The 448,470-nt window shown below is 39.4% G+C and overlaps 1 protein-coding gene across 1 annotated transcript; it reads right to left on the bottom strand.

Annotated features, from left to right (window-relative positions):
• Positions 1-25,114: 25,114 nt before the first annotated feature.
• tbc1d5 (TBC1 domain family, member 5) lies at positions 25,115-402,257 on the bottom strand. The gene is made up of 24 exons (XM_052015950.1): positions 402,051-402,257; positions 324,553-324,630; positions 302,119-302,178; positions 257,177-257,328; positions 226,272-226,341; positions 199,920-200,028; positions 197,360-197,449; positions 197,196-197,270; positions 189,986-190,053; positions 169,325-169,427; positions 168,529-168,617; positions 167,432-167,482; positions 167,275-167,344; positions 162,457-162,629; positions 131,611-131,753; positions 124,301-124,407; positions 102,302-102,387; positions 98,757-99,004; positions 91,529-91,594; positions 82,145-82,311; positions 63,372-63,471; positions 48,519-48,598; positions 40,231-40,407; positions 25,115-26,993 (listed from the first exon to the last, which is right to left on the bottom strand). The coding sequence occupies exons 4-24, from the start codon at positions 257,292-257,294 to the stop codon at positions 26,667-26,669; spliced, it is 2,517 nt and encodes an 838-aa protein (XP_051871910.1). The 5' UTR covers positions 257,295-257,328; positions 302,119-302,178; positions 324,553-324,630; positions 402,051-402,257; the 3' UTR covers positions 25,115-26,666.
• Positions 402,258-448,470: the final 46,213 nt, after the last annotated feature.

Genomic DNA, 448,470 nt, shown 5'->3' with positions numbered 1-448,470 from the left:
CAATTCCGTTCCCAGCTTTTCAGCAGATGAACTAAATACATGCCTCCTTGCAGCAAGACCAAAACAATACTCGGGCAAAGGCTGATAAGTGGCAAATAACCTTCATGCCATATGTGCCAGGCAATAACCATCTCCAACAAGAAAGAATTTAACCGTCTACCCTTGCTGTTCAATGACAGTGCCATCACTGAGCCCTCCACCATCCATACTCTGGGAGTCACAATTGACCAGAAGCTCAACTGGACCAGCCACATAAATGCTGTGGTTACAAGAGCAGGTCAGAGAGGGGTATCCTGACACCGCTCGGCCTATCTACCATCCGTGAGGCACATATTGGGAGTGATATGGAATATTTGCCGCTTGCCTGAGTGAGTGCATTGCCAACGACTCTCAAAAAAAACTTGACACCATCCAGGACAGGGGAGCCCATCACCTCATCAACCACCCTAAACATTTATTCCCTCCAGCACTGGCACACTGGCTGCAGTGCGTACCGTCAGCAAAATAAACTGCAGTGACATGCCCAGGGGTTCCTCTGATAACACCAGCCAAACCCATGACCTCTACCATCAAGAAAGGGAACAGGCACATAGGAACACCACCACTTCCAGATTTCCCCTCCAGTTTGCACACTTGGAAATATATTGCTGGATCTATTTACCAGAGATCTCTTTACTACCCTGGAACTCCTTACTGAACAGCCTAGAGGGAATACCTTCACCAGAAGGACTGCAGCGGTTCAAGGTGGTTCATGATGACCTTCTCGAGGGAATAAATTCTGGCCTCGCTAGCGATGCCAAGATCCTGAAGATGAATATTAAAAATACACAGACAAATGCTGTGTCTTGGAACTGAATTTCAAGGCTTGGAATTATTAACTTTTACTTGGTTTTGCATTGATGTAATCACAAGTAATGTATTGCAGGAAGAAAAAGTTAAACAAAATCATTTTGGAAACCTTTCAAATTTGAAACTGTACCATAATTGATGAGTGAAGAAAGCACTAATATCGCTGTCTGAAAAATCTGGAACTGCTCCATAATTGTAACTAATAGTCTGAAGCAAGTGTTACTTAAGCAAAATATAACAAAATGTAAACGATAACAATCTTTGTCTACATTTAAAAGGAAGTGATCTAATTGAAAAGATCAGGTTGCAAACAGAAAAACATGTATCTGTAACTATAGACTGAAAGCAGAGACACGATTGCCTTGAAGTCACTTTAGCGTGCTCATTGGTAAAATTGTCTTTATACTGGTTCGAGCCCACTTTTCTACTAGTCTTGTATTTGCCACGGTTTTGAAATTGCATTATTCACAACTATCAAAACAACTCTTGCAAGCATATTTAGTAATGTTTTGGCTGGTAAATATTAGAAACCTCTGAAGAATTGAATGAAACCATATTTTGACAATAAACAAGCAACCAGCTCAGGTCTAAAGTTCAGTAAAATTCATCATCTACCAAATTCTTGAGGCATTTATTTATGCTTTACAAAAATAGGTCTTGTGCAATATAATAAAATCCAGACAAAATTTTAGAAGCTCTCACATTTTAACACTGGGGCATCCTGCACTGTTCTCCACTGCAAAGGTGATGTACAAATCTATGATGCATCATTTTCCTGTGGAGCTGTTCTGGAACTGTTGAGTTAGCTAATGACATTTCTGTGCCTCATTTTCCTGCCAGACACTGTTGCTAACAGAATCCAGTGTAACACTATTGAGAGATGGAGTGTAATGTGTACAACAGGCCACAAGTATTTTGCCAATCCTTCCTGCAGCACATGTCTATGATCTTTTTTCTGAGTGGTCAAAATTGCAACAAGTATCACTTCTTGGTAACTACAGAAGTATAATAAAGTTGCTTCAGAGATTACAGACTCGAGGTCAGTCTTGCGCAGCTGCTAACAGATGCCAGCACTCATACCTCTGGGTTAGAAGATTGTGAGTTCAAGTCCCACTCCAGAGATTTAAACTCAGAAATCAAAGTTGACATGCTAGAGGGGTAGTATTGAATCGTCAGATGTCTCAACTTCTGAATGATATGTTAAATTGCAACCCATTTGTGCAAGTGGTTCCATAGCACTAATAGGAAGAAGACCATGGGAAATGGGTCCAGCATCCTGACCAGTACTTATCCCTGTATCAACATCACTAAAAGATTAGCTGGTCTGTATAACATTGCCCTTTGTAGAGTCTTGATGTAAAAACAGGTAATGCTGGATACTCTCAGCAGGTCAGGCAGCATCTGTGGAAGGAGAAGCAGGATTAACATTTCAGGCCAAAAACCATTAGATTTGCCATTATCGAGTCAGCTATACAGAATGTTGATTGCTGCCCAAGTAAACTAAAGGAGACCTTAGCCCTGGTCTATATCCAGTGAACTGTCAGGGAATGAGGGCAGGTGAGAGATTAAATCAACTGCTGAAGACTCGTTGAAAATAAGGACACCACACGTTAAATGTGTGAACCTTGTTTTGTGGAATGTCTTTCATGTTTGGTGTGGTTATCGAAGTGGAGGAGTTTTGCTGAACCTGTCTCCCATGGTCTTCTTCCTATTAGTGCCATGGAACAACTTGGAGAGCAAATGGGTTGCATCTTAACATATCATTCAGAAGTTGAGTAAGTTATAGATATTTATGTCTTTGCACTGTACTGCTGCCGCAAAACACCAGATTTCACATCGTATGTCAGTGATAATAATTCTGATTCTGCAACTGAGCTGGTAGTTGGCTAATTATGTGACCCTTCTGATGAAGGGTGTTCAACCTGAAAGATGAACTCTGTATCTCTCACCACAGATCTGCCTGGCATGCAGAGTATTTCCAGCATTTACTGTTTTTATTTCAGAGTCCGGTCCCTGGATCAATAGTTCAGAACCCTGGCTGTTAATCCAGTAATGTAAATACAACACTTCTGTTCCCTGCTGTCTGGTCTATTTCCTTTATGTAATAGTCACTGCTCTCAGTAATACTTCACTGGCTGAAAAGTGGAATATCCCGAGGTTGTGAAAAGCAGTAAATGTAATTCATCTTTCTCTTTTCCATTTTATTCAACAAAGTCCTGATGTAACCAAAATGGTGATCAGGACAGAATCTAAATGTAAACTGAATCAAGCCAAACATTTTGTGCGATTTGCATACATTTATTTGGCATGAGTTGTTTGCCCCACACACCACACCCCTGACCAACCAGCAACTGAGAAGTATCAGCACAGAAGCTGACTTTCAGTGCCCCAGTAATGAAGTGGAATTAAATAAGCTAAAATACTGAGTTAATTTTTGAGAAAAATATTTTATGATTCAATAAATTTAACATGGGTTCTTACTGATGAGTTGTTTTACAGCCACTTTAAAGAGCAACGCAATTACATGAGGGACTCGCATTGTAAAAATAGAAAGCCATTCAAACAGCTTAACATAAATATTTGTAGTTTATGAACTTGCAGGGAATATCAAAGGCTTTCTGGCTCCAGCTTCAAGTCAGCTGCTCCAAACCTCATCTATTCAACAAAATCCTTGTGCTGCCTTTGATGGGGTAATTTAAATCAGCAGTCAAGGAAGCTGATGCTGCCATTTTAATGATTTAATAATGTTTTAGATCTGGTGCCAGATGGTGTGTAAGAATCTAGGCAAGAGAATGCATCAGGAAAGGACAGCAAAGCTAGTTAAAAGTCATTGTTTAGCAACTAAGAACTTGAGGGAGTTGGCACCCATAAGGAATTTTCACATTATCCAGTGAACTATCCGGGGAATCAGCACAGAGTGGGGAATCAATGGCAATTCCAAGTAAACTGGCATTCCTGGTCTAAGCCCAGTAAACCATCGGGGAAGAGGGACAGATGAGGGATTAAATCTATGGCTGAAAAAGACTCAACAAAAATAAGAACACGATGTGTTGAGTGTGTGAACCTTGCTATGTGGAAAGGTTTGTTGCTGTACTGAAGGAAGTTGTCAAGGTGGAGAGGTTTTACACCTGAGCCGACAGTTGGTTAGCTATGTGGCATTTTGTTGCAATGTCAGGGTACGAACAGTACTGAGTGTTGTTGCAACTCCTAATCCATCTGATACAGGTCAGCTGGAGTAAGCAAGATGTCCTTGGCTTAACACCAAGATATGATTCTTTTAAACTCTTTAGTTATTTGTCTGAGAGAATTTGTGTGGCATTTAGGTTGTGCTTTGATACATCCCATTACTTGTATGTCCATGTTAGTTTGGGCTCTTCTGTCCATCTGCCTTCCTCTTGTCCAGTTGTGGCACTTCTCTGCTCCCCTTTCATGTTCCCTTACAACAGAGAAGAAGGACATTTCATCCCAATGATGCTGGCTCATGGACCAATCCTATTCCCCTCCCCACTAATTTCCCCTGTCACCTATTCTCCCCAAATTGCTATCAACACCCCGCCCCCCCCCCCCCCCCCCATCACCCACACACCAGGGGCTACTTACAGTTGCCAATAAGCCGATCAACCTTTGGGAATGTGTGAGAAGACTGGAGCATCTGCAGAGAAACCACACAGTCACAGGGATAATGTGTAAACTCCACACAGACAGCACTGGGGGTTGGGACTGAACCCAGGTTGTGGGAGCTGTGAGGCAGCAGGACCACCTACTCGAGTAGCATTATTTCAGGCTTCAGTGCACCATGAATAAACCCACAAACGTCCTTGGGACTTCTGCATTCTCCAAGGACACATCAATGGTTCCCTCACCGACTCCTTACAAGCAGAAACTCCTATGCCCCAAACTTCTCACATTGTCTCACCATGGACTTATTCACCAACCTCCCCCACATCCCTCACGCACACAATGATCGACACCCCTTCAGTATGTCTGTTCACTTGCACAACCTGGGCCTCCTTGTCAATGACCACACTGACATCCTGGCTTTACCTGAAGTTTGGTTTGCAGGAGCGAATATCATGCTTTTTATTTGCTTCATCCTGTCAAGCTCTTACTTTCCATCAGAAGACGCCAGTGGCCTTCAAAGGTCTCTACCCCTGGAAGCTTTTCTCCTTGTTCTGCTCCTCTTATTTACATAGGTACATGACAAGAAGTTGGCCTAATTTCTCCTTTAGATTTCACCTTCTCTATCTCCTACCCAAAGGTCCTCCCTTCTTTCTGCCCTCAGCCTTTGCACTGAATGATCCCGTACCCTGGATGCCTTCTGATCTCGTTATTCTGCCTGGCACTTGCAATGCACCTTGGCGTTAGTGTAGACGGTCAGAAAGATCGGCATGGGCATGGTGGGCAAAGGGCCCATCTCTGCGCTGTACGACTCTTGACTCTTGACAAATCTGCCAATTCAAATAATTGTCTTAATTCTCGTCACTTCCTTGCAGTCATGTTTATCCATGCCTATTGAACAAGCATTCTGTATTCCAAGAGAGCTGAGTACATTTTGTTCCCTGTTGACAGAGGGTGGCAGGTAGACTGGGCAAGGATTTCAGGTCTCCCTATGGTTCTGGATGCTGTTGACAGCACACTTTCCCCTTCCTGTCACCTCTTCTCACTTGTTTTATTTAAAAATAACCTTCTCTGCATCTTTACAGCTTGTACTTTCTGTGGCATTCATTTTCCTTTCTTTGTATCTTTGCGATGCCTTGGCATTGTTATTTTCTACAGAAAAGTCCAGTAGAATTTCAAAAATGTAAAAAAAATAAATTGCTAGGAGTTCCCAACAGATCAGGCAGCAGCTGCAGAAAGAAAGAGGCAATGTTTTTGATTGATGACTTTCATTAGAACTGGAAAAAAAATTAGAGTGATAACAGTTATTAAACCTAGCATAAAACAGAAAATGTTGGACAAACTCAGCAGGTCAGGCAGCATCTGCTGAGAGAAAAACAGTTAACGTTTCAGGTCAAGGACACTTGATCAGAACTGGGAAAGAGAGAAACAAGTTAGTCCAGGAGTAAGTCTGGCTTTGTAGTATCTTGGCTTGGTTGCTGAGGTGCCAAATTGATTCCAATGTGGCAATGGTGTGAGTATGCACATCTTTAATGTGGCTTTCACTGGTTTCCATATTGGTAAGGGCATTAGCCCATGTGACTGTGGTGGAGGCGGAGAAAGGAAGATCTGTTGGAAGCACTAATATGGAAGTTGGTGCCAGAACACACCTGACACAGGTACTGGAGGAATAGAATCCAGCACTTCCAGGAAGCAGGGTGGGAGGAGAAGTTGTCAGCGTAGCTGTGAACATCTGTAGAGTTGTAGTGGAAGCTATTTGATAATCTAGACCCCTGAAATGGAGAGCATCTGGGGCACCACAGAATCACAGATGGACTGTGTGAGAATGAGAGAAGGGTAGAAATTAGCAGCAATCCTGATGAGTTTCAGATCAATAAATTAAATTGATGAATTTCTGCATTTTAGTTTAGATCCTGAGCATCTGCTGTGTAGTTCTACTTTTCTATATACATGCTATTTGTTTTTTTTTGAGTTTGGGCATATAACTTAACTGTCTTGTAAGACATGATAAATTGTTTTTAACAGGGAATGAAGGACATCCAAGTTTAATGATGATTGAACGTGTTTTTGCTTGCTTGATGGCAAAAATGAATGGAACATTCCCAGTGTGATTCTGTTACAGCAAGTTGAGAGCAATTCTCAGTCTGATTATAATTAATAGAGACACAGAGAGGTACAGCACGGAAACGATCAGCCCACCAAGTCTGTGCTGACCATCAGGCATCTATTTCTTTGTTTTAGCAACTTTTAATTAAAAAAAGTTCAATCCTTTTTAACAGTGCTCCATCTCCATAGTGCCATTTTTAGTGCTCTTGATGTAAGAGAAGTCCTGTGTTCTAATGGGTCATTGCTCCTCTCTCATTTTTACCCCTAGCCTTCAATGCCTTGTCTGATTTTAACCTTAACTGCTCTTTTTGTATTGATGCTACAAAGGTCTGTGTATTCCTGTATCATTCTCACCTTGTTCAAAGTGCTATCTTGCAGGATCTCCCTCATTGCCTTGGAATGAAGACTAGAACCTTCCCAAAACTCTGAACTTCTTAGTTCCTTCAGTAATTCTGTCCCAAAGATGTGGAATCCTTGGCTCTTTGCTACAATATTCAGGCTTTTACAATACTAGGTTTCTATTGGTTATCTGATTTGTTTTCAGAATTATTGGAAAGGATTTAGATAGACATTTGAAGTCAATAACTTCAAATGTGTGGGGATAGACTAGACCAAGGGGATTGATGCAATTACTCTACCAGGAGCCTACAAAGTTTTGAGGAGCTGGTCTTCTGTGCCATAACAATGCCGTAATTCTATATTTCAACCTGGTTTGTTTAAGTGTACATTGAGGCCTTGATTGTTAAGTGCAATATGACTCCTAAGTTTAGAAATGCATGAAAGATAACTTGCCAGTTACTCTGGTCAGTAGTTAACAAATGGAATGCCTTTTCTTATTTCCCTAGCTCTGTACTTATGCAGCAAAGTTTCAGGCTGTTTTGCTGCTGTGGTAAATGTCTGATTATTACTTTGGCCGTTATACGTATTGAGCTGGAGTTTTCCATTTACAAAAGCAGATGCAATAGTATGGATGGTGCTGCATGTTGGAAGTGAAAGCTCAAGCTTAACATGAGGACTGCGGTTCCTAAAGTATTGGACAGGAAAAAATCCAAAATAAGCAGTGACAATTCTGCCAAAGCACATTAACCTTTGATGTGCTATTGAGATTATGAAGTGACAAAAGATAAATAATTTGCAGTATGCAATGATAATAGTGACCTCATCACATGCTTTGAATGACCTTTTTAAAAAATGTTTGCCATATGTTATTGAATGTGATTAAGGGCGATTGGCATATCTTCTAGCAAAATATTGCACATATTCCCTCATTTCATTGTAATGTCTGTGAGTGCTGCTTGTTTCCTTGATAGGGTTGATGGGTTTAGGAAGATCTAAGGGACAGTGTAGATACTGCTGATTATATGTACCTGTTGTCCAATCAGTAACGTGAAAGATAAAGGGTCAATTGTTTCTTCGGTGACAAGTGTTGCCTGCCCTGTTTTAGTATTTACGGTATTTTCTGTTTAATTTATTAAGTTGACTCCTTGGAGGAAGAGAAGAAATTGTGTTTGGGGTTGAAGTTGTACCAGGATGGTGCGCCAGGGAATGAAAGACTGGAAACTCCATGGTGGCCAGAATAATTGCAGTGTGCCAGATAATTGTTAATGATTAATTGGCCTCTCTAGCCAATTAATGAGAATGACAGTGACAATCCTGTCCCAAGGTGAAGGGAGAGGGGTGGTAGTTGGGGATTTCTTTTGCATTCAGAATATCTTAAAGCTAACTGTGGTCAAATGGCTCTTTTTGAACAATCCCATGTGCCTTAATCTTCTGGATCAGCCTACTATGAGTGACCTTGTGAAATGCTTTACTAAAAGTCCATGTGGGCAGCATCTACCACCCAACCCTCATCAATCATCTCTGTCACCTCCTCAAAAAAAATTCAATCCAGCAGCATCTTTCATCTTGGTTTCTTTAATTCTTGGCTCTTCTCTCAACAGCCTGTGTTTAACTTTTTGAACTTGTGTGAGATGTGCATTTGGCAGGAGAGAGTGCTTATTTTAATCCAGCAAACAGAATTATTGTGTTAATTTCTCCATAAATTGATTTGGAGACTGCTAATGAGTTTCTATAAATGTCAAAGTCCTGTCAGTTGGGTTCAAAGTGATCCTTCCATCTAATTAGGACAATGAGATGGTTAAGGCATGTGTTTCACCTATACAATGCTGTTAATTTTCTAAGTTTCCTTGCCTCTGAGTATTTCCATTAACTTTAATGGGTACTGATACATCAATGTGAGCCAATTCAAAGCTTCCCGACACTGGAAAGAAACGATTTCCAGAGACGAGTATTCCTGTGTGCTTGCTAGGTTTAGAACTTGCCAAGATGAATTAACAGCAATAACTTGGTATGCTCAGACCCCTGAAGAGGCTGTGTGCAGTTTGTTTTTCAAACAATAAGTGAAGTATCATGTCATACACTTGCATATATTGTGGGGTGGCTGGTGAAAGGAGAACGAGTAACACAATAAGAGAGGTGATATTGAGTTTGTCAGTTTGTGTTTCTGAATGTGGCTGTGCTTGCCACGTTATGCCAGCTTCTGTGTAGCTGGGGTAGAAATTTCTGATCACAGGAAGTTCAGTGGGAAAACAAGTTGCAACTGTCAATTGACTGTAATCTGCACTTGCATTTCTATGTGAAATTCAGCAATTGAACAAATGATCTAATCTGATAAACTCCCATTGCACAACGGATAATTCAGATAGAAATCACACATGAAAATACTTTAGCATATTTTCTATTCCATGTCTTTTAATGAGGTAGATTGAATGTTGACTTCACAAAGGAGCCCTTTGTTTCTCTGAGTTAATTGACCTGCGAACATAATAAGGGGCCAAATCCACATAGATTAGGCAGGGCCATTGGTACTTGTAACATGTACATATGATTAGAGGGGGCAACAGATACAAAGTTGTTGAAGTCTGCCAATGACCTGGGGTGAATTGCAAATGATATAATGTGCTGCATGATATAATCCCTTTAATAAAGCAAACTGAGAAACTATGATTAAAACAGGATAGAACTATAATAAGCATGAACATAAATGAAAAAGATACTGTCAGGAACATAATGATGTAAAATTCCTCTGAATACAGTTAATGAAATTTGAACACTGACGGTTGCAATGTATTACAGACATTCTGAAGTTGGGAAATGGTTAAAAAGTGGAAAAGAATAACATCAATTTCAAGTTCAAAGGAGTGTTTGGAATAATGAGCTGGCGAGTGATAATTAACATCAGATGCAACTTTGAGACAGAAAGCAAAGTAGTGAGAATGTAATTAATGACTGGGTACAAAATGCAACCGAAGAGATAATTCCGGTAGGCAGAATACTGAATCCAACAGGCTTGCATATATTAAAGGAAACTAATGGGATCCTCAGACATCGGGTCCTCAGACATTTCAGTCATATCAAGTCTGTGCAAGACACTGGTCTGGCTGCTGAGTAGACTTTTGCTGACGTATAACAGCAAAGATGTCCAATTGTTGGACGCAATGCAGAAATGTTAATTGTGGAAGTGGCAACAATTGGCAGTAATTTCTGCAGTCCCATCAGCAATCAAGAGATAGGGTGGGAAAATGGTGGTGAAGCAGAAGAAGATCAACTAGGATATTGAGGGGCTGAATGGTCTGTTGCTGCTCCTATTTCTTGTGCTCCTGTATGAAAGTTCAGATGAGGGTGGAACTGACACTAGCAAAAAAGGAAGAATGTGGGACTGGGAACAAGACCTCATTTGAGGCTTGCAAGCCCAAATGTTCAAAGTCTTTCTATATTGGAAATCCTCTATCTGAGGATCTGGAATAAAAGGCAAAGTGGGATTTAGCTCACTATAATAAGAATCAAATTATTTTGCATTTATTTGTGGATCTTTGATATATGTAAAATGAATAATTTTAGGAATAATCAGAACTATAATTGCAATATAATTAGGAAGGATCAACATTGATCTGGTGTCATAGGAATGTAAGGAAGTAGGAGCAGGAGAAGGTCACCTGGTCCTTAAAGCCTGCCTCGCCGTGTAATTCTGTCCCAGGCTTTAACTCCTCTTCTGTGCCAGTTCACCATAGGCTTCAATTCTCTGATCTTTCAAAAATTTATCTAATTCCTTTTTAAACATCCCTATGATCTGGCCTTTACAACCCTCTGGTGATTCACTGTCCCCTGTGAGAAGTTCCTAAGCACGTCAGTTTTAAATGAGTGGCCCCTACTCATGTTTAAGACCCTCCCACTAGTGGAAACATCACTACATTTAGCTTGTCATGCTGCCTCAGTATCATATGTTTCAATAAGATTGTCTCTTATTTAAGCTTCACAGAATATAGATCTAATTTCTTTAGCTGATCACGATAAGACAGCCCTCCCATTCCCAGGAATTACTGTTGAGAATCTCTTCTGGACTGCCTTCAATGCAGTAGCACTAGCTATGTGTTACTGGCAGCTTTGACTACAATGGGCATTTAGCAATCACGACCAATACAGTTGCTGCACCTTTGGCTGAAGTATTTTTCCCTCTGTCATTCAGAGCATGAGACTGATATGACTGTTTAAAAATGACATATATTCTCTTCAGAAATATTTTGTATAGAAGACAGGTAAATACTTATTCCATTTTTAACCATTTCATTTGTTCAGGATGCTGACTCTTTAGTGCCGCTCTGAAAACTTTTCTCCCTCCAAAAAATAGCTGAAGAAAGAGTACACAGATTCAGAACAGCTCTGTTTCTCCTGGTTAAGATTTTCTTTTGAACAACTTGAGCAATAAAACACATTGCACTCTATAAGTGTATAGTCAAGTCAAAAGCTGGGTCTAATCTCCACAACTGCAGTAAATAAGTAAATAATATGAAGCAGTTTTCTGTCTGATAGCTTGGGTGTGGCAGCCATTGTGGGTCTGTTGGAGGAAACAGGAAGGGGTGAGTGTGGTTGATAGTAGACCAGAGGCAGAGTCTACAGCAGGAAGAAGGCGTGGTGCAGTAGGAGATGTGTTCTAATGTGCTGGAGGACGGTGCATGACCCTGAGCTTTTGGCTTCTGACACTTCAATTTTCCACGATACTCTGACCTTGATCACCCTGCTCCCTTGCTCACCTCCTCCTTCTCCCACCACTGGTCAACTAAAAGCAGGCTCCGTGTTGGTACGTACATTTTTTGGCATGGTGTTTTACATCTAGCAGCCTTGACTTCGAACTTAATCTCTCTGACTGCAGCTGCTGGTAAATCTGCACTTGTAATTGGAAGTGAATGAGGTGTGGCTGGTGCTGGGGTGGGATCGCTCTTGGTACACAGCTGTCATGATGGGACCATTATATTCTCCCCACATTCCCATCAACTCCCCCCAGATTATACTACATATCCACACTAAAGGCAACTTGCAGTTAGTTTTTGAGAGAATTTTTCGGGATGTGGGAGGAAACCGGACTACCTGGAGGAAACCCACAAAGTCATAAGGAGAGCATGCAAACTCCACACAGGCAGCACTGGAAGCCAGGATTGAACCTGGCTCTCTGGAGCGGTGAGGCAGCAGCTCTAGTAACTGTACCACTGTGCCATCCCAACTTGTCTTTCTTCCACCCCATTGTTGGGCAGCTACTTTCTGCTGTCAACATTTACACCTCCCTGGATCCATCTGTTGTCTCATTATCGTCTAGTTTTGCCTTGCACCGTCATCCCTTTTTCTCATTTAATTGCGTGTCCTTGATGCTACCATGGGTTCTCTATATTGCTTCTTTCCCTCTTCTACATTCCTCAGTCCCCCACCTTTTCTCCCAGGCCGGCTTTGGAGCCGTGCTGTGCAGCTGTGCAGGCAAGGTAGTGTAGCGGTTAGTGTGATGCTATTACAGCACCAGCGACCCGGGTTCAATTCCCGCCACTGTCTGTAAGGAGTTTGTATGTTCTCCCCGTGTCTGCGTGGGTTTCCTCCGGGTGCTCCGGTTTCCTCCCACATTCCAAAGACATACGGGTTAGGAAGTTGTGGGCATGCTATGTTGGCGCCAGAAGAGTGGTGACACTTGTGGGCTGCCCCCAGAACACCCTACGCAAAAGATGCATTTCACTGTGCGTTTCAATGTACAGGTGACAAATAAAGATATCTTAACATCTTCAGGGTTGGAATCTCACCAGGGCAGCTGAGAATTGAAGTTCAGATAATAAATTAACTATATCTGGAATTAAATAAAAGCTGGTCTTGTTTATGGTAAATCTGAAGCAACCAGATTGTCAGAGACAAAAACCCCTAATTCCAGATTACTCATGGGCCGCACCAGATGTCCTTGCTTCACTAATGTGAGGAGACCTGGTGTGGGCCGTGAGTAGTCTGGAATCACCAATGGAGTTGGCTTTTTACTGCCCCCACAGTTCAGGGGCAATAATGGATGGACAATAAATGCTGGTATGGCCAGTGACATTCACATTCAGTGAAATAATAAATAGTATCCATGGAGAGAGGAAACAGGCCTTTGACCTTCTATCAGTTTTTTTTCTATTTGCCCTGCTAACTGTTCCCAGGAATTTTCATTTTAATTTCTGATTTCCAGCATTTGCAGTACTTTGCATTTTAAGCATTTTGATTACCTACCGAATGCCACACAATGCATGTCATTTTTTACAAGCTGGAACCTGATCATCTAATCTATTTTACAACTGTCCCATTCGTGAATTTTCCCAAAGCAGAGTAATTTTACAGTAATCTTTAATAATCTCTCATACACTAAAAGATGAACTCTTGTCATGGCCTTGCACTATTTATTTATCTGCCTGCACTGCACTTTCTCTATAACTGTAACACCATATTCTGCATTCTGTTTTCCTTTTTTACTACCTCAATGTACATGTATGGAATGATTTGTCTGGATGTCACGCAAACAAAAGTTTTTCACTGTATCTCAGTAAATGTGACAATAATAAACTAAGACCAATAACTTTATCAAATTATTGATAGATGTGGAATGGATTTTTACCATACTGGTGAGGAATACAGCATAAGTAGTTATAAATTTAGAAGAAATGATGCTGATGTATTGATATTTTTGGAACAAAAATATCCATGTTATAAACTCAATTTGCAAAAGTTTCTCAAAGACCAATGTAAGCTGTTAGTTTTTAACAAGGGTTTCATGAAGGCTGTCAGTGCTGAAGGTGGATTAAATCACTTTTATTGTGGCTTTCGTGACCCCATGCACACCCTAATAAATAATTAACTACTTTTTGAAGTGCAGTCACTGTTGTAATGTTGGATAGGTATTTGAAGAGAAATTTTGGGTTGTGGGGGGAGAAAACATCTGTTTGGGACTGAATAGATTGCTGTAGAAGGAGTTAAACTGGGCTTGATGGGCAGAAGGGCAACACAGCAGGTAGTGCTGCTGCCTCACAGCTCCAGTAGTCTGGCTTTGATCCCGACCTCGGCTGCTGTCTGTGTGGAGTTTGTATGTTCTGCCTCTGGGTGCTTTGGTTTCCTCCCCCATGCCAAAGATGTGCTGGTTGGTAGGTTAATCGGTTGTTGTAGGAGGGTGCTTGACATGTGAGAGAGAATGAATTACAGGGAAATGAGTGGGGGAATGAGATAGATGACATGGCTCAGACAGCTGGTATAGAATCTGTGGGTAGGATGGCCTCCCACTATCGCACAAGAAAAATGAAGTATGGCCACCTCCTGTGCCTTAATGGTTCTCTGATTCTTCTGTCTTCTACGTTCATTTGAGAGGTCAGACAGGGCCTCTGTTTAATGCCAGGCAGCATTTCCTCAGGACTGCACTGATTTGCTGGTTTAGATTTTATTCATAACTACGTAGTAATGATAGTTCTTAATTTCCACTGGACACGCACAGAATTGGTATAGAGCAGTGTCACCATTTGAGTTGTGTGGAATGAAATCTTGATTAACATTATGTTTTAATTTTGTGGGGCCAGAGAAAAGATTTGCTAACTCTATTTTGATTTGTTTTTGTTTTGAAGTGTGCAGAATTATTTATTAGAAATTAAACCCTGAACAGATTTAACATTTTTTTTGCACTGGCTACAATGGGTGAACAAGTGTATGTATAAACCAAACTAACCAGGCTGAGGTCTATTGCTCTCTGTCCGCTTAGACACATTATCAGTTTAGATTAATTAATGGCATCTCAATTTAACTCATTTCAGACTTTTCCTAAACCATGATAGCCAAGCACAGAACCCAATATTCCTCCTCAAATGTAAGCAATTTCCCAATGACTGGTATGTGAATTCCCAATAGTGTGTAGTGGAGAATAGCTGGTAACTGTGACTGCCAATCTCTCAGCAATGTTTAGCTTTCTACATCTATTTCCATAATGCCAGATACTGATGGGATGGGACGTAATTCTTCACTGGTGTTCAAGTCCTTTTGCTTTAATGAGGCACAGTTTTTTTTTCCCCTACATTCTGATAGCTTATGCAAATATTTAACTTTGAGGGAAAGATTCCCAACTAATTTCTCAATATTTTGCATCCATATGATTGAAAACGGTGGCTTTCTGTTTTCCTTTTTCTTGGGAAGTTATTTAGTTCCAGCATTGAAGGAAACAATTGAATGGATGATTTTTATTACAAATTTTATGTTTTAAGATTATATTGGGGGGACTTGTTGGCATCTCAAACATGTTCTGCCCTCTTCCGTTACTAGAAAACAATAAGTGTTCAACAACTAGCTTGAAGGAAATATTTGCCCAAATTTTGCAGTCCAGGGGAAAGGAATGATGTTCATCACTACCCTGCCAATAAGATTTAATGTTCTATGTAGCATAGGCATCCTCTTGCCCAACAAATGTTGGACAGCATCTGATTCAGCTCCTAAAGGCAGTGAGGATATCTGTTCAGGTGAGAATAGAACAATTCTCACAGGCCACAAAGGAGGAAGGAACAACTACAGTTTTAACGACTGCTTTTTATCATTATATAAAGCGAGAAGATAAAATAGGAACACATGTACTGATTTTTTTTAAAAAGTGGAAAATAATGTTTGGATATAAATGTTCTCAATATTTTGAAATATTTATCCTGGGGAACTGCAATAAATACAATTGTTTTTTGTTTATAGCCAGAAAGTTTTAAAGCATTATTGTGGTTTAGAACACCATTTAAAAATTCTCAAACATTTCTTACAACAAAGTATATTATGTTCATTGTTTTTTTAAGGAAAAGTAGTTGGTAAATAGTGGAAGCTTTCATCAGATCTCTATGGGGCTGGAGAATTCTGCAAACTACGTGCCTTGTAGAGGAACAGGGAATCACTGTATTTTGAATCGTCTGCATTTCCATGTTTAATTTGCGCATGTGTACATGAGAAGTTGCTGTCAGTCTTAAAGATCTAATGATGGCAAGCACTGACAGTTTCACTCCCAATACAAATGGCTAGCGTAGGCTTAAACAGCATAGACTGTATGTCTTTAATGTTGCACTTAAGATGCAATAATGAACCATCTGTAGGAAGTACATGAATACAAGACTCTCTTAATCTTTGAGTAAAACAGCACTGAACCCCATTTTAAATGTATTTCCCAATTTGGTAGTACACCTGTAACTTTCAGAAAGGACATTTTCCTTGGCTACTAGTGGGAAAAAGACTTGGTGCTGCAGGTGGTTGAATACATGACCTGGGTGCTATATGGTTCTATGTTCTATGATACAGATGGAGGAGGTGGCACTGCACTTGGGTTCGCAAGGGATCTACATACAACAGAACCATATATCTCTTTGCTGACCCAAAGATTGCCTCCTTATAATGCTACCTTTATCACCTCCTTTGTGCATGGAATTGGCAGACGTAGGAGAGGTCTTAAATGAATGCTTCTCATCTTTATTCACTATGGAGAAGGAGATTTGGAGAATTCGGGGAGGCTGATGGTGGAGTTCATTTAAAAGGAGGAGGTTATGGATGGTTTAGCAGGCATAAAGGTGCATAAAGCCCAGGGCACATTGAGATGAATCCTCAGCTGCGATGGGAGGTAGGGGAGAAGGTCACTGGGGCTCTGACAGAAATTTTCTAAACTTCCCTAGCCCCAGGTGACTGGGGGACAGCAAACATGGTATCTTTTTATTTAAAAGGGAGAAGCTGATGAGTTTAACATTATTAGTAGGGAAATTATTGGAAACATTTCTGGGCAACAGGATTAGTCAAGAGTAATCAGCAGGCCTTTGTTAATTTGATTGAATTTGACTGACTAATTTGAATTTTCAAAGAGATGACTAAGTGTGTCAATGAGGGTAATGCACATAGACAGCATGGACTTCAGTAAAACTTTTGACAAGCTTCCTCATGGAGATTGATCCAAAAGATAAAGAGTCCGTGAGAGTCAGGGCAATTTGGCAAATTGGATCTGAGACCAGCTTTGTTACAAGAGGTTGAGGTTTTGTTTTGCAAGCCTGTGACCAGTGGTGTATCACAGGGATTAATGCTGGGAACCTTGTTATAGACATTCACAATCTGGTATGAATGTAGGAGGTGTGATTAGTAACTTCACAAGAAGACATGAAAATTGGTGGTGGTCTTAATAGCGAGGAAGGTGGTCTTGGGCTACAAAACAATTTTTAAAAATTAATTTTTAACAGAAGAAAGATGCACACAAATTAACAACAATGCCATTCTAATGATGTGATAAGTCTGGGATTGTTTGATCTTTTAAAATTTGTTCTCTGAGTGCAAGTGACTTTGGCAAGACAGCTTTTAGTGAACCTTAGTTACCATCGAGAGATGATGTCAGGGATGGTTATTGAATCATTGGAGCTGTTCTGGGACAGTGCTCCCATGAGAAGGGTCAGTGGGGAATTTCTGAAGTTTCGCATGGCAGTAATGAAGGGATGAGAATGTAGCTCCCTTGGGATGAGTGCATGTCAGTGTGGGTAGTTTCCAGGCGGTGATAGCTGTGGTGGATGAATCCCTTCTACATTCTGTAGTGAGCCAGTGCCCATCTTATGGTTCAATGACGTTGGGGGAGGTAAGTGTTGGCTGGGATCCAAGATTTAAGGTTTGTATTGGTAAACTCCTAAGATTTTTTAAAGTTATCCAATCCAGTTTTGCAGAATTGTTCATGATACGACATTTAAAATTGAAAGACACCGAGTAAAATTCCGATAGCCCAGTATCTGATTGTTTGGAAATCCTGGTGGTCTGACAGCGGCTCATTTATTAGTCGGGAATGTGAGCCAGGGGTCCAGCGTGCGAGCGTGGTATGCATCCGGAGCCAAGGTCTGGGTGTGCAGTTGGAGCTGGGGATTGGAATCCAGAATACCCAGGAGCCAGGAACGTGGGTAGATTTGTGGCTGGAACTGTCATCTGGAGTCCTTGTTTATTGCCCAAACACTGGAAAGTGAGGGTATTAATCCGCAAAACACAGAGTTATACGGCATGGAAATGGACCCTTTGGCCCAACTCGTCTATGCCGAATAAGATGCCTTCCTGAGGTAGTCCCATCTGATAAGCTGTCTTTATTAGTCACATGTACAGTACATTGAAACACCCAGTAAAATGCATCTTTTGTGTAGAGTGTACTGGGGGCAGCCCGCAAGTGTCACCACACTTCTGGCGCCAACATAGCATGCCCACAACTTCCTAACCCGTATGTGTTTGGAATGTGGGAGAAAACCAGAGCACCCAGAGGAAACCCACACAGACACGGGGAGAACGTACAAACTCTTTACAGACAGTGACCGGAATTGAACCCGGGTTGCTGGCGCTGTAATAGCGTTATGCTAACCGCTATACTACCGTGCCTGCCATACTTTGTGCGTACTTGGCCCATCTCACTGTAAACCTTTCCTATCCATGAACCTGTCGAAACTTCTTTTCAATGTTGTAACTGTACCCACCTCTACCACTTCCTCTGGCAGTCTGTTCCATATACCCACCACCCTCTGTGTGTGGGGGGTGGGGGGGTGGGGGAGAGAAAACCTTGTCCCTCAGGCCCTCTTTATCTTTCCCCTCTCACCTTAAACCTATGCCCACCAGTTTTAGACTCCCCTACCCTTGCAAAAAGACTGTGACCATTCATCTTATCTATGCCCCTCATTATTTTATAAATCTCTATAAAGTCACCCCTCTGCCTCCACTGCAGGGAAAACAATCCCAGCCTATCCAGTCTCTTGTTACAACTCAAGCCCTCCAGTGCCAGCAACATCCTTGAGAGTCCTTTCTGTGGTAACATTCAGTAACCTAGAAAATCTGCTGTCCTGCCACTGCCAAGGGTTTTACTATATGAAGTGTTTGAACAATTCTTCCAATTTTGACATATTAGTTTTGCTGAGGAGAATCCCCCTAAATCTGTCCAATGCTGCAATGGATCAGGAATGGAAATCAAAACTCTTTCTGAAACTTTTATTTTGATATATACACTGACCAAAGACAGTGAATCTTCTGATACTTAAGGCTCACTGCATTGGATTGCATCTACCATCTGCTTGTAGTTATGTCTGGCAGTTTCTCTCCCACTACATGTTAGTCATGAGTGGATAAGATACAGGGCATTGTTATGTATATTTTGTCTCGAGTCTTGGGAGATTTTGGCCATTGTTAAATCTATCGATCCGTTCTCCATACAGAAGCCAGAACTGATGTGAATTGGCTGGAGGGCCAGCTCTGATTTTCTGCTTGTGTTCAGTGCCCTCTGTTCCTGCATGGAGTAAGAGACAAAGGAAAGAGGGAGCATAGCATTTATGCTGATGAATGAAAGGGCCACGGTATTCCATACAGGCGGGGGCTATGACCGAGGTGGATGTACAGATGGGGATGAGAGGAAATGCACAGAGATGCATGTTCCTGCAAGCGTGGGGATGATGTGCCTTGAGAATATATTGAGGGTTGAGTACTCTGCACAGCAGGATGCAACAGAATGTGCCACCATGTTTACCCTACCTACTCTAGTTAGGTTTTAACACCTCTTTTGGCATAATTCCAGGATTGTAACATGATGTTTGTGTTGCTGATATCTGCTCAATGCCACCCTTGGTTTCATCAGCAGGAACAATGTGGCTCTCCCACTTGGTTGCCTCACATTGGCGCCACCTCCTGTGGCATCAGTGTCACGTTCACTTTCCACCCTGGAAGGTACGCTGGTTGTCCCTTAAAGGGGCAGTAACCATTTGCTAGGTCATTAACTAACCACTTCTTGTGAAGATATGATTATTCTTACATATTATTGTCAGTTGTATAAATATTGTGATATTGAACTTCTTACCTATGGATATCGGAACATCTGATAGTCACTTCTGTTATTTATTGCTTATTGACAGACAAGAATTCTGTACGGTTGAAACTTATGTCACTTGATGTATTTAGAATACTGTGGTTGTGAAAGGTTGTTTTTTTAATTAGCAGAGGCCATATGAATAAAAATGCAGCAGAATGAATAATAATTCCAAAAATCCTGATAGTAATTTTGATTTGTTCTTTTTGGTTTGGAAGCACAAGTCAAAATTACTATCAGCACCTTTGGAATCATTATTCAGTCTGCTGCATCTTTACTCGTATGACCTCTGCTGATTTAAAACAAAAGCAATCTTTCACAACCACAGCAGCTTACATACATCAAACTACATAATATGTTAAACTGTACAGAATTGTTTCTGTCAATAAATAATGTGTAGGTGAACTTTCCAAGAATATGATACTGTAATGGGCTATTTTGATTATGCAGAGAAATTGAATCTTTATTAAAAGTTCTAGTTACAGGTATAGAATTACTGATTCTATAATGCATTGTAAGATGCAAATATCATGTTTGCCGTTTTCTCCCCCCAATTACCTGATTTTTTTTTTAAACAACATGGGTGTTTTTACAGCTGATCTGCATGACACCGAATTTGTGATAGTGTTGGTATGTGGAAAATATTTATCATTGGAAGAATGATTCTGGAGGATTTAAAATGCTGGCATGTGACTCTGAAAGAGAATTAGGGTGGCTGCATGTTTTCCTGATACTACATTTTGAGAACTTTCTGACTCTTCCTTAAATATTATCAGCCTCCTACAATGTACTCTCTTCCTCTTTGTTTAAATTTGGCTGTCCACAACATTTTAGGAAACTGTTTTCTACATTTGAATTCAACATTTTCTAAATAAATGGCACTTTTCTTGTAATAGAAGACATAATATCTATATAAAGTGTGATGGCATGTGTAAGTTCTAATATTATATCCTTATGAGCTTTAAGCTGGAAAGGGTCAATAATAAAGTGACAACCATTTAGTACAAATCAGTTAATTCAGCAGTGTTATAGAGTTATACAGCCTTTGGCCCACAGCTCCAGGCTTTTCCTGCTGGGCCCTTGCAGCCCTCAGCATCACACTGAAGGAGGCATCATCTTGTTTTATCCTATCACTCCACTGAGGCACATCCTTTGCCCACCTTAACTGCACTGTCTTCACTTCTCAATGGCAACTCCAATTGCTTCAAGATGCATTTGTCCCTCTAAATAAGTTAAAATTTACACGTTGGTTGTCTTGACATTTGCTAATTGTTTCGTAAAACATGAAATTATAAAACAGCAGCTGGTTTGCAAAGGCATTGATGATTATACCTCCCAGTTTCCCACCCACTACAATGCTCCTCCTTACATCGTAGAAGTGAATGTAATGCACCAGTAAATTAGGATCCAGCCAAGATAAGTCAGCTTTTATTTATTCATTTAGTATTTACTATTTATTTAGTAGAATCTTCCTTTTTGAATTAGGAGGCTGTGTATTCAAGTCCCATCTCAGGACTTGAACCTTCCAGTGTTATACTTCAGTCTAGTCCTGAAGATGTTCCATACTGTGAGGCATGCTGATATTCAGGCAATAGCATTGTATTATTGATGTATTTACAACCTTGAAGTCATATTGGCCCTGAGTTTTGCTTCAGATGTCATCTGGGTCCATAGAATCGTAGAACAGTACAGCACAATACAGGCCCTTTGGCCCACAATGTTGTGCCGACCTTTAAACCTTGCCTAAGACTATCTAACCTCTACCTCCCCTATTTTAAATTCCTCCATATGCTTATCTAGCAATCTCTTGAAGTTGACCAATGTACCTGCCTCCACCACCACTCCAGGCAGCGCATTCCATGCCCCAACCACTCTCTGGCTAAAAAACCTTCCTCTGATATCTCCCTTGAACTTCCCACCCATTACTTTAAAGCTATGCCTTCTTGTATTGAGCATAGGTGCCCTGGGAAAGAGGCGCTGGCTGTCTACTCTATCTACTCCTCTTAATATTTTGTACACCTCCATCACGTCTCCCCTCATCCTCCTTCTCTCCAAAGAGTAAAGCCCTAACTCCCTTAGTCTCTCATAATCCATACTTTCCAAACCAGGTAGCATCCTGGTAAATCTCCTCTGCACCCTTTCCAACACTTCCACATCCTTCCTATAATGAGGCGACCAGAACGGGACACAGTACTCTAAGTGTGGTCTAACCAGAGTTTTGTAGAGCTGCATCATTACCTCATGGCTCCTAAACTCGATCCCACTATTATCCTTCAGAGAAGAAAGCCTGACAGGTTTATCTGGCATGGAATATATGTGACTCCAAACATACCAAAGTGTTTGATTCTTAGCTACTCCAAATTTTCAGTTCAGAGGGCAGTTAGGGGTGCCTGCCCTGGTTTTGATGTCCAAAACCTAGGAACAAATATTTAATAAAAAACATCCTTCCCACCACTGCTTGCTCATCCCAACTTCCAGTTAAAATTTTCATGCTTGTTGTCCGTTCTATGCATTGTCTTGCCCCCACTCTCTCCAACCTCCACTGAATTACCCTCTGCCATATCTACACCCCTCCATCCCTGAGTGCTTGTTTACCTCCAGATTTATTACAGCACCATTGGCAGTCTTGCCTTCAGCCAAGGCCCTAAGCTTTGACCAAGCTTTCCTAAAACTATCTAAGAACGTCAGTGTTTTTATTTGATAAGTCATGTGAAAAGCTTTGGGACTTGTGGTACTGGATGGGCATTAAAAGTCACGTGGCATTAATGTGAAGTTAAGACAATTTTTCAGTCTTACACAAAAGAAACATTCCTTCCTCTAATAAAAGTGTCACAGTCAATTGAATGTGCCTTTAAATAGCCTGAAAGTTAGATTTATTTTTTTCCCTTTGTTCTAAACCATCATTGCATTTTGCCCTAATGTCCATTCAGATCCTCTTTTTTTAAAAAAAAGAAAAAATAGCTAAAAAGGCTGTTGTAACTAGTTTACACTCAGAAATATATGCCAAAATGGGACCTCGGTGGTTTCTGATGAGACCACATTCAACTTAGTACAGTTGCAGGCACTTTGTGCACCAAAGGCCAAAGGTGTCAATCCTTAAAGGTGCACTCCTCATGACAGCCATAAAGCAGTAAACACAGTAGGTGCCATGGGGGAGAGAGTCTCCGGTGGGGCACGTAGGTGTATTAGGTAGGTTTTTATGACAATCCTTGTAGATTCATGATCAAGAACAAAATAGGATATTGGTGTCCTGGTGGAGGAGTTGAAGGGATCTCCAGTGCCAGGTTTTGAGGGGTACGCAGAAGACCTGCTAGAACCACACTAATAGGAGCAGATGGCTGGGATGCTGCCAGTTAAGAGTGAGAACCCCCAAACTGTGAAGCAATGCCAGAAGAAATTTTATGACCTTACTAGATACTTAAAGGTGAGCTCTAAACTAGTCGTCACATTACTCTTTAGTTCTCTGTCATATACTCACACACACAGCTCCATCCACATTCTCTACACCTTGCTCTCTAATCACCTTCTTCGCCATCCCTCACACAGAGCTCAAGCCTCCAAAGGGGTGATATTGAAATAGTCATCCAATGTCCTTTAACATCCTCAGTTAGGTAAAGACAGTGACAAATAAGGAGGGTACCTGCATGTGAGTTATCAAAAATATTTGTGTGGACTGAAAATAAAAGGGAGCAGTTTTTCAGTATTCAGACTGCAGCCACAGAGGGTACACTGAAACCTAGTGCTGGGACTGCAATACCCATGTAATAAGGTGGTGGATTGGGAAAGGCACAAATGTATCATTGTTCAGACCAAAATGTTTTGACTTTTGCTGTTACAATTTGATTCTGATCACGTCATGTTCGAATACATTTTCACTTGGGGGGAAAATTGCATCCTTCATTGTGTGGAGATAAGTGACGCTGGGGTGGCAGCTGCTGGCATTGCTGCAGACTGTGCAACATCTCGGCTAGAAAGGTTGTTAATATTGTATTCCATAATGTCACTAGTGAGGCATTTATAGCACAAACAGGCTTGTTGTCACGAGTCTTTGAAAGGTGCCAGAAATGAGTTGAGAAGGTGCTGGCTCAGGTCTTCTGTTGTCAGCAGTGTTCCTTTTAAATAGGATCTAAGTAACAAAGTGTTGCAGTTCGCCTAGTTGGACTGATTATGGTCCATGACAACTGCAGTTTGCCGTGCTGAACTCCATCTTCTGTTCGTAATGGATATTGTGTGAAGAGAATGGATATTGTGTTCAGTCCTGGTCGCTTCATTATAGGAAGGATGCGGAAGCTTTAGAGAGGGTGTGCAGAGGAGATTTACCAGGATGCTGCCTGGATGGGAGAGCATGTCTTATGAGGATAGGTTGAGTGAGTTAGGGCTTTTCCCTTTGGAGAGAAGGAGGATGAGAGGTGACTTGATAGAGGTGTACAAGATGATAAGAGGCATAGATCGAGTGGACAGTCAGAGACTTTTTCCCAGGGTGACAATGGCTAAGACGAGGGGGCATAATTTTAAGGTGATTGGAGGAAGGTATAAGGGGGATGTCAGAGGTAAGTTTTTTTACACAGAGAGTGGTGGGTGTGTGGAATGCACTGCCAGCAGAGGTTGTGGGGGCAGATGCATTAGGGACATTCAAGAGACTCTTAGATAGCCACATGAATGCTAGAAAAATGGAGGGCTATGCGGGAGGGAAGTGTTAGATAGATCTTAGAGCAGAATAAAATGTCGGCACAACATTGTGGGCCGAAGGGCCTGTACTTTGTTGTAATGTTCTATGTTCATTAGGAGTGGTATCATTAGGAATGTCCCTGATGCTCGAAAACACATTAGGCATGCTAATGTGAATAGGGCAAAAAATACCAAGTACAATTTTGCAGTGAGTATATTTTGCGCTAATGAACGTTTCCCAGTGAAATTTGGCTAAATTGATCTTTGTTCATTTAAAAAAAAATGGATTCTAGTCAATAGTGTTCCTAGGCCAACTGTTTTTAGGATCCTGTGTGCAGATTGGTTCACCTATATAATGATTACACTGTGCTGTTGGGATGTCCTGAAGATGTAATAATGTGTCAAAGAGGTTTGTTCTTGGTTAAGTTGAATGAGGCTCAAAGCAGTGGATAGATGTGGCCATAGAATGCAAGAATAATCAATTTCCTAAAATGTTGCAAAATTTTGAGATATTAACTCACAGCCTATGAAATCTCTATGTGGGAAATTTGTGCCAGGAGAGTAAATAAATTTGGTAGAATTCCTATTGGGTCATAGTAAGTATTTTCTCCATTGTATGGTGTCTTATGCTTTTTGTATTTGAATACCACAGCCGATTTCCTAGACTTCTATTAGCTCTTTTAAACCAGCCCGGTGAAACAAGTCACAGAGTATGGTCTGTTGGTCATTTTATTAATTATTTTAGGCTTGTAATATTTAAGTTCATTAAGCAAGTTCAGTGCCATTAGAATCCTCATCGTGTTTCTGGACAAAATTATCTTCAGCAATTTGTGTAGTTCAAAATAAATTACAGGTTGTGCAAATGATTTTATCCTTTGTACAATACAGAGTCCTGTAAGTCTATTCTGTAAAAAAAATCTTTTATACTGACAATTGTGTTTAATAACATTGCTTTCTATGTAATAAATCAATACTTCAATAAGCACATAATTTGGATGTGGCACTTGGTACACAGTACATTCTAATTATTTTCTGGGTGGGTCTCTGAAGATTTGAGGTCTTGTATTAAAAGGTTAAATGAGATATTTCATAAAAACACAACAGTAAATGTTGGTACAATGCTTTCCAGTGATTTTTCTCAGTTACATATTACATATTCTTTGTAAACCACATCCAGAATTAAACATTGCAGCAATAACTTGTAGAAACAAATACCACCAATGGGAGCAAAATCTCTATTACAGCAATTACTTGGTAGAATGTAGGAGGCTCTTATAGTAGAAACAGTATCAAATATGCAGGCAGCTACTTTTTAGAACAACTATTCAGCAATATTGACTTGATTTTTATGAAGCTCCCAGTGCCTAGCTTTGCAAAATGCTCCAAGGCTAGAGTACATACATGAGACAGTATTTGAATAAAGATATCATTGCTATATTGTAAAATTGGAAGCACAATGTAAACACATTTCTGTGATTTTTTTTTGATGATGCAATCAAACAGCAATTAGCATAAAGGTTCTAAAGCCCCAGACTCTGAATCAAATTGGCAGATTAATAAAACAGCATTAGTGATCTCGTGTATAATAATTATCAGATGGATAGGAGGTATTGCATTTCCATTACAAAAGTAAGGATCCAAGGACTAAAAAGGTCCAGTGCTTCCACAATAGTTAGAAGGATTAGATACTTGTACTTCCTCCTGCATTTCAAAATGCCATCGCAAAGTTGTGGGAGATACCATTAATAATCAATAACTTCTTTATCCCTATATTTGTTATTAAAGTATCCATATAATTTCATTGTCTGAAATCAGTATATTTTGTTTAAATAATACAAGTCCTTTAGTCCTATGTCTGTCTGGGTGAGATTGGGGATGCAGTGCAGTGAAGCAAGCACAATCTCTAAGACAGATTTCTGCATTGATCTTGATCATCATAAGAAAACCCCACTTACAAGGCATACCAAATGCTTGGGAGAGAAGACCAAAGATACCTGATGAATGGTATAGCAGTGAGCTAGTCAAAGGATAAGGAATTACATTCGATGTCTATGACCCATCATTATTACATTCCAATATTCTTTATTAAACAGGGATATATATAAACCTTATACCACTTTCAAGCAGAGGGAGAGAAGTTTTACTTGTTAATCAATCCATAAGGAATTTCATTCGTGTGCAGATAAATGATTTTGTTTCAATGTGGAGAGCACACCTGACTGGAAACCTTTCAGATGTCCAGAGGGCTGACGATTGTGAAATCAGAATCCTTGCTGTTGCTGCTGTCATCATCAGGACTGGATTCTGAGTTACTGGATGGTAGGCCTAGAAATCCACCTGTCAGAGGATCAGAAAAAACTGAAGATTGCTGTGTTTCTTTTCCAGTTGCATGAGTGGCATCGGATGCTTGTAAGATTTGATGTTTCACTGATGTGGCTGCTGTTGCTTCTGATTTCTTGGATGAGTGCTCACGTATCAAGTCATCATCTTCATTCGAGACCAAGATGTAGTCATCTGAATTTCTACCATCTGAATTCAGAGAAGTCAGCGATGTGACCTAAAAATAAATATGGGACCAGTTACTGTGGATTGCCAGCACCTTTTTTCTCTGATGTTAAGGGCCAAAATCAAAGTATGTTCCTATTTTCAATCATGCTAAGTTTAAAAATAAAATTCATGGTTAAAATACTAAGCTGATCAACAGATGTATTTACATGAATTGCATTTCAAACTGCTCTTATCTTTTGTTTAAATACATTTAACAGTTACTTTTTTATGAACTAATTAGATGTAAATTTAACCTGAATTCTAACTGTCTAGATTTGAAGCCATTAAAACGTTTACCTCCATTTAAAATTTATTTTGTATATTTACCAAGCGTTTCATTCCAAACAAACCTTATGTTAAAAACCTGAGTCTTCCATTGTTTTTTTTGATACTCTTTTCAGTTATCTGTTTGACAGATGACCTTAGTTTACTTCTGTCAGCATAATTTTGCCATTATAAAACTTCTGCTGCTTAGTTTCATCTCACAATGAAAAACTTATTCCTGTTGCTAACATGGGAATCTTCTCTATCTTTCCATGATCTTGAAATCCTTCTTAAAATTGGGTACTTGCAATTGGACACCATTCTAACTACAGCCTAACCACCAGCTTACCAAGAATGAAACAATAAAGGAACAGTTGACCACGTACAAGTCCTTCTGTCTTTTCTCCCATCCAATGTTTATTTGCTTTCTGCTAATTTTAAAGATATGGAAACAAGGATCCTTAAGTTTAATTTCAGAGTAATGTACATTTCTTTTTCTTATTTTTCTCTCAAATTATTTCCTCTTACATTAATCAAACTAAATGTCCATCAGCAAGTTTTCATTTAATGTAACAGCATTCAAATAAAAGGAAGGAGTAACATTTTCTTTTTAATATGGAAATTAGAAGTGTTGCTTTTTAATAGTCTCATCAATTCATGACTTAATATTTGGCCAGGGGCAGTATCACTTTTGAAAATTATGGCAGAGCATTAAAAGGTCATTTGCCAACTATCATGTTCACTCTCTGGTGAACCATTTTACCAGTCCCAGCTACAATGTACTTTGTTGGCTTTTTGTTGAACATGTTATAAAATTCTATGAGAAATTTAGTAAAATACACTTCAGAAACACCAATTAAGAATACAGGCAGATTTCTTCTTGTAACATATACTGTAAAGTTTTTTTGTCTGCTGCAAAATTTGTACTCTTGTTGAACTTAAATCAATTAGCTGAAGGATTTCATTTCATAATGACAGTAACTTATGATGGGCCAAAACCAACTTCCAGGTGCCTGTGGTTCTGACCTACCCACAGTTCTTCACAGAGGTTCTGAAATAAACTGCTGGTACTGGATGACACCAGTTGCTGAGTGCTTTCCTCCACCACCACCTCCCCCCCCCATGGTGCCTGCCACTGCACAGGTGGATTCCCCCCAATCCACAATGGGCTATACCGGTTTCTGCTGATTTTGCGTCTCTCTGGCTGAAAAATCTGCTCACTGAGCCTGCGCCACATTCAACTTGCTGCAAGTACATCAATGGTAGGGAAATTATTGAAGAAGGTTCTTGGGGACAGGATTTGCATGCATTTGGAAAAGCATGGACTGATTAGGGAGAGTCACTGTGGCTTTGTGTGGGGGAGGTCCTGTCTCACAAATTTGATAAGAGTTTTCGAGGAAATGACTATGATGATTGATGAGGGCAGTGGATATTGTCCAAATGGGACTTTAATAAAGCATTTGACCAGATCCATCATAGTGAGCTGGTCCAGAAGATTGAGTCACCTGGGATCCACAGTGTGTTGGTAGATAGGATTCAAAATTGGCTTGGTCATAGAGGCAAAAGATGGTGGGAAAGGGGTATTTTTCTGACTGGAGGTCAGTGACCAATGGGGTTCTGCAAGGATCAGAGCTGGGTCCTCTTGTTTGTAATATATATTAATGATCTGGATGAAAATGTAGGTGGTCTGATTAGTTAGTTAGTCTGCAAATGCCATGGAAATTGGTGGAGTTGTGGATAGTGAGGAAGATTGTCAAAGGATTCAGCAGGATATAGATTAATTGGAAATTTGGGCAAAGGAAAGGCAGATGGAGTTTAATCCAGACAAGTGTGAGGTGTTACATTTTGAGAGGTTAGATGCAAGAGGAAAGTATACAGTAAATGGCAGGACCCTTAGCATTGATGCAGAGAGGGATCTTTGATGCAAGCTCTCTGAAAGGGGTAACACAAGTGGATAGGGTGGTCGGGGCGTGTTGGCAAGTCATGCAGCAGTTCTATAAAACTTTGGTTAGGCCACATTTGGAGTATTGTGTGCAGTTCTGGTCACTACAATATAGGGAAGGATGGAGGCTTTGGAGATGGTGCAGAGGCTTGGATTGGAGAGTATTAGCTATAAGGAGAGGTTGGACAAACTTGGATTGTTTTGTCTGGCACGTAAGAGCCTAAAGGGTGAACCGATAGAAGTATATAAAAATGAGAGGGGTAGATGGTCTTTCTTCCCCAAGGGTGGAAATGTCAAACACTAGAGGGTTTAGATTTAAGGTGAGAACAGAAAAGTTTAAAGGAGATATGCAAGACAAGTTTTTTTTTACACAGAGACTGATAGGTGCCGGCAATGCGCTGCCACGGGAGGAGGTGGAAGCAGATACGATAGCAATGTTTAAGAGGCATTTAGACAGGCACATGAACAGGCAGGGAATAGGGATATGGAAAGTGTGCAGGCAGATGGGATTAGTTTAGTTCAGCATCATAGCTGGCACAGACACGGTGGGCTGAAGACCCTGTTCCTCTGCTGTACTGTTCTATGTTTCTATGCTCCAAGTAGAGCAGCCTCACTGATAGCAATGACAAGAAACAGATTCAAAGAGAATGGCAACCGACCTTTGTATTTGATTTGCAAGTTTAAGACCACACTGGAAGAACTGGCATGGCCCAAGCAGAGGTAAGCTTGGGGGTTAATGGAAGATCAGACCATTTGGTTAGAATCATCATGCAGCATTTTAACCGTATCCAGCTCCAAAGTTTTTTACTAGAATGTCTCTATTCCACTGACTAGGAAAATAATCAATTTGTACCCTGAGGGAATATATTTTGTTGCTAATATAACTTATGTGCAGCAGTATAGTAATATTGATTTTAAATGAGAATTAACTTAATGTATTTGTTGCTAAAGGCAGATTTTTACTGTTTTCTGATGGTCATAGATGTACATTATCTATGGACTTGAGGTTAAATACCTGTTACAAAGTTATGATGTTTATGTTCATTAGAACGAAGGTTGTTGGTATTAGAACTGGACCTCTTTCCTGCTCCTCGGTCAGGAATGTTGGTACAAAGTAAGGGGGGCATTCGCCCAAAGCCACAAATGCACCTGCAAGATGTGGCATGGCATTTGCCATTTCCAACCACTCTGTGCCAAGTTTGCAGCATGCCTTAGCAAGTGTAATTTCACAAGTTTTCTCTTGGCAGAAACTCTGATGGAAAAAGCTAATTTGTCAACACTATCTTGGTAGCCTTCGATTTGTTTAATTTTTTACAATTAGACAAGGGTCCATTTTGTGCTAAAATGCTGCAATCAAGTATTCATAAGAAAGCCTCAACAAAGACCCATCTATATCCATAACTTATGCAGGATATTCACTACTCCAAGATGCATTTGTGTGTAGACATGAAAATCAGTGGACCTCCTTCTCACTCGTAGGAAGGAAGCAAGGTTACCCCGGTTGTATGACCTATACAGAATGGTCATCAATGATGAAATGCATTGTATTAAGTGGGCAACAACCTGCCTTTATGATTTACTTTTAGTTTTACTTTATTTCAGTTTTCTACATGGCCATCAGCCCGTTGAGTTGGTGCCAGCTCTCAGAGGAACCACAATGACCTACTTGTATCTTATTCTCTCAGAAGCCCAGTACCGCTGCCTTTGGTTCTCCCACCAGCCACCTACCTACCCCTAGGGGTTTCAGACCAGTTTCCCTATAACATTCTTCCCCATAAACTCCCCAGCTCATTAGGGATAATTTTACAGGAGTCAATTCTTCTATCCATTGCTTGAGGTCAGTTTTGTTCATAAGGAGCAGCAAGATGTTTAAACCGAAGAAGCACGGTGGTGCAGCTAGTAGAGCTGCTGCCGGGGTTCAATCCTCCCTCTGCTTCTGTCTAAATGGAGTTTGCACATTTTCATGCGACTGTGTGGCTTTCCTTCAGGCACTCAGGTTTCCTCCCATATTCAAAAAATGTGCAGGTTGTTGAGTGAATTGGTGATTATAAAATGCCCTTAGTTTGTAAGTGAATGGTAGAAACTAGGGTAGTGGATGGGAATGCGAGGAGAATAAAGAAGGCAATTAGTACATACGGGTGCTTTATTTTCAGCATGGACTCAGTGGGCTGAAGGGCTATGACTGTGACGTTCCGATAAAAAATCGTGATGTGGAAGCTGTGGGCTGTTGACAGTTTCAGGGTGAGCAGAAGATATGTTTGGAGGGCTGTTGGAACATGTAGTGGTTTCACCCAAGGCCAGGATAACAGCACCGAAGGAAGTGAGAGGGGCTATGAAGCCAAAAATGATTGCAGAGTTAAGAACATGGAAGGCAATGAAGGGAGCTGAAGATTAGAATGAGGATACCTTGATATCATGTAATGTATTGGCTGATGGAAGTCAGCTGAGGGCTAGTGGAGATGTAGGGTTTTTGGACAAAGTGCAGGATTGTGAATCATCCCCGATGCATTTAGATAATTGAAACTAGAGGTGAAATAACAGTGTGGTTTCAGTTCTGGAATGTGGTCAGCTGTATCAGATGCTGCAAGAGCACAACAGTTGGAATTGCAAGGAATATTGGTTGTGAGTTTTTTTTTCCAAAGGTTCCTTGAAAGGGTGGATAACGTAGCAGGATTCTCTAGAGTCAGTATGGGTGGAAGTTAGGAACAAGAAAGGAGCAGTTACTCTACTGGGAGTATTCTGTAGGCCCCCTGGTAGCAGCAAGGATACTGAGGAGCAGATCGGGAGGCAAATTTTGGAAAGGTGCAAAAATAACAGGGTTGTTATCATGGGAGACTTCAACTTCCCAAATATTGATTGGCACCTGCTTAGTACCAAAGGTTTAGATGGGGCAGAGTTTGTTAAGTGTGTCCAAGATGGATTCCTGTCACAGTATGTTGACAGGCCGACTAGAGGGAATGCCATTTTAGATCTCGTATTAGGTAATGAAATGGGTCAGGTGACAGACCTCTCAGTAAGTGAGCATTTGGGGGACAGTGACCACTGCTCCCTAACCTTTAGCATTGTCATGGACAGGGACAGGAGCAAAGAGGACAGGAAAATATTTAATTGGGGAAGGGAAAATTATGAGGCTATAAGGCTAGAACATGCGAGTGTAAATTGGGATGACATTTTTGAAGGGAAATGTACTATGGAGATGTGGTCATTGTTCAGAGATCTCTTGCAGGATGTTAGGGATAAATTTGTCCCGGTGAGGCAGAGAAAGAATGGCAGGGTGAAGAAACCATGGGTGACGAGAGGGGGAACATCTAGTTAGGAGGAAGAAGGCAGCATACATAAGGTTTAGGCAGCAAGGATCAGATAGGGCTCTTGAGGAATATAGAGTAGCAAGGAAGGAACTTAAGAAGGGGCTGAGGAGAGCAAGAAGGGGACATGAAAAGGCCTTGGCGAGTAAGGTTAAGGAAAATCCCAAGGCACTTTTCACTTATGTGAAGAGCAGAAGGATGACGGGAGTAAAGGTACGAACGATTAGGGATAAAGGTGGGAAGATGTGCCTGGATGCGGGTGAGGTCCTCAATGAATACTTCTCTTCAGTATTCACCAAGGAGAGGGGCCTTGATGACACTGAGGACAGTGTTGGTAAGGTTAATGTTCTAGAGCATGTTGATATCAAGAGAAAGCATGTGTTGGAGCTGTTAGAAAATATTAAGACAGATAAGTCCCCGGGGCCTGACGGAATATTCCCCAGGCTGCTCCGCGAGGCGAGAGAGGAGATTGCTGAACCTTTGTCTAGGATCTTTGAGTCCTTGTTGTTCACTGGAAATGGTACCAGAGAATTGGAGGGTGGCAAGTGTTGTCCCCTTATTCAAAAAAGGTAGCAGGGATAGTCAAGGGAATTATAGACCAGTGAGGCTTACGTCTGTGGTGGGCAAGCTGTTGGAAAGGATTCTTAGAGATAGGATCTATGGGCATTTAGAGAATCATGGTCTGATCAGGGACAGCCAGCATGGATTTGTGAAGGGCAGATCATGTCTCACAAGCCTGATAGTGTTCTTTGAGGAGGTGACCAGACAGATTGATGAGGGTAGTGCAGTAGATGTGGTCTACATGGATTTTCGTAAGGCATTTGACAAGGTTCCACATGGTAGGCTTCTTCAGAAGGTCAGAGGGCATGGGATCTAGGGAAGCTTGGCCGTGTGGATTCAGAATTGGCTTGCCTGTAGAAGGCAGAGGGTTGTGGTGGAGGGAGTGCATTCAGATTGGAGGGCTATGACTAGCAGTGTCCCACAAGCATCGGTTCTGGGACCTCTGCTTTTTGTGATTTTTATTAATGACCTGGATGTGGGGGTAGAGGGGTGGGTTGGTGAGTTTGTAGACGACACAAAGGTTGGTGGTGGTGTGGATAGTGTAGAGGATTGTCGAAGATTGCAGAGGGACATTGATGGGATGCAGAGCTGGGCTGAGAAGTGGCAGATGGAGTTCAATCTGGAGAAGTGTGAGGTGGTACACTTTGGAAGGACAAACTCCAAGGCAGAGGACAAAGTTAATGGCAGGATTCTGGGTAGTGTGGAGGAGCAGAGGGATCTGGGAGTCCATATCCATAGATCCCTGAAAGTTGCCTCATAGGTGGATAGGGTAATTAAGAAAGCTTATGGGATGTTAGCATTGATTAGTCGTGGGATCGAGTTTAAGAGCTGTGAGGTAATGACGCAGATCTAAAAAAAAAACTCTGGTTAGACTACACTTGGAGTACTGTGTCCAGTTCTGGTCGCCTCATTATAGGAAGGATGTGGAAGCGTTGGAAAGGGTGCAGAGGAGATTTACCAGGATGCTGCCTGGTTTAGAGAGCATGCATTATGAGGAGAGACTAAGGGAGCTAGGGCGTTACTCTTTGGAGAGAAGGAGGATGAGAGGAGACATGATAGATGTGTACAAAATATTAAGAGGAATAGATAGAGTGGACAGCCAGCGCCTCTTTGCCAGGGCACCAATGCTTAATACAAGAGGGTATAGCTTTAAAGTAATGGGTGGGAAGTTCAAGGGAGATATCAGAGGAAGGTTTTTTTAGCCAGAGAGTGGTTGGGGCATGGAATGCGCTGCCTGGGGCGGTGGTAGAGGCAGGTACATTAGTCAAATTCAAGATATTACTAGGTAAGCATATGGAGGAATTTAAAATAGAGGGATACGTGGGAGGAAGGGGTTAGATAGTCTTAGGCAAGGTTTAAAGGTCGGCACAACATTGTGGGCCAAAGGGCCTGTATTGTGCTGTACTGATCTATGAAACAGTGAGCATGGTGAAATTTAGGCTGCAGAGGTGTGAACAAGGATAGTTGAGGAAGTTGGTCATGAAGTAAGATGATAAAGTATCTGAGGAACTATGACTAACAGTCAATCACAGTCAACTTGGTGGTCAAGGTCCCAAGGTAGCTGGAGATGGCTCACATGGGAGGTTGTAGTTAATGGGAAATGCAAGTGACCAAGAGCAGCGAAGAGTCTACATGAACCATGCTGGATGGACTCTCTCAATTGTATAGTGTGGAAGAATTCATGAACTTTGCTTGGTTGGCTTTGGGTTCTTTAGTTTTTTTTGTTCAAGAAAAGGATGTGATCATCATATACTATCTGTTTCAAGCTCCTAATTGCAGGTGATATTGTGTGGCTGGTGAAGTGGTCAAGAGATGTGAAGTGAAAAACAGAAAATCTTGGAAGTACTCAGCATATCAGACAGCATCTCTGGAGACACAAATAGATAAAGTTTCAGGTCGATGACACTTTGTTTGATGAGGAATATTTAGAAAATAGACATGTTTTAAGTTGGAGAGAAGGTGAAGGGGTGGAAAGAGGGATATCTGTGATTGAGTGGAAACCAAAAGGTGGTGGCTGTGAGAGAGTGGTGAAGGTTTGTTAATGGAGTTGATCTGTCTTGATGACGAGTTAATAGAGGAGAGAGGTAAAAGTGCTAGAGCTGTGTTATACAGAACATGGCTCTGTTGCTGCCACAGCACCTGTCACCTGGTCTGCCAAGTGTTTCTAGGATTTTCTATTGTTTCAGTTTTTCAGCATCTACGCTTTTTAACTTTTAGTTTTAGAAGGGCAATTGTCCTATAATTTAAATCAAAATGGATTCTTTTTGTATTTTTATGTTAATTCTGATCTGTCTGTTCATTTGCAGTTGGTCACTTTCTGAATATTTCATTGCAGAATTATGACATTTAGCAATAATGACATCAATGATTTAAAAACTATTGTTTAAAGATTTAAAAAATGTTTCCTGTGTTACAGTTTTGATTGGAGAGGTCAAATTTCTAAACAGTCTTTCAGCATAGATGCAAAGACATCTTGACATCTTTATCTCCATATCGGGGAATAGCGACTGATATCCATAATAAGGTGAGTAACTTCCACAGTTATCTCAATTGCGTCTCCTCCCATCCTATTTCCATTTTCTGTTCTGAAGATGAGACTTTCCACATCGGTACATTTTAAAATGTCTTCCTTTTTTTCCTTCAACGTGGCTTTCCCTCTCCCACTGGTGACAGGGTTCTCAACATCGTCTCCTCTATTTCCCGCACTTCTGCTCTCATCCCCTTTCCTCACGGTACGAACATGGCTATGGCTCCCCTTGTCCTCTCCTTCCACCCTACCAGCCTCCATGTTAAATGGATCATTCTACATAATTTCCACCACCAGATACGTTTTCCCCTCCCCTCCCATTTCAGCATTCCAAAGAGACCATTCCCATAGCAACTCCCTGGTCCACACTTGCATCTCTTCCAACTAGTCCCTTTCTGATGGCACTTTCCCATGCAATAGCAGGAGATACAACATCTGTCCTTTTACCTCTAACCCTTTCACCAGCCAGGGACCCAAATGGTTCCTCCATGTGAGAAAGCTATTCACTTGTACTCTAACTTTGCTTACTGCATTTTGTGCTCATGATGCCATTTCCTCTACACTGCAGAAACCAAACACAGGTTGGATGACCATGACCACCTGATTGCTTATCACTTTAATTCTCTGTTATATTCCTACTCTGTCCTCTGTCTTTGGTCTCCTATGTTGCTCCAATGATGCCTAGAATGAGCTCAAGTAGCAGCACCTTCTGAGTAGGCACATTTCAAACTTCTGGACCTATTATGTTTAACAATTTAGGGCAACCTGCCCCCCCCACCCCTTTTTTATTTCCACAAATGTGGTTGTGCAATAACTTTTGCAGTTGAACCCCACTGGTACAGTTTTCCTGGTCAGTTGCTGCAAGTCATCTCCTGCCTCTATGGTTAACCCAGATCTCCTTGCTGAGCAATAAGTAACCCTATGCATCATCATCTTCACTATTAAAATATTAAGTGTTACATTATCTATTACACTTTACAAACATACTGTGCTTTTTCTACTTTTTTTTGACTTCCATTCTTACATAAATATGTTTACAGGGTTTGCATCAAGTTTCTGGAACGTATCCCACATGAAAATTAAGGGTTTGCTGTAGCTTTCTGTTTGAATTTTGCTCCAACTGCTGGCTTTTAAAGTAATTGTTACATTGACAGCTTTGGTCTTCACCTTCTCACAGACGTTCCATCTGTTCTCGCCACCTCCTGTCCACAAATTAAACACGCTCGAATTCTCACTTGTCCAGTCCAGTGAAGGGTCCTTGACCCAAAATGTCAGTTTAGTCCCCAGCCCCTCTTAGATATGCTGTTTGGCCTGGTGAGCACTTCCAGCATTCTGGTTTTTTGGATTTCTACCATCTGCAGTATTTTGCTCCAACTTTCACTACTGCTCTCTGCTCCCTATTCCAAACTTCTATTCGTGCTGCTATTGCTCCTTTTATTCAATGTGATGGCAAGCCTATTGTGTAACACATGAAATGCTCTTTTGCAAGTTCATATATGCCACATCAGTAGCACTTCTCTCATAAACCCTACTTCATCAGAAGATTTAACAAGTTAATTTACTCTCAACATGCTGGCTTTATCTAATGTCCACACTTGTCTAAATAACTACTAGCTAATTCCATCCCTGACTATTGCTTCCTTGACTTTTCCCCCCTATTGAAATTAAGTGGTCTGGTCTGTTCCTGATGGGTTTACGCTTATACCCTTTTTTAAACAAGGGTGTAACATACGTGATTTTCTATTTCTTGGGCACCAACCCTGGATTTGTAGATGTTTGGAAGATTACAGACTGGGCCTCAGCAATTTCTTCCCTTATTTCCCTCAGCAGTGTAGTGGTGCACCCCATCTGCACCAGTTGATTTATCTACTTTCTTATACTTCTTTTTCAACTTTTAGCTCATCCAGAATATCAAACACCTTCTCCTTTGCTGAAACTCCAGCAACATAATCTTTGATAAAGAATGATGCCAAGTGTGCACTTTATACCCCAGCCAAGCCTTAGTAAACTTCCTTTTTGTTTTCTGACAGCCTCTACTTTTTTTCCCTATAACCCATTTTCTGTTCACATGCTTAAAGAATGTTCTTGGAGTGCCTTTTTATGTTTACTGCCTGTCTTTTCTTGTGTTCTCTATTTGCTTATTTTCCTTTTTCATTTCCCCTCAGACCCTTCTGTAATCGGTCTGGTTCATCCTGTGTTAACAAGCTGGCAACTGTCATGCCTTTCTTTCCCTCTTCTATTTTACTCTCTTTGGTTATCGATGCAGCTCTGGCTTTAATTTCCCCACCTTTCTCCCTCATGGGAATGTATCAAGACCGTAGCTGAAACATCGCCACTTTAAAAGCCTCCCATTGTTCAATTATACTTTTGACTGCCAAGCTTTGATTCCACTTTGCTCAGAACAAATCAGTTCTCATTCCCACTGAAAATACCCTACTCCAACTGATTAAAATGTCATAGACAACATTGGAGTGGTCTATGTCATAGGGTTAAGGTGAGAGGCGAAAGATGTAAAAGGGACCAGAGGAGTAAGTTCTTCATGCGGAGGGTGGTGTGTATATGGAATGAGCTGCCAGAGGAAGTGGTTGAGGCAGATACAATAACATCTAAACAACACTTAGACAGGTACATGGATAGGAAATGTTTATGGGCTGAACGCGGTCAAATGGGACTAGCTTAGATGGGCATCTTGGTCGGCTTGGACCTGTTGGGCTGAAGGGCCAGTTTCTGTGCTGTATTACTCTATATCCTTGTCCACATCTAAACATTATGATTCTTCTAATAGAGCAGAATTCTGTTGTCTCATTTTTATTTATATAGTATTGTTTTTTCTATTCTTCCTATCAAAATGGTTAACATTATGTTTCCCAACAGTATACTCAATCTGCCAGTTTTTAGCCCACTTACGTAACCTATCTATATCTCCTTGCAGACCTTTTGCATCCTTCTCATAACAAGTTTTCACACCTATCTTTATAAATAATCAGCAAATTTGGCTCCAATCCACTAAATCTCTTCAACTATGTCATTAACATGGATTGTAAGTAATTAAGGCCCCAGCATCAATCAGTGTGCCACCCTTCTAGTTACAGTTTACCAGCCTGAAAACGACCCATTTATCTTGATTTCTCTCTTTTCTGTTAGTTAGGCATTCTCTATCTATGCCAATATATTACCACAACTGCCCTGAACATAGAGTCATACAGCATGGAAACAGGCCCTTTGGCCCATAGCCCTTGCAGCCTCTCCTATCCATGTACTTACCTAGATGTCTTTTAAATGTTGCTAATGTGCCCGCCTCAACCACTATTTCTGGCAGCTCATTCTAAATACACACCACCCTTTGTATGAAAAAGCTGCCCTTGCTGTCCCTTTTAAACATCTTGCCTCTGATCTTAAACCTATGCCCTCCCTGGGGAAAAAGACTATGTGCTTTCATCCTGTCTATGCCTCTCATGATCTTATACACCTCTATCAGGTCAACCCTCAATGTCCTACCTTCTAGGGAATAAAGTCCTGGTCTGTGCAACCTCTCCTTGTAACTCAGGCCCCCAGGTGCAGGCAACAGCCTGGTAAATCTTCTCTGCACTCTTTCTACATTAATAACATCTTACCACAACAGGGCAACCAATACTGTACACAATACTCCAAGTGTGGCCTCACCAATGTCTTGTATAACTGCAGCATAACTTCCCAGCTCCTATTCTCAGTGCCTTGACTGATGAAGGCCAGCATGCCAAACGTCTTCTTCACCACCCTATCTACCTGTGATACCACTTTTAGCGAACTATGCACTTGCACTCCTAGGTTCCTCTGTTCTATAACACACCCAAGGGTCCTACCATACCATTCACTGTATAAGTTTGATCTCCAAAAATGCAATACCTCACATTTATCTGGATTGAAAGCCATTTGCCAATGCTCAGCCCACATACTGTACCTAGTTGATCAAGGTCCCCCTGTAACTTTTCATAACCTTCTACACTAACCACAACACCTATTTTAATATCATCCGCAAACTTACTATTTACATCCAAACCATTTATATAAATTACAAACAAAGGTCCCAGTACTGATGAAACTCGATACTGCAGTGATTGTTAAGGGTTTCATGAAAGTCATGATCATGAATATGAAGTCATTGATCTTCAATAATTCAAATTAGTAGTGATTTCTTTGTCATGGATTGAATCATTTATTTATATGGCAGCTGATAAGATCTGACTTTGCAAATCCTGCAAGGCACCATTTTTAAAATTTTCATTATGATTAATGCCACTGACTGGCTTTTTTAATGAAAATCTAGATCACAAGATGTTTCATATACAAACAACAATCATGGTACCTTGTCAGAATCCAACATATTCAATTCATTTGTTACCCAAACAATATTGCAAAGCTATTAAAACATATTTTGCACTGAGAAATATTTCACTATACACATATTAAACCATAAATATTTAGGAATCCATTTCAAACTGCTTATAATGAAAATTAAAATAATCACTTCTCCCTGAAATAAGGTATATTCCTTACAGATGAAACACAGACTTGAATTTATCTTTTGACATTAATATGTGGCACCTTTCAGATTTGACCTTTTCATTAAAGTTGTTGCTGCCAAACATCTTTATTTGAATGCATTTACCTCTTCAGTTTTCACTGTTGCCTGCATCTCCCTGTCAGCTGGCGGTAGCTTTATGCTTTCACCCTCTGCTCGATTATTGGAACAGTAATGGTTATCTGCTATTGTAATCTCTTCATTTTCCTCTGCCTCCAGCTGGCTTTGGTTAAAACGCAGGGAACCTTTCAGAATGTCTTTAATCTGTTGTGTAGAAGAGATTGAAAACAATGAATAGTTGATTAGGATATTCACTGCTAAAATTTGTTCTAAATTAGAGTTCCTTTTGCAATAAGATAGAAGGACGAAAGCCTGTTAATGTCATTAGGGCTTAAACACTTCCTGAACAAAGTGGTAATTCCTTCACTGTTAGATGCCCCATGTTATTCCATATTTATGTAGTGCATGGAACAGGCCATAGGTAATCTTCCATGGGTAAATACCAGTGTAAGAATGCACAAATAATTAATGCTGTAAATCTTAGTTATACAGCTAATTAATGCTCCAGGAGAATCATTTTGAAGCAACTGTGGGTCACACATTGCTTTGTAATTCCTAAAACCTAATTCGAAATTACACTTAAACATAGTTATCATTCTAGATAATTTAGTGCTCATCTTAGGTCAGGAGATAGAGATTATCATCTTATCCTTATCAAATTTCTCTGGAAAAAATAAATGAGCAAGCAAATAAAAGGCTGAGTCTAAACATTGAGCAATGCTTTAAAAATATAAGCAGTTGTGAAAAGTTTAGTTTTTGTACACTATTCCCGTGAAAAGCCTCCCATTTTGGAGGCCAAATGGCCTTTTGATTTAGGGACTGATTTCCTTCTCTTCCTCTCGTTCATATCTCTCCAAAGTCAAAGACTGGAGTAGAGACCAATCACAAACCACTGCCTGGAAAAATGGCACATCAAACAGCTGACCAGCAGTGTAGATATTTAGATACGACACGGATAAGCTTGGTTAAATACATTGTTTCCAAAAGTAAAGGAATTATGCCAAAGACCCATCTTAAATGGATAGAGGTTAAAACAAATAGTATTTTAAAATACAGTACTGTAAGTGGGATACATATCCAGAAATAAAAACTATAAAAGAATCAAGTTGGAGTAGGAAGCACTACCTGAATAGTTAGCATCAATAATGAGCACAGTAGATTGATCATCCCTGTGCTATGAATTTTATAGGAATTACATGTTGGACATCTGAACAATGTGTTTTAACAGGCTGTCAGACAACCCTTTGACCAGCTGTATTCCTAAGTCTGAGTTTTTTTGGCACTTACTGACATGACTCAAGGAACAACCTGTGACATGATAATATTCAGAATATCAAAATTCATTGTCATTTATTAGGCCTGCTCATCCTGAAATTAATATGCTTTAGTAGATGAATTTGACACAAAGGTATGCCACTAATGTTCAACAGTAAATCAGTGTTATATTCTGGCATTTCAAACTATGGTGCCACACAGGAGCCTTGGTATAACATATGTACACCAAAAATGCATCAACTGAGGAAACCCAAGTTTAACTCTACTATCCTGTAAAAGGTTTAAATTAACATTTCGGGTCAATGATCTTCCATCAGGATTTCAAAAGTAAGAAAACAAGTGTGTTTTAAGTTGCAGTGAGGGGTAGAGAACAGAGGGAATGTTGATGGCCGTCTGCACTCAGCAGTAGCCATTCTCTTTGTTCTCTCTACAATAAGTTATCTCGGCACATCATCAGATGAAATGTGAAACGATAACAGATGCTCCCTGATCTGCTATTTCCAGCATCAGCAGATTTTACTTTTTGACCATCTGTTTAATTAGTTACTTCTATCAGATTATTATTGACTCACCAGTTAATGCCTTTTATCCAAAGCCAATGCATCTGTATGTAACTTGGACAGTAACCTTTGTAAATGCCATTTAACTTTACATCTGCTCCATGCCTGAAGACATTTGTTACTGGGTTTGCAACCACGTCCAGTGGCTAGTCTCTGCATTAGCCCAGTTATGTGTAAATGTGAATTCCTGCAGCTTCACTTATTCTGAATACACAATCTGCCACACAGAATATATCTCCTTTTAGTATAACCCTCCTCCTCAATTCTTCCTATGTTCATTTCCAAATCCTTAAAACTCATCGGCTAAGGAGATAACTTGTTGATTGCCCTGTTTACCTAGATATCAGCTGCCCCATTTCCCTTGCCTTTATCAGTTTATGTTTTTGCAAATTTGTGGGAAACTTTGTCCCACAACCTCCAGCTGAAGTAAAGTCTAATCTAATTCACAGTTGACATTGTTAATTGCTCTGCTATACAAAAATCCCTTTCACTACTTGATTCTCCAAAATTAGACTCTCTAAGAGTCATAGAGACATACAGCATGGAAACAAGCCCTTTACCCCAACTCAAATAATGTCCCAACTCCTATACTTGGTGTCCTGACTAATGAAGGCCAGTGTGGCAAATAGGCAGAGCAGTAGCAGGAAGGTAATGCAGGAGTCCCCTGCGGTCATCTCCCTCCAGAACAGATATACAGCTGTGGATACTGTTGGGGGAGATGGCTCATCGGGGCAAGGCAGCAGTGTAGTGTATCTAAGTTTGTCACTAAATTGAGCGGAAAAGCAAATTGTACAGAGGATGTGGAGAGTCTGCAGAGGGATATAGATAGGTTAAGTGAGTGGGTAAGGGTCTGGCAGATGGAGGACAATGTTGGTAAATGCGAGGTCATCCACTTTGGCAGGAAAAATAAAAGATCAGATTATTATTTAAATGGTGAAAGATTACAGCATGCTGTTGTGCAGAGGGACTTGGGAGTACTTCTGCATGAATTGCAAAAGGTTGGTGTGTAGGTGCAACAGGTTATGAAGAAGGCAAATGGAACGCTGGCCTTCATTGCTAGAGGGATTGAATTTAAGAGCAGGGAGGTTATGCTGCAACTGTACAGGGTACTGGTGAGGCTGCAGTCCTGGTCTCCTTACTTGAGGAAAGATATACTGGCTTTGGAGGTGGTGCAGAGGAGGTTCACCAGGTTGATTCCGGAGATGAGGAGAGATTGAGTTGCCTGGGACTATACTCTCTGGAATTCAGAAGAATGAGAGGGGATCTTATTGAAAAATACAAAATCATGAAAGGGATAGATAAGATAGAGGCAGGAAGGTTGTTTCCACTGGTAGGTGAGACCAGAACTAGGGAACATAACCTCAAGATTTCGGGGGAATAGATTTAGGACGGAGATGAGGAGAAACTGCTCTTCCCGGAGAGTAGTGAATCTGTGGAATTCTCTGCCCAGGGAAGCAGTGGAGGCTACCTCATTAAATATATTTGAGACACAGTCAGATTTTTTGCATAGTAGGGGGATTAAGGATTATGGGGAAGGCAGGTAGGTGGATCTGAGTCCATGGCCAGACCAGCCATGATCTTATTGAATGGCGGAGCAGGCTCAACGGGCCAGAATGCCTACTCCTTCTCCTATTTCTTATATTTTTATGTCTTCACCACCCTGTCTACCTGTGCCGCCACTTTCAGGGAACAATGCACTTGCACTCCTAAGGTCCCTCTGTCTATAGTGCTTCCTAGGGCCCTACCATTCACTGTGAAAGTCCCACCCTGGTCTGACTTCCCAAAATATAACACTTGGCACTCATTGGCATTGAACACCATTTGCCATTCCTCGGCCCACTTACCTAGCTGATCAAGATTCTTCTATAATTTTAGATAACCTTCTTCACTGTTTATAATACCACCTATTTTAGTGTCATTTGCAAACTTACTAACCATGCCTTGTATGTTCTCATCCAAATAGTTTATATAAATGACAAACAATAATGGGCCTAGCACCAGCCCCTGGGGAACACCACTTGTCACAGGCCTCCAGTCTGACAAACAACCTTCCACCATCACTCTCTGCTTCCTACTTCAAGCCAATTATGTATCCAATTAGCTAGCTCTCCCTAGATCCCATGTGGTCTAACTTTCCAGACTAGCCCTCCACGCGTGACCTTCTCAAAGGCTTTGCTAAAGTCTCTTCTTCATCCCTTAGCAATTGTATAACTTCTAATAATACTTTTCTTTTCGCAAGCTTATAAAAGCATAGTGGGTCAAATTGCAGTTGCCTGTAGTCAGTGATTCCACAAGGAACTGCTCCTCTCTGACTTATGTGCTTGCACATGGAGATGTGGAGGTGCATTGGGGCATCTGACCTCTTGCTCTTGTTACTGGTTGTGCCACTAATTCCAGTGTTGAGCTGAGTAGCCTGTCTAAGGAGAGCAGTTTGAAGGAAGGGTCCCTGACCTGAAACATTAATTGTTTTCTCTTTCCACAGATGCTGCTTGACTGGCACGTTCTTCCAGTATTTCTGCCCTTGCAACAGTAGATGGATATGCCATTTGCTGCAAGCTAGAATTTTTTAAAATAAAAATTGTACATTTTTGTTTACATTACGTTACCTAACTTAATGGCATGGACTGCAAACAGTTTTCCTCATCCTCCATGAGCCATTTTTTCCTTCTCACCTCTTACCTGACGTGCCAATGTTTCCAAACATTACAAGAAATCACTGCTGAAACTACCTATTGTATCATTAAAAAATTAAACCAGCTAAACTATAATATATGAAATACATTGCTTAAGCCAAATAAACTAAGTGGTTCTAATTTTTCAGTATTGCCCATGTAATATGATAATCAAAAATACAACAAATACTGAAAAAACTTAGCAGGTCAGGTGGCATCTGTGGAGAGAGAAAACCAGAGCAAGTATTTCCGGTCCTGTAGCCTTCATCAGTACTGTGGAATTGAAGTGCTGATGAAGGGTCCTGGACTTGAAATGTTAATTATTTCTTTTTCCACAGATGCTGCCTGACTTGCTGAGTTTTCCAGCATTTTCTTTTTTTATTCCATGTATTCCATATGATGGTATCGTCCTCCTTTATTAGTTTCTCATAGTTTGCCCATGCAATGAACTCACGCAACACATTGCAACTAATTTGGCATGATTGTCTTAAAAATATATGCCCTCGAACTTTGATCAAGCACTTCTTTGGTTAGTGTGTTTGCCTATGTGAAGTTGTCACTCTTGTGTAAGTCAATAATAATCTGATAGAAACAACTGACTTAAAAGTTGTGGTTGAAAAGTAAAAGCAGCAGATGCTGCAAAGACTCAGCAGATCAGACAGCATCTGCCGAGAAGTAGAACTATTGCTTAAGGATGATGACCTTTCATCAGGTAAAAACTATCCTGTCTGACCTGGAGCATATTTCCAGTATTTCTGTTTAAAGATAGACCCTGTTTCAAATTACATTCTAATAGTAATGGAATTGTTATTGGCAAAACAAAACCTCATCCATCGTGCCAAACAAGAATGACCTTGCTAAAGACTGCAGTACACTATTTTTAAAGCAGATTGTGAGTTATTTCATCTGTTGTGATTAATACCGTCTACCTGAACCTATTAGTGCTGTGATTATGAAACGTGTGCAATTATAAGCACAATGCTACAATTATCCACAAAATGCTGGATTATTTTCACTAATTATACAGAGATATCAAATTCAAAGAAGCACTGCGGTTGATTTTTTGCTGCCCTCTGTGATGGCCTAACAATTATTCAATTGTATTAAAAGCTGCTGTGTTGAAACACACAATTGTGGTTCAAGAAGGCAGGTCACTACTGCCTTCCAAAGGGCAGTGAATGTTGGTGTTACTGGTGAAGTCCACATGTCTATAAAATAAATCAAAATAAAAAAAATTACGTCCATCCTACAGAGATATGAAACTAGAAAAAGATCCACATTTGTACAGGGTGTTGGTGAGGCCGCAGCTGGAGTATTGTCTAGCCTTGGTACGACAACACTATCATCCCAGGAATTAACCTGGTGAAACTTCTTTGGACTGCCTTTAATGCTACAATATGCTTTTTAGATCCCCTTAATCCCTGGGTTGAGAGGGTTGTCCTATCAAGAAAGGCTAGACAGTTTGGGTTTGTATTCCTTTGAGTTTAGAATAATAAGGGGTGACCTTATTCCAGTGTACAAGATCTTAAGGGGGCTCGACAGGGTAGATGTTGAGATGTTTCCACTAGTGGGAGAGTCACGAACAAGGGGACAGAAGTAAAAAAGAAATAAGGGGCTGGTCATTTAAAATTAAGATGTGTAGAGATTGCCTCTCTCAGAGGGTAGTGAATTTCTGGATTTCTCTGACCCTGAGGCTGATGGAGGCCAAATCATTGGATATATTTAAGATGGAGATGGATAAATATTTCAAAGATTGAAAAATTGAGGGTTATGGGGATCTGGCACAGAAGAGGAGTTGCATTCATGTTATGCCGTCACAATCCCTATCTTCCATCTCAATACCACAGAAAGATTTTGCCTCTTGTGCAAATACACTTTCTCCTCTTTCAGCCTCAGTAAATGTCCAAACTCTGTGATGGAGTGAGACTGCACAGAATCTTCCTGACACTTGGTTGCCTGCAGTAATTTGTTCCCGTTCTGCATTGACCATATAATGGCATTCATTGGGTCTACTACTGCAGATTGGGGTCAAGCAAGGCTGTATCATCAGCCCAACATTTATCTCAATTGTTCTCAATGCACCATTGGACCCCACCTCCAACAACATCCTTGCTGGAGTGGAACCAATCTAAAACGTTAAACCTATTGACAAAAGATTAGTTACTTGTAAGTTGGAACATAAGCCTTTTATGTAAGGTTTAGATATTACAATTCAAACCAAAAAGAATACAGAAAGCAGTGTAGCCTCTGAAAATGGTGCTATCAAAGCTTATCTATGGACTCAGAGTCTACATAGGAACATTTGGAAATAGTTCTCGAGTACTATGCAAATAGCACTGTCTTAAATATACAGCAATACTTACTACTGAAATACTAATCATAACATGTGAGGTGCCACCAAAAGATCAAGGAGGGTTGAAACAAATCATATTCTTCTGGGTATGCTTCCTTTGAGTGTTGGAAAACCCATGCTGCTGCTTCACACATTTCTAAGACTCCATCCTTCCACCATGCACACTGATATTAAGCTAAACTCCCATCCAGCGGTGCAGAAATACAACATTGATAAATCCCAGTACTGTGTCCTAACACTTCAAGCACTACTAAGGTATTCACCTCTGCTCCAGACCATATCTGAATAATAAAGACTATGGTGTTGTATTTTGGCTGAAGGGACAAGTGGAGACAATACTGACTTAATGGCACAATTTTAAAGAGTGTGCAAGAGCAGAAGGACCTAGGACTTCTTGTGCACATATCAAGATGGCAAGACATGTTGAGAAAGTAGTTAAGCAAATCTTGGGCTTCATAAATTTTGAGTAGAAAAGCAGAGATGGTGAATCCTTATAAAGCTCAGGTTAGGCTACAATTGGAGTATCATGTCCAGTTCTAGTCACCACACTTTAAGAAGGCCATGAAGGTTCAAGAGTGCGGAGGGGAGATTTACCAGAATGGTTCAAGGAATGAGAGATTTTAGCTAAAAAGACCAGGCTAAAGAATCTGGGATTCCTTTTCATGGGGTAAAGTAAATCAATAATAAGATTTCAATAGAGGCATACATGATGAAAGATTTTGATAAAATAAATGAAAGCCATTCCCATTAGTTGACAGTACAAGGACCAGGAATACAGATTTAAGGTTTTGGCAAGTGATACAGGGGGAATGTGAAGAAGAAGTTTTTGCGCAGCAAAATATAATGACCTCAAACTTGCTGCCTATGAGGGTGGTGGAAGTGGACGATTTCAAAAGGAATTTGGATAGGCACTAGGATAGACCAAGGAAGTGACACTGACTGGATTGCTCTACAAAGAGCTGGCAATCTTTTTCTTATTCATTTATTTTTCAAAAGCCCAAGGGTTATACTGTGGTGATCCCAAAATAAAGACAGCAAGGTATTTATGACTTGAGTAAAACCTGCTGAGAGATTTCTGTACATAGAACCACAGAAGATAAAAATAAAATATGTATTAGAAACTGTGAGCTACAATACCAAGCTTTTGAAGGACATTTATGGGATTACAAATACAAAAACTGTTTTCCTGCTATCTCAACAAAGGTCAAAGACAGCTATTGAAAAGTTGAGAAGAAAAACAATATTTATTCAGAACAAAAAAGAATGAGAAAGTATGGCCACAAAACACTTAAAAAAGCCAAAGTTCTGGGTAATTTTTCTGACGTCATTGATGGAGATTGAATTGATGATTAAGATTTTCCTGAGTCAAACAGTGCAAACAAAATTCTAGCTATACTCAGTACAAATAGAATCAGGTTTTACAATCAGATAGAAACAATGCAAAGTCATATCTACCTGCTTGAGTCCAGCCAGTGATACCAGGACTTCATCTTCCTTTTCAAGATTTTCTTTTAGAATCACATCTTGTATTTTGCCTGTACCAAAAATGATAATGCATTACTTTAAAGCAGATTTGTCCTACTAAAGAGATGGATTGTTCTGTTAGAATTTGTAAAATATACTTAAATATATGGGCATGGCAAATAATAACAAACAAATAAGATCATCAACCTCTCTACATGGATGATGCCTGATTTGCTGAGCATTTTCAGCCTTTTCGTGTTTTTATTCCATGTTTACAGAAGCTGCAGTATTTTGCTTTTGTACAGTATAAAGAAAACCCAGACCTATCACTAACCAATTAGAGTACATGCTTATGTATGCCTACTTTCTGTCTCTCTTAACCAATCCCTCACCTATGTTTCCAATTCCGCTCATTCACATTTTCACTAAAAGTCATTTGTGTGGAACTTCGTTGAATTTCTGTGGAAGTCCATATGAATGGCATCTGTTACCACAATATTGACTGCCATAAAAAAATTACACAAGATTAGTTAGGCATGACATTCCCCTATGTGCCCGTGCTTGCTCTCTGATAACCTCATATATGGCACAAAATGCCACATAATGTGATCTGGCTTATTACAATGAATGGTATTCTGTTTCATAAGTTGTAAGGCTCAAAGTTCAGCCAAACTTTAGACAAAAAGAGCGAAAATATTTACTTTGTATGACGGTGGAAAGCAGGTGATTGTGAATTGGCAGCAAATTTTCCATTATGTCTAGATTTTATTTCCATTGACTTTTGATCTTAAAGAGACTGTTGATGTTCTATTACCCATTACACACTATTATTTGAAGTCCAATTTACCTTCAAGGACTTGAGTTAAAAAAAAGTTTTGAATTCAAGTACTATCTTAGACATACACCCAGGTTTTAAAAAACAGTAAAGGTGTTCGTTAAGCCTCTGCTTCAGCCTTAGGCAATGGGAAAATAAGAGCATTAGTTTAACAGTTTAGTTTACGAGTTTCTTAATCCCTGTGCTATGTTGGAACAGTTGTTGAGGCAGTCTTCTTTGAGTCTGAAGCGTTGAAAGTGCATCTGCTCTTGAACCAACATTAACAAACCTAACAGAAACACTGCCATTGAGTTAACAGTGGAGCTGACCTTGTTGGCGTCTGTTGGGTGGTTGCCTGCTTCTGCGAAAAATGAGAATTCTATAACAGGAAATGGCAAGAAACAAAGATCCTTTTTAATATAATTACCTCTATATAATGATGGCTTCTGAATTAAGTGCATTTGCACTTTAAATGGTTAGAATAATCTTTTTTAGGAAGGGGCAATGTGTTCTCCTTTCTGTTGGTAAGAAAGGTTAATAGATAATTAAAATTGAAGTCTGATGGCTGATGGTTTTATTTATCTGGCTCTGCCACTAACATGATTTTTCATTCCAACTAATTACGGCTAAAGAGTTCAGAGATACCCTTGGTTAGGGATCTCAGAAATCATCAAAGTGGCAGCTCCTGAAGCCTGCAGCTCGTCATAAAAAGGGGCCTGTATATCTGACAGAAAAGTGATCTGATTGTTCATGAAAAGTACAGAAAAAATATGGGAAATCTTCTTCCCATTGATCGTGTAAAGTCAGTAGTTTGCTGCAAGAAATATGGCAAGGATCAGTCAAAGGGATCTGATGTCTTAGTTAAATAAATGGAGGTGCAGCTATGTCATTCTTTGTATCTAATGATAAATGAGGGAAAACGAACTCTGGTATCAGGTGGAAGGCCAAAGAAGCTGTGCTTAAGACTTTTACAAACACTTCTCACAGGCTACACCAATCAGGAGGCATTAATTGAAACATGCCCCCAGCACATTCTCAGTAATGCAAAAATATGCATTTCACAGTGTGTTTCAATGTACATGTGACTAATAAATAAATATCTCAATTGCCTTTCTACATCCCTTCTTTTTCCTCTGCTGTTTTTCTACGTATTTTACTAGAAATGAAGCAGCAGCGAAGGGACAAGAAGCTGAAGGAAGATGCTCAAATACTACTGGTGGAGTTACAAACCATCGATCATAAGAAGAGCACATCTTTGCTGGGCAAATGTTTGAACATTGGGACAATTCAAATCTTTATTACTTATTGAGGCTATGGAATTGAGTCTGGATATCCATAAGGGATACGTTACACTGAGATGTACACATTGAAGTTTGTTTGCCCTATTCAGAGACTGATACTATTCCTTGGAAACATACCATCTGTTGTTATGTGTGCACAGCCGGCTGTTTGATTTGGCAGGTGAAACTACAGGAGCTTAGATGGTCCTAGTAGCATAAACGTTTGCTCTGTAGTAACCACTGTTGTCCCTGATCTGGCGTCCATACAACATTGTGCAACAGATGGCACATGTCTATAGCAGTAAAGCACAGGTTTCTTCAGTAACTATGTTTCTGGAGAAGATATAAATCTTTTTCAGAATTCATGAGTACAAGAATTTATAGCCAGGTGTATAGGGTTCCTGACGAAGGCAAAAATGCCGCAGGAGTAGTAACTGTACACAAATTCTTTTCTCATTTTGATCATGCAACTCAATGAAATACCCCTGCTCACCCTTTGTACAGTGCCACCTGAAGACCAACACCAACCAAAAAAGCACAGAAAAAGGGAAGACACAACAGCAAAGGGGACAGAAAGACTATCAAAAAGTACTCCCAGTTGGAGTACTTTTGACCCCAGCTCCAACCCCTGCCGTGTCTTCACTATCCCCTCCTACCTTCCCCTCTCTGAGGCAGAATGTTCTGTCCTTAGCAAGGGCCTTACCTTTGTCTACCTGCGCCCGCACCTCAATGGGTTCTTCACCCACCGTGACGCCGAGCTCTTCTTCTGTCGCCTCTGTCTCTGGGCCTACTTCTATGGCAAGGATTCCCCACACTCCCACTGACGACCCCTTCTCCCGCTCTAAGCCCTCTTCCTCCTCTTGGACACCTCGTCCTGGACTTCTGCCCACTCTGGATCTTTTTATCTCTAACTGCCGACGGGACATTAACCGTCTCAACTTTACCACTCCCATTACCTATTCCAACCTCATCCCTTCTGAATGCACTGCTCTCCACTCTCTCCATACCAATCCTAATCTTACCATCAAACCCGCAGACAAGGGCAGTGCCGTTGTAGTCTGGTGGACTGACCTTTACCTTGCTGAGGCCAGATGTCAACTCTCGGATACCTCCTCCTACTTACCCCTCAACCTGGACTCCACCAAGGAGCATCAGGCCATTGTCTCCCACACCATCACGGACTTCATCACCTCTGGAGATCTCCACTCTACAGCCTCCAACCTCATAGTTCCCCTACCCCGCACTGCCCGTTTCTACTGCTTCCTAAGATCTACAAACCTAACTGCCCCGGCAGGCCAATTGCTTCCGCCCGCTCCTGCCCACTGAACTCTTGTCCTCATATCTTGACTCCACTTTGTCCCCCTTGGTCCAATTCCTTCCCACCTACATCTGTGACACTTTGCATGTTTTCCATTACTTTAACAGCTTTCAGTTCCATGGGCCTGACCGCCTCATTTTCACTATGGATGTCGAGTCCCTGTACACTTCCATTCCCCATCAGGAAGGCCTTAAGGCTCTCCGCTTCTTTCTCAACAACAGACCCAACCAGTTCCTCTCCACTGCCACCCTCCTCCATCTGGCAGAACTGGTACTCACCCTCAACAACTTCTCTTTTGGTTCCTCCCACTTTCTCCAAACCAAAGGTATACTCCAAACCATGGGCACTCGCATGGGCCCAAGCTATGCCCGCCTTTTTGTCGGTTACATGGAACAGTCCATGTTCCAAGCCTACACTGGTAATGCTCCTCAACCCTTTCTCTGCTACATTGACAACTGCATTGGTGCTGCTTTCTGCACCCGTGCTGAGCTTGTCAACTTCATCAACTTTGCCTCCAACTTCCAACTCAAGAAAGGGGAGAGAGGTATTGGAGATGGACCAAGTAAATTTGAGGGCAGGGTGGAAGTTGGAGGCAAAGTTGATGAAGTTGACAAGCTCTGCACGGGTGCAGGAAGCAGCACCAATCTCCGGAGACAGATTAACCACCAACATCTTTTACAGACACACTGACTCCCACAGTTACCTTGACTACACCTTTTCCCACCCTGTCACCTGCAAGAATGCTATCCCCTTCTCCCAGTTACTCTGCCTCCACTGCATCTGTTCCCATAATGAGGCTTTCCATTCCAGGACATCAGAGATGTCCTCTTTTTTCAGTAAACGGGATTTCTCTTCCACTACCATCAATGCAGCCCTCACCTGCATCTCCTCCATTTTCTGTACATCTGCTGTCAGCACATACCACCCCCCCCCCCCCCCCCCCCCACATAACAGGGACAGGGTTCCCCTTGTCCTCACCTACCACCCCACAAGCATCCGCATCAACACATCATTCTCCATGACTTCCGCCACCTCCAACAGGATCCCACCACCAGGCACATCTTCCCCTTGACTTCCGCAGGGATTACTCACTCTGTGACTCCCTTGTCCACTCGTTCCTCCCCACCAATGACCCTCCCGTCACTTATCCCTGCAACCGTGCAAAGTGCTACGCCTGTCTCTGCACCTCCTCCCACCAGCATTCAGGGCCCCAGAAAGTCCTTCCAGGTGAGGCAGCACTTTACCTGTGAATCTGAGGGTGTCATTTATTGCATCTGGTGCTCCCAGTGCGGCCTCCTCTACATCAGTGAGACCTGACGCAGATTGGGTGATTGCTTCATTAAGCACCTTTGCTCCATCCACTGCAAAAGCCAGGATCTTCTGGTGGCCAGCCACTTCAATTCCATTCCTCACTCCCATACTGACATGTCTATCCATGGGCTTCTCCACTGCCGTGTTGAGGCCAGATACAGGTTGGAGGAACAACATCTCACATTCCACCTGGTTAGTCTCCAACCTGACGGCCTCAACATCAATTTCTCTAACTTCAGGTAACCCCTCACCTCTCTTCCCCCCCCCCCCCACTTTGTTTTCCCTCATTCCTGTGGCACCCACACGAGGGCAGGGGAGGGGAAAGAGACCTGCCCATCTATTCCCTACCACCTTCCCTTTATTCCATGGTCTACAGGCCTCTCCTACTGGATTCCTTCTTCTTGAGCCCTTTGCCTCTTCTACCTATCACCTCTCAGCTTCTTACATCACTCCCTTTCATCCCCCCTCCCCCACCCACCTACCTTCCCCCCTCACCTATCACCTGCCAGCTTGTGCCCCTCCCCCTACCTTTTTTTATTCCGGCTTCTTCCCTCTTCCTTTCCAGTCCTGATGAAGAGTCTCGACTGAAATGTCGACTGTTTATTTCCCTCCAATAGGTGCTGCCTGACCTGCTGAGTTCCTCTAGCATTTTACTACAGTGTGTGTTGCTCCAGATTCCAGCATCTGCAGAATCTTTTGTGTCTTTATCAAAAAGATGAAGATGCTTTCTCCTTTTAAGAAACACCCTCCAGCAGCCTAGATCCAAGGAGTCAGCTGCAGCCAGTTTTTATGAATGAAGCTATTACCTGACATGATTGGTCACACCATCCTCTTCCAACACTTATCCATCATTTAGTTGGGAGGTTCCTGGTTCCATTACCAGTCAAGGGTATCAACTATAAATGATTCTCTTCTCACTACCACACCATTACTCAGAAATTCCAAGGTTCCTTCTACATGCTGCTTCTCAAAGGCATCATCTGACAACACAATGTCAGGTTCTATATGTACAGAGTCATAGAGTAATATAGCACGGATACAGGCCCTTCGACCCAACCAGTCCATGCCAACCATGTTGTCCACCCAGCTAGTCCCAATTTCCTGCGTCCGGTCCGTATCCCTCCAAGCCCCACCCCTCCATGTACCTATCCAGGCGCTTCTTAATGATACTATTGTACCTGCCTCAACCACTTCCTCTGGCAGGTCATTCCATATACTCACCACCCTCTGCGTGAAAAAAAAGTTGCCCCTTAAGTCCCTTTTAAGTCCTTCTCCTCTCACCCTAAACCTATGCCCCTAGTTTTGAACTCCCCTGCCCTGGAGAAAAGACTGTTACTATCCACCTTATCTATGCCTGTCATAACTTTAAACACTACTATAATGTTGCCCCTCATTCTCCTACGCTCCAAGGAATAAAGATCTAGCCCGGCCAACCTCACCCTACAACTCAGGCCCTCTAGTCCTGGCAACATCCTCGTAAATCTTTTCTGCCCTCTTTCCAGTTTAACCACATCTTTCCTATAACAGGGCGACCAAAACTGTACACAGTGCTCCAAGTGCAGCCTCACCAATGACTTATACAACTGCAACATAATGTCCCAACTCCAATACTCAATGCCCTGACTGATGAAGGCCTGCACGCTAAATGCCTTTTTCACCACCCTATGTATGCCTGTGAAATCTGTCCTGAGACTTGTCTGACATCCAGCACTGGACGAGCAGACGTTTCCAGCAACTAAGTAGCTGAACTCTCATACCATTGTTTAAAGTTCTCACTACAAATTTTACCTGCCAATTGCCTGAAGCTCAACAAGACTGTTTGCAATCTTGGTATCACATCTGGCCTTAAGATGAACTTCCAACTAAACACCTACACCACCAATATGATCATCTATTTCTGTGTCCATAATGCTGCCTGACTCTGCACCTGGCTAAGACTATCTACTGCTAAACCCTCAATTATGTCTGTGTAATCTCTACAATTGGACCACTCAAATGGACTCCTCACTGATGGATCTTCCACCCTCCATAACTTAAAGCCCAGTTGCTCCTATTCAACTCTTACCAAATCCCATACAGTCATCACCTCTATACTAACTGACATTGGCTCCTGGTTAAAAAAAGCTCCCAGTTAAGTAATGCCTCCATTTTAAAAATCCCATCCTGTTTACAGATCCTCCCCAAGGCCTCATTCTTTATTAACACTGTCACATCCTCATTCCGTAAAAGCTTTTGAAACCTTTACATTCTTCCAATTCTGGCCTCATCCTCAATTGCTCCACTATTGATGTCCATGCCTTAAACCGTCAACATTGTTAGATCTGCAGTCATCTCCACGAACCTATCAGCTTCTCCAGCTCATTTTCTTCCTTTAAGGTGCTCTTTTGACTCTCCCCTAGTGTGGTTTGGCAGTTTTGTGTAAATCTGTTTGAAATATGTGGTGCAAAGATAATAGTAAATTTAAAATCAGAAAGAAACCAACTTTACAAAATATTTCCCTTTTATACATTTACTTATACTAAAATAGTTGGCTGTAATGATTACCAATTTTTGTTTGATGCACCTTTGAACATTTACTGCATCTGTCACGTCACGACCAATTTCTAATTTACTTCTGAGATACAACCAGTAAACCTGAGCTGATCAAACATTCTGCTACCTTGTTTCTAACCCACACCTGCCTATTTACCCATCATTCCTGTGTTTGCTAATCTACATTAGTTCCTAATCTGGCGAGGTTTCAATCTTAAAATTTTCATTCTTGCTTTCAGATTCCTCCCCCTTAGGTTCACCTTTCGCTACTTCTGTAACCTCCTTCAGTCCGACAACCCTCTCAGGTATCAGCCGCCTCCAATTCCAGTGCATTCATTGTTTTCGAGGAAAAAGAAAGAAACTGCTGGAGGAACTCAGTGGGTCAGACAGCATCGGTGGAGGCAAAGGGATGGTCGCCATTTTGGGTTGAGACCCTGCATCAGGACTCGCACTACACTGTAGTTCCTCCAGCAGTTTGTTTTTTGCTCTAGGTTCCAGCACCTGCAGTCATTTGTGTCTGCATTCCTGATTTTCACTGCTCGGCCATTGATGCCTTCAATGTACTAGAACCTAACTTCTGGAATTCATTTTGTAAGCTTCTTTGCTTCTCCTCCTTTAAAATGCTCTCCAAAACTCCTCGCTTCGACTATGTTAGTACTTTTCGTAATAAATTATAAGGCTTGATGTTAAACTTTGTTTTATAATGTCCTTATGAAGTGTCTTGGGATGTTTTACTGCATTATACAAATACAAGTCACTACTGCACTCTGTGCAAAACCTTGCCTATAACATCAGAATACGTGTTAGGAATCTTTGTAAGGGCATTAATATTACTGTAGCAGAGCCTCATTATTTGTACCCAAATCACTCATTGGAGAATTTACAAATTGTGCAAGATTGGGCACTCACTGCCAAAGGCCTGCAGAATTGAGGCAATTATGTTTGTTGCTGATGATGGATTATTTTTTTTAAAACTGCTTCATTTGCTATGATAGTAATAATGTGCATTGTAAAAGAAGTGAAGGTTTGAGAAGTGTGACCATTGCCATTCAGCCTAAGCCAATGGTTGAATGTGTAGAATCTGAATCCACACTAATACAGGATTAAGTACTGGAATCATTATATTCTAGCTGTGTTTTAAAAAGGGTTGTATTAATTTATTTTCATGTTTAATATATTAAGTCTCTTATTAACTATGCATTTTTGATATTTTAATGGCTTATATCGTTCATGAGAACAGGGAGACAGAAATTAGTGATTGATCAAAAGCCAAATAACTATGATCATGAAAAGTCAGATACACCAACAATAACTTACATTTCATAGCACCATTTAACAATGAAAATATGCCAAAGTACCTCACAGAAGCTGACAAAAATCAATGCTGATACATCTAAATCATTTGTGGGGTGTTCAAAGAGCTGGTGGTTTGGTTTATGGAGAGACTGAAAAGAGGAAAAAGAGGTGGAAAATTTTGGGAGGGAATTATCGGAGGTTTAGGAATGGTGCTGACATGGTTTAGTGAGACTGTTGTGTGTGCTGTGCGAGGTTACAGTGATTGGCAGAGAGAAAGTGACAATAAGAAGCTGCAATGTTGCTAAATTTGGGTCACTAGAAGTAAATACAGTCTGTCAGAGCTGATGGATGAATAGGACTTGATGCAGCATAGATTATTGGTTGTAGAGTTCTGGCTTAGCTGAAGTTTGCTGAAGGTGGTTAATAGGAAGCAGGCCTACAGAGCATCAGAAGAGATGACAAGTATGACTTAAAGTTTCAGTGTCAAATGGGCTGAGGTGAGTGATGTTGGAGGAAAAAATACGTGAGCGAATTTCCATCCTTCACGTAACACAGAATCAAAGAACATTTACAGCAATGAAGGAGGCCATTTGGTTCATCGAGTCTATACTAGCTCTAGACAAGAACAAATTAGCTAGCCCTACTCTCCTGCCTCTCCCACAGCCGTGCAACTTCTTTCCTTTCAGATAGATATTAAGTTCCTTTTTGAATGCTATGATTGAATCTGCACAACTACTATCCCTGACAGTTCAATCCAGACCTAGTAAATAAGCATTTTGTCACATTATTATTGATTCTTCCCCTAATTCTTGGCACTCTGCCAACGAGAATATTTTCTCTCCATCTATCATGTCTATACAGCTCATGGTTTTAAGTACCTCCGTCAAATTCACTCTGAACTTCTGTTCCATGAGAATAACCCTAGCTTCTCTATCTAAAGTCCTCATCTCTGGAATCATTCAAGTAATTCTCTTCTGCATTCTTTCTAAAGCCTTTCTAACTATCTTTCCTAAAGTGTTGTGCCAAGACCTGGACACAATACTTAAGTTGTGGTTAAACCAGTGTTTTATTGACGTTCCTCATGACTTCTTTGCTCTTGCATTCCATGCCTCTATTTATAAAGTTGAGGATCACCTATGTTTTGTTTTGAAACTACTTTGTCCTGCCACATTCAACAAACTATACACATGCTCCCTAAGAATCTGTTTTAGAATTGGCCTCTATATTGCTTTTCTCATTATTCTTTCTAAAAATACTTCACATTCCTCACTGTTGAATTACATCTGCCACCTATTCACCCATTTCACCAGCCCATTCCTGAATCCTTGAAATATATTGCTGTCCTCCTCATTCATACTGTCTTCAAATTTTACATCATCTCCATCATCATTTTGTATACCCAAGTCCAAGTCAATATATATTAAGGAAAGCGGTTATCCTACTACCACTCTGGCATTATTCTGCTTTACATTTCCCTCCAACAATCTTTCACTACTAATCTGGTTAAAGCACTAATTGATTAATTTGAATTGTACCCACACTATCTCCCATTCTTCTCTGGTACTCCTTTGGGATTGAGGATGACTTGCTTCTACATTAATTCTGTGGGTTCTGAGATAGCTGATGAGGCCACTATGGAACTCTCAGGCTCTGCTACAGCTAGGGAGGTGGTGTGCTCCTTCTGCCATTTATGCTGATCTTATGCTCATCCCAATGATTGCACTCAAGCTTCTCTGTATCATCACAAATGCTCTCTTTTCAATTTTCGGCAGCAGGAGGCTATACATTCCCAACATTTATATATGGGAATGTTTATTCTCAAGGAGGCTTTGAGAATATCAAATGATTAATTGATTGTGTGTGGCATCAAGGAACTGATAAACTGAAATCAAGGGATAAAAAAAGTCCAACAACTGGAATCATACCTCACACAAAGAGATGAATCTATCACTGCTAGAGTCCCTCAGAGCAGTACACTAGGTTCAATAACCTTCAGCTGCTTCATCAAAGACCTTCTTTCCATTGCCAGGTCAGCAGTGGGAATGCTCCCTGAAGATTGCACAATGTTCAATTCCATTCACAACTCCTCAGCAAATTAAGCAGACCATGGTGGCATGCAGTAAGACATGGATAACACTGAAGCATGGGGTTATAAGTGGCCAGTAGCATTCATGTCCAAAAATGCAAAGCAATGACCATCTCCAAAAAGAGAAAATCTGACACCTTTCCTTGACATTCGTTGGCATTATTATTGCTGAGTATACTACCATTGGTATCCATTGGGTTATCACTGATCAATAACTCAACTGGACCAGCCATATAAATACTGTGGCTACAAGGCCAGGTATATACTGGGTTTTGTGTGACAAGTGATTCATCTCTTGACACCCTGAGGCCTTTCCACCATCTACAAGGCACAAATAAGAAACCTGATAGAATATTCTCAACTTGCCTGGATGAATGCAAGTCTATTCAGAAGCTGAACACTATCCAGGACAAAGCACCCCAGCAACCACCTTAAACATTCATTCCCTCCACTACCAGTACATAGTGGCCATAGTGTGTACTACAACAAAACACACTGCAGTTACTCACCCAGGCTACTCTGATAACATCTCCACAACCCACAGCCTCTATCATTAAGAAGGGCAAGTGCAGCAGATGGAAGGGAACAGCAACACTCGCAGGTTCACTTTCAAGCTGCACACCAAGCTTGCATGGAAATACATTGTCTGTCCTTCACTGTCAATAGGTCTAAATCCTGGAACTCCATAAACAGCAGCACTGTGGGAGAACCTTCATCAGAAGGAGTCAGCAGTTCAAGAAGATGGCTCATCACCACCCTGTCAAGGATGGGCAATAAATGCTGCCTTTACAGGTGCCAATCAGATCTCGAAAATGAATATATAAAAAAAACTTGAATTGCTTCAAGTACAGTATTAAATCCTTAATGCTGGGGCTTTTAAAAGGACACTTTTACTTCCCTTCAGAGAATCTGTGATGCAGCGTTGGTCGTACCTCTTCAGTGCTTTGAGGTGCCTGCTGTAGACGGTACATACTGCAGAAGCATAGTGGGAGGGCTGGGATCACTGTTGCCTGCAGTCCATGAGCTTTGTGCTTGGCTTGAGGTTTTGATCTTCAAACACTTTTCCAATTGGAAGAGAAACATTAAGTCAGAAATTTCTCATGTCTGGGAATGGAAGACATGCCAAGGAAATTCAAAGGCACCGTGACTGTAACTCAAGAAAGGACACAAATCTGGTTGCAGTCTCTCTGGTGTCTGCCATGGGGCAAGTTATTGCCAGAGTTCTCAACTGCCTCTTCTCAGGGTTAAGTTTGGTTCCTGATTCAGTCCACCTCACCATTCACAGCTTGAGCAGAAATGTGGGGAACAGCAGCAACAACTATACGTGGTCTTTTCTGACCTCACAACTGAGACGGGTAGTTGCAGAAACTCATCTCCATCTTATGTCTGCTACATGTTGGCATGGAAGCCAGAATCTCAAACAAAGTTTAAGAACAGATACAATCTCAGTCAAGCAAGGACCATCATCAACCCAACACTTGCTTTCCATCTTTATTCATGTAATGCTGCTCATCTCCAATAAGCTTTCTGCTGGAGGGGAGTTAACCTACAGGACAAATAGGAAATTGTTCAACCTACATTGCTTCTACTCTAAGAACTGAGGTTACTCCAACCTCAGTGATCAAGCAGCAGTGCACAGATGATGTGCATGTGTCTCTGGAGGCCGAACTCCTGATCATCACTGACTCAGTCACTGAAGTGCAATAGAGGAATGGGCCTTAACATTTAACGTCTGGAAAATACAGTTCCTCCATCAATCTGAGCCCACTGTACAACACTGCTCTGACAAAACCTCTGGAAAGCATGGACCATATCTTGGGAGTGATCTCTTAATGAATGGAAATATAAATGATTCACGATAGCCTTCAGTGTGCCCATAGAATAATGTGGGCTGAAATTATGACCTTTTTCATGCTTTAATGCCATTGGAATGCAGTACTGTAATTATGCTGTTTTGAAACCTAAAAGACCCGTGGCATGCTATTCCTGAGAATATAGAATCATTCTCTGGAGTAACATCTTTGCCTAACAACATAGCTATGAAAAAATAATGGCCAATTTAATTCTTTGGGCATATACCTTTAAAAAGACAATGTAAAATATGTATTACCACAAACATTCTCCTATTAATTTACATTGATGGGAAAGATAAATAGCTAAAAAGATAAAACTGATAGTAATCAGATAACAACACTGAAGTACCAATCTAAATTTCAACCCTGACCAATATGAATTAAAGCAATCTACCTAAAACATTGGGCCAGTTTTGCTGGCTATGGTTTAGTGGTTTTGAAGGGAACTGCCTGCTTTCAGCTATTCAGATGGAAACATGAACCAGATGCATTAGTCACACTTTTGTCACTCCTGCTGGAGCATTACGATAGGTTGGACCTGGCAGGAGATCAGAAACCCCATTCATTTCAATGGGAATTCTCAGTCTGCCTAACGGGTAGAAAAAGTATTTTTTTAAAGATTAATTTGCTTTAGTTTACTATTTTAAATGATTTCTAAATGTTTCAAGGTGTTTTTAATTAAATTTATCTTTTACTTTTTAGTTATTTCAATTTACATATTAAAATGCCTTACTTTGAATACAAGAAAACAGGAGCGGGAGTAGGTCACTAGGTCCTGCAAGCCTGCCCTGCCATTCAATATGATCATGGCTGTTGTGTGCTGGCCTCAGCTCCTCTTCCATGCCAATTCCCCATAGCCCTCAATTCCTCGATCTTACAAAGATTTTCTACCTCCACCTTCAATATACCAAATGATTGGCAGAAATCAGATCGGGGGCAGTGAGTTTCAACTGTAACAAAACCTCCCTATTCTTAAATTCCAACCCCTTCACAATAAAGGCCAACTGTAACATCAAGAAAAATGCATACTGTCACTCACCCAGGCTCCTTCACCAGCACCTCTGAAATTCCTAGCTTCTACCATCAAGGCAAATTCAGGTGCATGGGAATACCACACCTGCAGTTCCCCTTCCCAGACTCATTCCACCCTGACTTGGAGATGCATCACTATTCCTTTGTTGTTGCCGGATCTAACTTTGGGAGCTCTCTCCCCATTAGCATTGCAGGAGTATCTTCATCAGTCCAGGATGGTGGCTAACCATCCTCTTTTCAAAGGCAGTTAGGAATAAACAATAAATGCTACCCTTACCAGTGATACACATCCCATCACTGTATTTTGTAGCTAAATCCCAGTTGCTCAATATATCCAAGACAAAGATCAAAAGATTTTTAGATATTAGGGAAATCAAAGGAAATGTGATTAGTGCTGGAAAATGGTGCTGAGGTAAAAGATCAGCCAAGATCTGATAGAATGTGGAGTAGGCATAAGAGGCCGAATATACTACCCTTGCTTCTGTTTCTAATAGTTTTAGTTGATAGACCATGGTCAACTCTTCCAAAAGATTTTCATTTTACACCTCCAATACTTTTTTGACTGGGTTTTGCTGTGGAGAGTAATTGAGGAGATAAGCAGTCAATACATCAAGGGTAAAATTAATACGGTAAGAAAACTAACCTTGAAATGGAAAATAGCCATTAATGGAAACATTTCAAGTTATGAGACACAGTCACCTTTGATGCAGACACATGAATCAATTCATGAATAACACGCTCAAGATTTTAAAGTGCCCATACTTCATTTGGAGGAATGCACATAAAAACATGCACACATACTTCTGAAATGCAGTTAATGTTGAAAACAAGTACTTTATCATGTCACCAGTCATTTTTGAAAATATAAATAACAACATTAGAACAAAAAACAAATACTTTGATTTGGAAAGTTAGTTCAAAGGCTTTGAATAATTAAAATTCATTAAGGCAACCGATAGATAAATACAGTACATTTAATCCTTTTAGGACATATTATTTCTACCAACAATCTCCAGTACACAAAATGTAAACAAGACAGACCAGCAGTTCAAGTGATTCAAGTGGAATCAACTTAGCTGGTGAGATTTTGTGAATTGGATTTTACTCTAGACAACCATAAATTGTTTACTTTTTTTAAAAATTAGATCCAAAAGTAATATAATTATTTGAAAGATACGATGATGGATAATAGAAAGGAAAACTATGTGCCAATTGCTGAAGAATCATAATTGCCTGTTAATTGAGCAGAAATCTTAAGCATAAAGATACCATATGCACCCATAGGATTTATTTCCCCCAATGACAATACCACCAATACTTACATATGTGCGTATTCATCATCTTGGCACAGAATTTGCACATTGCCTCGAGGTCATTCAGCTGTCCTTGCAGAAAAGAGACCTGGGTCTCCAATTCATCCTCCTGAAATATAAAAGACAGTGAATATTTATAGATCTTTAAACTAACAATATTGGTTCACTCTTATCTCACCAGAATAAGCTGCATAATTGGGGATCGATAAACAATTAAACATGGATGTTTCTGGTTTCAAGATTTAGACAATCAAGCAATCTGATGAATACCTCTGATTTGGAAACAGAATTTGTAAACATTATCCGTTTAGATCTTTAATCACATTTCACATTTAAGGTTCCATTGATAATTTAATGCCATTGAGGTGTGAAAATCCTTTTATTGTGGCTTAACTATCAGATCCGTTCAAAACTAAACAAATATACTAGAATCTATAGAAAGGCACTAATAAATAAAATTACGCTGTGATAATTCATCACTTAACTCTAAACTCTCCTCAACCACAATGAAGCTTAGCTTACAAATGTGGGACTCGTGTCGTCATCCAAAATCAATGAATAGATAATTTAACAAGGCATTACTCCAAGGTCTGCATTATTACCTATCCAATTAGATTCCCTATATACTGAGTTGGGAAACAGGGCATACCAAAGGTTATCAATCCTTGTCAACATTGAGACAACAGTGCTGAAGCCATGTGCACAAGAGCTAATAGATATGCTAGTCAAGCTATTCCAGTAGAGAAATGAAACTGGTACCTGACCATGGTTGTGAGAGGAAAGATCAACAATTTAATCAACAATCCTACTATTCTCATCACATATCCAGGTTGACTTGCTGAGGGCTTTCAGTGATTTTTGCTTTTATTTCAGATTTCCAGTATCTGCAAAATTTTACTTTTGTATTAAGAACCCTAGAGTGGACACTAAATCTTAGTTGCCATGTAAACATCATAACTACAATAGCAACTCTGAAATCAATTTGGTCATGGAGATTTACTGATTAATGTAAATTTAAATTTTTTTGCCATAAGTAGTTTTCTAAATTTTCTAACCTTACCTAAAATAACTTTCCAGAGAAAATCATTCAGCATTATGTGAAATTGTTTTAGGTTTTTTTTGAAAACTGTATTTCTAGGTCTTTTAGCATTTCGCCATTGTTTATTTATTAGAATAAGCCAAGTGAGGGAGAGTTATCCATTGAGAGAAGTAGGATTATTCATTACTCAGCAGCAAATCTTGCTTCTTCACAATTTTACTTTAAAGAGCTGCCCTCTGCTGTACAAACCAAAGTTTTCATTCTGACAGACCAAGATCTATTCTGAAGTTACTTGAGTAAATAGATTAATTAAATAACTAACAGCATTAAATTAGATACGTGTAGAAATTTAAATCAATATTATCATTTTTAATGTATCATGAAATACTGTATATCTGGTGCACAATATCTCTGTGACAATTAATGGATATGGTAGACTGGCATGAAGTTGACATTTTCTTTTAAGGGGGATTGCACAATGTAAACATTTCATTTAGTCATACCCGTTCAACAACTGGTATTACTGACAGAGATTATATGAATATTTTAATATCATAATATCCACATGATGCAGATATTACAATATTATCAAATTAATTCAATGCAGATGTGCTTATACACTATTATTGATCTAATCTGTTGTGCATGCAACACACATCTGAGAATATACTTGCTCTCTTTCGCTGATTTTCACTATCTCCCTACTTCTGCTTCCATATGTTCTTTGATTTTCCACTCCTAATAGCTTTTTTTTTCTGATTCTCTCTCCAACTTCATCTGCTTCTTTTTCTCTTATTTTTAAATTTCAGATTGTGGGTAGTAGGGGCACACATATCTGTAAGCTATATTTATGGTCTGCAGCGGAGGGTAGCAGCATTTGTGGAAAGAGAAACGGTTAACTTTTCACATCCGGGATCCTTTATCAGGTCTGATGCTGCATGGCCTGCTGAGTTTCCCAGCATTTTCTGTTTTTATTTCAGACTTCCAGCCTCTGCAGTTTTGTTTGATTTTTCACTTTAGATGTGGTGAAGTGTTGCATTCAATGGACTCCATTGAACCATAGAACCATACAGCACAAAACAGGCCCTTCGGCCCACCATGTTGTGCCATCTATCAAACCACCCTCACACTATCTAACCCTTACCTCCCGCATATCCCTCTATCTCACATTCCTTCATATGCCTATCCAACAAACTCTTGAACCTGTCCAATGTATCTGCTGCCACCACCACCCCAGGCAGTGCATTCCATGCACCAACCACTCTCTGGGTTAAAAACCTCCCCCTGACATCTCCCCTGAACCTCCCACCCATAACCTTAAAGCCATGCCCTCTCATCTTGAGCATTGGTGCCCTGGGAAGGAGGCGCTGGCTGTCTACTCTATCTATTCCTTTCAATATTTTATATACCTCTATCATGTCTCCTCTCATCCTCCTCCTTTCCAGTGAATAAAGCCCTAGCACCTTAAGCCTTTGTTCATATTCCATACGCTCTAATCCAGGCAGCATCCTGGTAAATCTCCTCTGCACCCTCTCCAACGCCTCCACATCCTTCCTATAATGCGGCGACCAAAACTGAACACAGTACTCTAGGTGTGGTCTAACTAGAGTTTTGTAAAGCTGCATCATCACTTCGCGGCTCTTAAACTCAATCCCATGATTTATGAAAGCTAACATCCCATAGGCCTTCTTAACTGCTCTATCCACCTGTGAGGCAACTTTCAGTGAACTGTGAATATGAACCCCCAGATCCCTCTGCTCCTCCACACTGCTAAGTACCTTGCCATTTACCCTGTACTCTGCCCTGAAGTTTGTCCTTCCAAAGTGTACCACCTCACACTTCTCCGGATTGAACTCCATCTGCCACTTGTCAGCCCAGCTCTGCATCCTATCAATATCCCTCTGTAAGTTCCGACAGCCCTCCACACTATCCACAACACCGCCGATCTTAGTGTCATCCGCAAACTTACTAACCCAGCCTTCCACCCCCTCATCTAAGTCATCTATAAATATCACAAAAAGTAGAGGTTCCAGAACCGATCCCTGCGGGACACCACTAGTCACTGCTCTCCAATCCGAGGGCACTCCTTCCACCACAACCTTCTGCTTTCTACAGGCAAGCCAATTCCTAATCCACACAGCCAAGCTTCCCTGGATCCCTTGGCCTCTGACCTTCTGAAGAAGCCTACCATGAGGAACCTTATCAAACGCCTTACTAAAATCCATATAGACCACATCCACCGCACTACCCTCATCAATCTTCCTTGTCACCTCCTCAAAGAACTCTATCAGGCTTGTGAGGCAAGATCTTTCCTTCACAAAGCCATGCTGGCTGTCCCTAATCAGTCCATGATTCTCCAGGTGTTCATAGATCCTATCCCTTAGAATCCTTTCTAACAGCTTACCCACCACAGATGTAAGTCTGTAATTCCCTGGACTATCCCTACTACCTTTTTTGAACAAGGGGACAACATTTGCCACCCTGCAAACCTCTAGCACCATCCCCGTGGACAACGAGGACTCAAAGATCCTTACCAGCGGTTCAACAATCTCCTCCCTCGCCTCTCGAAGCAGCCTGGGGAAAATCCCATCAGGCCCCGGAGATTTATCTGTCTTGATATTATTTAACAACTTAAACACATCTTCTCTCTTGATATCTACAACCTCGAGAACATTACCCTTACCAGCACTCCCTTCCGTGTCATCAAGACCCCTCTCCTCGGTGAATACTGAAGAGAAGTATTCACTGAGAACTTCTCCCACTTCTGCTGCCTCCAAGCACATTCTCCCACCTTTGTCTTCAATCAGACCTACCTTTACCCTAGCCATCCTCCTACCCTTCACGTACGTGAAAAAGGCCTTGGGATTTTCCTTAACCCTACTAGCCAACGCCTTTTCATGTCCCCTTCTAGCTCTCATCAGCCCTTTCTTAAGTTCCTTCCTCGCTACTCTATATTCTTCACAGGCCCTGTCTGAACCTTGCTGCTTATACCTTATGTATGCTACCTTCTTCTCCCTGTCATTCCACCTCTCTCATCACCCACGGTTCCTTCACTCTGCCATTCCTTCTCTGCCTCACCGGGACATATTTATCCCTAACATCCTGCATAAGATCCCTGAACATCGACCACATCTCCGTGGTACATTTCCCTTCAAAAAGGACATCCCACTTTACACTCCCAAGTTATCTCCTTATAGCTTCATAGTTCGCCCTTCCCCAATTAAATATCTTCTTGTCCTCTCTGCACCTGTCCCTGTCCATGACAATTTTAAAGGTTATGGAGCAATGGTCACTGTCCCCCAAATGCTCACCCACCAATAGATCCTTCACCTGTCCTGGTTCATTTCCTAAAACTAGATCTAGCATTGCATTCCCTCTAGTCGGCCTGTCGACATACTGTGTCAGGAATCCCTCCTGGACACATTTAACAAATTCCGTCCCATCTAAACCTTGGGCACTAAGCAGGTTCCAGTCTATATTTGGGAAGTTGGTCTCCCATTATAACAACCCTGTTATTTTTGCTTCTCTCCAAACACTGCCTGCCAATCTGCTCCTCTATATCTCTACTGCTACCGGGGGGCCTATAAAATACTCCTAGTAGAGTAACTGCTCCTTTCTTGTTCCTTACTTCCACCCATATGGACTCTAGAGATGATCCTTCTACAACATCCATCCTTTCCACAGCCATAAGTGTCCCTGACAAGTACTGCCACCCATCCTCCTCTTCTCCCCCTTTCTTATCCCTCTTAAAACACCGAAAACCAGGAATATTCAATATCCACTCCTGCCTTGACGTCAGCCACATCTCAGTAATAGCCACAATATCATAGTCCCCCATACTTATCCAAGCCCTCAGTTCATCTCCCTTATTCCTGACACTTCTTGCATTTAAGTAAACACACTTCAGTCCATCCACCTTACTACTTTTATAGCCTGTATTCTGCTTCTCCTTCCCCAAAGCCTCTCTACCTGTTTGATCTAACTTTTCCCCATCCCCTTCTTCCTCTGACCTACTCCTCCAGTTCCTTTCCCCCTCACAAACTAGCTTAAACCCTCCCGAACCACCCTAGCAAACCTAGCCGCAAGGATATTGGCCCCCTTCTGGTTCGGGTGTAACCCGTCCTCTCTGTACGGGTCCCACCTTCCCGAGAAGAGATCCCAATGATCCAGAAATCAAACCCTCCCTCCTGCACCAACTTCTCAGCCACGCATTTATCTGCCACCTCCTCCTGTTCCTGCCTTCACTATCGCGTGGCACCGGCAGCAATCCCGAGATTGCTACCCTTGAGGTCCTGTTCCTCAGTCTTTGGCCTAGCTCCCTGAACTCGCTCTTCAGGACCTCATCCACCTTCCTACCTATGTCGTTGGTGCCAACATGGACCACAACTTTTGGCTGCTCTCCCTCCCGCTCGAGAATCCTGTGCACGCGATCAGTGACATCCCGGACCCTGGCACCTGGGAGGCAACATACCATCCGGGATTCATGCTCACTGCCACAGAACCTCCTATCTGTTTCCCTGACTATCGAGTCCCCTATCACTACCGCATGTCTCTTTCCCACTCTTCCTTTCTGAGTAGCAGTACCAGTCCCAGTGCCAGAGGCCTGGTTACTGCAGCTAGGCCCCTGCAGGTCATCCCCCTCAACAGCCTCCAAGGCGGAAAACCTGTTACTGAGGAGAACAGCCTCTGGGGTTCCCTGTTCTGTCTGCCTGCCTGACTTCTTCTTCTTCCTCTTCCCTCCCCTGACAGTCACCATTCTATCTGCATCCTGAACCTCAGATATAACTGCTTTAAGGGGGGGTGACTGCCTCCTGATGGACCGTGTCTACATAACTCTCTCCCTCCCTTATGCTGCGCAGTGTTTGTAGCTGCGATTCCAGCTCATCAACTCTGAGCCGAAGTTCGTCAAGCCTCAGTACTTACTGCAGATGTGGCCATCGTGGACTGCAGCAAGGTCCATGAGTTCCCACATCAAACAGCTGCAGCATATGATCATGTCCTCCATCTGACTACCTTGTTTTTTTACCCCCCCTAGTTAATCCCACCTACAAATCTATAATAGACAACAGGTAAACCTCACCTTTACCTACTTACCAGCTACTTACCCTCCTTGCCCCTTCATGCTGAAGCCCCTTGAGCCAAAGCCCAACCACTCTGTTGCCTCTCACTCAGCTGCCTGCTCCGATGCTGCCCGCTCTATAAGCTGTTTTCTTTTTTAAGCTGCCCGCGCTGCACCTGCGCAGTCCAACTCCCACTCGACTAGTTAGAAAAAACTTTTAAAACACATACTAAAGAAAGTTATAAAAATCTAACCCTTACACTTAAAATCCTAACAAAAACTAACCCTTACACTTAAAACCCTTCCCTTCCCTGACAGTCACCATCTACTTTCTCAATTATTTATGCTTCCCTTACAACCTCTCTGCTTCTTTGTTCCCTGTCCACCACCCATTCCTCTTCCAACCAAACCCATATTCCTATCACTATCCCTGTCTTTTCTCCTCTGAAAAGGTGAGAGGATTTGCTGACTATGATTTATGGTGAGAGATGGTAGAATGGGCAGCACATGTACACGCGGGGGAGGAGATAACTGGCCGACTGACAAGAAAATATGCTATCCTCTAAACACATTCAGTAAGAAGTGGTTTAGTTGTTGGACACATTCACCTGGAGGGTGATTTGGAGGGTAGGTAGACACAATCAGTAGAACTGTGATGACATCTACATATGCTTTGCATGGCAGACAGCAGGAAAGATTAACAGGGTGGTTAGTTAAAATGCTCAATGGTTTGTAAGCCTAACTTGTAAGTATGCTTAATAGGATGGATTGGTAAAATAGCATATAAATTCAGTTGGTAGCTATAAGCATGACTATTGGAAATGGGGCTTGGCTGGCAGGAAGCTGTGGAAGGTATAGGAAGAGGAGAACTCGGCCTGAAAAGCTTTTGTGATGGCAATGTCACTCTTGCTGTTCGTGCTTAAGTTGCTAATGTAGCAAATATATTTCACCTGTCTCTATTTTGACACGTTGCTGGCAGTAGCAAATGCTACCTTTAATGTAGAAAGGAGAAAGGTTATATTTTAATGGCATGAGTGACAAAGTTGTTTGTCGTCTTTTAGACAGAAAAGCAATCTGAGGATTTGTATAACAAATCTATCGTTAGCAGAAAAGCATGCTTGCCTAGATATTCAACCTAAGTCAGAAGTGCTAAACCTGTTCTACAATAGCACTGGCACACTCTACTCTGCTTCTGAGATTCGGTTCCATTTAAGCAAACGACGCTAAATTTTGGAAGCAAAGTAGAATTTGCAGCTACCATTACATATAGTGCTGCCAAGAGGGAATTAAATTTTGCATTGCAATCTTGTAAACATACGCATAGAAATGAAACTTCACAAGTTGACTGGGACTAATAACCTGCAGAAGGATTTCTCAATCAATCACTTCAAACCTTCACCCAATTCAATGACCTGAAGCAGAAAATCCAATCAGAGAAAACATAGTAATGAAAATGCTGAGGGGAATACAATATCAAATTGCAAACATAAATACTCATTCACACAAAAATTCCCCAAGTTCCGAGTCCCTAGAAATATTTATCTAGAAAGTCCAAAATATCAATATTACAACAATCAGTAAATAAGATAAGAAATAAGATACACATGATTCTATAATAGTATGCAACCTCCCTCATTCCAGGATCAAAGGGCGGCACTGAATGGATGCACAGCAGGGGGAGGGTGAATAACTAGAGGTCATGGGCAATATCATTATCAATGAGATAGGTAGAAAGAGGAATGAGGTCCTACAGGTTGACTTTAGGGAGTTAGAAAAGAGGTTGAAAAGCAGGATCTCAAAGATAGTGATCTACATATGCTAGTGAGTCCAGAAATAGGAAGATAGAACATCTGACTGTGGCTGGAGAGATGATGCATTAGGAAAGGCATCAGATTCCTGGCAAAATCAGAAGGGAGAGTATGTAAAGCAGGAAACAGAAGATAGAAGTTCATATGAAGGAGTATTTAGTAAGTAGTGAAGACAGTCGTGCAGGGCAATGTTAGGGGTAATGATAACCAGCATTTTAGGAAGTGGCAAAGTGTACAAGTATCAGCAAACAGTGTCAGAGCAAGGAAAAATAATAAGATAAAATCAAAGGCTCTTTTATCTGAATGCAAGATCGATAGTTGACAGCATAAACTTAAATAAACAGGTTTTATCTGATTGCTGTTAAAAAAGTGGTTGCAAGATGACCAATACTGGAAACTGAATATTCAAGGGTATTTGACATTTTGGAAGGATATTTAGAAAGGAAAAGAAAATAGCGTAATAATCAATAATGAGACCACAGCTGTGTTGAGGAATGATACTGGGTCAGAATCTGAAGATGTACAATCAATTTGGATGAAAACAAGATCTCAGTGGTGCAAGTATAAGTGTCCCCTAACAGTAGCTATGTTGTAGGAAAGAATATCAATCAAGAAACAATGGGATTTGTAGGAAAGGTGCTCCAATTATCATTATTATCAAATGGGCAAATGTAGCACTGAAGACAAGTGCACATAACATACTTGCAATAGTTTCTTAGAGCAACATATTGAAGAACCAACCAGGGACGGGATGGACTAATGATCTCACAGTAAAGGATCTCCAGGGAATGAGTAATCAGAGCATGGTAAAATTTCAATTTCAGTTTGAGGGTGAAAAACCTGCGTCCGAAACTAGTGCTCTAAACTTAAAACATGCCAATTACAGTGGTATGACGAAACAGTTGCCTGAAGTGAACTGGGAAAATAGAGTAAGATGGTAGGTCAGTAGTGGCGGACATATAAGGAGCTATTTCATAAATCTGAACAAAGTTTCAATGCAGTGAGAAGGAAAGATTCTATAAAAAGGATGCACCATCGATGGCTAATGAAGAAACTGGGAAGTTACGGATTGTATCCAGTATTGGGAGATTTTTAGAATCAGGCAAAGAATGGCTAAAATAATTATAAGAGCATTAGAAACAGGAGCAGAAGGCAGCCATTTGGGCCTCTGTCCCTGCTCTGTCATTCATCGAGGTTATGCTCTCGTCTTCTACTTCACCATCATTTTCCTGCACTATTCACAAATCCCTTAATTCCCCTAATATCCAGAAATCTATCAATCTATAATTTGAATGAACTCAATAATCGAGACTCCAAAGTCCTCTGGAGTAAAAGACTCAAAGGACTCACATAGTCTGCATGAAGAAAGTTCTCTACATCTCTCTGTTAAATGGCCTAACAGTCACTTAGAGACTTTGCAGCCAGGGGAAACATACTCCCTGAAACAAGACCAGTAAGAGATAAAATTAGAAGCACTCAGCAGGTCAGGCAGCATCTGTGAAAAGAGAAACAGAGGTAATGTCGAGACATTACCTCTGTTTCTGTTTCTACAGATGCTGCATAATCTGAGTGTTTACAACATTTTCTGTTCATAATTTCAGTTTTCCAGCATCTGTGGTTTCAACGATTTTCAAGTTGTGTAAGAATATTGTAAGTTTTAATGAGAATTCCACTTAGTCTTCTGAACTTTAATGATCACAGGCCAAGTTGACTTAATCTTTCTTCATACAACAAACCCACCATCTCTGGAACCAGTCCAGTGAATCTTCGCACCATTCCTTCTATGGCAAATATATCCCTTTTCAAGTAAGGAGGCCAAAACTGTACACAATAAAAATGTATTACTGCAATTATAAAGAGCCTCAATTGCGGTAAGACATCTTTATTTTTGTACTCAAATCTGCTTGGTGTTACTACATCCTTAAATAAAGATTTCCTACTACGGATGTTGAGGAAATAGGATAAGAGGTAGTAAATACAATAAACTAACGTATAATATGAAGTAGAAATAGTAAGTAATAGCTTCTACAGGTATATTAAAAAGGAAGAGGTTAGCTAAAATGAACATTGGTTCTTTAGAGGATGAGATTTGGGTATTAAAACAAGTGGAAGCAGAGAAACAACAGACTCTAAGTAATTATTTTGGATCAGTCTTCACTCAGAAGACACGAAAAACATATCAATGATCACTGATAGTCAAGGGTCGAAGGAGGAACTTTGAACAGTCTCTTTAAAGAAGTGGCTGCAAAGATAGTGGATTCTTTGGTTGTTATCTGTGAAAAATTGCCTGGATTCTGAAGAAGTCCCAGAAGACTGGAAAACCTTAAATGTAACGGCGTTATTCAAGAGAGTGAGGCAGAAAGCATGAAACCAGTTTGAGGCCAGTTAGATTAGCAGATGTTATTGGGAAAATGCAGGTATCCATTATTAAGGAGGTAATTGTAGTACATTTGGAAAATTATAAATCAGGAGTTTTAAAAGAAAAATTGTGTTTTACTAATTTGCTATAGGTCTTTGAGGATATAAAAAAACATGGTGGATGCAGGGTATTTGGATTTCTGGAAAGCATTCAGTAAGGTGCTATGTGAAAGGTACTGCACAAGAACACACAGGGTTGGGGGTTATCTATTGGCATGGATGGGGGAGTGATGAACTAACAGAAAACAGAGTTGTTAAAAAGTAACTGGTGGGTGGGTGGGCAGTGGGAGTTTGCAAAGGAATCAGTGCTGGGGCCTCAACTGCTTACAATCGATTTTAGTGACTTGGATGAAGGGACTGAATGTGCTACAACCAAATTTGTTGATGATACAAACATAGATAGGTTACCAAGTTGTGAGGCGGAAATAAAGAGCCTGTAACAGGACATCGATGGGCTAATTGACTGCACAAGAACTTGGCAGATGGAGTATACTGTACGAAAATATGAGGTTATCCACTTTGGAAGGAAGTATAAAAGAACAAATTATTATTTAGATTGAGTAAGACTGTAACACGTTGCAGTACAAAGTGATCTGGAAATCCTAGTGCATGAAACACAAAGAGCTGGCTTGCAGATACAAGAGATAGTTAGGAAGATGAATGGAAGTTGGTCTCTCTTGCCAAGGAGTATAAAGTATAATAGTAGGAAAGTTCTGATACAACTTTGCAGAGTGCTGGTGAGACTGTACAGTATTGAACAATATTTAAGGTAGGATGTACTTGTGTTGGAGGCAGTTCACTTGATAGATTCATGCGACTAAGAGGTTGACTACTGAAGTGAGGGTGAGTAAGTTGGTCCTATAGGAGTTTGGAAGAATGAGAGGTAATCTGATTGAAACATATAAAATACTGAGGGAGATTGACAGGATGGATGCTGAGGATACTTCCCCTGGTGGGAGTAACTCAAACTATACAGCATACTTTTAGGATGGAGGAATTTCTTTTTAAAGGAGGACTAATATTGAGTCATCCTTTTAGGGGAAGAGTTTTCTTTTTAAAGAGGATCTGGACTCTAGAATTCTCCAACATAGAGCACTGTAGCGGAGAGTCATTATATATACAGCAGTTAAGGCACAGATTGACAGACATTTGAATTACAAGTAAATCCAGGAATATGAGGAAACAGCAGGAAAGTGGTGTTGAGGCCAAGATTAGATGATTTATGATCCTGTCAAATGGTGAAGCAGCTTCAAGGGGGCTGATTGGCCTACTCCTATTCCTGTTTCTTATGTTCTTATACTTCACTTGAAAACATATATCGGTCTTTGATAAAATCCACAAAAAAAAGTTCTTCATATAAGTCTTGAGTAACATTTGGTTTCCCACTACCTAGTTAGCATATGGCTACCTCTCTTGGTTATTCCATTATTGACACATCAGCATTTCTTTTTGCACTACTTCATTCTGCACTACTAGCTTTGCACTATTCTGTTGTCTTACACTTATTGCTGTATTTATTGTTGTATTTATTATTATCATGTATACTTCGTGTGAACAAAGAATTTCATTGCATCCTGGTGTATATTAACATAAACCAATCTGAATCCCAAAAATATCTGTTGCACGCTTTTACAGTGTTCATGTCCTTAATCATGCTGAGAACGAAACTTGTACATGTATTCTTAACATATTCATGTGGAGTAAGGAGAGAATCGAATCTGGCTAAATATCTTCTGAAGTTAGTGGATAACCTGGTGTATTTTCAATCTAATAAAGGCATGCAGTGATTTGCCCTTCCACCTACTCTCAGTAACTGCTCTAAGTCAGGCCAAATTTTACAGCTTCTGACATTGCTTCTACTGGCTGAAATGAACTCTGTTGTGTTAGTACCATTACAATAATGAGCAGTGCGGCTTAAGGGCTGGTTGGATTGGAGGAGGAAAGTTTGTGCTTTTAATTGGATGTTAGGATTTATAACTTCTCAAAAGTCTCTGAAGAATTATTCTGATTGTCTCACTAAGTGAGGAACTTATTCATACTCTGAATTAGAAATCAATAAAAGCTCAAACCTTGATTCCATCTATATTACAACAAATATGAATCAGTTGGCCTGTTTAATGTCATTATACAGGCTTTTGCACAGCAGTAGAAGGAAACTAAACCACTCCCTATGTGCTTCATTCTCCTCAGATTTATTTACTAGTGAGGTCCTGAACCTATTGATTGGTGTTAAGTTGGTCAAACACAGGGTGATTACATATGAGGTTACTGGATGTATTTTTGTCCTCATCATCTTTTCCTAATTCTTCAGCCTCCAAGTACAAAAGTGGATTAAGTTCTCAGTGCCACAGATCTCTATATATTATATTCTCTCATAGACATATGAGTGACTTCAAACAATGACATATAGCTTTTGGCTTATGATCACACTTTTCTCTTCATTCATGACTGGAAATCAGATGTCGACCTTTGAGCTTTGAGTAGAAAGCCAGCTCCACGCTGAGAGAAAGCAGAACACATAACCAATAACAAATGGAAACATACTGGTAGACTTGTGAGGATGCCAAGGCCATGACTTATGATTTAGTGCATTGGCAATGATGTTCCTTTATGTTAATGGCTACACCCGAAGGCAAGGCTGATTTGTGTCCAGTGCTGGAAAGGGATGTGTCATAACGGCAGTTCTTCACCATTCATCAAAAGTTATTTTTCTTGTTTTTATCCTTGTTTTGTTTTTATTCTTGTTTCCTTTTTTTTGCTAGAATTTCATTTATCATTATTAACTGAGTTTCTGTTTAACAACCTGGGGGTAAAATGCGATAGCTATAGAGGCAGGGGTTCATGCTGCACATAGCGTACATTCATTGTTTCTGATGCACACACTATGGCTACTTCGTACTTCCAGCCTCTTTGAAAGGTTGTTACATGTACCAAGGCCAATGCTACCATCGGTTGGCAACAGAGGGACAATATCAGGAGCGGGTGATGCCACTTAAATTAGTCTGTAGCCTTTAACGTTCTGAAACCCAGTCTGACCTTGCAGACATTGAAGAGTAGCCAATGAAACAAAGTGTGGTCTCTCAATATATTTAAATACTGAAGTGAGATCCTGGAAAGAGGTAGTGGATGTCAGAACAAATACTGGATAAGATGGAGCTTCAACAAGATGATATTTCCTTAGGGAACTGCTGCCTATCCACCCTCTCGCATTTAGTGCCATTTCAACCTCTGATCTCAACACTGCAATGCAGAAGCTAAAGGAGTGCTGGAGGTCAGAGCTCCTGCCTGCTGATGGACATCCTTGAGCCCAGTGGAGATTCTGTATTGTATTGAGCTGAGGGGCCAAATACACCTGGCATCAAGCCCCTCATCATTACGCCTTGTTTAATTCTTGCTCTGCCTCATGGAACAACTATGGTGTAGACGCTTCCAGTACATTGGATCCTGAGGGGTCAATGTGACCGGATATCTATCTGAAGGAAGTCAGAAGTCCTCCATATAAGCAAGTATGAAGGCAGTGGGAAGCAGGTGGTGTAATGGTCAATGCCAGGGGTCGAGACCTGGTGTCTTGGTTTCAACTTTGAAAGAAACAACCTCACAAGTGGTTAAGGTCAGTAAAGCTCAAACCTAATCTTCAAAGAGTCCACCAGTGACACAAGTACTGAACACTAACTACTAATCCGAGCCATATAAACCCAATATTTCTCAATTGTTCAGTTGGGGCTGTTTCAGCTGAATCAGGCTGGGACCAGTATCCCAGTTGATCATCCTGGACTGTAAATATGGTTTTAAATTAAATATTGGCAAGGCGTGGAAATTTAGTAAGTTAAAGAGAAAGTACAACGCAAAGGTTCAGGATAACAAAAATTGTAATAATAACCAGAGTCAGTCAGGGATGGACAGTGCATACAGGCATAACAACATACCTTCAATTGGAATCAGAACAGGGAAAAGAGTAAAAAGACAAAACCGAAGGCTGAATCGGTTGATGTGGTACATTTGGATTGTGGAAGGTCTTTGATAAGTTCTGATAAGAAATTATTATTGAACAAATTATAATCTATGGCATTGGATGTAACAGAAAATAGAGAGCAGGAATAAATGCATTAGTTTTGTTTCTGAGGCTGTGACTAGTGGGATGTCATAGAGGCCCTTGCTGTTCACAGTTTAGATGAGGGGATCAGATATATTCAGTACACTGATGACACAAAGTTGGGTGTCAGTGTTTTCTATGAGAAGGCGGCTTTGGGGAGATATAGTGAATGGACAAGGTTATGGCAGATGGAAAAAATAGAAAGCGAAAGGATTTTTTAAATGGTGAGAGATTGAAAGTTGTTGGTATTCAGTGGCATCTCGATATCCTTGTGCACAAGTCATGGAAAATTAATATGCAGGTACATTAAGTAATTAGGAAGCCCAATGATATGTTAGGTTTTATTGTAAGAGGATTTGACAACAAGGGTAAAGATGTCTTGCTCCAATTATATGGTCCCTGGTGAGAACGCACCAGGAATATTAGGGATATCTCTAATATTAGTCTCTTTATCTAAAATATATACATGATAGGAGTGTAGCAAAGGTTTATCAAATTGATTCCTGGTTGGCTAATTTATCCTGTGAGGTGAAAATATGCAGATTGGGCCCATACTCTCTTAAGGTTAAAAGAATGAGATGTGATCTCATAGAAATATACAGCATTTTTTCAGAGCTGGACAGGGTAAAATAAAAAGGGCTGTCGTTTCACTTGGCTGGGGTATCTTGGATCATGGATCATCATCTCAAAATAAGGGGTAGGCGATTGGGTACAGAGGTAAGATGAAATTTCTTCACTCAGAGGGTAGTTAATCTTTGGACTTCTGTACCAAAATAGCTGTAGAGACTCAGTTCATGCTCCCTTCCAAACTGGCAGCACTCTGTTCACTAAGAATGCTGATATTGTTATTAAATGCGCCTACAAGGATGGTGCTGTTGCGGTTTGATGATCTGACCTCTGCCTTGCAGATACCTCCTCATATCTCCCCCTGGACCATAACCCCACTATCAAACATCAGACCACTGTCTCCCAAACCGTCATGGTCCTTCATTTCCTTAGGAGCCCTGCAGTTTCCCAGCTTCTCCTAATAGGCCCATTGTTTCAGCCTGCTCTTGCCCCACTGAACTTATTTCGTCATATCTTTTCTCTCCTGGTCCAGTCCCTTCCCACTTACATCTGTGACACTTGTGGTGCCCTCTGCCACTTTGACAATTTCCAATTCCCCAGTCCCAACCAGCTCATCTTTATCATGGACTACATTCCCTCTACACCTTGATCACACATCAGGATGGCCTGAGGACCCTCTGCTTCTTCCTTGAGCAGAGACCCAACCAGTTCCCCTCCATAAATACAATCATTCGCCTGGCTGAACTTATCCTCACATTAAACAACTTCTCCTTCAACTCCATTCACTTTCTCCAAATCAAAGGTGTTCACATGGGTTCAAGCTACACCCGCCTTTTTGTGTGATATGTGGATAAGTATTTGTTACAGTCCTATACAGGTACCCTTTCTCAACACTTTTTCTGGTACATCGACAGCAGTATTGCTGCTGCTTTCTGCACTCAAACCCTAGACCCTGGCAATATTTAAGAACCCCAAAGGTACCCGAGTCGAGGTAGCCTGCCTGACAGACAACCGATTTGTTACCTTGAATATGTATAACCTCCACCACTGGTGAACCATGAGGCAGTACATACAATCTGTGAGATGCATTGCGGCACCTCCTAACCCTGTGACATGTACTGCCTGGGGTAGGGGTTGGAGACATAGTGGCATAACCACCTCCAAGCAAAACACACCATTCTGACTTGTAAATATATTGCTGCTCCTTCATTATGAAAATTTGCAGAATATAGACCAGTTACAGATATGTGCGGAGATATAGCAGATAGAGTTTAATCTGGGCAAGTGGGAGGTGTTGCACTTTGGGAGGTCAAATGTAATAGGAAAGTATACAGTTAATGGCAGGACCCTTAACTGCATTGAGGTACAGAGGGATCTTGGGGTCCAAGTCCATAGCTCCCTGAAAGTGGCCACACAAGCAGAAAGGGTGGTAAAGAAGGTGTATGGCATATTTGTCTTCAGTGGTCGGAGCACTGAGTATAAGAGTAAATCATGTTGCAACTACATAAAAGTTTGGTTGGACTGCACTTGGGAGTATTGCGGGTAATTCTGGTCTCCAAGTTACAGGAAGGATGTGGAAGCTTTGGAAAGGGTACAGAAGAGGTTTACCAGGATGCTGCCTGGATTAGAGGGTCTGAGCTATAAGGAGAGGTTGGACAAACTTGGGTTGTTTTCTCTGGGGCATTGGAGGCTAAGGGGAGACCTGATAGAAACTTATAAAATTATGGAAGGCATAGACAGAATCTTTTTTTCCCAGGGTAGAAATGTCAAGTACTAGAAGACATGCATTGGAGCTGAGGGGGGAAAGTTTAAGGGAGATGTACAGGGCAAATCTTTTTTCTACACAGAGAGTGGTAGCTGTCAGGAAAGGGCTGCCAGGTGTAGTGGTGGAAGCAGATATGATAGTGTCGTTTAAGAGACTTTTAGATAGATACATGAATCTGCAAGGAACGAAGGGATATGGATCTTGTGCATGCAATAGACATTTAATTTGATTTAGCATCGTGTTCGGCACAGACATTGTGGGCCAATGGGCCTCTTTCTGTGCTGTACTGTTCTGTTTTAGGGTGTAAAATTCTGAATACAGTTAACACATGGAATACAGCAGTTGAAGAAAGCAGGTCTCCAGTGCCTTCAGAGGGGAAACAGCAATGGGTAATAAAGTTGACTCATTACAGGTAATTATCTGGCTGTGACTGGTTAGATAAGCTGGAAGACAGTGTGGGTACTGTGTTAAAGGCTGCAGACAGGTTGAGAAGGATAAGTGTGTCCAGTTTTCCACTGCTTAACTCTCAGAGAATGTCACTTCTGACTTTGCTAAGAGCTATATAGTCATCTTTATCTTATAGTGAACTAGGAGGGGGGCATTCAGTCCATCAGTCCCAAGCTGGCCCACAAGTGAGTAATCCAATTAGTCCTGTTCCCTCTCACCTCATCTTGTTGCAATTTATTCTCTTCCACATCTGCCCATTAGCTGCCATTAAGTTACACTAAAGAGTGATTTACAGTAGCCAATTGACCAACCAGCACATTTGGGGATCTGGGAGGAAACCAGAGCACCCAGGGGAAGTTCATGTGAGAGAGTATCCAAACTTCACACAGGCAGTACAGAAGTCAGGATCAAACATGGGTCCCTAGAGCTGTGAGGCAGCAGTGTAAACTGCTGCACCACTGTGCAACCTCAGAAGAAAGCACTGCAACTCCAAAGCATGGGTTACAACTGAACTGTCTAAAGATGAGAAGAGTATATGGACCAATTATGAAAAACACGATGATGCTGGAGGAACTCAGCAGGCCAGGCAGCATCCATGGAGAAAAGCAGGTGGTCAACATTTCGGGTCAGGACCCTTCTTTGGGACTGAAGAAAATGGGAAGCCCAATATATAGGAGGGAAAAGCAGAGCAGTGATAGGTGGACAAAAGAGGGGCGGTGGGGTGGGCACAGGATGGTGATAGGTAGATGCAGGTAAGAGATAGTGATAGGCAGGTGCAGGGGAGGAGGGGAGAGCAGATTCACCAGGAGAGAGGGAAAAAAAAAGTAGAAGAAAAGAGGCTGGGAAAGGGAAGAAGAGAAGAAGCAAGGTGGGGGTGGGTGTTTGTGGGGAAGGGGGGTGGGAATCACCTAAGGTGGGAGAATTCAATATTCTTGCTGTTAGGCTGCCAAGTTCCAAGATGGAAAATGAGGTGCTGTTCCTCCAGTTTGCACTTGGAATTCTCCTGGCAGTGGAGGAAGCCGAGGACTGACATATCAGTGATAGTGTGGGAGGGGGAGTTGAAGTGACTGGCAATGGGGAGATGCAGGTCGCGGTTACGGACAGAGCACAGGCATTTTGCGAAATGGATCCATTATTCCACTCGTACATTAAAGAGTTTTAACAATGGGTATTTATAAGAATGCCTTTGTGACTATATACTTCAATGATAATGAGGTCTGAAAGGTTAATTACAATGCTATTCACACCGCCTTTAGGTGTGAAAATATTTAGATAAATTATCATGTTTAATTCAGTAGTTACTGGAGATACCTTAATCAAGAATTTAAATATCTAACAATTCTATTACAGTGAAGGTATTTGACAAACATATGATTTGTGGTATAAGGGAAAAAATAATTTTCTGCTGGTAAAGAAATAAAATTAAATTGGTTAATGTATTACTGCAAGAAACAACAGGAAATTTATGTAAATCAGAGTATAATAATTATGATATAGAAATAACTCTATACAAATACATACTATACAAATCTTGTAACTTGGCAAGCTCTTACTTTTAATATGGTTGTTTTACGGAAAGGACTCACCACATCTTTTCGGCCACCCATAGTTTTACTATGCGATCGTGAACGAGAGATTGTACTAAAGAATGAATCCTTTTTAGCAGTAGAATGTGGAGGGGATGCTGTGTTATCTTTTGCAGTGAGCAGACTCTCAGTACTAGGTGAGGAACTAACATGACTGGCACCGTGACCTAAGGGAAATAGTTCAAAAGACCATAAAAATTACCAAAATGATTTCATAATGTGTGCTTCAAAAGCCGTTTGCTTCTCTTCTATATTATATTTGGTAGGTATTATAGAATTTATTAACAATAGTGACTTATTCAACCTGGAATATCAAAAATAGACCTGAAGTGTGCAAAACATTACTAATACATTATTCAATGTGTATCTTATTCTCAAAATCTAGTTTCCTTCTGCATTACAACAGTAACAACACTTCAAACAATACTTTCTTGAGGCACAAAATAAATGCAGGTATTTCTTCAAAGATTTCAAACATGAACTCAGTCACTAAAAAGTAATCCATATGAAAAAAAACTATCAACATCAATTTGAAACAAAATTTCCAAATATAACTGACCTGAGACTGATTAAACATATAGTATTTCAAATTTGAAAAAAGCCTGTGAACTAACTTACCTCTGTTCAAAAGCTATAGTTCTTAAAGCCCTGTTGAAAATGAACATAAAACTAAAGTGTTGAATAATTATTGCCTCATGACAAATCCTCATAGACAAACTTGGCCCACCTTCTAAACTCTCAGATCATTCTGGGTATGGGAATTATTAATGTTTTTTTTGAAATTTACAAATGATCAAGTAGACTTGGGAAATACACAAAACTAATCCAACTAAAATTTAAAAGTATGGAGGTATTTTTTAATTGGTGTCTAAATCCAACAGTGTGCAGAATATTTTACAGATAATGGGAGAATTGCGATGAACTACACTGTCAACGATTATGTAGAGAATGCCCTCAGTTCCATGTATAAGCAACTGTAATTCCCTGCATAAATTCATGCAAGTTCAGTGCCTGTTAGTGGGGAAGCAGAAGTCCCAAAGTTGCTGTTGGCTGCTATTTCTTCCACCATCCTCATGTAGTCCAGCTTGGGAGCCCAAAGCTGAACCACTATACAGGCAGTCCCTGGGTTACGTATTGGCTCCATTTCTGAAAACTGTCTGTAAACCAATTTCTCCACAAGTCACAAATATCTGTTTTCTACAGTAACCCATATCATATTACTCTATATACATGTTATAGTTTTTTCCTTTCATTGAATAATCACTTGAAACCTACCCATACTTAAACTAATGGAATAGCTGTATATGCTGTATCCAGTCATTAAAATAAATACTATGAAACATATTATTACTATTACTAGCTTGACAAATGCTTTGAAAATGTGTATGGAGAATTTGTATGGTCGGATTTCCATAAGTCAGGTCATTCATACCCAGGGAGCCATTGTACTGGGAAATCCAGCCAAGTAACCTGAACCAGGTTAGACCTTCTGCAGGGACGAAGGTGAATGCAAGTAATTTCAGTTTTATTTTCATTGTTGAATCCTATTACAATGTCTTCAAGTTTTAGTTATTTTATTTTTAAATAATTTTAATATATTGAAAATTTTAACACTTTTTGTATGTCTGTGACTTTCATAAGTATTCATAGCTACGGACAGTTCTTCTTCCGATTACAGTGCCAGGGATTTAGTGGGCAGGGACTGTTCTGACCTCCTTCGCCACATGCTATTGCAGAAGGACCTGTTGACATGGAGGGTCTCACTGTTGAGAATCAGACTAGACTATGCTAGAATCAATGCTGCCTCACCTGCTGAGTGTTTCTAGCATTTTTTGTTTTTTTTTTCAGAATTCTGGCATCTGCAGTTTTTTTCTTGATATTCATGTTTTCTGCTAGATCCTCCTTAGGGAAACACATGAGATAAGCTGGGACTTTTTTTTAATAGGTCAGAGACGAGGCTGGCAACTTTTTTTTATCACTGGAGGAATGAATGAAAAACCAAGGATACTTTCAGCAATCAGATATTCATTAAGAAAAATGAGGGAAAAACACATCTCAGCTTCTTTTTTTTGTCTACCCTTTCCAAGTTTGTATAATTGTATAGTTTTCACATAATAAAACCAAAACCAAATGGGGCACTTATGAAAGGCAGTAACCAGGAAACCTATCATGAGAAGTGATTGAAAGCACTGCTGAAGAGATAAAATTTGTTTTGTTTCCCCTGGGTTGGCTAAGATGTCTCTGAGGTTACTGGATAGATTTTTGTCCTCATCATCTGCTGATGGTCTTCAAAGCAGATCAAGTGGATAGAAGAAAAGTTATGCCATGTTTTTTCCAATGAGTTTACTATATATGCATGTGAACTCTGCGATATACTTGTTATGCAAAAGCCTTACTCTAATTCAATTTATTTCAATTAAAGCACTTGTACTTCAGGCAAGGTCACACAGCAGAAGACAGTTTATCAAAATCAAATAAATGAATATTCCAAATCAAGATAGAAGTATTGTTTGAGAGTTGGAGTAAGAACAGAATATGGAAAATCATGCTACAATATATCATTTTATATTATTCATTTAGCTTCCACATAATTTAGAGATATGCAACAGAATTAGAAGGAAAGAATTAATTGTGACTTATTTTGTAGCTTAGACTAGGAAGTGGTGCCCAATATTTTGACAAACTACACATCTGGCTGCATTTTGTAACTGTAAGAATCAACGCGGCACGGTAGTGTAGCGGTTAGCGTGACGCTATTACAGCGCCAGCGATCAGGGTTCGATTCCCATCGCTGTAAGGAGTTTGTACATTCTCCCGTGTCTGCGTGGGTTTCCTCCGGGTGCTCTGGTTTCCTCCCACATTCTAAAGACGTACGGGTAGGTTAATTTGGGGTTTAAAATGTGCGGCGCGGACTCCTTGGGCCGAAAGGGCCTGTTACCACGCTGTAAATAAAACTTAATTTTAATTAAAAACATTACAGCCTCAAAATGAACTTTAATAACCCTTGTAGCTTCTATTTTCCAATCTGTAGCCAAAATGAGATTGCTGATTAACATTAATAGTAATAAAATTATCATACTGCAACAAGACCATCAAATCTTATCAACTTAATGTTATTTAGAATGGAATATTTTTTGAAAATAGAAGAGTTTCACTTGGTAGTCAACTCCACTTAAGGACTATATTATTGATGTGGCAGTACCAAAAGGTCCTTTGTTGGAAGCTATCACTTTAGGACAGAGGGTCTTGCTTGTGTAGAACAGTTGCAGTTTGAATGACATCTACCTCTAACAGATCCAAGAGCTGAATCCTCATGCATGAAGTCAATAATGTTCCTCTTTCCTGAATATTCCAAATTATCTTTCGGACCTCACCATGATCACACTGAATGATGAAACAGGCTGGAGGGACTAACTGCCTATTGTAGTTTCATTAGCAAAGAGGACTGAAAGGATACCACCCACTACACTCTCAATTCACTGTTCGTGAGTACTTCTAGAAGTGAATGGCACTGAATTTTGTGAATTTTTAGTGATGTACCATTTACTTTGCACACAGTTTCATGATTGTGATCTTGCTCCAATAGATTGGCTAGTATTACATTTGGGATTGTGGATTTCGATATGCACAAAATGAATTTTGGATATGACAAGAAAATAATAATAACTACATTTTAAAATGAATTCAATGGTTGAAAATTACTTTTGTGCAAGACTACTATAAAAGTGCAAATTCTTGCTGTTAATCTTTTTTCTGTATTTTACAAATGCAAGCAATTTGGAAACATTGCTTGTAATGTTTTAATTTACACGTTAATCATCGTTTGTGAAGTAATGAAAATACCAAAAGAAATCCCTGCATTTACATTTTTCATTCCTACCAACAGAAACAACTATGAGATACTTGCTAACTGGGAACAGGGAGGTTTCTGCAAAACATTGAACCAATGTCTGAGATGGAAGCAAGAATGGCAGTGACTCCAGTCTGATTCCACTAAATGATGCTTACTTTTGTTCCACCACCAGGTAATGTGTGTAAGTGTCATCCAAGACATGGAACTGCTGTTATTCATGTCTGGTGCCTTGAGTTTTCAACATAACTGTTAGTACTTTAGGAATGAGTGATACATTGAAAACTCAAGTAGTTTTCTTCATTCATAAACTTTTCAAGGGAATTGGAAACATTGGAATTTTCTTTAGGGAGAGGAGAACAGGAACAAATTCTGAAATACGATCAAATAGAATTCATTTTCAGTTACTTGCTGATAAAGAGATAAACACTTAGAAACTGGCTGGTGCTTCAAAAGGTATACTAGTCAGAAGATTTGCATTGTTTGTTCAATGGTAGGGGCCTTGGTATTGTTTCAGTGAGTGGCCGGGATGGAGTGGGGTGTAAGGTTGGGGATTGGAAGTGGTCCTGGGATTAATGGGGAAAATAGTTGTGGGGAGGATAACCTGCTGGTGATTGGTGAGAAGTGTTGGGATTGATAGTAAAGCGTTTAGATCAGTAGTTAGGGAGTAGAACTAGTTGTCATGGGTGCCTTGAGTTCAGAGGATATACATACATGAACATATGAACTAGAAGCAGGAGTAGGCCACTTTGACCCTCAAGGCTGCTCTGCCACTCATTAGGATCACAGCTGATCTGACTGAAACATTATTTCTACATTTCCACCTATTTCCAATATTATCCCCTTGCTTATCAAGAATATATTTATTCATGCCTTAAAGACTCTGCTTCCACAGCCTTTTGAGGAAGAGTTCCATAGACTCAGGACTCTGAGGAAACAATAATTCACATCTGTGTTAAACAGGCAATCCCTCATATTTTTAAACAGTGATCCTAGTTCTAGATTATCCAACAGCAGGAAACAACCTCTCCACATCTACCCTTTCAAGATCCCCCTAGAAACTTTTATGTTTCAACCAAATTGTCTCCCCACCCCCCAGAATCATCAGTGATCAGAGGGGAAGTTCGGGACACCAGCGGATAGGGATAGGCGTCACAGGCTGCTTCTGATAAGTGGCCCCTGTAAACGTTGGGCCAGGCACGCAGAACTAAAGATTATCAAAGTGACAACTCGTAAGAAGTCACTGATTTATAATTGCGATTCACTTCATGCAATTTTCAAAACATGACACCATACAATCCAATGTCCAGGCCTGCAGTTTCAGACTACATCTAGAACCTTTGAACACCTGCTGATACTTGGTTGAATTATTTTCGAGGGGAGTCGAGCAAAGGGAAACCTATTAGAATTCTGCACTTTTTAAAATTAAAATGCATTAAGTATTAAATCACATTTTGTAAACAGCTATATTGTACACTGTAGAAGTACACTTTTCATGGTACAGAGACAAGGAGAATCAAGGGTAAATGCAGGTTATGCTGTATGAGCAATTCAGCTGTTGGTGCCGAGCTGGAGACTTTCCTACAGGGAGACCGGAGACAAGTACTTATCATGAGTAGGTTAAAGATGACATTGAGTTGCAAAGATGCCTGACAGAAGAACACAAACATAAAGACTGTTCACCATCAACTACTTTCTGTATTTAGTTCTGTAAATGTATATCTGTTCTTATCTATTCTTCAAGAAATAAAGTAACAATATGAGTCTATTGTGGTGATCAAATTTCAGAAGGTATATTTACAACAAGTTAAAACCAGACTTCAGAAAGTTGTAAGTACCTGGCTGTGGTTGTGCATTTCTGTGAAAATTAAAAAGAACAATAAATAGTCATGTTTCCATTAATTCTAGTGTTTCATTATTTATCAGTCTTCTAAAAAAGGAAAGCTTTTTAGTTCATTTATGGGAGGAATACCATTAATTGACCATGCCTAGCCTCCCCCTAGAACCGTGTATGTCCTCATGAACTAGTGCAGGCCACAGGGTGAAGTTACACCTTCAAATGCCTATAAGTAAGGACTTCTAGGATATTCACAGAGCAGTGAAGTAATAACAGTGATATATTTCTAAGTCAGGATGATATCTGACTTAGTGGGGAAATTGGTATAGCCACGTGTCTGATAATTGGTGGTAGAGTTCATTTGTTTTGGGGGGAGCTGACAAAGAAATGTTGGTCAGTTGCTGGTATTCATCTTGTAGAGGGTATGTTCAGTAACTGTGGTCCACCAATTTTAGAGAGATTAAATGTGATTAGGTGATGGATGGAGGCCAATCAAATGAGTTGCTTTTTTCTGAATGTCATTGGACTACCTGAGTGCCTTTGGAGGTGCACTTATTCAGGTAAGTGGAGAGTATATTTCTGATCAGTGCTTTATAGGTAGTGGAAAGGCTTTGGGGGTCAGGCAATAAGTCAATTTTATCAGAATATCCATCCTTTTAAATTATTTTTGTAGGCATGGCATTTATGTGGTTGGACCACTTAAATTTCTGATTAATGGTGACCCCCAGGATGTTGATGGTGAGTGATTCATGGATGATAATGTTTTAAATGTCAATGGGAGGTACTGGATATGGTCAGTGCCTGGCACTTGTGTGGTAAGAATGTTATTTGCCACTTATAAAACCTGGATATTGTCCAGGACTTGCCTTTTTTGGGCATGAACTGCTTAATTGCCTGAGAAGTTGCAAAGGGAACCAAACACTGTGTAATCATCAGCAAATATTCAGTTTCCATTCTTGAGATAGAATGAAGGTCATTGATGAAGTGGCTATCGATGATGGGGCTAGGTGCACTGCTCTGAGCAATTCCTACAGTGATATCTTGGGCTTAGATGAATAGCCTCCAACAACCATATGTACCTTTCTTTATTTAACTCAGCTTCTCTAGTCCCCAGAGTCCCTGCTTTCACTTTTACCAGGGCTGCTTGATGCCAAACTAGGTCAAGTGCCTTATGGATATCAAGGGCATTCACTTTATCTTCACTTTTGGAATTCACCTCAGGCTTTGTTTGGATCAAGACTGAAATGAGATCTGGAACTGAATGGTCATAGCAGATTCTAAGCTGTATGTCCATGAGCAACTTAGTGGCAATGCATCTGCATCCTGTATTTCTTGGTATCACGAGAAGTGAATCAAATCAACTAAAGGCTGACATCTGTGCTGGGAGAATTCTTAGCAGGAGACTGAGATAGATCATCCATTCTACACTCCTGGTTGAAATCATTGCAAGTGCTTCAGACCTGGAGTCTGCCATCATGATGTTCATTGTCACATCTTCTCCTCTCATTTATTGTCTAACTGCCTACTATCAATTATAACTGGATGGGACAGGACTGTGGCTTTGATCTGATCCACTGGTTGTGGAATTGTTTAAGCCTGCACATAGTGTGTTGCTTCCACTATTTAGGATGCACATCTTCCTGTGTTGTAGCATCAACAGGTTGACACCTCATTTGCTGCTGCTCCTGGCATGTCTTCCTTATTGGATCAAGAGCAGCTTTCCAGTAATGTTAGAATGGTAGTGTGTACCATGTGGCAGGTCATGGGAAATTAGCCAGGGTGCCTGGTGTTGAGTTGCTAAATCTATTCCATTTATCATGGTGACAGTGTCACACAACATAATTGAGAATGTGAAAACAGGACACTGTCTCTTCAGGTGTTGTATGAACATCATTCATTTCAATGCTACCATAGACAAGTAAATCTGTGGAATGCAGATTGATGAGAATGAGGTCAATCAACTTTTTCTCCTGTATTGATTTTCTCACTATTGCTGTGAGCACAGTCTGGTTATTATGTCCTTCAGGACTTGACTAGCTCAATCAACAGTGATGCTATGTTGCTCCATTACATACATTAACATGCTTGCAGTTCAGACAGGAAAAATAGCTTGACATGAGTTAAGTCTATTTCGATAATGTCTGGATGGTATTATGCAGTGGGTAAAGATTTAATATACTGATGCTAGAAGAACTTCCTACTGTATTTATAAACTTAACTACTACATACCTAGAAGTGTGCAAGAAGAGTCCAGCCTAGGAGAGGGGTTCAGGAATTGCTGAGGATAAATGAGGCCAAGGAAATGCAAGCTGGATAAAAACCAATGAGTGTGGTCTGTTAAGAGATTTAATTTAGCGAAGCAAAAAATAATGAGATTGATGCACTCAATCTCACATAGAAAACACAAATTGGTAGCCATATCTCCAGAAGTTTCATAATTTGCATGAAAAATTTATCTGCCAAGCTGTTTAGTGTTATCAGTGTTGCTTCCTCTTGGCCCTTCAAATCTATTTTATTTGCAGATTTTAATTCTTTACCATGCCCTGGTGTATGGTACTTTTATTTTGTGGTTCATGATTAGGAAATCTTGACATATGCCAGTTCTACGCAAGTTCTTTTGCTGCCATTACTTAGGTGTCTGTTTTTCGGAATTATTATCAACGATGTAATGATTTAATGTGATACAAATAAATTTTCACCAGCATTGACAATTTGGGAATATGTCCTGATTCAATAATGATTCAGAGATGATTTTTGAGCTTACATGCATTAATTCTGCAGCAAATAAACCCACCTAGTCTTTTGTGCTGGTGAAACTGATGTTAAAACAGCTAAGAAACCAATTCTGTCAGTGTGAAATTTGCAATATTCTCCCTGTGACCACATGGGTTTTCCCCAGGTACTCTGGCTATATCCCACATCCCAAAGACATGCTAAGTTGGTATTTTAATTGGCTACTGTAAATTATTCCTTTTGTAGGTGGGTGACAAGTTGATGGGAATGTGAGTGAGAATAGTTACAGATAAATAAGTGAGGGAATGGGATTGATGCAATTGCTCTGAGAGCCACCATTGATGCGATGGGTCTAATGGCCTCCTATGCTGTGAGGAAATAAAGTATGAAATAATGTTATTTCCTTCTTTAGGTTCTGTTGCTGCCATTTCCAAGGTGGCTGTTTGGATTTATGAATTAGTAACATCACAACCTAATGTGACACAAATAAATTCTAACTTATGTTGACAAGCCAGACAAAAAAAAGCATGATTTAATGATTTTTGAGCTGATTGGTATTAATTCTGCAGTAAATAAATACACCTAGTCATACATGCTAGTGAGGCTGAGGTTAAGTCATCCAAATCACTACTGCTTTCCTTCTACATGTACATGCCCAGTGTTGCAGTTATATTCCTTTAAGGAAGGTACGCATGGACCTTACCTTGTAAGAATGAAACAGGAAAATGATATCCTTGGGATTTAAATTGTCAGGTAAACATGCAAACAAGCACAGTAACACAGATACGTTGAAATTCATTAATTAATTGAACAACACTGCCCCACAGTGGCGAATGCCTGACAATGGACTGTAGTAACTGGAAATGAATGAAACAGCACATAGAAACAAACCACAAAATGCCTCAATGATCACAAGCAACTACAAAAGCCAACTAATGAAGCAGGTTACTACAGTGATTTTTACCTGGAAGTTCAGTAATAGTCTTGACAGGGATACAAGCCTTAGCATCATCTCCTGTAACTATCTGTCCTAGTAAATAAGAAAAGTTATTTGCATAGACAGGATCAAGTTTTTAAACACTACTTTTATTTTTTTCATGTGGTACTTGTTTTCTCCCCTCAGGAAATTCATTACAAGAAAAACTTCTTTGTAACAGTGTAGTAGAGCTCAATGTACAGAAATATATGTGGAACTAACCTAAGTGATAGATTAACCATCTTTGATGAAAACCAGAAACATTATAGCTTGACACATTTTTAAAATGCAGTTCTCTCTGTCATAATATTGTGTGTCAGGCTCTTTCTCCATAGAGACATCATAACTGAATCCAATCCAGTCCGAGTTAGTCACACACAAACATCTTTCCAGCAGGTGGACTTGGTTAGCAATCAGGCACAAAAACCTGACTGATTCTTTCCTGTATCCTACAGGCCTAAGTTTAAAGCCCCAAATTCAGCCAAGTCCACTGAACTAAGAAATAAACCAAAGATCAAACTCAATCTTTCCAGCTTTCCTAGTACAATATCATACTGGACTTTTACTCCGGATATTAGCCTTATTTCTCCATAGGTGCAACCTGACCTGCTGATTATTTCCAGCATTTTCTGTTTTAAAGTCACATCGGGAACTATATTTACATATTAAATTACCAGCAGATCAGCTAGACAAGAAATCCTATGGAAAATTTATCACTTAGAGATAAATAAAGGTTAAATAAACCTGCTTGACTCCCTGGTATACTCTGAATAATTGGCAATGATGATTATTTAATTGTAGATTCCATGAAATTGATATAGATTGTTTCTGTAAGAAAAAATGGTCCTCACTGTACTGACTCCCAAGTAGTCATTACTTATTTCTTAGCCTAAAACACCAAGTATTTGCAGGCAATTTGACAATAACATCTCAGTCAATTCCAATTCTGTCAATAAAACCTCAAACAGGCTGCTGGATAGCAATCTGCAGTTGCTCATTTTCCTTTCCAAATACCAGGACCACCCTTTCACTGCTAACTCACTCATCTCAGCACAGGCTCAAATTGTCTCTGTGTCACTACTTGTCTGTATGGCTCAGCTTCTTAGTGTTTTAACTCCTTAAGCCTTCAGGTGAGCCAGCATTAACATTTTCAACTTGCAACCTTTGTAGCTTCCCAATGTAAGCAGACTTAATTATATTTACATTGCTGCTGTTCATCCTGTCTTGTTATTCAACTAAAGATATTGAGAAGTATTTGGAAGTGTGACCTAAAAGTTCTATAATTCACTCACTGCTTTTGTCCTGGCTGTTATTAAAAGGTACATTTTCCTCCAAGAAATTCAGCTGAATGACCAGAATGAATTAAGATGCATGTTTCCAGTAAACATAGACACAAGAAAACAGGAGCAGGAGCAGGCCACCTGGCCCTTCAAGCTTGCCCCACCATTCAGTATGATCATGGCTGATCTATGCCGGCCTCAACTCCTCTTCTGTGCCAGCTCCACAATGTCCTCAATTCCCCAACCTTTTGGAAATTTATCTATTTTGCCTTTAAATACCCCTAACAATCTAGCCTCCTCAACCCTCTGGGGTAGACAAATCCTGAGATTCACCACTTGAGTGGAAATTTCTTGGGAAGAAATTCCTATGCACCTCAGTTTTAAATGACTCGCCCCTTATTTTGTAACTATATCCACTTTCCCACTCATGGGAGTATCTCAACATCTACCCTGTCATGCCACCGTGGAATCTTACGTTTCAATAAAATCGCTCCACATTCCTCTAAACTCCAAAGAATACAGGTCTAACTTTTTTAGCCATTCATGATAGGTCAACACTCTCATCCCAGGAATTAGTCTAGTGAATCTCTTTTGGATTGTCTCCAATGCTAGTGAATCTTAAATAAGGGACCAAAACGTTACACTATACTTCAGGTGTACACCATATAACCCTTCCCACATTAAATTTTATTTGCCCAGATGAAGGGTCTCGACCCGAAATGTCGACTGTCCATTTCCCTCCACAGATGCTACCTGACCTACTGAATCTCTCCAGCAGTTTATTTTTTCCTCCAGGTTCCACCATCTGCAGTCTCGTGCCTCTATTTGCCAAGATTTTTCCCACTCAATCAATCCATCTATATCTTGTTGCAGAGTCCAAATGACCTCATTCCAGCATCCACACCACCCCACCCCCCCCCACCCTCCACTTGTTTTCATGTTGTTAGTATACTTGGATATCTTGTACTCTGTCTCCTCTTCCAAATTATAAAATCATACAGTATAGAAACAGGCCCCTTCAGCCCATATTGGCTATATACGCTAATCCCATTTACCTGCATTATGCCCGTATCTCTCTATGCCTTTCTTATCCAAGTAGCTATCCAAATGCCTTTTAAACATGGTAATTGTATCTGCCTCTACCACCTCCTTTGGCAGCTCATATCTGCTTTAAATTTCTCCCCTCTCAGCTTAAACATTGATCCAGACTCCTCTGCTCTACATTCCAGGCAAATTCCTGGTGAATCTCTTTGGCACTCTTTCTATTGCTACCACAACCTTCCTGTGGTGTGGCAGCCACTATTCTTAATAAATAGTACATAATAGAGGGCCAAGAACTGATCCAAGAACAACTAGTTACATTCTCCCAGTCCAGAAAAGACCTATTTATTCTGACACACTCTTCAATGCAACAAAGAGTCTACAACTGATGTTAGCAAACTTCCCCTCAAACCCGGAGGTCTTACTTTGTGCACGAGCCTTTTATGGGGAGCCTTATTGAATGCCTTCTGGAAATCCAATGCACTACATCTACTCTATCAACTCTGCTTGTTATATCTTCAAAACTCCAGTGAATTTATCAAATATGATTTCCCTTTCATAAAACAATGTTGATTTGGTCTGATTGTATTAAGTTTTTCTAAAGGAATAGCTACTTCTTCCTTGATTATGTATTCCTTTGATTCTTTCCATTGACTGCCCTATAGTTTCCAGCTTCTTGTCTCTCTCCCTCCTTGAACAAGGACATGTTTTACAATCTACTGGTACCCTTCCTGACCTCAGTGAGTTTTGATAAACTTCAACCAACGGCTCTACTATCTCTGCAGCCACTACCTTTAAAGCCCTCAGATGCAGGTCATCAGGTCCTGGCAACTTGTCTGCCTTTAATCCCAAAAGCTTTTCCAATACATTGCCCCTCATGATATGAGTTGTTATAAGTTGTTCCCTCTTATTTGAAATGAGCCCATCTGTTTTCATTGGGATATTTGCAGCATCCTACACTGTGAATGCTGATGCAAAGTATTGATTTAAATTGTCTTGTTTCCCATTATTCCTACTCTCCAGGCATTCTATATTTACCTTATCTACCTTATTTTTATATATCCAGAACTTCTGCTATTTGCTACTTACCAGTTTACTCTCCATCAATTTTCTTCCTCATTAGCTTTTTATTCTCCCACTGCTGGATCCTGAAAAACTCCCAGTCTTCTTTTGCCACATTATAACATTCAAGTTCTTGAATTAATATTTTCCTTCAACTTCTTTGTTAACTATCTTTCCTCTGAGTTACTCTTTCTGATTGGGTTGAATTTCTGCTGAGCGATATGAAATAAATATCTGCCACTGCTCATCCACTGACCAATCCTTTGGTTTATCTTCCCAGTCTATTCCAGATAAATTTTGCTTCATGTCCTTGTAATTGCCTTTATTTAAGTTGAGGACACTAACTCTGGATCTGAGGTGTTCGCCCTCAAACTGTAGAAGTTACGAACTGATTATTTGATGTGGACTATTTGATATGCATGAGTAAGAATGTCACTAGTAAAATCTAATGGTTCTGGGGAAAATAACATAATTCTTATTTCCCATACCACTAGGAGGTGTTTTGTCCCATCTAATCCCATTTGCCTGTACATGCTCTGTATCCCTCTATTTCCTGCCCATTCATTTGCCCGCTAAATGCTCCTAGAACTTTGCTATTGTATCTGCTTCTACCACCTCCCCTGCAGTGTATTCCAGGTACCTACCACTCTGTGTAAAAAAAAGTTACCTCACAAATCTCCTTTGAACTTTTCCCCCTCTCACCTTAAACCTCACTTTGCTTTGCACCATCACTCTTCCATTAGTTGTTATATCCCAACGGTAACTTCACTTCAAAAATACTTAATGGGCAATAAAGTTATCTCGGGCTTTCTAAGGTTGTGAAATGCACTATAAATGCAAGTTTTCATTTAGTCCTGCCTGGTGTCCTATTACAGACCTTCCTTTTGCTTTAAGTCCCCTTACTTTGCCTTTATACTTTTTAAAACCTGTTGTAATTGTATTCATTCAAATGAATGGTCACCAATCTGAAATGTTAATTTAATTCTCTCCATTGATGCTGTCTGGCCTGGTTAGTGTTTCCAGAAATTTCTGTTTTTATGCAATTTTCAGCATCCACAGTATTCTGGTTTTGTAACTAAACACATATTTGTTCTCTTCAGTAGACCATAATGATGTTAACAAAGAAATATTTAAATACTTTGCTCAACAAGTCAAAGTTAAAAACATATTCAAATTCCAGTTGGATTGCTTTCGTGTAAAGCTAGTATGGATTTGGTGGGCCAAAAGGCCTTCTTCCGCATTGTAATCTTTCTGTGATCCAGTTAAGTAGGTGGTGCCATTTGGAGCCATTCATCAGAGCCATTACAAAGACAGTTCCAGGAATCATTAAAATGTTAAAGTTTTTCTCATTTCTGAAACCATTTAGTTCAGGTAGTACTATATGCTAGTTCTGTTACTGTGAACCTGAATCTGAATTAATAATTTGGGGAATGAGACCTCAAAGCCTAGGCAGGTTAAGAATTTGAACTTTACGAATAAAAAGAAGGCTGTTGGATTGTTGTAAAATCACAACTAGTTTACCGATGTCGGTTAAGGCTGGTGAAAGGCATGTGAATGATCAAGTATGACTTTCCTTTTCGTTCTGACTACCTGCTTTCTTCTTTCATAGAGATTCCAATACTCTTTCCTGCCACCAGTGTTGAAATTAATTGGCTTATAGTTCCGTAGATGTGTTAGCTCCCTTCTTAACCTTAGCTATACAGTATCATTAGCTATCTGCTAATCTTTTAGCACTACACATACAATGGTACCTTTGTCAGCTACTCAACTGTATCAGACTGTTTTCAGTGGTTAAAGAAGGTAGTCCCTAAGTACCTTCTCAATGCAACTGAAGATTGGCTACAAATGCGACTTTACCAGTGATGTCCACCTCCTGAGAATCATTTAAAAAGAAAGTCAAACAACTACCGTTTTCATTGAGCAAGTGAAATGCTTTTTTCTTCCAATACTGAGTGATTTTGAAGAATTAAATGGGAGCTTTTTGTCTGAATTACCAATATCATAGCTTGATTCATATAACCCAGAATTGGAGGAAGACACTGCTACTTCTTTTGTGGAAAACATTATGCATAAAATGCCTTTGATATATTTTGTTTCAAAGGTTGGAAATACCAAAGAAGACCTGAGGCACCAGCTAGTATATATGTTTCATTTAGAATTAAAATGTAGAGAATGCATTTAATGGTTTATTTGCCCTGAGCTCTAGAATGTTTTTATTTTCAGAAAATTAAATAGTTATAAACCCTTTAGTTTTCTCTCAACTGCACTTAATTTTAATCAAACCAATTTCATTGTGAATGCCTAAAGTAGGAATGTTAAATGCCAGAAAAATAGTGCTCCACTAAGTATTCATATCCACACACTGGAGTAACTACAACTGGCAATACTTAATTCAGTAAAGTATAAATTAATGGTTATATGATCACCATTATTTCATATGTTACATTTGGAGTTATCTATAGTCATTTCTAAGCCAATAAAGAAATGAAATGTCTCTTCTTAGTTCAAGAGCAATAGAACAGTAAATTAGAATTTAGTTAATTACAATAAAACAAATGCTAGATTAAGAAGAAAATGTAAGATTTTATGCAAGTCTGACTACTAATCACTTTGGTTTCTTACGTTTCATTGCCTCCAGGCTGAAGGCTTATTCATCCAAATCATTTTCAACTATATTGTTTTCCTGTGGTTCCATCTTATTGTTTACTGTTGCTACTGGTATAAGTTTCCTTATTATTTTGTGAATTTACGATCAAAAAACTTCATTTAAGGTAGCTGAGATAAGTTAGACATTTAGTATAAAGCTGGATTGCCATTCCACAGGCATGACTTTGAATCCTTCAACTGATTTGGAAATTCAGCTGTCCTGGAAAAGTGATCATTATCAAATCTCTGTTCCACAATTGTAGCTGAACTCCTAATAGCACTGAAGTGCTTTTATCATTTTACAAGTTCATACATGGCGTAATTGCAGATGAAGAGGATAAATAAATCAATTCTCTTCATAAATGTGATCACTGAAATGTCAGTGATAGTCATCATGATCTAGTACCACCTGATACTTGCAAAAGAGATCGAAAAGAAGAGGAACAAGCAATTTTCTAAAGTAAGAACACAATTAAATTCACAATTAAACCTCAGTACATCATATTTCATTCTCTAAGTATGTCTAAAGAAACTTGAACTCTTTAGCTTTGACTGGAGGTGACCTTATAAGGGACATAGAGGGGTGCAATTATTGGCAATCTGAATCAAAAGGCAGGAGTTAATATAACTACAGATGGAGAATTCCAGAAGTAGAATCTCACATTGCATTGATATGACACCACATGGAAGGTAAAATGTGAATCCACAGAATTGGAGAAATTTATGATAATGAAGGAATCCTTTTAGCTCAATAGGTTTATGTGCCTATTATCACTTCCCAGCTCTTGCTTTGTAGCTTCAGCACCTCAAGTGTCCATCTAGGTACATTTTAAACCAATGAAGATTTTTGCCTCCACTGTCCTTTTAGACAGAGTACCAGATATCTACTGCCCAGTGGGTGAAGTGTAAACTCTATTTAACAAAGCATTCAGTATATATTCTTAATAAAAAAAAATCAGCCAAACTTCAGTTTAAGTATTTACAAAAAGTGATTTTCAATTTTCAGGGAACATCATGTAGTGAACACTGTTAGAGCTCTGACCGCACCAGCTGGTTCTGGTTCTACCAACTGTGCCTCAAAATGCCACAATTGCAAATGAACTCCAAGATAACAAAACAATTAGGTAAAGATTTATCTTCTGTATTACTATCCAAGGTATTTTAGAATAAGGTTTATCATTTATTACCTTTGCTGAGTTGTACAGGCATGCTTTCAGATTTCATCATTCGTTGTTGCTGATGATGCTGGGTGTGTTCCACCATTACTTTTTGGGAAGATGGCTGGGGTGAAGGATTGCTGCTGTAGTTTGTCCCAACGTTTTGAAAGCTACTGGTACCACCGACTAAGATAGCTGGATTTATCAGCTTCCGTCCAAGGTTCATTAAGCTGCTGGACACCTTATTGATGTTGAGAGGAGCAACCTTTGCCCCAGCACTGAAAAAAAAATTGAAGGATGTACCTTAATATATGCCTCTACGTACTTAACAGCATCAGCAGTTAATTTGAGAAAGACTGTATCCAAAGTATCAAGTAAAATTGCTAATAACATGCAAAAGGAATTAATCCATGAACAAATACTTTTTTGAGATGGTGTTTGGGCAGAACTTCTTTACACAGGGTATGATCAAAATGAGGAAATCCTTTTTGTAGGAAAATTGAGAGATCATTACAGAATAATGTTCAGAGAGTCAAAAGCTTTTGCACATTGATGCAGTAATATTTGCTACTAAATTTCCATTGATTTCCACTGCCGTAGTGGAGATCTCCCTTCAATTGTGGACCAACTGTCTCTGATGCTGGATTAGTTGGTTCTGTTATTTATCCCCAAGAGTATATGATGGGAACAAATTCACTTTGACAATACTTTATCTGCTACTGACAGCAGATCAATGGTCCTGAAGTGGTTGCAGTCTAATCCGCTCTCTTACCTCTGTATAAAAATATGGAATGCCTTAGCACCACTGATGGCAAATAGATTTATTAATCCATGCAACGTGGGGCGAAATCAAGTTTTATGGAGGATGCAAAATGTTTAAAAGGGACATAGATAGGTGAAGCTACTGGGCAGAAATTTGGCAGATGAAGTACAATATGGGGAAATGCAAGGTCAGGAAGAATAGAAATGCAGATTTTTTAAAATAGTGGGGCGAGAAAATGTTGCTGTACATATGGATCTGGGCATCTTCATATATGAAACACTGAAAACAGGCATGAAAGCATGGAAGGTAAACGTAATGCTGACCTTTATTGCAAAGTCGGGAAGTCGAACTACAACTGTATAGCACTTTGGTGAGACCACAACTGGAGTGCTGCATACACGTTTTTGTGTCATTTGAGGGACATACTTGCATTGGACACATTTCAAAGAAGTTTCTCTGGGTTGACTCATGGACTCCTGGGATGAATTTGTTGACTTACAAGGAAAGGTTGAGCAGGTTGAGTTGATACTCATTGGAGTTCAGAAGAATGAAAAGTGATCTTATTGAAACATGTATGTCTTAGCATTCTCATATAAGCTTTTGAGGGGGCTTGATATGGTGGAACTGAGACAATATTTTCCCTTGTGAAGGAATCTAGAACTAGGATGAATTATTTTCAGAACCTCAACTTCACATTCCTGTTTACCCCAGTAACCTTTCACCCAATTGCTCATCAAGAATCTATATAACTCCGTCTCAGAATTATTCAAAGTCTCTGCTTCCATCTCCCTTTCAAAAGACTCATAAGCTTCAGAAGAAAATAACCTAATCTCTGTCTCAAATAGCTAACATCTTAACTTTAAACAGTGCTCCCCAGTTTTAGATTCTCCCACAGGAAGAAATATCATTTCCACTTCCATCCCTCAGGTTCATTTATATTTTAATCAAATAATCTCTCATTCTGCTAAACTCCAGTGGACACAAGTCTGACCAACCCGTCCTCATAAGACAATCTTCCCATTCCAGTTTTCATTCTATATTCCTACAACTGTTTTCATTTATCACTACATCGGTGGAGGAGGTAGCCTTTGAGAGCTGGTGAGAGCCAAATGGGTTTTTGCTGCTGTTATTGTGTGATGCCATTTTTGGTCCCTTTGTACAGTCATAGCAAGAAGGCCTTGTTATCTCTCTCGATGGTTCATTATTCTGTCATATAAGCCCCTTGAGGTGTGGAATGTGGTTGAACTTTACCTTCATATAGCACTCAGCCAAGGCAGGCATCTGATTGCTGATGCAGTTAGAGCACCTATAGTGTCTATCACCTAACATGCCTTTGGACTCTGCTAGCATCTGAAAACAATTAGAATTCAAATTTGTTTTTACTTATTGATGGTAAGTTGGACTTCTCTGATTGAATCTCTGAGGAGATATTCCCCCCCCCCATTTTCAGAGCTACACAAACAATTTTTCTGAGTTGTCACAGACGCTGCTGAAGACTGCAAAATCTGTAATTGACACTAAGAAGTGTTTATAATAAATTTATTTCTTATAGTGCAGAGAAGTGAAACTGCCAGGACGTATTATTATTCCAGTTATCTCATAATTGCCATTCCATCGAATAATAGTATGGCGCTTATTTCAAAATCGGCCAAATCTTTACTGTGAAGTATAATTTGCTCCAATTGTTTTCCTTACTATAATGAGAGCATTACAGCTGTCAATTCTGCAGAGAATTCTCTATTCCGAATATGGAAATGGAATAGATCTAAGTCTCAAAATATAGTTCTACATCAGTAATATCAATATTAGTAAGATTAATACTATCAGTAATATCAGTAATATCAATTTGTAATATCAATATTTAAGTAATTAGTAATATCAATATTTAAATATATTTAAGAAACATGGGTACACTCAAACCTAATGAAAAGAATCACCAACAAAATTCATTCTACGTTTCTATATACATTTCCACATGAAAAATCTTAAATGAGATGGTTGCAACCTGACTAATCAATCACTACTACCATTGTTAACTGATTATTGTTACCTCCTCATGCTTTAACCCAAGTCAGATATTACCAGACCCTACATGGATGAGGCAGATATAAAACACTATGAAATGACAGCATGAAGGTGCCGCTTAATAGTATGGTGTTCTTGCCAATGCAACAGAAGTGAGAGCCCTGAACACCTCATGGATGGCAATAAAGGCAGTAGCAATGGCTGTTTCTGAATAAATCCTGAGGTTAGATTAATATTGAATACAATGATTTCCATACTAGCAGAGTAACACAAGGATTAGTGCTTGGTCTGTAGCCATTTCCAAACTATATCAATGACAGAGAGAAGGAAAATGGAAAACACCCATTGTTTTAAAAAAGGCAAGGGACTAGTAAATGTTGTGAAGCACGGAGATTTGGTTGCCCCTGTGCACAAATTACAAGGTTAACATACAGGCACAATGAGCATTCAGAAAGGCAAATAGTATCTTAGCTTGACTGCAATGTCATCAGTGTAAGAGTTAATATCACCTCAAAAATATACAAGGGCACTGCTGAGATCGTACTTACAATATTGTACACTGTTTTCATTTAGTCTCCTTGGCTTTTTGGGTAACAAAGAATCAAGCAAAGTTGAGTGATATAAAAGATTAGTACTGAGCTTACTGAATAGTGAAATAAGCTTGAAGAGCACAATTTCTAATGCTATTATGATTTAGCTATGTAACATACCCCAAAAGTCAACATTTTGTCTAATAACAACTTGGTAGAATAGCAAGTGCAGTGTTGTATCTGTCTAGACATCTTACCGTGTCTTGTTCATAATTTCAGCACCACGTGCCCTGTAGTAATCTAGATTCTGTTGGAACTGGTAATTCATTGGTCTTGGGTTGTTCTAAAAAGAAATAAGGTGTGAAACCAATTGTCAGTCAGCACTAAAAGAATAATGCATAGTTATTTTATATTCTATAATGTAAGTAGCAAGGTGGATTAAAAGTACATTGGCAGAATTTTGACAATTACTAAGAGTCAATCTTTTCACAGATCAAACTCTGTACTAACAACAAATGTTAATCATATGGTATTTATGTTTTGCTTTTAGCATGCTGCAATGTGGCTTTCAAAACATGCATGTAGACTACTGACCTAGCAAGGATCAACTTTGTCCACTTCAATATCACAACTTGAATTGTCCAAATAACATGGCTGAAGGCAATGGGCCCCAGAAACACAAGACCAGTTGAATATATTGAATACTTAGATAGTAATTTTCTATCTCACTGTCTCATATTATGCACTGATCAATGGTTTGGCAGTGATAGGGAAAGAGTAAAAACACTGGTTGGATATGGGGTGTAAAGCCAAAGGGATAATGCAAAAGAAGATGAAGATTTTTCCAAAATTGCTCAGTGTGAATATTTTTGCTCCACAGGCTGTTACTGAGTAGGGATTGTGTGAAGGGTCTCCAGTATTAAAACAAGTATCCAATAAGCCTTGGTAATACAACACAATACAACACAGTGACCAACAGGACAAAATTAATTGATTTTACCAAACAAACAGAATAAAGAATAATATCTCTGAATTAAATCAATAATAAAAACTAGAACAAAATTAAGTCCTAACTTGTATTAACATATTTAGATCAAACCTACTTTGAACTTCAGTTATCTTTTGAAATGATATTTGAATATCAGAATTTGCAAATTAATTAGGGATTTTTCAAAAAAATCCTGAGTCATTAGAAATATTTAGAGCATAAAACAGATGAAAGTAAAGTTTAAAAGTACATTACCGTCAAAAATCCGCACTCAATGCCTTATTAGTAGCTTTCCATTATCTTTTCAGCAATGAAATTAAATGATTTTAAAACAACATTTTGTGTATGTGACATCTTCTGCAAGCTTAAATATTTAGACATTTACTAAATTAAAATAAATGACAGGTTTTGTAAAACAAATTTTTCAAAAGCACTGAGCTAGAGACTTTTTTTCCTGTAAATCTCTGTCCTATACCCTCCCATTGTTTAGTACTAGTCATTTATAATTTAACTGTTAATCATGTGTAATCATCAAACAACCGTCAATGTAGTTGGAAACAGATTGGAATGTCCTGGAGTTGTAAAAACCACTATTTAAATACAAATTATTTTTTGTGAATTATTCATTGGGATGGAGTTGCAAAACTTTCATTGCAGGACTATTTGTTTCCTGTTAAGAACATTTTTCACTTCTCCTTAGAGCTAAACTTATTAATGTCCTTTATTTTCCTTCAGCCTGTTTTCCTTAACTCAGTTTGTTTACACTGCACAAAAATAAAAAAACTGTAGAAACTGGAAATCTGAAATAAAAACAGAAAATGCTAGAAACACCCAGCAGGTCTAGCAGCAGCTGTGGAAAGAAAAACAGAGGTCAATAACAGAATTTGACTTGAAATATTAACTTTGTTTCTCCTTCCACAGATGCTGCTTGATCTACTGAGCGTTTCTACCATTTTCTGTTGTCATCCATTTGCTGCCTTGCTATGACTACCTTTTATATTCTTGCATATCTTAACCTTCTCATGTTTATATTCTTGCTTCTCTTAATATCTTCTACTTTCTCCAGTGTTCCCCAATCTTCTCTTGCTGTTCCCCTTCAGTTTACAGTCATGTTTATCTCAGCACACCATTCATCATCAATGTCAAAACAATTCTGAGGGCATGGAAACAGAAAGGACCTACGTTGCTTAGGTTATGTCGGTTAGCTGGGAGTAAGAATATCTGTGGAAGCTTGTGGCTGGGTATTCTCTAGGTACTGTAACTACAGATTTGGCAGGCAAGTGGCTGCTGACTCACAGGGCTCAATTGCTCAGCAGAAGGGCTGGGCAAATAAATCATTCTTATACCTCAAATACTGAAAAGCCAAAAATTTATCTCCCTTTTCTGTCTTCCAATTTTGTTTTAAGAGAATTAACATGAAGACATTTTCCCACATTAAAGATGCAGAATTTTTCCATATGTAAGATTTAATGCTATCATGCAAACTGTAATAGAAGTTGAAGTTACCTTTCAAAAAAATAGCAGCAGTATATGAAGAAATGTGAACTAAACTTAATGACTGCAAGTGTCAGCTTGTTTGTTTTATTTTGCTGAGAGGCATGTTTGAAATTCAATTTATTTCTCATTAGTGAGTTTTTTCTAGAGATAGATAACTTTGCTTAGACAGGCAAGCAAAATATTTTTTGACAGTCTCCCATGATTAGTAATTCCTTGTGTTGCAAATATACACCTTCAGATGAACCGAATATGCATAGCTGGAGGTAATTACAAACCACAATATTATTGTGTGATTAGAGATCATGATAAAACATATGAAGTTATTTGAACTCCTCAGCGATTTGCAGCCTTGAATTGAATACTTATAGTAGATTATGTATATGCAATTGATTGAATCATAGAATCTTCGAGAAAAGGAGGAAGCTATTTGGCCCACACGGCCTGTCGCAGGTCTTTTAAACAGCTAGTCAATTAGACCTACTTTCCTGCTTTCTCCTCAGTCCTGCAATAGGATATCTTTCAAGTATTTATCTAATTCCTCTCTGCAATTTACTAATTAGTAGTGCATTCTAGACCACAATATCTTTATGCATAAAAAGCTACTGACCTGACCTGTAGTTCTTTTGCTAATTGCCTTAAATCTGTATTCACTGGATACTGATCCTTCTGCTGATGGATATAAACTTATCTACTCCATTAAAACCCAGCATGGTCAACATGGACAGTTCCATGTTGTTTAACTTTATGACTCTAAAACCTATCATGATTTTGAACATCTCTGTTAAATCCAGCTTGAGTTTTCTCTATTTTCAGGGAAACAATTTCAGTATCTCTAGACCCTAGATGGAATTTAAATTCATTCATCCTGCTAATTCTGTAGTAAAACACTTGAGCACTGCCTCAAGACTCTCTGAACTACGCTGCCCAGAATTGGAAATATTATGATAACTAAGGCAAATCAATGCTTTGTTAATGATAAACATTTAGAAGGACAATATAAAATTCCAAGTGCAGTTTGAGGATGAACACCATGGGTCCGTATCCAGTGCGTTCAATTTAAATAAGGGCAATTATAATGGTATGAGGGAGGAGTTGTCTGAGGTGGACTGGGTAAACAAGCGAAGAGACAGGTCAGTAGATGAACAGTGGCTCAGCAAGAGTTTATCCCAATAAAGAAGAGGGATTCCATGAGAATGAGGCACAATCTGTAATTGACAAAGGAGGTAAAGAATAATGTTAAATTGAAAAAGCTACACAAAGTGGCAAGGGGTAGTGGTAAACCAGAGAACTGGCAAATTTTTAGGATCTAGCAGCAGAAGACTAAATAGCTCATAAGAGAGGAAATGAATTTTGAGAGCAAACTTGAAAGTAGCATTAAAACAAACAGTGAAAATGTCTATGAATATATAAATAGGAAGAGGGCAGCTAAGGAAACAAGGCTGGAATTACAACAGGAATAGTTATTATGTAGAAGGATGAGGGGCGACCTTATAGAGGTATATGAAGTCATGAGGGGCATAGATAAGGTGAATGGTCACAGTCTCTTTCCCAGGGTAGGGGAGTCTAAAACCAGAGGACATAGGTTTAAGATAGAGGGGAAAGAATTAAAGGGAACCTGAGGGGCAACTTTTTCCACACAGATTGTGGTGGCTAAATGGAATGAACTGCCAGAGGAAGTGGTAGAAGTGGGTACAATTACAAAGCTTAAAAAACCATTTAGACAGGTACATGGATAGATTTAGAGGGATATGGGCCAAACACAGGCAAATGGGACGAGCTCAGGTAGGCAACTTGGTTAGCATGGGTGGGTTGGGCCAAAGGACCTGCTTCCGTGCTGTATAACTCTACGACTCTCTGCTTCACAGTGATAGACTGCATGTCACTTGTGGAGCTTGGGTTCTTAATCCTGTGGAAATGCATCATTCTTAGTTGGATTACAGCAATGTTGTTCAGAAATTTCTTAAAAATGACTGATCAAGATCATCTTTTATATAGATATATTTCAATTGGACTTGTAAGGATTCAGAATAGTTGGCTACAAGAGTCTCTTTCCTTGGGGAACTACTGCAAATATAAGAGGCTTGCACTGTGGTTTCTTACAAGGCTGAGAATTAAAAATAATTACCTGTACAATGACACATAAATTTCAGATTTTTTTTTCCTGCTCAGAATTTAAGATTATGGCTTCTATTACATCTTGGGACAATGACACATTGAGGGATTTGTCAATGGCATCCCTCATTTCCTTCTGTGTGTGTATAATTAATGCATTTACAAATGTTTTCTATAAAGCACAAGTAGAATCAAATAGTTTCAAACATATTTTAAAAGTTATAGAATTAAGGACTGATTCTTTTAGAATAATTGCTTTTTGCTTGCTTTTCTGTTCTCCTTTCCAGAATTCCCTGACTTTTTCTTGGGAGGTACATCAATGTTCGTTAATCCATGCGCTGTGATCTGCTCCCAGCTTCACTACTTTCTGTCTCAACTTTGCCAGTCTCTTGCCATTCTCTTCCTTTAACCATCACCCTTTTACCTTGACCTCCTAACATCCTTTATAAATCCCAAAATCATTACACTGTTGCACATTCACCTCAAGAATAAAAACTTCCCAACATCCTAAGCCACCCTTAGCTCAAGATTTAAAATATGATTTTTAATTTCCCATTCCAAAATATTGACACAACATACTGTAAGGCAGAGAAAACTGTCCCATGGGCTGTGTATTTGAGATCATTGATGAAGAGTGTCTCATTTTCATGGACGTTTGGACTTTTACAATGAAAATAAAAGCATAAAATGCTAGAAATACTCATCAGGTCGTGCAACATCTGTGCAGAGAGGAATACTTCAGGTCATCGATCTTTCACTATTAAAATTAAATTCAATATTGAGTTTCACTGCACGTAGTTCATGCTTTGCTCACAAGTAACTACAATTGAATGAAGTAACACAAGCTGGAGACACAAGAGTCGAAAAGAGTCTCGATGCAGGGTTTCAACATGAAACGTCGACAATTCCTTTCCTCCCACAGATGCTGCTCGACCTGCTCAGTTCCTCCAGCAGGTTGTTTGTTGCTCAAGTCACACTAGCTGTTCGAATCAAACTCAAAAACTGACACAAGAGATGTTCACAGTGGGGCGTGAAACATTTTCTACACTTCAAGCTAAGTTTCAGCATCAACATTTTCATTTCAGGCTCAGGCAAGCCAACTTCAGAGTAAAGGTCCATCATCAATGTGTAGAAACAATAATTTGTTCTTTTTATTTCACCCCAGCCATTCTAATGTTCTTGGAGTGACATCACTTATTCACTGACAAATCAAGGAAAGCTTTACGCCCACTTTTACTGGGTACAAGGTCAAGAATACACAAACACACTTTCTTGCAACTAACTATGACGTTTATATTGTTATTCTGGACTCAGACCAGCAGTGGATGGATAATGTGTTAATCACTTGTGTAATTGAACATCAACAACGAATCTACATTAATTTCTTAAAAGTGGAGCTGTGTAGTTGAAATATTATATGGGGATAGAAATGATTTCAAGTAGGTACCCAACAGCAATAAAATTGATGCAAGATTCTCCCTTTACCATCTGGATGTAGCTGGTAGATGGGAATACCACCCGCCCTCCAGGAGATTTCATGCTAAACATAAAGAGAAGGTTGGCAGGGTTGTCCTGTGATGAAAGCATGTTGAGAGGGTGGGGGGGCAGTGAAGAGATCGGGTGTCAAGAAAAGGCCAGCAGTAAACTATGGTTTTAATGTGGAGCCAGAAGAGCTCCCCTACTTCTTGTGCTTTCCCATTCAGTTAAATAAAATCATTTTAATAGAAATTTCTTGCAGCTCCTTGAAGATCAATGATTTGACTGCTGTGTTCCCAGGTAAAGTGGCCAAAGCTTGCAGGCCTCATTTTGTGGCCAGTCTCAAAACATTTTGTTTTGGAGAATGTTTAAATAAAAAGATCCCAATTTACAAGAGTAACAGGATGTACCTGCTTTGAGTGTTCTGAATGTTGAAATGGTGCTTTTGTCAAGATGGTGTGCAGCAGGAGTCTGACACAAAATGCATTCCTGGGCACCAGAAATGAGCTTTCAGGGCTCATTTTTCACCCAATTAAGTTGGGCTTATAAATCAATTTACAAGCATTTGTATATAAGATAAAAGATAAGACATCCTTATTAGTCACATGTACATTGAAACACACAGTGAAATGCATCTTTTGCATAGAGTGTTCTGGGGGGCAGCCCACAAGTGTCGCCACGCTTCCAGCGCCAACATAGCATGCCCACAACTTCCTAACCCGTATGTCTTTGGAATGTGGGAGGAAACCGGAGCACCTGGAGGAAACCCATGCAGACATGGGGAGAACGTACAAACTCCTTACAGGCAGTGGCCAGAATTGAAACCGGGTCGCTGGCGCTGTAAAGCATTATGCCCAAAATCACCCCCTCCGACAACAATGTATGTACATATATTACAATCATGTATGTACTTCCATCTTCTCATAATGACTTTACATTGGTAAATAAAATTAAACCATTGTGCATGGATACTTAAGGGGATATTCCCAAGTAACCAATTGCCTATCTTCACCACTAGGTGCCAGTATGACATGACTCACAACTTTAGAAACATATTTCGGGTATGGGTAAGCACTTACTGTCCATCTCTCTTGCCTCAGGAGAAGATGGTGGGCTACCTTCTTGAATTGCTGCAGTCAATGTGATGAAGACATTCTCACAATGCTGTTTGGTTGGGAATTTAAGAATTTTTACCTGGCAGTAGCACCATATATAACTCCTGCATTGTGAAAAGTGCAGATCCTTTAACACTTGGGATCAACTCCCATTGCCCAGACTAGCTGACTCACCCACCCCACATTTTGGAAGGTCATTGGCTGTCCCACTTCCAGGGCCTCTGGTTTATCGGCCAATCCTTTGGCTTGCAGTCTCTATACCCAATCCTCAACCCTTGATCCACCTGTTCACGCAACAGACCCCATGAAGCAAATCAATCATGTTCCTGGAAACTGGAGCACCAAGACCTACACTGCAAAAACATATTTATTGATAGCCAATAGATTGAGAGTTACAATGCGTTACTTCTCTGCTTGTCTGCTTTGGTTCTATGCTTCAGTGATAGTGAATGTTTGGTGAATAGTAAAAACCCACAAGGTACAGGTCAAATTTTGTGACGTTATAAATAATACCATATGAATAATGAAATTGCATCTCAAATTCAACAAGCAAATTTGCAATGGTTCATCACCTACTTAAAATTAGCAATATTAATGTTAAATTGTTTTCTCCTGGGCTTGGGCAGTGTCCACCAACTGACTCTGGGGAGGTATGGCTATCAAGGGAAAACTCATTTATCTCATATCTGACCAGTAAAAATTCAATGAGCACATTGGTAGGAATAGTATGCACATTTTAAAATTATTTTTCTGGCTCATATTAGAGGGTTTGTAGTTAGTTAACTCAACTGGACATTCCTTCACACAGGCCTTAATAAGTGCTTCTTCCCACATTTATATTGCCCATCTTTAAATATCAAATCTTTTCACATTTCACATATATTATCTTTTTCAAGTCACAGCTTTCCACTTAATTTAGTTTCCTTAAGTCCTAAAATAGCTGGTGGTCATTCACCCAGTTTCCAGTTGCCATTATAATTAAAACATCTCTATATCAAACTTCAAAATGCAGTAATCAACCCAAAAGTAAATGCCACCTGAGGCTTCCATCCTTTGCCTTTCCTCACTTGTCTTTCTGATCTGCTTTAAGCTGCTGGTTCTGCATTACTTCAGTCTTCCCTCGCCATTCTCATCTGCTGCCCCTATCTTCAGTCTTACCAGCTATTTAGCTTGACAGCCAAACTCCACATCACACTCCAAAATACAATCGTCAATGCACATCTCAACATTACTTAATATAATTATATTAATTAACTATATTAGATATTATATTAAGTAATTAATTTTTCATGACCTTTCATTTCCTAAACTTTAATAGCATGTGAAACAAAGTACATTTCTGCACACACATCAACTTCCTTGGACATATGTACTTCATACCAGCAATTCTAAAAATAAATCTCGTGTGTTAGAAACCTCTCTCAATATAGCATTTCCTGCCATTATTCTACTTACTATGCCACTGTTTCCTGTTGATTTTATTATCCTTGAGTCCTCTCACTTTTGTTTACAAGGTGGCTGGTGTTGTATTATCCTCACCTCTGAGACCCCCTTGCTCTGGTTACATGAGGCTCTTTTTACAGTCTTCAGGCTAGTTTTAACATTTATATTTCTAACCCATTTTTTTTATTTTTGACAGGTTCCCAAATGATCTTAACTTGGATCCTCCCTGCATTGCAATCGTAACTTCTGATTCTCAATTTCTGGACACTCTGACCTCTAACTCTCCACCATTAAACTGCAAAGCCTTGAGCCATTTATACTTTAGAATCCTCATCCTCAATTTCCTTCACTTCGCTACATTTCTCACCAGTTTCAAAAGCTTCAAAACTAACCCAGTAATCACGTTTTTAATCACCTCCAATAAATCCTCAGTTATTTTCTGTTTGAATTCCCTCATGCTTTTTTGTTCAACACCATGGCCATTTTTTTTCTCTTAAGGGTGTTATACAAGTACTAGTTGTTTAAAGCATTCATCATTTTCAAGTCTACAGCCTTGAAATCATGAGAATTGAACCAAAATATTAAAGGACCAATGATAGGAATTATACTTGAAATACCAAATTTACTTTGTTCTACAGGGTCACTGAGCCCATTCAAATGGACGGGCTTGTCACTTGTATGGCAGTCAACCATCCCAACATAAAACCGAGGGTCTGGATGTGGTGCACCTCACCCCACAGTTCAGAATTCCAGAGATCTAGCGGCTGAACAGGCCCTGAGATGCATCGTCATCTAACTTCAAGTGCGTGACCTGACAACGCATTATCAAACTAGTATACTTTGTCATGGTTGGCTGATATTCATAAAAGTATTGTTAAACTTCTTGATTTGTGCAACATTCAGTTTCTGAATAAATTACTTAACAGAACCTAAAAAGGGTCATCAACCAACAAACATACCAGATGGTATCCTTGTGGGTGAACAAACAACTCAAGTTAAAAGTAACTGAAGCACTTCCTATCATTACAGCAAAGAGAGATTATTGTCAATTGAGATCAGTAATGTTGGGAAGCTCATAGATTGTAAAGAATACTGGCATTGCACTTCTACAGAGGACGACATATGGCCTAAATTTTCTGTGTTGGCTTTTCAAAAGAGCTATCCAATTAGCTCTTCTCCCCTGCTTGTTCCTCTTTGCCCTGTAAATATTTTCCTTCTCATGTCTAGTACTTTTCTGTTATTAGTCCCAGATGGCAAGGTATTCTGAGATAAATATAATGTTGATGTATAAAACAGGAGACATGTGGAATTAAGGTGTCAAAGAAACTAGGCTACTTTACCTAACTAGCAATTAAAAGACTCAACTTAAAGACATGAAGCAGAAAAAAACAGACAGGTACAACCGTCAAGTAGACATCCTCTTTTAATAACAACCTTGATACAGAGTAAGTGGTCGACTCATATGTTTTTCTGTGTATAGTCAACAAACTAAAATATTGATAATTCTAGAAACAATGTTGGATATTATTTACTGCTCAGGTTACCTTCAAAAAATACAATAATTGCTGTCTCATTTGGAATTGTCTAAATACACATATGGTGCAGCTGTAATAACATGGTTGGTGTTTGCTCAGAATCAGTTGCTTACATAGGACCAGTACCAAATAACTGTTTGCAGGAAGCAGTATAGGAGAGTCAAATGACTTTCCTATAGTGATTTGAGAGCTTCAAATTCCTAAGAGTGAACATCACCAATAGCCTGTCCTGGTACAACCAAGTAGATGCCGTGGCCAAGAAAGCTCACCAGCGCCTCTACTTCCTCAGGATGCTGAAGAAATTTGGCATGTCTTTGTCAACCCTTAATTTTTATCGATGCACCATAGAAAGCACCCTATCCGGATGTATCACTGCTTCAGTAAAACAGCCAGCATAATCAAAGACCCCACCCACCCCGGACATTCTCTCTTCTCCCCTCTCCCATCGGGCAGAAGATACTGAAAGCACATGCCATCAGGCTCAAGGACAGCTTCTACCCCGCTATTATATTGAATGGTTCCCTAGTACAATAAGATGGACTCTTGACCTCACAATCTACCTCATTATGACCTTGCACCTTATTGTCTACTGCACTGCACCTTCTCTGTAGCTGTGACACTTTATTCTGCATTCAGTTATTGTTTTACCTTGTACTACCTCCATGTACAGTGTAATGAATTGATTTGTATGAACGGTATACAAGACAAGCTTTTCACTGTACCTCAGTACATGTGACTATAATAAACCAATACCAATACAAATATATCACCTATCATATGCAAAATATCTTAATGGTTCACTCATTAGCACAGATATTGACCATCACACTACAAGTATCCACTTATAATCTATGTAAATATTTCGAAGAACATTCTTTGGAGCTTAAAAAATAATGCTTAATAATAATACCTTGAATGCTGTTTTTTTGAGAATTATAATTTCCATTAAACATTTTTGCTTCAACTTTTCTTTCAGACTCTATCTTGCACAACATCAGTTTCTTTCACCTTACCCATAGAAAATAGAAAAAACAATAAAATGCCCTCCATGGCACAGTTTTTCTTAATATTCATGGGTCAACCATAAGAATGAGCACTAATGAACTACAAGTGTCAAGAAGCAGCACCGTTAATCCTTGAATGAGCACTGAGCTCTTACCATCTGGAGTATTATGATTCCTGTTAATTGAGAACCAATGCATTACTACAAATACAACTCATTGATTTTCCACACCTGCCAAATATACAAACTGTAACTTCCCAAACCAAATAACTCTAACACAACAACAAATGCCAAATATTTACAGAGCAGAAAACTTAATCTGAAGCTGCTGATCAGTCAACAGTCAGAAAGGTTCCAAGCATCTCAATTTTCAGAAACACGAAACAACTACTGTGGGCCATCACCAGTGATAAACTTTTCCCACTGACTGTGGCTGATTAAAGACTATTGTAGTTACACACAAATCTATGCTTGACAATATAAGCAGTGAACTATGTTGGATCTCAATGCAGTCCTCAAAATCAGGCCCAGGGTCATGTCTTATATTACTGAATTTGCTGTGAAAGCTGTGATGTAAATGCTGTACGTAATATAGATGACATGCATCATGCAACACACTGCATGTACTAATCTGTAAGACCTGTTTTAAGCAAATCACCAAATGTGCTAAAATTACTCATCCTCCAACCCAAATATTCAGTGGATCTACGTTGAAACCTGATTAAGTATCTTCTTATGCATGATCAATAAACAAAAAAGTTGTACACAATATGTTAAATCTCATATCAGAAAACAGCACATCTCAAACAACATAAATAGTTAAAAGCAAACATTTATTGCAAATAGTTTTATAGAATTATCTTGTTCTCTTTGCCAAACTTTAAATGGTTTTGATTTTCTCTGGGTTCACTCTATTCAGAGTATTTTTTTCTAGCAGGTTGTAGAAGAATTTGAACTTCCAGGTGGCTTCAGTTGTATAGAAGAACAAAGTACAATCAGAGATGAGTATAAGGAAATCTCTGAATCTCAGTTCAGATCCCTTCTGACTATGTGGATACATTCAGATATACTCCTTGCTGCAAATAATCCCAAGATGATGGCAAAAATGATAGAATTACTTCACATCTGGACAGATAGCCTTATTGGTTCCAACTCTGTGCTATTATGTTTATTGGTTATGCATAAAAAGATATATTTTTAATTTGCTTTCAGCATAGATCCACCTAATTTTTGGGTTTGTGGATGAACAATTTTAGCCCATTGGGTGATTTTGCTCAAAATGGGATGCACAAATAAATAATATCAGTACATCACAAAAAGATTTATATTGGAACATAAGGAATAAAAACAGAAAATGTTCGAACAAAGGGTCTTGAGGTTGAAACATTAACTCTGTTTCACCTTCCACAGATGCTGCCTGACCTGATGAGTGTTTACAGCATTTTCTGTTTTTATTTCAGATTTATAGCATCTGTAACATGTTTTTAAAATTTTCAGCAACATAAGGAATAATGGCCAAGGCAGGGCTTTTTGCTTTGAGTGTCTGTACTGACCAGTAATACTGGTAAAAACAAACATTGCTATTTGCTAGAATCCAGAACAGGCAGCCAAGGTTTATAATGGAAGTGCCATAACAGGATTAAAAAAAGATGCATATTTCGCTCCATCACCTACATTTTTCACACTCAACTTGTAGAACTGTGTAACAACAGATCAAATCAAATTGACAGCTGGCAATTCCATAGCAATCTGACCTCCTGTTCTGCTGCCGGACTCAGTACTGAGCCCACTAGCAGAGCATTGAGATGCTGAAGAGAGAAGAGAGTTTGGATCCATTTTGCACACAAGTGCTCAACTTTACACCAGCAGGACTGGTGGAGGAACAGCAACTGTCAAAGGCTTTTGAACTGTTTTTATTAAATGATTCTGATTCTATTAAAATGACTTTAAACAATTTATTTTAAATACTAGAAATAGCTTAAATACTAATAAGTAAAAAAGCATGAAAATAAAGTCAATTTAAATGAATGGGGGTCACTGGCCCTTTGGAAAAAGTATAAGGAAGTGAATTAATTCACTTTATTTTCATGCTTTTTTACTTGTTAGTATTTAAGCTATTTTTAGTATTTAAAATAAATTGTTTAAAGTCATTTTAATAGAATCAGAATCATTTAATAAAAACAGTTCAAAAGCCTTTGACAGTTTGTTCAGCCCTCCAGACCTGAAAGTAAGTCAGACCATGGAGGTGAATCAATCAGATTTATTACCACTGACTTATGGCATGAAATTTGTTGTTTTGCAGCAGCAGTACAGTGCAAGACGTGAACATCTATAAATTACAAAAATAAATAAATAGTGTAAAAAAAAAGAAATAATGAGGTAGTGTTCATGGGTTGTTCAGAAATCTGATGGCAGAGGGGAAGAAGCTGTCCCTGAATTGTTTAGTTTGGGTCTTCAGGCTCCTGTACCTCCTCCCTGATGGTAATAAGGAGAAGAGGGTTGTCCCTGATGCTGAGAGTCCTTAATTATGGATGCCGCCTTCTTGAGGCACTGCCGCTTGAAGATGTGCTCGATGGTAGGAGGGTTGTGCCTGTAATGGAGCTGGCTGAGTCTACAACCCTCTGCAGCCTCTTGTGATCCTCTGCATTGGAGCATCCATACCAGGCTGTGATGCAACCAGTTAGAATGCTCTCCACCATACATCTATAGAAATGTGTAAGAGTCTTTGGTGACATACCAAATCTCCTCAAACTCTTAACCAAAGAAGAATTTGGACAGTGTGACAGGTCCAACATGATCCGGTGCATTACAGTGAAGTAACATAGTGGAAAAACTAGTTCTTCTAAAGTGGAGTAATTAGCATTGTGGTTATGATGCCATGCTGTAAAATGCAGTTAAACAAGCTTGCTACAATGTTCTGAGGATTGGTTCTTAATTTTGTTAAGGCACACAACAACTATTAGCATGTGGTTAAACAAAACATTTCATAGTAGTACCACCTAAAGAGATGTTGTGGACACATTAGGAATACACATGACTAATCTATCAGGAGAATCTGAGGGCAGAGCAGCAACCAGCAATTTTTTTAAAATGAATAAGACAAAGCCATAACTTAAATAATAGATGCTTATTAGCCTGAGTTTCCATTGCGTGAGACATTGCTGTTGTTGAATAACTACCAGTTATGCCTCCTGATTTTCTTGAAATCAAATGACATATGATTTAAGTATATATGGTTCTGAGGGGGCATGATGGGGTAAATGCTGCGAGGACGTCTGGAACTAATAGGCATGGTCTTGGAAAAATGGACTGTTCACTATAGATGGAGGTGAGGAGGAATTTCTTCTCTTAGAGGGTTGAGAGTGTTCAGAATACTCTACCCCAAAGAACTGTAGGTGCAAAGTCATTGAATATACAGAGGAATCCAAGGTAATGGGGGGGTGGGAGGTCAGACAAGAAAGTGGAGATGAGGCCTAGATCAGATCAGCCATTACCTTATTGAATTGTGGAGCAGATTCACTGGCCCTTATTATTAGATTTTTATGTTTCATGATGAAGGAAAATTATAAGGTTCTGTTAAATGATGAGCTGCCACTTACATATATGTATAAATACTAGGGAGGACTACTACATTGTACCATGAATGTCAGAAATCTCCTTTAACAGTAGTTGGAAGAAAATATAACATTCCGTGTCATGTCTGAACAGCTAGTATTTGAAATTAAACAAGCAATTTTTCTGTACTTTAGCACTGCAAGTGTGATACTGCTATTCTACACTGCAAATTGGGCAGTGTTCCAACAATGAGAAATTATATACCTGATGGGTACAAACAAGGTCATTATAATTAGGCTATTAAAAAACATCTGTTATCAAGCTAATGAACTTGATCATTTTTAACAAATAAAACTTGACAAAGAACCTGTAAAATTTTAATTAGTTCACATGTTGCTCCCTGGTATCCTTTAATATTTTCCTACTGGCACATTGGTATCAGTAATATATTACAATGAAAATGTGATTATTTTCTAAAGAAATTTAATAAGGTTAAAGATATCGACAGAGGATGCTTAATGATTTCATAGAATGTTAGCATCCAGAAAGTGGCCATTTGACCTATCCTGTCTTTGAAGAGCTATCCAATTAGTCCCACTCCTCACAGCTGAGCTGTTTTCTCCTTTAGTATTCATCCAACTTTCTTTTGAAAGTATTACTGAATACACTTCCACCACTTTTTCAGGCAGCACATACTAGATTATGGTAGATGAAAACCTGCTGGTAAAATGCTGGCAGTTATCTGGTGAATTGCCAGCATCGACTTTGCAAATACATGCAAGCCTGGACTTTGGCCTACGCATTTCCAAATGTAGAAGTCCCAAACATGCAGGCAGAGTGCAGACTGCAAATTTACCATTAAATTCACAAATGCAATAATTTCAATTGAGATTTTGTAGCTACAAGGTTAAAAGGCAAGATTTTATAAAATTATTTCTCTTTACAGTGATGTCTTTAATTATTTAAGAGTGTTTTGGTGCTTAAGTGATTAAAAATTCAAACAAATATTTCAGCTGTGGGTGCGGCTTTGCCATCTGCTGAAGATTTTCTCATGACCTGATTTCATTCTGCGAAGCTCTGGCCTTGCTGATCAGGTCCAGGTATGCTTGGCCTGCAAGGTCTGCCTTTCAAAAATAAAATGTGGATGTTGGAAATCTGAAATCAAAAACCCAAAATGCTGTTATCTGAAGTCGTGAAACTCAGTGTTAATTCTGAAAGGCTGTAATGTGCCTGATTAGATGATGAGTTTTGTTAAGCGCACCAGCACCTCTACTTCCTCAGGAGGCTAAAGAAATTTGGCATGTCCCCTTTGAACCTCACCAATTTTTATAGATGCACCAGAGAAAGCATCCTATCCGGATGCACCACAGCTTGGTATGGCAACTGCTCTGCCTGAGACCACAAGAAACTGCAGAGAATTGTGAACACAGCTCAGCACATCACAAAATCCAGCAGCCTCCCCTCCACGGACTCTGTCTACACTTCATGCTGCCTCGATAATGCAGCCAACATAATTAAAGACCCTACCCACCCTGGACATTCTCTCTTCTTCCCCCTCCTATCGGGCAGAAGATACAAAGCCCTGAAAGCACGTACCAGCAGGCTCAAGGACAGCTTCTATCCTGTTGTTGTAAGACTATTGAATGGTCCCCTTGTGCAATAAGATGAGCTCTTGACCTCACAATCTACCTTGTCATGGCCTTGCACCTTATTGTCTGCCTGCACTGCACTTTCTCTGTAACTGTAACACTTTATTCTGCATTCTGTTATTGTTTTCTGTTGTACTGCCTCAATGTACTGACGTAATGAAATGATCTGTATGGATGGCTTGCAAACAAAGTTTTTCACTGCACTTTGGTACATTTGACAATAATAAACTAATTTACATTAAGATGCATTGGAATAATACAGGACACAGAGGTAAGAGATGTCAGAATGGGACTGCGATGGAGAATTTAAGTGAAAGACAACTAGAAGCTTAATTGCATTCCTTCCCTTTTATTCTTTCCTCCCCTTTCTCTGCATCTTCAAAACAATTTACCTCTAATTCTTCCCAGTCCAGATAAATGGGCATCAACCTGATATGTCCACTGTTTTCTCTCCACAGATCCTGTCTAAGCTGCTCAACAATTTTGTGGTACCTGCAGTACTTTGCTACTGTTATAGAGAAAATGGGGTTGTTCTTTTGATGGCAGTGAAGTTTAAGAAGAGATCTGAAAGAGGTTTTCAATATCACGGAGAATCTTGACAGAATAAATAAGGAAAAATTGTTTTCAGTGACAGAAAATCAGTAACCAGAGGACACAGATTTGGGTTTTCCAAAGAATCAGAAGTTACAGGGATCTTTTTAAAACACTAAGCTGCTATTATAAGGAAAGCTCCATCTGAAAGGGTGGTGGAAGTATATTCAAATGTAACAATAAAATGTAAATTGGACAAATAAGGAAAAATAAGAGAATGAGGTTATTTGTATAATTCCGCAAAGGAGATGAAACTAGAATGTTAAGCTGAATGGTCTCTAACTGCATTATAAATGAATGTTTACAGGTCCTCCCCAGCTTACGTATGGCTAACTTATGTACAGTCTGTACATATGAACAAGTGCTTGGGAGACTGGTGGGATAGATTTGCTGCAGGACTGCAGGCACCTTCTGCCATGTAGGAACTTGGTTCGCGGCTGCATTTCCAACTTGCGAACTGTTGGGCTTGAGAACAGTTAACAGGAATGCAACACTGCCATAACCTGGGGAGGACCTATATATTAATGGATACATTTGAACTTTGAGCTCTTGAGATACTACAGATACATTATTGATACATTTAAAGTAATCATACAGATTTTATCAGGCTGCATGGCAGCAGCTGATTGTATCGATACTTTAACTCAAGGGATATAATATTTAACGTTACAATATTAACAAAAAAATCAGTAGGAGATATGCCCTTCAGGCTTCCAATGATTGAAAAAATATTGTTAAATTTTGGGAAATACATAACTCATAATATATAAATACATTACATTGGCATGTCAATATACCCCTTAAGTGAGTAATGAAGTTTATGCTTAAAAAGTGCAAAACAATGAGATTTATTAATGGGTACGACCGCTTAACTGGCAATGTCACAGATTTAATACCAGAGTTCAAAAATAATATGGGCTTTAGTTTTATTCACTTGTTATTCAATAAAGTAGCTAGTTACGATTTTCATTTTTGCAATGTGAAGCATTTGTTATCAACGGTGGTTGCCTAGCTGCATACTAAAAGGCAGCATAACCATAAATCATCAAGGTCAGCTCTTGCTGCTCTACTGCTTCTACTTCAATTATTCCTTTCAGCATAAGCTCTTTCAACATCAATATTACAATATGCTATTTACTTAAAATCAAATTTCACTGTTATACATTATTATTCTATACTTTTTAAAAACAGTAATTTCAACAATCTGGTCAAAATAAGCACCACAGCAACAGAAGTACTCTCAAAGCAGCAGTAGATGATTTACTGAGTTTTTGGTAAATCTTGGTTAAATAGTTATAAAACACTTTAAATGTTCAGCAACTATTCCAGAAAATGTTTTGATAAACTACTTTACAGAAGGAAAGCGATTGATTAAATTAATTTAGTTTATTTGTGATGAGCATAATAATAACTTCATTCACATGTATCAGTTTGTATTGGCTCAGTAATTAAGATATAAAGTTATATTTAATAAACAGAAATTTTAAAAAGAAAATGCTTAGGGAGCTACTTTTTGTTCAAAGTACTCTTCAATGTTAGAAAAAACTAATTCTCTGCCACAGACCTGAGAAACTATTTTATTCCAAAGAACAAAGTGCACTGATATATTTCCCCAGGATTGTGTAGCTATGAAGCTGTTACTGGTTTATCCAAAGTTGCAATCTCAGTAAAATCAAATGAAAAAATTCAGGGAAACGAGTTGATGATTACTGACAATGATGTGACCCGATTAATTTGTAGGGATGAAGCTCAACACAGATTCAAAATTAGGATTGAACATTAGTGTTGTTTCTAGTGTAAAAACAATAGGGTTATAGTAGTGATAGTAACTTTCCCTGTATTGACTGGGATTGCCTCTGTATAGTGCTTTTTGTAACCAGTGGTGTACCACAGGGATCGGTGCTGGGACCATTGTTGTTTGTCATATCTGATGGATGAGAACGTAGGATCACTGATTAGTAAGTTTGCTGACAGCACAAAAATTTGTGGAATAGTAAGTGAAAAGATACACAGCAACATAGATTAGTTGGAAAGTTGGGCGGAGCAGTGACAAATCAAATTTAATCCAGACAAGCGTGAGGTAATACATTTTGGGATGTCAAATACTGACAGGAAATCTACTGGATATGGCAGGGATCTCAGGAGGTGCTGATGTACAGAGGGACCTCAGGGTGCAACTTCATAGCTCCCTGAAAATAGTGACATAGGTGGATAGGGTAGTAAAGAAGGCATTCAGCATCTTGCCTTCAAAGGCCGAGGCACTGAGTATAAGGATTAGGATGTCATGTTGCAGCTGTACAAAGCATTAGTCAGGCTGCATTTGGAGTACTGTGTACAGTTCTGGTCATCACAATAGAGAAAGAATGTGGTGGCATTAGAAAGAATGCAGAAGAGATTCACCAGGATGTTGCCTGGAAAGGAGGACTTTACTTATAAGGAGCGATTGGATAAACTGGAATTATTCTCACTGGAACATAGGAGGCTGAGAGGTCACATTATATAGGTTTATAAAATTATGAGGGCATAAATAATGCAGACAGTCAGTATCTTTTTCCTAGGGTGAGTGACTCTAAAATTCGAGGGCATAGGTTTAAGGCGATAGGAGAGAAATGTAAAGGAGATCTGAGGGGCAAGTTTTTCACACTGAAGATGTTGGTTACGTGGAACGAACTGCCAGAAGAAGTGATAGAGGCAGATGCAATTACAGTGTTTAAAGGGTATTTGAGCAGGTGTTTGGATAGGAACAGAATAGAGGGATTTGGGCCTAATGTGGGCAAATGGGGTTAGTGTAAATAGGCATCACGGTCGGCATGGATGAGTTGGGCCGAAGGGCCTGTTTCTGTGCTGTAGAAAACTATGTCCCTAGTAATAATTTATCTATAAAGGTAATAATTTTATGTTAAATCAAAATATATTGAACAAAATGGGTCAAGCAAGAATTCTCTGGTCTTTGGTTCATATTTTGTCATCTGAAGCAAAGCAATGTCCCTTGAAACTGACTTCAACAAAAGCTGCCCACAAAGGTTTAGCAAACTCTAGGGCATCATTTTCTCTAATTCAAATATGACTTTCAATTTGGTGCTTTCTATAGAGGATCTTAAGTTGCTTCAAATGGGCTAATCAGCTAATTGGGTTGTAGAAGTTTTCTGGACTGGAAACAAGGAAGTAAAAAGCACAGATCATAATTCCTCTTTTAATCATTTTACAAAGAACGAAAGAAAGATTGAAACAGTTTAAGGTGGAGGCTAAAATAACTAACTTTACGTATCATTATTATTTTCAAAATCTTTATTATTTTCAAGGAATGGAGGAATGAAACTAAACCCTTCATTACCAGAGAGACTGTTCGGAAATAATTAAAAATTACTCATCAAAAGTTTAGTTACACCACATTCAACTAGGCCTAACATTTTAAACAGTCTTTACAGTGGGAGTATTGTGTAAAAAGTTGAAGTTCACATCAAATCATTGACTCTATGTGAAATACATCTGGGAAGACTGCAAACAGCACACCCTCTGGAAGAGCAGAAAATCACTGGCACCTACTTCTGGATTTGCATTTAATTGCACTTGCAGGCACCAACAGTTCTGCTTCATTACAACAGTAAATTCCTGGCCATTTTTCCTGAATGGATTACTCTCTACTGACTTTCTCTTTCATATAGGAGTTCTAAGTTTTCTTTGCATCCTTGTCCTACCCTGTTAGAAAGATAGCATTTCTTTAAAGAAAAAGTTATTTCATAAAAAATGCATTTCCTTCTTCCAGGTTGTTACTGAACAACGTACAGCATCCAACATCCAAAAAACACAGATCTACACTTCTACCTCTAATGCTACTATCAATTAAGATGAGGCACCCTAAAAAAAAATAGGTTAAGAACATAAAACAGTATGGCACAGGACACACCCTTTGGCCCACTATGTTGCGCCCAACTAATTAAACCAATGACTCCTAATTAATCTAATCCTTCTTCCCCACACATTGACAACATCCCTCCCTTCTCTGCATATTCATGTGCCTATCTACGAGTCTCTTAAACGCACCTATGTTATCTGCCTCTACCACCACCCCTGACAGTGCATTTCAGGCCCCTGCCACTCTGTGTAAAAAAAACTTGCCTCACACATCTCCTTTGTGCTTTCCCCCTCTTGGACTTGTTTCTACTCCTTTAATGCAAAGCAAAGTTCCATAAACAGTAATATGATAAATAATTTGTTTAGTGGCGTTAACCAAAATACCATGAGGACTTGCCTACTTTTTCCAAAAAAATGCCAAGGTATATTTTTACACATCAGAGAGGGCAGCTGGAACCTCAATTCAACCTGACAGTGTAGTTCAGCAATGCATTGAAATATCAGCCAAAAACATCTGTAATGGGTACGTAAACTCAATCCAATGGTTGCGAGGCAACATTGCTACCACTGAGCCAAGGCTGACACACTGAAATCACAGAACAGGCTGAACACCAAATTAATGACCATGTAGAAGCATAAAACACCAGTGAGAAGATTTTAAGAGAAAATTGCTGGAAATTGCTTATAGTTTTCATGTTAATAAGACCTATATTGTTCAGAATATGCACTTAGTAGTTTTGCTCAGAAATACATGGTTTGCTGAAAATTATACATGAGAAAATATTTTCACTCTTGACAAATAACTGATGACAGTAGGCAATAATCTTCAGTGAACAGACCACAAAGCACAGGCTATTAACCATTCAAAATGGGTGAAAACATCTCCCATTTGAAAAATAAATTTAGCTCGTGGGTATAATAAAACAAATATTGACTGCCGTTCTGAGGCTATAATTGATGAGTTATTACCCCTCTGGTTACAGATGTGCCCTCAAATGTACAATAATTCAGAAAATTTTCTTCCTTTTATAGGCCAGCAAATGACCATTGTAAAACAAGCAAACCATAGTGATGACACCACAACAATATTCTTGTTTTTCTCTCTAGTAAAACTGTTAGTAGCTGATTTTATCCCTCTTCATAGAATGTACTATTAACATATGTAATGCATATGCTTATAACATATACTCTTATATATAATATATTGTCATTTACTACGGAGATTTAAGTACAGTAATTTTAATAGCAACTGGAATTAAGAATTTTGCATGTTAATTGATTTCAATTTATTTCCTAAATATTAAACATCTCTCTCAGATTACTTATTATTTTAAATTAGGTCTCCATACATCTAAATCTCAGAGTTTAATGAACAGTATAATTCTGTAAACATCTCTTTTTCATTGAGAGCATGTACCTTAAGAAATGCTTTGTTACCTTTGGATCTCTTAAAAAGAGTGCCTTCTGGATTAAAGAATGTACATCTTCTACAGAAGGATAATGGAGAAGCAATCCAAGGCAAGTCTGATAGTTACTGGCAATTACTGAGGAAAATATAACAAAAAGAAGTGTTTTATTTAAGTAATTTGTGCACATTGTATATATACTTACACAAATATTTGCAAATCTTTACTAACTATAGTAGACAGAGAAATTATGAACTAAAAACGCAAAGCATTGAAGGCTTTTGTCCAACTGATTTGCTTTGGCAGGAAAACATTCTGCATCATATTCTTCACACAAATGACAAAATATGGTGTACATGGTGCTATATTTGCAAACTAGCTTTGCTTAAAGATAATGCCACTTTATACAATAAGTAGAGATACACTGGTGTAATACAAAATCACAGAAAACTATCACTGGCTTTCCTCATAATCCTGGAGTCCTTCAATATGTTTTGTTTAGGTGTTCTGTTAACTATCTGACAATATTTCAGCAGAGGTTATTACTGTACTATCTTAAAAGCAGTTTGTTAAAAAGATGGGAATAAAAACATTTACGGCAATGTTATACATTCTGACTGCAGTTGCTTACTTTTTGTCATTGCAGACCTTGATATTTAAAAATTATGAGCAAAAGTAGTAAGTGATTGGAACAAATAATTATATTCTACTGTGAGAACCACTTCATCATCTTCACTTCCTTTCTGATCCGACAGCTTGTAATTTCATACATCTGGTTTCATTTGTGAAGCACTCGCTTATCGTGCTCAGTCTTCCATAATACTTTTGTTCTCTTGTGACCATTTACTGTACTTTTTGTGAAAGTCATTAAAGCCAAAAACACATGGTACATTAATAATGTAAGTTAGTGCTTTCTGCGTGCTAAACTACACAGTGCAGCATCTTTACAAAACTTAGATGATTATAGTTTACTTATGATCTTGACATTTGAAAGCAATATTAATAAAACAGCAATTGAATCGGTCAGAAGCATGTTTTGATATTTAATCTGCCAAACATCTGGAGTATTTGTAAATATGAATATTGCCTAAGGTTATAAAAATAAAGCCATAAGATATCAATCTTTATTAAAGTCTGCTTTTAATCTTATTCTCTAAGAGTATATACACATCAGACAAAAGCTATGCTATATTTATATAACAGGACATACAGGGGACTGAGTTATTTGCATCAGGTCGGAATGATTAGTCACAAGGTGGCAGTCTTCCACATAACAATGTACACGCAACATCAACTTTCTTAGATTCATTCGTATTAATTGACTCTCAAGTTTATTTCTCATTCTTATATAATCATTCCATGAGCATAATCATGCACTTGAAGCTCATGAAATAGGTGGGTCACTGTCAGCTTTGATAAAACAAAATTGTCTTAATGACAGAAAATAGCACGTCATAATAAATGGTTGTTTTTCAGACTGGAGGAGAGTTGACAGTGGTATTTCCCAAGGGTTAATGGTAAGATCATTTGTTTTGGATATATACAAATTACTTGGATATTGGAATATCCAATAAAATTGCAAAATTTGACTACAATGCCAAACCTAGATGTGTGGATAACACTAATCAACTGAAACATGATGTAGGAATAGGCAGACAAGTAACAAATGGAATTTAATGCAGAGTGTTGTAAGATGATGATAAATGGATAGGGAGAAGTAATTTAATGGGACAGTTTTAAAGAATGTGAAGGAACAGAAGGACTTGGGGATTCACATACATAGATGTGAAGGTACATACATAGAAGATGGCAGGACATATTGAGAGAGTAATTAGCAAAGCATATGGGATCTTGGGCTTCATAAATGGAGGTAATGATTAGAAAAGCAGATAAGTTATGCTTTATAGAACTCTAGTTAGGCCATAACCAGACAACTGCACTCAGTTTTGGTCACCACACTTAGGAAGGATGTGAAGGTATTTGAGCATGTAGAGGAGATTTAACCAGATGGTCCCTAGGAAGAGGGATGTCTGTTACAGGTTGGAGAAGCTGGGGGTGTTTCCTTTCGCTCAAGGAGCAATTTTGGGGAGATTTGATAGAAATGAACAAGATAATGACAGGTAGACAAAATAAAGCTGGTCCCATCAACTCATGGTACTTGGACCAGGTGAGGACACAGAATTAAGGTTTTGGGCAAGAGATCCCTGGGGATGTGAGGAAGAATTTTTTTTTAAAACATGAACACAGTGAACGGCAAAGACCTGGAACCCATTACTAATGAGGGTGATGGAAGGGAGCCATCAATGATTTCAAATGGAAACTGGATATGTGCTCGGAGGAAGTAAACTTGCAGGCTATAGGGATAGATTGGAAGGATTGACTGGATTGCTATACCAAAAGTCTGCATGGACTCAAGTATATAAGAAATGGGAGCAGGAGTAGGTCATCTGGTCCGTCGAGCCTGCTCTGCCGTTCAATAAGATCATGGCTGATCTGTCCGTGGACTCAGCTCCACCTACCTGCCTTTTCCCCATAACCCTTAATTCCCCTACTATGCAAACATCTATTTAACTGTAGATTAGATACTAAAAGGGCTAAAGTGTTTTTTCTGGCCATAAAGACTCTATGAAGATAATTACTAATAACACTGCTTCCCATCCCTGAAACTTGGAGTGGAAAACTCTTTCTCTTGCATTCCAAAGATGAGACCAATGCTGTAATATGAAGCCTGCTACACATCAATAAGCTACTTTATTTAACAATGGGCTGAATGTACAGATTAGCAGTTAGGATCACACTCATTTAATTCAATTAGCACAGTTTAGCTGTGTATAATAATACAAAATAAAGAAAATGCTACCCTAGAGCAGTGTGTCATCTTGACCTATGCTAAATAATTATCAATAATCAATAATCTCCCAGTAATTACACTAACTAAAGGCCACAGGTTCACCTCTGCCCGAATGGAAAAAATCTCATCTCAGTCTGACCCATCAGCCAGGGGAAATATCCTACCCACAAACAGAATTCTGTGTGCTTCCACGACAACACCTCTTATTCTTCTAAACTCAAGAGCTGAAATGACCAATTTTCTTCTCATAGGGCAGTCCTGCCAGCCTGGAAATCAGTCAGGTAAAACCTTGTTGCACTCCCTGTATGGCAAGTATTTCCTTTCTTAGGTAAGGAAAACAAAACTGCACATAGGATTTAGAGGTTGCACTAAGGCCATGTATAATTGTAGCACGACATCCTTTATCTTGCAAAGGTGGCCAATGCTCCACTTGCCTTCTTAACTGCTTGCTGCATCTCTATGTTTGTTTTCAATGATGGGTGCACAATGCCATCCAGGTCTCTTTGTACACAAACATTTCCTGATCTTTCACTATTTAAACAATAGAATAATTGTCTGCCTTTTTGTTTCTTCTACCAAAGTGTGTAACATCACATTTATCTGCAATGTACTCCATTGCTCAAGTATTTGCCCACTCTAAACCACATTGAAGCTTCTTTGAATCCTCCTCACAGCTCACAATCCTACCCAGTTTTGTGTTGTTATCAAACATCGATTTTGCTTTCCTCATCCAAATCATTGACATAAATTGTGAATAGCTGGGGCACCAAATACTGGTCTCTGCAGAACCTAATTAGTCTCTGACTGGCATCCTGAGAAAGAACTTAAGAAAATAGGAGCAGGAGTACGCTTTTGGCCCCTCATACCTGCCCTGCCATTCAAAATGATCATGGCGGATCTGCCCAGGGTTCATCTCTTTTTCTGTGCCAGTCCCAGACCTTATTTATCTTTAAATACCCCCAAAAATCTAATCTCCACAATCATCTGCAGTATTGAGTTCCAGAGGTTCACCATCCTCTGTGAGAAGTTGTTCCTGCACACCTCCGTTTTAAATGACTGCCCCCTATAATATTCCCTCATTTGGAATTCTCTCATTAGTGGAGAACTTCTTGGCATTTACCCTGTTATGTCCCCTCTCACGTTTCAATAAGATCATCCCTCATTCTTGTCAACTCCAAAGAATATACACTTAGTTGCTTTAGCTGCTCGTGATAGGACAATTCTCTCATCCCAGGAATTAGCATGGTGAAGCTCTTTTGGATCGTCTACACAGCCAGCATGTCATTTTTAAATAAGGGGGCAAAAACTGTGCAGAGTCCTCTGGGTGAGGCCAGACCAGTACCCTGTGGAATTGTAACAACACTTCCCTATTTCTAAAGTTCAGCCCTCTTGCAATAAAAGGCCATTGTGCCACTTACCCTCCTAACCACTTGCTGCACCTGCTGCTATGTTTTTGTGATTTGTGAACAAGAACACCTAGAAAGAGTCATAGAATCAGACAGCACAGAAACAGGCCCATTGGCCCAATTCAACCATGCCTACCAAGTTACCTACCTGAGCTTGTCCCATCAGCCTGTGTTTGGCCTGTATCTCTCTGAACCTTTCCTATCCATGTACCTGTCTAAATTTCTTTTAAACTTTGTAATTGTACCAACCTCTACCACTTCCTCTGGCAGCTCATACCACATATCCATGTGTGAAAAGCTGTCCCCCAGGTTCCCTCTAAATCTTTCCCCTTTCACCTTCAACCTATGCCCCCTAGTTTTAGACTCTCCTACCCTGGAAAAAAGACTGTGGCCATTCACCTTATCTATGCCCCTGAATGTTTTATATATCTCTATAAGGTCACCCTCAGCCTCCTACACTCCTGGGAAAAAAAGCCTCAACCTATCCAGTATCTCCCTATAACTCAAGCCCTCCGGTCCCAGTAACAAGCTTGTGAACCTTTTCTGCACCCTTTCCAGCTTAAGGACATCCATTCTATAGCTAGGCAACCAGAAATGCACACAATACTCCAAGTGCAGTTTCACCAATGTCTCGTACAGCTGGAAAGGCAAGCGTGCCAAATGACTTCTTCACCACTCTGTTTACCTGTGTTGCTACATTCAGGGAATCCTGTAAATGTAACCCAAGGTCCTTCTGTTCTACAACACTGTCCAGTGCCCTACCACTTACTGTGTGAGTCCTGCCCGAGTTTAACTTCCCAAAAGGCAAAACTTCATACTTGTCTGAGTTAAATTCCATCTGCCATTCCTTGGCCCAGTTTCCCAGTTAATCTAGATCCTGTTGTCATCGTTGATAACCTTCTTCACTGTCTATTATACCACCATTTTGGTGTCATCCACAAAATTATTAACCATGCCAACTACATTCTCATCCAAATCTTTAACACAGAAGACTAACAACAGTGGGCCCAGCATTGACCTCTGCTGCACATCACTGGGCACAGGCCTCCAATCTGAAAAACAACCCTCTGACTCCTACCACCAAGCCAATTTTGTATCCAATTAACTAGCTCATCCTGGACCCCATGTGATCCAACCTTCTGGACCAGCCTACCATTGTCAAAGGCCTTGCTAAAAATCCACATTGACAACATCCATCGTCCTGCCTTTGTCAATTCTCTTGATGACTGCTTCAAAAAACTCAATTCAAATTTGTGAACCATGATTTCCCATGCACAAAACTATGCTGATTATAAAATGCAGGTAGATCCTGTCACTTGAATCCCCTCCAGTAACTTTCCCACCACTGATGCCAGGTTCACTGGCCTGTAGTTCTCTGGCTTATCCTTGCAGCCCTTCTTAAATAAAAACACAGTCACCTTCCAGTCTTCTTGTACCTCACTCATGGCTAACGATGAAACAAATATCTCTGCTAGGGCCCCAACAATTTCTTCCCTGGCTTTGCACAATGTCCTTGGATACTCTTGGTCAGGGATTACATCTCTTTATGTGCTTTAAGACAGCCAGCAGCTCCTCTTTTGTAATGTGGATATATTTCAAGATATGTCTGTACTGCCATCATCTGCAATCTTTCTCCATTTAGATAAGATTCTTTTAGATTCCTCTTACTGAAGTGCATAACTTCACACTTTTCCACATTAAACTTCATTTGCCAAGTTTTCACTCACTCAGTCACTCACTCAACTATATCTATATTTTGTTGCAGCATCATGATACCTTCACCGCAACATGCCTTTCTGCCTATTTTTGTGACTTTGGCAAAACTTGGACATTTTGCACTCTGCCCCATCCTCCAAATCATTGATATTAATCAGAAATAATTGAGTGCCAAGAACTGATGCTTCGGGCACTAGTTACATCCTTCCCACCTAAAAAAAACCCTGCATATCCTGACTATTTGTCTTCTATGTAATAACCAATCTTCAACTCATGCTAACAAACCTAATGCCATGTGCTCCTGTTTTGTGCACCAGCCTTCCATATGGCACCTTCTCAAATGCCTTCTGAAAATCTAAATTCACTAAGTCTATGAGTCCCCTTCTATCAGCTATTTGATATATCCTTGGAAAAACTCCAGCAAATTTGTCAACAATGATTTGCCCTTCATAAAACCACGTTGACTTGGTTTGATTACATTAAGCTTCTCTAAATGACTAGCTACTTCTTCCTTGATTATAGACTCCAGCATCTTGCCAATATCAGATCTTAAGGTAACAGGCTATAGTTACTTGGTTTTTACCTTCCTTGCTTCTTGAACAAACCATTTCCAAACTGTTAGTATCCTCCTGGAATACTTCAGTCTATGGCTCTACTACTCTTTAGCCGCTGTCTTTAAAACCCTTGGGGTGACTTGTCTGCCTTTTGTCCAATTACTTTTTCTAATACCTTGTCCCTTGTGATAGTGAGGCAGTTGTAGTTCCCACATTCATTCCTTAAGGACCCGGCAAAAAAAATTAATAACTGACCCATTCTTGTTGCACAGTACCCAATCTAAGATGGCCTGTTCCTTAGTTGGCTTCCAACATACTGGTTTAAAAAAAATACATCATACACATTCCTGGAATTCAATCCCTGAGCATTATTGCTAATTTGTTTCGATTAAAGTCAGCTACTTTCACTGCTCAACCATTTTTACGTACCTTTGTAATTTCCCATTTGATGCCACCCCTACTTTACCACTACCATCTGGCGGCCTACTGATAAGGTCTTGGTGCTTCTTAGCTCCACCCAAACAGATTCTATATCTTGATTTTCTGAGCCAATATCCTTTCTCATCATTGCTCTTCTTTCGTACTTTACTAACAATGCCACCCACACTTGTTCTATTTTGACTATACTTTCTAAATATTGAATATTCTTGAAAATTCAGCTTCCAGCATTGATCACTCTGTGGTCATGTCTCTGGAATGGCAATTATGTTGTATCCAATTCCAACACTGAAATAAAGTATTTCTTAAAGTATCTCACAATTCTTATTTTAGCATTGACACTATGTGAAAGTATTATAGGTGTGCATATACTTACAGACATCCCTTATGTATAACATCATTGCTAGAAAAATATAATCAACTAAATCCAGGGTGACACTGTCAGCAAATAATGTATCCCAGATCACCAAGAGATCCTGAAGAGGAAATTCTCGTCCAAACAAGAGTCTGACCCATCGTCTGTAAAAGTGAAACAATTATAGTATTATTAAAAATACTAATCTATGTGGACTACATTGCAGAGATGTTCAATATGTTGAAAGAACGGAGCAAACGCAATCTTTACTAAAAGTTATAAATGTATGTTGTACCTTTTGATATATTCACCATAAAACTTCTACCTGTGCTGAAAGCACAGGCTAGTAATCATAATCTGTAGTTCACTATCTAAATTATGGCTTCTTCTCTAACTCTCCTAACTGATCAGCATCTGTTCTAGTATTAAACAAAGTGTCCGAATCTATTAATTGACAAAAACGCGATGGTAATGAATGAAGTCATTTAAAAGATTGACAAAGTTATTGATGCAAATCAATTTCAAAAGTATCATGGACTAGAGATTCAAAATAATTTGTGTGTTTGACATTCAAAAGGTTTATAACATCATAACTCAGCAATAAACTACCATTTGTTCTCATTATTTCATTCATTTGTAGTATGTTTTATTTTTTGTTCAAATATTTTGCAATCACTTTCTGTTAATTAGTCCACAACCTATCCAGAAATTACACAAAGAAACTCCAGTGGTGAAGAGCTTTGGAAACCATTTTACATCCAATCATGCTATGCTTACCACGTCTCACAAATCAAATCACTCACATCACAAATTATTTTCTAAAAGTAATCCATCTAACTTGCTCCTAAGTAGACCAGTGCCAATTGTTTCCACCAACTTCACAAAGAGTCCATTCCAAAAATTGACTATTCAATGAAATGAAAATCAAAGAACTGCCAGAAATCTGAAATAACAACAGAAAATTCTGAACACATTCTGCAGGTCAGACAGCATCTGTGAAAAGAGAACCAGGAGTTAATGTTTGAAATTGAAAATACTTCATCAGGCCTGAGCAAGGGGGGGAAAAAAACTAATTAGTTTGAAGTTGCAGAGAAAACGGGTTGGAGAGAAAGGGAATTTAGAGGTTAAAGGGAATATCTAGGAAAGGGTGAGGTCAGAGTTGCTGTGGGGATAAATTGTAGAGGTCCTGCAGTCTATGGGTTAATAGTGTGACAATGTAAACAAAGAAGTGTGAAATGTTGTGAAATACAGGGTTTGGGACATGCCCAGCAGGTTAGACTATGCTAATGAATAGAGAAAAAATGAGCTAATTATCACAGAATGATGGTTTACAGCTTGAGACTGTCCAGTCCTGATACAGGCACAGAAAGTGAAGTACCAAGTTGGGGAATGCAATACTGGGTCTGGAAGGCTGCAATGTGCCACCTGGAAGAATAGATGGTGTTATAATAGTGCAGGAGATCCCAGAGGAGGGGTGGGGGTGTAAAACTAGTGGACATAGGTTTAAGGTGAGAGGGAGGAGGTTTAGAGATCACAGGGGAAAGTGGTTGACATCTTTAAGGTGCTGCCAGAGGAGGTGGTGGAGGCAGATACAATCACAACATTTAAGAGGCATCTGGACAGGCACTTGATTAGCCAAGGCACAGAAAGTTACGAACTAATGCAGGCAAACAGGATTAGTACAGGTAGGTACAACAGTCGGCATTGATGTAGTAAGCTATAGGGCCCGTTTCTATGCTGTATGCCTCTATGAACACTAGATCAGAATGTGAATCAGATGGAGAATTAAGGTGGCACTCACCAAAATGTTGCTTGCAAAATTAATTTTTAATATTGATTAAAATGACAAGTGCAGATAAGTGGTTTATTTTTCTTTATCTTTATATTTTAAATTAATTTCTAACAGTTATTTCTAAGTAAATTTATTAACTTTGAAAAAGTTAAAAATTAGTTCAATCACCTTGAACTATTTTTAAATGTTTTTGATTATCAAAAGGCTATCAGGGAATTCAAGATCTGCCACATTGCCTTGTGGTTTGGCCATGCTGAAGGTCTTTGAGTTTGGTTTGTTTGTGGTGCTTGGGGGAGGGGGGTGTGGTGGTGGGTGGAGGTATGAACATGGGCAGCAGACCAGATTTCAATGTATTTCCCTGGTGAGCAGACAACAAAATGCCTTGTTTAAACAAAACTAAGAGCAGAACATTTCATCTCAAACAACAGTTTTGAATTTCTGTCTTTAACTGTGCTTAGGTTCTTCACCCAAAGAACATGTTTCATTTTGGTAAAACAACAGTGAATGCAATCCTTTCTGTTATTTTGACAGTAAATTATGAGTCACTTTTTGTCACTGGTTTTATTAAGTAAACAGAGGGTTAGATCATTCAGATATTTAACTATTACTTTGTCAGGGAACTGTACATTCCGGAATCCCATATTGGAAATAAGATATGCAGGACTGAAGAGCTCAGTGTTTAAAGATTGTTTTTTTTCATTTCTAAAAATCACATCATCTTTCTGAGCATAGGTATTATTTTTAATTACAAGATGTCATAGTTGTTAACTTGTCCTACTGAGTTTCTTAGTTTTTGTTCATGCTATGAAATTTGACAGGAATTTGAGATTGAAACTAATTAGCGTGAAGGTCAGGAAATGTATGCTAGATATATCAGTTTTATACTTTGCTTACAAACCTGTCCTGCTATTGCTCATCATAAAAAAAATCTGAGAGTACTACTGGCAATACATCAGGGCCAATGATTTACCAGTGATGGAAGGTAAAACAGACCATTATCTGATGTACCGTGTTAAAAATAAGCGTATACATTTCCTGTCTATTCATCACACTTGATATTTTCCATATGCTCACAATCTTTATAACTATTAAATAGAAACAAATTTGAACAGTAAATAGGAATTCCACCAATCAGGAAACAGCATTCAAGAATGAAAACCAGCAATAGGTTGTCAGCAGCTACCATTTAAACAAATTGAACCAAAAATATATACTGTAGGAATCTTCTTGCCCATTGTTATGGACTGTCACTAGCTACTAAGTGCAACATTGGTTAAAAATAGGATACCATAAGGAATTTGCTTTTAGAATTTATAAATCTTGAATAGTAATCATTGTTAGATGATGTTACAATGCCCACAATTTCCAGCATGCCATCCTCAACATGAATAACATTCTTAGGAAACACAGGCAGCTTGTTAAACCCTCTTAAGTTGGTTCATGAAACCATCTGTTTACTTAATAAAACCAGTGACAAAAAAGTGACTCTTAATTTACTGTCAATCTAGGTATTACAACTCAAAGCCTTGATCTACAGGAGAAATTAAAAGGTTCTGCTCCAAATAACTTTAAAGCAAACTAAAACACGAACTTTGGAGATAGACTATTTTAAAGAATTTATTTTTTTAATTTAAGGTTGACTAGTTAAGGACAGGAAAAGAGTTGGTGACAAATGGGGTTAAGCTTCTCTTTCATTGGGCAATGATGTATCAGGTAATCTGCTGTTGTGGAACATGTCAAATTTTCATACTGTTGACCAAATTGGATGGAATACCACCAAGGGATAACCCTGAAAATTGCCAGCAATCAATCTGAGAGATAGCGATGATGTTATTGAGTTAAAAGCATCTTGGGGTGAATCTGATCATGGGCAGTGGTACAAGATTGTTGATACTGAATCAGCACCCTATTTTGTAACATATTCTCTCACATTGATATAACTATGCCATCATTCAAGATGAATTCCACCTTCAACAAAGTAGAAAGAGAGCAATTTAAATTGCAAGCATGCATGTGCACGTGTGAAAGTGATACCAACCAATCAAAAGTGAAAGTGTTGGTAGAATAGCAAGTGCCTTAGAAAATTGATGAAAGTAGATGCTTTGGTAGAAACGGGAGGCATAAACTAAGGAAATTGTTGAACAAAGGTGACACATCTAGTTTTAATCAGCACCATGTTTTAAAATAACTGTTTTTACCCTCACATTTTTATTCATTACTGAATGAGATTTCTAGTTTGTTACTATAACAATTGTCCTAGCAACAGACAAATTTAGAATTTACTTAAATTGCTCTGGGAATATGTTCAACTGTATGAGTGGTTATTGAAGCCATCATTTAAAACCTTCCTTTGCCCTCAAGGCAGATTGAGTAGAAATACTAGTATATATTATTTGAAATTAAAAGTTTCCTTCAAGAACATTATGTTATTAAAACAATTGCAAGTAATGCCATGGGAGATACTCTAGCCATATGTTATAGATAATATAACATAGCATAATCTGAAGCAGGTGCAAGATGGGAAAATGTTCTTTAATGCTGTGTATTTTTCAGCTGCAGCTGAAACTAATAATAATCTCCAACTTTTTTAAATCATGTAAATCTATTTTAATGGGTTTTAAATGTTTCTCTCAAATACATTTAAAAACAAATGTAAAAGCTTTGATTGTGGTGCGCCATCAAAGGCCAGAAGTGGAGATTCAGCTGAATGCCATCAGAGGCCTCACTATATCCTTCTGAATTCTGAATCCTCCAGAATTAGGAGGACAAGGATGACTGGATCCACAAAACCATACCAGGACCAAACAGAGGTAGAGTCCAGGTGGCAGACTGAAGCAAGCATGACTCAATCCATTAATAAACTAGTAGAAACTGTATGGAAATGGCAAGTGAGCACCGATGTAGGTAAGTGCCAAGTTATATATTTTGGTAGGAATATAATCCTGAGGATACAAATCCAGAGACATCTAAAGATGTTAATAAGAAAAGCAAACAAATCACTGAATTATTTATGGAGGGTTAGAAATGTAAAGCAATAAATTGTACTGAACTTGTAAACTTGCATTGAACCTTGGTTAGACCACACATGCAGGACTGTAAATCGATCTGCTTTCTGTATCATATGAATAGGTCTCAAGAAGGTGCAAAAGAAATGTATTAAAATGATACCAGATTGGGAGGTTATATCCATCATGGAACACTAAATAGATTTGTTTCTAAAATGGACTGTGGGGTTGACTTGCAGGGGGTACCTAGGACGTTCTTAAGGTTATGGAAGGTTTTGATACTGTAAACATATAAATGGTAATCTAGAAGCTGGATTGGAAAAGAATTTTTTGGCTTAGATTGCATAGAGAAAAAAGGATTTTACTGCAAACTTTGAAGGGCTTCTCCTGATTTCAATAAAGTCCTCCCTATTAAAAAATTGGGCTCAGAGTAATTCAACCTGATGCCATTTTCCCTCTGTATTTCATGCATGGATTGTCATGTGCTACCCTTTTGTATTCAGGCAGCACTGATAGAGAATACACCATAGCGCAAAATCCTGTGGCGTTTGTCGTAGCGACTGGTGTGCAGCAGCTCTATTAAAGGACTCTCTTCACTGCAGGGGAACCCAATCACTCACCTCTGTGGCATTTCTCCCTCCTCACCCTGAGCTCCTCTTTCCCAATTTACTCCCAATCCCCTCCATCCTTCTTATGCTCCCACCCTCCCATCCCCCAACATTTTCTTTTATCTCCATGGCAGCCTATGTGGGATGCCACTCCCCAACATGTAAATGACATTGCAACTTAGAGCTCTGTAAGCACCTGCCATCATTGAGCGCAAACGTTGGCTTAACTACTTTGAAAGAAGAGAAAACTTCTCATTAACTTTTTAAGAGTGCCACAGTTTTACGATCTGGCATTTGGACAATGGCCACCACCCATTTAATGCAAAGTAAAGGTTAATTCAGTTTCGCGAATTCAGTTATTGCACTAAAAGAGTAAATTGAGGCCATGAGTTAAAACAATCACTGATGAATCCAATAAAATATATCCAGATATTGATCAGAATAAGGAACAAATGAAAAGGTGAGCTGAGTTGCTTAGCTTAATGAGAAAGAAAGGATTAAAAAGATTCATTGAAGGAGTTAGATTAAATTTGGTGACTGTAGAGTCCAATGGAACGTGGATCAACCTCTTCACTCTCTCCCACCCTTAACAAACGTGCACACTGTTCCCTGCAGAGCCTTGCATGAGCAAAACAAATAATAATATGTGCTACATCCCATTGTTTAATTATGTTCTACATTGCTCAGTCTTCATCTTCTTTCACCCACTGGCACACTTTTCTCAGTATAACATCTGATACTTCAAGCTTTTCTTCTGTGATCTATCCTGGTGTTTCAAATATCTGTGTGGTTTTCACATTTTGTTTTTCTGATACAGTAAATTCTTAGCTTGTCATACATTAAAGATCAAGGCAGATAAGAAGTGGGAATGGGAAATACAAATAAATCAAGGCTTAAGGGAGAGTGTGAATAAAACAAAATAAATGGAGTGCAGGAATGGTTGGGATTTATAACTTTAGATGGGATTGCAGTTTAGGCCTAAGCCAACTCTGGGTGACAGGCCTGTTTTGTGGTATGAATATGATCACTCAATTTCTAACTGCACAATCAAATTGAGCTTCAATACTTCTCAGTAGCAAAGGAAACTGGCTTATGCCAAAATATTAATTGCATTAAATGACAGGGTTTTTTTTAAACACTAATTTGCTTTAAAGAAAATTATGAAGCATTATTTAGAACTCGGTACTTATTTTTCAAATTTGCTTTTTTATTGTGTATACAATGTGAAGTTAAATATTTAAAACTTATTGTTGAGTACCAGTAAGAATTTTGTCAGTTCACATAACAGTATTAATGAAAATTCTGAAATGGTAAGCAGTGTGTTCCGTTAGATCACTTAGCTACATTACTGCCCTTGCTGGCAACAAAGGCTCCAAAGATAGGAAGGTAATTCACTAATTAACGATAGCTTTTGTTGGGAACTACAACATTTAACTGTGCAGAAGAAAGTGCAAATGTTGTTCTTTCAAGTCCCTGCTAAGAAAGTATGCTGTGAAGGCTGGCTATGCCTAGGTTCTTTCTAATTATTCCAATTATCATGGCACACTATGAAAACTTGATTAATAACACTGAAGATATTGTTGTGGCAATTAGCCATATGGTTATGGGACTTTATTCTGTCACGATTTGGCCATTAGCATCTACTTATGTTTGTCAGATGTACTGCATCCGTGACAAGTTGAAGTTCCGCTCACCTTGTAGAATCCCATGTGTGCCGAGCTAGAGAACACTTTATTCCTAGGAGCTCCTCGCCTGAGTAAATTTTTCATGTAGCATCCGGTCTTACCGGGGACAAATGTCAAATGAGGTCTATGAGGCCCCATCACACCAAGTGTTATTCACAAGGTAGCTTAATAAATTGCCTGTCAGAATCAAACCATGCTCAAAGAAACAATTTGACCAGCACAATCATTGTCATTAACTTATATTTTTTCAGCATTTCACCATTTACACAGTATTCTCACGGGCTACACTTGTTCTAATACTCCAGATGGCACTAAATAAAAAGGTAGACAACATTGTAGAGAGCAGGATTTTTTTAAACCTAAAATGTGCAGCATAAATATTATACTGTGCTTGTTACGCAACTCTACAAGTAATTTCAATATTAAAGCAACAAACACGTTGCCTTTTTAACGCACACTACAGTCCCCTTCCAAACCAGCTCCCCACCAATGTTATCCCTCCGAACAATTTGAAGAAAATTCTCAGTTACTTTGAGGAACAAAAACTCATTTTATTGACTGCATCCGTCCTGATGCAGGGTCTCGAGCCAAAACTTTGACCATCCCTCTGCCTCCACAGATACTGCCTGACCCACTGAGTTCGTCTAGTAGTTTGCTTTTTGCTCCAGATTACAGCATCTGCACTCTCTTTTGTCTTCATTTCATAGACTTCATGCACCATGACTTTGTCTATGCTCAACATCTGGGAAAAGTTGCAATAACTCAAGGAAACCGGACCACCTGGAGAAAACCCACGCAGACACACGGGGAGAACATACAAACTCCTTACAGACAGCAGCCGGAATCAAACCCGGGTGGCTGGGACTGTAAAGCATTACACTAACCGCTACACTACCATGCCTGATTCATTTCCGTTCTTTTGAGGAACAATGGGATTATTATATGCAGCTTTTCATTAATTGGGGTTATTCATTTTCACTGAGAAAACTGTAGGGCATTACAGTTTTTCATGGGAGAGCTAGAATGAACATAGGGTAAAGTATATGTATTTTCAAATACAGTTAATTCTAAAATTTGGAGGTAAGTTTTTGAAAAAAGGAGACTAAAGTGATTTTTGGTTTAAACAAATGCACCAAATTATTGCAAAGAAATATGTAAATAGAGTAACAAGTTCATGACAAAATATTAAGAGGAATAGATAGAGTGGACAGCCAGCACCTCCTTCCCAGGGCACCACTGCTCAATACAAGAGGGCATGGCTTTAAGGTAATGGGTGGGAAGTTCAAGGGATATATCAGAGGGAGGTTTTCACCTAGAGCGTGGTTGGTGCATGGAATGCGCTGCCTGGGGTGGTGGTGGAGGAGGCTGATACATTGGTCAAGTTCAAGAGATTGTTGGATGAGCATATGGAGGAATTTAAAATAGGGGGATATGTGGGAGGAAAAGGGTTAGATAGTCTTAGGTGTGGTTTAAAGGTTGGCACAACATGGTGGGCTGAAGGGCCTGTATTGTGCTGTATTGTTCTATGGTTCTATGGTAACTCATAAATACACTTGAAACTATACTAGAAGTCATCTCTAACAGCTAGGAAAACATATGGTTTATCATAAAGAAATATATTAAAGTTCACATTCATAACTCACTGGATGAATAGACAAAGTACTATGGAGAAGCTATGATGAAATTTCTTGCATTTGAGGGTTAGTTCACAAAAGAGTTGGCAGTGATTCAGGCTAGATATGAAAAAATATTTGATCACCAACTGCTTGGAAGTGCTCTCATCTGAATATTACAAGTCAGAATTGGTCTTGTCCATTATTCTCTATTCTGACACCCATCCCATTAAGTAACACACTATCCATAATTGTAAGAAAATCCATGTCTGAAGCTGTACCATAACATGAATACTTTCACATGAAGGAATAAGTAATCTGGAAATATTTTAAGGTGCCTACATTTGCTAATTATCTGGAAAGTAATTTTGGACCAAGCTTAAATTATTGCTCAAATTTTATTCATTCTGATTTTTACTAGGCCTGAAAAATCTTACTTTCCCCTTCCCATATTTGCTGAAGGCATTTAGGCAGAGTTGTATAAAGTGTTGATTGAGCTCCAGTGTTGCTTGTATGTGAACCATTAAAGTGAGAGATATGTATTTTTCATTTGTTCACATTTTGCAGACGTTGGTGGCAGGGCAGGCATTTATTGTCCATCCCTAACTGTCACCTGAGTGGTTTGTAAAGTCAGAGGGTGGTTTAGCAGTTAAAAAGGGATTGTTTAGTGACTTAAAAAAAATATACCAGTTAATCTCAGTTTTACAGGCACTATTGTTCCAAATAAAAATTGCTTTTAATTTTGAAGAGTACAATGAGAAAGGCTTTGCCTTAATAACCTCCAATGATGTAATATAACGTTTTCTTCATGGTTAGATCCCTCTGGGGGGTTGCGCTATCCCTGACAGCACTTCCAGACTTATAACATTTCTTCGATTTGGATTGTTGTGCATTCCCAATTTCTGCACCACAACATTGACAATTGTGTGGTCCATTGTCAAAAAGATTTGGATCACACAACAAAACTTATACCTTACTATTTCTTTAGGGTTGAGAAATGGCAAAGGGAGAGGACCCACATAACTGGGCTCTTGTAACTTTTCAATTGCACTGCCACAGATGCTTGGGTTTGCTTGCTCTCCCTTTCACTCCCTCCCCTTGGCTCTGTCTCCCTCTCTCACCCGTCTTCCCTGTTCTGTCTCCATCTCTCACCCCCCTTTCTCTATGCTCTGTTTCCTTCTCTCACCTATCTGCTCCTGCTGTCTTCCACCCTCACCCCACTCCCTCTGGCTCTGTATCCCTCTCTCTCCACATCCCTTGCCACTCCCCATCTACCCCTGCCTGCCTTTGCTTCATCGATGTTCCTGCCGCCCCACCCCCCACCCCCCTGGAGTTGCAATAGGAGTCATGGAGCTTACCTGCAGCCCTAGGCTTGGGTGACACAGTTAAATGAAAGGCGTTCCTACCAGAGGGAACAAGAAGCTTCAAAGGGGCGTGCAAGGACAGTAGGCCAGTCCACAGCTAGTATGGTCTGCTTTTTAAACTCCAATATTGCATGATTAATGTGATTAAAAAATTAACATGATAATGCAGTACCACTTGTGTTAAAAGGTTGATTAATTGACAGTCCTAGTTAAGAATCAAACATGTTGGTAAATCTGGAATTAGAACATAGAACATAGAAAACCTACAGCACAATTCAGGCCCTTTGGCCCACAAAGCTGTGCCGAACACGTCCCTACCTTAGAATTTACTAGGCTTACCCATAGCCCTCTACCTTTCTCAGCTCCATGTACCCATCCAAAAGTCTCTTAAAAGACCCTATCGTATCCGCCTCCACCACCGTTGCCAGCAGCCCGTTCCACGCATCCACCACTCTCTGAGTAAAAAACTTAACTCTGACATCTCCCCTATACCTACTCCCCAGCACCGTAAACCTATGTCCTCTTGTGGCCACCATTTCAGCCCTGGGAAAAAACCTCTGACTATCTACCCGATCATCCTCCCTCATCCTCCCTCATCCCCCCTCATCCTCCGTCGCTCCAAGGAGAAAAGGCCGAGTTCACTCAACCTGCTTTCATAAGGCATGCTCCACAATCCAGGCAGCATCTTTGTAAATCATCTCTCTACCCTTTCTATGGTTTCCACATCCTTCCTGTAGTGAAGTGACCAGAACTGAGCACAGTACTCCAAGTGGGGTCTGACCAGGGTCCTATATAGCTGCAACAATACCTCCCAGCTCCTAAATTTTATTCCACGATTGATGAAGGACAATACACCATATGCCTTCTTAACCACAGAGTCAACCTGTGCAGCTGCTTTGAGCGTCCTATGGACTCAGACCCCAAGATCCCTCTGATCCTCCACACTGCCAAGAGTCCTACCATTAACACTATACTCTGCCATCATATTTGACCTACCAAAATGAACCACTTCACACATATCTGGGTTGAATTCCATCTGCCACCTCTCAGCCCAGCTTTGCATCCTATCTATGTCCCGCTGTAACCTCTGACAACCCTCCATACTATCCACAACACCTCCAACCTTTGTGTCATCCACAAACTTACTAACCCATCCCTCCACTTCTTCATCTAAGTCGTTTATAAAAATCACAAAGAGTAAGGGTCCCAGAACAGATCCCTGAGGTACACCACTGGTCACCGACCTCCATGCAGAATACGACCCTTCAACAACCACTCTTTGCCTTCTGTGGGCCAGCCAGTTCTGGATCCACAATGCAATGTCCCCTTGGATCCCATGCCTCCTTACTTTCTCAATAAGCCTTACATGGGGTACCTTATCAAATGCCTTGCTGAAATCCATATACACTACATCTACTGCTCTCCCTTCATCGATGTGTTTAGTCACATCCTCAAAAAATTCAATCAGGCTCGTAAGGTAGGACCTACCCTTGACAAAGCTATGCTGACTATTCCTAATCATAAGATACCTCTCCAAATGTTCATAAATCCTGCCTCTCAGGATCTTCTCCATCAGCTTACCAACTCACTGGTCCATAATTTCCTGGGCTATCTCTACTCCCTTATCTCTTGAATAAGGGAACAACATCCGCAACACTCCAATCCTCTGGAACCTCTGCCGTCTCCATTGATAATGCAAAGGTCATCATCAGAGGCTCCGCAATCTCCTCCCTCGCCTCCCACAGCAGCCTGGGGTACATCTCATCCAGTCCCAGCGACTTATCCAACTTGATGCTTTCCAAAAGTTCCAGCACATCCTCTTTCTTAATATCTACATGCTCAAGCTTTTCAGCCTGCTGCAAGTCCTCACTACAATCACCCAGATCTTTTTCCATAGTGAATAGTGATGTAAAGTATTCATTAAGTACCTCCGCTATTTCTTGCGGATCCATACACACTTTCCCACTGTTGCACTTGATAGGCCCTATTCTTTTGCACCTTATCCTCTTGCTCTTCACATACTTGTAGAATGCCTTGGGGTTTTCCTTAATCCTGCCCGCCAAGGCCTTCTCATGTCCCCTTCTGGCTCTCCTAATTTCCTTCTTAAGCTCCTTCCTGTTACCCTTATACTCTTCCAGATCTCTAACATTACCTAGCTCTCTGAACCTTTTGTAAGCCTTTCTTTTCCTTTTGACTAGATTTATTATAGCCTTTGTACCCCACGGTTCCTGTATCCTATCATAACTTCCCTGTCTCATTGGAACGTGCCTATGCAGACCAGCCTGGGGAAGGATGGTTTTTTGTCCATTGGTGAATTAGATGGGTTTCTGCAACAATCCAGTAGTTTCATGGCTGCCAATACTATTACTATCTTTTTAATTCTAGTTTAAACTTCTCTGCTGTGGGGGATTTAAATAAATGTCTCCAGATCAATAGTCCAGGCCTCTGGATTCTGTCCAGTAATCTAACTACAATCCCCTCGCTCCATCAACCCACCAGGAATTGTAAAGCCAGGATAGGGGAGGTGCATCCAAGGAACAGTTGTTTCCAGGGTTCAGGAAAATTAGCCCAAAGTATCAGCAGGTCACAAGACCACACCATGCATACCAAAACTGATTCCAATCCTGCCCTTGTGTGTAGACATGGCTGGGCAATTGTAGCTGAAGAGAACAATGTGACATCAAGAACTGCAGAGAGGTCAAGAAGGTGTAGATTCAGAATCAGAATTTTTATCACTAACATACGATGTGAAATTTGTTGTTTTGTGGCTAACTGTATACTTATAGTTAGTTCAAAAAAAATCCCCCTCTATTAACTTGGAAAGTAACAAAGGCACAAAAGAAAAGTGGTTGGGGAAAATGAAGCAGCAAGGAAATTAGAGAAAAACACAAGAGGATTAAAAGTGAAACAAGCAAAGACAAGAGGCCACAGTTATTTACTAGTACAGGAATCTGCATTTATAACTTGTGGTTTCAACAGAGCAGCACAATGGCCGGGGAAAAGGAAGCTAAGCAGAAAGAGAGTTAACATTGAGAGGGAGAAAGATAGACGTTCTCTTGCTTAACTGAAAGCAAAGGAAACCACAAGGTCATTCATCAACTTTAATTAAGGATGTTTATGTTACATCCTTAATTAAAAAAGATATTCTCAAAGCAATACGCAAAAGCATAATCAAAAATATTGATGCTTGACCGGAGGAGGAGATATTAGGAGTACAGATTTAAGTGCTGGACTTCCAAAGTCAAAAAGGAAGAGAGTGAAGCAGAGGGGCGGGAAGGTTTTGGGAGGGAATTCCATGGCATGGCCCTTCATCAGAATGTCATGGTCAACAACTGTGTGGTAAGGTTTGGGAACAGGTTGGGAAGGGCTGGTTGATTAACAGGGAAATTCAAATGTCTCCCCCCAGCAGGAGGAGGAGGGCCTTGATTTAAATGATAAAATCACCAATATTTAAATTAATACTTGCTTATCTCCCCAAAATCCTGGCACAGTAGTAATATCAATGTTGTCAGGTTTATAAACTCCCTCAACCCCCATAACCTTGATCTTTTATTTGCTCATTGTGGAGAAGTTTAATATTTCCCTCAGTGCAACATAGGTGTAGAAATTGTGTTGAGGGGGGGAAGAAAAACACAGTATTAGAGTCCTTTGTGGATGTACGGGTGAAGGTGGAAGGGGGAAGAGAGCAGGATGGAAATTGCTTATGTCCTGGTTAAACAAACATGAGATATGATAACAGGCCCAAGCTTTCATGAAGGATGCCACAGAAGATCTACTTCCTTCCATATTTAAAATTACTCCTTATTTTGCCAAGCAAAATGGCAAATTGTTGCCATAAATCATACATAAAGCCTCTACATAAATTTGAAATAAACACTTATTTTTATTAGGCTCACATTAACAAGATAAACATTCTCAGTTTCTGTAAGTGATAAGAAATGTCTACACTTAAACATGGTACATATTTCCCTTCACTTTATCAAAAACATTTTAAACAGCTGCCATTAAGCTTGACACAAATACCCAGATGGACAACTGCAATAACTATTTTCCCTCTCATGAAGGAAATACTTGCAAATTCAGTCTTTGTGAGTGAGAAAAACGCTTAATTTGTTCCAAAATTTAGATCATCCTGTGTGTAACATTTGTGACTTTACATTCTGTAGTTCTGAAATAAGGCTAAACATCTCATAGAAGCTACATTGCCCTTGAACTATCTGTTGTACTCAGAAACAAGCAAAACCATTTCACTGAATTTCTTTTCCTATTTCAGCTTCTGTTATTGTTGCTTCCTCAAAAGTACTTCCATACTTAGTTTGCAACAGGTACAAAATGTCTTTTTCATTTGAATTTTTTTGTATTTATGCCTAATATTTCGAACACAATTAATCATTTTATGATTTCCATAACATTTCAAAAGTCTTGCAGTTATTTTTTAATGCCATTAAACAGATTTATTTGTTCATAATAATCATCATCATAGCAATCTTTTGAACCTGAGAGTTATAAAGCTTGCATTCTATTAAACATTAAACAGATTTATTTGTTCATAATAATCATCATCATAGCAATCTTTTGAACCTGAGAGTTATAAAGCTTGCATCCCCCACTTTCTTATCAAGAGTACTAATGACCACTATTCAGCTCTCTTCCAGTCTGCACTGTGAAAGTAACTGCAACAAACCCATGACTAATCAACAATCCAGTTATAAAGTGAATGTGGATGAAGAAGAACATCTGTTCCTTTTCATTTATGAAAAAAGACAATTTAACAATGAAACTCAAATGGGTACAGAAGGTAGTAAAGTGGTATAAGTAAATCTAAATTAAACCCAGCATCAAGACAAGTGCTACAAACATGATTCCAGCAAATTAAAAACTGATGTCAGGAAGTTCTTCATACAAATTGTGGCATGTATTTATAAGTTTCCTACTAGAAGAATTCACCTGAGAATCATTAAGTAGGAGATAGATGCTATGAGATGGAGTCCATACGTCTTTTTTTGATTTTTTTCTCATTTCTTTGTTCAGTACCTCACCTAATAACTGATAAAGATCACCTAATTGAGTCTAAGTGAAATACCATTCTGAAACTTTTGAGGCTATTAAAAGCTTAAGTATCAAGCTTTCTAATAATCTAATAATTAGCATAGTTGTAAAGCATGAGTACTTGAAATCAAATTTACTAACAAATAGGCTTTCTACTATAAGTTAAGCATTTGGATAGCACACTTATGAGTTTAAAATACACTATTTTAAAATGCACATATTTTCAGTACAGCATCAGTTTCACATGTTTGAGTTGCAGGTCAGACTTGTTCCTTGAATACTCTTTGTTTCATTTGCATTTGTTTTACTAAACCCTGCAAACAGTCTATTTATCATTTGTCTTTGCAGACTCGCCGTTATATCTGAAGCTGCAACAACCACAGAACAATCGCATTATATCACACCTTTATTACACCTGCTTCTAAATCCGAATCTTCTGGTAGCCTGCCAATGCAGCATTATTAATCAGGAAAATTCCATCAAACACACAGCACACAACAATTTCGGCTGCCTAATGAAGTCCCATAAATCACAGCTGCAACCCATCATTTTTTTTCTAAAAAGCAAGGTCTCCTTTCTGACAAAATGGATATTTTGCCTTCACACCAATTCTACAAATAACTTGAACACTAATATCCCTGCATCCCTTTTCCAAAGTAAAATGAGCAATTATGGATATTGCTGTCTGACTTCTGCCTTCCAATTCCAAAGCTGCAACATAAAAAAGTGCCTTTTCTTTGAAACAATTGCCATTAATCAAAGCAGTGAGAGCTACTTCTAGTCAGGCCAAACCCACCACCATGCTTGGTAATACATCAAAGTCTCTTTTGTCAAATATGCTAAACAAACCTAAACAGACTGTCTTCACTAACCTGATATGATTCTCACAAGATGTTACAAATAAAAGAAGTGCTTTGTAAGTGGAATGTACTCCTTTATAATTAATAAAGAATAAATGGAAGTCTCAATAAAAGTGTAATGCCTCATTTTTTTTTATTGACAGAACTATTTTTAGGTTCGTAAGTTCTTCATTTGTGGTTATTTAAGTTCATATCAGTCTTGAAAGGTGAAGTTTTTAAACTTTCAAATAGATTGTAATATGTAACTGGAATGTAAAAATACTAGCTTAATTTAAGTTGTTGTGCAGCTTTGGTTTTTGCAGAACATTTTTAGTTGGATGAAAGAAACATTACAAGCTTCATATTTTGTTTACCTTTGCCAAGTTTTAAACAGAAAATATCTGCAAATTTGGGCAGCTTTGCTGCTGAGATTCTATATAGAACCTAAAATACATATACATACAGTGTTTTGAAATGTAGTTTATACTGGCCAATAATAAAAAGAGATTATTGGAGCTTTGACAAAATGAGAGGAACAGCTAAAGAAAATTCACAAAAAATGAAATCCTTATGGCATCGAATCAGGATATTTGTGTAGACTCTCCAACATCTGCTGCTTAATACCAGCTGCTGTAGCTGATTAGAATTACCACAAATTTGTTGTTATAAAAAATGCCTGGGCAACATCACTGTATTAATGGTTTATTGAGTAAATGATGAAAACCTTGAGCCAGCTGATGCATTTTACTGCAGATAAGGTTTTCTGTGAATAATCAGAGCAATTCTCACAACTGAAGACACAAGAGAAATAAAAAAAATAATAATTACTTTGCTTGAACTCAGTAGCACTGGCCACTCCAAGTTATTGCTATCAATCTACTGTACAGTATCTAATAGCTTAATACTTAACACATCACCAGAGGGAAAAGTTGACTTTATTTAAAATATTTATCTTATAATTTGATTATTCAGAAAAAAAGAATTAAAGAAGTGTTAGATTTTCACCTTCATCACCAAGCAGCATGTTTTTTTTAAAATAGAAAATATCTGATCTTTAATTTAATTGACTTATTTTAAATGGAATCCAGATCAGGCACATTATATAGAGTGATAAAACTTGTGCAGTTAAATACATAATATGAAAAAAAGTATCTGAAATCTACGCAAAATTTGAGTGCTACATTTAATATTAAGAGCAAAAACCAGCCACTACATAAGTTATATTATTTTCACAAAAACACTAAACATACTTTTATTTTTAAGAACAGCAACCGATGGATGAATCATGCTGAACTACATGTACAATACCACAACCCTCTTGGTTCTTTGTATGTATGCCCTCACAAACATCTACAGTTCACCAAACATTCTCAAGTAAATTGTCTTACTTGAGCAATGACTGTGGCTTGAAAGACTAGTTTCTACTCAGTAAAGTGTAACATTGGCTACTGCTGCAATCCATCAAAATAAAAAGATCTCAAATGTATAGCTCTGATTTAGATCTCCATGATATTGGTAACAAATTTATCAACAGCAGCAGCTATATTTGCACTTGAAGGTTCAGGTTTTTTTGAAAGCAGTTGCTCCTATTGAAATTAAACTAAATGAATATGTTTATGCTTGGATAAACCTAGAGGTGAGAGAATGGAAATGTAATAAATGAAAATCAAAAGAAAACTCATTAACCTGAAACATTAACTTAGCTTCTCACTCCATAGATGCCGCATGACCTGCTGAGTGTTTCCAGCATTTTATGTTTTTAGAATGGAAATACGACGGCCTAGAAATTTAGTATACCCTAAAGGTCACAGCAGTTTGGGAATGGGGTGTGGGAGTAGGATAGAGGGCTTCTCAGAGCCACAGGCCCAGTTGGACCATTGCTGAAGGCAAGGGATGGTGGAAAAACAGACCAGTATTTTGGAAGGTTGGAGATAGATTAGGGCTTGGCATTTTTATATTGTCAGGAGAATGGAGGGATGAGGAGTGGGACCGGTGATTGTTGGTATGTTGATGATAGGGGCAGTGGGGTAGGGGGTAGGGATGGTGGTGTGGAAATAAATTGTTGACAGTGTTCTAAAAGCAGCATTGCAGGGAAAATTATGTCATCCTGTTCACTGCCACAAAGGTCATTCAGGCTTGGATGAGCCTGGTTGAACTTTCAGAGCAACGTAAAACAACATGGGAGTAGTCACTGCACCAGATTTTGCTGGATTCCAGTCAACCCCCATTTACATGGGCCAGATGTGGAGGGCTGATCTCACTGGACAGTGAGGTCTCATTAGCATTGAGACCTCTGATCCTCAGAGGCTGTTCTTGGAGACACAATATGCAGGGAAAGTGGAAGTGGGGGAAACAATAAAAATGTCTGTGGTAGGATGGAAGGCTAGAGGGATCAAATGACAGAAGGAATGATAGTGCAAGGCAAAAGCAGTCACAAATAAAACAAAAATTGGTTTATAGAAGTGTAAATAGGAGTAACAGATCAATTAACAGAAATTTTTGAGGCCAATTTTGAGACTAGGTGGCTGTGTAATGTGGCTAAAATTGAGGCCTCCTTGCTCTAGAAACAACAAGCCAAAGACAAGTCAAAGTGGAAGTGGATTGGAGGAGTGAACTGACAGGCAGCTAGAAGTTTGTTGCTACACTTGTGGACTGATAGGCTCAGCAAAGCTGCATTTGGTCTCCAAATCGACGGGCCTGCGATGTTAGTAGCAAACAGAGTATTGTAAATTTATTCACATTTAAGTTGCTGTTTATTAAGGAATGGATGCTTGGAGCTCTGGAGGTAGGGAAGTTAAGAGGTAATGTGGTAGGTGGTTAGTAGGTGCCGTCTACCACATTACCTCTTGAGTGAGAGGGTAGGTGGACACTATTAGGAGTGGACCAGGGTATCAAAGAGGATATGATCCTTTCACAATGTTAAAGTGGAGGAGGAGAAGGTATGCTTGGCAGAGGTATTATGGTAAAGTTCCTAATATGTTGAATGTGGAGATTTCTGGGATGAGTGTAGGTGTAGGATAATATGCAGGTTCTCTGATTTCACAGAAGCATAGGAAGTGAAGTGGCCTATTTAACCCTTTGAGCCTGGCTCGCACGATTCAACAAGATTATGGCTGAAATGTGACACCATGCCATATCCCTTGCTCTTCCCTTCTCCTTCTTCATGTCTTTGAAAATCTCTCTCAATATAAAAGTAATGATTAACTTAATCACAATTGCTGTTTGTGGGACAGATTTACACTCTGGCTTGTGAAAACAGTTGCTTCACAGGCACATCATCATTTCCCCTTGATGTACTTAAATATTCAAATCAAATCTCCTTTAAATTATCTTTCTACAATGGTGTGCTCAAAATGGCCAGGTTCAACTGTGGGTTAAGACAAATTTATTGTTAACACTTAGGCACTATATTCTAAGTTTTCAGTTATTAAAACTCCAATTATTTTGGCTGTTGAAATGGCCTCATTAACCTGTATTTATACTTTAAGAGAAATGTGCATTCGAACCTCTGGGTTTCTTTGCTAAGCCACACATACTAGTGTATTTCCAGTGATTGTATTCCTCATTTCCCACCCCTTCCCAAAAGGAGTCATTTCATACCTTCAAAATTAATCAGCCTGTTTCTTTTGCTAATGAACTAAAATCATTCTAAAGCCTTCTACAATCTACCTGCTTGCAAATCCTGTACTCATGTTTTTATATAAAAAAAATAAAAACTGCACCTTAGCACAAAGAGCAAACAAAGATCCAGCACCAGTCCCTGCAATTCTTGCTCCTCTTGCAGTCTTGGCAGTATCCCTTAGTCTTAAATGTTTGATCTCTGTCCATCAACTAACTTACTATGCATGCTACTGTTTGATCCTGCATCGACAATAGTTTTTTTGAAACATATGTCCTGTAAAACACGTTAGTGAACTTCTTCAAATAATCTATATTCACATCAAACATATTCCTCTAATCCTCTTCAAAAAAAAGTCACATTCATCCAATATAACTTGGTTTTAAGCACATCTGTACCAGCTGCTGTTGATCAACTGAAATATTTCATGGGGATGAAAGTAAGACTCTTCTTTCAAAGAGCAAAATAAAATAAAAGCACCATGCTTTTATTATTTATTGCAGAGGAAAACAATCAAAAAGCTATGTTACTGGCTCACAAATTAGTGTCCATATGCCATAACAAAAAGAGCAGACATGACTAAATATTTCATATGCCAGAAATGTGTTGGGAGTACTTATCAATAGTGGATAACTTTTAAATTTGCAGGCATCCCCATGGAAATTCTGACATCTGAATGCAAACCCCTGATTACAGGAAGAATGATTGTACCACAATGAAAGTAAAATCCTTGTCAAAAAAAGCAGTGCACCTTCAAGAGTACAGGGGCTCCCTAACTTATGGAAATCTGACTTTATGTAAATTCACCCTAACATTTTTAAAGCATTTTTCAAAAATGTAATAATAATACAATGTTTCATGGTATTCATTAATGACTGAACACAGTATATATTCCATTTCTTGAATTAAAGGTAGAGCTGGGGTGATTATTCAATGAAATGAAAGAATTATAGCACATGTATGTAGAGCAATATGATATGGGTTATGATAGACAATGGACATTTCTGACTTACTGAGAAATCAGCTTATGGACAGTTGTCATAAACAGAACCCTTATGTGACCCAAGGACTGCCTGTACTTCTTATTTTGCAATGTGCAGACATTGTTTGGTAAATAAATACTTGCAGCTCCCAACTAAATGACCATAAATTAAAGAAGATTTTGATATAGAAAAGAAAGCAAGCTGGAAGACACAAGTTGACCTAACAGTACATGCACCCAGCCTCCATCTTCATGCTATTCGGCTAAATGCCAGGCTGGGATTGTTGCTGATCAACAACAGTCGATCCAGCACAGATCCCTGAAATACACCATTTTTGCTCCTCTTCTGCTTTGGGGAGTACCTATCCATCAACCAATGTTATGGTGGCAAATGACTTTCCAACTTTCTACAGATACTACTATATTTGATCTTGCACCACTTGCCTTAGTTTTTTTCTGCAGCACATTTCCTAGAAATCACATCTTTAAATAATCTATGTATCGTATACTCTCAGAATGAGGGTGCGGATTGCTCAAGTATGCCAGTTGCATGAGAATTGCTCCAAGTAACATTATTGTACATCACATACTAGAATTCTATGCATAAATCTTTAAATAAATTGCTTGACTATTTATCATCTCCATACCTATTTAAGTAACAATGTTTTACACGGCAATTCTGTATTTTAAGCCTAACTAGTTTTTGAAATAAAATTATGAAATTGCTTAACATTCTCAGAATTTTTTGTCAGTTGCATGTGGATTCCAGATGCATAATTATCAGATAAACAAGAATTTACTGTACATATCTAATGCATCTAATTCAATCTATAGCCACTACTTGAAAAGTCAGTGCGTCTGGACTTCTGCACCTGTACACTACATCTGACTTTTCACTCCACCCATGATGAGTTCTGGGGTGTTCAGTAATATCATAGTGGCATACAGCACGGAAACAGGTTATTTAGTGCACGAAGCTTGTGTCAGCCATCAAGCACCTGCTGACACTGATCCTACACTAATTCCATTTTCTTCTCTCCCCAATCCCCTCAACTCCCACCACCACCTTGCACCTGATTCTACCACTCACGTACTCACTAAGGGCATTATGTAAAGGCAATTAACCTACCAGCCCACACATCTTTGGGATATGGGAGGAAATAGAGCATCTGGAGGAAAACCACATGGTTACAGGGAGAATGTGCAAACTCCACACAGACAGCATTGGAAGTCAGGACTAAACCTGGATCCTTGGAGCTGAGATGGAGCTCTACTAGCTGTGGCACTGTGCTGCCCAAGCTGAGGGAGTGGCAATTAATGAAACAATTAATGTCCAATTAATTGATGAAACAATGAAAAAACATTACTATACAATATAGGAAAAGTTATGTTCATTGTATACTAAAGACACTGCATGAAATAGAATATTTAAAAAAAACTCAAAATGATGAGATGTTGCTTTTACTTTCCATTTTGTATAGTACACTGTTCACCCACAAACAGCAGCTTCAAGATTCTCACAAAAAGGTGAAGAATATAGGCTAGAATACTTAGCATTTATTCATACCTCATTTGATCTTACAATACCAATTTAAATTTTATCTTCCTCTGTAATTCCTTGGCTTTTTGTTGGATATATATTCCAATTTTCCTACCACTGCTCATCAAAGTGAAAGTCACTTCCTGATCATGTATTCCATAATTTTGCTCATTCAACCATCCAGTTGTGTCTTACTTCTTATCCAACTTTGCTAGCTGGTGCTAATAACATTTATCTACTTGCTTTTATGGCTAACTATTTTAATTTATTCCTATAAACTTCGATTTGGATTCATGCAGAATCCTAAGACACACTCTGATGCCAATAAAATATGTTTGAAGTATAACAACTTGTATAAAGTAAGAAATACAGAAGCCAATGTATGCTCCTCTGCAAGGTCCCATAAAATGTGTTAACAACCAGATAATCTATCTTTGGTGATTTTGATTGAGGAGTACACATTGGCCAGGACACTGACTACCCTATAAAATAGTGTTGAGTTTCTGTCAGGGGTTTTTGAACACACCATCTTCTATCTTAGAACCAGGAGCACTACTAACTGACACAAAATTTAGAACATCAGAAATAGAAGGAGAAATAGATCAAACAGCCTCTCAAGCTTGTTCCACCATTCTATGTTTCCAAAAATCTACTGACCTCAGCCTTGAACATAGCCAACAACTGAGCATTCCAGCCTTCTGGAACAGAGTTCTTGTGTGAAGAAACATCTCATCTCAACCTTACCCTGAAACTGTCCCTGGGTTCTAGGCTCTCTTGCTGAAGGAAAGAGTCTCTCAGCATCTACCCTGCCAATTTCTTTCAAATGTCTCCTAGCATGTATAGACTGATCCTCCTCTCTTTGTAAGATGACCCCCAAATCCAGGAACCAATTTTGAGAATTTGCCATGCACTTATGCCAACACAAGTTAGATTCTTTTGGCAAGGAGACCAAACTTCCTGATAGTACTTCGGATGAAGTCTCAGCAAAGTCCAGTTCAATCTCAGCAACACCTCCCTACTTTTGTATTCTAAATCCTCCCAAAAAGGCCAGCACAACAACTGTCTTCCAAACTGCACATTGTACATGCATGTTGACTTCCTGCATCTCAAGAACCAGCTCACAGAGATCGCTTAGTGCATCAATATTTTCTCATACCATAAGAAGTATTCTGTGTTTCTATTCTTACTACCAAAATCAATAATCTCATATTTTCCCACATTAAATTCCGTATTCTATTTCCTTTTCTCACTTAACCTGTCTTTTCAGATCTGTCGCCTCCTCACAGCTCACCTTCCCATATCCAGGCTATTGTTATGATGACAAATAAGGCACAGCACATTTTTTGGACTATCGTCTAAAGTAACCTAATGTTATGTTACACATTTCCTTAACTCACAACTTAGTGCAAACATTGTTGGGACGAATGTTTTTGAAAGCCAAAATATAAAAAAAATGTTCTTCAATACTAAATAAGTTTCCAGTTCTCGAAAAAAACAGAACCATTTGAGGTTTCCTGTTTTTAATAAAATGTTTGTGGTTTAGATGTTTAAGGAAAGCTTAACCACAAAATTGTCAAATACAGTAGTTCATTAGTGTAATACTTGTTATTCTAAAATTTTATGGGTTTAAATTTGTATATCAAATTGCATTTTTATTCTTCATAGCTATGTGCAATTTCATCCTTTCATTATTAAATGCAAGGAACTGGTGTAATGACATACTGAGAAATTATATAAATCCTGGCCTATTGAGCAATTTAGAAATGTAGTTACTGATGTAACACAAAAACATGGTAAAACGTTCTAACCAAAGGTTGTGTCAATTTTAAATTCAGCTAGTCATAGAGTCATACACAGGCTCAATCACAAAGAAGGCATGCCAGCGGCTCTACTCCATTAGGAGTTTGAGGATTTTTGGTATGTCACCAAAGACTCTTGCAAATTTCTACAGATGTATAGTGGAGAGCATTCTGACTGGTTGCATCACCTCCTGGTATGGAGGCTCCAATGTGCAGGATCGAAAGAGGCTGCGGAGGGTTGTAGACTCAGCCAGCTCCATCACAGGCACAACCGTCCCCACCATCGAGGACATTTTCAAGAGGTGGTGCCTCAAGAAGGTGGCATCCATCATTAGGGACCCTCACCACATGGGACATGCCCTCTTCATGTTACTACCATCGGGGAGGAGGTACAGGAGCCTGAAGACTCACACTCAATGTTTCAGGAACAGCTTCTTCCCCTTCGCTATCAGATTTCTGAACGGTCCATGAACCCATGAATACTACCGCCTTATTCCTCTTTTGCACTATTTATTTATTTTTGTAACTTATAGTAATTTTTATGTCTTTATGTCTTGCACTGTACTGCTGTCACAAAACAACAAATTTCAATGCATATGTCAGCGATACTAAACCTGATTCTGATACAGCATGGAAATAGGCTCTTTGGCCCAAATTGCCCATGCCAACAAAGATATCCATCTGAGGTAATCCCAAATCGTCTGACCAATATACTCAAATTTTATTTCATTGCAGCAATACAGAGGACATAAGAAGCAGCAGGACTATGCCATATGGTCCCTCAAATTTGCTGTAACATTAAATAAGATCATGGTAAATCCTCTATTCAAACTCAATTTCTTCCCCCGTCTCCATATCCCATAACTGCCTTAGCTGTCATTATTTTAAAGGCTTTGGTTAACACATTTTTGAAACTGAGCACTCAGAGGCTTCTGGTATAGAGGATTCCAGAAAAAATTCTTTACTGAAAGAACTTTCTCCTTATTTCAGTACTAAATTATACTGCAATTGCATGTTAACTTTCAGTGAGTCTCTCACTTTTTAAAACATGTTTTGTTTTATTATCTTTTGAACAAAAGTGAACAATACTGGATTTCTCAAAAATGTTTCATTTGGCATCTTTGGGGTCCACTGAGTTAACCTGTATTCCATTTGCAGGCTCTCTGTATCCACCTCACAGACCATTTTGCCAGTTTTAAATTGTTAACCAGCTTGAATATGTTGGATTATTGTTTCCTCTTTCATTACACTGTAAATAGAGGGGCCAGTACAGATTCTTGTGCCTCTGTCCAAATAACAGGTTGCCACTTATTTTTATTACCTAGATTGTTTTCTTTTGATCAGTGCTCAATCCAACCCTGAAAATCTCTTCTGACAGAGTCTCAGACCTGAAACATTAACTGTTCCTCTTCCCACAGATGCTGCCTGACCTGCCTAAGTGTTCCCAGCATTTTCTGCTTTTAATCCCTATCCAATCCTGAGAGTCCTTGCTTGGGACACCTTATAAAATGACTTTTGAAAATATAGATGTGATATAGTCACTGATACCAGCTCATCTATCTTGCTCATTGCCTGATCAAAAGATTTACGTTAGATTTGCTGGTTCTCGTTCATAAAAACACATTGCAGAAAGTTGGACTCTCCACTCACAAGCTTTTTCTGCCACTGGGCTTCATGTACATGCACCAATTTCCCCACAGTAAAAGACAACATGCCTAAGTTTCCACCACAAGAATAACAACTTCCAAATCTTCCAAGCCCTACATTAATACAGAAATAATGAAGACAGGACTAGAGAATCTGGCAGACTCAAGAGATGAATCCATTTATTGGCTGTGGTAATCAAACGTTCTGAGATGGGTACAATTTCAGTGGCTGCAATTGTGACTGAGCAGTCTCTTTTAAGGATTCCCTCTGCTTTCCCTTCATGAGGAGCAGGCTTGAAGAGGTGCCCCAAACTTGGGATATCTCACCTAGCTGATACACTCTCCTATTTGACTTCACCTTACTTCAAACAAGGATTCCATTCCATTCTCATAGCTTTTCTGGTTCCACCATATGTGTTCTGATGGCAATGCCTTCCATACTAATACTTGCAAGACGTTTTCCTATTTCCTTAAATGTAGTTTCCCCTCCTCTACTGCTGACAGGACTCTCAGCTGTGGCTGTTCCATTTCTCACACTTATGCTCTCCCAATCTCCTTACACTAGCCCAAGGATAGGGTTCCCTTGTCCTCACTTTCCATCCCACCAACCACAGATTGGTAGAATTTCAGATGGCAATGAGGAGGTGTGTAGGAGTGAGGCAGATTGGCTGGTGGAGTGGTGTTGCAACAACAACCTTGCCCTCAATGTCAGCAAGACCAAGGAACTGATTGTGGACTTCAGGAAGGGGAAGTCGAGAGAACACACACCAGTCCTCATTGAGGGGTCAGCAGTGGAAAGGGTGAGCAGCTTCAAGTTCCTGGGCATCAACATCTCAGAGGATCTATCCTGGGCCCAATACATTGATGCAATCACGAAGAAGACACGCCAGTGGCTCTACTTCATGAGGAGTTTGAGGAGACTTGGTATGTCACCAAAGACTCTTGCAAATTTCTATAGATGTACGGTGAAGCATTCTGACTGGTTGCATCACAGCCTGGTATGGAGCCTCCAATGCACAGGATTGCAAGAAGCTGCAGAGGGTTGTAGACTCAGCCAGCTCCATCACAGGCACAACCCTCCCCGCCATTGAGGACACCTTCAAGAGGCGATGTCTCAAAGCTGTGGCACCTATCGTTAAGGAACCTCACCATCAGGTATTGCCCTCTTCTTGTTACTACCATCAGGGAGGAGGCAAAGGAGCCTGAAGACCCAAACTCAACGATTCAGGATCAGCTTCTTCTCTTCTGCCATCAGATTTCTGAACAATTCATGAACCCATGAACATTACCTCGTTATTCTTTTTTTGGTACTATTTATTTATTTTTGTAATTTATAGATTTATATGTCTTTGCACTGTACTGCTGCCACAAAACAACAAATTTCACGTCATATGTCAGTGATAATAAATCTGAATCTGAATCAATGGATCATTATTTGTAATTCCCAATACCTCCAATGCGATGCCACCAATAGAGTCCTCTTCCCCTCCCAGCACTTTGAAAGGAGCATTCATTCCTCAGTGTCTTGGCCCATGCTTCCTTCTTCAACAAAACCCATTCTCCTTCTGACAGTACCTTTCCATGTGATCCCAAGAGATGCATCACCTGCTCTTTCATCTCTTCCATTCCTGTCATCCAGTGACCCAAACGCTTATTCCAGGTGAACCTGTGATTTACTTGTACTTCTTCCAGTTGAGGGCAATGCATTCAGTACTTGTAATGTGGTCCTCACTCCAGAGGATAAAGCGAATGCAGATTGAGTGACCACCCAGCAGAACACCTCCATCCAGTCCAGAAGATGGAGTCTGGGGTTCTAGAAGCTGTTTCCTTCAATTCTCCATCTCACGCTCTCTCTAATCTTTATAAAAGCACATTGCAGCAAGTTGGACACCTCGAGTCACCTTAAGTCTTTTCTGCCACTGGGCTTTGTGTATGCATATGAGTCTCCCCACATTAAAAGAAATTATACCCAAGTTTCTATCACAGTAATACCATCTGTTATCTGAATCTTTGTCCTCCTACCCTGTTCCAACTAAGTTCAACTTAAGCTCATCTTCCCACCTGGTACATTACAGCCTTCAGCCTTCAACATCTCAAGAATTCAATAACTTCAGTTTACAATTTTCTCCTCTTATATTGTTTCTCACATACCCAGCATTCAGATTTTTGTTCCTCTTCTGGATTTCATTTGTCTCCTCTGAGTTAAACCTCTTCCAGAATACCTCTACCACCCTCGTTCACTTGGCAGCATGACCATTTGTGTCATTCAAGCTTTCCTGGTTTCCATCCTTTTGTTCTCCCCATCACTTCCCACTTTCTCTGCAACATAAAATTTGTTTCGTTTCAAACTTTTTCTTGTTCTGATGAAAGAATTTTGACCTGAAATACTAACTCTGCTTTTCCCTCCACAGCTGCTTGACCTGTTCGGTATTCCCAGCATTTCCTAATCTATTTCAGATTTCCAGCGTCTGCAGCATTTATCTTTAGGGTTACTGAGTAACCCACTCCTGCCTGGATCACACTCTCTGTGCTTGAAACAACAAAAACGTAGTGACCTTTGAAACATGGAATGCTTACACTCCAATGAATAACAGATAATGTATAATTGGGAAAAAAACTGCTGTAGTTGTGAGGGAATTTAAGAAAAATAACATCAATGTCAATGGCCTGAGTGAGATAAGGTGGCTGTCAGCTGAAAGAAAGAGTGAAAGGAAGAAAGACTGCAGCTTTTTGTGAAAGTACAGTGACAGACATGTTGTCTTTGCAATTAAGAACAAGCTCATCATTCAGCATTCAGAGCTCCCTGTAGGAATCAATGACTCCTAGTCAGCAACAGCCAATCTGCTCATGTCATCCGTGAATACGCCCCAATGGATAATGTTGACAAGAACGTCATGGAAACAGTCTACTCAGATCTTGACCGCACCATGACCTTCTTCAATACATTTATTGACTTGACCCGCACTGCCTTCTGTGGTAGAGAATTCCACAGGGTCACCACTCTCTGGGTGAAGCAATTTCTCTTGATGCTAGTTTTGCATGGAATATCCCACACTCCGAGGCTGTGACCATTGAATCTGGACTTTCCAGCCTTTTGGAACATCGGCCCTCCATCTGGTCTGTCTAGCCATTAGAATTTTATAGGTTTCTATGAAATCTCCTCATTCTTCTGAACTCCAGTGAATTTGAGCTTAATCAACCCAAATATCTCCTTATATGTCTATCCTGCCATCCCAGAAATCAACTCAGGCGACCTTTGTTGCACTCCCTCTATGCTAAGAGCATCCTTCTTCATGTAAGGAGACCAAAACTGCATGCAAAATTCCAACGCTGTCTCACCAATGCTTTGTACAAGTGCCAAAAGACATTCTCACTCCTGCACTCAAATCCTCTTCTAATTAAGGCTGACATACCATTTGCCTTCCTAACTGCAGCTGCTGTTGAACTTTCAGCAACTGGTGTACAAGGTCACCCAGGTATTGTTGCACCTTCCCCTTTTCCCAATCTATTACCATTCAAATAATAATCTGTCTTTCAGAACCAAAGTGGATAAACTCACATTTATCCACATAATCTATGTATGCGCCCACTCACTTAAATAGTGGAGACATACATCAGACTGAAACTAGATTCATGAACTTTAAAAAAAGGCTAATTCCATTGGTATGAGAGATAAATTGGGTTAGGTAGACTTAGAAACTGCATTAAAAAGTTTTCCTGTTGTTAAACAATGAAAAATACTTAAAAGAATATGTCAGAATTCTCAATGAGTATCGCTTTGATTGTGGAATAAACATTCCATTGAATAAGTGATCCAACTGTGTCTAAAGGTAAGAATAGATTAAAAACAAAGGTTTATAATAATGCCAGGATGAGTAGTAGATCTGAGGACTGGGAGAATATCAGAAATAAACAGAAGTTAATCAAAACAGTGATAAAAGGGGACAAGATGGAATATGAAGGTAACCTGGCAAGGACTATAAAACAAAATGCAAGAACATTGAAAGTACTAAAAAGAAATGGGCGGCATAAGCAGCTGTCACCCACTTAGAGAAAGGAACAGGAGAAATTTTACTGAGAAATAAATAAATGGCTGAGTCATAACATTGTATCTGTTTTAACAGGAGAAGATAGAATAAATAGATAGAAACTTGTGGTCAGCCAAGGTTCTAATGAAAGGGAGGAACTTAAATGAACTAATAGAGAGAAAACACTGGAGAGGTTAATGGGATCAAAAGCTGACAAATCCCCTGGATCTTCAGGCCAACATTCTCCAGGTCTGAAAGTGGTGGCACCAGTGTTACCTTCCAAGATTCACTAGGTTTTGGATTTATCCCAATGCAATGGAAGGAAATAAATGTATCACTGCTATGGAAGAAAGGGAAGCGAGAGAAACCAGTTAATGGGATGATAAATCTCAGAAAAATCCTGGAATTCATTATGAAGAATGGCACAGTGGACACAGCTTATATGAACACAAGTTACTAAAGCAATTGTTTTCAAGTCAGTACACAACCAAATTTCAACTGGAGTCACACGTCGCCTCTTCACAGAATGAGGAAGTTAATCTTAAAAAGAATTAAAATAAATCTGTATCCTTATAACTATGATTACAGTATAACAATTTAGGCTCAGCTGAAGCTACCTTAACAGCTCATTATTTTTAAACATATAACTTAATAAATATTAATCTTAACTTTGCAGTAATAACAGTAATTGGCATTACTATATCATCCGGTTTTAAAATCTGTTGACATACTTATTACATATGACATGGACATACTTGAAAGAATTTCCAAAACCATTTCAAGTGAATTATACTGGTTCACACCCTGGTACTTAATGGTTTTCTCGCATGGACAGAATAAATGCAAAAGAACTTTCCCTTTGGTAATTGTGGAAAGAGGCTACACAATTAAAAAATAAATGTAATATCATCTCCAATTTATTTTCTGTTCTAGTATACATGGAGTTATTTTTTTATCTGTGCCTTATTTTATGAAATAACCATTCCTTATTCTATAATTCACTATTAAATGGTGCAGCTCTTATTAAATACATGACAATAGAAATTTGTTCTCAGTTGGATGTACAAAACTATGGCACTGTAACATGGGTAATATTGAACTCCATTTCTGAAGCTACAAATTGTGATGGATTTAAAATTTGGAAGCTGAATTCAATGTGTGCAAGTGACATTGCATGTTTTCTCTTTGCAACTAAGGATGATTTTGTGCGCAATAATACTTTAGATAACTTGCACGATGAAACCATTAATAATTATTTTAACAGAGCAAAAGAAATAGAATAACAAAGCATCACTTACATTCCATAAATCTGAGGAGCTATTTCTAGTCGATTAAGGTGCATGTAAAGCTCCGTGTCATATTTTTTTAATAACTGATCTTGAATGCGATTCACTTTAGAAACTATAGCAAGCGATGGTCCCAGATCCTGAGGTCTTGCAAATGGTACAGCTGTGACCATCTCTTCTTTACCCTGAAGAGATAAAATGAGCACCCAGATCAAAAAATTAAGACTTTATTGCATATAAAAATATTTCACTGTATCACTAAATAGTAATTTTATGAGCTTTGTAAATTTCTATTAAATCTCTATTAATTCCAATTAATGTTACTAATGAGATTTCAAAGCCAGTACCATGTGATGGTAACTGATACTGTGACCAAAGTCCCCTTGATTAAAAACCATGAATAGTAAACCACTCACCCTAAAGTAAAAAAAAGCATCACTTTATTCATTTATTTAATAGTTACTTGCTCCTTCCTAAACATGTAATATAAATAGCACTGTCCTTATCTCCTGCTTTAAATTCTTATTGCTAGTGTAATTACAAGTTTAAATTGTCAGCCTGTTCTCAGGTCATCAAGTACTCTTGTAAAGAAATAACCGCAATCCATTTTACAGAGCTAACTCCAAACCAACATTCTTAATTTAGGATATAAACGAGGATACTGAAATAAATGCTGCGGAAATATTTGCATGAATTTGTTTATTCTATTTCCAAATGTACATGTACTACAAAAAATCCAAACACAGGAATTGTACATTGCTAAACTAGCAATTAGAGAGCACAGGTTTCACTGCTGTCACAGCAATACATATTTTTATTGAAGTTTCAGGCCTCTAACATTCCAATCTGTTGTCAAGCTATCGGTTTTCAAGGTTCTCATCTGCAGGTGGAACACACATCCTATTTAAACATTATTCATAGAGTCATGGAGACATACAGCTTGGAAACAGGCCAGTCGGCCCTCTACACCACGCAGACCAGTGTGTACCCATCCACACTAATCCCATCTCTTGAGTATCCTTACTCCTTACTGAACTAGGATACCGACTATCTTCCCTGGGCATCTGTATTGCCCACAACCAGATACTACTAAGGGCACTCCCACGCTCACCAGGCAAATTCAGGACTAATGAGAATATAAAGTACATCTAGAAACTCACAGGGCATTGTCATAAAATCCCAATGTTATGTTGGTGTGCCTTTTGTACTTGTATAAATTTTTTATTATGAATAAAGTTCATTATTGAAATAAAAATAAACAGTTTTCATTGAACCTTTTGCCGAGTACATCAGGAAGTACATGGGCATAAGAGGGGTAATGTTACCAGGGAGTGTGGGCAGCCAGCCCAAAGTCTCCCTGTACATGGATAATATTGTGGACTTCTGCTCAGATCCACAGTCTGTCTATGGATTGAATAGCACCTGTGACCAGTCTGAGTTGGCATTGGGTGCCAGAGTCAACCACAAGAAGAGCGAAGACATGCTCTTTGGCAACTGGCCTGATTGGTCCTCTGTCTCCTTCAACCTCAGGTCTAACTATCTGAAGGTGCTAAGGATCTGATTCAAAGGGGCCAAGGTCTGTAACAATAATTGGTTGGGGTAGAGAGGCAAGGTTAAACAAAAATTGGGACTGTGGGAGAGGTATTGTCTCTCAATAACTGGTATGAACCTGGTTATTAGGTGCGAGGTGCTCACTGTGCTATTCTACTTAGCGCAGGTGCTGCCCATTCACCACTCCTCTGCCCTGCCAGTCATCCAAGCCATCTTCCGATTCTGGGGATCCAAGCTGACCTAATGGGTCGCAGTGCACAAATTCCTAGACGTAGGGGGCAACATCACCCTCATCTTGATGGCCACCTTCGTGTGTGGCTGCATCAGGTTGTGCTTGAAATCAAAGCACATGGACACCAAGTGCCGCTATGTGCTGAGGTTCTACCTCTTGCTGGCGTTGCGAAAGATGGGTCTGGCCCCATCACTGCACAATGTCCCAGTTAGCTGGAACTTGCCACACTACCTATGCTTCGTCGAAACATTCTTCCAGAAAAACACCTTGGACCACAAATCAACCAGACAGTGGTCTGCACGGAACTGCGGGACAAAGGCACGATGGATCCTGTGGGTAGTTCCCTAAGCAGACTGTCCAGATCATCTGGCAGAATGCCTCATCACCAAAACTCACCAACAAGCTCCAAGACCTCACCTGACTGGTGGTGAGAGGGGCCCTTCTTGTCAGATCCTTTCTGCAAGGTCAGAATCTCATTCCCATTGCATGACTACCTTTGGGGCAGCCGGGATGAGGAGGAGCCAGTCGCCCGCCTCTTTGTGGACTGTGTATTTGCAAAAGGTCTAGAGAAGAACACAAGTGGCTTTGTCATGGTTTATCCAGAGCAGCTGCATAACAGAGGACTCTCTGATCTACAGGCTGATCCCAGGGACACATGCATAGACAGGCATCAAGTTCCACTGGTAGATCACCAACTCGGTGATAGACCACCTTTGGTCTGTCCGAAACTTGCTGGTCTTCCAGCATGAGATCTCCATAAGGGAATGTTGCCGACCAGCACATTCCAGGCTGCAGGAGTGTGTGCTGAGGGATGCTCTGAAGCTCAGTGCAGCCATTGCAAAGGCTTGGTGGGGAAGGACTGTACTCCAGGGTCCTTTGGCCACTGTACATTGAAGAGCTGGGTCTGGTGTGGAAGCCCATCAAACAACCTAAATCTGTATCAGCTGAGGGGGACGTCACCTGAGTGGCAATGGTGCTTTGTATGCAAAAACGTGCTAACACTACTAATGTATAGAATTGTTAACATTGAGTATATATACTGAATGATATTACAAATGTAAAGAGCCACGAACATTTTTTTTCTTTTATAGTTGCGACATACTTGATATCAGTATGTAATACTAAGCTGCACTATTTCACGTGGACAAAAGTTTAACCAAAGAGGTAAATTTTAAAGAGTTCTCAAAAACTGAAAAGGTTTAAGGAGGGAGCTTTAGAACTTAAGGCAATTGTGGAAAAGACACCAATGGTGGTGCAATTAAGTTCCAAGATAAGAAATAGATCGCAGTTGGAGAAAGGAGGAATCATTTAGGACTGGGGGAAGTGACAGAAGTAAAAAGGTCACGGTGGGTTTTAAAGCAGAGCTGAGAATTTTGACATTAAGTTGTTATTAGACTGGGAGCCAAAGTAGATAAATGAGTCAAAGGAAATGTTTTCATTTTGTATATTTCAAATAGATCGCCCCTATACATGCATTTTCAAATACATTAGATAATGTCTGACACTAAACACGTCATGACATAGCCTAACATACCACATCACGACGTGTTTACATGCCTGTGCAGCAAATAATTTATCAGGACCAAATCTGTGCATTCACATTCCTCAGAACCTCATTTCCCCAAGACTTGTAAATTTAAGAAAATACTTATTAAGTTGGTAAGTAATAACGTTTTCAGACTACACAAATAATTGGTGACCAATCATCCAGGAATCAGCTGAACAAAAATCGGCAATCCTAATCATTTAGCATGATTGGCCAGTATTTCCAATTTGGCATCAGCTATAAAGTTGGACACCTTGGCCAAAATTCTATTGTCAAAGTCACTTATAACAATAAGAAATATTGGCTTTAACACCGATGCCTATGAGACTTCACTAACAACCAGTTTCCACTCTCAATTCTTTCCACATCTTTCAGCCAAGGCTCACAGGTCTGTGATTTGAGAGTTCATCTCTTGCTCCATTTGATACTTTCCAATCTATTAGTCTGCTACTTGATTACAATTAGCTTTGAAAGATGTCAGGGAGAAAATTTACCATCTCTTCAATCAATTAGAAATATACACTTGGATACAAATTGTTAGAACCCGAGGCCTTGTTTAGCTTTGATTTTTTTAAGTATTTCAACAGGACCTGCTTTGTGATACAAATTATTTTCTGTCTGCTCTCTCCAATTCATACTCTCTTCAAAACCCAGGCCATTTAGGGTTACTGTTCTGGGTCATGTTTTGTTTTCTCCATTCTGAGCTCTGTCCAAGATATCTATTTTTTCACAAGATTTTTTCCCAACCCTAGATATGTTCACATTACATAATATTGATCTAACAAACTAAATATTAGATCTGACCTTTTCTGTCTCCTTCATATGACGGTATCCATTGAAAAGACATAGGTAAATAAAATGTACATGATTTTATATTAATCAGTACACTGCCGCCCAAAGAAGTCAAACGATGAACTTCTGATGAGGCAGCTGCTCCGAAACAGAACATCTGTTCCAATGATTGTTGCTGGCAATTTTGAACATTACTTGTACTTTTGTTCCTGAACAGAATAAGAAAAAAACCCTCCTGGTTTTAAAGAACCACTGACTGTAAAGACAAAATTTACTGTTGTGTACTTTGTACCAATTTTCCCAATTATCATTTCTCTCTCTCTTCCCAGAATGAATGGTTAATTAACACATTTCCTACAACCATACTCACTGGAGAATTGTTTTTGGTCAGAAATATTAAGATAATTAGTATGAACTGTTGTCTTCAACAAAAAATAAACTGTGAATTCAGCAAATATCACCGAAGGTGCAATAATATTTAATCTCACAATTCTTTTTTTGTAATATTTACAAATAAAGAAACAAACACACCTTGAATGTAGCGATTAGAACTCGATAATCACAAATGGATGTAATCAGGGAATCAGAAATCAGCATTTCACACAAAATTTCAGAAATAATTAAGTAGCTTTGTATTGGTAACTCTAGAGGAAAATACGCATCATTAAAAACATAATTTGCAATAAACAGATGATTGACATGAACATACCTTTCTTATTTCTCTTTCAAAACTTGAAAACCATGGTTCTGCAGTGTCCATAAGTTGTGAAAACATTGCACTGATGAGAGAATAAGGTACGTTTTAAAAAAGTTCTCAAGCAAAATGAAAACAAATATGTATTAAAATTTTGTTTTTTTCTACTTACTAAGCATCATGTTCCAAGAATTCAGGGTTCAGGAGAGCTTTCATTTCCTCACTGTAGAGATATAAATCTGTAAATTAGTAAAATATTCTTTTCTACATCAATAAATTCAGTTATGTTTGCTGCCTGACCTATAAAAATTGCCAAAATCTACAATACATGTACACATCAGACATCAATAAAAATAGCTCTTTTTATAACGACATTTTACAATGGTAGATACCAAGACAATTTCTAGCAGTGTAACTAAGATTATTGACATATTTATCTTTAGATTAACCCAATGAATTCTCCCCTCCCCCTCATAAAACCAGCTTCATACATCCATTGAAATTTAGTTTATTTGGTATAATGAAGCCATTATACACCCTCCAGACACAGTTTACTACTCAAGTGTGCCGGGAACAATACTGTCATTGCAGATGCTTTTTCCTTATCCCAAGATCTATCATTTCCATGGAACACCCTGGAAATATTAGTCAAGATTGATATCTAAGCTTTGTTATTTTTGTGACTCTTGCAGTATGTATTATCAACTATATGGAACTCTGGGAAACAACTGTGTGGTAGGTTAAGTGACTAATCTAGTTGTTTTATATTAGTTCCATTTATGTAAGTGAAACATTCTTGTGATGAAAACATTGTGGTCAATTAGGAACAATTGTGTGGGGGTGGGGGGTTTAAGATGAGATCATAAAAACCATAGTCATATTTTTCTCTTTTTTTTCCCTTCTCCACCCCCACCAACATTTATCCACTAGAATCCGCATTACCCAAAGGTATATAGACTAGCAGTTGATGTGCTTTAGAAATATAGGAAAACATCCTTTATCTCAGACCATATATTTTCTCTCCTCTAAATTACCAAACAAAAAAGGGATACTTGCACCCCTGCTTTTATAAGTGCAAATATTAGTAAAGCTTTAATACAGTGATAGGATTGCAGTAAATTGACCAACTTTTTACAAGGAATGCTTCCTCTATTAAGGATTGACCTGTACTCTGCATAAACTGTAAAACTATACCTATTATAGGGTGATTTCAACTGCAAAATCTACCATTTTCAAAGATCCAGCACTTATTTATAAAAAAAAACTTGCCTTGGATTTGCCGTTTCACTTGCATGTAAAAAGGCTTGGTGATCACAGTGCAGAATGAAGATGAGAGGAGCCAGTAATTCGTGCATACCCTAAAAAGTTTGCATTACAAAAAAAATTATTCCCAATCAAATGCTAAGAAGACACATATTCTGGAAATGGACTGGGTATCTGAAAAATGCAATCCATTCGCTGGGTCAGCAAATCTAAGCAGTGCAATAGTTATGCAGACAAGGCAGTGTCAATCTGAATTTCTCTTTGCTGATATAGATGGAACTGTAGCGGAGTCCCAGTGTATTTTGTTTTTGAAACTTTTAAGAGTTTGCATGATATACATCATACAAATTATTTAATTATTTCATTTTGCTACTATTTATATGTCCAGTCTGGTCTAAAAATACAAATGAATTGTTACCTTCAAGTTGAGTTGCCATAGTAAATAGACAAATAATTAGAGATGTAACCTTTCTAACAGCCTCATGGACATTAAAAAAAAATGACCTTGCTCTATGATTTAAAGGTATGCTAGAAATACACTCGAGAAATGACAGAATAATTATTAATGAGAAAGTCAGTAAATGTAAATGCATAGAAGTTCCTCCTGCAAAAATCCATGAGAACACAACACAAAAACATATGCAATGTATAACTTGCAGCAGATTTAAATGCTTTAGGGACAGAATGTTATGCCCAGAATGAATGCATATTTATTCTTAGTAAATGTCACAAGACACTTTTTCTCACAGTCCAATTTTAAACTGCTTAATTATTCAACCAAACCTGTACAGTATTTCATTACCTGCTTGTAAAGCAGCTGCTCATTTTCTCTCGCATAACAAAACAGGATATCTGTCAAGATCTGCCTCACACTTTCCTGTTGGAAATACTGCATTTCAGGAAACCTGAAAGACACAACATCTCAGTTATTAAAATAGTTGTTGACGCACATCATTTGAATAAATGTTGTTCCTTTTTCTTCCCTATACAGGCCCATTTCAGCAATCCAACCAGATGACCTTTTGTTCATGTTATGATGGCCTTATGATTCTACTTGAAACCAGCTAGTTTGTAATTAAAAATAAAAGAAGAAAAATTACAATCCAAAATATATTAAATCAACTTGTAAATATTAAAATCAATTCCACATACACATTAATCAGAAAAATTAATGGTATTTTAACCTCCTATAAAAGCAAAAACACTTGGGCACCATGAGTGCCAGATGTACTGAATACCTAACAATATGAGAGAGGATGTATCATATGAGCCTGGGCAATGAGTGCTGTCTTGTCATTTAACTGAGCAACTTCACCGTTGAACTACAGTGTCCCTCCCTACTTCACATTTAAAAATAAAACCTCTCAAGATATAGATATTATTAATAACACTTAATTTCATGCCTGAGGTGATATTGACAGACTGCATTCTTGAACCAATGTGATCCTTGCAGTGATGGTGTAAGACAAGATATTCTAGAATCTTTATTAAATAACACTGAAGAAACTCAAACAGGAAATTCAGAAGCCTTTTTACCCAGAATGTGGTATGGATGTAGAAATAACTACCATGGGGAGTAATGAAGATGCCCGTTAGGGACGCATAATGATAAGAGGAAATTAGGAACAGAGGGTTATGAACCAGATAAGAAAGGTTGACTTCTAAACATTAAGGGGAATCAAGGAAAATAGGGTTAGTGCAGGAAATTGGCACTGAGGTAAATGATCAGTCAGAATCTTATTGAATAGTAGAGCAGGCACAAGGGGCAGAATAGCCTCCTCCTTCTTCTATTCCTTATGTTCTTATAATGAACACAGTATAAACACCTCTAACGATTATCTGGGCCAAATGTCTGTTTTGAGCATGGTCTATGATACAAAACTATGACTCTAAGAATGCAGAGAGGCTTCATGGAGACACACAAGTCAAGTGTATAGGCAAGGGCATGGCAGAGAAGGACTGGTAGGGTGAAGGAACCGTGGGTGACGAGAAAGGTGGAACAACCAGTTAGGAAGAAGAGGGCAGCATACATAAGGTGTAAGCAGCAAGGATCAGACAGGGCTCGTGAGGAACATAGAGTAGCAAAGAAGGAGCTTAAGAAAGGGCTGAGGAGAGCGAGAAGGGGGCATGATAAGGCTTTGGTGAGTACGGTTAAGGAGAATCCCAAGGCTTTTTTCTCGTATGTAAAGAGCAGAAGCATGGCTAGGGTAAAGGTAGGTCCGATTAAAGACAAAGGTGGGAGGATGTGCCTGGAAGCTGTGGAAGTGGGTGAGGTTCTCAATGAATACTTCTCTTCAGTATTCACCAAGTAGAGGGGTCTTGATGATGCTGAGGACAGTGTAGGTGAGGGTAATGTTCTAGAGTATGTAGATATTAAGAGAGAGGATGTGTTGGAGTTGTTAGAAAATATTAGGACAGGTAAGTCCCGGGGGCCTTACGGAATATTCCCCAGGCTGCTTCGTGAGGCGAGGGAGGAGATTGCTGAACCGTTGGTTAGGATCTTTGAGTCCTCATTGTCAACGGGGATGGTACCGGAGGATTGGAAGGTGGTGAATGTTGTCCCCTTATTCAAAAAAGGTAGTAGGGATAGTCCAGGGAATTACAGACCAGTGAGCCTTACGTCTGTGGTGGGTAAGCTTTTGGAAAGGATTCTAAGAGATAGGATCTATGACCATTTGGAGAAACATGGACTGATTAGGGACAGCCAGCATGGCTTTGTGAAGGGAAGATCTTGCCTCACAAGCCTGATAGGGTTCTTTGAGGTGGTGACCAGGAAGATTGATGAGGGTAGTGCAGTGGATGTGGTCTACATGGATTTTAGTAAGGCGTTTGACAAGGTTCCGCATGGTAGGCTTCTTCAGAAGGTCAGAGGCCAAGGGATCCGGGGAAGCTTGGCCGTGTGGATTCAAAACTGGCTTGCCTGTAGAAAGCAGAGGGTTGTGGTGGAGGGAGTGCATTCGGATTGGAGGGCTGTGACTAGTGGTGTCCCTCAGGGATCGGTTCTGGGACCTCTACTTTTTGTGATATTTATTAACGACTTAGATGAGGGGGTGGAAGGCTGGGTTAGCAAGTTTGCAGATGACACAAAGATCGGTGGTGTTGTGGATAGTGTGGAGGGCTGTAGAAGCTTTCAGAGGGATATTGGTAGGATGCAGAGCTGACAAGTGGCAGATGGAGTTCAATCCAGAGAAATGTGAGGTGGTACACTTTGGAAGGACAAACTCCAAGGCAGAGTACAAGGTAAATGGCAGGATTCTGGGCAGTGTAGAGGAGCAGAGGGATCCGGGGGTTCATATCCACAGATCACTGAAAGTTGCCTCGCAGGTGGATAGGGTAGTTAAGAAAGCTTATGGAATGTCAGCTTTCATAAGTCGGGGGATCGAGTTTAAGAGCCACAAAGTGATGATGCAGCTTTACAAAACTCTGGTTAGACCATACTTAGAGTACTGTGTCCAGTTCTGGTTGCCTCATTATGGGAAGGATGAAGAGGAGATTTACCAGGATGCTGCCTGGATTAGAGAGTATGGATTATGAGGAGAGACTAAAGGAGCTAGGGCTGTTCTCATTGGAGAGAAGGACAAGGGGAGACATGATAGAGGTCTACAAGATATTGAGAGGAATAGATAGAGTGGAAAGCCAGCGCCTCCTTCCCAGGGCACCAATGCTCAAAACAAGAGGACACGGCTTTAAGGTATTGGGTGGAAAGTTCAAGGGTGATGTCAGAGGGACGTTTTTCACCCAGAGAGTGATTGGTGCATGGAATGCGCTACCTGGGGTGGTGGTGGAGGCTGATACATTGGACAAGTTCAAGAGATTGTTAGATAAGCATATGGAGGAATTTAAGCTAGAAGGATATGTGGGAGGAAGGGGTTAGATAGTCTTAGGTGTGGTTTGAAGGGCGGCACAACATGGTGGGCTGAAGGGCCTGTATCGTGCCATATTGTTCTATGGTTCTATAACATGAACAAAATGTAAAATAGAAATGAGTTTTTAAATGATGGGAGTTCAAAAGGTCATGGAAAACAGGGCTTTCAACCAAACATGGATGGATTTGGGGTTCAGAACAGCCTAGGCATCCTTGTACATGAATCACTGAAAATTAACATGCAGGGAAAGCAAGCAACGAGAAAGGTAAACAATATGTTGGCCTTTACTGGAAGAAGATTTGCGTACAAGAGTAGAAGCATCTTGCTCCCATTATATAATGCCCTGGTGAGACTTCATCTAGAATATTAGTTTTCCTTCCTTAGGGAGGATATATGTGCCATTGAGGGAGTGCACCAAATGTTCACCAGATTAATTCCTGGGATGGAGGATTTATCATACAGGAGAGGTTAACCAGATTGGGCCTATTCTCTCCTGAGTTTAGAAGAATGAGAATTGCAGTGATCACAACACAAAATAGAAATTGTTGGAAATACTCAGCAGGTCAGTTAGCATCTGTTTTGATTTCAGACATCATCTGCAGTAATTTATACTACTTTCAGATACTTGTATGGGAATAGCCATGGGTTGCGATCACTGCCTCTGACTACCATGACCATCTTTTTCTATACGACTTAACCCATTGGGAGTTTTCCTCCTAACCCTCAGTTTTACTGGACATCTTTGGTGCTGTATTCAAGTCAAATGGCACCTTGGGATCAAAAAGAGTTCCGCTCATATCTACCTTGAGAGCATGGTTCTGAAGAGGTCAAGAACCAATTGACTGTGAATTAAGGTATGGAGAGCAAAGTAGTGTTGTACTGATGTCAGGATTAACTGTATATGTTTGCTGATGACTAAAAGTAGATTGCTTTGGACTAATAAACTATGTTAGGTTTATCTTGGTTTTCATGAACGTAACAGAATTGCAGTATGTCTGTGTCATGGTACTGGGATAACCTGGCAAGGTAGGTAGCATCAGCATTACAACTAATATGTTCCGTTGCATCCGAACATTTAACCACATTTTAATGGAGTGAACTTATCTGACAGTATACTTGGAATATAACAAATGCCACAGTATTCACTGAATACACTTGTAAACACGATAACGTTAGCTAAGTTCCTGCAGTTCAATTTGGTAATGCTGGCGCTAAATTAGCATTGCACAAGGACTGATTTCATGTTCTACCTCTCTGCATACTCCTAGCATATGTGAGGGGTACTGTGGAAAAAATGCATGAAATAGAACTATAGAATGAGTAACAGCACAGATAAAGGCCAAGCTGACGCAAGGGCAGCATATCTGGCCTTGTTCTTCCCTTGCAGTTCTGCAGTTTTCTTTTTCTTTCAAATATTGATCCAATTCCCTTCTGGCCTCCACCATCATGTCAGGCACGGCATTCCAGATGCTAATCATTTGCTGAGTAACTGTCATATTGCTTTAGGTTCTTCTGCCCATCCCTTAAACCTGGGCACCCTGGTCTCAAGTCATCCATCAATGGGAGTGTTTTTGTTTGGATCGATTCAACAGAGCCATTGTTATTTTGAATATCAGTATCACATTTCCTTTCAATCTTCTCTCTGTAAAATCCCCACTTCTTGAGCTTTTTTTTTGTCCCACGTGCCATTTTATAAGGTTTATCCTCTTGAATAGTGACTTCTGAATCTCCCCTACCACCTTCAAAGAATCAGAATCAGGTCTATTATCACTGACTTATATGTCATGAAATTTGTTGTTTTGTGGCAGCAGTATAGTGCAAAGGCATAATAAAGATAAATACAAACCTGGGTATTTTCTGTTCCTGCACCTTTAACATTGTAACCTATATATTATGCTACTTCTCCTCATTCACTGTACTAATATATATCACACAGCAATTTTCTACCTTAAATTTTATCTGACACTTTTCTATCTATTCCTTAAGATTGATTATGTCCTATTAGAAGAATATCCAAGCCTGAGTTGCACAAAATTGCAGTCGCAATTTGCACACAAAAATGAAAAACGCATTGCCATCCATAGTGGTGAAATAGCCACAGAACAATTTGCACTTAAGTGTGTGAGTGAAAGAGCACTTGTGGTTGGGAGTGAGCTGTTAAAAAATTGTAAACAGATTGTACTAATTACACACTCATGTCAGCTTTTTGTTCGTTTTGAATTATATACATTGCAATGTGAACTTCAAGAAGTATATTAAACTTACAGAGATTGCAGGTGGGGTAGGAAGAAAATAAGCCAGGAAGGGCACACAGACACAATGTGAAGAAGCAGTATGTGAATTTCAAAACAAACAAGAAAACATCAAATTCAATGATTACGGACATCTCTTTAAAAAGTTAAAGCCAGTTGTCTCAGACATGAGCATTTAGCATTACCCATTCACAATGAATGCAGTTCTCCACCCCATTCTGCTAAATTCAGGGCTCCTTTCAAAATGAACCTTCCCACACACAAAAATTACAGTACCTCAAAAGTAGAGAAGTTCAATACATTGCTTCTCATCTCAACAAAACTACTCATAAGAAATCCCAGATATTATATACCAACTGGTATATTTTACATAACATTTTGTTGTATATTCTCAGCTACAATACGGATTTATGTGCCCTATTTGGAGAACTCAATTATGGCTTGCACAGTATAATGGCATCATGAAACTCTATTTCCTGGACACCAGTAAAAAATCTCAGAATAACAAATAACAAGAACCGAATTTGACTTTATTTAGTCCTTCATGATTAATGGCAGAACACCCCAATGACAACAGCATTTCCTGTATTTCACTCTGAGCAATCCACTAAAATATAGCAATACACAGACAAAGATATACATACCAATAAGCACCATTCAACTGAACCACGGCATTTAAAATTGTGAGCATGTGAATGCATGAGAAGCCCACTGTACTTGTTGAGTTACCCAAGTCCTATTCAGGACCAGATCTGATCTCCACAAAAAATTTAATTAGAATAATCACTATAGTTTTTGCAGTAAGTTTGAGATCGATTCGACTCTCTTTTGAATATTTCCACCATGTCAGCATTTACCACACTAGATGGCAGTCTATTCCATAAGATGATATCAATAACCATAAGCAAGTAAAGTCTAAATATTTTGGGAGGCTTTCCTGACTTACGAGAATGCCCTAACGGCCACATGTGTGTACAGAAAAGGCTGGGAATGGTTACACAATTCACTTTGATATGAACAAGAAAGTGTACAAAATGTTGTCAACAAATTCAAGCTGTGCAGCAATGATTCAATACAGTAACTGTCATGTAACAGGTTACTTCTAATTATGCACAAACAAGCTTGGTGAATGCTGTTATCTTGAGACCGCAAATACACAATTGCAGTGCTCCAAGTGCATATATAAGCTGAAAATCAGGGACTGATTATTACTTAATTCGTTGTTCTGTGCAAAATGCTAACTGAAGAAGTATATATGAAATACAGAGGAGCTCAAATTCTGATCCAGTTCACTGACTTGAAAGCTTAACTGTTTCTCTCTCTACAGATGTTGTCTGATCTGTTGGGTAACCCCCAGCATTTTCTGCTTTAATTTCATATTTCCAGCACATGCAATTTTCTTGCTTTTTATATTTAGTTCCATTGCCTTGTTCTTTCCTCACAGCAATTTATTTTCTTTCAAGTGCTTATCCAATTCCCTTTTTGAAAACCCTGACTGACTCAATTTTTATTTCCCTCACAGAAAGCAAGTCCTGATCATAGCCACTCTGGTGTAAAAATAAAGTTTTTCTTCACATCCTTGCTGTGGTTTCTGTTCATTACTTTGAATCTGTGTACCTGGTCCCCATTACTTGGAACGGCTTTTCCCTACTTACTAAATACTGCATAATATCATAAACCTCCACCAAACCACCTCTTAAACCTTCTTTGCTCCAAGGAAACCCATCTCAAATTGTCCAGTCCAACCACTTAACTGAAATCCTTCAACTCTGGAAGCATTCTCGTCGGTCTCTTCTATACTCCCAGACTTCCACTTCTCTTAAAGGTTGGTGACCAAAATTTGACAAAATACTCCATGTCCCAACCAGTCCTCTACAAAGGTTCAACACAACATCCTTACTTTTGTACTTTATGCCTCTACTTATGTAGAGTTAGATTCTATATGCTTTATGGAAACCCTCTCAATGTGCCCTGCCATATTCAAAGATTTATGAACCTACATCCCTCTTTTCCTGCATACTCTTCAGGATCATGCCTCTTAGTCTATATTGTCTTCCCTCCATCTTCCTTCCAAAATATAGCACTTTGCACTTCTATTATTTCATCAGCCATTTATCAACCCAATCTGCCAGCCTACCTACATCCTCTGCATTCTATTACTTCCTTCTCAATGTTTAGCAAACTTCCAAGTTTTGTGTTATCTGCAACTTCAAAATTTTACCAAACACATCATTGAAAAAAAAAGTTGTGCCAGCAATGACTCCTGAGAAGCATAACTACCTGATATCCTCTGAAGTACAACAGTTTATCACAACTCTCTGCTGTCTGTTATTAAACCAATATTTTACCAATCAGTAGAACTTTCTTTAATCCATGATGCTATTGACCTCCTTATTTTATGGGCCTCAATTTTGCAAATTGGCCATTTATGCAAGACTGTCAAATGTCTTCTGGACATGCATCCAGCTGACATCACCTGCATTCCCTTCATCAACCCTCTATGTTACTTCATTAAAAAATATAATCGTGATTAGTCAAACATGATTTTCATTTAACAAACCTATATTAAATCTCCTTTATTAACTAAAACCTCTCGAAGTGCCTGTAAATTTATCATGATTACTGGTTCCCAAAGCTTCCCCAACTCTGATTAAATTGATGGGTCTGCAGTTGTAAGGCATGAACTTACACACCTTTTCCAACAAGGCCATATGTCCTTCTCCAGTTCTCTTGCATCTAGAAGGAATTGGAAGATTATGGCACAATTATAACCTGCCTAAGAATTCCAGAAAACATTTAACAAAGCCCTGTAAGCCTCTTCTAATCATCAATGTTGGGAAAAATATTATCCACTGCAGTGACACCTAGTTTCAAGTAACTTGCTCACCAATCATCAAACCTTTTATCTCAAACCTAGCCTTGATTCATACATGGAAGTGTGAATTGAACAAGCGGCTGTTTGTTACGGAATTCGCGGGTTTAAGCAAAACAAATACCATTATGGGTCAAAGACAGAACTATCTAATGGCTGGAGTCAGACAAAGATTAAAATGAACGACCATTAATATTCAGCAAACAGCACAGCTGCAGGATTTTCACTGGGTCATAGTCTTGACCCAACCAACTTCAGCTGCTTTATCAGTGTGTTTCTCTCCATCATAATATTTGTAACGGGATTGTCCATTGACAACTCTCCTGTGTTCTGCTCCATTCACCACTCCAATAATAATAAAGCAACTCCTGCCAGACATAGAAAAGAATAATAGGTAAGGTAATAGCACAAAGCCAGATTTGGGCTGATAAATTCCAGCTAATTACCAATCATACACAAGTAAACAGTACCAGTGATGCAAAATTCACAACCATTAACATCCAGGTAATCACTATTGATAAAGAGCCTCCCTGAAGCAACCAGATCAACATCTGGGTTGCAAGATCATTGCTGGGTATTCTGCCATCAGTAATCATTTCCTGATCCCTCAAACACATTGCCATCTATGTCAAATTATCAATACATTGGAATACTCGGTACCTGTCTTGATTGATGCAGCAGCAGCACAACACATCCTAAATATGATTCACCACATAATGCCCCAGTGCTTTTTCACCATCTACAGGTTTGAGCCAAAGGTGTAATGGAATACTTTACACTTGTCTGGATGAGTGCCACTTCAACAATACTTATGAAACTTGACAAATTCCTCGACAAAGCAGGCCATTAGATTGACATGCCATCCACCACCCTAAAATGCCATTGTTTCCACCACTAGCAAACAGTGGCTCCAGTGTGCACCATCTACAAAATGCATCAGTTACCCACCTAGGGTCCTCCAGGAACACCTCCCAAATCTGCAACTATCACCATCAAGGATTACAAGGGGATCAAATATAGGGATCACCACAACCAGCAGTTTCCCGTCAAGTTACACACCATCCTGACTTGGGGAAATGTCATCAGTTTAAACCTGTAATTTGCTACACAAAAACACTAGGAATATCTTCACCAGAAGAACTACAGTGGTTCAAGAAAGCAGTTCAACTTCTCAAGAGCAATTAGGAGTGGCCAAAAAATGCAGTCCTTTCTAGTGACACACAGATAACCCCTAAATAAATGAAATTAAAAAAATACCTGGAAAGACATTTTTAACATTATCTCAACTGTACTGAATATTGATTTACAACCTTACCCTATCACTGCAATTTTTGGATTACCAAGGATAGACTCTGGCCACTTATCTGCTTCCGCTTACTGTATGATTGTCTTTGTTACATTAATGGCTAAACGATCCATTTTGCTTAAATGGAAGGATCCAACACCCCCTACTACTTTTCAATGGTTCTCTCAAACTATATCATGTTTAAACTTGGAAAGAATTAGGAGTGGTACTGTTGATCCTTTGCTTAAATTTGAAGATATTTGGAGTCCATTTATTCAATATTTTCACATGATATAGATCCCCTTTCAATAATTCTCCAACTTAGAGGAACGGAGTTGGCGACATAATATTGCTCTGTTTCTACTGAGAAATTTCAGTCCAGTCTTTTTTCTTTGTTTTTGTTCTTTTTGAAATTTTTCTGTTTAGTTTGGTTTGATATATTGTTTATAATTTTTCTTATTGATTTGAGGATTTTATATATATATATATATGAAATCTTTTCTTTTATATTATATTCATTTACTAAGAGGTCGTTGGATCTACAGATTTTTTATATTTTATTGTTCTTTATGATTATCTATGCCATGATTGTTCTCCTGATCCCTTTGTACTACATGTACAAACATTGATGTTATATATTAATTTGTATTAATTTGAAAACTAATAGAAAGTTTGAAAAAAAATCCCTGCTCTGAAAATTTAAAAATACTGCAGATGCTATAAATCTGAAACAAAAACAGGAAACGCTGGAAACACTTAGCAAGCCAGGCAGCATTTGTGGAAAGAGAAACAGAGTCAATGTTTCAGGTCGAAGACCCTTCATCAGAATCAAGAAAGAGAGAGAATGGTCTGATCTCTATCATTGGTTTCCTATTATTTTCTAGTGAATCACAATCTAAGTTGAAGCAACAACAACCTCTCTTCTGACAAGGCATACATGTACATGTAATAAAGATATTATAGTCTTCTGGATTCAATGTTGAGTTTGAAAGTTTCAAAAAATAAGCAATTCCACCTTTCGCATTTTACATTTTTAGTATTCATGTTTTTTTTTCCCTGCTGATAATTTCAGATAATTTTTCAGCTTCTCCCATCTATAACTGCTCCAGACATACCTTTTGTTTTTCACTCCTTGCTCAACATGCCAGGATACATCCTCAAGAAGGGAAGTGCTAATGGAATCAGTGCTAAAAGGAATCATTAAAGCATTGTATAAAGTGAGATGCGTTACTATCAGCACTGCTATGCCAAGAACCTGGTGCGAATCCAGGAATGTATCATCCCATTCCTTGATGTGAAGTATCTGCAAGTGAAGGCTGGTATTGGATGGGCTGGGATGGGTGCTGTGGGTGCTCAGTGCTGAGATGTGGGCCAGTGATGTACCCTGGCCAGCACAGTCAGTGCAGGCCATTGTTGGGGTCTGGCACTGTTTGGTCCATGAGTTGGCAAACTGCATGCATCCTTTTTTTTCTCTGTCTCGTTGTATGTGATGGAAGCTGGTGTTTCTCCATCTCTTTGTTTGGCTGCATGTCCCAATGGCCAATGACGGCCATTACGCTTGTTACCATGGAGGAATCTCTAGTCTGGGAAATGTTGTGCAAACAAAGAGAGGGGGAAACAGCAGCTCACACCACATGCAATAAGAGGTGATGAGAGAGACTGTAGGACCTGGGCAGTCTGTCAACACATGGGACAGGTACTGCCAGTCCCCTGCAAATGTTGGCTCTCACCATGCAGGCCAGGGTGCAGTACAGAGCTCCCTATGTCAGTAATGAGCAACTGCATTGCTTGCCCAACATTACCCCTCACAGACAGCCTCTCCATTTTGGAGATTTACTGCTGGGGGAATGGCAGCAGAGGGTCAGGATTTGCACCAGGTTCCTGGCACAGCAGTGCATAGCAGATGTCTTTCTTTTAAATACCAAGGAGTACCTGTGGATGTCTTGACTGAAGGATTGAGAGCATTATAATGAGTAACACTAGGTAAGGTACCAATGTAATCCCTTCCTCACCCTATTTCATTCTGCACCAAAACCTCTTCTGAGATTTAATCTCTTCTGTCAAGCCTATTATAGATTTTCCTTACAGTTCTTTCCTCCTCTCATTCTTTTCTTCGCACCTCGTTTTAGCTCCAACTTCTCCCAATTAAAACAGAAAATCAATGATCTAAATTGTCAACTGTGTTTCCACATATGTTGCCTGACCCTTCTGAGTGCTTCCAATATCTGTAGTATTTTGCTTTAGGGCAGAGCAGACTGTTTGACGGGCAACCTTGCCACTCAGTAGCCACCTCCTTTCATCACTGACAATATTGTAGCATTGGAACATATGAACAAAAGAGAACACTAAGTTATGGATGTGTGATCAACAGTACCCCTTGATCCTATCCCCACCCATGGTCTTCAGCAGAGTGGAAAAACAAAAGCCATAATAGTACTACCTCACAAACTGGTTCTCCTCCAACACAAGTAACGTCCTGGTATGGAGACATGTTATCATTCTTTCATCGGTGCTGCATATTTATCTCACCTTACCATGCATTACAAAGTTTTACTTCTTCAGAATCAGAATTATTAGCACTGACGTATGATGTTAAATTTGTTGTTTTGCGGCAGCAGTACAGTGCAAAGACATAAAATCTATAAATTACAAAAATAAATAAATAGAGCAAAAGAAAGGAGACTTGCATTTATACTGTGGATTTCATGACATGAGGATGATTCACATCAGAAATATCTTTTTATTCATTTTTTGGGATGTGGGTATTACTGCCAGCATGTATTCCCCATCCCTGTAATGGTCTCATAGCCAACGAAGTAATTATCAATGCGGGAAAAGTAGCAACTGAGTTGTCTATTACCAGATATGTGATAATAACCAGATAATTTTTTTTATGTTGGTCAAAGCCTAGGACACCAGGGAAAACATTTCTGATCTTCAGAATAACCTTACATTACCTGAGAGGCTTGATGAAGCTTCAAGGTTTAATGTCCCATAAGAAAGCTGGGGCCTCTGACAATGTAGTACCCCTCCTTATTCAATATTCTTAGTCTGTTAAATACCTGTTGAAGAATCCTTTCTTTATTCGCTGAAATAAGACCAGGTTCATGTTTGTATTTATGAAAGAAAAAAATTTAAGTATAAATAACATATCCATTTTTCTGTACAACCACAATTCTTACAGAGCTGGATGGTGTACATGCTGGAGGATGTTTCCCTTGACTGCAGGGGTCTACAACAAGGGGTCAAAGCTTCAGGATAAGAGGCAAAACATTTAGGGCTGTGATGAAGAGAAATTTCTTCACTCAAGGGTGGTCAACCTGTGCAATTCTCCACTGCTGAAAGTGGTGGAGGCCAGATCACTAAATATACTTAAGGAGGAAGACCAATTTCTAGACACAAAAGGCATCAGGCAGAATGGAGAGAGAGAGCAGGAATGTGGTATTGAGAAAGAGGAACAGCCATGATCATGTTGAATGGTGGAGCAGGCTGGAAGGCCTGCATTAACCTGCTGTCTGAAACTGTCCTGATCCTAAATGGCAAACCTTCCATAATGACAAGGTATTGAATACTGTAATGCTGCGATGTGGCTGAGTTAGAAAAAGGCCCATCTATAGAGCAGTTGGAGCAAAACCAGTAGCTTGCTGAGTTACTGAATTACAGAAGAATTATAATACATAAAACTAATTAAAAATCTTTCATTAAACTCAATTAATTCTAAAAATAACTGTAAATTAATAACTAGCTATGATCCTTGCAACTGTTCTGCACCAATGAAATGAAGTGACTTGTGTTCCTGCATCAGGTCTAACTTGGCAACAGTTTCACTGGGGAGGTTCCCCTGAGTAAGTGCCAGGGAACAGTAGCAAGTTAGCTCTCCACCTCTGGACTCCACGTGGAGTGCAGTCAGCAAAATCCCAATAAAGATTGGTCAGTGTGTTTTGAATTTCCACACATGCGAATCCTGAACTTGGTGGCATCATGCCTTATTTAAGCTCTAAAACAGGTCAGGAACATAATACCTACTAATGTCTGATTAAGTTGACATGGTATTTTTGATGCAAAATCAAAGCCTTAAATTGGATTTAAGCAGGTAGTTGGGTAGCTTTAACAGTTAGAGAGTTACCAGGCTTTGAGTCTGGCATTGAAGATTTCATACGATTTCCATTAGTTGACTCAATACAACCGTTAACAACAAAATAATTTGCGAAAATCAACTCAAGGACTTTTGTTTGTCCAAATAAAATTGAACTAGTTCAATCTTAACTGAAGCAGCCGATGGCTGGTCAACTGCACCCAAGACTATCTGCTTATGTCTGGAAAGAATATGCAGCATTTAGTCAGAAAGATAAACTACAGAAATGATAACAAAAAATAGGAAATACATATTGTTACGGACTCAGTGAAAGTCCCTTTAAGATAGAGTGTGTGTGTGTGTGTGTGTGTGTGTGTGTGTGTGGCGTGCTTACGTCAATAGAAGATAAAGGACGTAATGACGTTGTTGAAGAAGAAGAAGAAGGAGAGAGAGAAAGAGAAGGGAGAGAGACACCAGCCTGCTAGTGTTCTCTATCAATGGATGAGAAACAATAACTGTGTCTGCCACTGAAATCCATGTATGGAAGTTGGAAGTAATCCGGTGGAGTTCACTTTGTTGCTGACCTGTAGAAGGAAACAGGTATTTGTGTGTGGACGACCACGATTCGGATGCTTTTCGGGGTGAGGAAGTCACTACCGAGTAAACACTGGAGTGTCGTTTGGGTTCCATCGTGGAACATTTGGATTTTGTATGTACTCTCTCTATGTTTTTCTACATCTACGTCTTATCTTCTGACAACGGTGGTTGTTGAAGAAGCCCTTGCTCATGTTTCACCTTATGGCTTGCAGAACTGAACTTTAAGAACCATTCTGGAACTGGGAGTTTTGGACTTTGCCACACATACACACGAAGAGTTTAGTTTTGGGGTTAACGTTCGAGGTTTAACATTTTTGAATTCTAACATACTAACATTTTTACTTTTATTTTATGTATTATCATAAGTAGTGATTAATAAAATAGTTTTTAACACTGAATCATGCTCAGTGTGTTTCTTTTGTTGCTGGTTCGTGACAAAATTGGGGGCTCGTCCGGGATCCAATCCAAAGATTAACGAGTGTCGTCTGGGATCATTCCCCAGATTGACGAGATTTGTTCAGGATTCAATCCAAAGATTTTTGAGGGAGGTCTGATAAATTCTTTTTAATTGGCTTGTGTGTGTGGAAACCAGCAGCAATGGATATTAAGGCATTTTTGGAGTCACCAACCCTACAGGGATTGGAGATGGCGAAAAAGGATGATTTGATAAAGATTGCTACAAAGCTAAACCTTACAGAAGTAAAGCAGTCTATGAGAAAAGCAGTTATTCATAGAATGATAGTTGACTATTATTTGGAGAAGGAAGTGTTTGAGTTGAGTGAGGTAGTTGAGTTTCCTGAGAGTAAACCAGTAATTTCTGATGTGACTTTTCAACCAGTGGAGTTGGAGGATCTGGAGGAGGAAGAATTAGAACAGTTAGAAGAGTTTTCTGGGGGTGAGTCAGAGAGACCTGTTAGACAGGTGCAGATAGCAAAGATGGAGTTAGAGCAAACACGACTGAAGGTGGAGTTGGGACAAAAAAAGATAGAGGCTGAGCAAAAGAGATTAGAGGCCGAACTAAAGAAATTAGAGACTGAACGAGAGATAACTCGGATGAAGATAGAGGCTGATCTAGCAATGAAGCAGATGGAATTGAGGAGGATGGAGCTGGATAGCGAGGAGAAAAATAGGCAGCATGAGTTACAAATGAAGCAAAAGAGTTCGGAATCTGATTCTAATGATGGTTTTTCAGCCAGCAGGGAGGTTCGATTAGTCCCGCCTTTTGAGGAAGATCAGGTTGATCAGTATTTCCAACATTTTGAAAAGGTTGCTGTGAGTTCAAACTGGCCAAAGAAAGGATGGGCTCTTATGGTACAGAGTGTGATTAAAGGTAAAGCTCAAAAAGCTTATTCTGCTTTGTCTGCTGAGGATGCAGCTGATTATACCAAGGTAAAACAAGCTATATTGAAGGCCTATGAATTGGTACCTGAAGCTTACAGACAAAAATTTAGAGACTTGAGGAAATCTGCAGATCAGACTTATATGGAATTTGCCAATGGAAAGAGAATATGTTTTGAACGATGGTACATGGCTAAAAATGTAGATGGGGATTTTGATAAATTGAAAGAATTGATACTAGTGGAAGACTTTAAAAGATGTGTTCCAGCTGAATTAACAACATATTTAAATGAAAAGGCAGTGGAAACTTTACAAGAAACTGCTAGGTTGGCAGATGATTATGCTTTAACCCATAAATCCAAATGGGGACAACCTAAAACCTTTCGAAAGAGTTACAAGGACAATCCAGGTAAACCAGAGATTAAATTGGGAGGTAATCAAAAAGGAAAGGATGAAAAGAAGCCCGTGCTGGAGAAACCTGTTGAGCGTACTTGTTATTACTGTAAGAAACCTGGCCATGTGATATCTAATTGTGCCCTTTTGAAGAAAAGGAAGGAAGCTGTGCCCAATGCTTGCTTTCAGGCAATTAAAAATCAAAAAGGTTTAGGAGATGCTGTTAAAGATCAGTCCTTGCAAGAGGTAAAAGTGGAAAAGTTGGAGGAGGTGAGAAAGGAATTCCGTTCTTATGTATCAGAGGGTTTTGTTTCACTGAATGATGAGTCACCCCAGGTGCCAGTGAAAATTCTTAGAGATACTGGGGCTAGTCAATCTCTCTTGCTGGACAGTGTTTTAAATTTTGGTGAAGAAAGTGACACTGGTGAGGTAAATCTAGTGCGAGGCGTTACAGATGACACCATGTCTGTCCCTCTACACAGGGTGATTTTAAAGTCAAAGTTCGTAGAAGGACCAGTCGAGATAGGGATAAGACCTAGGTTGCCAGTGGAAGGAGTTTCTTTGTTATTGGGAAATGACCTTGCAGATGGAGAAATTGTTCCTGTGGTATGGTTAACGACCAAACCAAGGATTGATGAGTCTGAGAATGATCCAGATGTTTACCCATCATGTGCGGTGACTCGAGCTAGAGCTAAAGAATTAGCCAAGACAGACAGTCCGATGCAGTCTGATGTGGTTCCTTGTGATAGTCCTAAACATGAAGAAAATTATGATGCCTTATCTGAGACTTTTCTATCTTCACTGGAGGATCAACATCCTTATAGTGAGCCTGAATTTAAAGATTTGTCTTTGTTGAGGAAGGATTTTATGGTGGAACAGACAAAGGATCCTGAGTTGACAGAATTGAAAGAAAAAGCTCTCTCATGTGAGGAGATTGAAAAAGTGCCAATTGGATACTATGTCAAAAATGGAGTGTTAATGAGGAAATGGAGACCTCCTCATGTTCCTGTTACTGAGGAATGGGAAGTTATTCATCAGGTTGTTGTTCCAAAAGTTTACAGGGATGAGATTTTAAACCTGGCCCATAGTATGCCTTTGGGTGGTCATTTTGGTGTGAATAAAACTGTAGGGAAGATCTTGAAACAATTCTATTGGCCTGGTTTGAGAAAAGATGTGGTGATGTTTTGTCGAACCTGCCACACATGTCAGATGGTAGGTAAACGAAATCAAAAACCCCCTGTGGCTCCTTTGAAGCCAATTCCTGCTTTTGGTGAACCCTTTTCGAAGGTGATTGTGGACTGTGTTGGCCCATTACCAAAGTCTAAGACTGGAAATCAGTATTTGTTAACCATCATGTGTGCCACTTCTAGATTTCCAGAGGCAATACCCCTTAGAAATATTAAGGCCAAGACGGTGTCAAAGGCTCTTTTAAAATTTTTTTACCTTGTTTGGTTTGCCAAAAGAAATCCAATCTGATCAAGGTAGTAATTTTATGTCAAATTTTTTTCAACAACTAGACTATGAGCTGGGAGCAAAGCAGATTGTATCATCTGCATATCACCCAGAATCTCAAGGAGCTCTGGAGAGATTTCATTCTACTCTCAAAAATATGCTGAAGACTTATTGCTTTGAAAACACAAAGGATTGGGACAAAGGTATTCATTTACTTTTGTTTGCCGTTAGAGATTCAATCCAAGAGTCAATAGGATTTAGTCCGTTTGAGCTTGTATTTGGACATAGGGTGAGAGGACCTTTGGAGTTGTTAAGAGAGCAATGGGTTAATGAAGAAGTGCATTTGAGTCTGTTGGACTATGTCCAAAAATTTAAAACTCGGTTGGAGAGAGTCTGCCAGCTAGCGAGAGAGAATTTGAAAACTAGCCAGATAAGAATGAAGACATATTTTGATAGACGTGCTAGGCCTAGGACATTTGTAGTGGGGCAAAAGGTGTTGGTATTTTTCCCTAGCCAAAATAATCCCTTGCAATCTCGTTTTTCTGGACCCTATGTTATTGAATCTCGAGTGACTGATTTAACATATATAATCAAAACACCAGATAGACGCAAGAAAACACAACTCTGTCATGTAAATATGCTAAAACCTTATTATGAGGGGGATTCAGTTGTGGCCTTGGTGGATGATGTAAAAGTTGTTTCTAGAATGTCTGATGTTGATGTTGAGGAAGGCAAATTTAGACCAAATATTGTTCCATCGAAACTAAAACACCAAAATATCATGGAGAACCTTGAAACGAAGTTGGACCATTTACAAGTTTCACAAAAACAACAGATGAGAGAGTTAATTTTAAAATTTAAAAATCTGTTCCCAGATGTTCCAAACAGAACATCAATAATTACCCATGATGTTGATGTTGGGGATGCAAAACCAATCATACAACACCCATATCGAATGAATGTGGAAAAAAGTAAACTTGTTGATCAGGAAATAAAATACATGTTGGAAAATGATATTATTAGACATTCTACTTCAAATTGGAGTTCGCCCTGTGTTATTGTACCTAAACCTGATGGAACTGTTAGATTTTGCACAGATTACAGGAAAGTGAATGCTGTATCGAAGTCAGATGCTTACCCTATTCCTAGGGTGGATGATTGCATAGATAGAGTGGGAAAGGCAAAATTTCTTACAAAGATTGACCTATTAAAAGGGTACTGGTGTGTTCCATTAACAGATAGAGGAAGGGAGATTTCAGCCTTTGTAACCCCTTCTGGATTGTATGAATACAATGTTTTGCCATTTGGAATGAAAAATGCTCCGGCAACATTTCAAAGAATGATTAATTCAGTGATTCATGGGTTAAAACATACAGATGCCTACATTGACGACTTAGTGACTGGGAATGATACATGGGAGGATCACATCTCTGCGTTAGAAAGGTTGTTTGAAAGACTTTCCAAGGCTAACCTTACAGTTAACTTGGCTAAAAGTGAATTTGGCCATGCCACTGTGACGTATCTTGGTTATGTTGTAGGTCAAGGCAAGCAAGCTCCTGCTCAGGCAAAAGTTCAAGCAATATCCGAGTTCCCTATTCCCACAGGTACGAGGACTGTTAGAAGATTTTTGGGAATGGTTGGATATTACCGAAAATTTTGTAAAAATTTTGCTGATATTGCTCTTCCCCTAACTAATCTTCTGAAGAAGGGAGTAAAGTTTGTTTGGACAGATTCTTGTCAAGAAGCATTTGAGAAGCTGAAAGCCATTTTATGCTACCATCCTGTGCTCAAAACACCTGACTTTGAAAAGCCATTTTCATTAGCAGTAGATGCCAGCGATGAAGCTGCAGGAGCTGTGTTGTTGCAGAAGGGTGACCTTGATATTGACCATCCTGTAGCTTACTTTTCAAAGAAATTTAATGAGCATCAAAAGAATTATTCCACCATAGAGAAAGAATTACTGTCACTTGTTTTAGCCTTGCAACATTTCAGTGTATATGTTTGCACCGCTCAGAAACCATTGACTGTGTATACCGATCATAACCCATTGGTGTTTCTGAGCCGAGTCAAAAATAAGAACAGAAGGCTGTTAAACTGGAGTTTAATTTTGCAAGAGTTTGATCTCATGATAACTCACATTAAAGGCAAAGATAATGTGATTGCTGATTGTCTTTCCCGATGTTAAATGGGAAACATGTATCTGTACTAATCTGATAGTCTGTAGTTGTGTAGCATGATAATTATTAACATTACTAACTGTATGCACGGTTACATTTTTCTTGGGAAAAATTTTTTTTTAGGTGGGAGGTGTTACGGACTCAGTGAAAGTCCCTTTAAGATAGAGAGTGTGTGTGTGTGGGGTGTGCTTACGTCAATAGAAGATAAAGGACGTAATGACGTTGTTGAAGAAGAAGGAGAGAGAGAGAGAGAAGGGAGAGAGACACCAGCCTGCTAGTGTTCTCTATCAATGGATGAGAAACAATAACTGTGTCTGCCACTGAAATCCATGTATGGAAGTTGGAAGTAATCCGGTGGAGTTCACTTTGTTGCTGACCTGTAGAAGGAAACAGGTATTTGTGTGTGGACGACCACGATTCGGATGCTTTTCGGGGTGAGGAAGTCACTACCGAGTAAACACTGGAGTGTCGTTTGGGTTCCATCGTGGAACATTTGGATTTTGTATGTACTCTCTCTATGTTTTTCTACATCTACGTCTTATCTTCTGACAACGGTGGTTGTTGAAGAAGCCCTTGCTTATGTTTCACCTTATGGCTTGCGGAACTGAACTTTAAGAACCAGTCCGGAACTGGGAGTTTTGGACTTTGCCACACACACACACACACACACACACACACACACACACACACACACACACACACACACACACACACACACACACACGAAGAGTTTAGTTTTGGGGTTAATGTTCGAGGTTTAACATTTTTGAATTCTAACATACTAACATTTTTACTTTTATTTTACGTATTATCATAAGTAGTGATTAATAAAATAATTTTTAACACTGAATCATGCTCAGTGTGTTTCTTTTGTTGCTGGTTCGTGACAATATCAAGCACTAAGTCTATCACAGCATAGTTCATATATACCTCAATAATAAATTATTCATAATATGAGGTAGTAACATGACTTAACATCTATAAAATAAATACAGAAAAGTTGAATAAAGTTTCATTTGGAAATTCTTGGTGTTTATGATAATGGGCAGTGGTCAATTGTACATATATATCATCTCACTAAAATAAATGGTATTGCTACTAATTTATTGAAACTATTATTTAGGAAAATCTGTTTGTATTTTAATTGTGCACATACGTTCTTGTCACATCTTGTTGAATCATTGCTCGAAGTTCTTTATCCTGAAAAAACTTGTTCCAAAGACTCTGCATAAAAAGACAGTAACAAACAATAAATCTTCAAAGCATAAACCAGCAACAATTGCTTTACTAGATAACTCAGTTACTTGATAAGGTCCTTTCTAATTGCCCTTTTGTTCACCTCCATAGTACTATGCACCTTACAACATTTTAAAATCTTGTATCCAATCATATTGTTTCCTGAAGGGATATAAAACAATATTACATAGTACAGATGTATAAGGTGTGCCCTGCCAAAAGGATTGATTTAAAAAAGACAAATTCATATCAATGCAAGTTAAAAAAGTTTAACTTCAAGGAAAAATGTTGTTGAGAGGAAGACAGAAGATTTTATAATTCATTTTGCACAACTGAGCCTTTTAATTTTTTTGTTCAAAGATTTTGATCATTCTACATTAGCTGCTATATATCATGCAATCTTTATTCAATTTACAAAAAAAGTCACTAAAAATAAAATGCAGAATAATAGATGGTTGAGGATGAATTAAAAAGGGAGCATGCATTCTACAAAAAAAAATGAGCTGCAGCTGGCATCCTGTGTGCACAATAACTGTCATACAAAGGTACGTTTTTGTAAGTTGACACTTCGAGCAGAGAGCTTTACTGTCTGAAGTGCATATCAGGCATTTGGGTGAAGAGGCTCAATTCAAATGGATGGAAAAACCTAGAGGACTCATTGACCTATGCCCAAAATCCTCACATGCACTCTTGGCAGATGCAGCACTATGATGGGTGCACAATTCCATTAAATTATTCCTGTAATTTCCACCAGAATTACAAATGTAAATAAAAGCCAACAACTGAAGAAAATATATTTGGTACTAGGTAAACAAATAATCTCTTGTGGCGACTCACCGTCTAGTCGGGCGAACCGGCTCGGCAGTCGGGTCGCGCGGCGTCGGAGCGACGAGGCCCAAGATGGCGGCGGGCCTCGTCTTTCCGAGCGACGGGGAGAACCCGCGCGCGGGAAAGTCCTGATGATGTAGGACTTACGTCATTGCCGGTTTTTTTGGGCGGGAGTTTTTCTCCCTTAAAGGGCCCGCACAAGGCGGGAAAATAAACCAGTTCTGTTTGGCAATCCTCCGAGTAGAGTCTTGTTTTATTCCGCGGTAGCAACCGCTACATTGGTGACCCCGACGGTCCAAACGGCTTTTGGACCCGCGAAATGGACGACAGCGCAGCAGCCAACGCAGTGGCCCTCAAGCTGCCCACCTTTTGGACCCTTCGGCCCAGCGTCTGGTTTGACCAGGCTGAAGCGCAATTCCACCTTCGGCAGATCACCTCCGACTCCACGAAGTACTACCATGTGGTTAGCTCTCTGGACCAGGAGACAGCCGCCCAGGTTGGAGACTTCATCCAGTCGCCTCCGGAGGAAGATAAGTACCCGGCTTTCAAAGATCTTTTGATCCGGACCTTCGGCCTCTCCCGTCGTGAGCGCGCCGCCCGCCTGCTTCATCTGGACGGCCTGGGGGACAGATCCCCATCCACCCTAATGAATGAGATGCTGGCATTGGCCGAGGGACACAAGCCATGCCTGATGTTCGAACAGGCCTTCCTCGAACAGCTCCCCGATGACATCCACTTGTTGTTAGCTGACGCCGACTTCAGCAACCCCCGTGAGGTGGCCGCCCGGGCAGATGTCCTGTGGAGGGCCAAGCGCGAGAGCGGTTCGTCCGTCAGTCAAATCACCAGGCCGCGAGCCCAACGCCTGCCTCGCCCGGCCCCAGCAACCGAGCAGCCACGCCCCAGGAACGCAGACGACGACACGGGTGACCAGCTGTGCTTCTACCATCAGAGGTGGGGTGCGGAGGCCCGTCGATGCTGCCCACCCTGCAAGTTTCAGGGAAACGCCAGGGCCAGCCGCCGCTGATGGCTACGGCGGCTGGCCGCCGACAGAGCCTCCTCTTCGTTCAGGACAAGAAATCTGGACGGCGTTTCCTCGTTGATACTGGAGCGGAGGTCAGTATTTTGCCCCCGACAGGCCGCGACACTCGTGACAGGCCACCAGGTCCTCTACTCAATGCCGCCAACGGTACAACGATACGGTCTTTCGGCACCCGTACGCTTCAATTACACTTTGGCGGCAGCCGTTTTACCTGGACCTTTACCCTTGCCACCGTCGCCCGACCACTCCTAGGCGCCGATTTCCTTCGGGCCCACAACCTGTTAGTCGACCTGCGAAGGAAGCGGTTAGTCCACTCTAGCACTCTCCGGACCTATCCCCTGGGAGAAATCAGCCCACCAGCCCCGCGCCTGGACTCCATTACCCTTTCTGGCGACGATTTCGCCAAGCTCCTAGCCGAATTCCCATCGATTTTGGCACCTTCGTTTACAAATTCTCGGCCCACACATGGGGTACGACACCACATCATTACCACAGGGCCACCCCTTCATGCCCGAGCACGACGATTACCTCCAGACAAGCTCCGCCTGGCAAAGGAAGAGTTCCATCACATGGAGGAGCTGGGGATTGTTCGCAGGTCAGACAGCCCCTGGGCCTCCCCCCTGCACATGGTCCCCAAAGCCACCGGAGGGTGGAGGCCCTGCGGCGACTACCGCAGGCTGAATGACGCCACCACCCCGGACCGCTATCCCATCCCTCACATCCAGGACTTCGCAGCGAACTTACACGGGGCCCGCATCTTTTCCAAAGTGGACCTCGTTAGGGGATACCACCAAATCCCGGTCCATCCGGATGACGTCCCCAAAACTGCGATTATCACCCCATTCGGCCTGTTCGAATTCCTTCGGATGCCGTTCGGCCTTAAGAACGCCGCGCAGACCTTCCAGCGGCTGATGGACGCGGTAGGCCGAGACCTGGACTTCGTGTTCATTTACTTGGACGACATACTGATCGCCAGCCGTAACCGCCAGGAACACCTTTCCCACCTCCGCCAGCTGTATTCCCGCCTCTGCGATTTCGGCCTCACGATTAACCCGTCCAAGTGCCAATTCGGACTTGACTCTATCGATTTCCTCGGCCACAAAATCACCAGCGACGGGGCAACACCCCTACCCGCCAAGGTGGATGCTATCCGCCGTTTTGCCCGCCCCGACACAGTCAAAGGCCTACAGGAATTCCTTGGGATGGTCAACTTTTACCATCGTTTCATCCCTGCAGCAGCCCGTATCATGCGCCCTCTGTTCTCGCTGCTGGCTGGTAAGGGCAAGGACATCACCTGGACTGACGAGGCTGCGGCTGCTTTCGTTAAGGCCAAAGACGCCCTGGCAGACGCCACGATGCTGGTACACCCTAGGACTGACGTCCCGACTGCCCTCACGGTAGACGCGTCCAACACCGCGGTGGGTGGGGTACTGGAACAGCTGCTCGAAGGCCGCTGGCAACCCTTGGCATTTTTCAGCAAACACCTTAGACCGCCCGAACTGAAGTACAGCGCTTTTGATCGGGAACTTCTAGCGCTGTATCTGGCGGTCCGGCATTTCCGATACTTTCTAGAAGGCAGGCCTTTCACCGCTTTCACCGATCATAAGCCTCTGTCCTTTGCCTTCTCCAAAGTCTCCGATCCCTGGTCAGCTCGTCAGCAGAGACATTTATCCTACATTTCCGAGTTCACAACTGACATCCAACATGTCTCCGGAAAGGATAATGTCGTTGCTGATGCACTTTCCAGACCAACCATCCACAACCTATCCTTGGGTGTCGACTACACGGCCCTGGCTGACGCACAGCAAGCCGACGACGAACTGCCCAGCTACAGAACCGCAGTCTCGGGTCTGCAGCTCCGAGATTTCTTGGTTGGTCCAGGTCAGCGGACCCTACTTTGCGACGTTGCGACTGGTCAGCCCCGCCCTATTGTCCCTGCAGCCTGGCGGAGACGCGTTTTTGACTCGGTACATGGGTTGGCGCACCCATCCATCAGATCTACTGTCCGACTGGTCGCCAGCAAGTTTGTCTGGCATGGCCTGCGCAAACAGGTCAGTGAGTGGGCCAGGACTTGTCTGCACTGCCAGACGTCAAAAATCCAGCGACACACCAAGGTCCCACCACAGCAGTTCGAGCCTACCCGTAGGAGGTTCGACCACATACACGTCGACCTCGTGGGCCCTCTGCCGGTTTCAAGAGGAGCCCGGTACCTCCTTACCATCGTGGACCGGTTCACGAGGTGGCCTGAGGCAACCCCCCTGACTGACATCTCAACTGATTCCTGCGCCCGAGCGCTGCTCACAACTTGGGTCTCACGTTTTGGCGTTCCGGCCCACATCACTTCAGACAGAGGCACCCAATTCACTTCCAGTCTCTGGGCTGCATTAGCGAACCTGCTAGGGACGCAGCTGCACACCACCACGGCCTACCATCCTCAATCAAACGGGTTGGTGGAACGTTTTCACCGCCATCTAAAATCGGCCTTGATGGCCCGCCTGAAGGGTCCTAACTGGGTTGACGAGCTGCCTTGGGTCCTGCTCGGCATACGCACTGCCCCCAAAGAAGACCTCCGCACTTCGTCAGCTGAGCTTGTATACGGGGCGCCACTAGTTGTCCCCGGGGATTTCATACCTGCCCTTCAGGACCAAGGGGAACAACCCCCAGCAGTTCTACAAAGACTGCGCGAGAGGCTCGGCGCCTTGGCCCCGATTCCCACCTCATGGCATGGTCAAGCCCCATCCTGCCAGCCCAAGGAACTACGGGACTGTAAGTTTGTTTTCGTTCGCAGGGGCACACCTCGGGCGCCATTGCAACGACCATATGAGGGACCGTTCCGAGTCATACGGAATAACGGATCCACTTTTATTTTGGACATTGGAGGCAGGGAACAGGTTTTCACGGCGGACCGCCTCAAACTGGCCCATTTAGATCTGCAACAGCCTGTCGAGGTTGCCACGCCACGACGCAGAGGCCGCCCCCCTAAGCGGCAGCTGGCACAGCCCACGGACCTTGGCGACTGTCTCGCCGGTTCTGGGGGGGTTGTGTGGCGACTCACCGTCTAGTCGGGCGAACCGGCTCGGCAGTCGGGTCGCGCGGCGTCGGAACGACGAGGCCCAAGATGGCGGCGGGCCTCGTCTTTCCGAGCGACGGGGAGAACCCGCGCGCGGGAAAGTCCTGATGACGTAGGACTTACGTCATTGCCGGTTTTTTTGGGCGGGAGTTTTTCTCCCTTAAAGGGCCCGCACAAGGCGGGAAAATAAACCAGTTCTGTTTGGCAATCCTCCGAGTAGAGTCTTGTTTTATTCCGCGGTAGCAACCGCTACACTCTATTAATAAAAGCTGCACAATTTACCAAATGTTACATGTATTGTTTAAAAGGAGATAAAAAGGTTTGCTAAAATTTAAAATATGGAAACATAACTGCCTAGAAATTGGACTTCACCCATTTCTGGTGTGTTAATTGTGGCTATGTTTTACCTTGATCAGGGGGACCAGGAAAAGAAGGCAGCACTAAATTGGTGAAACTTACCTCTTTAAAAAAACATTCAGGGTGCTTTTCTTTTATTTTGGCACATTAAAAAGCAAGCTGTGCAATTTCCAGTGGCAGCTGTCCACAAAGATCTTAGCTGCCATGTCATTGTTACTCACGAACACGAAAAGCTTGTCATAGAGAAAAGATGCGCAACTTCACCACAGCTGACAACTCTCATATTTGATTACAACACAGGTCATTCAACCTATCAAGTCCATACCAACTCTTAGAGTAATCCTGTCAATCCTATTCCATCACTTTTCCCATGTAACCAGACCCCATGATTGTCCCCATACATCAAATCTTATGTTTGAACATAGGACAGTAAAACCTACGATGTTTTGCCAAACTAATCAAGCTATTTCAAGTGTTCCAAGCTATTATGAGATGGGATCATGATGCAGGCAGAGATCAAAACAGCAATTCCTGCACAGAAACTCATGCACAGAAACAATGTCCTTCACCAGCAGATCAGTGATCATACTGGCACAATGATTGAGCAAATCATTGATGTCCTCGTGGGGATGTTTTAACTTATGTAGGTTGGAGACAATGCAGAGTTTGCACCTAGTTTAACAGAAAACACAGGCTGACAAACCCAGGTTTTGTAGCAACTTCAATTGTAATTGAGAAAATGTCACCTCTGTGAATGATGCTAGGGAAATGACAACTGTGCTAAGGTGAAATGCTCTTTTCAATTTCTCAAAAGGGAGGACTTCACCAGGAAATTGCATTTAATCGAATCAGCATGAGGATTTTTAATGTGCATTTCACGCACAAAAGATAGGCACATATGGGGTTTCAATTTCTAGATATGCATCTCTGCACAGGTAAATTAGAACTGGATGTCTAGATATTTAGATTCTAAGTTAAACTACTTGGAAGTTCAAGAAAATTCAAAACAAAGTAATATCCTTTTGCAAGGCAAAGTAAATGACAAATTGCCTTATTTTGCACGGAATGTCATCTACATTTTGAGTAAATTGCACTGAACATCTATGCAATTTACTAAATCTATGCATTTGTTCAAAGCAAAAAGTTTTAAAGATTAACTTAAGGTAGAGAGACAGAGATTTAGGGAGAGAATTTCAGACCTAAGGTTCTATCTAGAGCTGCCAGTGATACAGTGTGGATTTATGCAGGTGACCAGAACAGAACCCATGGGTGAATGGTATTTAATGAAACACAGAGCTTAAAAAGCGTAAGTTTAGATGAGTTCAAGTTCTTGGAAGTAGGAGGGTAGCCAAGTTGATAGTCAGTCTAGGAGGCAACAAAGTCATGGATGAGGATATCAGCAGAGGATGAGGTGATGGATGTGGGTAATATTACAGAGGTAAATATAGGTTATCTTGATGATGAATTTGATAGCTCAGCTCATATTATTTGCATTAAATTTGATGGGTGGTAATTATGCAGATGCAATAAGGCAGAAAATTCCTTAAGAAGAATCCTTTTCCATCTTAGAGTGTGGCTTGGGAATGGAATTCAATCAGTGATTGGTTAGCAAGTTGCTAACTTTTAAAACTCAACAATTAATATCACAATCAGCAATTCGATTTATAATGCACGAGGAATTGTGCAGGTACTTTCACACAAAACAGTGAAATGGTGGATTAATGAATTAACCAAAGGCTACATGTTATTTGCTTTTGGTAACTAGCTTGGGTAATAATGGGCTAACCAACATTCATCAAGAAATTAGACAACAAAAATAAATCTGATTATACTTACCCCTTCATCCTGTGAAAGTGGGTTATTGACAATTAGATCTTGCTGTCCAGCAGCTTTCCGAGGGTTTGTTATATGCTGTGGTTAAATAAAATCCTGTTAGTACTTAAGTTTTTTTAATAAGAATTAGGCATGCAGTTCATGAAAAAAATATAAAAATCACTTACAATTTCTTTTATCTGCTCATAGTGAGATCTTAATTCTGCTGTTTTATTAAGCCACTGCTTTTTATCCTCAGGCAAAGCTTCCAAGAACAGCTGCAAGGACACAAATCTCAACAGTTAGTACAAAATAAACAGAAAATACATCATTGCTTTCCAGTGGGATACAAATCCGATCCATAGGGGAAGGAAGGCATCACTCAGGAGTTATGATAAATCTAATGCAACATTGAAATAAACTTTCTCTCCCACTGAAACCAATGATGTATTATATTTATTCACCAAAAAAAATGCAAAACAACCAACACAGTTTGATTAGCCCTTATGAACACAGTTAAGCAGATAGCAATTATTACAGATATCTGCAAAGAGGCAATAAGCTCATAATGAATAAAGACTATGCATTAATGGAACACAAAAATGGATGGCACAAACATTACAGATTAGCCAGTTTGAGGGCATTACTTAATCATGACTGTTTTAAAAGCAAGGCTTTCATTAACAATCTCATTCAAATTCTAGCAAATTCTGAATACCTCTCTTTAGCACCACAGACTCATTGGGCCGAACAGCCTCCTTCTGTGGTCTGACAACTCTATGATTCTGTGATAAATACATGCATACTTCAATGAATTACATTTCCATATCCCCCAAAATGGCATGAAAGTTATTACTTAAACTGGGAGCATGAACAATAGATGTTCAGCAGTGCCAGCAATGGTGCAAAAGGGAAATGGACCTAGTGCACCAGTCAGTGCCCTGGAAAAGCAACTTACTATACTGATGGGAGAAGCACATGTTACCTACATCATAGAACAGATTTTTCTTTAAACCATCATTGCTTCCATACACATGCCCAGAATCCAGTCCTATGTGCTCTCTCTTGGACTGATCACTAGTTACAACAGCCTACTTTCAGCTATAATTGCTCTTTGCAAAATGTGAGTGCTATCATCCTCTTGGGGAAGTAGCTTATAGAACTGCTGTCAGGAGATGTGGAAGTTTGGCGAGGACAGTAGGGGGGCAGAGGGGTAGTTTGGTAAGGAGGGGCGAAGCAGGTGAAAGTGGAAAGAAGAACTACTCCTTTCCGTTGGCCATAACTTACTGTGAATGGGACTGGGATGCAAGCAGAGTGTTTCCAGGTTCCATCATTACAGTATCACCAACACCTTCTCCCAGAATTCTACACCAATGACTGAAGCTTCTGGATTTATACAGTATATCTAAAACTGATACACAGGATGTAACCTAAATTTATTCTCCTGCATATAGACTTGTACCATAAAGTACAAAATACCGCATTGTTAAAGGGTTAGCAGAATATAATCATAAAAGCAGGGCTAAATCTTGAAGAATTGCTCCTGAGCTGTTCATCATGATTCTCACCTGAGTTCCAAAGTAAGACATCTTAAATGGCACCATACTGCTCTGGTAATTGAGAGCTCAAAAGTGTAGATCAGAGGCAGTGAATTTCACAATTTACAAACTAAACAGTGAAGTTTACAGAAATCTACAATAGTAATACTACAAGCTGTGTGAACAGTCTTTCAAGAAAACAGTTAATAAAATTGTTGTGAAGTTGCACTACTTATTGACAGATTTTTATCATTTCTTTAGCCTCAACAAAAATAGATGTGTTCTTGCTTCATTTTCACTGGCAAGTTGTGCAAACCCATTAAGCCTGTTAATATTACTCTAACTGAATATATATTTTGGAATTTGCAGCTGGTTCTCTGAGGGGAAGGCTCACATAGAGCCAAGGTTTCTCAGGTTAAATGCAACATTTGGATGATTGGAGCTATTTTACCAACAAGGTTTCAACTTCCAGTAAATTTATTTCCTGACTCGCTCTCAAAAGCATTCATGCATACAACTTAAAATTCAGTCCATAATATTACACAGCACAATTAATAGCAATTTAACTTTGGCCATTGGCACCACTTGGATTTGTGGAAATTTACGACAGAAAGATGTCATTCCATCACATCCATTCTGTGCAAGAAAACTATCCGGTTTAATTCCACTTTTACACAATATCCCAAATACTTACCCAAGTACTTTTTAAATGCAAAGGAGGTTTCTATTACTACCATTCTTTCCAAATTTTACCATGCCATGAGGGCATGTTTTCTGCTGCAACTACTCTCAAATCCTTCCACCAATTATCCTAAATCTGAAATCCCTTGTTATTGTATTCTTCCTATCCAGTCTAAGAATCTCATAATTTTATACAGCTCAATTAAATCTTCCCATGCCCCCTTCCATTCCAAAGAATACAATCCCAAGCCCTGAAAATGCTTCTCCCTAAATTAACATTTTTTTCAATTTTGGGGACATCCTCCTCTATCGATTCACTAGTGCTAGCCCCGATGACTGAACATTCTCTCACTGATAAAAGTAGCATTGTCTCTAAGAGCAGAGCTACCTCTGATATATATAGGGAAAAAAAAACTATAGATTGCATTTAAAGACAAAGGATTTTGACATTTTGCATCTGAAATATCAGTTATTGCAAAATTATGAATAAAATCTAATACAAAGTATTAAGGAAGAAATATTCATTTACCTTCCAACAAACGCTGCGAAATCGGCTGCTTCTCAGCTGTCCATTAATCCCCTTCAGTCTTATTCTTGCAAAGTAATTACTGTGTTCAAACAGGTCTTCCCACTCTTTGCTAAAAATTGAAAGGTGAAAAATATGCATAAACAGCATTTCTAATGCAATACCTGTTACAGTTCTGCCTAGTTTCATGTCAAGATTTATTTTTTTTAAAAAAGAGCAGTATTAATTGATCTCCATTCTCATTCTCTTAAATTACGCAATTCTGATTTGGCTCAGCACACAAAAGTAACAAAGATGATTTGGATTTTAAAGTTGAGATGTTTTAAAAACAGAATATTTATTAGAGCTGAAGCCTTGATAATTAACTTTCTGTGAGCTCCATGCAGAATTTTTGTTGGATTTTGTTATAGCTACTACCTAGCTTGCTGCATTAACTATTTGGGGGATGTTGGGGGTTGAGGGACGCAGGTGGGTTTGGACATAAGCATTACGAGAGTTCCATTATACTGCTTTTCTATGCCAAACTGGACTACAATGATAACTTGTATTTATATGGAAGTCTAGGAAGTATAAAATTAGGGGAACCAACAATAACTTAGAGAATGTTTTGACTTAACAACAAAAATCAATTTATACAGCACCTTTAACATAGGTGCTTCACAGAAATTTTAGCAAATTTAATTCACACCAACATTATCAGACAAGCATCTGATAGCATTATTGAGCTTTGGATTGAGGGTGGCAGAATAGTATTACAATTCAAGGCCACACAAGAAAATCGGTGCAGGAGCAAGCCACCTGGCCCCTAAAGCCTGCAATATGATCATGGCTGCTCTGTCCCAGGTCACAGATATAAATTTTGAACAAGAACTAACTTCCAAGGATAATAAAACAGAATGATTCACAGACAAAGGGAAGGAAGAGGCAAAACACAGAAATGACCTGATGGGGAAGGGAAGGAAAGTTGTTGGTGTAAATACACTAGTCACACTGTAACAAGCAGAAGTGGAACAGAGCAGAAGCAATTCTCTGGAGAAGAGGAGGATGGATGACTATACTTGTAGGTCTTTGCTGTAGATGTCAAAAGACAGAGGACCACCACAAACTCACAAAGGATTTAGTAAATAACCAAGTCTACCATGGTGTAATGTGCATTGGGTGACAACAGGATGTAAAGAATTCATTAGTACTACTGTGGCTGATAATGATATATTCAAAAAGTATAGAGAGGAACCGGAAATTTCATACGAGTTTTAATTAAACTTTGGGTGTTTAATTGAAGAATGTAACAGTGACGATTTTGAACAGGGGGGAAAACAGCTCCAATTATTGTTGGAGGCAGGGAAAGTGCTGCATTGGATTGAGGAGAAAGTATTTTTTTAATAATTCAAACTTAACAAATTATCTTGCATACACAGATGTTAAAAGGCCTAAAATGTCTCATTGTTTTCACATGTTCCCATACATTACAGTACCAAATGCGAATCGCTAGGTAAACAACTTTAAGTATCCCTCCAAGACTTAGAGATACTTGGGATTAAACACCTGTGCCTCATTAATATAGACTGAATAAATTCTCCAATGGGAATAATTGGAAATTAATTGTCCTAAACAATTTTGGAAGAACTGGACCAGTGCTAGCCACAGAGATCTTATAGAGATCTTTAATGACTAAGTTTCATAGGAGCACAAACTGGTTAGAGCACAGAAGGAGATCATTCAGCCCATCACGTTCATGCTGGCTATATCCAGCTGCACTCCCTGTCCCCCAAACTTGGGCCCTTCTTCTACAGCCTTGCAAATTTTTTTTAACCATATATTTATCAAATTTCCTCTTGAAGGCCAGAATGGAATCTGACTCCACCGCAGTCCTGATGCAGGGTTTCAACCTGAAATGTCAACAATTCCACCTTCCCCCCACAGATGTTGCTCAGCCCGCTGAGTTCCTCCAGCAGATTGTTTGTTGCTGACTCCACTGCATATGCAGTATGTATTCCAGATTCCAACCACACTCTATGCAATAAAGATTTTTCCTCATGCTACTTTTAATTCCATTCCCTTTTATTTTATTACTGAGACTTCTCCACCTTCACTAATGGGAACAATCTCCCACTGTTTCCTCTGGGTGGACCCCTCATCATTTCATATGCTTCTATCTACCACAACAACTTTTAAGAGGCACTTAGGCAAACACATGAACAGGGTGGGAATTGAGGGATACAGACCATGTGCAGGCAGATGTGCAGTTTAAATTGGCATTTTGGTCAGCACAGACATTGTGGGCTGAAGTGCTTGTTCCTGTGTTGTACTGCTCTATGTTCTATTAAATCTCCCCTCAGCATTCTCTTCCCCAAAGGAAACAGCTCCAGCCTCTCTGATCTATTATTGTAACTGTAGTCCCTATTCCCAGCAGCCATTCTCACAAATCTTTTCTGGACCCTCTCTAATGCCTTAACATCCTTCCTTCAATAAAGCAACCAGAATTTAACACTTCAGCTGAAGTTGGACCAATATTTTATGAAGGTTCTGCACACCTTTCCTGCTTGTATTCTCTATCGATTCATAATCATAGAACCATAGAACAATACAGCACAATACAGGCCTTCAGCCCACCGTGTTGTGCCGCCCTTCAAACCACACCTAAGACTATCTAACCCCTTCCTCCCACATATCCATCTAACTTAAATTCCTCCATATGCTTATCTAACAATCTCTTGAACTTGACCAACGTATCAGCTGCCACCACCACCCCAGGCAGCGCATTCCATGCACCAACCACTCTCTGGGTGAAAAACCTCCCTCTGACATCACCCTTGAACTTCCCACCCATTACTTTAAAGCCACGTCCTCTTGTTTTGAGCATTGGTGCCCTGGGAAAGAGGCACTGGCTGTCCAATTTATCTATTCCTCTTAATATCTTGTAAACCTCAATCATGTCTCCCCTCATCCTCCTCCTCTCCAATGAGTAAAGCCCTAGCTCCTTTAGTCTCTCCTCGTAATCCATAGTCTCTAATCCAGGCAGCATCCTGGTAAATCTCCTCTGCACCCTTTCCAATGCCTCCACATCCTTCCTATAATGAGGCGACCAGAACTGGACACAGTACTCTAAGTGTGGTCTAACCAGAGTTTGTAAAGCTGCATCATTACTTCGTGGCTCTTAAACTCGATCCCACGACTTATGAAAGCTAACGTCCCATAAGCTTTCTGAACTACCCTATCTACCTGTGAGGCTACTTTCAGTGACCTGTGGATATGAGCTCCCATATCCCTCTGCTCCTCTACACTGCCCAGAATCCTGCCATTTACCTTGTACTCTGCCTTGGAGTTTGTCCTTCCAAAGTGTACTACCTCACACTTCTCCGGATTGAACTCCATCTGCCACTTGTCAGCCCAGCTCTGCATCCTATCAATATCCTTCTGTAAGCTTTGACAGCCCTCCACACTATCCACAACACCACCGATCTTTGTGTCATCTGCAAACTTGCTAACCCAGCCTTCCACCCCTTCATCTAAGTCATTAATAAATATCACAAAAAGTAGAGGTCCCAGAACCGATCCCTGTGGGACACCACTAGTCACAGCCTTCCAATCCGAATGCACTCCCTCCACCACAACCCTCTGCTTTCTACAGGCAAGCCAATTCTGAATCCACACTGCCAAGCCTCCCCGGATCCCTTGGCCTCTGACCTTCTGAAGAAGCCTACCATGCGGAACCTTGAAAAACGCCTTACTAAAATCCATGTAGACCACATCCACTGCACTACCCTCATCAATCTTCCTGGTCACCACCTCAAAGAACCCTATCAGGCTTGTGAGGCAAGATCTTCCCTTCACAAAGCCATGCTGGCTGTCCCTAATCAGTCCATGTTTCACCAAATGGTCATAGATCTTACCTCTTAGAATCCTTTCCAACAGCTTACCCACCACAAACGTAAGGCTCACCGGTCTGTAATTCCCTGGACTATCCCTACTGCCTTTTTTGAGTAAGGGGACAACATTCGCCACCCTCCAATCCTCCAGTACCATTCCCGTGGCCAATGAGGACTCAAAGATCCTAGCCAACGGTTCAGCAATCTCCTTCCTCACCTCGTGAAGCAGCCTGGGGAATATTCCGTCAGGCTCCAGGGACTTATCTGTCCTAATATTTTCTAACAACTCCAACACATCATCTCTCTTGATATCTACATACTCAAGAACATTACCCTTACCATCACTGTCCTCAGCATCATCAAGACCCCTTTCCTTGGTGAATACTGAAGAAAAGTATTCATTGAGAACCTCACCCACTTCCACAGCTTCCAGGCACATCCTCCCACCTTTGTCTTTAATCTGAGCTATCTTTACTCTAGCCATCCTTCTGTTCTTCATGTACGAGAAAAAAGCCTTGGGATTCTCCTTAACCCTACTCGCCAAAGTCTTTTCATGTCCCCTTCTCACTCTCCTCAGCCCTTTCTTAAGTTTCTTCCTTGCTACTATATATTCCTCACAAGCCCTGTCTGATCCTTGCTACTTACACCTTACGTATGCCGCCTTCTTCTTCCTAACTAGTTGTTCCACCTCTCTCGTCACCCACGGCTCCTTCACCCTGCCATTTCTTCTCTGCCTCACCGGGACAAATTTATCCCTAACATCCTGCAAAAGATCCCTGAACATCGACCACATCTCCATAGTACATTTCCCCTTCAAAAATGTCATCCCAATTTACACTCCCAAGTTCTCACCTTATAGCCTCATAATTCACCTTCCCCCAATTAAATATCTTCCCATCCTCTTTGCTCCTATCCCTGTCCATGACAATTCTAAAGGCTATGGAGCAATGGTCGCTGTCCCCCAAAAGCTCACCCAACGATAGGTCTGTCACCTGACCCGGTTCATTACCTACAACTAGATCTAATGTGGCATTCCCTCTAGTCGGCCTGTCAACGTATTGTGTCAGGATTCCGTCCTGGACACGCTTAACAAACTCCGCCCCGTCTAAACCTTTGGCACTAAGTAAGTGCCAATCAATATTTGGAAAGTTGAAGTCTCCCATTATAATAACCCTGTTATTTTTGCATCTTTCCAAAAACTGCCTCCCAATCTGCTCCTCAGTATCCTTACTGCTACCGGGGGGGCCATAGAATACTCCCAGGAGGGTAACTGCTCCTTTCTTGTTCCTAACTTCCACCCGTATTGACTCTAGAGATGATCCTTCTTCATTATCTACCCTTTCTGCAGCTGTAACAGTGTCCCTGACCAGTATCGCCACCCCTCCTCCTCTTCTCCCCCTCTCCTCCTCTTCTCCCCCCCTCCCTATCCTTTTTAAAACACTGAAAACCAGGAATATTCAATATCCATTCCTGCCCTGATGTCAGCCATGTCCCTGTAACAGCCACAATACTGTAGTCCCATGTACTTATCCAAGCTCTCAGTTCATCTCCCTTATTCCTGATGCTTCTTGCATTTAAGTAAATGCACTTTAGCCCATCCACCTTACTACTTTTATAGCTTGTACTCTGCTTCTCCTTCCTCAAAGCCTCTCTACCTGTCAGATCTGACTTTTTGCCATCCCCTTCTTCCTCTGACCTACTCCTCTGGTTCCCTTCCCCCTCGCAATCCTTTGGTTTAAACCCTCCTGAACCACCCTAGCAAACCTGGCTGCAAGGATATTGGCCCCCCTCAGGTACGGGTGTAACCCGTCCTCTCTGTACAGGTCCCACCTTCCCCAGAAGAGATCCCAATGATCCAAAAACCTAAAACCCTCCCTCCTGCACCAACTCCTCAGCCACGCATTTATTTGCCATCTCCTCCTATTCCTACCTTCACTATCACATGGCACTGGCAGCAATCCCGAGACTGCTCCCCTTGAGGTCCTGTTCTTCAGCCTTCTGCCTAGCTCCCTAAACTCACTTTTCAGGACCTCATCCTTCTTCCTGCCTATGTCGTTGGTACCAACATGAACCACGACTTCTGGCTGTTCTCCCTGCCGCTCTGGAATCCCGTGGACGCGATCAGTGATATCCCGGACCCTGGCACCTGGGAGGCAACAGACCATCTGGGATTCATGCTCACTGCCACAGAACCTCCTATCTGTTTCCCTGACTATCGAGTCCTCTATCACTACTGCCTTCCTCTTCTCCTCCCTTCCCTTCTGAGCAGCAGGACCGGTCCCAGTGCCACAGACCTGGCTACTGCTGCTAGGCCCCGGCAGGTCATCTCCCTCAACAGCTTCCAAAGCGGAAAACCTGTTATTGAGGGGAACAGCCTCCGGGGTCCTCTGCTCTATCTGCCTGTTTGTTTTCTTCTTCCTTTTCCCTCCCCTGACAGTCACCCTGCTATCTACTTCCTGGACTCCAAAAGTACCTGCTCTAAGGGGGGGGGGGGGGGGGGGGAGGGGTGACCGTCTCCTGAAGTACAGAATCTACATAACTCTCTCCCTCCCTGATGCTCCGCAGTGTTTGAAGCTGCAATTCCAGCTCATCAAGTTTGAGCCGAAGTTCCTCCACCCTCAAGCACTTACTGCAGATGTGGCCATCGTGGACCACAGCAAGGTCCACGGGCTCCCACATCAAGCAGCTGCAGCACCACCATGTCCTCCATCTGAACTACTTTTTTTTCCTTTCCCCCTAGTTTTTCCTACTTAAAAATTTATAAACAGATAACGGGTAAAACCTTACCTTTACCTACTTACCAGCTACTCACCCGCCTTGCCCCTTTACGCCTAAACCCCTTAAGCCAAAGCCCAACCACTCTGCTCCCTCTCACTCAGCTGCCTGCTCCGACGCTGCCCTCTGGAAATGGTGATTTGCTTTTTAAACTGCCCGCGCCTTACCTGCTGACGTCACATGCCTGCGCAGTCCAGCCCCCACTATTCCCGATTAAAACTTATAAAACAACTTATAAAAAAGAACCTGATAAAAAATAAACCTTACAATAAAAACCCTATAAAAAAAAACTTATCTGCTCCGAAGTCCCAACGTCTGCGGAAGCGAAACCCACGAAACCTCCTAAGTTATTTTTTAACTGCTTTTTAAACTTTTGAGTTACGCAGCATGGAAACAGGCCCTTTGTCCCAACTTGTCCATGCTGACCAAGATGCCCATCTAAGATAATACCACTTGCCTGCATTTGCCCCTTATCTGCTTACCTGTTCAGTTGTTTTATTTTAACCATTGCACTTGTACCCGTCTTTATCACCTCCTCTGGCAGCTCGCTCCATAAATCCACCACCCTCTGTGCAAAAACTTGCCCCTCAGATCCCCTTTAAATCTTTCCCCTCTGATCCCCTTTAAATCTTTCCCCTCTCACCTTAAACCTATGCCCTCTAGTTTTAGACCCCTCCACCCTATGAAAAAGTCTCTTCACTATCTACCCTATCAATGCCCTTCAAATTTTATAAATCTCTCCAAATTCAGCTCCCAGCTTCCTTCGCTCCAGTCCCAGTCTATCCACGCTCTCCTTATAACTCAAGCATTCCAGTACAGGCAACATCCCCGTGAATTTTTTCTGCACCCTCTCTCGCTTAATCACATTCTTCCTGTTGAGTAGCAGAACTGCACATAATACTCCAAATGTGGCCTAAACAACGATTTGCACAACTGTAACATGACGTCCTAGCTCTTGTACTCAATGCTGTAGTCGATGAAGGCAAGCATGCCATATGTCTCCTTAACCACCATGTCTAGCCATGTTGCCACTTTCAGGGAACTATGTACTTGTACCCCTAGGTCTCTCAGTTCAACAACACTATCTATGGCCATGCCGTTCACTATGTATGGTTTAACTTCACAAATGCACCACTTCACACTTGACTGTGTTAAATTCCATCTGCCATTGCTTTGTCCACTTTCCCACTTGATCTAGATCCTGTTGTAATCTCAGATAACCTTCTTCACTGTTCACTATACCACCAATTTCGGTGTCATCTGCAAACTGTCTGCACCTCCATTCTTATCCAAATCATTAATGCATATACAAACAAGAGGGTACCCAGCACTGAATAAAGCCCAAAAAACTATATGGCTTAAACCCACCTGCTCTGCCACCATCAAAGATTTGTGCAGATATAGCCCCAGCTCCCTCTGATCCTGCACCAGTTTTAGAACAGTATATTTTATTCAATATTGCCTCTCATCACTTTTTCTAGTTGGAGAGGTCTTGGCTCTGAAGGGAAGGCAATGTAGCTTGAACTGTTTCTCATTTGTCCTGTGGAAAGCTTTTGAGACGTGGTGCACCACTGCAACAAGCAAAGTTGATAAAAAATCATTGCACCATTGACTAGACTTGCTTGACACCAGTTGGCACTGAGGTTGATTCTGTTGTGGATCTATTGGTTAAGATCACAGTTTTCATGCCGTCAGGTAGCAGGAGCAAAGTGCAAACTTCAGCAGGGAGCCACATCTGAGTAAGATGCTACATAGTCCCTGTTGACTAAGAGTGTTAAAGGCTCTTGCGAGGTCAAAATAGATCGTATACAGTGGTTCCTGCTGGGAAGAGGAGGATGTGCAAGGAGACCTGTGAAATGTTTTAATTGAGACTATATTCAATGTGAGTATGACTGAAAGTCCTCTCTGTCAAGTTTTAGAATTTCAATAGGGGTACTGTCTGTCTTGTTTTTTTATCCAGTTTGCATATAGTTTTTCACTTTTTGTCGGTTTGGGGATACCCTCTGAGGGTGAAGGTTCTGCTTTTTCACACATACCTATTTGCAGCAGAGCTGCTTGATTTTTTTTTACCTCAGGAGTACAGGGCATGAACAAATGAATCTCAAGCTTCCAGCCCAAAGCTCTTTTTAGGGAGAATCACTGTTTGCCAGCTGATTCAGCACCTAATGCTAGCTATGTCCTTTAAAAAGTCATTCTTTCTCCTCGTGTTTTTCTCCTTACAAAAATACATTCACCATGTGTAACACAGAAGCTCCTGCTTCTGGAATGATAGTCACTGATGTGCATAATGATACTTGTGTTCAGAAATCAATTGACCATTAAGTAAATGAAAGCTTTATCTTTACACATAGGCCATAATGTTGAAATGAAGAAACCTGATGCTCAGTTGGATACCATATGTGATTTTTTGCACTTCACGGAATTGCCAAAGGCCTACCCAGCTGATGCATTCTTTCCACGGGGAATGTGATGAATGTATTGCCCTTTGGAAACATGGTACTTGTCATTCGCTCGACACATTGCAGATGAATACTATGGCACATATCCCTAGGATGGCTTGAAAGAATCCAGTAGCATGAGTGCTTCATGCTATGGTGACCTTTACTTCTACATAAAGAATCATTCCTGTTCCAAATGTTTTCCGCAGAACATCTTTACTTGTATTGTAAAACTATGTGACAGGCTCTGACACATCCAGGTACACATGGATGTAGTTGGATAGCAGCACATATTATTGCATTTTTATTTATTGGATCTCAGTAATTCCTGTATACCTTTGAAGCAATCTGGGTTAATCCTAGTCCACTACATGTGGAACAGACTAAAACTATTAACCAGCACTCTTGCATTGATAACTCTCTGCTGTGGAAATTAAATGCCCATATTGACAAAGATAATCAGTGCAGCAGTGTTAGCAAAATAAATCTTTAGTCCAAAAATACTAGCTTTGAGTAAAAAAAACGGATGCAGCCAACAAAATGAAGTAACACTGAACAGAAAACATTTGTTTTTAGATCATTATTTTAAACTGTTTGGATCTGCTAACCCTGAGATTAATCAGGTAAAAAGAAAGCCATACATTCCAGTTACAATTGCAGCAAGAGATCTAAACTTAACAAAAAAAATTTAAATAAGGTTCACAAGGACATAAATCTGGCTTAAGTTTCATGAACAAAAGTTTCTAGCTGGGCAATCGGAATGCAAAAAGTTAAGAAATTATGGAATTCTCTACAAGAGATGGTTATGGAGGGTAGATTACTGGAGATATTTAATGAAGAGATAGATAACTTTTAGAAAGATCAGGCAATTGAGGGCAATGGTGAACTGGCACAGGTTAGGAGTTGAGGCCTTAGGCCATGATCATATTGGATCACGATCAACAGGTTTGAGGGTCCTGATGGCCTACTCCTGCTCCTACTTTCTTGTCTTATTGTGATTACCCAACCAGAAGATTTACCTTATTGTCTAAACAATTGGGACTCAGATTAACTAAAATTTCTTACATCTTCTTTTGAGGTTTTGTTTTTGTATACTTTCATTAAAAAAGCCACATTACCTGGATTGGCATGTTCATTTATCAGCTACAATGATTGTTTATATATAAAGTTACTATTGGAAAATAAATCCTAAAATTACATTATGACTTTATTGCAATAAATTCAAGCCTGGTATTCACTGAATCTTTACTCCTGCTTTCAATTTAAGTAATTATATTTACAGCTTGTCTGTATTAGGATGGCAAATAGAGAGCCATGTAGTAGCTTATCATGCACAGGACATGCTGCTCAGATTATGCCCAGTCACTCCGAGACACACTGCTCTTTTGCCCCATTAAAGTTATCAAAAAACTTCCATTGTTCCACTGCAGAAATAAAGTAACAACACAATGAAGAAATACTAAACAGAAATACAGTCCCATCTCACCACTCCCCCTTTTCTCTTTACACTGGCTATCTCCCTCACCACTCTCAGTCCTGATGCAGGGTTTCAACCCAAAATTTTGACAATTCCTTCCCCCCCATAGATGCTGCTCAACCCACTGAGTTCCTCCAGCAGTCTATTTGTTGCACCAGATTCCAGCATCTGCAGGCTCCTGTGTTTCCATTGGCTTATCTATATACTATGTGAAGGAACCTTCCTGGATGCACTGAACAATTTCTGCCCCATCTAAGCCTCTGGCATTAAGGGAGTCCCAGCCAATATTGGGGAAATTAAAGTCACCCACTATAACTACCCTGCTGCTTTTACATCTATACATAATCTGCTATTGGGAGGCCTATAGCATAACCCCAGCACAGTGATTGCATCTTTCTTATTCTGGAACTCTACCCATATTGCCTCATTGGATGAGTCCTCCAGGATGTCTTCTCTAAGTGCTACTGTGACATTCTCCCTGATCAGCTGTGCAACTCCCCCACCTCTTTTACACCCCTCTCTGTTGCATCTGAAACATCATAATCCTGGAACATTCTTCTCTCAACCAAGTCTCTGAAATGCTGACAACATCACTGATTCATCTATTAATCCAGGCTCCAAGTTCATCTGCCTTACCCGTAATACTCATTGCATTGAAATAAATACGCTTCAGCCCATGAACCCCACCCTGTTCATTAACCTGGTCCTGCTTCAAAGTTCTCAAATTCAAATTCCTCTTTTGTCAACAAGCCTTTTTTTGAGGAATATAAATATTACAGTGTTGGTAATTCAACACGTGTCTGGTTCATGAAGTAGTTACTAGAGCTCTACATTCTATAAGTACAGCGGTGAAATACTGTAGATTGCATGAATGACTGCAGCCTGAAACTGTAAAACTTTCTTTGGCTAACACCATAATCAAAATCACTTGGTTAACAATCATAACCATTTGAGGACTGAAATGACATTTTGTACCAAAATAATTCTTCTCCAGCTATTCAGTGAATGCATTTTAAATACAGTTGGCCCTTTTAAGAAGGTAACTGTGGTTTCAATGTAAACCAATTATCACTTTATGTGTTCCACTTTTTAAGTACTTCTTTCAGAGAAATCAGTAGCTGAAGAGCTCTTCTCTACGGAACTGAACACACATTTTAATGATAGGGATTCACTCAGGTTACATTAGGTATGGCAACAATCTCCATGGAGCACATCTGCTGGTTCAGCACTGACTAAAACAAACAGTCCATTTCCTTACAAATCTGAAACAGCCTTTTATTTTTAATTCTGAATTAAGTTAATTAATAGAAACAAATTGTTCACATCAACTGAAATGCAAAACCCTGCAGATGCTGGAAATTTGAAGTAAAAAAAACAGAAAACGGCAGCAGGTCACAGAGCAGAATGTCTGATTAAAAGTCATTGATGTGAAATGCTGAGTTTCTTCCTCTCTTCGGAGTGCTACCTGACCTGCTGAGTATTTCCAGCATTTTCCAAATATATTTTCTGGTTCCTGTCAATCTCCATTAATGACAAATAATTAATGTAATTCAGTGTATCCATTGAGACTTCAGTTAATTTTATCCTGAGCAGCAATATACAGAAATATAAACAACAATTTATAAATATAGGAGTTTTAGTTATTCAATTTTATACAATGTATTCAGTCTGTTTAACATACATTCTCAAAAGAACCACGAGTTCTTCCAGCTAGCAGTTTTGTGAGTCATGCAAGATAAAATTAATGGGCTACATCATGCTGGAAAAATAATGTTAATCGTGCATGTTGTTATTAGTGTGCAAACTAGCCAGTAACATCAGCAGATTACACCGTTCACAGCAAATCTCCAGATCTCCAGAACTTGTTCGTCAATATATGCCCCTCCACCACATGCTTTACATGAATGACATCTCACAATGAGCCTCACTGTGCTTTTAAAACTTTACCAGAGTTTCATATTTATAGGAACTCACCACTGAAAGTTAGGGATGGAATTTGGAAGACCAAGTACATTTTCTTTCAAAGACATGATAAATATTGCCTATGTAAACCTGTCATATGAATTTCTGTTATCTAATTTCCATCATTATATCTGACATTGCCAACTGACACTGATAAATGGGGCAGTCATAAGGATAAAGGGACATTTCAGCATTACATTATGTAGACCTAGTTCTATGGGGATTTTGCAATGATGGTTGAATCTGGATAACATGGCTAAATTTCCCCTAAAATGCTCCAGAGCTCTCCGGGTAGAGAATTCCAAATATTCACCACCCTCTGCATTAAGAAATTTCTCTTTAACACAGTCCTAAACAGCTTATCCTGAGTCTTTGACCCCCCTGATTCCAGACTCCTTGGTCAGGGGAAACAAAGTCCCTGCATCCAGACAGTAGAGCTCTATAAGAATTTTGTGAGTTTCAGCAAAATCTCCTCTCATTCTTCTGAAGACTAGAGAATACCTCATAGAACTCCTAGAATCTAAGTCAATTGAATTTCTCCTCATATGGCAAAATAGCCACACTGCACTCCCTCATGGCCAGCATATTCATTTGTTTCAGGTAAAAATACCAAAGTTGTACACAATATTCCAGGTGCAGTCTTACCAAGGCCCTATATAAATGCAGTAAGACACCTCTATTCCTATAATCATATATAAGACCAACATATAATTTGCGTTCCTAATTGCTTGCTGCACTTGCTTGACTTCCAGTGTGCAAGAACACCAAAATCCCTCTGAACATCAACATTTTCTAATCTCTTACCATTTAAAAAAAAATCCTGCTTTTCTGTTTTAAGGCAGATGCTGACATTTTTACACATTATTCCGCATCTGCCACATTCTTACCTATCATTCTGTATCCCCCTGAAGCTTCTTTCTGCCTTCTCCCTACTTGCAACCTCAGCTAGTTTTGAACACTCTGGGAAATTTGAAATTATGACATCTAGTCCCCTTAGCCAAATTATTGATGTAGATCATGAATAGCTGGGACATAGGCACCGACCCTGCAGTACCCGAGTAGTCACAGCCTGCCAACTTGAGAAAGGTCCACTTATTCCCACTCTTCACTTTCTGCCCATTATCAATCCATGTAGTATATTACTCCCAACTCCATGTGTTCTAATCTTTTAGACCAATCTCTTGTTTGGGACTTCAGGAAAATTCTTCTGAAAATCGAAATACACCAAATCCACTGGTTCTTCTTTGTCCATTCCATCAGTCACATTCACAACACTCTAACAGATAAATCAAACATGATTTTTCCTCTCATAAATCCATGCTGACTCTGCTCAATCCTATTTAACAAAAACTTCAGCTTCTGACATCACCCAAATTTGACTGTGACCTTTCCAATACCATTTAATACATCAGATTGATGATAAAGGAATAGAACTAACCCTATGCTGAGGCAAGAGGTGGCAAATGGAGAAGTCAGTAGGAGGATATCAAGACAAAGGTTAGCTTAAGAGTCATACCACAATTGAATAAGGTGGCACAGAGGTTAATTTGTTCAAATTCTGCAAGTACAATCATGGCATTTTTGTTGTTCTTGCTTTATTTTACAATTACCTCCAAAAGTGGAACTCCTAATTCTTATAATTTGCCTAACCCACCAGGTTTCTGTGGACTTGAAAATGATACATGGAGATTCTTCCGTAAAAATGCAACTGTTGACTCTATTGCTACGTAGTATAGCATGAACGATAATTTGGAGTAAACGATCATGATCTGTACAGCTTAGAGTGGTGGAACCTTCACTAAGAGGGCCTTGTGCCTTCATACAATGGATAAACAATACCCTTCACATATAGAATTCATTGTAGCAAAATGACCCAACGTGTTTCATTGGAGGATTAAGCATCAAGATTTGACAACGAACAACAGGTGTTAGGTTAGGTGCTGGCTTAAAAAAAACAGGTTTCAAGGAGGGTTGTAAAGTGAGAAAAGGAATTGCGGAGCCTAATGGTTAAGCACTTAAAAGCTAGATCATATATGACGAAATGATTAAAATTGAAGGTTGCCATGATTTGGAAAAGTTCAAAATTCACAATGGGTTGTAGGACCAGATGAAGTTAGAAATGGAGCTGCAGAAACTGGTAAGTTAATTTTAAATTTCTCTCTGTTAATTTATGGAAAAACAAATAATCTTTATCTTTGGATGTTACGTCTTTTGCACAAAGTTTTATAAATCTCAAGATCTGTAGGATTTCTGCCAACTAGAAATAATACTATTATCTGATTATTCTATTACATATCATTTTGTGCACTTTTCAAGTAGCTTATCTGAACTTAAAATGAGCATATGGATGTCAGACTGTGCTCAATCACAATGACTGTCAGGAAACAGTTTTGTCTTACAACATTTCAGAGTTTAGTTCACCAGAGCTGTCTGTTGAACACATCATTGTTCAGTTATTTTGGCAAGACACAACCACGAAATAATTTCAAAGGTTTTATTTTGATGATTAACTTGACAGTTTCAACAATATTTATGTAATATTTTATAAATCAACTTAAAAAATTACCAGTTGTTAAAGTAAAGGCAGCAATATGCGAAGTTAATTTCTATGTATCCTCTTCTAAAAATTAAGATTATTTTTAATCAAGTAGTCTGGAGAAATAGCAGATCACCCACTTCAAATTCAATAAGAAGTTATAACAAATTCTTTAGCAAGTTCAATGAGAAATTGCAAGATTTGGTCTGAATTTAACAACAGACTACGAAGAGAAAAATCATATGTCTGAATTTCTCATTAGAGGCAAGACAAAAGGCAAAACCACAAAACGTGACAACACCTGAACCACAATGTGGTTATTGTGATCATAGGCTTTGATAGCACAAAATGCAACTACATCATTAAAGGCAACATCAAGCAACCTCATACAATGAATACACTGAAATAATGGCTTAGAACTGATGAGAAGTAAGGCACAGAAAACCCATTAATTTTGTATTGCTATCCCAACATGTATAAAAAGAGCAATCCCAGTCGTTCTAGACTGAAGAGCCAAATTAAATTGTTTTTAAACCAGACAATGTAAATTAACTCTGCAACCAACTCTTATGGCTACCACAACAGTTACACAAAAATGTTTCTAATTTCTAAGCAATGTAGGCTGGCTTTGTTAAATTCTTGCAAGAACATAATACTCACATTAAATATAAAAATCTGTGACCATGGTTGCGAGTCTCTGCCAACACAAAAAGCAGAGCAGGACTAGGCCACCTGGCCCCTCAGGAATCATCTGTCCAAGCCTACAACACCCCTTCTGTGCTGTTTCCACATAGCTCTCAATTTCCCAATCTTTAAAAAAAACTTCTTCCTCTTTAAACACCTCTAGGTGTTCCACCTACCACAATTTACTGCAGTAGAAAATTTCAGAGCTTCCACATACTCTGTGAAAGAAATTTCCTATGCACCTCAGTTTTAAATGACCGGCCATCTTAGCTTACAACTATCTTCCTTTGTTCAAGGCTCTCCCATCTTGGAAACATCTCAACATCTATCTTGTCATGGTCCCTCTGGATTTTATGTGTTTCAATAAGATCACACCTTTTCTTAACTCCAAAGGACATAGGTCTAGCTTTTATAGCCATTTATGCCAGGACAACCCTTTCGTCCCAGGAGTTAGCATGGTGAATCTCCTCTGGACTGCCTATAATGCTAGGACGTCCTTTCTTAAACAAAGGGACAAAAAGCATACACAGTACTTCAGCTGCAGTCTCACTGATATCTTATACAATTGAAACAATACTTCTCTATTTTTAAATTCCAAGCCCCTAACAATTTGTACTCTATTCATTTGCAGAATCTCTCCATTTAGGTAATAATCTGTCTTTGATTCCTCCTACCAAAGTGCATGACCTCACACTTTTCCATATTGAACTCTAAGTTTCTATGTTGTTACAAGCCAGGTTGCTACTTGGTGAGTGTCCCTTTAAAGCACCTGGACAGTAGTATAGTAGTGTGTGTGTGGTGTTATCTGACTTCAGCAAGTGAAAAAAATACTATAACTGGAGCGTACTGGCTGTTGCACAGACAGAGACAGAGAGAGAGAGAGAGACAGACAGAGAGAGAGACAGAGATAGAGACAGAGAGAGAGAGAGACTGACTGCCAGTCTCTGTATCTATGGATGAAGAACAGTAGCTGTGACTGTCACCATACAATCCATATATGGATTGGATTTTTGGAGCAATATGTGGAGTCCACTTTGTCGTTAACCTGTACTGGAAAGCAGGTATATCTGTGGGTGGCCACGAATCGAGTGCCCTCTTTGTGGCAGATACTTCGGAACAAAGCAATGGAGATCATCGGTGATTGAGGTGTCGTCTGGGTTCCATTGTGGAACTTGTGGATTTTGTAAATTTTCTCTCCACATTCTCTCTACAATCTACTGTAGCTTTCAGAAGCCTTTACTCATCATTCTACCTTATGACTTGCTGAACTGAACTTTGAGAACTATTCCTAGACTTGGGGTTTGGGAATTTGCCACACACACACTTGGAGTTTATTTTTGGGGTCAATGTTTAATATCTAACATTTTTATTTCTCTTATTATTACAAGTAGTTATTAATAGATTCTAACACTTATACATGGCTCGTTGTGTTTCTATTGTTGCTGATACGTAACAATGTACTCACTCAATTTATCTATATCCAGTGGCAGAGTCCAAATATTATCATCGTAGTGTGCCCTCCCATCTATTTTCCTATTATCAGCAAACTTCGATACCTAATACTCCAGCCAACTTCCAAATAATTAAAGTAGTAAATATCTGAGAGCCAAGAACTCTGATGCACTCCACTAGCTACATCCTTCCAACCTAAAAAAGACCACTTTATCCCAACCCTCTGTCTGCTATAAAATTAACAAGTCTTCAACTGGTGTAAACTTAATCAATACTGTGAGCTCTTATGTTGCACAACAACATTTATGTAGCACCTTATCAAATACATTCTGGAAATCCAAATACACTACCTCCACAGGTTTTCCTTCCATCAATTCTGCTTGCCATATTCTTTAAGAACTCTAGCAAATTTGTCAACCGTGATTTCCCTTTCATAAAATTATGTTATATTGATTTGAATGCATTAAGTTTCTAAATGACAAACTGTTTTTCCCTTGATTATAGATTCCAGTATCTGGTCTAAGAACAGATGTTAAATAAAGTGGCCCAGACTTTCTTATGTTTTGTCTCCCTCCCTTTTTGAACAATATTGTCACATTTATGGTTTTCCAATCCGCTATTAACCTCCCAGAACTCTGAGTTTTGAAAAAGCGTTAACCAATGGCTCTAATATTTCTGTAATCATTTTAAAACCCTCTGATGCAGGCCATTGGGTCCTGGTAACAGATCTGTATTTATTCTCATCAGTTTATCCAATGCTTTGTCCCTTATGATAGGAATTGCAATAACTTCTTCCCCCTTGTTTGAAGCTAGCCCCGTTATCCTTAGGATATTTGCAATGTCCTCCTATGTAAAGACTAATGCAAAATATTGTTTCTAATTACCTGCCTTTTTATTTTCTGTTATTAATTCCCCAGTCTCACTCTCCAGAGTTCCCACATTTAACTTTGCTAACCCCTTTTATACAACCATCGAAGCTCTTGTTGTTTGTTTTGATATTACTTGCCAGTTTACTTTCAAAATCAATTTTCTCCTTCCTTATTAGGTTTTAAATTCCCCACTGTTGTTCCCTGAAACATTTCTAGACCTCTGACCTTCCACTGGCTTTTGCCACCTGGTATGCCCCAGCTTTAGACACAGTATTTTCCTTAACCTCTTTTGTTAACCACACGGTTCATCTTTTTCATTGAGTCCCTTTTCCTGATGGGGGTAAATTTCTTCTGAGCAATATGAAATAGCTGCTTAATATATGTCACTGCTCATCCACTGACCCTTCCTTTAACGATAAGATATCTTTATTAGTCACATCTACATTGAAACATGCAGTGAAATGCATCTTTTGCATAGAGTGTTCTGGGAGCAGCCCGCAAGTGTCGCCACGCTTCCAGCGCCAACATAGCATGCCCACAACTTCCTAACCTGTATACCTTTGGAATGTGGGAGGAAACCAGAGCACCAGGAGGAAACCCACGCAGTCACAGGGAGAACGTACAAACTCCTTACAGACAGTGACCAGAATTGAACCTGGGTCACTGGTGCTGTAATAGCGTTACACTAACTGCTACACTACCATGCCTGTTTCAAAATCCATTCTAGACAACCCTTCCTTCATACCTTTGTAATTGCTCTTATTTAAATTGAGGACAGTGATCTTGAATGCTTGCCTTCATCAGTCGGAGCATAGAATTTAAGGGTTGGGATACCAAATTGCAACTTTATAACACACTGGATGGACCACACTTGGAGTATTGTATGCAGTTCTGATCGCCACACTATGGGAAGGCTGTTGCACTGGAGAGAGGTGCAGAGGAGATTCACCAGGATGTTGACACAAGAGGTTGCAGATGCTGGAATCTAATGAAATAAACAATCTGCTGGAGGAATTCAGCGGGTCTAGTAGCATTTGTGTGGGGGGGGGGGGGGGGGGGGAGAGAGAAAGGAATTGTCGATGTTTGGGCTCAAATCTGTGCAATCAGGGCTAAGAGTGGAGATGGGAGATAGCCACTCTCCAGTCTTAGTTCCGATGCAAGGTTTCAACATGAAAAGTCAACAATTCCTTTTTCCCCACTGATGCTGCTCGACCCACTGAGTTCTTCCAGCAGATTGTTTGTTGTTTCACCAGGATGTTGCCTGGATTGGAGGACTTTAATTATGGGGAGAGACTGGATAGGATTGGTTTGTTTTCCCTTGAGTGGGGGAGGCTGGGGGGTGGGAGGGCAGTGGTTAACCTTATAGAGGTATATACTTGATAAAGTTAAAGAATGATAGATAGATAGTCAGAATCTTTTCCCTTGGTAGGGGGCATAGGTTTAAGGTGAAAGGAAGGAGTTTCAAAGGGGGTTTGAGGGAAAAGTTTTTTTTTTACAGAGAGCAGTTGATATCTGCAACTTGCGGCTAGAGGAGATGGTGGAGTCATACACAATCACTACATTTAAGAGGCATTTGGTCATACACTTGAATAGGCAAGGCACAGATACAGACCTCATGCGGGCAAGTGGGAATAATGTAGGTAGGCAAAAAGTTCAGCAAGGACATGGGCCAAAGGGCTCATTTTCCGTGCTTTACAATTCTATGACTCGTGATATTTGCCCTCAAACTGTATCTGGACTCTACCATGTTGTGATCACTGCTTCCTGGAGGATCCTAACTGCAAGATCATTTATTAATCCCACCTCACCAAAACTGACTAAATCAAAAGTAGCCTGTTTCCAAGTAGGTTTTGTAACACATTGTGATAATAAATAATCCTAATGCATTCTACAAGTTCTTCTTCCTTGATACACTGCCAGTTTGATTCATCCAATCAATATCACCCCTGACAACTGCAGTTCCCTTCTGACATGCCTTTGATGTTTTTCCATTTATACATTGTCCTGTCATGAGGCAGTACTCCCAGGGCCTATTACTACTCCCACCCATGTCTTTGTTTCCCTGTTGTTACTTACTTCCACCCAAATCGAGTCCACATCATGATCAACTGCACCTGTATCATCCCTCGCCATATCACTGATATTTTTCTTGATCAACAATACCTCTCACCTTCTTTCCAGCAGTAGCAGGCCTTATAGCCCTGGAACCTGGTCTGCCATTGACTTTGAATTCAACTCCATTATCTTGTCTATTCCCCACAACCAAGGACTCCCCTATAGTCCAAAATGAATGGTCTGGTTCAGTTTTAAATATATTCAATGGCTTAATCTCCACAGCTCTCTGGGATGGAGAATTCCAAAGATTAATACCTCTTTAACAGAAGAATTTCTTCATCAGCTTCATCTAAAATGGATGAACCTTCATTTTGGCAATATATCCCCCTAGTTTTGGATTCAACATCCTCTCAGCATCTACTTTGTCAAAGTCCCTTAGGTTACGTTTCGTTCTTCTAAAATCTGACGAGTATAGGCCCAACCAGCTCAACATATGATAACCCCTTCAAATCAGAAATCAACCTAATGAAACCTTCCCTGCATTGCCCAATGTAGATTTATTCCTCCTTAAATAAGAACTGTACACAATACTCTAGGTGCAATCTCACCAAGGCCCTGTATAGTTGTAGCAAGATTTCCCTTTCTTTATATTCTATTCCGGTTGCAATGAGAGAGATCATTCCTTTTACCTTTCTAATTCATTACTGTATCTGCATGCTAACATCCCGTGTCTTATGTATGAGGGCACAAAGATTCCTCAGTAAGGCACCATTCTGTAATTTCACTCCATTTAAATAACATTTTGCTTTTCTATTCTTCCTACCAAACTGGATAACCTCATATACCCCCATATTTTAATCCATTTTTGTAATATCAGCAAATTTGACTTCAATGCACTCAGTCCTTTCATTAGGTTGTTAATATACATTGCAAATAACTGACACCCTACAACTGATTCCTGCAACAACATACAGATTCTAGCTTGCCTCCCTGAAAATGACGCATTTATCCAGACTCGTTTTATTCTGTTAGTTAACCAATCCTCTATTATCCATGTTACATATTACTCCCAAATTTGCTATGAGCTCATATCTTGTATAGTAACATTTTATGTGGCACTTTATCAAATGCCTTTTAGGAATCTAAACATCTGCTGCTTCCCTTATCCATCCTGCTTGTTACATTCTCAATGAGCTCTAGCAAATTTGTCAGCATGATTTTCCTTTCATAAAACCATGTTGACTCGGCTCAATTACATGATGATATGCTACCATGGATTTAATAATGAATTCCAGCAGTTTACCCATGACAGATGTCAGGCGAACATGGGTGTAGTTTCCTGCTTTCTGTTTCCCTTCTTACCTGAATAGGGAAGTTTGTGATGCTTCGATATGCTGGAACCTTTCCAGATCCTAGGGAATTTTTAAAGATCATAACCAATGTGTTCCCTCTATTTCCAACCACTTCTCGTAAGGCCCGTGGATGTAGGTATCAGGTCTAGGGAACTTGTAAACCTTTAATCCCATTAATGTTTAGTATTCTTTCTCCAGCAATAATGATGGTTCTAAGTTCTTCTCACCCTTTGTTCCCTGATTGTCTTCAATTATTAGGATGCTTTTACCATGAAGACATACAACATAAATGTTCAAAATCTCTGCTGTTTTCTTATTTCCCAGTTTCATCATCTTATTTTTATATTTTTGTAGAAATTCTCTTTTCATATTTCTTGTTAATTTCCTCTCGTAATTTATTTTCTCCCTCTTTATTTTCCTGTTGCCACCCTTTGCCTCTCTTTAAAATATTCTCAATCTTGTACTTCACTAACAATCCTTGCAACACTATATGCTTTTCTTTCAATTTGATGCCATCCTCAGCTTTCTATTTTCATGGATGGATCATCCTCCTCAGTCTTTTTTTCTCAGTGGAATACACTTTTGTTGAGAATTAGGAAATATTACCTTAAAATGCCTGCCACTGTTTATCTTCTTATCTGAATAATCTATTTTTCCAGTACATATTAGCCAACTCCCCCTACTTATCCCTCTAACTGTTTATAACATTCCATAACAACATTCCTATTTACTTCCCTAAATTGAGAGGTGTGCACATCACAGTGCTGTGATCAGTTTGCTCGTCCTGCCTGCAGTGGCTGCTTTTGAGCATACAAGCTGTGATATCCTTGTATCTGCTGAACAAGCACAAGAGCTGAGGTTCCCCCAACTACCTTCTGAACGCACTCCCCCCCCCTCCCCCCCAATATCTATCTAAGTAGGTGTCACAGCATCCTCTCACCCTGGTCACCAACAAAGTCTACAGTACTTAAGTGGCACGGTACAGCATGGTAGCATAGTGCTATTACAGTGCCAGCAACCTGGGTTCAATTCCCGCTGCTGCCTGTAAGGAATTTGTACGTTCTCCCCGTGTCTGCGTGGGTTTCCTCCGGGTGCTCCGGTTTCCTCCCACATTCCAAAGACGTACAGGTTAGGAGCTGTGGGCATACTCTGTTGGCACCAGGAGGGTGGCAACACTTGCAGGCTGCCCCCAGCACATTCTTAGCAATTCAAAAAGACATATTTCACTGTGTGTTTCGATGTACAGTACATGCGACTAATAAATAAATATCTTATCTTATCTTAAGGGGTGTGACTGTCTTCTGCAATATCCATGCAATTTTCTCCCTCCTGGATGTATTGATGTTTCTGAAGCTTGGGTTCCAATTTATCACCTCCTAGCATGGTGGATGGGAGGCAAGGGCCTCCCTGCTGTCAGGAAATTCTTAAGCAGACTCAGGAGAGAGACACAAGAGACTACAGATGCTGAAATCTGAAGCAACAATATGCTCTGAGAACTCAGCGGGTTGAGCAGCATCTGAGAGAGGAAAGGAATTCATGACGTTTCAGGTTGAGACCCCGCATCAGGACCACGAGAGAAAGTCACGAGCAGTATCTGTGGGGGTGGTTGGGGGGGGGGGGGGGGAGGGAAATTCCTCCCATAGATGCTCCTCAATCTGTTGTTCCTCCAGCAGATTGTTAGTTGCTCCAGAATCCAGCATCTGGAGTCTCTTGTGTTTCCAGGAGGGAGAGTTGCTAGACTCAGAAAATTTTCCACATTTCTAGACGTGGGCCCAGCAATGAAGCACGACGGATGAGAAAATTGGTATGAGATAGAATATCCCTTTGAACACATGAAATGCTCAAATTGGATTGTTTGCTTTGCACGAGACCCTTAATCACAGAGCAATAAAATTGGGATGCACCACATTCAATTGATGCATTGAAGTTACTGATTATTAGAATGTTAAGGTTATAAATATCAGTTTGATAATTAATCAAGAAATTATCTTGTGTAATGAGACATTTGTTCATAGTGTTCATCTCTAGATTATTCTAGTTTATAGGAATACAAGATCAATTTTCAATCACCTGCTATTGTCACAGATGTTGTTAAAATTCCATATTGCACATATCCAAGGAAGCAAAATTTCAGAAGTTGTGCAAAAATACCTGATATAAACTGAAATATACATTGAGATCTTTCAGGATTTAACTATAAAATGTCTATGAGATGGAAAGACTGTCTAAAAATAATAGCTAATTGATCTTAAAGATGGAGTGTGGTATTGCAGCATTTCCAGGCAGAAAGCTCATAAGCCTTCAGTATGTCAACTACTGATAGGCAAGCATTAAGCATATTTTTTAGATTATTAACAGTTTATGATGAGTTGTCTTCAAGTTATGATGTTTCATTAATCATGTCAGAATTTTTCAAATAATGTTATAACTCTGGTTTGCATTGCAGAAGAACACAAGCATTACCTCAGCAAAAACAAACTGTTGGGGGAGCTCAGCAGGTCAAGCAGCATCTGTGGAGGCAAAGGGATAGTAGAAGTTTCATGCCTCCACAGATGCTGATTGACCAGCTGAGCTCCTCCACCAGTTTGTTTTTTGCTCCAGATTCCAGCATCTGCAGACCCTCTTGTGTCGACAAGCATTACTTCTCTGCAAACAGCTGATTGCAACTGATGTATATTTATCTAATGGAGACTTCAGTTAAATAAACAGGTGTCTGCAAAGAGGTATTAATTATGTTCTCTACGAGTGCTGAAAAGGTTACAAATGCAGAATAAGTGACTGAATGAGGATTCAGTAACTCTTGGCTTACAGATTTACAATGCGGCATTGATCCACTGAACAAAACCACTTGCCCAAAGGTATTAAATGGCCATGTTTTTCATCTTATAGAATTTAACAAGTACTGTGTTCCTGGCCATGTATGAATTAGCTTATTGTACATATTTTGTACATTTTTTTCTCTGAAAATGCATTTTGACTAGAAGGTCACAAATGGATATACGGAAACCACTAAACCTCAGTGCATTCTGGTAATCTTACGTTTTCTTTGTAAGATTTCCAGAAACTTGCAGTGAAAATATTCACTTAAAGCAGACAATTTGTCATTGACAAAATCCTTAGCCTGTGGATGGCATTTTTTTTGTATATTATTGTTATTATGCAACATTGCTGGCAAATCCCGCTTGGCTAACTCTCGTATTACTTCTGTATAACAAACTACACTTAACGCTGATGTCCAAATTCAGTTATTTAGGAAAAACCTCTACATTTTAACAAGCTCTTTTGTCAGTAACTAATCTTGTATAAAGAGAAATGATGACAATTTGTGTGAATGTTAACATAGTATCTGCAAGGATTTATCTCCCTTGGGGCATGCATGGTGGTTTATAATACAAGATATCACTATCTAAAATGAAACAATACTGTAAATTAATCATGTTACTTTAAAGCTAGTTTTTCATCCCTCCTTCATTGCTCCACCCTGTCAAAATGTACCAAGATTGATCACCATGTAATTTAGTTAACATCATAGCATACATGATATTCACACCAATCTTATTTAAAACAAACTACATGCTCAAAGAAACCAACTTTCAATAAAGTACTTTACATCTACAGCATATTGAACATAATTAGATATTACTGTAAATAGCATTCATAAATAAAAGTTTTTTTAATATAAATAGAAAACATATTTGATGGTGGCAGCAGGATATATTTAAACTAAAATATTTGCAAATCAGTAACCATCAGAAACAGGCATGCTATGTTGGCGCCGAAAGCATGGCGACACTTGCGGGCTGCCCCCCAAAATCACTACACAAAAAATGTATTTCACTGTGTGTTTCGATGTACATGTGACTAATAAAGATCTTATCTTATCTTAAACAGAATAAGATTAATATTCTCTGGTGCAAAATTAATATTCTGCATCACTTTAACATAAATGTGTGGTTGAACACTGGCACTCCTTGTATCTCTGACGCTTCTTACACATTCTATCATGGCCCCTTATTGAACCTTACTGGATTGCCACTCCGAGATAAATTGGTACATACTAATTCAATATTATTCAGCACCAAGAAAATAACTCCCATAAAATCCAATTATAGTTAACCACAGAACTATGCCTCACAAAATATGTAATATATTTCTGAGATTTTAAAAAAAGTTAATTGGCTGTCTAAATTTAGAGATTCACTTTATTCATTCAAATCTTTCATGTGAGTGTCCCATTCCAGTCTATTGAGTGTTACATCAGGGGTGATCTTTCAGCATAAAACTATGGGAATGCTTCCTTGTCAGAGGAGTCACCATATTGATGAGATGTTAAACAATGGTCCTTATTGCTCTCTTGGATGCATGCAAATATCCATTACTCAAACAAGTGCAGGTAATTGTCCTTATGTACTGGTCAATATTTAATCCTCATTCAACATGTCTACAATTTTTTTGGCCATTTATTTCCAAAGCTATGTTGAATCTCACTGTGCATGGATTACCTGCTACATTTCCATATATAAAACAGCTACTACATTTCAAAATATAACTATGGCTATATATTGACACAGGTTGTGAAAAGGGCTATATAAATGCAAGTTGATTTCTTTATTTCAATCTGATAGCCCTAATATCCAACTGAGGAACTTTAGAAACAATATGATTAGCCTTGCTGAATTTGCTTCTTGCAGTTAGCATGCTATATAAAAAGATATCTACATTTTTAACAACTTTTGTGATTAAAAATATTCTATATACACAAAAGCAAACATTAATTCAGAATAAATTGTCAAAGAACAAAAGATATAATCTTTTCTATTTCGATTCAGCTGAATAAAATACAAGGAACTCTGCAATGAACCATTTTCTGTAGGCGAGAAATATACCTATAGGAGCTGTATTTCCCATTGTCCAATTCTGAAAGCATTTTGGTTTCCTTGTTTTCATTATTCTCACCTACAGAACACAAAAGCAAAAGATGAATAAGTTTCATCATTAATGTGATTAAGTTAGTATGAACAAATAATTTAGAAGGTCAGCAATTATTGCTATAAATCACTCAAATTCCAATAAAATCCTAAGAATCCATACTAACTACTTAATATTAAATTAAGTATATATTATTGTATATACACTTTTAAATCAGAATATATCATTTTATTTTCTCTTCCCAAATGACAATACTTCTTAGCAGGTACCACAGCTATCAGTAGGCCTCCATAACATTACCACAGGGCTTAGTCTTCACATACAAACTAGCCAATAAACATGGACAAAATATTTGATGTGGGGACAGCAAAGCCAAGTCAGATACAGATCATCCACCAGTATTCACACATGTATTTTTCTCAAAGACACCAATCAAAAATTGAAGGGGAAAACCTAGAATGATATTTTTCTTCCCTCTGCTGCTTGAGATCAGCAAGACTCATGCAGCACTCCTTTTGCTGTCTTGTCTGATTCAGCTTAGCACCAATACAAGTCCTGAGGACTGATAAATAATCCAATTGAAGTCTTTAATATTTTAAAGATATTTTCTATTTCTAGCCTGGTGGGAAAATTGGTGGAGGAAGCCAGGACATGATTTTAAGATTAATTTGGACATTATTTAGGAGTGAAATCAGGAAATACTTTACACAAAGAAAATCCTTTCAGAGGAAATCTGAAAATGCCTCCTGAAAATGCTGCATCAATTGAAAAGACTTTGATAGAACTTACATCAGGTAAAGATATCTAAGTATATAGAGCAAGAATAGGGAAATGAAGTTAAGCTACAGACCAGTCATGATCTAATGGAATGCAAAAACAAGTTCATGGAATGAATGTCCCAATGATCTTCAACCTCCTTATTGGGAGATCACAGTCAGTGCGGATTGGTAGTGACATCTCCTCCTTGCTGACAATCAACACAGGCACACCTCAAGGATGCGTGCTTAGCCCACTGTTCTACTCTCTCTACACTCATGAGTGTGTGGCTAGGCACAGCTCAAATACCATCTATAAATTTGCCGGTGACACCACTGTTGTTGGCAGAATCTCAGATGACAATGACGAGGTGTACAGGAGTGAGACAGATCAGCTGGTTGAGTGGTGTTGCAACAACAACTTCGCACTCAATGTCAGCAAAACCAAGGAATTGATTGTGGACTTCAGGAAGGGAATGTTGGGAGAACACACACCAGTCCTCATTGAGGGGTCAGTGGTGGAAAGGATGAGCAGCTTCAAGTTCCTGGGCATCAACATCTCAGAGGATTTATCCTGGGCCCAACACATGGCGCAATCACAAAGGCGGCACACTGGCAGCTCTACTTCATTAGGAGTTTGAGGAGATTTGGTATGTCACCAAAGACTCTTGCAAATATCTACAGATGTACGGTGGAGAGCATTCTGAGAGGGTTGTAGACTCAGCCAGCTCCATCACGGGCACAACCCTCCCTGCCATCAAGGACATCTTCAAGAGGCGATGCCTCAAGAAGGTGGCATCCATCATTAAGGACTCTCACCATCCGGGACAAGCCCTCTTCGCATTACTACCATTGGGGAAGTGGTACAGGAGCCTGAAGACCCACACTCAACATTTCAGGAACAGCTTCTTTCCCTCCGCCATCAGATTTCTGAACAGTCCATGAACACTACCTCATTACTCCTCTTTTGCACTATTTATTTATTTTTGTAACTTATAGTAATTATTATGTACTTGGATAGATAGATTGGACAGCCAGCACCTCTTTCCCAGGGCACCAATGCTCAATACAAGAGGGCATGGCTTTAAAGTAATGGGTGGGAAGTTCAAGGGAGATATCAGAGGGAGGTTTTTCACCCAGAGAGTGGTTGGTGCATGGAATACGCTGCCTGGGGTAGTGGTGGAGGCAGATACATTGGTCAAGTTCAAGAGATTGTTAGATAATCACATGGAGGAATTTAAAATAGAGGGATATGTGGGAGGAAGGGGTTAGATAGTCTTAGGCGTGGTTTAAAGGTCGGCACAACATGGTAGGCCGAAGGGCCTGTATTGTGCTATATTGTTCTATGGTTCTATAGTTTACTGTACTGCTGTCACAAAACAACACATTTCATGACATATGTCAGTGATAATAAACCTGATTCTGAATTCTAAATTAATCTCCATCAAATTTCAATTTATTTTACAAACTATTGCCGTTGGCAGTATAAAAATCAGGGAAGACTTTTTCCGATACCACTTCGTCCAATTGAAATCTTTATTATTTTAAAGACACTTGATAGGGTGAATGTTTAAAATGGATTTCACATTTCATCCATGCTATATAAATGTAAGAAAAAATTATTTAAAAGTTATCATTTAAAAGTTATTTCACTTGACAGAGATGTTACCTTATTTGACATAAAAAAACCAAATATATGATGCAGATTCATGAGCAACATTTTGTATTCCACCAGTGTACTAACTAACTCAATCACTGGCAATTAAGAATCAAGTCAATCCTCTCATGGGATAAACAGTATATCTGAAACATCTTCATTACATGATACCTCCTTCATGATATCTGTAGTAGAAATATTAACTGAACTCAGAATGACCATTGAGTATGGTAAGATTACAACTTCTATTTTTGCTACCTTATACGTAAACTTATTAAGTCATGGGAGGAATATGTTACTTTATAATGAATTCTAATTCCAGGATACCATCAAACAACTATTAGATGAGGTCATGAGCAAATGAACAATTGTACATTGCCTCTTTCACATTCTTTAAAAGTATAAAACTGTATAGTGAAATACTAAAACATTAGGATAAAATTACACATAACAACATTCACGGCCTTTCTAAAGCATAAGACCCTAAATATAAATGAGAGGGCACCTAATGTATCAATGCGATCAAATATACTACTCCATCTTATGAATTTAATTGATTGGAAGACCTATCAATGACCTTTCCATCTTCAACAATGTTTTTCAAACCAAAAGTCTGGATAGCTAGCTATAAGACAATAACTGTGAGAAAAAAGACAGAAAGATCAGTAACATATTCCCATGAGGTAGCAAACTGGCTTGGAATTTAGGGAAGAAAGGCAAGTCAACAACCTTGTGACGGAGGGGTTAGGTGAATATCACTAAGTAAATAGAAAATGTTCATAATGATTATATATTAATTTCAAAGTGATGGATGGGATGGGAATCTGAAAACTCTGCAAATCTTTAAAAATCTGTGGTCCTGGTTTTTCGTTGACAGGATGTTAGAAAAGCCCAAATGTGAGGCTGGAGCTGAAGTGTTGTAAGCTGGATGTGAAACAGAGGGTATGATATATAGAGTTTGAATCTGAACACCACCACATGGGAAAATGGTGACCAACGTTGCAAAAAATTGTACCATGCATGATTGGTTAAGCACTTTCAAAATATAGACATGGCTGAATATATGTTTGCCAGCTGTAATACTGATTACTTTCTTTAGTTCACAGGCAATAAGAGTTTAAGCATCAAGAGTGAGTGATTTAATGAACAATTTTGCTCTCAACTTGTTGTCTGATATCAACTCGAGTACTAAAATCTAATCTTGCGCTCAGAGCACTCGTGAATAAAGCAGTTCATCAAAGCAATCAGTCACAAAGTTTTCATCTTAAATTGATCTAACTGCATTTTTAAAAGATTGTTAGAAGTTTGGTCCTGTTTAAAAATTTGTCTCTTCATTGGCTAATCAATTCTCGTAATTGTCATTTTGGAAGCTCCTATAACAGAAAAAAATGTCACAGTAATCAAGCTACTGAATATTTTTTCCAAAGAATAGTCCTTTCCAGATTTCAACCTATGTTACTCACAAAAGTCTGTGCATCAACCTGCAATAGTAAACTACAGATAATGGTTTATCCGTGGACCACAAGTGAACGTAGGAAACTGTTCAACTAGGCTCACAATTTCCTCTTTCTTTGAATATGCAGATTAAATCTAGAAAATTCATATAGAACATACTCAGATGTTAAATGAAGTTTTTACATCAGTAAATATCCAAAATCAATCATATGCTGGCATATTCCTCTTAAAGTTAGAATAGAGTAGTTCTGATGAAATCAACTGGAATGATTTCTCTCCCTAGGTATTCTGCTTGACCTGCTGAGTACTTCCAGTATTTTCTGTTTTTATTTATAGAACAGAGCAAGCCTGCATCCTTAGGTAAATATATTAGTCCTCAGATCTTAGATATACGAATTCCATCTGTTTCGGGGAAGTGTTCTGTTTATTCTATTAGAGATCAAGTATTGTGTGATTGATAGCTAATTTAGTGTCCACATACTGGAAATAAACACTTCCACCAGCCAAAGAAATTACTTGTGTTACATTACACTGAAAGAAAATTCCACAAGTTGAAGATTAGTTATTACAATGTTTCTAAAATTATTCTGTGGGAAGAAAGGTCAAAATCAACTCAAATCAGTTGTAAGCAACAGCTGAGACAGATGTACATGTCTTCAAACATATCACAGTCTTGATCCAGCATAAGATGATTAAGCTGTTGGAAGCTGTTGGGTTACAGGTCAAATTAAAATTTCTGCTTTCAGTTTGAGCAGAACTTGATGTATTTGTACATTAAGATTGAATAAATTCAACGACAATCTTCTCTATTCTTTGCAAGAACGTTAATCTTCAGGTAGAAAGTTGACAACTAATTTGTTATGGGCTATTGTGTGTATTGCTTTTGCCCCGTTCTTGTGTTTGAGCTCTGAATGCAGCCTCCTACGATCAAGGAATTAAGCTGCAGTTTAGAACGAACTTCACATATAGTGAATGTGGCGAAGGACATCTGTGATCCAATTTTTTTTATAAGGGACATATAAGCGATTCCCACTCCTGCCCTCTTCATCCCTTCGGAGAGTACCAAAAACTGGTTAAATATAAGTAACTAAAGTAGGTCATCTGACACTTCCTCATATCATGTTCAGTCAATTTGTTTACACTTTGGTACTGCTGACTCCTTTACCATCTGAATGTCTGACAGCCTTTCATATAATGCTAGGTGCAACTTGAGCAAATTGTTTCATGTCATTTGTTAGCCACAGTCAGTAAGCGCATAGTACAATTAAATTTCAGATGCAGCTGTGGTAAATATGTTTCAGCACAATCCAGAAGCACGAGGTTGTATATTTAGTTGGGCATTAGTCTCTACTTTGCCCTCAAAAAATTGCCATGGTTAAGCAATGCTTGCTTTGCAGTGATCACACCAAGTATAAAACACACACAACTTCAGATACTGATGAGTGAATATACAGAAAAAAGCAGTTTGCAAAAGAAACATCTTAAACCTGTTTAAAGCAATGACTTTATGAGTGATTCAAGTTACAGACAGAAAAGCATTTTCACTTTGTTAAATAGGTATTATATTCTACTGCAGTAAACTAAGACAGCACAAATTGTTAGCTCATTTAGTCAATTAATGTTTAACTTGATCAAATATGATCAGAAGTACATTGCATAAAATCACTACCAAACATAAACAGTGGGGAATTGGTACATGTGAGTAAATCCTCAAAACACTAAAAAAAAATGCTATATTGAAAACAAATTCTTCTGCTTTCACTGATGTTAAACAGTGATGGAGTTTATCACAATAAAAGTAGAAACTGCTGGAAATGCTCAGCAAGTCAGGTACCACCCGTGAGGGAAAAAAAATGTCAACAGTTCAGGTCCTAAATAAAAGCCACTTCTCTCTTTCACTGATGTTGCCTGACCTGATAAGTATTTCCAGTATTTTCTATTTTTATTTCAGATTTCCTGCATGTATCTTTTTAATGAATTTTTCCAAGCTTTTTTTCTGGGTATTAATGATTTGCTTATTAGCTTTGGAAACCAATTCAAAATCCCTCCCAAGGAATTTGAGAGGATTTTATAGCTTTTTAATTTGAAAAATAAACCAAATTTGCAGACTTTCTAAGTACTTTGGGCCATGTCAGAAAGTAAGTTCTTTCATTTATTTACCTTTCTATCCTTCAGGATGTCCCAAAGCACTTCACAACTAAAGGTGTGTTCTCTTTGGTGGAAAAAAAACACTCATTGCTGTCAGAAAACACAGCAGGTAACCTATACACAATGAAGGATAAATGTTGACCAGGGTACCAAGTAAGCTTTTCTGACTTTCTTTCTCATTCACCTCAGCAGTTTAATGTTCCATTTGAAAGATGAATTCTTAAATGGAATGTCAGGCTGAAATTTGCACTCAAATCTTGAATTGGACTTTGAATTCATGGCTCTGACAAGTTATGACTGCTGACACTTTGATCACTTATTTCTGCTAGAAAAAAATATTGATCTCAGGTGGAAGGTTTTTGGATGTTTCAATTGACAGTACCACTGGTTTGGGAAAAGATCAATAAGCTAAGAATTCACCTACCCCTAGAAATGTACTAATGTAAACACTGAAATGCAATAGATCGGTATCAGAATCAGGTTTATTATCACTGACTTGTATGTCATGAAATTTGTTATTTGCAGTACAGTACAAAGACACAAAATTACTATAAATTACAAAACAAATAAATAATGTGCCCAAAAAAAAGGAATAATGAAGTAGTGTTCAAGGACTGAAACCTGCTAACATTGATTCTATAGATATACATAAGGAATGATTATTTGGCTATCATTTCCTAATAGGACCCATGCTTCTGCAACAGGAAATAAAGAGCAAAACAAGTTCAAATTTATTAAAAAATATAAAAGGCTATTTTATTTGTTTCATTTAATAGACATTTAATAAAGTCATATATTTTGAAGTGACACTGAATATAAAGGAACTGTTCAACACAAAATCTTATAAATGATAGTAAGGTGAAGATCAGCTAAACTGATATGGATCAAGAAAAGCCTGAAGGTACTGACCCTCCTGTCCTCAAAATAGCCCTATAACTCAGAGTATTTCCATTCCTGGGTCAGTTATGCTTTCTCCCCACTGTAAGAGTAAACTAGCCATTGAAAAAAATCTGTTTTGCACAAGGCCAGCCACTAGAAAATGGCAAATAGCCCCAAATTGTTTTACAGCTCCACCAAACTCAAATCTACCAGGAAATCAGGTGTGAGTGCACTGAAACTGTAAAGCCAAGACTATTGTCTGCAAGAAATGAATCCCCATAAGATGCATGCAATTGAAAATTATAAACATGGATAAACGAATGATAATTTGAGCTGTAAGAGAGTAACAGAAATTAGTAAAATAGCTCTGAAAGTATTAAAAAGATAACATTCAGCTTATTTATTGTCATCCCTTAAAATTGAAATTAATGTAATTATTGAAGAAGAATGTAAGTGCAGTATTATAGTTGTTATATCATGGCTGCTTGTGCACTTTTCTTTTCAATAATGGAGACTTAACCATGAATAATGTTTTGCCAAAGAAACTTACATTGCAAAGAAAACATACGGTGGATTAATACTTGCCATATTGAAAACCAGGTTTGGCATAATGGAAATTATAAACAGACTTCATATTTTTTTGATAAGGTTAAATAATTCTCCAAAAATGTCAATTACTAGCACTGATTGATTTAAACACCCAACAGAAGGAGGCAATGTGTATTGATTTAAAGCAGAAGCAGAACTTCTAGTAGTTTTTGTAAATATGAAACACTGAAGTTAAATCATTCCCTCCATCATTTAAGCTTTGATTTAAATAAAAACAGGCAAAAATACCAAATTTTACTGATTGCTCAGATGAACTATCTTGTTCATGAGCACCATGCCTGACATTAATGTTGTCAAATGATGTTTCCAAAGTACTACACTCTGGATTAAAATAAGTCATTGAATAATTTAATCTCACCATTAACATTCACCCATTCTGTCCATAAATGGAAAAGACAACAAATTAAAAAATACAAATTTAAACTTGGTTGCTAAAGACATGAATCCTTTTGCTATAGCAAACATTTTGACATTACTTATTACAGAAGTGGGAAGAGCATGCATGCAGAGGTTTAAAAATATTAAGCAAGCTGTTCCACTTGAAATTAAGCTGCTAAATAGTGATCAAAGGACCAACAATCCTTCCATTATGAAATGAAGCAACAAAACTGATGATTTTAAATTTAAAAAAAAATCTTACCATGGCCATATTAAAGGTATAAAATATCTTCACACATATTGATAAATATGAATTTGTCTGTAGTAACAACAACCATTTTCAACAACTCTTAACTAGAGATTCTCATTTCTCTCTGCTATTCATATTACTCTTGTTTACATGGAATATTATGTTTAAAACTTTGCGTAGATTTAATATATAGAATAATTATTAACTTTGTAGATAGAGTACATTGCTTACAATATCTGAACAATGAATGACCTAAATTTGTCACTAATGGTTGTGGTTACAAGTGATAAATATTTTACATTACCATCTGTGGGACTTGGTGACAACGTGAATTAGAACACTGGGTCACCTCTTGAAGCTGCATATGAATTATGCCAGAGCTGATATGTTACCTACCTCTTTCATTTGCTAACTTATAATGCCCATAGGTGAAATACATTATCACAATGCAGCCCAGTTCTCAGTTACTACTTAACACCAAAACAAATGTTAAAGTAGTCATAATTCAAAACTAAAATAGCAGTCTCATTTTAATGGTCATAATAGGAGTGGGGAGTTAAAATGTACTTTAAATATAATCTTCTTTAAAGCTTTGGGTTACATTAGGCACATAGTTGGATTTTGACAAAGTGATCTTTATCCTCCATAAAATTGGTAAATATCTGACATTATATCTTCTATGGAGAGCTTAGTTCAGATATCGGATGCAAAAACAAAAGTGATTTTGCACTAACATAGCTGACTAGAAGGAAATGATAAACATCACAGTGAAGAATCACTACAAATTACTCTGGTTTTGCAGTCTGCACAAAATAGCTCACAAAGGAAACTGTTAAATCCCTAGATACTGCAGCCCCAGCTATCCACCGTATGTTCAACATTTTCCAGTAGATGAATCCACTACAATAGGTTGGTATAAGGCTTGAAGTAAAGTGTTGACTTTAAATCTGCTCAGTTTGGCAGGGGTGGCCAGGCAAGTGTGAAACAAACTCCTACGTAATTGGTGTCTGATCTCCAGACTTAAAATGCAGGCCCCCACACGAGCTGCTTGTCCTTGTTGCCTGCAATACAAAATTGCAATCTGTCCTTTTCAGAGCAGAGGCAAAGTGAATCAGTTCACAGTAGCATTTTAATTGCTTTATCACTTGGTTTAACAATAAAATGTCATAAAGCATTTCGTTAAGACAAATCAGGCATTGTGTGGTTTGACCACTCTGGTTAAAATGGTGAATTTTTAAGAGGTATCAAGATTTTTGGCTGATGGCTTGTGGAGCAGGAGACACAAATTCAAAATGGTGGGCAAAAGACACAAGAGGGAATATGAGGAAAACCATTTTGTTTATGCAGAGAGAAGTTATGATCTTGGATTCCATGCCTGTAACAGCAGTGGAAACAGAATCAATTAGGGCTTTCAAAAAGGAACTGGACAGGTAATTGAGGGAAAATAATTTGCATCGTCATAGGATTGAACTGAAGAGATTGCTTGACAAGGAATCAGCATGGACTCAATGGACTGAATAGCTGCCTTTTATGTCATAATGATTCTACAATTCTGTGAAGGATTTAAGAATGGATTCCGAAAGATGGAACTCAAGAAGTAAAGGTAAGTAATAAGGCACATACACAAGTAGCAAAGGAAAGAAATAGAAAGTTTTGCAGTCTTGAAGTCACAGAGGTAACAATGGACAGGAAAAACTCCAGAAACAGGGCAGAATGCATAAATATTAAAAATAAAATTCTGCTCAGAATACCTTGCCACTTTGATTTTTCAATTATGAATATAAACAAAGTTATAAAAAGATGCTAAAAGCTGGTAGTTACTTGGATAATCATTTCAAATGATTTTCCACTATGCCAATTACAAACTCTCTTCGTAACAAACCATGTACTTTGAAAAGACCATAAGAAACAGAAGCAGGAGTTGGCCATCTGGCCCATCAAGCCTGCTTCGCTATTCCATAAGACCATGGCTGATCTGGCTGTGGACTCAAATCCACCTACCTGCATTTCCCCCATAACACTTAATTCCCCTACTATGCAAAAATCTATCCAACTGTGTCTTAAATATATTTAATGAGGTAGCCTGCACTGCTTCCCTGGGCAAAGAATTCCACAGATTCACTACTCTCTGGGAAAAGCAGTTTCTCTTCATTTCTGTCCTAAATCTATTCCCCTGAATCTTGAGGCAATGTCCCCTAGTCCTAGTCTCAACTACCAGTGGAAACAATCTTCCTACCTCTATCTTATCTATCCCTTTCATAATTTTATATGTTTCTAGAAGAAACCCTCTCATTCTTCTGAATTCCAGCGAGTACAGTCCCAGGTGATTCAATCTCTCCTCATGGACTAATCCCCTCATCTCCAGAATCAACCTGGTGAACCTCCTCTGCACTGTCTCCAAAGCCAGTATACCTTTCCTCAAATAAGAAGACTAGAACTGCACGCAGTACTCCAGGTGCGGCCTCACCAGTACCCTGTACAGTTGCAGCATAACCTCCCTGCTATTAAATTCAATCCCTCTAGCAATGAAGGCCAACATTCCATTTGCCTTCTTGATAACCTGTTACACCTGCAAACCAACTTTTTGTGATTCATGCACAAGCACTCCCAAGTCCCTCTGCACAACAACATGCTACAATCTTTCACCAGTTAAATAATAATCTTATCTTCTATTTTTCCTTCCAAAGTGGATGGCCATGCGTTTACCAACATTGTACTCCATCTGCCAGACCCTTGTCCACTCACTTAACCTATCCATATCTCTCTGCAGACTCTCTGCATCCTCTGCACAATTTGCTTTTCCACTCAATTTAGTGTCATCAGCAAACTTAGATACGCTACACTTTGTCCCCTCTTCTAAATCGTTAATGCACCGACCCCTGCGGCACCCTGCTCACTACTGATTGCCAACCAGAGAAACACCCATTTATCCCAACTCTCTGCCTTTTATTGGTTAACCAATCCTCTATCCATGCTAATACATCACCCCCAACTCCATGCATCCTTATCTTATGGATAAGTCTTTTACGCGGCACCTTATCGAATGCCTTCTGGAAATCCAAGTGTACAACATCCACCTGTTCCCCTCTATCCACTGTGCTCATTATATCCTCAAAGAACTCCAATAAGTTGGTCAAACAGGACCTGCCCTTCCTGAATCCATGCTGTGTCTGCCTGATGGAGCCATTTCTATCCAAATGTCTTGCTATTTCTTCCTTAATGATAGCTTCAAACATTTTCCCCAACTACAGACATCAAGCTAACTGGCCTATTGCTAAATGAAGCTGACTGCATTAAGATTGTGTGGTAAGCCACACACTTATGTTTTTAGAGGGACTTTCCTTCTTAAAATAACCTCTAATTATTACTTGTATTTCAATACAATCATATGCTGCAATAAAAATAAAAAGAATCATAGAATAGTTACAGTACAGAAGACTGCTATCTGGTCTACTGAGTTTGCACCAATTCTATGTAAAAGCCCACATTTTTTAAAGAATTTTAACTTTGAAACATTTTATATTTTTTTAGCTACAGGAATTAAATCCTGTACCTCTTAAGCTCAATATTGTGAAAATATGATGTGATTACCTTCTCCATATCAAACTGCATTCAAGAATATTAATGAAATTTAATATTAATAACAAAACAACACACGTTAGTAAAGTTATAAGCAAAGCTCATTGTTCAATTCGATTCTTCTCTGTAATGTGCATCGTGCAGAGGTACCTTGCACAGTGGAGCTGTTCATACCAAATCATCCCAATATCTGATGTGTTCAGAGGGTTAAAACCTAGATATGGCAGTTGACTACTAACTAATGTTCCTCCTTCATGATGAGAAATAATAAACAATTTTTCAAGGCTAAAATTCTTTGCAGAGCTCAAATAAATGTACTAGTCTCTTGCAATTTGCAAACGTTATTATATACAATTTACAACATAGATCAGTAAATCTGAAAAGTATCAGTGTTTGGGTATTCAACTGGAGCTAGCCAGCCAAGTAGCAGTTTAAAAAAAAGTTGGCCATTGATTACATTACTGTATGTGGCACGTTGTTCTATGCAAATCTGAAACCATATTTCCCTATACAGTATTGCAAAAGCAATTGCGCTTCAAATACTAGATTGTGAAATGGATTGGGATGTCCTGAGTTCATGTAAGCACTAAATACATGCAGGTTCTTCCCCCTTCTACTTTTGCTCCATCATATTTTTACATTCTTCCTGTTCGATAATTAATTAACTTTAATTGATAGTCTCTGCCTTTGTAGCCATGTATAAAGCATTCCATTAATAAGCACTTGGAAAAGCTTGAATTTATAAAGGAAAATCAACATGAATTTGTTAAAGATAAATTAAATTTGACCAACTTATTCAATGAGGTAACAAAGAAGGTTGAGGATGGAATGCAGTGGGTGGTACCATATCTGTTGCTCTGATAAGAGCTGCCCTCCTTCATTATAATCTGTGCTATATGATGTGTGCTGAGTCCCCACTGCCATATCATGTGTCAGCCTGATGTGGGCTCCACCCTCACTGCCTCTCCAACTCTTTGTGGTGGCAGGTCTTTGCAATTTTGTCTGCTATTGGTCTCCTTGCCACATTTTGCACTTTTGATTCCCCTGTGCCATGTACAACATCTGCTCACTCATCTATGACTCGTGGGGCTGAAATGTGCTTTGCATTTGATAAGTTATTTTATAAGTAACTTTGTTTATGAGCAACCAGCTATCTTCCAATGTTTGAGTGAGTGAAAGCAAGAAACATGGTGGGAAGTACTGTTTGATAAAACTTTTTTTGAACTCCATCCAAATGCAGAACATCAGGCATGATCCCTCCCAATTGAAATAACACATAAATGTGTGCCGAGACAGCAAGCTTTCTGATTCAATTGAGAGCATATACAGTGGACCAAATAAATGTCTAAGGGCTGAATTTCCAGGCACGTAATGGTTAAAGAATGGTGTCATTGGAGGGAAGACTTTACATTCTATTTTCAGTTAGCTACGGCAGATAATACAGAAGAAAGATATTATTTGTCTCATGGATCACATGGTAAAAAATTGTATCAAAAAGATAAAGCACTGAAATGAAACTTTGGAGAATGCAGTCACACTGTAATCCAGAAATGAATACTCAACCTAGATCAGGGAGAATCCTCCGATACTTTGTTAAAGGAGCCAATGCTTTTAGCAGATAATTCCAGTCTTGCAGAACTTGTTCAGTGATTGGGTTATTTGTGGAACCCAAGACTCCAGCCTGAGGGCAAGGCTACCAGGTGGGATAGAGTTAACACTACAGAAGTTGATACTGTCATAAGCTGCAGAGGTATCCAAACCAGTCTAGAAATGGTCAACAGAAGGAAGTACATGTAGTGAAGCACAAGAGAAGTGGTACAATAGGGGAAATAAAAGAGCCAAGGTAGCTGAGATGTCACAAGTGATATGTGCAGCAATATAAGTAGCTGAAAAAGAAATGCCCTGTGTTTGGGAAAAAGTACACATGATGTGAAATAGAAAATCACATCTACAAATGGTACATAATAAAGAGGACAACAAAAGTCCATGGAGTTAATAATCTGAGCACGCAAGATCACAAAGAAGGTCAGATTCAGAGTGCCATTTCAACACAATACACTTGGTGCCAAATGGAAGCCATTCTTTGGAAGTGACACCAACTAGATGTATCTACATCAAGACAAGGGAAACAAGTGACATTTCAACTTAGCTCAGAAGCAACGTGTAATGTACTCCCAAAGCAAGCCATCAGCCTAGAGGCTGTGCAGTGCAATGCAGAAGTCAACAAATCATGAGCTGTTAATGTATTATACTGAAACCTGTTGGGAGATCTGAAGGTGATGAACCCAAAGAATCAAGAGAGCTACAATGTGCATTTCATTGTTGTAGACCAGAAAGATATTACTTCCATACTAGGAAGCACAATATTACAGCTCTTGGGACTGCTAAAGGTATATCATCACAAAGATTGCTTCAACTTGAGCAATCATTTCAGCCCCATAACTCAGAGATGAGTTAACAGATGCTGTACATGGAACAGGGAAACCAGAAATGCAAAATACAGCAGGAAGACAAAAAGTGGCAGCGTGACACAACTGAAATAACAGTGTCAAAGACCTGCTGGCACAAAGAGGATGAAGCCCACATCAGGCTGACACTTGATATGGTCGATGACAGTGATGAGTCAACATAAACCAAATCATAACAGAGGGGGCATCTCTTACCAGATCCGTTAACCCAAGTACTGGGCGACTTTGTGCTAAAGTGAAGCACACAGAATGAATAATTATTTTAAATGTTTGTTTTTCCATTTGTTACAGATTAGGTTACTATTGGTGAATATCCCTTTAAGGCATAGTACAGTAGTGTGTGTGTGGCGTGACTACAGCAACAACAGGAGATAAGGACTTGGTGACGTTTTTGGAGCGGTCAGTCAGAGAGAAAAGAGAGAGAGACCCTGCCTGCTGGTCTCTGTATCGATGGATGAAAAACAATAACTGTGTCTGTCACTACAATCCACGTATTGGATTTTTGGAATAATCCAGTGGAGTCCACTTTGTCGTTAACCTGGTAGAAGGAAACAGGTGTTTGTGTGGATGGCCATGTCTCAAATGCCTTTCGGGGTGGCAGATACTTCGGAACAAGGGAATGGAGATCATCAGTGATTGAGGTGTCGTATGGGTTCCATCATGGAACATTTGGATTTCGTAATTACTCTCTGTATTTCCTCTTCAGTCAACGGTGGTTTTGCAGAAACCTTTGCTCACGTTTCACCTTATGGCTTGCTGAACTGAACTTTGAGAACTATTCCTGGACTTGGAGTTTGGGAATTTGCCACACACACACACTTCGAGTTTAGTTTTTGGGGTTAATGCTTAAGATCTAACTTTTTTTTAATTAAAGGAGATATCTAACATTTGTGGCTTACTTAATATTGGATTGGTACTACTTCATGAATTGCACAATGTGACCAACTATTTTCCATGTAATCATTGCAAGAATGTTTAAGTTAGAACAATCTAGAGAGATACACTGTATGCCTCTGGGGTGAAATTTCCTACCTGTGTGATAATAGGTACTCAGCAGAGAAAAAGTACCATTAGCTTAACCGACTAGTTATTTTTGTGAGTTGAATGAGAGGAAGATATTTACATGGAATTTCCTCTCAGAAAATCGTGGATATGCTTTGCACACTAATATGCTGTATGGTGAAATCAGTTACTAAGATCTAGCCAACAAGATCTGGGTTTTATTTTGGCTGAGATGAAGATCAAATGAAATAAAAAGTAGCTGTCACAAAATAATAATCTAGGCCAGAGGGACAGATAGCCTTGGGTGGGGGGTGGGGGGGGAGGTGGAGGAGTATGGAGATACATGTTCACTAATTTGTAATCTTGTATTTCACTTCCCCAGGAGATTTGAATGAGTTGTGTACAATGAGATGTACAGGCACCACGGCTGTGTGTTACAGGCCAGGTGGGCCATGGGGTTTTGTTCTATTTTCATTTTTCACGTGTATTTTCATATATCACAAACTGCCAGAATGGATAGATGAAACAACCTGTAAATAGGTGAATGGTGGATGCAAATATCCAATAGTGCCAATGATCCCCAGAAACTCCCAAAGATTTAAAACTAAATCTAAAAACAGAAACCAAACAATAGAAATACGCAAATCTTTTGTACAATTAATGGTAATTTTCTAAAGGGATTTGGAGATTCTAAGAGAAATTGTTTGCAGGCAGTGGGGAAAGAATAAAGGAAGAGGTCTAATTGGGTAGCTTTTATGAAGAATTGGCACAGGGTCTGACTGGCCTTTTTCTTCACTGTATGATTCTGAAATTTTAACTCTGCAGTGCCCCATATCAAATTTCTTTAATCAGAAAAATAATCAATATTCATCAGTAGACATCTGGAGTAAAAGTCCAGAGAATTTTAGATTAAGTGCTTTTTAGATGTCAATTTTGTGCCAGCAAACAGCTGCTTTGTCACATACAGAGATATTTTGATACCATTGAATACAGATCTTGATTAATTTACCCTGAAAGATTTGCTATCTAAAGTTTCTTTCTATTTTAAGTGCTGTTAGTCTTTTAAGTCATTACTCACAAGCTCATCTCAGAGTACATCAGCATAAATTTACATTGTTAATGAACATTTGTGGTAAATGTATTAATGGCACTTGTAAGTATCAATTCAGCGTTAATAACTTTATGTAATGCAATGAGTTTATTTTTTTCATGGGAGAACGTCACTAGTCAAAAGCCTGCACTCAAATTTATTGAGTACATAAATGATTCATTTCGCACCTGGGTTCTACAAATATAGTACACCGCAAAGCTAAACTTTCTCTCCAACTATACATGAATTACAGAACCTACGATATTTAAAATCAGCAAATAATTTACCTCAAACAACAGTTCTAATTAAACTACAAGAGCAGGTCTGATTAAAAGTTATAGAACTGAAGCATTCACTTGGTTTTTCCGTCTACAGATGCTCCGTGACCTACTGAAAATCGACAGGATTTTTTGTTTTTATTTCAGGTTTCCAACAGCCACACTACCTTGCTTTCACAAATTACTGAACTGTTTCTCATCTAGAAAGGCATTTATGTTCAAATTAAATGCTTTATGGACATTTTAGCTTTTTTTTAAAAACATGGTGAAGATATGAAAAGAGAAGAATGTCCAGCATCAAAACATCATTATATAAATTACTAATTCTCAGAAACTATTGCCAGTCAAGTTGAACAGAACTAGCAGGATCATAATTGAGCAGGTTAGCTGGATCTGTCCCTATATACTACAACTCAAAATATTGTCTATCCTCTGCTGAAAGTGGACATGATAATTCCTAAGTGAGTGGAACAGCTCAAATGGGCCTCAATGAAGGACAAATAGAGTATCAGTGTAATCAATAAGATTAAATGATACAAAAATTAGCGAGGGAACAACTAAGAAAGATGGTAATTAGTGTGGAGTTTATTGTCAAATTTAGTGCAAGATAAGAAACATAGCAAGGGAAAGACTAAGAGAGAACAAGGAATCAGGGACATCTCTATCCAAATAGTAGTGAGAAAGTGGAACTCACCACATTCAGATGCATTTGGTAGGAAGAGAGATAAATATATAAAAACATATGGAAAAAATAGAACAAAGGATTATGCTGATTTCTGGATGAGGAAGGTGAATCATGCACTGAGTGTCGATTGATTGCACCAAGTGATAAGCTTGAACTCTATATTCTATATAATTCCAAGTATATGTTATTATTAATTTACAATTTGGCAATTCTAAAATCTATCAACAATTCAGTAGCTAAACAAATGAGCCTGGTCAATTTTATCAAGTTCACTTTCTTGATCACAGAGTTTGATTGGCCATTAACTGAATGGGCTCAATGTTTCCAGAAACTACAGGCCAATGAGCTGTATGTCAGTGGTGGGAAAGTTATCGGAAGGGAATGTGAATGTGAGAGACAGGATTTATTTGCATTTGGAAACGCAAGGACTGATTAGTTTTTTTTTGAAGAGGTGAAGAAGAGGATTGACGAGGGCAAGGTGTAGACATTGTCTACATGGACCTTAAGCAAGGCCTTTGCCAAGGTCCCACATGGTAAGCTGGTCTGAAAAGTTAGAACACAGGGGAGCCAGGGTGAGCTAACCAAACTGGATAGAAAATTGATTTGGTGATCCGAGGCAGAAGGTGGTAGTGGAGGGTTATTTTTCAAATTGAAGGCCTGTGACCACTGGTGTGCCACAGGGATCAGTGCTGGGTCCACAGTTGTTTGTCTTATGTATATTAATGATTTGGATGAAAATATGTGGCATGATAATTAAGTCTGCAAATGACACCAAAACTGGTGGTAGAGTGGATAGTGAAGAAGATTGTCTGAGGTTACAACAGGATCTTTATCATCTGGGAAAGCAGGCGAGGGAATAGCAGATGGAATTTAACTCAGGCAAATGCAAAGTGATGCATTTGGAAAGTTAAACAAAGGCAAGACATGTATAGTGAATGGCAAGGCCCTGGGGAGTGTTGTTGAACAGAGAGACCTTGGGATACAAGCACATAGTTCCATGAACGTGGCAACACAGGTACACAGGGTGTGAAGGCGGCGTATGGCATGCATGCCTTCATCAGCAGAGGCAATGAGCACAAGAGTTACAACATCATGTTCCAGTTGAAGGAGACGTTGGTTAGGCAGCACTTGGAATATTTTGTGCAGTTCTGGTTGCCACACCTCAAGAAAGATGTGATTAAGCTAAAGAAGGTGCAGAAAACATTCACAAGGATGTTACTTGGATTGGAGGGCTTAAGTTATAAGCAGAGATTGGATAGACTGGGTCTGTTTTCCCTACAGCAAAGGAGGCTGAGAGGTGACGTGATAGAGGTATATAAAATTATGAGAGTCATCTAAAATTATGAGAGACATAGATAGGGTAGATAGCCAGAGTCAGTTTCCCACGGTAGTGGTGTCTAAAACCAGAGGGCATATATTGGTTTATAGGGGATCTGAGGAATACATTTTCCCCCACAAAGAGTAGTTGGTTTCTGGAATGATACCAGAGGAGGAGGTGGAGACAGGAATAGTAACAACATTTAAGAGGCATCTGGATAGTTACTTGTCTGTTTCTATGCTGTACAACTCCAGGACTATGACTCTATTGTTCAAAGCTTATATAAGACAATGAATACCTTGTTAATTTGTGGCAAATTTAATGAACAGTTAATATACAAATACAGCAACTTCAAAAAAAAATTAACAGGAAGGTTAAATGTAAGATGATGTTTCCGTAAAGCTAATGCCAAAGAGCCATTTCTTTTAGTGATTCACAATTCACGGCTTCTGGCTAATTTGCATATTAATTATGGCATGCATCATTCACATGCTGTTACTTTTTACAGCAAATTCCTGCCCATTATACGTTTATTCAATTTTGTATAATATAGTCAATATAATTCTGTGATATATCAAGATTGAAAAAGTAGACTAATTATCAATGTACATCAAACAACACCACTTCTACAATTACATAGCAATACCTTCTGCAAGTTTTAGTATATTTATTTGTAGGCATTGCTGGCTTTATTGTCCCCAACTTTGACCTGATTGGCTTGCTAGACCCTAAATAACATTTTTTTTTAAAAGTCTAATACACTCTTTAGAATTCACACTCTTAGGTACTAGTTTTCTAATAATTATTGATTGTAATATACACACAGGGAATCCTTTCTATTACTCTCACCTATTTCTACAAAGAACATCAAAACAGAGTCTTATCAACTTTTCTGCAAATTCACTATGCCTATACTATCACCCACAATTCACCTTTCCCATTACTCATACCCCTCTGACCCCAAACCACAATATGGTTCTCTCGTCCGTGCTTTGTATCCTACCAACTTGCACAATCAATATGCTCCCACTCAATTATCTAATCCCCTCTTTTTTTCAGGATTTCAAAGGGAGTGTTCCCTCTGCCATTTCTGGGCATTTTCACATACACAGCCCCTCTACCTGCAATGACATTTTCCGATTATCTGCACTTTATCACATTTGTTTGTGGGAACTTGCGTTCAGCAAACTGCTAATTTTCCTATGTTACAATCATGACTACACTTCAAAGTATTTAGTTGGCTATAAAGTGCTTTGAAACACCCTGGGTTTGCAGTATGAGTTACGTAAATGCAAGTCATTTTTATAATGGGATGGATGGGATGGTATGCTGAAATGAGGATATTGTGAGTCTGCAAATGGATATAGATAGGTTGAGAGAATGTGCGAAAAACTCAGAAAATGGAGTTTAATGTGGGAAAGGTGCAAGGTCATGTACTTTGGTGACAGGAGTCAAATGACAGATCATCGTAATGGACAGAAACGGCAAATGAGTGAAGTATAGGACTTTGGTGCAAGAATCACAAGTTAATAGGCAGGTGCATCAAGGATGCAAATGGCATATTGGCCTTAATTGCAAGGGGGTTGGAGTTTAGAAACAGGGAAGTATTATTACAATTGTACAGGACGCTGGTGAGTCTGCACTTGAGAGTTTTGGTCCCCTTATTTAAGGAAGGATATATTAGCATTGGAGGTTGTACAAAAGAGATTCAATTCACCAGGCTAATTTGTGAGATTACAGAATTGTTCTATCATGAGAGGCTAAAACTGTTGGATTTATATTATTTGGAGATTAGAAGAATGGAGGGGTGATCATTGAAATATACAAAATCCTAAGGGAGCTAGACAGGGTAGATGTTGAGATGTTTCCACAAGTGAGAGAGCCTTGAAGGAGTGATATAATAACAAGATAAGCAGGTGGTAATTTAAAGCCGAGGTGCATAGAAATTTCTTCCCACAGAGGGCAATGAATCTCTGGAACTCTCTACCCCACAGGGTTGTGAAAACCATATTGCTGGAAGTATTTACTGAAGACAGATAAATTTTTGAAAGATCATGAAATTGAGGGGTATGGGAAAGTGGCACTGAAGACTAGTTGAGGCCTGGGATAAATCAGACACAATCATATTGAATGGTGGGATGGGCTGGAGAGGCCTGGTGACCAACTCCAATTTTCTTGTGTTCTTGTTTTGGCTTCTTATTATTGCTTCACCATTCAATACGATCATGACTGATATTCTATTTCAGCACCGCATCACTTGATTCCTTTCATATTCTCAAATCTATTATCTCTGTCTTAAATATACTCGATGATTGAGCCTCCATAGGCCTTTTGGGCAGTGAATTCCAAAGATTCACTTCCCTCTGAGTGAATAAATTTTTTGTCATCTGTCCTCAATAACCTTGCCCTTATTTTTGAGACTACGATCCCTGATTTAATATACTTCACAGCCAGGGAAACATTGACCCTGCATCTACCTGTCAAATACTGTAGGAAATTTGTACATTCCACTGAGAATACCTCTCATTCTACTAAACACAGGAGAGCATTGGCCTAGCCTGCTTAATCTTTCTCATATGATAATTAGCCCTCCCAGGAACCAACGTAGTGAAAATCTACTATGTTCCCTCTATCGCAATTATATCCTTCTTTAGGTAGGGAGATCTCCACACAATATTTCCAGATGCGGCATCACCAGGGCCCTATATAATTGAAACAAGATGACTCTACATTCTTGTACTCAAATCCTCTTGCAATAAAGACTAACATAATGTTTCCCTTCCTAATTGCTAATTGTAACTGCATGTTAACTTCCAGTGATTTGTGTACAAGGGCACCCAGATTCCTCTGAACACCAGCACTCTGTAACCTCTAATCATTTAATTACATCATGCTTTAAAGAGGGGCAGCACAGTGGCACAACTAGTAGAGCTGCGGCCTTGCAGTGTAAGTCACCTGGGTTCAATCCTGACTTCAGGTGGTGTCTGTGTTAAGTGTGCACGGTTTCCCTGTGACTGCATGGATTCTTCCACATCCCAAAGACATTGGGGTTGCTGGGTTAATTGGCCACTGTAAATTGTGTAAATGAATGGTAGAATCTGAGGGAGTTGGTAAGAATATGTAGGGAATAAAAAATGTGGATTAACATAGGATTTGAGTAAATAAGAGTTGATGGCGGGCCGAAGGTCTTGATTCCTTGCTGTATCACAGTATGATTCTGTGAAAAGGGTGAACTCGCCTTATTTCAATTGCAAACCTTTCATTCAGGCTACATAACTACTAAGACTATCCGTTAGAGTCGAGGATGGCTTGCTTCCATTCCAGTTCTTAGGGTTTTGAAGTGGCTGATGAGGCCTAAGTAGGATCTACAGACTCATCAACAGACAACACGAGAAGCACTTGACAGGGTGGTTGGTAGATAGCAGGTTTGGAAGGGAACATGTTCTTTCCCTCACTTTCTCTTTGTTCTTGATGAAGGCCCTTGATCCTTTTTTGCCTTTTCAGATGCTCCTTCTTCATTCTTTTCTGGGAGAGGGCTCTGACTTGGTTAGCTTATCCTGCCATGGATTTTTAAGATCTTGTGGAGACCTTGTTAGTGGTTCTGCTCCATTGGATTGATGTACTGGTCCTGTGGGTATTCAACATCTCAGGAAGAACACAGCAAAGATAATGATCATTGCTTCCAAGTTGACCATTAGCTTTGTGCTGGCATGAAGGTCATCACTTCCCACACATTGTGTCAGATAAACAAAAGCTGGTGCACAAGAGACAGTGTGGAATTTTGATGTCTACCTTTACAACCTTCAGGGATACAGGTATGTTTACTAGGGTTTTATCATGGACTTTTATTGCTGGAGAATGATGTTATGCAGTGAAGGCAGGTGGTAGAGAACCTTTGATTATGTTTACTCTTATATGTTTCAATAAACAACTCGACTGTGATTTTGAGTTCTGTGCCATGCCTGCACATACATAATCATTGTCTGTGTACTGAAGCAAGAAATCGAGGTTGTGGTGAGCTTGGTGCTGGAGATAGAGGTGACAGTGCTTGAATAGCTTCCCATTCATCCTGTAAATTAAATCCAATCCATTGGAAAGTTTGTTGAAAGTGAGGTGTAATATTGAGGTGAAAGAGATTACAAAGAGGGTTGAAGTGCTGATACATCTTTACTTGATCCCAGTCTACACAGGGATTCAGTCGCTGGTGGATCCATGGCTTGCACATCTTCATATGGCAGATGCGGAATGCAGATGAATTTCTGAAAGTCAGGCAATCTTGAGAAGCATTCTTCACAACACAATAGGCATTGGAGGAACTCAGCGGGTCAGGCAGCATCTATGGAGGGAGATGGACAGGTGGTGTTTCAGGTCGAGACCCTTCATCTGATCACTTGCAAACTCCTACTTTTAATCAAACATTTGGTCACCTGCCATTTTTCTTTGGTTTGGGTGTCAACTTTTTATGATTACACTGTAGTGAATCACCCAGGTATAGTCTGCTAATGTTCATGGACTAGAAAATTATGTTGATAAGAGATCAAGCAGGGTTGAAGCAGCACAAATACTGGCAGAGACCTATTGAGAAGAATGACCTAATTCTGTGCTGTTGTTGCCACTTTGTGCCTGATAAATGCCTTTCTGCTTCACTAAAATGCAATCCCTTTGTTTGAGTTGTGATTCTTCCCTTTTCCCAATATATAACATTGAAAGAGTTTGTCAATAGATTTGGCAAGTATGACAAATAACAGCTCTAAAACAAAATAATTAATTCTGGAGCCAAGCATTCTGATTGATGTCTAATTTACTCCTCCAGGAAGAGGAAATATTATTCCAATTGCCTACATCTGAAACTTTAGCTTTCATTTCTTTTCTTTGCCCATGCCGTACTTGCTACAACTGAAATCTTTTATTGTCAAGATAAGTCTTCAGTAATGAGCCTGTGATAGAAACATGGCACATCTTACCACTATTTTTAGGTTTCTGTCCTGCAGTTGCCTTTAGATGAATGTTGAGGCTGCTGACTTACAATGTATCATAATGCCAGTTGTGCTTTCCCAAGATGTCCGTTGTTAGAGATCCTTGCTTTTAATTAGTTTTATTTTCCTTTGTTGGTCAAATATGATTATTTCAAAACTGAGATGATCAAAATGATAAAATGTTGCTTCCTTTTTGCTGAAGCCCAGTACTTTCACATGTCACAGATTATTTTAGCAGACAAACAATACGCAATAACGTTCTTTTATTTGTTCATCAAAAGTGCAATTACAAACCTCTAGATTCTCAAACATCCACACGTGACTAATGACAAAAGCGTTAGGCATCCCTCACAAACATGCTATTAGGTCACAAAAGGGTCGGGTGAACCAACCCTATTCTGTCCAAATCCAATCGTCAGTGCAAACTATTTTTTAAAATTGCTGTATACAGGCGACCCCTGTGTAATGGCTATTTGGGTAATGGAAATACAGCCTTACATAATTCATAAATCACTACCCAAAAATTTGCGATACAGAATAAAATTTGATCTCATGAAATTTGTGTAAAAAGGTAAATATATAAACACAAAATGTATTCCTTTTCAACTCCCATTTCGTGATGCATGTGCATGTGACACAGCTCCGTGTTACAGAAAATTGTGATACAAACTGCTTTCTAGGAATGCAACCCCACCATAACTGAGTGTTTTTCTCACATTTTCTCTTTGCTTCTTTTTTTATATATAATTTCCCCTCTGAACTTTGTTTAACAGGGGTTACAGTTTAACAGAGGATCACCTGTATCAATAAGCAGCAGAAATTTTTAAATTTCGTCTCCTTAATTTAAAGCTTACAGAAAACTATTGTGGTACATTTATTACTGGGAACAAAAAAATCAGGATTGGCTAGGGATCAAAACTGGCAATATTGCAGATTTAGGCTCAAGTCCACCATGAAGAAGAACAGAAATACTTTTTTTTAACATTTATTGTTTTGTTTTTAAATGAGATGTAGAGGATCTTCAGTAAGACTAGTGCCTACTGGCAATCCCTAATTGCCTTGAGAAGGTGAAATATGTCTATTTCTCAAACTGCTGCAGTCGAAGGTACATCTAACAGCAAGTTCCAGGTTTTCAATGCAATGAAGGAGTGGCAATATACTTCCAAGACTGCATTATTTGTGATTTGGAATGTGGAGATGCTGGTAGCTCCATATGCTTGTTGCCCTTGTACTTCCAGGTGGTATTGATCAAAGATTTAGGTGGAGTTGACAAAAAAACCTTAGTGAATTGCTGAGGTGAATATCGGGGATTACTCAGAATTGTACAGTGCAGCAATAAGTCCATTTGCACTAATCAACCCATACAACCTATTGTATTATGCACATTGCTGGTACATCCCATGAGGGAAAATGGTATGGAAGTTAAAGCTAAAGCTCACTGGATAGTGAAAAAGAGTAAAATTTAAAAAAACAGATGTCAGATGTTAACACAGTGACATCAAGTCTGAATAAACAAAGTTCAGCGGGGAAATAAAAAAAATAGAAGCAAAGAGAAAATATGAGAAAAACACTGTCAGTAAACATAAAAGGGAATTCAAAAATATTCTGCACACATGCAACCCTCTTCCACTTTTCAATGGGTAAGATGAGCCCATCAGAGACCAAAAAGGAAATATATGCATGAAGGTACAGGGCATAGCTGCAGTACTAAACAAGTATTTAACACACTTCAGTGAAGAAGATGCTGCTAGACTCAAAGCAAAGGAATATGAAATTCAGTTCTGGATGGGCTAAAATTTAATTAAGAGGTACCAGAAAGGCTAGCTACATTTAGTAGATAAATCAGCCTGGTCCAGATGGCATGCATCCTACATTGCTGAGGAAAAGGAGAAAATTACAGAGACTCTGGCCATAATGTTTTTAAAAATCTATAAATTCAGGGATAATGCCATAGGACTGAAAAACTGGAAATGCTGGACCCTTGTTCAAAAAATGGTACAGGAAAAAATCAACTAACTACAGACCAGTCGGTTTAACTTCAGTGGTCAGGGAAGTTCTAAAACCAATAATTAAAGGAAAAAAAATTGGAGTTACTGGCAGTACTGTGGATTGATTAGAGAAATCAAGAACAGATCTATTAAGTACAAATTGTGTCTAACTAACTTGATGAAGTAACATCTAAGGTTGATGACAGGAATTCAGCAGATGTGGTTTATACAGACTTCCAAAGGCCCTTTGGTAACCTGTCCTCTAATAGGTTGTGGCATCTTTAGTTTCTCTCCAAATAATTTATTCATCATAGATTTCCATTTCATCAGTGCCACCTAGTACTGCATCCAATTACCGATTCTTCATGTATAAGCTGAGATAATATGTGGTCAGTGGCCATCGTAGGTAAGTATGGCAGATTATCAACTCTGATAAAGACCAAGGAACTAGCTGGATTATTTCAAAAGGTCCCATAGTTATTTTCAAGGTGCCTTTACAAGATTTTCTATTAATTGAATTGAATTTAAAATTTAAGTACTTGCATTTAAATTCCCCCATTACAGTGATGGAATTCAAACTTTTGTCCCTTGATCAATAGTCTATACTTCCATATATACTATACTTCTATACCACGAGACTTCCACACTCTTTTTCACCAAGACACCTTTTATTTAGCAGCTTTTACAATTAGCAAGGCAACATCTGAAACGTGCATGAAAATAAGAGCATGCTGGGAATTTGCACTGGAAAAAGATGTGATGTTGAGTGCCACAGAATAGAATAAGACGAGTCCTTCATACAACTGAGTCAGTAAACTGAGCTGCGAAGTACAGGAGATGCTAAGCAGAGGTGAGAAATCTCTCCTGGGAAGACATAACCATTACTACATCAGTGAAACATGTATCCCTGGGGGCTAATAAATAATGCTAAAGGCAATGCTCTGATATTTGTAGTTATACCTAATTAGGAACCCCTACATGAACAGTGGGAGACTTTTAGAAGGAATAACATTTAAGAGAAATTACAAAACAAAACCTTTATCTTTAACAGTATCTTTACGATTACCTGCTTTATATTAAAATGTACTGATTAAGCACTCAGTGAAAATTCAGCTTCGTTTGGGACATTGATAGGATTTTGAAAGCTGACTGAAAACAAACACAAAGAGCAGATATTGATCTTTCAAAAATTGAAGAGAGGTTTTTAATAATAATATGGATGATATTGTCAAAATGTGTAATGGTATCAATTCTAAAGAAAAAGTAAATGCCATTTTGATGTAATGAAAGGTCATTGACCTAGTATGTTTACTTTTTCTCCCTCCAAAGATTCTGCTGAACTTGTTGAGAACTTACAGCACTATTTTTTCTTAATTTCAAGTCTTGACTTGTTTCAAAATAAAATAGGAATGATCAGAATCTGAAGTGATCAGAATCAACAGAGGGCTAAAGTGTGTCCCAGACAATGCAGTCATTAGTCTCGATATGTCAAGAAACATACCATTGATATTTTTCAAAGGTTATGATCATGGCTAAAGGGAGGGTGCCAAAAATTCATCTCAAGGTTTCTAGAGGGCCATGTTGCTGTCAAGGCAAGCATTTATTTCCCATCCCTTACTGTCCTCAAGAAGATGGTGATGAATCATTTTCTTGAATCACTGTTTTCCTTTTAGTGAAGGCACTACCACAATGCTATAACTCCAGGATTAAGATCCAATCCAACTGATATATTTCCAAGTCAGGATGGTGCGACTTGAAGAGGTACTTGCAGGTGTTAATGTTTCTATGTGCTTGCTGTCCTCGTCCTTCTTGGTGGTAAACTTTGTGAATTTGAGGGATTCTGTTGAGTAGGCAAGGTGACCGATTCCAGTGCCTTCTATAGAACAAACACTGTTCAGCCACAGTGCAACAGTGATGGAGGGAATGAAAGTTGAAGTGTCATGTAACACAATGGGTTCTAAGTTGCAAGTAAATCCAAGATATCAATCGCAATTTCAGACTGGGTTATGTGTTTTCATCAAGTATAGAGATCTTTTAGATGTTTGTTCCACTTGTCACTCTAGAAAGTAACCTTACTGTAGTAATGTTCATCAAGGAAGAAAAAAACTGATGAAACCTAATGTCATTTTACCAACTAGCCAATTATTTATTAAACCACTGTAAATGGCAGAGGCAAAAGTCACTGGACACATACCACAACAATTTTTGGAGAGGGTGAGAGTGGAAGGAGTGACTTTGACACAATAAAACATTCCAAATAATTTCCATAAGACAATTATCAAGTAAAATATTACATACAGCCGTTAGCGTAAGGGCTGGTGACCAAAAGTTTGGCCAAAGTTATAGGTTTAAAAAACATGCAAAAGCGCTGTAAAACATTGACAGCTACATAGAAATGAGTAATGGCATCCCAGTCTTTAAAGTCTGACCCTTGAAGAAAGATTCTTCTTTCTTGGTCTGTGATAGGTAAATTTACAGAGAACAGGACAGTAAATATGATAAGAAAATTGTAAGACTTGTACAATAAGAAAAATTCAAACTAGCGAAAGGAAAATGTAAGACTTGCATGAAGTGCTTCTAGTTCTTCATAATACAATGAATGATCTGCATACTAAACAGACTCCCAGAGCACAGGACGCAAAAAGGGGCAGGCATGGTAGTATAGTGGTTAGCGTAATGCTATTACAATGCCAGCGAACCGGGTTCAATTCCGGCCGCTGTCTGTAAGAAGTTTGTATGTTCTCCCATTGTCTGCGTGGGTTTCCTCTGAGTGCTCTGGTTTCCTCCCACATTCCAAAGACATATGGGTTAGGAAGTTGTGGGCATGCTATGTTGGCGCCAGAAGCGTGGCGACACTTGCGGGCTGCCACCAGAACACTATGCAAAAGATGCATTTCACTGTGCTTCGATGTACATGTGACTAATAAAGATATCTTATCTTATCAAGGAACTGTGCAAGAATCATTGCCAGAATTAGCAGAATCAAGTGTTCTGAATGACTGAGATGAGAGGGTTGATTAGAATTTCTCAATTATTTATTAACTAATGAATATCTAATCAGAAATGACATGAGCCCTCATAATTGCTTGGATTTTACATAACTGAAGATTTGACCACTGACATAATCTACAAACCAGATTAACAACATTAAACAATAGCAAAATAAAAAAAGAACATATGCCATTAGATTACAAAGTAGTAAGATGAAAGGTATGATTAGCTTCCCCATTAACACCAAACCAGATGTCTCTAGCAAATGTTAGCCCTGCCATTCCTTCAAAAGCTTAGTAAATCACAGTACAATGTTTATGTATTTTGTAAACCAATGTACTGATCGCATACTTGTGGGAGATCTTGTTTATTCTTTGAAGAACTTCACTATGGGCTAAAACAAATTTACCCTTTCTCAGTAATTCAATAGAGATGTGCTGGTGAGGTCTTATTTGTGGATTGACATGTTCCTGACTTCCATCCCTGCATATTGCAATGCAGAAGTTAGATGTCACTGCATCTGACCTCCTGTTCCATTGCTGAACTCGGCATTTTATTTTAATTAATACTAATATCTTTAATTATATCAGTTAAGTGTTTTTAAATAAATTTATTTACTAATTTTAATTTAAAAAGTTAAAATATGTTTTTAAATGTCTTTGGCTATCAGAGACATTTAGAAACAGTTGAAATGGCATGATCTGTCAAAAGGTCATTAGGACATTCTAAGGGAGGTGCCACGCGCTACATGAGGCCTATGGACTGTTCCATTTCATGGCAGCAAGGCCTGGAGCAGGATTAAATCCATGGGACCACAAAAGCATTGTACACCCGGGGACACTGAGTGGGGAGTGAACATGAGATACGAGCCAGGTTATGTGCAATCTAGCCCAAAGAATATCTAACTTGGAGGAGGAAGCATAATAAAAGTGAAAAAGGGAAACAGGGAAGAGCAAAATGGAAAGCAGATCTAGCTGTATGAGATTTGGGGGGTGGGGTGGGGGAAATGTTGGAATGAAAACTGGACTGGGAGCTGGCGATGGGGGGAAATATTCGAGTTGTGTGCAGAAAAGCGAGAAGTGAGAAGGAAGGATATATGGAGACAGGAGACAAAAGGAATGGGAAGAACAGATGAAGAGGGGGAATGAAGGCCCACTCAGAGATAGGGGGTGCCCATCAAAAAAAGACAAAATTGAATAGAAAGATAGAGAATGAGGGAGGTGGGTGCTGAAAGAAAAGAAAGAGGGGCAAAAAAAAGAGACCAACAAAAAAGATGGAAGTACGCGCAGAAATGGAGAGAGGGATATGCTAGTGAAGGATGAGGGAGGGCCACATGGAAAGGGAGACAGAGGTCATCTCACAGGGGGAGAGTACAAGTGCATACAAAGTTACTTCGAAACTGCCAAGTAGTTTTTGAAAACCATACTATTTGGCAATAATCATTACTCTGTGGATTTTGTATTAAATGACTGAACAAAATATTGCACATGTTGCAGTACACCCAGAGGCAAAAAGATTGAGACACAACATTAGCACTTATGTACAGCATGAAATAGGAGCATAAATTCCCCTTATTTGAAAATATACATTATACCATTTAATTTTTTTTCTGCTCTAGGTTACCTAAATGAAAATTGGATATGCAATTACTTAAACTGAACCACTCCAAACTGCCTCCATTCTTTGTCAAACTGCACTTCTAAATTAATGTTGATTATATTCTAAATAAAACTTGTTACACTATCCTTCGCAATTAGTATGATATTAAATGGATGTTAATTGAAAGCTAGCAATTGAACATGGCTGCTTCAAGCAACCATTTGGACTGATGGTACCTATACAAACACACCAATGGTTTGTTCATTTCATGAAGTTATCTTGGTTCAATAAATACCTGAATGGTATAACAATTTTGGGCAAAAAAATCACTTTCACATTGCTGAAGATTACAACCAGTCTTAAATAGGTCCATGTGACAACTCAGCATCTTCACCAGCAAAAGCAAATAAACTTTTAGAGATCAGTTAAAAAATGGAATAATGAATACACAGCTGTCAGCTACCATCAGGGCACACATTGTCAAAAACAAATTGTAAAAGCTAAAATAAAGAAGTATTCCCATGCAAAGATTTTGTGACACATTTACATTTTTCATGTTTTACAGAGAACCTCATGAGAAGCAAAATGATAATATAAAGGAATCTTAAATTTTATCAACCATGCAAAAGGACTCTTATAATAAATCGGCTGAGGAGTAATTTGTGATGTTTCTGATAGCGTATATGCAATATTGGTCTATACGATGCTGTGATTGTGTGGCAACACCGAAGTGCAGCCATAATTTATTATAACTCACCACTGTCATCATCTTTTACCAGTTCATTTTGTAAGGGATCTATTCCAGTTTCTTGAGCATCTGTTTCCAAAGGATGTCTAGTTTCAAAGGCTGAAATTCTGCTTGAGGAGGACAACATCTTGACAGTCACCTCAAGGATCCAAAATAATTACCTACAAGCAAAAAGAAGTAACTTGTTGGTACTATTGAATGAATGTCACAGTTATCTGATAGTCTAACAATCATTCCAAGCTGCAAGGATCAGGATTGGACAATTTTGACTAAAGTTCCTAAACAAGAACCCCAGACTGCAAAATTAGGCCCCACAGCACCTGTTAGGTATTACATGTGCTGATTTGATTCCAATTTCTTATTCAAGTCATGAACAAACATTTTTTTTTAGTGTGACTAGCGCCATTCAGCAAATTAGATCACTAGCATATTTGCTAGAGATATGTACAATAAGCAATTTACAATGTCAAATCTCACACTGATTTGATATCATCACTGCTAAAGTGGACAAGAATAATCCAGCTACGTGCAAAACATAGAGAAAAACCAGCAAGAGGACACATGCAAATAATCTGTGATCATGGTCAGAAAAGATAATGATGATCAATGATATAGTGTCGCTGAATACTGCGCCCACTATTTTTCAGCCAATGCTTCAATACACAGTGTGACTTACAGGGATATCCTCAGGGACATAAAATTGGCTAGCTCCTCACACTCCTCGGAAGAAAAAGTTAGAGGAAGAAGAAGTTAGAGAAAGAAGAAAAAGAAAAAAAGTTAGAGGAAGAAGAAAAAGTTAGAAGAAAAAGTTAGAGGAAGAGAGCAAAAGTGGGAAGAAAGGTATGGGATGAAGATGAGAAAGAGGAAGGAAAGAAGAGAATATCTGTAACCCCTTTTTGCTTGTGTATTCAGGGACTTACTGTAGTACTCCCCCTTCAGTGATCAGAAGCCTGAAGCAAACATCTGCTCCTGGGATAATGAAGCAGACTGTGTCCACATGAAGACAGAACGAGACAAAACAGACTCAGACTGATGTGGCATGTGTGCCCCAAGTGACAGAATTCCAAAGAAATTGTCTATAACCACTTTCGCATGAGATTCAACAGCAATTCTTTTGCTGAATCTCTCACTATCAAATTTCCTGGCGAAAACCAACTTTAGAGTCATAACCTATGCTTATTCGGTCAGCACAATCTCAGCCAACAAAACTCCTGCCTTGGTCCCCCACAGATGACAGATTTAGTTCTGCTTTTCCAAGCACCAAAAGACACATTAGTGTGGTTGCACCTCAGCCCGTTGAAACTCATGCTGACAGTCAGTGGGTCCTTCCAAACTTCTACTCCCAACAAGCTTTGCACTTTGGTCAGGCTGACAACTTCTGTTCAGATAGCCAACTCTCTACACCCCACTTGGGGCCAATTAGCGAATCTGTTGGCCAGCGAGGCTGAATTTGATTGGCAACAGATTGAACCTCACACACTTAGTTCACAGCGGAAAATGAAAATTGAGAAATACATGGAGGTGGCATCAGAGAATCCGATAACTTTTAAGAAAAGGTAGTTTCTACCATTGCTTTTCCAAGCAAGTCAAGAACTGACCAGGTAGGCATGAAGAAATTTTGAAGGGCAATTTTATTAAACTTAAAAAGTGCAAACCGGATGGCATCACGTCTGTTTCTAGGTCCTTGGCATTTGCAGGCATGTGCTGCATTTCTAGTCGGCTGTGAATACTTACTAAAATTGCATATGTGCAGTGAAATATGAACAAATATATTTATATTCTGTAATATTTTTCCATTTAACCAGTGATGAATATAACAACTGTCAAAGAAAATTTGCGGTAGAGAGTAAATTGAATATTTCCCACACTGTAACTTTCCCAATGTCATTATTCTGAAGATTTGCATTAAAACCTGAGGCACCCTACCCACTTTAAACATGATTGTCAGTGGACCTCGAGTAAATGACTTTTATTTGTAGGAACAAAGTAATACTTAGTAGCGCTTACTGTCCACTACCTCACAGCGAGGCCCTGCTCCTTAAAGAGGTTCCTGCAGTGTCAAGCTGACAAACAAGTGTGACCATAACAAGCCTATCCCTGGGATTAGCTACACCATGCAACCCATTTTTAAATGTCAACCATCTCACTTTATAATTTTAAAAAAGTAGTCATCATAAACGCAAATGAGCAGAACCTTAAGTGGAACAACCGTTTAATTACTGTGGCTATAAGATCAGAGGCCAAGAATGCGGCAGGAAATTACTCCACAAAACATTTCTAGGAGTATGATGAGTTCTTAATGTTTATCTGCTCCAGATTCCAGCATCTGCAGTCTCTTGTGTCTCTGAAGGAAATACAAAATTCCCCATTGCATCAGTTCCCTCTGTTCCTGTTCACCTGGTGCCTGCTTGACCATTGTTGCTGATTATATAAACCAAATCAAGTTAACATTTTAAACAATTATGGCAGGAAAATTCAAACATCAATTAATCAGCATTCTACATAGTTATAATGCGTCTTCTGCATGCCCTTGCCAGGCCTCCTATTTGTAAACAGTGTTTCCCCTGCAGCAAGGCTGGTGACAGGCTGCAGATGGCCGTAGAATGTCATCCTCAAAATCAGTTCTATGCCCAGATGGCCTAGCTTCAGACTACACCCATCTTGCCAAGTGTGGCGGCAGCATGTACTAGCTGACAGGCAACAGGAAGGGCACTGGTGAAATGGTACTAGTGTAATCACATATGCTATTATTCGAGTCTGGACAGCTGATTCATGCGACATGAAGTCACTTTCTCAGGGCAGCTGCTCAGCAATCCAAATGAGCTGTTTGACGACCAACTGCTACTCTGCCTTGACAGCCTCAAAGCTTCTTTTAACACAGGTATTCAGACTAATGGCATTAACCTGCTCTTGCATGGCAAGAACCTGAGCATCGCAAGCAGAACTGAAACTTCCGTTGGCCTGCAATGGAAACTGAAACATTAAAGGCTGTAGGGGCGCTGGTGTCAATGCATCAAAATGGAGCTGAAGATCATTTCCAGACTGGAAAGGTCGGACTGCAAGCCATACAAAATCCACGGACAAGGTTGGAGCTGGGTTCCTCACACTCCTTGTAATTTCAGGCAAGGCTACCCATGCACCAAGCATTTCTCTGCACACCCGAGTCCTCTGAAGCTAGAATTTGAGTGTGACCTACTCTTTCACAGAGCTAACATCTGCGCTATCCTTTTCCCCTGACCTAGTCATACCGTACATGCCTGGTGACTCACCATAATACAAGTCCCAACTCTAAACTTTTCTCTGCTGAGGCATAATGTCAATGCCAAGTTATGAGATGGCAAATGCAATTGTCATGCTGTTGGACTGTACTCTTCATCACTGTACTTTGCTGAGCTGCTGCAATCAGAGCAAGTGGATGTTCTTGACTAACTCAAAGATGAAAGGCACAAGGCTGAGAAGTATAAAGTGATGCACTTCAGCAGAAAGAATATATCACAGCATATACAAAATGTCACAACTCTAAAGGTTGAGCAGGAACAGAGGGACTGGGAGCAAATGTTCAAAGATTTTGAGGCCATGTTGAGAGAGTGGTTGATAAAGTATTTGGAATCTTGAGATTCAAAAACAGAGGAACAGAATACGAAAGTTGGTTACGTTGGACCTCTAGGGCAATGGTAGGCCAGAACTGGAGTACTGAATCAAAATCTGGTCACCTATCATCAAAAAAGAATGTGAAGATCTTAGAGGGGGTACAGGAAAAATAGTTAAGAAAATAGTACTGCGAATGAAGGATTCACCCATAATATTAAAGTAAAGCTGCATTTGATCTCTCTGGTACAAACAAGGCTGAGAGGCAATTTGACAGTTTACAGGATCACGACTGGTTTAGAAAGATTAGAGGGAAGCTGTTCCCATTAGCTAAAACTTCCAGGATCATGACGGACAAATTTACAATTTTGGGCTATAAATACCTGAGAGTTGTGACAAAAAAAATACATTCAGACTGGTTAAAATCCAGAATTCATTTCTTATAGGGTAATTAAAACAGAATCAAATCAGTGACACCAAAAAGGCTGGACACCTAAAGGTGAATAAGTTATTGGGCTCTTAAGAACTGGGTTCTTTTGTGATATAACAATTCTCTAGTTCTAAGGATTGGCTTCTGATGAGAAGGGGCACAAGAAAGAAATGAAGTTACACCTCTGCAACTTGTGAATCAGAATTATTATTGGAGAGTGCTATCAAAACCAAACTTATTTGTTAATATCCTGTTCACCAATGCCCAATATGGGTTTTATCAGGACTATACAGCTTCAGACCTCATCACAATCATGGCCCAAACAAGGGGAAACAAACTGAATCCCAGAGAATAACTGCCCTTTACATCAAGGCCACATTTGACCAAATAGACCATAATGTGGGGAAAATATGAAGTTGTTCATTTTGGAGGGAAGAATGAAAAAACAGATTATTTAAATGAGAATGACTGCAGAAAGCTGCAATACCAAGGAATATGGGCCCTCATACATGAAACACAAAGTTAGAATGTAGGTGCAGCAGGTAACTGGAAAAACTAATGGAAAGATTTATTTCAAGAGTGTTGGATTATAAAAGTAGTGAAGTCTTATGACAACTGTATAAGGCACTAGTGAAACAATATCTGGAATACTGTGAAGAGTTTTGGTCCCTTCATTTAAGGAAAGGTTTATCATCATCAGAGACAGTTTGAGGAAGGTTCACTAGGATGATTCTTAGAATGGAGAGTCTGTCTTAAGAGGAAAAGTTGAACAGGTTGGGTCTGTACTCATTGGAGCTGAGAAGAATTCTGCCTTTACAGGCTAAATCCTGGGAGGAAGTTTCTCCTCATGGGAGTGTATAGGATCAAAGGCCATAATCTCAGAATACAGGGTGCCCTTTAAGACTGAGATGTGGAGGAATTTCTTCTCTCAGAGTTTTGAATGTTTGGAATTCCTTGGCAGAAAGATAAACTTTAATCAGCAAGGGAATCAAGGGTTCAGGGCAGAGGGCGGGAAAGTAGACTTGAAGAAAATTAGATCTGTATTGGCCTTATTGAACAGTGGAAGCTGGCACAAGGGGTTGAATGACCTACCACTATTTCTACTTCTTGTTTTATCTCCACCTCAAGAAAGTCTGATCACCTCCTCTTAATCCTCTATGCCATTACCATCACTGTGTTTTCCCCATCAACACCTTTTACTAAAACACAACTACAGCAACCACCTAATATGTGGCCATGAGAGCAGGTGTTCTGTGGCAAGTAGCCCACCTCCTGACACCCCAAAGCATTTCCATCAACTACAAGGCACATCAGGAGCATGACAGAATACTCACCATCAGGCAGCACCAACAACACTTAAGAAGCTAGGCAACATCCAAGACAAAGCAAGCTGCTTCACTGGCACCCCACCTGCAACTCTAAACCTTCATTCTCTCCACCATTTTCACAATGGGGTTGTAAAATGTGCTGCAGTTACTCTCCAGGACCACTCTGATAGCCTCTCCCGCCCGTGCAACCTTTATCACCAAGATGGGCAACAGCAACAAACACAATGGAACACCAGCTTGCAGTTTCTACTCCAAATCACTCAGCATCCTGATTGAAAATATATCATTATTCCTTCAGCAAAACACTGAGTACAAACTCTGGAATACCCTACCCAACAACACTGTAGGAGTATCTTCACCAGGAGAACTGCAGCAGTTCCAGGTGGCTTATCAACTTGTTGTAGGGAGTTAGGAATAGGCAATAAATACCATCCTTGCCAGCGATGTCCACATCCTGAGAAAGTGAATTAAAAATGCGTGAGTGAGATTTGAGGAGGAGGGTTAAATGAGAGTACACTGTCCTCTCCAATGGTTTTAGCCTGCTCCTGGCCATACACTCTACCGTGCCCACTCCAAATGGTTAGCACTGTCCTCCAGGACAGTGACTCACTGGACTCACTTTTAAGCTGCCACTGCTGATGGTAGTTATATGCTGCCGTGTCCAGCAAGAGATACTTGCTACTAAGAACCTGGCAATGCATCTAGGCAATATGCCCATCATAGTTGGATCAGATAAATAGCTGGAAGTGTTGGAAGCTACAAGACGTGAATGTGAGTTTGGAGTGGTGTCAAGTGTATGAGGTTTTCACATTAGCCTAATCCAGTGCACATGCATGTTAAGTACTTCGAGTCTTACAGTCATACAGCATGGAAACAAGCCCTTCAGCCCAACTGGTCCATGCTGACCAAAGATGCCCATCCAAGCTGGTCCTATTTGCCAGTGTTTGGCACATAACCTTCTGAACCTTTCCAATCCATGTACCTGTCCAACTGTCTTTTAAAAATTGTTATTGTACCTGCCTCTACCACTCCCTCTGGCAGCTCATTCCACATGGATACCACACTGTGTGTAAAAAAAAAGTTGCCCCTCAAGTTCCTCTTAAATCTTTCCCCTCTCACCTTAAACCTATGCCCTCTAGTTCTTGATTTCCCCAACTCTGGGAAAAAGACAATGCATTCACCCTATCTATGCCCTTCATGATTTTATACACCTTTGTAAGACCACCTCTCAGTCTCCCACACTCTAAGGAATAAAGTCCCAGCCTGTCCAACCTCTCCCTCAGTCCCTCAAGTCCTGGCAGTATCCTTGTAAATTTTTTCTGTACTGACTGCTGGAGACTTTTATTGGGCAAGTGATGGCTTAACTCCTGGTGCTGACCTCATTTACAAGCTCAATTCAGTACTGCTTGACTATTTACATTGAGGGCTTCCAGGCCACCTTTGGGGATACCAATATTTATCAAGACAAGTGTGAGCAAGCAGGACATTGCAAGTAAATGCAGAGACATAAAAGGAATGAAAGGTATATTACATGGCCAAAGAAAGATTATTCATTGTTGGTAATAATTAATATTGGTAAGGACATTACCTATAAAATTGAAATATCAGAGCACAAACTGATGGAATTCACCAGTTGTACATATTTGAGATCAGATAGAAACTGCAGAATTAGATATTGTTGTATAAACAATATTTTTCAAGTCTAAACAATTCATAAGCGCCAAGTCTATGAAAACTTCAATCGTTTCATTCCAAAGGTGCCATGCAAATGAAGCAATGCAATCATGACTCCAAAGTGGTTTTTGATTTACCAAGGAATTTGATGCTTCTTTGTTGAGCTAGTTCATCTGTTCATATAATTTCATGTTATCTTAATCATTAAGAAAGCACCATTTTTTTCAATGAACCAAAGACAGAACCAAACAACTGAACTATATCTTGTTATTGGTTGAATCTAAAGAAAATATGTTCTGATTGTGATCGTAGCAGCTATGAATTTCCAAATTTGTCTTGAAGGTTAAATAGTCAATGGTACTGCTAACAATCTCAGCTTGGAAGCAGAAAAAGTATGTTTTTAGCAATATTCTTCTTGACCTGTAGGTGTCCAGTGTAAGGCATTTTAATTGACATATTATTCCTTAATCTTGGAAGTTGTAAGAGTCCAATATAACTATGAAACAATTACGTTCAGGTTACAAGGTGTACTATAACACATCCTCATCTTAAGAGTCACAAAATAGTTTATACAAATTGAATTTGTGCCAGTGGCAGGTTCTGCTTGGTTAATTATTTCTTCTCTAACAAAAGCCTGTTCCAAATGCAATGTTTTGCATGGAGTTTGTCCTGTGCCATTGGTACTTCCCAGTTAGATAATACTTGTTAATGAAAGCTGGATGATCTATCACAGCTTACAAATGCTATCAAGTGATCTTTTTCTTTCAAATGGTGCAGAAACCTGTGTTACGTTCTGTTGCTCTGGCCATTTTCTATTTCTGCCAAGATTGTCGATTGAGCTGAAGTTAGTGATGGCACAGGGAGAAAGTCAGGATTTAAATGTCATTGGAAACTGGAATTCAAACCCTCCATCCAAACACATACACTGATTTACCACAGAATGGCTGTGACCACTTAAATCTGCAGTGATCTCACAACTATCTTACTAATTATACGTGGTTTAAAGAAGTTCATTAAACATAATTTCATTTCAAGGTTCCTAACATCTGTCCTATATATCTAATTAAAGTTAAGAGTTTTGACTCTAGCCAAATTCATTAAATATTCAAGAAACTTTACTAATAAACACCAAGTTCTACATTAGTGAATTTTTCCTCTGTTGTCCAATCCAGTAGGATCAGCCTTACTTGCTTCTACACTTTTATTTCTCAGTACTTCCTCAGGTTAGAGGATGGTTTGCTTCCACTCTAGTTCTAAACCCTCTGAGGTGGGTAATGAGACTATTGTGTGACCTACAGTCACAAGCACAGGTGGGCAGGTGGCACTTCAAGGGGCAGGCTGGCAGGCAGGTACTTCAGGAAGTGATATATTGCTTCTACTTCTTATGCTGGGCCTGTGTGGTCCCAATATGGAGTTAAGGTTCTCAAAGCCATTCTTAATGCTCCTCTCCATCTTGAGCAGTCATGAGTCAGGGATTCCCACTGACGGTGGCAATGTTACAATTTCTCAAACAGGTACTGAGAACATCTTTGAATTTTATCCTCTGTTTGGGTAGTAATCTTTGCTCTAATGGAGCTTGGAATAGAGGCCTTGTTTCATTTCCAGTTTTATTCATCCAATTAGCTACAGCAGTGGTTTTTCTTCCTACTTCCTCAGCATGACCACAGTAATCTATCCTTGGCTGCTTCTTCATCTCCATGCTGTCTCTTAATAATATCATCTGAAGACACCCAATGAAGCTCTTCATGTCTTATCCTTTCCAAGCTCTGTAACCTCCTCCAGGCCTTCAACTTTATAGAAACTCTCCTTTTCTCATCCTTGCTCCCTGAGCTCCACCAAAGGCATCTGTACCTTTGGGTTGACTGCCTTCTAAAGTCCTTCCACCTGTCTCTCCAAAACTCACTCATCCTTAAAACTCACTTTGAACTAATCACTCCATTAATCTATTAATTTCTTTGGCTCAGCATCCATTTATATCCAATTTCATGCCTTCAAAGTGCCTTGGGATATTGTTTATGTTAAAGGCATTATGAAAACACTGATTTCAGTGGTAACTTTGTAATTTTAAAATGTAGATTTTCAGCTTCTGACCACTAATACTAATATAATTCACCATATATTCATTTCATCATTTATCATTGTCAAGTTTTGCCAATCTTGTGCAATGGCATACTGCCACTGTACCTCAAAACACAAAGAGCCTTTCTGCAAAATTGATTCTACAGTTAAGTGTCCTTGTAACTTTCAGGATAAACAATATTATAGAAGTTCATAGGGCTCACACACAATCTGAAATGTTTTTGCCACATTTAATCAATGCATCAAGTTTATCATTCATCCACTTACAGGTTAAATAGACAGATGTCTAAGTTGTTTAAGATATGCAAAACCAAAATATTTCAGATGCTGGAAATCTTAAATGAAAACAGAAAGTGCTTGAAATACTCAGCATGTTAGGCACTATCTGCAGAGATAAAAACCTGAAATGTCAACTCCATTTCTCTCTCTACAGATAATGTCTGCCCTGCTGAGTATTTCCTGCACTATGTTTTTATTTTAGGTGGTAACAAAATTCATTCTACCTCAAGCATATCCTCTTCTGGAATCAATGTCTCCTTCAGAAAAAAAAGCCAACCAATTAAATTGTAAAAGAAAAATTGAAAACATCTCATCTGCCATTTCTCCTCAATGGTTTGATGTACAATTTAGAATAAGCTTCAAAAATTAAAAACTTATTTCAAAAATTACATTTATCGAAATATTCAATTTTGTGTATTTTAGCACTTCCATTCATATTTAATTGAATTAGTACTTATGTTTATATTAGCCCTCAAACAGCGTAACTAATCCCTTGTGCATTCCTTGTTACCCTTTTCATTGATCCCCCTATCCTTTAACTTTTTACCTAAACTGTTATTAATACTGGGCACTGGGTAACAACTCAATGCCAAAACACATCTCTGTTCCATGCCCAAAATGTTCTACATGAAGATATCAAATTAACTGTCCTATAATAACAAAGTTAATCTGTTTCCCTTCTTGGAAAGTTGGGGGAGCACAGGTGCTGCTCATCAACCCTCTTGCTTAAATCTACTCTCAACAGAATCCTGAAACAGAAACATTTCTTGCATTCTCACATATCTTGCACTTCCTTCAATTTTCTTGACCACATCCCACTAGATTCCAAAACTTGATCAATAACAACCTGTATTTATGTCATGCCTTTAACACAGTAGAACATCCCAGACATTCACATGACATTTAGCAAACATAATTTGATGCTAAAATAGCAGAAAGATATTAAGACAGATGATCGAAAGCTGAGTCAAAGAGTTTTAAAGAGTGACTCCATGGAGGAAAGACAGATGGCAAGTGTTAGGAAGGAAATTCTAGGCATTGGCAGCTGAAGATAAGTCTGTTAATGGTGGAGCATTTAAAATCAGTTATGCTCAAGAGGCCAAGATTAGAATAGCACAGATACCCTGAAGGGTTGACAAGGTGGGTGAGAATTTTAAATCGAGACACTGCTTAATCAGAAACCAATACAAGACAGCAAATACTTGAGCGATGGGTGCAAAGAAATTGGCTAATGTTCATATGGGGCAAGGGTTTTGTATGACCTTACGTTTACAAAAGAGGCTCATCAGTTTCTAAGTGAAGAAAATTTTCCTGATCTCAGTCCCAAATGCCCTATCTCTTATTCTCAAATTATGCTTCCCGGTTGTCTTTCAGGGGAAACATCCTCCCTTCTTCTCGCCTATCAAGCCTTTTAATAATTTAGTAAGTTTCAATGAGATCTCCTCTTTCAACTCAACCTCTCCTCGTACAGCAAATCCATCATCCTGGTAACCTTTGGCACAGAGGTTGGTGGGTGATAACGATATAGATAATTAAGGTAAAGCTGAGTTAGTATGATTTTATGAAAGGGCACTCAGGTTTGACAAACATGCTAGCAATTTATTTTAAGGATTTGATTGGTATGATGGACAAAAGGGAATCAAAAGATGTAGCACATTAGGATTTGCAGAAGGCACTTAACATGGTGCCAATAAGATACACTCACAGGGTTGGGGGTAATAAATTGGCATTGAAAGAGATTGACTAACTAGCAGAAAAGAGAGTCATGATAAACAGGTCATATTCAGACTGCAGTGATAAATGCTAAGGCCTCTACTATCTATATTCCTTAAAGATTTGGTTGAAGAGACCAAGTGTACAGTAGCCAAATTTGCTAATAATTTGAAAGAGGTACGTTAGAAAATTGTGAGGAGGGCACAAAGAGCCAGCAAAAGGATATAGATGGGTTAAATGAACAGACAAGAAGTTGAAAGATGGAGTATAATGTGGAAAAAATGTGTGATTAACAACTTTGGAAGGAAGAATGAAAAAGCAAATTGTTATTTAAATGGAGTGAGATTGCAAAATATTGCACAAACATACAAATTAGGAGAGGTACAAGGTTGCTGGTGGTTTAAATGCATGAAAAACAAAGAGGATTCAGGCACATACAACAAATAATTAGGCTAGCACAGTGGAGCAGCTAGTGGAGCTGCTGTTTTACAGCTCCAAAGACTCAGGTTAAATCCAGACTTTGGATGTCCTGTATGGGGTTTGCACACTTTCCTGTGCGGGCTTCCTCCAGGTGCTCCAGTTTCCTTCCACGTACCAAGATGAGCAGGTTGGTGGTTTAAATGGTCACTAACTTGTGCCAAATGTGTAGATGAATGGTAGAATCTCTGGGGAGCTGATGAGAATGTGGGGAGAATAAGGATTACGTAAATGCTTGGCCTGGATTCAGTAGGACCAAGTGCCTGTTTATGTGCTTTATGATTCTGACTCTATGGCTAATGGAACGTTGTCCTTTATGGCAAGGGGTATATAGTATAAAAATAAGGAGGTTTTGATGCAACTTGACTGGTTACTGGTGACACTGCACTTGGAGTATAGGGTATTGTTTTGGTTTCTATTTTTAAGAATGTATATTTGCATTGTGGGCAGTAGACGGTTGATTCCTGAAGTGAAGGGGCTGATATATGAAGTGTGTTGATCAGGTTAGATATTTATGCCACAGAATTTCAAAGAATGAGAGATAACCTTACTGACACATAGACATGATGGCAGCAGAGAGGGTAATTCCCCTAGCGGTGCTATGTTAGAACCAGGAGGCATCATTTCAAAATAGGGGATTAATTAAGCTAGAGGCTCAGGAGGATTTTTTCCTCAAAGAATCAATTCTTTAAGCCTGAGAACTAAGGAAGGAGTCATAAGAATTTAAGAAGTAGGAGCAGATGTAGGCTATATAGCCCCTTTATCTGGCCTCTGTCGTTCATTAAGAACGTGGCTGTTCTCCTAATGCTGCCATTTTTCCAGTGTTATCACCATATCCCTCGATCCCTAACATATCCAGAAATCCATCAAACCTCCAAACAATGACTAAGATAGAGGTATAGAAAATTCCAAAGGTTCACCACTTTCTAAGTAGAGAAAGTTTGCCTGATCTCAGTCCCAAATGCCCTATCTCTTATTCTCATAGTTCCCAGTCGTCTTTCAGGGGAAACATCCCCCCTTCATCTCGCCAGTCAAGCCCTTTAATAATTTAGTAAGTTGCAATGAGATCTCCTCTTTCAACTCAACCTCTCCTCATACAGCAAATTCATCATCCCGGTAACCTTTAGCCAGAGGCTGGTGGGTGATAGGTGGAAACAGCTAGGAAAAATATAGTTGGACAGATGGGGCCAGGTGGAGGGGTTTCTGTCTTACTGAAAGTAGGCAACCTCACATTTTTCTGCATAATACTCCATCTGTCAATTTCTTGCCCACTCACTCACCTTGTCCAGGTCCTTGTGATATGTCAGCCAGGACCTAACATATTGGTGTGGATATTCTATCCACACTGATATATTACCTCCAACACTATGAGTGTTTATTTTCACAATACAGCACCATATCAAAATGTTTATTTTGAAAATGTAGACACATTACATCCACTGGTTCCCCTTTATCCACTGCACATTACATCTTCAAAGAATTTCAATAAATTGGTCAAACTTCATTTCCCTTTCATGGTAGCATAGTGGTTAGCGCCACGTTATTACAGCACCAGCAATCGGGGTTCAATTCCCGCCACTGTCCGTAAGGAGTTTGTACGTTCTCCCCGTGACTGCCTGGGTTTCCTCTCGGTGCTCCAGTTTCCTCCCACTTTCTAAAGATGTACGGGTTAATAGGTTAACATGGGTGTAACTGGGCGTCACGGACTCGTTGGGCCAGAATGGACTGTTACTGTACTGTCTAAATAAAGTTTTAAAACGATATTGAATTTGCCTGATTTGTTAGCTCAGAGCTTCAACGATTTGCTTTCTGCCAGTTCCCTGGTAATTGTAATTTTTCCAAAGTTCCTCCCTCCCCAGTTCCCCATTTCTGAAATGCTACGTATCCTCTAACAGGAAGACCAATGCAAAATACTTGTTTAATTTATCAGCCATCTCCTTATTTTTCTTTAGTAATTCCCCAGACACACTTTCCACAAGAGTAACATTTACTTTGTTAACCCTAAATTGATTCCAGGGATAATGAGGTTGTCCTATCAGGAATGGCTAAGCAGACCAAGCATACACTTAACGGGCCAAAGTTTAGCCAGTAGTTTTATAGAGAAATGCGAGTAAACTGCAGGGCATATATAACCCATTGTGGACTTCCAGACCGACACATTACAGCCTGAAAGTCAGGAGTGTGCTCGAGGTCAAATCAACAAATAGGCTCATATCTGACCTCTGCCTAGCTCCCTTATCAAATGGAATGCCATTGGACTCTCCACAGTAATTGGCCAAGCTGCGGGAGTGGATCCATTTTGTAACTGGCCCCACAGCTTTACACTAACCTTGACTGGTGCATCCAATGTCACCCCTTTTATTTTAAAATGGTTACGAATCTTGTATTATACAAAGTTCAACAAGGCTTTTTGTTAATATTTCTTTATTTCACTCACTGTTTACACTTTTAATTTACAACATTAGATATTTTAAATATATTTCACCTATTTTCTTTTTTTAAATAATGTTTAATTTTTTTTAATTACTTAAAATTTTCTACTGTTTCTACATGTTAGTGAACATCAGGCTGACTTCAGCATCACCTATCCTGATGGAGCTTTGAACAATCTTATTGAAATATACAAGGTTCTGAGGGGGCTTAACAGGTTTAATGCCAACAGAATTTCACCCTTTGTGGAGGGGATGCGGAACCGAGGGCATGCCACTACAACAAGCAATAGCTTTTAAGAGGAGAGGCAAGGAGGAATTTCTCTCAGGGGATTGTGAACCTTTGTTATTCTCAGAGTCGTACAGGGTGGAAATAGGCACTTCAGCCAACTGAGTCTGCATCACGCAAGCAGAGCCCATTTACACTAATTCCCTTCTCTCCAAAGATTCCACCAATCACTCATACAGTAGGGGCAATTTACTATGGGCAACTGGGTCTACCAACTCATATGCATTTGGGATGTGAGAAGAAACTGGAGCACTCAGTGGAACCCCACGTGGTCACAGTGAGAACTTCACATAGACGACACTGGATGTCAAGATCGAACCTGGATCTTTGGAACTGCAAGGTAGCAGGTCCACCAACTCCACCACTGTGCTGCCCCAGTGAGCTGCAGAGGCAGGGTTGTTGAATGTGTGTCCGGCTGAGAAAGAATTTTGTACCATAGGGAAGTCGAGCATTATATATAAGCCTGGAAGTGAAAAGGAATTCAAGATTAGATCAACCATGATGTTATTGAATGGCAGAGTAGGCTCAACATATTGTACGGCTTATTCCTGCTCCCACTACTTATGTTCTTATGAGTATGATAAATAAAACAGATAATAAAAGGCCAATGAAATACTGCCTTTATATTTGGAGGAATGGAGGACAAAGGGATTGAAGTTATGCTTGGATAGACTACACCAAAGTATTGTGAACAGTTCTGCATCAAATTTAAAAAAAATGACTTGTTGTTCTTAGAGGAAGTATGGCATAGAATAATACTTGGAAATTAGGGGTTAGGTTTAAGGAGACATTTCAGAAAGAAGGTTGCATTCTCTCTAATTTAGAAGCTTGAGGAGCAGTAGATGTTTGAAGTTTTCAAAATATTCAGCGGAACTGATAGAGTGGAAAGATACTATTTCCACTGTTCAGAATCAAACAGAATCGTCTAAAAATTAGAGTCAGGCTTTCAAGAGGTTAGGCAGCATAAAGAAAATCAAATAAGGTTTGTTAAACATGATGTGTTTTATTTTTATCATTCACTGTGTTCTTCAAGACATCTAAGCCTCTGAAGTTCTAATTTGGATCTCCAGCCCCTATTCAAATTGGACCTAAAAATGAATGCTACCCTTATTCTCAGTTCTTACCACGATATGCCCAGATGAGCAATAGAATGTGTTTCCAAACAAATGACACATTTAGTTTTTATTATACAATCACATTCTGCAGGGAAAAAAAGTGGGACAGACTACGTTAAGCTAGAAAATTATTATATTGCATTTGAAGAATTTAAGGTCTATTTTATATGCTTTAATTATTTCAAATTAGAGTGCTGAAATAAGAATACTTTTTTTTAAATTGATGGTTACAGGTCCAGCCACAATTATCATTAAAACCAACATTTAGAATAACCTTTGACAAGCAAAATAAATGTTCTGAATAATTTACAAAAAGCAAACATTTGCTGTTAATGCTTCCTAATTATAACAAAAGGTTGTGCAGGGAAATGGTAATTTATGCTCTTGGGTATAAGTTGTCATATCTACTACAGGAAATTTCAATTTATGCATGCAGCTAGAAAGCTGAGCATAAATTTACTAAAGTAAACCACAAGGTTTAAAGATTCCTTTTGTTTCCATACAGAAAAACACATCAAACATTTTCAAATTCATATCACTTGCATATCACCGAAATTAAGTCACCAAAAGCCAATGACTAATCTATGTGGAAATTTTCTTATTTTAGCACCATATCTTCACCATTGAATGTACTATTGTTATGGTAAACATCTAATCTTATACAAGGGTTGAAGAGCAGATTTGAGTTTTGAATATTCACTAAAAACAGCTTCATCATTTTCCAAATAACAATCATCACTGTGCTTCAACATCAATTCACTAGCATAGATCCTAATTTACTTCATTAATATCTAGTCCTATCAGGAGAGGCTAGACGGTTTGGGTTTATATTCCTTGGAGTTTAGAAGAATGAGGGGAGACTTATTCAAACATTCAAGATCCTAAGGGAGTTTGACAAGGTAAATGTTGAGATGTTTTCACAAATGGGAAAGTCACAAACAAGGAGACATAACTACAAAATAAGGGGCTGGTCATTTAAAGCTGAAGGGCGTAGAAATCTTTTTCCTCAGAGTGGTGAATTTCTGGATTTCTCTGCCCCCGAGGGTGGTGGAGGTCAAATCATTAAGTACACTTAAGGTAGAGATAGATAAATATTTGAAAGATTGAGGCATTGAGGATTATGGGGAACTGGCACAGAAGAGGAGTTGAGGCCAGCATAGATCAGCTGTGATCATATTGAATGGCAGGGAAGGCTCAACACCTGCTCACATTTTCTTGTGTTCTTCTGGTCTGCTGATCATCAAGGAAGTAGATTCAACTGTTATTCATTGATCATTTTACCCTGTATCACAAAGAATCCTAAGTGTATATTTGTACATTCTGAGCAGAGGGCTGATTCAGCCCAATATTTTTAGAATACAAAGCAGAGAAGAGATCAAAAGAAAAGCCTAATGATAGGACAGACTGCAAGGGCAATTTAATGACCAAATGAAAACAAGGTGAAACAGTTAGACAACCCAATGGAGATTGGAGTAAAGGGACAATTTTTTTTAATTCATCTCTTGACCAAAAATAAAGACACAAGATTCTTAAATGATCAGGCAGGATCTGTGGAGAGTGAAAAAGAGTTAACATTTCAGGTTGATGCTCTTTCATCAGAACTGAGAAAAGTTAGAAATCACATTTTATAAGTTTCAATGAAAGGGAGGGCTGGAGAGAACAATGGGAACATTGGTTTGAGAGGATAACTGCCCATTGGATGGAGTCATGCCTTGTACAAAGGAGGATGGGTGTAGCTATTGAGTCTAACCACCTCAGTCCCAGGACGGTGCTATGGGAGTTCTTCAAGACAGCATTATATACTCAAAAATCTTCAAATGCTTTATCCACAATCCTCTCTTCATTACAGATGACTACACAGAATTCAGATCCATTCACACCTCAGATAATGGAAGGAATCAGTGATCATGTGTAGCACGAATTGGCAATATTTTGACCTGGACATAACTGGCAAGTAAATTCACACTACCCAAGTACCAGGCAATTATTGTTTCCAAAATGGAGAGAATAACCTTATACCTCAGACTCAAAGTATGAATCTTCCAACATTATGCTGGATTTCAGCATTAAATAAAAACTTATTTAGATCAGCTATAAATGCTGGCTTAAGATCTGGTCAGAAGTTATAAGTGCAAATCTGAGGTTTTCTGACACATCCCAAAGATGCCACTAAATTTCCCCAGGAGTGTAGCGAAGTGGTAGAATCTGGGAGGAGATGATGGGAATGGGGAGAGAATAAAATGGGCTTTGTCACTGGGACAGACATGGTGGGCTTAAGGGCCGGTCTTCATGCTGCCTGAGTCTATGACTGTGACTCCTTACCTAACAGTAATGCAGGAGTACTGTCTACAAGGACTCATGTAATTCAAGGAGGCAATTCACCATCATCACCTTTTCAAGGAAAATTAGGGATAAACATTAAATATTAACTTTATCAGCAAGTCCATGAGTGAGTGAAAAAGAGAAACAATCTAGGCCCTTATTTCAAAGCAGTCCCCACTGTGGTCATAATTGTCAGTAGAGTTAACTAGCTATCTAGGTTTGATCTTTATAATAGTTACCTGCATGTATGGAAGAAGGAAAGTACTTGCAATTCATTGGCTCCTTTCATAAATTTCAGGATGAGACACAGCCCAGTGTGTCACCGAAACCAGCCTCTCCTCCATGGACTCTGTCTATACCTCTCGCTGCCTTGGTGAAGCAGCCAACATAATCAAAGACCCCACCCACCCGGGTCATTCTCCCTTCTCCCCTCTCCCATCAGGCAGACGATACAGGAGCCTGAGGGCACATACCACCAGGCTCAAGGACAGCTTCTATCCCACTGTGATAAGACTATTGAACAGTTGGTTCCCTTATACGATGAGATGGACTCTTGACCTCACAATCTACCTAGTTATGACTTTGCACCTTATTGTCTATCTGCAATGCACTTCCCTGCAGCTGTGACACTTTACTCTGTACTTTGTTATTGTTTTTTTACCTGTACTACCTCAATGCACTCTGTACTAACTCAATGTATCTGCACTGTGTACGAATTGATCTGTACAAACAGTATGCAAGACAAGACAAATAATAAACCAATACTTTACAGCTATTAAAATACAGTGGCACTGCTATTGCATTTGTATGGGGGGGGGGGGGGGTTGGAATACCACATTGGCCAAGTTACTTTTAACAAGGTCCCACAAGCAAGCAATTGATAATCAGGTGTGTTAATAATATCGATTGAGAACTTGTATTGGGCAAGAAGCAATGTCATGTAACTTTGATGTCTACCTGACAGGCAAACAGGATCTCTTTTTAATTTCTTATTCGATAGCTCCTGCGATCCAGATTTACTTCTTTTATTTCTACATACTTATGTGAATCTTGATGTGTGATGCATCACTACATCATTGTTCTATTATTCCATTCCTTTTTTCTCAGTCATCACATTACTAATGTTTTCTTGCTTTCTCCCCTCCTTACGTGATAACATTAGGAAATCTACAGTTAGCTTACAGAGACAGACAACATCCAAATCCACCATATGTTATAAAAAACAGAAATATAGAAAATAGAAGCAGAAGTAGGCCATTCAATACCATCATGGCTTATCCCCTATCTCAATACCACATTTCTGCCCTCTCCCCACACACTTTGATTCACTACCCTCAAAAGAAGTTTCCCTTCATTTGTCTTATATGTTTTACTGTATCTTCTGACCTGTAATCCCTTGTCCTAGACCTCCCCAGCCAGAGGAAACATCCTCCCTACATCCAATCTATCTAGTCCTGTCAGAATTTTGTACATGGCAGTCTTGTTCTAACCTCTAGCACATACAGACGTGGTTGACCTAGTACAACAGTTTACCATCCCAGGAATCAGTCTATTGAACTGACACTGCACTCCTTTCTTACACATGTATCTTAGATAAGGAAAGCAAAATGGCACACAATATTCCAAGTTTAGTCTCATCAAGGCCCTGTGTAACTGTAGCAAGACATCATTGATCCTATACTCAAAACCTCTTGCAATGAAGACCAACATCCTATTTCCCTTTTGAGCCACTTGCTGCACCTTTTGTTTGCTTTCAGTGACTGATGTAAAAAAAAGAAAATACCAGCACAAACATTCTGAAGATAGTATATCTATAGGTGGTACAAAATAATGAACTTTATTTTTCTTTAAACTTTAACTATCTAACAAATTAACTACATGTGTATTAGCAATAACTCATTGCAAATAACTCATTTTACTTATTCAAGAAAGCAGAAAACTTATAGCCAGAACTGACATTTTATGCTATTGTGCACATATTTCTTTTAATTAGTTATTTTTCTTACTGGCCACAGATCTCTGGCTGAAGATTCCTCCTCTTCAAAAGTTTCAGGCAGCCTTCAATTGGAATAAGATTGGCTCAAAAAAACTTTAATAAAATGAATGGGACTAAATCAAATTTTTAGTAAAAAAAAAGTTCCACCTACATGGAAATTGTCTTTTTAAACCCAATTGTACAGTGAGGGAAAAAAAGAAAAAAAACAAAATCATGATAATGCTGACTGAAATATGCATGGTCAAACTTCAAACTAAAGACAAACATAAAATTACCAAACATAAGTGTATAGCTGCTTAAACCATTTGATCCAAGCTTTGAGAATATTCTTCCTTATTTCTATGTTCAAATAAATGCTGTACGTAACCTCATAGAGATTAATACAAAAAAAACATTGAAAATCATTTTACAACAGCATTAAACACAAGACAGAAATTTAGTCTCAGATGTGCAGCTTTAAGGAATAGAACAAGAGGGAAATCTAAAGCATGGATCCTTGGTTGCTAAACACACTGCTGTCTTTGGTGGAATGGATAATTGAGAAGAATGACAAACAAATAAAACTACAGATGCTGGAATCTGACACAAAAACAGAAATCCTGGAAGAACTCAGCCAGTTAAGCAGCATCTGTGGAAAGAGAAACCAGGCAACATTTTGGGTGAAAGCATCTACCCAGGTTTTCTTTTAGGGCTAAACACAGAATAAAAGATTAAGGGAGTATGTAGCTGGAAGCAAAATAAGCACAAAGCAACTACCTGGTTTAATAGCCAGTTTGTCATATAGAACATTCATTATGTGGGAACTTATTCAACTACCAAATGTAGTCTTCAGCGTCTACTTTTCATATTTCAACATGAATATGAAGCCAAATTCTTATGTACTAAGGAACCAAGCAGATTTAAGAGAAACAAACCATGAACAAAATGAAATCACACAATTGTTTTAATGTATTTTGAAAGGAATGCCCCTTGCGCTTATCGAAAAACTAAATGTAATTAAAATACCATCATAACAGTTAATACCCTCTTGTTCTACAAATCTCACTTCATGTACATCATATGAATTCATTTTCAATAAAACAGCTGTATTTTAATCTACAATACTGAATACATGGAAGTGAGAAGCAGGTAAAATAGACTTGTACATCTTACATGTCCAATAAATTTACAACTGCCATACAATATTTCAAAAGCAGGTTATGTCCAAACAATTGACATAACATGTACTAATTTTAAGGCAGAAAATCAATGAAATAATCTGCCTTTTCAATGTATTCAGCATTGTGGATTAAAATACAGCTGTTTTATTGAAAATGAATTCATATGATGTACAAACATGAAACACTTCTCCACCATTCACTGCTTCAATCAATTGCACACCTGACTCCATTTTTGAGCAGACAATGATTGGAAATCTACATTGAAAAGTTAAGAATTAAGAGAGATTACTGTGGTTTTACTATTACTAGAAATAACATTAGAATGTTATTTTAGATGGAAGGAAATTAAATATTTAAATGTAAAACTGTCCAAAGGGGATAGATTTTGGCATTTTCAAATTTAGATTTCTTGTGCATTGCCAATTTAAAATTTGTCAGATTAAAAGGAAAAAAAGTGATTAAAACATAATTTAAAATTTGCAAATGGAGATGATGACTACAAAACAGTACATGTCTAAAGAAAGCAAGCATAAGAAGGGATTAGGGTGGTGTGCAGTACGACGGAGAAGAAATTTTAAAGTTACCTCCAATCTTACAGCAAATATTTTAAATAGGGTAGATATTTGGGTATATAGCCAAATAACAACCAAGCATATTTTTATTTGGACTAGTGCACCACTTAGTCTTACATAATGCCCAGCAGAGCTGGTGCATTAGCCACTACAGTGTAAATCATATTTTGCATGGTCAGTTGCTGCAGGGCATCATTTGCAGTGGTGAGGCATCTATCAACTCTGCAACAATTAAATGGCAGTGATCACCATTGTGCTTCTCCATATTTTGACATTTTTTAATAAAATATTCCACTCAAGTTTAATTATAATGATCATGATGGTACAAAATGTTCATGAAGATACAAGATTTCAGGAAACAAGAAATATTACTTATGAGCATTTCACTCCTTTCTAACATGTTTCATTTGCTACAGAATTTAGCACGTTGCACCAGCTGTCAGTGTTGCACATACTGATTGTTTTTTTTAAATATACAGAGCAGGCATGAAAATAGAACACTCAAAATACACTTGATATTTAAATTTTCACTATTTGAGAGCATTTCGGAAGGTAAGGCAGAATACGTCTGTTATTACCTATTTTTATTTTTGAAGTATCTCAATTAAGTCAATTTGGACTAAAATGCAGAAATAATAGACTTCAGAATATTGGAAAACGTATCAAGTATTAAGAATTTAATTTTTCATTCAGTGAGAGATGCTCCCAGAGCCTTGCGTAACAACCACTTCTCCTCCCACAATTACCACCTAAAAATAAGTTATGATTCCTGCATTTACATCCCCTCCAGAAATGTTTAAATCCACCACTAAGGCAGATTACGCTTTCGCATGGATTATTACTTACCTCTAAAATAGCAAATTGACTGTCCCTACAGGTCATGTTTTGAGAAACCATTATTCCACTATACAATGTTAATCATACGTTTCCAAATGTCATGCTCTTATCAGCAAACCTGTTCCTGAGTGATCAGCTGTTTAAGAAAAACAAAATCACTGGTCAATGTTTGCTTGTTTGCACAATTAGCAGGTAGACTCATGGAGCCATTGAGCCCAGAGGCAGGGCTTTCACCCCGCCACATCCAAGCAAACCATCATACCCATCTATACAAATACCACTGACCAGCCTTCTATGCCTTGAATTTTTCATCAATTCTGCTGTCAGAGACCAACAGGAAGAATGCTCGGAAGGACAGTCTACATAGGCTTTTCTTCCCTCAAAAAGAGAAGGAAATATTTTAGCGTCAGAACTAGTGAAAAGTATCAGTGTGAAATAACCTTGTTTACCTCTCTCCAGATGCTACCCAATTTGGTGAGTATTTTGAGCAGTATTTTATTTCTGATTTATTGCATCCACAGTATTTTGTTTTAGAGTAAAGAACATAAATCAAACAAGTTTGTCTCACAGAACTGCATAACTTTACTATACATCTAATAGCCACTCTCTTTTATTTAATTGTCACAAGCAAATTAGTTGTCACAGGATTTGAGGTGTACCAATTTGCCTCATTTAACATGGGAGACCACGTTTAAGTAAAATTCAGCTGTTCAATCTCAAAGAAAACTTATTCAGCAGGATTTTACCGAAATCCTCTTGAGATCCTAAATGAAACATTACAAGTTATTTTCACTTTTTCTCAGCTGGAACAAAATATCATGTCTGAGCAGGAAGAACAAAGTGGACAACTAAAGCAGGATTATAGCAATGCTTTTTATTTCCCCAAGTTAACTAAACTCCCAAAGTTCAGTGGTAATTATTAGCTTTTCAGAAATTTACACCAGTTTAAGTTGATTTTGTTATTCAATATTACAGCATGCCAACATTTATACAACGCCATTGCCAATGTATCTGCATACATTTCAAATAGTGCTATGTTGTTTAAAACCAAATATTTTATTGGTAGCAGTCATATAGCAGGAAATTATCCAGAGCAACCGTGGTATCATTAGTGTCACGTCCGCAGTTCTTATGGCCCTTCTTTTAACTTTCTAAAAGGTATGGGCATGTACTGTTATCCTTGATCTCCTTAGTTTTAGACATACTAAATATCATCCCTCCATCTATGCTTTGTGACATTCTATAACACTATCCCCAACCAACCAGACATGGGAGCAGTATTCTGTAGTGTGTGAATCACATCATCTTCGGCACAGCAGCAAAATAACGTACGTATGCCCTAAATGACTTTGAGATAGCTATCTAGTCAAGTTATAGCACTGGTATACTTAGCAGTGAAGACTGCAGGTAGAATAGAAGATTTTTATATGTGCTATTATACATCACTCTTATTGTATATTATTGCATTGAATATTTGAAATTGTACTGGATCTTACACTAGCTTTAAAAGAACAGGAAGAAAAGCTTTATTAGTCTTCTATAGACCAAGCCCTTAAAAACATATGGTGTAACAAATAAAATAATTCCCTTGGTAACTGGCAGTCATTTCACCTGAAACAGGAACAACAGTTGGGGTTGTATTTCAAGTTTAAAAACTCATTATCATCAGTAACACAGATAACATCACGTGTACATAACAGCAGAATAGCTTGTGATTTCTCAAATTTTTAAAGTGTGTATCTTGTTAATTACCCTTTTCGTGGTACTTAATATATTGACCCCTCAGGGGAGCAGAAACACACAGCAACCTTTACTTCATACAGGCTTTAAAGTGTCAGTTTTATTTTTATTCATATGCTTTAAAGAGCATTTTCCTTATGGACATTCAGAATAGTGAGCAATGTAAATAAAAGTATTAAATTATAAAGAGATATTACTTGATTAAGAACAGAAATGCTGGAGATACCCAATGTATCAGCTAGCATCTGTGGAGATGCATTTTAGCTCAGTGACCTTCCATGAAGGTTCTCATGAATGGTCTCCTACTGGAAGCACTAATGCTGTTTCTCTCCACAGATGCTGCCTGACCAGCTGAGTACCTCCAGCATTTTCAGTTTTTCTTTCAGGTTTACAGCTTCTGCAGTTTTTGATTTGCTTTTATGATTGCTAATAGATTATGAGGATTTTGGACTCAAAAAGGATGGAATGATTCTTTTCCAAATGTTAAAAAGCTAGGACCTGTTGTGATTAAGAGCCCTGGGGTTCCACGTACAGAGATTCTTAAAATGTCAAGAGTTGTCAAAAAACAATCATCAAAATGCCTGGCGGGATGTTGACTTCAAATCTCAAGGTCTAAAATACAAAAAGTAGAATTATTGTTTCAACTCTACAAACATCTGGTAATAGCACACCTGGGTTATCATCAGGATTTGGAAAGGGAAAATTGGAAAGTGTATTCATGACTTATGTAGAAGGACAGAGTTTCATGTACAGACATCTCCTGTGCCTGCAAGAAGGTACACTGACAGATTAACTTAGTAGGCAATAAACTATTATGGAAAAATGTATTTTGTTTGAAAGAATGGCAAAATAGAATACGTTTAAATGGCAAGAAGTCTGTAAGAGCTCCTGTATGTAGGAATCTGAAAGTGCTGGCATGTGAAATTTACAAAGTTAACATGCAAGCACAGCAAGGAATTAGGAATACAAATTGTAGGTTGGGCTTTATTGCAAGGAGTGCAAAAAAAGGGACTTGCCACAACTAGACAAGATTTTCACAAGTACATGTCAGGAGGCTTGGTGTATTTCTGTAAAAAAAAAGATATACTTTCTTGCCAGGAGGCAAAGCAGTATGGATTGACTCCTGGGAGCGGGTGATCATACGAGGATAGATTTGCAGGAGTTTAAGGAAAGATAATTTCACATATTATATTCTGACGGGGATTGAAAGGGTAGATGCTGAAAAGCTATTTCATCTAGCTGTGGAGACTTTGGCCATGCAGGATTGAGATAAAAAGAACTTTCTTTGAGGGTGCGAGTCTTTGGAATTTTCTACTCCACATATCTACAGATGCACATTTGCTGATATAGTCATTGCTGAGTTTGATAGATGTGTGTGCGTTAAAAGAAATAGGAAATGAGAGGGAAAATGAACGTGAAGCAGAGGATACGCCACAATCACGCTGAACATCAGAACTGCTAACTTCTGCCTCGCTTATTGGAATTGGAGAGAATACAGTGCAAATTTACCAAGGGTTAAATCATCAGGTCAGATTAAATATACATTCAACAGGTTAAAGGATGATCTGATAGTTTGGGAATTAAGTAATGGGGGCTTATTGACAAGTAATTGACAAGTTTAAAAATGTATTTCAGGAATGAAACACCTACATGCAAAGGACGATAGAGGTTTGGAACTCTTTCTTCCATGAACAGCCTGTGATACCAAGACAATTTTTATTTTTAGATTTTAGGTTGATAAAACTGGTGAAACAGGCTTGGTAAGCTGGCGTAAAGCTGGGAACAGATCTGACCCTGCAGTTGAATAAGATCAGGAACTACCATTATATTCCAAGTCCAGGGAAGGAGCAGAAGATTAAATGCACTATAGCACTTTACCTACTTCTGCACTGAAGTTAGGAACATGCTGAAACATACGCTGCAGCTATCTGCTGTTTCTCTATGGAACCTCCAGCTAGCTATCAGTACAATCCAGCCAATACTTCTATAATTACATTACGCACTTTGAAGTTAATTGTTTTTCAAAAATGGAGACATTGTTCTGTGAACCTTGAGAGATGCAAAAAAAGGTGATGTGTGTAATTCTGAATGCATTACCTCTCTGTTGGTTAAAAAGAGCTAGATAATAAAATTGCATATTAAATGACATAAGTAGGGAAGCATAGGTTGCTTAATTTAAATTTCACTTTTCCAGCTTCAAACAATTGTTTAGATTAATAGTACAGACTGTCCCCAGGTTATGAATGCCTAACTCGTGGACAGCCCTACATATGAATGAGCTCCCATAATACTATTAATACATATGTTCGTTCCTATGGATGGGGCAGAACTAGTTTCCTCTCTCTCTACTATTAGTAATTATTCTTTCTTTTCAGTCTAAAGTGCTTTTGATGCCATTCATTACAATACTGTGGAGGTATGGTTACCATATCAAGTCACTTTTGTGTATTAATGCAGACAAGTGTGAAGTGTTGCATTTTGGAAGGACAAATCAAGGTAGGACATACACAGTAAATGGTAGAGCACTGAGGAGTGCGGAGGAACAAAGGGATCTGGGAGTTCAGGTACATAATTCCCTGAAAGTGGCATCACAGGTAGACAGGGTTGTAAAGAAGGCTTTTGGCATCCTAGCATTCATAAATCAAAGTATTGAGTTGGGATGTTATGGTGAGGTTGTTTAAGTCATTGGTGAGGCCAAATTTGGAGTATTGTGTGCAGTTCTGGTCACCTAACTATAAGAAGGATATTTGTAAGATTGAAAGAGTGCAGAGGAGATTTACTAGAATGTTGCCGGGTCTTCAGGAATTGAGTTACAGGGAAAGATTGAACAGGTCAGGACTTTATTCCTTGGAGCGCAGAAGAATGAGGGGAGATTTGATAGAGGCTTACAAAATTATGAGGGGCAGAGACAGAGTTAACGCGAGTAGGCTCTTTCCACCTAGATTAGGAGAGATAAGTATGAGAGGACATGGCTTTAGGGTGAAAGGGGAAAGGTTTAGGGGGAACTTCTTCACTCAGAGAGTGGTGGGGGGTGTGGAATGGGCTGCCATCTGATGTAGTAAATGCGGGCTCACTCTTAAGTTTTAAGAACAAATTGGATAGATACATGGACGGGAGAGGTCTGGAGGGTTATGGACTGGGTGCAGGTAAGTGGGACTTGACTTATGGACATCTGTAAAAATAGAACCCATTTGTTACCTAGAGACAGTCTGTAACTTCATATTGTTGGGGTTGCACTTCTGAATCAGTTTTAAACATTGTTTATTTAAATCGGAGATCCATCAACTTCTATTAATTTGCTAATGTTATGATAACAGCATAACCACCCTATTTACGATTGACAACCAACATCTTAGAAGCTATGTACTTTTTAAAGCCTAGCTTTTCAAAGTTGCTCAATCATCCCAACAAAGCAGTAAACTAGATATCATATTAACAGGTTCATCAAATTTACTCATCAGATGAGCGAAGGATGCTTGCCATTATTTATATGAAAATTCAACAGCAACTTGCATCATGAACTGCAAATCATCCAACGTTGCTGGATGATTTTCTCTATTCTGCTGTGGGTTCTGTGAAAATTTTATTTCACACTTGGTCTCCAGATTTTCATGAAGTCTTTGTATTTATAGATCAGTTTCCCACAAAACTTGTCATAGAAATTTCACTTGTAATCAATAGCTTAAAAATGATTTTAATACTATGACTACTAGTGTCTGCCAGCTAATCTCACTGGCCCAGAATGTTAACAATTGAAAGTTTAGAGATTCATTCCTTCAGATTTGATTGCTTTAATGAAACAGAATTTTGGAAGTAGGATCCATTTAGCAAACTGACCAAAAAGGAATTACTATTCCTTTTTCTTTTTATCTACCAAGGTTCCAGATGCTCTGTTGCCCAGACTCCTGTGAACTCAACTGGATTTGGCTGCCTACTCAAAAGGAGGACAACGTAGCAGATTTAGTTTGCAAGTAGGTTAGCTAAATGCAAAGCACAGAGGGCTAAAATTTATGCTCCATTTTGATAAGGAAAAATTCATAAAAATCAGACAACCCCTCAGCAGGATGAGAGAGAGAGCAAATAACTTCACCTGGGAGTCTCTACGAGCTCAGAGAAGACTTTAGTGGAACCTTTCCAAGTCTTAGAGCACGTAACACGATTTAGAATTTTCCTTCAAATATACGTAGGTCAAACAGAAGTTTCCAAATAATCTATCTTTCAACTACCTCTCTTACCCAGTCAGCATTATCTTTCTATTGAATTGCAGTTGGACACAGGTTTAGCTACACTGTGTATAATGGCAACCTCTTCATGCACTGCAAGTCACATTATTGTGATTGAACTACATTTTAAAACCACAAAGTTCTCTTCCCTCTGCTTCAAAGCTAGCAGTGTACCAGGGATGAAATGATTATCTTAGATTAACTAATAGAGCACTGCACTCCATTCAACCCATCACTCAGCTTCAAATATTCGATCCTATCCATTAATAAAACTGATTATTTACACAACTGCCCACATCTGGCATCATAATCTCTGTCCATATGTTGTGTCACTTTAATTTTCTAAAAACTTCCTTCCTAGAGAACAAACAAATCTGTTGAAGGATCTCAGTGGGTTGAGCAGCACCTGGAGCATTGGTCCTGATGCACGGTTTCAATCTGAAACGTTGGCAATTCCTTTTACCTTTAAAGATGCTGCACGACCTGCTGAGTTCCTTCAGCAGATTGTTTGTTGCTCCAAGTTTCAGTAACTGCAGTCTCTTGTGTCTGAACTTCCTTCCTATTTGTGCATTTTCATCTGCTAAAGCTGAGAAAGATATCTACTGCCTATTGGCTTTTTAACATAATCATTTACTGATGAAACATAATAGGATAATTGGAGGATAGTGCCCTTCTACTCCCTGGATGTTTAAATATTCATGTTTTCACAGCACATTTCAAAATATTCAGAAAGTGAGGACACCAACAAATTCACTGCCCAAATAAATGAGGTTAAATAATATCTTGTTTGGAATAATGTCTGACTCAGTATGAAGATCTTTCCCCAACAACTGCCTCATGATAACATTGAAGTTTCAGGAATGAAGTGTAGGAAGAAAGAAAATACTCTTTACCTCCCTTCCCTAGCTTTCCTACCATCCAAACTTGTACTGAATCATTGTTAAACTACAAAACAGTTCCAGTTATATAGCTCCATTCTATTGCAGGAACATTTCAAAGCATATTCTTAATGACACAGTAAGTGAATATTTATCCCATTGGGCCCATGCTGTCTCACATTACTCCCATCCCCTTGCTCATTATTTCCCTATAAGCCTACAACTTATTCTCTCTCACACATGCCCATCAACTCCCCTTTGATTCCTCTTTTGACATTAACCTACATTAAGAGGTAATTTATAGCAGCCAATTGACCTAGCAGCACATCTTTGGAATGCGGGAGGAATCCAGAACACCTGAAAGCAACCAATATGGTCATAGAGAGAATGTGCACAGACAGCACCCAAGGTCAGGATCGAATCTGGATCCTTGGAGCTGTGAGATAGCAATACCAGCAAGATGCTGGACGAACTCAGCGGGTCAGGCACCATCTGTGGAGGGAAATGGACAGTTGTCGTTTCAGGTCAAGAACCTTCATCTGGATTCTTCATCAGTCCAGATGAAGGGTCTTGACCCGAAACATCGACTTTTGCATCTTGTTTATTGCTACAGATTCCAACATCTGCAGTCTCATCTCCAGAAAGCAATAGCAACTGGGCACTATCATGTCACCATAAAGACGATCATTATCAAACAAAAAAAAAATCTGATGATGAGCACACATTGGAACATATGATCATAAGCTTTGTCAAAGGGGTAGCTTTTAAGAAGAATCCATGAGGTAAGAGAAGTAGATTGGTGTAGGGAGGGAATTACAGAGCTTAGGGCCGAGGAAGCCAAAGGCAGGGTCACAAATGGTACAGTGATTCAATTTGGGAATGATCAAGAGGGAGAAATTTGAGAAGTGCAGTTACCTTAGGAAGATAATAGGACTGGAGATTACAGAAATATGATGATATGCAAAAGGATCTTAAAGCAAACTCACGTACAACAATCAAGTGTACAAGAAAGCTGCTCATGTCAAAAAAACAAAAATAGTTTGACTCTGGAATTTTATTTTCTAAGCTACAGACTAATTGCTGTTCCTATCATGATTCTTATCTGTCAAACAAAAATTTAGAGAAACAAGTCAAAATACGACCATCTGTCTGATATTCTAAACCAGTAAAGTGCACCTTTTCATGATGCAATAAAACCAGTTAGATGGTGCAGAGACCACCCAAATAGAAATCAAACATTTCATGTTATTTAAGGTGTATGTCTGTTGGCTATTAGAAAACTCCTCTTTAATTTATTACAGCAACACACACAATACTCATGTCATACTCATTTTCTAAATCAATAATCAGCACAGCATGCTTCATTAACAACAACCAATCACAAACAAGTCAGGGATCTCTTTTAACAACATGAGCATTCCAGAGACATAAACCATCTGCCACTTGTAGTAACAGAAAAATCAAATTAATCCATTCTTATCATGCATTCAGATTTTTAAGCAATTAAAGATGCTCTTAGTATAATCGCAGCAGCAGAAGTACCTCTATAATGAGAAATGCAAACCCTTCAGTGAACTTTCTGCTGTTATAAATTTGTTTGGTACCTTTACAAGCCTTTCTACACTCTGAACTTCTGTATACTGCTGTTAGTAAATGAGCTTTCAATTACAACAGCACCCCTGCAATTCACTTTAGTAAGCAATTTTGCCGTTTCTGACAAATATGAACCATGTTTCCCTTACCCAGCAGTGGTTATCATCGAGCATTCACAAATATTAATCCAATATTTTTTTCTGAAAATCAGCAGTTGATACAGCTATTGAACAAACACAGAGGGCAAAGATTAAAATCAGATAATAAAATATTGCATACCCAAATTTTCTTTGCTTCTAAAAAAATTTGTACTAAATGCTAAACAAAACCTTTAAGAAACAATACAGCTATGTCACACTGAATCAGTCCAGCATAAAAGGACCAATTCAGTGTTACATAGCTGAATCAGAAAATGAAGTCTTTTCAATATATAATGTCAGGATTTTATTGCTGCCAATCGATTATAGTTTCAGATGTTATTTTTCTGTTTAATCCTTGTTTAGTCAGCCAGGAATTTGCTGAAAACGTGAGTGGATATCAGTGTGGCGAGGTCAGTGAGGCACCTGGAGACGGTACACGTGAAGAATGACACAGGACTAAGAGCCTATTTGTGTTACTTGAGAGATTTAATGAAAAGTTACAGTAATATAGCAGGGAAAAAAATAGAGTGCATTAGGGTAACATTGGACAATATTGTACTCCACTTCCATAATTCAGTTTTCATTGAACTCGACAGAACTAATGTTCAGAAGCAGAGTGTATGTTTCACATCTATTGCCACTGATCAGAGATGAATTTCTGCTCCAAAGAATTAAAATCTAAAATTAGTTAACAAAGGGAAAAGAGTCAAAAGGTAGAATCAATAAAGGATAACATTTTTAAAACTGTCAAGAACATAGGAATCAATTCCAATTGTCCCCTCTGAGCTGAAAGGGTTAAGTGACATTGCAGGAACTTTATTCTTTAAGGGATCCTGCATTGCTAAATATCAGGTTTAAATTTCTGCAGAGAACTTAATTAGTTTTAGCAGTTTAAAGAAGCAATGTCGTGAAACTTTGACAAGCTCATAGCAAAGCAACACTAATCCAGTAGTTTGTGGTGCTTTTCAATTCAAAGGAAATCCATTCATTCAAAAATTGCTGGGTTGTTTGCGCAATAATTACCACATGCAACTGAACTCACCAGCATCTTTCCAACAAATTCTGGGAAATACAAATAATGAAAATCATGTGCAATTTTATTGACATAGAATATAATTTTTTTTACATCATATAAAGCATTTTCAGTTCATTAATGCATAAAACATTGCCATGCTATACAAATACATGGCTCAGAGATTTTCTTGTTCATAGAAAGAGCATTTTTGTTTAAATAGAAAACCTCAAACGTTTTCAATCTTAAGTTATCAAAATTATATTAAGTACGGCTTCATAACTTGATCTGAAGTGATAATATCCTTACAAAGAATACAGTTCTAAACATGGCACAATTATCTGCTTTGATGCCATTGTATTGCAATGTGTGCAAAAATCTGGACTTTTACCCATTTTCCTTATTTTGAGAAAACAATTTATGATTAAGTGATTCAAATCAATTTATCAGAGTATCTCTCTCAAAATTGCTCAAGTCAGCTAGTCCAATAAGCTCTACATTACTCTGAATTGTCACACCATTTGTTTACACAAGAATGCAAGTACTGCATACATTAAGAAAGGTGTTAAATAGGAAACAGAAACTCCCAAAATATTCTCCTCACAAATATCTTATGACTATGCCAAAATTAGGACCCCTGTCCCAAAGAAAAGTCAAGCAGCTAGTCACACTCACACTAGTCTTTCAATCAAAATCCAGACATCTCCCTCACTATTCTGTGAATTGTTCAGTCTAACCAATGGGCAGAGTTATCAATGTTGGAAAGGAATTGGTAATTGGTCAATTATTCTCACATGTACCAAGATACATTGAAAACTTTGTTTTGCATGCCATCCTGACAGATCATTCCAAACACAAGTACACTGAAGTAGTACAAAAGGAAAATCAATAACAGAATGCAGAATATAGTGCTACAGTTGCAGAGAAGGTGTAGTACAGGTAGGCAAATAAGGTGCAAGAGCCATGACGAGGTAGACTGAGAAATCAAGAGTTCACGTTTATCGAAAAGCAGTCCGTTCAAGAATCCCATAACAGCAGGATAGAAGCTGTTCTTGAGCCTGGTGGTATGCATTTTCAAGCTTTTATATTTTCTGCCTGATTGGGGGTGGGGGGGGAGGGGGGGGAAGAAGAGTAAATGTCCTGGTTGGGTGGGGTCTTTGATTATGTTGGCTGCTTTCCCAAGGCAGTGGGAAGTATGGACAGAGTCCATGGAGAGGAAGCTGGTTCTTGTGATAGACAGGGCTGTGTTCACAACTCCGCAATTTCTCATGGTCTTGGGAAAAGCAGCTGTCCTATCAAGCTGTGATGCATCTGGATAGGAGGCTTTCTATGGTGCATCTATATAAATTAGTGATGGTCATTAGGAACATGCCGAATTTCCTTAGCCTTCTGAGGATGTAGAGGCGCTGGTGTGCTTGCTTGGCCATAGTGTCAACGTGGTTGGGCCAGGATAAGTAGGTGGTGATATATACACCTAGAAACTTGAAGCTCTTAACCATCTCCACCTCAGCACCACTGATACTGACAGTGTGTACTCTGTTCCACTTCCTGAAGTCAATGATCCTGAGAGTCATAAATATTGAATCATGACCCCATGAAAACTCATGGCATCAGGTCAAAAATGCCCATCTCCTGCCTGATAAAATAAACAAAATAAGAGAAAACCTACTTGACATCATCACCACATGATCTGTCTCAAATGACAGTCCGGTAAGTGAGGCTACCACACAACCTTGTGTGATAAAGTCTCAGTTTAACATTGATAGTACCTCCTTTGTACACTGTGGCATTACCATCATGCCCAGTGGGATAAATTAAGAACAGATCTGGCAGTTCATACATGGTCACTGAAACATTATGGACCATTAACAACTACCAGGATTGTATCCTATGGCAATGTCACCTGGTCCGCCACTCCACCATCTTATGTAATGACAATGACACAGGACTACCTATATGCTGAACCACCAAATTAGCATTCTACAGTCACAGCAAAGTGATCTGACATCAATTGGATTGAGTCCTCAGTTCTGCTGCATCTAACCATTAATAAAAATAGCCAATTAAACAGCAAATAGAAGGAGGAGGCTCTATGAACATCCCCATCCTTGGTGCTGGCCATGTCTAGCATGTCGGCAAGAAGACAAGACTAAAGCGCTTTCACCATCATTGACTAGGAATGCTAAGTGAATGGTATTTCACATTGTCCTTACATCCCCACCAGCACAGAAGCCAGACTTTAGCCAATTTTATTTACTCCATATGACGGTTAAGGCCACTGGAATAATAAAAGGCAAGGAATAACAGGGTTGTAATAGTCAGTGATTTTAATTTCCCTAACGTTGACTGAAATTGCCTTAGTGGTTAGGGGTTAGATGGGGCAGAACCTGTGAAGTGTGTCTAGGAAAGTTTTCTGAAGCAATATGTAGATGGCCCTATTGGAGAAGGGGCAACACTTGACCTCCTCTCAGGAAATGAGGCTGGGACATTGATGCGTCAGTCAGGGAGTACTTTGAGACCAGTGACCAAAATTCTATTATTTTCAAGATAGCCATGGAAAAAGATAGGACTGGTCCACAAGAGTTAAAGTGGAAAATTGGGGGAAGGTGAATTTCGATAGGATCAGACAGGCACTCTCAAAAGTTGATTGGGCAAGGCTGTTTGCAAGTAAAGCACAGTTTGGCAAGTTGGAGGCTTTTAGAAGTGAGATATGTAGAGTTCAGGGCCAGCATGCTCCTGATAGAGTGAAGGGCGAGACTGGCAAGATTAGGGAACCTTGATTGACAATGGATATAGAGGGTCTAGTCAGGAAAAAGGAAGCACATGTTAGGTACATGCAGCTGGGATCAAGTGAGGGTCTTGAAGAGTACAAAGTTATTAACAGTATACTTAAGAAGAAAATTAAAAGGGCAAAAAGGCTACAAGATATCTTTAGCAGAAAATATAAAGGAGAATCTTAAAAGATTCTATTAGTATATTAAGAGTAAAAGGGAAGCTAGAGGAGGAGTAGGCTCCCTGAAGGATCAATGTGATAATCTGCATGTGGAGTCACGGGAAACGGGCAAGGTCTTGAATGAATACTTCTCATATGTATTTACCATGGAGAAGGACATGGAAGCTGGCGAGTTCAAGGGAGGGAACAATGATATCCAAGAACACATCAACATTACAAGGGAGGAGATGTTGGAAGTTTTGAAACACAAAGGTGGATAATTCCCCAGGGCCTGATCAGGATGTTATTGAAAGCAAGAGAGGAGATTGCTGGGGCCCTGGCAGAGATTTCTGTAATTTTGTTAGCCATAGGTGAGGTACTGGAACACTGGAGGATAGCTAATGCTGTACCGTTAGCTAAGAATGGCAGCAGGGCTAAGCCAGGGAACCATAGGCTGGTGAACCATACATCAGTGCTGGGAAAGTTATTGGAAGGGATTCTGAGAGATGGGATTTACTTGCAGTTGAATAGGCAAGGACTGGTTAGGGATAGTCAGCATGGCTTTGTGCATGGGAAATCATGTCTCATGAATTTAATTGAGTTTTATTTTAAAGAGGTTACTAAGAGGATTGACAAGGGCAGGGTGGTAGATATTTTGTACATGGACTTTAGCAAGACCTTTGACAAGGTCCCACATAGTAGACTGGTCCGGAAGGTTAGAATACATAAGAACCAGGGTGAGCTAGCAAATTGGATACAAAATTAGCTTGGTGATAAGGATGCAGAGAGTGGTAGTGAAGGTTTGTTTTTTTTTCCCCCCAGATTGGAGGCCTGTGACCACTGGTGCACTGCAAGAATTGGCACAGGGTCCTCTGTTGTTTCTCATATATAAATGAATTTAATGAGAATGTAGGTGGCATGGTAATTAAATATGCAGATGACATCAAAATTGGTGGCATAGTGGACAGTGAAGAAGGTTGTCTAAGGTTACAACAGGATTCAGATCAACTGGGAAAGTGGACAAAAGAATGGCAGATGGAATTTAACTCAGACAAGTGTGAAATAATGCATTTTGGAAAGTTAAGCCAGGCAATGGCATGCACAGTGAATGGCAGGGCCCTGGGGAGAGTTGTTGAACAGAGAGACTTTGGGGTACATGTACATAGTTCCCTGGAAGTGACAATTCAGGTAGACAGGGTGGTGGAGAAGGCACATGGCGTGCTTGCCTTCATCAGCCGAGGTACTGCGTACAAGAGTTGGGACGTTATGTTAGTTACATAAAACACTGGTTAGACCATACTTAGATTATTGTGCGCAATTCTGGTCGCCACACTGTGAGAAAGATGTGATTAAGCTAAAGGATGTAGAAAAGATACACAAGGATGTTGCTTGGATTCTAGGACTTTAGTTATAAGGAGAGATTAGATAGGCTGGGACTGTTTTCCCTGGAGCAGATGAGATAATGAGATAACGAGGCGTTGGCGATTATTTTTCAGGAATCGATAGATTCTGGCATGGTTCCGGAGGACTGGAGGGTAGCGAATGTAGTTCCGTTGTATAAGAAAGGTGGGAGGCAGCACAAAGGCAATTACAGACCTATTAGTCTGACGTCAGTGGTGGGAAAATTATTGGAGTCTATCCTCAAGGAGGAAGTTACCGAATACCTAGAGGCGCAAGGCAAGATAGGACCTAGTCAACATGGTTTTGTGAAGGGGAGGTCCTGTCTGACCAACCTATTGGAGTTTTTTGAAGAAATCACAGGTAGGGTGGATAAGGGAGAGGCGGTAGATGTTGTGTATTTAGACTTTCAAAAGGCCTTCGATAAGGTGCCTCACAAGAGACTGATTAATAAGATGAGAGGTCATGGAATTATGGGCAGGGTAGCAAAATGGGTGGAGAATTGGCTGGTTGGCAGGAAGCAAAGGGTGGAAATAAAAGGATCTCGTTCTGGTTGGTTACCGGTTACTAGTGGTGTGCCGCAAGGGTCGGTGTTGGGGCCTCTCCTTTTTACCTTGTACATCAATGATTTGGATGATGGAATAAATGGTTGTGTGGCTAAGTTTGCGGATGACACCAAGATAAGTGGAGGAGTAGGGAGCATAGAGGAAATAGAAAGAATGCAGAGGGACCTAGACAGTTTAGGAGAATGGGCAAGGAAATGGCAGATGAGATTCAATGTTGAGAAATGTGCAGTTGTACACTTTGGAAGTAGAAATAAGCGGGTAGATTATTATCTAGAAGGAGAGAAGATTGATAGTGCGGTAGTACAAAGAGACTTGGGGGTACTCATACAAGATACCTTAAAAGTTAACCACCAGGTTGGATCGGTGGTTAAGAAAGCGAATGCTATGTTGGCATTCATCTCGAGAGGTATAGTGTATAAAAGTAAGGAAGTGTTGATGAGGCTCTACGGGGCGCTAGTGAGGCCTCATTTGGAATACTGTGCGCAGTTTTGGGCCCCGCATCTTAGGAAGGATGTGCTGACGTTGGAGAGGGTTCAGAGGAGATTTACGAGAATGATTCCAGGAATGAAAGGGCTTAAGTATGATGAGCGTTTGTCGGCTCTTGGACTGTACTCGCTGGAGTACAGAAGGATGAGAGGGGACCTCGTAGCGACATTTAAAATGTTGACAGGTAAGGATAGAGTAGATGTGGCTAGGCTGTTTCCCTTGGTGGGCGTGTCCAGGACCAGAGGGCACAATCTTAGAATTAGAGGGTACAGTTTCAAGACAGAGATGAGGAGAAGTTTCTTTACCCAGAGGGTGGTGAAATTGTGGAACTCCTTGCCACGCACAGCAGTGGAGGCCAGATCAGTGGGGGTATTCAAGGAGGAGATAGACAGATATCTAAATAGTCAGGGTATCAAGGGATATGGGGATAAGGCTGGCAAATGGGATTAGAATAGTTTTTTTTTTCTCTCTCTTTTTTCCCACCCCATTTCTTTTTCCCTTTTCCTTGGAGCAGACTCGATGGGCCGAATGGCCTGCTTCTGCTCCCTTATCTTGTGATCTTGTGATAATAGAAGTATACAAAATTACAAGAGACATAGTTCGGATGGAAAGCCAGATTCTGAGTCCTGTGGTAGGAGTGTCTAAGACTGGAGGGCATAGGTTTAAGGTGAAAGGGATGAGTTTGAAGGGGATCGAAGAGATACAATTTTCACAGAAAAACTGGCATCTGGAATAAACTGCCAGAGGAAGTATTGAAGGCAAGAACAGTAGCAACATTTAAGAGGTATGTTTACCAGGCACTTGAATGAACTAGAGGGATATGGAATTAATGCAGGCAAGTGGGAATGGGAATGGATAGGCATGATGGTCAGCATAGACGCAGTGGGCCAAATGACCTGTTTCTATGCTGTAGAACTCTGGCTCCATGGACCCTGTCAACATCCTGGCCCCAATGCTAACAACCTGTACTCCACAACTAGCTCTATGATTATGCTACTTCATCTATAATACTGGTATCCAACCAACTGTTTAGAAACAAAAGCAGGAAAATTCAATCTGACCAATTACCACCCATCAATCTATCTGATTCAATCAGTTAATTAATGGAAAGTGTTGAAGTTCTCACTAGTACAACTTACTAATAATTTGTTCAGCAGTTCTGAGTTTGGGTTTAGCCAAATAACTTGATTTCAGACCTCATTATAGTCCTTGTCCAGAAATGCTCAAAAAGAGCTGAATTCCAGAGGCAGGATAACAGTAGAATCAAGGCAATATTTGACTCTGTGTGCCAGCAAGCAACTCTGGTGAAATTGATGTCAATCACAACCTAGGAGAAAGTTTTCCACCATCTGGAAAGAAAGAAGGCTGTGGTTGTTGGACATTAATCAGGAGTGTCACAGTGCAGTGCCAAGACCCAGCCATCTTCCACTGTTCTTACCAATGAAGTTAGAAGTGATACATTCAGTGACACAAGATATTCTGCAGATGCTGCAATCTGGAGCAACACACACAAAATGCTGGAGGAACTCAGCAGGTCAGGCAGCATCCATGGAGGGAAATGAACAGTCGAAGTTTCGGGTCAAGACCCTTCATCAGGACTGGAAGAGGGAAGAAGCCAGAATAAGAAGGTCGGGGAGGAGTACATGCAGGCAGGTGATAGGTGAGTCCAGCTGAGAGGGGGAAGGTAGGAGGGTAGTGGTGGGGGTGGGGGAGGGGAGAGAAGTAAGAAGCTGAAAGGTGATAGGTAGAAGCAGCAAAGGGCTGAAGAACAAATCCGGTAGGAGAGAGCAGTGGACCATGGAAAAAAGGGAAGGAGGTGGAGAAGAGACCGGCAGGTCATGAGAGTGAGGGACGGGGAAAGGGAAGGGAGAAGGGGCCCACAAGAATGAGGGAAGACAAAAAGAAAAAAAAGTGAGGGGAGAAGAGGGGAGGGATTACCAGAAGTTAGAGAAATCGATGTTGAGGCCATCAGGTTGGAGACTACCAAAGTGAAATATGATGTGTTATTCACAGTACTTGGTTCCATCTATTATCTCTCAGATAATGAAGATGTCCATGTCTGCAGGCAACAAGTCCTAGATATCATTCAAGCATGGCTGAAAAATGGTTAGTAACATTTACCCCATTTAGGTGCCAGGCAACATGACTTTCCAATAATATTTAACCTAACGTGTTCTCTCGAGCTCATTGATGTAATCATCACCAAATTCCCTACCACAAATACCCTGGGGGAGTCACAATTGATCAGAATCTTAACTGAACTTGCCATACAAATGGTCCAGATACAAGAGCGGATCAGAGTCTGGATATTCTATAATGGGTGACTCACACTAAAGCATTTCCAGAATTTATCAGATAGAAGTCAAGAGTGGGAAGGAATACTTTCCACTTGTCTGGATAAGTGGGGTTCCAGTTACACTTCAGAAGCTCTATAATATCCAAGACAAATTCTACCACTTGTTTGGCACCTCATTCAGCTCCCTTTCAAGTCGCACACCATTCCTTCAGCACGCATTGGATAAAAAATCCTGGAACCCTCTAATAATAATAGAGGTCACCACCACCTTTCCAATGACAATTTAATATGAGTAATAAAAGCTACAATTGCCAAAGCCTTTCTAAAGATAATAGGACTGAGCAGAATTCCACCATCTAGTCTTGTTAATAATGAAATGTCAAAGAAAACCAGCATTTTATTCACATCCTTTAACAGCAATATTTTAACTTGATAAACCTATAAAAATATTTTTTTGAAGAATGCCTGATGCAAGCAAAATATTCAGATTTTTATTGAAGGTTATGAAAGTGCCTGAATCAGCCAAGGTAATTGCATCAACATGCTATAATGATTTGATAATCCAACTACTGTACATCTGTCACATGCAAAGCTATCTATGGCATTTATCATTTTTATGCTGAAATTATTACATTACTACTTGGGATTGTAACAAAAGTTTTTGTTTTTGAATAAAGACATAAATTCATACAACTTATTGGGTCGTGAACCTCTTAAAGAGAGTGAATGAAATAGAATTATAACATTTTCAAATACTACTATTCTGGAACATTTTGGTTTTAAAAGCCAATACAATACATTCCTGAAAATAAATAAAATAAAAAGTGCAGGAAGCACACACTGGCAAGAAATAAGCAGTATTTCAGGTTGGCAGAACACAGGAAGAAACAGAAAAGTTAACAATTGTACTAGCTGCAGCTCATTTCTTTTGGTTAGGAGTACCTTTCTTTGAAAATAAATAGTTTTTAAAGAGTAATTTCCCAATAATCATAGTTTCTTGTGCAAGACCTAATGGATACACAACACTTAACTTGCAACATAAAAGTTCAGTGATAATACTTTAGAACAGTTATAATGAGTTATATTACATGGGGCAATGTTGCAAATGCTTCCAATCCATCAAAAATAGACTATGCTGGAAATACTCAGCAAGTCAGGCACCACCTTTGCAAGGGAGAGGGGGAATGTATTAATATTTCTGACCTGGAAAATTGTAGAAAACAGGCATGTTTTAAGTTGCAGAGGAGTGTGGCTTAGAGAAAATGGAATATCAGTGATTTGGTATAGTCCAAGAGAAAATGGATGACAGATTAGCGTCAACTGAGAAAGGGTGGTGAGGGCCTGATAATGGCAGCTAACCTGTCTAGAAGTGTAAACACTGATGAGGGGAACCAATAAAAAAAAGTTTGAACTGTGGGATGCAGAACAAAGCAGTTGCTGGAGATCTGAAATAAAGGAGAATGCTGAGAAAGCCCAGCAAAGAGCAGAGCTACATTAGGACTGTCCAGGGATCAAAAAGCAAAAAAACACTGCAGAGATTCCAAGTCCAAAATATTAACTGAAGTGCTAGAAACATTCAACAGGCCAACAGCATTAAGGTGAGAGAAACAAATGTCCCAAGGTAGCCAACCCTTCTCCATGAAAGATTCCTAAAAGCCAACACTGCATCTCTCCACACAGTCACCACCCGAACACCTCCTGCATCCCCTGTCCTTACATTAGAACTAGTCATTTCAAACATAAACTGGAAACGATGGTGTGAGGAAAGAGTTAAATTAGTCAAAAGTTGTTTCTGATTCCTCCTTAGTATGTGCAGTAGTGTGCAACACAAAATGGTGGTTGTAAGACAAAATGGTGTCAGCTCAGAATATGGGAATGCTTTGAGAACTTACAGGAGTACCGATGCACAGCTTTAAGATCAGATAAGGATGGCAAACACATCTGCCTTCAGACCTGCTGTCTCTGTTTCTAAGCTGAAGGTCAACATCTGAAATTATTGAACCAAGGGCTATAACAACTCCCAGAATTAAGATGAAATGTTGGTCTCAGGTTTACATTGGGCTTCTCTGGAACTGGGTAAGAGGCCAAATACAAAGAAATCAGAGTGATAGTGGAATGGAGAATTCAAGTGACTGGCAACTGGAATCTCATGGTTGCCTTTGTTCAGTTTGCAAGGGTGACCTGAGCTTTTAGTCACTGGTGCGTAGGTGAACAGCAGAATCTGGGGAGTTGATAAGAATGTGGGGAGAATGTGTGGATTAGTTCAAATGGGTAATTGAGGGTCAGCAGAGATTTGATGGGCTGAAGGACTTATTTCCTGCTGTAGCGCTCTATGACTCTAAATAGGAGTAGGAAGAGGCCGTATGTTCCCTCAAACTGGCTCTGACTTTCAGTAAGAGTGTGTCTTGATCTCAGCTCCATCTTCCTGCATGGTCAGCATAACCCTTCACCCCCTATAGAAAAAAAGTACCATCTGTCTCAGCCCTAAATCCATTCAAAAATTCAGCCTCTGATGCACAGAATTCTCAAGAGTGAAATTTCCCCCTCATCTCCATTTGAAGTGGGTGATTCTATTTTGGAACTATGCTCCTTATTTCTTGATACCCCAGTGAGGGGAAACATCCTCTCAGCAACTACCTTGTCAAGCACTCTCGAGATTTTATGTTTGAGTGATATCAATTTTCATTCTTCTCAACTTCGAGGAGTATGGATGCAATCTGCTCAACTTTTCTTCATAAGAAAACTCTTTCATCCAGGTATCAACTTGGCAAACCTTCTCTGAATTGTCTCCAAGGCATGCACTGCTCCAGGTGTAATTATAGCAATGCTCTGTATAGTTGCAACAAGTGCTCTTTACTTTTATACCCCATCATATTTGTAATATAGGCAAATATTCCACTCATCTCTCTGACTGCTTACTGCACACATATATTTAGTCTTTCTTTCATGAACAAGGGGAGGGTGAGCAGAGCAATGGTGTCAACAAATATAGAACAGGGACAGGATGTGGACAATCAGCTTTGATAACCAAGTGAACTAGCATTTCTCTTAGTGCAGAGCAGGGCAAGCCCAGAATCTGGCAGAAAAAATAATAATTAAGAAATGCAAGACATGCCATTTGATCTTGCCAATTTCCCATTTTTGCTATTAGGTCAACCTTCTTAAGTACTGTCTTGTCAACTACTTTTTCATGATCTCTTCTACTGCAATCCTTCCTTTACTACTGGCCTTTCTTCCAAATCACTTAACCTCATTCATTCTGCTTTTCCCATCCTTTTGTTTTTCTTGTGGATTAACCATTCAAAATGTCTGCTCCCACTTAAAGCCATTTTACCACTGTCACTGTCCTACTGCCACCATTTTCTGTTCCCTCAAGGTATCAAGACCTTCCTTCCTTCAGTCTTTGGGCCTGCCGAGTCCAACAAATTATTCATGATTATTCATAAACCATATTCCTGTAAGGCGATCCTAGTTAAAAACTCCTACACACTCAGTCTTTACCAAACATCCTTTTTTATGGTTCGCCCTGACCCCTGTATCCCCTTCACTTCCAACACTACTCAGAATATTGCTCTGCTCAAGTTATTAGCTCACTTCCATCTTTGTTCTTCAGCACTCAGTTGGAGACCACAGCTTCAGAATCCTTTGAGGGGGAAAAAAAATGCTACTTCCAAGTTTAATGCCAGAAAACAACTTTAAAACTGCAATTAGAGGAATAGGGATTGCAGATGCTGGAATCTAGATGAAAAACACTATGATGCTGGAGGAACTCAGTAGGCCAGGCAGCATCCTTGGAGAAAAGCAGGCTGTCAATGTTTCGGGTCAGGACCCTTCCTCAGGACTGAAGATAGGAAAAGGGGAAGCCCAATATATAGGAGGGAAAAGCAGAGCAATGATAGGTGGACAAAAGGGGGGAGGCAGGTGGTGACTCAGGGCACAAAGTGGTGACGTGGGCACTCAGGTCCTGAAGAAGGGTCCTGACCGGAAACGTTGACCGCCTGCTTTTCTCCAAGGACGCTGCCTGGCCTGCTGAGTTCCTCCAGCATCTCAGTGTTAAAACTGCAGTTATTAACCTCATTGGCTAAATTTCTACCAGTTTGTCTTTGGAGTCAGTCAGCCTCACTCCCAGTCTTGTTCTTCAGAATTGCTGCTGCCCTAACCCTATATCTCTTTTAGCTTCCAACACTTAAGTTCACCATCTCCAAAACCTGCTTGCAGAGGACCTTCGTTTCTCCTTCCCCTTCAAGTCATCTGCCACCCTAAAAACCCTCAAAACTACCCTTCTCATTTTATTTTCTCCCTCTTACCATCTCTGACCATTTTCTCCTCCTGCCTTGATGCAGCCCACCTTAATGAGTACATAACCTGAGCCATTGAAAAATGTATTTTGCCCCCTCTCAATAGACCACAAGGCAAAAGAGCAGTTTGCTGGACCACCCTCCTTGCACTCTGCCTGCAGTATTTTAAGCAACTCAATAAATTTAGTTCAACGGTACCTCCCTGCCCAAGAAGCTCTACCACCACTACCACAAAGGTTGCAGATGTAGAAGCACTGTCACCTCTAAGCCATATAGCTTTTCGGGTTAATTTTATGTTCAGTATCAAAATCCTGGGAATCCCCAACCTATTACCATCATAAGGGCACCATGTGTGAAAAGGCTACTGTTGTGCAAGGAAATCCCTTTAAAACATTCTGAGTGCAACTACAAATTGATAACAAAAATACACCTGCCTATGTTCCAATAACAAGATACTACCACCAACAGCACTTATTAGATCCCCGCCCTACCTAGCATCCTGTGACATAACCACAATAAGTTAATGTCTCCTCCACAAAACCAATCATCTCTCACCCAAGGTGCAGTAAAAACAAAATAAAAACAACAAAGAATATAATTTGGACAAGAAACTAAGAGTGAAAAGGACAGAGAAAAGATGAGAAAGTCAAATAAAAGCAAATATCTGGCAATTTGAAATAAAAACAGAAAACATTAGAAACATTTATTTGAACTGTTTGTACCTCGGCTAATAGAAGTACACACACATTACTGATGTAAAAGATTAACAGCTTTCAAATAAGTACAGAACAAGGGAAAAGAAGTGGGGGAAAGAATAAAGGAAGAGGGGGTGGGGTGAAGAGGAGGATGATAATGATGATGAAGCAGAGAAACAGGGAAATTAAAGGTAAAAGGTTACAATAATAGTATCAAAACAAAAAGTATAATTATGATTAAATAACAAGGAGGAAAGAAAGTGCAAGAAAAGTAACAACAGAAAGGAAGCAAGTAAGGACACACACTCTGACTAAACACGAGCAAAGCCATAGGACAGCCTCTACTGAATTTACAAGAACGTCACCCTGTAGAAAAAGAATGGTAACAAATTTGAAAGAAACTTACCCACAGCACCACCTAAAGGCACAAGGTCAAAAATGATAGCTTGATCAAGCAGTTGGAGACCTGAAAAGTAAAGATTGATAAATGCATTGAACAACTTAAACATAATCTGACAGCCAAAAGTGAAAGCATCATGACATGGGTAGTGTGATTAGTAACAGAAACTTTTTCTTATAAACTGCTTTGAACAGGAGCATTGTAAAGCAAAATTTGACATAAATTCACAAATGGCATTATTGGGATAAGTTAAAGGGTTGATTTCAAGACGGATTATTAAGGATGAGAGAGAGGGAGCCAAGGAAATACAGTGGCGTTGGGGATGGAGGGAGTGGGGGATGGAGGGAGTGGGGGGGGGGGGGGGTTGGGGGGAGGAGGAGTAGTTTGTGAAATTTCCAGAGCTTCGGGTCTGAGCTCTTGAAGGCAGGGGTGATATGAATGACAAGGTAATTAAAATCAAAGACACTCAAGCAGCAAACATTAGAATTTTGAAAATAAAGATGAAAAGTTTGAAATGGAAAATGGATGGATTGCTAGGCCAGAAGCCAGTGTAGGGGTGATGGGTGAACAGAGCTTGGAACAGCACTGTTGGATGAGCTCAGATTTTTAGAGGACAATAAAAAAATGGGAGGCCAATCAACTAATCAATGGAATAGTCGAGTCTGGAATTAACAAAGGCAGAGATGAGAGTTTTGATGTGTGCATCACACATAAGATTGTAGCTTTAAGATGTCACATGTTAATTTTTTTTAAAAAATCAATCAGTCAAGGGGTCATATCTTAAGCTGAGTACAAGTATTCTGCAGATACTGCTTCAGTACTTCTTGTAAAGAAAATTTGGCCCTGTGAGAAACCATAACAATGCTGTTGGTTCAGAATTGGTATAATTAACAATCCTAAACTAGAAAGAATGTAACCTGGTCTTTTACTGTTGTCACATTAAACTAAACGGAACATTAATATTCATGCTAAAACATTCATCCATTTTGGCTCACATTAAAAACTTGGGAAGCTATTTTAAAAGGATGCCTCTCAATAGCACGATTTTTAACAATATATTTTAAATGATAGTGAGCCTGATGTATTCATCATATCAAAAATAACTTTAAAATATAGAATTCTCACTGCTATCATTCTAAATTAAATTTAAGAGCACTTTGAATGTTTCAAAATTGCATGATCTGATTAGGGTAAAGCAGTCAATAATAAAGTGCAACTTAATAAATCATGTGAATTTTTATTTTGTTGAAACCTTCACCAACTCCTAGCACCATCTGTTATCATCAAAACTATATGACAAGATATGCTATATAATTAATAGGTAAACAACAATCTAATTAAAATGGACAAATACCCCATGTTCTTGCCATTTGGGAGCTCTAATTACAGGCTAAATTTTAAGCTTGAATTAAATATTTAAGCTGGAAAATTAACTTTCCCTCTACAGCCTTGAATACATTAATACAAATATGTGAAGTCATTTTCAATACAAGAGTTGGATGCCAGAGAAAGTTCGCTGTTTCTGTGTACCATCCTGTGTTAATTATATATTTGATTATTCACCGTAAAATGCATTTGTTTAGAACATATTCAAGTCAAAGAGAATACATTTAAATAGACACATATCTATTACTATGGATATGATTTTTATCTAGATTCAACATTCAAAAATTGGTACTGCTGTAATGATGGAACCACTTTATTATTTCAATGCATGAGGCAACTTCAAATTTCTTTGTCAATATTTTTATTAATTTCACAACTTCAAATTTCTGTCAGCTGCAAGTAGCAAATGATCTGTGTGCAAAACAGCAAGTACTAAGATAGGAATTACCTTTATTAAATTAAATTATTGTATATTTCAAAATGCCCCAACTGTAGCACCTTAGTTGCACATTAGCAAATACCACAACTAATGAATACCTGTTACAAGGTGGAAATGTTTAAGGTAGTCAACTCTTCAAAACAAACCCATTTTTAATGTTTTACAATGATAAATCTCTCTTTTGAAAGACCAACCGAATGAAATATTTAAATGAATTGTAAAAGTTTGACTTCCTTCATTTAAAGTCAGTGAATTTATCATTGGATTAGTGAATGAAAATTATCTCCTCAGATGCAAAGGGTCAAGCACAGTGACTTTTTTATATATGTAATTTTTGTATGTAAAACTGTCTCATCAGGATTTTAATGGTGAATTTTATGATATCAAATCTTGCTCATTTAAAACTGAGGTGCACAGAAATTTCTTCTAGAACATAGAACAGTACAGCACAGTACAGACCCTTCAGCCCATGATGTTGTGCCAACTTATATAAACCTACCCTCCACTTCCTCATCCAAGTCATTTATAAAAATCACTAAGAGGAGTCCCAGAACAGATCCCTGCGGAATACCAGTCACCAACCTCCAGGCAGAATACTCTCCATCTACGACCACCCTCTGCCTTCTGTGGGCAAGCCAATTCTGAATCCACATAGCCCTATCTCCATGGATCTCATGCCTCATGACTTCACGGATAAGCCTACCATGAACCTTGTCAAATGCCTTTGTAGCGGTTGCTACCGCGGAATAAAACAAGACTCTACTCGGAGGATTGCCAAACAGAACTGGTTTATTTTCCCGCCTTGCGCGGGCCCTTTAAGGGAGAAAAACTCCCGCCCAAAAAAACCGGCAATGACGTAAGTCCTACGTCATCAGGACTTTCCCGCGCGCGGGTTCTCCCCGTCGCTCAGAAAGACGAGGCCCGCCGCCATCTTGGGCCTCGTCGCTCCGACGCCGCGCAACCCGACTGCCGAGCCGGTTCGCCCGACTAGACGGTGAGTCGCCACACCTTACTAAAATCCATGTTAACCACATCCACTGCTCTACCTTCATCAATGTGTTTTGTTACCTCCTCAAAAAACTCAATTAGGCTTGTGAGGCATGATCTGCCTCTCAGAAAGCCACGTTGACTATCTCTAATAAGACTATGTTTCTCCAAATGCTTGTAAATCCTGTCCCTAAGAATCCTCTCCAATAGTTCACCCACCACTTACGCAAGACTCACTGGTCCATAATTCCCAGGGTATCCCTATTACCTTTCTTGAACAAAAAGACATTAACCCTGTTAATTTTCTCTCAGAGGTTAGTGAATCACTGGAATTCTCTGGCCCCAAGGGTGGAGGCGGCCAGATCATTAGGTACATTTAAACTGGAGATAGGTAAATATTTGAGGGAACGAGGAAATGAGAGTTATGGGAAACTGGCACAGAAGAGAAGTTGAGGCCAGCATAGATCATCCATGATCATATTGAATGGCAGAGCAGGCTTGAGCAGCTTGGTGGGTCTATTTCTATTTACTTACGTTCTTATCTTTTAGCTACACAGGAAACCTTAGGGAACAAATTGACAAAATATGTCTGCAAACAACTGAAATGAGACTAAAGTGTCTCATCGTAGTTCCTGTGTCAGCAAACCAATATTTCTACAATAATGACTGCCACAACTGTGATGACACAGCAGTCTGATAAGCTATTTGATTTAGCTGCAAGATAGAATTCTGTTGGTAATGCTGCAGGGACATTTCTCCTTGGGTTAAAAAAAAATTCCAAAGTAGCCAGATTGTTCTCATAAGTTTTCTGTGATAATGACAAAAAACTTGGAAATGGATATCCATCTAGCATCAGCAGAGAATGAATTCTATATAATGGGCAAATCACAGAGGGAAAATACAACATGCCAGATCTTCTTGAACACAGTCTGCCAACCAAAACTGCTGCCTGTCAGTACTCACCTGGCCAGTTGTGGAGGACCAACCTCTAGCAAGATTTGACAGAAGTCAAAACTTATGGGAATATTTATTTTAGCTCAAATTTTATATCCGCGCTCAAATTGATTTATCACACAGCTACGGCTTCAATACTTACTAATAATCAGAGATCCCCCTTGTTCAGGCTCTTTTGAGGTACTAGACAGGGTTGCCTCTAAGTCCTTTATTATTTGATATTGCTTTGGAACCTTCGGCAATTGCCATTCGGGATTCTTCTAACATATTTGGTATCACTCGTGGAAAGGAGACTCACAAGATATCTCTTTATGCAGATGACCTGTTACTTTATATCTCTAAGCCGGAGAAATCTATCCCTGCAGTATTATCACTACTTGTTCAGTTTAGTGTTTTCTCTGGTTATAGATTAAATCTTAATAAGAGTGAACTTTTACCATTAAACATGCAAATCCCAATTTATACCATTTAGATTAGTGACTGATTACTTTACGTACCTGGGTGTTAAAATTACCAAGAAACACAAGGACTTATTTAAAGTTAACTTTTTACCTTTAATTGATTACATTAAACAATTATTTACTGAATGGTCCCCATTCTCTCTATCATTGATTGGCCAAATTAATGCAGTTAAGATGAATATTTTACCAACATTTTTGTATCTATTTCAGGCGATTCCAACTTTTATCTCAAAATCCTTTTTCGACACTATTGATTCCAAAATTCTTTCATATATATGGCAGAATAAAAACCCAAGGTTAAGTAAGAAATATTTACAAAAATTAAAAAAAGGATGGTGGTATGGCTTTGCCTAATTTTAGATTTTACTATTGGGCGATATTAGATACTTAATTTTCTGGGCACAAGAGTTAGATGCAATTCATTGTCCCCGTTGGGTATACCTTGAGTGAGAATCAGTGCAAGGATTTTCATTAGTTTCTATTTTAGGAGCTTCATTTCCTTTTGCACTTACTAAATTGAGTAAACAAATGACTAATCCAATAGTTAAACATACAATACGGATATGGTTTCAATTTCGTAAATTTTTTGGATTGAATAAATTTATCAAGTCCTATTCAATCTAATTTTTTCTTTCAACCATCCGGAATTGACTCAGCTTTTTCCTTATGGAAAATGAAAGGAATAACATGTTTTCGTGATTTATTCATTGATAACTTTTTTTTTAATCTTTTGAACAGCTCTCTAATAAATCCAAACTGCCTAGATCACATTTTTTTTTCGATGTTTACAGATTAGAAATTTTTTTTAAAAGTTACTTTACTTTCTTTTCCGAAACCATATAAAATTGAAATTAAGGAAAAAAATTCAGGTTTTAATCCTTATCAGAAGGGCCTAATAGCAATAATTTATGATCAGATTATGAAAATACATCCAGAGGAACTTGATAAAATTAAGAATGAATGGGAAAGAGAACAGATACTTTTACCTACAGAGACATGGAAGAAAATTCTTCAAGTAGTTAATACATCTTCAATGTGTGCTAGACACTCTTTGATACAGTTTAAGGTGGTTCACAGGACCCATATGTCCAAGGACAAGTTATCCCGTTTTTATCATCATATAAATCCTATATGTGACAGATGTAACTCGAAGGTGGCTTCCCTGACACATATGTTTTGGTCCTGTCCCCTTTTGGAAAAATATTGGAAAGACATTTTTCACATTATTTCATCTGTATTGAATATTGATTTACAACCTCATCCTATTACCGCAATTTTTGGGTTACCAGTGATGGAATCTCGCCATTTATCTGCTTCTGCTTGTCGTATGATTGCCTTTGTCACATTAATGGCCAAGCAATCCATTTTTTTCAAATGGAAGGATCCAATACCTCCACCACTTTTCAGTGGTTCTCTCAAACTATAGCATGTTTAAACTTAGAAAAAATTAGGAGTGGTACTGTTGATCCTTCGCTTAAATTTGAGGAAGTTTGGAGTTTATTTATTCAATATTTCCATATGATATAAGCTGACCTTTTTCAGATACCTTTCAATAACCCTTGAATATAGAGGAGCGGAGTTAACGACATAATAATGTTTTTTTTTAATTGAAGAAATATCAGTCCAGTTTTTTTTTTGAAGTTTTTGGTTTCTTATTAATATTTTTTTGATTTGGGGGTTCTTTTCTTATATAATTAAATCTCTTTTCAATCTTCCTTTTGTATTATGTTCACTTAATAAGAGAGCGGGAGGTCGAGATTACTTTTTTTAAAACTCCCTGTAATTATATATATTAACTGTTATGATTGTTATCCTGATCTCTTTGCACCATATGCATAATTATTAATGTTATATATATTAATTTGAAAATTAATAAAAAGATTGAAGAAAACTTATGGGAGATCCAGAGATTTATAATAACTATTAAAATTCATGCAAATAATTACATGAGAACATGGGAAAGAGAACACAAGGCCCATTGTGCCTGTTTGGCCATTCAACAATATCATAGCTAATCTCCTTCCTCTGCAACACTTTGCTGCTGTAATCCCATACCCCTTAATATCTATAAATCTATTGACCTCTGCTTGAATGTACTCAGCCACCGAGCCTTCGCAGGCCTCTTAGGTAGAGAATTCCCAATATTCATACCCTCCTGCATAAAGGGTATTGAAAATTGACGTTTCTTTATGTGAAAGCTGAGCTCTTATTTTCAAACTATAGCAATGAAAACAGAAAATGCAGCACATCAGGCAATGTACAGGGAAAGAGAAACGGTTAACATTTCAGATTCGAAACCCTTCAGACCCGGTGCTACGAAGGATCTCTGACTTGAAACTTAACTCTAATCCTTTTACAAAGATGTTGCCTGAGCTGCTGAATTTTCTGTTTTTATTTCAGATTTCCAGCACCTGCAGTTTTTGTTTGATTTTCATTTTCATTTAAGAATGTGATCCCTGGTTCTGGATGCCCAGCCAGGGAAAACATCAACCACACATTTACCTGATCAAACCCTTTAAGAATCTTGTATATTTCATTAAATTCTAGTTTTGAGGAAGAAAAAGAATTTTGTAAGTCATTATAACAAGATATAAATTTGTGCCCCTCATTCTGCAGATGGAGGTCTATTTAATTGAAAAATCTCTTCAACCTATTCCAGATCTGACCTGACTTATGCCACAATAACTGATTCCCCGGTGTAACACCACCAGTGTCCAAGTGAATCGGGTGATGGAGAAGAACGACAGACATGCCAGCATCTGTCACTCACTTAGTCCCAGACTTAGTAGGTTTGCATAAGGCTGCAACTTAGTCCCATCCAAATGGTTGAATGCTGTGAGTTCCCTTGGCCAGCAAATTTCAGCCCATTAAACCAACCTAATTCGACAGTAATTTCACCAAACTTACTGATTCTTGGCTGTTAAAGATTCAATAGAATGCAAAAGTGAGCCCTCTGAACTTTAACTGTAGTACTTAAAACACTGTTGGACAGTTATTAATCACTTAGTGCAGCTGTTATTACATATCTATAAAACTCACCAGCCAATATTCATCGGGTTCATTTCCAGCATCAAACATAACAGCATTAACGGAACAATATCTCTATTGTGAACTTTACAGTAGACCAATGTGAGCTACTAAACCCTGGCAGTTACACATTAAGCCATCTAATTAAAAATACTGCCTGATAGACACTCTAAAGTATATACTATTCTCTTTATTCAATCTCAAAACATATTCTAGTAAATGGAAAAGAAAGATATTGCTTTAGTATGGCACATTATAAAGTATTTTATTTTTTAGGACTTATCAATGCAATTCACAAGTAATGGATTATATCTGAAGTGCCAGCACAATTGTCATTTCCAAACGCAACAACTTACTACTAACCATAAGTAGATATTTTTAGTGATCTGACTACAATAATAAATAGTTAGTAACATATAAAAATACAAAATTAACATTTGAAAATGTGTTAAAACAAAATTGTAAATCATTTCTCTACTAAGGAATAAGACAAGAATACAAAAAGGTTCCACAAACATAACATAAAATCTCCTGACAATATATATATGTCTGCAACAGCATGTAATAAAAATCAGAATTATTACTACTCATACACGATAGAGGTTTCAGCAAAATCAAATATTATTCTTAATCCAAGATATAAAGAGGGTTAATATTAAAATAAACAAAACAGTACTTGTACCCAAGAGCATTTTGGGAGTATCTTCACTGCATGGATTGCAATGGTTAATGAAGGGCTACAACATCCATAAAGCAATCAAGGATCAGTGTGTCAACAGCAGTCACCTCCTAAGAATGAAAGAAAAACCAAAAGTGTTGTAAATTTAATGCAGATACAAGAGGCCAGAAATAGAGGAGTACAGATATGGAAAAAGGTTAAGGCTTGAAAAGATTAGATAAGGGTGATTGGGATATTGGGTGCAAGAATATGGTAGGATCTGAAAATAAAGATGAGAATTCTAAAATCAGGGTGCTTATTAGGTCAGTGTGTATCAGCAAACACATAGGATGATACAAGTAGGACATAGTGCAAAGTAGCACGTGGTTAGCAGAGTTTCAAATAAACAAAGTTACAGGCAGGACAGTGATAGCTCTGGACTAGATAATTCCAAAATATTCCTGGCTTTCCTCAGAGGCACAGATAGTGGAGGATAGTGTTAAGTTACAGGGTGATATTGATGTGTTGGTGAAATGGTCTGAGAAATGGAAGATGGAGTACAATCCAGATAAATGTGAGGTAATGCATTTTGGGAGCACTAACGAGGCTTGGACATATACCATGAATGATAGGGTTTTACGGAGTATCGAAGAACAGAGGTACCTTGACATGCAAGTCCAAAGACCCTTGAAGGTGACAGTGCAGGTAGATAATATGGTTGAGAAGGCATATGGCATGCTGGCTTTCTTTAGTTAGGGCAATGCATATAAGAACAGAGAAGTTATGCTCCAACTTTATAAAACATTGTCAGACCTCAGCTGGAGCACTGTATGCATTTCTATTCACCACACTATAGGAAAGATGTGACAGCAGTGGAGGGGGTGCATAGGAGATTCACCAGGATGCTGCCTGGGATGGAGTGCTTCAGTTATGATGAGACACTGGAGAGCAGAGGTCTGTTTTCCCTGGAGGGGAGGCTAAGAGGGGACATGATTGAGGTATATAAAGTTATGAGGGGCATAGAAAGGGTAGACCGCAGGACACTTACCCCCATTTCATAGGTAGGTATAGAAGACATAGATTTACAGTAAGGGGTAAAAGATTTAGAGGGGATTGGAGAGGGACCTTTCTCACCCAGTGAGTGGCCAGTACCTGGAATACATTGTCTGAGAGAGCAAAGTGGCTGACAGCATTTACGAAGTGTCTAGATGAGTACTTGAATTGCCTAGGTATAGAAGGTTATGGGCTAAGTGTTGAAAGATGGAATTAATACAGATGGGTGTCCACTGGCTGACATGCATAGGGTGGGCTGACTATCCTGTTTCCATGCTCTTTGGCTCTGTGATCTATGAGAGTTTCAGCAGCAGGAGTCTGGCAACATTACAGAAGGGGAAAATTGGGAAGTGGATCAAATTTGACACTGAGGTTGCACAAAAACTTCACAGCAATTTCCAGGAAATGGGATTCAGACAGTGGTTTGCACTTCTTTTGGTTTTCTCGATATTTAAAGTGGAGGAAATCATCCACAAAGTGGTGGAGGGTGTTACCGACAGCACCTTTCCTCACCTGCTCACCAATGTCCAGTTTAGGTTTTGCCTGGACCATAGTTCCAAACTTCTTCGGCAATATACACCAGCACAATGGAAGTAACTTCACAAAGAGATTGCAGCGGTTCGAAGAGGCAGCTCACCACCATCTTTCCAAGGGTAATTAGGGATGGATAATAAATGCTACAATTTTACTCAATATTTAATTTGCAATTCCTCAGCAAATGAGCCATGCAGCATGACCCAGACATCAATCAGGCATGGGCTTGTAAGTGGGAAGTAAGATTTGCATCACACAAGTGTCATGCATTGATCATCGCCAATAGAAGAGAATCCAACCACCTACCCCTGACTTTCCATGGCATTGCCATTGTTGGGTGCCCCACCACTGACCAGAAATCCAACGAGACCAGCCACACAAGTACGGTGGTTACAAGACAAATATCATAGCCTCCAACCTGCACTTGTAATCAATAAATCATGGCCTTGCCAATGACACCCAAATTCTGAAAAACAAGTATGAACCACGGCACAGACAGGGTCCAACAAGACAGTGAAGGAAAGTAGGAAATTAGCATGGTACAGATACATAGTCATTCCTGGATCAAATTTGACACAAAGGCTGCTTGGGGACTTGTTAATTTAGGGTAATTGAAAGGAAATGGGATTCAGTCAGTGGCTTGCACTGGCTTTGGTGTGCCTAATATTTAAGTTGGAGGAAATTTCAGTTTATCCAGTACTTCACATTAGACAAGCTGACTTCCAATTTAAAGCCAACGTAAGATTCAAATGAGATGGTAAGTTAGGGTTGAATACTGTCAATGTATATGTGGAAACTGATGGTATATATTTGGATGACATTTCTGAAGGCAATATGCGGGTAAGAGACAGGAGATAGATTCTTGGTGGGCAATGGGAACAGATACCTTTGACAATGGTTTTCTAGCTAAAATAAAAATGGAACCAAGTTAATAATGGCCTCATACAGTTAGGTAACAGTGAATGGGTGTCATCGGAAGCTGGTGAACGGCCTCGTAAAATATTGGCTCCATTCATCAACTAAATACCCAAATGTAGAAGATATTTGAATAGAACTTTGACAGTGTAATATTTGACAGTGTAAAATATGTAACATTGTCATGGCTGTGTATTGACTTCAATGCAATTTTGGATGAAGAGTAATCTGCTCATCTGTTATTGTATTATACAGGTTGGCCCCAGTTACAGGATGGTTCCATTCCTGTGAACTGTTCATAACCCAAACAGTTCACAAGTTGGAAATGTGGCCATGAATCAGGTTTCTACACAGCAGAAGAATCCTGCAGCCCTGCAGCAGTCGGTACCACCGGCCTCTCAAATGTACGTACGCACTGTATATAAGTCGAGTGCTCGTAAGATGGGGAAGATGGGCAGTGTATATGTATATATAATGCAAGCAACCAAGGATGAAAATCTATCCCATCATTTGTTATAGATGCCTCCACTGTCAAACTACAAACGGAAGTTATTAACCCTTCCACATTTATCTCACTAACATTCCAAAGTTACGTTTCATAAGCCATCAGAGTAAAAACAAAATCAAGGTGATACTGCAAATGGATTTAATATTCTTGAAGAGATCAGCATTTTCAACACTGTTCATATATAGGTGCTTGGATTTGTCTTTCATTTGATATACAATAAATGCATGTTGAACTCTGGATCTATAAAACCAAGAGGATCAAATCCACAGCTGTGTCGGTGTCAAGGAAATTGAGCACTTCTTGGTTAAATTATTTTTCAAGTTTTAAATAAACTAACCATTCTGTACATTTGATACAGACAAAAAAAATAGCAAAAATGTAGCCATAACTGAATGATTAATACTTCTTTGATAAAATATTTTCCACAAAATCAGAATACAAAGATTTCAAACTGCAATATTAGTAATGGTGTTACTACAAATAGGTGGCTTAAAAAGGTTTACATAATAAAACTATTGAGTACAATGCAACCTCCACTGGTTTGGCTAATTTATGTGACTAGGGCCTGAGCCATAGGTTGTTCCTTGTTTCATAAAAAAAAAGCATCAATATGGGCATTACCTCTGTCAACACCAACCATGGCTAAGGAAGGAAAAAAACTGACAGCATCATCACCAATTACTGCTCAAGGCTCTTTCCTGAAAATGTATTTGTGAATGCTACATTGTACCCTCTAATTCTAATACCCCCTGGTCTCTATATAAAATCATCCATTCATATTGAGGACCACTTGGCATCTCGTGAAGCCTCTCATTCCCATCGTCTCAATCACAGATAAGGCCAAATCAACCAATTCTTTGTTCTTGATACAATCTACATTTCCATAGACCTTTCTCATCCCTAGTCCCTTAAGTGACTGCACTGCACTCTCTCCAGAGTTGGTTAAAAGTTGAGCATCTTTCTTCTGAATTTGCTTTTAATGTGATTGGCTCCTTAGCAAATTTATCACGTCACAGCTTCTGGAAATCAGGGACCTTTGAACTGCCATCAGACAGTAATTATTGTCAGAAAAGGGGACATATGCATCAGACTATTGGAGGGAAGTTTGTCAAAGTCAGTGAAAAGTACTGATATTTCACCATTGACACAAATTTGGGTTTGCAGCTGTAAGTAGCAGCAGCTACACATTTGAAACTCCATTGCCTAGTCTGGTTTCTCACTTCTTTTTCTTAACATTGCAATCTTGTCACTCACTTCCATGAGGTTATAATGTCCATGTATTGATATATTTAAAGGGTTCAAAATATCAGCAAGGTACAGAATTTTGTTTCAAATATTCTTCCATATTATAGTAATTTAGTCACACAATGCCATTGACCAATTTTTTTTTAAATTTTGCCAGCAAGGTACCCCCAAGAAAATAAAGTAGTCACTGATACAAAGGAAATGGGGAAACAGGGACAAGGGGCACTGTAGACTTCGCCAAGCACCTGTCAAAGCGGAGTCAACCTAGAGGAAGAAGAGGTGTGAGCCCTAGCAGAGTCTTCCCAACTTCATAACTGCTGCAGTTTTGTAGATGATCCAAATACTGTATATACCTTTGACACCAGGTTATCCTAAGAAAACTCTAGGGAAAATCTTACAGAACTTTTAATGGAAATTCATTATGCATTGGCAAATGTCCTCAGACATCAGTTCGAAAACCAGTCATCTATTTCTCACAAGTATGCATTTTTTAGTTAATTTTTAGGAGCTGGGCATCACTGGCAAGGCCAGCATTTATTGTCTTCTCCTGATTGCCTTTGAGAAGATAGTGGCATGCCACCACAGTGGTATTGGGTAGGGGGGGGTTCGAGGATTTAGACCCAGAAACAACAACAGAACCAAGTCATGATGGTGCATAACCTGGTGGGGAACCTGCAGGTGGAGGAGGTACATCTGCAGCCCTTGGCCTTCTTGGTGGTAGAAGTCATGGATTTGGGTCTTGGTGTCGAATTGCCTGGGTGAGCAACTGCAGTGCATCTTATAGATTGTACATGCTGTAGGTACCATTGTACACTGGTGGTGCAGGGAATGGATATTTAGGGTGGTTTATAAAGGTGGCAATCAAGTACGCTGCTTTGTCCTGGATGGTGTTGAGCTTCTCAAGTTACTGTGCACTCATCCAGGGATGATGATGGAAATACATTTGGGTGTCAGGAGGCGAGACACTCAGTGCAGGATACCCAGCCTTTGATCTGTTCTTGTAGCCACGGTACTTACGTGGCCTGTCTAGCTGTGTTACTGGTCATTCACGACTCACAGGATATTGGCAGTGGGGGACTCAGCAATGATAATCCCACTGAATGTCAAGGATGGAAATGTTCATTGCCTGGCACTTCAATGATTCGAATGTTACTTGCCACCTATCAGCCCATACCTGAATGTTTCTAGGTCTTGTTGGATGGTCAGGCATGAGCTTCTTCATTTATTGAGGAGCTGTGAGTGGAACTGAACAATGTGCAATGAGCAAACATCCCATCTTCTGATTTTACAGCAGAAGGAAGGTCATTGACAAATTATCCAAATATGGTTGGGTCCAGAACATTTCCTGGGAATCTCCTGAGGTTAGGGTGATTGACCTCCGCAAACTACAACCACTTTCTTTTATGCAAGGTATGACTTGAATGGTTGGAGTGTTTTCCCTTTTATGCTCACTGACTTTTACCATTTTACCAGAGCACCTAGATGCCACATTCAGTCAAATGCTGATAACAGAATGTCCCTCAGTTGCCTGGAAGATTGGAATTGGAAGAATTCAAGAAGTTGATCATCTGAGACAAATATCAGCACTTCATCCACTCATTTCAAATGTAATTCTCCTCAATGTCCTACAATTTCCCAAACAGGCATAACAGCCTTTTTGGCAGCAGCCTGAAGAACTGGAACAGGTGGTCAGTATTTATGATAATTTAGTGGTAAAGTTATTGGACTGGCCTCCAGAATACTGCACCATTGATCCAGAGATACAAGTTCAAATCACGTCATGGCATTTGAGGGAATTTAAAATCAAGTAATCAAATAAAATTTGGATTTAAAAAAAGCTAGTGATAGTAATGGTAACAATGAAACTACTAGACTGTCAATAAAACTAATTTGGTTCACTGATGTTCTTTAGGGAAGAAAAACTGCAATCTTTAACCAGTCTGGCTTACTTGCAACTCTAGATCCATCTGTGTTTCCATCAAGCAACTAGAGACTGACACTAAATGGTGACATCCATTGAACAGTTGAAAAGGCGCAAGGAATGAAGTCTACAGCATCATTATCAAACAAGTGATTGTACTTTAAAATTGTAGTCACTAATAGAATGTAGGAAATGCAGTAGCCAACGTGCACATGCAATGTACTAATGACCAAATAATCTGTTTTCTGAGTTCATTAGAAGACCAAGATTGACCAAGACTACCAGTGAAGGTGCTTCCACAAATTACAAACTAAAAATAACCAAGAAACCTTTTATTGCTAGGGAAATTGTTACAAAAGCAGGGAGATTATGCTTCAGTTTTAAAAGACATTGTTGATAGTATTGATCTCCATATTTAAGGAAGGATGTAAAGGCATTGGAAACTGTTCAGAGAGGGTTTACTATAGAATAATATCTGGAAAGGGCAGATTATCTTGCAAGGAAAGGGTGGACAGGCTAGATTTGTACTGGCTGGAGTTTGCAAGAGTAAGAAGCGACCTGACTTAAACGAACAGATCCTGTGCCTTGATAGAGTAGAAGTAGAGGATGATTCCTTTTGCGGAAGAAACTAGAATTAAGGGTGACTGTAAAAATAACAGGTTGCCCATTTAAGAAAAAGGTGAGGCAACAATTTTCTCTGAGGTTTGTGAGCTTCTGTAATTCTTTCGCTGAAAGGGCAATGGAAGTGGAGTCTTTGAATATTTTATTTTTAAGGCAAAGATTGATAGATTCTTGATAAGCATAGCATGAAAGGTTACTTTGGGTGGAGTAGAATGCAGTGTTGAGATTAAAATCAGATCAGCTATGATCTTATTAGATGGTATAGTAAACTCAACAAGGAAAGTGGCCTACTGCTGCTCCTAATTCACAACCTTGTATTGCTGAACAAATGAATATTGAGATTTGGAGAGCAAGTCTAAGCAATGGGGTTTGACATGTGTTCCTACAACTTACCGTGTTCCTGGATGATAATACACTGACGGAGAACTTGCATCAGCACTCCTCACTGACCTTGAAGAAATTTCCCCACAATAATCTAACAGTTTCTGTTGTGCAGATTTCCCCTTTTCCGACATTGCAAATTGTGAGAAGCAAAGAGATGACCACAAATACATCATCTATTCATACTGTTTGTAGGACAATTTCTCTAAAACAAGATCATTTGGAGAACAGATAAATACATGGAATCTGCTTCTCTAATTCCTCACATGCAGAGTGTCCAGTGTCTAACGTCCCAAGTTTACCCATGGTTAATAAATATAAATTTACAGGTAGATAATTCAAAGTAATGGTACAAAGTAGATGTGATACAGTACAAAACAAAGCATACCTTAAATAACTTGCTTAAAAATTCTTTTTTCACCCTATTAATAAAATTGATGCAAGTTTCCACACCAACAATAAGAACAAGATTCCATTTTACTGTACCAAAGAGATAGCACCAATGCTATCCCTGCAAAATCCTCTGAATCCACTGTAAGGATACTCAAATTCATGTTAGTGCCCTTTCCCAGGCCAATAAGTTGAGCATTGAGGCCCCAGATGCAACTAGTTCACTCATTTGCATGCCCAACACCCAATTCCTGAAATAGGCACACTGTTCAGAGTTCTAACTTGGGAAGAGATAACCAAACAAACAGAGAAAAAGATTCAAGGATGTACTCAAAGCTTACATGAATAATGTAACATCTCCATTGATGTTTAAGAATCCCTGCCCCATAGCCATTCAAGTGAAGGAGCAACATTTGGGAAGGTACTGAAAACCTTGAGCCCGTGATCAGAAGCACACAAAAGTCCCGCATAAAAGGACAGAAGAAGTGGACCATCTCACAAACTACCCACCCATCTCATCAGGCACCTCCTGTCCCATCCTTGGAAGAGTCTGCAGTTCTCACATTTGTCTCATCAGTTGTTCCAGTACCCATAAATCCACAGTGAAAGCAAGGCATCTTCAATCCTTAGGAACTGATTAGGAAGAAGATGACATTGACTTTTGAGTACAATCACTGTTGTAAAGCAGGAAGTGTTGGAACCACCTTGTCCACACTAATACCTCACATGTATATACTTCCAGAGGGTAATTTTGGTTGATGGATAAATCATTTGGAAGAACACTAGCTGGAATTCTCCATTTCTACCTCAAAATAGCACCAGGTGTTAACATCTAATAACTTCAAGGGGCAGTCAAGGCCTGAATTTATCATTTAACAATGCTTCGTTTCTGATAACACAGCATTCCCTCAATACTGCACTGAAGTGTCATTTAGATTATGTACTCAAGTTTCTGGAGTGGGATTTGAAGCTACAATTTTCTGATTCAGAGAAGAATCTATGATTGAGTCACAACTAACCAGTCCACCCATTACGGTGTAGAAACAGAGCATATAATAAAGGTGAGAGTTTAATGAATCTATTCTCTGTTGTATAATGCAAACTTGAACAAGAATTTCAAGTTAAAAAAAATCTATAGCAGTATAATAGTATCACAAACAGAGTAATCTGAAATGGATTTAATTTAGAAGGTTATCTCCATATCATAAAGCATCTGGATACAAAAACTGTATTTTTTTCCTAAAATATAAATACATTTCTATTAGATGAAAGAATGGTGCAGATTTACAATTTACAATTAAAAACCTAAGGCCTAAAAATTGTATCTATTTTAACCTTATTGTTGATCTCAATGAATTTTTTTATTAAAATTATGTCAAAGCATACAAAACAAAAAAAAAGCTGACTTTTAAGATTTAGGCTATGAAATAGGAAAAATGGGCAGCATGCTCTATCAAAAAGCAACAAACCTTCATGTCAATGTTTTTTTTTGTTTACCAGAGATGACTGGAAAGCCATATGTTTTTTCTATTGTGCAAAGAAGAAATGACTCTCAGTCACTTGTGTTTCTGATTAGCAAAATGATTTATGCCACAATCACTAAAAAATGCCAGCAAGTGAATGAAAAAGCGCACCAGATGCGCATGTTGAAAAAAAATAGCAGTAGTTGCTACATTGTAATCACAGCTACCTAGCTCATTTAATTTGTTATCCACGTACAGTGTGTGGCACTCTTAGAAATGGCAAGTTTTCACTTTCTGCTTGGCAAAATAACGGGAAATAAATGATACATTTTATACTTTTTGCCATGCACGATTCAATAAATTAGGCACAGTTTTGTATTTAGACTTATCATCAGGAAGAGGCTGGCAAAGATCACAGGGATTAATTGCTTCAGAGGTATGTAATGCAGGTTTCCCTTTTCCCTGCATACTTGGTAAAGAAACAATGATTAATCACTGTTTAACTATTCTCTAAAGGGAATTGAGAGTTTGCCAAACCAGGCCACATCCTCATAAATCCAGAAGTTACATTTAGATTAGTTGCCAACAAAATATAAAATATTAAAAACTTCAGTCATCTTGAATCAACTTTTACTGAAACAAGTTACTTTTAAATAAATTGAATAGTTTTTTAAAATCAATTTATAATGAGATACTTCTTGAATTTGTTCTTACTAAGCATTTTTCAGTATTAAGTGTTACCCAAATGCACCATCTTTTCAGCATTGCCAACTAAAGTTTTGATGGTCTGTTCAGTTTGGTTCTGTATAACATGTAATTTCAATTCTTACATTCTTCATTTGTTGATATATTAAAAGATAACCGAAATAACCAATCCTGAATGAGCGTGGAAGGAAAATATTTTGAAATTTCTTCTTCAATATATCTGTGCTTGCAAAGGCTTCTCAGGGCTGCTGGGAAGATTAGTGTACAAGTGCTTGATGTCATACATAAATGGTAAATGCCATAGAGAGAAAAAATATCAAAATGCTCATCTACTTAATGTCAAAAGGGCATCTTAATGATTGTACTGGCCCCAGAAAGAACAATACAAGCAAAATGATTTAATTTCTTTATACAAATTTAAACTATATTTACTATAAAAAGGGGGACACAAGAAACGGCAGATGACTGAAATGCAGGGTCTCAACCCGAAAAGCCAACTATCCCTTTTGCCTCCACAGATGCTGCTCGACCTGCTGAGTTCCTCCAACAGCTACATTTTATTTATTTATTTATGTGTGTGTGAGTGTGTATGAGTGTGTGTGTGTGTGTGTGTGTATATATATATATATATATATATACACATACATACACACACACACACATATATAAAAGTTTATCTCAGTTTCCAAATTTATCCAGCTTGCAACTACCATTGCCTTTGCTTAGCTATCTATTATAGAATTTCATCTCCACTAGATGAGTCAAGGGCTGCTACATTAGGGTTACAGCAATGTTGCAAAACAGTAAAACAAAAAATAGACAATGCTTAGAAAGTTTAGTAGTGATCACAATATTATCAGATAAGCATGTTAAAATTAACTGCTGATCCACTTCAGATGTCAGTATTGTACATTTTCCTGAAGATAAAAATCTCACGTTCTAGATACAGCCTTATAAGATATCTTTATTAGCCACATGTACTTTGAAACACACAATGAAGTGCATCTTCTGCGTAGAGTGTTCTGGGGGCAGCCCACAAGTGTCGCCACACTTCCGGCGCCAACATAGCATGCCCACAGCTTCCGAACCCATATGCCTTTGGAATGTGGGAGGAAACCGAAGCACCTGGAGGAAACCCACGCAGACACGGGGAGAACATATAAACTCCTTACAGACAGTGGCTGGAATTGAACCCAGGTCACTGGCACTGTAATAGCATTACAATAACCGCTACACTACTGTGCTTGCCCTACAATCAGAGTTTTCTCTGCTGTTGAAGATGGTCATGATTATGACATCTCTGAATTTCCCCAGCATATCTCCATTTCAGATGTGGGAGATGAAGCTGTGGATTTAGCGACATGTTTTCCTCTACCAAATTTTAGAACTTCAACTGGAATACCGTCTGTTCCCAAGGCATTATTTTTCAACTGGCATATGACCTTTTCGATTTTTTGTCAGTGAATGGTTAATAAACATTAATAAATTGAAACCTTTTGTCACCTTGATAAACAACGCTAAAACATTAGTGATCTAATTTCAGCAGACATGGTCCTTTAAAGCAGCATATTTTTCATGTTAGAACACTACAGAGTGATTTTGAGTGTATGGACAGAAGGCTGATAGAAAATTGTACAATGATGTTTTCCAAATGACTTGAAATCTTTTAGTAAATCCTTTAAAATGCTTAAATAAAAGCATCTTGTTCAATAAGGCAGTGTATGCTTCACTATTTTATCAACACAGAAGTGCTGATACACTTGTCACAGGTACTGAATTACATTGTACCTCAAAGTCACTTTCAAATGATAATTATTTATAAAGATATAAACAAGACCTTTACCTGATTCCGATAGTCAGAGTCATGGAGGCATGCAGCATTGAAACAGGCCCTTTGCCCACCATCATGCCTATCTATACTAATCCTATATGCCTGTATTAATTCCATATCTTTTTATGTCCTGCTCATTCAAGTACTGTCAAGATGCCTCTTAAATAGCGTTACTGTTCTGCCTCCACCACCTCCTCTAGCAGCTCATTCCAGACATCAACTACTCTTTCTATGAAACATTTATCCCTCAGATCCCCTTCAAAATCTCCTCCTTCTCCTCATCATAAATCTTCCAGTTTTAGACACCCCAACCATGGAAACAGACACTGGCTTGCTCTCCTATCTGTGTCTCTCATAACTTTTTAAACCTCTATCATATCACCTCTCGGCCTCCTTTGCTCCACGGAAGAAATATCCAGTCTATCTAATCTCTCCTGATAACTCATGCCTCCAATCCATGCAATGTCCTTATCAATCTTTTTTGCATTCTCTCTAGCTTAATCACATCCTTCCTACAGAGTGGTGACCAGAACAGCACACCATACTTGAAGTGCAACCTAACTAATATCTGTTCATCTGTAACATGATGTCCCGACTCTTGTAGTCAGTGCCTCGGTCAATGAAGGCATACACGCCATATGCCACCCTCACCACCCTGTTGACCAGTGTTCCACTTTTAAGGAAATAATGTACGTACCCCAACTGCTTGTACAATGTACGTACTTCACAGTTCAATAACCTGCCCAAGGCGCTTGTCATTCAATTTGTATGCCCTACCCTGATTTAACTGCATCGCTTCGCATTTGTCCAACAGTATCTTGAAGAGATCAAGCAGTTTGGAATTTTCAACTCCTCCTACGCAAAAAAGCCCTGAAATCAACAATTCTGCAGCTGTAAGTATTCATCTCACAAATATCTGTAAACACAATAAAAACAGGTATGTGATTGCACTGGGATGGGAAAGGGGTAGCTAAATATATGTCCAATGGATAATTCACAGAATATAAAGATGCTTTTTGATAATAGTGGATAATATAAAAAAGGCATTCAATGAAATCAGTCAGGTGTAATGTGATTCACTAATTATTTTCCATTCAAGTTCTTCAGTTAAAATTACCTTCAATAATTCTTCACTCATACTCTTACTCACGATACCGATAAGAAAATAAAACAGAGGCCAGGTAGTTCCATAATGAGGAGAATGAAGGAAGAAGTAAAAATTGCTTCAGCTTGAAACACCACCTGAAAACAGTATGGGAATCTTTCAATACCTTAAAGTAACTCGCAGAATTCCCCAAGTGAAATTTTTGTGGAAAAATTAAATAAAACTCCTACTTAAGAGACAGGGAAATCAGTGGATAATGCGTATGATCAAACAAAAATAGTTATATGCTGAGAAGCTGGATTTCTTCCTTTTTTGATACGTATATTAAACGATTGCGGCAGTTCATGCTAGTTCCCTATCTTGTTTCTCACAACAAAAATTGAAATTAGCAAAAAAGATTGTCAAATAGCATTAAAGTGGTTTACACATGTGATAAAATAGAAATGGGGCAATGCTCAGTAAAATGCAGCTGCTGCGAATTGGGAGCACACCAATCTGTTAAGGGCACCTGCCATTAAAAGGCAAAACCACCAGAGTAATGAAACAACAGCACACACATTGTGGATACCACGGTGGATAGAGAGGTTGCAGGGAACAGAAAGACATCTTGGATTTAGAAAAGGAGGGTGGTCCTGTGTGCTAATGGGAACCAGGAGAGACACTATAGCTCTCTCCACTAGATGTGAGGATCCCCACTCAAATAAGCAGTGCACAAATACATTTTATGTACTCACAGAAAAAAATGAGGGTGAGCTATCAGCCACTGAAAGCAGTTGTACCACGTCACTTCAGTAACTAAACCAAGATTAATCTATTGATGGCTTATAACCAGTGCTGATGGACCTGCAATAAGCATGCAAGTGATTATTTCCATCTGGATTCATCCATCTGACTATTAAAGTAAAATGCTACAGATCCTGAAAAATTGACATTTAAAAATAAAGACAATATTGGAAATTCTCTGGTCAGGCAGCATCTGTGAAGAGAGAAACAAAACTAAAGTTTCTGGTCAATGATCCTTGATCAAAAGAGTTCTAGTGAAAGGTCGCTAACCTGAAACATCAACTCTGTTTCTCTCTCCATTAACAATGCCTGACCTGCTGACCATTTCCAACAATTTTTGTTTACATTGGTATACTGTGTTGTTGGTAACTATTGGAGGACTTAGCTTACATAAAGGACTATGATTTTGCAGGCTTGTTATGAGAAATCATTATGAGAAACCACCATCAAGGACATCTTCAAGAGGCGATGCCTCAAGATGGTGGCATCCATCACTAAGGACCTTCATCTGGGACATGCCCTCTTCTTGTACTACCATCGGGGAGGTGGTACAGGAGCCTGAAGACCCACATTCAATGATTCAGAAACAGTTTCTTCCCTTCCGCCATCAGATTTCTCAATGGTCTATGAACCCATAATCACCAACCTTAATATTCCTTTTTTTGCTCTATTTATTTTTGTAACTTATAATAATTTTGTGTCTTTGCACTATACTGCTGCAAAACAACAAATTTCACATCTTCTAAGTCAGTGATAATACATCTGATTCCGAAGTATTTCTCTATCAAGGAAACCCTTGCATCCCATGCAGATAATGAGGCGATGGATGCCAAGCAGGGACCTTCACGATTTGCTGCCTTTTTTCTTCTGTTCCTTTCACTCCTGCTGCAGTTTAAGGCTGTGCCCCTTGGATATTGTTCCCCCAACATCAGTCACTTCTGTTTGCAAAATTATACAGCTTCCAGCAAACAACAGTGACATTTCTGTACCAGCTTGGCATGAACTTCAATGCACCCCTGGATTGAAGCAGATAATGAAATCTCTACCTCCTGATTACATACAAACTAACTCACCAATCAGCAGGATAGGATTTACTCCAAATTTTTCAGTAATACTTGATTTAACACTCTGTAAGCTCAGTTGGTCAACACCTAAAAGACAAAATTATTAGAGCAAATTATTATGCTGCCAACCAGTTACAAAATTGTCTGAAGTTAGCTTATTAAGTTCTAATGTTAACAATGAGCTATACTCCATGAAACTTCACAAATAAATTTAAAATAATAACCCAAGAACATGACTAACATTATCCAAAAGTAGTAGCAAGAAATTACATTTTAGGGTTACATGGAAGATGGAATTTAACTGGAATTAAAACAGATCTAACCGGAAGTACTGATGAAAGGTCAATCTGAAACTTTAATCGCTTCTAACAAAAGTGCCTGACCTGCAGAGTAATTCCACCATTTTCTGCTGTTATAAGTACAAGTATGATAAAAGTATGAAAATTCAAATAAATACGTATCATTCTAAACCTTCAAAATCATGTATTAACTGGGGTAGCATACTTGCGTCAAAATAGGTATAAAACTTATAGATGCAAAAGTTCCTCAACGTAGCACTGAGAAAGATTTAAAAACAATTAAATTATGAACTACAGCAACCCTGCCTTCACCCCCATCACAAATTTCCCCTTTGTTTCTGAGCCATCCCTCCCTAAGCTATGCAAACTTGATTTTCTCACTTTACCAGTTCGGACGGTCTTTGACCCGAAATGTGGACACTGCTGCTTTTTCCACAAACGCTGCATGGCCTGCCCAGTTTTTCCAGCATTTTTTTTGTTTTTATTTCATGTTTCCAACATCTAGAGTTTATGTATTTTCAATACTATTATGAAACCATGGCACATCCTTGAATCAACTATCCACAATGTCAGGGAGAATCAAAGGATCTGGTAATAATTTACCTACAAAATTAAAAGTACCATCTTTTGCATGTTTACGACACAAGGAAGTTTTCATCATATTACCATCCTTGCAAAGTATACGCCTCATATCAAACTAATGCAACATGTAAATTGACTTTCATTCTTGCCTGACCATCTCAAAACAACTACTTGTCTTTTTTAACCAAAGACTGCTTGATTGGGGCAGCATTAATTGATAATCCCTTTCTGCTCAATTCAGCACTTTGGATCATTGTTAGACTAAGGCTCTGAGGAAGCCTAGAGTCAATGGCCTTGTTGAAACCCAAATTAGGCATCGATGAACAGGTTATTTGGGAATAAGTGCAGCCTGATAATACTGTCAACTGAATCTTTTTTGACGATTCAGAGCAGACTGATTGGACAATAACCAGCCAATTTGGAATGGTCCTGCTGTTTGCAGATACAATATAGTTAGGCAATTATTGTAACTGCACTGGAACAGTGTAGCTAGTTCTGGAGTGCAAGAATAGTACTACAGTCAGAATGGTTTCATTGTTTTAATTGTACCTAGTACTCTCAGTCATATCTTGACGTTACATGGAGTAAATAAAAATTGATCATGGTTGCCTTCTGCTATGATAGAAATCTTACAAAGAAGCTGAGATGGAGCATTCAGTCAGGAGTTCTGGCTGGAGGTTGCAAATGTTTCAGCCTCTTCTTTAACATGCACACACTAGGATCTGTCATCTTTGAGATGGGCATGTCCTTGGAGTTGTCATCTGTTAAATAGATTTTTAATTGTCCACCACCAGCCTTAATCTGAGTTTTTGGTTGTGGGATCACTTAGCTCTGTATATTGCATGCTATTTTTGCTTTTTAGCACACATGCAGTTCTATGTTGCAGTGTCACTTGGTTGAGACCTCATTTTTCAGTATGTCTGTCTGCACTCTTTGAGCCAGAGTTGATATCCTGGTTTGATAATAATGGATGAGAGAGAAATACTAGGCTACATCTTAAAGAAGAGACATGCATGGATAGAAAAAAATAAGAATTTAGAGTCTTATGGACAATGGCTAAATCCAGGAACTGGAATTGGAGATACCTTGCCGAACAGTCAGAGCTTACAAAGATGGGGGTTTGGAGAACAAGACCAGCAAGTTCAGTGTCAATGAGTAACTAAAATAGTGTGAGGTATGCAAACATGTACATTTATCTTTTTCTCCAAATTGCCAATGAGTTTAATTTCTGTTAAGAAATGAACAGGAAGTAATCTTTCACAAAGAAAATCAACTTTCTATTGTATCTTTTACATGCTGGGCAATGCCAAAGCAATTTATAGTTAATGGGGTACTTTGGAAGGATCTCTGTTGTAATACAGGAAACATGAAATTGCTTACAGTGAACTTCCACAAACAGTAAATTATAATGAACAAATAATCTGATTAAGTGATGTTTATTTCCTTGGACACTGTGACAAATACTTCTTCAAAATGGTGCTGTGAGATGTTATACATCCAAGGAGATCACAGACAGGGCCTCAGTCTAACATTCTTCAAAAAAAAGCTCTCAGAAACAGCAACATTCCCTCAGTACTGCACTGGAAGGTGAGTCTAGATTATTGTGCTCAGATTTTTTGAACCCACAGAGACAAGACTGATGGCAAATATTGCACGACTGACATTTTGTAATTTGCTTTATAATAGTACTACTACTGATTTCATAGCTATATATTCAGGTGACCCCCACATTACATGCAGAAAAAGAAATATTTTTTTATTTATTTACTTTTTTCACACAAGTTCCATAAGAGTGAATTTTATTCCATATCTCAAATTTTTAGGTAATGATTTGTGAATTCAGTAAGAGCAAAATTCTCTTACCTGCACGGCCATAAGGTCGGGATCACGTGTATGCAGCACTTTTTTCTGCATTTAATATTATCTGTTATTCCATTGTCCATTTATACAACTTATCCCACTCACTCTGTAACTTTTGCTCTATTTGCCCAAAGTGTACTGTCCCTTCCAGTTTTGTTTTACTATAACAACTGACCAAGTGGGTTTGTGAATTCCAGTCATTCCTGAAATTTAGAAATAACACTAAGCCTCAAGACACACCAGTCAAAATATCTCTACTTTAACCCAACACATCCTAAAATATTATCTGTTAGTCAATTCCTTATTCTTTCCTGATATTTACCCTGAAGTCACACTGACTTGAAGTAAAATGGAAAATGCCAGAAATACTCAGCAGCTAAGGCAGTATCTGTGGGAAAAGACACAGAATTACCATTTTGGTACATGACCTTTCATCAGAATACACTGATTTGAGTTTGTCGATGAGTTTGCACGTGGAATTTTGCCTTAAATTTGTTTTCCATTATTGTGTGCATCAAGCTTAACCACATCAGATATTCCTAGAAATTTCAAAACAAAGAAAATCTGAAAGTTAACTATAGAATAATAAGTCTTGAGGAACAAAATAAAGATTTTGAAATATAATATGAAGAATCAACATTGAATAAAAATATTTACTTATGTAGGTAAACTCTCCCTGAAGAAAGGATTTAAACCTAAAGTTATTAACAAAATAAAGGCACTATTGAATCATGGAAAATCAAAGGAGATTAAAATTAACTAAAACCATAGAGGTTCAGACGAACAAAAGTAAGTTACTGCAAGTGTAATAAACCTAAAATAAAGAGAAAATTCTCAAAATTCTTAGCATCTGTAGAGTGAGTTACACTTACATATTTAGCAACACTGGAAAAAGTTAGTGATATTACATTCTTTATGTATAGATAAAGAAAAGAGTGGCACAATTAGTTGAGCTGCTTCAGTCCCGACCTCCAGTGCTCTCTGTGTGCTCCAGCTTCCTCCCACATCCCAAAGATGTGGGGGTTGGAAGATTAACAGGCCACTGTAAATTGCCCCTACTGTATGGCTGAGTGGTAGAATCTGATGGGAATGTGGGACAACATTTTTTTTTAAGAAGTGGAATTAATGCAAATGGGTGCGTAATGGTAGGCATGGTGGGGTGAAGGGCCTGTTTCTGTATCGTATAACCCAATGACTTTATAAATAAGAGAAAGAAATGGCAAAATGGGAAAATCTATGATAGCTTGGCAGGCCAGCAAGTATAATGACAAAAGGGATAATGGTGCAAAGCAACAGATGGCAGTAATAGGAGAATTTGACAATTCAATAAACCTAAAAAAGGTCGAGGAAGTACAAGTGGAAATAAAGAAAAAATGCAGTTATAATTTAAAAACAAACGTAGATTTTATCTTTTTACAGGAGTATTATATAGATTGGCTAATCTATCACAAAGCAATTTAACATACTTCCTTAATTAAAATATTTTTTCCTTCAGTTAAAGGTGAGTTTATGACCTAAATTTGCTTTTATTGTCTTGGGGCCTTTTCTCAACTAACTCCATTGTTATAAGATTTAGACATTAATTTAGCCATGCATTGGAAAATGAAATCACTCAAAACAAAGCATGTATATTAGTTTATACATCTACATACCTGCCCAAAGCAACAAGAATCTCCTGACATGTTTTGCCCTTAAGTTAACAGACTGTTAAAATAGTTAAAAGAGAAATTTTAAAAACTGGAATAAGTCAATGAACTGAAGGTGGTACCAAATGCATTATTTATGTACTGTCAATCCAATCTAATGCAGTTTAAATCTTCCCAGATGGCAAAATGTATTATTAATGCACGATTTTAATGACTGGAGTTTATGTAGTTTATTTACACACAGTAAATAGAAGAAAAAAGAAAGCAAAGCAACATTGATAATTTGTCAGTCCACTCTCCCTGCCTAATCAATAAAAGTCATATTAAGCAGTATGAACTTTTATCCTGCTTTCTTTACTCTGCCTTTTTTCTTTCTTTCCCAGTTCTGATGAAGCTCCCCAAACCTGAAACATCCACAGATGCTGACAGTCCTGGCGAATTCCTGCTCACTCAGCTTGGAATATCTAACAGTGAAGTGTTACCCATACTACCTGCTACGGGAGTTCACTTCAGCTATCCTGACAGTAGTCTACATCCCACCCCAGATGGACGTGAAGCCTGCACTCAATGAACTATACTCTGTGGTCAACAGCTTTGAAGCAGGATACCCAGAGGCCCTCTTCATCATAGCCAGTGACACCAAACAAGCCAACTTCGAGTGTTTTACCAAAATACTACCAGCTCATCTCCTGTCCCACCAGGGGCCCAAACACCCTTGACCATTGTTGTACAACCAAAGATGCCTACTGAGCCACCCTGCCCACACATTGGTAAATCAGACCACCAGGCTGCGCTTCTCCTGTCTGCATACAAACAGAAGCTGAAACAGGAGGATCCAGTACAGAAAGTCATACAGTGTTGGTCTGAGGAGATAAGTGAGCTTCTACGTGACTGCTTTGACTTGGTAGACTGGTCCATGCTCAAAGACTCAGCTGCCAGTCTAGATGAGTATGTCACCACCATCATGGACTTTATCAACATGTGTATTGAGGACTGTGTATCAAAGAGGACAATCCAGATGTTTCCAAAGCAGATACCATTGATGAACCAGGAGAACCACTCCTTCCTGAAGTATAGGACTGCAGCATTCAAATCAGGTGACCCTGACCTGTACAAGAAATCGAGATACAGCCACCATATAGCTATCGGAGATGACAAGAGACAATACCAGCCCAAAATCGAATCCCAGACCAGCCATCAGGTGTGGCAGGACTTACATGCTATAATGGGCTACAAAATGAAGTCGGGCAGCATGGCCGATAATAGTGCATCCGTTCCTGATGAGCTTAATATTCTATACACCTTTTGAACAGCCACCCACCCTGACAACTTCCAATGCACCTGAACCCATAGTCACTGTTGCAACTCAAGAGCAGTCTTCCGGAGAGTGAACCCACAGAATGCATCTGGCCCAGATGGTGTCCTTGGCTGTGTCCATAGATCCTGTGCAGACCAGCTGATAAGGGTATTTGCAGACATTTTTACCTCTCCCTACTTCAATCTGAGGTTCCCACCTGTTTGAAGAAGACCACCATCATCCCAGTACCCATGAAAAACAAGGTGATGTGCCTTAATGACTATTGCCCAGTGGCTCTGACATCCACCATCAGGAGGTGTTTTGAGAGGCTGGTCATGGCACGAATTAACTCCAGCCTCCCAGACAACCTTGACCCAATACAATACACATATCGCCGAAACAGGTCTACACCAGGCACCATCTCCCTGGCCCTATACTCATCTCTGGAGCATCTGGACAGTAAAGATACCTACGTTAGACTATTGTTTATTGACTACAACTCCACCTTCAATACTATAATTCCAAGCAAACTCATCACCAAACTCCTAGATGTGGGACTCAAGACCTCCCTCTGCAACTGGATCCTTGACTTTCTGACCAACAGACCACAATCAGTGAGGATAGGCAGCAACACCTCCACCATGATTATTCTCAACACGGGTATCCCAAAAGGCTGCGTCCTCAGCTCCCTACTCTACTCCCTATATACTCATGACTGCATGGCCAGATTCTGCTCTAACTCCATCTACAAGTTTGCAGATGATACCACCGTAGTGGGCTGCATCTCAAATAATGAAGAGTCGGAGTACAGGAAGGGGGAAAAGAAAAGAGCTTAGTAACATGATATCATGACAACAACCTTTCCCTAAATGTCAGTAAAACAAAACAGCTGGTCACTGACTTCAGGAAGGGGGGCAATGTACATGTTCCTGTCTACATCAATGGTGCTGAGGTTGAGAAGGTTGAGAGCTTCAAGTTCCTAGGGATGAACATCTCCAAAAGCCAGTCCTGGTCCAACCACATAGACACCATGGCAAGAAAGCTCACCAGTGCCTCTACTTCCTCAGCAGGCTAAAGAAATTTGGCATGTCCCCATCAACCTTCACTAATTTTTATCCTTTCTGGATGCATCACAACTTGATATGGCAACTGCTCTGCCCATGACCGCAAGAAACTGCAGAGAGTTGTGGACACAGCTCACCATATCATGGAAACCAGCCTCCCCTCACTGGACTTTGTCCACACTTCTCATTGCCTTGGTAAAGCAGCCAACATAATCAAAGACCCCACCCACCCCAGTCATTCTCTCTTCTTCCCTCTCCCATCGGACAGAAGATATAAACGCCTGAAAGCATGTACCACCAGGCTCAAGGACAGCTTCTATCCCACTGTTATAAGACTATTAAACGGTTCCCTAGTACAATAAGATGGACTCCTTGACCTCACAATCTATCTCGTTATGACCTTGCACCTTATTGTCTACCTGCACTGCACTTTCTCTGTAGCTGTGACACTTTATTCTGCATTCTGTTATTGTTTTACCTTGTACTACCTCAATGCACTGTGTAATGAATTGATCCATATGAACGGTATACAAGTTTTTCCACTGCACTTCAGTACATGTGACAATAATAAACCAATTCCAATTCTTACTACTGAGTGCTTGCAGCACTTTGTTTTTATTATAAACTTTTTTCCATTAGCTATGAATTCCAAGTGCATTCAGATTAAAAACTCTTGAACTCTGAGAAATTAAAATCTTTTCAGTTCACTCCTAGCAATGATAACTGGGTTGTTTGTATCAGCACTTTTATCTAATTTGACAAGCTATGATGGTGCTGTTTTCTACTCTACATCAGTCACACCTTCAGAAAGCTGGATGTGCAATATGAAACAGTGAACTATAATAAAAAAAATAACCTTTTTAATCCTATGAATGAAAAACAAATAAAAATGGATTTCACTAAAATGATAGAAATAAAAAAAATTACAACATAGAATTTTCAGCTCATTGTGTCTGTGTCATGGGGAAAATTCCAGAAGCCTATCACTTTGAGTGAAATCATTTTTCCTCATCAACCCTCTAATTCATATTTTAAGTTTGTCTCTTCTGGTTTGTGACCCCTTGATTTAAGAACAAGTTCTTCTTTGTTATTCTGTCATACACACCTCAATTAACTGTCTCCTCAGATTCTTCCATTCCGGAGAAAACAGTCCTGGCAATATCCCTAAACCTGTTTTAACCTGTCCAACATTCTCTCCGGTTTCATCATAACTTTCCTGTTAGAAGATAACCAGAACTAAAATGTTGTGTTCAACGTGATCAAACTAGTACACAACTACCCTGTTCTTGTAGTCTATGCATCAGCTAATAAAGGAAAGCATCCTGTATGATTTTTAACCCATCTATTAACCTGTTCTGCCAACTTTTTGGATCTGTGAATGTATATTTGCATGGTCCTTTAGTCCTTCACTCTCCCATTTATTGAATATTTCCTTGCCCCCATCAAGTTCATAAAGCTCACTTCTCTGCTGTAAATTCCAGTTACCAATTTTCTGCCTAATTGACCAGACAGAAATATTTATATTTTCATTGAGTCTAAAGCTTTCCTCCTCATTGTTAAGCCACACAGCCAATTTTTGAACCATCTGGAAGCTTCTTTATCATCCCCTCTATATTTGTCAAAATCATTAAAACACATTATAAGCAGCAAAGGATCAAATACTGAACCTAGTGGTAACAGCCATCTTGTCCTAAAAATGCCAATCATTCCCCTTTCCTTACTATGAACGGGCATTTTCCTGCAAACTCAGTTATTGTTTGTGCTACTAATGCTTTCTCCAACTTACCAACCAACCTTTGTCCACTGGCTCGGAGACAATTTTGAATCCAGGTTGCCATTCTCCCTTGGATCCCAGGTTTTTTAAAAAAAATTTTTGACGAGCCTGCTATGTGTGACCATGTCAAAAACCTAGTTAAAATTCATGTAAACTACATCAAATACACTGGCCTCATCGACCCTCAAAAGACTCAAATTAGTCAAACATGATCTTCCTTTCACAAATCCATGTTGACTGCCTTTGATTAATCTGTGCCTATCTAAATAAAAAGTCCATATTACCCCTCAGAATAGATTCCAATAATTTACCCACCGCTGACATTAACTAACTGGGCTGTAATTACTTGGGTTGTACCATCTTTTTTGGATAATAATTCAATGAAAACACTCTTCCAGTCCTACGGCATGATTCCTATATCCAAGGAGGATTGAAAAATTGTTGTCAGAGCCTTTGCAATTTCCTCCCTTACTTCCTTCATTTTTATTTTTATGCAAAGTTCAGGGAAAAATAAATGCCCCTTTACCACATGTCAGTTAGCGTATTGATAGCATATTGACCTTAAACCTGAGTAAGTTAGATTTCAGCTGGAGTGACAATAGGGAAACAACTAGTATATGTTATCAAGTTAGGGGCAAAAGCAAGCATCTCCTCTACGACGTCCAAAAATTCACTACTTCATTCTCCCTAAACTCCAAAAATTCTGGATTTTTCTCTATCCTAGTGATATAAACAAGTTTCTCCTGAAAAGACAACCATCCTTTTCTAGGTCTTTATTTCCTCCAATTCATCTTGATTAGGAACCTCCTTCTAAAATGTTAGCATTATGGCTAACATTAAGTTTTAGGCCCTTCTGGTCGATCGACTTTGTGTTCATTGGGATTCCAACAAAATCTCTGATCCTGCTATTATCTCCTTCATCATATTCCAGATCTATGATTCTGAAAATTTTGCTCACTTCAATTTCACTTATTATCAGGCTATCTACTCTCTGAACTATTTTACATAATCCCAAGTGATCACTACCAAATGGCAAACAATGAAGCTCTACTTCCTTTATCCACATGAAACATCTGGTAATTCTCAAATTATCACTTTAAAAATTCGTGCATCATCATTGTTTTTAGCATGGGCATTTTACTGGCGATCTTGTTACCCACAACAGATACCACATAAACTCTGCAACCCATTAAAATTGCCTGTCAATATGCCAATTACCTTCAAATCTTTGTTAGAATCTGGCATTATGCATTTCTAAACAATATGCTATTATATGATCAGATGTGTTTATTGCTATCAAACTCCTTCTCAAATATTTTTTGTATTCAAGAGTGCATTCTGTGACTTGTTTTCTATGAATAGGTACTTCCCGTACACTCACTTATTATTTGTGCTACTAATGCCTTCTTTAACATCAATTTGTTTGCTAATTCCACTCTCTATACATCCTGATCAAAGTAATACATGAATAATGTCTAACAAATCACAGTGGCCAAGTTACTGGAGTTTGCTCCTACTGACCCTTTGCTAGATGATAAAAATCTTTCTTTACTCCTTTCATGTCTGTTAAAAGTTTAACTTATACTTACTACCATAATACAGCCATCCTGTTTAGGGGTTCCATTGCCATGCCCAGTCTCATTGAATCCCTTGATCATAAATTAAAACACATCTTGAATACGACACGGCTGCATTCAAGTCTTTTGCTCTCACAATTAAAAAGCAGCTTCAAATGTAGAAAAATCCCAAAGTGCAGGTTTGGGGGACTCATCTGGAGAAATGACAAAGCATGACAAAAGAGTGATTTGCAGAGGCTTTTGGAAGAACAGGAACTAGAGTTGGCCATTTAGCCTGTCAAGACTACTTTGATATTCAGTAAAGATAGGGAGTTGAGAAAGAGAAGCAGCAAGTAGAAAGGCTTTGAATTGGAGAATCCAAATAAATTATGCAACCTAAAAGGCTGTGCTACTGATGGGTTAGTGGAGGGGAAGAGATTGGCACAAGAGGAAAATACCAGAACATTAAAAGGGAAAGATTTGCGAACTAAAATGAGGCTAGAGTAGGTAAAGATCTTAAATTAGAAACAGGATAGTGAATTTCATAATTGCGGTACAGGAAGCCAATGCATCCTGAAGGAATAGGAGCTGAAGGTAAGTAGCTCATTCTGGACCACATACAAGTTCTTTCCCAAAACAGTTCTGATTTCCCAACCATACCCAAATTCATCACGTACGTGAATACTGCTCTGATGAAAAACACAATGATGCTGGAGGAACTCAGCAGGCCAGGCAGCATCCATGGAGAAAAGCAGGCGGTCAATGATTCGGGTCAGGACCCTTCTTCAAGACTGAAGATAGGAAAATGGGAAGCCCAATATATTGGAGGGAAAAGCAGAGCAGTGATAGGTGGACGATTTGAAGATAGGAAAAGGGGAAGCCAACTGAAGATAGGAAAATTTGTCCTGAAGAAGGGTCCTGACCTGAAACATTGACCACCTGCTTTTCTCCACAGATGCTGGGTACCCTGTCGAGTTCCTCCAGCATCGCTGTGTTTATCATCTAGATTCCTGCATCTGCAGTCCTTTGTTTTCTCTATGAATACTACTCTAACGCCTAAAGACACATTTCTGACACTCCTTTCACAGTCAGACAAAATGAAGTAAAAATCTGATCTCAGTGGAAATCCTATATGTTGAGGACTAGGGGGCATAGATTTAGGGTGAGAGGGGAAAGATTTAAAAGGGACTTGAGGGGCAATTTTTTCATGCAGAGGGTGGTGAGTATATGGAACGAGCTGCCTGAGGAAGTGGTTGAGGCAGGTAAAATAGTATCATTAAAGAAGCACTTGGATAGGTACATGCAGTGGCAGGGCTTAGAGGGATATGGGCCATTGCAGGAAATTGGGACTAGATGGGTGGGCACCACGGTCAGCATGGACTTGTTGGGCCAAAAGGGCCTGTGTCCGTGCTATATTGCTCTATAACTATCCCTTACTTCTAGCTCCAATCTCATGTTCTGTTATAATCTTTCTTGTATCCTTCTATTCTTTTCTTATTTTATCAGCATTGAACGTTCCTAGGCTTTCCTTTTCGCATTTTGCTACGTTGCATATAAGCAAATCATTTTCCCCATACAGTTGAAATCAAGAGTTGTCACATACTGTCAGATACACATACCATTACTAGAAGCATAAAATTGTAAACATCATAACCTCACACTCTTTCTAACACAAAATTTCCCATTCACTCACCAACTTCAAATTTGTCCAACCTTATCTCTGGTATGTTCTGCAATGTGAGCCTTAAGGCTTGATCATGCTCAGCTTTAAAGTGTCAAAACATTTTCAAATGATTAAAAAAAAATTCTCTCATGAGTAGATTTAAGAAAAAGATGATTGGACTGGCAAAATAGTGCAAAGCTATGACTTGTGTGATTCATATAGTTTAATTGATGAAAAATCAGATAAGCTATTGACCCATTGTAATAAATGAAACAAACTTAATTTGTTCTTCAGCTACAAGAGGGTATTAGCTGTGGCTCAGTGGTTAACATTCTGGCCTCCAAAATAAGGTGATTTTGGGTTCCAGTCTCACTTCCATAAAAAATGTAGCATGACAATCCAGTGCAGTAGTGAGGTGGCACTATTGTAACAGAAGTCCTGCATTTCAGTTTTGGATGAGACATCTGAAACCACTGCCCCACCTGCTCTCTCAAATGGACATTACTTTTTCTACCACAGTATTCTGAAGAGCTGTAGATTTATCCCAAGTGTCTATATTTATTGCCCAATCTACATTTCTTACAATACAACAGTCCACGTGACGTTTACAAATTGCTGCTTGCAGGAACTTGCTGAACGTAAATGTATTGCTACAGTTTGTGCATTACCACAGTGAGTATTCATAAAGAGTACTTCACTGGCTATAAACACTTTGGGATGTCCTGCAAAGAAAGCAAAAAATACTTTTAAACAGTACCATCCTTTGCTTTCAGGATAAGCAAAACCACACTTCAGGAGGTTCTTGAAGTGCAGAAGTCACCAAGTTAAATTTTCATGTTATCTGCAGCCAATAACCATCAGCAGAAGTGACAGATAAACAAGAGCTTTCCCAGGACAGTACACAATGTACTTCATGTTATAAGTGCAATTTCATATGAACAATCTCTCAAGTGGATGGTTACTGCTACCACTAATTTACATTAGAAATCTAGTGAAGTATATAAAAAAAATCATCTCACACATAAACTTGCATTAACTTACTTTATCTACGAATGCGTCCCATGACAAAGGCTTCAATTCTAGGTAGAAGTTTAAAATTTGCTAAGTGGTTGAAACTAGGTCAAGACTTAAGTTAGTATCTGAGTTTGTTGTCAATGTTCCATGATCATTTTCCATAAAATGTTGCATTCAATAAGAGCTAATATATCCTAAGTTGTACAGTCAGAAACAGTATAACAGTGCGGGAAAGAAAATGTCCCTCCTTTAACTGATGTACAACTTATGACTACAGTTAATACACTGCAAAATAACAAAACATATGACTAGGTCTTCATAACTGGAGCATAAATATAGAGTGAGTACAATCAGCAAACAAGTAGCACTTGACTATTACTCTTATTTGCAACTTTTTTTTTACAAAACTGCATTGTAAAAAGCTTTGTGACAAATACAGATACAAAACCGACAACTAGGAAACAAAGAGCATACTACAAGAGGTGGCAAACTGAAACAAATTGTAGAAAAGACAAAGCAGGTAGGTCACTATCTGTAGGGACAAAAGACAAATTTTAAAAAAATGTAAAACAGGTTCTTCCCTAGAAGTGTCTGTCTCTTTTTTCAATTCTGAATAAAGGTTCACTTTCAAATTGCAATTGTTTTATTTTCATTCCTCAAACCCCAGCAGACATGCAAAATGTTTCCAGGATTATCTTTTTTTTTTGTTTTACTCTGTATCAGGAAACGGACAAGTAAATCCTGAGCACAGTAAAAAACATTTGAAGCAGTACAAGGTCATAACCATGATAGGCAGTTGAAATTTCTCATGGCATGTCATATCCAAGTTCATTACAAATTTACTGTTATGAAATGTACCTCCATTATTGTCCTGCAGCACAAAGCAAATTGAAAACAGAAACTGCAAAAAGTTTTTTTTTAAATTAAACTGAAACTAATTTGAAGGAAAACTTAAGCCATACCAAGAGAATTTTTAATCCACTTAAGGACTGATGTGATGTGATATCTCATTCAAAATACTGCACTTACGATAGTACCATCCGTACCAGATTGGGCTTTGAGCCTACAATGTATGCTCAAGTTTCTGTTCTGACACTGGAAACAACTTTATGACAACCTTTAACAGAAAAATATTGCCAGGAAGTAGAGGCACAACTCCTGACGCATCATAACTATAAGAGTGAAGCTCATTTTTGGCCCATTATCTTAAAATGTTTCCTCTGGTTACCAACCATCCTTGTCAATGGAAACATTTTTTTTTCCCCTATTTATCAAAATCTGTCATAAGTTCAACAATCCCATTAAGTTTCATGGTTCTAACATAAACAATTTCAGTTTGTTTGCAAGCATACACAAGATCCTGACTATGACACAGACTTCCTGTTTTCCTGATAGAACTATCAGAATGCTTTATGAAAAATAATGTTCCCCTGTATAAACAAACTTTTAAATTAAATGAAGTCAGTGTTATTTATTATTCCACAGTTTACCTATAGAGTTGCCTTTTGGATATTTTAATGATTGCTATCAAGATTTTACTCCTCATCTTCAGCTGGTCTAAAAAGGTTGGGATTCGACTGAATATTTTCACTTCAGCTGAAAAGTCTTTCAATCATGCCTGGCAGCTGTACAAAATATTAGTCAGGCCACACTTGGAGTATTGTGTACAATTCTGGTCACCACATTACAGGAATGATGTAATGGTATTTGAAAGAATGCAAAAAAGATTCACCAGCATGTTTCTGGAGGGTGGGCTTTACTTGTAAGGAGAGATTGGATAGGCTGGGTTTATTCTCACTTGAATGTAGGAAGCTGATATAAGGTTTATAAATCTTAGAGGTTTATAAAATTATGAGGTGCATAAATAGGGTATATAGTCAGTCTTATTTCAAGGGTGGGGGAGTCTAGAGCTAGAGCACATAGGTTTAAGGTGAGGGTGGAGAAATTTGAAGGATATCTGAGGGTCAAGTTTTTCCACACAGATGGTGGTGGGTATATGCAACAACCTATCAGAGGAAGTCGTAGATACGGAAACAAATACAACATTTAAGAGACATTTAAATAAAATACATGGATAGGAAAGGTTTAGAGGCATATAGGCCAAACACAGGCAAATGGGACTACCTCAGGTATGCACCTTGGTCAGCATGGACAAGTTAGGCTGAAGGCCCTGTTGCCATGCAGTACAACACTATGATTCTAATGCAAGCAAATAGGATTGGCATAGATAGGCATCAGGATTGGCATGGATGATTTGGGTGTCAGGACACAAGACACCTACTGAAGGATACTAAGCCCATGATTTATTCTTGTAGCCACAGCCATGATGTATTTGGTCCTGTTGAACTTTTGTCAACAATGACCTGTGACCGTCTGTTCCTCCTCCATTCCCCCCCCCCACCAACCCCCAACACCCCTTGCCCCCACGCTCCTCCCCAACTCCACACCTCTTGTTGGAGATGGTCACTGCATAGCTGCTTTTGTAGTGTGAATATTACTTGTCATTGATCAAACCATGGCACGGTAGTATAGTGGTTAGGGTAACACTATTACAGCGCCAGCGACCCGGGTTCAATTCCGGCCACTGATTGCAAAGAGTTTGTACATTTTCCCCGTGTCTGTGTGGGTTTCCTCCGGGTGCTCTGGTTTCCTCCCACATTCCAAAGACAAAATACGGGTGAGGAAGTTGTGGGCATGCTATGTTGGCACCGGAAGTGTGGCGACAATTGTGGGTTGCCCACAGAACACTCTATGCAAAAGATGCATTTCACTGTGTGTTTCAATGTACAGATGACTAGTAGAAGGTATCTATCTTATAATAGTGTTAAGTCTGTACAGCACGCAGGCATACTGCTTCATTTACTGAGGAATTGCAAATTGAATTGAACATTGGACATTTGATTGCACACACTCAGGAAGGAAGGTTGTCAGAAGGAAGGTAGGTTGTCAGAAGGAAGTCAGTCAGTCTTTGGATGTAGGATGCTGTACTGAAGAACTGTGATGGTTAACAACAGTAAATTGTGGCACAAATTTGGCACATAACAATTTTGGTCTGCGTTTGGTAGTTTTGCTGCTGAATACATTGTTCACAGACAACCTTTCCTCTGCCCCTTCTTGTTCACCATATAGCTGATGCCAAGGACTACATGCGCTCAATGGCAAAGTTATGGAGCTGATAGCAGACTTACAACGAACTTTGACAAGTGCTCAGCCAAGTATTGTAGGTTCCCTCAGGAGGTCCACAGAGTGGATATGTTGTCTTAGCATGTTAATGATGCATTCAGTTAATGTTTCACGAGTCAACCTTTGCTGTATGCCTGGTGCCCACAAGGGTCAGCTTCACACTAGAATCATAAAAAAAAATGCCCTCAGATGACCCTGACACCTTGCTAGGTTTTGTTGTGATGTTTTGCAGGCAGATGGCAGAGTGGAAATGAGGAAATCATGACTACTGCCAGGTACTGACCTGCATGATTTGCTGCCTCAGACTTCATACTGGCTAGATATGAGAAAGTGGGATCTTGAGTTGAACAGTGATGCCCTCTGAGTACCATTCATGAAAGTTAACACTACCCTGGAAAAGTTTCAAATCTTCTGAAGCCACATGCGACTCTGCCTGATGACAGGAGAGAATGTAACACTCCAAGCTCCCTTTGAATTGAGGATGCTAGAGTGAAAATTGTGAGGTGCTGCAAATATCTCCAGCTCCAGCCTGGAAACAGCAACTGCATAAAGTATTATCTGAATGGCCAACCTGACAGCCACAGGCAACTTAATCCTCTTTCTTGCACGTTTGTAGTTGTGGAGCAGATGGCAATTTTTAGTGAGGACACCAACGCTGGTGTTAATATCTCACACTTGCTGAAAGTTCCTGAATATACAAGGTAGATATAACCTTAAGTATCCATTCTCTCTGCCTTTTTCATCTGGCAGCTTGTCCAATCCATGCACCCTGTTTATCCTATCAGTCAAGATGTATTCAAAGAAAAACGTCTGTTAAAGTACACAAATTTCACAGCAGCTGTTTTGTGCAGATAGTTTGAACTTAGAATAAAGATCTTCAACGGCTGCATAATTTTACAACTTTAAAGAATTCTAGCACCTGATGTCCTAATAAAACACTGATCTGTTAACTAATGGTTAGGACAATCAGAAACTAATGTGAAAGAATCAGACGAGCCATTGAAAATCACTGGTAAACAGTCCTTCTTGCTTTTGATATTTCAGGTTCAGAGGTTCATGGTTTTTTTTGGCGGGGGTGGGGAGGGGATGAAAATTAGGCAGTAGGGGCAGGAGAGGTCAGGCCACATTTGGAAGCAAGTTGAAAGCTTGGCAATCAGTGGTCAGTGATGGCTGGGTAATGGAAGCTGCACTTCTTCAGGATAGAAAATGAGCAAAAGGACTTGAACTTCTTTCAGCCAGCTATCTGTACAAGAAATGACCTGGCTGGGGTGACTTAGTGTTAAAATACTAGATACAAAATAAATGGAGGTGATCTCAACTCTGAAACCCACTGATTAGATCAGCAAATTGAATTCTATGGACTATTACCTGCACCAGCTAAATACGAACATTTAAATATAACTTCTACAAGAAACAATTATATACAAGTTCAGTGACATATCATTCACAACCAAATATATTGACCGACACTCAGACACACTGTATGCATAACCATAAAAGTACTAAGAATATCATTATTTGTAAAGCATGCAGAACTGAGTACATTTGAAGTAGATAACTCACTGCAGAAACATCGTGCTGTCATAAATCTGCATCACAAAAACGATGCACTGAAATCTTCATTAAACCATTTTATTCATATTTCCTTAAACATTCATGCAATTACTTGCATTTATGATAACATTCAAGTGGAATAAAAAGTTTAAATAAAAGAGTGAAATTATTTATAAATTATTACTTTAAATGGTAATTAGAGAGCATCCTTTGAATCGAATCAACTAACCTTATTTCTGACTTTTTTGGTTTTAATTTCCAGAAGTTATGCAATGCATTGCAAGTCATACACAAATGATTGCAATGTTTTAAATTGTTGCCTGACAAGCCAACTATTGATGATGAACAATCACACTCCACAATTCAAGGTAATGGCTTGTCACTTTTTACCTTTTAGTTTATTATTTTTAAATTATCAACTATTTTGCACTACATCTTAAACATATTTGTTACCTTGATAATGGAATTCACTCCATGAAATATTGTGAATACCTGAAAAGCACCATGTTCATAAATTACAAAGCACTGTGGCACATTGGCTCATCAAAAAAAAGCCAAAACCTCAGATGAGGGTATAAAACAAACCTTAGTGAATTAATGGAAAATAAACCTGTAGCCAGAAATGCATAGCTAACTAATCACTAAACCAGCACACTCGAGGTGTACGTTTGTAGACAACTGTAAAATTAAAGAGGCTAAAGACCTGTAGTCAAGTTCAATCACAGGGAATACTCATTATTATTATTCTCCAACATTTTTGCCAACCTTAATCCATCACTCCGAGGGGAATAGTTCCCTCCCCCCCCAAAAAAAGGGAGGAAAAATATTGAAGCACAAAAGGATTGGAAGAGCATTATGAAAACAGAAAAGAGAGATCTTTATCCTTTTGCTCACTTATGGGATGCAGATATCACTGAAAAGGCCAATAGCTATTGCCCAAAGCCTTCATTCTCCCTCTTTCATAGGGATAGGTATGGGCCATTTTCTCTCTCAAGCTCATTCTGCTATTCAAAGGGATCATGCCTAATATACATCCTAAATTCATAAACTAGCTCTTGGCCCATGTACGTCCACACATTTGTTATTGAGACAGTTTGAATAACTATTGATCTGGAATCAGATGTAGCAGTAGTTCTTAAATTTACTCTTGGAAGGCCTGGTTCAGAACTCCTCAACCAGAAATATTTCTCTCAGCCAAACTAATTTCCCTTTATTGTGAAAACATCAATCAAATCAACCCCTGAACTTCTACATTTCAGATAATGGAATTCTAGTTAGTGGAATCTCTCCTTGTAATCTAATCCTTGGAGTCCATGTTCCTTTTCTGATACGTCTATGCCATACTCCTTCTAAGGCCAAGATGTGTTGCATACAGTGTGGCACCCAGAAATAAGCATTTAACTAGAGCTATGCAAAGGGTAACATAACTTTTGCCTCTTGTATTCAAGTCAGCTAGATATGAAGACCACTATTCTATTAGTCATTCACATCAATTTCTGACATGCTTCTGTGTGCTTGGAGTTCTGTCTTCAGACTTCTATTGCTTCTAGCTTTTTACCATTCAGAAAGTACATTAGCCACTGTTATTTCTAATCACAATCTATGAGACCAGGAATATGCTAGGAAATCAAATCCATTGTACTATCAGCATTTATCCATTAACTTCTTTTGTCATATTCAATGCTGGTGCATTGAGCCAGTCCTCAAGGACTCAATGAAAAAAATGTGACAGTGGCAGATATACAAAATGTTAACAACAGGATTGGATCGACTTTCAGTTTACAGTCATAATGTTATTAATAATACCACTTATCTAGCAAGTTCTCATTAACATAGTTTTTCTTTTTAAAGGTCTATATTATTGACATGTACAATACTTAACCTTGAAAACACAACTAATGCGTTAAACTACATGAGAGAAAGCTTAAACACCACTGTTCTCCCCGACAACTTAACAAGATGCAAATAGAATAGCTCCTGTATGGTTACAGCAGAATCTCGTGCCTCATCTATAACACGAGTACAAAGAATGATTCCTTCCCTTCTTCCCATTCCTTGGTAGATGAGAGAATGTACAATAGTACTCTAACATTTTTAATTGCAATTCTTATTAAGAACTCCAGCCAATCACCTTGAAGCAAAAAAATGTCCTCTTATTGCATCATAAAATATTTTCTTAAAACACACTGGATTTTTGTTCTCCATGTTCAAAAATCTGTGTTGCTTTAAATCCTGCAATATTTTGGCCATGATTATTAAATATTAATAAAATGGCAGGCAAATTATATACAAACTTTCAACAAAAATGCACACTTTAGTGTCCCTCTACAAAAGTAACTTGGTGCAGAGTATTCAATGGTTCTTTCCTCCTTGCTATAGCTTTCATACCTGAACTTCACGCAAACTCCCATTTTATCCCTTGGTCTCTGTTCCAGCTTCTGTCCTGAACCTAGACAGAGCCAGGCTTCTTTTTAAGTAGCTAATGAAATTCACTAAGATTCAATAAGAGATCCAATCATTTGGAGGTCTTCAGGTTTGTGGCTTTTATGTCTAATTTTGAAGTCTTTTTCACTCCCCCACCCATGCCCCTCCACCATCCAACTTCATCCCACAACATTGATACAGATATTACAACTCTGCAGCTTCTGCTTCTTAATTTACAGTTTACTTCCTTAAAATGCGTTTCTGTTAAACTCAACCTATTTTCCTTGTTTCAGATTTGAACCATGATCACAGGCTGCTCACACTCCCAGTTTAAATTTATTCCATGCAATTCGGAAATGGATGTACTACTGTAATATAGGATTACGCAGCAGATTTGTTCACATCAAGTTTCCAAAAACAAAAGTGAAGTATAACTAAATAATGCACTTTTAGCAGTGTTAGGTGACGAATAAATGTGGGTCAGAGGCCAGGAGAACTTATGTTATTTGAACTGTTTCATGTTTTTTAAAACAACTAACAGATCAGTCTTTCAGATCAGACTGTCATTTGATCAGAAAAACAGCAGCACAGAAAACATGAAGCAATGCAAGGGTTAATGATCACTCAGCAATATAATTTTGTGGGAAAATACTTCACAAAGCACAAACTGGTTCTCACAGGTTAAGATATTTTTATTAGTCACATGTACATCAAAACATACAGTGAAATGCATCTTTTGCATAGTGTTCTGGGGGGAACCCACAAGTGCCACCTTGCTTCCAGCGCCAATAGAGCATGCCCACAACTTCCTAACCCGTACGACTTTGGAATGTGGGAGGAAACCGGAGCACCCGGAGGAAACCCACACAGTCACGGGGAGAATGTACAAACTCCTTGCAGACAGTGGCCGAAATTGAACCCGGGTCGCTGGTACTGTAACAGCATCGCGCTAACCGCTACACTACCAAGTCCACAACTTTCCTTTCAGTTGTTCTGTGGGTCAGACAGATTAACATATGGAAGTCCCCAGATACATGTGGTGGCATCTAACTGCATCACTGTACACATCCACATCTCCTAACCTCATCACCAGTATTCAATCACAAATTGCACCCTGACGCCATGTCCAGCCTTCCAGGTCCCAACCCTCCTAATCTCAAGACACTCTCCAAATCTGCTTGACAACCAGATCCATTAATCCAATGTGTACTGAAAGCCTTTTTGTGTTTGCACATTGTATGCATGTCTCAACCTAGAGGACGTTCATCCTTGGGCTTTGTGCAGTATAAAATTTTGCAGCAGCAGGCCCTTAAAGAATAACATTCACTGGGCCACCTTGCACTGCTGATTTAATTAACCTTTCTTGGCGCCAAAGAATTCTTAGGGCAGGATCTCCAAAAGTGTGGCATTGCCACAGTACCTGACACCAGTGTCAATCTGGATAGATTAATTCTCTAAATAGACTCATGACCTTTCAGACTCCAAGATGAAAATCCTGTTACTAAGCCAGGTAACACTATATAAATCGTTTCATTATTAAAGTTATCCACTCAGGTGGATAGGTATCCATTCATCATTTTAACAGTGACCTGAGTTTTGTGGTGAAAACATCAAAAAGCTGTTGTTATTAATAAGAGGAAAAAAATGAGACAGTAACTTTGTTGATAACATACAAACTTGTCAAACAAGTCCAGAAGCTTTGTTGCATCAAATCTTGCTATTGACACAGACGAAACCCATGAACTTTCTTTACTAACCCAATAATTTTTTTCAGAAAATGTTGAGTAGTATTAACTAATTTTTTTTAACAGCATGGTGTCTTAATTATTTCTGGAACTGATAATTAAGTTTTCCTTTCGTTTTCTCTCTTTTCCTCCATCTCAGTTTCTGTAAATAATTTTGCATTGAATTAAATGTTCCCAGCTTTGACTGAGCGGTTTAGGAAGCATTCTGCAACCTGATTGGTTACAAGGAATCTCTATTTTCATGCTCTGCTCACAGAGTATCTAGATACTTTGTAGAGGGGGTAGCAAATGAACAGCAAATTCTAGGGCAACACCTGCTGAAAGGAAAGAGCAAGTGTAAGGAAAATGAAATATTGAAACTATTTGTTTGATGCTCACCACAAAATCTGAGTCATTGCCAAATGCCTTGGCAATAACTTCTACCAGATAATTTGACAATTATCCTATTTTTCTACACTTCCCAGTAACGTGTCGACAGTTTTCCCAAGACACTTTCCAAACCAGACCTACATTTGGTCTGCTAGCTTTGTGTGGTTTTACTTCAATGCTCCTTTTAGAAAGGAAATAATTTGGAAAAAATACATTTCCCTTGAAAAATAAATCAACAGTTTACCTCTCAAGAGATCCAACTGATGCTGAACAGGACCTGCAGAATTTTAGACACTTCATTCTGTGACCTTCCTGATTAGTCTTTCTTGAAGTTAAGCAGTACAAGATTTAAGTCAGTTAATGTTTATATCCATTATAATTTGAAGAAATAAGCATCTCTTTGAACCATGCTTTACTGTATACTTTGTCACTTTATAGAGTTTCGCAACATGGGCTTTTGTTTAATGTAAAAAAAAATGCTTCTGACCATACACAAGTAGAGCATGCTCATTTTAAAATTTAAAAAAATACTTATAGGAAATAGATTACATGCAAAGAACTTTGAAACATTAATTAGTTAAGTGTGCCAATGCAGCAGAGAAAATTCAAGTTTCTTCCCAACAACTATTTTAATACAATGAAAGAACCATGTTGGCACCACCTGTTAGAATAACATTGGTCTCATGCAGCTGGCTACAGCCCCAAAATAAACCTAATATGATTTGCTAAAATGAGCAATTGGAAAGATTTTTTTTAAAGAAATGAGCAAATCCCAGCAGGTTTCTCCTCAGCCAGTTACGCAAGACCTGTTGCAGATAGCCAGGCAAGGCTTATGCACAGAAAAATCTGGTGCTTTAATGTGGATCTTTCATTGTATGAATACAGCTCACAAACACAGGCAGATGGGACTCACTCACTGGGCATCAGTCGGCATGGAGATGAAATGGGCTGAAGGGCCTGTTTCCATGCTAGATGGCTCTACAGCACACATCATAGCAAATCCAATGTTTTTATTCGGACTACTGCAAGGCAATAGTCCTAAAAAAGCCTGTGCCAGATTATTGAGTCTGTTTGCATTTACTCATAGTATTTTAAAGGAGCAAAAACAGATTCACACTTTCCAAAAATAATGCAAACCATCAGTCACAGCTCCTGGGGTTCTTAGGAACATCAGTTGGTGAGGTGCTTTTTACATGTGACCTTTAGAACAGTACAGCACAGGAACAGGCCCTTCGGCCCACAGTGTTGTGCTGAAACAATTACATTAGTAATAAAATGCCCAACTAAACTATTCCTTTCTGCCTACTCAATGTCCATATCCTTCTATTTCCCTCACACTCATGTGCCTATCTAAGAGCTTCTTGAATGCCCGTATCGTATTTGCCTCCACCACCACCACCCTAGGCAGCACATTCCAGGCACCTACCCCACTCTGTGTAAAACAAAACTTGGCCCGCACATCTCCTTTGAACTTACCCTCTATCATCTTAAATTTAGTCCCAATTAGTTTTGGAGTTGCAACACTAACTTGAACAGTGTGATGTAACTTAAGTTGCTGTGTTACCCAAAGTTCCTGAAATCTAACTAAATAGAAAAATATAAATAGATCTATCAAATGCAAAGTTTTCTGGATACCAGCTGGCTGAGCTCATCAACAATACAACTTCCACAGTAATGGTGAATGTGTGCCGGAAATTTTTATATTTATTCATTTTAATAGGAGATGTGGATGTCACTGCCAAGGCCAGTATTGGTTGCTCATCCTTAACTGTACTTGAGGCACATTCCTCAATGACTGCAGTCCTCTTGGTGAAGATGGTCCCACAGTGTTGCTTGGTAGAACGTTCCAAGATTTAGATAAAATGACATTGAAAGTTAGAATGATGTGTGACCTGGAGGGGAATCTGCAAGTAGTTGTGTTCCCAGACAACTCCTGTCCCTGCCTTCCTTTGTGTAACCTAGGCTGTTAGAATAGCATATCAAGTTACGCAGCATTTTATGGATGGTAGACACCAAACCCATGGGGAACTGGACATGGAAGGAATGAAAAGACAGAGTGGTGAATGGAATGCCATATAAGTAAGCTGCTTTGTCTTAAATAGTGTCCATCATTAACCATTTCAGATTTCTTGTGTTGACTTCTTTATTTACATACCACTGGAAATGATTTAAGGTGAAAGGGGGAAGTGCAAAGGAGGTTTGTGAGGCAAGTTTTCCTTTACATAATTGGTAGCTGCCTTGAACGCAATGCCAAAGGAGGTGGTACAAGCAGGTACAAATGCAGCATTTAAGAGGCATTTATACAGACATGAACAAGAAGGGAACAGAGGGATACCGACCATGTACAGGCAGAGAGGATTATTTTAAATTGGCGTCATGGTCAACACAGATGTAGTGGCTGAAAGGCCTCTCAATCACCTGGGACAGATCCCATCAGGGCCTGGGGCCTTATCCACGTTAATGTTCTTCACGAGACCCAACACCACCTCCTCTTTTACATCAACATGCCCTACAGTAACAGCATACCTCTCCTTGATCTCACTACCCTCCATGTCCTTCTTGGTGAATACCATGGCGAAGAACTCATTTAGTACCTCGCCCACTTCCTCTGTCCATAATAGATATCATAATATCTAGCTCTTCACTCATTCTTTTTGAACGTTGAGGGCTTTTCACAATCAGATTTAAGTAGGGAACTCCAAACCAAAGGATCTGAGACTTAAAGGAAGGATTATAGATGGGAGCAAAAGGAGTAAAGTGGGAGAACATATAAAAGGACAACAGGAAGAAGCTTGGAAGTCTGATGGAAGTTACACATGCAGGGAGAGGTGCAACTATTAATTGAAGTTTTTCCTCAACCTAAAGCTGTCAACAAGCAAAAGGCAATTGATAAATGGGATGATGTAAGTTCTGATTCAGGAATCAGACTTTTGGAGAACTCAAAAGGTTTACAGAGGATATAATGGGAAGAGACAACGAGGAGAGCTTTGGAATAGTTGAGTCCAAAACCAACAATGACGTGCATGGAGGTTACAGCAGAAAATGAGTTGAGGAAGGGTTAGAGAAGGAATGTGTTGCAGAAGCTCAGATCAAAATTAAATTGGATGGCAAAGTTGTGAAAATGTGCTTTGGAGTCAAAGGCTGGGGTAGTATTAGGTGGGGACCAAAATAATGGTTTTGACCTTCTCAGTGTTTAGAGTCATAGAGGTGTACAGCTAGAAATAGTTCCTTCAGCCCACTATCTCCATGCCAACTATTGCAGCCATATATATTAATCCCATTTACTCACATTAGCTCCAAAGCCTTCTATGCCTGGTGATTCAAGTGCTTGTCTAGAAGCTTCTTAAATGTTGCGAGAGCCTCCACGACATCTTTAGGCAGTAAGTTCCAGATTCCAACCACTCCCTGCATAAAAGCAGTAGCAGTACAGTGCAAAGACATAAAAATCTATAAATTACAGAAATAAATAAATAGTGCAAGGAAAGAGATAATGAGATAGTGTTCATGGGTCGTTCAGAAATCTGATGGCAGAGGGGAAGAAACTATTCTTGAATTGTTGAGTTTGGGTCTTAAGGCTCTTAGACACCCCCACTATGGGAAAAAAAATCTACCCTATTTACCTCATAATTTTGTATACCTCTATCAAGTCATCCTCAGCCTTCTCTGCTCCAGGGAATACAAACCTAGCCTATCTAATATCTCCTTATAACTGAAATACTCCAATCCAGGCAACATCCTGGTGAATCTAATCTAGTTGCCACACTATAGGAAGGATGTGATTGTACTGGAGAATGTGCAGGGGAGTCTAGTCTGCACCATTATATCCTTCCTATAGTGTGGCAACCAGAGCTGCACATAATGCTCCAAACATGGCCTAACCAATGCTTTATAAATTTGTAACACAATGTCTGAGCTCTTACCTTCTATGCCACCATCGATGAAGCCAAGCACCCAATATGCTTTCTTTGCCACCCTCTCCACTTTCAGGGATCTATGGACTTATACCATAAAATCCCTCTGTTCATCAGCCCTCCCTGGGACCCTACCATTTACCATTTATGTCCTACCCTTGTTTGCCTTTCCAAAGTGCATCACATTACACTTGTCCAGATTAAATACCATCTGGCATAATTCCAGATGATCTATATCATGCTGTAACCTAAGGCAACCTCCTCACTATCCACAACACCGGCAATTTTCATGCCATCTATAAATTTACTATATCATACCTCCTACAATTACATCCAAGTCATTTATGCTTATCAGATACAAAGGTCATAGCATCAATCATTACGGTACACCACTGGCCACAGAGTTCCAATCAGAAAAACAACCCTCCTCCATCACCCTCTGTCTCTATCACTGAACCGATCTTGGATCCACTTTGCCAGCTTGCCCTGGATCCCTTTAGCTTAAACCTTTTGGACCAGCCTGCCATGTGGGATCTTGTTTAATGCCTTACTCAAGTCTATGTAGGCAACATCTACTGCATTGCCCTCATCAATATGCTTAGTTACCTCTTCAAAATATTCTAGCAAATTTAGATGGAAGATATTTATTAATCCAATTAGCATGCAGGTGAAAATCGCTCATTACCCAAGGATACGCAAATGGTATTGAACCAAATGTTACCTTGGTAACAAGGACAGTCAACCCCAAATCATCTTAAATTCAGCTCTTCTGTTCATTTTTGGACCAAGACTATAATAAGGTCTACGGGCGAGTGTTTCTGGCAGAATTTAAACTGAGTGTTCGTGAGCAGGTTTGTGATGAGTAAGAGTTGCACCTACACCTTCCAACACATTGCCAATGACTAACTGTTGACTGCTGGGGAGATAATTGACTGGATTAGATGTTCCCTGTTTTGCCATCTATATACACGAATTTCTGGAAAAGAGCTGTTCAATTTTGAAAGGCAATAATTTCACAAATTTGAGATGGAAGACATTAATGGAAATAGGATGGCAGTTCCAGTTTGTTGGGGTGTAGGGGGGCATAGATAGAAAAGGTGGATTCAATATTAGATAAAAGAAGAACAAATATTTCAGAAGAAAGAACCATTCAAACAAAAGGAATTACTATCAACACCTTTAAATAAAAAGATGTCAGAAAATTGGATTCAATTTTGGTTTAATATTTCTAAAAACAAAGCTTTGTGCATTGCTGTAAACAATAATTTTGCTTTAAAACACTAGCAGGGCAATTTTATTCTTGTGCTCCTGATACTGAAATTTCTGAATAATAATCAGCACACTTTTAATAAACAAAACGAAATTATAGTCCTTGGATAGCTGCATTCTGTTTAAATCTTGAATAATGTCATTTATATTTTTCCTAGCAGATGCTGAGAGACTTTACAAGGACACCAGGTTCAATCAGAACCCTGATTAAAGTTCCATCTGGAGCTTAATGGATTCACAGATCTGTTACAATTACCAAAGTCACCAGTGTCAATCTTCACAACTGTATAAGAGCCTTCGGTTCCCATGTCTACAACAAAATATTTTTAATCAAACAGCCTCAATACATTTACTGTAAGTGAAAGAAAAATGTGCACACCAACCACGATGCAACGAAACATGCCACAAAGCAATTGAAAATTAAATCCTGGCTCAAAACAGACCATTAAATAGTTAAGAGGCCATTCCCAACAGCATATTAATCCCACTAAGTTCTGTCACTGTTTGGGAGAGTTAATCGTTCACAATATTTCAACAATAATTTTGGTGCAAAGTAAATTTAGGTATTTCAAATCTAGAATTGCAGGAGAGTAACTGCAGTGTGAACTTTAGTCCAGGACCCTATCTTAAGCATACATATACATGCTGAAACTTCTTTTCTCCCCCAAAATTTTAGGAAGGAATGCTCAGTGGTATAAGAAAGATCTTACCCAAGTCCCATTGACAGCTTCTCTGCACCTCATGTTCGAAACATGGTGACACTTCTAATATTGGTGGCTGAAACTACTGTCTTTCTTTCTAGCTCAATATTGTTTTATACAGACCTTTTCCACATTTACAAACAGCTTCTTCCATCTCCCCAAGATCATTTTAAATCTTTATCTCTGCAGTTAATGTTTAATCCTTGTCAGCAGATGTCTCACTGGAACTGAATGGCAGACTAAAATGTGCTGTACCAAATCAACTTGAACAAATCATATTTTCAGCATTAAACAAACATTTTACTTCAGACTTTACAAAAATAAAATTATTTAGCATTACTAAATGACCCAAGTTTTCAACATCATTAGTTTTATCTTTAACATTAATGGGAAATAATAGAGTTGGGTCCTTAAAAATGTCATTAAAACGGTTCTCATTTCTACAGTTTCAAATTTAAAGACATGGAAGTAAATATTAATCCTGATATTTATTATTAATCCTGATATCTATTTTGCTCAAATAAATCAGTCCTTACACATTTCAATAATGTATCAGTGTCTCTGATATGTTCTAATGACATCCTTATAAGTCAATTAATCTCGATCAGTGCATCAAATTGCTTGATTTTCATTACGCAAAGTACATACTGCATTTGCAATAATAGTTTACAAGAAACTGTGCATGACAAATACATCTGGTAAACTACAATGAAAATGTATCTGTGAGGTGAAAGTGGACAAGCAAAGCAAAAAAGAATTGTCAAAATAACCGAGGGAAATAAAAGTACAGGAACATATTGGGGTGAATTGTTCTGGCTGGAATCAATACTTATTGGAACAACCAGTTTTCTGTACCTGAAACTTCAAGCAAGTGCTCTTGTTCATAGAAGTCTGAAACCCAGCAATAGGTGGGTTCGAATCTGTCACTAGACTCTGCCATTGAAGCTCAGTCTTTGCAGGATTCCCAAGCATTTACACAGGGGAAACTGCCACTCAGATCCTACTCCAGGTCAGACTTTGTGTTGAACCTGAGGCTCCAGTGATTTAAATGGGGGATTCTAGGGTTCTACAATAAGACAATGGGGGAACCTCAGTAATAAAAATCACTTTACTTCTGTCTAATATTTAATTATTTCTAAGCATTGTGCGCTTTTTGAACATCGAACATAGAAAATCTACAGCACAATTCAGGCCCTTCGGCCCACAAAGCTGTGCCGAACATGTCCCTACCTTAGAATACCTTAGAAATTACCAGGCTTACCCATAGCCCTCTATTTTTCTAAGCTCCACACCGTTGCCGGTAGCCCATTCCACGTGCTCACCACTCTGATTAAAAAAAACTTACCCCTAACATCTCCTCTATACCTACTCCCCAGCACCTTAAACCTGTGCCCTCTTGTGGCAACCATTTCAGCCCTGGGAAAAAGCCTCTGACTATCCTCACGATCAATGCCTCTCATCATCTCATACAGCTCGATCAGGTCACCCCTCATCCTCCGTCGCTCCAAGGAGAAAAGGCCGAGTTCACTCAACCTGTTTTCATAAAGCATGCTCCCCAATCTAGGCAACATCCTTGTAAATCTCCTCTGCACCCTTTCTATGGCTTCCACATGCGCTTAATTAAATTGTTTTTATTTTTAAATACTTAATTACTTTTCTTTCAATCATTTACTTCAATTTTAATACTTTTTAAAACATCTGATTCCTGAGACAGCTTAAAATCAAACACCTTAACAGCTGTTATGTAACAAAGTTCTGAACACAGTTTTTGCTTCTGTCAAAATTCACTGGAAGTGGCTATGTAAGTGGATAAAGTGGTAAAGGTGATGTATGGCATGCTTGCCTTCATTGGTAGGGGTGTCAAGTATAAGAGTAAGTAAATCTTGCTGCAGCTAAAACTTTAGTCAGACCGCATTTGGAATATTGTGTGCAGTTCTGGTCACCCCATTATAGAAAGAATGTGGAGAGGGTGCAGAAAAGTTTTATCAGAATGCTGCCTGGATTAGAGGGCATGAGCTACAAGGACAGGTTGGACAAACTTGGGTTGTTCTCCCTAGAGTGCCGGAGGCTGAGGGGAGACCTGATAGAGGTTTTTAAAATTATGAGAGGCTTGGTGGAGTTTAAGAAGCTTTTACATAGACACGTGAATATGAAGGGAATGGAGGGACATGGATGATAACACAGGAGGAGCACATTTAGTATAAATTGGCATCAAGATCAGCACAACATTGTACCAAATGGCCTGTCCAGTGCTGTACTGTTCTATGTTCTAAAATCTGTCAGGTGTAATACAAGGACAGGGCCTTTGAAGTGTGTAATCTGAGGCTCAGCCACCATGGAGACCTTATCACCCAACTCAAGGGTATGGGTGGCCAGTATCAGCATTCTCTCGTCCCACCCAATGTAAATGCCATGCTGTGTCTCTATTCTTCCTACCTAAATGAATAAACTCATACATCTCATATTATAATCCATCTGCCACATTTTAGTGCATTCACTTGACCCTTCTATATTATTTTGCCAATGTTAGATCCTCCTCACAACTTACTTTCCCATCCAGCTTTGCATCATTGGGAACATTGGATGCAATATCCTGCTTTCTCTTACACATTTTATTTGAACAGCAGTGTTACGTCTGTGGTTTTCCAATTTGCAGGGCTCCTTCCAGAATCTAGGAAATTTTTAAAGATTGCACCACTATCACTGTAGCCCTTTCTTTCGGAATTCTTGGTTGCAGGTCTTGAGAATGTCACATTATTTTTTCTCTAATGATAATAATTGCTTCAAATTCTTCTTTTCCTTTCATCCCTTATTTCTCTTCCCTTTTGATAAGCTTCTAGTGTCTTTCACTGTATAGTAAATTCAAAATATTTGTTTAATATCTCTGTTATTTGCTTGTTCCCCTTTTTAATTTCTATGGGAATAATGATTACTTTTATTACTCTCCTATATACTTGTTGTTTCACATATTGTTTCCCCTTATCAACTTTGTTAGTCATCCTGCTTTCAAAAATTCTCTCATTTCTCACTTCAATCAGTATTCTTTGCAAACAGTGCTAGAGAGTTCAAGAAGTCCATTCAACCCTTAAGATTTTTCAAAGATATCAGCCACATTATTCAAATTTCACTTACTATGCATCTGACATAAAAGATCAATGTTATTTTAGTAAAAAATTTTCCATAATTTTCTAAATTAAATATGAAAAACTTGATCAACTAAAAAGATGGTCTTTAAATTAATTATTATATTTTCATATTACTGCATATACTTATAACATGAAACACTCTTAACAATTCTAATTGAGCACAGCAGGAAATTTGGGAAGACAAGATCATCAATAAGCTAAATTTATCACACTTCTTGTAATACTTCAAGATAAATGTTCCTTTTAAACAACAATAGATATATAAATTACTAAGTTTTATTTAAGTCCTGTTGCAATTGTTCATAAATTCCTTCCATTATATCATTCATCCAATTTTATAAATGAACATTTTACATCCATGAAGAGGGACTCTAATGAGATTAGACAGTTTATTTATTAGGGAGGTGACAATTCTGACAAGGTTTTTAAAATTTTGACTCATTATGTAACTCATTGGCAAGGATAGTTATTATTGCCCACTCATTACCCTTAGAAAGCATTAAGCCTTCTTACAACTGAATAGCTTGCTAGGCCACTTCAGAGTGAAATTAATCGGTCAGCCTATACCTGCAGATTTTTTTTTAAGAAAGCTGAATTCAAATGCTCGATGTCCACAAACAATTATTAGTCCGGGTTCGTTCCAGATGACCATTCTCGTAATATAACCCCCATACTACATCTTTTACATATCTTATCTGAATTAAATCTTCAGCGGTATTGATTGTTATCACACAAATGGGTTGAAACCTAACATTCACTACAGAAATAATAGTAAACAACTGTCCCAAAGGCTAAAACTGTATTTTGATACAATTGCAATAGATATTTTAAAAATTTCTTTCGGATTTGGAATATTCTAAGTGTTTTCAATTTATCCATCACTCAATAGGTGATCCACAGTGAGTTAGTAAGTTGGATACAAAATTGGTTTGGTCATAGTACTATTGGAGGGTTTTTTTCTTACTGGAGGTCTGTGACTAGTGATGTTCTGCAAGGATCAGTGCTGGGACCTCTGTTGAAAGTGAATGTGACCTGACTAGCAAGTTTGCAAACAACCCAAAAAATTGGTGGAGTTGTGGATATTGAGGAAGATTGTCAAAATATAGCCCTATATAGATGAGTTGGAAATTTGGGCAGAGAAATGGCAGACGAAATTTAATCCGGGCAAGTGTGAGGTGTTGCATTTTGGGAGGTCAAATGCAAGAGGAAAGTACACAGTAAATGGCAAGACCCTTAGGAGCATTGATGTACAGAAGGATCTTGGGGTGCAGGTCCATACCTCCCTGAAAGCAGCAACACAAGTGGATAGGACTATAAAGAAGGTGTACAGCATGCTTGCCTTCATCAGTTGGGGCACTGTGTAAAAAAAACAATAATTGGGATGTCATGTTGCAGTTGTACAAAAACTCTAGTTTGGCCACATTTGGATAACTGTGTGCCATTCTAGTTGCCCCACTACAGGAAGGTTGTGGAGGCTTTGGAGCGGGTGCAGAAGAGGTTCACTAGGATGTTGCCTGGATTGCAGTATTTTAGCTATTAAAGAGAAGTTGGAAAAACTTGGATTGCCTTCTCTGGAGCATCAGAGGCTGAGGGACAACCTGATAGAAGTACGTCAAATTCTGAGAGGTACAGATAGGGTAGATAGTCAGAACTTTTATCCCCTCGGGGTAGAAAGGTCAAATCATAGAGAGCATAGGTTTACGGAGAGAGGGGGAAAGTTTAAAAAGGAGATTTGCGGGATACATAGGTGCCTGGAATATGCTGCCAGGGGAGGTGGTAGAAGCAAATATGATACCAGCACTTGAGAGGGATTTAGGTAGGCACATAAACAGGAAATAGATGAATACACAAATTTGCAGGCAGATGGGATTACTTAGATTGACTTCATGGTTGACACAGACATGGTGGGCTGAAGGGCCCGTTCCAATGCTGTACAGTTCTATGTTCTAATCAGAGGCTTAGAGGGGATCAGAGGAAGAGCTTTTGCCCCAATAAGGTGGTTGGAATCTGGAATGCAGTGCCAGAGGGAGTGGTGGAGGCAGGTATTCTCACAACATTTGTGTGTCCACTCAAGCACGTGAATCATGAAGGCATAAAAGGCTACAGATCAAGTTCCAGCAAATGGGATTAGTAGAGATAGATATTTAAGGGTCAGCATGGACATGGTGGGTCGAAGGGTCCATTTCTGTTCTGTATGATTCTATGGCAAAAGCCCGCTATTCAGCCTATTGCGCCCAAAATAACAATTCCATCATTCTCATTCCTTCCTCGGCAACCAGTTAACTTACCAAGGCATATTATTTTATTTAGTCTTCAAACCCCATGTGACCAGAGACAAAATAGATTCACTTTATACTCTGATGTAGACTAACACACAAATTGGACTGAAATTTCCTTTTTTGAAGTGAAGTTAATCTACTGTGAATTATCAGCTCTGAAGTTCATAAGCCATCTACTTCTTGTTATTTCTATAATTATTGCTGGATCTATAATATGAGGAAATCTGCCCACAAGAGATCAAGTGGATTTGATCTGAATTAATCTTGATTCATCCAGGACAACACTGAAATTTTACCTCTGTGGTATTTTCCAAAATTAAACAATGCATGGGTCTACAGGTAATGTATCTGAGTGATATACTAGCAACCAGATTTTACGCTGTTATTTACAAAGATACAACTCATAATAACCCATTTGAGTTGGTACCACTGCAAAAGTCTGGCAAAGGAAGATTTTTATAGTAGTTTCTTAAAAGGCAGACTCACAAGTAATTGACACCAATTATTGGGATTTAAACCATATTGTAGATGAACCCTATTTCATTTTGCAGCTGACTGATCCAAATATACTTGGCTATAAAGGATACTTTTGAGCCTCCTTTGCTCCAGGGGAAACAAACTCAGCCTATCCAATCTCTCCCCATAACTAAAATTCTACAATCCAGGAAATATCCCAGTGAATCTCCTCTGCACTCTCTCAGACAGAACTACGTCCATCCTATAGTGTGGTGGCCTAACCAGTGTTTTGTATGTTACAACATAATGTCCCAAATTTCATGTTCTATGCCCTGACCAACGAAGGCAAGCATGCCATGTCTCTCTACCCCTCTGTCTCCCTCACTCTCTCTAACTCTCCTTCCAGCATATACTCTTACTGTGAGCACGCCTCAGGGAGGTGCACTTCTATTACATCTGTTGCAACAGTGTGCCCTTACCTTTCCTTCATTGTACAATTATCCACAACATTTACCCCATCAGTCTGCCATTGCTAGCTGCATCAACAACCAATCTTCCTGCCATTAAAAGTCAGCTTTTTGTAAATGCTTATTTTAAAAATTAATGGGACTCAAGGGTAATAAACTTTTGAGACAAACTCAGGCTTAATTATTTAATTCCCAGTTGTTGTTAAGTAAGTGTGTATAAGTATAATTGTACAAGGGTGGGCAAGGCTTCAGTCAGGTCAAAAGCAACTCAATAGCCAGAGCTTAAATTAGTACAAAGTCTCATTCTATTCCAATGGGATTTGGGTGTGGAATAAGTACAAAGAATTAAATAAATAATAAATATGATATACCAATAATTGATTCAATGAAGTCAATTCACCCTCAATACCTACAAAGGGGCTTTGGCAAAAATAGGCCAATTGGGAATTAATGAGCTCAATACTACCATTCTGGATAAATAGACAAGATGTTTAGCATTTGCTATTAAGTTCTATCTCCACCAAATACATCAAATTCCATAATGATAGAGTAACAAATCACGATAGATCAAGTAAATATATCAATCAACCGGTCAGAAAAATGGAAACAATTAGTAGAAACACTAAATACTATTTGAATTTAATCAATGCAAAAAGCATCAAAAAATTAACTTAGGTTTCCAACCCACCCCACACCTGTAGAATTTTGAAAACAAATTAGTGTGTGCTGAATATTACCCGTGTTCTTCAAACACAAGAAGACACAACAAAGTACATAACCAAACAGGCAGTTATTAGGACAACTCAGAAGCAAATAATCAAAATCTTTTGAGTATCTAATCTGCATTTGATGGAAAAGCTTTTAAAGTATGCCAGAAATTTCACATCATAACTATTTTGAAAAGATTAACAGAATCTTTTATTTTAAGCTTCCATTCTTTTAGCAGAGATCAGTTCATTGTTCTTCAATACATACTGGTTAACTCAACTCCTGTCTATCTTGAGACAAGATCATATGTCACAATAGGATGATAACTATTTGACATCAATACTAGTATAGACTGAAATTTACAAAACTTGAGGTATACATGTTGCTTGTGTGCTTCAGAAGGCTGTGCTTTATAGAGTTAATATTAAAACTGTACGTATATCTAGAGAATTAAACCTTATTTGTCATTCTGCATCATGCTGTTATGCAGGTAAATACTCTTAAGAATTAAAGATACAGAAACAGGAGTAGGCCATTCAGCCCCTCGTGCCTGCTCCACCTTTCAGTAAGATCATGGCTGATCTTCTACCTCAATGCCACTTGCCTGCATTAATCTCATATTCCTTGATTCCTTTTGTATCTAAGAAACTATTGATCTTTCTCAAATATACTCAGCATTCACAGTTCTTCTGGGTAGAGAATTCCAAAGGTTAACTATCATCTTGGTGATGACATTTCTTCTCATCTCTTTCCTTTTAGGAACCAGAGTCAACAAGTTCCATACAAATGAACTGAAAGCTTCCTTGCACTTGAATTAACAAATAGTGTTTATCATACAAGCATTTAACATTAACACATCTAGTACGAGGTAGTTTTCTATCTAAAACTAGGTAAGTTCTTGTCTTTTCTGCTTTTATAAACATTTTTAAAATCATATTGGATTTGAAACATGCGAAGTATGAACACTTGTTCCACTGCATATCATTAAAGTTTACTATTTTCGGAAAGCATATGTCGTAAACGTACATTTCCTCAAAACACAGCATTTCATGGTAATCTTTTTAAGAGTTCTGTATTTGTAGTCCCCAGGGGAACTAGAATGTAAGAAATGCCAAATTTTACAGAATCATTTTTGTAATAAAACAGTAGTTCTAAAAAACTTGTCTTTGACAATCACAAAACAAGCTGCATTGCAAGCACCAAGGGATGGAATGGGGATATCTAGCAGGTGCAGTAGTTTATCACAAAACCGTCTAAAATAATTGGAAGTGACAACCAGCAGCACCACAAATGATTTATTAGTCTTTCACTCAGCTTCCTCAGGGCCAGAATAAATAATTTACCGAGTCAGTGTCTTCAAATCATTAATTCTCCTCCATGTATCCAAAATGCATTAAATTCTGGTGGGTATTTCATAGCATTAAAAATACAATACAAAGGGATTTTTTCCCATTTAACAGTGTCTAAAGGTTAAGTAGTCATACCAAATTCACAGTATATCCCATACAATACCATATCAATATAATAATATAGCCACCTGGAGAGCTGCCAATTTCATTGTCACTGATGATGCTGAGAAAAATATGCCGCTGTTCTCGATTAGCTCTTCAACAATTCTGCATCAAAAGCTGTGGAAATAGTGCAACTAATCCAGCAAAGCTTAAAAACCGAAATTGAAGGAATAGACCCAGAGTGCAAAAACATATTCCCTTACTTTGTCTCTTATACCACATTTTAGAAATATTCACGTATGAAATTTTAAAAGTTGCACAGACCTGATGATCTAATCAAGTAAAGCAATTTAATTTTGGTAATTAAGATCCAGATTCACTGAATTTTAATTTGAGATAATCTATTTATTGATTTTACAAAAGCCACACACGGTGCCTATGTGCATCATTACCCACTGCATGGTACTTGTGAATGACTAGATCCAGCCAAAACTAGAACTGGAACCACCCTGTATTTTGCAGAGATTTCTTTGCCTATGATAGGACTCTAAAAACAATTTTTCATCTTTTAAATCAAATAATCCAAAATAATATTATGTAGTAATTATAAGATTAGGTGGATACCTATATCTGCTAGACTATTTATTCAGTCCCTTTAACAACATTAGATGCCTCTAACCATGCTAGAGACCAAAAAGTATGTAGGGAAGTTGATATTGCATCATAGGTTTTCTCTTTAATTTTTCTGAGACAAACATTTTGATAACAAATAAAGTTTCAATAAAAAGTCTGAATACTGAAAGTCTGAAGCAAGGGAAAATTGATATTAAAAATCTTCCCAGGCCATAAAAGATTCAGTTACGCTTAAAACTATATATTTTTGAATGATTTTCTAAGTAGACATTAAACATTTGTCCATTTTACACAAGGTTAGGAACATACAAAACCACAAGACTATCGCAATCCACCTGGTCATATCTGGAAGCAATATAATTCTATGTAAGGTTATAGTCTTGAATTTACGTCACATCACTGAGAAACATCCCAATGTGCTCTCTCTCTCTCTCACACGCACAAAGTTGTTCTAATGCATAATGCAATATGAAATGAACAACTAATTTTACGTACTACAGGTCTACGAAAAGAAATGGGGAGAGCAACAAGTATAGATTCTGCAACATGATACTAAACTTCCCACTAAAGCTTAAAATTAAAACTAGATCAGTAGAGGCAAGGCTGATTTTCACGTGCGTGCTCATTCTGCACTCAACTGCCCAGCTAGCTGATCAAAGTCCATTGTGTAAGAGAAACAAAATTTGGGAAATATCAGCCAGTCCTTTCTCACCTTCCTTTGCAGTTTTCTGATGTCGTTCAGTGGAGTCCGTTAGTGCCGAAAAATGACCATGTAGATGTTTTTCTATGACAGAACTTAAAGCAAATTGCTGAAAGTTCTACTTCATACATTACTGCACATTTTTGTGAACTTCAGCAATGAAAATTAATCCTCAAATTCACTCCTTTGTTCTTCTGGTGTCATGCTTGAGTTTATAATCTGGTGTTACAAAATTGTCAATCACAGAAAATACTTTTCATTATTCACCCTCTGGAAAAAACTAGTAGAATTTTGAAAACTTCTGTTAAGAACAACTTTCTCCATTTCACTGACAAAGCTAGAAATCTGTTTCAATTATAAGCTTAGATCTCAACTTTAGGTTTTTTCTGATATGAACATTTGAAGATGTATATGTACCTCAACAGTCTGCTAAAATGTTGAAGTCAAAGATCAAATCAGCCTTTATCTCATCAATTGGTGGAGCAGTGTCAAGCGATGTATGGTCCATTACAGCTCCCATTTTCTATTTACTGTTGAAATCTTCATCTGACTGTGAATCACTTCTAGATGCTCTAAGAACATATATTTCATACAAACACACACACTTTCCTTCTTTCAGATAAACATTAAAGATTCCAAGGAACAATTTAAGGAGGAGCAATGACTTATCCAGGTGTCCTAGCCAATAATCCCTGCTCAGTTGAAACCATCGTAAACAGATCAAACAAGTCATTTATCCAATTCTATTTGTAAGATGCAGCAACAAGTAAATTGGCTGTGGTAACCCACCCTGTCACAACAATCACTCAAGAGTGGAGACACAAGAGACTGCAGATGCTGGAATCTGGAGTAACAAACAATCTGCTGGAGGAACTCAGTTGAGGGGGTGAGGGGAGGGAGGAATTAATGCAGTCCTGCTAAGGTGCCTACTTGTCTGAAATTATTACTTCAGTTTTACTCCTTTTACTCCTTCGTTTGTGTTTAATGTCCCATTTATCTCTACAAGATGCAGGGTTTCGACCGAAAACTTCAACAATTCATTGCCCCCCCCCCACACACACAGAGATGCTGCTCGACCCACTAAGATACTCCAGCAGATTGTTAGTTACTCAACAGTAATCAATTGTGCACGAAGCAAACTGTGATAGTTCTGGAAAAGAATCAAAAATATTTTCTAACATTCATTTTATCCCTTGATCAGAAAGTAATTCACTTTCCTCCAAAACACAAATAGGTTATCTAATTATTGTTTTAGATATAAGCATGCTTTTTTAAACTTTTAGCTGATCTGAGAAAAGGTATTAAAAATATCACTGAGGATCTATGGAGAGTTCATTACGGATGAGATGACTAAAAGTTATACCAGAATTAGATGTTGCATGTTCTTCCTTCTTCATCAACATCCTCAAAAAATTAAACCCTTGACCACTGTGGCTCTACAAACCACTTCCCACGTCCAACATCTTTTTCTTAAGATTGATGGATCACTCTCCCAGTGGTTATGCAAACAGCATTTCCACCAGGAGGAAATGCTAGCAACTTACCCATAAGGGTGATCAGTAGCTGCCTAGACTCCTTGATCCTGACTACGGTCAATGTGCCCTGCAGTGAAAAAAGGTCAATCATTTTAAAACAGAAAATTCTTAAATTCCTTCCTTCGGAGCTCAAACTGGTGTGGACTTTAGTGAGGCAGCCCTCCATTTGCTCTTCTGAGAACCACAACACCTCAGCTCAATGAACACATCAACCTCAACTGATATGCCAGGTATTTAATGCCCTAAAAAAGCTAGAACCTGTGACTTAGCTATTCCCTGTCCCTGTTGCCACCATTTAACTTGCAAGAGTCAAACTGATGTTTCAAGCTTTAGCATAAGTTGAGGAAACAGTGGAAATAATATGTAACCAACATTTTCTGAGCTGAGCATAAAGGTGGAATGCCATCAGACTTCCAAAATACGCATGCAAGTGGCAGGTAGAACCTCCAAAGAATTTCAGCCTTACTAAATCTGGAGTGTAAGATAACAATAATAAAATGTTGGTCATATTGCTAAATCAGTTCAAAGTTTCTCAGTAGAGAGACTGCACAGAGAGAAGATCAAGATCAATGCCAGAGCAAAGACACAAGAACAAACTTTAGTCTTCAGTTCATTGGTCCGTAGACTCAAAAGAAAAGCTTTGAAGGAAACACCTTGTAGAGATAAGAAGGATATTTAACATGGAGAGTAAAACTGAAGCTATACTTTCAGACAAGTAGGCCTCTTAGTCGAAAGCTCTGTATTTTGTACCATCATTTCTGTAAACAGAACCACGCATTTCAACTCCTTTATGTATCACTACATTCTCGTAAATAATGTAAAATATGTCAACAAAAACATATCAAAATCCATTACCATTGTAGATGGCCCTATTTTAATAAATCAACTGTGCATTTAAAAGAACTATGATATAAATTGTGAAATAAAGCCACATACATCACTAAAAAGGAATTATTTTCTTCAGTGCATAATGTATGAGCTTATTGCTACCACATCTGTTGGCTATATAATTTGGGTGAGTTTTGCACACTGAAGAATACTTAAAACTAGGAAATTTCCCACCATATTTTTGCAAACAAGGTTTTAAGCTTTCAGCTTTTTGGAAGGATTAAACTTAGCATATTTGTGGTTTTGAACAGAGACTTGTTAAAACCTGCATTTTACTAAGCCTCGTCCTCCTCCCTTATATTGAAAGCTTTTAGTGTTTCCCCTCTTGTAGTTTTCATTGTCAATTGATGTATACTTCAGGTGAGTTCTGAGATAGTATATATAAGTGAAATACATCAAAATACAGATAAAACATCTTATTTTCTGCAAAACAAAAGCTGTATGGTAGAGTCACTTAATGAATATCAATAGCTCTATTAAATATATATCTGTTGGGAAGACACAGAATAGGAGGTGAATTAACTGTGCTATTCCATAGTCATGAATAATTTTGTTTTATGAAGTAAATTGCTACTATTTTCCATGTTACTGCTCAGTCACCCAAGGACAAAAATTATGCCATATTTATTTTTAAATGAGTATACTTTAAATACCTGTCAACTAGGCAAACAAATAAAAACATTTTTGCAAAAGTTCAAGATCTACATAAAAATACATGAAAAATTTGATGGAGAAATGACCATAAGTGTATTCATGCTGTTCCATTTATAAATCTTTTGTATGATTATCACATAGTGTCTCCAAGCATATCATTTATTTATCCTCTTTTGTGTAACTCTAATTTCTTCTCCTGAAAAAGAAATCAAGCAATGTTAATCATTATACATATTTTCTTAAAATGTCAACAAATCTAGAAAGAAGTCAGTTATATTTTAAAATGTAAACCAGATTTCTTTTCTTTAACCTTATTTTACTTCAAAGATGGAGAATATAAAGTTAATTGGCTATGAATGGCAAGCATCGCTGCAGAATGAGGTGGTGTAATTGAGATACCTAAGATTCTGAAACAGATCGATGACGTGGATGCCAAGAGGCTCTTTTCTCCAGATGGAAAGACTAGAACGATGCAGTACAGTTTCAGGATAAGAGATTAGCCAGTTAGGGCTGATATGAGGGTTGTACATATAAGAAATTATCCACTCAGAGAGCTGGAGGTGCTCACTGTTGAGTACTTTCAAAGCAGAGTTTGATAGATTATTGAGCAGTATGGCAATCAGAAGACATGAGGATCAGATGGAGGCAGAGGATTAACTTCCAGAATCTTAATGAATAGTGAAACAGGCATGAAGGGCTATATATTTCTTCTTCTTTTTCATATGTTCTATATTAGCAAAGAACTATAAAAAAAAACTCACTTAATGGAGAAGAACTATAGAAAAATGTACCTTTTTTTTGTTAACCTATGGTGGAGATCAGGAGCAGGAATAGACCATTCCACCCCTAAAGCCTGCACACTATTTCATAAGATCATTAATGCTCTGACTGCCACTTCGACTCTGGATTTCTGGCTATTCCCAAGAACCTTTGAACTCCATGCTTATTACATATCCATCTACTGCTTTAAAAATATTCAAAAGATTCTGTTTCCACCATCCTGAGGAAGACAGTTCTAAAGACTCAACTCTCAGAGAAAAAAAGGCACCTCATCTCTGTCTTAATTGGGAGGAGCCTTATTTGTAAACAGCAACCCCTAATTCTGGATTCTCCCACAAGAGGAAACAACTTCTCCACAGTTTGTCAAGACCCCCAGGATCTCTTAGTTTCAGTAAAGTTCCCCCTCTTAAACTCCAGTAGGTAACAAGTAGAGTCTGCGAAATCTTTCTTCATAAAGCAACCTACCCATTTCAAGTATCAGTCCATTAAACCTTCTCTGAACTGCATCCCACACACACATTCTTCTTTAAATTAGGAAACTAATACCATTCTAGACTATACTGATGTTGTCACACCAATGCCCTTTATAACCACCTTATTTCAGTTCTTGAATATACATTGCTAGTTTTCCTAATCAGTTGCTGTAGCTGCAATACTAGCTTTGAGAATCCTGCACCAGGACTTCCTCTGCATTCTTTCACTATTAATTATGTTTTCTGTTATTTTTCCTGCCATTTTCGCATATTATACTCCATTTGGCCGATCTCTGCCACTCACTCAACCTATTTATGTCCCTTTGTAACATCCTTATTAACTTCATACACCTGGATCACTGTGCACTTCACACATTTGCAGTCTCAACCATTAAGATAATAGTCTGCCTTTTGATATTCATATCATTCTTTTTGCCTCACGCTCTTCCACATTAAACCCCATTTGCCAAGTTTTTACCCACTCACGCAAGTTATCTATATCCTGTTGCAGCATCACAATATCCTTATCGTAACACACCCTTCCAACTACTTTTGCGTCCTCATCAAATTTGGATACCTTACATTCTGGCCCCTCCTCCAGGTCATTAACATAAATAGTATAAAAAATTGAGGGTCAAGAACAGATCCCTGGGGCACAGCACTAGCTATATCCTTCCAGCCTGAAAAACACCTATTTATTCAGACTGTCTTCTATGAGATAAACAGTCTTCAATCCATGCTAACACACTTCCCCAATACCGTGAGCTCTTATCTCATGCACCAGCCTTTTCTGTGGCACCCTGTCAAATGCCTTTTAGAAATCCAAATACACTAGCTCTACATATTCCCCTCTATCAACTTCACTTGTTGCAGCCTCGAAGAATTCAAGCAAATTTGTCAAACATGATTTAAATTTCATAAAACAGTGTTGTTTGGTTTGATTACGTTAGGTTACTCTAAATGACTAGGTATTTCCTCTTTGATTATTGACTCTAGCATCTTGCCAAAAATAAGATGCTAAACTAACTAGCCTATAGTTTCTGGCTTTTTGTCTACTTCCCATTTTAAGTTTCAGTGAGTTTTGAAAATAAAATTAACTGATGGGTCCACTATCTCTATAGCCACCTCCTTTAAAACCTTTGGGTGGAGGTCATTGGTTCTTGGCAACCTGCCTACCTTTAGTCCCATTGGTTTATCCAATACCTTGTCCCCCTGTAATCCGTATTGCTACAAGTTCTTCAATGCTATTTAAAACTAGCCCATTTGTTATGAACACAGAACAGGAACAGGTCCTTTGGCCCACCACATCCACACCAACCATGATGCCAATCTAACTAATCCCATCTGCTTGTACATGGTCCGTGTCCTTCTAGTCCCTGCCTGTTCATGTATATGTCTAAATGCCTCTTAAACATTGCTATCTGTTTCTACCACCTTCCCTGGCAGCACATTCCAGACACCTACCACTCTGTGTAAAAAGAAAACTTGCCTTGCACATATCCTTCATACTTTCCCCCCTCACTTTAAATCTATGCCCTCTAGTATATGACATTTTCACCCTGGGAGAAAGACTCTGACTATCTACCTTATCTATGCCTCTCATAAATTTTATATACTTCTATCAGCCTCTGAGACTCCAGAGAAAACAATCCAAGTTTGTCCAACCTCTTTTTATAGCTAATACTCTCCAATCCATGCATCATCCTGAAGATGCAAGAGACTGCAGGTGCTGGAATCTGGAGCAACAAACAAGATGCTGGAGGAACTCAGCACATCAGGCAGCATCTGTGGGGAGCAATAAGCAGTTGATGTTTCGGGTTGAGACACTCCATCTGCCATTTCTCATCCTTTGATAACATTCCTCACTATCTAAAACTTCACCAATTTTCTTATGGTCTGCAAAAACTTTCTAATCAGACCACCTACATTTTCATCCAAATCAGTTATATTTAGTACAAACAACAGAGGTCCCAGTACTGATCCTTGCGGAGCACCACAGGTCACAGACCCCCAAGTCAGCATAATACCCATCCACCACTTCTGTCATCTATGATCAAGTTGATTTTGTATCCAACTCACCATGGATCCCATGTGACCTAATCATCTGGATCAGCCGACCATGAGGGACCTTGTCAAATGCTTTACTAAAGTCCATATAGACAACATCCACTGCCCTACCCTCCTCATTCATCTTCGTCACCTCCTCAAAAAATTTAAATCAAATCCAAGAGACAGGACCTCCCCCGCACAAAGCCACGCTATATCTACAAGTCCACACCTTTCCAAATGCAAGTAAATCCTATCCTTAAGAATCTTCTCCAATAATTTCCCTACCACTGATGCAAGGCACACTAGCTGATAATTTCCTGGATCATCCCTGTTGTTCTCCTTAAATAAAAGGAACAACATTAGCTATTCTCCAGTCTTTTGGGACCTTGCCTGAGGCTAAAGGCCCCAGCAAACTCTTCCCTTGCCTCCATCAGTATTCTGGGGTAGTTCACGTCAGGCCCTGGTGATTCAGCCACCTTAATGTTTTTCCAGAGACCCAACATCTCCTGCTCTTCCTTTAAACTCCTCTGGTTCTGTTTCCTGCACTTCTTTTAAACTTATTGAGTCCACTGAAATACTAGTACCTAACATCTTAAAAATAGTGAACTAAAAGTAGCGTTGGAGTACAAACAAAATAGCATCCTATAGTCTGGATAATCTACTAGTCCGGTACCAAAGTCTCAAGTGTGCCGAATTAATGACGTTTTACCATGGCTATTAGATACTGGATCCTGTTCATTTGTCATTATTTGAGCTATTATCTCATTTAGTGTGTTGCAAATACTATGTGCATTCACATAAAGAGCCTTAAGCAGCTCTTTTCCATCTAGCCAGATGCATCTTGCAAGTTTTCCCTTCCTTACTAATCCTTTTGTTAACAACAGATGATATGAATACAATTTTGAATTTCTTTTTGTTTCAAAATTCTGTCAAGCATAGGTTCATGCTGGGGAAAGCAAGGATATGTAGTTTTGCAAAACGATGTATTATCTGAGTATTAGATTAATTTCAAGAGAGTTAAATAAGGTTTGTACTGTTTTACCTTGCATTCCTTATGGTGCAGAAACACAGATGGCCCCAAAAATAACTTGCGGAAAGTTTCTTTAAAAGGCAAATGAAACAAGGATATAAGGAACAAATTCAAAACATACAAGCCATTCTGAAGAGGTTGTTGGTACAACAGACAGAATACATGAATCAGGAGCAGGAGAAGGCTGCTCCATTCCTTAAGCCTGCATCACCATTTAAAGGATCAACTCCTCACTCCAATCTTTCTGTGTTAACCTTTCACCTCATTACTTATCAAGTATCAGAGGTCTTAAGCATATCTAAAATCTCTGCTTTCATTGCCCTTTGAGGATGAGAAAAAAAGTTTTGACTCATCTCAGTCTTAAACTGGTGCCTCTTTTCAAGCACCCAGTTCTGGATTCTCCCACAAAAGGAAACATACTCTCCACATCTAACCTTTCAAACACATTTAGGTTCTTGTAGGTGTTGCTGCATTTGGAAGGTCAAATGGAAGAGGGAAGTATACAGTAAATGGCGGGACACTTAGGAGCATTGATGTACAGAAGGATCTTGGGATGCAGGTCCATACCTCCCTGAAAACAGCAACATGTAGATAGGGTGGTAAAAGGAGGTGTCGGTCAAGCATGCATTCAATCGGGCATTGAGTACAAGTGTCAGGAAGTCATGCTGTAGCCATATTAAACTTTGGTTAGGCCATATTTGAAGTACTGTATGAATTTCTGGTCACCACACCACAGGCAGGATATGGAGGCTTTCAAGGGTACATAAGGGGTTCACCGGTATATTGACTAGATTGGAGAATATTAACTGTAAGGAGAGGTTGGATTTTTTTCCCCTGGAATGTCAGAGGATGAGAAGTTACCTGATAGAAGTATGTAAAATTATGAGAGGCATAGATATGGTAGATGATCAAAATCTTTTCCCCAGGATGGAAATATCAAATACAAGAGGACATAGGTTTAAGCTGAGGGGGAAAGCTTTAAAGGAGATTTGTGAGGCAAGTTTTTTTTAAAAAACAGAGTGTAGTAGGTGCCTGGAATGTGCTGCCAGAGGAGATGGTGGAAGCAGATACAACAGCAATGTTTAAGAAGCATTTAGACAGACACACAAACAGGAGGGAATAGAGGGATACAGACCATATGCAGGCAGATGTAATTAGGCAGATTGGCATCATGGTCGATGTAGATATAGTACCTATACAGTAGGCTGAAGAGCCTGTTCCTGTGCTGTACTGTGTTATGTTCAATGTATGTTTCCTTCAAGTTCCTCCTCATTCTTCAGAAGTCAAGTGGATAACAAGTTGAATCTGTCCAACCTTTCCTCATAAAACAATCCAGTGTTCCAAGTGTTAGTCTGGTAAACCTTCACTGAACCGCTCCCAATGCATACACATTCTTCCTCAAACAAGGAGACCAATACTATGTATACTACTCCTGATGTGGCCTCACCAATGCATTACATAACTGAAGCTCGAACTCCCTGCCTTTGTATTGAATTCCCCAGTAATATACGATAACATCCTGTTAACTTTCCCAATTAATTGCTACTCTTGCACAGTAGCCTTTTGTGAATCATGTAGAACAGAGAAATCCCACCATAGCGCAGACCTCTACAATCTCTCTACATTAAGATAATATACTTTTTTATTTTTATTTATATATATATATATATACACACACACACACATATACACACATACACATACATACACACACACACACACACATATATATATAAAAAAACTTTTCCTACCAAAATGACAACATCACATTTTTCCTCATCACGCTGTTTGCTAAATCTTTGTCCACTCACTTAACCCATTTACATCACTTTGTAGCTTGCTTACATCCTCTTGAGAACTTACCTTCGTAACTACCTTTGCACCAAAACCAAAAATTTAGCAAGTGTTCCTTCGAAGCCTTCATCCAGGTCATTTATACGAATTATAAAAAGATGAAGCCCCAGCACCAATCCCAATGGAACACCACTCATAACACATGGCTAACATGTAAAAGATCGATTTATGATTCCCATTAGTGAACCAGTCTTCTGTCCATGAGCTTTAATTTTCTGAAGTAGCTTTTGATGCAGCATTTAGCGAATAGGATATTGATACAACCAGCAAAGTTCTTAAAGAGAGACTTTGAAGCTAACATGAACTGCAATGTATTCAAATTTATTTGAAGAAGTAAAGCAATGACATCTTCTGAAATCTGTAGGGCCTCCACTTTTACTTTAACATACTGGAATCAGAAGTGAAATGAAACAGATACTGTAAAAAAAAGTAGACTGGAGGCATAATGAGTTGAGGGGCTCATATATAATACAGTATGACCACAGGCAATAAGCTAAAGCAATAAACTGTAGTGGGGACATTTAATGAAACATATTTTAGCATTTAAGTTTCATGAAGAATACTAAATTGACTATTTTATGTAGTGCAAGAATGGATTTGATGAGAGTTTACCTACTAAACAGATGCTATACTAGACTGGTACTATGCATGATTAAATCAAATGCCTAGGCAGTTGGATTAAATAGTCCTTCTCTGTGATTTTGAACAGACTGTAGGTGTTAATATTCCACATCTCTTCTGGTAAAGTATTTAGAAGAGTACATGCACAGAAAATGAAATATCTGAAACTAGAACAATAGACTATGAGACAAAGGCCAAGTAAAGATCAGAATAAGCTAAAAGAAAAGAATGCTGATCATAAAATAAAATGTCTGGAAAAGATTAATGCTTACTCCATATTACACGAGTATATATTAATATTTAGACCAACCATTTTCTTGCATCATTCAGTCTAAACAAATATGCAATGCTTTTGAAAAATTTGAAATTTGTTCAAAATATAATGACATCATATAGCTTGGAAGGAAGCCATCACACCTGTCCACATACTCTGAAAGAGATATCCATGTATTCCCATTTTTTAAACTTAAAGTGATAAAACAATTAATGCAGGCAAGTGCAACATTAAACAAAAAGGTGGCACTGAGTTCACAACAGCAGTTCAATCCACCCAGCTAATTCCAGATTATTACAAAAGCTGCTAAAAATGATCACCAAAATATGACAGAAAAGTACTATAGACTCTGTATGAAGCCAGTGTATACAGGAAGATGGCTGACAAAATACAACAGGAAGCAGACAAGCTTTATAATTTATAACTCAAGAGTCTTTGAAGTCCAGCTTCTATGCCATTACATTCATACAGCAACTTTGTGGAGATTCTACAATGCATCAGGTGTATATTAAATTCTATCAAACGTAACATTTGGTATATTCTCATGTATTTTTGTATATTCACAATTTTAAATGCATAACAACTCCAGTACCGTTTCTTAATTTCACAGATCTGAACCACATTCTTAGTGAAGGTAGCTGAACATATAGAGTACATCTAACTACAAGAAAAGAAACACTTATTGATGTGGGTGATACTGCACAGTTGTTTGACCAGTTTGTTTCTGTCACACTATGTCAGTAGTACCTTTTCTGCACTGCACACAAAGCCTGAAAATGTGGTGTTTGCAGTCAATTTAGTTTCCCTTAATACTGTTCAGAGCCTCAGAATCCTGTATCACATACATTGTAATATTCAAACAATGAAAAAAATAATGACATAGAACAGTACAGCCGTTTGGCCCATTCCGCCCACAATGTTGTGCCGATCTTGATGCCAATTTATGCTAATGTACTCCTCCTGAGCATCATCCATATCCCTCCATTCCCTTCATATTCATGTGTCTATCTAAAAGCATCTAAAACTCCACCAAACTGCCTGCTTCCACTACTACCCCGGTAACCTATTCCAGACACCAACCACTCTCTGCATAAAAACATGCCTCTCATGTCACCTTTATACTTCCCCCTTCTAACCTTAAAAGCATGTCCTCTGGTGTTTGACATTTCTACTTTGGGGAAAAGATTCTGTCGAGCCTAACTATGCCTCTCATAATTTTGAAAACCTCTATTATGTCTCCCCTAAGCCTCCAAAACTCCAGGGAGAACAACCCAAGTTTGTCCAACCTTTCCTTATAGCTCATACCCTCTAATCCAGGCAGCATCCTGGTAAACTTCATCTGCAGCCTTTCCACAGTCTCCACATTCTTCCTTACAATGGGGCAACCAGAACTGCACACAATACTCCAAGTGTGGTCCGACTAATGTTTTATATAGCTGTAGTATGACTTCCTTACTCTTATACTCAACACCTCTACCAATGAAGCCAAGCATTCCATACACCACCTTTACTACCTTATCTACTTGTGTAGCCACTTTCAGTGAACTATGGAGCTTGATCCCAAAACCCCTCTGTAGCTTAATGCTATTAAGGGACCTACCATTAACTGTATACTTTCTCCTTTCATTTGACCTCCGAAAGTGCAACACCTCACATTTGCCTGGATTAAACCCCATCTGCCACTTCTCTGCCCACATCTCTAACTGATCTATATCCCAATGTATTCTGATAGTCCTTTACACTATCCACAACTCCACCAAACTTGGTGTCATCTGCAAATTTACTAATCCAGTTTTCATACAAATCATTGATCTATAAATCACAGAGGTCCCAGCACCAATCCTTGCAAAACACCACTGGTCACGGACCTCCAGCCAGAATAACAGCCTTCCACCCCCAATCTCTGTCTTTTATGGGCAAGCCAGTTCCGAATCCAAACTTGCAATTCACCTTGGATCCCATGCATCTTTATCTTCTGAATTAACCTCCCATGAAGAACCTTATCAAATGGCTTACTAAAGTTCATATACATAATGCCCACTGCCTTACCCTCATCAAGGATCTTTGTCACCTCCTCAAAAACTCAATCAAGTTTGTAAGGCATGACCTGCTCCACACAAACCCATGCTGACTGTCCCTAAGCAGGCCATGCCTTTCCAAATGTGCATAAATCCTACCCCTCCATATCCTCTCCAATAGCTTCCCTACCACTGATGAGGAGCTCACTGGCCTATAATTACCTGGATTATCCCCATTTCCCTTCTTGAACAAAGGAACAACATTTGCTACTCTCCGGTCCTCCGGAACCTCGCCTGTTGCAAAGATCTTATTATCTTTATATTTTCTATAAAAAGGTTGACAAGGACTTGATGGGCCAAAAGGACTTATTCTCTGCTGTACAACTCTTTATTCATGCAGACAAGTGACAGATTAATTTTGAACATTTGTTTGTTACAATTTAAAATTTAAATTAAAAAATATTTAATTGTAACCAACATTCAAACCACATAGTTCTTTTCAGTGGCACTTCAAAGCAATAAAACAGTGATGTCATTTGAACCAGTTTAGAAAGGACTCTGGCACACTGCAAAATTCATATAATGCAATTATAATTTCTGTAGTTATTCATTTTCACCTGGGATACCAGATTAATCGGCTGATATTATTGCATCTCTCACGAGAAGTCCTCAGAAAGTAACAGAGGACCAATTGGAGATAATGGATAAAGTGGCTGAGCAGCAGGGTTAAGGAGTGAAAGACATGATCAAAGAGGTATTTTGTTTAAAAAGTGTCCTTTTAAAAACAGGAAAAGGAGTTTACTTTGCAGAATGACTGAGGAAGATCCAGAAACAAAAAGCGTAATAGCTGAAAAAGAAAAGTTAAAATATGGATGACAGTTGATAACAGAAGTAATGACACAGAAGCAGTGGTCAAGCATTCATGTCTACTGAGGCACAAATTTCAACATCAGTTAAAAGGAAAACAAACCAATTGATCTAACCACTCATTTCTCCAATCCATTTTTCCAGCTTTGATGTGTTAACTGATTGACAATATTGACACCACCAGGATAACTGAGCCCTAACTTCCAAAAATACACCATTAATCATCAACAAGAAGACAGCCCTAGCATTGTAGAACTATTTTTGCCTAGAAATTGAACTAAAAATCAATGCTGTTGACTAAATTCCAAAAATGCTCTAAATCTCAGGCAACTACATCATTAGGGAGTTCAATTTGACCCTACATGATCCAACGTGCAGCACAGTGGTGCAGCTAGTAGAGCCACTGCCTCTCAGCCTGAGAGACCCTGGTTCAATATTGATCTCAGGTGCTGTCTACGTAGATTTTACACAGACTCCCTGTGACGGCATGGGTTTGCTCTGAGTGTTCTGGTTTCCTCCCACATCCCAATGATGTGCAGATTGGGACATTAAATGGCCACTGTAAATTGCCCCCAGTGCGTAGGTGAGTGCTAGAATCTGAGGGGAGCTAATGAGAATATGGGGAGAATTTAAAAAAAAGGGAGAAACAAAGGACTGCAGATGCTGGAATCCAGATGAAAAACACTGATGCTGGAGAAGAACTCAGCAGGCCAGGCAGCATCCGTGGAGAAAAGCAGGTGATTAATGTTCCAGGTCAGGACCCTTCTTTGTAATCCTCACATCCCACCGGCGCCCCCCCACCATGTCTCTTCCCTTTCCTAGCCTCTCTTTTTTCTACCCCCTTTTTTTTCACCTTTACCTTTGCCCCATCCCCCAGTGGATCTGCTCTCCCCTCCTCCCCCACACCTGCCTATCACTTTCTCTTACCTGCACCTACCTATCACTACCTTGTGCCCACCCCGCCTCCCCTCTTTTGTCCACCTATCACTGCCTCTGCTTTTCCCTCCTATATATTGGGCTTCCCTTTTTCCTATCTTCAGTCCTGAAGAAGGGTCCTGACCAGAAACGTTGACCGCCTGCTGAGTTCCTCCAGCATCATCATGTTTTTTTTATTTTTTAAAATGGGACTAATGAAGAACTAGTGCAAATGGGTGATTGATGGTCAGCGTAGACTTGGTAGGCCAAAGGTCTGTTTCCATGCTGTCTCTCTCTATGACTATCCAGCCACAATATACACCAGCATGTGATAGATGTGCACCACATAAAGTCATTCTTCATTCATTATGCATTGTTTGCTAAAAGTCTTGTCAGAAGAAACTGGGTCATGTTTTTCCTGCTTGTTGGCCACTCACAGAGAAGAATGTATTCTTAGCCCTTCATTTACTGCAGTTGCATGGTTCAAAAGCAAGAGTCACCATTTAAACTTGTAACTGCAGCTTGCTGCAGAACCCTGGAGACTGGCTGACGATTCAGGAGGATGCTGCAATTTGCAACGGCGAGAAAGCACACCAGTGACTACTTCCTCATAAGGCTAAAGGAAATTCAGCACATCCCTTCATCAATTTTTATAGATGCACCATCAAGAGCATTCTATCTGGATGTATCACAGCTTAGCATGGCAACTCATCTGCCCAAGAATGCAAGAAATTGTGGAGAGTTGTGAACACAGCCCTGTCTATCATAAAAATCAGCCTCCCTTCCATTGACTCTATTTACACTTCCCACTGCCTAGGGACAGCAGCAAACATAATCAAAGACACCTCCCACCCCTGTCATTTTCTCTTCTTCCCCCCCTTTAATCAGGCAGAAGATATAAAAGTTTGAAAATACACACAAGGCTCATAGACAGCTTCTATCCCACTGTTATAGGACTCTTGATCAGGCCTCTCGTATGATAAAGATAAACTCCTGATCCCTAGATCTACCTTGTCATGGCCCTTGCACCTTACTTGTCTACCTGCATTGTATTTTCTCTGTAAATGTTACATTGTATTCTGCATTCTGTTATTGGCACGGTAGCATAGTGGTTAGCATAATCCTTTACAGCGCCAGCGACCTGGGTTCAAATCCTGCCACTGTCTGTAAGGAGTTTGTACGTTCTCCCCGTGTCTGTGTGGGTTTGCTCCGGGTGCTCCAGTTTCCTCCCACATTCCAAAGACGTACAGGTTAGGAAGTTATGGGCATGCTATGTTGGCGCCGGAAGCGTGGCGACACTTGCGGGCTGCCCCCCAAAAAAAATCACTACGCAAAAGATGTACTTCACTGTGTGTTTCGATGTACATGTGACTAATAAAGATCTTATCTTATCTTTCCCCTTTGTACTACCTCAACGTAGTTATGTTTGGAATGATCTGTCTAGATGGCATACAGAACAAAGTTTTTCCACTGTATCTTAGTACGTGTGACAATAATAAACCAACTTTGGTTGAGGTGCGTTGCCATTTCTCCGGTAGCAGTGCCATTGGGTGTGCTGCATGAACTGGAGCTATGGACAAAGGAATCTAGCGCAAATATGCTCAGGGACCACAGTGAAGGATGGGAAGGGCTCATGTCTGCAGACACTATTCCCCAAGAGTGTTCAGGGGACTATACTTCTATCGCTAACTCAACAAAGATCCAGAGGCTAAGGTTTCTTGGGCTAAGAGACATGTGACCTTCTTCAAGCAGAGTTCCTGTCAGAAACCAGTGCCTGAATGGTTCTACCCAAAATTAAATCACTTTTGGATTACTCCAGGCACTGGCAACAGATCTAGGCCTCATTTCCTAGTTTGCTGCACAGCACAGCATTGATATTCTCTACTCGAGGACAAGGCTCTCCATCTACCTCTGCTTGAGCGGAATCATGCTGAGCAGGCATGAGAATTTTAGAGAATTGCTAGTTTCCCAAAAATTCAGGAAATAATTGACTGTATTCAGGTGATGCTGCAAGTTCCTCTTCAGAAGTGGAGTTTTACATTAACACATCCCAGAGCCATATGAGTGGAGTTTGGAAAATAAAAAAGAGACCACTTTGCTGAGGATGTACTATGACTTCAAATGTCAATGCAGAACTGTAGAAATAATGCGTAATAGTAGGGAATTTAAACTTTCCTAAAAATAACTGGATCACCTTAATATGAAAGGCTTCAAGGGGATTCTATTTTATAGGATGTCCAGAAGAGCTTTTTGAGCCAGTACATAGATAGCCCTACAAGAGAAGGGTTATAATTGGACCTAATCTTTGGGAATATAGGCAGGAAAGTGGTGGGGAATGTCAATGGGAGAGCATTTTGGAGACACCTGACCATAACTCTAAGTTGCAGGTTGTTATTGGAGAAGAAAAGAACTATGATGCTGGAGGAACTCAGCAGGCCAGGCAGCATCCGTGGAGAAAAGCAGGCTGTCAATGTTTTGGGTCAGGACCCTTCCTCAGGACTGAAGATAGGAAAAGGGGGAGCCCAATATATAGGAGGGAAAAGCAGAGCAGTGATAGGTAGATGCAGGTAAGTGACAGTGATAGGCAAGTGCGGGGGAGGAGGGGAGAGCAGATCCACTGGGGGATGGGTCAAAGGTAAGGGGAGAAAGGAAAAAAAGGGTAGAAAAAAGAGAGGCTAGGAAAAGGAGGTGGAGAAGCAGCATGGTGGGGAGGGGGGAGTTGGGAGGAGTTGTGGGGAAGGGGGTTGGGGATCACTTAAAGTGGGAGAATTCAATGTTCATGTCATTAAGCTGCAAGGTTCCAAGACAGAAAATGAGCTGCTGTTCCTCCAGTTTGCAAAGGCAAGATTCCTTATGGCACACATAGAAGATGAAAGCACGGAGAGATCTAATCAAGGGGGCAAATAGGGATTACCAAACAGAACTACTGCGCAAGATCAAGTCCTAGAATCATACAGTGCAGAAACAGGCCCTTCAACCCACCACATCCAAGCCATCTGTTGAAACTATCTACACTAATCTTAATAGTCTCATGAGCTCCATAGCCTTCTTTGCCTGATAATTCAAGTACTTGTCTGGATGCTTCTTAAATGTCATCAGTATCTGCCCCTACCATCTCTCCAGGCAGCATATTCCACACTCCCCTCAGATCTGCTCTCAACCTCCTATCCCTCACCTTAAACCTATGCCCACTTGTCTTATAAACCCCCATCTTAGGGCAAATAGTAAAAATCTCAACACCCACATAATCTTATATATCTATAATTAGGCCACCCCTCAGCCTTCTCCATTCCAGAGGAAACAAACCCAGCCATTCCACACTCCTTGTAAATGAAATGCTTCAATCCAGGCAACCAGCCAGTGCAATCATATCCTTAACGAAAATCCCAAAGCATTTTATAAGTATATTAAGGGCAAAAGGGTAACCAGGGAAAGAGTACGGTCCTTTAGGCACCAAAGAGATCATCTGATCATGAAGCCGGAAGGTCCTGTTGATATTTTAAATGAATACTTCTCATCTGTATTCACTATGGAGGAGGACATTTTAGCTAGAGAATTCAGGGAGGGGCATGAAGGAATTCTAGAACAAATTACCTCAAAAAGATTTCATACCAAGTTTAAAGGTGAGATGTATCCCAGGCTGCCATGGGAAGCAAGAGAGGAGATTACTGGGGCTCTGGCAGAACTTTTTTTTAAAATCTTCTCTGGTCTCAGAAGATGTACCAAATGAATGGAGCGCAGCAAATGCTATATCTTTATTCACGTAGGAAAGCAAGGATAAGCCAGGTAATTACAAGCTGGATAGTCCAATACTAGGAGAGTCATAGCACCAGCGGTAGTGAAATTATTGGGACTCAGAGAAGTAGGGACTAATTAAGGATAGTCAGATGGGCTTTGTTAAGGTGAAATCCTGCCTGACTAATTTGCCTTTGTTAATTGGGTTACAGAATATAAAAACAGGGAGGAGGTTTATGGTGATTACACTGGAGAGGGTGCAGAGGAGATTAACCAGAATGTTAGACATGTTAGACCCAAGAGACTGCAGATGCTGGAATCCAGAGCAACAAACAATCTACTGGAGGACTTCAGCAGGTCGAGCAGCATCTATATGGGGGTGGGGGGAGGGGGTAGGAATTTGTTAACAACGTATGTTGCCTAGGATAGAATTCTTCAGTTATGAGGAGAGACTGGATGGCGGTGAAGGGTCACGGCCTTTTTCCTAGGTTAGGGGAGCCTAAAACTAGAGAGAGCAAAGGTCTAAGATGAGAGGGGAAAGATCTAAAGGGCACTTGAGGGGCAATTCTTTTTGCCCCCCCCCTCCCCCCAGAGGTTGCTGGAAGCAGGTACTCTCAGTATTTGGATGAGCACTTAAAACACTAAGTTAGAGAAGGCCACAAGTTGGAAAATGGGACAACTATTGAGAGAACAAGCTTGCACTGGGGAAGATACAGAGCAGATTCACCAGGGTGATGCATGGGTTAGAATGTTTCAGTTATGAGGAGAGACTGGATAGGCTGGCTATGTTTTAGTACAGGTAGAGACTTGATGTCATGATGGGCCAAAGGGCATGGTTCTGTGTTGTATGACACTATGGCTTTCTGAATTGTAAGGGGTATCATTTCCCGAACACACAGCTCATGGTCAATCACAAGAAGAAATTTCTTATGGTCAGCCATGTATCTGGTTAGTACACATGACACTTTTAGGCAATTTGCATTGCTGGTCATCTTTCAGTTGCTGATCTGCAGAGGGCTGGATATTTTCTCCTTTGCATCAGACTCATATCTGTGCTGCAACTAGTGCAGCTGATCATCGTTTTAACTACTGCCCTGAAACTACTAGGAGTGTTATGAATACAAGGTCTCTGATTGCAATTCCAGAGTCTGCAGGGCTCTGGAGAGCTTTCCAGTACTCTTCAGAGAGAGTTGGGCACTTTGTTATCATCTGCTGCTTTATGCACAAACGCGCATCCTTTGCCCAGGGCTCAAATGCAGCAGTAGATGGTGGAGTGGAGGAACCGGCACAGCAACCTGAAGAAGTGAATTTTGGCAGATTATAGTGAAAGGAGGCCCTCACTACTTGTGCAGTCTGGGCCAATTTGATTATCTGGAGATTCTCTGGGAGACCCACACAACGGCCTCAAGTAAAAGCAGTGTGGTGTTGTCTCACACCACTTGCCATAAGTATTGAACTACTGGGGTTGTATGGTAAGAGGATATTGGCTGACTCCCACTCTACAGCCACTTATGGTACCTTCCAAAAATATTATGCTTGCAATCTTGCAGGAAGCTCATCATGGCTGCTGCCCAGTTTTTACTGATGGAGAGAAGATTCCTCAACCACCTCAGTGACAGTAACAAAGCAACAGCAATTAATGACAACTTTGTTACTTTCCAAATGATTCTCTGCTTCAGAGTTAGTCAGCTGAAAGTTCATAGTTAATGAAAGGCACTGCGGAATTGATATCATCATCAGATGTGCTCATGAGAATTCTCAGCATATATAGAGGAATCATTCAAGCAGATTAATTATGGATCCCTGCAGAAAAGTCCCGTTTTTAAAGTCTACCAGCCTGAGTTGGAAATAACATCCATACAACAGATAGATGAACACAGATTTTTAAATATTATGGAATATTGGGTTAGTACAGAAATGCAATAAAGTAAAAGATCAGCACAGATTTATTGAATGGTTGAGTGAGCACGAGGGGCAAAATGTCCTAATCCTGCTTCTATTTCTTACTCCATCACAGAACTGGTTAAACCCAGAATGCTCCAGGTCTGTGAGTCTCAGCAACATCACAACAGACATAGCAGATGTGTTTTCATGTCATGTGATCAGCTATTGGGGTGTGTCAATAAGTGTAGAGGAAGCTCTTATCTGACAGACCATGGAGACAGTTCTTTCTAGCGATCTTAGCAAATCAATTTGGCTACGTGGAGCACTATAAGAAATAAATGGGGTTATGCAGAACCTACAGCCAAAACCCTGACCTCAGCAATGCAACCTCTGGTGGAAACGAAGACAGCAGGCTACTAAAGACAGAACCACCCGTCAAGGCGTCCTTTCTGCTGAAACAATTCATATCACAATCAAAGAATCATTAATGATGTAAGAAATAAATACCTGAATTTTTGACTGGAATCCAGTTTCAAGGTCTGCATTCAAAGATGCAAGTGCATGGAATCTCCTACCTATCCAACTTCTTGGATTTTCAGTACAAGTTATGTCAACTGCATTGCTTTCAGAATGCCTTCATCTCTAGATTTCCAGACAAAGAATGGTTACATGACTTGCTGGGAAAGTCTTAGTAAATAGATCAGTCCAAGGCACGTGCATTTCTTGCATGCGGTATGATGGAATCTGTTACTGATACAATGTAGTCTAGGAAGACATTAATTAGACTCAGAAAATTACATGATTTCAGTAACTGGCAATGTAAAGGTCCCTAATACTTAATTTTTTTTGTTTATATGTGCTACATTGCTCACTTTTCACCTGTAATAGTTCCATCTTTTTGTTGAAGAGGAACTGTTGATAGAGTTGTACACAGAACCAAAGGGAGTACCTCAACAATGTTAAGTGCAGAGTAGAAGATGAATGAAAACAAGAGAGAAAATAAGGAGAGATTAAAAAAAAGGTTAACATTACTGATGGATGACCTTTCATCAGATGTGGTTTCCTCTACACTGCAGAAACAAAATTCTAATTGGGTAACCACTCTGCAGAAAACCTTTGTTCAGTCTGCAAAGGTTACCTTGAGTTTCCAGTTGTCTGTCACTTTAATTATCCATACAACTCCCATGCAGACCTTTTAAACTGTTCCACCAAAATCCAACATTAGATTGAGGAACAGCATCAAATATTCTAACTTGGCACATTACAGGTCTCAGGTCTTTAATGGAATTCCAACAATTTCAAATAAAGTGCTATCTTAATCAAAACTCGTCAGGTCTGATGAAAATTCATCGAGCTGAAACATTAATTCTGTTCCTCTCTCCACAGGTGCTGCCTGACCTACTGAGTATTTCCAGGATTCCCTGCCTTGTATTTCATAGTTCCAACATTGCTTTCTTTCCTTTCACTTCCTATTTTCATCCATCTCCTATTTATTTCTCCTGCAGAGACATCAGCTATAATTAAATAACCCTCATCAACCTCAAATGGCATCCCCACCTCTCCCATCATTTTGTCTACCTCGTCTCTACTCTATCATGGCCATTCCCTTTGTTCTATTTCTCCCCCTTTTCTGCAATGTTGATTTTCAGATTTCCAGTTCTGACACAAGGTTGTTGCCCATGCCCAATCTTAAATATTTCAAGCACTTTACTTTGATTTTAGATTTCCAGAAACAGCATTTTATTTTGTTTTTCCATCTTCCCAAAGCCTCCTTGGACCTCCATCTGCACATTTAATTGAAGCCCTGAGACCTTGCAAGGATAATCAAAATTTACTAACTTTCAGAATAGCTATAGATAAGGATAGGTATGGGGCTAGCAGGAGGGTTTTAAATTGTAGCAGAGCTAATTATGAAGGCATAAGGCAGGAACTAGGTAGAGTAAACTGGGAACACCTTTTTGCCGGCAAGTTCATGTTGAGCATGAGGAAAGTGTTTAAGGATCAAATACATAGGGTACAGGATAGGTATGTCCCGATTAGAAGGAAGGACATGAAATGGTAAAATATGGGAACCTTGAATGTCCAGAGAAGTGATGAACTTAGTCAAGAAGAAAAAGGACAAGGACAAGCATGTAGAGCTTTGGAAGTTACAATCAAACAGGACTATAAAGAAGCTAGGAATGAACTCAATAAAGGAATTAGGAAAGCCAGGAGGGGCCATGAAAAGTCCTTAGCAAGTAGGATTAAGGAAAATCCAAAGGCATTCTATACCTATGTAAGGAATAAGAGGATAACGAGGAAAAGGGTAGGACCACTTAAGGATAAAGAAGGGAATCTATGTTTAGATGCAGATGATGTGGGTGAGGTTCTGAATGAGTATTTCTCTTCAGTATTTACCCAGGGAAGGGACATGCAGGATGCAGAAACTGGAACTGAGGGCGTAAAAACGTTAGGGCATTTAGAGGTCAAGGAGGAGGTAGTGTTAGGTCTCCTAAATGATGGGATATACCCCAGGTTACTGAGGGGGGAGAGAGAGGAAATTGCTGGGGCCTTGACCAGTATCTTTGTGTCCTCTTTGACCACAAGTGAGGTCCCAGAGGATTGGAGAGTGGCTAATATTGTTCCTCTATTTAAGAAAAGAACAAGGGAAAATCCAGGGAACTATAGACCAGTGAGTCTCATGTCAGTAGTTGGGAAATTGCTGGAGAAAATTCTTAGAGGTAGGATATACAAGCATCTGGAATCCAATGGCTTGATAGGGGAAAGCCAGCATGGCTTTGTGCAGGGCAAGTCGCATCTTACTAACCTGGCTGAGTTTTTTGACAGGGTGATGAGAGAGATTGCTGAAGGTAGAGCTGTGGACGTCATATGGACTTCAGTAAGGCAGTTGACAAGGTCCCACAAAATAGGTTAATCAAGAAAGTTCGGATACATGGTGTCAGTGGAGAATTGGCTGTGTGGATCCAGAACTGGCTTGCCCGTAGAAGACAAAGGGTGGTGGTTGAAGGGACTTATTTGGGCTGGAGGCCTGTGAGATTGTTCTGCAGGGATTTGTACTGGAACCCCTGCTGTTTGTGATGTGCATAAATGACCTGGATGAGTATGTCTATGGGTGGGTTAGTAAATTTGAAGACGATACCAAGATTGGTGGAGTTGTGAATAGTGTAGAAGGCTGGTGACAGATAGAGCGTGATATAGATCAGTTGCAGATGTGGGCAGAGAAATGGCAGATGGAGTTTAACCCCGATAAATGTGAGGTTTTGCACCTTGATAGGACTAATGTCAAGAGGCAGTACACTCTTAAGGGCAATGCCCTTAACAGTATCGAAGAGCAGAGAGACCTTGAGGTGCAAGTCCACGACTCATTGAAAGTGGCTACACAGGTAGATAGGGTGGTTAAGGCGTCTTATGGAATCCTTGCTTTCATTAATTGAGGTATTGAGTATAGGAGTCAAGCAGTTATGATGCATCTCTACAGAACCCTAGTTAGGCCACATTTAGAGTATCGTGTGCAATTCTGGTCACTTCACTATAGGAAGGATGTTGAGGCTTTAGAGAGGGTGCGGAGGAGATTTACTAGGATGCTGCCTGGATTAGAGGGCATGTGCTATCAGGAGAGGCTGGACAAACTTGGGATCTTTTCTCTGGAGTGGCGAAGGTTGAAGGGTGATCTGTTGGAAGTGTATAAACCTATGAGGGGCATAGATAGAGTGGATAAGCAATATCTTTTTCCCATTATTGAGCAATCCAATACCAGAGGACCTGCATTTAAGGTGAGTAGGGGCAGGTTCAGAATAGATGTGAGGGGTACATTTTTTTTTACTGAGAGAGTGGTGGATGCCTGGAATACGTTGCCTGATAGGGTGGCGGAGGCAAATTCATTGGAGGCTTTTGAGAGGGGCTTGGATGGACACCTGAATGAGGGGAAAAATAGACAGATATGGGCATCCTGTAGGTAGGAGGGATTAGCTACGTGATGCAACATTGTGGGCCGAAGGGTCTGTTCTGTGCTGTACTCTATGTTCTATGTTCTTATAATTAATATTTATCGCTTATTCCTGAAAACCTAACAAGTGGCCTTGCTGGGCCTACCATTTTGAGCTCATTATGACTGGAGCTAGGGTTTGAAGAAGGCTGTTCACTTTTTGTTAACTGAACTGCAGATGACCATCTTGGACAATTACAAACAATTTTGGTCCTCCATCCGTGCCTTAATTGAAGCAAAAAAAAACCTGCACCATCAGCCTCAACTCCATGGGATTGCAAATGTGATTACCACTTCCACCCTGGAAATAATTTGCTCTTGGTTCTGCATGAAGGAGTGGGCTTGCAGGTGCATGGTACTGAAATAGTTATTATCAGGAGCTATCCATTTCAACTTGAAAAGCAGCACTGCGTAAATAAAATACACACACTTTTGCACATAGATTGTGATCCAATCTTGAATCCATGGTACACCTGCATGTTTAGGCATGGATGAACTGTGCAACAAAGAGTTAGCACTCTTAAGGTTTAATCTAATTTCTAGGATTTTTATATAAATCTCCATCATACGAAGTTTTTTTTTATTAGTCCATGGCATTTCCTTTCTCAGATAAGCAGAAATCCAAAGGCATCACTATACACTGACATTAAACATAGCTTCCCTTTTGAAACTATGCTCCACTTCAATCTCTGTAAATTTATTCTGGTTGGATCTGAATGTTGGAGAATATGGGGGTGTGGTGGGGGGTGGGGCACTGGTTATGGGCATGCGAGAGAGAATAGGTTACAGGGAATTAAGTGGGGGTAATAAGATTGCTCTCTGAAAGCCAGCACAGACTCAATGGCCTACTTCAATGTCACAAAGACAAATGGAATGTATGAAATCTGGAATTCCACTGGGTTGATGGTAAATAGGAACAATGTATGGAATAGCAGCAGTGAAATCTAAAAATGATAAAATTACTTCATGCACATGACTACAATTATGCTAGATGAATTTAGGAGAATAAAGAGCATGAAAAAAATTTAGTTCAATGCTAATAAAATGTCTAAACTACAAACAGTACAAGTTTAAAAACTCAGTGCAACAAATCAGCAATAACAAATAACTACATTCATGAGGGACTACTGGCATTCACTTTTCCTAATGACAGCACTGGAATCTTAGAGGTCACATTGTATTATTCAGTACACTATTACAATGCAAAAAGAAATGTTGTGCAGCAGTGTCAGCACCTTTGTAAATATCAAAATTAAGACATAAATAATTTAAAAATGATGCAATATGAATAATTGATAAAATAAATAATTTAATAATCAAATAAATAATAGAATGCATAAATAGTTCTCCAAATAAATCTAAATAATGAATCTGTGAATTAATATGAATAATCAAATCAATATAACCTAAGTTGCACTTACAAATTCACACAAAAGTTAGTTATCTTTTAAATATTAAGAATATGCATTTTGTGTGTTTGAGAAGATTAAAATAAATGCCTGAAATTCAGGAACACTATTTTCTTGTAAATAAATTTCAAGCAACTATATCGACACACTCACACTAGTCTTACAAAAAGGTTTTTGTTTCAACTGATAACAAACCAAGGCATCAAGCCCAAGCAGATCCTGAAACAGAAAATGTCAACTCAGGACCCAACTCAAGATTCAGAGAGCAACATCAGTGTGAATTGAAAAGATAATGCATCGGTATATTGAACACAGACATAAAACACAAGATGTTTCTTTATAGCAGGTTAGTTTCACCGTTGGGTATGCCACAATACATTTTATTTGCTTCTATTAGTTAGCTTTGTAATATATCTGGCTTTTGTTCAGCTACCATAAACCATTCTATTAAGCAAAGACCACTTAATAACGGTTTATCAAATACTCAAAAGGGCCGACAGGTGCAAAATCAGAAACAGATTACATAATTGTCATTTTGTCTCCTTCAAATTTACTGAATATCATTTAGAGACAAAGTTATATACATTGTGACGATTGTTCGAGAGATTTAAATACCCCTACAGTGCTTTACAAACCAGTCTGGACTAAACTCCAGATGAAGCTCCTCCAGGGTTTTCAAAAGGCATTTTACTTATGATTTATAATGAGATTTTGGTAGCATTGTGAAGCCAGAGACAAAACAGAAGTATTAGACTTGGTCTAAAAATAGTTATAAAACATAAGAAATGCCTGTGGGAAGTCTTCTTTGCAGATAAATAAAATAATAATTCATTTGAAAAAAGAAACATCCGACTTATGCAGGAACATTTTCACATATCCAACATCATGGAATTTTACACAAGGACAATTGCTAATATTCTGTGTAAATTTGATGTCATAGCTGGCTTGCAAAGTCGGGATTTATAGTACCAAGAATGGAAACCCAAGTTGAAAAGTGAATATAATCTTAAGTACACATTATTTAATATTCAATATATAACAGCTTTGCTGAACTTGATGTATCCAGGTTATGAAATCACTTATCTATCCTGCTTACAAAAGCAAAAATGCTTAATATGCTTCTCTATGCATTTTACATCTCAATTCAGTTAGCTGCTAATAGGTTCTTCAAAGGGGGTTCCTGTTTTTAGAAACTTTCAAAATACAAGATTTTGTAAAGCGTTAGGGCAAGAGGGAAAAAAGCTGGAAAATGATACTTTAAGCATAATTCAGCAGGTAAAAGATGAGAAATTAATTTAATTACACAATTGACAATGGACCAGCATTCATTTGGCTTCCTTTGATTTGCACATCACTTCTTAAAGAATGCGTGAATTTTTGTGCTTGTAAAAAGATGAAGGATGTTACTATTGGGGAAGTGTCATTTTGGCTACTTGGCAAGATCAAACAGTTGATAAGCATAGGACTATGAGGTTAAATGCAGTGTTATGGTCGCTCTTCCAGGCTTAAAATCAAAATGCCGCCTCTGCTGTATCCAAAATGGTATTTTCTACTTCACACAAAGGCAAAAAGAGTTGCTTTTCAATGAGTCTGGCAATTTTGTGCTACTGACCTCAACTGCTAAAAACTGAGTTTTTAGATTTACAAAGTAATTTAGTGGGTATGCCAGTCTTTAAAAAATGTGTACTTTAAAGCATCATATCATCTCAACACCACCAATTTCAACAGTAACATCTGCATCCAATCCCTCATCCTTTAATATTCCACCCAATCCAATTCAAGTTCCTCCTTGCTCACTACAACATGCTTTAATGATCCACCCAATACACTAGTCTACCTTCAAACCCTGGAAATAGTAATAGATAATTTTAATTAAACACTCCAGGAACTCCCTTTTGAAGCCATCTGGAACACCCTGCCACTGCCAGGAACATACTTCTAGCTCTGCTGAAAGCATCTTTCCGCCACAGTCGCCTCTGGGGACCAGTTCCCACTGCAGCTGCCTTAAAATCTCTATGATTGATCCACAGTGTCAATTTTTGTTTAATTCATGCTCCTGTGAATCCACTTGGTATATTGCACTATATTTATTATGCTATGTATTGTACAATAGTTGCAATACACTCATAAAACATTGAAGCTCTCATCTCTGTCTTTTTCGTCTGTGACTCTCTTAAATAGACAATCCCAGAATGCTTCACTGCTTTTTTTTAGTCTGGAATTAATCAGCTCAAAACACCCTCTCAGACAGCCCATCCTTGGAAGGGAAAAGCAATGTTCTGCTGAGCATTTTCCAGTTCAACAGCACAAGATCTCCACAAGAATATTTTAATAACACTAGTAACACTAATGAACTAACTGCAAGAGGTGCTTACATCAACATCTCAATCAGAATCCAAACAGATAAAAGGTGACTGCTGCATAAAAAAATGCACTCTTTCCAATATCCTCATGGATCTCCCTGTAAGCCACATGAGAGAAGCTCCAAGTCTATGAATGGCAATTTTCAATGAGAAGGAAAAACAACATTTTAAACTAAATTAACATATTCAATTTTATTACTTGATGTACAAGAACAACTTATTTGTTTCCCTGATAATACTTTGTAAACTAATGTCATCTAAAACAGCAGCAATAATCTAAAATTTATTTCAAGACAGGGAATGAAAGAGGTGGAATGAGGAAACTGTTAAGGTTAATCCCTTGGGTTCAGTTATGGTACGCAGTCAAACTTCACTGCAGTGGTCATTTGGGTCAGGTATCAGAGTCTGAATGGCAACTAATGGATCCTAGCTTAAAAGGTTTCATCCCTCCTGGAGAAGGAAAGTGACACGAAAATATTAAGCACTTAGTCTGCCAAGATATTTTCTCTCTTAACAATAATGCAACATTTTTTAAAAAAACCACTGTAAAGAGAATTTCTGGATTAAATTAAAACCTTCATACTAAAAGTGGAAGGCAAAATTGTATTAATCAATGTTGTATCTGAAAAAAATTATAATTGTTTGAACAAAAGTTCCCTAAACACAAAACCTAGATGACACTCAAGTTAAAAAGTTCCCAGATAGCTTTGTGGCAAATTACAAAACTAACATAATATGGAGGAGTGATGTTCAATTATATTCAAAGGTTCAATACCCAGTCATCGCTAACTTAACTGATTTCAGCGGGGATAGCAGCAATTACATTGTCTCTTCACAATCTTCCTTGTCATGAGACAGCATGTGGCTTGATGTTATCACTGTAATTGACAAACTCAGTAGCATTGCTGGACTCTGACAAGTAGTTCTTCATCACCACAGTCACAAATGAACGAGTTACTCTTCTTGTAAAGCCGTATAATACTATTTGTTTCAATAGATAGGGAAAAAGTTAGCATTTTCACCTTGATATTAAATTAATAAACTATATGGTAAAGTATACGTAAGAATCAGGCCAAGCTTGGTTAAGGTCACAGAGCCAGAGCACAGAAACAAGTCCTTCAGCCCACCAGGTCCCAATGAACCATCAAGCACTCATTTAAACCAATCCCATTTTATTCTCCCCACATTCCCATCAACATGCTTCAGATTTCACCACACTTTACAATCACTTCTGATGGTCTGAGAACTCTGAAAATGAACTGAGTATATAGAGTATCAGATCGACTATCAATGTCTGTGCAATTTCAATGCATGTATCATTCAGCTATCTATAAATGAAACGATCACGTGGCTGGATGTGGACGTTTGTGGAGGTGAAACAAATCCAAGATATGGAAATAAACGGAACGATACTGAAAAGTATGAAGGAAAGGGACCTTGGAATGTATGTCCATAGATCCTAAAGGGTAGCAGGGCAAGTAGATAAAAGGTGGTTAAAAAAACATATGGGATACATTTTTTTAAAATTAGCCACAGGAGGGAATAAAAGGACAGAAAGCCTATGTTAGAATTTAAATAAAATATTTGTTAGGCCACATATTGGGTTTTGTGCAGTATAGGCAGATAAGGTGGTTATCACATTACAGGAATTGCCCATGCATTGGAGAAGATGCAGACAGATTTACAAGGTTGTTGCAAGGATTAAAAATGTTTAGCTATAGAGTAAGATTGGACAGACTGCAGTTGTTTTCTTTGCAACAGGGAAAACTGAGGGGAGATCTAACTGAGATGTATAAAATTATAAATAGGAAGAACTTATTTCAGCTGAGTGGTCAAAAACCAAAGGCCTTAGATTTACCAAAGTAATTGAGAGAAGGATTAGTGGGAGCTGGAATTCATTATCTCAAAGGTTGTGGAAGCAGAAATCTTCACTCATTCAAAAAGTGTCTTGATGTGTACTTGAAAAGCCATGCTCTGAAAGGTTACAGGCCAAGAGCTACAAGGTTAGGCAGCTTTTTTCTGATCAGCGTGGACATGATAAATTGAATGGCTTCTTACTGTGTCAGTTATTTTCGCTGACTCTGTGATTCAAATTCAGTAAACCTGATATCTCCATACAACAAAACATTCTCAAAGAGAACTCCTGCTGCAAAAAAATCAGACATGCTGTTCTGCTAATTTCAATGCCCATTTGGATTTGGCACACATTTCTACCTAGCACAGCAGAGGTCATTTCAACAAAAGTGGCCAGCATATCCTTAAACCCTCTGCCTCGTGAGCTGATGGTCTTAAATCCAGTTTTCAACTGCACATGGAAGATCACAATGACGCATGGCCCCCTCCCCCCACTTTGTCAGAGCTAATTACACGCCAAGGACACCCATCAGGAAAGCCAAAGAAGAAACCTTGCCTCAGCATCACATCAGCTTACAAGCTACATAGAAAAATGAGCAAAAGACCCAAAAACTAATCTTAAAACAAAACTACTACTTTGCTGACATTTTAATATTAATTAAAATAAAACAACACAAAGAGAGTTGTGTTTCATGGCACAGTAATACAAGTCTTTAAAAAAAAAGCAGCATGCGTTTATTTAAGCATTGGTAAATACTTTGGTAACGTTGCCTCTAAGACTCTGTAGTTTCATGATGTACTTCTTTTCGCCTCAGCAACTTTTACATTTCTACAAATTCCCCATGTCAAGTTTTTAAATAACTCTCCCCTTGTACCATTTGTATAAACTTCAATAAAGTACAAGAATAAAACCCACCTCTAGCTTCCAGTTCTACTCTAACTCCAGCAGCTTCACCCAAAACCCCACAACAGATTACAAGTGTATAGTTCATTGTAAACATCAAAGGTAGATAGGGTTGTGAAAAAGACGTTTAGCACGCTGGCCTTCAGTCAGGGCACTGCGTATAGGAGTTGGGACGCTATGTTGTAGTTATACAAGTCATTGGTGAGGCCGCACATGGAATACTGTGTACAGTTGTGGTCACTCTGTTATAGGAAAGACGTGGTTAAACTGAAAAAAGTGCAGAAAAGATTTGTGAGGATGTTGCCAGGACCAGAGGGCCTGAGTCATAGGGAGAGGTTGGCCAAGCTAGGTCTTTATTCCTTGGAACATAGGATAATGAGGGGCGTCCTTACAGAAGTGATTAAAATTATAAGAGGCATAGATACGATGGATGGTAACAGTCTTTTCCCCAAGGTAGGGTCCAGAACTAGGGTGAGGGGGAAAGATTTCAAAAGGGCCCTGAGGGTCAACTTTTTCATGCAGAGGGTGGTGAGTATAGGTGAGAACTGCCAGAGGAAGTGATTGAGGCAGGTACAATTGTATCACTTAAGAAGCACTTGGTTAGGTGCATGGATGGGCGAGGCTTAGAGGGATATGGGTCGAATGCAGGAAATAGGGACCAGCTGAATGGGCACCATGGTCAGCATGGACTGGTTGGGCTGAAGGGCCTGTATCTGTGCTGTATTGCACTATGACTCTATGACCCTGCCTTTTCAGAATTAATCCCACTACAGTTAGGCTGTGAATTGGCATGGGATGATATCCTTGGAATCCCATACGATATTAAATCACTTGTTGTAACCATTGACATTACTACCTCTGTTTGTTCACATCTTCAAGTATATCACATTCCTATCTCATTCAAACCCAAGTTAATCACACAGTCACCTCGCCTGGCTCAGTGTTTGTCAGGACCTCAGAACTGAAGCACTATTTATACAGACTTCCTTTTCTCCTATATCCTAAAAGATTCTAAAAGTCTGGCATCATTAAACCACCATTTATTGGACTCAGTGGCCAACCTAAATGAGTATGGCATTGCCATCACAGACTTCAACAAGTGTGTTGAGGACTGCATGCCAAAGAAGTCAGAGTGTTCTCCCACTAGGAACCATGGATGAACCAAGAGATCCACTCCCTACTGAAGTCCAGGTCTGAGGCACTGAAGTCAGGTGACCCTGATATTGAGGTACGACCTTTGCACGGCCATCATGGAAGCCAAGAGACAATACCAGACCAAGCTAGAGTCCCAGACTAACCACACCGACACCCATCGATTATGGAAAGACTTGCATGCTATTACAGGCTACAAAGCAAAGTCGGGCAGTATTGCTGGTAACAATGCATCCCTCCATGATAAGCTCAATGCATACTATGCTCGCTTCAAACACCAGATCAGTGAAATGATGTGACCCGCACCGACAGCCTTTGATGCACCTGTACCCGTTGCAGACGTCAGGTTAGCTTCCTGAGAGTGAACCTGTGGAAATCAACTGGTCAAATCCTCAGCTCCTGCGTGGACCAGCTGGCAGGAGTATTTGCAGATATCTTAAACCTCTCCCTACTCCAATCTGAGATTCCTACTTGCTTTAAGAAAAACACTATTGTCCCAGTGCCCAAGAAAAACAAGGTAATGTGCCTTAATGACCACTGCCGGATGGCTCTGACATCTATCATCATGAAATGTTTTGAGAGGCTGGTCATAGCACACATCAACTCCAGCTCCCAGCCAACCATGACCCATTGCAATTTGCCTATCAGATAAACAGTCCACGGCAGATGCCATCTCCCTGGCCCTACACTCATCTCTGAAGCATCTGGATAAGATTAAGATTACCTTTATTAGTCACATGTACATCGAAGCACACAGTGAAATAGATCTTTTTGCGTAGTGTTCTGGAGGCAGCCCGCAAGTGTCGCCACGCTTCCGGCGCCAACATAGCATGCCCACAACTTCCTAACCTGTACGTCTTTGGAATGTGGGAGTAAACCGGAGAACCCGGGAGGAAACCCACACAGACACGAGGAGAATGTACAAACTCCTTACAGACAGTGGCCGGATTTGAACCCAGGTCACTGGTGCTGTAAAGCGTTACGCTAACCACTACATTACTGTGCCTGATAACAAAGACATGCATGTCAGACTCCTATTTATTTATTGACTATAGCTCCGCCTTCAACATCATAATTCCAAACCAACATTTCTCCATACTCCTATATCTAGGACTCTGCACTCTCCTCTGCACCTGGATCCTTGACTTCCTGACCAACAGACCATAATCGGCAAGGATACATGACAACATCTTCTCCATGATCATCCTTAATACCCATGCCCTGCAAGGCTGCGTTCTCAGCCACTTACTCTACTCCCTATACACTCAGTGTGTGGCCTCTATTTACAAGTTTGCAGATGACATCACCACAGTGGACCCATCTCAAACAATGACAAGACGGACTACAGGAAAGAGATAGAGTGCCTAGTGGCATGGTGTCAAGACAACAACCTGTCCCTCAATGACAGCAAAGCAAAGGAGCTGGTTATTGACTTCAATGATGCTGAGGTGGAGACCTTCAAGTTTCTAGGTGCAGGTATCACCAACAATTTGTTCTGGTCCAGCCACATCGGTGCTACCACCAAGAAGGCACACCAACACCTCTACTTCCTCAGAAGGCGAAAGCAATTCAGCATGTCCCCATTGACTCTAACCAATTTTTACAGATGCATTATATAAAGAATCCTATCCAGACTCAACACAGCTTGATATGGTAACTACTATGCCAAGACCGCAAGAAACTGCAGGAAGTTGTGAATTCAGCCCAGTACATCACAGAAACCAGCCTTCCCTCCAATGACTGTCTACATTTCCCTCTGCCTCAGAAAAGCAGCCAACATAATTAAGGACCCCCCACCCCAGTCATTCTCTCTTCTCCCCTCAGGCAGTAGATATAAAAGCTTGAAAGCACATACCATCAGACGCAAAGGACAGCTTCTATGTCCCTGTTATCAGACTCTCGAACGGACATCCCACATGCTAAAGATGAATTCTTGATCTCCCCATCTACCTCCTCGTGGCCCTTGCACTTTATTTGTTTACCTGCACTGCACTTTCTTTGTAGCTGCTACAGTATATTCTGCATTCTTTTTTCTCTTTACTATCTCGATGTACTCATGTATGCATGATCTGCCTGGATGGCATACAAACAAAAATTCTTCACTGTATCTCGGTACACTTAACAATAATAAACCAATTCCAAAAAATAGAAGTGTACAATAGGTCAACATCTCTAAAGACAGATTTCAATAGTTCAAAATGTGTAACCTTCATCAAACTTAAAGACTTACAGACAATTTTAAACAAAAAAGATAAGAACCCGCAGTAAGACAAAAAAGGATAGCAACAAGTCTGAAATTAAAACAGAATACACTGGCAGAATAAATTTCAGAATTTATCACATCATCTCTCCTATTCTATTTCTTATACCTGTTATTTTCCCCTCGGTCATCCACAGGTTGACACACAGAAATCAGCCCACTTCTGGATCATGGGTTTCAACGCAACACAGATCAACCAGTGTGTTCCTAATGGCAAATTGGAAGCTAGATTCATTGCTGTAACAGGATGTTATAACAACATTAAATATTTGCATGCAAGGACACTTGTGTTTGACTATTCAAGATTGATCTCTTATGAGTGAATTAATCTTTCAATTCAATTCTACGCCAACTAAAAAACCTAGTTCCATCTGCCCATCACCCACATACCCATCTGCCTGGATTTCTTCTCCCTTGGCTCACCTTTCCATCTGCCCCTCCCTCACCTGGTTCCATCTGCTCATCGCCCCACCCTTATTAGTTCCACATCACCTACAGGCCTCTAGTTCTATCTTTCTCCCTCCCCTCACCTTGCTCCACTTGCCCCTATTCCCCCCTCATCTATTTCCACCTATTACCTTCTAGCCTGTTTCAGCCCTCTCTCTAACTGGTCATCAGCTGGTCATATACTGGTCATCTTCCATCTACACTCTCAGTCCTGATGCAGGGTCTCGACGCAAAACATCAACCATCCCTTTGCCTCCACAGACACTGCTTGACCCACTGAGTTCGTCCAGCAGTTTATCTTTAGCTTCAGCTTCCAGCATCTTCAGTCTCGTGTCGCAACTAAATATACCAACTTGGAAGGCTCCAGAAATTATTAGAAAAACTGTAGGGGGATGTTGTGACTGATGGTGACTTGTGTGAGTAAGGATGAAATCATTTCAGTGATAAGGGAGTATTTAGTAAGGAGGAACAGACAGACAGACAAACTTTACAGGTAGAGCCAACCAATACACTGTCCAAGTGAGTAGTTGCTGACAGCATTTGAGTGTCGAGGTGCACACGAGTCACATAGACAGAGGGCTACAGACATAGAGGGCTATGAACCAAGTGCTTGGTGATGGGGTTAAGACAGAAGGATGCCCAGTGGTTGCAGAGTCCCTTGAAGGACATTAGGGATGTTGCAGTACACTTAATAAGGACAATAGGAGGGCAAAAAGGGGCCCCAAGATATTCTTGGCAGATAACCAGAGAATCATTAAAGATTCAATAAGTATATTAAGAGTAAAAAGGTCACTAGGGAGAGAGTAGGTCCCCTTAAAGATCAACATGGTCTCAAATGTTGGTCTCAAATGAATACTTCTCACCTGCATTTACCGTAGAGAAGGACATGGAAGCTAGTGAGTTCAGCGGAGGGAACAGAGATATCCTGGAACACATCAACATTACAAAGCAGGAGGTTTTCAAGATCCTGAAATGTATAAAGGTGGATAAATCCCTGGGGGCTGACCAGATGTATCCAAGGATGTTATGAGAAGCAATGGAGAAGATTGCTGGGGCTCAGGAAGAGATTTCTGTAACTTCATTAACCACAGTTGAGGTACCGGAAGATTGGAGGATAGCTAATGTTGCACAATTAAGAAGGGCAACAGGAATAAGCCAGGGAACTGCTGGCTGGTGAGCCTTACATTAGTCCTGGGAAGTTATTGAAAGGGATTCCGACAGACAGGATTAACTTGCATTTGGAAAGGCAAGGAATGAGTAGGGATAATCAGCATGTCCTTATATTGGGGGAAATCGTGTCCCATGAATTTGATTGAGCTTCTGGAGAGGTGTCTTCCTCGGCCGAGGCATCCAGTACTAGAGTTACGATATAATGTTACAGTTGCACAAAATACTTGGAGTATTGTGTACAGCTCTGGTCACCACACTACAGAAAAGATACGATTAAGCTACAGGGTGCAGAAAAGGTTCACAAGGACGTTGCCTGGATTGGAAATTTTAGTTACAAGGAGAGATTGGATAGGCTGGGACTATTTTCCCTGGAGCAAAGGAGGCTGAGAGGTGACATGATAGAGGTATATAAAGTTATGAAAGGCATTGATAGGGTAGAAAGACAAAGTCCATTTCCTATCATAGGGGTATCTAAAACTCGAAGGAATAAGTTTGTGAGAGGGAGAAGATGTAAAGGGGATGTGAAGGGTAAATTTTTCACAGGAAGAGTGGTTGGTATCTAGAACAAACTGCCAGAGGATGTGGCGGAGGCAGGTACAGTAATAACAATTAAGAGGCATCTGTATAGATACTTGATTGAGTAAGGCATAGAGGGATACGGAATTAATGCAGGCTTGGGATTAGTTACAGATAATGGTGGTCAGCATAGATACAGTGGATCAAAGGGCCTGCTGCTGTGCTGTACAACTCTATGACTATGGCAACTTAATACCCCCACAAACTTCAAGGTAATCAAAGTTGACCTACATCATTAAGCTACAAACTGCCAACTATCCTGGAAGCTTTAGTTTTTAGAAGAACATTTTATCTTTATACTATTCAACCTATTTGGGCTCCATGTACACATCTCTCCCAGCTTCTAGTTATTAATTAGCCCACCAAGTTCCTAACTCATGAAGATAAACCACTGCATAGTTTTCTAATCTTCTCAACTTCATCTCTGCCTTGTTGGTTGTTTCTGTGCTCTGGGATGCACAGATTTTCTTCTTATCTGCAAGTATCTGGTTGTTATAGCTTATTCCCCCAGCCCACACCACACTCATTCCCCCGCCTCCCTCCACCCCCAGCTATCTGCAAGGATACTTAAGAACCTTCATGTCACAAGAGCATTTTATGCAGTAGAGTCTGATGGAAAAATAGTCAATCCGTCATTGTAAATCCCCTAACAGGGACATCAAAGCCAAGGCCAATCTTGTCTTCACCAAGACTTCCAGTAAACTAAGGAAGGGAAGTATTTGTTCTTACTTAGAGGGATTACTTGCACAATATTTTTCATTAAGGAAGTTAAGCACAACTGAAACAAAATGTTAGAGTTTGAACATATAAAATACACCACCAATTATTGGAATTATGATCGACTGAATGGAAATGGGAACATAGACTCTTGAACGGACCTCCGACATGCTAAAGATGAATTCTGGGGATTTATTGCTACTTAGAAAAAGGAAACTTTTCAGCAAGGAAGGTAAGTGGAAAAAGAGATGTGGAAAGAAAAAGAACATTGTTATCATTTACAAGGCCATTATTAACACTTACAGAAGTATCCAATAATATCGTGCAAGAAATAAAACTAAATTACACCAATTAGATATTTTCAATCCTAAGAACATATTCAACCCCTCGTGCCTCCCCGCCATTCAATAAGTTCAGAGCTGATTTTTAACCTCAGTGCCAATATGTAGAAATCTATTAGTCTCTGCCTTGAATATAAACCACAACTGAACCTCTACAGCTTGGAAGAGACTCCTCCAGTACTTTTTGTGTATATCTCTACAGCTTTCTTGTTCAGATAACTTTAAAGATTTAGCACCCTCTGGGTGATGAAATTCCTCTCACCCCTGGCATGAAACCCCTTATTTTCGACTGCATCTCCCAATTCTAAACACATTATCCAGGGAAAAATAAAATCACCCCCACACGAATTTTGTACATTTCAATTAGATCTTTCTAATTCTTCTAAACTCAAGAAAAAAGCACAGTGTGTCATGCTAGAAAATACTAGTAAATGCCATGCTGAAATACAAAATATCTAATCCAACCTCAAGATGAGTCCTTAACAGCCATGCAGAATTCCATATTCTGTATCTTTAAAATGAATTTTCAACACATTTACCAATTATATAAATTACTAGACTGTGTACCGCAATATGTCACAATGAAGAAACAAAAGAATGCAAAAACTGAAGGCCATTGAAATGTTCCTGCAATTAGTACAAAACAATCACAGGATTCCAAAGTAACTCAAAAGGTACATTAACCCTTAAAAGCAAAAATCTTACATTATACAGGAATTCAAGAAACATTTTTTACTGCAGGATTTTCATGTAGAAAATATTAATTTGAATTGGAACATAATGTAACAATTTTAAACCACTTAGTGGCAAGAAATAGCAAAATAAATGTGCTTTTGAAAAATGGTGTTATAACATCTACAGCAACAAACTGCATTCACACAAATGTCTTCCTTAAATTGTGTATCAAATTACTATTTGAAAGTTATTGTTGAATTTTCTTCTACCTCACTTTAGGCAGCACATTCCAGTTTATAACAAACCACTGAGTAAACTAAAAATACTCTTATGCCTCTTCTGAGTGTTTTGTCAATTACTTCAAATCTGTGTCTTCGGGTTGTTGGTCCTCTGATTGGTTGAAATAGTTTCTCTCATTTTTTTCCTCCCAATCAAACACCTAATTTTTTTTTACCACCTCCATACATCTCTCCTTAACCTTCTCTGCTGTAAGAAAAGCAATCTCGGTTTCTCCCATCTCACCACAAACATCACAGCACTGCTCTGATAAATCTCTTCTGCATCCTTGAATAGGAGAGTCATAAAAAAATTAATTTTTTAATTTGTTCAAGTTACGTTACATTTCCCAACACAAAATCCAGAAAGGCACTTGTTGGTGCAAAAATATCCACTTGTGCATGAAACTTTGGTAGTAATTGTGATTTGCCATAACAAACTTACCTACAACATACTGCATTAGCCACTTAAACTGAGTCAATTTGCTACATAATAAAGTTAATACAGTAAAAGGATGTGTTTACAATTGTTCATCTGTCCAATAATTACAAATTAGACTATTTCATGGATTGCTGTATACCAAAACTTCAGGGTGCTGTTCCTACTCAAATTTCATATAAACAACTATATTTTTAAAATAACAAATTTACATGCATTATATAAAAACAAAATATATCACTTGGTGATAGTGACGCATAGAAAAATATATACCAAGCTTCTGAACATAGTTGGTATATTCCCTATTTGTAATCCAGCTACATTCAGTGTATCTAATATGTTAGTCAAAATATTCCTTCTCTTCCGTATCCTGTTAACTTACCCGATTAATGTACAAGGATAAAGCAAGATAATGCAACATAAGCTTCCATCATTCTTCAGGTATCAGAGACAACTTTTTTTCTTTCCAAAACTATATTCTTAAAATACTACAGTTTTATTTCTACAGTGCAGTCATAAGATAAATTGCAAAATTTTAACTTGTTTATTTTCATTTGAAGTTACTTCGGTTAGTAGAATAAAAACATTTCTTTTGAAGAATACATTTTTGTACGTACATCTGTCTCTCAAACAGGTCCTTTAGATGTAATGCTGAAATGGAAGCCCCATGACCTCTTGCATGACCCAAAAGATCCCATGGCACTAGTTTGACAAAGAGTGAGGGAGCTACTCTAGGGACCCAGCTAATATTTACCCCTCAGCCACCATAAAAATTATCACATTATTGCTTATGCCAGCCTGAGTGGAAGCTGGCTGTCACTCTTCATACATAATAGCAGACTGCACTTCAAATGTACTTTACTGATTGTGAACTACTTTGGCACAGCCTGAAATTATGAAAGTTAATATATAAATGCATATCTTTCTTTTACACTGGTGAACTGCAGATGCCGGAAATCTGAAATAAAAACAGAGAAAGCTGGAAGCACATTGAATTTTCAATCTGAAACTTTAACTCTTTCTCTTTCCACAGATACTGCCTGATCTGTTGAGTGTTTACAGCATTTTCTGTTTTTTTATTTAAGTTCCACTGATCAAAATAAACTAGTATCAGCATGTAATTTGCCTGTACAAAATCCCATTGACCTTTCGGATATAATTTCAGAACGTATTATAATATTGACAACAGAGGATTGCACTCGGTTTGTATTGCGATAAGTTTAACCCTCCTCAAAAAGACACTTCCTCATTTGCAGCGACTGCAATCAAGTAGAACCACCAAAACGGTAAATGAAGGAGATAGAAAGTTTATTTTCTTTCAGATGCAGCTGTAATCTTACCACACACGACCCGGGCACGTCAATTTCATCCTCAAAAACAAATCAAGACCTCATCAATTACCAAGAAATAACTTCAAGTCCTTGGTGGATGGAACCGATCAGGACCTCATATCCTGAAAGCTCTCTGCCTTTACTCGACCTCACTAAAAGCCTTAGTTCTAGGCCTGAGAGCAACTCATGGGACACTCAGGGGCTGGCTGTGTGCAAGAGCACCCACCCCCCAAGCTCTTACAGCTGAGCTCAGGCCCAACAGGGCTGATAGTGTTGTTTACCTGATCCGCCGCACGGACTCCGCCTCCTCCACCCTGTCCCAGAAACAGGAGACTCCAGTACCGCGCCGCCGCCACCACTGGCCAGACAACCGGCAGCGCGGCTGCGCACTCACCGCCGCCGCCTCCAGCCGGCGACCGGGATTCCACCTGCGCACTACCGAAGGCTGACAGCCGGCAATACGCTTGCGCACCGAGTGCTGTGCTGTGCGGGTGGTCCCCTGCGTTTGAAGGCGTAAATCAAAAGGCAGGACCTACATCTTACCTGGAATGCACTGCCCGAGTGGGCGGTGGAAGCAGGTACTCTCACAACATGAACAAGCATTTCGTTGAGCACGTGAAATGCCATTGGCATGGAAAGCTGGAGGCTGAGCACTGGAGAATGGTATTAGTGTAGGCAGATACTTGATGGCCTGTTACTGTGCTGTGTGCCCAATTCCATCATTTTTATTATGCATATTTACACACTTGAAATCTGTACTTTTATTATTATATCAACTTGGTTCATTTTGCTTGTCACTGAACGCTCTAACATACTTTTGAAAGCGTCCTAACTGGTTGCATCGTGGTCTGGTACAGCAATTCAAATGCCCAGGAATGTAACAAGCTGCAGAGAGCAGTGGACTCTGCCCAATTCATCATGGCAACATCTACCATCAAAGATCCATCCCATCTTCTTGCATTGGGCAGGAGGTACATGTAGTATGAAAGCACATGGCTGTCACATGACAGTGACCCCTCTGGTCGGATGACAGCATTGCTCATTGGGTCGGAGGTCACACCTCTGTCAGTCGAGGTTTGGCTCCATCCCACTCATGGGGTGTGGGCGTAGGGATTGGCCTGGGGGAGCACCTTTGTTCCTGAACCTGTCTGACTATTGGCTCTGGTAGGCACCTTTGTCCTTGACCTCCAAGCCATTGGCCTGTCTAAATTACCTGGCCGGGCCTTCCAGCACTATAAAGAGTGTTGCAATGGCTTGGTCTCCCTCTTTTGACTGCCCCAGGAATAGTGAGACAACACTGCAGAGACCACTGGTAAGAGTCTGCACTACCATGTGGTTTGGGAGCGTCTTAGTCAGAATCCAGGGAGTGTTAGGGCCAATGCTTGTTTGAGTCAAGGTATTCAGGCATTGAAGTGCTTATCCCTTGATAAGCTGTACCTTGTTTATTGTGTGTGTGTGTGTCTCATCCTCGTTGTGATTTCCCCCTCATGTTTGCGGTCTCCTGCATGTGTGTGTGAGTGTGCATCTGTTCCCATTCATTCTGCCCCTGCGTTTGTCTTTGTTAATAAACCATTTTTAAATTACAAAGACTGTGTCCAGAGTTCCTCTACCTTTAAGATTCCAAAAGAACTGTTTCACACAACAGTACAGAAACCTGAAGTCCCACACCACCAGGTTCAAGAACAGCCACTTCCTTTCAACCATTTGGTTCTTGAATCAACCAGTACAACCCTAATAACTAGAGTTTAGCGATGCTATGACCATTTTGCACTAAAATCAACTTTGTTTTTTGTTCCAATTTTTCTTTCTTTCTAAAAATTATGATTTTTTTTTGTGAATGCTGCCTATTGATGCTCTGTGCATGTGATGCTGCTGCAAGCAAGTTTTTCATTACACCTGTGAAGATGACAAACTCAGCTTTGAACTTTGAACTTACCCAGATTTCTGGTATCAGCAGCTTTTTGTTGAAAAGTAGTAAAAGGATTTGCAGTTAAAAGAGAACATGGTATCTAATGTGAGACGCCATGCTTCCTATGTTCAGAGGATTAGTGATGTATTAAGCTTACATTGTGAGTTACAATACCAAGCCATAATTAGGGTGTAGCATAAGAAGAAGAAAGGGGAGAATGTGTGCTTAGATGATCTAATAGATATAGAGCAATCCTGGATATACTCGTGCAGATTACCTAAGGATATTGCAGCTGTTCTTGTGTTCTTTGGATTCACAGCATTGAGTCTGTCAGATACTTTCTGCCCTGCAGAAGGGGGAGCAACAAAAATCTGCTGGAGGAACTCAGCAGGTCATGCAGCATCTGTGGGAGGAAAGGAATTGTTGACATTTTGGGCTGAAATCCAACATCAGGACTGAGAGTGGAGAGGTGAGATGGCCAGTATAAAGAGGAGAAAGGGAGTGGTGAGAAAGCAGTCTGAGGTGACTGATAGACTGAGGCGGGGTGTAAGATGACAAGCAGGTTGCACCGGGGAGGGGAGCAAAGGGCGGAGTTCGGAGACAGTGTGCAAGTGAAAGTAGACAAAGAAGAAAAAATTGAGAAGCAGATGGAACAAGGTGGCGGGAGGGGAGGCTGAAGGTTGGAGACAGTTGCTGGTGTGAGATAAGCAGTAACACAAAGGGCAACAAACAATCTGCTGGAAGAACTTAGCGGGTTAAGCAGCATCTATAAGAGGAAAGAAATTGTCGACGTTTCGGGTCCAAACCCTGCATCCAGCACCAGCACAAAGGGCTACTGGTGCTGGAATCTGATAAGTAATGGAGATGATAATGGGAACCGTTAGGGGAAAGGTGAATGGCAGATGGAACCATAACCAAATTGGGAGGGGGTGGGAGGGAACTGTGTGTGTAGTGGATGGAAAGGGGAGGGGGGATGAAGGTCTTGTGTCTCTATGAAAAAGGGGGAGTCGCACTACTGATCAGTGAGAACATCACAATGACAAATAGAGAGGACATCCTGGTGGGCTCATCCGGTGAAGCAATATGGGTAGAGCTCAGAAATGTCAGAAATAAGAAAGGTGTAATCTCTATGATGGGGTTATACTATAAGTTCCAAGTGTGGCCTCCTCTACGTTGGCAAGACCAAATGCATACTGGGAGACCATTTCGTAGAACACCTACACTCTGTCCATAACCGCAATCTGCATCTCCCTGTTGCCAGTCACTTCAACTCCCCCTCCCACTCCATCACTGATACGTAAGTACTTGGCCTCTTCCACTGCTGGGAGAAGTCCAAATGCAAACTGGAGGAACAACACCTCATTTTCCATCTTGGGACCTTACAGCCTAAGGGGATGAACATCAAATTTTCCCATGTTAAGTAAACCAACTCCAACCACACCCACCTTGCCTCTTCTTCCCTTTCTGAGCCTCTCTTTTTTTCTCTTCACCATTTTATTTCTCTCTCTCCTTTTCCTCTTCTCCCCTCTCCCTATGCTGCCTGCCTCCATACCTTTGAACCATCCCCCAGTGGATCTCCTCTCCCCTCCTCCCCCACATCTGCCTATCACTATCGCTTGCCTGCATCTACCTATCACCTTGTGCCCACCCCTCCTCCCCTCTTTTGTCCACCTATCACTCTTCTGTTTTCCTCCCTATATATGGGCTTCCCCTATCTTCAGCCTTGAAGAGGGGTTCTGATCCGAAACGTTGACCATCTACTTTTCTCCACAGATGCTGCCTGACCTGCTGAGTTCCTCCAGCATCTTGTTTTTTTTAATCTAGATTCCAGCATCTACAGTCTTTTGTTTCTCTAGGCTTCCTAATAGCCAGTGGGAGATAGAGGAACAGATATGTAGGGAGATTATGGAAAGATGTAAAAGCAACAGGGTAATTGTAATGGATGGCTTTAATTTCCCAATATTGACTGGGAGTCCTCTAGTACCAGAGGCTTAGATGGGGCAGAATTTGTTCAGTGCATCCAGGAGGGTTTCTTGACTCCATATGCAGATAATCCAACCAGAGAAGGGGACCATACGAGACCTTTTATTGGGAAATGAGCCTGGCCAGGTGATTGGAGTTTCAGTGGGAGAGCATTTTGGGAACTGTAATGATAACTCAAGTTTTCAGATAGATATGGATAAGAATATGTCTGGCCCTCGGGGGTGTGGGTGTTTGTTTGGGGGGGGGGGGAGTGCTAAACTGAGGAAAGGCAGGAGCAGGGAGAATAGACTCTGAGAGCAGCTGTTATTCAGTAAGTCCATGTGTAATATATGGGAGTTGTTTAAAGGCCAGCTGATCAGAATTCAGAACCAACAAGAAAGATGAGGATGGCAGGGTTGGGGAACCTTGGATGATCAGAGATATCGCCAATTTAGACAAAAAGAAAAACTAACCACATGTAAGGTTTAGGAAGCTGAAATCTGACAGTCCTTGAGGAATATAAAGGAAGCAAGAGAGAACTTAAACTGGGAATCAGGAGGGCTTAAAGGGGTCATGAAATGTCCTTGGCAAGCAACATTAAAGAAAATCTTAAGTTATACACTTAAAAACAAAAGGATAACTGGGGGGGGGGGGGGGGGTAGGACCACTCAGGGACAAATGAGGGAATTTATGCCTGGAGCCAGAGGAAGTGGGTGAGGTACTAAATGAGTACTTTGCATCGTTATGGACCAAGGAGAAGGATGTGGAGGATAACAAGATCAGGGACGGGTATGCTGATATTCTAGGGCATATTGGTATGAAGAAGGAGGAGGTGTTGGGACTCTTGAAAGACATTAAGGTGGGTAAGTACTTAGGGCCTGCTAATGATCTATCCCAGGTTATTGAGAGAGGCAAGGGAGGAGATGGGGAGGAAGTTAGTCAAAGGATTCAGCAAGATGTAGACTAGCTGGAAATATGGGCAGAGAAATGGCAGATGGAGTTTAATCTGGACAAGTGTGAGGTCTTGCCTTCATCAGTCGGGGTGTTGAATATAAATGTTGGGAAGTCATGATGCAGCTGTATAAAACTTTGGTCAGGTCGCATTTAGAGTATTGTGTGCAGTTCTGGTTGCCACATTACAGGAAGAACGTGGAGGCTTTGGAGAGGGTGAATAAGAGGTTCACTAGGATGCTTAGGATGCTGTCTGGATTAGAGAGTATTTAGCTACATGAGGTTAGACTTGGATTGTTTTCTCTGGACTGTCAGAGGCTGAGGGGTGATTTGATAGAAATATATAAAATAATGAGAGGCATAGATTGTGTATATAGTCAGGGTTGGTTTCCCCAGGGTAGAAATTGTAGAAGGAATAGCTTTAAGGTGAGAGGGGGAAAGTTTTTTTTAAACACCAAGAGTGGTAGGTCCCTGGAACAAGCTGCCAGGGGAAGTGGTGGAGGTAGATATGATAGCAACTTTTAAGAGGCATTTAGACTGGCACATGAACAGGCAGGGAATGGAGGGGTACAGACCATGAGTAAACAGATGAGATGAGTTCAGATTGGCATCATTGTTGGCCAAAGGGCCTGTTCCTGTGCTGTATTGTTCTCTGATCTGAGATAATGACCTAATGTGCCAAAGAAGATGGCTCCTCCTTGCTGCAACTCTTTGTAAAGGAACTCCAAAGAAACATCAGAACAAAAATATTCCTTCACATATGCTGGAAACATTTGAAAAGTTTTTAGCATTTGCTGTATTTTGCTTTCAGTGTTTCACTTATGAACAGAATTCTTAAAAGCCACATTCTTTAAGAGCTGCAGCCATAAACTATTTAATTGTTTCCTATTTCACTGAGCTCCTGGTATCAGGCCAATTCATGTCAGCAGCTAATTATGAAAATTTAATGAGCCAGTCTTCAAAAGTCCAACATGATTACCCTGTCTTCGTGTGGAGATGTATCCTTGCCATTCGCCTGGCTTGGCCTGCTTCAGGGATTGGTCTTGACACTTTGGCCCAATTGTTCAAATCATCATAGGATATTTGATTAATGTGTACCTATTAGCAATTCCTCTGAATCTAGTCCCAGCAATTTTTAAATTCTGGACTGAATAAATTGACTATTGCTTTCCTATTGGGATCATTTTATATTAGTGTCTTCATCATCTGGTCCATAATGTACATAAATTACATATGAGCCTTAATTTTATAATGCTGATAAGGTGATCTTTACCATGGGTATCTTGTCCTGTAGTGCTTTCAGCTTCTATTCTATAATTGACAGGAGTGCAAACTCCTAACATGTAAATGACCTTATCTTCAGGCAATGGAAGAGAGAAATAGGAAGGACAGACCAGTGATGGTGTTTGCCCCACTGCACTTCCAGCTCCAAAAATGCAATTGTGCTTCCAGAATTTATATAATCAGGTAACAATTCTGATGGCACATAGGCACTGCTGGAACCAAAAGTGCAGAGAGCGATATTTCATCTGTCAGTCTGTCATCACCACACCTCCATTCCAAATCTGAATATAAGGCCATTTACAAATTGGGGGCTTACCCACTTGCCAATACTACTACCATCCTGGAGCCCTGGTAGAAATTAGAGGAGGACCTTGGTGCTCTATTGGTCTGGAACTACACAGACTAACATGGCCTAACAGTTAAGGATTTTCAAATTCTGCCTCTGTATTGTCTCTGGCCCATTTGTCTTAAGAGGCAACTTTTTTACTTTGGTAAATAGACCTCAGATAATGCATTGGGATAGATAATGACCTGCAGAAGTACTAATGTGGGTGAATGGGATTAGTGATAACATTAGAGAAATGGTAGTGATGCAAGGTCTGTAGCCTTCTATGCCTTGCCTATTTAAGTGCCTGTCTAAACGTCTTTTAAACATAGTGATTGCATCTGATTGCAGATATCAACCACTCTCAATATTTTCTTTAAAAAATGAATCTCCCCTCAAATCTCTTTTAAAACTCCTTCCTCTCATCTTAAACCTGTACCCTTTTGTTTTTGATATCCCAACCAAGGGAAAAAGATTCTGACAATCGACCTCTCAGGTCAAGCCTTGGCCTCCTTTGCTCCAGGGAAAACAAGCCCAGCCTGTCCAATCTCTCCCCAAAGCTAAAATCCTCCAATCTAGTCAGCATTCTCTGCTCTCTCTCCAACACCGCACACGCACACTTCCTATAGTGTGGTGACCAGAGCTACACACAATACTCCGAGTGCGGTCTAACCAATGTTTTGTAAAGTTCCAACAATATGTTCCAAATTTTATAATATGCCTCAACCTATTAAGGCAAGTATGCCATATGCCTTCTTTACCACCCTATCTATCTGTGTTGCCACTTTCTGGGAACAATGAACTTGAACCCAAATGCCCCTCTGTTCATCAACATTCCTTAGTTCCTGCTACTTACTCTATATGTCCTAAATTTTGACTTTAAATTTGAATTCCCAATATCCTCCACTTATCGCAATTAAATTACATCTGTTGAAACTCTGCCCAACTTTCCATATGATCTATGCTGGAGACCCCCACATTACGAGGGGATTGCATTCCAAGAAAAAGGTCCATTTTGCAATTTTCCGTAATGCGAAGCCATGTCATCTGTGCATATATCAAGAAACAAGAGTTGGAAAAAAAATTGCATTGGGGGTCGCCTGTATCCTGCCTTAGCCTTAGATAACCTTCCTCACTATTCATAATACCATCAGCTTTCATGTCTTTGGAATGGGATGAAGTCCATCAGGACCTGGAGACTTGTAGTCCATAGTTTGTTTGGTATCACTTCCCTGACTAATTTTCCTGAGTTCCTCCCTCCCTTTCAATTTCTGATTTACCATTTTTCTGGGATGTTACCTGTATCCTGTACTGTGAAGATTCTAATTGATATGTGTAATAATATATAAAAGAAGTTTACTGAAACATGAGTGAAAACAAAAACAGAAAAACACTTCCCAAAATATTTGAAATATAAGTACTCACATTTGCTGACTGTATTTAGGTTTGTGCTTCATAAACATCTAGAGATTTATCACTTTTACTCTTAACATCAATTTCAGATCAACATCATCATAATATTTATACCAATGTCCTCAAGAGATTCATGCCTGAGGGAGAATGTGAGGGAAATTTTAAAGTTCAAAAGAAGTTTATATCTTCAACTGAAAATTAAAATAGAGTGATTGATGTTGATTGATTTCTTTTTGCTTTTATAACCAAGGAAAACAGCTGCATGAAGAATGAGAAGTATGATGATTTTGTACTAGAATGCAAGAATTCCATTATTCAAAAGTTCCTTTTATTGCTTAAAAAGTTAAACATTCAGGAAGATGGCAGATATACAGTTTGTTTCCTTTGTGCATTGCTTTTACAAATAGGAATTGTGAAAATATCTTTAGCTATGTCGATAATTCTAAAGCAAAGTAGCATTTTTGTGCATGTGACAGCAGGCGTTGTGCTTGGCATGAGGCTTTCATAACTCCTCTAAAGGTTGTTGAGTGAAACCCAGGGACAGCCCGGAGGAGAACAGCTGACACAAAATACACTGACTTCAGCACATTGCATGCAAAATTTCATATCACATTTTGGCTGAACAAGCAATGTTGGATGAAATTTTCCTCTGCAGGTGAAATGTCCCTTTCTGCCGGAACTTGATTGTGCATTGTTGCCAACTGTGGTTGGATGCACTCTAGGAAATTGCAACATGTGATTTAACAGAAAGAAGGGCTGAGATACTGCAAACTTATTTACTATGGAGCAAGAGGTTTGACTAGAGCCTCCCTTCACTGGAAAATAAAGAAACTTTAGTTTGTTGTGGTCACGCAGAAGGTTGAATGTGGTTATATTAAGTACTGGCTGCAGTTGTATCAATATTTGGGTGTGGTTAACCACAGAAAAGTGGTTGAACTGATCATTTGTGCATCTCTGTGATGCAGTAACTTAATTTTAGTTTGTCATCCAAAAAGGATCAATACCTCAAACAAACATACCTCAAACTGGAAGTTCTTGAACAAGAAGTGGATGTGAGGAAGAATTTTTTTTTTACAAATGAGTGGCAATGGCTTGAAACTTGCTACCTATGGTTGTGGTAGCAGAGGTAATCAATAATTTTTAAATTAAATGGGATAGGAAATTGAGGGAAATTAGTATAAAGGGCCATGTTGATAGAGCTGAGGTATCAGACAACTTTGATCACTCTGTAGAGAACAAAAATGAGAGCAAAAATATTTTTGTCATAGTGAGCAAATTATCAAAATGGTTAGGCAGATGTTCTAACCTTAAGTTAGCAGGTCTCAACAACTTCTCCCCCCACCCCACCCCGTCCTCCACTTTAGTCGATTCCAAGTCGCATAGCAGAGTACAGGAAGTCAATCAGTAATTTCAAGGAAAGCCCCAGAAATTTGATAACTTTATGCTTGTGTATGTGACTGTAGCTGGTCCTCAATGCGCCTTAAAGCTAATCTTTGCAGTTCATCGACCAAATCAAGCTGTGCTAGGATGCTGTTTCAAGAAAAATCCTTCCAACTCAACCTCCAAATGGATGTTGGATGAACATCGGATAGAATTGCATGAGCTCTTCAATTTTTTAAATGCCGTGCTTTGCTTGTAGGATAAGACAATACTCAGAATAGGACGGAGTAAATACTTGAATTGTCAGAAAAAAAGTTGTCATAATTGAAGACCATTGAGGTATTTAAAACAAGTGAAGTTTGTAAGATTGAGTCCTGAGAAGAGGCAGAGGAATGGCTGGGATACTTATTGACTACGTGGGTCTTTCCCAAGGAAGAGGATGTCGGTAACTTCTCATTAGAAGCAGAAATATATGTAATTGATGGGACGAAAATTAATAAGGAACATTTTTTGAAATAATGGCTGTTTAAAATATGTTGCCAGCTCCAGATAGGACGCATCCTGGAGATACAAGAGTCTGCAGACACTGAAATCTGTAGCAACAAACAATCTGCTGGAGGAACTCAGCGAGTCAAGCAGCATCTGTGGGAGGAAAGGAATTGCCAACATTTCAGGTTGAAACACTACATCAGGACTGAGAGTGGAGAGGTGAGATGGGCAGTATAAAGGGGAGAAGGGAGTGGTGAGATGAGTCCGAAGTGATTGGTGTACTGAGGAGGGGTGAAAGAAGGATAGACAAGTCAGTATGGGAAGGGGAATTGAAATGGCATGCAGCTGGGAGCTTGGGATGGCTATTGTGGACCGAGCGTAGGTACTCTACAAAACAGTCGCCTAGTCTGCACTTGGTCTATCAGTATAGAGGAGAGGGAATCAAATACAGTAGACATATACAGCCTGTAATGCAGTCAAGGTGCACGTGAATCTTTGCCTCACCTGCAAGGACTGTTTAGGTCCTTCCCATTCCCACAATGACCTTTCCATCCTCTGCCTTCTCCGCTGCCAGCATGAGGCCCAGTGTAAACTAGAGGAACAACTACTCGTATTCCTGGGTAGCCTACAACCCAGTGGCATGAACACTGAGTTTTCTGATTTTAGGTAACCCTCCCCTCTGGTGGACTCCTGTCTCACCACTCCCTTTCTCCTCTTTATACTGGCTATCTCACCCCTCTACTCTCAGTCCTGATAGTGTTTTGACCTGAAGTGTCAACAATTCCTTTCTTCCTACAGACGCTGCTTGACTTGCTGATTGTTTGCTTAGGGTGCATCCTGGATTGCTGAGGAAATTAGGGTACAGACTGCAAAACAGTTTGCCATGATGTTCCAATTTCCTAGATACAGGGGAGATGCAAGAGGACTGTAAATATTAAATGTGACACTCTTATTCAATAAGGGTACAAGGAGATGTCTGGTGATTACAAATTGTTTGTTTTTATCTTTATGATGAGGAATAATCAGAGGAAAAATTAATAGGTTCTTGGAGAAGTTTGAGAAGACCAGGCCTGAAACTCTTAAAGACAAACTGCCTTTGGCTAACCTGATTGAACATCTTAAGTGAAAGAGAACGCTGGCAAAAGGAATGTAATAAAAGTTGTCAGTACTGATCTTCAGGATGAAATGTTTGGCAAAATCTTCTATATAAAAAAAAATTGAGTAAAATGGAGGCCCGTGGAATCAAATGGTCAATGGCAGAATGGTTGAAGAACAGGAATCTTGGATATGGGTGTACAGAGTAAAACTTCAAAATTTGCAGATGACTCAAATCTTGGAGGTGTGGTAAACTGTAAGATGAATAGTAATAGACATCAAGAGAACATAAATAGGCTGGCATAGTGGGAAAGTAAGTGGCAGGTGAAATGTAGTATATTAGAATTGGTTTATTATTGTTACATGTGCCGAGGTACAGTGGAAAAACTTGTCTTGCAAACGGTTCATACAGATCAATTCATTACAACAGTGCATTGAGGTAGTACAAGGTAAAACAATAACAGAAAGCAGAATAAAGCCTAACTGCTACAGAAAGTGCAGTGCAGGTAGACAATAAGGTGCAAGGTCATAAACAAGGTAGATTGTGAGGTCAAGAGTCAGAAGAATGGGAGGTGATATATGTTAGAAAAGGAATGAAGGTGGGGGGGGGGGGAGAAAATAAAGATTTTTTTTCCCAAGATGACTTTGACAACATCCTTCAAGCATCACTTTCTTTCTAGAAATTGCTTGGTGGCTGATGCTCTGAGTTGAGTGCTTGTTTCAGGAGGTTGGCATCAGGCATGTGGAAAGTGTGGTCCTTCACCAAAACTTGATCATAATCAGAAACTCAGTGCTGGGGACGTTGGCCTGGGAGTGGATGCTGACATTGATTTGTTTATCCTGCTGGTGGATTTGGAGCATAAGATAAGGTCTCTTTATTAGTCACATGTACATTGAAACACACAGTGAAATGCACCTTTTTGCATAAAGTGTTCTGGGGGCAGCCCACAAGTGTTGCCACACTTCTGGCGCCAACATAGCATGCCCACAACTTCCTAACCCATACGTCTTTGGAATGTGGGAGGAAACCGGAGCACCCGGAACTCCAGTACTTTGACTTGCTAATTCTAACTTGCATTGTCACTGAAGAATACAGGAGGGTGGGGATCATTGACATTTCCTGACCATGAGTTTGGTGGTGGGTTTGAGGTCTTGGCCTTCCAACTCCTCTTTAGACATGCAGTGCACTGGAGGTGGTCATTGATTCTGTCTTTAATGTTTGCCTTCATTGGGAGATAGCTCCTAAGGTGCTGGAAATACTCCACATTGATCAAGATCTTCTTGTGGATCTTGGTGGTCAGGGACTATAGTGCTCTGTGAAAGGAGATTAGTGAAGGAGCTTTGTCTCACAGATGTTTAGTGCAAGGCTTGTCCTCTTGTGAAGAAATCAACAATGGTTTTGAGCTCTGCCTCCAAGAATGCATGGGTGCGAGTATCATCTGCCTGTGCTAACTTGATGACCGAGTTTGGAGTGATCTTATTTCAGGAGTGGGAGTGATGAAAGTTAAACATTTTCCTCCTCATACTGTGAATTAATTCCAATCCAGCAAGGAGCAGATTGAGAAATAAAGTATTGCAGCAAAGAAAATTGAGAAGAGGGTTGGTGTGGTGACAATGTGTATTGGGATTTCATCTCTGGTGGATTCATTGGTGAGGATCATAGCTTGCATGTCACTATGAAGCAGAAGAAAGATGGTGATTTCCTTTTTGCGAGAAGCCATATTTGAGAAGGATCCATAAGATGATCCATAATCATATCAGTTGGCAAAGTTGAGGGCTTTTGTGAGATCAAAAAAAGATGGGTGTATAGTGTTTGATGCTGTGCCCTACATATTGCTTGGTAATTTGTTACAACTAACTTGATGGGTGGAAAAACACATTCTACAAGCATCCCATCTCCTCCATTCACAGTCTGCAGCCTCTCAAACCTTCCCATTCAAGGTGGTGGATGCTGTTGTGCTAATAACTTTTCAGCCAAAAAATGGTAGAAGTTGGAACTAATCTGCCAAACAAGATGTTAGATATTGAGGAGATAAAATCAATGATTTTTATTGCATCAGCTGTGCATTATTAATGAGCTCTTTTCATTTCCGTATCCTTACAAAAACATAAATCATTTACTGAAGAAATTTCAGTATAGAGAAGCAATCCATGCATGAGCATTAGGTAAAGTGAGTAAATTCAGTAAGTTAATTTTATTTGAAAACGGGACTGATGATGAAGCCCCTCATGAAAGACTGGTTAGCAAAACGAGGTCCACAAGAATAGAGGGTCAATGGTAGAATTGATAGGAAATTGGGTTAAAGACAGAAAGCAGAAGATATCGATTATAGGCTGTTTTCAGACTGAAGGATGGTGGTGGTGTTCCTCAGGGGTCATAGCTTGGGCCAGTACTACTTTTGAAATGTGCTCAGATTGTAACTCGCAGTGTTCGTATGACTTGCACATGGATGTGCAGCATAAAATTCACAACTTTATGGATGACACAAAGCCTGGAAATGTGGTAAACGATGGGGTTTCACATACTTGATTATGTAATTATTTCAACATCATGAAACATCAAAAGGTCGCAAAGTTGCAAAAATGAAGCAAAGTACAAGGTAATCAGCATCTATAATTTTTAAAGGAAAATTGCAGATTTGAAATGTAGTAAAGATAATTTATGCATAAAGTGATTTTTGCAATCCTGACCACGGTTCTACAGGCTCACTGCTCACATATCATTGGGAGGGCCCCACAATAAATATTATGATTGATGGTCTTCCCTTTAATTTGAAGAACTACAGACAAAGGAATAGCTTGCCCGGAGAACTTGGCCCATAAGACACTTGGCTAGTGATGGCAAAATTCAGCAGGGGGTTCAGCTCTTAAATCCATAAAAAGAGATGTATGAAAGCTGCAAAAGTTCTGTGGTGGCAGGAAAAAAAGGAATAAATTTTCAAAAGCAACTTGACAGGTGCAAAGTTCAGTCCTCATGGATTCCATCTCTGCTGATCATACTTGCAAAACCTCCCAAATCCTATCTCTTAAGAAGGTGCTGATTCTGCTTCAGTTTTAATCATTAGTTTAACAACGATAACACTTGGAACTAATCAGATGGCATGCAGGAGGGCTGAGGGCAACAGCCACTGTTAATGTTGACAAGCTGGAGGTTTGCTACAGGAACTGCACTAAGAGAGTCTGATCCAACTTGGGGATGGAGGCTGCCATCTAGTTTCCTCGAGAAAGAGCTCCATCCAGAACATTAATTCTCCTGCTAATTCTCCAGATATGTCTTGGAACATAAATATCCCTTCCCATTAAATAAGAGAGATTAAAACTGAGGCCTAAGATTACTAAATTAAATGCTCGGTCAAAAGTTTGAGAATAAGAAAGATGCAAATTTATTTTTCATTTACTAGATTTGGGCTTACTGCAAGGCCAGGATTTATTGCTTGCAGTGCACTGGTGAAGTTGGGAGAGAATGTTTAGGTCACAAATAGGTTACCAATTAAATGAGCTATTTTGCTTTATAGGAGATGTGGGTATTGAGAGTGGCATTCATATTAGTAATTGAGAAAAGTTAGAAGTTTAAACTCTATTTTAAAGAAGCAAACAATTATGAATTACTAAATTGCATTGATAAAGTGAACTCAAATTTAGCTTTAAAATAAACCAGGCAAGTGGGAAGAAGGGGTTACTTAATTTCAGTAATCTCACTCTGTTGGCGGAAATGTGACAGAGCAGAATTCCCAGTCACATGGAGAATGGCAAGTATCTAAATATTCATTTATGTCACAGAGTTACAGCACAGAAATGAGTCCTTTTGCCCACCAAGTCTACATTGGCCATCAAGCACCCATTTTACACAAATCCTAAACCTATCCCATCTTGTTCTCCCCACATTTCCATCAAATCCCTAGTCGTCCCCACCCCCCCCCCCCCCACCACTAATCTACACATTAGGGGCAATTTACAACTAAGTAACAAATGTTAAACTTGGCTTGGCAAAACTTAATATTAATGCAAGTAGGTAAAAGGAAAGTAGAATCAAAGACAATTATGACACAGGTGGATGCTATTCAGCCCACCATATCCAAAATGGAACAAGGCATCTTCCTAACCTAATCCCAGTTTCCAGAATTGGGTCCATAATCTTTCAGGTCAAGGCTTTACAAGCACACATCAAAGTACTTCTTAAATGCAATAAGGGTTTCTACCTCCACAACCCTTTCAAGTAATGAGTTCCAGATCCCAACCACCCTTTGGGTGGAAGACTTTTACCATATCTCCCATCTGATCACTTTATACCCCCCTGTTTTTTGACCCCACTATTAAGGCAAATAGGCCCTTCCCAATTAATCCGTTCTAGGTACCTCACAAACATGTACAACTCAATTAAGTCTCCATTAAATCAAGAGAGTGCATTAATAAATGCTAGCAAGTGGCTAAATTAATCATGGTAACTATTTAATATTTGGTAATCATGGTTGCTACTTAGCTATTTAAGTTAAATCCATTTAATATATCTACAACTCATGACCAAACAATTCAACAGATATATACTGCAAATGGCTGACTAACCAAGAAAGAAAGAAGGAAATAAACAGACTTTTATTTAAGAAATATACAGAATTCAGCATGTTGGGCTTTGTAGGCAGAAAGATTGTCCTATTGCAGCTCATTGTGCAACAGACTACTGGTTTACAAGCAAAAACTAATGAAATGGTTAAAACATAAAATTTGCTAATATTGTAGAGGTTAAAGCAAATAGCTAGATCCTTTCAAAAGAAACTTTTTTTAAAAAAAAAAGAAAAATAGAAGATGTGATGTGATTATGATGTGGTAGGTGGAATGGGAAGAGATATGTGGAGTTTAAACGACAGCCCAGAGTAGTTAAAACAAATGATACACCTATGACTGTATATTCTTCATCGTTCTAGTATTTCCATGTAATTCCTAATGGAATAAGTCGCCAATAACTCTGGCACAGTAGCTCTGAATTCTGGGTAACTAGGCTGGTGTTCCATGGAACTTGCATAATTAGTAGGCATGATTTTTGAGCATGTAATGAGTGGAAATTTGGGATAGTCTGAGAATTCTCCCTAACATGACTCCATGATGAGGTGTTGATGGAGTGACGTGAGGTGGAAAATTAACAAAGCCAGGTTTTAGAACATGGAACACTACAGCACAGTACAGGCCCTTCACCCAATAATGTTGTGCTGATGTTTTATCCTGCTCTAATATCTATCTAACCCTTCCCTCCCATTTCTCTATCATTCATGTGTCTAAGAGTCTCTTAAATGTTCCTAATGTATCTGCCCCCACAACCTCTGCCAGCAGTGCTTTTCACGCACCCACCACTGTTTCAAAAAAAGCTTTTACCTCTGACATCCCCCTTATACCTTCCTCCAGTCACCTTAAAATGATGCCCCCTTGTGTTAGTCATCTTGCAATAAAATCTGTACACCCCCACCGCCCGCCCCCCCCCCCCCCATACCACTGAGGGATGAGTTGACCTTTCCCACCCTTCCAAGGTGCTGGAATTTCAAGGCCAAGGACTTACATTTGAGTCAAAACTTGTGAAGTGGAAATTTAAACATTTGAAAACTGATTTGTTCAAAATATAATAAACTTATGGAATAATTAACTACTGTAAATGAAGTAATTGAATCAAAAATGTGAGGGAAATTTGAAAAGCAATTTCATGCTTGCCTGGCAAATGAAAATTCATTGAAGGCTGAACTCAATGGGTCAAATGGTTCTTTTCCATTGCCATCAAATGCAACTTTCTTCTCTCTGTTAATGATGTTATCCTTAACAAAATTATACATTTTCCATTTGAAAGATAAGTTACAATTGAAATGCTACAACTAAATATAAATACAATTGGACAGCATTTATTTAGCACTATCCTCACTACTAAAAAGCTTAAAGGAATAACACCCTAGTAAAGTATTGGCTCTGGCTCTGATTCGCCACTTCTCCATAAAGGCTTTCTTCAATACTGTGCATTTAGCCTCTGAGTCTGGTAATAGTAATGGAATTGTCATGCTGAAATAAGAAATAAATTCCACTGCCAGATATTTTTCATCCATCAGGGTTAATGGATGTCGAACAATAGGCTGGGGATATGCAATTTATGATGTTGGCTGCTCTAAAATGCTGCACACTAGTGGTAAAGATGATAAGAAAAGTTGGTGGAAGAATTGAAAAACTTGTGAAAAAATCAGCCCTAGACATGTTGCTTTTTGTTTGGGCAGCTATGTGAATAAATTCTTTTTCTTGTTCTTGTATCTTGCAAATTTGGTTGCAGAAAAAATAATATTAAAGTGTCTACAATGTCAACCAGATATAGACAGGTGCAAAACGGAACTCTGTATGAGCTGCTGTTTAAATGAAATTGATTCCAGTTGCATTTCATTTAGATAAAATCACTTAAGCATTATTGAAGCTTCCCTATTATATTTAAAGTTTCTCCCTAAAGACAAATTTTGAGAGGCAAGCCCTCATACTGATACCTTCAGCTGTTTTCATGTCATGTAGTTGGGTGTCACCTTTGAATCAGAAACAGCATTAAGGACCGAAAAAGAAAGTCATGAAAGGAAAAACTTATTTTCATTACTTTATGGCCATCTTATTCCAGTCACTTTCTGGCCCAGCTGTGATCATGTTGACTGAAATTGAAAGTACCTTTAGAGGCAGGGTTCTGGTATTTGCTAGGGTGATGGTGGCAGGAGGGAAAGTAAATTCTGAATTGGAACCAGGAGTTAGTGAGGTGGTAGCTCTCCCAGGGAGGGGAAGTGGAGAGGGAAACAGTTTGGTTATTCTTTTACATGAAACCCTGAGAATAATGGTTGGGGTAAGAAGGCAATGGAGACTTTCTCTCCTTTCTCCACTGTAGGTTCTTTCCTTCAAGGACTCTTCAATGTCCCCTACTTTCTCTTCCTCTGGTTTCAACTCGTCCTTGTACTTTTCATTGAAGCAACTGAAGATGATTGAACCTAGGAAACTGTCTTGAAGAACTTTTGCAGTGATGGAATGATTGATTCCAACATTCACGGCCATCTTCCTTTTGTGCCAGCTATGGATGTTGGATGTTTTCACTTGATATTCTCATTTTGCTTCTGCAATTCAGTTCTTTGGTCCACATTTGCACCAAAGCTTTCATCCAGAGCCAGGTGGTCCTGGTGAAATCCATAGTGAGCAGAATATCAGGGAGTAAGTGCTGCTTGATAAAACTGCTAATGATACCTTCCACATTTTGTTGATGGTTCCAAAGAAGCTGATTGGGCAGAAACTATTCAATTTGAATTTTCTTTGCTTTTTTTTTGAATAGGACATAGCAAGACTGTTTTCCACATTTTCATGTAGATGCTAGTATTGTAACTGTACTGGAAAAGATTGTCTAGCATTGGGGCTTATTCAGGGGTGAAAATCTTCCATAATACAGTAGGATGTTCTCTAGCCTCTTGCTTTTGCTATATTTAGTGCTGAATTTGCTGAAGGATGGGGATTTCAGGATGAAGCCAAGATAGATCACCCACTTGGCACTTTCGGCTAAGCATGGTTGCATATGTATCAAGCTTCATCTTTAGCACCCAGATGTTGGACACTATCATTGTCAAGGATGGGGATGTTCTTAATCTCCTCCTCCCATTAGTGTTTGCTTGTCCACTAACACTCACAACTAGATATAGTAGGATGCAGAATATTGATCTGATCTGTTGATTGCAGGATCACTTAGCTTTGCCTGATGCATGCAGATTTCTCTGTTCGGCATGCACGTAGTTGTGTGTTGCAGCTTCACTAGGTTAGCATACCATTTTTACAGACACCCATCATTGCTTCTGGCATACCTTTCGCTGCTACTCATTCAGAATTGAAGAACTGAGAAAAGCTACAGCATGGACGGAGTGTATATTGGTGCTACAGGATAGTATTACAGCTGGTCCCACTCTCCTCCTGTTTCCCATAGCCCTACAAACTTCTTCCTTTCAATACTTAACCAGTTCTCTTTTGAACATAGTGTTGCAATTCAGTCTGGACCTTAACCACTTGTTGCATTTAAGAAAAAACTTCCTGTATTACTTTTTCTGTTTCATCAATTGCCTTCATTCTACACTTCCTGGTTCTTGACATTCCTTGCCACTGAAGAAGCAATTGGCTGTGCTGTTTCAGTGCTCACAATGCAGTGTCTTCCAAATTGGAGAGAACAAACATAGATTGGTTACCATTTTTGCAGAACATATCAGCTGAGGCTGCAAGGGTGACCCTGAGCTCCTGTTGTCGGTTACTTTCCTTCTCTACCACTCCCACACTACTTTGGCCTTTTGCACTGTTCCAGTGAAGCCTGACATAAGCTTAAGGAGCAGCATCTCATCTTCTGATGAAGCACATTACACCTCTCAAAAATAAATTCAACAACTTCAAAGAACTAGACATTTCAGTTTTTATCAGTATTCACTAGTTCTGATGAAAGGTCATAAACCTATAAAGTTAACTCTTCTTTTCTATCCACAGATGTTAACTGACCTGTATTCAACATTCTTTATTTCTCATTTCCAGCAACTGCAGTGTTTTGTATCTCTCAGTTCCAAGATTGTTCTCTCCTCTCTCCCCACCCTCATTCATCTGCTGTTTCCTTTTGCACTGGACAGATCTGCTCTAATTAACAATCCTTTACCACTTTTTCTTAGGTTGCATTATCACCATTTGTGCCACTCAGTCTTTCTGGGCGTTCATGCTACTGTAGATATTCCCTTTGTTCTCTCCATCCCTCCACTTCTCTGCAACTTAAAACATGTTTGATTATTACTGGTTCCTAGTTCTGATAAAAGAAAGTTAAACTGAAATGTTAATTCTATTTTTCCATCTGCCTGACCTGACAAAAATTTCCAAGATTTTCTGTTTTTAATGTCTTTATGGTTTTCTTTGTTTAGATTTAAGAACAGGGTTTCAGATCAAACTAAAGATCTTTCAAGCTTTATATAAAAGAATTTATCAACTTATGATCACTCTTTCCAGAAGGTCCCTTAACTAACTGATCATTAATTAACCCTTTCTCATCTAAGTCTCTGCAAATTTGGAAAATGTGCCTTGTAAAGCCAAGTCTGAGTGACCTCAATAAATATTTTTAAAAGGGCAGTATTCGGAGTACCAACTTCTGGGGAACTCCACCATATACTTTTCCTTCTGTCTAACAAACTGTCAATACTCCTCTCTTTGCTGATAGTGAATTTTCCATTCATACAGCTAATGTCCCTTTTATACCATGGGCTTCATTGAAGACTGACCCATTATCTGACACCTTGAACAAGGATTGATCCCCTGGCTTGATTGTAATGGTAAAAAGAAGGACATGCCAGGTCATAAAGTGATAGATTGAGTACATTGCTGGTGATGGTCTACCACATGGATGCCCAATTTTGAACTGTCACACCTGTTCTGGATCAATCTAGTTTTGCACAATTGTAGTTACTCACAACTCAGTGGGGGGTGTCCTTAGTGTGAAGACAGGACTTTGTTTCTCCAGGGACTCTGGTGATAATGTCTACTGTTGTGGACAGATGCATCTGCAACTGGGAGACTGATGACAATGAGCTCAAATAGGTTTAACTCTCAAGTTGGTTTGCTTTCTATTTGCCACAGATGCAGTCTGGTAGCAATGTCTCTAAAGATTTTTCTAGCTTGATCAGTGGTCTTGCTACAAGGCCACTTGGTGATGGACTTTGTCCTCAATCCAGAATACATCCTATGCCCTTGCTATTTTCAGTGCTTCTTCCAACATGGAGGATCATCAGCCAAGAGAGGATGGTCAGTGATAATCAGCTGGCGGTTTCCTTGCCCATATTTTATCTGATGTTAAAATACTTCATAGGACCTGGAGGCAATGTTGAGGACACCCAGGGCTACATTCTCTTGTTTGTACACCACTACACTACCACCTTTTTGTGGGAAAGGGCATACCGAGAGAAAGATGTCTGTGAGGTGTAATTTTTGTGAGCATGATCATGTCAAGTTGTTGCTGGACAGGTTTGTGGAATAGCTCTCCCAATTTAGGCAGCGGTCCCAGAAATTTGTGATGAGGACTTTGCAAGATTGCCTGGGCTGGGACTGACCTTGATGTGTCTGAATTGGGTGCCTGGATCGTTGATTCGGTTTTATTGTTTTAATGATGTGATTATAACACAACTGAAGGCTTGAAGGTCAATCACCTCAGCCACAAGATATTTCTGCAAGAATTCCTTAGGATAGTGTCCTAGACCCAACTATCTTCAGCTGCTTCATCAATGACCTTCCTTTAATCATAAGGTCAGAAGTAGGGATGTTCACTGATGATTGCACAATGTGCAGTACCATTTGTGACTCCTCAAATAATTAAGCAGCCCACATCTAAATGCAGTAAGATCTGGATAATATCCAAGCCTGGGCTGATAGTTGGAAAGTAACATTCGTGTCGCACGAGAGCCAGGCAATGAGGATGTCCAACAAGAGCAAATCTAGCTATCACCCCTTGACTTCCACTGTTGCTGAATTCCATACCACCCCCTCCCCCCCCACCTACCCCCCAATCAATATCCTAGGGTTAACAATTACCAGAAAACGAACTGGAGTAGCTGATATACACAATATGGCTACAAGGGCAGGTCAGAGGCTAAGAATACTGTAACTCACTTCCTAACCCCACCTCTCCACCACTACCACCACCAAGCCTGTCCAACATCTACAAGGCTCAAAGCAGGAGTGTGATGAATACTCTCCACGTGTGCAGCTTCACAACATTCAAGAAGCTCGACACCATACAGGACAGCAGCCCACTTGATAGGCATCCCATCCACAACTGTTTATACACTCACTCCACCACTGACACACAGTAGCTGTAGTTTGTACCATCTATATGATGTACTGCAGCAAATTGCCAAGACTCCTTAGACAGCACTTTCCAAACTCACCTGCTATAAGGACAACAACAGCAGAAGCATGGGAACACCACCTCCTGGAAGTTGCCCTCCTAGCCACTCACCATCTTGACATTGAAACACATCGCCAATCCTTCACCATCATCAGGTCAAAATCCTGGAACCCTTTCCCTAACAGCATTGTGGGTATACTCACACCAGAAGGACTGCAGCAGTTCAAGAAGGCAACTCACCATCACCTTCTCAGGGTAATTAGGGATGAGCAATGTAATGCTGCTCAGCCTGCAAAGCTCATGTACCTTGAATTAATTTAAAAAAAAGTAGAAAATACAGTGAAATATCTGTTTCTGTTATTTGCATTGATTTGAAATATCCAGTTAGGTTTGGGTGTGATCATTCTGCATCCCCCAAGCTTCTAAGGGAAAATCTACAAAATAGTTGGAAATCAATATAATTTCAGTAGAACATCTTGCCTCAATAAATATATAAAATCCATCTTCCGATGTCTTCATCCCTTGGGTTCTGATTCTTCTCTGAAGAAATTTCAGACATTCAAATTACAATGCAAAATTCTAGTAATACACTTTACAAGGAACAAAAGAGTAAAAGAAATCTTAAATATTGAATTTTCTTTTAACGTTTCTCTAGAAAAGAATCTCATCCACTGCCAAAATTATTTTTACATAGACTACTCTGAATAATTGCTCATTTGCTCTTAACACTTATTTAATTCTCTGCACATAAGTACAAAATTATTGTTTTGATGGATTGCTTTTTGTTTTCTATATTTTATACTTTTAAATTAATTTCCCATTGTATCTGCATAGACATGGCATCATGTTAATACCAATATCTGTACAGAAGATTGACAGTGGAGGTGAAAAATTGTCACATTGTTCTATTACACAAATTTACCTCACATGCTGCTCCACATCACTTTTCCCAATGTAATGACTTCATGCACCGTGAAGTGTATTGTTATTGTTTGTCATTGTTAACAATACTGTGTGCCACAATCTCACCAGAGTGAATGATTACACGTGTTCTTCCATTTAATTCTTAATTGTAACTATTTTCTGTATGCCCCTGACAAAGACTTTCTCCTTGTATCCTCTGTGAAAGGAGTGAGACACATGAAAAGATAACAGGAGAAAATTTCTGGCTTTTTTATACATAATATCCTATTGAAATTGTCAGTGTGTTTGCAGACATCATTAAACTCTGTGTGAATGATGGAATTATAGAGACATAATTCAAAAATTCTATAAGACCTAAAATGTTATGGAACGAGAGACCATTCCAGCCATTGTGCCCATGACAAACACATATTTGCTATTTAGGCTCGTCTCACTTTCCAGTTCATGTAGGTTACAACTCCTCCTGTGATCATCCAGGTGTCTTTTAAATGTGATGGGAAATTTTGTGCCTTTGCCTTTTTTTTCATCCAATGATTTCTTGGCCCTACTATCCTTTTGATTTAAAAAAATGTTTGTCTCAACTTCCTCTAATCCTTCCACTAATTCATTTAATTTCGTCTCCTGCTGCTGATCTTTCTGCAAAGAGAAATATGTCACTCCTGGTCACTCTGAACAGGCCACTCATAATTTTGTGCCACTCAATTAAATCCCCCTCTGTTTCCTTTGTTTCAAGGAAATTTAATTGGAATCCTCCAGTTAATAATCTGGAATTTTTTAAGAAAACTAGTCTTGGTAATGATGATTTCCAAACTATCGTATTGTTGTAAAATTCCATCTGGTTCACTAATCTTTAGAAACCTTCCCAGATCCAACCCATTGTTCCTGTTGTATGGTGACAAAAACTGTGCAATACTTTGGCTATGATCTGGCCAGTGTGTTAAATGGTTCAAGTATGATCTCCATGTTCCTATATACAATGCCTAGGCTGATAGTGAACATAAGAGCTTGAGAAATAGAAGCAGAGGTAGGTCATAAAGTCACAAAAGCATGCTCTGCCATTCAATCTTTGGCTTTAATTCCATTCTCATACCTATGTCCATGTTCTTTGATCTCACTGAATCAATCTTGATTATACTTAATGACTTGGTGTCTACATATCTCTGATATAAAGAATTCCAAGGATTCACAAACTTCTGAGAGAAGACATTCCTCTTATCAGTGTTAAGTGGTTGATAAGTTATCCTGAAATTATGCCAAATATTTTAGACTATTTCCCACCCACCACCCCCCCCCCCCCCAACAGCAGAAACATCTTTCCAGCATCTGCCCTGACAAGCCCCTTGAGAATCTTGTATGTTTCAATGAGATCAATTCTTTCTTCTTAACTTCAGGTACTATAGGCCAATTCTGTTCAATCTTTCTTTGTGAGACAATTTGCTCATCCTAGGAGTCAATCAAATTAATCTTTGCTACATAACTTCCAAGGCAGATATATCCTTCTTCTTAAAAAAAAAGAGACTAAAATTGTGCATCAGGTGTGTCTTCACCAAAGCTGTGTACAATTGTAGCAATAATTCCTCACTCTTGCAATAATGACTAAAATTCCATTTGTCATTTTAATTACTTGTTGTACCTGCATGATAATTTGTTGTATCTTGTAATACCAACACTTAATAGTCTCTCAACATTTTTATAATGTTATGCTTTTCTATTCTTCCAACCAAATGCATGACCTCACATTTCCCCACATTTCTTCTCTATCAAACATCTTTGTGTACACTCCCTTAATGGCCTAGAAATTCATCTACACAATGGCATTAATCAATTTTGTGCATGTTTCTGGGAAAGTTACCATTAGTTGTTAACACCTTTTGGTGTGAGATTTCCAAGTACCCTTGTGCTGTTTTTCTGATATCCAGCTCACCAAAATGATATCAGAAGTCACATAAAATCTGAAGTTCATTTCTGCTAATAACATCTCATTAGTCTTGTTAGTGACTGGCACTGTTTACTGACACCAAAGACTCAAACTGAATATTAATTAAAGGGTAAGGCCCATTTCTCATGTAATCTTTGGCAGAGTGCTGTGTAACTGTGAAACATACTTCAAGCAGATTCACTCAAACTGGAATCCCAGTCCCAGAAGGTTTCAGCAGACTCTCCCTCAAGATTTAGTGGCTAGAATACCAAAAACAAACCTGCCAAAAGATGGGTGGCTTCACATCTATCAAATGAAAAATGAGTAAAAGTTGGGAGAAAGACACCTGAAGAAAGAAGAGGCATCAATAACCTTCTCCAACTAGGCTTCATAGAGAGGCATCCTCTAATCAACATTTCCTGTAGAACAGAATCTACACTGGCTACCCTTTCATGAGGTTGTCCTTGCACCTCGAGTAGAAGCTGAAATATCAAGTACAAGCTCGGAAAATTGACTGCACTGCTCCCAAAGTTTAATGTCACCTTCACTCTCAGAAACATTGTTCTCTAGATCCTTGGAGGTTGTTGCTGTCAATATATGTTACGTGTAACACTTTGATGCTAATTGCAACATTGCAAAAGTCAAAAAATGCTCAACTGCCAAAATGGGAGATTCAATTTTTGTTAACATAACTTTTGTATTTACCCTTCAAAGGAGTATTTGGCTGTATTGCAGGGCACTCAAAAGTGCAGACATTCATCGAAAGCAGTCGTGCCCTTCCAGAGACCTGTTTGGCAACTTCCTGCTATTAGACTACTCTAGGCACTTCTTTGCATACAGTTTTTCAGAGGTGTTGTATATTCTCCTCTCATTACTTCAGCATGCTTTCATTTCTGGTAAAGGTGCAACTTACGTGGAAGGTTCAACCCTAAATGCTCACTTCTTCTGAAAGAGAGCAGTGTTTACAAGGGTATCCACTAGAACTGATTTGGAACTGGTGTGAATAAACTTGGTATTTCTTTTTCAATTTTTTTTAATGAGCTTCAGGGAGATAGCTAATATCATTTTAACACATGAAATGTTCTAAAGGTTTTTAAAGCCGTGGAAAATTTTGAAAGTTCTAAAGGGAAGACAAATTTTACTGCACTGAGAAATGATTTAGCAAAAATTGGAAACAGCTATTTGAAGGTAAATGAGGTTCAAAGCAAGGCAGTCAAGAAAGATTCAAGGGCTTCCACAAAATAATGGAAAATGAAGGAGCTTCCTGATTGACAAGGTGAATAGAGAATAGGTTAAGGTAGAAAAGAAAAGCTTATGTCAGAGACCTGTAAGTTAATACAGCTGAAACTCAGCAGAGTATAGAAAGGGAATGAGGAAAACACAAAATGCTTAAAATAATACTAGCAAGTGAAACCAAAGAAAATTCAGATTGCTTTTAAGTACATACAGAGCAAGAGAGTAACTGAAGATAGAGCCTACTGAGGACCAAAAATTTAAAAGTAACATAGAGATGAAGGATGTGGTTAAAATTCTTAATGAGTACTTTGTGATTGTCTTCACAAAAATAGGGAGATAAAGCCAACCGTCCAATTAAAGAAGAAGAATTTGAAATATTAGTAGTATTAATAGGTTTGGCATCTTTGAAATGGAGAAATCATAAGGCTGTTAAAAGAAGGAAGGAAATTATGGAGATGATGACCATTATTTTTCAATCCTCCCTAGAGTGGTGCAAAAAGATTTTGAAGACTGGTAACTTTGTACTGTTGTTTAACCACTGATCCAATCACAGGTCTGCCATCATATCCCATGTAGTTTTGAATAGTGGTGGACAATTAAACAACAACATCTGAAACCTCAGTGTTGGCAGGGCCAAATATGTGAATGCTGAAGTAAAGGTTGAAGCATTCTCGGCCATATTCAACCAGATGTGCCAAGTCGATGATTAATCTTCCAAGAACCCCACCGTCACAGAAGCCATTTGTCAGCCAATTCAATCTGCTCCACGTCACATGAGAAAATGGCTAAGAGCACTGGAAACAGAAAGAGGCCCAGAGAATTTCCCAGCTGTAGTACTGAAGTTCTGTGCTCCAGAACCAGCTAAGTTTCCAGCCAGCTGTTCCACTACAATTACAACACCAGCTTTACCCAAAAATATGAGAAGTTACCCAGGTATGGTCTGTTCACAAAAAGCAGGACACATCCTATTTGGCTAATTTCACCCCAATCGGTCAACTCCCCATCATCAGCAAAGTGATGGAAGGTGTCCCCCAACAGTGCTATCAAATGGGTCTTGCCCACCAATAACCTGCTCACTCATGTCTCGTTTGGGCTTCACCAGTACTATCTGGCTTCAGACTTCATCAAAGCCTTGGTCCAAACATGAGTAAAGGGGTGATTTCTAGAGGAGGAGTGAGGGGGACTGTCCTTGCCGTCAAGGCAGCATTTTACTGAGTGTGGCATCAATGTGCATTGGTAAAACTGAAGTTAATGGACATTAAAGGAATAGCATTTCAGTGTCTGGAGTTGTATCTTGCACCACGGAAGCCATTGTGGTCATTGGAAGCCAATCATTCCAGTTCCCCACACTGCAGGAGTTCCTTTGAGCAGTGTCTTAATCTCATCCACCTTCAGCTGTTTCCTCAGTAACCTTCCTTCCAGCATAAAGTCAGAAGTGGAGATATTAATTTCCATTTGCAACTCCTTAGCAAGTGAAGCGGCCTATGTTGGCATACCTGGACAATATTCAGACATGGACTGAAAAGTGGCAGGTAATACTTGTACCACAAACGTGCCAGGCAATGACAATTTCCAACAAGAGAGAATCTGACTACCTTGGCATTCAATTCAATTGCTGAGCCCCTCACCATCAACATCCTGGTGGCCACTGGATGTTCAACTCGGATGTTCAACTGGATGAGCCACATAAATACTATGGCTGCAAGAGCAGGTCAGAAGCTGGGCATCCTGTGACAATTGATTCTCCTCCCAGCACCCCAAAGCCTTTCCATCATTGACAGGTCACAAGTCAGAATTATGATTGGGGCAGCACAGTGATCATGATCTTGGGTGCTTTCTATGTAGGGTTTGCATGTTGTCCCCTTGACCATGTGGATTTCCACCCAGTGTTCCAGTTGCCTCCTGCATCCCAAAGATGTGCTGGTGGGTTAACGATTCTGCAAATTACCCCTTACTATCAGGAATGGCAAAGATAATAAAAAGGGAGTGGATAGACATGTGAAAAAGAATACATGAAGGATTACAGGGAAAATAAGAATAGGAGGAATGGGATTTCTCTTTTGGGAATCAACATAGACTTGTTGGACCAATTGGCCGCCTCCTGTGTTAAATAAGTGATGGAATATTCTCCACTTGCCCGGATGAGTGCATTTTCACAGTTCTTTATCATAACTCAATTGTTTTTTGCGGTTTATATTTAATGAGACCTTATTATGATCAAATGGTCTGTATTATGATCAAAAAATATGACTTGATTATCTGTTCTAGTAAAAATAATCTGAATGTGCCCTAGCCACTCTACTGAAACATGCAGTGCACTTTGTTTAATGAGTACAACTCAATACCAGATTTTCCTCACTTACTGAAGGAAAGTATTTAAGTGAAACTATCCTCTCCTTTTGATTGTATGGGAACTTGCTGATTCACACTGCAGTAACGTTCTACAGTCTTTTAAACTTTATCTGCTTTCTTACTCATTTTGCATTTTAATTTCTTTTTTTCTTCTTTTTCTTTTTTTTCATATCTCTTTTTCTACCTAGTTTCATGATATAACTCTTACGCTGTGTTGTAGATTTTGGTGGCCCAATACTATAGTTGTTAGACATAGTAATGCAGTTAATGGAGCTTGGGTTCATTTGTGGGTTCTTAATACCACCCTGGATGGAACAAGACATCAAGGATGTTATCTTCTTATCAACCAGACATATGGGATCCTATTACAAAGAGGATGCTCCTGAGCCACAAAACAAAACAGCTTTTATATCGTTTCCATGTACAGAGAGATCTTTGAGAAAAATGAAAAAGGAAATTGGCTATGAATGGTCACCATAACCATCTGAAATTAATGTAGCCCATTATTTTTCAAATGCACAGTGTTTTAAATTCCCTTATTTTTATGCATAAGGGAATTGTGGCTCAAGACTTGAAATTGCTAATCGTACTTCAGACCTCATTATGACAAACCAACACATGAATATTAGAAAGATTTTGGATTCATATCAGACAAAAGCTTCAAATCTTGTGTAAATAATATTGCAATTATATTGAGGACCTTACTTCTGCATTTCATTTTACATAACTTATACATTTGCTATATTTAATTAAAAACTGGACAGAGAAAATCCTCTTTTGTCACTATTTATTGCGGCTGGATGGCTTCGTGTTAGTCAGCTGAATAACAGAAACCATGTTATGTTTCATAATTTTTCAGATTCTCCAAACCAAGTTGATGCCAAATCCTCAAAGGCAGAATGCAATGAATATCTCCCTATAGAAATGTATCCCATTCCAGAAGGCAGCCACAGATAAAGGTGAGAAATCTCAAAAGAAAATTCTAGAGTATTCACGAAGCTTAACCTGCTAAAGCCTCACAAACATTAGATATTGACGACATTCCCTCTACTTTCCCAGACAGGGCTACCCACTGTACTAAGACATTTAATCCCATGGGTATTTGGGATGAATCCCAACCCCTAGTTTGACTTTCCAGATTCTGTCAATTAACGAAAAATAGATACAGAAATTGCTGGAAACTACCCAGTGGGTCAGATATTGTCTGTGGAGAGGCAATAAAGAGTTATCGATTCAGGCTGATGACCTTTCATCAGGTTGACTTGCTGAGTATCAATAGTAGTTCTTTGGATTTATTTCAGATTTCCGGCATCTGCATTGTTCTGCTTTTCCAACAATAAATTATGTTGATAGGTCTTTCATCAACAATGTCTTGAATTTTTGTAAACCTGCTTCTATTGGATTATCTGTCTGCCATTGTAGGTGATTTAATTCTGAATTACAATATTTTTCCCACTAGGTTCCATGCATTCTTATTTGTATCCTCAACCAGTTGTATCTGATGTGGCCTATGTGGAAACTTTCTGTTTCCAAATTATATAAGACTCTGTATAATCTGCTGAATATTTTCTGAATATTTCTTATTTCATATTTCCACCATCTGGAGTATTTTACTTTTGCACTTTAATTCTATTTCCTGCTTCATCCTATATAATATTTAAAAATAGACAAAGTCAATTTCTTCAATTGTCAAAGCCATGTCTATCTTAAATGTATTAAGTCATATCCAGTTATTGCTTAATTTATGCTGTCACTAAGTTATTTTTTAAAGCTTGGAGAAACATTCATTGTTTATCAATTTTCTGGATTTAAGGAATGGGCTCATTAGGTTTTTGATGCTCCACATGATGTTTGTTCTGCTGAGTAGCAGTAGTAATAATTGTAAGAGTTATGACATTTCAGTAACATATTGATCAAAACATATAATCAATCATTGTTTGATTAATCAATATTGTAATTAGACTTCCTTCACAAGATTAAGCAGTGATTCAGTGCTTGAAATGTATCTTTGCTATGCTGATAACTTGACTTAGACACCATTATGCCCAGTTGCCACTAATCAATTCTGAAGGTATTTACATAGAAAAGGGGTTTTAAACCTCAAAACTGTATTTAAAATAAACAGAATTAACATGGAAGGTTAGAGCTTGATGATATTATAAATCCATGAAGAGAGGCAAGAGTGTAAAAAAAAATAGAAAAAGGAAACAAGAACAGCAAAAAGAGAATATGAAAATAGACTGACAAAAGTTTACAGGTAATAACTAGTAAGTGGGTAATAAGAAAAGACTGGGGCTGATTAGGAACCAAGTGGTGACTTACTGATAGAAGCAATGGGCATGAATAGTTTGCACCTACCTCACCAAAGATAAAGATGCTGCCACAGTCATGGTGATAGAGGAGTGATTGAGATACTGGATGGCTAATCATTAATAAAAGAGCCACCAGGGTAAAGAATTCCAAAGATTCACTACCCTCTGAGTGAAGGAATTTCTGTTCTACTCCTCATTTTGACACTGTGACCCCTAATTATAGACATTTCACCATCATACAGGAAAGATCCTTCCCATATCTACCCTCTTGTAAGGGAGCAGCAGGCAGAGTAAGGACACAGCTTATCAGAATTGGTTTCTTCCCAATGGTTCATGGTGCCTTTGACAGCATTCAGTTCACAGTGGGGTCACCACAAGTAAACTTACAGCTGTGACACACTTAGAAGGAAACTAACTTTCTGAATATCCACTTGGTGCATGACCACTATGTTGATCAATGTCTAGCATCCTGGTAGAAGCAATGATGCATTTATGGTGTGCCAGTCCATCTGTATATTGATGAGTCTCCAGAGCAAAGCAGAGGGTGGTCACTGGGTAATTGGTGATTTATCTAAACAAATGGCTCTTGACTCTAGTGAACTGCACATGCACATGAGGCCATTTGCAGACCACAAACACCGTGCTTACACATTACTAGCTCCATAGGGTGGACTCCTTTCATCCTCAACCTATGGCTCTGCTCCCTTGATAACTTTGAAGTTCTGCAGTAGTCAGCTGAAAGAGTCATAAGATTTGTGGTTGCTTGGTTGTGTGCTTCATGGCCCTGCAATTACGAGGGCTCAGACCTTGTCATCAAGTATATGGGGAGCAGTCATAGATCAGGAAGAAGAGGCGAGGAAAAAGGAAGAGGAAGTGGGAGGAAGCAATCTGGAGAACATGTCTGACTGGGCTGAGATTGGCATGTGCTCACAGTATGAACCATCTCTAGTTCTTGTTCACTAACAGTTCCCATGTTACTTCCTTCTGTTGAAAATATCAAAGTGTCAGTTTAACCACAACAAAGTAAAAGCCAATATAAAATCCACATTGTTAACCAAATATATGAAGCAAACATTATGCAAACATCAATTTTTCATGTGTGCATCTCTCTTGTGTTTACCCACTTAGTGCTCCAGCAAAATCTCCCCCAGTGGCTGTTGGCATACAGTGGAAATAACAATCAAAGAAACTGCAGATGCTGGAAAACTGAAATAAAAACAGAAAATGCTGGAAACACTCAGTGGGTCAGGCAATATTTGTGGAAAGAGAAACACAGCTAACTTTTCAGGTCAATGACTCTCTGACAGAACTGGGAAAGAGAGAAAACAGGTTGGTTTTTAGTTGTGGAGAGACAGGTAGGACAGAGGGAACATTTATGACAGGGTAAGGCCAGGGGAATAAGTTGTAGAGGTCCTCTGGTCAAATGGGATAATGGGGTCAGTTAGAAGGTGAAGATACAGAGAAGCATAAAATGTTGCAAAGCACAGAGCTCCAGGCCATGTCCAGCAGATTATGCTGTTCAAATGCAGAAAGGAAAACTGAGCTAAACTCCCAGATAGATGACTTACAGCAGATGACCTATCTGAAGTTGTAGAATTCAATATTAAGTCCAGAAACTGCAAAATGCCCAGATGGAAGAAGAGGTGTTTTTCCTCAAGATTAGATCACATGGGATCCAGGCTGAGCTGGCCACTCGGGTACAAAGTTGGCTTTATGGAAGGAAGCAGAGGGTGGTAGTGGTGGGTTGTTTTTCGGATTGGACGCCTGTGCCCAGTGGTGCCCTGCAGGGATCAGTGCTGAGTCCACTGTAATCTATATTAGCAATTTGGATAAGAATGTAGATGGCATGGTTAGTAAGTTTGCAGATGATAGCAAGATTGGTGGTATAGTGGGTATGAAGGTTGTCTAAGATTACAACAGGACCTAGATCAACTTGGAAAGTGGGCCAAGGAATAGCAGTTAGAATTTAACTCAGGCAAGTATGAAGTGTTATATTTTGGGGAAGTTAAACTAGGGCAGGACTTGCACACTAAATCTCAGGACAGTTTTGCAGAACAGAAAGACCTAGGGATACAAGTGCATAGTTCCCTGAAGTAACAATAGGGTGTTGGGGAAGACATTTGACACACTTGCCCTTGCTGGCCAGGGTACTGAGTACTAGAATTGGGACATCATGTTACAGCTGTACAAGATGTTGGTGAGACCACACTTGGAGTATTATGTGCATTTCCAGTTGCCCAGCTATAGGGAAGGTGACCCTAAGCTGGAAAAGGTACAGAAGAGATTCACAAGGATGTTACCAGTAGGACTGGTGGGCTTGAGTTGTGAGGAGGGACTGGACAAGTTGGGACTTTTTTCCCTGAGCATAGAAGGCTGAGGGGTGACCTTAGAGGTATATAAAATCATGAAGGCCATAGATAAGATGAATGATCACAGTCTTTCCCAGGGTAGGGGAGTCTTAAACTAAAGGGCATAGGTTTAAGGTTTGAGGGGAAAGAACTAAAAGGGATCTGAGGGGCAACTTTTTCAGACACAGGGTGGTGGGTATATGAAACAAGCTTCCTGAGGAAGTGGTAGAGGTGGGTACAATTACAATGTTTAAAAGACATTTAGACAGATACATGGATAGACAAGGTTTAAACAAATATGGTCCAAATGCAGGCAAATGAGACTAACTCCAATAGGTAATGTTGTCAGCATGGATGAGTTTGACCAAAGGGCCTGTTTCCATCCTGTATAACTCTAACGCTGTGACCCAAGCTTGCATTTAGCCTTGTTATAGTGAAGGAGGCCATAGATGGATAGGCTGGAGTGTGAATGCGATGAAGAATTAAAGTGGCAGGTAACAGGAGGCTAAGTTCCCTCCTGTGGACTGAACACAGGTGCTTCACAAAGTGATTACCCAATCTACATTTGGTTTATCCAATGAAGAGAAGACCACATTGTGAGCACTGAATGTAGTGCACTAGATTAAAAGTAGATGTGGAAAGTTTAGAGGGACATGAGCTAAATGCAGGCAAATGGGACTAGCAACTTGCGTCAGCACAGGCGAGTTGGGCCGAAGGCCTGTTTCCGTGCTGTATCGCTGTAAGGGCAAATGAATCACTGCTTCACCTGGAAAGACTTCTTGGATGATAGGAAGGGAAGAGATATAGATGACTTTAGAAGTTGACATAGGTAATTCTGCACCTAGAAGGCCCAGCTATAGATTTCACCACCTAATCATGAGCTGGGATAGATGGCTGATAGGTAACAGAAAGGGCACTACTGGAATGGCAAGTGTGGAAGGGCAATTGCCACCATTCTACAAGGGGATTCATGCTCCACAGACATTTTGCTTGGAACCTAGTTGAGTGCCATAGCAATTGTATTAACCATTGTGAACACTGGTATCCATAAATAAAATGACATCAGTCAGCCTTTGCAGACATCAGGGCTTCCTCTACAGCACACAGACATTAGTGGCTTCTGTTTCTAAGACATTGCTCATGTGGCACTGCATTGTGCTTGGACTCTTGCACCTTCCATGCAGGGAGGGATAGGCTGCAAATACTGAGCAAAACCTTGTATGAAGTTAGAGCTAGACTCCCTCACCCCTCCCCTCATCCTTGATATTGATATTGCATGCAGGCTTTCTGGCAGGCCCATTAATTTGGCAGTATATACCCACCAGCCTTTGTTTGTGTACTGCTCCATCTAGGTTTTCAAATGACCCCTTTGGAGCAGGACTCGTATGTGATCTTGGCTTCAGGAAGCTGGCGCCTATGCTTCCCTTTCCCCTTGCCCTATCTGCAGGTCAACTGTGCCTGGTGTTCCCCCACCCCCCATTTCCAGATTCCACCTTTGAGCAAACCTCTACAGTATTCAGTGACAGTATCAGAGCTGATAGTTGTGAGTGTCAAATTAAGTGACAAGATGACTTCAACTTTGCTCACTTCCCATTTTTCTGTCATTGCCTGATTAGGTAGCACTTTTTGTTAATGAAGGGGATAAAGGCATCATTCCTACACCATTTACAGTGTTCGTGGAGAGGGGAGTGGGACGTGCAAAGGAGAGTAAAATATGGGAATACTTTAGCAAGTGCTCCTTTCTTCTATTATCCATAAATTTTGAATAGGTTAACACAATTATTAAAATGCTGGAGAGAGGATTTTGTTATGGGTGCATCAATAACGTTGTTCAGCGTTAAGTTGTTTTTCATTGTTCAAATATTTTCCTTTATTGTCAGCTGACAACAAGTTGGCAGCGTTTATGAGGCACAGGGGTTTATCTATTTTGTGTTTATCTCCGACTCTGCTTCCGCAAGGCATTCTGGAACATTTAGCTACAGACCTTGAATCAATGGCTTTCTAGTCAGGAAGTACAAGATTTTACAGGCAGTCAGTGGATAAATTACTTCTCTATTTACACAGATTGCCAGATAGTCACTAAAAGATTTAAATAACATCAGTCCCTAGGTTTCTGAAAAATGGATTATTTGTGTAATCTCCATGCAGTATTTCCTGATGTCTTTCCTGTTACGAGGCTCCTCCTGCTTTAAAACTTAATGAAACCTCTGGGAAGCAAATGTTCTTCTATTTCCATAGCCTGACAGGCCAACCTAAGTAAGATTTTAAATTCGTATTTATCATGGATTTGTTGATTCTTCATCATTTACTGGAAATATATTTAGAGTATTCTGCAAAAACATGTAAAGTTATTTAGCCTTTAATTTTCAGGTGGTTGTGCAGCTGTTAACAGACTGGTAATTTAGAGGCCTGCATTAACAATTTGGATATGCAAGATCAAATCCAACCCTGGCAGTTGTGGAATATAAATTCAGTTAATAATATGGAATTAAAAATGAAATATTCTTGGTTATGAAGATACCAGTTTGTCACGATGAGCCATCTAGTTCAATTATGTCCTTCATGGAAGGAAATCTGCATCTGTCATCCTTTCCTTGTCTGACCAATATGTAATACTAGACCCACAGTAATGTGGTTGTCTCCTTAAGGGGAAAAAAACTGAACCAGATAGACCATCTAGCATCTACCCCGGCATTATATTCAGACATGGAAAAGTTGCTCCTAGTCCAGTCAACTTTAGAAAGTTCACATTGCAAATTTCTGTGTAAATTGGTGATCTATCCCATGGACTCATCAAGCAGCAGCCTGACATGGTTCTCTGCACAGAATTATACTTTTCAGACAGTGTGCCAAGCTCTCCGTCACAATCCCTTGATATGTCCTGTTCCATCTACAAGACAGACCCACTAGAGCTGGTGGTATAGTGGTAGACCTAGGAGTTCTGACCATTATCTCCAGACTCCATGTGAGACAAGACTAAAGTTTTCACAATCTGCCAGAAATACCAAGTGGATAATCCATGTTGGCTTCCTCCTGGGATGCCCATTTTTAAAGAACCCAGTGTTCATCCAATTCTATTTACTCTAGGTAATATCAGTGATATCAGCATAGGTTATGGGACCAGGCAACATATGGAAGATCTATTCTTTACAAATAGCAGTACCTCTAACCACACTGTTTTTATTACAATTATAATACTGGCATCAACCCAATAAGGTGGAAAATTGCCCTGATGGTTGTGCTCCTAAAAGGCACCATTAATCCAATTTGGCTACTTATGGCTAATCAGTCTATTCTCAGAAGGTGTCATCAACGGTGGTCTCAAGATGCTCTCAATCGCCAAACAACTGCTCACCAATGCGCAGTTTAGAATTCCCCAGAACCACCTGGCTTCAGACCCCAAACGTGGACCAAAGAGCTGAGTTCGGGGTGAGGTGAGAGTGACTGCTCTTGACATCATTTCAGCATTTGACTAAGTTTGATATCAAGGAGCCCTGGTAGAATTGAAGTCAATAGACATTAAGGGGAATGCCTTCCAATTGTTGGGGTCATGCCTTGCATAAAAGGAGGATAGTGGTGGTGGTTGGAGTCAATCATTCCTAGCTCCAGGACATCACTGCACTGTCCCAAGCCTAACCAACTTCAGCAGCTTCATCAATGATCTTCCCTGCACCGTGAAGTCAGACATGGGGATGTCCATTTATAATTGCACATTGTTCAATTCCACATACAATTCATCAACAATTGAAGCAGTCTTTACCTGAATAATGCAAGGCCTAGACAAAATGCATGAACTGATGAGGGCAAGCAAAATTTGCACCACAAAACTCCTAAGCAATCATTATCTCCAAAAAGAGAGCCCTTGATATTTAATGGCATTAGCATCACTAAGTCCCCACCAGCAATGTCCTGGGAGGCCATTTTGACTAGAATATCAATTTAACCAGCCAGGTAAATACTCTGACGACAAAAGCAGGTTAGAGATTTAAAAAAAAACAAAAAACTGCAGATGCTGGAAATCTAAAGTAAATACAAAACGTTGTAAGTAGACCAGTCAACATTTGTGAAGGCAGCAACAAAGTTAATATTTCAGATTAATAACATTTGAACATAGAACAGTATAGTATAGGAACAAACTCTTTGGCGCATTTTGTCTGAATAAAGCAGTTTGGTGAGAAGTTATTAGCTTGAAATGTTAATGTTGTTTCTCTCTCCACAGATCCTGCCTGACCATTAGAAATTGGACTTAACCCCAATTAATTGGACATAACTGACTATGTTTAGTTTTGGTCACCCTGCTATAGGAAAGATGCCATTAAGCTAGAAAGAATGCAGAGGAGATATGGAAGGATGTTGCTGGGACTCGAGGGACTGAGTTTTGGAGAGAGGTTGAGCAGGTTGTGACTTTTTTCATTGGAGTGTGGGAGAATGAGGGGTGATCTTATAGAGGTGCATAAAATTGAGAGGCATAGGTAGGGTGAATGCACACAGTATTTTTCCCAGGGTTGGGGAATTAAGAACTGGATGGCATAGGTATAAGGTGAGTGGGGAGAGATTTAATAGGATCCTGAGGGGCAACTTTTTCACCCAGAAGTGGTCAGTATATGGAATGAGCTGCCAGAGGAAGTGGTTGAGGCAGGTACATGAACAGAATTTAAAAGTTACTAGCAAATTGGACTAGCTTAGATGGGAATCTTGGTTGACATGGACCAGTTGGGCCAAAGGACCTGTTTCCATGCTGTATGACTCTATAATCCAGTGAGAGTCTGCTGTGGAACTGAAGTGTTTGAATTACCTATCCATACTGCTTCACTAATGCTGTTATTCCTACCCAGTCTGGCTGATGTGTGCCACTGCAGCCTGTGGAGAGAGAAAGAGTTAAAATTTCAGGTTGAATACCTTTCATCTGAATGAGGAATGTTCTTTGCCTCACCACAAAGGTTGCCTGACCTGAATATTTTCAGTATTTCCTGAACAGAGACTTGGGCAAGTAACTCACTTTCTGACATCCCAAAGCATTTCCACAATCTAACAAGGTAGAAGTCAGGAGCACGATGGAATACACTAAACTTCGCTGTACAAATGCAACTCTAATAACACTCAGTTGTTACTATCCAGATAAAGCACCTTCATTCTCTCCACCACTATTGTACCTTGGCTGCAATATGTACCATGTACAACATGTGCTGCAGTTACTTGCGCCATGTCCTCCTTGGTGGTAGAGGCTGCAGATTTGGGAAGTGGAAACTGCTACTATCCATTGTTGTTAGTCATCTATATTAACGAAATCCTACACTAATCCCATTTTATTCTTCCCATTTACCCATCAACTTCCCCCAGATTCTATCACTCAGCTACAGACCAGGGGCAATTTACAGTGGCCAATTGATCTACCAGCCTGCATGCCATTGGGATGGGAGAGGAAACTGAAGCACCTGGAGTTGTTTAGTACTGTTGGTAGCAGAGTTTGAGGAGTGTGTACCACAGTTCATCCCAGTTGATGGAGTCAAAGGCTTCAATGAGGTCCTAAAATGCCTTGTATAAGTGGCTGGTGCTGCTCCCTGCGCAGTCGTGTGACGATCACGTCCACTTTTGTGATGGATATTTACTATCCAGGGTCAGAAGGCATTTTGCTCAACTCAGTTTCTTCTGCTGTGCTAAAAAGCTGTCTCAGGTTCAGTGTGTTTATTGTTAATCTTTAACTAGTACTATTTACCCATCCTCTTGAGAAGCAATACTGTCCAGGCTTAGGAAGCCTATTGTTGACTTAACTGAGACTGTAAACTAATCAGAAGAAACAACATTTTCGATGTTAACCTAAGGCTCTTGCCATCTGACCTGATCAATGCAGTTGTGAAAACATCACATGCAGAAGAGATCGTGACTATATGACTGAAATAGATATAAATATTAGAAGGCAGTAAGGGTAGGAAGGAGTTAGAGATGAAGACATAGAGTTCGCTCCTCAGCCTTGACCCAAGAAGGATCTCTTCCCAGAGCCGCCTTTCTGCGATGGATGACATGTTCATTTGCAACTCATTGTTATGACCTTCTAGTTTGTAAGAATTGTACTTGTGTTTGGAAATCCTTTGTAGAATTATAATCTCTGTTGGAATTTACTGCTTAAATAAATGTGCCCATTTAAAGAAAATAACTATGTTTAATCTGTTTTGCTGGCTGGAAACATCATCATCTTGGTTGGGAGGGGGACCCATTGCTCGAAATAGTGATTACTGACAGCTAAATCCATTCAGAAAAAAGACTAAAGTAGTTAAGTAAATTAGTCTTTGCATCATAGGTTGATACAGTATAATCTCCCTGGTGAGAGTACTGATAGACACCTATAACTATAAGACTTAAGGTCTTGGCTTAAGTTTAGGACTCTAAGGTACACTCAATATCATCACACTTTGCCTTTGGATGAACAGAATCCACACTGTGATTAAGGGAAAAGATCTTGGCTACTGTGATCAGGCACAAGATAATCTTCAGCTAGTGCATCTGTAACAGAGTTATTCTCAGTAAAGACCAGTGTCAAACAAGGCTGTGTCAATGCCCCACCACATTTCTCAATCTTTGCATGTCACATCTCATCTCCAACAAACTAGGGGAGTTGAACTAATCTTCAGAACTAACAAGAAGCTGTTCAACTTATTGTTACTGCAGAACCAACATTATCCAAGCCTCAGTTGTTGAGCTGCAGTATATGGATGATGCTGAGTTGCTGAGCTCCAAGCCATTGTTTCAAAGTCAAAGTTGAGTTTATTGTCATAGGTGCAATGGAAAGCTCACTTGCAGCAGCATCACAGGCACATGGCATCATATAAGCAGCATTCACAAGTAAAACATAAAGTACACACAATTTTACAAGAAGAAAACAATTAGAACAAAAGAAGTCCATTTTAGTGCAAAGTGATTAGAGTGGTCATAGTGTTGCTATACTGTAGTGGTGATTAGGGTCTTGCTGGTTGGTTCAAGAACTGAATAGTTGAAGGGAAGTAGCTGTTCTTGAACCTGGTGGTATGGGACTTCAGGCCTCTGTACATCCTTTCATTAATACTTTCATAGAAGCATACAAGAAGGTGAGCCTTACATTCAATAGCAAAAGTCCTCCACCAATCTGCCCCTGCCGCACCACGCTGCCCTCCAACGATAAAGAATAACAGTGAGACCTGCAAAACATGGCCCACTTTCCATATCATGGAAGCCACCTCTTGGCAAAGGCAGACATCAATAATGAAATTCACCACTGCTTTCAATGTGCTAGCACAGCTTTTGGTTGATTGAGGAAAAGGGTAACAGAAGATCAGGACCTAAAAGCTGGTTTAAAAAACTCTCAGTCTACTGGGCACTGTGATCCCTGCCCTACAATATCTTTCTGAGATCCAGACTACCTACAGCAGCATCTCAAGGTACTGCAAAAATATCACCAACTCTGTCTCTGCAAAATCCTCCAAATTCATTGGAGCAAACCAAAGTCAACCTCTGCCAGGCCAACATCCCCAGTACTGAGACCCTGGTCATTCTCAGTTAGCAATGTTGGCTGGCCAGATTTTTTTGATGCTCCAGACTCCCAAAAAAGAAAGTCTGTTCACAATTTTGTCATAGGAAGAGTTTATTAAGTGGACAGAGGAAATAATTTAAGGATGTGCTCAAAGCTTCCTTCAAGAAACACAACATCCCACTGAGTCCCAGGAACTGCTGGCCCATGACCACTCAAAGTGGAGACGGAGCATTTGGGATGGTATTGAGGAACTGGAGTCCATGCATTGGGAGACACAGAGGACCTGTGTAAACAGCCTGAGGAGTAGACCATCTCACACTCTACCCACCTCCCCACCCTGTTAGCAACTTCCTGCCACAAGTGTGGAAGAGTCTGCAGTTCCCACATTGGCTTCATTAGCCACCTCAGAACCCACAAAACCAGAGTGGAAGTAAGTCATCCTCAATTCCAAAGAACAACCTAGGAAAAAGAAAAGTTATTCAGTGCACATATGTCAATCCCTTCACTAAAATGAAGTCCTGTACAGTTCCCATTGGTATTGTACATGTATATCTGTGTCTCAGTTTTCACACATTGGTAGCTGTGTGTGGCATTTAAAACCAAATGCTACTGAGCTCTAGTGTCATAAAGTAATACAGCATGGAAACAGGCCATTTGACCCAACTCATCCATGCCAACCAAGATGCCCATTTAAGCAAGTCCTGTTTGCCGATATTTGACTCATATCCCTCTAAACCTTTCCTGTTCATGTACCCGTCCAAGTGTCTTTTAAATGTTGTTATTGTACCTGCCTCAACCACTTTCTCTGGCAGCTGGTTCCATATATGCATCACCCTCTACATGAAGAAGTTGCCCCTCAGATCCCTTTTAAATCTTTCTCCCTCACCTTAAAGCTAGGCCCTCTAGTTTTGATTCCCTTTCCCTGTGAAAAAAACTGTGTGCATTCACGCTGTCTATGCCCCTCTTGATTATATCACCGCTCATCTCCTGTGCTCAAAGGAATAAAGTCCTAGCCTGCCAACCTCTCCCTATAACGCAGGCCCTCAGGCCCGTCCTTGTACATCTCACTTGGAGTGTAAGATATGGACTCTGCTTGTAGCAGTGATACTGAGGCTTTAGAAAGGGTACAATGAAAATTCATTGGGCACATGAGAAGTAACAACTGCAAAGAAAGATTTTCAAACTCATAGCATTTTTATTGCGAAAACACAAATTATGGGCCTATCTGACAGATTTAATATCATGAAAGAACGTCCAGGGTAGACATAAGCAGGCTATTTCCAGAAGCTGAGAGATCTAGAGCAAAGAGCTATAAATATATAATTAAATGATGGAGATTTAGGAAAGCCAGTAAAGGAACAAATACACAGGAGCTGTAAGGCTGGGAATCCGCTTACAGGGTTGGTGTTTCAGGCAGAAATGTGTCATGTTCATGATTAAGTTGAAGGGAAGAAGAAAAAGGCACAAAAGGGGGATAGACGAATAGGGCAGGTAAATGTGAATTGTTCAGATGGAAGGTAAATGCTCATAAGGGATCAGCTGAGATGAATGGCATGTTTTGTGTTGTAATTTTGATGTATTTCTGTAAGATGTTGCAAAACTGAACTGGCTTGTAAGCTTAATAAATAAAAAAAAGGGAATGAATTGCCAAGGGAATTCTCCTGACTTCCTACTGGAAGTTGGCAGAAATCCTAAAGAAGTCACATAAAAGGCAGGAGATCAGGGAACCCTGTAGGAATTTTACCACCAGCAGATCGGAAAACATATTTTACAATGCCAAATGGGAAAACAGACAAACTGAGTTTGAAAAACAGAAGTTTAATTTTGGAACAATCTTAGAATTGTCCACAGGGAAATACTTTGACCTGGGGAAGGCTGAACCATTGCCCAGTTTTTCTTGTGCTTTCTAACTCTATTGATTGTAGTAAGTCCTACATCTTTTGTGTCCAATAATCCAACCACATATACTTAATGCAATACACTCTAAGCATTCATCCATAACACACATTATGAACATAGAAGAATAATGGACACAAAAACACTAGTTGGTCTATTATTCCTATTCCATATAATCATGACCCAATTCATTCCCAAAATGAATCATATCCTCCACACATTTTAACCCACCACATGGCCTGCCAGGAGAGGAAAACAATTATTACAAAGACAGCGAAGAGCAAGGATTTCTCTAAGCAGAGGATCACTCAGCAAGAAATGCTCTATCACAGAAATAGTTGAAGCAAAGCTCATTACACCTTTAAAGCAAAATTATATAAATATTTCAACCAGGGGAAGATCCAGTATTATAACAAGAAAGTGACGCAGTGGATTTAATTTTGATTAGTCTAGCAAGTAGTTGGCACACAGATAGTAAGCCCAATGGCTCCATGTCTTGCACATACCTATGATTCAGTTTGGGTCAAAGTAAAGGAAAACTGGTACTTGAGACTTTACTCTTTGTTTCATACAGAACCTTTTTTAAGACAACAGGTGAAAATCCACAGGCACAGGATCTTTGTTCTGGTGATTGCTGATAATTTCTCGAAAGCAATAAATTGCTTCTCTCATTAAGCAGAAAACATTCACTTTGAAATCTTCTTTTCCTGTGTGGATGAAATTATAAAAGTTTAATTAATACTTGGAAACAAGATATAAAATGACTCTGCTCTATATTAAGGATGAGTTATGTATAGCCTGATATAACTGTTGGTTAAAGTTCAATGGAAGAAATTTGACTGGAACTAATGTTAGATGCATAAGAGATTGGGATATTGAGAGGAATGACTGAATTGTTTAATGAGATGCCATCATCCTATGTTATCAGCAATAAAAGGTAATAATTATGTCTATAGGGCAGATATTCAGACTATTGAATATAAAGTTAATTCAGAGTTCTGGTGGTAACTGCATAACATTTACTGCCCAGCTGTTAATGTTGTATAATCCAGTCACTGCATCTCACCATTGCATTATTAAAGAGGCTCAATGACACACTGCCGAAAGTAGTCAAATTTTGGCACTCTAACAAACTGAAATAAACTAGTTCATTGATGTAAATCAATATGAGTTTTAATGTTGATTGTAGTAAGGGAAAGAAAATAAAGATTAAAGTGCAAAATAAATACAATATTTTAGTGAGGTAGTTATACTTGTTAAAAAGAGCACCAGAATTATAATTTGTTACAACAAAATATCAGTATATTTATAAAAGATGGATAGGAAGCAAAAACATACATTTATATGGCAACTTAAATGACACCCATGGTATCCAAAAATGATCTACTGTTAATTAAGGACTTAATGAAGTGTAGCTATTGTTGCTGTTGAAGTAGTTCTGAAGGTATTTTTGGGCAGTCTTATGTGAAAGATGATTAGACTGCTTACCTGTTATTTAACTTGCACTTTATTTTAATTGTTATACCTCTATATATTGTTTCCAGCTCTGACAGCACACCTGCTCAATTGAAGATGAAGATTTCCAAAAAGCCCTGTGGCTACTTAATAAGAGAATGAATGCATCTTTTAAAATGAGGTCAGATTCAAGTCACAGAGGAGGTGATGCTTGTAGAGCCAGTGAGGATGCAGCACCAGGCCCTGCCCCAGATAGTCAGCAAGAAAGTGTCTGACTAGACTCTGCAGTTAGTCTGGAAGAAGGTAGCAGATAATGCAAGAGACTACACTATCAGCTTTCATTGCCCATGTACTTCATCGACCTGACCAGGAGAGCATGGATGACTACAGGATTACTATTTCTAATTCTCTGCATCAAACCTAGCTGCATGACCTCCTCTATCCCAGCCTCTGCCACCTATCATTCTAAATTTCTCTCCTGTTGCTTTACATGCTCCTCCAGTCACAAGGAGGCACTATACTAACCGCTCATTCTGATTATTCATTAACCTTCTCTTACTACCATTACAACAAGCAGTAGCAACACTTTGCCTTTACCTGGTAGCAACCACAACGCATATCACTTTTCATCTCAGTGCTTTCACATTGAAGCCAGTTTTCTACATAGGAACACTTCCCTATCATTTTTAAACTTCTTCTCATCACACAGTTAAGCTGCATCAGCACCATCCTTTGCAACAACCATTCTTTTCTCTCTTCCTGCAGGAGAAATTGGCTTGCAGAAACTAAAAGAGGATCAGGTCCAGGAACAACCAATCTCCATAATAGCATCCATGCTGAGGGAAGAAACATTTGTAGACATCTTCAGAGGAGGCTGATTAAAAGTGGAGATGATGCCAAGGCCATACACCACACTCAGCGGGATATATATTACCATTTGTACCATTTCCTTTACCCTAAGCAATCACACATCAAGACAATGTGGCGGGCTGGTGCTTTTCATGACTTACTGCCTTTGTTTCTCTAAAAGTAAAATACAACAGATATTGGAAATGCTGGAAACAGTCAATAAACCAGGGAACACTCACTTCAACCCTTGTAGGAGAGAAAATAATCCTAGAAAAGAACTGGCACTCGCTTCATTCCTCCAAAGCGCCAATCTAGTAGCATCACTGCTGGAACATAACAGGAAGGGGATAGCGCTGTCTTAAAGGATCTACCTTGTGACATGTAGACCTGGGTAGGTCATTGGGAATGATGGACTGGTGTTGCATGCGTCTACCAAGCCAACTGACAAGAAACTGGGGACAGGGATATATGACTTACTCTCAGAGATCATGATACAATGAACGGAGTGGTAACTTTTTCCTGTTCATCAAGGCTATTGGATAATTTGAATGCACTTTCATTGCTTCTTCACAGTTCTTTCCTAACAATTATCTCCATGAGAAATGTAATAAATAGAGCCATACTGCATGGAAACAGGCTTTTTAGGCTACCTAGTCTGTGCCAACCATCAAGCACCTATTTACACAAACTGCATTTTTATTCTCCCAGATCCCTGTCACATTTTGCTAGATTCTACCCCCTTACCTAAACAAGTAGGGGAAATTTACATTGGGCAGTCAACCCACAAACCTCCTGTCTTTGGAATGTGGGAAAGAAATGGAGCACCCAGGGAATCTCACACAGTATCAGGGAGAACATGAAAACTCCACACAGATAGCACCGGAGTCATTAGCCCTGGCAAAGAGGACATTGGTGATCTGCTTGATTCAGGGATGGACTAATGATGGATGAATGTGGCTTTCATATGCTATTGCTTAGAATGAGCTCAAGGCAAAAAAAAACAAATGTAAGGGCCTTTGTCTCTGTCACAAGGTAATGCACAGAGCGCTGCAAGAGTGGATTGCAGGAATTGTAGTAGGATACTGTGCTGGTTTATGGTAGTCTCTCTGAAGCTGTTTCCTGATGGGCTGGCCTGTGGCCAAATTGTAGGCAACTGGCTTTAGGCCTATAGTCCCAATTGGCACAGTAAAGTAAGCCTCCAAGCTGGCATTCTCATGCAGCCTCTCTTCACAGTCCCATCTTATAGGCCTAGGTTAATTCTCTAATTCTGTTGCTGCTCCTTTTTCTTTTGCTGCTGTTTTTCCTCCAGCCAGCGGTTTGAAAGGAACTAATCATGAGTGCTGAACTTCTCGAATGTTTAAAAACAGAAGAAATTGGAAAATGTGCTGTAATTTTTGAGCTCCGTGTCCACATTAGTGACTGAGAATGACATCAGTGTCCTGTTGATATCACAACACCCTGATTTCAATAAATTGGCAACACTCCTTCAGAATGTGCCTGGCCTACTTTGGTGAGGAAACTGGGCACAATATGGTCAAGCAGGATTGAAGTAGGAGTGGGAGTGGAGCTCTATGATTTTTGGGTGCTGGTGGGGTGGGGTTGGGGATAGACTATTGCATTTTTCCAGCCATGTAGACTAAGATAACGTCAGTCCCATTAAATTGAAAGAATTTTTGGATCCAAATCAAGGTTATCAACAAAGAGGCAGAAGTAGGAAAAGATCATAACAGCTCTGAAATGCAATATTTATTGGAAATTCGTTGGACTTCCAAAATCTCAATTGGGTTTTAAAGAAGAAAATGAAATATAATAGAAAAGATTCAATGAATAACAAAAAAGCAATGTAGCTATGAAAAAGAACTCCCACTCAGTTGGCTTGAGGAAATGATTGCCCACTGTTAACATCTACTCCACAAAGGAGCCAGCAGGGTTCTTTAAATCGGATTTACTGTGTCGCTGATTTTATGAAGCCCTATTTGGGGATTTAAAGGGGGCTGCACAACAGGGGCATGTAAGCCTCACATTAATATTTAAATGAAGGCAATGAGGCCTCACACATTATCTGGCAAATTTGGTTGACACTCTGCCCATAGCTTTTAGCTTTGTGGATGCTAGGGCAGCTGAGACTTAAATCAATTGTCTTCTTCGGGCGAATTTGTTACCTTCTTTTTGCCTGCATCTGTTTTTCCTTGTTGCTGTGTT

The sequence above is a fragment of the Pristis pectinata genome, chromosome 5 (genome assembly GCF_009764475.1).
Source record: "Pristis pectinata isolate sPriPec2 chromosome 5, sPriPec2.1.pri, whole genome shotgun sequence".
Lineage (NCBI taxonomy): Eukaryota > Metazoa > Chordata > Chondrichthyes > Rhinopristiformes > Pristidae > Pristis > Pristis pectinata.
This window is presented reverse-complemented; position numbering and strand designations above follow the sequence as displayed.

Bases quoted from the DNA above. Each gene is read 5' to 3' on its own strand.
- tbc1d5 (XM_052015950.1), bottom strand. From the start codon at position 257,294: ATGTTGTCCTCCTCAAGCAGAATTTCAGCCTTTGAAACTAGACATCCT. The intron at 197,450-199,919 runs GTAAATGAATAT...GTGTCCTTGCAG, and splicing joins TTCGCAGCGTTTGTTGGAAG to CTGTTCTTGGAAGCTTTGCC. The intron at 102,388-124,300 runs GTAACAAAGCAT...ATTTCTTTTTAG, and splicing joins TCTTTTTAAGAGATCCAAAG to AACAACCCAAGACCAATGAA.